The 486,479-nt window shown below is 46.8% G+C and overlaps 1 protein-coding gene across 1 annotated transcript; it reads left to right on the top strand.

Moving 5' to 3' along the window:
• Positions 1-54,428: 54,428 nt before the first annotated feature.
• LOC138526942 (cholesterol 24-hydroxylase-like) lies at positions 54,429-482,641 on the top strand. The gene is made up of 15 exons (XM_069637835.1): positions 54,429-54,617; positions 65,247-65,324; positions 187,206-187,287; positions 214,311-214,384; positions 237,951-238,037; positions 269,543-269,681; positions 294,449-294,559; positions 294,667-294,823; positions 328,395-328,457; positions 360,329-360,401; positions 371,211-371,295; positions 373,293-373,403; positions 438,864-438,952; positions 445,629-445,695; positions 479,587-482,641. Exons 1-15 carry the CDS (start codon positions 54,481-54,483, stop codon positions 479,743-479,745), a joined length of 1,512 nt encoding a protein of 503 aa, XP_069493936.1. The 5' UTR covers positions 54,429-54,480; the 3' UTR covers positions 479,746-482,641.
• Positions 482,642-486,479: the final 3,838 nt, after the last annotated feature.

Genomic DNA, 486,479 nt, shown 5'->3' with positions numbered 1-486,479 from the left:
CTTTAGGGCCATTAACCAGACAGCTCTCAATTCTTCTTTGATAGCATTGGACCCTTTAACAGTAAAATGTATGATCTGCATCAGCTCCCATCGTGTGCTCTAGAGCCATTTGGCATTCACATTTGCTTGAATTTCTGGAACAATGGACGCAAAGAACATCTCAGTCCTGCTGAAAAGGCTATGTTCTGGCGGTATTGCGTCCAGTGAATTTTCCATCTTTGATCATGGCTAGTTCCCTCTCTTCACTCTTGTCAGCTCTACAGATCTCCTCTTCCTTTGATGAACATCCATCTTAGGGATTCCCTCTACTTGTATGTCCTTTCAAGGTACTACTAATGCTGGTGTGTTTAGCTGTACTAAAGAGCATATTCCTCCCCACTTAGGTCTCAAATGCATGTATGCCTGGTACGCGCAGGCCCAGTAGTGGTCCATTAGCACTGCAGTACTGACCTTCATGCCTGGTATCTTCGAGATTTGCTTGCATCCTTTATTCTCCCCAACCTTCACTGGACCATCGTTCTGGAAACACAATGAAGCACTGTTGAGTGGTATAATTGGCATAGGACCTGCTTCATTTGCCACCCATGTGAGCAACTTTGCACTGGCTTCCAGTTCATTGAAACGGTTATTCTCTTTTTGCACTATTTCTACTGGAACTGCTAGGAGCGCATTTGCTCTGCTCCCAACCATTCCCTCCTTCCACCCTTCTGCTGTGTAGATTTATCCATATACTAATAGCTGTGGTCATTCCTCCTATCTCCTTTTGTCCTGTCTTTGGGCATTGTAAATCCTTTTGTGTCACTAGCTTTGCTTCCCCTTTGTGTAACCATCAGAAATGTGTTCTGTTGTCTTGTCAGTGCTCCATTAATCCTCTATCATGTCTTGAGTCTTCATATGAATATCTTCATACAGGAATGTTTTCTGCAACATTCATCTCAATGTAGCCCATCTCCCTTGAAATCAGCCTCTAGTGGTGCAGAGCGACAAATGCATGAAGAATTGTGCTCTAGTGGTTGGAATTTCAGTTGCTATGAATGTTCTGGATGCACTCATGTCATAGGTGATGAGAGCGTATACATAACAGCTCTCCTTCGTAGTTTTTTTCCCCACCTTGGTCATGTGCTGGTACCACATATTATTAAAGATATGGGCTGAATCAGTTAGATACTAATTTACCTGATCAATGTCTACGTCTGCACTGCGTTTAAGTCTTTTACCTCTTTAGCCGCCAGAAGCACGGAAATTGCTCTCCTCAACATCTGTGACGATCTGCTCTCCAACCTTGACTCTAACATTCCCTCTGTCCTCATCCTTATTAATCTCTCTTCAACACTGTCAACCATACCATACTGCTCAACCGTCTCTGTGATAACCTAGGTATCACAGATCAGGCTCTGGCCTGGCTGACCTCTTTCCTGTCTGATCGCCCCTCCGTGGTCCGTCCTATCATCTATCTTCCTCTCTCCCTGTGGTGTTCCCCAGGGGTCTAACCTCTCGCCCTGGCTTTTCAACCAATACCTGGCAACTCTCGCCCACTGCATTGCCATTTCTGCTAAACTTTCCAGTGTTACCCTGATGACACAACTCATTTTCCCACTGCCTTCTGCCACATCCTCTCCCTCTCTCATCTCTGATTGCCTAACTGCCATTCAAGATTGGTGTGCCACCAATGATCTTTGTCTGAATGCCAGCAAGACGGAGATCCTCCTCATCGGCACACCGTCACCATCCGTTTCCCTCACTCTCTGGCTGGCCTCCCTTGGCCCTCCTCCTACCCCCACCTGCGAGGCTAAGAACCTCGGGGTCATCTTTGACTCCACACTCTCCTTCTTCGCCCACATCTCTGAGGTTTCTAAAAAGTCAAACTTCCTACTGCAACTCCTCAGAGGTACTCTGCCTTTCCTCTCCTTCCCCCAGAAGCTCATGGTCTCCCAAGTTCTGGTTCTCTCTAGGTTGCACTTTTGTAACAGCCTCTTTCCAAATCTACCTGCCTCTATTCTACAGCCTCTGCAACTAATCCACAACAGGACTGCGAGACTTGTACTTGGCCTCAAGCCCTGGGATCGTATCTCTCCAGCTCTGAAATCTCTCCATTGGCTCCCAGTGGATGCAAGGATTAAATTCAAAACACTCTGCATTGTCCACAAGGCTTTCTGGGACCTGGGTCCAGAATACCTTCAGCTATCCCTCCGCAAATACCTCCCCTCTCGAGCTCTTCACTCCTCTACCTCTAACTCCCTCAGGGTCAGTCGTTTTTCAAAGATCAAAGAAAAGGGGAGTTAAGTGCACAACTTATATTTAGTAAATATTTCAGTTTTATAAAGATCCAGACAAGCTGGTTTTAGGGTTTGAGGTGCACGGGAGGAAATAAGGCCTTGGCACAAAAGCCTGATATACACAGAAGAGAAAGAAAAGGATCCTAACACGGAATCCTCCCGTCTCATGAACACTGTCAAATGACCACCAAAGAGGTGGGAAAGAATAGTAATATGTTGATTCCAGAATATTCAGTAAAATATGATCAATAATGTATTTCATAACCCATTATGGCAAAATATTCCATGTGCATGTAATGTGTAAAAACACACAGTTGTTTTTAATTGTAAATAATATCCAATGTGGAGATAAGCAAAAAACACATTAGTTACAGTCAGTATTGCCGGCTTTACGCGTTTCAAGAGATAACACTCTTCATCAGAAGCCTGAACTGTATTTGCTGGTGTTTGAGAATGATTGGAACCAAAGAGGGAGAGAAAGAAAGAAACATTTTCTATTAGACAAAAGATCACGATACAGGTCAAAACTGAAGCAATTTAACAACGCATGTTTTAGCATAGGTATGTACTCCCAAGTTAAACATAATCCCTGTTATAGATATTTAGTCAAGTAGAAGATTTATACCCTCTCAACGTTGAGCTACCTGCCAGACCTCTCCTGTCTGCTGCCTTAAACCCAGCACTTGCCAATTGCTGGCTGCACTACTACTGTTTGTTGCTTTTGTTATTTATTTATTTATTTATTTTATTTAACTGCTTCTCCTTTGCTCCGCACTTTCCACTTCTCCCACCTTCCATGCACTTTTCCCTCCCCCTCTCCCATGCACTTGCGCGTTCTCAATGTCACTGGGCCTAATAAGATTGTTGTTTTGTTCTCCCCTGCTTTGTAAAGGTATACCACAGCACGGTGGAGTATGAGGCTAATGTAGCCAAACGAATAATTATCAAAACAGCAAAGACAGGGCTGGACAATTAGGTCTCACCCATATATATGTACATGGCAACGTAGTTTAAAGTGAATATATACGTGATACACACTAACCTGTGTGTGTGCTTGTGAGATGCACATCGGTAGCGGAAGCGGGCCAAATGTACTGCCGATTTTTCTAAAAGACTAGAAAGTCCAAGACTTTATGCGGTTATATGCCTAAACCGTAACTGGGTGACATAAGACAAGGATGTTGTAAAAAATATATTTTTTTTCAACAATTCAAAAGGTCAAAAGACATCATCAAATACATTTTTGAAATGGGCTTGGGTAGATCTCTGTCTTCGGCTGGGGACTCCCTCTGGAACAGTCTCCCTGCCACTCTAAAACTTGAGGAGAACCATCTCCGGTTCCGGAAGCACCTCAAACCTTCCTCTTTGCTTCTGCCTTTGCTCCCCCTCTCCCCTGCTGATCTGTTCTCTCTTGGCACCATGCATCTGGCCACCCTCTATCCTCTGGGCCCAGGTACCTGGTCACCCTGCCACCCTCCTGCACTGCCTCCAGGCCACCCCTTGCACTGGGGTCTGTATCTGTACTCATACCGTCAACCCCTTTTTCTTACTGCACTTATCAGTCCTCCCCTATCTGCTACCTTAAACCCAGCACTTGCCAATTGCTGGCTGCACTAACACTGTTAGTTGCCTTTATTATTTATTTATTTATCATTATTTATCTGCTTCTCCTTTGCTCCGCACTTTCCATTTCTCCCCCCTTCCATGCACTTTTCCCCTCCCCTTCTCCCATGCACTTGCGCCTTCTCAATGTCACTGGGCCTAGTAAGATTGCTGTTTTGTTCTCCCCCGTTTCCCTCCCTTGCCTTGTCGCATTCTGAAATGCTTGTGTACGAGCGCAATAGAAATAAAATATCAATATCAATATCTTTGGCAGCGCTTGTCATCTGCCCAGATATGGCTTCCATAAAAGCATGGATAGGGGTTGCGTTAGTAGGGGTCAAAGCCTCTGCATGCGAAAATAAAATCCTTCGTAGTGCAAAGAGGGTAAAGAGGTAGAGGCGACAGAAGGCATAAAACTTCAATACAGCAGCTCGAATTACAGTTCCCATTTTGTAATACTGAATGTTCTCTTCTCTTGTGTTTCGTAAGAATCACCTGAAAAGCTTAAAAAATGTGTGATTAGTTTATTATGTTATGTTCTTCGTCTAAAGTATTGGGAGAACGCTGCATAGAACAACAACACTAAATGGATCCTAGTATTACTCTGTAACGTTATGACAGAGGGGTCTCCGTGGGTCAGGCGTGGATAGGCTTGTGCCACGTAGAGCAGAAAAGCATGGAAGAACAATCTAGGCGGGATCCTCCGCTCAGTCTCAGATTCAATAACAAATCTAATAAAGTACTCCTCAATGGTTGTGTGCAGGTACGGAATCATGTATTTAAAGCAGTCCTATACTTTCACAATGAACACCTTGTGTCAAGAAAAGATAGTTTACCTGATCTAATTTTGCGTTTTGTCCTTCCTTAACTTAGCCAAAGACCTAGTCAGTCTTTGTGGTGGTGCTTTTTCTTTGTCTCGTTCTTCTTCTTGCACCAAATCGTCTTTGTTCTGGCAGAAGAAGGTCTCACCTCGGCAGGGCTTGACGTTAACGATATAATTCCAGGCCTTTTACCATTCAGCTTGGCAGCACAATCTGTGGCCTGCTCAACAAGATAGGGTCCCTCGAACCGTGGCTTGAAACAAGGCCTCACAAAGCTTCGCAAAAGAACATTATCTCCTGGATAAAGTAGTGGTGGTTTAAAAGGTTCTTGGTTTGTTTTTTATTTTTTGTCTTCCTCACTATTCTTCGACCTCTCCCGCCAGAATTGAAGCTGATGGGGGATAAAAGAGGATCTAGCCATCATCGAAGCAATGTAATCATGCATTTCATCTCCCAAGACAACAGCATAACTTTGGGCATCTGCCAGTGCTCTAGTGGGAGGAGCAAGTGGGAGTCGCATGCGTCACTCTGTCAGCAACTCTGAGGGGTTAAATGGTGGTCAGATCCAGGCTCATTGCGCAATGCCAACAAGACTAAGGGCAGGCAGTGAAGCAATCCCTTTTTCAAGTGGCTTTAATTTTGGCTATTTTCTCTTTCAGCAAGCCATTGAGGTGCTCGCATATTCCATTGGCTTGCATGTGATAAGCACAGGAGAACTTGTGCTTGTTCCCCAGTAGAGCTGTTATATGGTCAAAGGTCTCATTTACAAATTGAGGTCTATTGTTAGAAAGCAGGACCTCACACATCCCCCATCGTGGGAATACCTCTTCAACAAGGAATTTTGCAGCTCTGAGCACATCAGGGTGTGAACAGGGACCAGCTTCGATCCACTGGGAAAATGGGCATGCAACCACTATCATGTAGCGCTAGCCTTGGCATACTTAGATCATGTCAACATAGTCTACATGGAGGTGTTGGAAAGGCCCAATTGGGTGGGGTATTGCTCCTCGCACTACACGTAAAATATGGCCTGCATTAAACGTCTTACAGACAGTACAGTTCTCCATAAATGCGGCAATTTGCTCTGCCGTATTTGGACAGAACCCCTCTCCCCCAATGTGTACAGCAAGTACGTCCCTACCTATATGAGTGGGATGATGCAGTTGCGTGAGCGCAATCTACAGCAATGATACTGGGATCACTAGCTTGCATGTGCATTCCTGTCACCATAATGCATCTGTAGGGATATTGAACAACCCCTCTTCATGCATAGTTCCTTTTCTTCTACTGGTGCTTTTCCTTGAAATTCCATTACTTGTGTGGCAGGTAATAAACTATACCCTTCCTTCAAGATAATGTTTTGCATGCATATACGTGTGTTCGATGGAGTATCAAATTCATTTATTTCTGCAAAATATGCTGTATGCTTTGCTTTTGCATCTGCGGCTTTGTTGCCACGGGAGACTAGGTCCTCCCCCTTCGTGTGTGCTTGCCACTTCATGACCGCTATGGCTGATGGAAGTTGTAGCGCATCTATGAGTCTGCCTGATAGGGGCGCATGCTGCACTGGTGTTCTTTCAGCACGTCAGAAGCCCCTCCTCTGCCATCGTGACAGTCCAGCATGTACTGTAGACGTCACATAGGCCAAATCGCAAAACACTGTAGCTTCCTTGTCCTTGGGCGCTTCTAGGGCCACTATGAGAGGCATTTATTCTGCCTCTTTTTCTGAAAAATGTGAAGGCAATCTCAGGCGTACTACTACTTCGACTGTCCCGTCTGATTTGATTTTTACCACTGCCGTCCCAGTATGCCTTTCTCCCGTCACCTGGTCTATCATTCAGAACCCGTCACTATAAAGTTATTCTCCCCCTAAAGAGCATTCTCATGTACATTAAGAATGTCATCATATTTTTCTGTGTACGCGGTACAGTTGTGCACATAGTCTCCCTCTTCCACTGCTTCAGCTAAACATGTAGCTGGGTTTACAATTCTTCATCTTACTACCTTTATCGCTCGTTTTGAGATGATTACCTCGTATCCAGCTGGCTAGTGTGAGAAACCAGAGGGTGTTCTCTCAAGTAGATCCCGGGAACTCCTTATTCAGGTGGCCACAAAAAGACTGGGCCTCTCTTATCCGAACCCTGAAGGCAAAGGAGCAGGGAAAGATCACGTGGGTAGGAGAACCCAGGGTTATGCTCAGGAGAATGTCCAAAGGGTGACACAGTATTTTTTTTAATTTTTTAATTTTTTTTATTTGATAATGGTTGAAATTAATCAACCTTTAAAAAAAAACAAATTCATTACAACATATCACTTCATGAAGTTCAAATCAATATAAAATGTTCATGATTTTTCAGTTTACAAACATATATAATGAAAAAATAAAATTAGAACCTAAAAAGATTAAAAAATTAGAGAAGGAAGATAGAGTAGAAAGAAAAAAAATATTAAAATAAAATCTCAAATAAAACATAAGACTAAAACCTTAACAATCATTTTCTACATGCCGCACTATCTTAATCTACAAACAATAAAAAAAAAAATTCACTATTACCATTTAAACAATGCTGAAATTACTGCAGAATTAAAATCATAGTACACTTACTTTTCAATGAATTTGTCATCTCATTTGGTATTCAAAGTCAATCACTTATATCATATTAAATACTCTCCCCTCATTGATTAAATTCTAAGCCATTTAGAAAATTTATCGCAGATATTTGAATAGGTAAATATGTGCAATTCAAAATAGTCGCCCAAGATTGATTCTGATCTAGGCTGCTCAAGTATCTACAATGTCTAGAGAAATGGATCTCTCTTTGAGAAGTTAACTGCAAACATTGTGTAACCAGATGTTCAAGTATTTCCTTTTCGCATTGCAAGTTACAAAAGCGACAAATATTCAAATCAGGATCTAATCATTTCCGTCTGACATTTACATCCTTGGTTATCCACAGGTTGAAGTGCATATGTAAAATTTCCGAGCGATAAGCCATTGAAGGAGCTTTAATCATATATGATGGCAAAATGTTCCTTTTTTTAGGGGAAAAGCGATGTAAATTGCCATCTCTGTATTGTAAACATCTTTCATAGGTTTTTATCCAATCATAATCATATAACATTTGTTTTGCCTTTGTTGGATGATTGATGAGTAGATCAATGGTAATGTCTGCCTGGGCCAATTTTCGATGTGCGCTCTGTAACTATGCGGTTACAAACTTGTGTTTAGACAGGAATATGTATTTGGTCAACGTTCTTAGAATTACATCCACAGTAGTTGACAGAAGACATTTTCTGAATAGTGAACATAAGTGCCAGGAGTAGTGTGCTTCCAATGACGTTAATCCCAATTCATAGAGTATCCACACGATAGGGACACACTGAGGCAGATGCAAGATCTGCTTCCAGTATTTCCCTTCTCATTTCCCAAAATCAAAACGTGTGTTACTTGGCAGAGATTCTAAACCATAAATCATACTTGGTATGGCTTTTTGGACCCAATAATGCAGAGCTGGTTTAATGGAAAATTTACCGAATCTATACATAATGATTTTTGACTGGGAGATTGCGGTCTTCAATTTGGAGCCAATACGTTCCATATGTGCAGAATTAGTTGTATTATTTTCAAAGAGCATGCCTAGGTAGGTATATTGTTTCACTACACTCAAACGTATATCATTTATTGCCCATGCAAATAATGGCCGTACGGTTTTATTTGGCTGATAAACCAGGATTTGCTTTTTGTTAGGATTGACTCTTAGTTCATTTTGATAAATGTAAGTGTTAAATGCAATATGAAGTTTCTGCAATCCCAATGGAGTTTTTGAAATTAACACTAAATCATCAGCGTACATGAGACTTTTAACAAACTTGTAATGAAATTCTGGAGAATCAGAGACTTTAAAAATTTTTTTTTAAAAAAAATGTTTTTTGGGGAGAATCAGAAGTACTGTCTCAAAATTATGTTTTAAATCATACATGAAATAATTAAAGATGGCGGATGCTAATAAACAACCCTGTTTTACCCCGCGTGAGGTTGGTATAGGGTCAGATAATAAACCATTCAGTGATAAACGAATACGAACTGAAGTGTTGGAATGAAATGCAAAAATAAGATCATATAGAGTCAAAGGACATCTGTCCCTCTGTAATTTCTGAAATAGAATTGCACGCGAAATCGAATCAAAAGCAGGAAATAAATCAACAAAATCAAAATAAACTGATTGTTTTGATATTTGGCACTGGGTTTTTCTGGCATTCAAACATAATAAATTGATTTGTGTACCCATTCCTGAGACAAACCCTGTTTGATTAGGATCTCAGAACTTATTTGCTAGGGTCCAGGCGTTAAATTGCTGTAATAGCAATTTAGCAAAGATTTTTCCTGGAGAATCAAGCAGTGTTATTGGTCTATAATTCTGTGGTAATGTTCGGTCACCCTTCTTGTAGATTGGGATTAAAATCGATGTCTTCCAAGATTGAGGAATTTTCTGTAACTGGATTACTGCTTGAAAGATGTTAAATAGAATCAGTGCCCATTCTTTCGGATTAGCTTTTAACATTGCATTGCTTATGCCATCTGGTCCACTGGCTCTGGATGTACTTGCTCTTTTTGTGGTAATCTATCATCCAGGTTTGGGACAGTCCCCCCAATAGCTTTAAAAAAGGCATTAAGCGAATTTTTTATGGGCCTTCAGCCTACCATGTTTTTCGATTTTTTAAGTGTGCGGCGGGGTCCTTTAGGCTTTGGACGGACCGCCTTTGCCTTCTCTGGTGATATAATTACAATTTCAGATGAAGATAGCTTCTCGCTCTGAGTATTACTCTGGCAAGCCTCAGCTTTGCTGAGTGAGCCAATGTCATTTACATCAGCAGTGGCAGGTGTTTCAATCGGCCGAATCACCTCAACAAATTCAGGTAACATTTGTGTCCTTATCGGGCCTGTGTATATTTTTGTCGGTGAAAACTGACATTCTTTTTGTGCATAAGAGGACTCGATCAGTGTTCTTGGGAGAGTCTCTAAAACTCCACTACATTTTGTATGTCCATTTCCTTCTATTATGGTCTTACCATTGCTATTCGGACAGTTATAAAGAGCATTTAATTGAAGGGCTTGTTTCTCAATTTTGAGATTTAAGCCTTCAAATAGTTTATATAAGCTCAATATTGTTGTATTCATAGCAGACAATGTTAATTCAATCATACTTTGCGGGGGATCATTACTATGAGTACGAGCAGCTGGGCGCGGGGTAGGTAGAGTGAAAGATGGGGTGTTAGAATGAACACTGGATAAAGATCTGTTAGGATCATCAATCACACATGAGGCGTTCTTACTTTCCCCAACAATAGTTATTGGGGATTCACATTGGCTGGCATAGATTGAGATGCCAGACGAGTTGGAATCATAGTGAGCATAGGGTATTGGTGATAGTTCAGATGGAATTTTGGCTTTATTGTTTATGGCATTCTTTTTTGTGGATTCCAAGAGCGTTTGATCAGAGACAACCTGTACATCCACAGGGATAGCTAAAATATTTAAACTATCTCTTATGCCATCAATCTCCTGGATGTGTTTGTTGGTAATATGGGGTACACACGTCTGCTTCGGGGTTTGCAAAGTTTGCATTCCAGCTCTAGTTTCAATTTGTCTCTTGTAGTTACAGTTCTGGACATGAATTGGATTTAACAAAATCGATGTATGAGAAGAATGTATTTGTTTAGCTTTATTTTTTGATGATGGGAAATGTTCCATCTGCGCGGGCATACTGGTTTTTAAAGAATGAAAGGCAAACATAGTGGCCATGTATTAGCGAACCAACAGTTGTTTTTGCGTAGTATCAATAATATCAATACTCCGCTGCCCCGTGCTTATTTGGATATCTTATTTGGATATCTTTGTAAATTGGAAACACAAACTTACAAAACAACAAACAAGCAAACACTTTCGTAATATAATGTCCGCCTTCCGCGAAGACGCAGAGAAGCTGAAAAGCGGTACTTACTCGAGTACTTCCGCGAGTGCACGCGCGCTCTGCGCGTGCGCTCTCGCTTTATAGGAAGTAGTCGATCTGCTTGTTTGTTGGGCGGATGGACGAGTGGGCGGGACAAAAGCAGGGACCAATCCAGCTGGGAAAAAGAAAAAAAGACCAACGTCACCGTTACCAAGTCCGCACAGAGTCCTGCACTGGATAATAGTCTATGTCCAAGGAAACGCCCACCAAGGACCTTAATCACCTTCAGTGGTCCTCAGAGCAAAATTCAATGCGGGAGCACGGGTCCGGTAGCAGTAGTAGTAGCAAACAGCAGAGAGCAGCGCGGAAAAGCGGTACTTACTCGAGTACTTCCGCGCGTGCGCGCACGCTGTGCGCGTGTGCTCTCGCTTTATAGGAAGTAGTCGATCCGCTTGTTTGGTGGGCGGATGGATGAGTGGGCGGGACAAAAGCAGGGACCAATCCAGCTTCAGTGGTCCTCAGAGCAAGATTCAATGCGGGAACACGGATCCAGTAGCAGTAGTAGTAGCAAACAGCAGAGAGCAGCGCGGAAAAGCGGTACTTACACAGTATGCTACAGAGGAAGAAGAGGAGGGTGAAATCTGAGACTGTTATGGGCTCTGCCACATCTGCCCCCCTTCCGCCTATTAAATCTCTCAAACCCAATAACCCCTTTGTACAGAACAAATCCCCTAGGATTTCAGACCCCATCACATTCAGAAACCATCTTTTCCAAAAACCCTGTTTTCCGGTTCCCTATCCGAATACTCCCAATTATTCTTCTTCCCGTCCCTCTGATTATTATTTTACATGCTCAGGTAAAATACTACAGTTCCCACAATCCCCCTTGTTCATTTCACAATCCCAGCTATTTCCGTTTTCCCCACAAACCATACTAATCCTGCCCCTCTGATTGTCACTTTCCAAACCCCCAAGCTGCTTTGACAACGCACTACCATTCCCACAATTCCTCATATTCAGGTCACGATAAGAACTCTGGACATTTTCGTTTGTTTTAAAAACCCTCTGAAACCTACCCTTCCGAGATGACCCCAAACCCAAATACCAAGGCTATAATTCTTTGTAACACCTCTTTCCCTTCCGAGCCTGTAGGCTACTTTGGAATTCCAACCTTCCCCTTTTCCGACACTAACCCTTTCGCATGACATCACAGACAATGGACTAACATTCAACCTGTTCACCTGACAAGTCCCAACCCCAACGTCAGGCAATTAACCTGAATCACACACACACCTGACGGCCCTTTCCTTTCCCCACAGGGATAAAAGGTGGAACAAGAAAGCACAGGAAGAGCAAGGCAAGCACGGCAGACAGCATGATGAGACGGCTAACCAGGCAAGGCAGTTCAAGAGAAGGAGATAGGTGGCGGGAATCGAGAGGGTGGCGACGAGAGAAGAGCCCTTTCCCTTTTCATCCCAGGCCCGCGGACCCTTCGAGGGAGAGAGCATAAGACTGCGAACAATAGCTCAAGTGTCATGCAGCAGATATCAACGGTACACGGGGCAAGCCTGTGCCGTTAAGGAGAAGCGAGAGAAGCTCCTGCAACCGTGGTACAGGCCTTGACTCCACTGAAGCCGAAAGCCAAGCAGTTCATCACAGCCAGTGAGTCAAGGGGAGAACCGATAAGAACCGGGCTATGTTGAATAAGCGCAAAGTGGCAAGTTTGGGTTCATAGTCATAGTTTCGACAGTCAAAGTTTCGACATACCAAAGTTCCGACACAAAAGCATCGAAAAAAAAGTTTTGAATACATTTATTTATTTATTTTAATTGGGGGGGTTCTCCTCCCCAACCCCCCGTTTTCTTTTTAAAACAACCTTTTTTTCTACATGAAAAAAAAAACATAAAATGAAAAAAATGCATTCGAAACTTTTGTATTCGAAACTTTGTATTAGAAACTTTTGGATGTCGAAACCTTTTTTTTCGAAAGTATGACTGGACACCCCAAGTTTGAACAAAGTTCCATGAACTGTGAATGAACTACCGTGAAAAGTGTTGAGAGGAGACCAGCTGTAGAGGGAAACCAGCACCATGTGGGTGCTAACTCAAGAGACTATGGTCGATCCCCATTTGAGCGAAACTACAGGTACCAGAAGACTGTAGGAGAGTCGCCAAAAGAGGTCAAAGTGATCATGAGGAGGTCTAGTAAAATCCCTGTACAATGGAAAGACTTTGATCTACAAACTGTGAGAAAGTAAGGGACGTGAATCCCACCATAATTGAAAGTCAAGAGGGGTGAGCCACTATCACCCTAATCGAGAGCCACAGTGAACCTGGTGGAGGGAGGCCAACAATCGAGAGGGGTTGGAGCCAGGCAGAGGGAGATCCAAGGGTGAAAAGTTGTCACCCCAATGAGTAGTGAAAGTAAGGGAAGTGAATCCCGCAATTACTGAAAGGCAAGAGAAAATGTGAAGTTGGCAAGAGTGAACCCGACCAAGGGATGCCAGTGAGTAAAAGAGAAGGCAAGAGTGAACCCAACCGATGGATGCCAGTGGGAAGCGGCAAAGAGTAAAGTCCAGAGAAACAGTGTGTTATGATATGTTAGGTTATTTATAACACGCTTAATACCCAGAGGTTTCTAAGCACGGACCCGGGGATCGAACCTGCGTTGCTCCGTGCCGTCTTGTTTCCAAGGCGAGTACGTTGCCGCAGAGCTATCCTCCCGAAACCTCCTGTTGACAGACGTGAACCCGGCCCAGGGAAGTCCACTATGAACTGTTTGAAAAGACATTGAGAAAAGAACTGTTATATAGTTTGTAGAGTATGACAAGTGAAGGGTCAGTGCCTAGAAAGGGGGGCGGCCCAGGGGTGAAGGAGTATCACCCTAAAGAACTTTCATTTTGTTAAAGGAACTTTTGTTTTGTTGTTTGAATACGTCAGGCCCTCAAAGGCAAGTGACTTTCCAAGGAAACAAGACTTGGTCATCAAGGCTCCTGATAGACTGGAACAGAATGGTCGACCCGTGCTGGGAAAGCTCGAGTGCGTGCTGTGCTCCAAGATCCCACTATACCCTGTGCTCAAAACCTGGTGAAGGGAGACCCAAGCTGCCGCATCCTGACATATTATTTGAGAACACTACTTTCTTTCTTCTTGAAAACTATGCCACATCCTTTTTGTATTAGAGTAAGGTTTGGAAATAGCTTTCTTGGTATAGGCCCTTTTTTATTTGACACAATGCCACTAGGACTGCCTTATTTTTCATTTGATGGTCGACTCTTGCTCCCACCTTAGATTTAGGTTTAGCATAGGCGTTTTTCCAACCTGCATACTGAATTCATTGTTCAATAAAAACCCTTGAACTGTGATCACTTGTGTCTGTCTTACTTGTTGCCACCATGAGTTCCTTACAGTAGTTAACGTCCTTTTGGGTTTTTCGAGGATCACAAAGAGGGCATGTTCCACGTAAAGTGTGGTGCTGCACCCCATTGTGATAATCGCGACTTCTCTACTGCAAATGCAGCAGCAGCGAAAGCTTGTTCGCATGGATAATGTCCCCTCATCACTGGGTCCAAACGCCCACTATAGTAAGCCATTTGTTTGTGTCCTAAGGTTGTCTTTTGCGTGAGCACCGCAGTCACCACTACTCTGTTGAAGTGTGAGAACAGATAGAATTTGTCATGGTAATTGGGAATCCCTAACACTGAGGCTGTGCATATTGCCTTCATCCACTCCTCAAATGCTTCAGTCATTTTGTGTGTCCACAATAGGTTACCGTTCCCTCTCTGTGCATCACAAAGCCCGCTTAATAGGGGTCTCGTATATGTGCTGTAGTCAAATACCCAGGCTCTGCAATAATTTCTGCATTTCTCTCACTGTCTTTGCCATCAACGTTCTGAAGATCGCCTCTGCCCTTTCTGGAGCTACCTTGCGGCCTTCCTGCGATATCAACTGTCAACACTTCCTTCTGGCAATATTGTAGTTTTGCCTTGTCTACCTTCTAACCTTTCTCTGCTAATACTGTCAGCAAGTGTACTAAGTCATTTCGACACTGCTCTTCAGATTTTCTGCAAATCAAAATGTTGTCTACATGCTGAATAATGATACTCTCCACTTCTATGTTGCAGAAGGTCCATTTGAAAGACCCTATTAAAGATAGAGGGTGACTCACAGTACCCCTGTGGTAATCACGTGTGTTTCTACTTCTGGTTTCCATATAGGAAGGAAATCCGGTCCTGTTACCCTTTTTGGAGTGCTATAGAAAAGAAGACGTTCCTCAAATCTATTACTGTGAAATGGTAGCTTCTGGCAGAACGCTACATAGGATTGTTGCTGGATTGCTAACTAACGGAAATTCTGCCTCAAAAATGTATTTGGTTCTAAGGATGTAAATCTTGGATAATAAGCTATTATCCCCCTGCCACCTTCTTTACTGGGTACACAGCTGTGTTACACTGACTCTGAAGGGACTAAAATGCTTTGCTTTACTAAAATGGTGATTATCTCGTAATTGCCCTCATCTGCCTCTCTTAATAGGGGATGTTGCCTTGTCCTCTATAAAATACCCCCTCGCTTGAGCTTTATTTTGACAGCTCCTATTCCTTTTAACAGGCCCACGTCATATGGACTGCTAGTCCATAGGACACTGGGTACTCGCCCCAAGTCTTCCTCAACAAATGGTGGTGGTGCCTTTTGCAGCAAACCCATTCTCTGTGGTACTTCCCTGTAATGTATCCTCACCCAATGTGTAATGCACATGAAAAACACTGTCGCATGATCTGAGGAGTCATCTCAAAACAATTCCTCATCTGTCAAGTCAGTCAGCCTGTGCCGTTCCACTACTGCATTTACTTTCATCCATGATTGTCCTGTGTCATCACTCCTATGCAATACTACTCTCTCATCCTTCAATATAACCGCCCCTAGTTCTATCGGTATCACCTGTCCTTCCTTCTCATCTACGGGAACCTCTGTCCAGAACAAGAACTCGGTGGGTATGCATAACAATTTGCTTTGTCTCCTTGTAAGCCATGCTATAAGCACTTCCACTCCGTATTGAAAAAGCTCGAGATTCGCTGGCACTCCACTCTGTACAGTCTGTCCGCAATATGCCTGAATGAGTTCCCCGACGTTCATGTAGTGAATTCCTGATGTTGAGCACACTTTCCCTTTGTCACTGAATGAAATGGTCATGTTGAGTCGGCTCATCATGTCCCTACCCATTATCTTTACTGGTGTCTGTCGGGAATATAACAATGGCATAGCCAGGTCGTGTTCTCCTACGGAAATCAGACATGTGCCAGTGAAAGGAACCAAATCTGTAGCCCCAGAGAATCCCTGTGTATTCATGGTAATGCCTCACATCAGGTCTCTGCCCTACCTCATATAGGATCGAGCCGCCCCTGTATCTAAGAGAAAGGAGAACATTTTGTCACCTATTGTCACCCCTGTACGTGGTTCCTCGTTCGGTTTGCGTGTAACAGATAGTATCGAACACATCAGGTTTGTCTGAGGGCTGTTTTATTGCAGATATGACATTCCTGTTCCTGTATATGGATTTTTCTCCCCACTACAGTCACCCCTCTCAGTTCTAGTACAGGAGTCTGCATCATGGAGGTTGTGTATGTCATTGCTACAATGTTCTGCTGCATCAGTGCTTGCTGTGCTGGTTGAGGTGACTGCATATGTCATGGACTGATATAGCTGCACTTGCATGTATTTTGTGTGTGCTTGTGTGTGATCCTGGGCATAATATTCGGCTTGCTCTGTCTGCTGATGCGGCATCCCCCATTCGGTTGCACTCTGCTCCTGCACATTCCAGCTTTGTGACCTATTCTTCTACATAGCCAGCATTGTATTGGACCCCCCATTGGTCTCAGCTGTCCCCCGTTAAATCCATCTCCATCCTGCTGCATCAAGTATCCGAACCCTCTTCCCTGGGGCACTCCTCCCCGTCCCCTTGACCAGTGGTTTGTGTCACCCCTTTCTACAAAACCTCCTCCTATTGCCTGTCGTATTTTTGTGTATTCTGAGTAACTACTCCCTCGCCACTCGTCAGCATCGCTCCTTCTCTAACTTCGCTTCTTCCCGCTTTCTCTCCTCATGCTTCTTTCTCGCATACTCTTGCATTAACCCACAATAGTGCACTATAGTTAGTTGGATTTGCTAAAAAAGATTTGGGGTTTTTTTTGTTACCAATTTATAGACCCATGCGCCAGATTACTAGTTCAAGTTGGGATTGTGTCGCAGTTGAGTGCGGGGCAGAAAAAGGGGTTCAAACCCTGACCCCTTGGTGAAAACTTGTAGACAGAAAAGCTCCACATTGTAAAAAACTGCGCCAAATGGTATATTGGGTGAAAGATGTATGTGTTTAATGGGTTGCCCTTTCCAGATAACATGTGTTTCGACACACAAGTGTCTTCTTCAAATCAGGGCTAATTGAAACTGACATAATAAAATATCAAGTGTTAACCAAAATGTCAATTAAGAGCATTCAGAGGCAAGAATATAATCCAAAAAAAAAAATATGTCAGCATATGACATGTTACAGTTTCAAGTCACAGAGAATCAAGGAGGGGTGAAGGGGGTGGAGGTGTAAGGGATATTAAAGAGAAAGAGAAAAGACAACAAAGTAAGCAAAGACAAAACATATAATTAGTTAGTGTTTTTTCATAGATTACCTATGCGGTTACATGTACTTGTATAAATAGTTAAGGTTTTAAAAATTGCAATATGCTGAAAAATGGGACCTTACGATCCAGTATTTTACTGTGTGTAACTGGTAATGCAGGAAACGAAAGTCAAAGATGGCGCCCAGATTGCGTAAACCAAGAAAGTAACATTGACTGAAACAAAAGAGGGACTGGGGTTGCCACTGCAACTTATATACACAATAGGCAGGACAATCTGCAAAAGGACCAGACGGCAGGAGACTATGTGTGCTACCTAGGTAAGCTTCACTAATAATGTGTACAGGAATCGATAGACTCCGTAGCCATGCTACTATATGGTAATACAGGATCGCGGGTGTGGGTGCATCTACGTAGCCTATCGGCGACCGCTCCCGCGGTACTTTGGTGCTGCGGTTGTGGATGCATGAGGGCTGTGTGAGTGTGCTGACTGAACGCGGTCTTCGTTTCTATGGTACATAAACCTTAAGCTAAGTCAGCAACTAACATAAATAATTTGCACACTCCTACGGGGTTGAAAAGCCCGCGGTTAAAAGTAAGTCTCTCAAACTTTTCAAGATTCGCGTCCATCAACGTAAAATAAAAACATTATACGTATGGTTCAAGTAGCAGTATAAAATTTAATATAGCAGATTTTTCAACCAATTACCAACTCTTTCGCCATCGTTAGCAAATATATATATTTAATTTATCCATGTTAACTAAATTTTTGAAATGGCTAAATATGCCGGGTTATTTACCAACATTAGGGAGCCCGTATAGTATGTTAACTGGCAATTAACCCATGACTTATAATCTGATTTTACATAGGGGGATTCATCCCGTGACATTTTGTGGCTCTCTCGAATTGGAAATTTAGATATGGACGATAGGTAAGGTTCCCATAACTATAATCACAAATAACCATGTTGTACAAATGAAAGTCATAACATACCAAGATGATATGTTTATTCAAATTGAAATGATTATATGTTTTGTCTTTGCTTACTTTGTTGTCTTTACTCTTTCTCTTTAATATCCCTTACACCTACTCCCCCTTCACACCTCCTTGATTCTCTGTGACTTGAAACTGTGACATGTCATATGCTGACATCTTTTTTTTTTTGGTTATATTCTTGCCTGTGAATGCTCTTAATTGACATTTTGGTTAACACTTGATATTTTATTATGTCAGTTTCAATTAGCCCTGATTTGAAGAAGACACTTGTGTGTCGAAACACGTGTTATCTGGAAAGGGCAACCCATTAAACACATACATCTTTCACCCAATATACCATTTGGTGCCGTTTTATGCAGTGTGGAGTTTTTCTGTCTATTATTTGGATTTGAGACCATCGCTTAACCTCCATTCCCACTAACTTCTTCAGTTGTTTCTGTACCTGTTCTGGTAACCCTTGACATAATATGTGATAAAATAACCCCACTGTTTTATCCCACGCTCTTTCGTTGCGAGACGCCAAAATTCTTGAATCTCCTGAATGTATTGAAGTGGGTCTTCATACTCTCGCATCTTGCATGCCATGATCGCGCTTATGTCAGATGTGTCTGGGTACTGTGCTCTTAGAGCTTGCCATACGGCCGATCGGCAGTTGTTGAACGGTGCGCCATTGTGCACTGTGTTCAGTGCTGTCACTCTGAGTATGCTGCTCTTTTCCAAACCTTGTCCACTACATCCCCGAGAATGGCCTAAAGTTGGCTCTGCATTTCGTCCAGTGTCGTCCCTGCTGTCAGTCTTTAAATCTCGTAAATCAATTTCCAGCCCCTGCAGTCAACAAAGGTAGCTTGCATCCTAAATGATCCTTGTCCATCTGTTGCCATGATATATACTGCCACCCTTCTCTAGTAACAGAAACTGTGTCAGTCGGATTCCCCCGTCACATCTCCGAATGTCTTTAGTGGATGTAAATGCCCTTGTTATGTCTGCTCGTTTCTGTCCTGGCAGGGCTCTGGGCCTCTGCGCATAAGAGGTAATTTCATCTGCACTGAGTGGTCTGTCCCTAGGACGCTCCAGTCGTCCCTTGGGTTCTCCCTCTTCTCCTCCCATGTCTTCCGCTTCTCCTCACAATGTGTCTCTGTCAGGGCTTTTTTCCCTGGAGGGGTGGCGAGGCCTCTCCCCCTCGTCATCGTCACTTTCCTGTTGGCCTTCATCTGATCCCATGGTCCCAATGCTATTGCCAGTGTTCTTCTCTTTCGGCCACAAAACTAAGCCTCCTTAACATTGGCTTCTCCCTTCCCTTGATCTGAAGAACCGCGTTCCCCCCCTCAACGAGGAACCTGTTTTACACCTACTTGTCTTTGGGGAAACCAAACTGTCTCTCCTGCTCCTGTTAAGTACCCCTAATCTTCTTCATATCCCTTCCCCGTCATCGTCGTTCAGACGTGTCAAGTCTGTTTTAATGTCCACTGCTCATTTCTCCTATCCTCCTCTTCTCTGCGTCAGTGCTCTTCAATGAGTTGTTCGACTTCCAGCCTTATTTTCTCTCTCTATTTGCAATTGGCTCTCCTGCTCCTCTTCAGCCTTGCTCCTCGCTGTCTCCTTTAGCTCTCTCTGCTTTTTCTTCTTTCTTCTCTCTCTCTCTTTCTTCTGCTTGCTCTCGTTCTTTTCTCAAGCTGTTATATTCTTACTTCTCTTCCCTTTCTTTTATCTGTACTTCCTCCATTATCTCAGCCCAATCTTTAGCTTCTTCCTCTGTATCATTGCGATTTGGAACGTCCTCTACCTTATGTCCCATCTTGCCTGAGGTCTTCCCGCCCAGTTTAAGCAATATCTACCCACCTATCCATTCATTTGTCGGGACTATCGCCTCATGACCTCTGCTATGCCCTGTCTTTCCCACATTATCTTCCCTCAGTTTCGCTTGCAATTCACTGTGCTTCTTACATCCGCAGCTGTTAACATGCACTTTTTTATTCACCTGCTTTGCGCCATATATGCTGGAGGTGCAAAAATAGGATTGGTATATCCTGCTGCTGCTTTCAACTCCCTAAAGGGGTAAAATCCCTGACATCTGCTGTTGGGTCTACGTTTGCAATTTGAGGAGGTGGAGGCACAGCCGACGGCGGTTCGCCTTCTGTATTGCGTTGACTCAGCATCCATTGCTTTTTGATCGAGTCCCCTGCCTCGTCCTGAAACCTTTTCCATAGCTCTTATATAGCCAACCAGTTACTTAATTGTTTTCCCTTATAAACCGGAATGCAGAATGTGGTCATATGTTGCTACACGCATTTGGAAAAGCTTCCGTCTTTGGGCAATGGCTTTGCCAATTTGCACTCGGTATCGCAAGTCCATTCCATGCCATACTTGCGTATTTTGTCTTGATATCGCGGGAGGGACTTGCACAAATACTACATGGGTCCATCCCTCATTTTAACATGTTATTTTGCACTCATCAATACTTACTTGACCTCAAATCGGGATTTCGACACATTGAATTTACCTTGTTAATTTGCACTTTTTAATCCCATTTCTCCAAACCATGACAAATTTGTTTTTTTTTCAAAAGCCTACCGGCTCACCACCATCAAAAAGAGCGTGCTGTGTGTGCTGACCACACTGCGTTTTCCACACTCAAGGCCCAAACTACGACTCGAGTCACATGCTCCTCGACCTCTGCCTAAATGGCATAACACTTTCTATTGATTCAAGCAACAGTTCAACCAAATGAAATCCACCACGTTCTACACACCTTGAGTCCTATTCGACAACCTCACATGTGATGTCACCAACTGCCTAGAAGAAAAGCCCTTAATACTTCACTATATATGTCTGCTTTCCACAACAACAAACATGAGATAACGCACTGCCGTCTTCCTGCCTCACAGTGTATCCTCAAACAAAATCAGGTGGTCCCTCTTCTATATCGCCACATATAGGAACATATCTCAGAGATCAATTAGGAAACCACCTTCCATTATATAAGCTAGCTTCTCCCGCTAATACCTATACACAGGTAACCATACATAATCATCCATGAACCAGGCTAAACTGCCTAACTCATAGGTATCCGGTTTTTGTATTTGTTTATGTATTTCATCCATAAACTAAGCTAACGCCTCGAATATAGGTAACCTTTTATAATATTTTTATCATTTTCATCCGTAAACCAAGCTGACCATCTAAATTGACAGCCTAAAGAATGGGTCACAGTTACACAAAAACACAAAACATAGAATCACAACACTAAGCAGAATATTCCCCTTCCCCCATGTTTGCCATATAGTTGAGTCTATACTTACACTCCATGGTTTGCTGAAGCCCCTCGGACACCGACTCTCCTGCAATCTGCCACTCTGCCGTCTGGTCTGCTTGGCATCCCACGGGGAGAGGGCAGGAATTCCCTCCAAGGCGGCTCCTGTCGACCTCTTCACTTATTTCCATGCGTGGTATTGGAGGTCGGTCCTCACAGGTCACTGGGTAGCTCTTCAGGAATGCGGCAGGACGAGGTGGGCTTCATGCTGAAAGGTCTTAGCGACCATTCTTTGCTGCCACTGGTAAAAGAGTGGCAGTGGCACTCTTAGCAGCTACCCCGATTACCAGCAAGTGGATACCTGGGCCCCAACAAAATCTCTGCCACAAAAATGGAAGACTGAATCATAGGGAAAGGTTTACTGTCTTTATTATCAGGCAAAAGTGACAGGCATCACACTAGAAGAGAAGGTCATTTCCAGAGCTCTCGTCCTTCAAATGTGTGTCACACCGTTTAAACTATAGGTAACATCACAAAAACAAAGTTGCAGGAAAGTGGAGAAGCTATTGGCCAATGCAACATAATATGTCTTAACATAAAAGATGGCTAAGTATTGGGTAAAATGTGTTTTCCCAGCATTCGGTCCTTGGTCAGCTACCAGACTGAGTGGACCTTTTCAAGGCGATGGGAATGATCACGAAGGTGCTGTGTTTCCGCACTATGTTGCCATCTCTGATCGTCTAAGCCTGAGAGAGTACATCCAGTTAAGAACCTGTGTAGCAATTGTATCTTTCTGCCTCTGGTTCGATGGGTACAGCTTGCCTCCATCTACCTCAGGTGAATAAGCATTGTCGTCCTGTTCTTCCAGGTCACGTATGTAGAGACCATGAAATGGAGCTCCCTTGCGTGTAACTGTGAGGATTTTAAGCCAAATTCCTTACAGGTGGGTTATCGTCTTGGTAAACTGGAAACTTTCTGTCTCTGCTCATCCCTGGCTAGGAGGTGCACTGTGTCTGTGTTGGAAGCTCTGTCTGCCTGCCTTCAGCTGAATCAGGCTGTCCGCCTTTCCATGTATTTGGAGTCTGTGTCACCTTCCTCATTCACTTCAGTGCACCTATAGCTTCCATCTTTGTTCTTATGGTTTTCTATGTTAGTCGCAATGAAGCATGTGCAAGCTGCATATATGTATTCTTGGCATCTTGCTGTTACCGCTTTAGCAAAAGATATATGCATATGTGTGTCAGTCATCTACATGCGTGAGTCATAAGCATTTGTTTCTTGTACATCTGCAATAAACCAATGTATGTTCGTGTAGCTTCGTGCATGGATGCCTATAGGATTCATGTCAACCTGCACCTACGTTGTGATGTCAGTTAAGACGTCATTAGTTTCACGGTTGCAGTCAGTCAACTTGTTCGATCAATGGCAACTCTATCTCCTCCATATCGTCAATCGGGTATGGTTTGAATGGCTGTCTGAGTGAGTAAAATTTCTCACATCTACGATACATCGACGATGGTGATGAAGGACTGAAGAGTGATGTACATCTATCATTGTCTCACGAGCATAGCTCAGGGGCAATGTGCTCAACTTGGAAGCAAGACGACACGGATCCCCGGGTCCGCACTTAGAAACCTCTGGGTATTAAGCGCGTTATAAATAACCAATCATATTTCTCTGCCTTCTGGTTGCTAGTCGGGTGGGGGTCACGGAGGCCACACTTGGACTTCCGTCTTCACCTGAAAGTCTGTCTCGTTGAGTTTCTTGAGTTGGCTCCACAAGAGAATAGTCTTAAAGCTCAACTTGAGAGCTTTTGGTAGCAAGGTCATGCAACCTTCCTAAAAGTATCCAAGGAGCAAGATGCACAACCGACACTGAATGCGGTTGAACCCGTTCACTACTGGGACTCAATCCTAAGTGTTTCATAGGATGCTTTTACTATAGTAGCGTATGACTATACCGTCAAAACCAATTAACAACTGGTCCTAGCCAGACCCTGTGAAAAATGAGTAAGCATCATTCCTTGCATCTCACAGTAACATATCCATGGTTTCTGGCCAGTCTTTCTGCCTCAAAGCATTGAACAGTAACTGTCTGTCCAGATCATAGGCCTGACCTGCATACACTGCTGCCAGTGCCAGCCCATACAGCTGGGTGCAGATGTTGGGCTATGGCTGCACATGCAGAGCCCACTGTCCTATATTGAGACAGATACTTGTGAACAGGAGTGGGAACAATAGGGTTGAATCGGGGTTAATCAAACGTTGCAAAGGTTGACATGTAGCTCAATCTGTCCAAAGCCGCTGTAGGAAGGCACACGTTTGTTGGGAAGACTGCCATTTACAGAATGTCAGTCCATGTCCCTTACATCTCCCGCTTTCCACCACACTGGACGGTGCAAGGCGCTAGCTAGGTCTCTTTCTATGCATGTCACACTTCAACCCTCCATCCTGAAATGGCAGTGGACACAGTGCTCACCTATTAACTGTCAGGACAGATGAGTGCTTGATCTGTCACAGCTTGTGTTGAGGAAAGGTAGACTGGTACAATAGAGATTTTCCAATAAGCACGTTTTTGTATGGGTGGAAAAATGTTGCCCATAACCTGTTCTGCTCGACATGTAATCAGAGTCCCCCGTTGTTCCCCTCTCCTACGATTTAATTGGACACAGCATGACTGTCTATGCCCCATAACGAGTCCTCACAGGTACCCCTCCATACACCCTCAGATTGACTGGCTCAAGGGGAATTGGTGAGATGTCAGAACATAACGTTGCTCAGAGGGCTTTTATGTGGGGACATTTCACTCTGCCTGACATATTACCTGTAACTTTTATTTCCTCCTAAGCCTTTCCCATTGGCACAGACCCTGCTCACCTCACACTCATTCTCACTACTCCTAGTTCCCAACACATAACCACTGTGTGTAGGACAATGTATAATTCTTTTCACCTTTGCAAGCTGTACTGGGCCGAATAGAATACCCAGAAATGCATCTGAATCAGTAGATTTCTAAGATGTAGTTCGTTTGAAAACCTACTTAAAGCTGAAGTTCTATACACACCTCCTGGTCACGATCCATTTTGTTTCTACTGAACTACCATCTACGGTTGGAGTGGTGGTCTTCTGGGGTTGTATGGATATGCTGGATGTGGGTTGGAGCCGCGCATGCTTGGTGCGCCAGAAATCCTGATGGTAGGAACTGCGTAACCAGACCACAATCCTGAAAGCTAGTTCAAGAGTTCCTACACCGGCCCTCATCACCACTGAGGTTTGTGCCAGCGGAGACTGGAGATCAGGAACCGGTTTCATTATCAAGATGGGACAGGAAGGCAACTCTTGGGGTCTAGCCCCATCAGAGGGGAAAACCTGTAATAGACAGTCATGTGTACATCAAGGGCCTGTGTGGAATTATCCAACTGATTTTTGGATTTGTGCAAGCTGCTTTATCTAAATGACTGACTAGTTAATATACGCATATTTGCTTGTACTGTACTCATTTGGGTGACTGATTCTATGCCTATTTTTTCTTGTAGTTTCCATAATGAAGTGTGCCGTCTCTTGCATACTTTGTTGCCCTCGTCCGGGATCTTCGCCAGTGGATGGCTCCTCCAACTATCACTCACAGGGATACATCTGTCTTTTTTTTTTATCTCTTGTGTTACTCTTTTTTGTTATTTTTAATTCGTCTTGATTTCTTCTCCTTTTTTAATTTTGAGATTGATGTAGAAATAAAGCACAGTTTTTGCCCTGCCATTATCAGCCCTGTCTGGACTAACCCTCTAGTTGGGGGTGTCTGCTCCTCTTCCTCCACTGAAGGGCTAGGCTGGTCTGGGGTGCTGATGCTGGAAAGGAAGGCAGCTGTATGGGGGAGCAGACCCCCTATTTCCAGGATAGAATTTGGCAGCTAAAATGTAAACCTATACAACAGTGGGGTGAGGGCCCCCTTCCAGGTAATTGTATCACTACCTGGCTGGTGCAAGACGTGCCTTTTTAATGTTTGTGAAGGGCGCTGTGGTCAGTTATAGGAGCCACACACACTGGAAAGAAGGATGGAGGTGAAGATGGGTGGTGGTGCACAGAGGGGTGTTTTTTCTTGTTAGTGTGTGGTTGATGTGACTCGAAGGAGTGGAGCGGTCATGAGACCAGTCTCAAAGCCCAAAGCTGTGCAGTGTTCATTTGCTTTGGAGGCTTCGGTGCAGCAACGTATCGAGGGGTCAAGTTCTCCTTGAGCCTTTTATCAGCGTGGAAGGCAAAGTTGGGAGTAAGAAAATTGTATGGAAGCCAGTGTAATCATGATTTCTGGGGTTCCTTTTATTTGTAGGTGAAGTAGTGCTTGTATGTTTGTCATCTATGCAAATATTCAAAGCCGCAAATGAGTTTGGGGGTATGAGGTGTTTGCTGTAAATGTGACACTGGGAGGTGGTATACAAGTTTAAGAGATGACCCTTCACAGACTAAAGCAGTTTCTTCTTCTTTGCAGATACTCCTTGTCTGTGGCTAAAATGAAGATACTGCAGTGAATATAATTGTCTTGGATCACAGCCAAAATAATTGTAAATGAAATTATGTGAACCTAAATGCATTGCACGATCTTATTGGTAGATGTAAGGAAGGCCTGGTATCAAACAGTAAGACAGACACAAGTGATCACAGTTCAAGGGTGTTTATTGAACTTCAGTTGGGTTTGAAAATGCCTATCTAAACCTAAATCTAAAGATGAGAGAAAGCTACGGCCATCAAATAATAATAGCGCAGTCCTAGTGGTGTCTTGTCAAAATAAAAGGGCCTAGACTAATAAACCTATTGACAATCCTTACTTCTAAATACAAATAGTGTGGGAAACAATGTTATGCAAAAGAAAAGTGTTCAAGAGATGATATGTCAGGATATTTAAGACGTTGGCTTCCCTTCCCCATGTTTTCAGCACGGGACAAGGCGGCACACTCGAGCTTAGCACACTCTCTGGCTTCTCTAGCACGATGATGCAGTTCAAGACTTCAACATCAGGACCTTCTGTGCCAAAGTCTCTTTGCCATTCAAAGTCTCTTATTCCAGAGGGCCTGATGCAACACGACAAAACACTAAAGTTCCTTTCTTCTTAGGATTTCACGTGTACAACTACTCTGGGGATTTACTGTTCACCCCGGGTCCTCCTCTGCCGGGCTCAAACCCACTTTAACACAAAACCTTCAATTGGCCTCCCTCTGCTGGGCTAGGACTAAATTCACGTACTTTTCCAAACTGTCTCTATTTCATAAAAATTTAAGACTTTTGATGGTGCTCAGGATTTTGCTTGACCCATCGCTGGACCACTTCGATTCACATTTATTCGTTCTCTTTCAATTGGTCTGCCTCCGCTGGGCTTGGACCAAATTTATATACTGTTATTACTTCTCAGCTGGATACCTTACAGAGACCTTCGATTGAGCACCCACGTGGTGCCGGACCACTCTGTCAATGGTATTGTAGCTTGCTTTAAATGTTGATGTTTGCAACCGTGGCTTCAACACAGACTGGTCTTGTAGCAGTCTCTCCAACTCACCAGTTGTGTTGATTTCACTGATGCTGCTTTGTTCTTGGAGCCAAGGACGGTACCATAGAAGCTGGTGATTCTCCCCGCCTTGATTTCTGATGCAGGAGGGCCCCGAGTATCTCTGAGACACAATGCAGGATTGTTCAGCCTGGTTTCCTGGTCTTACGCTTTCTATTCTCAAGGTCTCTGGAAAGTAATGGTTCCTTGTCGAAAAGGTCAAGGGAATTTCCTTCCTTGCGACACCCTTTGGTTTTGCTGTCTTTCTTATCTTGCTCAGCTGCTGACTCGAAACTGCTGTTTCCTCGTGTGTGTTGCCTCGCTAAAAGTGTGCTCCTGTGCTCTGCCTTTTATCCATGTGAGGAAGTGTATGGAAGTCAGGTGTGAGTCATTGTCGATAATTGCCTGACCTCGTCTGACCATAGTATTGGGACATGTCAGGTACACAGCTCGGGTGTTAGTCTGTTTTCTCTTAGAGCAGGCTGTCAGTGAGAAAGTGTTTTTGTTGTAAAAGGGGGGGTAGAGTTTCCAAATATCCTCTTTCTCACATCTCTCTACTATACGCTTTACCACTTTATCATTTCCCCCTTTGTTTACACTGCCTCCATCCTTCCAAATTCTGTGTACCGCCAAAGTCCTCCCTCTTTCTCTGCCCCTTTTTGTGTACCTTAACCTGGACCCCCACTCACACCCGCTTTTCCATGCCTTTATCTCAGCCATCCTCTCATTGTGCACACCGTCCTCTTGGCCACCCCACTCCTCATTTCTCTGCTTTTTGTATGGGCATTAAAATGACTTCCCTTCATTTTTCCTGCCCCCTCCCACACATCCTTTTACATGGCGTTGCTTAACTTCTCCTCCATCCCTGTCGGCTGGCCCTGCTTGGTCTACTCCTGTTGACCTGTTGCCCTTTCCCTGCTGTGCTGGCCTTGCTCCCCTGGCCCTGCTCGCCCATCTACCCCTCTGCCCATCTCTCTCCCCCTCTGCCCATATCTCTCCCCCTCTGCCCTTCTCTCTCCCCCCTCTGCTCTTCTCGCTCCCCCTCTGCTCTTCTCTCACTCTCTGCTCTTCTCTCCCCCTATGCCCTTCTCTCTCCCCCTCTGCCCTTTTCTCTCCCCACTCTGCCCTTCTCTCTCCATCTCTGCCCTTCTCTCTTCCCCCACCCTTTTCTCTTCCCCCACCCTTCTCTCTTTACCCTTCCCTTCCCTTTTCCCTCTGGCCTTCTCTCTTCCCCCTGCCTTTCCCTCTCTGCCTGTGCTTTTCTCCCCCCTGCCCTTCTCCCTCCACCTCTGCCCTTCTCTCTCTCTCTCTCCCCTCTCTCTCTCCCCCTCTGCACTCCCCCCGTCTGCCCTTTTCTCCCCCCTCTGCCCTTCTCTCTCTCTTAAAGGTACTCATCTACTATCAGTGGTTATTTAGGCTTTCTGCTGCCCTGGGCCCAAATAAGTACATGCACCCCTCCCTGCAACTTTACTCCACCTCTGCCACACTCTGCACCTTCACCAGATTCCACTCCTTCAACAAACTCTGTCCGTGTTTACCAAACTACGCCCCTTCATCCCCATTGTATACCCCATTATGGCTCTATAACATTATAAGGAAGTTTTTAAGGTTGCAGGGATTAGAAAGTCATTTCTTCCTCTTTCTATTAATTCAAGCCTGTTATTTTCTGTGTTATGTTAGTTGAGTGTTTTCATATCTCTGCTGCCCAAGACAGACCCTCCAGCTTATAGCGATCTCGCAAAATGTTGCGAAAAACGGCCGTAACAGAGAAGTGTCACTCGTATACAGGGCCCAACAGGAGCCAAGACTGCCCCAAGGACAGCCACTACAAACACGACCAGGACCCCACTTGGGGCTCGCAGCATTGTTTACATGCCTTGAGAAAGACCCTCCGGGTCGAAACACGTGTTGGCTGACCGAGCTAGCGCACAAATGCCAGAACAGTGTTCTAGACACTCACCATTGTATTGAGAAGAACCACTCAAAATACCACTAATAGAAGCGAACCTGTATCGCACTAACTACCGTGTTAGAAGGATTATTTACCCCGAAATTTGAAGCAAGATAACCAGGAGCAAACCCACTTCTCTTTGTTTTGGAATGTAATTATTCTGTTTTGCTGGGACACGCCTCCCAAAAATGAAATTAGAAGTATGGGCGTATTTTCAAATAAATGTTTGGTTAGGACATGGAATAAAATATCTGTATGAAAACAAGTAGATACAATCAGGAAATCTGCAAAGATTGAATAGGATTTATACTTCATTGTGAGATTTCTTGTTCAAAAATAGTATGTTGAAGAAATTGGAGGATCCTGTGTAAGGAATCGCTGCAGGGAAAGCTCATCCCTGGTAATGGTTTCCATCTCTTGCAACCCTTGCATTGTGTCGCTACAACATTTCTGTGTGTTGTGCATTGAAGTGGTTAGAAGCATCAAATTGCACACTTTGCATGCCACCTCTCCACTTACTTTTGTAGTTGACTAAAAGAGTTGTGGAAGCTAAGGGAGAGAATAGGTTGTAAAGTTACTCCATTACAACATCTTCAGTAGAGAACGGCAGGTTATGTCTATGACCACCTTAATGGATCTGCAGAGCCTCAAGTACTTTGAATTGAGAGAGATCTGGAAGAGCAGAAAGTTAGGAAACATCCAAAGAATGTCAGGAAGCCTGAATAGTCGAAAACCTGATGAGCCACGTTTGCGAAGGAACATCTTGTGAGTATTGGTGCAGATTCATAAGAGGAAATCTCTAAACCATGTTTCCTATAGTTTCACTGGCAATCATTCTTTACTAAATACGCAGAAGTGGGAAAAAGGAATAGGGATTAATCGAATCCTTTCCAGTCTTCAGTGTCTGAGCACAAATCAACGTTTTTGGCAGATAGGTAGCAACATATCTAGTTTGCCACATCCGAGAACTGAATTTCTCCATGAACTTCTTTAAGAACACTATTTGCCCTCAACAAAAGGGTAACACGAACAAGGTTAACTGCTGCCTTTTGACCCATATCAACTTTCCCTTTTGTTCACCAAGCGCTAGCGTAAATTCCTTTCCTCTCTGTGATTGGGGCGCCTGCCTGGTTGGTGATTGCCAGAGTTGGTTGAGGAAATGGTTCCTGGAGCCGAGAAGGCACAGGTGTCTGCACATCCGACTTTCTCTTGGAGGTTTTTTTCTTTTTCTTTTCTCCTCTGATCCAAGGATTAAGGCATAAGCCACCTGGCATGTAAGTGCCTTCACATTAGTGGATGGTATCATAAAGATTGTATTTATATTTTCAGATTGATTTAGAATGTGGTTTGATTTTTCATGTATCTATTATATTAAACACATACCATTGCTTCCGCTCATGAATGAATACAATGCAGGAATCTTAAAATGTTGGTGAGAAATTAAAGATGGAATGATCAGAGATGTGTTCTACTTGGTAAATTGTAGACATTCAAATAGGCACAAATTCCAGCTTCTCCATTTGACCAACATTTGTGATCCTGGACAAATCATTTTACCTCACAGGGTCTAATTTTCCTTAACTTCCCAAATTGTGATCACCAAATTGATTCAGTTCAGTTTGCATTATAAAACAACAAACAACCAAATTATGTATTTAGATTTTCAGGCTTTACCTGGTGTGAGATAACAGTGCTTGGGCGACTCCGCCTGCACTTAACAATGATCACAGCACATGGGCTTGAGGGGGCATAGCTTTCAAATGAGGACTATACATGGAGTATGAGGCTGAACCTGGTATAAGAGTGCACTTTTAGGGAATATAAGATTACGCTTAGGATATTATCAAGTGACGCAGTGTTTAGCATATTATGGCTAAGCCATGCAAGTGAGGATTTAGCAGATATAAGATGGTAGTACCTGGCCATATGAGAAAGTATTGGCATAAGAATAGGGTTGCCACGTTTGTTTGATGCAAATACTAGACTTAAGGCCCCACCTACATTTTAAGAAGCCCTACCCCCTGAACACACCTCTTTCTAGGTTTGAAAACTGCAGTACAATAGCAAGGGGAGAGAAGAAAACATGCTTGCTGTTATTTTTTGATGTACCTTTATTTAAAAATGTTAAACAATCTGCATTGTTAAAATAAAACAATTATGTAAGGCAGAACATTGCATTTGACTAAATTATGCACCATCCATTTCTTGACTTATTATTATTATGGTATTTATTGACTTAGTAAAGATGAAAAGTTTATCTGGTTCTGACAAAATTGGATCAAGTGACTGTTATACTGTCCAGATTTTATCAAGATGTGCATTAACCCAATTGCCCACCATGTCAGATCAATGAGCTTTGAAACACAATTCCTTGATGTATAAGTGCCTTACAAATGCACAATAAATAAATAAAAATAGATGATACGGATCAATCAATTAATTTCCGGAAATGTTATTAGTTTTAAAGCGGCTCTAAAAACATTCCACCTAAAACCTAATAGCGTGTGACAAATTTTAAGGAAAATTCCCATTATTGTCCAACCAAATTAGTTTAGTAGGAGCAAGAAAGTATAAACGCTGGTCTAGGCACAGCTAACCTTAAACTGGCCAGTATAAGAATCCTGCCAGATAATATTTTCTAATAGAATCATATTCATTTGGTGAGATAAGATAGGAGGCTGTGCCTGCCTGGTACACTGACTTGCAACTGACTTTTCTCAGTTTCTTCAAGTCTTTCATCTCTCCATTTTATGTGTGTTCTTGCACTTGTTAAGCATAGAATACAACAATATTATAGATAACTTGCTCCCTTACACAATAATCAAACCTGACAGGGGGAGTGCAACTTGTGATGAAGAATTGGTGAGTGTGACAGATGATGGTAAGTGGGGGAGTGTCAGTGCTCGGGAATTGGAGAATACAGAAGGGGAATAGTTGCACCATTACAAATGATAGCAATCGATAAAGTTAATGATCTAAAATAGGCGCATATTAAACCCAAAAGGTTAAGTAAACACTGTTCTGTCAAGCCACGGACATATGGGACTCTATTAAATTGAATGCTGAAACCACCTACAAAAGGTGCAAATAAAGAAAACCTGGCTCTTTTGTAGCTTTGCTTGCTGTCTCTGTCTGGCAACCTGCCTCTCTGGCACGCTGGCTCTCTAGCAGCACCCTTCATTCAATAAAATATATTTGTATGCCACAAAAGGTTCAATTTCATACTGCAATATCCTAGAGGGTCTGAATAATAAACTTTACATTTCCCTGTGGAAATGCAGATTAGTAAATAACAGACTTGAAGGTTGATGTTGGCCTTGAGGCCATGAATGGTGTAACTCTCACTTGAAATGTGTTATCTAGATAGATCTAAGGGAGGAGACTAAATTCCAACAAAGTTTTAATTATTGAAAAGTAGTCCAATGACATGTCTGACAACTCCCATCCAGCCCTGGCTGTTCGTACAGAGTGGTTTGCATTCTGGGACTTTTAGTTTAGGTTTTCCCAAATATGTGTACCTCAAATCAAATGCAAGTTGGCATTGGCTAAAAAGGAAACGCTGACCAGTAGCCAGCCTCTTTCACACCACTGCCTCCTTACTCTATATGATGGTTGTGAAGCTGAGGTGTGTGTACCTTCGTGCCTTTTCAGTCAGGTGTGAGTGGTTTATTCGGTGCTGTTTCTCTGCCTTCTGGTATTCATATCATAGTTTTGCTTTTCATTAATCATTGCAGAACTGTAAGTGACAGAATGTATAAAAGAGGCATATCTGGATGCCCTATTCACACGTGACATTAACAACTTGCGGTGTCTGAAGTCTGTTGTGGGTTGGTTGTATTATTAGTAAACTGAAGGGATTCTTCATTTCCTCTCCTTCCCCCAGATGCTCACTGTCTCTAGAGGAACAAGTTACTTACCAACTGGTAAGGTTCTTTCGACTGGATGTTCCCCCAACATATTTCTCATCTTAGATGCATTCCATCCAGCTTTAGCTGCTTCGGAAATGTTTTCTCGGTAGAGGTCGCCGTGCATCGATGTCGTCGAGTCGAGGTCCCTCAGAGGCCTCCGTCGAGGGTGACGTCATTGGGTATGCAAGTAGCACACGCGGCGCCCGTTGGCCTCAGTTCTGTTTTTCCTCCTCTTGCTCTGTTGTATGGATAGTGTAGGAAGCCAGGTGTCAGCCTTGCGAGAGTTGAAGTGGCAATAACCCAGAAAATCTACAGAGGGGTAGGGTGGGAGGGCGATTAGGAATACGTTGGAGGAACATCCAGTCGAAAGGACCTTACCAGTTGGTAAGTAACTTGTTCTTCGAATGGATTGTGTCCTCCAACGTATTCCTCATCTTAGATAGACTCCCAAAGCAGTGTAGAAAGCTCTCTGGAGGAGGGAGTAGATGTTTAATATTATTATATGGCCGACTATAGCACTGCTTTACCGAAAGCAAGCTCTTTAGACTGGGAAGCATCCAGACTATAGAATTTAGAAAAAGTGTGCAGCGATGACCAAGTTGCTGCTTCACAAATAGATCTTATGGGAACACCTCTTTGAAGAGCTGTCGAAGAGGCCATGCCTCTGGTGGAATGGGCCCTTAAACCTTCTGGTGGGTCTTTGCCCGCCAATCTGTAGCATTCTGAAATGCAAAGCACAATCTGACGTGATATGGTTTGTTTTGACACCGATTGACTCAATTTCCTTCCGGTGTAGCCAATGAAAAGTTGATTATCCACTCTAAGCTTGGAAAGCCTAGAAATGTAAAAGCTTAGAGCTATTGTCGGATCCAGCCTGTGCAATCTTTCCTCCTCCTTACTGGGATGAGGTGGAGGGTAGAACGCGGGCAGAATAATTTTCTGATTTAAATGGAAATCAGACACAACTTTAGGCAAAAATGAGGGTTTAACCCTCAATACCACTCTGTTCCTGTGGAACACAGTATAGGGTGGCCCAGAAGACAGTGCCTGCAATTCGCTCACTCTTCTTGCAGATGTTAAAGCAACCAAGAAAGCTGTTTTCAATGTTAATAATCTTAATGGACAAGTGTGCAAGGGTTCAAAAGGGGCACACATTAAAAACTTTAAAACCAGATTAAGGTCCCAAACTGGGACTTGGAAAGGGTAATGAGGGAACACATTGGCGAGTCCCTTTAAGAATTGTATTATCAAAGGAATTTTAAAGTAGGAACATTCTTCTGAAGAGCGATTGAAAATGGAAAGCGCTGCAAGATAACCTTTAATGGTCCCAACATTTAGGCCTCTATGTGCTAGGGACAAGAGAAAGGACAACACTTCCGGGATAGAACATAGAAAAGGATCAACATTCTTTTCTCTGCACCAGTTGCAAAACTTTTTCCAACGGCAATGGTATAGAGATTTTGTAGCTGGCCTTCTTGCCGAAAGCAACACCTCCATGACGTCATCTGGAAGGTCCCAATCCTTGTATCTCAGCCTTTTAGATACCAAGCATGAAGGTTGAGAGTCTTGACCTCTGGATGGAGAACCTAGCCCTCCATTTGTGAGAGAAGGTCCTCTCTCTGAGGAAGACATAACGGAGGGCAGATGGACATGTCTAGAAGGTCCGGGTACCACGTTCTCCTGGCCTAATCCGGGGCAATTAGGATCATGCAGTTTCCGAACTGTCTCAATCTCCTGATGACCTGAGGAATGACGGGAATCGGAGGGAACGCGTATAGTAGTGGGAAGTTCCACTCTACCACAAACGCGTCCCCTAGGGCTCCTCTCAGGGGAAATTCCCTTGAACAATACTTTTCGCACTTCCGGTTGATTCCGGTCGCAAACAAGTCTACTTGGGGGATCCCCAAAGGGTGAAGATCTCCTGAAGGACTTCTTCAGCCAGTTCCCACTCGTGGGACACCATGCTCTGCCTGCTCAGAGCATCCGCCATCATATTCTCCTGCCCGGCCAGATGAACTGCCGTTAAGGAGATTTCTTCTTGAATTGCCCAATACCAGAGCCGCATTGCCTCTCTGCACAGAGGTAGTGACCCTACACCTCCTCTTTTGTTTAGATAAGGCATGGCCACTGTATTGTCCGTCATTATCAGGACATTTTTTCCTCTGATAGATGGCAGAAAAGCCTTCAGCGCTAGTCTGATTGCTCTCAGCTCTAAAAGGTTGATGTGTAGTTTGGACTCCGATGAAGACCAACGACCGCTGATTGTCAGATTGTTGGCATGAGCTCCCCACCCCATGAATGAAGCGTCCGTCACTACTGTAATCTCCGGTCATGGTTGACAAAAATGTTCTCCTTTTAGGATGTTCTCTGTGCAAGTCCACCACAGAAGATCCTGCCGAACCTTGTTCTGAATCTGAAGGAGATCCGTCATTTGACCTGAAAACTGGGACGATTGAGTCTTTAGAACCCATTGAAGGGATCTCATCCTCAGGCATGCCTCTGGCACTTGGATAATGCAGGATGCCATGAGGCCGAGCAACCTTAAGAAGTCGTAGGCCTGGAGATTTTGGGCATTTTGTAATTTGGAAACCATCTGAAGAATGTCTTGAGCCCTCAACTTGGGAGGCAAGCTCTTTCCCAAGGATGTGTCTAATACAGCCCCTATGTACTGGAGCTGTTGGGAAGGTGTCATTTGTGACTTCTTGAAATTGAGGGAGAAGCCCAGTCTGTGGAGGAAGTGGCAGGTGACCTTCAGATGATGCAGTGCTTGTTCGGCAGAACGTGCCCTGATCAACCAATCATCCAGTTAGGGGTGGATGTGAATCCCCCCTCTCCTGAGGTGCGCTGCCACCACTACCATTAACTTGGTGAAGACCCTTGGGCGGAGGTCAACCCGAATAGCAGGACTCTAAACTGATAGTGTGAGTTGCGAACTACGAACCTCAGGTATTTTCTGTGTTTGAGATGGATTGGCACATGAAAATAAGCATCCTGGAGGTCCAATGACACCAACCAATCCTGAAGATGAAGGGCCTGAAGGATCTGAGAAAGAGTGATCATCTTGAACTTGCCCTTCCTGAGGAACTTGTTCAAGCTTCTTAAGTCCAAGATGGATCTCAGTCCTCCGTCTGTTTTGGAAATCAAAGAAATACGGGGAGTATCATCCCTTGTTCCTTTCCGCTACAGCTACTGGTTCTATAGCACCTTTCTCCAGCAGAGTTAAGACTTCCTGCTGTAGGAGCGGATCTGGAAACTTCAAAGAGTGTCTCCCTGGTGGATTGCTTTGAGGTTGCGTAAGAAAAGGAAGGCAGTAACCTTGGGCTATTATTTCTAGAGCCCAAACATCTGAAGTGATGGCTCGCCATTCTTGCAGTTGCTGTGAGAGCCTGCCTCCCACAGGCGTCTTGTGTTGCAAGTCCTCAAAGTGGTTTTGTGGCGGTTGCTGCGGCCGCTGATGGTAAATAGGCTGCAGCTGGGGCTGGCTTTGCACTTTTTCCTCGTCTACCACGTGTGGCTTTTTTCTGGCCTCTTTGACTGGCCATTCCTCTCGCCTTTCCATATGAGGAGTAATAACGATAGAATCGTCCCCTCCAAGATTGTCGTGATGCATGAAAAGGCTGAGGTTGCCTAATAGAAGCTCCTAAAGATTTGGCAGCCGCTTTTGAGGTCTGCAACCTCTCAAGGCTCTCATTAGCCTCGTTGCCAAAAAGGTGAGACCCGTCAAAGGGCATGTTCAAAAGACAGTTTTACACGGCCGGTGCAAAACCGACTTTCGCAACCACGCAAATCTATGCATTACCGTGCTAGTGGTCATGGACCTGCTCACACTATCTGCAGTGTCCAACCCAGACTGAAGGGATTCCTGCATGGCCTCCTTTCCATCTCTAACAATGGTTAGGAATCCTTCCCTTTCATACCCTTCTGGTATGTGCTCTGCCGCCATTGCAATGCACTTCCACAGACTGTACGAAAATGTTGCCAAGGCACATGTGGAGTTGGCCAATTTTAACGCCATACTCCCAGCTGAAAATACCTTGTGCGCCCAACCATCCACACGCTTGTCGTCCCTATCCGGAGGGATGGAAGGGTACGCCACCTTATTTGAAGCTGTGGCTGCCTGGACCACCAGACTCTCCGGAGTAGGGTGTTTTTGACAGATAGTCGGGGTCGCTACTGGAAGGGCGGGCGGTATTTTGAACTGAGGGACTTATTCACCGGAGGAATAGAATCCAGGGTCTCCCAATTTTTGGCCACCCTATTTTGTAAGGTTACATGGAAGGGTAAAATCGGATCTTCCGTGGGACCATGATCCAATATATCGGTTAAATCATCTTGGATGAACTGAGTTAGTGGTCTAGCCCATCTTAAGTATTCAACCACCTTAGTCATTAATTGCCTTTATGAGGGATTGGCATTTTCTCCTGGTTCTGGCCTGCCAAAATCTGTTTCAGGTGAAGTATCAATTCCACTTGCATTATGCAAGGTTTCCACCAGATCCCTCATCCTGCTTTCCTCAGAAATCAGGCATTCTGGGACATTTGGGGTGCCATATTCCAGTCCAAAAGGAACATCCTCCTCCTCAAACCTCTCCTGTTTTTCAAAAATTGAAGTTAAGGATTTGAAATATTCTTTCCTCGGAAGAGGTTTAAAAACCTTTTCTGGGAGAGGTGTATCAGTGGAGCCTGAAGGCTTTACAGCCTTTGCAGCTTTTTCTTTTGCTGTTATTTTGCCAGCTTCTGGTTGAATTGGAGCCTTTGGGGCATTTGGCGCCGAGGGCTTCGGGGTCGACGTCGACAAAGGCGTTGATGGCGGCGATGGCGCTGACAAAATAGTGGTCGTCGACGGAGCTGGCTTCGAGGGCGTCGAGGCACTCTTCGAAGGCTCACCCCTCGAGGTGTGTCGAGTTCCAGACGGCGTTGGTGACCTCGAACGGTCGACTCGACTCGAACGGTCTTTTTCGCTCAGCGTCCTGGAGGGTTCCCGATCCTTTATCCTTCGATCACCCGGGCTCGAGGGTGCAGGAGTGTTGGAACGCTAACGCTCCCGGCCGGCTTCCGAGGCTTAGCCTTTTCAAACACCTCCATAATTTTTATTCTAAATGCTTCCCATTCTTCGGAGGAAGAAAGTTTTGTGGGGCATTTCATTCTTTTGGGGGATTCGTCCGAGGACGAGGTGGAAGGGACCGGTGGTGTCTTTTTTTGGACTTTTTCGTCAAAGACAAAGAGTGGTGTGAACCACTTCGGGACCTAGACTGATGCTTTTGCCTTTCGCGTCGAGGACATTTCTCCTCACTGGACCTCGACTCGACGATAGAGGCTTTTCGGTCGGGTTTTCGACCTACCTGCAGTTTTCCCTTCCTCTCTCACAAGGCCTTCCCCGTCATTGCCTGACACTTCATACAGGCCTCCATGTCGTGGCCTTCACCGAGGCACCACAGACATTCTCGGTGCAGGTCCGTGATGGACATTTTCGAACTGCAGGATTTACACTTTTCGAACCCTGAACGCGGGGTAATCGGCGTCGACGACGAGGACATTATCGAATATCTTCTTCAGTAACTGCGTCACAGAACTACTCGAGGCGCGCTGAGTCTCCGAAGCAACACGTACTGTGGAAAAACAGAACTGAGGCCAACGGGCACCGCGCGTGCTACTTGTATACTCGATGACGTCACCCTCAACGGAGGCCTCCAAGGGACCTCCACTCGACGACATCGACGCACGGCGCCCTCTGCCGAGAAAATTTTTCCGAAGCAGCTAAAGCTGGATGGAATATATCTAAGATGAGGAATACGTTGGAGGACACAATCCATTCGAACTCTGGTTCTCTCTAGGCTGGACTACTGCAACAGCCTCTTTCTAAATCTGCCTGCTTCTACTCTTTGCCCTCTGCAACTCATCCACAACAGGACTGCGGGACTTGTCCTTGGCCTCAAGCCCTGGGATCGTATCTCTACAGCTCTGAAATCTCTTCATTGGCTCTGAGTGGCTGCAAGAATTAAATTCAAGACCCTTTGCATTGTCTACAAGGCTTTCTGGGGCCTGGGTCACAATACCTTCATCTCTCCCTCTGTAAATACCTTCCTACTCGAGCTCTTCGCTCCTCCACCTCCAACTCCCTCAGGGTCAGTCGATTCTCCAAGCAACGAGTTGGGGTAGATCTTTTTCCTCGGCTGGAGCCTCCCTCTGGAACAGTCTCCCTGCCTCTCTGAAACTTGATCAGAACTATCTTCTGTTCCGGAAGCACCCCAAGACCTTCCTCTTTCCTTCTGCCTTCGTTCTTCCTCTCCCCTGCTGATCTATCTGCTTCGGCACTGGGCACCTGGTTCCCTCTGATGTTGGGGCCCAGGTCCCTGCCCACCCAGCCACACAGCCTCCTGGCAACCCTTGCAGTTGGGTTTGTATCTGTAAACCCACAGTCCCCTTATCTGCACCTATCAGACACCCCTTGTCTGCGCTTTAACCTTGCACTTGCCACATTGCTGGCTGCACTACCAGTAGTTGTTGTTTTATCCCATGGTTCCCCTCTCCCTTGCACTTTCCCCCTTCCGTTTCCCCTGCACTTGCGCGTTCTAAATGTCACTGGGCCTTGTAAGATCGTTGTTTTGGCCTCCCCTGTCCCCTCGTTGCGCTCTGAAACACTTGTTTATGAGCGCGATAGGATCATATCATTATTAAACCAGGCTTTCAGATATTGTTTTGCATATGTGTCAATAAAATGGGCAGTTTTGCCAACTTTCAAAGTAGCCTGGAGCTTTGTATATTTGTATTTGTATTTATTTTATTTGTAAAGCGCTCCTGGCCCTGGTGCAACTGGGCGCATGCATAGCAAAGTTACACAAACATATGTACAATAAGAAAATTTTACAAAGGTTACACAAGTTCAACAGCGTAGTCAGTTAAAGTAAATTTGCAATACATTTATACAAAAATTACAGAGGTACACAGTATACTCATTCAATACACAGTATTTAGTAGGAGGTACCATCAGGGAAGATAGCAGGGATGGTGCTTGATAGGCAGCAGGCCCCCTGGAAGTCCCTATAAGGAGGCTAAGCTGTCACAGAGTCCAGTTCCTGAAGCCATCGTTTAGTATTACACTTGAATGAATGGAAGGAGTGTTCTGGTCTGAGGGAAGAAGGAAGCGTGTTCCATATTTTATTTCACAAATAACCCAAAAAGCTTGGGAGACCCGTTGTTTAGACTTTTCTTTAAAAAGCATATGGGCCATCAAACTGAACAGCCCTAACATTAGCCCTTTGAGTTGGAGTTTTGCACATGTAAGCGTCATTGAAGGTGAACCTACTCTATGACTCATTTTCCCTTAATTGCTGCCTACTCCGCAGACCTTATCTGACAAAAGAGTTGTTAATCACAGCTGCAACGAAAACTGCAGGAAGCCCATTCAGCCCTCGCTGACACACACTTTGAAAGTCCAGAGGTCAAACCTGCTGCTACGCCCCTGGCTTTTAAGTCTTGAGACTCAGACAGCCATTGCACAGGAGACATGAATCCGGATTTATTGTGTGTAAACCAGACAAAGCTCTGAAAATACGGTCAGTCCGGACTAAATCCGGGCAGGTGGCAGCTCTACATTAGAAAGCAGTGTTTCTGGCCTATGGTGGTTCTGCTGGGTGTGCACGAGCATATTATGACTATACCCATAACATATTGGGACAGCACTGTAGTTAATAAATTGGTGAATATTAAAATAGACCTTTTATTCGGTTTAGTACTATTTGTTATTGTTTTGCAATGACCTTTCCTGTGATGTCACTTGGGTGAAAGGTCATGTCAGGGTCAAAGGTCATTTGATCTCACTTTACTTTAATAGACTTATAATGCGCAGAAATGGACCCGTAGGCATGATGGCGCAATGAGACAAATACATAAAACATAATCAAGGAACCGCCAGGGCAAGAGAGTGAAGAAACGCTGGAAGTTTAGTAAAACAGCCACGTTTTTAGCGTTTTCTTAAAAGGCTCTAGTTTTGTTTCCAGCCTGAGGTCCAGCGGCAGGCTATTCCAGGCAGAAAACAAAACCTCCAGACAGATGTAGTTCTTACAGACCCATCTCTCTCATTAATACCGAAACCAAAATCCTAGCAAAAACACTAGCTAACCGACTACAGCAGATCATACCCTCCTTGATCCACCCGGATCAATGTGGATTCATGCCGCAAAGATCCACGCGCATGAATATACACAGGTTACACAAGGCATTGGAGAAAGCGACCACTATTCAGGGCCCATTAGCTTTACTGGCGGTGGATTTTGAAAAAGCGTTTGATTCAGTCAACTGGGAAGCAATCTGGGAAATAATGCAGAGAATGGGATTCGGACCGCAATTCATAAACTGGGTCAAACTACTGTATACATCACCGGTAGCAGTAACAAAAGTGAACGGCTATGTATCTAACCCCTTTGAATTAGGAAAAGGGACAAGACAGGGATGCCCCCTATCAGCTATGATCTTCGCGATAGCGATCAAACCCCTTGCGATAGTGTTAAGAGACACAGGGACATGGAACGGCTTCCTCTGGTCGGAAAACTTGGAAGACAAAGTGTCCCTATACGCAGACGACCTGCTTATATACTTAAAAGACCCAGTAAGATTCTGCCCCATAGTAACTACTATGCTGGAGAGATACGGCTCGTTCAGCGGCCTACGCGTTAACTGGGCCAAATCCATTCTGTTCCCATTAGGACAGGAGAAGAAACAATACCATCCCACTGCCCCTACCAAGTAGAGAGGGAACAATTCAAATACCTGGGTATACAAATCACAGACAACTTGAACGACTACATTCCTAAGAACTTACACCCGGTAATGACAAAGTTTGCGGAAGATGTCCGACACTGGTCAACCCTTCCATTAACACTGTTAGGCAGAGCGGCACTCTTCAAAATGATGTCCCTGCCCCGTTTCCTATATATATTGCAAAATGCCCCGTTACATGTCCCTCCAAATGAGTTTACGAAAATAGATCAAACACTCCGGAAGCTGCTATGGAATGACGGCCACCCACGCATGGCGCTCGCTACTCTCCAGAGGTCCATATGGGAGGGTGGAATTGGGCTCCCCCGAGTGCAGACGTACAACTGGGCCAGCCAAATGGCAGTTGTGAATGATAAACTGCATGGAGACACCTCTGTGCCACATAACAGACCACCAGAGACAGACACTCCCGAAAAACCCATCATGAAACACCTCTATAAGAGGAAAACCCGAACAACCATTCCCACCATGCAATTACATACAACCCAGATCTGGGCTGACATACATAAATTCATGGGATGGGAAAATAAGCTATCCCAAGCACAGCCACTATGGAACAACAAGAATCTCCCGGAAGTGTACATGCTTCCCAAATGGCCGAACTGGTCACGGCATGGGACACTGACGTTAGGCGAGGTCGTGAAAGAAGGCAACATAATTCCATTTACGGAACTGGCAATCCGCTTCAACCTCCCGCAATCCGAACAATACCACTACACCCAGCTGCATCACGCACTACAGGTCAGCCTCCCCGATATGAACTCCCTGCCGGAATACACCCCAATAGAACGAAACTTATTCCCAGAACGAATCACCCACAAAGTAACATCGATTTTGTACAGTGCTATAACCTCCTTCGGCACAACGGAACTGTCAGGGCTACAAGCCAAATGGGAAACTGACGTGGGTACTATACTACCGGAGGAATGGGTCTCTGCACTGATGTTTCCCAGGGAAGCGGCTATATCGTCAAGACTTAGGCTGATTCAACTAAAGATACTGCACAGGGTATACTACCCTAGGGTAGCCCTCTATAAATGGGGAAGGATAAATGATCCAGCCTGCCTGCGGTGCAGGACTGAGGAGGGTACCTTCTTCCATATCCTGTGGGATTGTGCCCTCATTCAACAATTCTGAGAGGCATGTTGCAATGAATTATCAACAGTCATGGGCAAATCTATTCCTAAAGACCCAAAACTACTATTGCTGGGAATGGAGGATGAAATTGAGCTGTCAAGATATGAAAAGCTGTTTCTGTTCACCACCACCGCACTAATTAAAAGGAACATTGCACAAAAATAGGGGTTGGAAGTGACACCGAGTTATGATCAATGGGTGACAGATGTGGACATTTGTGTTGCAATGGAGCGCAGGGTGTATACGGCCAGAGGATGCCTGGCAAAGGAGCAAAAAGTATGGCAAAGATGGGAAGACACCCACTGAAATACAACTCGGAATAGTTGATTGAAGCGACATGTTGGGGCACATCTTGGTGTTTCTTGTGTGCTCATAGCAGGGGAATGGGGTATGATTTTATGTAACATGTAGACTCATTCTCAACTATTTGCATGTACTGGGGGGAAACAGACAATGACCTCTTCATTAGTAGTGTGCTTGTACTTGTTTGTTTTGAAAATCAATAAAATGTGTTATCAATACAAAACAGTGCACAGGAGCATTTTCATTATACTTTTGCCCACAATAGATGCCAATATAAAAACATGTTCATGCTGGCTGCACCAATATATGCAAGTATTAATATATAAGAACGTACTCCTATTGCTGTGCCAGTAAGAAAAATGCCATGCCACATTAGGAAAACATATCCAGACTTGTTGCACTAATGTAGGCCAGTCTAGCCACGTAATAACTCTTATGTTTGCTTTACCCATGATGCCCAGTAAAAAATTCCATGCCACAGTAACAAGGTATTTCAAGATTGGCTGCACCAATGAAGTCATGTCTATACACGTAATAACACTTATCGTACTGGTTTTCCCTTCTTAACAGTAGGAAAGTGCCTTGCCACAATAGAAGTATAACCATGCTGGCTTCACCAGAGTAGGCCTGACTTGCTATGTAGTAAGTCATGCTGCCTGTAACTTCATACCAGTAAAAATGCCATGGCGCAGAAAAGTAAGTATATCCAAACTGGCTGCACCGATTAATGCCATCCAACCCACATAAGAACACTTATGTCTGCTTTACTCTTAATGCCCAGTAAATAAAATGCCATGCCACAGTAAGAAAGTATAGCCAGACTGACTGCAGCAGAGTAGGCCAGTCTATCTATGTAATAACACTTATTATTGCTGCTTCTCACATGATGGCCAGTGAAAAACACCATTACATAAGGGAGAACCCAAACTGTTGGGTGCAATAGGTTCAGTAGAACGTTTTTCACACAAGTGTAAAAGTGTTTATGGAACTCTGTTTATTTTTACCAATTGAACCTCATTTTATTGGTAAATCTTCACTTATTTCATGGTTTTTTTTGTGCTCATAATGTAGCATTGATACTTTTTGGTATCCTTTTATCCATGAACATGATTTACATGCATTTTTAAACATTGTCTATATCATTCTGTACAGATTCCATTATTTGATTATAGACAGATTGAACATTTACTGGTTCAGCGCAAAATATCATAAAAACATATTATTCCAACAAACTTAACAGAAGCAGAGGAACTGTTCCTCCACTATCACCACCTGTTGTGACTCCCACTAATCACCCAAGTGTTGGGCTGAAGCATGAAATTGTCTCAGGCACCACTGAAAAAGTGTCACGCAGTTGTAAATGGATATTCATTCCTTTACTCACAGACTGTTTAAATAGTAAGTAAATTGTGATATTTAAAGAATATTTATTCAGCAACAATGGTCACAATTACTAACTGCATAGTGAAGTAACTCATCAAACTGGCCACATTGGCCAAAAAGGTGGCCCCCTCACCCATTATGGAGGAGCTAAGGAGCCAGCCCAGTGAAACAATGAGCACTCCCTCAGCTGCTTTTTCCAGCTGAGGGAGTGCTTCTGGGCTGGCTGAACTGTCAAAGGGACACACTATTTCCTTTTGACAGTTTAGTTTAGTTTCCCAGCCACACATGCTCACTGAGCCATGCAAGTGCTGGGGCGTTTTGCTTCGCGAGCATTGCATAGCTAATTGTAAATGCTGGCTGGGGCACTGCATGTCTGTATGTGCGAGGGGGATCTCCTGCGCCTCCTCGCACATACAGACAGAGCAGCCTGAAGCAGGGCATTTCAGCACCCACACACAGGCCAATGCAGAAGGTATGTTTATGTTAATTATTTTTTTATTTAAACTTGTGTATGGATGCGTGTATGCTTGTGTTATGAGTGAGTGTATGGTGATTGATGCTTGTGATGATAGAGTGATTGCTGTATGAATGTGTGTGGGTGTGTTAGTTTGTTTTGGTCCGTTGAGATGATTTTGGCTACTGGTGGATAGAGGGGGGAAGGAGGGTTGTACAACAAAGGCATTTAAAAAATGCCTAAATGCCTTTGTTGCACAATCCCCCTACCCACCTGCCAAAATCAGCTCTCCTTCTGAGGCGCTGTGGAGCCCAGGGGACAGGGATGGTATTTTTTTACTGGATTTCTATCTTAGATGTCCAGTCAAAACACCCTAGCGCCTTGCATACACACATAATCATGTTGATTGTTTTAGGCCCAGTGGGGCCCAGGGGACAGGGATGATATCTTTTTACTGGACATCCATTATAGATGTCCAGTAAAAAATGTCATCCTTGCCCCCTGGGCTCTCCAGCACCAATTGCAAACTGTTTGGCTATTTAAAAAAAATTCACTGGGGAAAACCCCCCGAATTCCCCTTGATTGGTTCGGGCTCCCTCACTGCGCTCGGTCGCTATGGCATTTTTGGGGGAAATAGTTATGCCCCTCCACTTAAAAAATTCACCAGCCGCCACTGGCCCTCGGACTGTGTTGGGAATGGGATGGGGAGAGCCCAGGGACTGTGGTGGGAGCAGGATGGGCGGGAACCATGGGATAGTGGTGGAAGCAGGTTGGGGAGAGCCCAGGGTGTGTGATTGGGTAGGGAGAGCCCAGGGACTGGGTAGGAGTGGGATGAGGGAGCCCAGCGACTGTGATTGGAGCAGGTGGGGGAGCCCAGGGACTATACTGGGAGTAGGGTGCAGTGACGGCGCCCAATAGTTCATAGCCATTTGTACATACTGTACTATTGGCATTTTTGGGGGGGGCCCGGTCCGCCCAGATTTTGCTCAGGGGGGGCCCAGGCCAAAAAAGTTTGAAGACTACTGTCCTAACCCCACCAGCCTCTCATTCTTGCACTCTAAGCCTTTTGTGGAGTCCAAAGAGCTCTGCATTGAAGGCATGTCCCCTTTTTTAGAGGCAAGCAGCACATTCCCTGTGCACAATAAGTATCGAGAATGACTATGCTGTTATCCACTCTGCTGAGAGATATACATGTACGCCTAGATTATGATTCCAAATGTACATTAGAATGTTAATCCAAAAGTGTAGATCTCTCAGGGCAGAACCCTACCCCCTCACACAGGACCCGCCACTGTCTGGTATTTTGGTGAATTACCATATCTCCTGCACCCATTGCTTCTGTGTCTCTAAATAGTTTTTGTAAAAGCTTATTTTATAAGAGAGAGACTGCTGAAGGGCCACTTTGAACATTTACAATGGACCTGACCTAAATGCCTTTATCTTCTGCTCATTTTAACCCCACGCTTTCTCCTATTTATTACTTTTTGGGGGGGCACCATCTGCCTGTTCAGACTTGCACCTTTTATAATGCTCTTGTGGCGCCTATTCATCCCTTAAGCCCTTTACTATGCTACCTTCCCTCTAAATAATCGGATTTATTTTCGGCGCTCTACTGCAGTTGCAAAGAAGTGGAGAGAAGTTCCTAAAATGGTACTCTGAAATTGTTGTGCCAACTGCTGCCCCTGTCCGTTACCATTTGGGCAGGAAAGGAAATTTGAATTCTATGGCAAGACAGGAGGCTTCATATTATGCATTACAATCTTTACTTCTGAACCCACAGCAGCAAAGAAAAAACTTTACAAACAAAAAGTTTAACCACAAACTTAGAACATAGTTCAATATAGTGTAATGGGAACACCCCAGTCCAACATGGAGGGCAGATCATGCCCTGTGGATGACCAATGAGCCAAGACCCACCCCAATAAAGGTCCATTTTCAGGCTACCCTCGGCCTCCTCTTCTCCTTCCCTCATCTCTGACTGTCTTTCTGCTATCCAGGAATGGTGTGCCGCCAACGACCTCTGCCTTAATGCCAGTAAGACCGAGATTCTACTCATCGGCACACCCACTCCCTCCTTCCCTGCAGCTCTCTGGTCGGCCTCTGTTGGCCCTCTTCCTGCTCCTACCTGCAAGGCTAAAAACCTTGGGGTCATCTTCGACTCCACACTCTCCTTCTCGCCTCACATTTCTGACGTTTCTAAGAAGTCACACTACCAGCTGCACCTCCTCAGAGGTATCCTTCCTTTCCTCTCCTTCCCCCAGAAGCTCACTGTCTCCAGAGCCCTTGTTCTCTCGAAGCTGGACTACTGTAACAGCCTCTACCTAAATCTGCCTGCCTCTACTCTCCGCCCTCTGCAACTCATCCAGAACAGGACTGCGAGACTTGTCCTTGGCCTCAAGCCCCGGGACCGTATCTCTCCAGGACTGAAATCGCTACACTGGCTCCCTGTGGCTGCGAGGATTAAGTTCAAAACCCTCTGCATTGTCCACAAGGCCTTCTGGGGCCTGGGGCCAAAATACCTTCAACTCTCCCTTCCTAAATATCTTCCTTCTCGAGCACTTCGCTCATCCGCCTCCAACTCCCTCAGGGTCAGCCGCTTCTCTAAGCAACGAGTTGGTAGGAGATCACTCTCCGCTGCAGGGGCCGCCCTCTGGAACAGCCTTCCTGCCTCCCTAAAACTTGAGGAGAACCATCTCCGGTTCCGGAAGCGCCTCAAAACCCTCCTCTTTGCTTCTGCTTTCTCTCCCCCTCTCCCCTGTTAAATCACTGAAATTGTACTAAATCAGCAACTGGGCCACTCACCAATCTTGGTCCTTGGCCCAGCCACTCTCCCCTGCACTGCCTTCCCGGCAACCCCTGCACTGCGGGACTGTCTCTGTATCCCTACAGCCCCTCTTCCCAGCACTTGTCTTCACTTATCTTGCACTTGCCACCAGCTGGCCCTTATTATTTATCTTGTTCGTTACTAACCGTGTACTGCACTTTCCCCTCTCCCTTTCCCCCTTGCACTTTTCCCGTCCCCTTAACTTTGCACTTGCGCGATCTGAATGACACCTGGCCTAGTAGGATCGTTGTCTGTCTCCCTTTGTTCCCCCCTCCCTGCCTCGTCGTGCCTTGAAACACTTGTGTATAGGCGCGTTACAAATGCCATATCATATCATATCATTACTCTAACCCCAACACCTCTTTCTTTGCTGCTGACGCCACAGCTAAGTCACTCCTTTCTTGTGTGCCTTATTTTGGCCTGAATGCTTTGTGTAGAATGTATTGGTGTCAGATTTATTATATAAAACATTTATTGCGTTCTATTTTTTTAAAAAGAAAATATATTGTGGTGACAGCATGTGTCTGCCGCTTTTATTAGCGTTTTTTTTCGTTTTTTATGCTGTTACATCTTCTTATGGTTGCAGCCCCTACGCGCATGGGGCTGTCTGAAGCTTTTGCTTCACACCCGGCGTGCGTGGGCTGTTTTTTTTAAAAATTATATTATATGATATTTTTTAGTATATTATATGAACGTCCCGATGCGTGCGGGTCAGCCGAGGCTTTGGCTGCAGACCTGATGCGCACAGGCCTTTCTCCTACACTGCTGGTCGGCCCGCCCACTTCAGAGCCGTCGCGCGCAGTCCTGCCAGAAGCTTTCGCTTCAGGCCCGATGCGCAGCGGAGGATCTCAATTTAATTGAGGCGTTCTCTGCTGAGCGCCGGCCAGCCCCTCCCTCCCAGGCAGCACGCGCACTGACGTGGCAAAGCTTTTGCTTTGTTGCCGACGCGGGGGGGGGCTTCACTAAAGTTATGAGCTGTCCCAGAGGGGATAGCATTTTACTGCCAGTGTCTTGCCCACTCAGGACCCCACGCACAGCCTGTCAAGAGTTTTGTTTTAGGTACTGCGCAAGCGGAGGGGGTCGTTGTTTTCATTTGTTAATGAGAGTTAGGATAGCTGAATGAGTGCATGTTTTTCCATGCATGAAAACCTGGGGTTCTCCCTGCCATTTTCAGTAGCAATAGGCACAGTGCACAGGTTTGAAATCCGGCACTGTGTTTAGGAACTACTTGTGTTATAAGAGTACAATTATAAAATAGCTACAAAACTTGCATTTTTCTGCCAGTGTCTCGCCCACTCAGGACCCCACATGCAGTCTGTCAAGAGTTTTGTTTTAGGTACTGCTCAAGTGGAGGGGTCGTTGTTATCATTTGTTAATGAGAGTTAGGAGCACCATGGATCATCCAGCTCCCGCACAATTCATGCATGAATTTTTCAAATTGCAAGTGTTTTTCATTTAATATGGCAATATAGTTATATTGTCCCTGAATTTCGGCACAGGTGATCTAAGTGCTGCTGCCTGCTCGGCTTTGGGCTTCACCTGAGTTCTAATGCGAGGTTTCTCCCTCGTGTGCTGCTGGTTACCACACCCTGCTAGGTTGAGCAGCTCGAGGTGCTCTTGCTCAGCGTATTCCTCTGTTACAACACTAGGCTAAGGTGTGGGAAGCACATTAACGCTTACCTGTTGGGAATTGATTTATTTATTTATGGTCCTTCAAAGAAAAGAGCCAGGTTGGTGAAGGAGGTCGTTAACAGACCTTTAGGGGGGCCTTGCCTTCCTTTCCAGCCATCACTCAGACCTCAATTCTACACTAGCTTTAGTATTTTATTAACCCATTAACACAATTTACACCCTTTCCCATTAGGTGGAAATTTCCCGTAGATACTTTAATAATGCAAACATGTTCAGGACAAACTCAGTCCGTCCATTTCCCTTAGGCATTTCTCCTCCCCAAGAATGGGGAAAAAGAGTTCCCACAGTTCCAGTTGGTTCTTCATTAGCCTGCCTGTTTTTTTATTTTTCCGCAACTGCTCCCACAGTCCTTATTTCTTCTACAGATAGAGGACTCTACTTGCCTTCATAAAGACGTTAAGATATAGGTTCCTTTATTCTTTTCCACTCATCAAAGTGACAGTCCTCGGATGCAGGGTCATCCTCTTGCCTGGTGAGCGGGCCCTCATGACATTGATTGAGCAGTCCTTGGTATCCCTCTTTGCCCTAAAAGAAAAGGGGAAAGGCCCTAAGAAGGGGATACATGGAGACTGGAAGAGTGGTAACTGTGTGATTGGGTCAGATGTTCCAGTTTGCTCAACTGGCTAGAGAGGGAAGTATCCTCTAATTTCCCTATTGACGTGCAAGTCCTGTGGAGCTTGATTTTGAGATCTGTGTGCCTGCTCGGCAACGGCAACACCTCCATTCTTAAAGTGAGGGGTGAATTCCCCTCATGTGCCTTCATTCTAATATGGCAATCAGCCAAGTCCAATATTAAGGGTATTTTTGGGAGGACGGATGGCTCAAGGGCAACGTATTGCTCCTGGAAGCAAAGAAATGCAGTGCCACCCAGGTTTGGATCCTGATACAGTGCTTAGAAACAGCTTGATGATATTAGGGGCAAAATATCATTTTAGAACCCGCCCCTATAGCCATTCCTCCCAAGGCTCTGCCTGACCCAGTTAATACATCAAGCAGTGTGAAAAATGTCTCCTCTGCTCGAGGAGTTTAAGCCCAGTTTTTTACCCTCAAGGGAGTTTTGTTCTCCATTGGAGAACGGGCCGGCAAGACACCTCGGACCCCTGGGGGGGTTACAGCTAGTAAGGGGGGAGGGGTTTTATTTCTGTCTATTATCCCCTTGTCAGTTTTTTCCCTTGACCCTTCCCCTAGTGGCCGGCAAAGCCAATTAGGGTTGCATACATACAGAGGTCACAAGCCTCATTTTTTCTCGAGGGACGGTGGTCGCAGCATCCCTTTACAGCCCTCAATTTCTGAGCACGATAGCTCTGATCCCAAGTCTTCCCCCCTTTTCAGGTGGATTGCATAATAAGGTTACAAAAGCCGCTGATGGCTCACCTCAGGTCTAAAAAAACTCGGACAATATTCTTGTTTGGCTCTTCTCAGTTTCTCCATACTCCTGTGGAGTTAGCGGTGCCCCTTCTTCAGCCATGGCGTTTTGGTTATAAGTGCAAAAGAGTCCATATTGAAGCGCTGCAAGATGTCCAATTTCTGAGCTTCAACATGGACCCCAGGTTCTGCATCCTTCTCCTTCTGGGCTGCAGGTTTTTCTAAGAAAGTGAAGTAAATTCTTCTCCTCCTCAAAGAAGGAAGGGTCTCCCACAGTCGGATAGCGGGGCGTGGGGGTGGTGTTCATCTTCCATCCAAGTTATCTTCCAACCCTCTCTATCGCAAGCCTTTACAGCGCCTTGGCATCTTTCATCCTCGCAAAAGTCTGTTTTTCTGTTCCCCGAGAGCAGGAGGAAACTCCTTTTGTGGTTCAAACTATTAACTGCCTGGATAGTAGGGTAAACATTTTGGTTCCCCTTCCCGAGGCCATTCTGGAATCTGATGCCAGCAGAGGGTGCAGGGGGTACCAGGATAGTTCAGTTTTTCCTCAAGTTGAAGTTAGTTCTCTTCTAGTAGGAAACTTATTATTACTGCTTAGTGCTCCTAGCGGTTTTGGTAGTTTAAGATTTTCTCAAGGACCATGGGATTAATTGTCCTCCTTAGGTAGGAATATGTTTCCTCTATGCGATACATCTATCATTTTGGGTGAATAAGGTCCAAACCCCTAGCACATTTAGCATGGGTATTTAGTTTCGGTCAGGATTCGGGACATTAAGTTAAAGCTGAAGGTTTTCCGGAGTAAAAGACTCTGTTGCGGGTTGGAATTGCAGACATCTCCATGACAGGGGCGACTGGATGTAAGACAGGTCTCTCTTTGCAAAGTTCTTGTTTCTTCAAGGCCAGGTCTAGGTAAATATCCTTCCCTCTTGTCATGATAGCAGAGTCCTGGTTCAAGGGCTCAGGAAGGCGACACCGATAGTGTTGGTTGCCCTGACCCCTTGTTTGGCCTTTTTTCCAGGTGTGCTTGTCAACTTTCTGGATTTGGCAGTGGATATGATTTTTATTATCCTTCTCCTTCAAAGGCTTCTCTCCGACTGGTCAAGTCCCTCTTGAGCTGGTCATTAAGGGTCTCCGTCCCTTATGCCTGGGAAGCTTGAGTTCTTCTTGGTGTTCCCAGGGGTTTTCACAGAAATATATTGGGTGGTCAGGGCCTCTTCGGCGATAGGCTACTATTTAGCAGGTGCCTGCTAGGTTACATGGAGTGTGGCTCAACTCTTCCATCCCGCTTCTGCCTCCAGAAGAAGTAATACATTTCTGGTGGAATGGGTTTTGAAAAGCATACAGGTTTATAAAGGGCATGGCCCTCAAGTTTATTTGCATTAAGGTCCCACTTAAGGCTTGGTTTTGATTATATGGGATGTTAATAAGGTGTCCCTTTTTCTCCCGCTCTGGTTTTTCTAATGAAGATTTGTCTTTCCAACGTTTGTTTTCCAGGATTGCCATGTGGTTATGTCTTCTTTTCCTATATGATTTTTTTTCTGAGATCAAAGTATTGGATGTGGCCAACAAACTTTCACCCCTCAGGGAGTAGCTTACTTTATCTCCAGAGTTTACCTTCTTACTATTATTATCTAGGTTTTCCAGTAGATGGTAGGTCATGGAGTGCTTGAAATGTTTTGAGTTGAAGATGGAGGAGCTTATTACTCCAAATGCCTCTCAGCTGCTAATTAAGATACAAAGCCCTTTTGGCCGGTGTCCCTTCCCTGTCTGCCTCCCCCCGTTCGCCGGGTGGATTCTGTGGAGTTCTGCAGGATTATGGAATTGGCACATCTTCCTGGGTTCTTTGCAGTTAAATCTGCATTGCCATCTAGGACAGCTCATGGGGGGGGTGCGCCTAGAGAGGAATTTTGTAAGCTGCTGATGGGTCTAAAATCAAAACATTTGAAAAAATGTATCTGATTTTATGGTATTGTCACTATTTTATTGATCATGTTGCAATTAATATGATGCAAGGGCTTCAAACTTGAATAATATGAAGCCTCCTGTCTTGTCATAGAATGGCTAATACCCCTCACTAACGTGAGAAGGGGTTTTAGATTCTATTAAAGACAAGGAGGCGAGTATTATCCCACCCACCAACCCTTTTTTCTGTTTCTTATTCCACCCACCCTGTTTCTGTTTCATTTTGTTTTGGGGTGAGAGGTCCTATCCAGAAGAGTTTTGTCTTAGTTTCAGATTGCGGAAAGGTTGGGATCCCTCCAGTTTCGCTGGATCTTTTTCTCCGCGCTACGCAGTTGGATCGTTGCAGTGGGCGTCTGATGCAAGACAGCTGCAGAAAGAGGAGTTGGGGTTAGAGTAATGGACCTTTATTGGGGTGGGTCTTGGCTCATTGGTCATCCACAGGGCATGACCTGCCCTCCATGTTGGCAGGGTCGGACTGGGACAGGAAATAGGCCCAGTCACCCAAAAGAAAGTGACCCACACATCGCCTCAAAAAAGTGGCCCACCCCTTGCCTCACGACCCTTGACCTCTAATGACATCACCGGAAGTGATGTCATTTGACCCCACCCCAAAGTCACATCCCGGAAGCGATGAAACACGACCTTTCACCCCTTGACAAAACAGGAAGTGGCATCAAATAGCATTGTTCCTAAGTACACTAAATTACTGTGAATCCAAGCGGAGGTGCAAGGCCATATGATAATATGTTATTGTATAGCATTTACGCTTAAGCTCTTTTTTTATAGAACAAATATGCATACAATATCACCCAACCTGTGTTGGTACTAATTTATCGACCTAAGAAGGATGAAAGGCTTTTTGAAAAAAATAAAATGGGAACAAATGGGAAACAAAATAATATATATTTTTTCAATTTATTTTTTTCAAAACCGGCCCAGGCATGGCTAGAAACCGGCCCCCACTCCCCAGGGACGATTTTGGCCCACCCACGGGCCGAAAGGCCGAGGGGCCAATCCGACCTTGCATGTTGGACTGGGGTGTTCCCATTACACTGTATTGAACTGTGTTCTATGTTTGTGGTTAAACTTTTTGTTTGTAAAGACTGCACAATACTTGCCTCCTTGTCTTTAATAGACTCTAAACCCCCTTCTCACGTTAGTGAATGGGATTAGCCATTCAGTTTAGCTACTGTAAAAGACAGACGTTAGTGCCTAACATTAATTCAAAGGCTTTCTTTCCAGGGTTATGGCAAGTTCATTGTTGAACTTTACACATAGAATGCTCATCTTTTTCCCAACTGACCTTTAGATGGCGACCTTTTTCTTCCATCTACTTCTAAAATTGAGATTTACCTTATTGGCTACAGCGCCTATTTCAAATCAAATAGATGGCTCTGCCAAAAAAAAACGTAGGGCGTGGCTAGTGCAAATGTTCCCAGGCAGTTACCATGACAGATTAACTAATTACTTAACTCGTCGTATTACAATGCTATCGCAAATGAAGAAAGAGCGAAGTCCTCGGTTCACCCTTCAGCCGTGGCTCGACCTCTTTAAGGGCACGCCACTCCCGCCATTTTATGGAAGGCTCACGAGCTGGCCCAGCAAGGCATGTACGTCACTGACAACAGGAGCAGAGGAGGAGCAGAAACGCAGCCGAGCCGAGAGCAGACATGGACGCCTGGAGCGTGGCTTCCTGGCTGCTGTTGGCCCTGCTCGCCGTGGCAGCCCTCTTGTTCCTGCTCTTCTGCGTCATGGTCCAGTACAGTCACATGAAGTTTGACCACATTCCGGGCCCCCCCAGGGACAGGTGGGTGCATTACCAAAGTGCCGGTTTGCAAGGCCAAAACATAGAATACGGCATAGATTTTCCAGAAAGGGCCCATCGAGTTTAGGGGAACTTTCGATTGAGGTTAAACAGTCTAGTTTTTTAAAACTTTTTTTTCTTTTTTTAAATGCTTACTTTACACGTTTTTTTCTTTTTAACATTTTTTTTCTTTTTTACAATTTTTCTTTTTTAAAATGTTTACTTCTTACCACCACAGACAAATGAATCCTTCCACTTTTCTTCTTCAGTGCTGAAGGCCCCGATTGCCCCACTTTGCTTCATGGCGTGCTGTCAGAAGATATGAAACTAAATGAAAACAGTTTCAGAATACTCGTACATGGGAACATTATCCATGCGGGATACAGCACTGCAGTACTGGTTTTAACTTTGAAATCAAGGATTTGCAGTGCTTGATTCATAATGGTAATGTAGCCAGGGCTTTGAGTGGGCTGGGGTTAGCTGGGGCCGAGCCCCGGCAGGCTCATAAATCTCATTCTGAGGCAGGGTCCTGCCGGGGCTCACTAATCTCCCCTGGCAGCCCTGGCCACTACAGGACAAGGCTTTTATTCTATAGCCTGAAACTCTCGTTCATGTACGAGAGCTACAGGTTTCAGAAAAAAATGCCTTTAATCCATAATGGTGGCACCGCACCTGCGAGGCATCCCTTCAAGCAAGAGATGCCCGTGGGCTGGCGCCACCATTATGAAAGAAAGGTAAGGCTGCGGGAAACATAAGCCTTTTTTTAAAGCCTGAAGCTCCTGCTCATTAGTGGGAGTTTCAGGCTTTAGGAAAAAAGGCCTCCACTTCTAGCGGCCTCACCTTTTCAGCCTTAATGGTGATGCTGACCTCGAGGTGCAGTGCCACCATTAAGGCTGAAAAGGCGAGGCGCTGTCCCCTGCCAGGCAAGCCTTTGGCAAATAAATGAAGGGGAGAGGGTGCTGATCTCTACAAAAGGCTGCCTGGCAAGCGTGTCTGTAGCCGTTGAGCCGGGGCTGGTCAAGGGGGTGTGGGCCAATGAGCTGGGAGGCGACCCCCCCACCGATAGGCCAGGCCCCCTTGATGAGCTCCGACTCATTTTACAGTGCCACTTAAGGCACTGAATGTAGGACCCCAAGACCCAGAACGCAAAGCTAAGAGCAGGCCTGAAATACTGTCTCCCATGTGGAATGGATAATGTTGGCATGTAATCTGCAGTGGCCTCCCTTTGGAGGGGAAGTTCCAGCTCCCCCCCTCCCCTTAATATGGAATTTAGATACTTGCTCAGTTGTGGTGCTGTGATGGAAATTTGCAACCAGTAGCAAAATAATTTAAAAGGCTGTGGATCAAGGGAAGCAGCAGTGCAGGAAATGGGCCGGAACAAGACAGGTGGCTCTCCTGCAAAACATATCTTGCCGGAGCACTATTCTGTCTCGGACCGTGGAACCTAGGACACTCACAGATCTGTTCTGAAACTGAGTTCAAGCACAAACATTTCAACGAGCAGGCGGTTTTCAGAATACTCAGCACAGGAGAATAAATATAGAAACTGCTGTTGCAACCATCCAAACTTGTATATATGTCCTGCAATTTACAGACATCTCCGACCTTGCCAAGAAGTCCAACTTTCTGCTCAACCTCCTCAGAGGCATTCTCCTTTTCCTCACCTTTCCCCAGAAGCTCAATACCACCAGAGCTCTAGTTCTATCTAGGCTGGACTACTGAAACAGCCTCTTCCTCAATCTGCCTCTTTCCTCTCTTTGCCCTCTTTAACTAATCCAAGATAGGGCCACAAGACTTATCCTTGGCCTCAAGCCCAGGGACCGCATTTCTCCAGCCCTAAAACCTCTCCACTGGCTCCCGGTGGCTGCAAGAAGTACATTCAAGACCCTCTGCATCATCCACAAGTCTTTCTGGGGCCTGGGACCCAGCGACATCCAACTTTCCCTAAATACCTCTCTGTTAGAGTCCTTCTGTCCTCTAGCTCGAACTCTCTGCTGATCAGATGTTTCTCCAAGGGTGGGTAGATCTCTTTCTTCGGCAGGAGCCTCCCTCTGGAACGTCCTTCCTGCCTCTCTCAGACTTGAGCCGGATCTCCTTAAATTCCAGAAACTTCTCAAAACTTTCCTTTTCTACTCCTCCTTCCTTCTCCCCACCCTTGCTAATATCCCCCTGCCGCTGCGACTGATGTCTGGTCCCTTATGTGACTTACTGGAGCCAGGCCCTCCTCATCCAGTCTACTCAGCACCCCTTAACCAGTACTTGCCCTTACCAGACTAGCCTGAATCTGGTCCTCCCCTTGATTGGACTAGCCAACCCTTACACCTGGCCCCCCCTGGCACTTCCCCTTCTGGGTTCCCCTCCGCACTTGCCCAGCCGCTGGGGCCCTGCCTTCCTACACTTCTCCAACTCCTTTACCCCATCCCACCCCCTCCTCCCTGACTTGCCCCCTCTCCCGTGCACTTACTGTCACTGCACCTGGACGGTCCACATGTCACAAGGCCTAGTAGGACTATTTTTACAGTGTTTACAGGTTTTTTTCTCCGCTCTTCTCCCCCACCTCCCCCCCATTGTCTTGTGGCGCCTGGAAACAGTTGTGTATAGGCGCCTTACAAAGGTCCAATAAATAAATAAATAAAAATCAAAACTGCAGAGTCAACGTCCATTATTCGCCCAAAAGGGTTTCTTACTGAATCACTATAAGATATATTTGAAATGTAAAATTGTGGACATCCTTATGTACCCATAATGCCCTTTGATTTCATGCAAATCGCCAGGATTGCGTTCCATGAATATATACTGTGTTGCATGACCTGGGGCCCTGTCCCCTCATCCTCACCTCCGGCCTCACGTCTCTGCCCCTCCAACAAGGAGACGGTTCATTCAGTACATTTTTTCCATTTCCAGTACTGGGCAACAGGCTATTACATAAGAGGTCCACCCACAAGATGTGTGTGTGAATGCCGTAGGGCGAGAGGAAGGGAGGGACATTTATACACAGAAAAACAATCATGATGCATTCTATTTCTTTTTATTTAATGACTCAGGCTCACCCCTTATTACGCAAGATCTGCCTCGCAGTAGCAGCATGTTATTTTAGCTTTGCTGTAAAATGGCTACACAAAGTAGTACTTAGTTTGGTGGGGAGCAGTGTGGAGAGTGGAGGCTGGGGGATGGTGGGATAACCAGGTTATTTAAAAAAAATGCCCTGTCCCCTCATCCTCACCTCCGGCCTCACGTCTCTGCCCCTCCAACAAGGAGACGGTTCATTCAGTACATTTTTTCCATTTCCAGTACTGGGCAACAGGCTATTACATAAGAGGTCCACCCACAAGATGTGTGTGTGAATGCCGTAGGGCGAGAGGAAGGGAGGGACATTTATACACAGAAAAACAATCATGATGCATTCTATTTCTTTTTATTTAATGACTCAGGCTCACCCCTTATTACGCAAGATCTGCCTCGCAGTAGCAGCATGTTATTTTAGCTTTGCTGTAAAATGGCTACACAAAGTAGTACTTAGTTTGGTGGGGAGCAGTGTGGAGAGTGGAGGCTGGGGGATGGTGGGATAACCAGGTTATTTAAAAAAAATGTACAGTCTCCCATCACTATTTCACTGTATAAGTCTTTTGGAGCTATCATGCAAGTGTAAGGTTTACCTCATATAATAACGCACAAATGCTGCTGAGGCAAAAGCATGCAACATGTGAACAGAATCTCCACCAACTATGGCTCATGGACAGAATCCACAAGAGGAAGGCCCCTTCACCCCTTCTTCAATACTGACTCCAAGTAAATGTGGCGCAAAATCCCTCTCAATATAGTGTGCTTACTACTTAGCATATTGTGCAAAAAAAGGGGAACCTGTATTAACGTCCCTAGTCCTACAGGTTATCGAATCAGAAACAAGAACAAGATTGGACTAGTAGACAAAGAGGATGACAGAAAAAGGGAAAAGTTTTTGTATCAACTTGGTTATTCAAAAAAACAATTTAAAACAAATATTAAACACAATTTTAACAAAATATTGTGGCTCATTCATTTTCATTCATTCACATTCATACTCTCTTTGACACCCTATCTTGATTGTTTTTACAGAAAATGGTCTATACATAAACAAACAGTCATATGTCTGTTGCATTTATGAACATACACAATTGGTAAAGAGAACTCCCCATAAATTTGGGGTAACAAAAAGTCTGTGTTATGCTATTCCCACAGATTCTCACGTCGACACGTGTTTCAGTTGCTCTCAGCGAGAAGCATCAATAGCGCTCTCTTAGTATGGCACCCTTCTTCAGGACAAACAACCAATTTTCTTGCACATATATCGGCTTGAGCCACACCATCTCCTGTCCAATGGGCAAAGGAGATGAAAGATGTGATTTTTTTCGGTTTCAGCACATCTTCAATCAAATTCTTGAGGATAATTGACCTCGAATTCAGCGCAGGAATAACCATGTCTCACACTGTCAGTCTGACTTCTTCAGTGTGTGGATTTTTCAAGTTCTGGTGTTATCTCAAGGGAAGACCCCCTCCTTGTTCGCTCCTCCTTTGTGCAGTCAGGTCTAGGTTCAGGTCTGGGAGAGAGGAACCGGAGATGTTTCATAGAAGCAGGGATGCTGTTCCAGAGGGAGGTGCCTCCTGAAGAAATAGATCTACCCTCAACTCTTTGCTTGGAGAAGCGACTGACCCTGAGGGAGTTGGAGGTGGAGGAGCAAAGAGCTCAAGTAGGAAGATATATTGAGGGTGCACATCATAATTCAAGGTGCTTCTATAGCTCAAACCATTTACTTGAGTTGGAATGGACATTTCTATTGACTCCTTGTTAGCTCCTTATTAGGTACTGTTAGGAAAGTGTTCTCTTTTTTTTTTAGCAACTTTCCCTCCATATTCTATGGACCCCCCCTAACTGTTTGCTTTTGTTTTTCACAATGCCTTGACTTTTTACAGTGAAGCGAAGCCTCCAGCTTCACACCACTGGGCTTTTTCTCACATGTTATGGGGAAACTGACTTGTCCTTCAGGCTGTCTATTGACCTTGTTACTTTTGTTGGTAACTCTGTAACATTTTTTGTATGGCCCTTGACTACACTGAAAAGGATGTTTTGGTTACCTAAGGTGTGCCTAAGGACAAACTGGTGGCAGCAGGGAGTTACCTTTTCTTACTTGTAACTGTACTTTTTGTTAGCCTTCCCACTTTTAGTGCGTTTGGCTACCAACAATGAACAGTGTCCCAACATGGCTGTGCCACCACGTTTTTTGTTTGTTCCTTGGCCTTTTTATCCCTTGGCCTTCTTGTCCCTTGCCCTTCTTCCTGCCCTGCCAGGTCAGGAATTTCCTTTTATGGTAATGCACTCACAATGGCGCCTGAGAGTCTATTCTGCATGCTTGCCTGAAACCAAAAGTGGTACCTGTTTGGACCACTGCTGGTGTGCATGTGTGGGGCAGATCTTGCCATTGGGAGGGCTGAGTCTGATCACTCATCTGCCTTTGGGATAAGAAGGGGTGACCTGCAGCCATTCCAGCAGATCTGAAGAGGAGCCAAGTATCCTACTGTAGCTGTGGAGACCTGAAAGACCCGTGGACGATCCGTAAAGAGGCCTGGCAATCGAATCTGTCTGGAGGCCCGTTGGAGCCCTGTCTGGCTACTGATCTCTGAAGACCCTCGTCAGTGCTTCAACTCTCTGGACCTGTGGAAACAACTGGTCTCTGCGTCTTCTGGTACTCAAGCAAGAACGAGCCTTCGGAAGTAGTGGGCTGACCAGCTACAGTTTGGGTTACCGCAATAGAAGAGCAGTTAGTCTGAGTTTCGGCCTGGTCCAGGGGTCTCCAGCTTGTGCGACAAGAGGTCTTCCTGCAAAATGTCATCTCCCTATCATCGACGGGTCCTGAGATGGGAAGCTTTCTTTGACCACGACCATTGTGATCCTGGTGTTGCCGTGCAACAGTGACCATCTCTGTGACCTGCTTTCTCACACCTGGTTGAATGCCCTTAGGAGTGATGCAGTGGAGTTTCTTATATTGTTTGTCAAGAAGAGGTTTCACCAAGCTTCCATCTACAACTGGAACTCTTCTTGAATCCGCAGCTCCTGTGCATCAGCAACCGGAACAAAAGGTAGGAAAACTTACTTCAGGCGACCCCCCTGATGACCGGCCAAGTCTGAAGAGAAATCGGACTATGGGTGGTAAGTTGTAGCAATACTTACCTGCCCTCTGCCCCCTATCTCCACCCTTGAAAAGTTTTCATAACTTTTAAAACTTTTACACACGGTTTGGCTTTGGCACAACTTGTTGCTAAAAGCCCTCCAAAAGCTGGGAACTGTTCTATCCATTAGAATACTACTTCATTTAACTTTTGGACCCATCTTCAAGTCCCCAGGATTACTCTCCCAAACTGGTGCTAACCTAATCACTTGCCTTCGCATACAGGTATCGGGGAGTGGGATTGTATGATTATGCACAAACTACAGTGACTGTACATATGTTTTATAGTGTTAGTATTGTGTGATAATATTAATGCCAATAGTCATTTTTCATGTGTTTTCTGGGCCTGTAATACATGTGTTATTCGTATTACTGTCTGAGTGTAATCCTTGGTGTTTGACTCTGTGTGCTCCTTATGGAACCTTGACCCCACTCAACTCTCCTGAGATTTTGTCTTGGTTTCTCTCCATGCTACCTTGATTGGTGTGGCTAAACTCTCAGAAGTTTCTCCCTGTTCACTAAAACCAGGGTGGACGCCTAAACATCTGTCCACCAGAAATCTTTTCCAACAGGTATAAATCAGGGGTCTGCAACTTGTGCTTCTCCAGATGTGTCAACTCCAACTCCATTATCCTTCGGCATTGACTTCAACGACTAGTGCTGCTGCGAGTTGTAGTGCAAAACATCTGGCAAGCCTAGGGTTATATATCCCTGGTATAGTTCAATCGACAGATGCGTGTTGCTGCTTTTCTGCGTCCTCCGATTCATGGTACATTTTTAAAGTTTGAGTAATCGGCCATTTCTGGTCTTCGATCCGTCTGCCCTTTTGTTTATTTGTAAATTCATGGCTTTGCATGAGCCACAATTGTCTTGTATTTGTTTCTACACTAATATATTGCTTTTGTGGTGTACTACAATTACTCTCGCCTGCACGTGCGCCCCTCTGTTCATTGTGGCTTTTGATATAAACTTGAAATTTAAAACAAACACTAGAGGGATTTGCATCAATTACAGCACAAGTGATACGGGGGAATCGACAAGTAAATGATGCCAGCGCGGGGGATGCCTTTGTGTAAAATGGCGACAAAGCGATATACCTTTGGGAGTGTGATTCGCCTTTTAAACAACATACTCTACTGTTTTGTGTGATTGGAGACCTTAGGCAATGGGCGATTACTTTATTTTATGAATCGGATGAGAGGCAAGCGATTTATGGAATACAGTGACTCGCTTGTTGAAATTCTTGACTCCTTTTGATAGGAGACAGGTGCTATATGGATATGTTAGGGAAGTAAAATGTCTTGTTAATGAAGTAATATTATGTAAGGGCTTGGATGATTTTTTTATCCAATATCTGGCCCCTGTAATCAAAAACTGAGAAACCCTCTGCATCGTCCACAAGGCCTTCTGGGGCTTGGGGCCTCAATACCTTCAACTCTCTCTTCCTAAATATCTTCCTTCGCGAGCTCGCCGCTCATCCACCTCCAACTCCCTCAGGGTCAGTCGCTTCTCCAAGCAACGAGTTGGTGGTAGATCTCTTTTATTCGGCTGGGGCTTCCCTCTGGAACAGCCTCCCTGTCTCCCTTAAACTTGAGGAGAACCATCTCCAGTTCCAGAAGCACCTAAAAACCTTTCTCTTTGCTTACGCCTTTTCTCCTCTCCTCTGCTGACCTCATGGCTGATACTGGAACTGCACTGGCGACCTGGACACCCTCTGATCTCGGGCCCAGGCCCCCCCACCGCCAGCGTCACACACCTGCACTGCCCACCTGGCACCCCCCCCCCGCACTAGGGAACTGTTTCTGTATCCCCACAGTCCCCCTACCAGCCCTTGACACCTGATGTATGCACTTAACATTGCACTTGCCACTTGTTGGCCGTTACTTATTATTGTTATCATCTTTCTCATGTTCTGCACTATGCCTGCCCCCTCCCATGCACTTGCGCGATCTGAATGACACCTGGTCTAGTAGGATCGTTGTGCGTCATCCATTTGTTCCCCTCCCTTGCCTTGTTGCGCATTGAAACACTTGTGTATAGGCACGTTATAAATGCCATATCATATCAATTATTGTTTTACTCACAGCCACCTTAAGCCTGAATACAAAAGCCAGAGAGGATGCTTAAAGCAGTAGGCACATTTAGCACAGGTTGCTAACCACACAAATCTCCTTTTTATTTCGGGCTCTTGGGTGACACCACCTATAAGCCAAACCTATTGCATTGGAGTACAGATATGGCGAAATGACTTATGAGGAGGGAAACACAGCCTGTATGCGTTGTTTGGTTATTTGCCCACCCACCCATTGACTTCCCAGGGCCATGCTAATTCCTATGGCCATTCCCACCCAGTTCTTGCCCCTCTCCGCCCAAAACACCTCCTCATGGGAACTATTTGAGCTCACTTTTATGAAGACTAACCATCAAACGTTGCACTCAAAGTGCTTGCCAGTATTTTCTTCAAAGCAGCCTCCTGAGGCTTAATGACTTAATTGGAGCAGTAAACGGGCTACTGGTGTAATACAAATGACCTTCTTCCTGGCACTCGATTTATAAGTACTGGGAGTGTCCTTCACCGAAGGCCTGTTAAAAACAAGCATTATCAAAGCCAACAGATTTGGCTTGTGTGTAAGTATTCGCCATGTGTCAGGCACTGCTGTTAGATGCTCAGGTACTCGCCCCATTTTGCACCTGCTACAGTCAATGGCCAGTTAATACTAGTGCAGCATTGCCTGCCAAAGGTCTTTCCCATGCCTACACTGACACGCCCAAACTTTTGGCATTGCCAATGCTTGTTCTAATTTACATCTTTTTCCTGTGTTATAAACACGTGTGCTAATGGTGGCAACGTGACTACAGGAATGTCTGTGAATGTGAATGGGTGAACTAAGCACACTGTGCATACAGATGCAGGACTTGAGCAGGAATCTTCTTCATGGAAAATTGCTACGTGACAAAACCAAGGTTATCCATACATGCGCAGTCTTGCACAACAACAGTTCCTCTGCTATTGCACCCAAAAGGAATCCCCGCCAAGGGCATTCGGTTCTATTTGCACCAGTTTCACACCTAAAAGGAAACCCCCCGCCAAGGGCATTCGGGTCTATTTGCACCAGTTTCATTCCCTGGTTGTAGCTGGGGAAACATATGACAAGGTTAAATCGGGGACACATGAGGTGCACCTGTTAAGTGACGTAGCATATTCCATCCTGAGTAGGGTTAGCTTTTTGTGGGTGCACACCCAATTTGCATCATCTGTTCTTGGTTTGCAACCCATGGCCCACCTCTTTCTTCTTACGTTCATTGGATATATGCAGATTGAGGTTAACATTCACAGTAGAAGTTATGCGTGTGCAGGGAAACGGGTGGCAGGCACATCTTACTCCTTTTTAGTTTTTGCTTTAGGTGGTGCTAAAGTGCCACCTATAACCCCAAACTACTGCATTAGAGTACAGCTAGGGGGAGATGGAAACAAGGCACTTCTAGGAGTTTGGTTATTTATCCATCCATTGATTGCCCAAGGCCATGCTGATTCTTACTGTCATTCCCAACAACTTCCTACCCATCCCCTCCCAAAACAAATCCTCCTCGGGTATCTTTGAATTAGCTTTTCTCAAGCATTAACATCAAACGTTGAGCTCAAAGTGACTAGCATTATTGTTTCAAAGCAGTCTTTTGAAAGAGAATGGCTTAATTGGACCTTTAAAAGCGCACATGGTCTAATACAGATGTCGTAACCACTTCTCCCTTCAACCGGAACATGCATGTACTTCACTGAAGTCCTGTTAAAAATAACCATTGGCAAAGCCAACCGTTTTGGATTGTCTTCTAGGTGTTAGAGAGGCATTTGCCAGGCACTGCTATCCTATGCCCAAGTGCTTGCACATTCTGCAACTGCTGCCATTAATGGGAAATGAGTATCATGATATGATATGATATGATAGGTTATTTATAACGCGCTTAATACCCAGAGGTTTCTAAGCGTGACCCCGGGGATCTAACCTGTTTTGTTCAGTGTCGTCTCGCATCCAAGGCGAGCACATTGCCCCTGAGCTATCTTCCCACGTCATGACCTTCTTTTACTGTGGATCAGTCCCATTTTCATATGTGTGCGTTGTGTTTTGGAACACGTGCTAGTCAACTTGCAACCACAAGAAAGGAGTGTGAATGAGACAATTGTTGTGCTGCTTGCTTTGTAGTATTCATTTATTTAATTTCTTATAACGCGCCATTCACCCTCCGTGCGCAATTACTTATTGGTAGCGCTCCGATATGTTTTTAATTTGTAGTTTCTAGCGACTGCAGTACATTTTAAAAGAAGATCCAAGTTTTAGTAGATTTTGTACAAAGATGAGAAAAAATTCAATAAAATTGCGATTTACATTATGTTATGATTCGCCCTTATGTATGTCTCTTGTCTCTCTTGTAGCTTCTTTTTTGGGCATTACCCTAGTCTTCGGAAGTCGATGAACAACGATGGGCTTATACATGAACAGTTCTTGCAGTGGTAAGGCTTCACATTTTGCACAAGGATCGATTGGGCTAACAGATGGACTTGTCCCTTGAATTTGGAATTTACTAGAATAATGCGTATCAATGTATTTTGCCTCCTAGGTTTGTGAAACTGACCGCAAAGTAGATCATTGGCACCTGCGTACATGTGGGTTGGTCTAGGAAAAGTGATGGATGGATACAGTTGAGCTAAGCCCAGGGGTCTGTCAACCGTTGGCTCTCCAGATGTTTTGGACTACAACACCCATGAGCCTTAGCCAGCATAGCTAGATCTGAGGGGTCATTGGATTTGTAGTCCAATACATCTGAAGAGCCTCAGGATGCAGGCCCCTGAGCTTAAGCAGTTTGGGCTGAACAGGTGTCATTAAGGCTCTGGTCCTGAGTTATCAATTTTTATTAAATGTGGTGCAGATATGTAGATTCTGCTTTAGGGAACAACATGGAAGGCATATAAAATCATTTTGTATTTGTTATTTGTCAGGCGGTAATGACCCTTGGTTATCAAAGTGCTTACCAAGGTAAATACAGAATATTGCAACAGATGCTAGACCAAGAAAGATCTAATCGGTGCATGTAGGAAGCGATTTGTATTTTGAGGAAAAGATCAAACTAAGATGAGAAAAAAAAATCGTATATGAGCTGAAAGAAGACATTAAGTCAAGTAGAAAAGCCATACGATTTGCATTTGAATAGAAAGAAACCTGAAAAGGGATTGAACAGGTTGCAATGTAGAAGATGGAGGGTGGGGAAGGAGAGGTTTGAGAGAATTTGGTGACTCAATTATCCGGCCCCATCATAGTGGATTCCAAACATCAATTTTGTTTTTCCCGGGGATCCTTTTTGTTATCCTGTCATTGTTTTTGAAAAAATAGTTTTGAAAGCAAAAGTTCCGAAAAAAAAAAAAAAGCATCGAAAAGATGATTTTTTTTTTGTAGGTAAAGGTTTTTTTTTACTAAAATGGGTGTTAAGGGGTAAAAAAAAACGGGGGTTGGTGGGATAAAAAAATGAAAAGCTTTTGCATTTGAAACTTTTGTAGTCGAAACAATCACTATAAACCATCTTTTTCCATTGGCTATCCCTGTTCTGGGCTATGGGGAATGTTATTTTCTTTACTACTGGAAACTGTGCAGGAAAGAAGAGGCAGAATAATGGTTTTCCATTAGATGTGAATTCCGAACATTCCTGTGAATGGACGTTCTGGCCAGTCTTTGCTCGGGAGTGTATGGCCAGGAGAGATAAACGACGTAGAAAGGGGGAAGGCAATCGTTTTTTAGCCTTTATATTTTGTGGTTGAGCTTGTTCCTTGTGTTGTTTTCTGCCACGGTCATGGATGGAGAAGGATCTTTCTGTTGGATATTTAGTCCCTCACTTGACAAGGCATAAATTAGTTTTCAAAAATTGATTAGCAGGGTTTACTAATTAAATTTTGATTGATTAGCAAACAAACCCACTTGATTAGCAATGTTGTACCAATGGTTCTAATGCCACGATAGGATACTGAGCAACAAGATATTTTACCAAGGTAAAAATGAGCAACAATACAGCAGTTTTGTATACCGCTGAAGTAAGACATTAGTGAGATAAATCAGGCCTTGCAAATTCATTCTGTAAAATGGCGCATGTCACCATAAACCCACTTTAGTTTGGCACACTGCTGCCACCCAGAGGCCAGGCATGTACAGTGAAACCTTTATTTGACATATACTGCAAACAAAGTAAAGTTTAGATAAAAGTTTCCAATATCCCCTGCAAATGGTACTGACCCTTAAAATCTACTCGACTATGCGAGTGGGCGAAAATACTTTGTAAACCCAGGATGAGTGTCTGTAAAAAGGTTAGCTGCATGAATGGACACAAATAAATAGATATGATAAAAAGGCTCTTAAAACAGTTTGGCCAGCTCTCTCCTGCAGGTGCTAATATATAATGCAATCATAATCATAGAGCAAAGTGTGCTCTGGAGGCTAACTACAGTGTACAGTTATGCAGTAGGTCTGTAGATGTACAGACTGGATGAAACTATTGATAGCTACTTTTAAGTAAATCTCAAGTTAGCTTTGTGTATTCACTATGTAAAAGACTAAGCAGAGTGGATGGCATAGCAGGCAGAGATCTGGGCAGACTAGGCAGAATATTGTAGTTTGCAGCCATCTCACTTTCAGGGTAGCAGGTATAAACCAACATGGTAAGATAGAATGTCAAGAAGTATGGGATCAGCTCATGGGTTGAGCACCAGCAAGCCACAGGACTAGGCTTGCCATCAAAGCACTTGGCCATGTGGTCATGTACATTTTCAAAAGTGTCCACTCGTCAATATGATACATCTTCCCCAACAAAATGAAATCTAGTGGACACAGAGCGTTAGATACACTTCACTGTAAAGCATGGAGAAAATGCAATGTTTTACAGTAGCAAAACTGTAATTATGGATTGTGTAACCTATTACATTTTTAGAGAAGGAATTGAAAGATTTTTCTTAAAAAAATAACTAACACATATTGGGCCTCATTACACGGTAGGCGGAGGACCAAGGTGCTATTAGCACCTTGGTCCATGCCAGTAAAATACCGGCACCACCTTGGAGGAAAGGGGAATTACCGCCCTATTCCAAGGTTGGCGGGGCGGTAATTCCCTCTTCCCCCATTGCCCTTCCCCATTCCCATTTTTGCCCCATAGGGCTCTATGGGAATGGGGAAGGCGCTAATTACGGTGCCGCAAATTGCAGTACCGTAATTAGCACCCTGGTCCCTTTGCGGGTTGGTTTTTAACGCCTGCTAAACAGCAGGCGTTAAAGTACCAACCCGCAAAGGGACCTCGTAGTAAGGCGAAATGGGTTTACCGGTACCGGTGCCCTTACCGGTACCGGTAAACCCTTACCGCCGTCCGTGTAATGAGGCCCATTGTCTTTGACAGACAGATACCGTTGGCTTAATAACAGTATCATCCCGATTATTTCTGGGTTGCAATTATTTGAAAAATAAAATGTGCGTAGCACTCTGTCTGTCTCTCTCTCCCCCAGTCAGCCCTTTTGAACTTGCATTGAACAGAGAAAAGAGGATGGAGAGGGCTCTGAAGGCAAGAGAGGAATGCAGGGTGAGCTGTGCTTTCATTGAACAGGGTAACTTAAATAGGTAACTTTGCTACACAAGTGCCAATTTAATTAGCAAACCTACAGAATTGCATAGCAAATTGCTCTACGACACTGCTTATTTTATGCCTTGCTTGACCATAGAATTTTAAGTAAATTGCTGTTTATGAAACTCGCATTGACACACCCATTAATACTTGCAATCTTGATGCTGAATCTTTTTAAGACCTACCTGTGTTGTCACTACACTAATCCTGGTCAAGCCTGTTTTCAGCCATGCCAGTGTTTTGTTTTGCTACCCATTGTTCTGGTTTTGCCACTTTGTTGTCGATAAATAACCTTTGTTCATCATAAAACCGACCCTTGACTTTATTCTACTTTTAAAAGGAACATGTGGCTTTTCAGTTTCATGATGATACTTGTCTCAACCATGAATAAACCAAAGGTTTTTATTTGACAAATGTTCTGTCCTTTGGTAGAATCCTAGGTCATCCTAGGCTTCACAAAACCTTTTTAAACCAACATTAACCAAATGGTGGCACGTACTAATGTTTGACCCTATGCCAAGCTTTCTCAAGGCGTATTAATACATTTCCAACAATCAAAACCAATTCTTTGTTCCAAATCACAGGTATTTGTGCGTTAGTAGCATTGTGAATCACATTCCATTAGTTGTCTATATATCCTGGCATTGTTAATTCACAATTCTTGGATGTTAGCAACCTTGGTTAGTCAAAATATTTTATTACTTTACTGCTGCAGTAATTCAGCCGAAATCCCCCAAGGAGTCCTATGGACAGCAAATTAAAGGGCACTAACACTGCCACCACCACTCGTGCCACATCGGGATCCTACTCGAATGCATAGGTCAACAAACATGCTAGTGTGTGACCGTGTACTCCCTTAACTCGTGTGACAGCTGTTGTGCTGTGTATCCGTCACCACCTCCACCTAACACTGTGCCTCCTCATTTGTGTCAGGAGTGACAGTGTCCAGCAGAGGTAATGGGTAATTGGATAGAAGGAAATGGATCTGGGTGCATTCACAGGGTGGGCGGGAGCTGACTGTGCAAAGTGACCTGAAATGACACCAGATGCACGTGTTGTGCGCCGCTACAGTACAGGACCGCAATGGTCCCTGTGGCAACACTGGAAGCATTGCAACAGTCAATATGGTGGCAACTTCCCAATATGGCATCCACGAGCCCTTGTGCCTCGGTTCCGTTACCGGAAACGCTTCAGCAACTTTGCCAATATTAGGCAGGATTTCAAGGGATCTTTGCGTCGCAACTTCAGGTATTGTTGACCTGACGCTGATTCCTAGTTTGTGCCTTATTCCTTGCCATAGTTCCCTTCAGCCCACCAGTTTTTTCCTTGTTTTTATTTCTCCTTGCTCCTGAATTCTCCCTTGCTGCCTTCTCCAGTCTCCTCCACTTCAGAGTCTCTGAACTGCCTGCTACTTTTCTCAACCTTCAGCGCTCCAGAGACCCAGAGCTGCCCGCCCCACCTTTCATTGCACCTCAATACAATGTTGCCATTCTGAAAACAAGGGTGCAGGTAAGCTCACTGGCACCCTTGTTTCCGGACCGGCAAACTACATGTTTGCTTGCAATGGCTGCTGTGCCCGACAGGTCTGACCCTGCCGGGCGCAACAGTCACGGTAGGAAAACCCTTCACGGAAGCACCGGCACTGTTAGTAAGTGTCCCCACGCCCATAGACTCCCATAGGACTCAGTGGAGTTTGTCCACAATTCAGAAGAAGAATGTAAGAGCAAAACAAAATCCCAGGTACATCCAATGGCTGACAGATTGCAACGCCACCTACAAAAAAGAAATATGGATCAAATGCAACAGTTAATTGCTGCAGTACAGTCCCTCACTACTGGGGTTTAGATCTTGAAAACTGAGAATGTCACCATGCGACGAATGGTCGCTCTCCATGATGCTCATCCATTGGACTTGCTTCTGGCATCCTTATCTACTGGCAAATTGGACGGGTCTCCTAAACTCCAACAATAATTCCTGGATGGCTGTACTATTCAATATACATTCAAACCACATTGTTTTCTGACAGATCGAGCCAGGATTGGTTCCCTGATCAGAACCTAACTGGCAGTGCATTTGCATGGGCTACTACTTTGGTTACATCTAATGACCCCCTCTTAGCTGACTACCAGGGCTTTATTACTGCCTTAAGTGCTATGTTTGGCTGTCCAGGCTTGGCCCATACCTCTCAGGAGATCCTATTAGGTTTCAAACAAGGGTCTTCATTACATTACTCGGTTTAAACAGTTGGCAGCTGGTACAGCCTGGCCTGAAGCTGCTCTCATTACCTTTTTCTGTTGTGGCGTTACTGAACATCTTAAGGACGACCTGGCTAGAATACCGCACCCTCATACTCTGGCAGATCTGGTGACTTTAGTCCTGCCATTGGATTACCACCTCCTTGAAAGTTAATAGGAGAAAAGGTGGGACAGACCCTTAGCTTCTCTTCTTCGAGGAGAGTCCCAACAATCCCCAGCTCCTGCTGACGGAGCTGCTCGTGGACCGTTATCCACTGAAGAAAGAGCTAGATGACGACAGTTGGGACTCTGTATGTACTGTGCATCTTCACAACATTTGGTCAAAGATTGGCCTTTGTTTCCACCTAGATGCTTCAGCCCGGTCCCGAAAAGAGCACAGGACCGGGTGGGACTTCATGCAGCAAGCGCCCCAACCCAATCCAGAAAAACACTTGGACCTAATCATTGTCAATTGCTCGTCCTTCGTACCACAATCTCCTTTAAAATAATCCAGTCCTGCAGAATCTCCCCATGTTAGTGGACTGTGTTGGCAGCTGGCCTATTTATGGATAATGCCTAGGCCAAGCTACACTTGGTCCCTAGAAGCACAAAAAATGTACCCAAGCCTGTCGAATCCGTTGATGGCCAGCCATTGGTTTCTGGACCTGTAGTAGAACAAACTATGGAATTGACTCACACCAGAAAATCCTATCCTTTGACTTGATCCATGAAGCTCGTTATCCTGTGATCTGTGGCCTACCCTGGCTCTGTCTACACAACCCGTATATTTACTGGACAGCAGAGACTTTATTTCTTGTGTCAGAATACTGTACTACACATTGCCTACAACCATCACAAGCTATACTTACCCGACCAGTTTCAATGGAATCAGCTTCCACGATCTCTGCCACTATTGGAAACCTTCAATCAGTCCCTGGTGTCTATGGGCCGCATCGCGAGGTGGGCGGAAACGCTGGCGCTAATAGCGCCGGCGCTAATAGCCCTACTGCCAAACCCCCCGGCACTATTAGCGCCGGATCACGGGTTTGGCGGAAGGGTTATTGCCCATTCCCCATTGGGCCCATTCGGGAATTCTTCATTCTCCATTGGGCCCAAGGGGGAAAATGTGCGCTATTACCGCGGGCGGATTTCCCGCCGGCAGTAATCGCCCACGAAAATCAGCAATTTTGACGCAGATTTCCTCTCAGCTCAGAGCTGGCGGGAAATCCGCCAAAGCCATGATCTGGCGGACCCTTAAATGCGGCGGTAATAGCGCTACCGCCACATTTAAGGGTTACTGCCAGACTCGTGATGAGGCAATACTCCGATGTCTTTTTGCATAAGCAAGAACGCAGCCTTCCTCCTCACTGTCCAGAAGACTGCACAACAATGTACTGCCTGACAGGCAAGTACCATTAGGTTGGATGTTTATTTTGTCTTTTATCCTCAAAAAAGACACTGACGAATTACCTCCTTGTCTGGACTACCGAGGACTCAACCGTGTGACCATTATGGACAAGTACGCTTTGCCATTTATTTCAGACATCGTCGAGGCTGTTTGTGGGGCTTAGATGTTCACGTAACTAGACCTTAGGGGGGCCCTACCATCTGATTTGCATCTGAAACGGGGACAAATGGAAAACTGCCTTCATTATGAGTATCAGGTGATGCCCTTTGGTCTCACAAATGCTCCTTCTATCTTCCAAAGTTTCATGGATAGGGTTTCCTCTGATCTCTTGTCCATTTCAGTTATTGTTTACTTGAACAATATCCTGGTTTATTCTAAAGATCTTCCTACCCACATCCATAATGTCAAAACTGTACTATCCCAGCTATGGCTTCATCATCTACTTGCCATACCTGAGAAGTGCCTTTTCCATCAGAAGTTTGTGGCATACCTTGGCTTTATTTTTGTAGCTGATGGCATTTCAATAGATCTACGCAAAGTCACTTCTATTTTGGACTAGCCCCCACCTTGATCTGTGGAGGATCTCCAATGGTTTTTGGGCCTCTCCAATTTTTATCACAAATTCATTCTCGGCTTTGCTGTCCAAATCTTGCCCAATACTAAGCTCTTGAAAAAGAAGGGTTGTCTGGGATCAATCTGCTGCTGATGCCTTTCATAACCTCAAGACTGCCTTTACTTCAGCCCCGATACTCAGACAGCCAGATACCAGTCGTCCATTTATTGTTCAGACAGGTGCCTCTGATGAGGCACTTGGAGCGGTAATTAAACAAATTCAGGAAGATTCCTTAGAACATCCCATTGCATACCTGTCGAAGTCTCACAGACTTGTAACGTAACTACTCTGTTCTAGAGAAGGGACTGCTTGCAATAAAGCAAGCTTCCATCGACTCTTGATATTTGCTGTTGGGTGCTCGGTTTCCTTTAGATATTCGGACTGACCATCGTAACCTCCAGGTTCTGGAAAGCCATGAATACAGCAACATTCTCGAGGTCCGTTGGCCTTATGTCTTTTCTAAATTCGACCTGGTGTTTACAAATTACCCTGGTTATTTGAACATTCTTGCTGATTCATTGTCTCGCCCATCTTCCGAAGCCATGCAAAGGGGTTATCCTGATAAACTACTCCCTACAGCTATGTTTAATTTTTCATTGTTAACTTTCCTGCAGAATGTTCGGTCTGCTAAATTTACCACACCAGCTGCTTCTCTGTCCTGTTACTACTTACGTCATCAGGAATTGTTATTCTTTGGCTCCAGACTTTACATCCCTACTTCTGGCCTTCAACTGCAAGTACTACAGACGTGTCATGATAGTAAGATTGCGGGCTACAAAGGTGTGAAAGTCACACAGTCCATGATTCAATTACACTTCTGGTGGCCTGATTTCAATAAGGACATCAGGGACTACGTCTGCTCCTGGAAGACATGTCTACAGTCGAAGATGCCTAAACATCTACCCTTTGATCAACTCTGCAGCCCGACCTACATGCTCTCCCTTGACAAAAAATATTGACGGATTTTGTCATTGATCTCCCTCTTTCCGTTGGTAACACAGCTATTATAGTTACCGTGGACTCTCTTACGAAACTGGCACATTTTGTACCCATGCTGGGTTTCCCTCTGCTACCCAAATGGATAAATATTTCAATCATCACATCTTTCACCTCCATAAACTTCCACACTCAATACTCTCTGACAAATGTTCTCAATTTATTTCCTGTTTCTGGGCCCATCTCTGCAAAATGTTGGGCGTACAGCAATGCCTTTTCTCTGTATACCATCCTCAGGCAAATGTACAGACAGAGCATTTAAACCTGACACTTGAGCAATATCTTTGTTGCTTTGCTTCTGCCTCCCAAGACAACTGGAGTGAGTTGTTACCTTCTGCTGAGGTAGCTTATAACAATGCTACTCACTCAGCTATGGGTCTCAGTCCTTTTTTCTGTTCCTATGGCTTTCATCCTGCCATGTTTTCTACTGCTACACCTACAGATTTCAGCCATCCTACTGTTCACAATCTTATTTGGCAAATCCAGAAATCCAGGACGACATCAATGGGCGCTATGTAGTCTTACTGATTATTATGCCAAACTTAAGCTCCTCGCTGATCGTAAACACCTTCTGGTCCACTGTTACAGCCTGGTGATCTGGTTTGACTTTCTTCATGTCACTTACCCTCCCATATTGCTCCTAGCAAGCTGGCTCTCTGCTATTTTAGACCCTTCCAGGGTATTTTTTTTAATAAGATATTTTATTGGTTTTGAAACATATCAGCAAAGACAGGATCAGTCACCGTAAATCAGAATTACAATACATATATCAGTACAGTACCCAGTTATTGCACTCACCATCTCTGTTAATAGAACCTCTGCCCTGCTCCCTTTCCCACCCCCCATAAGGCCCTCATCCTCCCTCCACCCACTGACTTGAAATTGTATTAGCCTTTTCAGGGCAACCACATGCAGCGTAGATGTGCTGCTCCATAGACACATAATATTTACATCTGACACCCATTGTTCGACAGAGGGGGGATTCCGGGGGGGGGGCATTTCCTGGCAATGTTCTGCTTCATCAGTCCAATCATCGTGGACAGAAACAGTTTTTCATATTGGTTAAATGAGTTTTCACCCCAAATCCCCAATAGTAGCAGTCTGGGATCCAATGATATGTCTGTGCCTAGTACCCTGGACAGGTTGCGGCAGCACAATACCCAGAAGTGCCATACCCGCGGGCAACCCCAAAGGATGTTTATGTAGGTACCCTCCCTCCTCCCCACACATTAGACACTGTGGACCGTCAATATGGCGCAATCGAAACAAAAAGACCCTGGGGTAATATACCCAATGTAGGATTTTGAGCTGCACCAAGTGGAGCCTGTATGATATTTCCACCTGGGTCGCAAAGGCGGTTATGGCCTGGTAAGTGGTGGAGGTGACCTTTGTGGTTATGTGTTACAGTACAACATTTCTCTCAATGGGGGAGTATTGTGGTATGTCAGGTTGCTTTCCTATTTGTGTATGTAGGGCATGCAATATCTGTAAGTAGTGGTATCTGATAGCCCAAACCTTTGTTGCAAAGATGTGACACCACCCATATCACATCGCCTTTGGTTTTGATGCCTGCAGCCGCCCATCCCCACAACATCAGTAACCCTCCCACCTCGAGCAATAAGTAGTTTCCCCACAGGGGTTGGGCAAGGGTTAATTTATCATCCCATCCAATGTATTTGTGCGTTGCTCTCCACACCTGGACTATGTGCTGTGTCATAGACGGGGTGGAGGCCCGCTGCTCCCGAAGGTATAGGTAACCGAGTGGAGTGTCCCCGTTCATCCCCCTCTCTTCTGCTCGAATATGTGGTAGGCTAGGTTCCCCATGCAGAAAATCGTTGACAACTGTCATTTAGCTTGCCCAGTAATAGCATCTGAGATTTGGTAGCCCAATCACACCTTCCCAGACCGATCGTTGTAATGTGGTCAGAGGTAGACCATTCCAGATTCTAAAATAAGTGAATCCTGTATCTTTTCCTCTGCAACCTCCTGACTCTTGGTCTGTAAGGAAAGCATGGCATCAAACAGTAAAACAGAAACAAGTGATCACAGTTCAGGGGTGTTTATTGAACTTCAATTGGCATTGAAAAACACCTATCTAACCCTAAATCTAAAGATGGGAGCAAGCTACGGCCATCAAATAATAATAACGCAGTCCTAGTGGCGTCTTGTCAAAATAAAAGGGCCTATACTAATAAAACTATTCCCAAACCTTATTTCTAAATACAAATAGTGTGGAAACAATGTTCTGCAAAAGAAAAGTGTTCAAGAAATGATATGTCAGGATAGTCAAGCAGTTGGCTTCCCTTCCTCACGTTTTCAGCACAGGACAAGGCGGCACACTCAAGCTTAGCAAACTCTCTGGCTTCTCTAGCACGAAGATGTAGTTCAAAAATATAACATCATGGCCTTCTGTGTCAAGTCTATCTGCCATTCAAAGCCTCTTGTTTCAGAGGGCCTGATGCAACACGTCAAACATTAAAGTTCCTTTCTTCTTAGGATTTCACATGTACAACTTCTCGGGTGATTTTTTTGTTCACCCTGGGTCCCTCTCTGCCGGGCTCAGACCCACTTTAACACAAAGCCTTCAATTGATCTTTGTCTACTTTTCCAAGCTTTCATCAAAAAATGAAGACTTTCGACTTTGCACAGGATTTTGCTCAACCCGGCGCAGGACCACTTCGATTCACAATTACTCATCCTCTTCTTGATATCACTTTTTCTCACTTTCACTTTTGTTACTTCTCAGCTGGATACCTTACAGGAGACCTTCGATTGAGCACCCACGCAGTCCCGGGCCACTCTGTCAAAGTTATTGTATCTTGCTTTAAAAGTTCAATCACTCATCAGCAGTTCACATTTACTTGTGTCTTTTATCACACACATTTTAACAATGTCTGTTCCAGCACTTGTCATACAATGTCGCTGCTTGCAACCTTGGCTTCAACACAGACCGGTCTTGTATCGGTCTCCCCAGCTCACTGGCTGTGTTGATTTCACTGACGCTGCTTTGTTCTTGGAGCCAAGGATGGTACCACGGCGGCTGGTGATTCTCACTGCCTTGATTATTGACGAGGGAGGGCCCTGGGTATCTGTGACTGTGAAAATGATAGACAGGAGACAAAACTCGTGCTGCAATAATCTTTATTATTGCCGTATGGTTGATCAGGAAAGAGTCAATAACTGAGGTGTGGTAAATCAATAATAAACTGAAAGTTCTGGCGGTTGCTTCACCGTGGGGTTTTTCCTTCCCCAATTGCCCTTGGGATAAGGCTGTGGTCCTCTAACTCGGGTTATCTGGGTAGGCCCACCACTCGGGGTTGCCTGCGTGCTCCTCGGTGTCCTGTGAAAATAACAGACAGCCTTGTTTAGAAAAGGCGGGCCTTTATATACTTCACTGGGTTCAAATCCCCACCAATGAGCAGACGTCTTGCCTAGCTCGTCTGTTATTGGTTGGGAAGGTTTGGCCCCGCCTCCCTTAAGACCGGGTTTCCCTGCCGTCAGTTTCGCCTGCCCCTATAGCATGGGGACTGTTCCTGAAGCGTTTCCGTCAGCGGCATCCATGCGGCGCCGGGACTTGGGTACATAGGGGTGGCCTCTGATGTCGGGGTTCTTACTCCTCCTCGGCCGCGGGCCGCGGCCTGCATCCTGACAAGGTTCCCGCCCCCTTCCCAGTCCGGGTCAGCGACTCCAGTAAGGTGAGTAGCTAACCCCGCTGTAGCGTTCATCGGGGGCGGTTCCGCTCCCGTAAGGATCGCCGAGTTCGTCCGATGTGTGCGAGTTGGTGGCTTTTCCCAAGGCCGCTGCCGGCACCTCTTCACACATACTCACCCCGGGATCTGACCGATCGGGCCAGTGAGAGCACCTGGACAGGTAGTCTGCCACCAGCTGAAATCTGCCTGGCCTATGCAGAGTCAGAAAGTCAAAGGGTTGTAGGGAGAGGAACCAGCGAAGAACCCTCTGGTTGGTATCCTTGTGTCGGGCAAGCCATTGCAGAGGTGCATGGTCCGAGAACAACGTGAACCGACGACCAACCAGATAGTACTTGAGGGATTCAATTGCCCATTTGATGGCCAGGCATTCTTTCTCAATCGTGGAGTACGCCGACTCATGTGGCAGCAACTTTCGGCTGATGAAGCAAATGGGCCGCAGTTCCGATTCTTGTTCCTGAGACAGGACGGCGCCCAAGCCATGGTCCGAGGCATCAGTCTGGAGGAAGAACTGCTTCTGAAAGTCGGGACAACATAATACCGGATCAGATGTGATCCTTTCCTTTAGAAGATCTATGGCCCTTAGGGCGGCTTGGTTATTGGTCAGGTTTGGGTTCCCTTTGAGTCTTAGCGCATCGGTGAGTGGCGCGGCTATGGAAGAAAAATCGGGAATAAACCTCCTATAATAACCAACGAGCCCCAGAAAAGCCCGTATTTGTTTCCTGTTCACAGGTGTTGGGATGCGATGAATGGCCTCAGTTTTGGACATCTGTGGTTTCAGCGTTCCACCCCCCACCACGTGTCCGAGGTACTTTGTTTCGTGAGTTCCCATCGTGGTCTTACTGGGATTGATGTGAAGGTCTGCTACATGTAGGTCGGCTACAACCGTTTCCAAATGGTTCAGATGATCCTCCCAGGTTTTGCTGTATACGATGATATCGTCAAGGTAGGCCGCTGCATATCCCTCATGAGGTCTTAGGATGATGTCCATAAGTCTTTGGAAGGTGGCTGGTGCCCCATGTAAGCCAAAAGGAAGAACCTTAAACTGATACAGTCCCCTTGGTGTGGAAAAGGCGGTTTTTTCTTTATCCTGGGGTCGCAAAGGGATCTGCCAGTATCCCTTTGTTAGGTCTAGCGTACTCAGATACCGGGCAGCCCCGAGTCCCTCTAACAACTCGTCCATCCGTGGCATTGGGTATGCTTCGTAACTAGACACGCTGTTCAGCTGCCTGTAGTCCATGCAGAAGCGGATTGAGCCATCAGGTTTAGGGACCAGAACGATGGGCGATGACCAAGCGCTGACTGAGGGCTCAATGATGTCTAGTTGCAACATTTCATCTACCTCCGTGTTTATGATTTGTCTCCGGGCTTCGGGTATCCGGTAGGGTCTGAGCCGTACTACTTGTCCGGACTCTGTTTTTATCTCATGCTCAAGTAATTTGGTCCTCCCTGGTAAGGTGGAAAAGGATTCTCTGTAGGGTAGTAGCCTATGCATCAGCTCCGTTCTCATGATTGGCGATAGGGCGTTCCCCCACTGGACGTGGTCCGGGTTCACGGTTTCCAACGTTTCTATGTCTCCGATGGTTCCTAGTGCTGATACCAGGGGTTCATTCCACTCCTTCAACAAGTTGATGTGTTATATTTGATCCGGGTTGGTTCGGTCAGGTTGGTGCACCCTACAGGTCACGGGACTGAGAACATCCGTGATCTTGTACGGGCCTTTCCATCTGGCCAGTAATTTATTGGCGCTGGTAGGTAAGAGTACGAGTACCTGGTCTCCTGGGCTGAAACTTCTCATTCTGCTCCCTTTATTATAGTTTTTCTCTTGTATGTTCTGGGCATGAGAGAGGTTGGCTTCCGCCAAAGCACGCAGTGCGCTTAAATGTTCCTTCAGTTCCTCGGTATATTCGGTTAGGGTCGTTTCTTCGGAGGCTTCCCATTCTTGCTTAACCAGGTCTAGGATTGTTCGGGGTTGTCTCCCGAACAGGAGTTCAAAGGGGGAAAACCCCGTGGAGGATTGGGGCGTGTCTCGAAGGACCATCAGAACAAGAGGTATCGCCCTATCCCAGTTCTGGGCACCTGGTCCTGTCACCCTTTTCAACATTTTCTTTATCGTTTTGTTATATCTTTCGACTAAGCCGTCGGTTTGGGGATGATACACGGATGTTCTTAGCTGCTTGATGTGTAGGCGTTCACACACTTGTCGTAGTAAAGTCGACATGAAATTCGTCCCTTGGTCAGTGATGATTTCTGAGGGTAAGCCAACTCGGGCAAAGAAGGGTATGAGTTGATCACATAGTTGTCTGGCTGACGTCCCTTTAAGGGGAAATGCTTCAGGATAACGTGTAGCGTAGTCGACTACGACCAGCATGTATTTATACCCTCTACTGGCTGGTTCCAATGGACCGACAATATCCATGCCGATCCTCTGGAATGGTACTGTAATAAGGGGCATCTTTTGTAGAGGAGCTTTAGCTGGTTTTACTCCGCTCGTTAGTTGACAGGTAGGGCATCTTTTGCAAAACTGAGCCACCTCCCCATAAATTCCCGGCCAATAAAACCGTTTGAGTATATTTTGCTGTGTTTTTAGCGAAGCCATGTGGCCTCCACAAGGATGGTTGTGGGCTAATTGCAGTACTATGGGGCGTTGCTTTCTGGGTAAAACTAACTGTTCCTTAACAGTCCCATCATCTGCCTTGTATCTTCGGTACAGTAGACCTTGATGAAGCACAAATCCTGGTCCCCTGGAAAGATCTGGATCCCCTTCCGGTGTAGCCCTCTCTCGGGCTACCTTGAGAGTGTTGTCCGTTAGGGTTTCGGTCCTTATGCTATCTTCATTATCCTCTAATCGCCAGTCGATGGCTCTAGTCGTATAACAAGCCTGACACCAGTCCATACGGCTTCGTCTCTTTTTATTGATGAGGGGTCTTGGACCAGACATGCCCCTCCCGGGTTCTGGCTCGGGACCTACTTCCCTTCTCCCCTCCTTCGTCATCAGTGCCTGGTCAAAGTTAGGTAAATCAGTCCCTATGACTACCGGGGCAGGCAGAGAAGGTAGGACGGCAGCCCTCACGGGTGACAACTCCCCATTTATTTCAATAGCCACATTTTTCATCGGATAAAGTTTTATATCTCCATGTATACATTTAATAGGTACGGACACGTTAAGTAAGTTGGGTTTGCTACTTACAGTAGGTGATATGGCGGTTTGCCGGCTGCCGCTGTCAAGTAGACCACGTGTGGGTCTGCCGTCGACTCGTATGTCCACGATGTAAGGACCGGGTACGCTCTCTTCTTGTAGCGCGTGCAGGTACCCAATATCCATTGGTTCAGCGGATCTTCTCCTGGGACAGAACCGGGCTATGTGGCCCCATTCGTTGCACTCAAAGCACTGAGGTTGCCGATATCCTGGACTGGTCCCAGCGGACTTGTCTTCAATTCCAGACCTCTTCTCGTCTGGCCTCTGAACCGCCTCCTCGGGTTGTCTCCATCTCAACTGTTGTGGTCTGACCCCTTTGGTCAGTGGGGCATCAGTCGTTGGTACTGCTATGCGGGCTGTTATCCCTGTGGGTGGAAACCTGTGGTACCCAGCCTTTTGATACGCCGAGGCAATATCCACCGCTTCAGTTAGGGAGGGTCTGTGATGTTGCCTCACCCACCTCTGCATTTGTCCTGGCAGGGCTTCTACGAACTGCTCAAGGATAATCTTTTCAAGTACCGGTTGAGTCACGACCGTCGGAGTTGACAGCCATTTTTCCGCCAGGTCTTTTATTCGATAATACAACTGCCGTGGATTTTCCCCAGGTCGTAACTTGGTGTCCCTTAGTTGAATTCGATAGGCCTCTTCATCAAGGCCAAGGCGATCCAGTACAGCCGCCTTTATTTCACCATAGGGAGTATTCCCGGTGGGTTTTGCCGCCTGGTAGGCTCCTTGCATGACGCCGGACAACAAGGGGGCGACATATTGTCCCTATCGTTCGGGGGGCCACTGTGCGTTCCTGGCTATTCTTTCGAAACTTGTAAAAAAGAAGGCAGGGTCCTCGCCGTCTTTGTACTTTTGTAGTAATGCGGATGGGACCATTGGTTGCGTTCTAGAGCTAGCCACCATCTCGTTAGCTTCGATATTGTGTCATGATGTTTGTCCTGTGCAGTAGTTTGCACCGTGCTTTGTACCTGCAATGCCTGCTGGAAGGCCTGGCGGTCGGCAGCTGCTTGTTGGGTTTGTATCTGAACCAACTGCTGCAGTTGCTGCTGTCCTTCCGACAGCGTTTTGATCAATGCCTCCATCGCGCCGCCGTTAATCCCACCTTCGTCGCCAGTTGTGAAAATGATAGACAGGAGACAAAACTCGTGCTGCAATAATCTTTATTATTGCCGTATGGTTGATCAGGAAAGAGTCAATAACTGAGGTGTGGTAAATCAATAATAAACTGAAAGTTCTGGCGGTTGCTTCACCGTGGGGTTTTTCCTTCCCCAATTGCCCTTGGGATAAGGCTGTGGTCCTCTAACTCGGGTTATCTGGGTAGGCCCACCACTCGGGGTTGCCTGCGTGCTCCTCGGTGTCCTGTGAAAATAACAGACAGCCTTGTTTAGAAAAGGGGGCCTTTATATACTTCACTGGGTTCAAATCCCCACCAATGAGCAGACGTCTTGCCTAGCTCGTCTGTTATTGGTTGGGAAGGTTTGGCCCCGCCTCCCTTAAGACCGGGTTTCCCTGCCGTCAGTTTCGCCTGCCCCTGTAGCATGGGGACTGTTCCTGAAGCGTTTCCGTCAGCGGCATCCATGCGGCGCCGGGACTTGGGTACATAGGGGTGGCCTCTGATGTCGGGGTTCTTACTCCTCCTCGGCCGCGGGCCGCGGCCTGCATCCTGACAAGGTTCCCGCCCCCTTCCCAGTCCGGGTCGGCGACTCCAGTAAGGTGAGTAGCTAACCCCGCTGTAGCGTTCATCGGGGGCGGTTCCGCTCCCGTCAGGATCGCCGAGTTCGTCCGATGTGTGCGAGTTGGTGGCTTTTCCCAAGGCCGCTGCCGGCACCTCTTCACAGTGACACACAATGCAGGATTCTTCAGCCTGGTTTCCTGGTATTACGCTTTCTATTCTCGAGGTCTCTGGAAAGTAACGATGCCTTGTCGAAAAGGTCAATGGAACTTCCCTCCTTGTGATCGCCTTCTGTTTTGCTGTCTTTCCTCTCTCGTTCAGCTGCCGTCTCAAAACTGCTGTTAACTCGGGTACTTTGCCTTGCTCAGAGTGTGCTCTCGTTCTCCACCTTTTATTCTTGTGGGGAAGTTTCATGGAAGTCAGGTCTGTGTGTGATGGTCAGTAATTGCCTGACCATTGTATTGGGACACGTCAGGTATACTTCTCGGGTGTTAATCTGTTTTCTCTCATAGTGGGCTGTCCGTGTGAAAGGGGGAAGACTTCCTAAATATCCTACCTAGTTGGATTGGGTAAAGGTGTTACAGGAAAGGGGATACCGCGTCTCTCCATCTGGTGTCCCACTCCCCAAAGACCCCTCACCCAGGTGATCCTCCCACACTGGTGTACACCCCAGGAACTGAATCTAAAATTGATGGCGGTGTTCTGGATACCTAGATGACAGATCCCCAGGGACTAGTGGGAGAGACACCTTCTGGTTTGTCACAGGTCTCAGATTCATCCAGTGTTTCAATTTTCTCAACTGAAACTACATGTGGCTGATCGTTTTTCCCGTTCACCTACCTCTTCAACTGCTCCTATTCCTACGGATTCTGGCCCTGAGTATGACGTCTCTGATATCTGTGACTCTTGCTTTTACTGAGGTTGTTTACAATACTTGGTGGATTGGAAGAGCTACGGCCGCAGTGAGCGTACCTAGGAACCTGCTGCCAACCTACATTCTCCTTAATTGCATGGACGTTTTCACAGCTTGCACCCCTGGAATCCTTGTCCTTCTGGCATGGAGAGGGGGCATACCGTCATGCACCACTATGGCAAAGCTGAAAGCATTGCCACAATCAATATGGAGGCCGTAGATGGCAGCAACGCCCTTCCCAATATGACGTCCACGAGCCCTTGCGCCTCTGTTCTGTTCCCGAAAACGCTTCAGCAACTTTGCCGATATTAGGGCTGGGTTTTCAGGGCTCTTTGCAGCGCAATTCAGGTATTGATGCCCTGGCGGTAGTTTCTATTTTTTAAAAAAAAATACTTTATTCATTTCCACAACAAACACAGTGCACCTCACATGGTGCATTAAACAACTCCCTCCAAACCTCCCCCCTCCCCTCAAGAGTCTCGCCATCTACAACTATAGTCTCATAGTTCACAGTCGGCTCATCTCCATCTCCATCCTGGGCGTTTTCCGATTCCGATTCTCCAGGCTCCGGGCTCGATAGAGAGGCGACCAATTGTAACCAAGCCACCAACGTTCCTGCCTCTTCCTCCCGATAGTAGTTTCTAGTTAGTGCCTTATTCCTTGCAGTAGTTCCCTTCAGCCTTCCCGTGTTATCCTTGTTTTTTTCTCCTCGCTCTTGAATTCTCCCTTGCTGCCTTCTCCAGTCTCCTCCGCTTCAGAGGCTCTGAACTGCCTGCTACCTTGTTCAACCTTCAGCGCTCCAGAGCTGCCTGCCACAGCTTACATTGTTTAAGACTCTCCTTCTACCTCTTCCTTTCCTTATTTATTTATTTACTGATCATTTGTATGGCGCTTTATACAACAGAATTGTGTTTCAAAGCACCACTTTGGCATTCAGAGTACTTACTGCATTCAGAGCTTCTCCCAGCCTTGCTCTATCCTTCAGTGCCTTGAGCCTCCACTATAACCGCGCTGCCATCCACCACTCTGCATAGCAGCTCTCCTGTGCTTCTTCAGTTGGCTCTTATCTCCTGTCTTCCTTAGCTAGCATCCTCCTGTTATAGACTTAGTTCATTGATACTTCAAGTTCAGTCCATGACTTCTGGAAGTCTATCTCCGATTATCCATCTGTTATGTTGTTATGTTAAAAGCATTTGTAACACGCACAGTCACCACAAAGGCATCATGGCGCGAGGAAAGACAAAGTATCAAGACCACCGGAGGGATTTTAAAAAGCAATGTTTTAAGTAGCTGACGGAAACTCAGATGGTTCTCAACCTGTCTGAGGGGACTAGGCAGACCATTCCAGAGTTTAGCTGCTGAGACGGAGAAGGCACGCCCCTCAATTCTCTGACGACGAAACCCAGGAATGGCCACCAGGGGGGCATCGCCTGATCGGAAAGAGCACCATGGCACATAGGGATTGAATTTGTCCTGCAAGTAATCACCCCCTTGGTGATAATATGCTTTGTGCACCATGCAGAAGGATTTGAACTCAATCCTTTTTGCCACTGGGAGCCAGTGGAGGGCACGAAGTACCAGACTAATATGGGCCCTATAAGGAGTGGAAGTGGCCACCCTAGCAGCCGGTTTCTAGAGACGTTGCAGCCGAAGGATCACACCCAATGGCTGGGCCAGGAACAAGGCGTTGTAGTAGTAAATACGACTAATGACCACTGCAAAGACGACCCGGGAGCGAAGATGGATGGGGAGATAGAATAGTACCCCACAGAGTACTTGCAGAAGGAAGTGTCTTGACTTGCATACTACATTAACGTGAGCCGTCATAGATACTGATAAAGTGAGATGGACCCCCAAGTTCTTGACCACCGTTACAGGAGTGTGTAAGACCCCGAAATTAGTGTGACAGAAAGTAGACAAGAGCGAAGAATCAAGAGGAGAACCCACCACCAGGATCTCAGTCTTGTCCCCATTTAATTTCAGCCAATTTCTGCCCATCCAGCCCCTCACAGCCAACAGGCACTCACACAGCTGGGAAGACATCCCAGCCTGGTCACAATCTAAACGGAGCAGCTGATTCAATGGGGGACACAAGGATGGAGTGGTCGCCAGTGTCGAAAGCCGCCGATAGATCTAATAGTATTAGCGCACCCACTCCACCCTGGTCAACAAGCAGGGTGAGATCATCAACCACCGAAACCAGGACACACTCTGTCCCCGGAAGCCTTACTGAAAGGGATCAAAAAAGGAGGACGGCTCCAAAAAGGAAGAAAGCAAAGGTGACACCAGGGATTCCAATAATTTCATCAGAAAAGGGAGGACAGAAATAGGCTGGTAGTTAGCCAGAAGTGAGGTGTCCAATGAGTGTTTCTCAAGCAGCGGAATAACAACAGCTTGCTTAAGATTAGTCATCAACCGTCATCCACCACATCCGCACGGAGAAGGGTTTTCTTCCCCAAGAGAGTTTCCCTTCCGGAGGTTTCCCAGAGTGTTTCTCCCCCTCCGATTCTGAAGAGACAGGAGGGTCTAAGAGGCCGATTCATGGAATTAATGTGCGCTGAAAATTCCTGCGCAAGCGTGCAAAACCGTGCGAATCGCAGTGCAAGTGCGAAAATCGCAGCGAAACCCGCGCACATCGATTCATGGAAGTCTGTGTGCGAGTAAAATCTGGGATGTGCGCTGAAAATCTGCGTGGCGCAAGCCGGCGCACAGGTCATCTAATGCCGTGCGCTACGGCCACAGCCAAAGCGCACATAGCGCGGCGCACATAACAAAAGTAGGCGTAACACGGGGCGTGACACGCGGAATGGGGAACAACTCGTGAAAATGTGGGCGTCACGGGGGAAGTACAGGAGGCAAGTGCGCGGAACGCCCACACGCTCGCCTACAACACGTATTCATGGAATCGAATAGGGAAAAACAGCGCACGGGCAAAGACGCGCACAGGCCTAAACATGTCCGCCACACGAAGGCAGGCGGCAGCGTCCCTGCGCATGAAAAAAATGTGCGCCAAAATGTGCGCCAACAAAAAGCATGTATATACAGCTCTGATGAATGTCCCATACTGTGGCCCTCTAGGACAAATGTCGTGCAAAGGGGTACGCGACAAACACCGACACCCGCTGTGTCAAAAATAGCATGTGTGTGTATTTCGGGGGAGCACGGGAAGTTTCACACGCGATTGGCCTTGGGCGAGTGGGGTACGTGTAAATCTGGGGTTCGTGGGAACTTTCACACGCGATAGGCCCTGTGCGAGTGGGGTGCGTGTATTTCTGGGGTTCGCGTGAAGTTTCACACGCGATTGGCCTGGGTACGTGTAAATCTGGGGTTCGCGGGAAGTTTCACACGCGATAGGTCCTGTGCGAGTGGGGTACGTGTATTTCTGGGGTTCGCGTGAAGTTTCACACGCAATTGGCCTGGGTATGTGTAATTCTGGGGTTCGCGGGAAGTTTCACACGCGATAGGCCCTGTGCGAGTGAGGTGCGTGTATTCCTGGGGTTCGCGTGAAGTTTCACACGCGATTGGCCTGAGTACTTGTAAATCTGGGGTATGCGGGAAGTCTCACACGCGATTTCAGCAGGGTACGTGTATTTCGGGGGTGCCGTGGAGTCCTACACGTCAATTGGCAGTGTGGCTCCTCCCAGGTGTTCGCTCTACACCCTCCACGGCCCATGCAGGCAGCCCACACCACAGGGGACTACCCTGCACCCCTGGTCATGTCCCGCAGGCAGCCCATCCACCTTGGGCATGCCCCCCAGGCAAGCCGCATGTCAGCTTGCACTACTGATCACCAACGCATGACCCCCTCCACCCCCACCCTCCAGCACTGAGGGGCACCTGCCAGCAGGCCCCCACTCATGTCCCACTCATGTCCCCCAGCACCCCCACCCCCCAGCAGTGCAGGGCACCTGCCAGCAGGCCCCCACTCATGTCCCACCAATGTCCCCCAGGACCCCCACCCCCCAGCAGTGCAGGACACCTGCCAGCAGACCCCCACTCATGTCCCCTTTCACCCCCACCCCCCTGCACTGAGGGGCACCTGCCATCAGGCCCCCACTCATGTCCCCTAGCACCCCCACCCCCAGCAGTGCAGGGCACCTGCCATCAGGCCCCCACTCATGTCCCACTCATGTCCCCCAGCACCCCCACCCCCCAGCAGTGCAGGGCACCTGCCAGCAGGCCCCCACTCATGTCCCCTTGCACCCCCACCCCCAGCTGTGCAGGGCACCTGCCAGCAGGCCCCCACTCATGTCCCCCAGCACCCCCACCCTCCCAGCAGTGCAGGGCACCTGCCAGCAGGCCCCCACTCATGTCCCCTTGCACCCCCACCCCCGGCACTGAGGGGCACCTGCCAGCAGGCCCCCACTCATGTCCCCTTGCACCCCCGCCCCCAGCACTGAGGGGCACCTGCCAGCAGGCCCCCACTCATGTCCCCCAGCACCCCCACCCCCCAGCAGTGCAGGGCACCTGCCAGCGGCCCCCACTCATGTCCCACTCATGTCCCCTTGCACCCCCACTCCCAGCAGTGCAGGGCACCTGCCAGCAGGCCCCCACTCATGTCCCACTCATGTCCCCTTGCACCCCCACCCCCCAGCAGTGCAGGGCACCTGCCAGCAGGCCCCCACTCATGTCCCCTTGCACCCCCACCCCCCAGCACTAAGGAGCACCTGCCAGCAGGCCCCCACTCATGTCCCCCAGCACACCCAGCACCCCCACCCCCCAGCAGTGCAGGGCACCTGCCAGCAGGCCCCCACTCATTTCCCCCAGCACCCCACCCCCTAGCAGTGTGGGGCACCTGCCAGCAGGCCCCCACTCATGTCCGCCAGCACCCCCACCCCCCAGCAGTGCAGGGCACCTGCCAGCAGGCCCCACTCATGTCCCCCAGCACCCCCACCCCCAAGCAGTGAAATGGCGATCTCATGACACAAAGCAAAAGTCAACTATGTACATCAACACACGTCCGCCACACGAAGGTGGGCGGTAGCGTCCCTGCGCATTAAAAAAATGTGCGCTAACAAAAAGCACGTATATACAGCTCTGATGAATGTCCCATACTGTGGCCTTCTAGGACAAATGACGTGCAAAGGGGTACGCGACAAACACGGACACCCGCTGTGTCAAAAATAGCGTGTGGGTGTATTTCGGGGGTGCGCGGGAAGTTTCACACGCGATTGGGCCTGGGCGAGCGGGGTACGTGTATTTCAGGGGCTCGCGGGATGTTTTATACGCGATTGGGCGTGGGCGAGCGGGGTACGTGTATTACTGGGGTGGGCGGGGAAGTACAGGAGGCAAGTGTGCGGAACGGCCACACTCTCGCCTACAACACGTATTAAGCGTGCGCCAAAAAAGACGCGCCAATCCGGAAAGACGTACGCCAGCAGGAAGCAGGCATACGTCGACCCGCACAGCATAAAAGTGCGCGCAAACAACAAACAAGCTCAGACGCCAGGATGAATATACCGTTCCTAGCATCAGTGGCCGTGGGATACCGCAGGAGGAGGAGGAGGATAGTCAGGGCCAGAATTTTTACACCCAGAACAAGCCTTTTTGGGATGCCTGATGACCAGGTGTATGGGAGGTACAGGTTTCCACCTCACATAATACTCAACCTGGTCAGTGAGTGGGAGGATGACCTCACATAACCCACCCTGTGCTCCCAAGCACTCAGCCCCCTCCAGAAGGTCCTCAATGTACTGCACTTCTTGGCCACTGGATCATTTCAACGGACAACTGCTATAGTGGGGGGGGGTGTCACAGGCCACGCAGTCACGCTGCCTACACCAGGTGTTGGCCATCATGACTGCACGCCCATCAGTCTGCAGGCCCAGAACACCTGCAGAAAGGCAGGCTGTCGTCCAGGATTTTTATGGGGTGGCACACTTCCCCAAAGTGCTAGGTGCCATTGATTGCACCCATGTGGCTCTACGTCTCCCCAGGGCATCAGAGCACATCTACAGAAACCACGAGCACTGGCATTCCATCAACGTCCAGGTAGTATGTGATGCCAAGGCAATCATCACCTCGGTATATGCCAGCTATCCAGGGTCCAACCATGACAGTTTCATTTACAGAATGTCAACCCTAAACCAGGACCTAGACTCTGGGCGGCATGGCGATACATGGCTGCTCGGTGAGTATAAATGCCACAGCACATGCTTGCATGTCAGATACTGAGCAATGTCACAACCCCACTAATGATACCCATCACCACCTCCCCAGGGGACAGTGCCTACCCTCTGAGCACCCACGTGATGACACCAATTCGGAACCCCACCACCCAACCCGAGGTAAGATACAACACAGCCCATATTGCAACCCGGGGGATAGTGGAGCGCACATTCGGAGTGCTCATGTCACGCTTTCGCTCCCTTGACCATTCTGGCGGGCAGCTGTTATATGCTCCCCCAGTAGTGTGCAGGATCATAGTGGCAGCATGTGTCCTGCACAACGTTGCAACACGCCGGGGCCTGCCGGTGGACATGGTGCTGCCCCCACATCCCCAACCACAAGCACGGCCGCTGCGCATGGGAGGGGAAAGGGCACAGGGTGAGGCAGCCCGTACACATCTGGTGGATAATTACTTCACCTAAAATCACACCCCTGTGGAGTGCACACAGCACATGCCAGCTGACAATCAATGATGATGACATAAGGGACAGTCAACTGTCACAACCATACCAGCCTGAGATTGGTCACCTGGACGTGTTACATTGTGTGCCCTACCTACACAAACACCACCAATGCTGTGTCATCAAAAGACACACTTCTATGCTGCAAAAATCATTACCCCCTTGCAAAATACAACATGACAACAGTGCCATGTCACCCAACCCCTCCCCAGCACCGCCACCCAACACACCATGGCATGTCATGCTATGTGAGAGCAAACAAAGCAATCCCCAAAACATCACACAAGTGTCAAAGTACAGTGTCCTCAATGGAAACTGCCCACACACAATATGCTCCCAGTAATGTAGAACTAACAACACACATGACCAAATACTTACCAACAATTCAATGCAGCTACACAACCTCAAACATAGCATAAACATGACAGTACTAAGTTAAAGTAGTGGTAGTCTTGCAACCTGATCATGCCAGCACATCAGCCACTTCCAACAGTACAGTGCTGCTGCCATGCAAATGTCCAAGTGCACTGCTTGCAACATGAACTCCATCTCCAAAGTAGACGGCCTTGTGAAGACATGAGGAATTAACCTGCAAATTAGGTGAAAGACATGGATGCACAAGCACATAGCAATACACCATGCAGTGTACAATTCAACAACAATATCCACTAGGAATGTATACACAGTATTGACTACAAACTGCCCACACAGCTCATGGGAGTCCTACGTCACTGTGTAAGTCAATGTCACTTGGGCACACCCTTTGCAAGCCCATGGAAACGGGAAGCAGGAGGGGTGTGTGTCTCACGAACCCAAGCATCTAACCCAAACTCAGGAAAAGCCTGCATGTGCCCAGCCAGAATACAGTGGATGCCCAAAGGAGCCACACAAGGCAACACACTGCAAAAAAAAAAAAACAATCAAAAATAACAAATAAAAAATGGCCATGTGGGGGCCAGGGGGTGGGTGGGAGGCCACCCAGGAGGTCCGAGGACAGGGTGCGCACCAACACCCACCTGTGTGGATGTTGGGGGGAAACAAAACACCTCCATGGGCTCATGGCCTGCACAGCTATGCCAATGTGGAGAACTGCTGCTGCCGCTATCATCACCCTCTGCTGCTGCCACAGGAGGTGGTGGTGCAATGGGAGGCATCCCACGCAAAGCCCTGGTATGGTCCTCCATGGCAGCAAGCATGCGGGTGTGGAAGGCGTCGTTTTGGAGGATTATAGTGCAGAGATCCCCATGCAGCACCTGACGTGATGCACGGATCTCCTCCCGAGTTGCCTGCATCTCAGCTGAGAGCAAACGTGTGAGCCGCTCCAGCTGCTGTTCTGTCCTCAAGTTAGTGGAAGCCTCAAGGTCAACAAGAGTCTCCCTGAGGTGATGGAGTTCTACCCTCAGGGCTTCCCTGTGGCCCTGGGACTCTATTGATATCGATTGGCGTAGAGTCTCCAGTGCCACCCGTCTGTCCCTGTTGGACGCCAACATGTCCTCCCTGTGTGATTGGCAAATGGAGTCTGTTGCCTGCTGTAGTAGCTCCATCTGCCTGTCAGGGGGGACAATGGAAGTGACCACCCTCTCCATTGCTTGAGCCATCATCTCAACTGATGCTGCCTGTTGGGTTGCCATACCGTAAATGGATTGTTCCCATGTCGTATTGCCTGGTGGCGTACGGCCACCGCGTCGGCGGGCACCACACCTGTTTGGGGCAAGGCGATCTGTGCCTTGCTGTGCCGGCACTGCCTGAGGCTGCAGGACTGCATTCGCCCTCTGATCTGCTGGCCCAGGAACAGGATCAGATGTTGTGGAGTGTGACCCTGCATCCGTAACCACCAAAGGCGGATTTACCAACACTGACATCCCCATACAGGGTTCTACCCCTGGTACAGGTGGGTTGGACAGAACAGAATCCCTGCCAAAAACACTTAGCTGTGACGCCACATAGGTCTCATCATCCGAATCAACACCTGAATAGAGGTCTGGGGAGGTGCACCCAGAGGCACCCCTCGATAGAATGTTCTGCAGCAAGATTGGGTTCTCACCCACCACCACACCATGTTCCCCACTGGTGCCCGGTCGTGCCTGAGATTCCTCCTGTGTATGCACCATCTCCTCAACCTCAACAGCATCAAGTGCGTCATCCTCTGCAAAAACATGAAAGGCAAAAAATGGAAACAGGCATAAGCACCATAGCACACACATAGGCCTGACAAGCTACAGAACCACTACATGATTTACACGATTTACACATGTCCCACATGACTATAACCCTCCCATGCATGCACTGTCACTGAGTTTGAAGGGGACCCAAAAGGCAGACACTGATGACACCTACATGGAAGAGCAACACATTTGCTGCATGCTGGGTAGCACTGCCATCACACATTGGCCTGTGAGTGGCATGTCCAATACACATACATGACACATGCCATCACACAGATGGCATGTACCATAGTCATGGTACATTCCACAAGTACATCCATATGTCAGTGAATGAATACTGTCAGCCATCCATGTGAGATGGACATGATGAGATGAAAAATGCTACATAGTGTGACAAACTAGGCATGTGCCACACACTGCAACACATGCAGTGTCCAAAAATACAGTGATTGCAGGCCGATGTATACATCAATGGTTTGTCACTTCAAAATGACAGGAAACAACTATCATGTTCCACATTCAAACAGGCCCCAAAAATTCATGTGATCAGGCCAATACTCAATTAGCCTGAATGGTCAAATCATTCATCTAACAAGGTAACACATGTGGTCCAATGTGGGGTTCATCAATGACAGAAGCATGTCACAAATGTGACAATAGGGCTGAGGAATGCGTAGCCAAAGTGGGAGAATTGAAACAATCAGCCTGAACGAACACTGAAAAATAAAAACAATGTTGTTGCAAGATGCCACTTCAAGGGCAACTGCCGTAATGTTGAGCCAAATTACTAATGTGGGCAGAAGGGATACTGTCACACCCAAATCCCAGGCAGCTGAAGGTTTTGGATGAAGCACATGGGTGACCCATACCACTCAGGCACACACACCCCCTCACCTGGCACTATCAGAACCCGTCACCCAAACAACATACACATGCATTACACACACATGTATGGGCACTCACCGAAAAATGCTTCATAATCATGTAGTCCTCCCACACCTTGGATCTGTTCCTCTGTGACGAAGGCCCCAGCAACAGACTCATGTTCAGTGAGTTTGTTGTCCTCTTGTGGAGACCCACCGCCAGTCACCAGAGTAGCGGCATGATTTGAGGCCAGCTTCTTCTTTGCTCTGCGTTTCAGGTCATTCCACCACTTGTAGCAATCATCAGCTGAGCGCCTCACAAATCCAAGGGCACTTATGTGGTCGGCGATGGTCTGCCAGTGTGCCTTACGTTGACCAGGTGTGGTCTTGCACCCTGCAGTCACCAACATTTCGTGGCTATGTGCCGACACATAGTGCACAAGTGCATCAAGTTCCACGTCATTAAAGCAAGGCTTCCTTGACGTGCCGGAGTGTGTAGCCGTGCCTGGGGTCTCAGCCTGTCGTGCCAGAGCACCCTTCTTCCTCTTCTTTAAAGGTGGAGAAGAGCCAGAGTGGCTTACGCCGCTCTGGTCAGTAGGGGCAGAATCACCGGTGGACTGGCTAGTAAGAGTGTGGGAATGCACAATGACCATAGTTCTTGATTCAGGCATTGGTTGCTGGGTAATGTTGGCAGAGGGAACGTCAGTTTGATGGACTGGGACTGACACTGTCCTGGCTGGGAGAGTCCGAGGTGGGGCGGATGGAGCTGCAGCTGCCCCTGCAGCCTCCCCACCCTGAATACTTAGGGCAGCAGATGACATAGCTGCCCCAGATCCACGTGGATTGGTGACAACAACTTGCACCGCCACAAGTGGTCTAGACTTGCTGACCTGGAAGTCAGCCAGGGTGTCATGATGCCTACCCCCGGAGCACCATGCCAGGCCCAGCACCCCCGGGAGCAGGCATCACGCCCCCGGGTAAAAGCCCAATGGCCCTTTATAGGGGCTCTTTGGACTCTGTCCTGGCGCCGTTGGCGCCAGGCTCATGTTGGACATCAGTCCTGGCGCCACAGGCGCCAGGCTCATAAGGGGAAGTGTTTGGTGCACTTACCTGAAGCAGACCATGCTGCACACTCACCTGATGCAGACCATGCTGCATGAAGAACCAAGCCAAATGAGGCTTAGGAGGGACTATTTTTCTGAAGGAACTATTTTGTTACTTGGGTGGGGCTGTGGAAGAATACTCACCTGGAACTTCTTCCAAGGCTATTTAAGCCACGCCCGGACAGCCACACGTGCTTTGTGTTGTTCTGCATCCCAGCAGCTGAACGCTCACCGTGTCTGCTCCTGCACCTGGACTCCAGCCAGGCCCGCCTCGAACCTGGAACACCTGTAAGGGAATAAGAGAAGAGAAAGGTGAAAACCAAGAACTATTTCAACCTTCTTACCTGCATCCGGAATCTTCACGCCAGCATTCCTGAAGGAAGACTTCCATTTAAAAGCACCGCGTTGCTCGCTGCAGTGCCGCGCTTCACTCACCTGTTCCCGAGACGCCGCCCGGCTCCATCGCGGCTCTCAGTGCCGGTCGCCACATCTCTGCACTGCACCTAAGGGAGAGAAGAAGAGACAAAAGGTGAGCAAGGGAACACAAGAGGAAAGCCGAATTTTCAGCCATATTACTTACCGGCTATTCTTGGTGAACCATTCCACTTCTCGGGTCGGCGCCACATGTCTGGCAGGTACCGCACCCCAGCCCCTATGGGGAAAGGACAAAAGACATTACTGGGGAATTATAAAGACATTTAGAGGGGTCGCCCTCATCACTAACTCACCTGATTTTACCCCGGCAATTTAACCCCTCAACGCATCGCCTTTGTTCTGCACCTGAAATAAAGGACAGAAAAAGACAACATAAAAGGAGGCTCACACTTGAACTTTTGCATCTTCATACTTACGGCGTATCGCTCAGTAAAGTCAAGTGGATTTGCCAGCGCCATACTGAAAACCAGTGAAGTAACTGGACGAACGCGCGCCCCTGCACAAGAAGCAGGATGGAGAGTTCATCCTTCCAAACCATAAGGTGAGCTTAAACCGGGGGTTTTGGAGGAAGTCAGAGAAGAACGAAGGGGGAAAGGGGGGAGCAAGCACATTATTCAGAAGACAGTTAATCCCCTTTATCATCTGCAGAAGGATATTCCTACGGGCCGGACAAGCAAGATTTGGGGGTCCTGTTCAATCAGTGGTCCGAATTCTGCGCATCACGCTTGAAGAGGCCACAGCAACCCAGACCAGACCAGTGCCTCCGTGGGGGCCAGGTGGGCGTTACACAGGGTGTCATCCTGTGCCAGGTCAGGTGCCACAATGGGCTGGTCCAACAGGGGCTGAGCTTGGATGGTGTCAGCCACGTTTCACTCAACCGTGGGTGGGGCATGGGTGTCCCTGATTGTTCCTCCACACATGGGGGCATAGGGGCACCCTGCAAATCCCGGCCACGTCCCCTACCGCGCCCACCACGCCCACCTTTTGAGGGTTGGCCACCTTTGCCTCCCTTACCGCTTGGTCGCCTCCCAGCCATGGCACTGATGTTGTTGTGCGTATGGGAGTTGCAGTAAACTATTGTCCTGGGCAATTGGGGGTCAAAGGGGTAGGATACCAGATGGAATACATACCCTAGTGCTCTAACAAGGCTGTCTGTAACCCCTGGGGGAAGATGACGGGTCACGCAACGCACAGGCAGCCCAAAATCAAAAATAAACGTGCACGCAACCCCTCGTAGACCACATGCGTGAAAAAATGAACTTGCACTATGCTGTGGCACCCAGAAACACAAAAATAAGCGTACGCGTAATACACGCCGCATACAATGACCTCTGAAGGGGAACGTGACACACGGGGCAAGCACAGTTGCTAAGTACGTGCGGAACTCGCCGTCTGCCTGGAAAAAGAACGTGAAAAATATGCGCATGTGCGCGTTGGCAACACCCCCGCCAAAAGAAGAATTGTACGCTGTCTGAGGAGACAGGACAAAAGGAGAAGTGAACTCTGTTTGAGGAAACAGGCCCAACAAAAAATCAGAAAAGAGCTGTCAGAGGTAACAGGGAGTACGAACTAGAAACGCTGTGAAGTAATCGCGTGTGAACCGACAAGAAGTACAGATTTCACTCACTCGCTCTCCACGAAAAGCACGTACAAGGAAATGGCCTCCTACACACAGCTTTTAAACGGCCCACACGTACACGTCAGATACACGTGTACGTGGGCGCTTTCCTCCATTTACACGCGATGACACTCGGACGTGTAGTTTTTCCACGTGTGCTCTGTCATCACGTGCTATGAGGGAAACGCCTGTGCGCGTAATGTAACGTACGCGCCAACGCGCTAAGGGCCTTTGGTCCAATGGAATCGCGTGTGTGCGCTGACGCGCTTACGCGCTAAGGCCCTTTCCTCGAATTACACGCTGACTAGCAATTTTTTCAAATCACTCCGTATCAAGCTGGCCACGTGGAAGACCACGCTCCAGCCCTGAAGGCCATTTTCCTGTTCCCAAGAGCCCCGAGCACGCTCCCACCTGCCATCTGCTGCTGCCTGACTGCCTGCAGCCCACGTGCCCTGCTATTTGCTGCCTGCACATCAGCCATCTGCAGGGGTGCAGATGCTGTGTCCACCCCTGCTGGAACTGAAGACTCCCGACTGGGATACCATCGCTCCACAGCCCAGCCCCAGGACCCAGTTGCCCACCCACGCCTGCCTCTGGGGTTGCCATGTCGGGCACACCACCATCTGAGACCACTGGCAAACCCCAGCCAGAGAGGCAGAGGGCCACCAGCTTCACTGCCACCAAAGTTGGTGTCCTGGTGGATTTAGTCCTGGGGCAGTATGATGCCCTCTTCGGAAGTTCGCGCGCCGACAAGGAAGGACGGACCAGGATCTGGACGGACATCGTGACTGCCATCAACGCGGATGGGGTGGCAGTCCAAAAACTCCAACATGTCAAGAAGCACTGGGAGGACTTCAGGTCCAGGACCCTCAACAAGGCCCGGCGCCTCTTGAAGGCAGCGGATGCTAAGGGGTGCGGGGGCCACCTGTCGGAACATCAAATGTGGGTCCTGGAACGCATATCCCCAGCGCTCCACGTCCAGGTCCTTGAGAGGCAGACCCGTCTGGAGTCGAGCGGTAAGTGTACATGCATACTGATTGTAAGCTGTGCGTGTGGTGGTGTGCAAGTAGTGTGCAGGTTGCACATGTGGTTTTGTAGGGCCATGTATGGATGTGTATGTACAGGGCCGTGAGGCTAACACATGCAAGTCCTTTCATGTGTGAGACACATGGATGGTGCATGTGTGTGTAAGCATGCATGCCAAATGCAGATGTGTGAGCACACATGCTTGAATAACTGTGTATGTAAGTTGGCATGGTTGTGGTGTCACACATGGATGTCGGTTCCAGCTGCATGTATCTCTGCACCGTGTACATGTGCATGTGTGTGTATTTCACAAGGGTGCAACAGTGATCCAACATGGATGCTTGGGACACTGATATGTAGAAGACTGATTGCCAGATGTGACATGGATGCCGATCTCATCACTGCGACAGTTGTTGGAGGTGTACACATGCATGTAAGTGTGGTGGCGTGTGTGCATGTCTAGTGCGCTCCCTGTGTTTCATGTGATGTCTGGCTCACCTTTGGCTGCTCATGCTGTTGTATGTGTATGGATGGTGCTGGCTGTTGCCATATGGCTGTAGAATTGCTCATGTGTGTGAGTTGACATGCCATGTGTGTTGGGGATTGTGATGCCATGTCTGAAGTTTGACACTGCCACTCATGTGGAACTGTCATGTGTGTATCAGTCCATTGTACAGTGCCCTGATGCCTGTCTCCTATCTCTCCCTGTCTGCAGCATCAACTGATGAAGAGGGCGGAGAGGGTGCTGTGGAGCCCAGCGGCAGGGATCGCACCACCAGCCGGAGACGCAAGGCTCGGCTCCCCTCCCAGGTTGTGATCTCGTCGGGGAGTGAGGAGTCCGGTGCCGCGTCCCAGGCCGCAGCTGCCGAGGGTAGGTCCAAGAGGTGCAGGTCGGAGTTGGACTCCTCAGCAGCAGAAGGGGCAGCTGAGACCCCACAGGGTCCGACGGAGGAAGATGGCATGGAGTCATCCAGGTTGGTGGGGGGTTTGGTGGAGGAGGAGGCCATGCAAGGGACAGAGACGGGGTCTGGAGGTGGGGATTCCACTGGTGCTAGTGGTGCAGTGCAGGGACAGGAGGCAGCACAGGCCGCCGCGGAGGTGCCTTTGTGTAATCCTGTCCCCGATCCTGTCACTGCATCATCCCACACCAGCAGGGATGCCTACGTCCAGACCCGTTCTCAGGGAGGGGATCGGCTTACACCAAGTGGCCTTCCTCTCCCTGCGGATGTGGCTCTCCGGCACCGGGTTGAGCCTGTCCTGGGTGGGGTGGCGTTGCGTCAACGTGCCATGCGAGCTGACCTGCAGTCTTTTCATGAGGAGACTGCACGTCTTCTCGCATGGCTCATTGACCCACTGGGACAGGTCACCAGGGCCGGATTCCTCCGTTTTCTCGACCTTGTTCCGACCCCCTCCTCAACTGAACCCCCTCTGCGCCCGTCGTCCTCCGTGCCATCTTCCCACCCATGTGTCACCTGGGTGCCCTGTGGAGCTGCCTCTGACCCTGCGGCCAGGCTGGTGGAGGACACATCCCTGCCACAGTCGGGAGTCGGACGTCCAGCAGGGGTGGCCACCTCAACAACTGCACCCCAGCCGGAGGAGGATGTGCAGGCAGCAGGAGCCAGAGCACAGGCAGAGGCACAGCAGCAACAAGGTGGGAGCCATGATGGCTCGGGGCCTTCAACATCGGAGGGGCAGGCATCGGCCAGAGGGCAGGAGGACCCAGGACGGGAAGTGTCTTCCGTGTGGCAGCGGTTGGGCCATGCTATAGATGCGGAGCGGCAGCGGGCGGAAGAGGCACGGCTCACGATGGTCAGGGCGGAGAACTCCATGCATAGGGCCCTGTGGCGGGCCGTGTGCCTCGAGGCCATTCGCAGGGACCTGGAGGTCCAGATGTCATCGTCCCTGCGAATCCTCGGGCCATGGAAGAGGACCGCCTCCAGGACATCGAGCAGGAGTTCGATGATGCCCTGGCCCGGGAAATCAGGAAGTGAGCCGTCGGACTAGCCCGCTGCCATTGTATATAGTTAATTAGTGTTGGGTTTCCTTTTGTTTTTCTTTTCATTTGGGGCGCTTGGATAATGCTCCACCTTTGTGTATATAGTTGTTCATTATGTAGGTTTTTTGTAGGTTTCCTTTCAATGGTTGGGCTCATGGACCCTGGATTTGTACTTTGTATATAGTTCCACAATGGATTTCACTTCATTTGCCTTTTTTTTAACCATGGATCAATGGATTTTTCTTTTTTTTCACTTTGGATTTGATTTGACGGACAGACTCTTTGGACCCATTTGCTTTTGGATTGATTTTTATTCTGGTTTTACACATCTTCTTTTTCATATTTTGGACATGCAGCTTTTTTATTTATTATTTACATTATTATGTGATTTCATTTCATTCCCTTGCTTTTGTGTCTAATACATTTTTATTTGATACTTCATTGTGTGGTATGCTTTCCTTGGTTTCCTGCATGTCACGATGCATGTTTTCTCATTCACTTGCACCCATTGTGTGTGTGTGATGGACATGTATTGATGTGCATACTTGCCATTTGGGATGTTTCATGTGATGGGGATTTCAATGTGGGGTGTATGTAATACTTGGTTGTGTGTTTCGACTGGGGTGGCGTGGGGTGTGATTTGGGTGGCCATTAGGCCCATGTTTGTGGATCGTGATGACATGTTGTGGGGGACATGAGTGGGGGCCTGCTGGCAGGTGCCTCGCACTGCTGGGGGGTGGGGATGCAGGTGGACATGAATGGGACATGAGTGGGGGCCTGCTGGCAGGTGCCCCACACTGCTGGAGGGTGGGGGTCCAAGGGGACATGAGTGGGGGCCTGCTGGCAGGTGCCCCACACTGCTGGAGGGTGGGGGTGCAAGGGGACATGAGTGGGGGCCTGCTGGCAGGTGCCCCACACTGCTGGGGTTAGGGGTGCAAGGGGACATGAGTGGAGGCCTGCTGGCAGGTGCCCCACACTGCTGGGGGGTGGCGGTGCAAGGGGACATGAGTGGGGGCCTGCTGGCAGGTGCCCCACACTGCTGGGGGGTGGGGGTGCGAGGGGACATGAGTGGGACATGAGTGGGGCCTGCTGGCAGGTGCCCCGCACTGCTGGGGGGTGGGGGTGCAAGGGGACATGAGTGGGGGCCTGCTGGCAGGTGCCCCGCACTGCTGGGGGGTGGGGGTGCAGGGGGACATGTGTGGGACATGAGTGGGGGCCTGCTGGCAGGTGCCCCGGGGGTGGAGGTGCAGGGGGACATGTGTGGGACGTGAGTGGGGGCCTGCTGGCAGGTGCCCCTGACTGCTGGGGATGGGGGTGCTGGGGGACATGTGTGGGACATGAGTGGGGGCCTGCTGGCAGGTGCCCTGCTCTGCTGGGGGGTGGGGGTGCAGGGGGACATGTGTGGGGGCCTGCTGGCAGGTGCCCCTGACTGCTGGGATGTGGGGGTGCTGGGGGACATGTGTGGGGGCCTGCTGGCAGGTGCCCTGCACTGCTGGGGGGTGGGGGTGCAGGGGGATATGCGTGGGACATGTGTGGGGGCCTGCTGGCAGGTGCCCCTGACTGCTGGGGGGTGAGGGTGCTGGGGGACATGTGTGGGACATGAGTGGAGGCCTGCTGGCAGGTGCCCCTGACTGCTGGGGGTGCTGGGGGACATGTGTGGGGGCCTGCTGGCAGGTGCCCCTGACTGCTGGGGGGTGGGGGTGCCGGGGGACATGTGTGGGGGCCTGCTGGCAGGTGCCCCTGACTGCTGGGGGGTGGGGGTGCAGGGGGACATGTGTGGGACATGAGTGGGGGCCTGCTGGCAGGTGCCCTGCACTGCTGGTGGGTGGGGGTGCTGGGAGACATGAGTTGGTGATCATATTGAAACGTGACATGTGGCTTGGCTGGGGGGCATGCCCATGGTGGATGGGCTGCCTGCGGGACATGACCAGGGGTGCAGGGTAGTCCCCTGTGGTGTGGGCTGCCTACAGGGGTCGTGGAGGGGGTAGAGGGAACACCTGGGAGGACCCACGCTGCCAATTCACGTGTAGGACTCCCCGCGCACCCCCGAAATACATGTACCCAGGCCAATCGCGTGTGAAACTTCCTGCGCACCCCTGAAATACACGTACCCAGCCCAATCGCGTGTGAAACTTCCCGCGCACCCCTGAAATACACTACCAAGCCCAATCGCATGTGAAACTTCCCGCGCACCCCTGAAATACACGTACCCAGGCCAATCGCGTGTGAAACTTCCCGCGCACCCCCAAAATACACGTACCAAGCCCAATCGCGTGTGAAACTTCCCGCACACCCCTGAAATACACGTACCAAGTCCAATCGCGTGTGAAACTTCCCGCGCACCCCTGAAATACACGTACCCAGGGCAATCGCGTGTGAAACTTCCCGCGCACCCCTGAAATACACGTACCCAGGCCAATCGCGTGTGAAACTTCCCGCGCACCCCTGAAATACACGTACCCAGGCCAATCGCGTGTGAAACTTTCCGCGCACCCCTGAAATACACGTACCCAGGCCAATCGCGTGTGAAACTTCCCGCGCACCCCTGAAATACACGTACCCAGGCCAATCGCGTGTGAAGCTTCCCACGCACCCCTGAATAACAGGTACCCAGGCCAATCGCGTGTGAAACTTCCCGCGCCCCCCTGAAATACACATAGCCAGGCCAATCGCGTGTGAAACTTCCCGCGCACCCCTGATATACATGTACCCAGGCCAATCGCGTGTGAAACTTCCCGCGCACCCCTGAAATACACGTGCCCAGGCCAATCGTGTGTGAAACATCCCACGCACCCCTGAAATACACGTGCCCAGGCCAATCGCGTGTGAAACTTCCCGTGCACCCCTGAAATACACGTGCCCAGGCCAATCGCGTGTGAAACTCCCCCGCACCCCTGAAATACACGTACCCAGGCCAATCGCGTGTGAAACTTCCCGCGCACCCCTGAAATACACGTACCCAGGCCAATTGCGTGTGAAACTTCCCGCGCACCCCTGAAATACACGTACCCAGGCCAATCGCGTGTGAAACTTCCCGCGCACCCCTGAAATACACGTACCCAGGCCAATCGCGTGTGAAACTTCCCGCGCACCCCTGAAATACACGTACCCAGGCCAATCGCTTGTGAAACTTCCCGCGCACCCCCGTAATACACGTACCCCACTCGCACAGGCCCTTTCGCGTGTGAAAGTTCCCGCGAACCCCGTAATACACGTACCCTGCTGAAATCGCGTGTGAAACTTCACGCGAACCCCAGTAATACACGTAGCCCACTCGCACAGGCCCTTTCGCGTGTGAAACTTCACGCGCACCCCAGTAATACATGTTTCCCGCTTGGCGTTTGCTGTTTGGCAGCCATGTAAACTAATCCAGGGTTAACGCAGCCCTTTGCGCTGAATTGGGAATTTTGATGGCTTTTCATTGTGCAAGGGCGTTCTTGGGGGCATAACTGGCGCTGCTGCAGGGTCGCTGCGCCACTCTGCGCCATGGCTGGTTTTGGAGGCTAAAATCCATGAATACGCTGTGCGCGGAAATCGATTTAACGCACGCGGCTGGCGCAGACATTCGCACGCGCACACTGTGCGCCAGCCTCGTGCGCCACTTTTGTGCGAAATTCTATGAATTACCATGTATGAATTGTGGACGACGTCCCAGTGGACGTCGTCCACAATTCAGCAAAGTTAAGAGCAAGACAAAAACACAGGTACGTCCAATCACTGACAACACTTTCAGTAGAGTGCAAAGACTCTGTCACACACACTCTACATATAATGCACATGATGGATCAACATAATGTTTACCTGAATGTCCGATCATGTCCCTAGATAAATCAGCATGCCAGTTATCATCACTGAATATAGCAGTATGTACATGCCACCCGGAGTATCACTAGCAAAGTCCCATTTGAAGTGAACCAACTGCACATGGTGCATCACCAAAAACAAAAAATCAACCAAAAATCCATCACTGTGCATATAGACAGTTGGGGCATGAGGAAGGGGCATAGTAAGGTGAGAAGCAACATAAGAATGCTGTGACGGAAACTCCAAAATAGCATCAGTTGTGTAAGTTCTTGCTAATACCCACACTGTGGATCATCCTGGGATCGGGGGACCTGGCCACGCAAGGGCAATGCCTGGTCCCCTTGTGTGGCTGCCACATGTGACACTGAAGCATGCAACAGTCCGCCAATAGCAACCAGGTCCTGATGACTGTCCTTGTGCATGTCCGCCTGCATGGCATCCCTTGTAGCATCCATCTGGATGTTGAGAGTGTCCCTCAGAGAGGACATTTCCAGATGGTGGTGCTCCCTTGAGGCCTCCATCTGCTCATTCAGGAGTATTCCCAAGTCTGTCATCCCCTACCTGTGCTGGTCCCTTCAGGCTTTCATCTCCTCATGCAGGCATTGCCTCAAGGCCGAGATCTCCCCACGCAATTGTTGGAATTCCGTACACATCGTAGCATTAGATGTGATGCTATTGTCTGCCAGGCGATTTATGTCCCTGCTAATCTCTTGCATGAGCTTGCCCTGTTGCACAATTTCCTGTATCGCCTCCTCGTCCCATTGAAAGCAGAAAGCAGGCATACGTCCCCATGTGTACGAGTCCGACAAAACCATGATGAGGTAGTGCGCCCGTGTCTGAGTGAGGGCACTCGCATGAGCTGCGGGTCTACATGCATCCCACTCGCAGTACACACTTCTGCTGCCTCCACGATGGGTGTGTGCAATGTTTCAGGCACTGTGCTGTCAGCAGAAGCATGGCCCACCACAGGCAGGAGCTTGGTCTCCTGTCCCCCCTCAGGCTCTCTCTCCCCCATAATTTCAAGGAGAAACATAGGATTTGGACTGCTGGGTGCTGGTTGTTCCACCATCTGCCTCAATATGGCTGCAACATCTGCATCATCATCCTCATCTGATGATGCCTGTGCAGACTTGCTGAGGATGGTTTGTAACGGCAGAGGCTTCTCACCACACACAGAAGCCCGGCCACTGCTGGTGCCTGGTTATGCATCCCCTGACAACTCTTCTGCCACCTGCCCCCCTCTGCTCAACCATCACCTAGAAAAAGCCAGACAACAAAAGTCAGTGGGCCATCTGGACTTGCACGTATGCCTCACATGAAATGCGTGCATAACAAATGGATTATTTACACATCAGATTCACAAACTGGCCATCTAGTCCTGTTCACTATCCATGCCAACCCTAGCAGGAGCACCATGGCACACCAGACATCCCAATTGGGTAATTCAGGATGACGGTGTCAACCTGATAAGTGGAAGTCATCAGGATGTACATGGAACACACTGACAGTGGCCTTTATATATCTACGTCACATATCCTGATGATGCAAGTGCAATGTTCTCTTCAAGCTGACATCATCAGTTTGCCAAATAAGTCCTAGCAGTCATGTCATTACCAGCAGGATTGGATGTGCATGCCAAATGTGCATGTATGTGTTGGTGTCCATATTCACACATGTGACCAGCATTATGTAGCTAAACTGACAGAGGAAGTAACAAATGGATGTTTCAGCTGCAGAGGCAAAAGGCAGGGTCACATATAGCATGCATGGTATTTGTTGGCAATGCAAAATGTCATAATCAGTGGCACATGCAAGTAGGTAAAAGATGCAGGTACAAGTAGGAAATGGAGTCACAGGGGCATTGTTGCTAATGCAAGCACTGTGGTCCAAGGTGGCAAGAGACCGGCCATGTCAATTGCAAGCCATGTAACCCGTCCAATCCAAAAGCAATCCTCCGTGTGTGGATGGCCATGTTCAGTCAGTGCCCCGTAAAATCCCCCTACTGCCCCCGCGGGGAGAGCCAATGCCAAGGTTACAGGCATCTTCCCGGGAAAGGTTACAGTCAAGGGTGTATCACGTGGCAAATGCGCACATGCATCACAGGCATGCCTGGGCAAGGACCGACATGGATGTCACCTGTGTGCGCTTTCATGGACAACACTACATTTCACGGGCATTGCACCCCTTCCTGGGTCACTGTCTGACCAGAGCAGTGAATGATTCATGCATGCATGACCCATTGCTAGAGGAGGAGCCATGTGAGTGCATCCAACATTGTGAGTACACACTACACAGGCATGACACTGATACTGTGTGCAGTGATACGCAGTAAGTAGGCATATTGGCATGTAGCTGATGCCATTCACAAATACCATTACGCATCCAGCAGCCACACTGCACATTATGTGGACAGAGTGGTAATGTTGTCCATTCTCTTATGCACTTCTAGTGTGCGCGTCTCCACCCCACAGGCATTGATTAAATCAGTGACCTGCAACTTTCGCAGCTGCTGGGTCGATGATAGGGTGCTGCCAGCCCATTGGCATAGCTCGGATTGATGCTCATCCACATAGTCTGTGAGGCAACTCCTCCTCAGTGAATTTCTTCTTCTGGCTCAGCCCCTACTCTGGGACCTGTGGCTGCTCCTGGTTTGTGCGAGTTCCAGTGGCCCCTTCACTTACAGCGCTGCTGCCTGTCTGTGCAATTGCTGTATCCCCAGCATGTGGTGGTGGTGCTGTCTTCCTGGCACGTTTTGGTGGGGGTCCACTTCTCTTCACTGGTCCCCCAGCCCTGCCAGTATCCCTCGGATCCATGATAAGGGTGATGCAGATCATTCACAGCAAATCTCGCTAGTTTGCACTTGCTCCGCGTATACTGAGATACCGCCCGTCAGTCCGAATTCCAATGTGCTCCGCATCCCCTGTCCATTAGGATTATGCAGCGCAAATGCATCCTGCGCATGTGCAGTTTGCTCGGCGCGACGCATGTAACTCACGTGACACGGTTCTATCTTGATTTACCAGTTGTTGCTGCCACATACCTCTGCCTGCTTCCTGCATCCTGTTCCTGATCCAGTTTGCGTTGACCTCACACTCCTGCTATTGGTCCAGTGTGCAGACCTAAATGCTCCTGAATGGATCCGCTTGCTGTGTAATAAGATTGTTCTATTGTATGAGAAACCACTCCCTCTATCCTCCTACCCCGTGGCCACCCCACCTAAGCAAGTGGATAGAAGCAGCGCCGTGAGTCCACAGTGCATGGGGTATCAGAGTGACAGGGAGAGAGGAGGAGGGATGGTGCAAGGAAGCCTCTACAGCAGATGTAAGAATTGTGTTTGCAAGGTGCCTAAGGTGGTAAGGCTGCTGAGCCATGCACAGATGGTTCGGGTGTGTGTGTGTTTGTGTGTGTGTGTGTGTGTGTGTGTGTGTCCGTCCTTCCATGCATGGGTATCACTTTCAACATTGTCACTGACTGATTGTCCATGCCCAACTGAATCAATACTTAGTCGGGGATGATGAGAAACATGCGTGAGCATTCTGAGCACCACACACCGTGGGTAAGAATAAGCAGCGCTCAGATACCTGAGGGTTCGTAGCACTATATAAATGCTAAATTATTATTCTTGAGCCTTTGAACAGTAGGCACGCTCTGTAGGGAGCAAACTGAGTGGTGGTATGGTGTACCAATGATGGATTTTACACCTCCATCTCTGTTACAGGTGCATTCCAGCACATATCCAGGCCAGCCAGCATCAGCAACCACAATGTTTGCCCCCTCCACCAGGACCTCCAAGGTTGCATGGATGAGGGCTGCAAACCTCTCGAGAGTGGAAGTTGCCATCCTTGGAGAACAGGTGCTGCTGCACTAGGACACCCTATTTCCTAGTGACACCCTAGCAGCAGCTTGGGTCCTTTGGAAGTAGGAGGATCTGGCTGGACATTGCTGCTGCCATCAATGTTCAGGTGGTGGCATGCCACACCCTGGAGAACATTAAAAAACACTGTGGGACGACATGAGGATCCACACCTAGAAGAAGGCCAGAGCAGCCATTGACGCAGAGGTGCCCTCTGACTGGCGACATCCGATTTCGCCTCTCCATGTCTGAACCTGCAAAGGGTGAACCCCAGGTCCTCGAACTGCAGGCACAGCTCCAGGCTGCAGGTGAGTCCACACTGTCAGTACGATGGCACTGAATGGGTATGCCATGTGAAGAGGATGCATGTTGGGAGGACACTGGTCGATGTACACGGCAATGTAGTGTAACATAATGTGGCATGCTATTTTGTTCTGGTGCCATTGGCATGGCTTCTATATGCTGTGCCCATGGTGCATGCAAGGTTCCACACTGTGTGGGTCTTAGGGGTGGGAGGGCCTGAGGAGAATGATGTGCTGAGAGGGTCCTTGTATTCTGCTATGGCCTTCAGGAGTTACATCATAGTATCAATGGCGTTGGGTCATCGGTTACAGATCAAGGGATATTCACCCTTCAGGATCAATTTCAAGTTATCTTTTGACTGATGGACACATGTGGTCCAATTCAGAGGTGAGGGCCCAGGCTACCATTTGCGTTGCAGGATTTGTGTTTACCTTTGGAGTATTCGAGGGCTGGGGTGACACATCTGGTGCAGGGGCATTGTCTGTTGGTGGCTGACATGTGAGGGTGATTTGCTCCCTGGATGGACATTGATTGAGATGGGTGATATATAGCTGACTCACATGGAGGCTGTGGGAGACTATGGAGGAAAACAGGGAGTCTGCCAGGTCCAGTGTTCCCCTGACCATGTACCATGGTTGCAAGCGGGAGGAGGGTCCTTGGTCAGTGAAGGGTGAGATATGTTGGTGTTGATAGATAGTGCAATGATGATGGCTATGTGTCTTGCCAATATGCTATAGTCCTCATGTATGCAATATCTATGTGCCCATTTCGGCCCTGGTAACTATTGTACCCATGGAGTGGTGACTGGAGGCCACTGGTGGGACAGTACTCCCCTCTAGGAGTCGTTCATATAGCCGGAGGGAGTCCCAGCACCAGAGGCGGGCTGCCAGGCGGCTGGAGCTGTTGCAGCGACTCATGGCACAAAGTGTACAGCAGGCATTCGATGTCCGCAGAAGGGGCAGGTGGCAAGGCACCGGATGCATGTAGCCACCACATGCCAACTGCAACTCGTGAGGAAGCAGGAGGCACAGAGGCTGCAGCCACTGGAGGCAGTAGCTGCCAGGGCTGCAGCACATGCAAGAATGGAGGAGTTGTGTGATGCCATTCTGGGGGAGAGTATGAGGCTGCAGAACAAATTATACTGACCACTCTGGAGGCCCTGCAGGCCCTGAGGGACACCACTGAGGCACGCCTGAAGCAAGAGGCAGCAGAGACACAGGCAGGAGAATTCCTGTGATTAGGTTTTAGTTTAATGTTTTCATGCTTTAAGTTCTCTTTGCATTATAATACAGTTGTATCTTTGGTTCGATCGGAATCATGTGGTTATTTTGTCTGTGTGAAATTCACTTTCTCTGACGCTCATGTTGGTGTGCATTCATCTTTTGGTGTGCATGTCACACTGGGCTGTTTTGATGGGTCCATGGCGCATACTCGTGTGGGATGCTTCTTGGGATTTATAAGTCATCACTCAGCATCTTATTGTTTTCAGTTACCAAGATTCTGTGTAGCAGTTGTCCATGCATCTGCTCACGTGCAGGAATGATTCTGTGTTACGTGTGCACATTGCCAACAAGCACCATGTGTGCTCTATGCAGATGTCATGCACACAGCCATGCACTTATGGATCAGTATATGTAAATGTATTCATTGTGTCCTTCTCAGTCGATGCATGTAGTCGATGCAAGTGCATAGGATTGGAACATGTATTTGTATTGTGTGCAGACTGTCAGGTGCATCTCTGGCTGTATGCATGTGAGGGTGGTCGTGGTTGGCTATTATTATGGTTTATCATTGTGGTAGTCAAAGTTGTCCTACATTGCATTCCTTGCACAGATGGTCATGTAGACACGTATGTTGGCTGTACACTTCTCATCCACCATTGTGCCCCCACAGAGTGGGTGTTCATGGAGACAGACAAGTGACACATGTATGAGTGACCCATGTGCCCTATGTATTCCAGAGGGGTGCATGGGTACAGGGTTGTGCAGATTTGGGGTGCATCTTGCGTGTGCTGGTCCTTTGAGGGGGATGCGTGGGTGTGGGGTTATGTGTGTGGTGTGGTGATTGGTGGTTGTACAGAGAGTAGAAATAGTGGATTTAGGTGCACTTTGCATGTGGTGGCTCCGTTTGGTGGGTGTACAGGGTGTGGGAATATTGGGTGTAGGCGCACATGCATAGGGGCTCGATTGGTGGGTGTACGGGGAATAGGAATAGTGGGTGTAGGTGCATGCTGCATTTGGGTGGTGCAGATATTTGGTCCTCCTGGGACTGTTAATGGTTGGTATGGGGGCAAGTAATGGTGATTACTTGTGAGTACTCACCATGCAATCTGTAGCTTTTTCGCTGCATCTGGTGTCACGGTTCACATTCTGTGCAAAACTGTCTATTTCAGTGGGTCCTTGGTTTGCACTAGGGGTGTGTTCTGGGCGTGCCAGGTGCAATCCTGTTTTCTTTGCACTGTAGGTCCCTGCTTGCACTTATTTCTATAAATCACCTCCTCGGGCAAAGCATATACGCCACACAATCCTAGCGCACCCGCTGGAATTTAGGCAGGCACTTTGCACGTTATTCTGTAAATCAGGTCCAGCATGTTCAGAATTCAGTCAATACCATTAGTTATTGACTGCGCTCTGAACATGCTGATTAGCTGACTGGAGGTAAATAACGATCAGCACGTGCTAATAGAATTTATTTGAAAATCTGTGTGTTTCGGTAGTGTCTTTTTTAAACGCTTCTGCAGTTTTGTTGTTGCACTGCATTGGAACAGTGGGCACTCAGCTGGGATTGGAATGTGTGTCCTGCAGGTTTAACAGGATCCTCGCATGGCGTGCATAGTTTGCTTTCCGATCGGATTGGCAGAAAGTGCCTGAAGCATTCTTTCAGAGGGAAAGAATCTGTAGGTGCGAGCGCTATTTTTTAAAGCATCTTCAAAAAGAAAATGTGCTTTCACACCACTGCTTTGCAATAACAGCTGGTGTAAAATTCGAAAAAGTGTTGTTCCTGGAGGAACTGCGCTTTTCCTAAAAGCGGCATATTCTGCCAAAGAAAGAAGGCGGCTTACTGACACCAAAGTCTCGATCGACTCTTGCATGTCCCGGATTCACGGCCTGACAATGGCCCTAGTGACCACCAGGAATGTAGGGCAGACGCTGCGAGGGCATTATCCTTGCAGAGCCCTGCTTGTGCATTTAAAAATTCAAGTATGCCAGCTCTGGGGTGCCATGAACATTTACTGCGCAATTCTTTCCTGCATAAGCTGAGCATTTGTCGGATGGCAGCATCACTTTTCTGATTTACTGAAGACTGAACAACAGTTTTGTAACTCGAAAGTGTGTCACACTTTTTAAGGAATGCTCGCAGTGACACTGATCCACAGGCCACCCCCACAACTCAGGATTGTATCTGCTTTTGCAGCTGGAAAGCCTGACAGCTCCCCTCCAATCCTTGCGTCCACCTCAGAAGGGTGGTGCCGGAAACTGAAGGGGAGAATGTCGACTTTCCACACTACTTTTCCACAGAGCTCAGAATCTGGGTCTCAGTGTGTTAGATTTGTGCACATGTGACCGTTGAGGTGGTACCCTGAAGGGCTGCCACTGCAGCAAGCCCCGTAACATGTCCTTTTTCTGTGAGGGGTTAGTAAGAGGGGTAGGGTGAGATTCTGAGAGGGTTGTTAAACGGCAGATGCGTGGAGGAGGTAGAGATCTTTCATTTTTTTGGGTAAGTACGACATAGTTCAGTGGTTTAATGCATCTACTTTAAAGCTGCATTTGAAACCTAGCAGACAGTGGTAGAAGTGTACCAAAAAAAGTAGTGGAACTGTGGTCCCGGCAGGGTACAGGGTGGGCAGAAGCATAGTGGCATATGTGACATGGTGTTGCAGCTGGGGCATTGCAATATTATAAGTGACTAATTAAGGCTCGATCGCAACTTTATACTTGCACAGGGACATTAATAGGCAAATCCTCTATATGAATATGGTCGTAAAAAGTAGAGGAATGGTAAACAGAAAAAAATAAAAGTACTGGAACACTGCTCCTGACCAGGGGAGTTGCTAGGTCTGGAAACGACCTGGGGCTAAGCTGATGTTGGAACTGTTGGGACTGGGGGCTAGCTAGTCTTTTGGCTGTAGCTCCTGAGATTCTATCCGGGGCTACAACCAAAAGATCAGGGGCTATAGCCCCCTTAGCCCCCCCTAGCAACGCCCATGCTCCTGACCATTCACGCTCACTTCGATCACTCCATCCTTTTGAGGCCTGTTACTTGGATGTACGGGATTATGTCGAATACGGACATTTCGAAGACGAAAATGTCGAATTCTAAATGTTCGTATTGAAATAACCACCCCACAGCTAATTGCCTTTTTTAGACCCTGCTCCCCTTACTCCCTTACTTACCCTTTGGCAGCACACTTCGATTTGTGCCGCTGAGTCCCTGCAGCGCCAGTTCCCTTCACTTCTGTGGATGAGATACCAGCGCTGCAGGGTCCTTTTTTTGTTGTTGTTAAAAACCTTGTTGTTTTAGATGGGGGGCGGCGAGGGGGCACCCCCGCCACGCCCGCTTCCCTTGTTCGCTATGATGAAAACCGAATGGTTGAAATGTTCGGCATTTTATTTGTAATTTTGGTCCAGCCGAAATCCGAGCATTTCAACCATTCGTTTTTCTTTTTAACAATATTTTCGGTCGATACCCTATTACTTTAATCTACTCTGTTGTGAATGGAGGTGATGCCTGGCTCGGCTCGAGTTTGACTTGCCTTTTGCAATGAAACAAGAGCTGAGCCCGAGCGATGCAGTTGGCTTGAGTCAAGCTCGAGTCTGCATTGGCTCCCCCACCTCTAGGATGACTAAGCAGACAGAGGCTCCCCTGCGCCCCAGCATCAGGCAATGTATTTCTATCCTAAGGGCCTCCCCTTCTCTAATGCCATACTGATGCAGGTGAAACTGCCCCCAGTGGTTTTCTTTCTCTGCCGGCCTCTTAGTTATTTGCAGCTTTCAACCATCTCATGCACCCTCAGCATTCTTCAAGTGTTCTTTATAAACCTGTTTGCTTGTTTTTTTACATATATTATTTTCTGATTGTGACATTTTACTAGCTCTCCCTGGGGATTGCTGTGCCAAAAATTAATGCCTGGCCTGTTCTGGTGATCATAATTAAACTGGAGCCCTTTCCATGGAACTTTCATGTGTGCGGCCCTTCATGTCTTTTCTAAGTGGTCTCTTGTCTTTGTTTTTGGGCCCCCCTTCTGAAATACAACAGCTGTAGCAATACGCATAAAACAATAAAGCAAAAAGGGACACGCGGCTTGGAAGCTCTTGACCCAAGTGAGACAACCTGTGAAATGGTGCAAGTACGTACCCTGCCCATGCATAACCCATAGAGGAATGATGCTGAAGTCAAGGGACTTCATAAAATGGCAGACTTGTAGTATCCTTTTTTGCTGTGCGATGGGGGTTCTTTATTTCCTCTAATACATGGTCACATTGTGGTCTCTTGCTTGCTCCGATACTGGTGATCTTCCAGCTGAGTATCTAGGTGAATGTAGAATGTGTACTTTTTGAAGAATCCCCCCTCCCACCCCAACATGCATCTTGTAATGTGTTGCAAACAGTTATTTTTAGTGGCTTTATAAAAGGTCGTTTTAAAAACTGGGTTTGTCCTTTAAAATGTGTGGTAATCCGCAGTTTTACATTGTTTTTTCGCATTTTGCAAATGCAGACATGAGTAGCTCCTTATGTAAGGCGACCATATAAACCAGGACAGGCCATCAACATAAAGGTAGGACTACAGTTTGACAGTGGCTACGGTTCAGCAGCAGGGAAACGGTGAGTGGGGGCGGGGAAGGATTCTAGACATTCACCTGGATATCATCTGTGCAGTTTGGCTTGCTATGCCTATGTAATGGAATTTGCACTATCAGTTAATGCATGAGGCTGTTACTTGAAAGGGTGGGCGTTCGAGCACGTCCCTGTTGAGCGACCATGTAGAATTGTGACATTTTTATAATTTTTTTTGCTTTATAACTGCCGCGAAACAAGGGGGAGGGGCAGAAGGCCCAATTCCAGGGCAGTCCCACCAAAGCCAGGACGGCTGGACTGCCTATGTGGCGCTGTAGTGAAAATCTCCCCAAGATCACACACTGAAAGAATGCAGTTGCAACTGTGCTGCAGGATCCTTGGATCTGCGGTCCTACAGAGACCCTTACATGAAGATGTCTGTCTTCCCATCCGATCCTGTGACAGGATCTGCTGATAGAGGACATGTTATTTGCCATGCATTAACTTCATATCTACTGGGACCACAGGAAAAGAAGGAAAAGGAGTGAAAAGGATTTTAAGGACACCTGGACCTTGGTTGGGGGATGGGGGTTTGTATCTTTTTTTCTGTTTCATAATCTGTGTGATATTGGTTCTGTGTATTATGTTTTCCAGGAACTACTTAAAACTACAGTTGTGGGAGACCTTCTTAACATGAAAACAAATGGTTGCCTATTTTTTCTCCAAAGCAGTCCAACAATGATGTATTCCCAGGCCTATTTGTGTTCCATTTAGGTCTATCTAGAGGCAGATTTGGCTCTCTGCCTATCTCACTAGCCATGGCCTTCAGCCGACATGTTGCCTACATTAGCTTTCTTTTGGACTCACTAGCCTTGATCACAGGCCTTGTCACTCCCTTAAAATGTTACCAAACACCCATTGCCCCCTGCCTAGTTAGATGTAGGCACTGCAGATGTAAAACTTTTTTTTTTCCTAACGCCTTATTCTTGTAATAATTTCACAGCAATCATTTGCGATAACCGAAATTTCCGAAGTAGCGTTGCGTTTCACTGATTCTCGTGATAGCGGGTGTGGGGGGGATGCTTGATCTCACAGGCACTCATGTGTCCACCTTCTTTTTTTCTGGTCCCCCTCTCCCATTACCTCCTTTTCCCCCTCCCTAACACTCTCCCATTGCCAATATCACTTATCATTATGGGTAACGCACATTTTTTCGACAGAGTGATTCTTGCAGCATTGCTGCAGGAATCTCATGCTCTTCTCCAGATACACTGAAAATGTTCTACGTGCAATCGGCTTCCCAACCCAGCCCTAAATCTCCAACTTCACATGGTGTCTTCTTTCCCACTCCCGACCTCTAGCCTGATGTGATTGCATCCTTTCCCCTCCTCCTAATAACATTACGAGCTCTTTTCCTTTTCAGCTTCCCCCGGTATTATCGTGGGAATTGCTTGAATCGAGAGAAGAAAATCGCAGCTTGTCATTTCTGAAAAAACTTTCTTCTGCAAACCACCAAGGCCGTAAATGCTGTTGACTAATTTAAAAACTACTGGACAGGTTTACCCCAGAGCAGTCAAAGAAATTAGGTCAATGTTTTGTGCCCAAGTTGTTTCTTATTTTGCCCAAATCCGCCCAGCGGTTTTCGCATTAAAGCTTTTCAGAAAATGCACATTTTCTCTATGGGAAAATTAATCTGAGTAGGTCAAAAACTGTTTCTCTTTGTTTTCTTAAAATTTTCATCTTTTAACAAATGTTCCCCAAAATGTCCTGGTTGCGGCAGGGGCCCTGTGAAAAACATTTCATATGGTAAATTTCACCAAAATCCATCCTGCGAGTCAAAGGTTATTAGCAATAGAATTTTGGAAAAGTCTATCTGCACAGGTTTCACCTCAACTATAGGGCAGCTATCGCCACTCTATAATATATATGAATTTACATTGTGACGAATCTCATGGTGTCCTCACTACTAGGCCAGGGTGGTGAGGCCGCTACCCGATATTCCCTCTGGGGATGGTGCTCAGCGGGAAGATCTCATGTGGGGGACCCCACTGAGAGTGGTGACCAGCTTGGGTGAACACAACTTCCCTTTAACCCATCCAAGCTTCTTTCAAACCCCATCCTTTTCCACATTACCTGAAAACCCCATTTATTGTTGTAATACATCCCAGGTAATAACTACTAGGACGAGGAAGAGTCAGCGAGTAATGACAATTACTAATACGAGCAACAGTACGCACTCTAGCCTTTGCAAGGACCCAATTGGCTACCTGTCGTTCAAAGGCAGCGACGGAACTGCAGGATGGCATCTTCATTCTTGGTCCAAGGCAGACCACGAGAGGCTTCAGGTGCACAGAGGCTGGCCAGAGGGAGAAGAACATTGCGCCCCAGAGAGAACCACACTCGCAGAAGGCTCACAGCAGAGGAAGCAGGTCGGTGTGAAAGAAAGCTGCTTGCCAGTAACCGCAGCCGTAAGAGTTCAGGGAGACGGACACCAAACAGCAGAGAAAGCATGCAGAAGGTCGGTGAAAACCTGGCTAGAGAATACACATGCACTGCCTTCCACCAGTGTGACCACCTGGAGCAAACACAATTGGGACACCACCACCACCACCACCACCACTACTTACTTTTCAGTCGCGTGTTTGGTACCATCTTTGCGGGGACTTGAACGTGTGTTACCATCCTTATGGGGACTTACCACATTATTCTTATTTGGGATGGAATGTATAATGAGCAAATGAAAGAATGCCTACTTTATAGTACTTAGTATACAATTATATTTTATATACAAGTACATTCCTGATTTTAAGGCACCACAACAGATGGATTAGGATGTTTTTTAATTTGCAAGATGTTTAATTTGCATGTGAAACTTAAAGGCAGTTTGTTCTGGCAGTAAACACTATTATAAACACTAAAAAAAACTTCCAGGAAAGAGAACTGTGGCACAGGAGATACCATGATTGACCCAGGATTACACTTTGTAATAAAAAAGGAAGCAGGATTTCAAATTCAAGTTTAATTCTTCCACAGGCACCATCTTCCCTATTTACACATTTCCTCTTTAGGAATGGTGAGGTGTTGTTATCTACTTTTGGTTCATGTTTAATATTAGTGAAGTTATCTTTCCAATAGAGATCATGTTTGATTATGGTCAATTTAAATTCTCCAAAGCAATTCTAAGTGATAATCATGATAAGGTCCTCACAGAGATGGTGTTCAATTATGACAATGGTATGGTCCGCACACAGAGATGGTGTGTGATTATGATAACACCAAAGTCCCCACAGAGATGGTGTGTGATTACAATGATGTTAATGTCCCCACAAAGATGGTGTGTGATAAGAAAGAATGTTATTAAAGACACACAGAGGCCATGCAGAGGTCAACAAAAGATGGGAACTCAATCATTTCTGTCCAGTATTAAACTCCCCAACGTTTGTCCTCAATTCTCATCTCCTATTGCCCACCTAAATGACTTACCTATCCTTTGCCTTACTGCTTTACACTACACAAATATATCCATCTCACACATGACAGCCTTATGCATATTAATACCACATGAACCAGATAGAGGCATGCCAAAGCTCTAACCTCTATCCATTTTACTCATCCCATAATCCAGTGGCTAATTCGGCATACTAGCACACTCATTTAATAGACCTTGGGCCCTCATCTCCATATAAATGAGAAATCCAAGTGCCACTTTCACAAACCATACCAGCATTGGGCACTGAGGTAGGTACGGCCTCCACTTGTCAACACTGCAGGCTTTTCAGACGACTCCCCATCTAACCCACTAAGACCCCAACACCAGTTTCCTCTAGTAGAACCGTGTGCAATAAAACCCCCAAAATGTCGAAGCTTCTCTATTAAAGACATTTCATTTTATTGGTTGTGTGTGATAATGATGTTGAAGTCCTCAAAGAGATGGTGTTTGAATATAATGATTTCAATGGCCCCACAAAGATGGTGTATCCATATTCAGATTTTTAAGTCCCCACAAAGACAGTGTACGATGATAATAACATTAACATCCTTTACAGAGATGGTATATGATAACAGTGATGATTATGTCCCCATGGAGATGGCATGTTGCTATAATGATTTTAAGTTTGTTACAGAGATGTGTGATAACAGTGATGATTAAGTCCCCAGAGAGATAGTGTGTGCCATAAAGGAGGGTGAAGACCCCACAGAGATGGTGTGTTATAATGGTAATGATTAAGTCCCCACAAAGATGGTGTGCGATTAAAAATAGGTTGAAGTCCCCACAGAGATGATGTGTGATTATTGTGATGTTAGAGTTAAAGTACCCATGGAGATGGTGCGTGATAATGGTAATGATTAAGTCCCCATAGAGATGGTGTGTTTTTTTAAAATTTATTTATAATGTGTGCCAGACCCGAAGGTATCGGGGCACAGAAGAAGCAAGAAGACTTTCAGCTTAGGTTACATAGTGGCATATAAAATACAGGTCAGAATATACAGATGCATAATGTACACGATATAGCAGAAGCATAGATACATACAATACAAGAATAACACTATACAAAAGGGACATAAATATATAGAACACTCTGGTGTGTTATTATAACGATGTTAAAGTCCCCACAGAGATGGTGTATGATTACAATGAGGATGAAGATCCCACAGAGATGGTGTTTGAAGATAATGATGTTAAAGTCCCCACAGAGATGGTGTGTGATAACAATGATGATTATGTCCCCATAGAGATGGTGTGTGATTATATGGATGGAAAAGTCCCCACAGAGATGCTGTGTGATAAAAATGAGGCTGAAGACCCCCACAGAGATGGTGTTTGAATATAATGATGTTAAAATCCTCACAGAGATGGTGTTTGATTTTGATGATTAGAATGGCTCCACACAGATGGTGTATGTATATTCAGATTTTTAAGTCCCCACAAAGATGGCGTACGATGATAATAACATTAATGTCCTTTATAGAGATGGCATATGATAACAGTGATGATTATGTCCCCATGGAGATGGCATGTGGGTATAATGATTTTAAGTTTGTTACAGAGATGTGTGATAACGGTGATGATTAAGTCCCCAGAGAGATAGTGTGTGTCATAAAGGAGGGTGAAGACCCCACACAGATGGTGTGTAATAATGGTAATGATTAAGTCCCCACAAAGATAGTGTGCGATAAAAAATAGGTTAAAGTCCCCACAGAGATGGTGTTTAAACATACTGATCTTAAAGTCCCCTCAGAGATGTGTGATTATTTTGATGTTAAAGTCCCCAGGGAGATTGTGTGTTATTATAATGATGTTAAAGCCCAGACAGAGATGGTTTATGATTAAAATGAGGCTGAATACCTCACAGAGATGGTGTTTGAAGATAACAATGTTAAAGTCCCCACAGAGCTGGTGTGTGATAACGATGATTATGTCCCCATAGAGATTGTGTGTGATTATAATGATGTAAAAGTCCCCACAGAGATGCTGTGTGATAAAAATGAAGCTGAAGACCCCACAGAGATGGTGTGTTATTATAATGGTGTAAAAGTCCCCACAGAGATGCTGTGTGATAAAAATGAAGCTGAAGACCCCACAGAGATGGTGTTTGAATATAATGATGTTAATGTCCCCACAGAGATGGTGCATGATGGATGAGTATGTCCCCACAGAGCTGGTGTGTGATAACGATGATTATGTCTCCATAGAGATGGTGTGATTATAATGATGTAAAAGTCCCCACAGTGATGCTATGTGATAAAAATGAAGCTGAAGACCCCACAGAGATGGTGTTTGAATATAATGATGTTAATGTCCCCACAGAGATGGTGTGTGATTATAATGATGTAAAGGTCCCCACAGAGATACTCTGCCATAATAATAAGGCTGAAGGCCCTACACAGATTGTGTTTGATAGGGGTGGTGTTAAAGTCTCAGAGATAGTGTCATAATGATGATGCTACCTTCCACACAGAGATGTGTGACAATTCTGATGTTAAAGTCAGTGATTATATGCACCAGCATAAATATATATATAATTGAAAATTGTATAACCTGGCTTATGCTATTTTCGTGGCTTCTTGGCATTATGCTCTGCAATAGAAGAAGGTGGGGGTTGGTGGCAGCAGAGTAAAAGGTGAGCTGCAAATTCTTAAGTGTGATTAGTACAGATTTGGATACACCGGTTTACTGTGAGGTTGTGAAGTGAGGTTGTGAAATGGATACATGGGTCTTGCGTAGACATATGCGCCCAGGTGTGTTGTATTATATACTACTAGCAGGTTTACCCGTGCTTCGCACAGTAAATCCTACTTAAGTCCTAGTTTGAAGTTTATTTAATAAACTAAACCAATGCTTCTTTGAAGACAAAATTGCTAGTGTTTCCTGTAGGAGCTAGTGTGAACAATTTGTCTTTGTTTCCAACTCCGGGCCAAACCACATAAAGCTGACCATTAAAAAAGCATGAGTCACATAAATCGATTCCAGCTACTTTGAGTTGGAGCATTGAGATTGCACAGCAACATTATTGGTGTCCCGATTTACAGCCGAGGCAGCAGCGACCTCAACATAAGTGCTGTTCGTTTAGGGCTGGAGTGTGTAAGATTGAAGTGCTGTACCCGTACGTGTACGACTGAAGCATGTACGCTTTGTACTGTTGAGATGGCATACATTCATCAGCTTCCATGGGAAATGAAGTTCCTGTAATTATCATGATAGATTTGCCATGATGTGACTGACAATGTCATTGGGGACACTATAGAAGAGACATGCACCATTTCCTGTCACCCACATTACTACAAAAGCACTGTTTTGTGTCAACCGCATGACTTCAAAAGTGAATGCCGCTAATGTCAGCTAGAATGCTGATAGGGTGGAAAGTTTGGAACAATGAACTTCTGACGTTTTCATGAACTGCTGAACTTTAGCAACAATGAACGTAGAACTACAGCGGAACTATGGTGCAGAGAGCCATATGATGGGGGGAAAGCATTGCACATTGCTTAAAGAAAATCTGAAAAAGGTCTATTTTATACGTGTTACATTGTCTACACCATGGTACCCTACCCACATGCCAAATTTCAGGTTGGTAGCATGTTGGGAAGTATGCTGAACATTTCGAACAGACACACATACATATCCACAAACTTCCATTTTATATATATGGGAATATGGGATACATTACTCACCGTAATCTGGTGCTTGTATCTGCTTAGATTCACATGCTCTGCATAGTCCAACAACTATTGGAAGTTGCAGAGTATCACAAGATTTGTTTTCAAAACTCAAAAATGGACGTCGACAGGCCGTGTTAATAATACTATCCCTAGTGTGACCTGTACTGTACACATGGTCCTTCACGCGTCGATGTCCCTCAGATTGTTTATTTCTGACATGAGGTTGCATGAAGTGTAGCGTGAGTGCAGATGTAATGAAGCAGAAACAGTGATAGCCCAGAAAACATCTGTGTGTCTTCTGCCCCAGAAGGGGAGGAAGGGTGGGCACGTTCATCTAAGCAGATAAAAGCACGAAATACAATTACAGTGAGTAATGTATCCCTTCTGGAGCTTGTGGATCTGCTTAGATCACATGTTCAGCATAGATTACCGAGCAGTATCTGGAGAAAGAGGTGGGAAGTGAGAAGGTACAGCAGCCAAGAGATGTTTTCGGACGCCTTATCCCACCTGTAAATCTGCTTTAGAGTGTGTGCTAATGCAATAATGCTGTGGGAACGTATGGATGGAACTCAATGTAGCAGCTTTGCAAATGGCGTCTAGAGGGATGTTTGCAATGAAAGCTAGGGTAGCTACTATACCTCTGGTAGATTGAGCCCTGGGGGTGAAGGGTAAGACTTTCCTGGATAGGGAATAGCACAACTGTATGCACTTGACAATCCATCTGGAGATGGCGTTCTTTGACATGTGATCACCTTCCCCTCCAGGTGCTATGGAAACAAAGAGTTGGTCTGTTTTCCTTAGAGGTTTAGTTTTGTTCACATAGTACAAGACCACCCTCCGTACATCAAGTGTACGGAGGCTTCTTTCTGCTCAGTTAGATGGATGTGTTCTGAGGACAACCTTGTCCTTGTGTATTATGAAGAAATGGTCTTGTACGGACAAATCCTGTAGCTCGCTGACTCATCTTATAGAGATGATGTCTACCAGGAATTCAATCTTGTAAGTCAGATGTTTTAGGCTGGCATTGCGCATAGGTTCAAAGGGTGGACCCATGAGCTTGGAGAGCACAGCACTGAGATCCCAACCCGGAGGAGGGTTGGAAATTGAGGTTACAGCCTCTTTATCCCTTCCATGAATGCCTTAATAACTGGAACTTTCCACCAGGACACCTTGTTCTGTGAAGTGGTGTAAGCTGACAGAGCTGCCAGATGCACTTTGATGGAATTAAATACTAGGCCATGATGTAGAATGTTAGCTGGGGAACAATGTTGGGTTTAGTGTTTGTGACATGCACCATATCACAAATCTCTTCCACTTATTGAAATAGCAGTGTCTGGTGTTGAGTTTTTGTGCCTCCTTTAGGATATCCATACACCTTTCTGGAAGATTCAAGTGGCCAAATTCTATGACTTCAGGAGCCAAGCTGCCAAGTTCATAGATTTAGGGTGCGGGTGGAGGGATGCTCCCTTGTATGTGTTAGCTTGTTGTATGGGCACGGGAGCTTGATTGGGTCGCACATCGCCAGTTTGAGCAGATGTGGAATCTAAGGTTGTCTGGCCAACATGGGAGCAACTACGATTAGAGTTACCTGTTCCTGGTGCATCTTGTGCACCTTTTGCTCAGGAGCAGTGTCAGGGGATGGGGGGGGGTGTTGCATAAGCACATTTCCCTGACCAGTTTATCCACAGGGCGTTCCCCTTGGACCCTGGTTGGGGAAACCTGGACGCGAAGTCTGGGCATTGTGCATTTAGGCTTGTGGCAAACAAGTCTAATGGGGGGTGACCCCATTGTGAAAATATTCTGTCTCGAAAGGATATCTCTGTCGAGTTGTCACTTGTGTTCTTCTGGTAGAGGGTATCTGCTTAGAATGTCTGCCAGAGAATTGAGTTTCCCTGGAACATGCTCCGATGTTAGAAAAATGTTCTGCTTGAGTGCCCACTTCTGTATTCTTGAGGATAGCTTGGACAGACTTTGTCTCTTTGCTTGTTTAGGTAGAACATGGCAGTTGTGCTGTCTGAGGACCTGCACTGTCTGACCTGCCAGATGTTGCTGAAAGGCTTGAAGAGCCTTGAGGACTGACAATAGTTACAGGAAGTAGATATGTTTCTGTGCTGTAGTGCATGTCCATTGGCCATGGGATGTGTGGTGGAAGAAGTGAGCCCCCCCATCCGGCGAGTGAGGCATTTGTAGTGAGGATCGCTTGTGGTGGTGGAACGCGAAAGGGTTTTCCTTTGAGTAGGTTGTCCCTGGACCACCAACAAAGAGCCTGTCCCAAGGTTAGAGAAACAACCACTAGATCGTCCCCTGACTGCTTGCCTGAGTCCATTGTTTTGCTAACCATTCCTGCATTGGACACATGCGCAAGTGAATGCATGAGGCCCTCATCCCGAGCAAGTACATTGCGTTGCGTACAGTTATTTGGTGACCGACTTTGTAGTGAGGTACTCGCAGCAGCATGTTTTGTACTCTCTCGTTTTAGGGGAAATTCAGTTCCTCTTTTGTCTTTAGAATAGCCCGTAGAAATTGTTTTATTTGTCTAGGGACTTAGCTTGATATCTTTTTGTTGATGGAAAAGCCCAGATTGAAAAGAAGGTCTATTGTCTTTTGAGAATTTTGTTGGCAAATTTGAGGAGATTCCCTGTTAATTAGTAAGTCATCCAGATAAGGGTATACTGGGATGGACTTTCTGCGCAGGTGTGCTTCCACCACCACCAGTACCTTGGTGAATACTCTTGGTGCTGAGGCAATGCCGAAGGGGAGTACCTTGAACTGGTAGTGAACTCCCACTATCTTGAAGCACAGATATTTTCTGTGCGCAGGGAGCATTGAAATATGAAAATATGCATCTTTCATATGCAATGTTGCCATGTAATCCCCATTCGTTTTAGGAGTGGAATCTCCCCCTCAAGCGGGGTCATGCGAAACCTTTGGGGTTTGACATATTTGTTCACAGGCTGCAGATCTGGTACTCGGCGCATGGAAAGGTCATTCTTTGGCACAGTACGTTGAATAAATACCCTTGTTTACCTGATTTGCTGGAACGATCTCTATGCGTCCTTTTTCAGCAGTGCCTTTACTTCTTCCAACAGTATTTGTTTTTCTTCTGTTGTCATTTTCCTTTGTCTCGGCGGGTGTCAAGGTGGTTTTTGTAACAGCTCAATTCCCACCTGTCACGGTGGACAACACCCACTTGTCTGACGTTATCTCCTCCCATGTGTGGGGGAAGTGTGAAATTCTGCCTCCTACTGGAGTGGCATGGGAGGGAACCTGAAGCGGGGCATCATTATTTGGGAGAGGTGGAGCCTCTCCCAGGTGAGGTTCTTCCCTTTTATTTCCTCATTTAAAATTGGGAGCAGAACCTTGACCTTGCGATTGGCCCCAAGACAAGGACTGTTCACCTTGAGTGTAGCCCATGGAATGTTGAGCACCCTGAACCCAAAACCTTCTAGAGTTTGAGGAACCCCGTTGAACATAGGGCTTGTTTGTCAATTGGCCAAGGGATTTGAGCGTCGTATTCGTCCTTAGCACTCTTAAGGGCGTCTTCAACGACCTTCCTTTGCACAACACTATTACACTGGCAAGAAAGTGAGGATAACTAGTTGTCTCAGCTCATTACTGTTGCAACAACATGAAGAACCAGACGTTATTATCCAAGCCTTCATGCTCTCTCCTCTTATCATGCCTCTCTCCAGTAACTATTGCTATTCCTTAGGTCTGTGCCATGTCTATGGTAATGTGCCCCTTGGATTTACTGCCTCCCACTTACACATGCTCATCAATCGGCCTCGGCTTTCTTTCAACCTCTTTAATGGTTCAGACTCAAGAATTAAGATTGCTCAAAAGCCTTTAAAAATGTTACATTATGACAGTTTCATAATTGGATACCTTACTTTTACTGTTTCAAAATATTAGGCTATAAGTCAGCAGGACAGCATAGTCAAATACCTGCAAGAGAATAGTCACACCTTTTCTCCAGAGTCACTCCTATTATGAGAGTAAAATATAGTATGTAAGCATAGGAGGGGTCGACCAGTTGAACACTGCCATATGCTGTTCCCTTGGGGAATTTCAATTCTATCACAGAGCTTCACTGTGAAGTAGTAGATGTGATTACACACTGAGCCACAATACGAGTTAGGCAGTAATTCCGCGATAAATTAGTGGAAAATGAATTAGTGTTACCGCCACTTGATCAGGAAGAATTTCAGCCTGATTACAAGTGGTGGTGGTGTAATTCCCCATTCATTGGATGTAATGGGGCTTTCTTTGTGGAATTACCGTGGCAGAATTCTGCCAAATCTGCTGATTTTTTGGCGTTGAGTGGGAAGATTTTGCTCCTGGGCTTTGCTGGAGATAAAACCTCCATTGAAAGCTGAAAGTCATAATTTGGCATAGTAGTAAAATTGGCGGTAACTCAGTTACTGACAATTTTATCACTTACCACCCAAATCGTAATGAGGCCCACTGTCCTGTGATGGACTTAAAACTCCCCAACGATTTACACTGCAGAGACATCATTGTTACACTCGCTATCTCTGTGAGAACGTTCACACACCATTCCTCTGGGGACTTCAGTGTAATCACACATTATTCCTGTGGGGCGGGGACTTCAATTTGATGACATACCATTGCTGTGCGGACCTCAATTTGATGACACACCACTACTGTGGGGACTTCAAAATCATCACACACTATCCCTCCGGGTACTTCATACCATCCCACACCATGCCGGTGGCAGCTTGAATATAAACTAGCATTAGCCTTCTGTTGAATTTAGTATCATCCCACACAAGCAAGATAAGACATTTCAATATATTCTCAATTTATTTTTCAATGTTGCGAGGATTCCTTCAGTATAATCATACACCTTCTGTATCATCACAATCTATTCCTCATCAGACTTCAACATCGTGAACGCTACAAAACATTTTGAAATGTTAATGTAACAGCACACCTCCTCACATACACCGAATAAAGAAGCAGCCCAATTCACAAAGGGCATCGGAATTAACGCATCTTAAATGTGCTCATTCAGATGCTCTTTTTGTACCCCTTTCTGAATTCACAAACAGGATGTGCTTTTAAATGCCCTGAAACAAAGGCGTTCCCCCTGCGCCATTTGAAACAGGTGCAGGTGGAGGCAATAATCATGGTAGGGTAATTTCTTACCCTGTCATAATTTTTCTTTAGAAGTGTGACAATCGCGGGTTAAACCGCTGCATTCACACTAGCATTTCAGCCCATGAAACTGGGATGAACTGCTTCTCTGTGTCTTTTCATTGTGAGAAACCAAAGGGTGTCTCACTTTCTAAACCCTGCGGGTCTCTTGCTCAGGTGGCCAGATCACGGCCATCACCTTTGGGTCCAGACCCTGGGGGTGTGGGAGGATCACCTGGGTGAGGGGTCCTCAGGGAGTGGGGATGAGACATCTGACGGGGATAAGCGGTATCCCACATTTTCCTTTACCACTACCCAATCCTATGTTATAGGATATGCCCACCTCCCATGTGAGAAACCTGATGGTGTCTCACCCTCTAGTCCCCAGAGATCTGTCACCCAGGTGACCAGGACATTGCCATGGCTATTGAATCCAGTTCCTGGAGGTGGACCATTGGGGGAGGATCACCTCGATGAGGGATGTTCAGAGAGTGGAAGTGGGACATGTTAAGTATGAACACCCGGACAACCGCAAGTTAAAGGAACTGTTTATTTTAAGTTATATTTATAATGAAAGGACCTCCAGCTGCATAACACTACAACCAGGCACACAGGAAAGCAGCAACAGATTCACTTGGAATGCCAACAAAAGTAAACAGCAGCATCATAGCCAAATGGAATGTTCTCTTACAGCATGACATACCTCCATTCCAGGCTACATTGAATAGACAGGGCTGTATTCTTTCCATGGCAATACTTGCTTTCCATTGTTATTGAACACAACATTTATCTTGCTTATACTTCTATATCTTGAACCTACATCTTAATTGACATATATATATGCCTCATAAAAGCTACACCATAACACATCTCCCTCCTTTATTTTATTCCAAAAACATCATCCACCCCTTTTCACAAAAGCAACACGATTCAAGTTCCACGCTTGTCCTCCCACTACCCGAATCGCTCCACGCAGCACAGCAATTACCTTTACAGGATCGGAATATAGTGCTTCTCCTTTCTTCTTCAACACCCCTTTCTTTATCCTCACCATGTCTCCACATTCAATTCTCAAAGTTTTCTTCCCTCTCCTTGCATTCTCACGCGCTACCCATTCCTTCTTTTTCTTTTTCAAATCTTTGCTCACACCATCTACCACATAATCACTTTCTCTGATTCTTCCCAACCATGGAGGACTGACCACCGTGTTTGGTTTACGTCCTCTCATTAACTCGAAAGGGGTTATTCCCGTAAATGAATGAGGTGACATGCGCAGACCAAAAATCCTGTCCTGGATTGCAACTTTTCTATCACATCCTGTTTCCGTTGCCATCCTAATTCTTTCCATGATACATCTATTCATTCTTTCTACACACCCATTCGTCTCCGGGTGATATAACGCAGTCCTCTTGTGTTTGATTCCAGCCTCTTTGACATATTTTGCAAAACATCCACCAACAAATTGAGGACCATTGTCAGTCAGAATGCTTTCAGGGACACCTTCCCTATACGAAACTCACACCAGCGCGAAAATAGATCAACTAGAACAAAGATACATTTTCCTCTTCCATACTCTAAATCAACTGGGCCCAGGATATCCACTGCCACATCTCTCCAAACTCCACCTGGTACTTCTACCTCTACCAGGGGTTGTTGTCTAGCCACTTCTCCTTTTCCAATCTTAGTACACATAGGACACTCAGCCAGTCTTCTTTCTATGTCCCTATCAAATCCAGGCCACCAATACTCGTTACGTAAAACACTTTTTGTTCTGCTAATGCCAATATGTCCTACATGAGCTAAATCAGTAATTCTGTTTCGTAACATTCTGGGAAACACAGCACGCTCCCATCCGAATAAAATACTACCTACCACACTTAGTTCATTCCTGACCTCCCAAAATGGGACGGTATCTTCTTTCAATTCTGTTTTCTTGGGCCAATCACCCAAATCCACATATGTAATAACCAACTTTAAACACTCGTCCTTGTCCATTTCCTCCAACCATTCTTCCTTGGACACTATGCCCTAAGTATTAATGAAAACCATTTCCATTTCCACATTCTCACCATATGAATCATTTTCATTCTCTTGTTTCCTTAACCTTGACAAACTATCTGCTAGTATGTTTTCTTTACCCGGAATTACTTTAACCACAAAACTGTGACATTGCATACGGGTAAAACATCCGGCAACCCTCCTGGACACCTTATCTAGGCCTTTATTCTCTAAAATTTCTTTAAGTGGTTTATGATCAGTGCACAACATAAAATGTTCCCCATATAAAATTTCTGAATTTCTCCATGGCCCAATAACAGGCTAAAGCCTCTTTTTCAAGGACAGAATACATAAATTCAGCTCCTCTTAATCCTCGAGATGCATGTGCTATAATCTCTTCCTTTCCCTTATCATCCACTTGAGACAACACTGCACCAATCCCCATTTCGGATGCATCAACAGTGACTTTACTCTGGCGGTACGTATCAAACTGTCCTAATGGTTGTGCTAAATCTATTTCCTTCTTCAATCTGACAAATTCACTCTCACATTTGGACGACCAGACAAACTCACTTCCTTTCTTCAGCAGTTTTCTCAATTCAGTCACCTTACTAGCATAGTTGTGTACAAACATCTGATAAAATTCAGTCATCCCTAGGAATGATCTCAATTGTGCTTTGTCCTCTGGGCTTCTGATATCTTTTATGGCACTTACCAAACTCTCTTTTGGCTTTAAACCATCTGCCGATATTTCATGGCCTAAATATTCAACTTTAGAAACACCAAATTTACATTTTCCTTCCCTTAACACTATGCCATTCTTTTCAAATATCTCCAAAACTCTATGCAGTGTGTTATTGTGTTCCTCTTCACTCTTCCCACAAATCAACACATCATCCTGAAAACAATATACACCTCTGATTTTCCCAACCAATCTGTCCATGACCTTTTGAAAAACTGCAGCAGCAGATACAAGTCCAAAAGGCATACGTTTGAACTGGAAAACTCCCTCATGAGTGACAAATGCTGTGAGCTTTCTGCATCGTTCTTTCAATTCTACTTGATGGTAAGCGGAAGCCATGTCTAATTTCGAGAAAGCATCTCTGACAGATTAGGTAGAGGATGGCGATCTACCAACACACACTTATTGAGTTGAGTTACGTCCACACACAAGCGGAGCTCACCTGAGCTCTTCTTAACTACCACTAGTGGAGAAGTCCAGTCTACCCCTCCTGTTCTTTCAATAACATCTAGTATCAACAATTTCGCCAGCTCCTCTTTAACTCCTTCTCTAATTGCCAAAGGTACTGGCCTCAATTTTGCAACCACAGGGATACTCCCTTTCCTTAACAAGATTTGATGCTGTATACCTTTAATCTTTCCAATGCCCTATTTAAATACTTTGGGGTGTTTACTGATGATTGATTCATTCACTTGCAACACTTGTTCAAGACTATTGGGATCTAACTTGATCTTTAATTTCTTTTGTTCCCTCCACCCCAGTAGAGTAAGACCTCATTTGGTTACATACATTTTCCCTTCAAATTCCATGTCTTTAAATTGAAAGCGATTCTTACTATACCCTAAGAGATCAATGGGGTCCTGATTGTAGCCACCAGGCCTGATAAATATCAGGTTTAAAAAGTCCAGGTACATCCCCTTTCACTACTATTTCAAACACTTCTTTGGACAAGAGTGTTATTTTTGATCCTGAATCTGCCATCATCCATACTTCTTTACCATCCACTTTAACACTCGCATAAGGACGCTCACATTCATCGTCTTCATTATCCACATCAACTGCATTAATGGTATCAGCGATGGTGTTAACAATAACATTTTCCACTGGAAGTTTATTCTCATCATCAGAAGACTTCTGTCCCTCATCCTCAGTAACATAAAGGACTTTTTTTTAGTGTGTTGATCCAAAATGGAATGTTCTCTTACAGTATGACATACCTCCATTCCAGGCTACATTGAATAGATAGGGCTGTATTCTTTCCATGGCAATACTTGCTTTCCATTGTTATTGGACATAACATTTAACTTGCTTATATTTCTATATCTTGAACCTACATCTTAATTGACATATATATATATATATATATGCCTCATAAAAGCTACACCATAACAGGACACCCAAAGGGTGAGACATGGTATGCCTTCCTTATACCTTTTCCCCATCCTACTACGTAGGATACTTAGAAGCTCTACCCCCCTTTACAACACAAACACTTTCTTACACTGTGACAAACAACGGACTAAAACCAGACCCGTTTACCTGACATGTACCAACACAATGGTCAGGCAGAGTCAGGCAATTGCCACTAATCACACACACCTGACTGCCCCTTCCCTTCCCCACAGGGATAAACACCCTTGAACTGTGAGCACTTGTGTCTGTCTTATCTTGATACCATGCCTTCCTCCTACACCCAACTCCCCCCCATTTCCTACATGAACACTGAGCCGAGGTAGAGGAGAGCTAAGAGCAAATATGCCTATACATTGCATTGGGCATGTCGCACTAATACTGTCAGTCAATGTCAGCAACTTGACCGTGATTGCCTACACCTGAGGCCTATTAACACTCCCCACACCGTTAAAAAATAGATCTGTAAGGGCAAGAATCCCACATTTGCAAATTAGGAAATGCCTCATCATTTGATGAGCACCTTTCTGAGTGGAAGATGGTTAAACAAAAAGCTATATGTTGTGGCTGAACTTTTGAGCAAAGGAGCATAAAGATAACAAAGCTAGCAATAGCTGGCAAATGACGTGAAAACGTGTGCATTAGATACCAATACCTGGCCAATGCTGTAAGCTTATCGATTCTCTTTACGTTATAGCACATCCTCAAATATACTGTGAGGTCTGAGTAATGTCATGGAAATACCATGCGTATGTGATGGCTCATCATAAAGCATTGGTGTTAGGCGGAAACCTGTGCAGTTCCCTCTGGGACCACTGCAAAAGATTTAGGACTACAGGTGTTTGGCAGTAAACCCACTTGGTAGCAGTCTGCACCACACAGATTCACTTGGTAGCTGTGGCTGAGCAGTCAGACTTCCCTCAAGAAGAGTTAGGCAGTATGTGGAGTATACAAGATAGGGCAATTTACACAGTAGAACAAGCAAACACGGAACAAGGCTTCGGTGTAAAGATATATAGTTATTTATTTATAACAACACATCTATGAAAACACACTGGCACTAATACGGTAAACACTTCAAGCACAATTACTATAAGAAAAATCAATCCCCCTAACAATAGTTCGACAAGCCTAGGTTCAACGGCACCACTTATTTGCAGACAGAGGTGAATGCTTTAACCTAGATGGCACTCTAGTATTCGTTAGGACGGGAGAGAAAAGGCAGGGTTTGAAATCAACTCGGTACCAACACTTTTACGAACAAATTCAAGGCAAGTAAGGCAGGGTCTACTGTAGATCGCAAAGTTCAGAGGCCAGGCCAGGCCGGAGAGAGGCAAGGCGATATGTCCCAAAAAGTATCACAGTGGAAATGCACTTCCAGCCTTTGTTGCAAATTGTTATCGAAAAGGTTGGACTAGTTCAGAACAGGAAGATGAGAAAGCTTGGAGGCGACCCAATGGAGAGGCGAGGATTCAGACACCTCACACTAACCGACACAAGGGAAGCCAGGCGGACAAGGTACCTTGTTTGTGGAGAGACAGCTCCGGTGGGGGCAGTTGTTCCTGGTGGTGGATGCACGTCGGGTCTTTGCCAAGAGAAGAGATGATCTCGTCGTCGAAGGAAAGTTGCAGATTGTTGCACCACCAGGGAAGAGACCAGCCACGGAGTGCTCCGTCACAAGGCACCACCTTTTGGTCGCGGTACAGGGGTAGTGGCTATCCGGTTGCCGGGGTGCTCTGCACGGGCAATTCGACCACTACGTCCTGGAACGAAGAAAAAGCAAAGGGGACTGGTTGTTCCCACCAGTCAGGGGAAGACACTCTCCGGCCGGGAGATCTCCTCTGTCGTCGGGAAGTGGTGAGTCGGTTCAGCAGGGCTCCACCGGAGGTGTCATCGTTGCAGGTCGGCTCAGCTTTACCCTCGTCGGATTCTTAGGTCCTGTGGCGTCTTCTGAGGATCCAGTCCCAAAAGCCCTGCTTTTATGCAGAAAACCCCTATTCATTCAGCCTAGCTGTCACTCAAAACACGCTAAGTGGTGAGCGGGGTGGCTCACCACTTGGGCCAATCACACCAGAGTGCGACTTGAGTTGGCAAGGCAACTCAGTCCAGGGTGCCTAAACCCCCTCCCACACCCCCACGGTACCCAGACAGAATGGCACCACTTTGGAGGGCCTCTGTGTAGAAGCCCGCCAAAAGTGGAACAAAGGGCTCAACCTTTGGTTTATGAGTCACAGAGACGGACACAGACGCCATTTTAAAAACTGAGTTCTGGCAGAAAATACCAACCGATAGATTTATTTAAGATAAATAAACCGGTGGTATGTTAGAGATTAACGAGAAAAAGTATTAACCTCCAACAATGGGAAGAATCCCATAGGGTTATATTCGGGGTCGAATATAACGAGTAGTTTCCACTGCCACCAGCCAAAACTCAACGAGGGGGGAAGGGACAGTGCCCCCTCGAATAACAGACCCAGGAGTAATCGAATTACCCCTACTAGTATGTCCACAATAGGATTGTGTGTACTAGTTCTGGTAGTAAATTTAGGTCTAGTAAAGCCAATGGTGACTTTACATGCCGGGGAGACAGTAGTCAGTCCCCGGGTATGGAGTCTATGATGGAGGTCCGCTAGGACGCCCCAGTGCTACGGCACGGAGGGTGCGGTGTAACACACATAGAAAAACATATGAGACCCTATGGGGTAAAAGACCCCATAGCCCCAAAGAACACATTGACATTCAAAGGAATTACACACATTCATGTCCAAGAGTGGGAAAAAAGAGTCTCACTCTTGGCAGGATGGAAAAAAACAAACTCCAGAAATCCAGCAAAGCTGCTGGGGGACTCATTAGGTTAGGAAATTCAGCCTAAACAGAGAATTCTCCCTAACACTCACCCCCCCCCCCTCCCAGACTAAGGGACAGGGACAATCCACTCCTGGATGAATCTCATACTTCTAGTCGATGACATACATCCTAGAGAGACCATCAGCATTTTGGTGGTGACACCCTGACCTGTGCTCAATGGTGAAATCAAACCCTTGCAGGGAGATCGACCATCTCAGTAGTTTTGGGTTTTCCCCTTTCATTTGCATTAAGCATCTCAAGGGTTGGTGGTCAGTCTGAATGACAAAATTAGAACCATACAAGTATGGCCTAAACTTCTTCAGAGCCCACACGATAGCAAAGCACTCTCTTTCGATTGTTGCCCACCTTGTTTCAGGATCCTTCAGCTTGCGGCTGATGAAGCAAACGGGGTGCTCCCTACCTTTCCCATCCAGTTGACTGAGTACGGCACCTATTCCTACATTTGAAGCATCTGTCTGCACAATGAAAGTTTGGCGGTAATCAGGAGCTCTGAGTACTGGGGCTTGGCAAAGAGCCTTTTTCAGGTTTTCAAAAGCCTGATTGCACTCCTCGTTCCATCTAACCTTTTTAGGAAATTTGGGCGAGGAGATGACATTCAGTGGAGAAGCTATGGTCCCATAGTTCTCCATGAAATTCCTGTAATACCCAGTGAGGCCTAGGAAGGCTCTCACCTGGGTCTGAGTAGTAGGTGTTGTCCAATTTTGCACAGCTTCAATCTTACTGAGCAAAGGCCTTATTTCTCCACCTCCTACCTCATGTCCAAGATAGACTACCTTACTCTGTCCAATTTGGCATTTACTTGCCTTTATGGTCAGATTGCCCCATCCAAGAGCCTGCAAAACATCTCTCAGGTGGGTTACATGCTCTTCCCAGGAATTGCTGAACACTGCTATGTCATCCAAGTATGCCATGCAGAAGTCCTCCATCCCATTCAGAACCTGGTTTACCATCCGTTGAAATGTAGCAGGTGCATTCTTCAATCCGAAAGGCATTACCTTAAACTGGTATAAGACAAAGGGGGTAGAAAATGCAGTTTTCTCCTTGGCATGGTCTGTCAAGGCTATTTGCCAATAGCCTGACGTCAAGTCAAATGTGCTGAGGAACTTCGCCACGCCAAGTTTGTCCACCAACTCATCTGTTCTTGGCAAAGGGTGGGCATCAGTCTTGGTGACTGCATTAAGAGCTCTATAATCCACGCAGAATCTAAGTTCTTTAGATCCTTCCTTTGGTACTAACACAACTGGGCTAGACCATGGACCAGTAGAGGGCTCTATAACCCCGAGATCGAGCATCTTGCTGACCTCACCTTTGATGTGGGTTCGTACATTTTCTGACATTCAGTATCCTCTGCTTTTGACTGGCAGACAGTCACCAGTGAGTATGTCATGCTGGCCCCAAGGGGTCAAGCCTGGTGAAAGCGAGAACAGGGAGGCAAACTGATTCAACATAGATTTGCACTCTTCTTGTTGCTCGGGTGTCAGATTTGAAGAGAGATTTACTCCTTCAATTTGTTAATCTAAAGGTAAGCCTCTGAGGAGATCCGGAAGAGCTTCACTCTCTTCTTCTTCCTCGGATGATGCTAGAAGCAACGCTCCCACATCAGGTCTTGAGACATACGCTTTGAGTCGGCTGGTGTGGAAGACTGTCGGAGCCTCCTTGGGATTGCCCAAGTCCACCAGATAGTTGACCTCTCCGAGTTTACCCACAACTCTGAAGGGTCCCATCCATTTGTCTTGCAAGGCCCTCTGCCTTGTTGGGATCATAACGAGAACGAGCTGGTCTTGAGCGAACTCAACCATGTTAGCCTTTTGATCGTGGCAGTGCTTGACCAATGCTTGTCCAGCTTTCAAGTTATCGCTTGCTTCTGTCATCATGTGCGACATTCTCCTCCGGAGACCTATCACGTAGTCAGTCACTCTGACTGGCTTGGGGGAAGGAGCACTCTGCAACCCCTCCTTAATCAGGGCCAATGGACCTCTGACGGGATGGCCATAGAGAAGCTCGAAGGGAGAATAACCTACTCCCTCCTGAGGGACTTCTCTATAAGCAAATAGAAGGCATGGCAGTAGAAGGTCCCATTTACGCTTAAGGGGTTCCTCTAAATCACCTATCAAGCTCTTCATGGTTCGGTTGAACCGTTCTACCAAACCATTGGTTTGTGGGTGGTAAGCTGTTGTGAACTTGTAAGTAACTCCACAGGTTTTCCACATGGCTTTCATGTAGTGGGACATAACATTTGACCCCCTGTCAGAGATTACTTCCTTAGGAAACCCGACCCTAGTAAAAATACCAAGGAGGGCCTTAGCCACAGCCGGAGCTGTAACAGTCCTCATAGGAATGGCCTCAGGATACCTAGTAGCATGGTCTACTACAACAAGTATAAACCTGTTGCCTCAGGAGGTTGGAGATTCAAGGGGACCAACAATGTCAATCCCTACTCTCTCAAATGGGACTCCCACGACTGGGAGAGGCACCAAAGGTGCCACATTCTTGGAGCCAACCTTACCAGAGGTCTGGCAGGTGTGGCAGTTCCTGCAGTGTTTTTCTACTTCGGCCCCCATCTTCGGCCAATAAAAGTAGAGTGAGAGCCTTTCCTTAGTCTTCTTGAAACTCAAGTGACCAGCCAAAGGAATCTCGTGGGCTAACTGTAAGAACTGTGGTCTGTTCTCTTGGGGTACTACAAGTCGTTTGTAGTCTCCAGGTGCAGACTCGGTCAGTTCACTGTAGAAGAGGCCATCTTCCCAGTGCAACCTGTATTTCCCAGGCTCTTGCCCTTCAGCCTGAGCTTCTGCCTGGTGGCGAAGACCTTCCAGAGTTGGACATTCTCTCTGTCCCTTACTGAAGTCTGCCCTGCTGGGTCCACCTTCTGCCAGTAAAGACTGCAGCTCAGGATGGTCAACAGGATCCAGATCTCCAATGAGTTCCTGGCCTTCCATTAGCTCTTCGTCAGAGTCTAATTTTACCACACAGGGTTGTACCTCCCTCTCAGCCTCAGCTGGAGGTGGAGTTACGGGTGTAACTTTGGACAACCGCGGGGAAGTCCTTGTTGGCTGTACTGGAATGCTGGCGGCTGGTTTCGGGGTAGAAGTCTTAGGTTTCCCTTTCGCTTCTGATTTCTTCGAGACAGCGGCCGACAATTCCAGTGGAGCAGGAGTGATTTCTTTCTTCATCATCTCCTGGAGAGTACCGCGCATGGTCCTCTCTCTTGCAGGTCTGGTGGTAGCTCCTGTAACCGTTTACTAAGAGGTCTGGGGGTATGCTATACAACTCCGAGAGTTTTTAAATCATTACCCAACAGAACGCGTCCTGGTACCTCACTCTGTATGCTAACAGGGATCTTCACAGTCATGTCGTTACACTGGATGAGAACTGGTAATTGGGGAAGCATCTGCACAAGCCCTCCAGCTAACTTGGTGAGGCGTTTGGGTGCCTTAGCAACATCCTCAGCCTGAAAAAACGATTTATCCACCACAGTTATGCTGGCCCCAGTGTCCCTAATGGCAGGAGTCTCCTGACCATTCACCTGGACACTGTCCTTATAATACTCTTTAGTATTATCGGGGATAGAATTATAGACGTCTAAATTCTGTTGTTCCCACAACCCCAGAGACACTAAAGAAACTCTGGCTGAGACTCCAATGGGTTCATCAGCTAGCAGTAGAAAGTTTCCACTTGCCATTTGGACTTCCTCCTCTGGAGCAAAGGCTAAGGAGACAAGCTGGACCCCTGAAGGTTTACCCTTACATCTGGGATCTCCTTTCACATGGTCAGTCGAGCCACAAACAAAGCATTTACCAAATGCTTTCGGGAATGGTGGCTTGTTCTGGCCTCCTTCCGGTTTGGCACCAGAAGACACACTATTCTGCTGCGGTTTTCCTTGTGGCTTACCCTTCTGGTTTTGTTTGGGGCCCTCTATGGAATTTTAGTTATTCGAATTCTCTTTTGAGTCTTTCTTAGGCTGTTTTCCCTCATCCTTTTTCTGAGTTGCCCCAGAATCCTTATGAGTAGCCCTGTTGGCAACCCACAAGTTAGCAGCCTTAGCTAGCTTCCTGGAATCCAATTCCTTCGAATCAGCCAAGTGCTGTCTGAGCTCAGGAGAACAGGCATCATAAATAGACTCCAACATAAAAAGATCCTTCATACCCTCATAAGTGTTCACTTTGTAACCCTTAATCCATCCCTCTTAAGTTTTTCAACCCTTCACTCACCCAGGTAGCCCAAGGGGTACCATCATGCTTTTTGAGGGTTCTAAACCTCTTAAGATACTGGGAAGGTGTCTTCCCGAATCTAGCTATCAAAGCTAGTTTCACACTTTCGTAATCCTTCTTATCCGCCTCCCCCAACTCCATTACCACATCAGTCGCAACAGGGGGGAGCCTAGAGAACAACCAGGGAAGTAGATCATTCCCGGTGAGGTCCTGGAGCCCATGATTGTACTCAAACAGTTTTAACCAATCCAAAACATCCAATCTTGGTTCATACATACACACTAATTCCTTCGGCATCCGGGGTCTTTTGGGACTGGAGCTTCTAGAGGAACCAGAGGGGAGAGAAGCATTTTCCACAGACAACTTTTCCATCTCTAACTCGTGATTAAGTTCTATTTCTCTGAGTTTTAACTCAGCTTGCTTCTGCTCAGCCTGGGCATTCATCCGTCTGAACTCGAGCTCTTGGTTTCTTTCAGATTGAGCCAAGAACCGTTTGTATTCTAATTCGAGCTTCATTTTTCTAAAGTTCAAAATAAGCATGGTTACATGTGGGACCTGATATGGGCCCCGTAGGTACAGTAGGTAAGGCAGACAGCGGCTCAGAGTGGCTAACTTCATTAGGTTCACTTTCCTCTTCTGACTCATTATCAAGACTTTGATTCAGATCAATACCATTACTGTTTTCTACATTCGCTGGAGAAGTTGGTTCCTCTGAACCAGTACCCAAGCTTTGGTTTTCCAGCAATCTCGCTATCAGTTCCACTTTCTTGCCTTTTACAGAAAGATTTTCTTGTCTACAGAGGGCTCGTAAACTCTCAGTATTTTTACCTGACAAGGATTCTTGACTGTAAACTTCCATAGTAGACATGTTTTTGAAAGTTGCTTTTTAGTGCTAAGCTTTGTGGTTAGTTATCCTAAAGTGTTGAAAAGCACTCTAAACTGTATACTTGATACAAATCCCACCGCTGTACACCAGTGTTAGGCGGAAACCTGTGCAGTTCCCTCTGGGACCACTGCAAAAGATTTAGGACTACAGATGTTTGGCAGTAAACCCACTTGGTAGCAGTCTGCACCACAAAGATTCACTTGGTAGCTGTGGCTGAGCAGCCAGACTTCCCTCAAGAAGAGTTAGGCAGTATGTGGAGTACACAAGATAGGGCAATTTACACAGTAGAACAAGCAAACACGGAACAAGGCTTCGGTGTAAAGATATATAGTTATTTATTTATAAAAACACATCTATGAAAACACACTGGCACTAATACGGTAAACACTTCAAGCACAATTACTATAAGAAAAATCAATCCCTCTAACAATAGTTCGACAAGTCTAGGTTCAACGGCACCACTTACTTTCAGACAGAGGTGAATGCTTTAACCTAGATGGCACTCTAGTATTCGTTAGGGCGGGAGAGAAAAGGTAGGGTATGAAATCAACTCAGTACCAACACTTTTACGAACAAATTCAAGGCAAGTAAGGCAGGGTCTACTGTAGATCACAAAGTTCAGAGGCCAGGCCCACTCGGAGAGAGGCAAGGCGATATGTCCCAGAAAGTATCACAGTGGAAATGCACTTCTAGTCTTTGTTGCAAATTGTTATCGAAAAGGTTGGACTAGTTCAGAACAGGAAGATGAGAAAGCTTGGAGGCGACCCAATGGAGAGGCGAGGATTCAGACACCTCACACTAACCGACACAAGGGAAGCCAGGCGAACACGGTACCTTGTTTGTGGAGAGACAGCTCCGGCGGGGGCAGTTGTTCCTGGTGGTGGATGCACGTCAGGTCTTTGCCAAGAGAAGAGATGATCTCGTCGTCGAAGGAAAGTTGCAGATTGTTGCACCACCAGGGAAGAGACCAGCCACGGAGTGCTCCGTCACAAGGCACCACCTTTTGGTCGCGGTACAGGGGTAGTGGCTATCCGGTTGCCGGGGTGCTCTGCACGGGCAATTCGACCACTACGTCCTGGAACGAAGAAAAAGCAAAGGGGACTGGTTGTTCCCACCAGTCAGGGGAAGAGACTCTTCGGCGGGGAGATCTCCTCTGTCGTCGGGAAGTGGTGAGTCGGTTCAGCAGGGCTCCACCTGAGGTGTCGTCGTTGCAGGTCGGCTCAGCTTTACCCTCGTCGGATTCTTAGGTCCTGTGGCGACTTCTGAGGATCCAGTCCCAAAAGCCCTGCTTTTATGCAGAAAACCCCCATTCATTCAGCCTAGCTGTCACTCAAAACACGCTAAGTGGTGAGCGGGGTGGCTCACCACTTGGGTCAATCACACCAGAGTGCGACTTGAGTTGGCAAGGCAACTCAGTCCAGGGTGCCTAAACCCCCTCCCACACCCCCCATGGTACCCAGACAGAATGGCACCACTTTGGAGGGCCTCTGTGTAGAAGCCCGCCAAAAGGGAACAAAGGGCTCAACCTTTGGTTTGGGAGTCACAGAGACGGACACAGACGCCATTTTAAAAACTGAGTTCTGGCAGAAAATACCAACCGATAGATTTATTTAAGATAAATAAACCTGTGGTATGTTAGAGATTAACAAGAAAAAGTATTAACCTCCAACAATGGGAAGAATCCCATAGGGTTATATTCGGGGTCGGATATAACAAGTAGTTTCCACTGCCACCAGCCAAAACTCGACGAGGGGGGACGGGACAGTGCCCCCTCGAATAAAAGACCCAGGAGTAATCGAATTACCCCTACTAGTACGTCCACAATAGGATGGTGTACTAGTTCTGTTAGTAAATTTAGGTCTAGTAAAGCCAATGGTGACTTTACATGCCCGGGGAGACAGTAGTCAGTCCCCGGGTATGGAGTCTATGATGGAGGTCCTCTAAGACGCCCAGTGCTACGGCACGGAGGGTGCGGTGTAACACACATAGAAAAAGATATGAGACCCTATGGGGTAAAAGACCCCATAGCCCCAAAGAACACATTGCCATTCAAAGGAATTACACACATTCATGTCCAAGAGTGGGAAAAAAGAGTCTAACTCTTGGCAGGATGGAAAAAAACAAACTCCAGAAATCCAGCAAAGCTGCTGGGGGACTCATTAGGTTAGGAAATTCAGCCTAAACAGAGAATTCTCCCTAACAATTGGAATGGAAACAAACCCTTTTTTTTAAACTCTATCATATTGATCATCAGTTGTCAACTGCCATGTGAGAGTTGTTTCTAGTCCATTACCGAGTATGAAACAATTGTCTTCTTTCACACATAGTTCTTCTGTGAATGTTGTGGGTTGATTTCTTCAGTTCACACACTTTGGCTTGTGGCTCGGTTCACACATTCAACTTTACATTGTTTTGTGGAAACATTGTTACATGTACTATGGTTCTCAGAATTTAGTGTCATGCCTCTCTTTCTCTCACAATGTCTACCTCTACAGTCCGCTGTTTCGCACAGTCTCTTCTCTAGGTGGACGCAAACACCTGCACAGGCCTTATTGGTACTGATGCCGTTGTGTATGAATGATGGCAAGAAAACATTGCTCAACATTTCTGGGAACCATATCTACAGACCATTAATATTGCCACTAATAGAGAAAAGAATCAGTCTCTAAGTCAATCTGCCAAGCTCATATTCTGTGCATTCTGTTGGATTGTTCAAAGAGACGTTTTCTGCCTGATAGAATAGCTGTTGTGCTGACAATAAATGTATTGGTTATTAAGAGATCGTGTTGCACTTTGCATGCCCACTTTTAAAGCGTTCTCAGTAAATTAGCACTCTCTAGAAAATGGGTGGCAAATCAGGTAGCACAGTTGAAACCACTAATCCATGCCCTTGTTCCACACTTCCGTCCTGTGCTGCGTCTCGGGTACTTTACCTTCCTGCCACCCCTGACTCTGCTCTGCCTCTCAGATCACCTCTCCTGTCCTGCCCACTGCACCTGTGGGCTGTGCAGCCCACTGCTTCCCCACCAACTAGCTAGTTGTCTGATTGGCTCACAATTCGCCCCCACCTGAAGTACACTGCCAATGAAAAATAGAAATGGAAGATTGGCTTTTTACTTTAAAGTACTGTAGTTGGTCTTTACCCGCACATCAAGAGTGCTTCACTTTTTATTTTTAATCACTATTAGCAACTGAGGGCTTATCCCTGGAATGCTAATAGTAATAATACCCACCTTGGCAAGCTGAATCAGCAATTATTGGCACCGATTTCTCTCAGGCCTATAACTTGGACCCCAAGTTGTTACTGGTCAATCCATCCTGTCCCCGTGGGTAGCATTACTTAAATGTACATTTACTTTTGTTCAGAAGATGGAACTAGGTATTTAGTGCACAGAACCTTTTATTTTGCGAGAACTGGGGTGGGTCTTTTCCAGAAACTGGTACAGAGGCAAGATGTAAGACGTGCAGCAGAACAAGAACCAGCTCCTGATGGATGCCATACCACCTGCAGTCCATCGTGGATGAAGAAAGGTGGCTATGGGTAAGCACTACTGCCTATGAGTGCTAATGTTAATTGGGAGCCCCTGCTCCATTCCAAGATGGCAACCTGATTTAACTCAGCCTTGCCTGGGTTGCCTTGACCACCCGACCTCCCTCTGCATGCCCTGGGTTGGCTCCCGTCGATACAAAATGCCCCTATTACTGGGTGCCGGCAGGCGACGCCGGCCCCTATGCAAGGGCCACGTTTAAGGACATCAATCTCTGTCTGGCTCTGTCCGGCATTGGATGGCGTCCAATAAATATTATAACATACTCATCAAACGTTACCCCTATACCTACCCAATCATCATCAACAGTCCTCTACATAAAACTGAAGCCCCATCATTCTCCACCAGTAACTGCACTCGCCAAATAAGTCTCTGCTCACCCTGCTAAATATTGTCTTTACTAAATGGCATCAGGATTCCAAAGACTCCCACCCTCTGCCTGACGAGGTGCGGCTCTTTCTTTCAGACGGCTTATAGCCGCTCTACACTCAGACCTACTTCAACTGGTGTATTTCGCATCTCGCAGACACCCCGATCTGCATATGGTCCTAACAAGCTACTTGTTGTCATTCACAATGATTTTGTGCTGCTCATCTTCCCTGTTTCATCGGGTGCTAATCCCGCTCCAGTATTCAGTGCTTACCCAATTATGCCTCCTCACCCATTGCGGTCATCCATATCTGCTCCGCAATTGACTTAGTGACCTTTGCTTCTAGCCCTTTGTCCCGCTCTCGGAGCGTTGCTCATTACTTGCTATTATTGACCTACTCGGTCTTGTCCCCGCTTATTTGATGAAGCCCACCGCACCATGAGGAACGATTTTTGCAATGCGATGAACGCACTTGACTTTTCTTGCTTACTTGATGAAGCCCTCCGCAACATGAGGCACGGCTTCCTGCAATGTAACAGACCTTGCCTGATTTGTCCCTGTCTAGTTGATGAAGCCCCTTGTACCATGAGGCGCAGCTTTTGCAATGTGATGAACCCACTTGACTTCCCCTGTTGTATTTGTTGAAGCCCCCTGTAACATGAGGCAGAGTGTCTTGCAATATAATGAACCCACCTGACTTTTCCCTGTTTACTTGATAAAGTCCCCGCAACATGTGGCGCAGCTTCTGGCAATGTGATGGACCTTACCTAATTTGTCCCTCTCTAGTTGATGAAGACCCGTACCATGAGGAGCAACTTTTACAATGCTTCAACCTAATACCTGCCACTTAACTTGGTTGTCCACTGCAATATCAGGTTGTATCCCATGTAACTAACGTCTCAATCTCTTGTCAACCTGCCAGTAACCATGTTGTACCTACCTGATTTGTACCTAACTGACTACCCAAATAACACAGTCAGGTACTGTCTGTAACCCATTACCTGTGCAAACAACCATTGTAACCAATCCACTTGAGCAAAAGCGCCCTAGATGTCTCTGGGTTATGTGCGCTATATAAATGACAAAATAAATAAATAAATAAGCATTACCAGCCTAAGTCAAGAGTCATAGTGAAAGCATACATACTATATTAGCATTTGCAGGAACAACAGCAGCAGTGCCCTAAATCAGTTCAGAGAAACAACAGCACTGCACATATACAGGAATGATGAGAGGAGCAGAGGGTCATGCTAGCAAGGATGGCTTAGTACTACAAAAAAGTAAACAGAGGCGAGATGCTGTCTTGCAAATGGTCACGTAAAAAGGTAATGGTAACTACATAAGGATTTTGTCCATCATGCTCAGGCATTGTAAGGAACACAGTACTTAAAAACGGGACAGTCCTTCTAAATATGGGACGGCCCACCACCCTAGGCAGAGTCCCAGACACAGATGGATGAGAAACGTTACGTGCCACTCTGGCTGTTTCATCTTCTGTGAGATGGCTCTTAAGAGTCAGAGAATGCCCAGCATGGTACGCAGCTTACACTGTGCCAAGTAAACCAAAAAGGATGATTGAACATACCTCTCTCAACTCACCCTCATTTGGAATATTTCCCTATTGTGCTCATTTTCACCATCATCACAAGCCCCTAGTCATAGAGTTCAGTGTCTACGAACTCCCAGCAAACATTCCTCATCCTTCAAAAAACAGTTTACCCCTTTGATTTCAATGGGTTCACTCTGCAAAAACAACTGCGATCACCCGTCAACTACACCAGGACAAGAGGCCTCATGATCAGCTGCTTCTCAAACGGAAAGCAATATCATGCTTAATAATAAGAAAAACTGCAGGTGCGTTTGTCCTTTTTTCCGCTACATTTTTAGATGTACTGCTTGATTGCCCTGTAAATGTTGCTATAATCCAACTATTCGTTTTTTAAGATGTCAAAAACAGCAATCCTTTTTGGACAGGCACCCTGCTCTAAATTAAAGTTTTTTTGATTTAGCATATGGGAGAGGGGACATAAATTCACCACTGTGTACGACTTTTAAATAATGTACTGTTTGTTTGGGGATTCATACAGTAAACACCAATTGTTTGTTTCTAGATTCACATTTACCCACTTACTGTGCTTAACTGCTTAATAGTGAGGAGTTGTGGGCTGGGTGATGCGGCTGAGATTCATGCAAAGCAGTCACTTGCGCAAAGCCTTTGTTATGTACAACTTGACGGCTAAGATTAACACCTCTCTGTCTGGTATCCATGGCGATGGGAGTTCCTCTGCAAAGAAGAAGGTGTGCCTGGCACACAGGTCAAGGACAGGAAGGGGGAAGGGGCACACTGAGTGTAATTCTCGGCTCTCAGGTTAGGCACTTTGCTACTTCAGAAAATATATGTTAAAGTCTGTTAATTTACAAGGACACGTTTTTGGGGCAATGGTCTATTTTTTAAACCTACACCTAAGCCCCAGTACATTTCTGAATGATTTTTAAGCAGGGACCCTAAAAAGCACATGCTTCAGGGAAACGGCTTTAGGATACTAGGTGGAAGCAGTGTACATAGAAGGGCCCTTAAAAGCCATTTGATTCTTGCTTGTCAGAACAAAAATGCAAAAACAAAATACTCAAAGCATTTTTCTATGCATTGTGTCATGAGGAAGGATAATGTTTCAGCAAAAAGTGCGACACATTGGTAGTGCAATGTTCATGTGTACTCTTAGCGCTGGAATGTAGTGCTGCTGTAAGTATGGAATACCAGCAGTCGCATAGTGATCTGTATGGCTGAACATTAGAAAAAAACAGAATGCACATCACCAGGACTGACATGGTTTATGGAGTTCAAGCAATGGAATAAACAAGGGTGCTGTGGTCCAGACAAGGCTGTGTTTACAACATGGAACAAGGTTATGCTCAATCGGTCAAGTGCTCGTTTTAGGCAATAGTGTACAACCTGAAATCACAGATACGATTCCTGCATGGGTGACACAGACTTTCATCCATTTGCTGTGAATACATTAATTATCTTTAGATCGGGTTACAATAACAGCTCATATTACGTAGTATAGAAATACAACACATCAGAATGAAATGCTATATAAAAATCTGATATTATTATTAGCACAGTACAGAAGTAACGGTGAAGGATGCACATGAGGAATGTTCAAGGCAGAGCTGCGGGCACCAAGGAATAAAGTAAACGGTTTGGACAGACTTTAGAACTGTGGTACACTAGCTGAACTGTCTGTGAATCCCACAACTCAGTGTTTAGAATCAAACAAATGTATGCTGGACTTTTGAGGGGTGGTATTAGGGAGGTATGCGGTGAGGCAGAAGACTAGTACCAGGGATGTCATGGTGACAGGTAGATGTTAGTCAACCTTGGTGAAATGCATTTCAGGCAATCATCATATCACAACCACATTAGTCCTGTTTTAAGTTTTTTTTTATCTTTCATGGGACAGCACTTTTCAGAGGCCTGATATTTTCTTTTTGTCATAGTACCTGCATTTCTAATAGGGGTTGCTAATAAAGTGTTGTATTGTTGATAGCACTTCTCCATAGCCATGCCATACTTTTAAAGGAGCAGCACAAGGACTTCTTATCAGATCCTCTGTACTTTTAGGCGGCTCTACCAGCATTTTTCAGAAGGGCTGAATTACATTTGAAAGGCCAGTACTAGGAAACTGTGGTAAAAGGGTTGGGGAGTGCGTCAGTGACAGAGCTGTGTGAATGCCAGCAGTGGAGTAAAGGTTGCAACACAAAAAAAGAGATCCTATTTATTTATTTATTTATTGTGCATTTATTAGGTGCTTATACAACAAGCAAATTGTGTTTTGAAGCGCTCCGATGGAATGGGAGGGAACATGGGATTGAAACAATATATACAATGGAGGAAAAAGACGAACCTTCTGGGCCTTGTGAGTATTCAGAGCATGCAAGTACAGAGAGAGAAGAGGGGGCGGGGGGCGCATTGGTAGGTGCGGGGTGGTAGGTGTTGGAATGTCATGCTCGTGGTTGAGCAGCAGATGGAAGTGCCAGGTACAGTAAGTGCTGGGAAGCATTTATCTGCTGGAAGTGGGTAAGTGCCGGCCTATATTGGGGTAGGCCAGTGAATACTGAGGCAAGTGCTGTGTGTAGTCAGAAGATGAGGCGATTGGGTGTGGGAGGCAAGGGCCCCGAGGACACATAAGGGCCCTGGTCACCAATTGTAGCAACTGTGAAGTTAGAGAGAAGAGAGGAAGGGGAGGAGGAAGAGAAAAGGAAAGTCTTGAGGAGCATCCGGAATTTGAGGAGGTCCGGCTCAAGACAAAGAGGAAGGCTGTTCCACAGGAGGGAGTGTGCTGAAGCAAGAGATCGGCCTCCGGCCCACTGTTTAGCCAACTGCTTCACACACAGAGAGTTGGTACCAGGGGAGCGTAGCAGTCTAGATGGAGAATATTTAGTAATAGCAAGATGCAGATACCATGGTCCCGGGCCCCAGACATCCTTGTGGATGATGCAGAGGGATTTGAATTTAGTTTATGCAGCAACCGGGAGCCAATGAAAGATTTTCAGGCCAGAAGAGATGCAATCCCTGGGCTTGAGGCCAAGGATAAGTCTTGCTGCCCTATTCTTGTTTAGCTGCAGGGGTCGTAGAGAGGAAGAAAATAGATTCAAGAGTAGGCTGTTGCAGTAGTCAAGCCTAGAGGGAACCAGAGCTCTTGTAAAATTGAGCTTCTGGGGGGAAAGTGAGAAAAGGGAGAATTCCTTTGAGGTGGAAGAGTTAAAAGTTCGACTGGTTGTCAATGGATTTGAGGCAGCAAGGCGAGAGGGGTGACGGAGATGACGCCAAGGTTTTTGGCTTCGGATGATGGAGAGGGGGGAGAGCCCATACAGGATGCCCAGAGTGAGAGGAAGAAAGAGCGAGCAGGGGTCCTAAGAGGAAGGATCTCAGTCTTGCTGGCATTGAGGCAGAGATGCTTGGAAGAGCATCAGGACTGGATGGCAGATGGCAGTCTGAGATGATGGAAGGAGCAAGAGTGTCAGCATGAAGTTTGAAAAAGAGTTGAGTGAACAAATTGGCAGAGTGAAAAAAGCATCAGTGGCTATTTCATCAATCAATCAATATTATTGTGAAACAAATTCAAACATTCTTATTAAATATGTATGGTTACTAAAAAGTGGAGAAAAGGTTGCACTTGAGGTGCACATCAGAATGGAAGTATTTCAAATATATGTGTATGTGCTCACAATATCTCTGAATATTTGCATCAGATGCCCAGGTACTTGTGCCTTTTGCTAGGTATTGATATTGTTTGTCCTATTACTCATGCCAGGTGTTGTAGTATATATATTTATTTTAATTTTTATATCGCGCCGCAGGCCTCAGAGCACACACCAAACAGGGACAAGACACACAACATGCAAAGTCAAGCCAGGAGAGAGATGGGCAGACAGAGACTTATATAAAATTACTCCCGTCATTTGACAGATATTTTCATGATATAACCAGGTAGCGACATCTGTTTTCTGGTTTTTGCTATAAAATCATATTGAATAATCGATTCCTATGATGTCCGAGAGAGGTACATCACACACAAATGGTGCCTCAATGTTAGGGCCCTGCGCCGACTTCTGAGTCATCACAATCCTGTGCGCGGCTAGCACACAGGTGAGGTCTTTCATTGTGTAAGATGTGCTGCCCCTCGCCTGTGTGGAAATAACCCCAATAAACAGAACTCCGGGAGCCAGGCATGTAGGTTTATTTCACCTCTGGTCACCCTATTCGCAATCCCCACCCAATATTTCCTGATCACTGCCAAAACCAGAATACATGGAGCATGTCTGCATTTTCTTCTGCACATCTGCGTCAGTGCTGCTTATCTGCTCCTTCTGGGATATCTTGTGAGGGGTGTAAGGAAGGCATTTCCTAAAAATATCATCCATGGACACCAGGTCACCCCAAAGTCACCTCCATGTCAGAAGACCACCTAGGTATCATTGGCACACATGTTAGAAGATTAGCCAGTGGGAATGGACAAGATCGGCGAGGGTTTTAAATAACCACAAGTCACTGACACTGTATGAATTAACCAAAATAGAGGATTCATTGATAAAAGAATGCAGGTGGGAGGGAGTAATGACTTGCTTTAGCTTGCCCGGACAGGGCAGTTGGGAAATTGGCTTACTGTTATGGTGATTGCTGGGGTCCAAAGAAGGCTTTTTCAGCAATAGAATGGATACAGCTGATTTAAGGCAGGTTAGGCTTAAGTGAAAAATGAAATGTTACTAATGGTGCAAAATTCAGAGTCAACCAGGGCATGAGCATGCATCAAAATGTGTGGATGGCATGGATCATGCAGCAATCCCTGGAGGCAACATAAGGATATAATGTTTTAGAAGATGTGACTTCAATATATACTGAAAGTCTAGAACCGTATTGTCTGAAACAAAAACTAAGAATGATCACCACAAAGTTCCTTAGATGTATCAGAGCTATTACATTTAAATATATGATCTGAATAATATTTTTCATTTGTCCTGGCCACAGCCTCTTTATAAGATCTATATCACGCCCATTCGAATGTAGCTACGACCTATGACAAAATTCAGTCTAGCTGGACACTGACCCCAGACTTGCCTCAACACCTCTGCCACGAGGCTACAGCGACAAGCTATGACAAAATTTGGTCACGCTAGACATATAACGAGTCTCTTGCACTTGCATACACTTGTAAACCTCCCCGCCCCCCAACACCCACCCACATGCCTGACCTCTTGAGTTGCTTACTGGAGTCTAGCCATCCCATCTAATTCCTAATCTTGGCCAAAAGCACACACACATTCTAAGCCTTTTGAGCATTTTCCCATACCTGGGCTTCGGTCCCAGAGTGCGTTCCTACCACAAGCACGTTGCGACCATAATGGGAAAAGGTGCTATATACATTACTACTACTACTAAAGTATCAATAGCAGAGGACATTTTCTCATAGAACCTTTTCAGCATTATGTAAAGGTTGGAATCTATTTCAAAAAATGGTCTTAGACGTTCAGGGGTAACATTAGTGGCAATCCCCTATTGGAAGGCCTTCAAGTGACAACTTTGGCACCCCTGAGACATGTCCTACATTCGGGTTAATGCCTCATCAAAGCTCTCACAAATTAACAAGGGAGTCCTTGCAGTCCCTCTGCCAGACATTAGTCCTGGTTACGAAAGCCTTACCCAGATTCTTTAGCTCACTATCTTTCACAGAGGAGAAATATCCAAAGCATATCAGTCTTTCTCCTGCCCTGGGGCAGTACAGCACGGAAATGCTTGTCAATTCTCCTCTGAACTTTTTCATCAAAGGTCTCTGCAAATGTGACCACATAATTGAATATCCCTGGCTCCCACTGCAATTATGTATCACCTTCAAATCCTGTTGCATCTTCTGCGATGCTGTAACACCCAAGTTCCCACGATATCTCACTGGGAAGTTCAAGAATTCCAGACGGTTATGATCCACCAGAAGCAAGGACGTGTGCAGACTTGAACTCTGCCAGTGCAGGAAGGAAAGAACCAGAGGACAGGCCTTAAATATCTATGCTCACAGACTCTAGAATCTCTTCCCACTCAATACCAGATTCCCCCTCTCGCTTCTAAATTTCAGGAAGGAGCTCAAGGCCATGCTCTTCAATTAATGGCTCCTCCCTAGCACCCATGTCTTTACACAAATACCCTTACCCACTCTACCCCCACTCACCTACCCTCACTCTCTCTACCCAGACTACCCTAACCCCACTCTCTGTACCCGACTCACCCACACTATCCCCACTCTCTCTACCCCACCCATCATACCCCCACTATCTTTACTCCTACTCACCCACCCCACCTCTCACTCTCTCTACCACCCTCACTCATTCACTCTACTCACACCCACCCACATCCTACTCTTTCTACATCACACCTCACCCCCCACGCTATATACCCTGACCCCCCACTCTCTCTATACACCCACCTCAATCCCACTCTCTACCTCACCCACACACCCCACCCTCCACTCTCTACCCAAACCACCCCCCATCTCCCACTATCTCTATTGCTACCTCACCCACTCTCTCTACCCTCACCTATCCCACCCCCACTATTTCTACCCTCACCCACCCCAACCCACCCCCACTGTCTCTACCCCAGCCCACACCACCCCTACTCCCTCTACGTCCATCCACAATCACTCTATCTACCCCCAACCACGACTCCCACTCCCTCTATACCCAACCACAATCACTCCCTCTACCCCCAACACCCACTCTCTCTAAACCCACTGACAATCACTCCCTCTACCCCCAAACCCCAGTCGCTCAACCCTGACCCACCCACCCCAATCCCACTCACTCTACCCTGACCCACCCACCCCACCTGACCCCCTCTACCCAAACCCATCCACCCCACCCCCACTCATGCTACCACATACCAACCCACTCTACCCCTACCCAAGCCATGTTCACTCGCTCTACCCCAACACCACTCTCTTTACTGCCACCCATCCCACCTCTCACGCTCTCTACCCCCACTTTATCTACCCTCCACACGCCATATCCCACCCACCCATCCCCTACTCTACCAGCATCCACCCGAGACCCCACTCTACCCGCACCCATCCTACCCTAAACTCTCTAGCCCACTTGCTCTACCCCCACCGACCCAACCCCGACTCTCTCGACACTACCCGTCCAGCCTAACCCCACTCTCTAGCCCCACCCACCCTAACCATTTTCTCTACCCCACCAACTTGCCCAACTCACTCTCTCTCTAACCGAACCACCCACCCTACCACATCTCTCTACTCCACCCACCCTACCGCTTATCTCTCTACACCACCCACATACCCTACACCGTCTCATCCTTCCTGTCACGCTCTTGCTTGATTTCTTAAACGCTCACTCTCACCCTTTCTCACTCATATTTCCTCTTGCTCATCACCAATTGCACCCTCTCTCAATGGATTCCTGCCTTGCTCTATTCCCCTTCTCATTCACTTGCACACCTGCACCCCTTATCGCATTCGCCTTTGAAACTTTTCCCTATCCTCCCTGTACCCTGGTCGGTGCCTATAAATGTAAAATGCAAACAGAAGAAAACGCTAAAATTATTGGCTATGCCAATGCTTGTGTTTTGAAGTATTCTTGCCACTTATTTGCCTTACAAAACAGGTTTCACAATCGCACTAATGTTCTTTTTTAGTATTAATATGGAACTTTCAATTTCAGAGTTAAAGTGCTCACAATATATAGGGTATTCATTTATCATGTTTCTTTTTTTTTTTTACTTCTAAGTGATTTATTTCATTTGGCATATTATGTAGCATTTGGTGTGATGAAACACACTTTTATGAAACTATGATCATATGTGGAAACTATCATAGCCACCAATTTTTTGTTAGTCTAACTATGTGTAATCATGCACGTTTTACTAATATGCAAAGCATCAGTGCAAACGGGAAATAAGAAAATGCATTTCATTTCCAAAACTGCAGTTGGTGGATAAACCCTGAGCTTCAGGAGAAAAGGACACCTTTGCACACCTAAATGTATCTAGACTTTAGTGTGAGTTATTTTTTATGTTTCTGTAACGTTATCTAAAGTCAAGGTGCAGAGGAGAAAAATAGCAACCCTGGCATATGGGTTGAAGGAAATATGAGAACAGAGTAAGTTCCCTATTAGGTAACTCCCGTCCCCTCCACTCTATCTGGGGCTTATGGAGCCAAAGTATTCAAAGCGTATCTAATATAGGTATTTGGTATAGTTTTTGGTTAGACTTAAACCAAGCGTTAATTGAAGCAAGTGTTTTTTTGCCTAACATAGTTAAAACATAGAGACAGTTGTAGAATAGATATTCACTTAAGTACAAAAGACAACTTGTGACTTGATCTTTAGTTCAGGATTTATTGGTCCAAACAGGATTGCCCAACGCGTTTCGAGAGTTATTCTCTTCTTCAGGGGCTATATGCAATTGAAAACTTTAAATCTATTAAAAAAAGTTAAACAGTGTTCTAGATTAGTTGAATAATTGATAATAATAATTTACATTCAATTGCAATATTCATTTTTACAAGAAGATATTCATTAGATAATAGAGAACCTTGTTATTTACAATTCCGGTATAAACATTGATTATCGTGTAACAGTGATCCCCCTGTCGCATATGTTCACAATTTTGGCAATTACACCATACAAAAACAAAAAGAGGTATCCATAATTCTTGTGGAAAAAACTTAGTTCATTGAAACCAATTGGTTTTTTAGCTAATATTAAAGTAACATAAAGAAAAAGCTCTAGTTAATCGCCATTTTCAGAAAGAAGGACATAGAGTAATTCCTAATTACATATTTTATTATTTCAGCACGAGATCTCAAGGTGGTAAGGAATAGTGGTTGGCTTCCCTGTTTTTATGTTTTAAACATTAGGATAAGAAGAATGATCCATGATTATGGGTCTGTAAAATATTTCACATCGACAGTTTCAACAGGAGTCAATACGGTGTTTAAGCCTGTGTAAAATAAAGTGATGGACCAGTCTAAGTATATTGGTATATTGATATGATTAAAGACACGAACACTCTAAACTGAGATGTTCACTAATGGGGTTACATAATAGACTTACTTAATGGAGTTCAATCTCTAGAGATGTGGGAAAGATGGTCGTGCTCGAAGTCTGTAGGCATACTGCTACGTTACCGTAGTATCCACGGATTCTCCATTAGGAGGAGAGAAATGCCGGTGTGGCTTTTTCTTTAATCTGGGGAATCGAAGAAACCCAGTTTAGGATCTAAAAGATTCTCTTAAGGTAAAAAAAGTTCTGGCTGAGGGCCGTTGTCAGCATACTTACAGGTTTCTGACTGTATGACTCGATTGGAAACAAGTACCGTCCGGCTCCGTACGCTGGGAAATACAGAGTGTGAGACTAGGTTACAAGATGGCCGTATTTGTTGATAATGTAAACGTGACGTCATCACGCGGCGTGCGTGCATGACGTCACGAATGTAAACAAGGAGACGGGTGCGTGACGTTGAGAAAGGATTCAATCGAAACAACATACTAGATTAATATCTTAGTGCCGTGGTGTAATTTGTAGATGGATCGGATACGACCCTATGGTGACCGTATATCAATATAAGGAGTCTATAGTAGATGAACATTAAAAACAAAGGTAAAAAATAAAGGTACAAAAATGAAGGTAAAAAATGGCAGACATGGTCTGCTGAGATACAACTTTTAGATGAAGAGGACCAACTCTTAGATGTGAAGAAGTTAGTTATAGTAACCTTGTCTTGAGTAGAGGAGAGCTACATGGTAATGCAAGAGACTCGAACAGAATTTATTGGGAAATGTGGGAGCAACATGTAGAGTACATATGTAAATTGAACAGATATTAAGGCTTTCATCAGATATTTTCAAATACGATATTTAAAGATGTGGTCCACTCGGAGTTTGATGGTAAGAGTACCAACACTACCCCAAGGACTATACTGTGATATTTTTGAAAAAGATAAAGGGGTATGGTCCTCTTAGCGAGTAATGGTAGACAGGTCAGGTAAAAAAGAAAGTGCAAAATTGACACATATTTGTAATTATACTGCTGCCTCATTCAGAGTTAACAATCTTTGTTTTGACATGAAAAAGCATCTGGTTAAATCTTTGTTGTAAATAGAACCGGTGCAATTCTTATGCATTTCTTTTAATGCTTTTATACATTTCTAGGTAGCGTTTTGTAATTATTCAGCTGCCTCATTCAGAGTTCACAGTCTCTTGGTTTTGGCATAAAAGAACGTCAGGTTTCATCTTAGTTGTAACGGAAACTGGTACAATTCTTATACATTTCTTTTGATGCTTTTATACGTGTCTAGGCAGCGTCTTGTAGTAGGAAATTCAACATGATGTTAAGAGGAAGATTATGCAAAAGGAGGTTTTATAGATAGGGTCCTAAATAGTATTCCTCATTAAGCCAGTGGGGTGATAAAGCATCAAGTTTATGTATCCAGAATAATTCCCTTTGGGATAGTCTTTTGGCTAGGTCTCCGCCTCTTGGAAGGGGGTGGATTACTTCAAGGATTGCCCATCTAAGTTGGGTAATGTTATGTCCATTCTCCTTGAAGTGTCTGTATACCGGTGATTTGGTATTACATGTCCTGATGTTGGATTTGTGTTCCGTCCAGCGTTCCTTTGCCTTTCGGGTTGTTTTGCCCACGTAATATTTCCCACAGGGGCATCGGAGTGTGTAAATCAAGTTTTTGCTATCACAGGTCGCGAAATCATTCAGAATTATTTTTTTACCACTGCTGGGGTGTCTTATGTGGTCACCTTTTATGATGTTGCCACAATGCTGACAATTGAAGCATGGATATGTACCGTTTTTTTGTTTCCTCAGTGTCGTTTGGGCGGATTTTTTGGGTCTTTCTGCTCTGATGAGAGAGTCCCTGAGGTTTTTTCCTCTCTTATAAGCCAGCATTGGTGGTTCGGGGAACAATTGGTTCAAATTTGCGTCTGATTTAATGAAGTCCCAATTTTTGGTAATAATCCTTTTTATCTGGAAGCTCTGACTAGAGAATTTCAGAGTATGAATGAATCTTGTCGTTGTTTTTTTGGGTTGTTCCTCTAGAAGTTTAGTTCGAGATCTCGGTGCTGTTCTTTGGATTGCTTTGTCTAGTATTTCATCTGGGAATCCTCTGTTTTTGAATCTTTGTTTCATATCTTCATATTCATTCTGGAGATTGCTTGTGTCAAACGTGATCCTTTTTAATCTGAGTAACTGGCTATAAGGAAGGTTATCCTTTAAGTGTGTCGGATGAAAACTCCCAAAGTGGAGTGTGTTGTTTGTATCTGTAGGCTTTCTGTAGATGTTGGTAACCAGATCAGTGCCCATTTTCGTAATGTTAACATCCAAAAAATGTATGTTCGGTTGGCCGATTTCCAAGGTAAAGGTAATTCCTTTGTGACATTTATTTAGGTAATCAAAGAATTGTTGAAGTTCTTCTTGAGTCCCCTGTCAAATCCCAAAGATGTCATCTATGTAGCGTTTCCAGCAGATGATTTTGTTTTTCCATGGTTCTTTATTCAGTATATGTGTTTGCTCCAAGTGAACCATAAAAATGTTTGCGTAAGCAGGGGCTACTGCTGACCCCATAGATGTCCCTGATGTTTGTAGGTAATATTTGCCCTCATATCGGAAGTAGTTGTTATAGAGGATAATGTTTATCAACTCTATGGCAAATACTTTTTGGATCAGGATGTTGTTGTGGTTCAAAAGAAACCATTCAAGTGCCTCTATCCCCTGATTATGGGGAATGGATGTATATAGACTATTTACATCTAGGGTAAATAGAATCACTGATGGATCGTCTATTGCTATTTCTTTGAGTAGTCTTAAGAGATGAGCAGTGTCTTTCAAGTATGTAGAGGTTTTTTGCACCAAAGGTTGTAGCGCTTGGTCTAGATAAATAGCCAGTGGGTGGAATATGCTTTTGGTTCCTGCTAGTATTGGTCTGAACGGAGGATTCATCTTGTTTTTGTGGATTTTTGGTAATGAGTAAAAAACAGGTGTGACTGGAAATTTTTGATAAGAAAGTCACTTGTCTGATCTGTAATCCAATCCATTTCCAGAGCTTTGTCAATGGTTTTCTTGACTATTTCTTTGATGGATAATATTGGGTCAGAGTCCAAAACTAGGTAGGTGCTTTGGTCATTTAGTAAGTTCAAACATCCTTTGTTGTAGAATTCAGTGTCCATTAGTACAAGAGCTCCTCCTTTGTCTGCTGGTTTAAGTGTGATTGATGGGTCTTCAGCTAATTCTTTAATTATTTTGAGTTGATGTTTTCTGATATTCATTCTGTTGTTGGAAGAGTATTTGATTCTTCTGAGGTCTTTCGTAGTTTTGAGATTGAAGAGATTGATTATAGGATGATTGATCTGGGGATCGAAAGAGCTCTTGTTTCTCAATTCCAAATAGTTACATGTTTTCCTTTTTTCTGCTGTTTCTGGAAGTGAATCGAAGAATACTTTCAGCTCCATTTTTCTTATAAGTTTGAACAGATTGACTTCCTCTTCAAACATTGTAGTGTTGTTAGTTGGAACGAAAGATAGGACCAAATTTAGGGTATCCATTTGAGTTTTTGTTCATTGTTTAGATGAGATGTTAAATACAATTGTTTCCGTTATTTGTTCTTCGTTCTTTGTTTTCTTCTGCCCTCTTCGGGCCTTCCTCCTCCGAAAAAAGGAATTTCGGGCGTTAGTGTAAGTGCTGTACTTGGGTGTATTAATGCTAGCACTTCTGTCTCAGTGGTCGAGGCAGTTGTTTGGCCTGTGGAAGGTGTCTGAGATCTGGGTTCGTTTTCCCCACTTGTGATATCACTGCTTTCAGTATTGTCTGCTGGTTCCGTTGGTCTTGATGGTCTTCTAGGTGCAGGTCTTTGATTATTGTAGAATTCTTGCCACTTATACACAATGTCGCGGGCGTAGTCTAATGTGTCACGCCGGAATTTTCTGATTTTTCTTTGTTCGATCTCTTTCTTATATCCGTCAAGTTTTCTATTTGTATCTTCTAAAATGTTGCTTAAGTCTTCCACTGATTTGAGTTTGGACAATTGTTGTGTCAGATCTTCAATCTCTTCTTTAATTGTAGACAAGGATTTCGCTAATTCTTCAATGGTCAGAAGAATTAGATCTAAGGAACATTTATTCAGGATTTGTTCCCACCGTTTTACAAAGAGTCGGTTATCTTTACATAAAGTTGGTCGTAGGTAGACCCTAAATCCTCTTGGGATCATTTTACTTTTATAATACTGTGCAAGAGTGGTTGCATGTAATTTCTGGGAGATCTCCCCCCTGATGAGTTTTTCTAATTTGAAGATGAGCCTGTCTGGATTGTCGTCTCCTGATGATTCTTTCTCAGTATCTTTGATGAGGCCTAATATCCGGTCAGCCTCTTCTTCACTAAAAGCGAAGGTAGTCGCTGATTTATCTGTTAATGAATTAATCTTAGAAAATGACATAATTCAGTGGGTGGGTGCAGGTGTGTGTTTTTATGCCAACCCTGTCAAGGGAAATATAAAGAACCAAAGGAGAAAAGGACACCTTTGCACACCTAAATGTATCTAGACTTTAGTGTGAGTTATTTTTTATGTTTCTGTAACGTTATCTAAGGTCAAGGTGCGGGGGAGAAAAATAGCAACTCTGGCATATGGGTTGAAGGAAATATGAGAACAGAGTAAGTTCCCTATTAGGGAACTCCCGTCCCCTGCACACTATCTCGGGCTTATGGAGCCAAAGTATTCAAAGCGTATCTAATATAGGTATTTGGTATAGTTTTTGGTTAGACTTAAACCAAACGTTAATTGAAGCAAGTGTTTTTTTGCCTAACATAGTTAAAACATAGAGACAGTTGTAGAATAGATATTCACTTAAGTACAAAAGACAACTTGTGACTTGATCTTTAGTTCAGGATTTATTGGTCCAAACAGGATTGCCCAACGCGTTTCGAGAGTTATTCTCTTCTTCAGGGGCTATATGCAATTCAAAACTTTAAATCTATTAAAAAAAGTTAAACAATGTCCTAGATTAGTTGAATAATTGATAATAATAATTTACATTCAATTGCAATATTCATTTTTACAAGAAGATATTCATTAGATAATAGAGAACCTCGTTATTTACAATTCCGGTATAAACATTGATTATCGTGTAACAGTGATCCCACTGTCGCATATGTTCACAATTTTGGCAGTTACACCACACAAAAACAAAAAGAGGTATCCCTAATTCTTGTGGAAAGAACTTAGTTCATTGAAACCAATTGGTTTTTTAGCTAATATTAAAGTAACAGAAAGAAAAAGCTCTAGTTAATCGCCATTTTCAGAAAGAAGGACATAGAGTAATTCCTAATTACATATTTTATTATTTCAGCACGAGATCTCAAGGTGGTAAGGAATAGTGGTTGGCTTACACTGTTTTTATGTTTTAAACATTAGGATAAGAAGAATGATCCATGATTATGGGTCTGTAAAATATTTCACATCAACAGTTTCAACAGGAGTCAATACGGTGTTTAAGCCTGTGTAAAATAAAGTGATGGAGCAGTATATTGGTATATTAATATGATTAAAGACACGAACAATCTAAACTGAGATGTTCACTAATGGGGATACATAATAGACTTACTTAATGGAGTTCAATCTCTAGAGATGTGGGAAAGATGGTCGTGCTCGAAGTCTGTAGGCATACTGCTACGTTACCGTAGTATCCATGGATTCTCCATTAGGAGGGGAGAAATGCCGGTGTGGCTTTTTCTTTAATCTGGGGAATCGAAGAAACCCAGTTTAGGATCTAAAAGATTCTCTTAAGGTAAAAAAAGTTCTGGCTGAGGGCCGTTGTCAGCATACTTACAGGTTTCTGACTGTATGACTCGACTGGAAACAAGTACCGTCCGGCTCCGTACGCTGGGAAATACAGAGTATGAGAATAGGTTACAAGATGGCCGTATTTGTTGATAATGTAAACGTGACATCTTCACGCGGCGTGCGTGCATCACGTCACGAATGTAAACAAGGAGACGGGTGCGTGACGTTGAGAAAGGATTCAATCGAAACAACATACTAGATTAATATCTTAGTGCCGTGGTGTAATTTGTAGATGCGATCGGATACGACCCTATGGTATATATCAATATAAGGGGTCTATAGTAGATGAACATTAAAAACAAAGGTAAAAAATAAAGGTACAAAAATGAAGGTAAAAAATGGCGGACATGATCTGCTGAGATACAACTCTTAGATGAAGAGGACCAACTCTTAGATGTGAAGAAGTTAGTTATAGTAACCTTGTCTTGAGTAGAGGAGAGCTACATGGCGATGCAAGAGACTCGAACGGAATTTATTGGGAAATGTGGGAGCAACATGTAAAGTGCATATGTAAATTGAACAGATATTAAAGCTTTCATCAGATATTTTCAAATACGATATTTAAAGATGTGGTCCACTCGGAGTATGATGGTAAGAGTACCAACACTACCCCAAGGACTATACTGTGATATTTTTGAAAAAGAAAAAGGGGTATGGTCCTCTTAGCGAGTAATGGTAGACAGGTCAGGTAAAAAACAAAGTGCAAAATTGACACATATTTGTAATTATACTGCTGCCTCATTCAGAGTTAACAATCTCTTTGTTTTGACATGAAAAAGCATCTGGTTAAATCTTTGTTGTAACTAGAACCGGTGCAATTCTTATGCATTTCTTTTAATGCTTTTATGCATTTCTAGGTAGCGTTTTGTAATTATTCAGCTGCCTCATTCAGAGGTCACAGTCTCTTGGTTTTGGCATAAAAGAACGTCAGGTTTCATCTTAGTTGTAACGGAAACTGGTACAATTCTTATACATTTCTTTTGATGCTTTTATACGTGTCTAGGCAGCGTCTTGTAGTAGGAAATTCAACATGATGTTAAGAGGAAGATTATGCAAAAGGAGGTTTTATAGATAGGGTCCTAAATAGTATTCCTCATTATTAAGCCCGTGGGGTGATAAAGCATCAAGTTTATTTATCCAGAATAATTTCCTTTGGGATAGTCTTTTGGCTAGGTCTCCGCCTCTTGGAAGGGGGTGGATTACTTCAAGGATTGCCCATCTAAGTTGAGTTAAAAACAGGGTAAGCCAACCACTATTCCTTACCACCTTGAGATCTCGTGCTGAAATAATAAAATATGTAATTAGGAATTACTCTATGTCCTTCTTTCTGAAAATGGCGATTAACTAGAGCTTTTTCTTTCTGTTACTTTAATATTAGCTAAAAAAACAATTGGTTTCAATGAACTAAGTTTTTTCCACAAGAATTAGGGATACCTCTTTTTGTTTTTGTATGGTGTAATTGCCAAAATTGTGAACATATGCGACAGTGGGATCACTGTTACACGATAATCAATGTTTATACCGGAATTGTAAATAACGAGGTTCTCTATTATCTAATGAATATCTTCTTGTAAAAATGAATATTGCAATTGAATGTAAATTATTATCAATTATTCAACTAATCTAGAACATTGTTTAACTTTTTTAATAGATTTAAAGTTTTGAATTGCATATAGCCCCTGAAGAAGAGAATAACTCTCGAAACGCGTTGGGCAATCCTGTTTGGACCAATAAATCCTGAACTAAAGATCAAGTCACAAGTTGTCTTTTGTACTTAAGTGAATATCTATTCTACAACTGTCTCTATGTTTTAACTATGTTAGGCAAAAAAACACTTGCTTCAATTAACGCTTGGTTTAAGTCTAACCAAAAACTATACCAAATACCTATATTAGATACGCTTTGAATACTTTGGCTCCATAAGCTCCAGATAGTGTGCAGGGGACGGGAGTTCCCTAATAGGGAACTTACTCTGTTCTCATAAAACCTGAGCTTCCCCATCCTCCACCTCACTCCCAGCTCAATGCCTTCCAGGAGGTGTGAAATTCCAATGCGCACAGAGTTTAAGCATGACAATGGTTCGGCCTTGGTGTAATCTGATCCCCAATCAAGGCCCAAGGCATGCATTGGGAGACAAACACTTCGAAGGGCAGTCTAGAATCTCAGCTGTTTTAGCAATGTTAATGAAGTAAGGACATGGAAACAGATTTTAAACTCACAGTACGAGAATGTTTTCCTTTAGTTTAATTAAACATGTTGGTTTCCTTCTTAAATCAATAAACTTTGGTCAGATTTATAATTTAGTATGTCTTATTTCAAGTGGTAACATGCACAGACTTCTCAGGGTACATTTGTATCTATATTTACATGAAACTACGTGTCGTTTCCACAGTTTCAGTGTTATAAAGAGTATGCACATTTTCTAATCCACCAACATTGTAACTAAAGAGAAACGCACAACGTGTTGAAATGGGCACCAAAAAAAGCCCTGAAACATCATCAGCTCTCCCTGAGCGCTGCCAACCAGTTCCTGCTGCTATATTTGCATCAGTGTGCTTGAATATGCCCACAAGTTGCAATTTCACAGGGGCAATCCAAAAAACATTCTTTTTTTTTGATCCCAGCCTTATGTTGAAATTTTAGAAATAATATCACTGTAGAGTAGAGTCGCACCCAGAGAGGGAGATTTACAGGAAATGCAAAAAAGCGCACAACTTTTTAAATGAACGTGGTTTTTGGGACTAAAATTAAAACTGATAAGGGGCATAGCAGACTGAACCCTACAGCCAGAGTCGGAAGAGGCGGCCTTAGGGGGGTTCCGGGGAGTCTGGCGTTGTGGGAGAAGGCGCGGCAGGCGGCCTTTTGCTGTAAAATGCGCACCTCCGCCACGGGCACTTTTCATAAGAAAAGGCACCATTAGCCAAACACCACGCTAGCTCGGGGGAGTCTTTCAAGGGCTCCCCCGAGCTGGCGTGGTGGCAGAAGGCGTGGCAGGCGCCGCATTGTCGTTGAATGCCTCCGCGGTGCCGGGCTCATTCGATGACAATGTGGTGCTGGCGCGCCCTATTTACCCTCCTCGCCGGAGCGAGGAGGTTTAAAAAAAAAAAGAGTGGCCCATCCTGGCCCCGCCCCATTCCGCCCCGTGCCCTGTTAACCAGGGGCGCGCAAGGGGTAAGGGGGGGGCGCCAATTCACCCAGGGCGCTGCTGCCCCTGATAGTCGGCATACCAAACGTCGCTGGGTGGTACACAAAAAAATTGATATGCTAAATTGCATATCGAGGCTATTGTACTAAAATCGACAAGTATAAAGGGATGTGAAGACCTACCATGACAGATGGACCTATACACTACTCCTTTGACATCAACAATGGCATTTCTTTGCAGGGGGAAATATTTCACATGGTGGTGGAACACTGTGCTGAACTAATTTTTTGTTTTAAATGACCAGTTGATAAATGATTTGCTGCTGATAGGTCTCGAGGGCCAGAGTAGCTGAGAGGTTCTGTATTACAGGATGGGAAGCCTGGATATGGGGCTGCCGGCCCACTGTCTCTCGGTGCCTGGGAACGTGGCATGTTCAAAAGTGAAGTGTGGGGCTGCTCTATCCTCAGTCGCATGTCAATGGCAATAGTACTTATCCCATGCAATCCAGCCAGTTTGCTCTGCTCTTTGGTCTACTACTGTGTACAGCCAGACTACCACCGTTTCACAGCCAGCCGAACAGCCTTAAAAACTAACTTTGCATAGTATTGTGGTGGGGGTCAAGGCTGGTAGAGGAGACCTTTCAGTCAGAGGAAGGGAAGGGAGGGACTAGTGCAGAGAGGAGGCACACAGCCGGAGCAGGCCCGCCGGGGGAGACAAAATGAGTGGGAGTTGAACAAGTCAAGAAGACACAGAATGGGAATCGGAGAGAGAGAGAGGAGACACTGGGAGAGGCAACACCAAATGAAATGTTGCTAAGTGTGATGAAGTGTTGCTAAGCGTGACAAGCACCAAAAGAAAAAAAAGCATGCAACTGCCAATCCATACCTGTCCAGACCTGCTGCCCTCAGCACCAAAGCCTTGAGTCGCAGCAGGTCGCTAAGATCAACGTGTGCCTGCTGCAGTGTGCTGAATGGGTGCAGGTAGCTCATCGTCGCTGGACCATAGGCTGCACGGCCCAGGCCGCACCTGCGCATTTGTATGCGAGCACACTACGGCACATGCAGTTTCCTGATGCCCGGCGGTGCCCCCCACAATGTGCAGGTGCAAGCCAAAATCCACAGGCGGAATCATGCGTGATCATGAACCACACCACAGGTTGGCTGGCCTTAATTTCCCACATGCTTTGTTATGTATCTTTCCCCCAAGAAAAGAGGCTCTATGTCCCTGAAGTGTACTGGGGAAACCCCCAGTATCCCCGTGGCCTGAGTCCTGTCCTCTTTGATTTGGATGCCGTGATAGGGGAAATGATGGTGGTGGTTGATACCCGTTTCTAGGCCCAAGGCCTTGATTTAACACATGGCAATACCAGTGTCCTAGATTATAAAACATGTTTCAATTAGCTGGCTACAGAGACAGCTTGGCCAGAACAGAAAAAAACTGTCTTTTATAGAGTCTCAACAATAGAATTAAGCACCCATTATCAGTGGTCCGCCTATCTGTACTTCCTATCCTGATTTGGTGGATTTGGTCCGCCAAGTTGATGCCAGTCCTCTTGAGAGGAAGGGGGTAGTACAATCATCCAGTTGCCAGAGTCCAAACCCTCCTGAACAACCCACTGAGCCCATGCAAATAGGGAGAATTAGTGGTCTGTTAACCACAGCCAAGGCAGAGAGAAGGCATGCAGCCAACACCTGTATTTACTGCGGGAAATCTGGACATTTCAATAAAGAATGTCACAGAGATGCAAAAGACCAACAGTTTTTCGGAAAGGCTCAATCATAAACTGGGGTGCCTGGATGTGCCTAACCCTTGATCACCCCCATCATGCTAGAAACCCCAAGTCCCATTTTTTTTTGTTCTTTTCTCATTTTCTTCACTCCCAACATCCTTTGTAATCGGTCAGACATTTCTTCCACTGGCCCGGACCTGCTCTTCACCTACACCAGGTATTTGACAAGAGGACTGGGGAATTAGTGTAACAAGGGGAACTGTAATTTCATGCTTTATGATTCACTGTATATTTGGTATTTGTATTTATTTATTTGTAGCGCGCAGCCTTGCCCTGAGGCACCTGGGCGCGTAGTTACAGGAAGGTGGTTACAGTCAAGCATAACCTGTTCCCCTAGGGGAACAGTCTTACAAAGAAGAACAGTATAACTTACAATGATACAACTAGTGACATAGCGGAGCAGGTTACACATAATTACTCCAGACATGTATAACAGGTACTAGAAGCTAAAGTAAGGGGTAGAAATGAGAGAGAGGATAAGAGAGAACATAAAGAAGTGCTGGTGTACTGCAGAGAGTGCCTATGATGGGAGTGAGTTAGGCTCATCAAGCTTGTGAAGCCAGAATTTGGTTTTGAAGGAGTGGAACATGGGTTCTGATCTGAGTGTGACAGGGGTGGTGTTCCAGCGTTTAGCTGCAAGGACTGGGAAGCTAGATCCCCCAGCAGACTGTAGCTTAAATCTGAGTATAGAGAGTGGGTTGACATAGGCTGATTTCAGCGCTCTGTGCGCAACATGCTGTGAGAACCGGCTGGTCAGATAAGCTGGTGCCAGGTTATTCTGAGCCTTGTAAGTTAAGGCTAAGGTTTTGAGCGATATTCACTGCATGACAGGGAGCCAGTGAAGGTTGCGTCTGATGTCAGAAATGTAGGATCTTCTAGGGGTGTTGAGGGCTGCCCGGATGGCATTGTTTTGTGTAACTTGTAGCTTGTCAATGATTTTTTGGCTAGACCCTAGGTAGAGGGCGTTACAATAGTCTATTTTTGACATGATTAGTGTTCTAGCTAAGATGATGCAGTTCTCAGTGTTCAGGAAGGGTCTGCCGGCTGTGATGAGTTTGCAAGTATAGGCTGAAGCAGACGCTACAGCATTGGTTTGTCTGGTTAGCGATAGAGTTGCTTCGAGATAAATGCCTAGAGTTTTAGCTACGTTTGACACTTTGATGATGTTGCCATCTATGGTGAATGATTTGTATGCTGGGTCAAGTTTGTCCAGTTTGGAGTGCGTTCCAAGGATGAGTAGCTCCGTTTTCTCATCATTGAGGCAGAGCCCGTGATGAGCTATCCAAGCCTGGATGATTAGGTAGACATCGTTAAGAGCCTTTGCGTCAAGAGCAAAGTCACCAGAGATAGGGATGAGTATCTGGGTGTCATCAGCATAGTTGGTGTATGAAACACCCAGATAGTCAAGTATGTGAAAGAGAGGCTTGGTAAACACATTGTATAGTGTGGGAGAGACGCAAGATCCTTGGGGGACTCCACAAGGGACAGGTGCAGGTTCTGCTGAGGCTAGAGGAGAAAAAACTCTCATGGTTCTGTTCGCTAGAAAGGAACTAATCCAAGATGATGCTGAGTCCGAGAAGTGCGCAGCAATTTTGAGACAGTGGCAAAGAATTTTATGATCGACCAAGTCAAATGCTGCTGACAGATTGAGCAAGAGGAGGAGTGCCAAATTGCCCTTAGCTTTTAGGTCGTCAATTTGCATTTTTAAGTCAATCAGGGCAGTTTCTGTGCCATGTCTAGGACGGAAGCCAGATTGACGAAGACCAAGTAATTGGTTTGATTCAAGATAGTCCTGTATTTGCAAGTATGCGGGGCGGTCCAACATTTTTAGCAGGTATGGTACCGTAGTGATAGGCCTATAATTGGTGGGGTTACTCGGGTCAAGTGAAGGTTTGATTACTGGGATAACCCAAACATCCTTGAGGTTATCTGGGACAATGCCCGATCTAAAGGAGGCATTTATAAAAGTAGTGATGAATGGTGCAAGGTCATGCGCAACTTCATTGATGATAGGTGCAGGACAGGAGTGGCCTTGACAATTTGAGGGTTTAAGCTTTTTGATAATATGTTCCACTTCTTCAATGGATAGCGGAGAGAAGCTAAAAGGTTTGTGAGGGTGTGTGGGGACTGGGAGTTCAGGCGGAGTTGTGTTCAAGGTAAGATAAGATGGGATGTTCTTTTTGGGATTAATTTTCGCTTGCAATAAGGCAATTTTATCTAACAGTGCCTTTTGAATATTCAAGCACCATCCAGCGTCAGGGGAGCAAGTCACCAAGGGGGCAACAGGTGACTCTAGTTCCTTGAGGATCTTAAAGAGTTCCTTTGTGTTTGATTGGGCCTGCGCAATACGTTTGTTGTAGACATCTTTTTTGGCTGCAAGAATAGCAGCTTTGTAGGTGGAGGTGGCCAGGGTTAGGTTGTTTTTGTTGACATGGGAAGGTATATTTTTCCAAAGGGACTCAGCTTTTCTTTTTTCTTTGCGTAAGTCTTAAGATGGGGAGTGAACCAGGAGTTCAAATGTGAACGAGGTTTCTGTTTACGCAGTTTGAGCGGTGCAATGGTATCGAGGGCTTTGAGCATAGCCTTGTTGTAAATATCCACTAAGACTGTAGGGTTAGGGCTGGTAGTCAGAGAGGTATTTAGTAGAGGAAGGATAACAGGAAGGAGTTTCTTGGTCGAGATATCCTTATTGCAGGTTTGAATGGAAGGGGCTAGATTGGGTTTGCAAATTTGAGGGCTGGAATTGATAGCAAAGGTTATTTTGTAGTGGTCTGACCACAGGCAAGGGCTCACAGAAATCAGGTTAAGCTTTCAGTTTAGGTCAGCAACCCAATCGAGCGTGCGACCTTTGATATGAGTGCGCTCTTTGATGTGTTGGGTGAGTCCGAAGTCAGTTAGAGTGTTTAGGAGGTCAGTATCTTTGGGATCATTTGCATCTTGGTAGCCTAAATTAGAGTCACCAAGTAGGAGGATTTGCGAGTTGGGCTTGGTGTTAGAGGCAAGAATGGAAGATAAATCATCAATAAAGGAGGAGATGGGGTTTGGGGGCCTATATACGAGATGCGCTGTGATAGTTTGGTTGGGGGAGATGGGTAGCTTAAAAGATAGAAGTTCAGCAGATGGAATCTGGATGTTAGGCATCATCCTAACTTCAAGTGAACTTTTGAAGATGACAGCTATACCTCCACCCTTGGATTGATTGGAGTCCCTGTCTTGTCTAATGATGGAATAATTATCTGGAATTGCAAGGGAAAGAGCAGGACCGGATGCAATATGCAAGCAGGTTTCGGCGATAGCCAGGAAGTCTAGATTACCAGAAGTAATCATATCAGCAATATCAAGGGCGTGTGCCGAGAGGGATTGGGCATTGATCAGAGCACCTATTACTTTCTTATTACTTGCCTTCATATGGCCTGAAGTCAGAGGTGGTGTTGGGTTTAAATTTGTGTCCGGTGCTGGGTTGGGGATGTGTGTTAGAGTGAGGTCAATGGCTGGTCGTGGGAGTTTGGAGTTTGGGTGAGGGCCCTGGTGGCACGTTCCAAGAAGGAGTCTGGATGTTAGTCTCTGGTTTCTGGCGTGTGAAGTGCATGGTTGACTCCGGTGAATGCAGGCGGGTGCAGTCTGGATCAGAGATGGTTGGATAGGAGCATGACGTGGACTGGTGAAGCTGCTAGCGTGGGGATAAGTAAGTGTAGGTGACATGTGTAGTCTCGTGCCTAGTCTCAAATTGTGGGCATGGGTGGCTATGGGATGAGTCAGTGATGTGGCTAAAGTGGCTGTGTACGTGGACTGAATGGTAAGTGCACGACAGCGTCTAGAGCCAAGTATCAAGTTTCTGGTGATGATGGTGCAAGGGCGATTCGGTGTGGGTTTAGTGGTAAAGTGTCGGATCCAGAGGGCTGGGTCGTTCAAATATGGGTTGGGTACAACCATGGTGAATAAGGCTGGTGGATAATGTGTGTGAGAGTTGATAGTGTCAGGAGTGGGCCAGGAGTGCCGGTGAGCACTGGTGGAGCTTAGGGGCAAAATCAGGAGTAGAATAGACAGTAAGGCAGAAGATCTAAAATACAGTGATAGCCAGTAGGTGAGCTGCAGCCGGTGAGACCAATGCGGTATGCAGGATGAGTCAAGGGTTAGCAACATTTTACACTCTACCAGAAGGGGTTAAGTGCAATATCAAAGGCACAGAAGGGTAAATACAAAGTCAAATGCTAAATGCAATATCAGGTACAAGAGGCTAAATACACTGTCAAATGCTAAATGCAATATCAGGCACAAGAAGGCTGAATACAATGTCAAAGGCTAGATGCAGTAGCGACGGTGCAAAGGGCTAAAGGTAAAAGGCAGCGGCTAATGCATTGTCAGGGGTGCAGTGGGCTAGAGGCAATCGCAGTGGCAGCAAGGCAGAATTTTATGATCTAAGCATAACAGCGAGGCTCATTGCAGACCAAATAGGGGCACAATGAAGCAGATGCAGACATTTACAGACTAGTAAGCTAAGCTGCGAGTTCGTATGAAGGAGTGCACAAGGCAGTGAATATAAGTTTGGTAGTAATATGGTTTTGACTGGCTGGTTTCTTCCACGTGTGAGGCATGATGTGCTGCAAATGCAAAAGCAATCATCTAGACAGTAGGCAAGATAATCCACATTACAAACAAGGCCAAATAGGTGGGCAGTTGTGCAACGTGTAGTGGTAACAGTGCAACACGTGGGTTGAAATAATGGATGGAATGGGCAATGTTCAGAAGTCAATGATGAGCAGAGGCACTGGTAGGGTGCACAGCATAGGGAGATTGAGGGTGGGTAAGCTGGGTAGTCGACAATAGACTACGGGCGGTAAGGTGTGCACGCGGGAAAGATGTTTCCAATAGTTCCAATTTAGGTCTTCTTACCCACTTAACAGACGATGATGGCAGGAAAGGGTTGCGTGCAGATTTAAGTTGCACGGGCAGCGTTCCTGGCCCTGGGCTCTGTCGGCTCTGGACAGGCTCGGGACCGGACCAGTTCCTTGTTGTGTGGTCCTTTGTGGGTTGGTCCGGCGTTTGCCTCCCGGCGAATGATTGGCTCAGATAAATGAGCCCTGGCCAATGGGGTCGAGAAGCAGGATCTGGGGGCAGGACGAATTAGGCAGCAACACAGGGGAAGCCGACGGCCATCTTGGCCTGGGGCTGCCTCGTGTGTTGTAATGGCGGCACAGTAGAAATGCGTGGCTTTAATGTAATAAAGCGATTTTTGTCCCAGAACGCAATTTACGTGCATCAGTTGCACAAGAGAGGAATTATCAGGCGGAGTCCTGATATGATCATAAAGACAGATGAAGCTTGCGGCAAATGTGGCAGAAATACCACAGAGCCTACCTTTTGCAAAGGTGATGTCCCAGGCTCAGATCTGGAGCGGGGGCACTGCTCCAGCAGTGGAGGGAGCTCCTGCTCCTACAGGGTAATGGTCCAGATGGTCCAGATGGTGTTTCCTTTACAGCTTGGAGAGAGGCGAGCGGCACACCTCCTTAACTTCCTGTTGCCCATTCAGTCGGTTAGTGGAGTTGGTTGCATTTCTGCCTGGCTGGCTCCCAATGGAAGAAGGCCATTCAGTCAATCTGGAACCTTTGTGCCTAACAGGGGCAGAGTTAGGCTAGCCAGAAGAGAGAGGGATGGTGGGAGATGGGTACCACATCTTGTTTTCTGTTAGGGCTTCCTACAACTTCCTGTCCACCCCTTTCTTGCTGGGCAAGGCACTGTATGTGTGATGTCAAAAGGCAAATGACACTTGTTACAGCAGTCTGGATTGGGTCCCTTACAGCAGGCTTGCTTCCCTGTGACATATTTACTTTTTAAGAAGAAGGGCACCCCCTCCTTCTTCGATTCATTTGTGGACTCTCAAGACAATAAGAACGATTCAGTGGACCTTTGTTGGGAGTACAGTCTACTGCAAAGTCCTCTGATAAAGAGGTAAATTCAGAAGGCATCCAAGGCAGAGGCAAGCTATGTCCCCAAATCATCCATGAACAAGTGGGGGTTAACTGCTGTGGACCAAGGCCTCTCTGCTGGCTGCACTGGAACCAGTAAACTGTTCACTTGTGATGAAAGACTGATTGCAGGTTCCTGTCCAATTGCGGTGGAAATGTAGAACTGAAGGACTCACCTTGTCCCGGAGAACTTGGATTGAGCCTCTCAGCAACCCAGAAGTCTAGTAGCAGCTTGAACCCCTGTTTCATTGCCACAAGACATATTCAAGTGGATCGTCTACTCTCTATGCACTTCGAGCCTCCACAGGATCCATGGGCCTGCTTTGGGCATTCTACGCCACTTTGAATCACTTGCTGCACTTCAAGGCATCCTGATGCCATCTTGACCCATTGAAGCAGACCGACTCATATTGACCCGATCACAGGTTCAACATTGAGAGCTAGTGACAAAAGTGCTGACTTGACTTCAGGAAGTCATCAACTCACCTTCTTTTGAATGCCAGCTCAACCCCCTATAGTCAACAACTTGCTGCCGACTTGATTCCCAGCCCCAAACTGTTGGAAGCCATTGTCTCAACCATCTCAAACACCAACAGGAGCTTACACCTTTCATCCAATTCAATGCCAACTGGAAGATGGGCTGCATCGACTCAAACATCTCAACATCCGCTAGACTGCAGCAAAAGGGTCTAGAAATCTGTTGCAATGCTGTAGAGCACCAAAGACAAGCGATAAAGGCACCGTGAAGATACCCTGTCTTCCTGTTCCTCCTTTTCCACCTTTTTCTACAAGAACATACCTTGAATGTTGGCATTTTTAGAAAACAGTAAAATAGCTGCACAGTAAAACACAGTCCTACTTAAAGTTGTATAGTGGTGCATGATGTGGGCTGCCAATTCTAAGGGAGCTGCTTTCATATGCTATAATGCTGCAAGCAATATTCAAATACTGCCCTAACAATCATAGGTGATGTCATGAATCTTGGAGTGCTGGAAAAGTTCATAGCGGGATAGTCAATGAAATTTTCGGTCTAATGGTTGTCAGAATGGCCTTTTTTTCTTTAAAAGTATTTCATTGGGAAATTCACTCCATCTACCCTTATGTGGTGTCTGGTCTCCTTTCTATAATGTCTTTCTGGACTTTTAGAAACATTTTCTACCTTTCAAAATGCAGTATCGGGGATCTCGTTATCCTCACAATGTATGTCTTAGATATCACAGTACCTTTACTACATTACCCAGAAAGCAGTGTCAAAGCTCCCAATGTCACAATGGGCCTTACTAAAAGCTTGGCTGCCAAACTCGATTATTGTTACGTCCCTTGTAATGTTACTTAATACACCCAATTACAAGTGATCGAATAGTGATGTTAGCCCCCAGATTTGGAGTCAATCTGACTCCATTGGGATTGTTGAGGAATTAACATGGGTGGAGAGCTATCACAGGGTTTGGTGAGGCCTGGGACAAAACATTTGCTAAGGCCCCCTTGCTTCTGTTTGCACCGCGCCAGAGGCTACAAGAACAGAAGACACAAAAAATCTCCTTTTCAGTTTGTGTGTTCATGCATTGTGCTTACCATGAAAAAGATTTGAAGGATAAATCTGGAGAATTAACACACTGGACATCTCACACAGTTCATGTCATTGTCACTCCAACATATGCCCTCTTCCACCAGTATTTAGAGTAATGAACGATGGGCCCATCTTGTACACTCTAGTGAGGGGAAATCTTCCCTTACAATAACCCTTGCCAGGAGCCTTCCTTGAACAAAATACTTCTTAGAATGATCTTGACTGTTTTATGTTTGAGGTCTATTATTTTGTGCAAAAATAATCCATGTTTTGATGTTAATGTATCCTAGATATTCCTGTATTGAGATACAATAGTTTGTATTATATCATTTTTTATATACATCAATTCAGGTCTGACCTCCGGCTACTCCTTCTGAGCACTGTTAAATAGGTGTAATTATAATGAAATGTAATGTTACTTTAATTTATCAACCTCAAAGTCTGGTTCAGTCCTGCTGAAAAATTAACTTGGAAAGTGCAGACTGGCACATGTCAGATTTTAGCTTTTAACTCGCTGAGCTGTCCAATTGTGACACCATATGCTGTTTGACCCACTGTGAAGTTAAAAAGTAACATTTGTTAGGATTTCTACCCAGCACCCTCTCTTGTCCCCTGAAGTCCTTTTTAAAACAAAATGCAACACTACTCCTATCATGTTTATCAGTGGGCCATGCCATATTCCTCCTTCTAAGTACTTTAATAATAAGTGAGAGATATCTGATAAGAAAGCTGAGCAGCTTAAGTGCTCACTGCTGGAATTTATGTGTGAGCTGCAGGTCACAGGTTTGAATCTTAGGACCACTGAAATGCTCCTCCATTTTTAAAAGAAACTCAGACCCTTCCCCTCGTAGAGTACTCAGGAATCACTTCGGACCTGCTATTCTTAGGTGTATATCACCCCTTTGTACGAGATAGTCAATCTACTCATATCCTCATTTAACGACGACATATCGCTTCTGCTCTCCAACAACACCAAACCTAACTCACAGATACTCATACTAGGTGACTTCAATCTGGGCTACAATGACGAGAAAGATGACAAAGCAAGCGCAGTCGCAAACACTATCTCGGAATTAGGACTCACGCACCACATCTCTCAACCTACACATATCAAAGGCCGCACTCTAGATTGGATTGCAGACCTCAACTGCAACACCTCCATCCTATCCAAGACGCCATGCGCCTGGACCGACCACCACCTCATCACCTTCACCATCAACAAAGATAAACAAACACTGGCACCCCTTCCAAACGCTCCACCCACACTCACAAGAAACAGCAAAAACATCACAGTCGAGAACCTCATCCCTTTACACCAACCTATCATTGACTTCACACCTATCATCACCAACCCCACAGAATTAGTAGACCTTTATAACACAACCATTCTTAAGGACATCAACACTGTAGCACCACTCAAATTACGGAAAGCCAAACCATGCGCGCACCTCAACTCCTGGTTCACACCTGAATTAAAAACTCTCCACAATAATAAAAGACAAGCCGAATCAGCCTGGTAACAGTCTCCTTCCGCTAATAATAAAACATCCTATTCCTTAGCCTCCAACATCTACAAGTCAGCAATCATCCAAACAAAAAAAAAACATGTATAACGAGAGAATTAGCAAAGCCAAATCCAGCACCAAAGAGCTTTTCAATATCCTTCGAGACCTCGAGTCCCCATCTCCCATACTAGACACATGCACCAAAGACATCTCTTGGTTTACCAACATACATGAAGCACTCCTTGGCAAAATTGCTATGTTACAATCCAAAATTGAGTCAAAGAAAGAAAGCCTCACCTTTGCTAATAATCCCACCTGACCCACCCACACCACACGAACGGATAATAATAACCTATTTGAATTTTCCACCATCACTACAAAGGAGGTTGAAGATATAATAAACTCTCTTAAACCCTCCAAATGTCAAGGAGACATCTGCCCAGCCCCAATTATCAAAGACGCGGCCAAACATCTTGCCCCTTTCATCACCTCTCTTATAAAATCAACCTTCACATACAGTATAGTACCCAATAACTTAAAGGATTCCTGGGTTTTACCTCGACTCAAGAAACCCACTCTAGACCCTAGCGTACCCGCAAATTACAGACCAATTACTACTGTGCCCTTCCTTCTAAAACTCCTCGACCGAGCCGCCTACCTGCAGATTCAGAACCACCTAGAGAAAAATAACTTGCTAGGACTAAGACAATCGGGCTTCCGACCCAAACACGGCGCAGAGACAGCCTTGATCGGTCTCAAGACACAAATGGACAATCTCAAAGACAATGGCAAACTAGCCCTTCTTCTCCTCCTCGACCTTTCAGACGCTTTTGACTTGGTAAACAATGATATTCTCTGCAAACATCTAATCTCAGCAGCTAAATTCTCTGACAAGGCCAATGCCTGGATCCAGTCCTTCCTGAATAATAGATCCATGAGAGTCTTTGCTCCCACGGCAGCCGCTGAACCAGTCCCTGTCACTTGCGGCGTCCCCCAGGGCTCCTGTGTTTCCCCTGCATTATACAATATGTTTACGAAACCTCTCCGACATACTGGACCATTTGGGTGTCATCTACACGAATTACGCAGATGGCACTCAAATACTCAGCCCACTAACAGGCGAAATTGGTTGACAAGGGTAAAATTGCAAATATAACGCATTATACAGGTATGCAGTGCCGTGTACCCACTTCCTCCCCTCTCCGTTTGTGAGGTCAAGAAACCCATTCCCTGCTCAATCCACTCAAGTAGGAGAAAGTGTAGGCTCGCAATGAAAAAAGGCAACATATGTAACTTTAAAATAAAAGGCCAGCAAAATTCCAAAGTGCGTAGTATGTTTACCCATATGCCACTGAGTGTTTTTAGATGGGTTATATCAATGCCAATTTCTGACAACCACAAAACCTGAGTCCCTAAAATGCACACAGCATTAACTTCCATATGGCGTGACCGTGTTCAAACGCAGCTGCAATGTCAGCCATGCCCAAACGTCCCTTGTGCCAAATCGGCAGCACAAGAAAGGCTTATGCGCCAGAATGGGCACACCGAACTGGCTGCCGCGCCAAAGCGGTCGCACCAAACCGGCCCACGCCGAAACGGCAGCAACAAGGGGTGTACTGCCACAAGTGGGTGGTGGGAGGTAAAAGATGGTGGGTGAAGGAAAAACTAGTTTTATTTTATTGATTTTTACAACACATAACTCACCTTAAAATGACTAACAATTCCAAACACATCACAGTACCCTGCGAAATAGAACATTAGGATGACATGAATGATGTATGCTACATAATATGATATGGCATTCATAACTTTCCTATACACAAGTGTTTCAAGGAGCAATGAGGCAAGGGAGGAGGAACCGAGGGAGGACAGAGACAACGATCTTACTAGGCCAGGTGACATTGAGATTGCGCAAGTGCAGGGGATTGGGGAGGGGAAAGTGCAGGGGTGAGGGGGGAGGGGCAGTACATAGGATAACAGTAAAGAATAAACAAAAAATAAATAAAAAGTGCAGCCAGCTGGTGGCAAGTTCCAGGGTAAGAGCAGACATCACGTGTCAAGTGCTGGCAGGGGGCTGTAAGGGCACAGAAACAACCCCCGAGTGCAAGGGTTGCCAAGGGGGCAGTACAGGTGTGTAAATGGCGGGGAGGGGACCTGGGCCTGAGATCAGAGGATAGCCAGGTAACCAGTGCAGATTCAGTATCAACCCAGGTGATCAGCAGGAGAGAGGAGGAGAGAAAGCATGGTTCTCTTCAAGTTTCAGAGAGGCAGGGAGGCTGTTCCAGAGGGAGGCTCCAGTCGAAGAAAGAGATTTACCACCAACTCATTGCTTGGAGAGGCAGCTGACCCTGAGGGAGTTGAAGGCGGATGCGCAAAGAGCTAGACAAGGAAGATATTTAGGAAGAGAGAGTGGAAGATATTGAGGCCCCAGGCCCCAGAAGGCCTTGTGGAAAATGCAGAGGGTTTTGAACTTAATCCTCGCAGCCACTAGGAGCCAGTGCAGAGTTTTCAGTCCTGGAGAGATACGATCCCTGGGCTTGAGGCCAAGGACAAGTTTCGCAGTCCTATTCTGGATGAGTTGCAGAGGATGGAGAGTAGAAGCAGGCAGATTTAGAAAGAGGCTGTTGCAGTAGTCCAGCCTAGAGAGAACAAGAGCTCTAGAGACAGTGAGCTTCTGGGGGAAGGAGAGGAAAGGAAGAATACCTATGAGGAGGTGTAGCTGGTAGTGTGATTTCCAAGAGACGTCAGAGATGTGAGAAGAGAAGGAGATTGTGGAGTTGAAGATGACCCTGAGGTTTTTAGCCTCACAGGCGGGAGCAGGAAGAGGGCCAAGAGAGGCCGGTTAGAGAGTGACAGGAAAGGAGGGAGCAGGTGGGCCAATGAGGAGAATCTTGGTCTTACTGGTATTAAGGCAGTGATCATTGACGGCACACCGCTCCTGGATAGCAGACAGACAGTCAGAGATGAGAGAAGGAGAAGAGGTGACAAAAGGGATCCTGAAAATGAGTTGAGTGTCATCCGCATAGCACCGAAGGTTGTGAAAAGAGCGGCAATGGGGTGGGCAAGAAGTGAAAAGTATTGGTTGAACAGCCAGGGAGAGAGGTTAGACCCCTGGGGAACACCACAGATAGAGATAGAGACAGAGGAGAGGAAGTACCCCAGTTGGATCTGGGAGGTTCGGTTGGAGAGGAAAGAGGTCAGCCAAGCCAGGGCCTGATCGGTGATACCCAGGTTATCACGGAGATGGTTGAGCAGGATGTCACGGTTGACCATGTCAAAGGCAGAAGAGAGGTCAAGTAAGATGAGGACACAGGGTGTGCTGTAATCGAGGTTGGAAAGCAGGTCTTCACAGATGTTCAGGAGAGCAGTTTCCATGCTTCTGGCAGCACCTCTGAAGCCAGACTGATGGTCACGGAGACAACCAACTGATTCAGTGTGAAGATTAAGCTGGGAGATGGCCATCTTTTCCAGGAGTTTGTCCAGGAAAGGAGTACATAGCATGAGATCTATACCATCACATTATACATAGCATGCGTTGGTGTACAATGGTTATTTTGAACATTCCCAGTTAAATAGTTCATGGAGCTATAAGAGTGAAAATGTGATTCACTGAAATCTGATGGCAACATCTTGTTTTGTTCTATGCATGTCCCAAAATGCAGAGTGAAACAGGATCTGATGAACTACTCGCGCCTGATATGAGAACTCTGGAATGTGTTAATGTGAAAAAATGTTACTTATTATGAGTCAGTGGTACCTAATATGACACAGTGAGGCCAAACATAATGCAATGGCACAGTACTGATCAATATGGGACAACACAGCTGAGTATGACAGAGATGTGCAGAAGGACACATTTTGGCATGGCAAACACTGTTCTGCTAAGCCAGCGTGGCACAACAGTGCCATATGTGCCAGGGGGCTGCTAAAATATGCTATGGGGCTTTAGCTAGTATCAAGGAATTGCCCATACATTTCTTGGTGCAGTCATTAATCCTAGAGCGCTGTTTAATTTCTCACAGTGACATGCCATGTAATCGTGTACTAAGTGGTGATACGGCCAACGAAGCCCAATGAAATTGCATTTGCATTTTGTGATAGTTAGGGGTTTGACCTACTCAAGCTGTAGGACGTGGGAGGGCTTGACCCCTCTCAACATGGGACAGGATGACAGCCAGTATTTTCACCACAGTCCAGCCTCAGAGGAGGAGTGAGGGAGTTAGGAGGGCCTCAGTCCCTACCACTCATATATATGCCTTGTTGCATCTGGGAGGTACGACTGTCAATCACCTAATGCCTGCTGTGCCCTACTCTGGCCAGAATTCTATAATTTATTCCAGGGCTATTTGACTAATTGCAGGTATTCGTCCCTTTGACCCAAAGGGGAGGCCCAGTGTGAGGCGAGGGAGATGAGCCCGCACTGCAAGACCTCCTAGGGGTCAAGTCAAGTGCCCCCTTTGGGGACAAGGACTCCCGTTCCTTCGAGGAACTCCCTAGGACATCTACCATGGCTGCATACATGTTAGAACAAATAATGTGGCATCTTTACTGTTGGCTGAAGGAAATGCAAAAAGAAACCCATTTGTAAGAGAAAAGAGACATATATTACCAGGGACAAGTAGGAGAGAAGAAGGAGAGCCTTGTGTGCAGGGAAATCCCCCTGACATCATTACGCCTTGTGGAGGTCGAGCTAAGGCATGTCGCGGAGTCTGCAACTTTCAACTTGCCAGATAACGCCAATAAGAGATGTCGCATGCCTGGCGTGTGCAGATGCAACGAAAGCATTGTGAAGAAGGAAAGAGGAACAATCCAGTTTAATCATTCCTTTAAAAGAATTTTGCAGAAACTGGTGGAATCCAATGGCCAAAATTGTGATATAATGATACCCTGAGCCCAATCCGCAGTCCAGAAGACCCATCAGACTTCCCTGGGGTGTTCTCCCTTTGAGTTACTCTATGGAAGGGAACCCAGGATGTTTTGCACATGTTGAAGAAACCTGGGAGGAGAGCGAGAGGCCATCCTACCCATTTCCCAAATGGCCCAGAAATTAAAAGCGCATATGGCGTCAGCAAGGAAGATTGTAAAAAGACACTTAAGTCAAGCTCAAGAACAGCAAAAGGCAGTATATAATAAACATGATGTAACCCGATCCTTTTCTATCAGGCAATCCGTTTTAGTTCTCCTTTTGACATTGGATAATAAGCTAATTTCCTAAGAAGTCCTAGAAAAAAAGTCCCCTGTACTATCAAATCTCCCAAGCTGGTAGGTGTCAGAAAACCTAAGTCTATCTTGTTAATCTCCCGAAAGAATGGAAAGTAGATCCCAGTGAGACAGCTACAGTCACTATGGCCACCCTCCTTACTGATCCAGAAATTGAGACCCAATAGATTTTACCTGAGTTGCCATTATCACACCAAGAAGACCTAGGCAACTTACTGGCTCAATTCCCTTAAGTGTTTTCAGAACAACCAGGGAGGGTCGATAATTTGTTCCATATCTTCCGCACACTGGCATGGAAACTATCAACCTAAAGCCTTATTGGATTTTATTGTTCTCTCTTGGCACCATGCACCTGGCCACCCTCTGTCCTTCGGGCCCAGGTACCTGCTCATCCTGCCACCCTCCCGCACTGCCTTCGGGCCACCCCTTGCACTGGGGTATGTATCTGTACCCATACAGCCCCCCTTTTTTCTTCCTGCACTTATCAGACGTACCCTGTCTGCTGCCTTAAACCTAGCACTTGCAAATTGCTGGCTGCATTACCACTGTTTTGTTGCCTTTATTATTTATTTATTGTTACTTATCTGTTTCTCCTCTGCTTCGCACTTTCCACTTCTCCCCACTTCCATGCACTTTTCCCCTCCCCCCCTCTCCCATGCACTTGCGCGTTCTCAATGTCACTGGGCCTAGTAAGATCGCTGTTTTGTTCTCCCCTGTTCCCCTCCTTTGCCTTGTCGCGCTCTGAAACACTTGTGTACGAGCACGATAGAAATAAAATATCAATCAATCAATCCCTGAGGCCAGAAGAAACATTATTGAACTGGAGATAGAGGAGATGCTCAAGGCTGATATCATCGAGCCCTCTGAGGGTCTTTGGTCCTCCCCTATTTTCCTAGTTGCCAAACCTGATAACTCGTGGCAATTCTGTATAGATTTTAGGAAGCTGAACTCAATCTCCATCTTTTACAATTATCAAATTCTTCAACGGCTCTTTGATACAATACTGAACCTATGCACTGCTTTCTGTGAGGCCTCCTGGATGCCATCTTGGTCCATAGTAACAGCTGGCCAGAACATTTCACCTTCTTTACTCGATTGTCCGTACTCTTAGGAAAGCAGGTCTACGAGCAAACCCCCGAAAGTGTCACTTGGCCCAGTCCACTGTAAAATATCTCAGGTAATATGTCGGGAATATTCTAATCCAACCTCAAACTGAGAAAGTAAAAGCGGTGCAACAAACACCAACCCCTAAAACCAACCAGGATCTCCGATGGGTCTCACCAGATATAACAGAAGGTTTATCCCCAGCTACTCCACCCTAGCTGCTAACCTGACGGACAAACTAAAAAACTCACACCCACAGAAATTGGATTGGAATAAACAAGACCAAGCAAGTTTTGAAGGGCTGAAACAATTCTATATCAGGAGGCTCTCCTTAAGATGCCATACTTTAATAAAGAATGTATACTGCAATCAGACGCATAGAAAGTAGGCTTAGATGCAGTGTTCTCTCAAGAGTATGACATAGTTGAACCTCTGGTCTTATTACCAGCCAAAAACTATTTTCCCGAGAGCTGTCCTATGCCACTATGGAGCTCAAAGCCCTAGCCATCAAATGGGCCTTTGTACATCTGAGGTACTACCTCACAGGAAGGAATTTCAGGTTGCTTATTGACCACTCACTGTTAACCTGTATGAGCCTGAGAAAAGACACTAACCCAAGAGTAATGAGATGGTTCCTAGATCTCCAATCATTTTGCTTCACTGTAGAACAGCGGAAGGGGAAAGAACAGTGGAATATGTATTTTCTAAGTTGATTCTCTAAATAGAGATGGGGAACCCACCACTGTAAGGGGAACGGTATTTGACAAATCACAGGTATTCATCCCTTTTCCCCTAGTGGGAACCCCCCCCACTGTGAGGCTTTCAATGTGAGCCCACTCCGCAAGGCCCTTCCTAGGGGTTGAGGCAAGTGGAACCTCAGTGGGAGAGACATCTACAACACCACCAAACCAAGCCCATACAGACTTCAATATTTTCGCACAACTTCACTGTGAAGATAATCCATATTAACGCAAGCTATCCCTGCAAGGTACAAAATTAAAAAAACAATGGCAACTTAAATATCCTGACACACCATCCCATCACTACATTGGCCTCTGTATCACCATTGCACCATACCTGTGGGGACTTCAATATCATGACACAGCAAACCTGCAGGGACTTCATTAGAAGTGCACATAATGTTGGGACTATTCTCATTATAATCCCAGTTCATGCAGTATGTAAATCAGTATCACACCCAATTCATGTGAAGTATATGAAGACATTAATATCACCATAAACTGTGTGGGGACTTATCACACAACAGTGCTGTGAAAACGCACACCACCTCTGTCGGGACTTCAATGTCATTCTGATTCCTACTGAATACTGGAGCATAATTGCATATGTTTGGTGGTTAAAGGGGGCATTTTCCCATCAAGGACAGCACCTTTTGATTTACAAACAAGATACTATTTTCAATTTAAGGAAAATAAATCCACATAGCCCCAATTGCCTGTTTGGCAGTGGCTCACCCTTTGAATTGTGGATGTTTCAAATGAGTTGCTCTGTAGCAATGGGGCTAATTCAATATGTGCGTCTGGCTGGCTGGCGTGCAGTGCCCGAGGCTTGAAAAGGCTGGGTGACCATTTGGGGTCAGGAGAAAATCCTGCCACCTCTCTTTGACTCTGTCTATGTCCCATCTGGCTGTGGTGGCTCTAGTAGCTCAACTGGTCAAACAGTTCTCAGTCAATGATTCGGTCTACCTCTTCTTTGGTAAAACAGTGGGAGCGCTCACTCAGGGAAATTCCAGGTTTGTGTCTATGTCCAAGCTAAGCAGGAAGTGTCTCATGTGGAGCCTGAGTTTGGTTGTGGTGAGATCAGTTGGAGCAGTTGTACCTATTGTGCCTTTCTCACCATACTTTGTTTGTTACTGCCCTCATAAAAAGTTTGGGAATCATACTAGGAGAGAATGAGGAAGCAGATTTGCAAGGGCATTGCCCCTAATGAATTGAGAAGGTTGTAGGTGGGTATGGGGAAGAGACCACTGACAAACCCTACTCAGTCTTCGTCCAGGTAACTAAAGCCACTGGCCTAAGGGTCCTGCTAAACTGGACTTCCTGGTCTCCATGCAGGGGTGGCTCATGGATACTGGGCAGCATGAAACTGTCCCACCACAAATTATGGAGGATCAAAGCTAGCTCTGTGCTGTGACAAGACTGAGTGCTTTCTCAGCTGCGGCAAGCAGCTCAGTAAGTGAACCAGGTCTGGATTTAACTCTAAAGGGAAACCTAGTTTCTCTTTGACAGCTTTCAGTACCCTGGGCAAAAATAATAAGTGTTATTGTGTGGTTAGACTGGCCTGCATTGGTGCAGCCCGCCTGAACATCTTTTCTTATTGTGGTATGGCATTTTGTGCCAGGCACCAAAGTCAAAGAATCATGATCAGTGTTATTACATGGCTAGATTGCCCTACATTGGTGCAACCAGTCTGCAAATAGTTTCATACTGTGGCATGGCATTTCTTAGTGTCATAAGGAGGTAAGCCAACATGAGGGTTCTTAAGTTGACATAATAGCGTACATTGGTGATGGCAGTCTCTCATTGTGGCATTGCATTTTGTACTGTCACAGCTAACAGGAGTATGTTTCTATCTGGTAATACTGGCATATATTGGTGCAGTCTGCATGGACTTGTATGGGCACAGCCAGCAAGACATTTTTTTAAAATGTGCAAATGTTGTGCACAAAGGCATTGTGGAAATGAATTGGAAAATGCTTCTGTGCATTGTTGGTGACTTGCAGTCATTGGAAGTTTTCATGTGTTACTATACAAAATCGATTGCAAACTGTGTGGCTTTTTACCCAATTATTTACAGAAAGTGTGCTGTAAAATACACTATTTTTAGCCTATTATATAAAAAAGAATTTCAGGGAAGAAACCCACTCAAGTCCCCCTTTTGTTAGTTCATGCTCCCTCGCTACACTCAGTCACTCCACCATATTCGTGGGAAACATATACACCCGTCCAATAAAAAATTCTTACCAGCCATCACTGTCCCTAGTGTACCCGCTAGCTCAAGGAACAGGGTCAGGACCCTGAATTTTTCACAGTATCGAGAAAACTGTTGACATGAACTAATCAGATTAATATTGTATTAGTTTAGTACAATAACATGATCACTGAGGATAGAATCAAAATATTTCATTGCAAAATCTAAAACGTAGATGACACTGACATTTACTTGCAGCTTTCCCATCCTTTTATCTTACCTGCGCTCATTTTCTTTCTTCCAGCAGATTAAGGTCTACATACCTTTGATAGGTTCATGGTACGCCACCCCATGGGCAAGCATATGTGTTCTACTGTGCATACCACTGTGCTGGCAATTTGGCACATTATAAACCATGATAACATAACATAGCACTAATGCCAAAACCTTGCATATTACAGTACATACCCATTCTGATGTACACCCACCCGTGACATCCAGTGCATCCTTCCCTTCAGTGCTAGGATTCCCAAAGCTCTGTCATTGAGCGGATCCCCCATTTTTATAGTGGGGGGATGGAAGACAGGTGTAGATGGGATCAGCAAAATGCGTTTATGACACTCCACTTTTAACTTTAAAAATGTAACCCACCTCTTACCTGTCTCCAGCAGCCCCCACTTGCCTAAGATATGCCAATTCTAGAAGGGGCCAGTTATCTTTTAACAGAATGGACAACTGGTTTGGTCAGAGTGGGCCAGTTTCATAAGTTACTACACTAGGCTTCACCAATGTTACTAAGCAAATATGTTTTCAAACATGTTAGTTGCAGCATATATTACCAAAAAGACCACCTTGGTTAATACACAAACAGTCTGTTCTGGATAGTGATGAATTGAATTGTGTGATTGTGGCCCCCTTTTTCAATGGTGCCTGGACCAATGTTATGCCCCAGTCTGAACCTGCCTTGTTGCACCACGGTGGGAAGTGGACTTGGTATAAAAATGCAAAGGTTGGGATGGTATTCCCCAAAAACCTCTTGGTAAGAAACACAGGGATATGACTTTTAGCAGACAGAAAAGTAAAGGCAGACAGCAAAATGCTGGTGTACGATTTGTTTAGTTGATCTTAAGCTTTTTCCCTTCTCCCAGTACACCAGCAGACTTTTACATTTGTATATAAAAAGGGGTAATCACACAATACTATTTACATTACTAACCTACCTAAACAGCTGAATTACTAAAAACAGTACAGAAAAGAGTCCTTTTAAAATATAAACAGTTCTTCCAAAAAATAAAAGTCCTTAAAAATATATGCAAATGTCTCCATACAGTGTGCTGTAACTATGTATAAAAAAACATTACTTGCAAGCCAGCCAGGCCAGCGCTGTCACAAGGTCCTTTCTGCTCTGGGTATTTCTCTTCCTCTGTGTTGTTATTGGTTCTCTGGCAGGCTAGCAGCAGCAGCATGTGTGATGGGTCCCCAAATTTTCTTTTGGATGGGCAGCTTATGCCAGGTGCAGCCCAGCATTTATGATAGTCTGGGGGCAGGGGCCCAAACCAATGCTCCACCCAAGCTGCATCTGCCAGATGCAGCCCCGGGAGTCTCGGAGGCCCGTCTTGGCAGGGGGCAGGCCTTAAATCATTACACAGCGCTCCCCTCTCTACTGGAGAGCGCCACACCTGACAGAGGAGGGCGAGAGGGGGGGCAATGACTGGGGGCGTTCCCCGCTCACAGAGCCATGTGGAGCCAGGCCACGGCAGTGACAGGAGTGCCAGGAGGCAGTGGTGGGTTCTGGCACACCCCTACCTGTCTGTGGAGAATCACTCTTTCAGCTCGGGCCGGCAGAGGTGAAAAATAACTAGCAAAGGTGCAGGGAGGAGTGCTGCTCAACCCTCCTCAGTGGAGGTTCAGACCAACTGTCTTCAAGGCGCTCTGCTCATGCTGCAAACCTTTTCCTTTTTTAAAGAATCCCTGTGTGGCATCAAGTGCGGATGTCTTTTACTCTAATTTGTTGCATGCTTCTCCCCATTACAATATTCTCAACCTTGAGGATAGCCATGGCCTGAATTATAAATCTATCTAACTCGCAACTTGCTCTACACACCCACCACTCCCCACCCGACCTGAGACTGGGTGATCTGCTCCTCACTGTTTTCTCCCCTGATTGTTTGGAGATCCCTTTCCCACCCTCACCCTCCGAATACCCTAACAATAATAATAATAATAATATAAAAATAATTGAGCCATGATTTAGATCTACAGTCCACCTGCCACAGTACCCCTGAACTCGTAGCCACCTGCACTAAAGAAGAAAGAATGGAAAACGTAGGATCAGGCAATGGGAAACTCACATTGGTCCCCTGGTGAATCCTAAATTAGTTTCATGACAGTCCTGCTCTCCCTGGTTGCAGGATGAAGATCAGCCGGGGCCTCATCTAGGGTTATTTCCTGACCCAGCGATCAACCCTGTACCAAGTCAGGCTCCCTATATTCCAGTGGAGGAATGGGTAAGGGTTCCCTCTCACATCCAATTTAGCAGGAGCAATTGGATCAGGATTAGTCTTGAAAGAACACTCTCAGATTCGGGTTCACGTCCTCTTCTCTCACTAACGGTGTCAGCTCAAACTCATCCTGGACTTGGAGCAGATGGTTCCGGTGCAAGGTCTTGATGTTTCTTGGCTGTCCTCATACCCACAGTCAGTAGACAGGCAGCACTACTAATTGATGCTCAATGTTGAATGGTTGAGACTCCCACTTGTTACTCAGCTTGTTCTGTCCACTCTTTCCCAGACTGTGGATCAACACGCAATCACCAGGTAGAAGACTTGCATCAATGTGCAAGATGCAAGGCAACTGAGGATCTGTGTAGCCCAGAATTGGTTTGAGGATTCGAGGAGCTCAAGTAGTGAGGATCCGCTTCAGCTCCTTGAATGTCTCCTGGTATTAGTCGGTCCACCTATCATCAAAGGGCTCATGTGTATGGTGTAAATGGTCTGCAGAGTTGATGGTAGTCCTGCAGCTCCTCTAGTTAGGCAGGTATCCTTTGATGAGGTCCACAAGCGGTTGCACGATGTTGGCTTATCCCACAACAAATCTCCAGTAGCAGTTAAAGAATTCAAGGAAACTCTGTAACTCCTTCAAGTGACCAGGTGAGGAGGGATTCCGTCTTTGCGGGATCTACAGGAATGCTGTCTGCAGAGATGTTTCCGCTGTATTTGATGCTTGTCCAGCAAAACTGGCACTTGTTCACACTGACCTTTAGCCCTTGCTCCCTTAGGCAGTAATTCTGCCAAAAATGCCCCATTGAGTCCAATGGACTCTGAAAAAATTGAATCATACTCCGCCACCACCACGTGTAATCCACCGGTAAATCTGCCAGACCAAGTGGCGGTAACGGTAAGTCCAGTGGATTTACAGACAGAATACTGCCCAACTCGTAATGACCCCCATTGTCAGGTGAGATTTCGTTCAATTTCTGATTTGTCCATGTACTAAGCAGAGCTTGATGTAACATTACCATTACATGAGTTCATGTTAAGATAAAACACACTCAGGCCTATAAATACTTTCTTAAATGATTTCAACATCTTCACAAAACCTCTCTTACTTCCTTGAAGCATTATATATCTGTACAGCATTTAATGTCAAAGAGCCCACATACGAAATGTTTAATATCATAATACATCTTCATTAAGGAGACTTCAACATCATCACACACTATCCATGTGAGGACTTCAATATCATCACATATCAACCCTGTGGAGACCTCAACATCAGCACACACCACCCATTTGAGGACTTAAATATCATCACATATCATCCCTGTGGGGACCTCACTATCAGAACACACCATCCATGTGAGGACTTCAATATCATCACATATCAACCCTGTGGGGACATCATCAGCACACACCATCCATTTGAGGACTTTGATATCATCACATATCATCCCTGTGGGGACCTCACTATCAGAACACACCATCCATGTGAGGACTTCAATATCATCCCATATCATCCCTGTGGGGACCTCACCATCAGCACACACCATCTATGTGAGGATTCAATATCGTCACATATCAACCCTGTGGGGACCTCAACATCAGCACACACCACCCATTTGAGGACTTAAATATCATCACATATCAACCCTGTGGGGACCTCGACATCAGCACACACCACCCATGTGAGGACTTAAATATCATCACATATAAACCCTGTGGGGACCTCAACATCAGCACACACCATCCATTTGAGGACTTAAATATCATCACATATCATCCCTGTGGGGACCTCACCATAAGCACACACCATCCATGTGAGGACATCAATATCATCACATATCAACCCTGTGGGGACCTCAACATCAGCACACACCATCCATTTGAGGACTTAAATATCATCACATATCATCCCTGTGGGGACCTCCCCATCAGCACTCACCATCCATGTGAGGACTTCAATATCATCACATATCAACCCTGTGGGGACCTCAACATCAGCACACACCATTCAGTTGGAGGATTCAATATCATTGTATTCCATTTCTATGGGACCTTGAGCATAAATACATACTATTCTTATGTGGCCTTCTATACAATGACACACCATCCCTGTGAGGACCTCTATGTCATCAAACAACATCCCAGTGGAGACCTCAACATGACCACACACCATCCTTTTGGTGGACTCAGTACCATATCAGCTCTATGGGGACTTCAGCATCATTACATACTATTCGTATTCACATACCTTTGTATGGCCAATTGGGTGTATCTGTGGCTTCATTTGCATCACCTGAATGCATTTTCCTTCACCTTTTGGGTATTTTTTGTTGAATTGGCCACTATTTTTGGCAGTGTTTCTTTCGGTATTTTAACCTGAAGATAGGATGGAATTAGCATTTTTATTCCCAGCGCTAATTCCACTGGAGTATTTAGCCCCGGGGGAATTATCACTGGTTTGCATTGCTTATTCCTCCAGCGCTCATTTCTTCAGGGTTAATTCCACCAGAGGAATTAGCGTCCATTTTCAATAACCCTTATATCAGCAGATTGATCAAAGTGGAGGCAATTGCATTACTGCCACTTTGTCCCCTTAGAGATCAACTTGTAATGAAACCAAATGAGTATCAATTAAACATCAACATTGTGAATATTTTTTGAATAATCAGACAAAATGTGATGCCAACTTTCAATTAATTCACATATCAGACTATAGACAAGATGACTTCCGTGCACATAATGTGTTGTCTTGTCAGTGTAGAATTCAATATCATCACACACCACCCCTATAGGGACTTCAACAAAATCACAGAAAAATAAGAAAGTAAAGTAAGTCACATTGTGATTCGTATGTTACAAAAGTAGTCAATGCTTGAAATGTATCTGGAAGTGTGTTGTGCAATCAATGAGGGAAGACTTACATTGTATATCAATTATATCCAATTCTGTAAACATACAAAATACACAAAAAAACATCTTAATTTCATTATTTTACATTTAAACGCAGAGTTCAGGCCATTTAAAACATAATTGTATTTGTGTATAAATGGTTCCCATGAATCTGCTGTCTGCTGACTAAGCATGTAGGGCATCCGATGTATCAAGTGTGTTTAAATTCCTGACCGTGTGTTGATGACTGCAATACCACACCCAGCCTGCGGGGGCAGAGTTGAGTAAATAATCAACACACCAAAATAAACACAGGTCCCCACAAGGCAATTTTTTTAAAAGTTATAAAAATTGGCACAGACGACTTTTAAGTTGTTTTAAATCATTTGGAAGGCATTACCATGTGGGGACTTGGGTTTAGGTCCCCACAGCGTGTGTGTGTTTTCATACCCAAGTCCCCACAAGGATAGTAACACACACACACACACACACACGCACACAATATACCGTGGACAATACACACCTGTAAAAAAAACCCGAATTAGCTTATTTTTAATAGAGTTAAGATTGTTGTTTATAACAAGTAATGTCTATAGACGTTGGCAACCTAAACGTTGAGATTACGAGCAGACACTATCCACACCAAATAGTCCATCACCCTACACATCACACATCAAACGTGAATATCCCCCAGGTGTTGAGTCCTAAAAAACTAATTAGGGAGGACTCCTTAACATACCAAATACATGTGGCTTCACCAGAAATTAGTATATCACGGTGCCCCATGAAAAAAGTGGGGGGACCCCGTCCATCCGCGTGTACCCTCGACTTGAGCCCTATCCCCTTTTGTTAAATATTCAATTAACTGGTCGCGGTATATGGTACCTCAGCGACTTCGATAGAATCAAATAGTATTCGTTCATTGTTAAAGCACTTACAAGACTGGTATATGGTTTGTATTGTACATGAATATAGATACAGAACATTAAAGAAATAAAAGTCAGACTTCGAACAATCATTTTCCGTGATTTTGTTTTCCCCTTAGGACGGAGAAGTATGGGCGTGTTCTGCGTATAAACATTTTACATAATGCATCATTGATTGTTTCCAGTCCCGAAGCCATAAAGGTATTGTATGCTATAATATACTTTTCAAATACAATGGTTTGCACAGATGTGGCCTCACATGTATGTGTAGGAACCGGCGAGCCGCCTTTACATGTTTATACCCATTGCACCTCCAATTCAACGGGTCATTTCAGATTGAGTTTGTAATGCATGCCCTTTTCATGCACATCCTGTCATGCGCGGTAACCATCTTGTGAGTTTTCCTGTTGTATTGAGAACTACTGATACCAGAAGCTACCTTGATGCTCTGCTAACTGGTCATAGCATAACAGGCAACAGTCAAATTCTATGTGTATATAGTACATTCCCCATATGCACTGGCCCCACAATGCTGCCTTCACATTCATGTCACTCGTCTGCAATGCTTCTTCTTGTTTCACCACACTCACTGGCTGCACACACTTCTCTCATATTCACTCTGTGGGCAATGCTTCCAGCACACGGTGCTCCGTACAGTGTTTTCCCCCACACTCATAGCCTACAGAGTTATTCTAAAAACATCCCACTCGCTGTCTGCAGTGCTTCTCCCACGTTCACCACACTTGCTAACTGCACACACGTCTCTCATATTGACTGTGTTCTCATATTCGCTGTGTTGGCAATGATTCTAGCACAAGGTGCTCCATACATTGTTTTCCCCACACTCCTAGCCTACAGAGTTCTTCTATAATCAGGCCACTCACTGTCCGCAGTGTTTCTCCCACGTTCACCACACTTGCCAACTGCACACACGTCTCTCATATTCACTGTGTGCTCATATTCGCTGTGTTGGCAATGCTTCCAACACAAGGTGCTCCATACAGTGTTTTCCCCACACTCCTAACCTACAGAGTTTTTCTATAATCAGGCCACTCGCTGTCTGCAGTGCTTCTCCCACATTCACCACACTTGCTAACTGCACACACGTCTCTCATATTCACTGTGTGCTCATATTCGCTGTGTTGGCAATGCTTCCAGCACAAGGTGCTCCATACAGTGTTTTCCCCACACTCCCAGCCTACAGAGTTCTTCTATAATCAGGCCACTCGCTGTCCGCAGTGCTTCTCCCACATTCACCACACTTGCTAACTGCACACACGTCTCTCATATTCACTGTGTGCTCATAGTCACTGTGTTGGCAATGCTTCCGGCACACTGTGCTCCGTACAGTGTTTCCTCCACATTCCTAGCCTACAGTGTTCTTCTATAATCATGTCACTCGCTGTCCGCAGTGGTTCTCCTACGTTCACCACACTCACTGACTGCACACACTTCTCTCATACTCACTGTGTGCTCATATTCATTGTGTTGGCAATGCTTCCAGCACACTGGGCTCCGTACAGTGTTTTCACCACACTCCTAGCCTACAGAGTTCTTCTATAATCATGCCACTTGCTGTCTGCAGTGCTTCTCCCACGTTCACCACACTTGCTAACTGCACACACGTCTATCATATTCACTTTGTGAGCAATGCTTCCCGCATGCTCATGATCTGTACGGTGTTTCCCCCCCACTGGAAGTCGGCAGAGTTCTTCTATATTCATGCCAATCGCCGTCTGCAGTACATGTTCCTGACTCACTGTCTCTGCAGTGTTTTTTCCACCTTCACCTGACTCGCTGATTGCTCACTGCTTCGACTACACTCACTGTCATTCACTCCACTTAGTGCATGTTGATTGCTTTTCTTCCACTCATTCAGTGCAGTGCTTCAGCCCACTCATTCCACTCAAGGTCTGCATAGTTTGTCACACTCATTCACTCTCTATACAGTGCTTCTCCACTAAACATAGTTTATAGTGCTTCTCTTTTTTTTTTTATTGAAAAACTACAGTTTTAACATAGCGAAAAAACTTTTGTTTCAAAACACAAGAGGAAAAGAAAAGAAAAGAAAAGGGAGGAGAGCGAAGCTCCTTTCCTTGATATCAGATGTTAAAGCAGATGTTATAGCAATCATTTTTTTCATTGACAGCAAGTTCTCAACCTAATCATGGTCGATATGCCTCCGTTGGGCTAAATGGGGAATTTCAAGAGTACATTCAAATAGGTGACAATTGCACACACGTGTTTCGTGTTGTTGCCAGATGAAATCCTATTCCACCACGCTGCCATATCCCCATCTAAGGGGGCAAAATTACCCAGATGTTTCAAACGGAGGTCACAGATTGCCTGAAATCTAATATTAGATGTTTCAAAGATTCCGCCGCCTCCATGCAGAAACGGCAGCAGTTTTTGTTCACTGCAGGATTTTTCCTTTGCCACAGGATTTCTTTGGAGTGCAGAGTATTTAGACGAAAGCGGAGGAATTGATCTCGGTAGTAGCGAGAATAGCATTGTGTCAGATAGTTTGTCTGTGTATTCAGTTTTTTCTGCTCCAAACCAAGCCAATTTGCTGCAACAAGTTTATTCCGATTCTCTAAGTTAAAGGATAGTTCCGGGACTTTTTTTTTATTGTCCCTACGGTTCGGCCATGTGTTTTTAAGCATAACTCGGTAGATCGTAGAAAACTTTCCTATGGACCTTACCCGACTTTTCGTCCATTAACGCACTCGAAATCAGCCGCCATTTTCTGATAATCCTATCATTTCCCCCCATCGCCCTGGCTCACCTGCTTTTGCGGCACTAAATCAAATCCCCCGCCCCTGAAACAGACTTTATCAAAACATTCATATTCCCCGCCTCTATCCGTGACGTGACTGTGCTGCGTAGGCAAACGCGCCCAGGCGTCTTCTACGCGACTCCACACAGAACCCGGAAATCAACACAGATCAGCTCACAACACAGCGCGCCACAATTCGGAATATGAAACTGTACTTTTAAATCAAACCGCAAGATTGTAAATTTGGTAAAGTACATTTATTTGACATCAAATGTTTAGAGAATATTCAGCGATTTTCATTTTTATTTGCTCACGTTCCAAAAAGTTCGTTTTGAGGCACGCGATGTTCCTTTGCTGTACACAGGGTCTTAGATCATCTCACAATACAGCGCCACAATTCGGAATATGAAACTGTGGTTTAAAAGCAAACAGCAAGATTGTACATTGGGCAAAGTACATTTATTGGACATCAAATTTAGAAACGGGGTCTGGAGGTAGACATGGGAACAACAACCCATGCTCTATAGACCACTTTGAAGTGTACATGGTCTTTGGCACCTCTTGGCCTTTATCGCTCCCTGACTGCTCCACTTGGCAGCGCAAGTACCCCGGTGCGAACTGCCTTTGATAGGGCGGGGGGGGTGTGGATTAGGGCGCTGGTCGTGCAGACAAGACTCGTTTGCCGCAGGGCCTCACCAAGGAGAGGCCATCTAACTGCATGTAAGAGGCAGGCTGCAGGATCTAGTACATGGAAGGCAGGGGGGTGAGTTTATAAATACCTCACCCTCCCAGGAGAATATATGGGTGCAGTTCACCCTGGAGACCCTGGATGCCTAGGCAGTTAGTCAGCAGCAGGCTGGCCTGTGGTGGCAAGGCGGCACGGGCCAGAGGTGGTCATCTCTGTACCCGGTGCCCAAAAGGATGATTTATTATGATCAACCATATTGATTATTTACCTATAACCATGTTTTGTATCAATAAAATCCAAAGGCCTTCCTTTTATTGCCAACGCTTGAACAAAGTGGTGTGGTAAGTATTTTTGGGGGAGGAGGCAAGGCCGGGAGGCTTGATGCCAACCCGCAAAATAACATATGTATGTCTGCTGCATATGGGTTCAACGGTTATGTGGATTGAAGGTGGGCGGCCAGCGTGAGGGAGGATGCTGGCCAGAGACATATGGTGTGACAAGACAAGGCACAGGAAGACTATTCAATGGAGACACACTAGATTCATTTAAAAAATCAAAACAACCATTGTTAAAATATATGTTGGGTTTTATTTTAGATCTTAATTTCAATTGAACATAAATAATAAACATTACACATTGTAAAGTTGCGGTTGCAGCACATCCAGGGAAAATCTGCGGTATTGTCCACTGTCGCTGGGGAAATGTTGTCTAATGGCAAGTACCGCACAGGCAGGTATTACTCTCCGAACGCGGTGTCCGAGCCTCCCGTGAAGCCACCAAGTGAAGCAACGATAGGCCACCAGCCTGTACCACCTGTGAAAAAGAAAGATGCAAACTGTATTAAAATGACAAAACTTTATCACTGTCGATTCAGGTAAAAAATGTCATTCTGCTTTGAAAAAAATTCTATCTAGAAAATGCACAATATGGAACCAATTTACATGCATTCGAATGATATGTAGATGTAATTTTATATGTGGGAGACGACCATGACATAGTAGTGGCATCACTGACATCACAACCAGAGTATACTTACTCGTTACTCGGATTACGCGGACGAACAGTGCTGCGAAGTTCGTGCATAAGCACCATCATCATCCTCAACACGGTCCGTGAGAGGCAGGCTTCCCTGAACTCTGGCAGCTCGGTGATGCATTGCGGACTTGGCTCGCCTTCCGAAATGTAGGCCAAGCACCCGGAATTTTCACGGCAGCAGCAGTTCTCCTCCTCAGTTGGCATTAGCTCGCACCGATTGCACGTGCACCAGGTGGAGAAGCCGTCCATGCGACATGGTCCAGGCTCTTCATCCGTTGACTGGTCCTCCCAACTGCCGTCCGAATCCCCATCGTTTTCGCGTGCTTGCCTTTCCAGTAGTTCTTCCTCGGTGTACTCGGGCTCGTACATATACGGCATTATTGTAGCCATTGTGTGGTAAAGAAAGTAAAATAATTTATAGCGGTGGTACTGGTATCTGTTCACACGGGCTACAATCAACGAAGGTAGCTGACCAGAGCACAGAAACGAGTCACAGAATACTCAAAGTAACACAGAGAGAGGAATCGATTCGAAAATCTGCTGCTGTGTGTTGTGAAACGGTGTGTTTATACTTATTGAGGAAAGAGGCGTCCTGCCATTTCCATGGCGACACTTCATTAGCTGAGGCGCAGCGATTGTTGACACGAAACGTGCTTTGGCGTTGGGAAATGGGCGGTACGCGTCTGCTGATGTCAGGCTCAGGGGCGGGGGATTTGATTTAGTGCCGCAAAAGCAGGTGAGCCAGGGCGATGGGGGGAAATGATAGGATTATCAGAAAATGGCGGCTGATTTCGAGTGCGTTAATGGACGAAAAGTCGGGTAAGGTCCATAGGAAAGTTTTCTACGATCTACCGAGTTATGCTTAAAAACACATGGCCGAACCGTAGGGACAATAAAAAAAAAAGTCCCGGAACTATCCTTTAACAATCCATGCCCAAGCTTCAAATTTTCTTTTAGCGTGCTGAGGACGGGAAAAGAGGTCATAGTTACTGATTTCAGCCGCGTCAATCCATTCTAGTACTTTCGAATGCCATTGGCTCAACAGACAGCCGGGTTTCGGCTCTTCGTTAATCGCAAATATCTTGTAGGCAGGAGCTCCACCAATCTCTTTTATCTTACGCATTAGTGAGATAGATTTCCATATCACCTGAATAAACAATGAGTTCAATGATAGCTCATGACGTATCAGTACCATTGGTACGCAAGGCGGAAGGTTGAGGACACGTCTCCAAAAAAAACCCTCCAATTGATTCCATATTGACTCACTGATGTTCCAACCGGCTTCTGCACCAAACGTTAAAATTGGTACTACCTTTTGTTGGTAGAACATGAGAACTGGTGTAAGCGAACATTTGCCAAAGTCCTTATTTATCTTAGCCGCTTGCAGGGCTAGTCTTGCAGATTTCAATTTTAAGACTTTCACCCATTGATCTTCACAGATTGAAGTGTTAAACTGGATTCCTAAATAGTGGATTGAGTTAACAGATGTTAAGACCTGGCCATCCACCATCCACTTGAATGCACAATCTTTTCTGCTAGACACATGACCGATAGAGAGGATTTTCCTTTTGACTGTGTTGATAATGAGTTCATTGATGGATAAATACTCATTCAGACAGTGTAATAGACGTTGTAGTCCAATCTGCGTTCTATCTAGCAGGACCAAATCATCAGCATAAGCCATGTATCTTACCAAGATCTTGTTTATTTTTGGAAGGAAACTATGAGCTTTCTCAAGATGAATCGGAAGATCCGCGAGGAATAATTTAAATAAATCTGCTGCAAGAGGGCAGCCTTGCTTGACTCCCCTTGTGGTAGGTATGTTGTTTGATAATTTGCCGCTTTTATTGAGGCGAACTTGAAACAAGGTCTTCGAATGGAGTGCAAGAATTGGATTAAGGATCTCAGCCGGACAGTTCCACTTGCACAATTTTGACCAAAGCAAATCGCGATTAACACAGTTGAACGCTTGCTTCATATCTATGAAAGCTAGATGAAGCTTAGTTTTTGTTTTTATGGCATCTAGTTTCAGAGTCGTTAATAATGCAAGATTGACGTCTACTCCAGTTCCCTTCGTAAAACCTGTTTGGCGAACATCAAGGATTCCAGCGTGTTTCGCCCAGTTCACCAATTTCATCCTGAGGTTCGATCCAAATAGTTTACCGATTGAGTCCAATAGGGCAATTGGACGGTAGTTTTCTGGAGACTCCCTACAACCCCTCTTGTGGATCGGGACCACTATTGCAGTTACCCAAGAATCGGGTAATTTCTTGGTAGTGGCAATTTTCTTAAAAAGGCATTCAATAAAAGGTGCCAATTGAAGTGTTACTCACCATATCTGGGCCAGCTGCCCGAGAGTTTTTCAGCAGCTCAATAGCTCTAACAATTTCTGGCTGAGACATTTGGACGTCCCAGGGCACTGTTTCAGCTACCCGAGCTGATTTGATCGCATTGTCCTTAGTGTTGAACACTGCAGAGAAATGTTTACACCATACATCACCAGAAATTGTGTTTTGGGTTGAATTGACACTCTGTACATGGCCCGCGTTTACGATTTGCCAGATTTCGCGGGTGTTTTTAGTGATCAGAAGCTGCATCAGTAGTTCCGCACGGTCTTGCTCCACAATGATTTTGTGGGATCTTGCCCAGTTTCTGTAGTTCGCTCTTATTGATTTTACTTCTGCAAGTTGTTGAGCATTGGTGATGTTTTTTGTTTTTTTTATTAGACGCACTTCTCTTCTCAGATCTTTTTTTTTGTCGTCTTATCACTTTACTAAATCGATGTTTGTGACTATTAAGTTGTTGAGCTGGATCATTTTTGTTTGTTATGTATATTGACAAGAGCGGAGCATAGTCTACGCCATTTGCCAAGTTCATTAGTCCTTCAGTTAAGTTACCAATTTTTGTTGCACTCAGCCGAAGACGATTACCACTGAAGTTCGCTTCCACTGGTGTAGAATAACGCAAGGTGGAATCAAACGAAGGCAATAGGCAACCAAGTTTTAATAGCCTATGATCACTATTAGGCATTTTCAAGGCGTGTAGTGTTGTTACCTTGCATTCGAAATTCTTTGATACCCAAAAATAGTCAATGATGCTGTGTGAAAACAGTCGGTGCCAAGTTGGTTGTGCCGGAATGTCACCCTGAACGGCACAGTTCAGCAACACACAGTCCCACATCTTCATTGCGTCCGACCAATTTTGCTCTTTTGCATCCAGATTTTCATAGGCCAGTTGTCTGTAGCTTTGGTTGTTTGAATCATAGTTGAACCATGTACAATTCAAATCACCACAACAGATGATCATCAAATTGTTGTGTTTGAGACTTGTCTCATCCATTAACTCACAGATCGCAATGATAAAAACGTTTTCTTTTATTTTGGCTGGGTTCCAGTAGCAGTTAATAATCAGCAATGATGAATTTACCCTTGTGGTGTCAATCATTGAGTGCATAAGTATACCTTGAACAAAGGGACTTGGATTTGAACACGTTGGCGTTGTCCAGTTTCCAGTCAGACGTACCATCGTCACTAGGCCTGCACTCAGGTGTCCTTGTGTATTTTTAATGGCCGGATTAACTAGGATTGAGTATCCATCTCTCATAGGTGCTTCAGAGAGCCAGGTTTCTTGTAAACAGATCGCAAAGACATCGTCTAAAGGTACACCAAAGCTTTGAAAGAGGTGACTGAATCCTCTGGTGTTCCATGAGAGGATTGAAAATGGAGCATCCCAGGTTTTCAATCATTGCTAATCTTGCGCTTGACGCCTTGATCTAAGTTCTTGCTTTTCGTATTGTTGACTTGTTTGGCCTTTTCTCGCAGCCACCGTAAAGCTGCTACGTAGCTGTTTCACATCAACAACTTTATTTTCTGCTGAGCTACGTGCATGAGACTCAGAATATTTATTCTGAGAATGCTTGTCTGGTTCGACTGAAATGTCGAATCCGAACATCAGAAGGTCGTCAACTGCTTTAAGCAGAGTATTACGAACTCCTGCAGATTCAATATGTAGGAGAACAGCATCGGAGCATTGCTCAGTCACATATTCGACAATTTTAATATCGTCAGAGTTAATCAGACACAAAGGTGGAATATGTTTAAATAGTCTCAATACATTTGCTCGATTTAAGTTGAGTTCATTGTCCTCCTTGTGGATATTTTCCAATCTGAGTTTACAAATGCGCTCGACCTCTTGATGTACATGGGATTTGTGAACCTTTGATGTAAATCGCACTTGCTGTTTTCGTTGATTTGTGGTTAATTTAGAGTTCAAACTTGAGGCTGCCACATTCAGTTGCGTGTCTTCTTTGTTAGTCGAAACAGTACTTGTTACTCTGTTGTCTTGCAATTTCGAAAAAGAAGAAGTCGTCATAACATTTATTGCTTGCGCTGGGGGACGCGAGCAGGGAACAATTCCATTACTGGAAATGTGAGACTTGACCTCGTCATCAGAGTTTGAGTACGTGGATAGATCACATAGAGCAGTTGATACTGAGTTTACTGAAGTGACTGACTGACAGTCATCCGAATTAATACGTCGCCGCTTTGCTCCACGTCTTAGGTACGTTGACTTACAGTTCTTTTGAGATTCCTTGGGCTCCTTCGCACTGTTACTGTGGCGATTAAAAAGCCCCAGCCGCGGCGGCGTAGAAAGGTTTCGTATGAAGCTTTTCGTGGATGAATGAGTGGGTCGCATTGCTTTCTTCACTGTTGTGGTGATTTTATTTTTTGTTTTGGCTTGTGCTAAGTTCTTGACTTCAGTTGTAGCTGCAGGTGTTTTAGCAGTTTGACCCACTACACCTGTTTTTGCCGTGCCAGTGAAGATGCCAAAAGAGGAAAATACTCCCCTTTCTGCAGCCTCTTGAGAAGCAGTTAAAGAAGGATGCCTTTCTTCATTAGAGGGGGCACGTACAGCCACAGTAGACAGATCAATTACCGGCTGGACTTGTAAGGGAGCATTATCAGGGACGATATTCGTTCCTACCACGATATGTTGAGTACTTAGGTCTTCATCACGTTGGGCTGGTAAGCATTTATTTTGAACCGGCATTGACAGAAGTCTTTCTGCGACCTCCTCGTGTACTTGCGTCCCAATGATAGTACAAGTAGATGAGTCAGAAGTCCGTATGACTCCTCCGGAATTGTTTGTACAACGCTCTGTGGTTAACAGAGGAGCTAGCTCTCTAAGCACCTCTAGCAGACAGTTTATCTGAAGCTCATGTCGCTCCTGTTGCGTTGCAACTAATTCACCAAGACGTGTTTGCCACTGCAAACTTTTATGTTTTTCTTCTTGCATTTGTTGGTGTACAGACTTGGTGAAATTGTCTATTTGATCTAATTGAATGGAGAGATTTGATAGAATCGCCCCTTGATCACGAATCGTGTCATTCAGTGATTCGTAAAGTTTTACAAAGGGTATCATTGCTTGGGAGGAAGCCGCCAGTACATTGTTGTGCAATTGAATAGCAGCACCTGCTGAAAGGTTAATTTTTGAGTGTGACATGTTATGACCATCTTTTCCAGGACTTGGGGCAGTTGATGGCTCCGTAATGGAGGTGCGAAATTTCGATGGAGTTGCTAGAAATGCAGCTGCGGTTGTATTTTTTAAACTATGGCGGTTTTCTGATTGTTTCGCCATAGACAGCTGATTTAGAGTTTTTTCGTTTTCTTGTTGGCCATTTCGTAGCGTCGATAAAAAGTTCATTGGTGCTTGAGCTGATATTGTAGTAGGAAGATGCTCTAAATTCTTCTGATTCAACTTAAGTGGTGGAGTACTCACAGGCAATTGCTCACTCTTACTGAACTGCTGATTAGACGATACTTTAGATACGTAATTTTGTAAGTGAGACTGAGACGGTGCATCAAGAAGATTAATTACACAACCATTTACTGTCTTTTCTGGTGGATGGTTCGAGTACTGAGAGTTGTGCAAAGAGGCAACCCCCTGGTATAAGTGGTTATTCGGGGTCCTACGGTCTCCCACCGGCGCCAAACTTGGCTGTGGGGAAGCAACAACAGGTGGTCGTCAATCCTTGGACGGCGTGTATAGCACCGCTGGCGGCGCTGTAATTGCGAGCACCAAATCACTGCACGTGGCTGTTTGAGGTATCGAGTCAGCTGTGGCCTGAATGGAGTTAGAGCTCGCCTCAGGTTTTCCAGGCAGGCTCTCATTGGTACCTACTGGTGTGCTGAGTATGAATGGTAAGTGTTGCTCACTTCTAGCATCACTTACAAGACCGTCTGTTATACCAAGGGATGGAGTCATGCTTTCATCAGGTCTCTCATGTGCTTCAGACACAGCATTTATGATTTCTGCATCCGTTAGGTCGAATGGAGAAGAGTACTTCACAGGGGGAGCAATTTGCCTGGGTACGTCATCCGCTTTTTCTTCCTGTGCAGCTGACGGAAACGGGTTTGGCATCAGATCGGCCAAAGAAAGCAGCATCAGCGGTTTTACAGGCTGTTTACTAGGAGCTGTGTTTAATTGATTGTTAGATGACTCGACTGCTTCTGATGCAGTTAAACTTACAGGACTTGCGAGGCTTGCAGGGGGGGAGGTAAAGGCAGCAAACTCGTTGGAGACTTCTTGGTGCACTTGAGCTTTAGTCATGCTAGATAAAATCGCATTCAAAGTCGGAGTATCCGACGTAGATGTAGTAGTCGAAACATGCTTCGCGTTACTTTGCAGCTTGCAAAGTGACGCCCACCGTGTCCAGCTATTCCCTCGAACCTCGGAGAAGCAGAACCTGCAAGGAGACAAAAGGAACATCATTAGCAGCAGCATCTTACCTGCAGTCTTCATCTTTAAACACTTGCAGCTACTGAGAACAGCTTCCTCGAATCTGCACGCCTCCCGGACAGAACGACCTGAAAGAGGAAGATAGAGGCAACATTAAAGAAAGCAGTAGAGACATTTACAAATTACAAACTGCTCAAAAGGCTTACCTGACTGGTCGCCTCTCAGCTGGCACCACTCCGGACATTCCACTCGCGCTGGAGCACACTGCGACCTACAAGGAAGGAAAACACAGGTTAGCAAAGGCAAGAATTTGCAGCGCTGCAGATAGCGCTTACTTACCGCATCATAGCGCTCTTAATGCGCCATCATTTACCAGCGGGGCTCAACCAAGCCAATTCGCCGCGCTGAAGCTCTGCATACCTAAGGGAGAAAAAAGATGCATTTAAACAAAGAAAGGCATGCAGGATAGCAACAAAACTAAAGAACAGCAATAAGACCTACCTGAACAATACCAAACGGGCCAGCGTCAATGAAGTAACTGGACCGCACTCGCCCATGAAAGACAACGCGCCCCTGCAAAGAAGGCAGGACGGAGAGCACACTTAATTCTACCACAAGGTGAGGAGAGGGCGCCAGAGGAACTGAAGTCATACTGGGGTGGAGGGAGGATACTTACCCCAGTCGGTCAGTCTTGAACACAGTCTTCCTGTACTTTGAGGCAGAACCTTCCCCGCAGACAACATCATGGCAATGCTGCGGAGCATACTAGGGAGTAACCCGGCTGGGTGGCGTCCCTGTGGATACCAGGTGAGCGTAACACTAAGGCCATGAAATGGAAGATTAGGATATCAAAGGACTGGTTTTCAGTATTATCCTACGGAGTACGGGGGGAACAAATGCTTTGTGTTTACTTGCCCCCCTGACTCCCATTTTCCCAGATGGCTTGGTGGGTTGACTGGGGGTTACTGGAGGTTGGATTTCTTGCTGTTAGTTCCGATGAGAGGTGCCCAGGTGGTGAGGGTGCAAGGATTCTTCTGTTCAGGTCCAGATGCAAGATGCAACCCCTGGCGATGAACAAATAAATGCACACAGTCGACTGCAGGCGTCCTTCCACAGTTGGGGAAACTTCTATAGGGCAGGATCCCTTGAGGCTGGGATGCTGGAATTTGGAGGCAAGGTGACCACAAGCTGGTGACCAACCAAGTTCCAGGTGCAAACGTGGAACGGCAACGCTTCCGGTGAGGTAGCCCACGAGAGAGCTGGTTAGTCCACCGGGTGGTCCAGGGACACTTCTGAAGGCTCAGGATGGTTAGATCCTCGAAGGCGTCGAGACTAGTTGGTCCCACTAGTCCAAGGGCTGAAGCAACGCTTAGAGTCTTCGGAGATCAGGTAGTCCAACAAAGCTTCATTGGGCCAGATGCAGGAAGGGATGCTAGGCCTCTTCCGGAAGTCTTCTTCAGACCTTCAGTCAGCTGGTCATCTATGAGGGATTCTTGGCTCCAACGCTGATCGGAAGAAATGGCTGAATGAGTCCTCTTGTTATCCAGAATCCAGCCTGGAAGCAAGTTCAAGCCCACTAATGGTAAGGAACTGCACCATTCAAGCAGTCAGCAGTCCGGGCCCACTATCAGTTTAATTCATGCCATACACCTAGACCTCCAGGCACCAAAGATGTGGAATGGGACCAGACAGTCCCACCACCTTCCTGGGCCACACCCCCAAAGGCATCACTAGCCCACGAAAGCTGCAGTTTTCCAAGGCAAATGCATGACCGTATATGGAATTTCCTGACCGGGCGAGACAGGAAGAAAGCCACATTACAATATGGCCAAAGAAACAGCGAAAATCTCATGGCACATCCATTTTACGGCTCTTGCCACTTTTAGTAACCATGCGCGGTAAACGGGAATCTGAAAAACACCAGCTTGTCTTTAGGCACATATAAAAGTAACCAAAAATCCCAAATGTAAAAGGCTAGGGTGATACTAAAGTATCGCCATTGCACTGCATAGTAAGATGCTGTGTGCATTGTTAAAAAGTTATTTAAAGGCAACATAGTTTCCCAGTACTGATAGTCTGGAGGACTGATCAGTTCCCCAGTGACAAATGAGCAAAAGGCAGGGCAAGTGAAGCTGAAGGATTTGCATCCGCTCAAAAATGTAGAACAGGTTCACAAACAAAGCAAAAGGATTGGTGGTCCCATCGAAACTATGCAGGGAAAGTTTCCAAAAGAGAAATCGTTCCTAGCACCCCTTACATGCAGTTTTCAACTTTTTAGAAAACTGAGTTCAAAAGCAAAGAGTAAAAACAGGCAACATTACCTTTAATACTTGCATTTAGTCTTTGTTTTGTAAAAAACGTAAATTCCTCCTGCAAATTACACCTTGCAGACAGCATTTAAATGGATTCCTATGGAAAGCGTGTGCTTTATACAGGTGCTAGATGCAGGCGAATCCCATAGGAATCCATTGTTTTCACATCAGCATGAAGATGCTGGGCTGGCATAAAACAGAGAGGTTTTACAGGCAGAACGGGAAGTGTAGGGGCAAACCTTTCTCCTCCTGTCTCCCAATCCACCTGCAAAAATGTATGAAAATCTGTCGGAGCGGGTAAATAAGTGTAAGCACTGGTGCAAGCCTGGCAATGCCTCTTTTTGGCCCTTATTTTACAACAGCCAGGCTTAATAAATAAAAATATATACATACATACATATACATATATATATTTAGTGGCCGAGTTGTCTTTATTCATTCAAATTATGTGCACTGTATTACCACAAAACGCAATGATACTCATTTAAATTTGGTGAAATTCTATTGTTGCGTCGTCGGTTTAACAAATCCTTAGAAATCTTTTTACAAACCGATCTAAAAGATTTTACAGCCATGATCGTTAAATTGAGAACTTTATTATTTTGAAATCTTTTTGGTAAGCCCAGTGACCCTTAAAACCTTCTAGCTAATACGCTAGAGAACAATGGGCCTCATTACAAGTTTGCCGGTTCGCTACCGGCACCGTTGTTACCGGACCGGCAAACTACGAGTTCTGCTTGCAGGTGCTTTTTCCCCTGCCAGGTCTTACCTGGCGGGTGGACCGGTACCCGCGAGCATCCAGCCTCCCCATTCCCATTGAATCCAATGGGACTCAAATGGGAATGTGGAGTAATAATTACTGGCACCCGGCAATGGGGATTTACCGGGTCCACTGCGGCTGGAATGCCCCGGTAAATCCCCATTGCCGGGTGCCGGTAAATTCATGACTCCGGCAGCAGCCGTGCCGATATTTACCGGCACGGCTACCGGCAGACTCATAATGAGGACCAATGTCAAGTTTGAAAACATGTGAAACTCTTTAAAACCATGTTCATTAATTGACATACATCACTTTGCTTTTATTTGGTGAACAAAGTGGCCCTGGACACTAATAATGAGTGCTCTATAAAACAATGGGGGTCATTTTATAATTGGTGGAGAGGAAAATGGAGGCATAAAGGCAAGACGTACTAATTTCACACCTCCATTTTCCACTCCAACCCATTTTCGCGATCACACAAGGCAGAGGTGGGGCACTGAGTGGGGTTGGCCTCCCTGCCTTAGTTTCCTTAACCTCAGGCGCTTCCGCTTGCTTGAGATTTTCATGCAAGCCCTAAAGCAAACTGCTTCCTTTTGAAATCTGCCTCGATTTAGCACCTGCTAAATAAATAATAGCCGGCGGATTCTAAAGGAATATATTAATACATTCTGTCTGCAAAACATAATTTTCAAGTGAAAGAAGCAATGTGTGTATCACTCTCACACTGCGCCACGAATATGGAGAAAAACTGAATCACATATGTTCATGATTATTAAAATGTATTTTCAAAGTGTCCGCTGACTCGTGTGTCGACCAGCTGGGGTCTTCCTCTGCAGGGCCGGACTGGCCATAAACTTGTCTCAGACACCAATAAAACAGTGGATGAAGTGTGATGCAAATTGTGCAGCATATTTATTCAGTGACACTGGTCAAACTACTAGCTGCATAGTGAAGTAACTCATCAAACTGGCCCACATTGGCCATAAAAGCAGCCCATTTCCCCACCAAAAACTGGCCCACAGCAGCATTTTGTGTTTTTTGTTTGTTGCTAAAACATTTTTTATTGTATTTTATGACAGAAACAAGACAGCCACCAAACAAGGGGGGCGATAACAAAAAACAAAAGAAAAGAAAGCACTCAGGTCAGCTCCTTCAATCAAAAGTCTGCATAGTGTCATTAGTATCGCCTATCACCATGAGCCGCCCTCCTCCCGTCCAACCCTCCATCTGCTCCTGCAGTGACCAACACTGACCCTGGTTATCAAGGTTTCGGTCTCTTCCCATTTCCCCCATATTTTAGATGCTTTGGTCGGACATCCTCTTGCGCCATAGACCCGGTGTTCCATCATGGCACATGAGTCCATATCAAGTATCCAGTGTTCCAGTGTCGGGGGGGTCTGGCAATCCCCATTTGTGCGCGATATTGCGCTTCACCAGGGCTGTTGCAGTGTTTAATAGCAGTTTTTCCCATTTGTTAGAGTCGGACTCATCTGGCACACCCAGAATTAGGACCCCCGGGTCCAGTTCGATAGGACAGGTGAGTGCCCTGGACAGTTCTGTTCAACAAGCATTCCAGTAGGTGCGGATCCGGGGGCATGACCACAGGATGTGATAGAAGGTGCCTTCCTCCTCTCCACAACGGAGACATTTCAGATTTGTTGCCCTCTTCCAGCCGTATAAAGTGGTTTGAGGGTAGTACACTCTGTGCAGGATTTTGAATTGCACCAATCTAAGCCTAGAGGAAATGGCCACCTCCCGTGGGTGCATTAAGACCTGAAGCCAGTCCTCTGGGTCTATCCCACCCACATCTCCTTCCCATCTGGTCTTTAGTCTCGATAGCTCAGGGGTAGCAAAGGATGTAATGGCGTTATAAAGAATGGATGTGCATTTGTTGGGGATATACACAGGCAGCATATTGCGTTCTATCAGTGTGTAATCGGGGACCGTGTCTTCCGAAGGTATATGGGTTCGCAGGGCATGGGTCAGCTGCATAAAGTGATATCGTTCGATTATGGGCAATTGGAATTTGCACTGCATGTCTTCAAATGAGGTTAGTTTCCCATCTTTCAGGATATCTTCAACTCTCCGAACTCCCCCTCTCACCCAACGCGGACACGGTTCAAGTTTCTCGATTTCCTTCAGATTGCTATTTTGCCATAAAGGTTGTGCTGCAGTTATTTTATTTCCCCACCCAGCAACATGTGTGCCTGTCTCCAGATGGTGGTGATGTGGGCCTTGATTGTGGGGCGGGAGAGATCACTGTGGGGAATGGTATAGCACCTGTAATGGGTCTGTGCCCTGCATGGATTCCACTTCAGCCCTGATGTGAGGTAGTGTTCGGTCACCGTGAAGCAAATCATTGACCACCGCGAGTTGTGAGGCCCAATAGTAGGTCTGGAGGCGAGGTTCACCAATCCCACCCTCCCACACCGACCTCTGCAAAATGCTTACTACCACACACGACTGACCTCCAGATGAGTTCCCTGAGGAGGGTTTCTATGCGGTTGAATTCAGAGGTGGGGATCGTGAGCGGGGCGTTCTGCAGGATATAAAGGAATCTTGGAAGTGACATAATTTTAAGAAGTGCGGCTCTCCCCATGAGGGTCAGAGGGAGGAGTTTCCAGTGGTGGACGTCATTAACAAACCTTTCCATAATTGGCTGGAGGTCATGCACTACGTATTTGGTAAGATCAGATGTTATCCAGATCCCCAAGTACCTAAAGCCCTGCCTTTGAAACCAGTATGGACAGCTCAGTAGGTCAGCCAGTTCTCCCCTTTTCACCGGGAAGAGTATGGATTTCTTCCAATTAATTCTCAAGCCGCTGAATTCCCCATAGGTGACCAGCATCTGGGTCACTATGGGGCAGCTCCGAATTGGATCGGCCAGGTATAGCAAGAGGTCATCGGCATAGAGAGAAATGCGGTCTTCGTGTCCCTCGGGCCATCTAAATCCCGTCCATGCCCCGCTCTGGTGAAGCCACAATGCGAGCGGCTCAATCGCGAGGGCGAAGAGGAGGGGGGGAAATGGGACACCCTTGTCACGTGCCTCTGCCCAGGGGAAAGGATCGGGAGGTCCATCTGTTCACCTTGACTTCTGTCTGGATATTTGTGTATAGCAGTTTTACCCAATCCAGAAAACCTTCTCCAAACCTCATGCGGGTCATGATTTCCCAGAGGCTGTCCCATCGGATTGAGTCGAATGCCTTTTCAAAATCAATTGCCAACAGGGGCAATGGGGTACCGAGCATAGAGGCCCGTTCTAGCGCCAGGTGGAGTCAGCGCAGATTCATTAGGGTTGATTTATGAGGCATGAAGCCACACTGGTTTGGGTGTATCAACGTGTTCGCCACTAGTTGGAGCCGGTTAGCCAAGAGTTTGGCCAGGACCTTGGCTCCGCCGTTAATCAACGAGATCGGCCTGTAAGAGGCACATTGCTCCTGGGGTTTAACAGGTTTGGGAATAACTACTATGGTGGCCTTGCAGAGATCATGTGGGAGGGAGCCCCGCTCTCGGGCGGCCAATAGCATCTGATGCAGGGGAGGCGTTGTGTTATTACCCCCTAGTTTCTGCCAGGTTTCAATTAGGAACCCGTTGGGGCCTGGAGTCTTCCCCGGTTGCAGTTGTCCAAGGGCCTCTACTATTTCAGCCTCCGAAAGATCAGAGTCCAGCATCTCCCTTTGTTGCTCAGAGAGGGTAGGGACTACAACGTTGTCAAGAAGGGTCGGGTCTAGCGGCGAGGTTGGGGCCCGATAAAGTGCGGCGTAGAATTGGGCAAAGGCTTCTACTATTTCGGCATCTGAACAGCAGTTCACTCCCTGCGGGTGATAATCTCCCTAACACAGCGCTGTCCCTTGTCTCTCTTCTTGATCTTGATCTGCAGATGTCAGAGGCCCCGATCTAAGACAAAAGGGAGTCAAAAATGACTGGTAAGAATTAATCTGTGCAAGGGCCGTGACTGTGCGAAAGGCTTCATCGAGCTTGTGTACAGTGGGCGGCCAAGACTAGGTGTTTGAGGTGAAGAACACTCATGACTGATCTCCAAAATTAAGAGAGAGTTAAGGTGAGGCAAGCGTTGGATTGATACAAAAAACACAATAATTGCAAGTCCGTTATTTAGTGTTGTTTTAATTATGCTAGGAGACCGATAATGTGCAGACTGTTTAATTATCAGTGTAGGGCGCGAGTAATCCAGGGATCTGGACAACAAGGGTGAATTGTAGGAGTGGAATTTAGGCGAAGCCCTCTGTGATGCGAAGGTTGGTGCACGCAATACGAGGGGAGAGCTGTGCCGTGAGACTTACCAGTGTCCGAGTCGGGAAAAGAGCTGTGTCACTGTCGTCGGTTGCGCTTGACTGACTGCGCATGTCAGTAGTTAAAACGAGGCCGTAGTGCTCGCAGGCACTGCGCATGCGTCTGGGGATAGTGTAAGTGGTGAGCGCAGTCGTACTCAGTGCGTAGGTTCGCGCATGCTTGTTGGTCATGTGTGGTAGTGGACGTAATTGAAAGCTGGAAATGCGTAGGCCTTTTTACTCCTTGAAACATCAATTAGGAGAGACAGTTACCGGCATGCAAGCAGAATTATTTATAACAATAAAGTCAATAGGTACTTATACTGTTATGATGCCAACAGTGTAGGGTTTCATTTCTAGTCATGTGTTACAGTATAATACAGAGAAACATTGCGGCACTCCATAACATAGTGCCTCCGAAAACATTACAAATATAAACAGTATGCAATTGCTGTATCTTTTCTGTACAGACAGATAACCTTAATAGAATGCTCTGTTTTACTAAACTGAGTAAACTCTAAATTATGGGCAGCTGAAGGCTGAAGGGAGCGTACTCCACTTGTTAGAGGAGACACATGGGTGCATGGGTAAACATGGCAGGGTCAAGGCTCAATGAAGGGAGCAATTGGATATGGCTTCACTTATTGAAGAACAGGTTCCATTCGATAGCCATATCCAATTGCTCCCTTCATTGAGCCTTGACCCTGCCATGTTTACCCATGCACCCATGTGTCTCCTCTAACAAGTGGAGTACGCTTCCTTCAGCCTTCAGCTGCCCATAATTTAGAGTTTACTCAGTTTAGTAAAACGGAGCATTCTATTAAGGTTATCTGTCTGTACAGAAAAGATACAGCAATTGCATACTGTTTATATTTGTAATGTTTTCGGAGGCACTATGTTATGGCGTGCCGTAATGTTTCTCTGTATTATACTGTAACACATGACTAGAAATGAAACCCTACACTGTTGGCATCATAACAGTATAAGTACCTATTGACTTTATTGTTATAAATAATTCTGCTTGCATGCCGGTAACTGTCTCTCCTAATTGATGTTTCAAGGAGTAAAAAGGCCTACGCATTTCCAGGTTTCAATTACGTCCACTACCACACATGACCAACAAGCATGCGCGAACCTACGCACTGAGTACGACTGCGCCCACCACTTACACTATCCCCAGACGCATGCGCAGTGCCTGCGAGCACTACGGCCTCGTTTTAACTACTGACATGCGCAGTCAGTCAAGCGCAACCGACGACAGTGACACAGCTCTTTTCCCGACTCGGACACTGGTAGGTCTCACGGCACAGCTCTCCCCTCGTATTGTGTGCACCAACCTTCGCATCACAGAGGGCTTCGCCTAAATTCCACTCCTACAATTCACCCTTGTTGTCCAGATCCCTGGATTACTCGCGCCCTACACTGATAATTAAACAGTCTGCACATTATTGGTCTCCTAGCATAATTAAAACAACACTAAGTAACGTACTTGCAATTATTGCGTTTTTTGTATCAATCCAACGCTTGCCTCACCTTAACTCTCTCTTAATTTTGGAGATCAGTCATGAGTGTTCTTCACCTCAAACACCTAGTCTTGGCCGCCCACTGTACACAAGCTCGATGAAGCCTTTCGCACAGTCACGGCCCTTGCACAGATTAATTCTTACCAGTCATTTTTGACTCCCTTTTGTCTTAGATCGGGGCCTCTGACATCTGCAGATCGACCCCCGCAGCCGCATTTCCAGCAGCTGCTATTTACTCAGACCACAGCCATGGCGCTAATCAACATTCATATGGTAGGTCCCTTGCCTTGCTTTTCTCACCATTAGTGTACATAATCTATACTCACCGTTTTTAACATAGCCTCTTTTACTATAGGATGGCGCCCCACTCATTCACCCAGTCTGAAATCGACCTCCAAGTCCTGAAGACAGTTCGGTATCCTCTGTGCAGCGCTGCTCCAATTCTATCAGCCACTGCCTCATCTCATCTATTTACCGAACCAGAAACACATACTCAAGTGTCGACAATGTCAATGTGTTGTGAAAGTAAACAAGTACCTCCGCCTCTGCCTCAACTATCTTCAGGAGCCTCTCTCTTCTCCTATTCGCTGTCCAGGAGATTATTTCTCCCCGCAGCACGGTCTTATAGGCCTCCCATATCACTATCGGGTCATTTTCGCCAGTGTCGTTGATCTTGAAGTACTCAGTTGAGACTTCCGTGAGGCGGTCAACCGGCTCCGGGCAGCCCAAATAGTAGGTGTTCAACCGCCATGTTCTAGAGGGGGTTGTTCCCTGCAGTCGCAACTCCACCATCAGAGGTGAGTGGTCTGAAATTCCCTGGGGGAGCAGATCTGCCGAGAGTATTTTGAAAAGATCTGTGTGCGGGACAAACAGGTAGTCAAGCCTGGAGAGGGAGCCATGGGCTCCCAAATGAAACGAGTAACCCCTGGTTCCCAAGTGCAGTTCCCGCCACACGTCACAGAGACCCAGGGCAGACGCAAAGTTGGACTGCCTTGTGGGAATACCCGGGTTGCGCTGATGGGAGCGGTCTATGGTGTTGCACATGACATCATTAAAATAGCCGCCCAGAAACCACTTGTCCGGTTGATGCTTGTCCATAAGGATAGTCAGGTCATCGAGAAGTTCCTGCCCCAGTCCAGGTGGGGAATAAATTGAGACAAACCCAAATGTTTCCCCCAGAGATTCCCCATGACCAACACATATCGACCCCGGGGGTCCCGGTCTAGCACCTGCAAGGCAAACGGGACGCGTTTATGTATAAGGATAAGGGTGCCCCTGGACCCCATAGTATATCCCGCATGGAAAGCGGTCCTGTAGTTGGTACGCAGAAAAAAAGTACAGTGTGCCCCCGCTGGGTGTGTTTCAGTAAGCAGGGCCACATCGGGGGAGTGTCTGGAAAGTAGCTGCTTAATCGGGCCTCTTTTGATCGTGGAGCCCTTCCCGTTCACATTCCAGGTGAGGACCCTAAGGGATCTGGGGCGCGCGGTCATAGGCGCTTGAGATTGATCAGGTGGCATCTGTCAAGATTGTCAGAGGGGCGGGCAGGTGAACCACAAGGGTGCAGCCCTGGTGTGTGGCGGTGTAGTGTAAAGTGGACAAAGATTGACGGCTGAAACGTTGCCTGAGCGTGATACGGTCCCAACTGACCAGGGACTTCACCATCCCCTGATAAATACCGGGGAAAGCTGATTCTGGGGTAACAAAAAGAACTCATCCCAACTGACCCTTCCCTCCCCCTCCCTATACTCCTCCCTAACATGAAGTACATGTCGCCCAAACATTGCCGACAATAAAAAAGGGTAGAGTGTCAGCTTCAACAGCCCTATTAAAGTTCAACTAGAAAAGTTGGGGGGGATTTTGCCCAAATGAGAGGGTAACGAGCCTCCGCTTGCCGCATTGTAAGTGTGTGAAACGCCTTTGGTAGCCCCGGAGGGGCTTGCTGTGGTGCTGTCCATAAAATGGTTGCATGTCAGCTAGGATGTTGAGCCCGCAGCGGGAGTCACGGTGGAGCTTCGTCTCCACCATTCGCTGGCGGATCTGGCAGTGGCAGCTGGTCCAGCATGTGGCATTGCTCCAGCGGTGGTCTGGGATTTCTATTTCTATTGCCTCGGGGTGTGGACCAGTCCCCTTCAATGTGCTGCTCTGCCATGCGCCATGCTTCACCGGGAACGTCAAAGTGGATCGTTGTGCCTTTATGGTAAATTTTCAGTTGTGCAGGGAGGAGCAGGCCATACTTGACTCCTAGTGATCGCAGTTGTCTCTTGAGCTTTCCAAAGGATTGCCTCGCCTTCTGTACTTCCTTCATGTAGTCAGGGAAGAAGGCCAGTCTAGACCCGTTAGAGGTAACCGAGCCCTTGGTTCTTGCCAGTTGTAAGAGTATAAAAACCTCACTATCACAGTGCGTGGAGGAGCGCCGGGCAGCGGCCTACCTGCGGGCATACGGTGTGCTCTCTCAATAGAGAAAAATTTGGAGAAGGAGTGCAAGTCGAACAGGTCTGTTAGTAATTGTTCCAGGAAAAGTTCCATGCACGGCCCTTCCTCTTTCTCAGGGATACCAAGTATGCGGACGTTGTTCCGCCTGGATCTTCCCTCGCTTTCCTCCACCTTAGCTTCCAGAGTTTTGAGCGTAGCCGAGACTCCTTGGAGTTGTTGTTGCACATTATGTAGCCCATCCTCTGTGGTCGAGATGCGCTGTCCTGCTTCCCCAGTGCGCACGGACAATTTCTGCAGGTCGTGTCTGAGGAGAGAGACATCTAGGCTTATTCAGTCTATCTTCTGCTCCATAGACGACCGGGAGTCTGCAATGGCAGCCATGACGTCCTTAAGGGAAAGAGTGTGTATGGCTTCCGTTTCCTTGGGGTGTTGCTGCTGAGGATCAGCATGTTGTGACGGAGGAACAGTGTATTGTTCAATCCTGTTCTGCATACTGGGCTTCTTCGTTTTTTCCTTCCCCATGGTTACCACCCGGCCCGACAGTTGTGGACTTCCCGCCCAGGGCTTCGTTATCCTAGACCCGCTGGAGGGGACCCTCGGAGGCACAGTGGACTTTGGTAATTGTGATCGGCCCATGGAGGTTCCGCAGGTTCCAGTGCCGAGCCACAGCACTCAGTAATGTTGGCGGGTGTTCTTTTGTCGCCGTCCTGCCAGCCTCCCGGAGTATCCCTGCCACTTAGGCGGTCTTTTTCCCCCCCAGAGCTTGCGTTAGAGGAGTGTCTACGATAGTTCTATTAGCCAAAGTGCTTTGGGATCATCTTCAGTATGTTAGCCTCAGGCCTGCAAATAAGTTCAGTGCTCAGTTTATCCCCGCACCCCAGCAGGTTCAGGAAGGCCGCGGGTAGAATATGGGGGATGATCCCCCTCGTTATCTATGGGGTCCCCGCTCATCTTTTTAAAACTGTCTGAGGACTGCTCGGCGTATGCCCCATGTTGTGGACCTGCTCCAATCTCCCAGACTTCACTCCTTGGTCGGCAGGGGCCCAGGGGGGGGCAAGTAATGCTGGTCTGCACCGTGCAGCCGGCGGTCTGCCTTCTCCTGTCCTGCTCCTGGGCACCGCCCGCTTCGGTCTGCGAAAGTCGCTGTTAGCTCCCCTCGGGGCGGTGGTGTCCTGGTCTGTGCGTTTGTGCTTGTTTGTTTTTTCCTCACTCCCTAGGCAGGGCTGAGGCATCGCGGACCGTCTGCCCCTAGCTCACCACCCTCGCGAAGCACCTCGGTTGTTGCCGCACAGTGCACCCCATCCAAGTCCGGGTCCATGCGGGGATGAGCGCTGTTCCTCTCTCCGCCGAAAGGGCCTCACCGTCTGCGGCAGCTTGGGCTTGTCCTGCAAGAGGGCTTCCGGGGCCGCAGGCTGCTCCTCTATTGGCCCCAAAGGGGCAGCTGTTGTTGTCTCCGGTACCGACAGCCGAGTAGCAGGGCAGCCGCGGCAGGTGCGTTTATCACACCGGCGTCAGGCTGTATAGGAGCCTTGCTGATCCTCGGCCGTTGCGGCCAGCGCCACTGCTCCTCGCCGCTGAGTGTGGGAGTGCGTTGTCAAAGACCGCACAGTACGCCGGATTGGTCGGGCGGTCCTCGAGCGGCGCCGGCCACAGAGCACCAGAGGCGGACGCCGTCTATGTCACCTCGCTGCTCCTCACCGTCTCACCACAGCCCCTTCTCCAGCCCCTACCAGTCTGGCCTCAAAGACACGGCCGCAGGTGCGAAAGTCCTCCAGCGGCCATCTTGTTTCGGAGGCTCCGGTCGCCTCTCCGATTTCCAAAAGTGTCAGGGTTCAATGCAGCGGACGTTTTCAGCACCCAAACTTTACCCAGATGTGCCGCAGGAGGTCATCTCTCGTGTGGTGCCTTCTTTACACGGTTAGCAATCACTTAGTAGGCTGTAAATACCAGGATGTGTAGCGCGGCAGCGGGAGCCGAAGGGACTCACGTCTGCATCGCCTCGCAGTTGGCCAGGCCCCCCAGCATTTTGTGTTTTTGATTCGGCCATGGGCCTATTGCCCTATAGGCCAGTCGACCACATTCCTCTGGGCTTTCAATTAAATATTAACATTCTCATCATGAATAGTACAGCGACCCAATCTTCCCAACTTCTGTGCTTCGAGGGATCACATTATTTCAGGATACAATAATAGGACAAATGCAACATGTGTCTATATGGCGGCCTGCTTGGGGTCCGGTGCCCAGCGTTTCGCGAGCGGTATTGATTTATTCACAAAACACAGAAGAGTTTGCTTATTATGATTATTCATATTTGCCCTTTCTATAGCGTTTGTTGTATTAAATATTCTGGAGCGGTCTTTAAGCTCTTTGGATTTGGGGTAATGATCTTTCTGCCCACTGGCTGAAATATAAGAATGGTGCAAGCCAAGGAAGATTTACTGGCTACACAGTTGCCTCGTCCTTCCATGTGTAGAAGCGAATAAAGGCATGGATGTATGCTCCACTTTTAATGTTTTGTTGCAACCGTATTCAAAAGTCTCTGTTCTGTTTTACTGTATTGTACGATTTTGACAAAAAAAAAGAGAATATTTTTTGACTATGAGTAACACAAATGTGGCAAAACATACATCTGTTCCCACTCCTCATTTTCAGAACATTCAACATTCAAACACCATTAGTATTATCCCGATCCAGGGATCGAAAAGTAGGATTTGTGGACCAGGAGCAAAAAGTAGCACCTGGGTCTCAGCAGTCGGGAGCTACCTCTGAGGGACCAGGAGCCCGGCAGCATGATGCAAACTCAAAATTGCTATCCAGTACATATTATATAATGGGGGTCATTACGAGTTGGGTGGTATTCTGGCAGAAATCCACTGTATTACCACCCAACGGAATTACCATTACCGCCACTTAGTCCGGTGGATTTACCGCCACATTACAAGTGGTGGTGGTGGTGTTAGCCCCCATTAATCTCAAGTCCGTAGGACTGCGTGGGGGATTTCGGCCGAAGTACTGTGGCGATAATACCACCGGCGGTAGTTCTGCTGAGATTTGGCAGAAAGGTGGCGGATTTACCTCCAGCTCAATTTTACTGCACTGCCAAACATGTAATGAGGCCCAATATGCTCTAAATGTCCCTTATACAGTCCTTGTAAAAACATTCCCAAATGTACACAGTTAATATCACATGGCTACATGTGTATGACACCACTTGCCTGGGTAGTCAAAAGTAGCTGCTGACAGCAATTGGTTTCAAGCTAGCCAGGCTCCCCTTGACTCCAACAAGGAGCTAAATAGCTCCCAGCTCTTGGCAATTTTCGAAACCTTGCCAATTTCCATACCTAACTGAAAAAGACAAGAGCAAACAAATATTGGGTAACAAAGAGGCTACATTATTGTGTTTATCAGGAATAAATGGAATGTTAGGTCTGTCTCCAACGCTTTGATCAATGCTAACCACGAGCCCATGACTTTATCAATAGTGTATGTTCTACGTCACATAACCAACATTGACCATAAAGGAGTCAAGCATGGCTCTGTTACGCTCCTTATAGATCTGGCAGCTGTTTTGGACTGCAGCTACTGTGAACCGTAGCCAGCATAGTCATTGTTGAGGGCTCTTTGGCAGTCAGTCCTAAATTATCAGCAGGGCAGCCGGTAGAAGATGCCTGTTTATAGATGAATATAGCATGGGAATGCCAGTCTAGCCACTTCCTATAAGATTGACATGCCATTGATGATATGTTACTGGCCCCCCCAGATGAGTAGTAGACCTCTTCGGGCGCCTTCACATGTTCATGCTTAGGAGTCAATTGACTGTAGACTGCAATGCCAAGTACTAATATTAATACTGTGCAGAGCAAATAGTAATAATGGGGAAAGGAGATGCTGTTCTTGGTACCGGGAATCACAGTATTGAATGAAGGATCTGTGCTACATTGCCCCCTCTCTCTTAGCCTTTGTTACCCATCTTCTATCCCTTTACCCTCCTGTATAATTACATCAGTGGGGCCACCTATGGTGGTGTTATTTGCTGGCAGCATCCTAAGTTTAGAAAAGTGACCTCGTGCTGTAAAATAGTGCAACTCCCCCAGAATTCATGGCATAGATTTGTGACCCTATTTTACTGTGTATTTTGCCTCATTACGAGTTTGGCGGTAATTGGTAAAGTTGCCGGTAACTATGTTACCGGCAACTTTACAACTACACCAAATTTGTTGTTTTGGCTTGGAGTGAAGGATTTGCCTCCAGAAAAATTCTACAGGTAAATCCTCCAACTCACCGCAGAAAAATCGGCAGAATTACCATGGCAGAAATTCCACAGCGATAATTCCATCAAACAAAAACCTAATGAGTCAAATGGACCCATATTAAATGGGGAATTACTCCACCACCACAACTTGCAATCTGGCGGAAATTCAGCCGGACCAGGTGGCAGTAACAGTAATTCAGTTTGGTGGTATCTGGGCGGATTTCCTGCCCAGATACCACCACATTCGTAATGAGGTAAATTGTCTTTTGTCCATGCTGCATTGTGTTGTCATTGAAAAGTAGTATTTCTCCCTCTTTCACACTAGGTAACCCTGTCTGTCTCTCTCTCTCTCTTCTCTGCGCTAGGTGATAAGAAATGTAGCGCATTGATGCACTGAATGAATTTTGGTTTTGTTTAGGAATTCCTGATGTCACCCCAGTACAAGAAGGATAAGATGGTCTACGAACGGATGTTTGGGATCTTCGGAGAAAGGTTAGTTTGTTGCATTCAAACTACAAATCCTCAATTAACGTCATGAAAAGGAGCTGGAATGTGTCCCCTAGCTGTGCAGTCTTACTGTGTGGCACGGAGAGGCTGCCATATCCGTGGGAGGCTTTTTGTAAATATGTTTTTCTATTTTTTTCTCTCCCTGATACGAACCTTGTTCGAATTCTATGTTTCTTTACCAGAGTGAAGATTGAAACCTCAGAGCGCAGTACACACCACACATACAGTAAATCATTCTACTATAGAAAGTACACAATAATTTAAAGCATAGCAGTAGATGCAGGGGTTCCTTATAAGATGTTGGAGTAAGTGTCCTTTACTCAATAATGAAGTTAAAAGTAAAATTATGTTTTTTGAGGAGGAAAAAGCAAATTAGCATTCCCAATTGGGGTATATATTTGACGAGTAAACATATCTGCTCTAAAGCATGTCTTCATGTAATGTATACCTCTTTGCATTTAGTAATTCAAGCAAATTAAAAGATGCATGTTTACATCCTGGGGGCACTGCTCTGCTGGTACCACTCCAGGTTGTCCAAGTCCAAGCATCGAGGGGCGGAATCCTGACAGGCTTTCAGGATATCCTTCATTAGTATTAATGAGAAGAAATGGGCATACATTTAGAATCGGTGTATGCAAATTTACCTCATGAATATTAATGATGGGTATCCTGAAAATCCGACATGGTTCTGGCCCTCGAGGCCTGGAGTTGGACAACATATTTGTACTCCCTATATTTTTTTCATGGGAGTATTTGCCTATTTTGAGGGATTCAAAATGGCTGGTAAACCACTTTCTGTAGGGCTCTGTATAAAGAACCAAATGTAAAACCATACAAGTATAATTGATTAACTCTGCATCCAACGAATCAAGTGGGATTCGAGTTTATTTCTGAAAGCACAATAATTACAAAGGCTATATGCATTTGGGGCCATGGCACTCCAAAGCCAAGTTCACTTCTCCAGGCAAAGACCTTAAAAGCATCTACTGTGCTTCATGCAGCATCTTGAAGCTTACATTGCAAGGATGTCCTCATGACTACAAAGGTTCCTTGAGATGGAAAGATTGGTGGCCCAGTGAGTATCTTGAAGCTTACATCGCAAGGATGTCCTCATGACCACAAAGGTTCCTTGAGATGGAAAGATTGGTGGCCCAGTGAGTATCTTGAAGCTTACATCCCAAGGATGGCCTCATGACCACAGAGCTTCCATGAGATGGAAAGATTGGTGGCCCAGTGAATTGGTCGGCTAGGCTGCCAGAACCAGAGATTGGTGACGGTGGACTGCTTTATGAGCCACACAACTGACCGTAAATAGAATGCCTACCTTAGGGGGAAGCTAGTGGAATGTGCGTAGAATGGTGGCGCATGATCGACCGACAAATAACCTTTGCAAGAACCAAGATTTCACCACCCAATCTACACAAGAACTGTAGACAAAAGTGGGAGGTAGCCCCTCTACTGAAAAGGGAGTATGGCCAAATAACCTCTTATGGGATTTTGCCCACTCTGGGAGCGGGGCTAAAATAACTTTTTAGACAAAATAGTCTTTCAAATGAGAGCACAATCTCTTCTCTTTTGACGATGAAAGTGTGGAACCCAAGCTCCAACCACCTGTGGAAGCCTGCATTTCATACGTCTCCTTTGTTCTTGTTACCGTTTCCAGTTGACCAGCCAATCGCCAAAACATGGAATGGCGGCCCTGACCATTTGTAATCTCTGTATTCTAACCTTCCCTTTGTGATGCTTATTTACACTTGGGCACTCGTCCAGGTCTCCTGGACCAGTGTCCAATCACAGGAAGCCCCGGTAAGGCTTTGCTCCCCCCACACACCACCCCACAGCACAAACTCTAATAGTATTAGAGACTTGGCGGAGTCCGGGCAGAGTCTGAGGAGCTGTTGGAGTGGAGAGTCTGTCTACCCTGTTTACTTTCTGCTGTGGGTGTGCCTAATTCACCTAACCTACAAAGACTCATTCCCCCCGCGGAGCGGGCGCAGAGTCAGGGCAGAGTCTGAGGAGCTGTTGGAGGGGAGAGTCTGTCTACCCTGTCTACTTTCTGCTGTGGGTGTGCCTAATTCACCTAACCTACAAAGACTCATTCCCCCCGTGGAGCCGGCGCAGAGTCTGAGGAGTGCGAGAAGCAGAGGAGCCGAGGAGAGCGGTCCCGCCAGCTTGACCTCTGCCCTGGGCTACGTGGCCCCCTGCAGTCTAGTGCTGCAGTGCAGTGCAGCGCTATAATGCGCGAAACTCGCGCACAACGCAAGCTGGCGCCACCATTGGAGTTAACACCTGGAGATAAGAATTGGAGTCCTGCTACATGTGTAACGGCGTTGCACACCTCGCCGCCTCACGTCCCATGCCCAAACGACTGCACTATTGCGGTACCAGCCTCACCATCGTCATCTTCTGCATTGAAAGCTGCTACTGCTACTCTACAAGTAAGTGCAGATTGTGCACGAACATTATGCAAATCACTACGCAAATCTAATAACAGCAACAATAACTATAACTGTACGGAGCCGTACACAAACACTGTCACCTGTGCGGTCTCGTCCGCGCTCTCTGTTCCCTTGAGCGTTACAGAGGCAGGCGGGTCCTGCGGGCTCTCGGCGGGTGCGGGCGTTGCTGTCGGGGGGTGGCTTGGGTGGGGGGACCGGACCCGGTGTGTTTGGGGACCTCGCCGTCGCCAGATGCCTGGAGCTGGCTGGTGCAGGATCGGGCTCTTCGCCGGCTGGCGGCCCTGGTGGGCGGGACGAGGGGCGGAGCTCACTCGGTACGGCGAGTGCGCGGCCACCCTGTGTTCTTGACGTTCCCTGTGCCCCAAGTGAGGAGTGTACTGTCGGTGCTGCGTCTGACCCTAGCGGCCCTCAACCACGCTTGGAGGAGTGCACAAAGCTCAACATAAATGCAAACCTGGAGTCACCACGGTCAAGGTTCTATAGTGCCCTTGACATCTCAGGTACTTCTGAAACCACGCCAGGGCATACTTGTAAGGAGGTATCTACTTATGGGGATGAAGCAGTCTTCATTAGCGGGATCCCGAGCAGTAACAAAGTGGCAGTGTGTGCCACTCCTCGACAATGCGATGGGTTGCGGGTTGACTCATTTAAAGACGGTGCTCTGGGTGGTGCTCAGCCCCGTTCGCCACGAAACTCCTCCATTCATGAGCTGACACCAGGGCTTGATAGAAGAAACTCTTTGGAAGTGGCCAACAAATTGTTACTCGACCTCACTTGCCTCAACAAAGAAAGAGCCGCTAAAAGCACACCAAACGGAAGGACGGTTGTGCAGACTCATGTAAAAGACACTTCTGGTTCTGGGTTCTGTCCTCTTACAACGCAGCCCCTGGTGCAAACTTTGAGGGCAGGTTTCCTCTATAAACGCAGGAGGCTTGATGCGAGTATATCACCGGGTCTGAGCTGTTCTCAGAACAAAAAAACCAAAATGGGCAACACATGCCCCATTAACTCACTGGGCTTGCCAGCTGTGCATCTGTCACTAAGACAAGCTACTGAAGTCATCTCTGGCACAAGTGACTCTTCATCTGACCAAACTCCAGCTGACTCGTCCATAATGGAACGTCCGTATCCAAAGATCAGACAACCAACTTATCGTGGCAGGAGACGCCCACGATCCGAACATAAAAACTTGGAAGTACCAGGAACAGTCCAGTATGCCAAAGACCTACAAGCAACCATAATTTCCTCCATGGCCATATCCACCGCGCCATTTATTAAAATGTATGAGAACCTCAATGACAACATAAAAGAGCTCTCATCGGTGTTTATCGCCATGAACAACAAACTGCAGAGCATGGAAAACAAAAACTTCCACTGCAAGGAAGTGCTACAGGAGATACACAAAAAATCAGACTGGGCTCTTGAAACCCTGGCCGAACATGCTAAAAACGCAAATCTGGACAAAAAACTTCTAGCAGAAGTCGCCAAAGAAGCTTTGGCCATTTTCCAACAGCAAGATAAAGAGCACGCTTGTCTAACGGAGGTCACCCCTGGTGTAGTCCTCCATCCAACGCAGCAGCTTGCACGTCAGTGCCTTCGAGCAGTCCCAGGATGTTGGCGGCGACTAATCTACTCGAGAGTGACCCTAGTCGAATCAGCAGCATAGCGGCTCCTAATAAACTAATTGGACCCGTTAACGCGCAAGTTGAATCCATGTTGTGCAGTACGGCTAATCCAGAGACTAACGTGTCCTACCCAGTTACCTCAAATTCGGCAGATCTCACCCTGCTGCTTGGACATATGGAGAAGGACGGAAGGCCCTGCACCCAACCACATGGAATTTTCCAGCCAGTGGACCAACGCCAATATAGTAGCGTGTTTGCCGCTGTATTAAAGGAGAGTCAGGCTGATACAAACTTGGCACTCCAAAACCCACAACTGGCTTCAACCTCGAAGTCAATCACTAACTCAGAACCGTCGTGCCATCCATCGCCACCGATGTCACCAAATGTTAGGGCAAATCTCCCGCCTGCCGTATATGACATCTTCAAGGATCCTGTGGCTGTGCAAAAGGCCTCTTCAGCTAAGCCTCAAACCATGGGTGGACTATCTAAAAAATCCAAAAATCAACCGTCAAAGAAAGTGAGACGAGGAATCGACTCCCGAAAATTCTTACGCAACATTAAAACAGTCAACGTAACTGTCAATGGCTCCATATCCAAAGATAAAATCCTTGAAAAAAAGCAGGTCGCAAGTTCGGACAAACCTGTCTCAGCGGAACCCGAGGAGACACATACTCGCATCAGCGATGGATCAGGCGACCTGATGAATGTATCCGTATACGATGACGAAGAACGCACTGATAGGGATCCACCATCGGCTTCCTCGCAGGGTTTACTCGAGTTATGCCCTGCTGCGGTCTCCCAGAATACTCTAGATGTGCTTATCAATTCAACACAGGGCGCAGTCAAGAGCACAGCTGCCACACCATCGCAGGCTTCCCAACAGGAGCTTAACAACATGAGCCTGCCCAGAAGATCATCCAGAACCTGTCAATTGATTCAACCATCGTTTTTGCCCCAAACAGAGGAAGGCCAGCAGACGCCTCCTTTTTTTACCCTGGATGCTAAACGTCTGATGTTCGCTGCTAAGCTCCGCACAAAGATCCCTGTATTAGGCCCACAAGTCGTGATTTAGCCCCCGTCAGCGAATAACATGTTCCAAGTTGCAAAGCGTGTGACACAGTCGGTAACTAATGATGTACCCATAGAGAGAAAAACAGAGAACAAGCCGCCTTTGGCTGCTGTCAACTACTCTAAAAACCAAACAGAGTGGCAGAATAGCACAAATAAATACCCCCAAAAAACAAATGCAAAAGGGAAAAAACCACAATCATCGACGCTACAAGCACCTCACCGCCTGATACTAGAACGAATAGAATCTTCTGACGATCTAATTCTAAACCGTCACAATGTGCTTTGGTTGTGCCATTTGATTCCCAGCCTAAGAGCGATAGAATCTGAAAGATCTTCGCTACCCCTCCTGCAACAGAAACTGTTAAAATGGGCTAAAGATCTAATCATGTAGACCCTAGACAAGCTGGGTTTGCAAAAGGGGTCGGATGTGGTCTTAACTTGTTGGTGCTGAACCTTCTAAAGATGGAAGCAATTAGATCCAACGCTAAGATCTACTTGGCCCTGATAGACCTGTCTCACGCGTTTGACAGTATAAACCGGGAGATGTTGTGGGAAAAACTTACCAAATGGAAATGCCCGCCCAGTATAGTGGATGCAATTCTTGAACTACACACGGACACTTCCATCAAGATCCGTTTGGACACGAAAGACACGCTCTCCGCTCCTATCAACACACATAAGGGGGTGAAACAAGGCTGTCCCTTGGCAGCCACTATTTACAACCTCTTTATATCCGATGTAAGTGACGCATTTAACGGCACAGCCACGTTTCCCCCGAAAATACACGGATCGCCCATTGAATATTTGGCTTATGCTGATGACCTTATTTTGTTAGATCGGACTGCTATAGGCCTAGATCGGACTCCTATAGGCCTCCAGCGCAAACTGAACTGTCTTGACACTTACACCACAGCTAACGGCCTTCACATTAACAAACAAAAATGTGAAATCTTAATCTTTGAGAAATTACAAGGCCTTAGCACACGAAGAAAGAAGTTCAGATGGTGTCTTGCTAATGAGCAATTGCAGACCGTAAAAAACTCCACATACCTGGGTATGAGGATTAGTGCCAGCAGAAATGACGCACCATGGACTGAAGTCGTAAAAAGCAAGTGCCGGCAGATGGCTTGCCAAGCGCTGTTGATCAACAAAAAATTTGGGAAATTCTCATTAGAACCAACTATCAAGTTTTTCCAACAAAAAGTTGTTCCAGCCCTGATCTATGGTGGAGTAAACGGTTTTGTCTGCACAAGTGACTTGTGGAACTCACTTGAAAACATATTCTGGACGCGAGTTCTACAGCTCCCTAAGGGCACCTCGACGGTCTGCCTACGCTATGAACTGGGCCTGACCTCAATCCAGGCAAGAGTTACTTGGAACCTACTGAGCCTGTTTAAAAAAACGATGATGAAAGACCCAGTGGCTCAATTTCGAATACTACACAACCCCGACAGTGCCAAAGTATATACTATCCTCTTCAAATGGAATCTCCTTTGCCAAGCACTTTTAAAAGAGTATGACATCTCCCTTCAAACGCTAATAGAGAATCCTGAGCTGGCAAAGACCAAAATCTGGAGAGCAGATTGGATCAACACTTGCGATCTAAGAGTAAAATCAAAATTAATGCAGGAGGTCCCAGGAGAAGCTAAAGCGTATGGTCAGAGACATACATATCTAACTTTGCTCATGGACCAACACTCAAGATCGTTGTACTTGCGCTTCAGATTAAACATGCTAGAAATGAAAGAGCGTCTGGGCAGTTGGGCGAAGTACGCCGACACTGATCTTACGTGCAGATTTTGTAATAAGAATAAGGAGACCTTAAAACATCTGCTATTGTTTTGCCAAGCATTACAACAACAAAGAGGAATTTACTTTGGGGTAATGATCAACGAGCACCAATTTATGTCTGCTGAAGACTGGTGGAAAGCACTCTTTGAGGGGCATAACGGAGCAGTCCTATTCGCACTAATAAACTTTCTTCGCGTGCTAAAAGGCCGCCTGGACGAACAAAAAGTAAACTTGGGTCTAAACAAAGATGAGAAGCCTAATGTAGCTGTCATTGGCTCGATTACATAAAAGATGACATGCTGGCGACGACTGTCGACCTGTCAAGATGATGAGGAGTGAGGGAGGGAAGGTAACAAGAATGTATTTTGATGTATACCTTTTTTGTGTCCGTTTTTCTTAAAGGTTTGAATAAACCAATAAAAATAATAAAATAAAAATAGTATTAGAGACTTTATCATCATGCACTATTGGGTGCTGGGTTACCTTTTTCCTTGTGAGAAGGACTTGCCTTTGGTTTGGCACTATTAATTGGGGTGGCGGTCACCTACCACACAATAGGCAGCTGGGGCAGGTTCTAATGCCTCCTTGTACCAGGCGCCAAACTGAATGAGGCGTCTGTGTGTAATCTGTGCGCCAGCCACTCTGTGCAATGCGTGATAGCGGTGTACACGATGACTATGGGCATTTGTTAGGGTGGGATATTTTTTGGGAGAGTTCGTTCACCCATGAATCAAAGAAAATATCAAGGGGGGGGGGCTTAATTATCATGGCTAATGTAGGGACACGTGCTCTGTTCTGCTCGGTACCAAGATGTTAATTCAATCAGGCATTTCAACAGTTCTTTTGGCATCAAAACACCGGGTCCTTGCTCAGCAGCCTCACATGCCGCCCCTCTGGAACAGTAGTCTTTGTCTACATGTGACATATCTTTTCATAATGAGAGGGTACTTGGGAAAGCAGCCCTGCATGTACCCAACCTCGCATTTAAATGTAACAATATAGGTGTTAATTGTATGACTGTATGCAGGATGTTTTCTGTAGTGTAGGCCTAGCTCGTGAGCAACCGAGTACTGTACATGAATTGCAAGGATACGATAGAACGCGGCGGGAGCAGTCGTTGGCTGGGCTCCAAAGACTAGTGGTTACTTAAGCAATGCCCACAATTAATATGCGAGTTAAGACTTCAATACCCAACTGATTGTTTGGCTGTTATTAGTAGGTGCAACGACCTAGTAAGTCGTTACTGGGCCTGGAAGCAAGGGGTGCAATAAAACCTACATTTCGGGAGGTGGGGGAGCTATCTCTTCAAATGTTGGGAGAGGAGCTAACATCAGAGACGGTGGGGGTCATCTAACTTCTTTGGACATTCTAATGCTACTATTCTAGTGCATCTTCAATGTTACAAGCAGTTAACTCTCCTTTAAGTCTGAAAGCACCCACTTAAGGACAGCTGTGAGAATAAGTGCTCTCCTTTGTTAACATTGAAGCCCAGGCTTACATGTGTCCCCATCCACATTGGTATTCTGATGCGGGCAGAGAGACCGGGCACCCAGTGGACGCCACCACCTGCTTTTTAGTGTGCACTAAATGCAGGCAGAGTCGATAGTGATGCCCAATAATGGCAGCTATCACCAGAGCTTAATTTGTAAAAAAAATAAGTGCCAGGGCCCAAATATTTTCTAACACTCCTGTGACACTGCGGGTCCACCCATAGCTGCTCCCTACAGTGTCGACATATTTGGGGTTACACTACAGTTCGCACCTGCTCATTGCGGTTGATGGGTGCACTGACAATCACCACTTCGGAATTAAAGTGATTCTGAGACATTAAGTAGAAAAAATAGCTGAGCCCTGGCAAACACCCCAACAAATGAAGCACTGGCTATCCTAGTGTTTCATGTTGGTTGCCATTACAGATCTCCGCTGTGTGCACATGTGTGTGGTGGAGATCCAGTCAGATTTTTCTCATAGAGATTGAAGAATCCAAGAACCCAGGACAACGGTGTATTCCTGTGGCTCTATAGTTTCCAGGCGGAACATGATGAGAATCTATCAGACCGGCATGCACTGCGTAGCCAGTACTGGTCGGACGCTCTCCTGCTGGACTGTCCGTCTACTACTAAATGAGCACCAAAAAAATAACATTTCGGCGATCACTCAAAATATTGAGCAGAAAATAAATAGTGCAAAATATTGTATATCAAAGCAAAGTTTACAAAAAATGAAGAATTCCTTTGCACATGCATAGATAGACACACTCGAATCCCAGAGCTCCGAGGTGGCAGCAATGCAGAATGCTTGGCACGTTATAAAACGCTATAATGTGCACACACAAACATAAATAAGTCTGACAGTAGTGAAGGCATCACAAAGTAAGATACAGACAACAGACTTAAAGTTCAAACATAAGATATTTATCAACTTAAATGTCAGGATGGTAGAAGGCCTAACTTGCCCTATGCTAAGGTGCGATTTCCCAATTTGAACAAAACTAAGGAAAGTCTGAGTCAAAGAGTTCAACTTAAAAGTCTGTGTCCAAAACCTAACCTTGCCCTCACAACTACAGCAAATAAATGTGTAGGGATATCAATGTCAAAAGAAATAGTGTTCAACTCAAAGTTCTGAGCTAATTCCAGCTCACAGCTTACTTCCCTTCCCCAAGCATAAGAAAGTTCCATGAAAAAGGTTCACGATTGCCTTTCTCCAGTTCAAGGTACTGTAGTTCAAAATCACTTGTTATGATTCCCTTCCCCAAGTTTCAAGCAACACAGCTCAAAGTAACATAGTTGAAAACAAAAAGGGTCCCTTTAAGTCTCAAAATTTCCTTCCCCAAGACTTCAACTCTGCTACTTATACTTATTTTTTTTAAACATTTTTTATTATTTTCAACAAACAACACTCCAAACATTACAACCATTTGGGACGTTCATGATCAATATTAAGACATCATATTATTCAATGCTCTCCTCCGTCCTGCCCCCTCCTTCCCCAAAAACTCGAGCTGTCGTATCCGTGCCATCCACCTGAGCATCTTCAGGTGACTCAATTATTGTCAGCTCATCCCGGTCTTCCGTTTCCTGATTGACCTGGTGGGGGTTTGCCATCGAGGTCACCAGTTGTCTCCAGGCTATCAGGGGGCCTACCTCTTCCTCCCCCCCCTCTAGTGACTGCTTCATACCAGACCGCAGTTTCTGCTTCAGCCCATTTCAGGAGGTCTGCCCACCATATCTCCACTCTAGGCCTGTGGGCCGCTTTCCAGCACATCGCAATTCTGCGCTTGGCCAGGATATAGGCCAGGTCTTTCATTTTGCTAATATGTTTTAGATTACGTGGCCTAGGGAAACTCCCCAGCATACATGCCCAAGCAGACCCCACGTCAAGCACCACCCCCGACTGGCCATTCTCGTCTTCAGTTCTACCCAGAGAATCTTCACCTCTGGGAAAGCCCAGTACAGATGCAACAGCTCAGCCTCTTCCTCCCCGCACCTAGGGCATTTCTGTCTGGCCGAGCCACGAAACCTGGCTATTCTGCCTGGGGTCAAGTAAGCTCTGTGGGTGACATACAGCTGGATCTGTTGGGGTCTTGCGTTCCGGGACACCTTCTTATGATACCTTTGGGCTCTGTCCCATTGTCCCTCTGTCATGGGTTCACCCACCTCGCCCTCCCAGTCAAGCCTTAGTTGGAGCAACTCCCTCCCCGCCTTCGCACTCAAGAGCTCATATATCCGAGATATTTCGTGCCCGCCCTCCGAGATATCGTACATCATTTCTAGGGAGGCATCGGGTTCTTCTACAAGTACTGTTTCAGGCCACCTTCCCCTCACCCGTTTCATGATCCTGGTATAAGTGATATATTGGCCCTTATGCACCCCTGTCTCCTCCAGCAACCTCTCGAATTCCACTGCCTTCACCCCCCCGCCATATGTCTCCAAGTGTGGCCAGGCCCACCGGTTCACAGTATCTGCGGACCCCTTTAATCAGTTGGGAGTCTTCCCCACATAATACCACCAGCGGGACCTGCGGAGAGAGCGAGTCCGGGTCACCCACCGTTTTCCATGCCCTGCGCCAGACCTCCCAGTCCAGCACCAACAGTCTCCCCATCTCTGCCACTTTCGTTTTATGCAGCCACACTGTCTCTTTTAGGAAGTATGGGGCAGAGTCACCCCGCAGAAGCCCGGCCTCCGCAGATTCCTCTGCAGACAACCGTCTGGCTACATATAATAGCTGTCCCGCCAAGTAATATAATTCAAAATTCGGCAGGTTTATGCCCCCCTTGTCACACGAGTTTTGTAGTTTCCACAGGGCCACCCTAATTCTAGAAGTGTGCCATATGAAGCCCCTGCACAGGGTATGGAGTCTGGCAAAGAAACGTCTGTGGATCAAGTACGGGACATTTACAACAAAGTGAATAGTCTGGGCAAGACCACCATTTTGAGCAGCGCTGCTCTTCCCATCATGGCCAGAGGTAATCTGGACCAAAACACCAGGCTCCTTTTAATAACTTCGACTGCTTTCTCTGTATTGTGTTTGTGCTCTACCTCTATCTTGTGGTATATGTTTATGCCTAGATATCTAAACGTCTCGGTCTGCCAGGGTATTTGCAGAACGGCCAGGTTTTCCGGTGGAGTAACTTTGTACCTTCCCAAGGGGAACACGCTGGACTTCCCGGGGTTGACCGATATGCCCGAGAGGGTGGCATAGCGATCCATCACCTCCAGCACATATTGCAGATTCTCTTCTGGAAAGCGCAGATAGAGGAGCATGTCATCTGCGTACAGTGATATCAAGTGTGTGTTTCCTGTCGTACGAATCCCCACCTCTCTGTATTGTTGCCTAAGGCAAATTGCCAGCGGCTCCAGCGCAAGGATATATAACATGGGTGACCAGGGGCATCCCTGTCTAGTTCCCCTACTGAGTTGCCATTTGTCCGAAATTATGGTGCCTGTTTTGACCCTCGCGATCGGGGAGCTATATAACATCTTGACCCATCTAATATATCCCGGCCCTATCCCGTATCCTTTCAGGGTCGCCATCAACCACGGCCACCTTACTGAATCAAAGGCTTTGACCGCATCCAGCGACACTATGGCCATCTCACCCGGGTCATTTTCCGTTTGATCAATAATATGGTGTAGCCTCCTGTGGTTGTCAGTGATGTTCCTGCTGGGGACATAGCCTGTTTGGTCCGAGTGTATCAATTTGCCAATTACTCGTTTAAGCCTGTTGGCAAGCACTGCCGTGAGTATCTTGCTATCTTGATTAAGCATCCATAAGGACCTGTAGGACCCAAAGTCCGCATTCGGCTTGCCCGGTTTCAGGAGCGGGATGATCACCGCCTCTCGGAGGGATTCCGGCAGCTCCCCCTGCTCATAGGCCTCATTAAATATGGCCAGCAGCGGCTGGAGTAGCTCCTGCCTATACGCTTTGTAGAATTCGCTAGGTAACCGATCCGACCCGGGTGCTTTACATGTGGGCAGGTGTTGGATCACCGCCTCCAGTTCGCCTGAGGTGATTGGGGCCTCCAGATCTGCTCGTTGTAGGTCGTCCAAGGTGGGCAGCCCTATATCTCCTATGGTTTCCAGAATTTCTTGACCCATATCTCCACCCACATCCTCATACAAACGTTTATAATATATGAGGAACTCCTCGTTTACTCCTTCCTGGGTGTTACGGATCTGACCTTCCGCATCCCTGATTTCTCTAATCACCAGCCGGGGTGTCTCATTTTTGTATAACCAGGCTAGTAGTCTGCCCGGCTTGTCTCCCCCTGCATGTTGCCTCTCTGTGTATTGAAATAGTTTAGCTTACATAGTCTGTCCCAGAATTCGCCGATAGCGTTTTGTAGATCTCTTATCTTAGCGCTGTCTTCCCGGGTGGTCCCCCCCCTTCGCATCAGGTCCTCTAACTCTCTTTCCGTGTCCTGCAGTTCTCGTTCTATACCTCCTTGGAGCCCTTTAGATTTTGATATGGCTACCCCACGCACCACCACCTTAAATGCCTCCCACACTGTTCCCATGGATTGTACACTTCCCGTATTGATGTCAAAATATTCCTCAATGGCCTCCCTCAGGTCTTCTCGGAATCCCGGGTCCTGCAGGGCCTCAGCTCTGAGCCTCCACGTCGGGATTCGCGCTCTAGGGGGTTTATGTCGCCACTCCAAGACCAAAGGTGAATGGTCTGAAAGTACCCTGGCTTTATATTCTGCGCTCACCATTTCTCCCGCTATCTCAGCGGCGGCGAACACATAATCCAGCCTAGTATGCAGGTCATGTGGTGCTGCATAATGCGAGTATTGCCTGTCTGTTGGGTGCAATCGTCTCCACACATCCTCCAGTCTGAGGTCTGTCAACTGTGTCCCCAACGCTTTAGCTGCTGGCGCAGGTTTTACTAGCTTGCTATCTGACCTGTCTATCCTGGGGTTCAGGGTGGAATTGAAATCACCTCCCCACAGTATTGCGCCACCCAACAGGGGGCTAATTTTACTATATAAGGACCTGAATTATGCTGCTGTGTCATGGTTAGGGGCATATAAATGTATGATGTTCACTTCTCTATTTTCCAGGAGTCCCGCCACCACCACCACCATTCTACCTTCCGGGTCTGTCGTCGATCTGAGCAGCTGAAACCGCACATGTGGTGCCACCAATGTGACCACCCCTCTTGCATATGCTGAATATGTGGCTCCCGCAACGCTACCCTTCCATTTTCTCCTAACCACCTCCAATTTCTCCTTGGTGAGGTGGGTTTCCTGTAGCAGAGCTATGTCAATCCTCATCCTCTTTAGGTACATCATTACTTTATTACGTTTTAGGTAACTATTGAGGCCCCACACATTCCAGGTCACGACCCTAAGGTTGCCCGATTCCATTTGCTCGGTGTCCTCCCTCTCCCCTCCACTTCCCATGTCGTTCCCGATGGCTCGTTTTCTGGCTCTTTTCACTCCCACCCTCAACAACTTCCCTCTCGCCCCCTCCCCAACCCTGCCCCACTGCACACCACTCTTTCCCTCCCCCCTCCCTACCTAACCCCAACAAGTGCCCAGCTCCATCCCTGGATCTCAGGCCCACCCGCGTCTGGTCCTTTCTCGTGAACCGAGGAATAGGACCCCGCGGGGCGTCACCAAGCTAATAGTGACCTAACTAAACGTAATGCTATGGGGGTTCAAGGGTTGTTTCCCAGGAGCTCCCACTTATATAATTGGGATTATTCAATTCAAACGGATCTTGCAAGCATGTACTTTCCCAGCAGCACGTTCGCTGTGAGCCTTTTTTAATGCTATATTCTAGTCCCAGTGTCTTGCGCTATGTCACTTAGGGTGCCACAGCAGCATGTTACTTATCTTCTTCGGGTCCCGTCTGGATACTCGATTCTTGGGGGCGACTCTGCATATCCAGCCAATCCATAGCGTCCTCTGGCATTTCAAAAAACAATGTTTTGTTCTTGTGGAACACTTTCAGTTTGGCCGGATAAAGCAACATATATCTATGACCTGTTTCCCTCAGTCTTCTCTTCACCGCTCCGAAGTTCATTCTGCTACGTTGTACCTGCAAGGTGTAGTCCGGGTATGCAGTGATTTTCGCAGGCCCCCTTTCGATCGCTCCACCCTTCCGGAAGAATTTGAGTATTCTTTCCCGATCCCGGTGGTTCAAAATGTTTGCAATCAATGGCCTAGGAGGGGCTCCCGGGGGCGGCTTCCTCGTTAAAGCTCTGTGCGCCCTTTCAACAGCGAACCCCTGGGTCAGTGCCCCTCCAGGTATTTCCTGCAATAGCATGGTTTCCACGTATTCCGTTGGGTTAGGGCCTTCCGTTCCTTCTGGCAATCCAACGATGCAGATGTTATTGTGTCTGGCGCGTCCTTCTGCTTCCTCCGCTCTATTCCCAGGTTGCCTACTCGTTGTACAAGGGCATGGAGTTCTGATCTGTGGGCAGCGCATTCCGCCGTGTTTGGGGCCATCTCTTTTTCCAGGTTTCCGGTGCGCTCCGCTAGCATTCTCACATCTTGCCGTAGCAAGTTCACATCTTCCTGGACCGCCCCTACCTTAAGGTCCAGTGCCACTTTCAGTTTGTTCATAGCCAAGCCCAGTTTAGTCTCCCAGGCAACCTTCAGGTCTGCAATCGCCGCCAGTACCTCCTGGATTGTGCCCGGGGCCTCCTCTGTCCCAGTGGTAGTTTTGTCCTTGCTCCTGACCCCCTCTGCCCCAGGAGGTGTCTTGGCATAGGCATCCAGCATAGGCTGCTTGCTCTTTGGTCTCACGACTTTGTTAGACATTGTGCCGTGCCAGCAGTATGTGAGCCAGCGCAACTGCCTCTCTCGTGAGGGTCCCTGTGGTGTCCGGCTATTTTGATGTGTAGGATCTGCTTTGGCTGTGTTAGGGGTACACCTCTGCTGCCTGCTGCTCTCCTGGAATGGGCTGTGTTCTCCCACGTGCCCGCCTCCGCTCGGTGTAATTTTGCTGGCCCCCTAGTGGTCGGGCGCTTTCTCAGGTTCTGCACCCCTTTGCACCGGGACCCACCAGGGCCCCTCAACCATCCGGCCCACAGTCTTGTCACTTGCGCCTTTGTCCAGCCCCGTGCCGGTGTAAGCTTCCTTTTTGCATGTACCCTGGGGTTCCTCAAACGTTCCGGGGTGAGCTGCCTTCACTGCCCTGTTCAGCTGGCGGAAGGGTTCCTCAGTACTCGGGTTTTGTCTGGGCGGCGCACTGTATTGTCTTCATGTTTGTGTAGATATGTGGGAGCCACAGCACTTGTGGACGGCTCCAGCTACGGTTCAGCCCCCCTCCGTCCTCAGGCTACCTTGCACAGGTCACCTTTCACCAGCCTATGCTATGTTTGCTGCATCCCGAGCTCGTATGCAGCGGGTGGTGTACTGCGCGGGGGCTCGTGCTCCCCAGCACCTTCCTGGGCCTCGTATACTGCTTCCCGGTCCCAGTATGCGCCCTTCAGCCTGGGCACTCCTGTTTCCTCACCCTGGCCCGTGCTTTGTTCCAGCGTCCGCTCCACAGTAAGGGGGCGTTATGCAGTGCTGGGGGCCTGTTTCTTGCCAACCCGTATCTGGTCTGTGTGTTCCCTCCAACTTTCCTGGCAAGATTCTCCCGGGCTCCACAGTCTTTTATTAGGAGCAGTTATTCGGAGTGGTCTCCGTCTCCCACTTCCTTGCGCCTCTCCTAAGTGCAGTGGGGACCGCTCTGCCAACCCGAGGCTTTCACCGGGTCCGGCTCCAGCGGGTCTGTTCGCGGCTCCGGCCCCAGCCCCCTGGTGATCTGGGTCTCTGTGAGGGCCGACGTGCTGTGTCCCGCCCCCTCCTGGGCTCCGGCTCTGCGAGGCCTCCGCTCCACCGGGGGTCTCGCTGCGTAGTTTAGTGCGCACAGAGTCGCCTTCCTGTCGTCCTTACTTCAATGGCAGCAGCGCCGCCGGGAACCTACTGTTCCGGCACTCCACAGTGCCCGGCAATCGGAGATGGTGCGGTCTTACGCCGTGTCCACACTTGTCGTGGGCTACAGTGCCCGTGTCTCGGTCCGGCTGGGTCCTCCGACCAGGACCCCGTTTCCACTGCCCGGCAGGGCTCCTGCAGCAGTTTGGTGCCCCGGGCGCGACCCCAGCCGCACCAATCAATGCAACAGCTGCGGCTCGTCCTGCAGGCCCCCTCCGGCCGGCCGTTCAATATCACGCTCGAGCCAGGCTCCACAGGCGGCTCAACGTCGCGGCAGACTCGAGCCCGGCCGCAACAGCGAATATTACGTTGGCGGCACCGTGGTCAGTTTATGGCCCTTTGCCGCTGCCGGCCACCTTGTTTGCATACGAAACTCGGTCACACAGTTTTCTTCGGGCTGCTACAGCTTCCTTATCTAGCGGCTGTTTGTTCCCTATTGGTGCTCCGGAAACTTCATCTTTTCTTCAGGATCGATGTCGGATCCACAGGAGCTCCTCCAGGGCACGTCCTTCTACGCGGCCATTAAGCCACGGCCCCCCTCTGCTACTTATACTTGTTGCAGTCTTTCCAAAAAGTCTCAATAAAACATTAGATCAATCTGACCCTCATTCTGGCTCGCTTTGCTAGTTCATATGCAGTGGTTTTAATAGGCTGTTGCTCAGTGTCCTTATATTTCACCATTCAGGACTCTCTGGTCTAAGCACAGTTGTTAGACCGCACGGTTCACCTATTCCAGGTCACGCAACCAGGGCCCTGGGATCCTCAGCACACCCACACAGGTTATGTGGCACTTGCTCCTGAGCATCCATAGTTCCATAGGTTGGCCTCTTGGCTGTATGTATAGTCTTGCCCTCTGTTGGCTCCTTCTTAATAGCCTTGTGGTCCTGCCACCACGTGTGACACACCTCCTGCCAAGCTGTGGCCTTGTCGCACTGCAATACCTCCTTAATGTTCAATGTGTATTTCCCTTTAGCCTTGATGTACTTAAATTTAGGTTTTAGAATAAATCCTTGTGCAACATATATTTAGTATTGTTTATTTTCAGTTTAGTGTTCAATGTACACTGGTGTTGTTTAATTTATAATCTCTCATTCAGTTTGGTATACTTATAATTATTATAATGGTTCTTTTATAACGTGCTTAATTCCAGCGAGTGGTTTCTAACCATGCGATCGGGATTCGAACCTCTGTTGCTTCCAAGACAAACGCATTGCCCCTCAGATTTCCTTCCTCCCCAGTTTATATTAATATACACTTGACAGTAAATACATGTATTTGCTTCAAGGTTGAGTTTTCATTTAGTTCAATATTTAACATGCATTTATTTATGTCAAAAGTACGTTTTCATTTAGTTCGGTAGTCAATACACGAACCGCTATTCACTTGTAGTCTTTCAGTAGTACCCCAGTGCTTAAACGCCCTGCCGAAACTAACCAGCCTTTCACAAGTCCCCCCAGCAGTTCCCGTGACTTACTTTGGCTTCCTGAAGTAAGGAAACTAGCCGGCCCGAGCCCTGCTTGCCTGCTGTGTGCTTCTCTCTCTGCACGCCGGCTCCAGCGCTGCTTCCTTAACACGGGCGGTACCGGCGTCCTTGCAACACTGGGCTTCTCCTCAGCAGCTCCAGCTGCTCGCACTGGGAGAAGGAGGCTTCCAAACCTGGGGAAAACGTATATTCCATTCGTTTTGGGTCCCACTAGTCCTTTGGGATGATTGCCGGCGTCCTGGTTCTGTGTCGGGTCCCACCACGGATGCCTCCTCATATGCGTCTCCTGCTGCTTTCCCTTTCGCTCTATCTCCTGTCAGGCTGATTTCCTTTTATACACCTGCAGCCCCTTGACAGGCTGCAGGTGTGAATGTCCACTTAGCCCTGCCTGACCACAATTAAAGGGACATGCCTGGCCCTCACATCTCCTAGCAGGCATCTTCTTCATCCCAGTACCAAAGTGGTGAAAAGGTGTAATCGTCGCTACTCTTAGTGGTTTCTTGATTGTCCCAGTACTGTCAAGTGTTACATGGAGTCTTCCCATCCCCCCTTAAGAACTCCCTTGTGCACCCTCTTCTTAAGAAACCCTCTTCAGACCCCTCCTGCCCGGCTAACTATCGCCCAATCTCCATCACTCCCTTCTTGGGCAAGCTCCTGGAGAAACTGGCCATCTCCCAGCTTAATCTCCACGCTGAATCTGTTGGTAGTCTTTATGACCATCAGTCTGGCTTCAGAGCTGCCAGAAGCACGGAAACTGCTCTCCTGAACATCCGTGAGGACCTGCTCTCGAACCTTGACTCTAACACTCTGTGTGTTCTCATTTTGCTTGATCTCTCTTCTGCCTTTGATACTGTCAACCATGCCATCCTGCTCAAACGTCTCTGTGATAACCTGGGTATCACTGGTCAGGCTCTGGCGTGGCTGACCTCTTTCCCCTCCAATCGACCCTCCCAGGTTCAACTGGGTTCCTTCCTCCCTGACATCTTTTTCTCTACCTGTGGTGTCCCCCAGGGATCTAACCTCTCTCCCTGGCTGTTCAACTAGTATCTGGCACTCCTTGACCACCGCATCGCTGCTCTCTGCCCCAACTTTCAGTGCTACGCGGATGATACCCAGCTCATTTTCAGGCTATCCTCGGCCTCCTCTTCTCCTTCCCTCATCTCTGACTGTCTTTCTGCTATCCAGGAATGGTGTGCCGCCAATGACCTCTGCCTTAATGCCAGTAAGACTGAGATTCTACTCATCGGCACACCCACTCCCTCCTTCCCTGCAGCTCTCTGGCCGGCCTCTCTTGGCCCTCTTCCTGCTCCTACCTGCAAGGCAAAAAACCTCAGGGTCATCTTCGACTCCACACTCTCCTTCTCTCCTCCCATATCTGACGTCTCTAAGAAGTCACACTACCAGCTGCACCTCCTTAGAGGTATCCTTCCTTTCCTCTCCTTCCCCCAGAAGCTCACTGTCTCCAGAGCCCTGGTTCTCTCGAAGCTGGACTACTGTAACAGCCTCTATCTAAATCTGCCTGCCTTTACTCTCCGCCCTCTGCAACTCATCCAGAACAGGACTGCGAGACTTGTCCTTGGCCTCAAGCCCAGGGACCGTATCTCTCCAGGACTGAAATCGCTACACTGGCTCCCAGTGGCTGCAAGGATTAAGTTCAAAACCCTCTGCATTGTCCACAAGGACTTCTGGGGCCTGGGGCCAAAATAACTCCAACTCTCTCTCCCTAAATATCTTCCTTCTCGAGCTCTTCGCTCATCCGCCTCCAACTCCCTCAGGGTCAGCCGCTCCTCCAAGCAACGAGTTGGGGGTAGATCTCTCTCCGCAGGAGGGGCCTCCCTCTGGAACAACCTTCCTGCATCCCTGAAACTTGAGGAGAACCATCTCCGGTTCCGGAAGCACCTCAAAACCTTCCTCTTTGCTTCTGCTTTCTCTCCCTCTCTCCCCTGCTAAATTACTGAAACTGCACTGAATCTGCAACTGGGCAACTCACCGATCTCGGTCCTTGGCCCAGCCACTCTCCCCTGCACTACCTCCCGGGCAACCCTTGCACTGCGGGACTGTCTCTGTATCCCTACAGCCCACCTTCCCAGCACTTGTCTGCACTTACCTTGCACTTGCCACTAGCTGGCCCTTATTATTTATCTAACCCTGTACCGCACTTTTCCCCTCTCCCTTTCCCCCTTGCACTTTTCCCTTCCCCTCTACCCTTGCACTTGTGCGATCTGAATGACACCTGGCCTAGTAGGATCGTTGTCTGTCTCCCCTTTGTTCCCCCCTCCCTGCCTCGTCGCGCCTTGAAACACTTGTGTATAGGCGCGTTACAAATGCCATTTCATATCATATCATATCATGTGGAAGATTGAGGGGAACTGGCTTATAATAACCCTTAAAGGTTGGGGGGAGAGTTAGGTTGGTCATCAGCAGGAAAAGGGGATACCATATCTCGCCCCAAGGGCACCCCACTCCCAGTTCTCAATGATCCTCCACCCAGGTAAACCTCCCTGCTTTTCCACCCCCAGGGTCAGGATCTAAGAGCCATAGCCTTTCCCTGGCCATCTGCAGAGAGGATCCAAAGTAGGAATGAGAATACCTTCAGGTTTCTCACACAGTATATTAAATACCTTTGTAAAATTCTACTGATCATGTATCATGAAGCTGAATATTGCATCTCTCCCAAAATAAATGTTTTAATTATTATTATTTGCGTTCTTTGTGTCTAATAGAACCTTACATAACAAGTAATTACAGAACAAGCAAAACAATTTCATCACAAATAAGTACAATAATGTTAATACGCAATATTCTAAAATTGACTTAAAATTTCATCCAAGCATCTCATTGTAGCCAAAGGTAATGAAATGTGTTTGCCCTTTAAGATTTCAGTCCAACATTCACCCACAGACAAACCTTCGACCCACCTGTAGAAAACTGATTAAAATATTTATATCTGTTCAAATAAGTATTTGGACGATTCAATAAAAGATGTTTTAGTGTCTCAATGGTATCAAGTTGCCCACAGAGCCTAAGTACCTTTGCAACTCTATTTGCACCATTGCTAGCTCCTTCCACTTCTGCCATAGGGCGGAGGTTCATACAGAACCTTAAGAATTTTGATCTCCATACAGAACAAGGACATTTGTAAATATATGGTTCAGGCACAGCTACAGCCTTTGACAACTGAGCCGTTCCCCTGAACAACACATAGTTCACATTTCTTTCTCCTGTACTATTCCATTCTAATTTCATAATGCCTTTTTGACCTTATGGGGAAATGAGTCCAGAATGTCACCCAATCTTGACAGATCGCACAGTAAAGAGTTGCATGTGGATCCACCCTAATAAACATTTAGATGATTAATTCAACATCATGGCAACCAAACAGGCCCACTACTTAAGAAACAAGTGCATGTTTTTACGTAAAGCAAGGTGTATTGTACAATCATCTGGGGAGGAGCTAGATGACTCTGTCGAGTCCAACTAACCAAAGTCTATATATTTTTGCAACAGTTAAAACACTCCCATACATTTTATTGCAATCCACACCCCACATGTGATTGGTCAAGACCTAGTTAAAGAAATCACATCTTTCTCCAGTTCTTCCATTCTTGTTGGCCACCGATATCTTAACTACCACCTTCAGATCGTATTCATAGCACACTCCTCTTTGGCATTCGTCCGTGGTAGGTCATGACATCAGCACATGGCTACACATTTGTATACAAACATAGTTCATTACAGGTCACAACTGTCCTGAAACCTCTTAAACCTAAATGTAATTTGCACATGGTTCGCTTTTATACTTCAAATGACATGTAGAAAGCAGAATAAACAGGTTCCTTTTGAACTGTTGATAACTATCTCATCACCCCAACTTTACTAGCGTCCCGAAACACTCATCTAAATGACTACCATTTCAGGACGCATGGCACATCCTGAGAATACAGTTGAAACCCCTGGATGTCGGTCACTCTGGCCTCGAGCGTTACTTCGCTCCATGTTTATTGCTGATCAAAACAAATGGCTGAAACCCTTCTGCAAACTCCTTTTAAAATGGATTACATCTGCTATTGCGATACTGCCAGTCCATAAAGACCCTGGCTAGATTGAGTATTAAAAGAGCATAGTCTTCACTGCTCTTAGTTGCCTCTTCTTCGTCCCAGTACACGTGTCAATGGTGGGGAAATGATGGGAGCTCACTTATAATAGCCCACAAAGGCTGGGTAAGCGTTGGGTTGGTTGTCACTAGGACATGGTCGATACCATGTCTCGCCCAAGGGTACCCCATTCTTAGTCCCAAAGGTCCCTCCACCCAGGTGATCCTTCCTTGCTTCTACGCCCCCAGGGTCGGGATCCAATAGCAATGGCCTTTTCCTGGCTTCCTGCATAGAGGATCCAAGGGGTTGAGGAGTGATAATACCCTCAGGTTTCTCACACTTGGTGGCCATCTCTGAGTTCCCTGATTTGTTGTTTCTCATCTTTTTTTCACCAAAACAGTGCTTCCTAGCATGCTAATATCATTATAGCCTGTCCCCGCTGACAAGATGTGCAGTTATGTGCCTTGGGCCCCCTTTCGCACCTATGCTCTCTTGGAGCCATGCATTGGTCTTTCGTTACATAACTAATGACAGGAATGCAATATAATGCTTAATTATTCTTTGATTTTAAAATAGCAAATTCCCACATCAGAGGAAATGGGCAACTTGAACAATGAAGGGTGTTGGCTTCCCTAAAAAATGCATGACCTACAAGTGTTGCCTGAAAATGATCAATTTGGCCGTTTGGGCACACCCAAAGACAGTAGCAAGTGGCCGCGTACATCAGGCAAGAGTGCACACATAAAATACTTCCTACTAAGATTTTAAAACCATTATTTGTAACTTGGAATTTGCTACAGGAATGTAAAAGACGTCTGCAGATGGCGCAAGATGTGTAGAACTCGTCTCCGCATAGGATCTGCTGCATTCCATACAAGATTCACTCTGACTGAAGAGGCGCTTTTAATAGTAGGATTTCTTGTCATCCAATCATGTCAACATAAATTATAGTGCCAGTGTGGTCTCATGGTCTGGAGAGACCTCAGACAGAAAAGTCAAGCCTGTGCCACTCTGTGATGCATGCTCAAAATTCAGTTTACGAGAACTTAGAAGTTGCCATTTACTTGAGGAGAACCATCTCCGGTTCCGGAAGCACCTCAAGACCTTCCTCTTTTCTTCTGCCTTCGCTCCCCCTCTCCCCTGCTGATCTGTTCTCTCTTGGCACCGTGCACCTGGCCACCCTCTGTCCAACGGGCCCAGGTACCTGCTCACCCAGCCCCCCCTTTTTCGTCCTGCACTTATCAGACCTACCCTGTCTGCTGCCTTAAACCTAGCACTTGCAAATTGCTGGCTGCACTACCACTGTTTGTTGCCTTTATTATTTATTTATTGTTATTTATCTGTTTCTCCTCTGCTTCGCACTTTCCACTTCTTCCCCCTTCCATGCACTTTTCCCCTCTCCCTCTCCCATGCACTTGCGCGTTCTCAATGTTACTGGGCCTAGTAAGATCGCTGTTTTGTTATCCCCTGTTCCCCTCCCTTGCCTTGTCGCGCTCTGAAACACTTGTGTACGAGCGCGATAGAAATAAAATATCAATATCAATATCAATGCTGTAAATCTGGATTTGGTAACTCTGCTCTATTTTCTGTCTCCTTAGATGTCTTGGAAAAGGTTTGGTGACTGCTACAGATAATGATCGGTGGCACAAGCAGCGCAGAGTAATGGACCCAGCATTCAGTCGGACGTAAGTTAAAGAATTTCTTTTAATTAATTGCACTTATCTGACTTCTGGTAGCTGGGTGGAAGGAGAAACGTTAAATACATTGATGATTGTAAAACTAACGGAGTAAAATCGCATACGTTTGAGAATTACGGGCTTTCAGGTGTTCTTTCTAAGACGTAAATGTCTGGTATGTACCAGTGTCAGTAGATTGAAGCCAGCAAGGAGCACTATAACTCAATTATATCCATGACCCCATCTTATGTTCCATCCTATCGTCTGCCCTCCTCTCTCTGCCCGCTGCTACTACCTCTGACCCTCCTTCTTATCTGGCTTTATCTTCTCTCGTTGATGTTGCACTTCCAACCTCCTTGGTATCACCTTCACTTTCACCTCTACCTTACAATGTTTCTTCCTTCATGTCACAACTACTCTTTGATGTTCCCTCCTTTGTATCGCTTCCAGTCTCCAATATTATCTCTTCCTCCTTCGACTTTTGGTGCACTACCTTTTCTTACAATCTTTTGCCCCCAATATCTTTATATTACTACTGCCTCCATTACCTTCTTAGCCCTCACCACCATCTCTTATCCACTGTTTCCCTCTTAGCTCTCATCCCTTCCACCTGCTCACCACTGCGGCCACCTGTCCACTCACCGCCATCTCTCCAGCCTCTGCTTCTTCCACCACTGTTCATTCTCCTACCTTCTACATACACAAGCTTCCTGCTCCTGCAGCCCACTCTGAACTAGGGCTATGTTTTTCTCTTCCCACTTGGGTGGAACCTTTATGGGGTCTGCACCTTTGTCTTGCAGGTGGATGAGAGTTTGGATAGGCTGTTGTCCCGGAGTACACCTGGGGCTGCTGGTCTCAGGAGGCTGGACCAAACCTCTAACTGTCCAGTCTGCCATTTTTCTGTCTGAAACTCCCTAGTGCTTCCTGTGCTGAGTGAGGCTCTTAGTGCTGCCAGCTTGTGAATTAGGTAATAGAAACACAATGTGTATGCTTGGCAAACCGTTTTTTCTATTCTCATCATCATCATGTGGTAATATTGAATCATTGTATCCCGGTCGTGAGAATCTCTAGCTGGGGAACAATGCTTCTGTAGTTCTGCTTCCCACAATGTTTCCACAGAGCTCGGTAAGCCACAGATTGGTAATATTGTATACAATGAGCTATTGAGTTCACCTTTAGTGCTGCAAACTCTGTGAAATAACTTCTTTAATGTATTGTGTAAAGCTGCAACTGTATTTAAATACTTGGTACCATTGTCGAGTGAAGGGAAATGATGTTCGTTAAAGGGAAAGGTGTCTTTGTCCATGCTGGAACTTTTGGCCAGCTCAGAGGCAGCTTGAGGATTTCTGTTTGGGAGGGTGTGCATTATAATTCCCCTGCAAGATCTCAGAAGGGGTTTGAAAATGTCAAGCCTTTTTTAACTTGCGTGGTCCATTTCACTGATCGATCGGTCTGGTGTGCAACACTGTGATTGTCTCCTCCTAGCATGTGAATGAGGCTAAGGTAGAGTGAACAAGTGATCCTTCCCATACTGCCCGGGTCCAACATCCAATGGCTCAGTCTGACATATAGACCCGTAAGTGACTACCTTAAAGGTGGGATAGGGAGGGGGCGGTATCAGACAGGGATTTCATCAAATGTTTCCTTTCCTTTCCGCTGGCTCTTCTCTAATGTGATTTTTAGGGATGGGTGTGACTTGAAGATGGATTTATCCTTTTCTGGCAGTAAATCCTAATGCACTGCACCACCTTTGGTGGTTTGCCCTAGGAGCTCTCTAGATCCTTCTGTAGGCCACTTTCATATTTAACTTTGGCCACCCTCAACCATTGACCAAACTGTGGTAGGTCTGTGCCCAAGATTACTTCTTCGGGAAACCCAGGCAGCACGACCATCTCTGCCATGCAGTGTTCTTATCCCACCTAAAAATGTAACCATGCCTTTGGATAGACGTTGGAGTCAATGTGGACACAGATAACCAGAGGAAGACAGAGGGGTTGACTTGCTTCACGAGCACCATGTAATTATAATTATAATTGTTCATTTATAACGTGCTTAATAACAGCAAGTGGATTCCAAGCGCGGGATTGGGATTCGAACCTGTGTTGCACTGCATTGTCTTGCGTCCAAGACAAACGCGTTGCCCCATAGCTATCCTTCCTTCCCTGTACAACTGGAAAGTGACCTATCAGCCTCCCGAATCCAACATGGACCAGACATGCTGGCACATGAGGCTGATTAGGGCATAGTAGGTGCGTCGTGGTCATCCCTGGGCAAGGATTTCTATCTCTTTGGCCATCTCCATTGTCTAATACCCCAGACACAATTCTCATCTCTATCATTGTATTCTCATCTCTATCATTGTATTCTCTAGCACACAATAGCTTGTTTCCAGCAGTTCTAGTGTTGGTAGGACCACATATATAGAAGTGAAATACGTAAAATCAGGACCACTGCTAGGTCCATGATTGCAGTCCATAGCAAGATAAGAGAATTGAAAAACCAATACAGGTCCTGGTCTAAACAATGGAAGAGAACAAAAAAACTTGAATGTTGGCAAAAGACTGTTAAAGTTATTTGCTCTAGAAATACCCAAAACATATGGGCTCTGTTGGGGGAGCTGAGAGGGAGCAGGGTAACCCCACAAATTAACCCCATAAATGCTGAGGAATGGGTAGTGTTCCTTGAGAGGTGCAATGGAAAAACGGAGGAGATTATTGAAGTATCTCCTATAGCTAAGCAGCTCCCCCCACCCCATTTCCAGTAAGTTTGGAAGAACTTCTAGATAAAATCTCCAAACGTAAAGCTTCCCGTGCACCGGGACCTAATGGTCTCTCGAATACGGTTATGAAAAACAGTTCAATTTTTTGGGCAAACTTACTGAAAATTCTTTTTGAAAAGGTCCTCAAAGAAGGGAGAATCCCTGAAACCTAGCAGACTGCAATATTAGTCCCGGTATTCAAAAAAGGGAATAGATTGGATCCGGGAAACTATAGACTATTGTCTCTCTTGGACTGATCTGGTAAATTATTTTATTCCTTATTACTGCAGAAATTACAATTTTGGGCTGATGGAATAGGGGTTCTGGATCGTTTTCAAAGCGGATTCAGAGCCGGATACTCGACCACTCATAATCTGTTAATCATGAATACTCTAAGAGATAAAGCTTTACAACCAAATAACCCACCACTGTATGCTCTATATATTGATTTCAAGGCGGCCTTCGATGTCGTTAATAGGGAGAAGCTGTGGAGGAAGTTGAAAGGAATGGCATGCCCTGAGGGGTTGCTCCATTACTTACAGCTTCTACATTGTAACACCACAGTGCGGCTGAGGCTAGATGAAAGTGGAACTATCACCAGATCCATAAAACAACTTAGGGGGGTGAAGCAGGAATGTGTCACTGCACCAGTAATGTACAATTTGTTTGTATCAGACATTCCCGACTTCATTCGTTATGCTCATAATTGTCCCCCGAAATTGGGCACCCAGCATTGTTTAGTAATGGCTTACGCGGGCGATTTGGTCATTTTTGACCATACATTCTGCGGACTATTACGATCTGCGGAGCGGCTATGGGAATATGCGGAACTAAATGATTTAGTAATAAATCATAATAAAACAGAAATAATTCTCTATACCCATGGGAAAATCAGCCGCCCCTGTATGAACATTAGAGGTCTTGAAATTCAATACACACACTCATATAGATATCTGGGAGTGGAATTTGATTCTAAAAGAAACTTTGATACCTGTTTCCAAAACCGTAAAACAAAAGCTGCCCAATTAACTGCTATGATATGCCAATTCTCCCGAAATCAGAGCGGATATTTGATCTGGGCTGCTCACCAATTTTATATCCAATGTCTGGTGCCCATGGTAATATATGGACTAGAGGCCTTGATTAATACTAATTTAGATTGGCTTCAGATAATAGAGGGCAAGTTCTGTCGGAAGCTTCTGGGACTACCGCAAGGTATACCGATGGCAATTTTGAGACTAGAACTTGGTTTGTTCTCACTGAAATCCATGGTATTGAAGAGGAGAGCGGAACTCTTTATTAAAATACATATGAACTCTACCAATTTGTTGTTGGTGACTATGAGAGAGGATATCAGTGGGAACAAACAGGCTAAGCTTATGGTAGAAATGACCACACTATTTAAGACAATAGGATGGACGCCTAAGTGGGATAATAACTATGAATACTTGAAATATCAGCTGCGGGAGCGGTTGAAGTTATGGGACTGGCAAAACAATTATGAGCATTTAGAAAGCTTAAGTAGTTATGGATTCATTTCTCATCCACTATATACATACAAAAAGTCCCAAGGGTATTTAAATCTGTGCCCATCGGATAACCTAAGGTGCTTCATATTGCTATTACGCATCAATCATCTTCCGGTGTTAATGGCGATTGGCCCTGAACGAGCAATGCCTAAAACTGATCGTTTCTGCCGGATCTGTAAAAACAATGCTTCATCTGAAACTGCCAGACATGTTCTTATGCAATGCCCAAAGCTGGGCTTATCATATATTAAGCATTACAGCAGTTATGTCCACAACCTGGACTACATTAAGGAAGAAGAGTTTTGGTATATGTGCATAAACACCTTGAATGCTAGTCTCCACCTGGCACTATATAGAGTATGGTGTGTGGTCAATAAAAGATTGAATGACAGTAACCTATTAATCCAACAAGACCAATGAATTGATATCTTTGATTAGAAATAACTATTGCTTTAGGGGTTGAGTCCTGTTCCTATCTATTGAGTGAAAGCAGCAAAATATTTAATAATAGCTGAGTGCATGCACAGTATTTGTTTTCTTTTCCATTATTGGTGGATTCATTCATTTACCTATTTGTTTAGCAGCTCTTGCATTTCTAGAGGTAGTGACCTTTTTATTTATATGGAACAAGAAATATGTTATTTTTATGAGTTTATTTAGATGTTTTAATATGATGAATTTTGGTATTAAGGAGTGGTTAATTGTGTATATTTGTTGAATTATGTGTAAAGTCTTTGTTTATAAAACTATATCACATTAAATAAAATAAAATAGACATATTAGCCGGCCCACGGTAGCGGGCGTGTAGTTATGGTTAAGTTGCTAAACTCATAGGAAGAGCACTATTTCGGTGGCTTATAACTTTGCTCCCCCTGGACGAATCCTCACCAAACTTTGCAAAAAAAAAGTATATGGGTGGCTCTGAATTTTTTCACCAAGTTGGGTGAGGTTTCGTGTGGGGGGGGAGTTATAGGGGGTTCCCAAACATTTTGTTTCCCCATAGACTGAATGGGGAAAAACTTTGCGCACAGCTCCAGGTCAAACGGCTGGACAGATTTTCACCAAATTTGCACCAGGAGCGGGGGCTTGGGTCAGAAAGTGTGCTTTTGTGTGTTCGGTGGAAATCGGACCAGTACATTTTTTGCAAAACAGTGAAATGTACGTCCCAAGAAATGTGTGATGTGTCTGCTCCGCGAACCCATTTCGCTGTTCGTTCCGCGGACAGAAGTGTCATTGGAATGTGGTATGGCGTGGTGTCAGAGAAGTTTGGATGTGGCCTGTGCTTGGCTGGAGGGAAGCGTGCTGTGCGTCAACATTTTTTGGGAAAACCGCCATGGTGTATCGGAGGACAGTGTGGCGGCGGAAGAGTCTGGAAAATGTACCGTACGCATTGTGTTGGCGGTAATAAGAGACAGAATGGCTCGGGAGTGAGAAGTGGTTCATGTGACATATGTAGGCTAGTATTTTCTGTGGTGATTGAAGGCAGCTGTCTTAACGGTCCCTTAGCTTCTGCCGTGACCTGTTTGCGGTGAACTCTTTTTGTGGTGAGTGGTGGCAGGTCATTTGCAGATGGGGACTGTATTGTACATTACATAGGTTGGGTGGGAGCGCGGGTTGTGCTGCGCTGCGGATTGGAATGCAGTAGTTGGGCACATGGGGGCATGCATGGGTGAATGAAGGTGCGGTGGGTCTGTGAAAGGATTACACTATTGGGTGCCTGGCCAAAGCCCATAGCCTGTACACTGTAGGGCATACACTGAGGAGCGTAGGGCTGTTTCATACACACCACAGGAAGGCATGTTTGAGTCTGCATCTGGTACAGGGTGGTGCTTACATAGTTTGGTGTGTGCAGATTGGTTGCAGTAGCGTTAGTGCTGCAAACTGAATGAGGGTAGGTTGGCAGTGACGTAGTACTTTGTGAATGAAATTGGATAGGGGTGCAGGAGAGAGTGTTTTCTTTCCACATTGTGTTAACTGTTGCTCCATAGCTACATGGTGGTGCACAGGTTGGGTAGGACTGCTGGTGCTAGTGGTGTGTATGTCGATGGTCGTAGTTGGTGAAATGGTAAAATGCATGGTGGTATTACGTTGCTGTAGGTGTTTTCAAGGCCTATGTTGTGTGCAGAATTGTTGAAGTAGGCCGAATGTTGTGAAAATGTTGTGGTTAGTAACACAATACTTTGTGATTGGCTGTGGGTAGAGGTGGTGGAGGATGTGGTATGTTTGTGCATTCTGGTAAGTGTGACCTGGGTTCGTGATTGGGTGTTTTATGGTGTGGGGGAGTTGGGGTGAAGTGCTGCTACCTACGTGTGGCACGTTTGTGCAAAATGGTAGCTGCCCACATGGGCATTATGTTAACTGTTGCCATTTGTTGCTGCGTAGCGTCATGGCGGTGTACAGGTTGCGTAGGAGTGTTGGTGGCAGTAACGTCTATTTGGATTGTCGCAGTTGCTGATATGGAGACATGCATGGTGGCATTACGTTATCGTGAGTGTGTTCAAGGCCTAGACTATCGGATGCATGCATTTTTCAATGTCCATGAGTTAGAGGGTGGTGACATGTAAGGAATGGATGTGGAGCACATTTAAGCCGTTATAGGCCACTGTTGCAAATAGATTGTGGGTAGGTTGACAGTGGCACAATACTTTGTGAATTGTAGTGGGGACGCCCATAGTATGTGATCGAAAGGGTAACTGTTGCAATTTGTTACTGCATAACTCTATGGCGGTGCCCGGTGGTTGGAGATGCTGCAGTGAAAAGTTACCCTGTGTGGGGACTGGGTGCAATGCTTGTATAATGTCAGTATGTTACACGGTATGGTTAAAGGGCATCTTATATGTGCTTGGATAGTGTGCTGTGTGCACAATGCTTGCAGTATGGGCGGTGTTGTAAACATGTTGTGTTTATGTTGCCAGTGAAACAATCCTTTCTGAGTGGAAGTGGGTAAGACAATAGTATGTGAATGAAAGGGCGTGGGGGTGCCGAAGACAGTGTAATATTTATACATTATGATAACAGTTGTATGTAATGATGTGCATGTCCATTGCAGTGTCGAGGTTGGTTAGGAGTGCTGGTGCCAGTGGTGCACATGTGCATAGTGGTAGTTGGTGATATGCTGACATGTATTGTTGAATTATGGTGGGGGGAATGTGTGGAAGGAACAGACCCACTGGAGCAATGCAGGTTTGGCATTGTATGCGGCACAAGGTGGTGATCTTTGGAGAATGTGTGAGGAGCACATTGTCGACGTGCTACAGCAGCACAAGTGAGTTGCAAAGCGTGTATTGTGCATTCTATGGTTGTGGTGAAAGTTGGAATCTGCTACAGTATTTGGTGTGCAGCAGGAGATGATGCAGTGGGAAGTTGGTTAGTGTGGCCACAGGGTGCAGTGCGTATGTAATGTGAGTATGGAAGTGGGTACGGTTGAAGGGCAGCTTATATGTGGTTAGTTAGTTTGCTGTGTGCAGATGTATTGAAGTAGGCCCAATGTTCTGAAGGTGGTATGCATAGGTTGGCAGTGACACAATAGCGTATGAATGGTAGTGCGTCGGGGTGGTGCAGGCTGCACTATGTTTGTGGCTTCTGCTAAGTTTGACACGTTTTCTTGAATGGGTGTTTTATGGTTTGGGGGAGTTGGGTAGAACTCCTGCTATGTATATAACGTTTGTGCATAATGTTAGGTGCCCACATGGTCACTTGTTTGGATGTATAGTGTTGTGGTGGGTGTGGAAAGGGTTGCAATGTTGTGTGCATAGCCAAAGGTGTGCTGGGGGCGTGTTAGGATGTTTGTGGCTGCTGCAATAGTTTATTCTTTAGCAGAAAATTCTGGTGGAGGGGCTTTGCAATCAAACTGAACATTTACTGGGAGTGTTTACCGGTAAATGAGAAGTGGTGTACAGAAATGACAGTGTGCAATGCAGAGGTTTTGTATGTGATTGGTGCATGAAATGTGACAGCACCCAATTGGGTGAGTGCTGCAAAAAGTGACCGTGCAAAAGGAAGAAGTATGGTCAGAGCTTTACTAGGCTGTGACCCTTACTGTAGATGGGAAAGCGCACGTACACATCCTCCCATTATGAGCAGGGTGCTTATCGTCGGTGATACCTTTGTGCGCCATCTGCACAGGTGTTGTGTGCAAAGAGGAGTTGCTGGTCATTTCAGATTGGAAGGAGTGGACGCTTTCTGGGCCTGTCAGGGTGACTGCAGTTTCGGAGGGATGGTTCGCCTTTGCAGATATGTGTCGTCCGTCACGAACGTGGACTGTGTCGTGGTTCACTATGGAAATGTACATTTGGGTTACATGTCGTGTGGATGATTAATCTGTCTCCTGAAGAGGTTGCTGACCACAGTGATGTGTATTTTTCCTACGGCCAAGGTGGTCTAGTCATGCATAACACCAAGAGCAGTGTGGGTCCATGACGGTGTAATTTATCCCCAGCCAGAGGTCGGAAAGTGTGTTATAAACAGAATTATGCGTCAGTTTATGCAGACTGCTGGCATGTTCTCCACCCACTATGAGATCATGAAGTCGCAAAATATACAGTGGTTCCGTAGAAATGGCATTTATTTGAGCGCCATTGGCAATGCCGTTTTCTTTTACACTGTGCAAGAAGCATTGACCAGAATGTTGTGAAAATGTGAGGACAGGCAAACAGAAACACATATAAAGAGAAAATACAAAAAAAAATTGCTTGCATGCACGTAAAAAATAAATAAAACACTTTATACATATACGCTGGAAGACTGAATCCCCTGCCCAGTTTCATATTGTTTACCACCCAAACCCCCGCACCTCTCCTCCCACCTTCACTATCAAGAAAAGGTAGTGCATTACGCTGTACTTTCAGGATTGCACGTGGCACATCCTGGGTGGCTATGTGGATGTATACAGATGGAGAAATCGTACATACTTTCATTGAACTTTGCAGTGGATGTGCTTTGGAATGGCACGACATTTGTACTGTAAATGTGTAACAGTACATTTCAAGTGTTGTACAGCATTGACAGTGTTCGATGATGGCGGCTTTAATGCGATTGGTGGATGCGTGTGTGCCTATTTACCAGTAACCCAATGAAGTAGAGCTGCAGAGAAGATAGTGCAAAGGGAAGAAGGACTGTTCCAGTTTTACAGGGGTGTGGCCCACAGGCTACTTTGGAAGGCGCACATGCCAAAATCTGCGCTTTACACCCCTTTGCCAATTGCCTTGGCAGTGTGGGGATTAGCCAATCAGGTAGTGTGGGTGTGGTTAACAGGAAGGGGAGGTGAAACGGTTGCACATTATACTCTGCGTACTGAGGGTGGCTGACATGGCGAAACATATTGTGTTGACTGTAGGTGATCCCTTTTTAATATATCTGCACAACTATGCCCTGCAAAGAAACTTTGATGGCATTTCTGGTTTGGAAGGAGCAGACGCATTGTGGAGCGCTCTATATGAGTGCCATTTCTTCGATATGCATGCACTTTGCAAAGACCTCGCCACATTTCCAGTAGTAGATGTTATCGTAATTAATTACGGCGGCATGCATATGGGTTACCTGCCTTGCTTACATTTGTTCCGTAGACTGGGGAGGTTGCCGAATGTCGTGAGGACGCTTTTTCACACCGCCAAGGTGCTTTCCTCATCTATAATACAGCGAAGAGTAGGGCCTACTGCTCGTGGATGTTTTTCCAAGCCAGCCGAAGCAAGGTGTCTCATCAACAGAAGCATGTAAACTTTTTTGTCCGCTCGTGGAATGTTCTTCTACAACAATGACCTTATTACTTGTGGAAATGTAGAGTTTTTCCAAGAAAATGGCATTTTGTTGTCATCCATTGGCAATGCTGTTTTGTTTGCTCGTCTGCAGGATGTGGTGAAGAGTTTACTGAAATAATGTGTGTAGAAGAAAACACAAAAGCTACTAAAAACAGACAAAAAAGGTGTTTTTGTAGAAGAATCTACACAAAAAAACAGACCCTTTTAAGAGTCGCCCCTTACAACGAACTCCCCCCGCCCTGGTTGCAAGTTATTCCCCCATGCCCGCACGCAGCACGAAAGTCACATGCAGGGATTTGCGGGTGGCGGCCACGAAAATGGAACTGTGGGGATTGTCCAAGGAGTTGCTTTGGATGTGCGGCAATAGGAAGAGGGACTCCTGCTGCACTGGGGCCCGGCCCTCGACGTACATAGGGACCCGCACTTGCCACATTGGACGCTCCACACCATGCTGGCCTATGGAAATGGGACTGTAGTGATTGTCCTATAATGTGCTGCTCAGGGTGTGTGTATGACGACAACGTGCCAATAGGAAGAAGGACTCCTCCTGCTTTACGGGTGTGCGGCCTTGGCGGTACTTGGAGAAAGGCACGTGCCACATTCTGCGTTAGTGAGCATGCTGGCCAATAGAAATGGGACTATGACCTTTGGCCAATCAGGTGCTTTCGGTGTGCGTCACAGGAAATTACTTTATTTACTGTGGCTGGCAAACATGGCAAGACGTACAGTTTTTCGTCATGGGTGATGGCTTTGTGGAAGATCTGTGCGTGTATGCCCTCCATGAAGACATGTCTGGCAATTTCGCTTTGGAGGGAGTGGACGCTTTGTGGAGTAGTGTTGAATCGTGCTGGTTCGGCAGACTGCTTCTAGAATGTCAGCGCGTGGCCTCTTTGTCAACTGGGTTTATAAGGAAGGGAAAGGGGGGATCCTCTTTGTATTTTATAGAGGGGCCTGAGTCTGGAGGACGAATTTACACTGCAAAGAGAGGGGGTTGGACTCTGGCTGCCTCTTCCTCTGAGACACTAACAGGTGTCGCGCTAGCATACATGAGACCAAGTCTACGCTAGTAAGACTTGTGATTTTTTGTAATAGAACCCAACAACAATTTTTCACGGGTGCTTAAGAATTTTTATTTGGGACACACCCCAAAAGATTTTTTAAAAAAACATAGACAAACTAAAAGTCCATTGTCACAAATTGTATTTTCATTATATTGTATCGGCATATAATGTCAACAACACTTAGTCATTAATACAACAAGGTTATCAAATGCAATATTATTGTACATGCACTGAGAAGGAGTCGACACTTAGATGTGTTTCCAGCTATTTAACAACGCAGATGTAGATGGTGGGTTGTTCTATAGCTTTCCTCAGGACTGTGAAATCGGGTAGTCTTGTGTGTGTTTCTCTGACCAAGCTGTGGATGAGGAACAAGAAAAAAGGGGGGGACATGTGCTGTTTTAAAAGGGTTCTATAGAATAAGAAACTAAAAAAGCATGATGCTAAGCTCAGACATACCTGTCTTCAACAGTATTTTGTCTCAGGGCAGGATGGTGCGTGGGGAATGGCGAATCCGAGTATGCCAGACCAGGTGGTGATTGTTCTCTGGAGTTGCAGGAGAGGTCTCCGCTGCAATATATAGGACACAGCGTGTGTTAGATGCACGGTCCTACTTGTGTCATGAAATTGACACTGTGCACGTGAGAAATTAAAGTGCTGTTAGCCTACTATTGGCCGGTGCAGAGTGTAGTTAGCTGTGCGTGGACACATGTCTCCTGTTATAATATATAGACAATGTATCCTAAATGGGATGTCAATAGACTGTTATAGTCACTTTGGTATTAATACTTGTAACACCCCGAAGGAGAGGGCGAGTTGCTTACCTTCTCGTACTGGGGAGAGCTCCTGAAGTGAGCTGTGTCGCTGACCGTGCTCCGCGCATGCGTGGTGTCACGTCGGTGAGGCGGGCAACCAGAAAAAGGTGAGCCAAAATGGTTTGCGCATGCGTGAGTAAATAGTGGTGGAGTTACCGCGCATGTGTGGGAAAAGAAAGTGTACGTGCGTTCATGGCTGGGATACTGTTGCTATGTCGCGTCAGAGATGGGCGTAGTCTGTCTGCACAGTTGATAAGTCCCGTGATTTGCAATGTATACAGGGGGGCTGTGTAGTCCATGTGTTTTCCAACAATACAGTACAGTCTGCATTTCATACATTTTGAGATTGAATTTCAGTAATACAGAGCACGTACATGTGTATTTTGATTAATACAAACATGCGGACATTAACATACATAGAATTTTGTACCTCATTCTATCCTATGTAACATGATAATTGGTTAATGAGGAAAGTAGGGAAGTATACTAGTGGGAGGTAATTAAGGTGTATTTAGAAGAAAAGGTTCCACTCTATGCAGATGTTTAATCCATTCTTCACCGTATCTAATCTGTGGATCCATTTCTGTTCCAATTTTCTCAGGGCTAGGTCTCTGTCACCTCCTCGTTCCTTTTCATCTATGGTTTGGATGATCGCCCATTGAAAGTCTGTATATTTATGTTTAAGTTTGCTGAAATGGGCCACTAAAGGTTTGTCCTCAACGACGTTTTTTAAGCATGATCTGTGTTCGCAAATACGTTGCCTCACCTCTCTTTTACTTTTGCCGATGTATAATAGATCACAGGGGCACCGTATTACGTAAATACTCCACTTGGTACGGCAGTTGGTGAAGGTTTTGTACTTCCATTCTAGGCCATTAAGCGAGATGGTTTTTTGGTCCTTTGTCAAATTGCAGACTGAGCAGTTGCCACATCTGTGATGTCCAATGACAGGGGGGAGATCCCATAGGTTGGTCTGATTGGATTTTTTCGTGGAGCCTGGGTATGTGTGTACTAGGCGATCCTTTATGTTCTTACTTCTTTTAAATGCGAATCTGGGCTTTTCGGGGCTAAAATCTTCTGTTTGTAGAAGTTTCCAATTTGATAGCACCGATTTTCGAATGCAATTGCTTATTGGGGTAAAGGTGGTGACACATGTCATTTTTTCAGCGTGTTCCACTCTCGGTCTCTTGGTAAGACATGTTTCCCTACTCATATGCCTTGCTGTCCTACGTGCTCTACGTATAATATTCGGTGGGTACCCTCTTGCTTTTAGGCGAAATTCTAGGTCCTTTCCATTTTTGTCATATTCTGGTAGGGTGGTACAGTTTCTCCGTATCCTGAGGAATTGGCCGAAAGGGAGGTTTTCTCTGAGTGATTGTGGATGAAAGCTTTCAAAGTTTAACAGTGTGTTTTTGTCTGTTGGTTTTCTGTAGAGGGTAGTGACGAGATTGCCTTGTTCTGTAGTTTGAATGTTGAGATCCAGGAAAGGTATACTGTCATTGTTTGAATTCATGGTGAATTTGATGCACGGGTCTACGGTGTTGAGCCAGGTGTGGAAAGATTCTAATTCCGAAGGGGTGCCTCTCCAGACGGTGAAAACATCGTCGATGTATCTGACCCAACCGATTAGATTTTGTTTATATACGTTGTCTACATTGTAAATGTGCTTGCTTTCCAAATTGTCCATGTACAGGTTTGCTATATCCGGAGCGAATGTTGAACCCATACTGGTACCTCTTATTTGTTGAAAGTATTTGCCTTGGCACATGAAAAAGTTTTCTGTGAGAGCTATCCGTATACATTCTAGAATAAAGGATGTCGGTGTTGATTGATCTCGTCTGTTGTCTAGGTAGGTCTTTAGTATTTCCAAGCATTCTCTTTGTGGAATGCTGGTATATAGGGCTTCTACGTCGAAAGTGACCAAGATGTAATTTTGTTCTGTTCTGATACTGGCGAGATGATGTATCATAGCCGTAGTATCTTGTATGTATGATTTCATTTTCTGGACAAAGGGTCGTAGGAAGATGTCTGTATATATTGATAAAGGTTCTAGAAGTGAGCCTATTCCGGACACTATCGGTCTCCCCGGTGGTACTGTGGTATTCTTGTGTATTTTGGGGATGCAGTAGAAGGCCGGGGTGATCGGGTGTTCTGTTGTGAGAAACATTTTTTCATCATTGTCGATCCAGCCCTGGGACTCTGCAAAAAGCATAAGACTCTTGATTTCATCCATTAGACGTGTTGTTGGATTATGATCTAATTTTTTGTAGAACCGTCCGTCTTGAAGATGTTTCTGTAGTTCATTGTCGTAGAGATTGTTATCCCAGAGCACAATGCCCCCTCCTTTGTCTGCTGGTTTGATACAAAATGTTTTTTGGTTTTCCAGATGTTGTAGTGCCAGTCTTTCCTGTTTTGTGAGATTGTCTCTTTTATGATTTTTGGTTTTGAAAAAGGTGTCCATGTCTCTTAGGATTTTATTTTCAAATGCCAGTATTTCTGGGCAGATCATTGATGTTGCAGGGGTAAACGTGGATTTCGGTTTTAGGCCCGTTGTGGTCATGTCTTTGGGTTCGTTTTGTTTGGAATTTCGGAAGAAGTATCTTAAGCGTACCGTTCTGAAAAACTTTCTTAATTCTACTTCTGTAGTAAATCGATCTGCTCTGTTTGTAGGTACAAAGCTCAGTCCTTTGCTGAGAATGTTCACATCCTCAGGGGTGAGGGTATAGTTGCTCAAATTAAAGATTGGTATTACCATTGTTGCTGTGGTGGTTGTTGTGGGGTCCATTGTCGTGTTCTCATCCCGTGGTACCCTTGTTGGCGTGTTCTGCCTTGTTTCCCACGTCCTTGAAAAAACTGACCTCGTTGTTGTCCTGTGCCTGATGTCGACGGGCCGCTAGCGGAAGAGTCTGATCCACTGCTGTTGGAGGAATTCGAAAAAGATACGTATTTTTTGGGAAACCGTTGTTGAGTGCCTCCTCTGGTGTTGTTGCCTGTGTTTTGTTGTTGGTAGAATCCTGGAACAAGGTAAGGGTACGTTTTTTCCTCTTGGTAGTTCTGGATGTCTTTTTTCAGTTTCCAAATTTTCTTATCCAGAGTGAATTCTTTAAATTTCTTTATTTCTTCTTCTATCTTTTCCAATTGTGTTTTGATATCTGGAATGACTGAGTCTTCAATGATTTTTTCTTCGAGATCCTTGAGTTCTTCTGTTTGTTTTTTCGCTTCCTCTTCAGCTGTTTCTATTATCAATATAATCCAATCTCTGGAGCATTTGTTTCCTACGCCACTGAATTTTGCCTGAAACCTGGGGTTGTCCAAAAATACCCTCGGTATGTTTTTAATTTGCAGGCCTTCTGGTATGACTCCGTTTTTAAGATACTCTATATCGGAAACTTTTAGAAAAACCTTCACTGCTGGGACAAACACCACAAACAACACCAGCAACACCAGCAGCAAAAACAACCTCTACCTCAGACTTAGGCACTCTGTTGCAAAAAAAGAAAAAACTGGTTCGCACAGAATCACATGGATTGCTCATGCTAGAGTATCTTAAAAACGGAGTCATACCAGAAGGCCTGCAAATTAAAAACATACCGAGGGTATTTTTGGACAACCCCAGGTTTCAGGCAAAATTCAGTGGCGTAGGAAACAAATGCTCCAGAGATTGGATTATATTGATAATAGAAACAGCTGAAGAGGAAGCGAAAAAACAAACAGAAGAACTCAAGGATCTCGAAGAAAAAATCATTGAAGACTCAGTCATTCCAGATATCAAAACACAATTGGAAAAGATAGAAGAAGAAATAAAGAAATTTAAAGAATTCACTCTGGATAAGAAAATTTGGAAACTGAAAAAAGACATCCAGAACTACCAAGAGGAAAAAACGTACCCTTACCTTGTTCCAGGATTCTACCAACAACAAAACACAGGCAACAACACCAGAGGAGGCACTCAACAACGGTTTCCCAAAAAATACGTATCTTTTTCGAATTCCTCCAACAGCAGTGGATCAGACTCTTCCGCTAGCGGCCCGTCGACATCAGGCACAGGACAACAACGAGGTCAGTTTTTTCAAGGACGTGGGAAACAAGGCAGAACACGCCAACAAGGGTACCACGGGATGAGAACACGACAATGGACCCCACAACAACCACCACAGCAACAATGGTAATACCAATCTTTAATTTGAGCAACTATACCCTCACCCCTGAGGATGTGAACATTCTCAGCAAAGGACTGAGCTTTGTACCTACAAACAGAGCAGATCGATTTACTACAGAAGTAGAATTAAGAAAGTTTTTCAGAATGGTACGCTTAAGATACTTCTTCCGAAATTCCAAACAAAACGAACCCAAAGACATGACCACAACGGGCCTAAAACCGAAATCCACGTTTACCCCTGCAACATCAATGATCTGCCCAGAAATACTGGCATTTGAAAATAAAATCCTAAGAGACATGGACACCTTTTTCAAAACCAAAAATCATAAAAGAGACAATCTCACAAAACAGGAAAGACTGGCACTACAACATCTGGAAAACCAAAAAACATTTTGTATCAAACCAGCAGACAAAGGAGGGGGCATTGTGCTCTGGGGTAACAATCTCTACGACAATGAACTACAGAAACATCTTCAAGACGGACGGTTCTACAAAAAATTAGATCATAATCCAACAACACGTCTAATGGATGAAATCAAGAGTCTTATGCTTTTTGCAGAGTCCCAGGGCTGGATCGACAATGATGAAAAAATGTTTCTCACAACAGAACACCCGATCACCCCGGCCTTCTACTGCATCCCCAAAATACACAAGAATACCACAGTACCACCGGGGAGACCGATAGTGTCCGGAATAGGCTCACTTCTAGAACCTTTATCAATATATACAGACATCTTCCTACGACCCTTTGTCCAGAAAATGAAATCATACATACAAGATACTACGGCTATGATACATCATCTCGCCAGTATCAGAACAGAACAAAATGACATCTTGGTCACTTTCGACGTAGAAGCCCTATATACCAGCATTCCACAAAGAGAATGCTTGGAAATACTAAAGACCTACCTAGACAACAGACGAGATCAATCAACACCGACATCCTTTATTCTAGAATGTATACGGATAGCTCTCACAGAAAACTTTTTCATGTGTCAAGGCAAATACTTTCAACAAATAAGAGGTACCAGTATGGGTTCAACATTCGCTCCGGATATAGCAAACCTGTACATGGACAATTTGGCAAGCAAGCACATTTACAACGTAGACAACGTATATAAACAAAATCTAATCGGTTGGGTCAGATACATCGACGATGTTTTCACCGTCTGGAGAGGCACCCCTTCGGAATTAGAATCTTTCCACACCTGGCTCAACACCGTAGACCCGTGCATCAAATTCACCATGAATTCAAACAATGACAGTATACCTTTCCTGGATCTCAACATTCAAACTACAGAAGAAGGCAATCTCGTCACTACCCTCTACAGAAAACCAACAGACAAAAACACACTGTTAAACTTTGAAAGCTTTCATCCACAATCACTCAGAGAAAACCTCCCTTTCGGCCAATTCCTCAGGATACGGAGAAACTGTACCACCCTACCAGAATATGACAAAAATGGAAAGGACCTAGAATTTCGCCTAAAAGCAAGAGGGTACCCACCGAATATTATACGTAGAGCACGTAGGACAGCAAGGCATATGAGTAGGGAAACATGTCTTACCAAGAGACCGAGAGTGGAACACGCTGAAAAAATGACATGTGTCACCACCTTTACCCCAAAAAGCAATTGCATTCGAAAATCGGTGCTATCAAATTGGAAACTTCTACAAACAGAAGATTTTAGCCCCGAAAAGCCCAGATTCGCATTTAAAAGAAGTAAGAACATAAAGGATCGCCTAGTACACACATACCCAGGCTCCACGAAAAAATCCAATCAGACCAACCTATGGGATCTCCCCCCTGTCATTGGACATCACAGATGTGGCAACTGCTCAGTCTGCAATTTGACAAAGGACCAAAAAACCATCTCGCTTAATGGCCTAGAATGGAAGTACAAAACCTTCACCAACTGCCGTACCAAGTGGAGTATTTACGTAATACGGTGCCCCTGTGATCTATTATACATCGGCAAAAGTAAAAGAGAGGTGAGGCAACGTATTTGCGAACACAGATCATGCTTAAAAAACGTCGTTGAGGACAAACCTTTAGTGGCCCACTTCAGCAAACTTAAACATAAATATACAGACTTTCAATGGGCGATCATCCAAACCATAGATGAAAAGGAACGAGGAGGTGACAGAGACCTAGCCCTGAGAAAATTGGAACAGAAATGGATCCACAGATTAGATACGGTGAAGAATGGATTAAACATCTGCATAGAGTGGAACCTTTTCTTCTAAATACACCTTAATTACCTCCCACTAGTATACTTCCCTACTTTCCTCATTAACCAATTATCATGTTACATAGGATAGAATGAGGTACAAAATTCTATGTATGTTAATGTCCGCATGTTTGTATTAATCAAAATACACATGTACGTGCTCTGTATTACTGAAATTCAATCTCAAAATGTATGAAATGCAGACTGTGCTGTATTGTTGGAAAACACATGGACTACACAGCCCCCCTGTATACATTGCAAATCACGGGACTTATCAACTGTGCAGACAGACTACGCCCATCTCTGACGCGACATAGCAACAGTATCCCAGCCATGAACGCACGTACACTTTCTTTTCCCACACATGCACGGTAACTCCACCACTATTTACTCACGCATGCGCAAACCATTTTGGCTTTCCTTTTTCTGGTTGCCCGCCTCACCGACGTGACACCACGCATGCGCGGAGCACGGTCAGCGACACAGCTCACTTCAGGAGCTCTCCCCAGTACGAGAAGGTAAGCAACTCGCCCTCTCCTTCGGGGTGTTACAAGTATTAATACCAAAGTGACTATAACAGTCTATTGACATCCCATTTAGGATACATTGTCTATATATTATAACAGGAGACATGTGTCCACGCACAGCTAACTACACTCTGCACCGGCCAATAGTAGGCTAACAGCACTTCAATTTCTCACGTGCACAGTGTCAATTTCATGACACAAGTAGGACCCGTGCATCTAACACACGCTGTGTCCTATATATTGCAGCGGAGACCTCTCCTGCAACTCCAGAGAACAATCACCACCTGGTCTGGCATACTCGGATTCGCCATTCCCCACGCACCATCCTGCCCTGAGACAAAATACTGTTGAAGACAGGTATGTCTGAGCTTAGCATCATGCTTTTTTAGTTTCTTATTCTATAGAACCCTTTTAAAACAGCACATGTCCCCCCCTTTTTTCTTGTTCCTCATCCACAGCTTGGTCAGAGAAACACACACAAGACTACCCCATTTCACAGTCCTGAGGAAAGCTATAGAACAACCCACCATCTACATCTGCGTTGTTATATAGCTGGAAACACATCTAAGTGTCGACTCCTTCTCAGTGCATGTACAATAATATTGCATTTGATAACCTTGTTGTATTAATGACTAAGTGTTGTTGACATTATATGCCGATACAATATAATGAAAATACAATTTGTGGCAATGGACTTTTAGTTTGTCTATGTTTTTTTAAAAAATCTTTTGGGGTGTGTCCCAAATAAAAATTCTTAAGCACCCGTGAAAAATTGTTGTTGGGTTCTATTACAAAAAATCACAAGTCTTACTAGCGTAGACTTGGTCTCATGTATGCTAGCGCGACACCTGTTAGTGTCTCAGAGGAAGAGGCAGCCAGAGTCCAACCCCCTCTCTTTGCACTCTTTGTCAACTGTACATGTAGTGATCGTGCACTTTGGCGCCTTTGTTATGGGTTACATGACTTGTTCCCGTGTGTTCCGTCAACTGAAGATTATGATGAAAGCAGTGCAGCGCTTTTTTTCTACTGCCAAGGTGCTTTTCCTATGTATACCCCCGAGAATAGTGTGGAAGTATTCCAGTGATTCCTGTCGCCAGCCAGAGGTTGGAAGGGGTCTCATCAACAGAAGCATGTGTGTCTTCTAAAGTGCTGCTGGGATGTTCTACTGTGAGAATGAGAACATTGGTTCGCGATACATACACCTTTTCATGACAAATGGCATGTCTTTGTTGTATAGTGGCAATGAAGTGTTGTTTTGCAATCTTCACACTGCACTGAAGAACCTATAGTAAGAATGTGAGCTAACGTTGAAAACACACATTTACGTATAACAACATCAAAAACAGTGTTTCTAGGGAAGCACCTTTAAAAAAAAAAACACAAAGACCCCAAAGGTTCTTTTTAGAGCCAGCACAACTAACGACATCTGCTCCCCTGGTTCAAAGTTATTCCCCCACTCCCGCGTGTGCCCAGCACAAAAAGTCAGCGAATATCGCGATAATTGCAGGGTGGCACGTGTTACATACGCCCCTTTTGCAGATGACGCTCATAGAAATGGGCCTGCAGACACTCTGGGATTGGGTAACAAAGTTTGTGGGTGTGGTGTGTACGGACAGACTGTGCTACATGGTGTATTTATGGAAAGAAATGCAGACCGTGCGGCTATGGCTGTGTGTTTCACCAGGCACAGCGTGAGGCTTTTAGGCGATTACGACATACATTGATTGAAAGTGAATGGAAAACACTGTGCAGTGGCTACTCATTTTGTAATCTATGATGTGAATGTGCAGTGCAATGGAGTAGCTACAATGAAGTGCCTGATTTTAGTTTCTCTGTGTGACACTTTGGTGGCAAGAAATCATGCCGATATTGTGCAGGGAAAATTGAACAGCGTGTTACACAAGTTTCAGTGCTGTTTGCGATAAAGGAGGCACTTGCCCAGTTCATGTGTTTGTTTCCGATCTTTTGCATGAGTTTTTACCGCATTATGCAGTCACGGATGTGGGAGCTTCATTTTCTATTTGGGCCGTGAATGCAGACAGCGTGGTACATTGCAAAGAAGTGAATTTCTGCCTTTCTTTGACATGTGCCAATGACATACTTTGCCCTTGGGAATATGACGTTTCACAGGACGAATACTTTTCGTCAGCTATAACGTTCATCTATAATGTTCATATTCCAGCAATCCCAATTTTCTTACACTGCCTCTACATTGGTTTGGTGTCCTTCTTGAAAGTATTCATACTTATTTGTAGTTAGTGTTGCGCTGTGACTCTCTTGAAAACGCTCTGCAACACGTAAACAAACCTACTTGTCCAGCAACCCACTTTCTAACCGATTCCACTACAGTGTTTCCCACACTGCCACATGTCTAGCCGTGCATGTGTGCACTGGCAATTCCGTTGTTGATCTGTGAAAGGTGCTTTCTTTCTTTACCTTTTGTTCCTTTCCCAGTTCATTTTCATTTATCATGCTGTTCTCACACACACCACAGAAGGAACGACAGCAAAGATCAGGTACAGAAGGGGCAGCAGCTACCTGGATACTATAGGGGACGTGCCAGGAGACAGAATTATTGGGTGGCCCTCACGTACATAAGCGCCAGTCATTGTAATGCTCCCGTAAGGACCGTTCCCACGCACTTCGAAGTACCTTCCCTCTGTACAGTAGCGTGTTGCAGTACATGCACAATACAATGCCCTTTGCCGGGTAAGGGTCTGTAGTATGGCACATGGTTTGCTAAGGTTGTTTTAGAGCTCCGCTACCCTACAGGAATGCCCCTCTTGTTGCCCGTAGCAGTTGTTGGCAATGCTGTACATGAAAGTAGGATACGTAATTGTTGGAAGGGTGGTAGCCTGCCCACTGGTCCCCTGTGCTTTCATTTCAGTTGTCGTCACATGCAGTATAACCGCTTTATGCTACGCCATTAGTGTTAGGGGAAGCAGTCACGGATACACATACATTGTGGAATACAAGAATGTTTACAACAACGGGAAACATAGATTCATTACTTGCAGCAGGAAGCCATTTATTGTGTGCGACCCATGTAGCTAACACGCTTTTCTAACCACCACTAAGGTTGTTTGCGCTCTGCTATTCTGCTGATTTTTTATTTGCCTTTGCATGCACTAGTATGTGCATGAAGAAGGTGCACAAGCTTTGCCATTTTGCAGACTTAGTACAAACTGTCCCACCTGCGGTTACATGTTTTCAACTGCACGACTGGCAGGCGACCTCTTGATACTTCCAGTCACACTGCTGAGTGCACACACAATGTATCTGTTTAACGGGTCATGGAAAGGCAAGCAGCAGATAAATCAAAGTAATGCGTCATTTACCACGACCACGTGACATTGCAGGTTACTGTTCCTTGTTTACCAGTGGCCATTATACAGTTAGGAGTACTTAAGCCACAGGTCGACAGCAGTACTTTAAATGCGGTAGGCTACTGCATGAATCCGTAGGGCTAGTGACAGGGACGGTGTTACCAGCATACAGTGGATGACCTATGCATGGGTCTAGGTGTGGAACGGAAACACGTGCCCTTCCCAACTACTTACCAGCACATTCGAAGATGCGGACATGCAGCCACTAATGGAGTCCTATGGATAGCTGCAGTGTGATTGCGCATACGACAACTAGGTGCAGTGTCCCTAGGAAACGTCCATATTGCTCATCTGTAGTTATCTCGGCCAGTAGTGTTCGGTACAGATTTATCATGCGATTTGTGATGCCATCTTTGATGTCATGTGTGTTAGGCCTTGCAGTGCACACTGGTGGCACGAGTTATGGTTGCTTAGTTTACTATAACTGTCGAATTTCATGGGTTTTTCGGTTTTACCTGTAACCATAACGTCCCTGTAACAACGTTTTTCCAATGAATTTCATAGGTTTTTGCTAGTGCAACTTAACCATAACTGACCTTTAACAATGTTTTTGTTAGTGATATATATAAAATTAGGAATGTCTATTTGAGCCAAGTCATACATTCCACCGCGCCACCTAGTAGTCATCGCTGGAACTCCAGTGCTGAGCCACAACAGCAATGCATTGTGGGTATGCAGTTTCACATTTGAGGTGAAAGGTTTTGTTTCAAACCTTTTTAAACCCACCATGTTTAGCAATAGAATTTTGGAGGGAAATGGCTGCTTTTTCATTTCTGAAAATCCTCTCGGCCTCTGCTGCAAAGCACCATGGGAGATAGAGCTATCATTTTGGGAGGAGGGGGCACCCTCTTCTCTGTCAAAAATGTAATTTTAACAACTACTCTATGGAGTAACCCCAGACGCCCCTCGCCCCTGGAAATCAAGTCAACGCTTTGCAGTTGTTTCATACTTGGTCCAATGCCATCCAGCGGTTTTGGCTGTGCGCTGGACTAGGGTGAAACAGCGTTTCTTTACTTTCTGAATAACTTTTTTTTTATTTTTAACAGATCTTTCCCAAAATGTCCGTGCTTGGGTGTCAGACTAGATTTTTTGTTTGCAAAATTTCAGCCAAATCCACCATACGTGTCAAAGGTTATTGGTAATACATTTTTTGGGTTTCCTATGGAACTCAATACTCATCTTAATAGTAGAAGTTGTCTTCTAGATATCGCTGCCTCCCCAGGCTTCCCAGTGCAGTGACTGGCGTCGGCTTCTGACTCTTGTTGCTGCTTTCAGGTGTTGCTGAAATATTTGGTGGGCCATGTTTCTGGGCCTAACGTATAACTAAGGTTGCAATTCCGCAACAAATATAGTGTCAATTTTGGGTGTTACTGGAGGAGGCTTCTGAGGTGGCAGGCCTCCACTGCTGTACCTCAGTGGCAGTCTGGATGGCCAGCTCCAGGGTTGGTTTGTGGAGCTACTTCACTGGTTTCTGCAAGGGGATGGACCAGGATGTCAGGAACTGCTCTATGATCAGATCTTCCTTAAACTTCTTCACATTCTTCCTTTCCAACTAAGTATCTAGTACGACCTCTCTCCAGCACTCTCCTGGGTCTGTGGCTAGAAATCACTCCGGTGATCAAAGTGAAATTTTGAGTCCTAGCCAGGATCCCATTATCGTGGGTGTCATAATCGCTTGGCCAATCACAGCTGAGGACTTGACATGCTTCCTAGAGCTCTCCAAGAAGTAAAAGCCCACTGTAGTGGGGTCAGATGATCTTCCATCGAGCAGTCTCTGCTGTTTGTTACATATTCTGGAACAACGCCTTGTGGTACTCCTCTTCCATGTACTTCTGAATGGGGGGCACCGGTCATACTGGAGTCGTAATCTGCAACTGACCAAAGAGGTCCAGTTGCCCCATCTGCCACAAGTCTGCGGAGGAGACTGGCCAACATTGCTGTTCTTCCTTCAACAGCAGCGCCTTCTAGGGCTGAAAGTCCTCCGCTTGCTTGCAGTTTGGAGGGGCCTGGCGCACTGTCCAGAGGCTTTGCCAAGGTGGACAGACAACTAAAATTCAGGCTGAAAAAGGACAAGTTGGCAGGTACGTGCCAGTCTTGATGTCTGAACAGCACTGAAGTAAATGACTATTGTAATTGGAACAAACTGCACATATAGGCTTTTTGCATTATTTGCAAAGAGGAGAAAGAAATAATGGTCAAAGACAATACCTTACCTTTTCATATGTGAAATATTTGGCAATGAGTAGAATGAAATAAGATGTAAAGGTAATACCTTTCAATGTATAAAGTAAAACAGGGGAAACAGTATGTCAAATTAAAATGACATAAACTAAGGTATTACAACTGGCAGGTATTTTAGGTTAGTTTTCTTTATAAATAATGGAAGCAAATTTTGATCTTCTCAAAATCAACATTGGCTTTGCAGAATGTGGAGATTTTTTAACATACCTTTATGAGGTAAGGTAAATTGTTTTGAAATTACTATTGTCTCATGATCATGTATATATGCAGGCCATTGCCAGTACCAGCGCCGAAAGTAGAGAAAGAAGTTTAAAAAGAATAACTGCTTTATATGGAAGGCTCCCTTTTGCAGCAGCAGAATGCATCTTCAAATTAATATGATAGACAAGGTGTAATCTACCCAAGGGTATATGATAAAGTTAATACTGATCCCACACTGGTAGATTGGATAAAGACCTTGGGCCTCATTACAACTCCGACAGTAGCCGTGCCGGTAAAAATGGCAGGCTGCCGGCGGAGTTGTGAATTTTTTCCGGCGCCTGGCAATGGGGAATCACTGGGGCAATACCGCCCCGGCGGTCCCTGAAGCCATGCGTCGGAAAAAGTTACTCTCCATTCCCATTTGAGTCCCATAGGACTCAATGAGAATGGGGAAGACGGTAATACTGGCACTATTCATAATGGTGCCGGTGTTACCGTCAAAGTCTGCGGGTTTCTTTCCGCCGGCCAGGTCAAACCTGGCGGGCAGGAGGGCATCTGGCCTGCAAACTTGTACTGTGCCGGTCCGGTAACAACGGTGCCGGTAAGCCTACCGGCACCGTTGTTACCGGACCGGCAGGGTTGTAATGAGGCCCCATGTTTGCAAGATACCATTGCCAGTGGTATTACTAGTAGTAGTAGTAGTAGTAGTAGTAGTAGTAATTTATATGGTGCCTTTTCCCATTTGTATGGCCTCAACGCGCTTGTGGTGAGAATGCCCTCGGGGACCGAAGTCCAGGTATGGGAACATTCGCAGAAAAAGGCTTAGGATGAGTGCGTGCAGTTGGCCAAGATTAAGAATTAGGTGGGCTGGCCAGGCACCAGTACGCAACGCAAGAAGTCTGGCATGTGGATGGGTGCTGTGCGAGGTCACGAGAGTGCACTAGTGCAAGAGATTCGATAAGTGTCCAGCTAGACCGAATATTGTCATAGGTTGTCGCTGTATTCTAATGGCAGAGGTGTTGAGCCAAATCTGGTGTAGGGAACCAAAGTCGTTACGTGTCCAGCTAGACCGAATTTGTCGTAGTTGCAACTGCATTCTAAAGTGCGTGGATGGAAAGCCGTGCCTGTGGCCGATGCCCATCGAAGTGGTGTGTTTATATATACTTTAAGCTCGGAAGGAGCTTATCTTTGATCTCGTTGTGTGATCAGATCATCTGTGTGAAAAGACAAGCTTCCCTCATAGGGTCTTCTAGGCACTATAGACATATGTAATGATCATAGGATTCCCTAAACACAATAGACAGGCTACCTTATAGTCTTAATATATATCTTCAAAGTTCCATAATAGGCTTCTACCCAACCTCTTCTAAGTGCAATATCAAGGATGCCTGCACATATATCTTTAAGTGTTACAATGTCTGATTTATAGAAGTGTAATGGATAGTGTGATGAATCTGACGATGTCATCACTCCTTCCCTGTAGGTAGCCTCTCCCCATGTGGTCAGGCGACAGCAGCCGCTACATAATCCTGACCCTGCGGGTGGCTATATGAGGGAGGACCACATGGAGGAAGTAACCCTCAGGTGAGGTGACACAGCATCGTCAGATAGGAACACATATTCCCTCCATATTTCAAGCCTCTATGGCTTATTGTGATAGTTCCTTTCCACTACCCACAGCACCTGCTAAATATCATGTAAGTAAAACACCAAAAACTCCCAGTCCTGCCTATATGTATGGAACCACTGGGACGAGGAGGCTGAATGGAGCAATGAAGATCCATGAATGTGAAAAGCATAAAACACACTCTAGTCGTTATGAGCATTTGATATGTGCTGTGACATTTGAAACCCCCATTTATCGTGACTGGAAGAGACGCTGCCTGGAAGAGTCCCGTAAAGTAGAGAACGCTGAGCGCGAAGGAAAGCGAGAGGGGGTTCTGAGGAAGAGGCCCTCCTGGACACACTGCCCGAAGCAACCTTCTGGCCAACCTCTGGCTTGTCTGTGGCCAGGGAACGATATCCCGACCATGAAAAGAGAGACCTGCCCCAAGAACTCAGACGTGGGTTAAGAGCTGAGCGAGAAGCGAGTGGCAGAGACAGCCAGGCCTGAGAACCCAGACATGAGTTGAAAGCTGAGCGAGAAGCAAGCGGTAGAGACAGCCATGCCCGTGAAACTAGATGGAGTGGAGAGCAGAGTAAGAAGCAAGCGGCAGAGAAGCCGCCAACTGCAGTAGGCACCCAAACGCCACCGACCGGACAGGAGGAAGGACCTTACTGGTCCCGTTAGGGGACCAGGGTGCAAATAACGGGCTTGCCATTCGCGAGCCCGTTATTTGCGCCCTCCCCATTCCCATTGAACCGTATGGGGGCTCAATGGGAATGGGGAAGGGTTTGTTCAATGTGGACTTACCGGTCCCTCCAGGGTCGGAATGGACCGGTAAGTCCCCATTGAACGACGCCGGAGGCGGTACCGGTATGGGAGGCAGCCATGGAGCTAATTGCTCCATGGCTACCACCATAATCGGAATGAGGGACATTGTCATTCATCTTTAAATCTGAGTTCTCTTTACATGTTTTGGTTCTTATCCTCTTATATTAATACTTCTGGCGATATGCTAGCAGAAGTAAAATGTGGTTCTCAATCTGTTGAAGAGTTTGCTCTTTGAACACATTCCTACAGAAAACCTGCTTATTAGAAGCTTCCACAAATGTCCTTGTGAGGGGGTCAAAGAGGCAACAGAATCAAAGGAGGATCCTATTCTAGTAATGAGACCCAGCCAACAAAAGGTTTACACAGCAAATCAAAAGAAAACTACATGTCCCAGAAACCACCACGAGAAACGAAACCAAGGAGGGGGCAGAGACAGAATTAAAAAGGGAAAACGGCATAGGTACAACCCAATCATACAGCATGGGAATAGGTGTACCAGAGATTGGCACTGGTATAATGCAGTCAGCCCGCATGTAGATCGGTGGCCCCAGAGACATACAGGGTGGGGTCAAACAGTGCATGAAACTGGGTGGACTGAGGAAAGAAAACGCCCTGCAGGTGTGGGGAATGGGAGGGAAAACTGGCTGGAGGCTGAAGGGAGGGGAGGAGCAGAGAGGGGCTTAAATGCAGCAACAGAGAGCTCACGAGGTGTTTCTGATTACAGCTGTAAGCCGAGCCGGACGCCAGAGAGGAATGGAAAGGTGATTGTGACTGGGCGTACTAGAAGGCTCAGTGAGAGGCACAGGGGAGATCCCTATCAGAGGCGGACTCGCTGAGGAGAAGCGCCAGCCGTCAACCATTTATCAAGGACTGTGCCTTCCATGTGGATTTTTGTCTTTTTGTTTTCTTAACCCAGTGAACAGAGGGTGAGTCAGTCCGTGGAGAAAAATAATTAAGTTGACTTTATTTTCCCTTTTAAAGATGCGAGAAGCCAAGTGGAGCTTCTTTTGAACTCTGGACTGCATTAACCCTTTCACGGAAACCAAACCTCATGAAACTAATACTGTTTGATGTGCACAAGGAGAGCTGTTGTTTAAATTAACACCGCAATAAATCTTAAAATTGCTAAACCTACATCCGACTACAGCCTACTATTTTACAGTCCTATTAGCTTTGAACTGGACAAGTAGTGGCAACATGATCAGGGATTGAGGAATGGATGTCTCTGTAGTAGTAGAGTAGAAGCAGTATCAATATGTTGAAAGACCATTTGCTTTTATTTATGTAGGTCTGTCATTAGTTTTATATTACGTTAGTGTAGTTACGTACTTTGTGTCTCTGGGCTGTTGAATCCATGCTCCGAGAGAACTTCATATGCATTCCATGTTGACACCACCCTGATGTCAAGAGAGCTACTTGGATGTGGAACCTGCTGGGACAAGTAATAATTGGTTGTCAGCTGTTGACCGTCGGGTGGTGTGCGTGGGTTAGTTTCTTCCAATAAAGTGATCTGTCTTCATCAGTGAATTACTGAAGTAAGTATACTTAGGTTGATTTAATGCTTTGGTGAAACTACCCTGCTTCTGCAGAGGAGAGTGTCTGAATAGAGTGACTCTGAAAGAAGCACCATAGTGAACATCACCAAATCATTGTATAGGAGACTTCGGTAGAAAATCTGGTTTATAACAGTCACGCATCTGCAGGGTTACACATTCATTATTAGAGTGTGGGCATAGTAGTCCATGCAGGAAGCAGTCCTAGATGAACTTTGGGAAAAGTGACCTACAAATAGACGTTGCCCCATGCCAAAATTTGAGAGACCCGTCAATATTGCCAAGTCCCTCCGGGCCCCTGAATTCCATCACACACTAGTAACGGGATACACCTCCAACCATGTGTTAGAAATTGTTTTTGTTGCATCTTTCTAATGTGGATGGGCTCAGGCAGGAAATAAATACAAAATATATTCTACCATGCACAGGCCATCTGGTAGATATAGCAAACATACTATTTATACCACAATGACCATGCACTCTGGAAATACAAAAGCATGTTTCTATTGCATCACTGGCTTTTCTGGTATAAATACTTAGCACAGGAGGTGCTGAATTGGAAATTCATGCCACCGGTAGCATTCCCGGTCTCCCCCGTAGAAGTGAAGATGTTGAGGCAGGAGAAGGAGGTGCAGAGGGGACAACCCTGAAAACCTCTTTAAAACTGGAATTCCACCGCCAACTTTACTTGCCACCATCATTTAGAACAGCAGTCTTAGAACGTATTTCTTGACATTCTCACCCGGGGAAGGGCGCTCGGCCAATTAGGTGACTGGAAACATGGACGGGGACACATAGTGTACTGACCGCGTTTCTACAGTAATCTGAGGCCCTTACCCAGGTACTGCCATCTTGATTGTAGCGAGGCAACAGGAAGCCCCTAGCTGTTTTCTCCTCATGCCCCAACCCTTCCTGCTGATGCCCCAAAACATCCTGCACCCTTCCCCCACCTCCTCCCTCCCCACTGACCTGCTGGACAAGAGCTTTGTGGCCCGATCCCGGTGCTCCCCCACGTCCTTGGCGCCTGACAAGAGTAATCGCCCGATGTGAAGACTTACAGAAGGAACTTTTGTTTTGTTGTTTTTTGGCATATCAGGCCCTCTGACACAAGGGACTTTGCATGAGAAGAGACTTGGGCACAGGAGGCCCTGATATAGTGGAAAGGAACTGTAAGCTCGGGCCAGAGAAGCACAGGAGTGTGCTCTGCTCAAGAGTCCCACCTTGTCCTGTGCTAAAAATGTGGGTAAGGGAGACCCGGCCATAAATTCCTGATTTATCATTTGGTGAACATTTCTTTCTTTTCTTGTAAAACATTACCCCATGCTATTTTGTAACATAGCGGTAAGGATTGGCAATAGTATTTTTTAGTATAGGCCCTTTTTATTTGACTAGACTCTACTAGGACTGTATTATTATAATTGGATGGTCGTGGCTTGCTCCCATCATTTAGGCTTAGATTAAGTGTTTATCTCACCCCTTTTATAGTTTAATAAACACCCTTGAACTGTGTTCACTTGTGTCTGTCTTGCTTTGATGGCATGCCTTCCTTACAATAGGAAATAAAGAAGTGTAGCATAGAGAACATAGAATGATTGCAGTTTATGTATTTCCGAATGGCATCATGTACAACTCATGCATCCCAGTTGTTACTACCGACCTCATCTACAATTTTATAGGTTGTACTCACAATCCATAGTGTTGAGCGGTTGAAGGTTGAAGTGGGTGTGCGTTGCTACGAGGTGACAGTAATGTACATCCAAATTCAGTGTGCAACTGGCGTCATGTCACAGCAGCGGAAATGGGCACATGTTCTTCCACAGATAGTAACCTCAGACACCACTCCATCACCTCTGTACCGTAGCATTCTCCTTAAATAAAAATAGCTGTCAATCGGCTAGCAGGATTCAATCCTGCCCCAAGAAAAGTTTGGCTTTCACGTGCCTCAGAAGAAAAATCAGCACCACGTACAACAAAAAGCGAAATAAGTAGGCATCAATGGGAAGATGTTTCCACTATGGGGTTCTGAGCAAGGACAGACCGCTCAAGCCTCACTATCATTTGCTGGGAGTTCACTAGGAAAACCATTGGTGAATATGGTCCTGTTGTTCATACCTCCCATGGACACCTCTAGATACGAAGCATTGTGAGAAGATGGCTGCAGGAGGATTGCCACAACATTTGTTCAGGAAGAAAGATTTCTAGTTCTTCTGTGTATATAGGTGTGGCAATTTAGCACTTTAGAATGATCATAATGTATGCCAACAACATTAAATAAGAGCGATGTATTTTTGTTGCAATTAATTATATCTAACATCAAGAGTATAGAGGTTTGGTCCATGGGTTTGTTTTAACTAAAAAGTGATAACTGCTTTTCTTTGCACATGTATGAATGTTTATTTTTTTAATGACGTTTTCAGTGATGGAGATGAGTGTTTTATGAATGTGATCACAAGTTTAGGCGTGGTGTTTTTAGAGAATGAAATTGTACCATATTAGATTTTAGGTTCAATTGTTCTTCACTCAGATTTTTCATGCAATAGATGTGGGTGATTATCAATTGTGTATTTTTGTATTTTTGTATTGCTGTTTTTGTGAAAATGTTTATATGAAGAAAAAAGAATAAAATTACAAACAAATAATAAAAAAAATAAATATGAAATGAAAGAAATCTAAACCTCTCCAAATTAAATTTGCTTTGAAGGTATTGCATCCTACTCACTCTTAAACAATCAAATGCAAAGAGAGTCAGTACATGCCCATTGGCATTAGTACTTTTTGTATTGCAGGAGGATTGGAAGCATGATCGTAAGATTTGTTTTGATTGGCTTAATTATTACTAAAATGTGCAAACTCTCCCATGCAGCTACCTGATGGGCTTAATGGGAACATTCAACGAGAAGGCTGAGCTACTGATGGAAAATCTGGCAGAATTTGCAGATGGAAAAACAGAAGTGAAAATTCATGATCTAATGAGCCGCCTGACTCTCGACGTAATCGCTAAGGTAAGGAGGATTCCACTTCTTTTTTTGTTTTTTTAAGCAATTATTTATATTTGTTTAAATTGGAGTTAGTACGCAACAAAGACTGTGCTTATGGTCAAGTGCATGTGAAACAATCACAGTTAGGTGGCAGGATCATTCTCTCAGAGGGCATGATGTGCCTGTGTCACTTTTTTTTTAACATCCGTTTATTCCGCTTTTTTAATATGCATATAAATCACAGTACGGTATTGACGGTTGCACATCTGTGCACAAAAACACAGGAAAGAGATAATGCAGAAGTTTCATAATTACCTATATCCAGAATATCAGTCCATCAGTTCTTTCCAACATTACGGCAAGTCTCTGTTTATCCCACCTCCCTTCCCCAATACCTCCTTTCTTGAACCTGCTAATTCTCTCTCTACCCTTCAGGGAGGTTTCAGGTCTGCCGAGGAGTGCAGTTTATTTAACAGTTGGCTCTAATCCACCACCACCCCATCCTCTAGGTCCGGGTCCCGGGTTCGCTGCAGAATGTCTAGCTCTGCCATCCCCCACCTGTGGATGTCTCCCTCCCATTGCACCAAGGATGGGCCCTGGGGTTTCTTCCAGGAAATGGCTACCCTCCTTTTCGCTAATACCAACATAAACTGTGCCAATTGTTTCCTTACCTTGTGTCTCTTTCCCCCCCAGTATCAGTCCACATAGGCACACTCTTGGACCATAATCAAAGCTGGAATTCAGCAGCACATTAATCTTGAATACCACCGCCTGCCAGTAGCGTGAAATCACTGGGCGACCCCACAACATGTGCCAGATCCCCGCCAGCCTGGACCCACACTGTGCACAATCCGTACTCAGGGTATTATTCATGGCATGCAGTTTAGTTGGGGTCACGTATACCCTGTGCAGGATATTAAACTGAATAAGTTGACATCTGGCATTTCTCAAACCTTTCCAAACCTTCTTCCACATTGTACCACAGTCTGCCTCAGAGATCTGTTATCCCTTTCCCACTTAGTCTTAACTGGCAGCTCCTCCGGGGAGACAGCCCCCATATGGCCTGATAAATCAGAGAAATCTTATCCCGCCGCCCCCTTGCGCGAGCAGCATCTGTATCAATGGGTTAGTAGTAGCTTCCTCCGGTATGTCTATCCACATAGCCGTCAGTCACCTAGTCACCGACCCGTAATTCAGGAATTGTCCTCTTGATACCCCATACCGCATCCTCCAATCTTCAAACGGCATTAGTTTTCCCCTTCAAACAGATCCCCCACTGAACGACATCCCTTATCACCCAAATCATGAAACACTTGTGTACGAGCGCAATAGAAATAAAATATCAATAAGCCTGAGAACCCCGCCTGCCGTATTGCTGACCCTATTCCTGGGTCCGCGCTGCATGGCAGATCTGCACTGTATAACCATGGTACCCGTAGTTTCCCCAGAAGCTTATTCCAGATTTCCTGCTCCACCTGAATGGCCCAGTTCCCTTCGATCGTGCCCATAGCAGTTCAACCCCTCTCTGACGGGCCGGAAGGTCCCCCAGTAAACTTGGCAGTAGTTCACCTTTTTCATCCACCCATGCCAGTACCGCCTGCAATTGCGCCGCAATGTAGTACCATTCATAGTTTGGTAAATTGAGCCCCCCTTCCAGACTATGATGTCGCAGGGTCATCAGCGAGACCCTCCTCCCCGTGTTCCATAATAATTCCCAAAGCTGTTCATCCAACATCTTGAAAAAGATCTTCTTGATACAATAGTGGATGTTGGTGAAATAGTAGAGGAGTCTTGGGAGGATGACCATTTTACACAATGCCTGCCTCCCCATGAAAGATATCAGTAATCTCTTCCAGAATATGACCCTGTCCCCTGTTCCTGACAGTGCCCTATCTGTATTGTGGACACACGTGTCCTCGATATCATGGAAAATGTGTATACCCAAGTATCTAAATGACTCCCACTAATCCCCCAGTCTGGGAGGTTGGTGAGGTCTCGACTGCGGAGGACCCCTAATGGGAACACCAATGACTTCAATTTATTGATGCGAGAGCCGGACAGCTTCCGGAAATTACTCAATACCTCCAGTAATATCAGCAGGTTTTCCAACAGATATAGCAATAGGTCATCAGCGTATAGGGAAACTATATGTCTCACACCACAATATCAATATCGGGGAGACCAGACACCCCTGATGTGTCCCCCTTCCCAACTCCCACCACAGCGTCACCCATTCGTTCATCTTTACACTTGCCATTGGTTAGTTATATAAAAGTCTCAGCCACTGGCACATATTATCCCCTAGTCCAAAGGCCTCCAGCATTCTAAACAACCATTCCCACTCTACGGAATCAAAGGCCTTCATTGCATCAAAGGAAGCCAGTGCCATGTCCTCTCACATGTTCTTAACCAGAACCATCACATGGTGTAAGCGGAATAGGTTCATCGTGGTACTATGCCCCCCTATAAACCCACACTGGTCGGGGTGTACCAATAACGGAGCTACCCCAGACAGTGTAGTCGCCAGGATTTTTCCCAAAATATTTGCATCAACATTGAGTAAAGAGATTGGGCAGTAGGATGTGCAATCCAGGGTTTTTTAGGTTCTTTCATTAGGACAGTTATTACCATCTCCTGCATCGAGTTGAAGAGAGGGTCCCGAGAATGCCCCTCCTCACCCCCAGATTCATGACAGGATGAAGAGCCAGAAACGCTCACAGCCACCCATCTTATTTCGGACGAATCCCAAGTGCACCAAGGATTGACAAATACACAGAAAGGTATCCTCTCAGCCAACCATATACCTTGATGTACAGTCTCGATTAAGCACAAAGAAACCATGATTCTGATGTCACTAGTGACTCCACGATACAGCTGCGTTAGTCATGAAGCACATTTGCAGTCCTGCACCGCATTACACAGAAGAACATGCTTACACAGTTCTATAGCCAGAGGACAGATACATATACATACTGTCAAAGCTTTTATTATTTTCTCTTACTAGCCAAATGCAGTAACACAGAAACGCAATGCAACAAGATATCTTGAACAAGCTTGCAGATGCTTAACGCAAATAACTTCATGGGATTACAGGAGTATGTTGGGAGCCTGGTAGGACCATGTGTGACTAATTTATAGGTTACCAAGCATAACATAAGCATATAGAAATCATATTATGAAGTCTAATGAAAATTGCAGAAGGCCTCAAGCCTCAGAGACGAGAAGAGTTGATTCAGGCTGCACGGAGAGCAAAACAGTCTCACAGACAAGGTCAGAGATACACGGTCAGTTCCAATCTTCAGACAACAAGGGGACCAGCTGCAGAGAGACAGAATAAATCCTCATAAATGCAACTTGAAGAGCTCAAGTTTGTGGTCTCTTAAGAATATGATGCAGCCGAACGAAACAATGGGCATTCACCCGGGGTGGGAAAGCAGAGCCAGTCCCAGCAAAGCCATATGAAAGAAGCAACAATTGTTGCAATGTCAGAACACACTCTCATAGGCAAAGGTGGTACACTGACAGTTACAATATAGACACATAATCGTTCACATCACCTTGAAGAGGTGCACAGAGGTCTCAGAACTGAATCAAGTGCCAGGCCTGGGGAGATGAGCTCTAACCAATCGCAGCATAGAAACTCAGGGGTGGATGGGAAGGGACAAGAACCAATGATAAGCCCATTACTCTGCAACAATGTAGAAGATATTTTCTTGGGGACGGAACAGGTAGCCACCTGACATGCGGGGGCCAGTAGAATAACCTCTTTAGGGTACCGCCATAGGTAATAGTACTCTCGATACCCAATCCTCTGTGGTCATAGGTTTTTCGGGGAAGGGCCCAGGTTATGACATAATACTTGTACAAAAAGGGAGTGCAAGCCATGGAGAGCTGAGTTGTATTAGAGAATTGCGATTGTCTTGTATGATCCCTCTTGGTTTTTGTAATAACTTGGCATTGGATGATAAAGACTAGAGAGCAATGCTTCAAGTATAAAGACTTCAGAAAAAATCATTTCTATCTGAAACGATATGGCGTTGCTGAGACCTATTTGTTGAAGTCACCCAATGCACAGCATTGTAGAGATCTCATGAGCTTTAGGTTCAATATATGCTGAATGGAAGAAATTATAGCAAGATGACATCCATTAAAATTGAGCAATCAATTGTGTCGGTATTGTCATAAAACAGAGGAAACTATGAAACATATCATGGTTGAATGTTTTGCTCTAAGATCACAGAGGATTAAATAATTCGAACAATATCTTGAATCGTATTTTGAAATAGATGAACAAAGGGCCTGGGAAATAATTTTCCACATGAGAAATAAATCTCTGAGCTATGCCATTACAAACTTTCTAAATGAGGTGGACGTGGCAAAATACGAAGTAATAGAATGAACTTGGATCACATACAAGTTATATTTTTTAATTGAAAAATTGTATAAAGAAAAAACAATTGTCCGTTCTTTTAATCATTTATATTTTAAACATTTGATTTAGTATGTTATGAAATGTTTAGCTTTTTTCTTATCGTTTTCCATTCTTTTTTCCTTTTCTTGTTTCTTTTTTTTTACTATTCTATGAAGTTGTCAAATATGTAATGCTTTTCATTTATCGATGATATGAAGAATTGATTTTAAATGTTATTTTATTCTCCAAAAATGTATTAGTGATTGTATCTATGTAATTACATTGAGAGGTTGATTTATCAGCCAAATCAAATAAATAAAAAATAAATTTTGAAAAAGATAGGTTTTTCGGGGAAGGGCCAAGGTTATTACTTAATACTTGTACAAAAAGGGAGCGCATGCCATGGAGAGGTGAGCTGTATTAGAGAATCCTGATTGTCTTGTATGATCCCTGTTGGCTTTTGTAATAAACTACAGTTCTAACTTGGCATTGGCTGAGTCCTCCATGTATTCTGGGGAAGGGAGTTGGGCTCTTGAGAGTCAGGCTGACCCCCAGCCATCCTCTGGTATACCTGGGAAAACCCCCCAACAGCGTCTGAGAGGATTCCCGTCTCAAAAGCCTCATTGTAGACTTGCTTGAGTTGGGGGACCAGTAGACCTTTATACCTACAATAAAACTCCACCGGAAGGGCATCATTCCTCAGGGACCTACCCTTGTGGATGAGCCGCAAAGCCCCGCTTATCTCATATTCTTCAAGAGGTCCCTCGAGCCCCTCTCTAAGATCCCCCACCAGGACCAGTAGCTGCACCAGGTTCAAGAGCTCCTCTTCGTCATCAGTCAGGTACATGCCCTCGCTCATATACAGGGGTTGGTAGAAACACCTGAAGGTCCCATTGATCTCCTCCTGAGTGATGGCTAGTTCTCCAGACTCCCGCCTTATCCTAGTTGTCACATGCCAGGGCTGTTCCCAGTGGATCAGCCAGGCCTGCAGTCTCCCGCTTTATACCCCTGTCCGTGAATCTGTACATCCTGCCTACTCCCTTCAAACTTTGATAGCGAATCCTTCACCTCCCATTGAGAAATCAGAGCCCCAGCCAATTCTGGCCCGACCCCCCCTCCTCTAACCTCTTCTGTAAGGTAGATACCGCTCCCTCCAATTTCCGTCGCTTCTCCTGCAATGTTTTCCTGACTCCCGTTACTTTGGATATAGAAATCCCCCTGATCATAACTTTGAATGCCTCCCATGGGGTCCCAAATCCCTTCACAGACCCCTCATTAATCTCAAAGAACTGTACTATCTTTTCCTGCAGCATCTCTCCAAATGCTGCATCTTCTAGGGCTGTAGCCGATAGGCGCCATGAGCTTGCAGTCGACTTCCGTGGTACTACCACTCGATGCGTTACTACCGCTGAATGGTCTGATAGGATCCTCCCTAGATATGCCGTCTTGCCAAATCTATGGAAGTACTCTGCCCCCACAAAGATATAGGGCCTCATTACAGGTTTGCCGGTCCAGAAACAACGGTGCCGGTAAGCTTACCGGCACAGTTGTTTCCGGACTGGCAAACTACAAGTCTGGTGGCGGGTGCCATTCCGCCCGCTTGGTCTGACTCTGGCGGGCAGAACGGCACCCGCAAGCAGACTTTCACAGAAGCACTGGCACTGTTATTAACGGTGCCTGTGCTTCCGTAGTCCCTTGGGGCTCCACGGGAATGGGGATCAACATTTTACCGGCTGTAATGCCCCGGTTATTCTGGCAAGTCAGGTGCTGGTAAATCATTACGGGTCTGGCGGCTATCTGCAGGTTTTTCCAGCATAGTTTCCGCCGGACTCGTAATGAGGGCCATAGTTTAGATGGGAGATGGACCCATGTACACCAGAAGAGTAGGAGTAGCCCTGTTCTTGCCCATGCAATTCCCACCACAATTCGACTAAATCTAGGTCACCCACGATCTTCCGTAAGGATGATGCTGCCTGTTGTTTCGTAAGGCCTGATTTCCCCCCTGTACTATCTAGTCCTGGATCTAAAAGGCAGTTAAAATCCCATCCCCATATGAACAGCTCTTCCCCATACCCCCCTGCCAACCGCATCACCATTGGGAAGTAATCCTTATCGTCCACATTGGGGGCATAGGAGTTGATCACACAGAGATCCCTACCGTCCAGTGAGCCTAGGAGGACCACCGTTCTCCTATCCTCATCAGTCAGTACCTTGTTTACCTGCAAAGGTACTCCCGCCACCACCCAGATCAAAACTCCCATAGCATAGTTTGAAAAGGACGTCCCTACCACCGCCCGCCCCCCGCACCACCTCACCGCCTCAGTGATTCCAAACCTTTCTGAGTCATTTAAGTATCCTGCAGCAGGGCTAGTTGCACCCTGTGTCATTTCAGGAAGCCCCCACTCGCTGGCATTTCAATTTCTTTTCTAACCCTCCGACGTTCCAGGTCCCAATTTTCAAACAATCACTCCCCATGTTGGACACAGAAATGAACAGCTCCCCAACCGTCGCTCCCACCTGTGCACAACCCCTGTTCCTGAAGAACCATGTCTGTCTGCTTCATCAAAGTTACTTGCCGGCTCCAACCAACCGGGGAAACTTCCCCAAACTGCCTGCTCAACCACCTACCCCCAAATCCCTCCTCCCAACTGTCTCCCCAACCCCCCCCAGCCCTGCCCCTATCATCCCTCACCCCTTTGATCCCTGTTCTCCCCTCCGTCTCAACGTCCCTAACATCCCCACACTCACCCCAACTCCCCCCCCCCGTACCATTTCCTCCCCTCCCTTGCTCTCAATCCCCTTGGTTGTTCTCACCACGCTCCACTCCCCTTCCGCAGATAGACAACCATTGATATTTGGGGGGTCTCCTTTTTGCCTAAACTCGTACCAACCTCTACTACATAATCCCCTACAACTCCATCAAATCCTGCCAATTCGACTGTAGTCTAAGTCATCACCTGTTTGTCCCTATGCAGTCTCACTGCCCCCAGAGGTTCAGTCTCCTGGACGAGGTGCTCCTTCTCCCTCCACACCTCACTGAGCTAAATGCCTTGGCTCCGAGTCCAGCCAGTTTCACACCTCCTGCGGCGATGTAAAAAAAACAGAATTTTTCATCCGCTTTGCCCTTCAATTTAGCCAGGAAAAACATCATGTACTTGAGATTAAGTTCACAGAGCCGCCGCCGCCTGACTGCATCATAGGTTCTCCATTGCCTTTGCACCTCCAACGTGATGTACGGGAAAATGCAGAGGTTCGTGTTCCCTACTTCGTAGCTGCCGACCTTGCGAGAGTCCGTTAAAATAGCATCTATGTACCGAAAATGTAGTATCTTGGCTACTATCACCCTCGGTGGTCCCCACGGCGGCGTGGCCTTGCCTGGGACTCTATGCGCGCGTTCCACAGTAAAGAGTTTTGAAAGTCCTTTCACATCAAGAATTTTCGCTGGGACCCACTTCCCTTTAAGGGACCCCCACCAGCTAGATATTGCAGCATCAAGATCGACCCTGTGAATCTTCTGCTCTTGTTTCCAGCGTTCTCGTTGCCCCCACCAGCACGGCCATCTGGTTTTTAAAATGTTGCAAATCATCCTCCACATTGCTTACTCTGCTCCACTTCTATGGCCCTTTTGCACACTTTCCGCAGGTCCGCTACTACTAGGGACACATCTACACCTATTTCCTTGATGTTCTCTTCTAGCGAGGTCCTCTTGGCTTGCATGGCTTCCAATTTCAATGTCGCTCCCCGAGTCCCTCCAGCGGTCGCCCCGCTGGAATCTGCTCCCCCGCCTCACATTTCTGTTGCTTGCCACTGGCATCAGTGTACTTATCCATCTTCTGCTGATCCTTCACCATCGTGCCAACCCTTTCCTCACAGCCTCCGGCTCCTGTCTCGTCAACCTCTGATGTCCTCCCCTCAGTTCTCCATGCCATTGGTCACTTATCACGCGGGTCCCACTCTTTACAGGGGGGGCCCACAGTCCGTCAGCGCTCCCCAAGGTTGCTGGATATTCTCACTGGGTGATGGTCCCAACTCACAGTATCCCTCACCAGGCCAGAGGGAGCTACTCCCCCCCACCCCCCGACTTCCCAGCTGCTTCTCCTTCCACTTTCAGCCCTCCATATAGCATTTGGCCCCATTTCTCCCTGCAAGGCTTTGTCGTTCTGTTGTGCGCCACAAGGTGCTGTCTCTACAGAGTGTCAAGCTACTCTGGAGGTCTGCCCCGCCACTCTTGCAACCCTCCTTGCCTCCTCCAGTCTTGTACTAATGCAAACAGCAAGGAGGGGATCTTGTCCTTTAATTTCCTCTTGCTGGGCGCTCCACCTATCTCTATGCAGACACGACTTCCTCCGTGACCGGCCCTCATTCCGGTCTGCTCCAGTCACTGTTCTCCCCCACGGTGCTCCTCGTTCCAATGGGGGTGCCGGCCTGCGCTCCACCGGGAAACTAATGTTTCATGGGTCAACCTCCTCCGGCCAGCTCCTCTTTGCTATTGCCAGCACCGGGACACTTTCTCCTGTGCTCTTCTCTGAGCGCTATGTCGCGGGTCCTGCTTTCGGGGCTCAGCCACCCCTCCGATGCGCAAGGTCTCTCCTCCCAGGTCCTGAAGTCTTCTCAGAGTGGAGGACACGCAATGGTTACTCGCTCATGGGCAGCAGAGCTAGGGCAGAGACTTCCTACACATCCAGAGTGAGGATACACTGTCTGTTTGTTATTTTATTCTCTACATACACTCTTCGTGAGGGCCAACTGTGATATTTGATGACTGTTTGTTTCAAATTGATTTCCACCCTGATACTTTTTCAAGCTAATTCATCCATAATGTGAGAACTCCCGGCCGATTGAGTTCCCTGTTGAGTTCCCACTCCGCCACCACTATGTGCGCGATGCTGGTCTCCATATACCTCTGCACTCCTGGAAGAGACCATCAGAGGTCTCATCTGGGTTGCCCAGCGCCAGAGGCCATTTTAGATTTCGGGTCTCCCGCCCACTGCAGATGTAGGCACTTTCCTCCGGAGGGCCCTTGCAATGTTCCGCAGTGCCTTATTTGCCAGGCAAGCTGTGCCCCCCAGGTTCTCACAACCAGGGGTCGTTGTGGGTGAGCATTTATGGCATACAAATGCAGGATTTAATCAGGATTTCGTCGGGTGGCCCAGGAGCTCCAGAGAGCTACATGCTCATGCTCTGCCAATTCCTCCCCCATCAAGGATTCCACTTTAATTGGGAGTAGAGATAAAATGAGTAATGTGAAGAGATTCGCTTATCTAAACCTTCAAAATAACAGCAATGTCTATGGCACAAATGTCATTTCAAATATTTATGTCCAATACTTCAATTTATCACGATATTTGCCACACTTCGTCACACAATCGTCACCGTAATGTAGTATTCCTAAAACCTAAGCAACTTCTAAGTACACGATTTTGCCCTTGATATGTCTTTCTTATGCATTTTCTGTTTAAGGAATTTTTCTTAAACACAAACACAGCCATAGAATATTGACCCAACTTTATTCATTCTCAATAGCAAAAGCGCTCCGAAAATTAGGTCTTAACAAATTCAATAAGAAAACAAGCCAAGATCTTTGTTTTTTAAATTGGAGATCACATTTCCAGTACAATGGACTGTCGTTGCCCTCCAATTCAATTAGACAAGTAACTGCAGTGGCGCCAGGGGTGTTCCTAGGTCTGGAAAAGTTCTGGGCTACGCTAATGTCGTGGCTGCCTGGACTCAGGGCTAGCAAGACTTTTGGTTGTAGCCCCTGAGCTTCTACCCAGGGCTACAACCAATAGCCCTTTCAGCCCCCCCTAGCAATGCCTCTGGGTGGCGCTACCAAGGTAATCAGAATGTTTACATGTTTTTATTCTAGAAACTATAGGATCTGGACTGAAGGAACTCTACCCTTATCGAGATAGAACAAGTTCATGTTACATTTGGGGCATTGGCAATGAAGGCTCATAAATGTCTCATCCTGTGTGCTGGGGTGATGACCCACAGGGTAAACCAAAACCACCTCAGCCAAGAGAAGAGCAAGAGGTATTCTCCTCAGGGCTTGAAATGGCCTGTATGCAGGGCGTCCACAATCAAGGGAAGGTCCTGCATTTTCAATGGGATAAGCTTAGGTGGTCCTTGTAACCTATATCTGCATATAGCTTGCGAAGACCACCTCTTCATGCCAGATGTTCGATTCTAGAGATTCTTGATTGGGATTCCTGAAAATCTGTATCAGAAGCACTACAGATAAACCTAGCAAGGACCATATTATAGACAATCCAGGATCCAGACTTGACAACACCATTCTAGTTAAAGCTCCCCAGGAGCACAAAACATCCGTAGATTGGACCAATACTGTAATTTTGTTGCTAGAGTGGAGGCTTCTTTGAGAACTGTATCTCCAAGGCCAACACAATTGCGAACTGGCTTCAGGCTATACACTTCTGATATGGAGGGACATGGAGAAGTGACAGAGTCAGTGGAAATCCTCACTGAACACACCTTGTCAGACGTTCCCTGTGGCCACCCTCTAGACACCAAAAGCACTGTTTACTTTTCTTGTCCTATCTAATGCAGCACACTGGAGATTATCAGTGCACAAGTGGATAGTGCATAAGGCCCTTGTACCACCGTTTTTTTTCTTGTGCTTCTGACTTTTGGAATGTTAGAGGTTATTTCCCAGGTTATAAGCCCAGCTCAACAGGCTTCTCCAACTCTCTTGATGTCTTATCCTGGTTTCACTTAAGGTCTGGCTGTGCTGCCACATTCTACTATAGTTCTCACCCTTACTGGCCCTCTGGCATTCTTGGCTTGGCCACATCACTCTTTCATCCTTCTCCTAACTTTACCCGCCTCTCACCAGTTTAAGGGATTGTTGTCCTATCTATATGCACCATCTGCAGGATTCTGCCTCCTTTTATATCTTAGCTGGTTAAGTGATTTAGAACCTGCGCTACCTGATTTGTGATCTTGCTTCCCTACTGGCTTCATGCCCCGTGACTGGTCATTCCACATTGGTTCCAGACTCCTGATGGACAATTGCCTTGTTATGCACAGGTGTGAGCTATTTCCCCGGCAAAGCTTTCAAAATAAGCATTTTGGAGTAACACACAGGCTATGTCCCTTCCTGTTGCTATGGGATACTGTGGGGCAGGGGGAATCATCACTCCTGTCTACCAATGGTCTGGAGGATCCAAGGTGGGTCTACAGACTTGCTGTTGTTTGGTCACTTTTTATAGTTTAGCTCTGTTTTATACAGCAGATGCCATTCAGCGCTCCTTTTGGGTGATGGGGGAATTCCGCCTCCTGCTCTTCAGAGTGGTTCCAATACCGGGTTCAGTGTCAGATTTCTCAGACAAACGGAACACCCAAACTTGGGCCCAGTACCTTGTTTGCTCCAATAGTTCCTCTGGGAGTTTACAGGGGAAGAAACAAGAACAAAGGGTTGGAAGGTGGCATACTGTCCATGGAAATGTGTAGGTGAATTAAGTTCTTTCTATGGAATAAGGAACATTCTAAAGCCCTTGTGGGTTTGTTCTAGTGTTGGGGTACCAGACATGAGTTTCTAAATGTTCCTTCTGACCATAGGGTGGTATCTTCAACCTCCTTCGGAAGGATGGAAATTCTGAGTCATCCAAGGGATGATCTCAGCGGGACACTACTAAAACCGCTTCCACTGTTGCACTAGGGATATGCTGGTTCCCCCAGTCCACATGGGTAATCATTCTTCTTCAACGGGTGACATACCAGTGACCTCATCACATGCTTTATTGACTTTCATCTTGAGCCTCCTCTGTCCTGCTAAGGTTGCAGTTTTGAGTCTTGCTGAATTCTTTCTGGACCCTTTTTCAACTAAACGTCATATCCTTTGATGCTACATGTTTCTTTTATTGTGCCTCTGTCTCCAGTAGTTCACCTATAACCTTGCTTCCATGTCCATTCCATTGCTGCATTGCACTGCTCTCCACTTGGCATCCTCACTACCTTCTCTACAATGTGCCTCTCTACTTTCCTGCTCTTCTAATTCCCAAAGTATTCTTACTCCAGATGCTGGCCTGGATTTAGCCACAGAGAACTATCCCTGGGTAGGCCTTGCACTCCCTCTTTTCTCCAGTGCATGTACGCGTGTAGAGGACGTTGATTATGTAGTTTTAGTCACTGCAGCCTTCATCTAGCGACAGAGAATACTAGACTAGCAGACAGACCTTGCCAGCAACCATGTTCCTTTGCCCTGATCCTACTCAACCTGATATCTAAGTGTCACTACCCGCTAAGGAGGATTTCTACTTCTATTAGCTTGACTCTACCTTGTGAGGGTGAGTATTTTGGACTGTACCACACCCGTTCACACCCCCTTCTCAAAAGGGGATGCTCTTGTAGAGTGGTGTATTTGACAACTGTCTGCAAATTTGCTAAAGTTGCACAAGATAAATGTTTTATGTAGCTCAGTTGCCCGAGTGTTGCTATGTTCACTATAAAAATATTTGTCCTCTTTTTGGGTTAACTTCTGATCAACTCATCAGATATCTTAGCACAGGATTGTCCAACTCCAGGCCTCGGAGGCCGATCCATGTCAGGTTTTCAGGATACCCCTCATTAATATTCATGAGATAAATGTGCATACAATTCTAAATGTACGCACATTTTTCCTCATGAATATTAATGAGGGATATCCTGAAAACCCATCACGATCCCGGCCCTCAAGGCTTGGACATGTTTATTTATTTATTTTTTATCATATATTCTTATAATACATTATAGACCTTAAAACGGGCTTGCAGGAACTGATAAACAGGCAGTGTTTGCCATTTACAAAATCTGTGTTACCGTCTTCTCCTTTACAGGTTGGGAGAAAAATTCTGGTGATATTCCAAGGAAATACCATCCTTGTACAAGGTACATTGTCACCATGAAAAACCATCAATTTTTACCCCTTGGAGGTAAACGTTGTAAAAAGTCCTCATAAGCTTTTTAAAGCGCAAATATTTTCCTTTAGCACCGGTGGAAAAACCTTTAAAATGGGGAGACAGGAAGTGGGTGAAAAATTTAACATGCCTGATGCAAGGAAGGCATTGTATCAAAGTAAGACAGAAACAAATGATCACAGTTAAAGGGTGTTTATTAAACTGTAAAAATGGGTGCGATAAACGCCTAATCCAAACCTAAATCTAGGATGGGAGCAAGCTACGACCATCAGAAAATAATAACACCATCCAAGTGGAGTCTAGTCAAATAAAAAGGGCCTATACTAAAAAACATATTGCCAATTCTTACCACTATGCTAAAAAATAGTGTGGGAAAATGTTCACAAGAAAAGAAAGAAGTGTTCACAAAATGATAACTCAGAATCTTATGGCCGGGGTCTCCCTTCCCCATGTTTTTAGCAGGGGACATGGTGGGACTCTTGAGCACAGCACACTCCTGGACTTCTCCGGCACAAGGCTACAGTTCCTTTTCTCAATATCAGGACCTTCTGCGTCCATGTCTCTTTCATGCAAACTCTCTTGTTTCAGAGGGCCTGATATGCCATTAACAACAAAACAAACATTCCTTCTGCTAATCTTCACGTCAGGTGATTACTCTTCACCCTTTGATCACCCTCAGCTGGGCTCCGATCCTTCTCTCATGGTTAGCCTACCTCAGTCGGGCTCAGACCAGCCACTCACTGTGGCTATCCCTCAGTCAGGTTCACGCTTGTCATCACAATGTTCACGGGTGTATTACTGCTCACCATAATTCACAGGCATCCCTCATCAGGTTCACATTTGGTAAAATACACAGTTTACTTCGTTTTCTCACAGTGTGGGATTCACTTCACTTCCCTTGACTTTCTCCTGGAATCCCTCCGTCGGGTTCACGTTGCCATTTTAACACAGTTCAAAAGAAAGACATTCTAGACCCCTTAGGTTCTTCTCCTACCCAAGTCTGGGTCTCAGCCCCCAGTCAGGCTTTCCCTTAAGGCCCCAGTCAGGCTTTACACAGTTTTATCACCACAATGTTCTTGGATGGGTTACTGTTTACCCTACTGTGCAGGCATCCCTCAGGTGGGTTCATACTTGCCCCATTTACACAGTTTACTTTGTTTAGCTTTCTCTTGGCATCCCTCAGTCGGGTTTACATTTGCCTCTGGAACGTGCCAAAGACTTCGAAGGAGCGCCCATGTGGCGCCGGACCACTCTATAACTCTGATACCAATTTGGCTTACAAAGGACCTTTGTCCATTAGTCTTCTTTATTCATATAATGTTGCCCTTCGCAACCTTGAGCCCAACCCAGTCCGGTCTATTATCAGTTCTTTCCGACTCACCGGCTGTGCCGAACTCTGTTGGCGTCTCCTGCCTCTGGAGTCGATGACGGTACCGCGATGGCAACCGCTTCTACCCACCCTGGCTATCAGTGCGCGAGGATCCCATGTACTGCTGACATCCTTCGCACCATTCGCCAGCTGCAATTCCTTGTCTTATGTTTCCCTTCTCTGAGGCTCCGCGGGTCTGGGCAATTCCCTCCTTGTCATCATTTCAGGTGTCGCCACCTTTCACCTCCATTTCAAATGCCGTCCTGGAATAGCTGCTTCCTCACGCTTTTGCCCTTGCTCAGAGTGTGCTTTCTTGCTCGGCCTTTTATCTCTATGTGGAAACGGAAGGGAAGTCGGGTGTATTTAATTATCGGCAATTGCCTGACTCTGCCTGACCCTTGTGTTAGGACATGTCAGGTATATGGCTCTGGTGTTAGTCCATTGTCTTTCATGATAATCGGTCTGTGAGAAAGTGTTTGGGTCAAGAAAGGGGGTGGAGTTGAGTTTCCAGATATCCTACGGGGTAGGATGGGGAAAAGGTGTCATAAGGAAAGGGGTACCGCGTCTATCACTGCGGCGTCCCACTTCCACTCCCTGAAGACCCTCACCCAGGTGATCCTCCCGCACTGGTCCACGACCAGGAACTGGATCCAATAGCGATGGCCGTGTCCTGGCCACCTGGATGACAGATCCCCAGGTACTAGCAAGTAAGACACCTTCAGGTTTCTCACACTAATGCTCACCTGATCAACATGTCCCCCTTGTAATGTATGATAGGGTCAGAATTGACTCTTTTGCACATTAAACAAATGTAAAATAAGTTGTATGAATCAAAACAAGTGGTTAAGATTCACCCAGGCCTGAGGAGCCCGGGAAACTTAAAAAGAAAACCACAGCAGTTATAAATACAACTGCATTGTATTTATGACTGCAGCGGCTTTCGCTTTCAGTCTCCCAGGCTCCCCCGAGCCGGAGGAGCCCCGGGAAACTCAAAGCGAAAATACCGGCTTTTATAAATACAATGTTGTTGTATTTATAAATGCTGTGGTTTTCTTTTTAAGTTTCCCGGGCTCCTCCGGCCCGGGGGAGCCCGGGAAACTTAAAAAGAAGACCAAGGCATTTATAAATACAACCGCATTGTATTTATGATTGCTGTGGTTTTCTTTCTAAGTTTCCCGGGGGGAGCTAGGGAAACTTAGAAAGAAAGCCACAGCATTTATAAATACCACTGCACGAACAGGAAACTAGAAAAGAAAGTAGCAGCAATTATGAACCCCCCCCCGGCAGCCAGCGAAGTATTTATAATTACTCTGCCTTTCATTTTATGTTTTCTGTGCTTCCCTGGGCTTGGGGAGCACAGAAAACGTAAAATGAAAGTGAAGGCAGCCTCCTCTCCATGTTAAGCTCGTCTCTGGCTGCAGTAAGCAAAAGCTCCCGGTAGGGGGCTTTTGCTGCTTGATTAGTGCCTCCAGAGCAGTTCTTGACATGCACAGAGGAGGCTGCTTGAAATCACAAAATGGATGCCCCCATGTAAACACTTTGAGCATCATTTGCTCAGAATTTTACATAGGAACTTTCTTTAAAAATATGTTTTATATATATTTTTGATTATGGACCATCTTTTTAGCCAGTAACATTTTTGAGTGAACTATCCCTTTAAGCTGCTTGGCGTCATGGTAACTCCGAATCTGTCAGGGATGTACGAAGCTAACTACCCTCCACTGCTAAAAGAAATAACGGGTCAATTAATTAAAAGGGACCCACTGACAATTTCTTAGTTTGGTCATATAAATACAATAAAAATGGTTATCCTCCCCAAATTGTTATATCTATTCAAAGCACTTCCAATCTGCATTTCTGTCCCTTATTTTAAAATGTTACATAGATTGATAACTACATTTGTCTGGAATAATAAATCCCAGAGGGTCACTCCCGCAGATAAAGGTGGACTAGGCCTACCGAATGTGATAAAAGTCTATCAAGCCGCACAACTTCGAATTGTAAAAGATTGGTGGGTCATGGAATCGGAGAAAAGGTGGGTGCAAATGGATCAGGCAATTGGTGGTCCACAGTTGGGAGACAAATTATGGCTTCCTAAAAGGGATCGGCCCCATAACATCCATAAAAAAGTAGGATCACACGCTTAGCTGAAGAAATGTGGGATTCAGCAGCAGAAAAATACAAATTTACATCATCCACTTAACCTTTCAGGCCACTATTGTATAACCCTCAATTCTCTCTGGGCCTAGACCCATGGGCGTTTTAGTAAGTGGAAACGGGTGGGCTGCACAGAATTTGCGAGATAGGTATCAAGGCATTGACCCTAAACCTTTCAATCAATGTAAACTAGAATTTGATTTAAACAAATTAAAGCGTTTCCAGTATTTCCAGGTTCGCCACTGGATATTGGCCCCTCTGTATAAACAGGTGGCAACCAGACAGCTCACATATTTCGAAAAATGTGTTAGCTCCAATCTGGGAAATAAGGCATTGATTTCAAATGTATATAAAATCATGGCAGAGGCTCCTCGGCCTACTCCCCAAATATATAAATCTCAATGGCAGCTGACTCTGGCGGAACACATATCGCAATTGGAATGGGAGGGGCTTTGGACGGATATCCCAAAAATCACTTGCTGAATCCAAATAAGGGAATTTTGGTACAAACTGCTTGTCCAATGGCATTATACGCTGGTTCGGTTACACAAAATGAGATCAACTATCTCGTTGCAATGCTGGAGGCAATGTGGTTTGATTGGGGACTCGGGCATGTTTGGTGGAGTTGTCTGAAACTGAAGGGTTATTGGGCCGAAATTGAGGACAAAATGATGTAAATATATGGCATATTGAAACCCAGCTCCCTTAAGTCTATTCTTCTGCTGATACTTGAGTCAAATATTAAAAAATCTTCGAAACAGAAATGTAAAATATATGTATTATTACAACTGGTGGCCTTACTAGTAATAGCTCGAAAACATTGAAAACTAGGGATTCTCCGCAGTTTGCTGAATGGATACCGAGGGTATTGAACTATGTTGCACTTGAATGGATTTCGTACAATATCCAAGGGGATCAGGAAAAATGTTCATATGATTGGGCAGAGGTTCTTAAATTTCTACAAAGTGACTATAACATTCGATACTTCCCGCAGCATCTTCAAATCCTGGGCATTCATTGACTCTCATTTTGTTTGGCTGTTCATTCACTCACTATGTACCATGCAGAGATGTCGGGGGGTGGAGGAGCAGGAGGGGCGGGAAACGATTTGATGGGGGGGGCGGGGAAAGGTAAATTAATGTTTGTTATTAAAGAAATGCCAGTTAAATATATTTTTAAAAACATACTCGGGTAAAGGAACAGAACAAATAAAAAATGCAACAAGTGGTTTTTCTGGTGTACCACAAGCAATATTCAAGCAATACCACCACTGTTACCACTGGTGCAATGGTAAAGCTGTAATTGAGTTTTTCTGAAATACCCTAGATGGTAGTTCAAATTACCATATTTCTTCACCAAGTCTACCCACACTGTAACAAGGCCCTGTATATTTAATAATAATGTATGAAGTACCAGAATCAGTCTTTGTGAGTAAAAGATGTGTGATGTCATATCCTGTTACGCATTGTGGTCAAAGGTCATGTCATGCCACTTTCATATGGTCTGTATGTGATGAAATTAATGAAATTGCCCTACTGCTGAGTGGTGTGTGTATGTGTGAAGAATTTGACCATCCACATGGGGAGAGTGCGCTCGCCTGGGCTTTTTGATTTTTTGATAATGAAAATTCGTGATGGCAGATCAACCACCGAGAAATGTGTGAGGCTGTTCCCCTCACATTTCATCTGCTTCCCGCATGAAACGCATAGTTACGTGTACTCCGGGTAGACGACCTACAGTTGCCGTCTTTCCCTGTCATATTCAGCTGGAATGTGACAGCCACAGGTGCATCAAAGCATCTCAAGAAGGGGGAAGTCACTCCTTCCTACAGCCATGGGCAGCCTCATTTAAAATCAAGGGCTCCATGGATCTGCCTTCCTATTGTGGTAGTTCGGCTGGTGGCATTGCATACTAATGAGAGATAATCGAGGCAAGCCTAGAGGAGAGGCTTTGTTGCCGAACAGACAACAGGAAGGCAGGGCTAACACCCTTTTGTATTCAATGTGTCAGTTCGAAGCTAGTTACCACCTCTCTGTATGAAAGGCAGTGAATGGCCTGTCTGGGTCCATCAGTTACCGCAAGTGACCCTGTTGAGCAGACCCCTTTCAGAGGGACGAATGATGTGATTTGGGGGAGACAGGAAGTCTGCTCCCATCACAAACTTCAAGGGAGACCTGTTCTTTAATCAATAGTTACAGAGGGCTCAGTTAACCAGAGACACTTTGATCTACAACAGACAGGAAGATGGGTGGGACTTGTGTATGTGTTATCACCCCTTGTCTGTCCTGTTGCAGAGCACTCTGGTCCTGACCTCATGCATAACAGAAGTACTCCTATGTCCCGTCCCCTTTTCTCCATACTTGTGGGACATTCTGTCCTTCGGGACGGGACCAGAGCACTTTTGATAAAAAGCATCAAAATTGAAAATGTTTTGTCCTTCTCTTTTTCCGCGGGGTACCACACACGGCCGTAACAACCGCCCTCCTGAGCTCCGCCCTGTGAATCGCCCTTCAGTCCTTTTTACCACGCGGTCGTGGCTGGACACACTTACATCACCGGGAAGTATTTTTCTTGTTCCCTTTGTCCTCGTCTCCTGCTCCGGTTCTGCGGTCGTGTAGTCCTCCGTCGATGCCCGAGCATCTGGGATTTGTGTCCTGTTCTTCATGCGAACGTCGCTTCGCTCGAGCAGATCCCCATTTTCTCTGCTTGGAGTGTCTCTGGCCGGACCACAGCTGGGATTCATGCTTCTACTGCGATTCCCTCTCCGTCCGGGCACTTCAACGCTGTCTTCTTCGGCGGGAGGACGTCTTTCAGTGAGTTACTCCACCTCATCTTCAGCTTTTCATTGACGAAAAGAAGAGACGCCCGGTAAGTTCCTTACTTTTTAGGGCGCCCTGGCTGGGGGATTCCTTCCGGTCTTCTCGGTCCGGGTGGGGCTCGAGCAGCTCTACTACCAGGATTTCTCCTGATGTGCCTCGCAGGCCTAATAGGCATACCAGAGTTTTCTCCGAGGGTTCCCACGATGAACCTGCCAAGACCGGAACACCAAAGGTTCGAACACCAAAAGTTCGAACCTTTGGTGGTATGCATTTTAGGTAGGTAAAAAAAAAGAAAAAGGCTGCAGGGGTGTCCCCTGCAACACCCTGCTCACCATACTATACAGTATTGTGAACGGGGATTGCAGGGGACACCCCGGCAGCACACCCGACAAAAGAAAAAAAAACAGGGGCTGCTCGGTGTCCCCCGCAACACCCCGCTCACTACACTGTACAGTATAGTGAGCAGGGGTTGCGGGGGACACCCCTGCAGCACACCTGAGGAAATAAATTTAAATAAAAAATAAAACGGGGGCTGCAGGGGTGTCTCCCGCAACACCCGCTCACTATACTCCTGCAGCTGCCCGAAAAAAGAAAAGAAAAGCACCATGCGGCGCTGGTTCCCGATCACGGGAGTGAAAGGGAGCTGGTGCCACAGGGACACAGCGCATCTTAAAAGGTAAGTAGGGTGTGCGTGGGGGATGTTGGGGGTGTTGGTGTGTTGGGAGTGTGGGTGGGGGTGTGTTGTGGGTGTGGTGTGGGTGGGGGTGTTGGTTTGTAGGGTTTTGAAATGCATGTTCACATGGGAAATGTACGAACATTTTGTGGTGCGTACATTTCCCATGCAAACTTTTCCATCGCAGACTTTTCCGCGACAGAAAAATCACGTAGATTCCACACCCTGCCAAATAAAGTCCTCTCTTCGAAAGGACGACTGGCTCAGTGTAATGGACCTTCAGGACGCATACATGCATTCTGATATGGAGGCAGCATCTGAAATATCTGCAGTTCGTCTTGGGAGGGGAACATATCCAGTTTCGAATACTCCCTTGTGATAACAGCTCGGCGAAGCGCACCGGAAACTCCTCTGAGGGCCCCTGAGCGGGTCTGCTAAAACCGGATCTTCCCCGTTAGGGGGCTAAGGTTGAGCCCAGTTCGTCTGTGGATCTGGATACCAGGGTTCGCCCTGACACTTCTGCCTCTGGAGCTAACTGTACCGAGTCTCGGCTCGAGACCCCTCTCGAGGTGGCTATATGGACTGGGGTTAAACCTGAGGTTCCCCTACTTGGGGCTAAATCGGACACCAACAGAACTGAGAGTCCCTCATCGAGGGTCTTGGCTGTAAGGTATATCCCTCAATCTTCCCACGCGCACGGCTGTGGTGAAACCAGTTCTGTTGAGGGGGCAAAAGAAGGCGGTCACACACCACAGGCCTTCCAGTACCGGCTCTGTCGAGGATCCTCCACTAGAGGCTAATTCCCGGGCAGTCCCTAACGTGTTGAGTAAACACCTTAGATCTGCCAGTACCGGCTCCGCCAAGGTTCCTTGTTTCTAGGCTAAGATAGCACAAAATGCCCCTCACTCCCCTGAGTAGACTATTGCCTCTGCGGACCACAGTGGCCATTTTGAATATCTCCCTTACAGCAACTGTGTATTTCGTGTTCGCACGGGCAATTTGGTGGCAATGTTTTATGTCAACAAGCAGAGTGGCACCAAGTCCTCTCTCCTTGTGCATCTTGCCATGCAATTTGGGACTGGGCCATCCAGCACAATGTTTGGCTCCAGGCTGTACACATCCCGGGTCACATCAATGTGGCCGCAGATTCACTGTCGCCAGTCGGCAGCAGTTACGAGTGGGAGATGAATGGCAATGTCCTTTCCAACATGTTCCATCAATGGGGCACTCCAGAGGTGGACCTCTTTGAAATTCTTCAAAGGAAACTGCCTCTCTAGGTGTCCAGCGTCGGGCTTGGAACGTCCTCCCTGGGTGACACACTTGAGATCTCGTGGGACAGCATGGAAGCTTATTTTTACCTTTGCTGCATCTGATACATCGGTCGTTGCATCTGATACATCGGTCGCTCTGCAAGTTCAAGAGCACATTGAACTGCGCTCTTCTGTCCAAGGCTCCTTGGTGGCCAGCCAGATTCCGGTTTTTGGAACTACAGCATCTGTCAGAACTTCCCATGATCAGATTGCTGCAGATTCCCGGCCTGCTTCACCAGACCATTCACCAGATGTGGCACCCCTCTCTGCAATTGTTCAGCTTGGCCGCCTGGTGCCTAAGCTCAGATCGTTAACCCAGTTCGATCTGTCCGAAGACAATGTGCGCATAATCCAAATGGCCAGGAAGCCTTCTACGATAGGAGCAAATGGCTCTGGTTTTGCCATTGGGTTTTAGCTGAACAGCTCGATCCCAGGCAAGCTTTGGTCGATACCGTTCTATCTTTTGTGTCATCTGGCCGTTTTCTGGCATCTATGTTCTGTTAGGCAGAACTTACTTATCCGCTATTGCGGCCTACCTGTCCACAGACAGCTGTCCCTTTTCATTGACTAATCCAGTCATAAAAAGGCATTTTGAGGGTCTCTTCATCTCTTCCACCGGGGCGTTATGCCATAAGCTATTTCAACCCATGGCCACTGCCGATCTTAGGAACCCTTCTTGGAAGGTTGCCTTTCTGATCACAATAACATCGGCGAGGTGAGTAAGTGAGCTCCTTGCTCTTTCCGTGAAACATCGGTTCTGTACTTTCCACAGGGATAAGGTTGTGATTTGCACTCATCCTTCCTTCCTGTCTAAGGTGGTTACCGATTTTCATTTGAACCATTCGGTCTCCTTACCTGTCTGCTTTCCCAACCCGGCATCTCATGCCGAGAGAGTTTTTACACAACTTGAACGTCAGGTGAGCCCTAAAGTTTACCTCGATAGAACAAGTGACCTCAAGCTTCTAACAACTCTTTCTCACATTCGGAGAGCTGAAGGGGAAACTAGCTTCCGAAGCAACTATCCCTGCTGGATTGCCTCATTTTTTTCAGAAGCCTATAGCATTCAAATCCTTCGACTACCAAAGAGCATCCATGCACATCTAGTCTGGGGCAAAGCGACTGCTGTTGTCTTCCAAAGTATGTCCCTTGGGAGTCCATCGTCAAAGCGGCTTCGTGGGCCTCCCCATCGGCTTTACCTGAGCTCCAGGGCTGATGCCCTTTTTGGCCAGGATGTTCTTCAGAACTTATTCCAGTAAAGGGGTTTAAAATCCACCCGTATTACCTGTGAGGAGTGCTTTGGAATCTCCCACATGTATGGAGAAAAGGGGACGGGGCATAGGAGTATAACAAAGTTACTCACCGTAGTGACTACTTCACTCCTAGTCCATAGTCCCCTTTCTTCCATACGCCCGCTGTCCCCTCTAATAAGTATCCTCTATTATTGCTTAAATGGTTGCAGACCTGGTGATAGAAAAGGACTGAAGGGCAATGCGATACCCCGCGTAAAAAGAGAAGAAGGACACATTTCTTTCAATTTTTAGGCTTTTTATCAAAAGTGCTCCGGTCCTGTCCCAAAGGACGGAATGTCCCACAAGTATGGAAGAAAGGGGACTATGGTAGTCACTACGGTGAGTAACTTTGTTAATTGTTGGTGGGGCCCCAGGATTGGTTCATTAAAGTAGGCTTAGCCTGCATCAATCACTGGGGCCCATTTGGCCTTAATAGAGGGATGAACCCCTCACTTGGGAGATCATCCGAAGACTTCGAAAGGAGTAAGAAAGACTAATTTGGACCCAGGCTGAAGGTACAGTCTTCCTTACATCTTCTGCCAGTGAAGGAAGGCCGGGTAATCCAAGAGGGAAGCAAGGTCCCTCCCCTAAAAATCTCCCAGGGAACAGAGGGAGATATTGGACTCAGAGGACCCGTCCAGCAGCTCCCAAACCAGTACCCAGCCAGCACACAGCGTGCCCTGCTAAGCTCTGCCAGCAAGCTTCCTTGGTGGGAAGTGCCGGAGAGTATCTGAAATAAGGACAAGGCCGTTGCCTACAAACACTCTTCTGAGCTTTGGGCCGTCCACCTTGAAAGGACGGCATAAGCCCTGCGAAGAAGCTAGGAGGAATGCCACACAAGTATCATCCAGCGTTCATCTTTTAAGGACATTTTCGAGATAGTCGAGTCCTCGAAATGCATCCGGCTGCACTGCTGACTGTTGTCACGCCGCAGTCACAAGAGCCGTCCGAGCCACCTCAACCAGCATTCCAGATCTGCCAACCAGCACAGAGACAATGATTCTTGGCCCTGAGGCACCGTGCTGTCCAGCCTGCAGACATCCATCCAGCCTCGCTTGCCGAACTGCCTGCCGCCTGATACCCAAGCTGTCGCCCGCCACTAACTCTGTCTCAAGGGCTGCAAAGCGCCCTGGAACCGCCTTGACGCTGTCGAGCACCAAGAACTTCTTCAGCACCAGGTACATTGTAGTTAGGCACCCCTTGTCCTTCTGCAAAGGCCCCTAGTGACAGTTATGACCCTTTTCCCCCGTGGTGCTGGAACCGAATAACCTTGAACCATAAGACTGATTACTGTACTAACTACCCCTCCTTTCAGTATCCAGAGTGCATCTCTTTCCTTCGTGAAACTGTCTGTCCTCTGTGTTTCTTTACAGGGTGGGTTGTATTTGTAGTGTGCTAGAACTGTCTGTTGCAGTAATAATAAAGTAGATATTTGTATACAACTTTGACTGGACAGTCCCTTTTATGATTGGGTAACAATTGTATTTTTGGCATGTTGAAACTAACCAACAATCCACAACCTTGCTGAGATAAGCCTGCCATCCTGTCCATGTTACCAAAAATTGGACAAGGAGGTCTTATAATTCACTTGTATACCAATCTGTTCCGATGCCTTCTAGTGTACTAGAGGTGTGGGGTTGGTTGGTGCTTTAGAAACCGAAATTCTTCCCTGGAACACTGGTGCCCCGGAAGTTAATTTTTCACAGTATGTATACGGCATATTCAAGGAACAACCAGTACTTCATGTTGCAAAGGTAAGATTTCGAAAGATTTGATTGTTAACTTCTTAGTCTCCAGCTTGTGACCTGAATAACAATATCACTCTCTTAATATTTCCTCTTGTTGCAGGTGGCTTTCGGTTTAGATATAAACTCCCTGCAGGATGACCAAACTCCCTTCCCAAAAGCTATCTCGATGCTCATGAAAGGGTTGACCTCAACACGGGAGCCTTTCATCAGGGTTTGTAGAAATGCTGTTCATTTTACAACGCATGATTTGTGTTTCTGTCTAACATTGAGGCCATTGTTGTTTAGTTGGCTCAAAATGTCTCCTCTTTTGACATAAAGTTGTATCCAGGAAAACAGAAGTTTGTGAAAGATGTGCAGGAGAGCATACGGCTTCTGCGCCGCACGGGCAAAGAATGCATCAAGCAGAGGCAGAAGGCCATCGACAATGGGGACGAGATACCCATGGATATTCTGACGCAGATCCTGAAAGGCGCAGGTAAGTTTGACCTCATTGCAAACCTTTAATGTTAAAATTAATTTATACTCTTTATTAAAATTAGATTTGATGGCCCACTTAAAACCACTCACCCTAGTAGGTCTTATGTGGTTTTTACTTTATTTATTGTAGGCTACATTATAATCAATCGCATTAAATCACCATTAAAAGAAGGTTCAGAAAGTCTTTTGCAGCTAAACCCACAGACCTTATATAATTTTTCTGATTGAAAGATGAAAGTGGGGCAGCAGCAAGGCTGAAGGAGAGCAAGGCGGGAGGGTGGATGTTCAGGGGACATTCACAGCTAAGCCTGTAGGCCGCACATCAGTTCTTGGTGGAAACAGGTGTGATAAAGTCCCCTGCCTGGCACTGCAGAACACAAGGAGAGTGATCAGGTGGCCTGGTGCCCCCCTGAGCAGTAGAAGATGGGCCTGGATGTGGAATGGGGAGGACTCCGGGTTGCAGGCAGACACATGGCCCGCACTGTAGCACTCACTAGTAGCTACAGCCAATGACCGGTCGGGCTAATGAACTTAGTGCTTCAGCTAGTTGGGGAACACAAGACTCCAGAAAGCTCACAACTTGCTTAGGCTGTATATAGGTTTGGGTCACCCTTAAGCCTGCAATGACAGAGGAGCGGAGGCGCAGTAACCGTGGAAGGGAGTGGGAGAGAGAGAGGGGGTGTGGGTGGGGGGAGGGAGAGATGTAGTGGGAGAAGGGCGAGAGAGAGAGCGACAGAGCGAGAGAGCGCTAAAGCGCGAGAGAGAGAAAGAGAGAGAGAGAGAGAGAGAGAGAGAGAGAAAGAGAGAGAGAGAGAGAGAGAGATATTGATTGATTTTAAATTCCTATTAGAGATGTCTGTCATGGGGTTAAAGGTATAAAATAACCACTGGTGTTTGGGCCATTTCCAACTTCAAAATGAAAATGTGTTATTGAACTTTTTTGTTAAAGCTTTTTTTCAACCAATGGCAGAACAACAAACCTTAGCTATATTATTTCAGCGTTGCAGTAACCCAAATCCATCGAAAGGGTGTGTTTAGAGTTTCACGCCACATAAGTCTATTGTTAAAAAATAAAATAGTGAACCCAAAGTCTATTTTTGGTCTATATTAAGTCTCAATGGAATTACTATCTAGCCTTTTATACTATTCCTCCAACCAAGGCTTAATAATTATTGTTGCCATGTCAAAAATCATGATCAAAACGTAATACTGTGGTGAAAGGATTCCAAACCTTCCATTATCTCTGTGTTAGTTTTTCAACTAATAACAAGTGTGCTGTTCATGGCAAAAAGGCTCAATTACGCATGCAACAAACTACGGGAGGAATTTTTGCATTTTGCAAGAACTTGTGCTACTCTTCCTTTAGTTCAGCCATGGGAAGTCCAGAGCCTAGCTACCAGGGGAGGGCACTGAGTGTTGTGGAAAGCCATTTTTATAAATGCCTGCTGGGCTTTTTTACAGCTGTGCACACCCTAGAATTATGGGTGACGATTTGGTCAGCTGAGGAATTTTTATTAATGAAAACCTTGGTGAAAAAGTTACGGTGAAGTCAATTTTCATATATAATAGAGTGGCCGAGGGACATGCAGACCAGACTAGTGGACTGTGGAAAATAGTCTTGGTTTTTTCATACCAATTTGTTTGGTCACTGCTCCAAAAAAGCCTCACTACTAATGTGAGTATTCTCATACAAAATGAGAGAGAGAATTGGGTAAAAGACATGGGCAGAAATTCTGTCAGCAAATATGATATCCTTGTTAATAAACAACCTCATCGTGTGTGTGAGGAACCCATGGTGGCAACAAGTAAGTCAGACACAAGTGATCACAGTTCAAGGGTGTTTATTGAACAATGAATGCAATATGCAGGTTTGAGAAACGTCTATTCTAAACCTAAATCTAAGATGAGAGCAAGCGTCAACCATCAAATGAAAAATAAGGCAGTCGTAGTGGCGTTGTGTCAAATTAAAAGGGCCTATACTAAGAAACCTATTAAGTTGCTTGGGTCTCCCTTCCCCAGGTTTTGAGCATGGGGTAAGATGGGAGCTTGGAGCACAGTACAGTCTTGGGCTTCTCCAGCATGAGACAACAGTTCCAATCGCAGTTTTCAGGACCGTCAATGGCCAAGTCTTGTTTCCTTTGAAAGTCTCTTGCCTTTGGGGCTTGACGTGTTCAAATAATAAAAACAAAGGTTCATTTAACCAAATGAAAGTTAGTTAGGGTGACAATGATTCACCCCTAGGTCCCCATCGTCTGGGCATTGACCCCTCTCAATTGTAAACCACATTTCAGATAGGGTGATGGTTTCACCCCTGGGTCCCGGCGCTGTGCCTTCACGTATTGTATTTCTCAATTTATATGTCAGTTATTTTCTTACTTGAAGTTTGGATGATGGCTTCAACCCTGGATCTCCCTCGATCGGGCTCGGACCCTTCTTGACTGGCAGTACTCGGGTGATGGCTTCACCCCTGGATCTGCCTCTGCTGGGCTAATACCCCTCTTCTCTGGCATCGCTCCTTCGGGTTCATTCTTGCCGTCTCTTACCTTTTGCTTTCACTTTTCTTAATCTTGGGGTGACAACTTTTCACCCTTGGATCCCCCTCCGCCGGTCTTTGACCGTTCTCGATTCTTAGCCTCCCTTCACCGGGTTTACTGTGGCTCTCGATCAGGGTGATAGTGGTTCACCCTTCTTTACTTTAAATGTTCTCTTTTTATACAATTCATTTTTTTGCGGGATTCACCTCCCTTTCTTTCACAGTGCTTGCAGATCAAAGTCTTTTGATTGTACACAGATTTTGCTTGACTCCCGGTATAGCCACTTTGACCTATTTCGCTGACCCTCCCACGGCCTTCTAGTAATTGTAGTTTCGCTCAGATGGGGATCAGCCAGAGTCTCTTGAGTCAGCACCCAAGTGGTGCCGGTTTCCTTCTGCAGCCGGTCTCCCCTTACCACTTTACAGTTCTTTCACAGTTCCTCGAACTTGTTTCAAAACTTGCCACTTTGCGATTATCAGTTAACACAGCCCCGTTCTTATCGGCTCTCCCCGATTGGCTTTCCTCTTCATTGGAGTCAAGGCCGGTACCACGGTCGTGGGAGCTTCCCTCGCTCCTGCTTATCGGCATAGGCTTGCCCCATGTACCGTTGACATCTGCTGCAAGACACTTGTGCTATTCTTCGCGGTCTTAGGCTTTCTTCCTCAAAGGTTCTGTGGGTCTGGGCCGAAGAGAGCAAGGTCACTTCTCTCCTCGTCACCCTCTCGATTCCAGCCGTCTTTCTCCTTCATTAGAACTGCCATCCCTGATTAGCTGTCTTGTCGTGTTGTCTGCCGTGCTCGCCTTCCTCGTACTGTGCTCTTTTACTCCACATTTTATCCCTGTGGGGAAAAGGAAGGGCTGTCAGGTGTATGTGATTTAAATCAATTGCCTGACTTTGCCTGACCCTTGTGTAGGGACATGTTAGGTAAACAGGTGCATTAAATTCCGTTGTCTTTCAGAATGTGAGGAAGTGTTGGTATCGAAAAAGGGGGGAGATATAATTTCCAAGTGGTCTATATGGTAGGTTGGGAAAAAGGTATTAGATGAAATCATAGCTTTTGTACTAGGGGGTTTGTTAAACTTAGAAGGATGAGACAAACGGGAATAACAGGGATTTCTATCTTGAAATAAACCCTGGGGGATTGTAGGAACGGTAGTGTTTCATATAAGAAGTTTGGGAGTGTGAGAAATAATAATCAGAGGGATGGGAAAAGAAAACAGTAGGAGTATTCGGGCAAGAACTAGGAAAACAGACAGTCTGAGAGGGATGGTTTCTTAGTGTACTGAGGTTTGGGTCCTTAGAGGATTGGTTATGTATGGAGGGGTTGTTGGAACTGAACAAAGGAGATCTTTTAGTTGAAAGGGAGGTTGAGTTGGTGCAACCTATAAAAGCTTCAGGAAGTTTGTCTTCCTCTTCCTTTTCTTCTGCATCATACTGCGTCTCACCTGGGGCATTCCCCTGAGCATATCCCCGGGTTCCCCAACCCGGGTAATCCTCCCTCGCTCGTCCACCCCCAGGGTTGGGATCTGAGAGCGCCAGCCCTCCTCTGGCCACCTGAATAAGGGTTCCCTGAGGTTTACCTGGGAGAATGCTCTCAGGTTTCTCACATATGCCATTGACCGAACACAGCACACTGATTACTAGGCTAAGGCTAGAACTTTTACTCATGTACCGTAATTGTTGTGCAGCCAGGTAAGCAGGCTGGGAGCCAAGGTCTGTCCCAATGCACATTTTATTTTCTTCAGTCCTTGGTATAGTAGCTAAAGCGAAAAATGTGTGCTGCCCGTTTCCCTGGTCCTTACATTTCCTTAGAAACAAATGGGTTGAAAGCAAACTGCTGTCTGTAACCTTAGATGTGGTCCCGCACTAGCTGCCAACATATTCTAAGGGTTCAATGATTGGGTCTACATTCTACATTTGGGTCCTAGGCTATTAATTCTGGTAAGATCTGTTGTGATTTAAAGTTTTTAAGATTTGTGGAGATATCACCCTGATGTTTTTGACTGGTTTTATGAGTATGTTCCCATCTTTTTTTGAGCTGTGCTTTGCAGCATTGTTTTTCATTATGGCTTTTTACTACGTAACTTTATGAAATCTACGTCCCGAACAAAGTCGATACTCTGCCTGAACAGATATTCTGTTCCTCTACAAGGTCAGAGGTTGTATGTTTGTATGCATTTGCACTTTAATTAAGTTAAGTTTAATATGATGGGAATCTAATTCTGTGTGTTCGATTTATTAATTATGCTTGATATCTGATATTTTTTTCTAAGGTTTTAGTTCTGTTATGTACTTATTTGTATAATGTGTAGTACCTATTTTACCTCTATTTTTTACATGTGTTGTTAAATGGAATTCATTATTCTGAAATAAGTGTTGGTATGATGACATATATGATACATTCTTTGATGTGATGTGATAGAAGTATTGGTGGAATATAATTTGTTTTACGAATTGCTCCTTCCTTGGTGATTTCTCCATCTTGTGGGAAGCCACCCAAATTATCTTGGGTTCGATGGGGGCGATGAAGTGGGAGTCATAACAATTGGTGATTCACTAGTAGAATAAGAAGTTTTATCTTCGTTAGATTTTCTGGCAATGTGGTCAATGCTGATTAAATTATTAAATGATGCTTAATTGATTATTTTTGTGATATAGATAAGATTGCCTTCTGGAATGCTGCAACTAGAGAATAATGTGTATTATTTGGTAATGCTGCAACAATCAAACTGCATGTTTTTATAATTGATAAATTGACAAAGCCCAAGTTGGAGGTTGGGAATGGATAATTATATGATAAATTAGTGTTTGGTTAAGGCACCTAAGATGTTTTTTGCATACAATTACTAAAATGTGCACACAGTTTCATTATCCCAGCAAATCCTTTAAGACCAAAAAGGCAATGTTTTATAGTGCATTGGATGTATGTACACCCGAGAGATTTGTCAGGTTTAAGTGAAAACAGTCATTATTTTGCATGCACGTTGGGGGAGGGAGTGGGTTTGTTCCCCATGTTTATTTGCTTGTTTTTAAAGGGTGCAAGAAGGTTGTGGCAATCCGCTAACCATTATTTCAAATGGTTGCATTTGAAATCGATACTACCAAAGCATTAGAGCAGATTGGACTTGATAAAGAGGCAATAATTAGTTTGAGCTACATATCCACTAAGATTGCTGACCTAATTAATTGGCTAAATAAAGAGATAATCACTTGTTTGAGCTACATATGATTGCAGGCATGGGTATTGGACTGGTTAAAGAGACAATCAGTAGTTTGAGCTACATTGTATGGCTGGCATCATTATTGGGCTAGGTAATGAGGCAATCACTCGTTTTAGTTACATATCCACTAGGATTGCTGACATTTATGGGCTAGATAATGAGAGTCAGTAGTTTGGGCTATGTAGCAGCAATGATTGCTGACAAATTGTAGTGACTAGGAATGCTGCTATTAGGATAAAGAGACAATCACTAGTTTGAGCTACATAGGATTGCTGACATAGGTATTGGGCTAAGTAAAGAGGCAATCACTACTTAGAGCAATGTAGCAACGATAATTGCTGTCAAAACGATTGGGCTAGATAAAGAGGCAACCACATTGAGCTTCATAGTGAGTAAAATCATTGGACAGAAAGGGAGGTTTTCTACCCTAGTAACCGAAAATTTAAGCTGACCTAAACTGGCTGTTACCAATTCCGTCGAAAGGGGGATTTGTCACAGGGCAATGTCTTTGAAATCAGATTTGGGAGTAATTGCTTGGCTGATGGTGTACCTTTAAGGTGTTATATGTGGGTTTTGTTAAAAAGGTGAAGGCTTCTAGTGTGTTATATTTGTTAATGATTGGTGCAGCCACGGCTCCAGATAAGTAGTTTACCTCCCTATTTTACTCCCCCAAAACACACATAAAACCTGCAACAAAAGAAAGTAGGCAGCAGTTAGTACTCGTGTGCCTCCTTCTTTAGGCCACCTGCACTGCTCAGGTGATGGGTTCAGAGCAGTGGCCTGAGCCGCATCTTCCACAAAGATAACCTGTGCTGCCTTGTTATGTGAAAAAGACTGAAGATAAGATGAAAAGCATCCTTTCATCTGTGGAAATGCCAGGCTGCAAATAATGCTTGGATGGTGAGAAAAATGGCTATGTTCTCAAATTAAAATATGTTTACCTACCTAAAAAAATGCCAGTCAGGAATAAGAACTACGTTTTTACTAGCTAAAAAAATATTTTTACACCGATCTTCCCAAAATAGGGAGTAAACTCCTCTTACCTCAAATTCTTATGAACCCAAGGATCTGGTTATGTTGCTACGTACATCTATAAAACCTGTAAACATATGTATACAAATAGTAATTGTTGTTGTAATTGTAATTGTTTATTAATTTATAGTGCACACCGGGCCCATGGGCATCTGGGCGCAGAGCAAGTTAAAAGGTTACATATGACATGATATCAAAGTACAGAATTATACAATATACAGATATTTACAGATATATACAGGAGAAAGGAATCTTCAATGTGCATATATACAATGGAATAGGTTTCTTGGTTACTGTTTTAAATATCGGTAAAGACTGCAGTGAGAGGTACCAGAAGACAGACCAGGGGGTTATCGGTCTAGGGAGTGAAGCCACTTCTTGGCGTTGGTCTTAAAGCAATGGAAGGGAGCTATGGCTCTTAGTGAGTCAGGGATAGAGTTCCATAGTTGCGCAGCTAGGACAGGGAAGCTGGCACCTCCTGTTTTTTTTTACCTTGAACTTTGGTATTCTGAGACTATTGAATTGTGCTGCTCTGTCCTACACACCTTTGCTTTGGAATATATTTACTCTGGAATGTATTCTGGATACTTAAAGAAGAGCTTATTTCATGGCAAAGAAACCCCAGCAAACAATATACCCTGGATATGTATTGATGTTCCGGTTGCAGGCTACACAAAACAGGCTTCCCTACAAACTTAAATTCAGTAACAGAGTGTACATGTTTGTAAACCCTTGCACCACAATAATACGTTTCTTGTACTGTGTTTTCCAGTTACTTATTTACCTTTGCCCTTTAACATCAAATGTCCAGAATGTTTCACTCATGATAATACTTTCTCTTTCTCCTATTTGTACCATCTCTTTAAAACAGGAGATTCCTTTTCAACTCAAACATTCTACCTGTTGGTGCAGCCTCTAAGATCACATTTCATACTCCGCCCTTTCCATCTTTTCCCATTCTTTGAAATGCAATAGTTTGCATATTCAGAGATATGCTTTGCTATCATATATTTTCTTAAGCACCTTTACCTATAAACATTGTGTTTTTAAAAAAAAATACTTTTCCACCCATGTGTCTCAGGTCACCTCCGGTGTGATGTCTTGGAATGCTTTAGTATGTTACATATTTATTGTTGAAATTCAGTTAGGATTATAGCATCATAATCTATTGGGGTTTTCAAAGTACAAACATAAATGCATTCCTCAAAATGATATATGTATATAAAAAAAGAAATGTACTATACAATCTAGAATGTATTTACGAGAAGAATATGAGCATATGTCTTCATGGGTTAATTCTAAACTGCACCAGTTTATTGAAAAACTGTGTTGTACAGACAGGTTCAGTGGGTCTGGCTGTAAAAGCCAAACATGAGCTGAGCCAGCATAAGATGCATACCAGGCCCCCTCCTTATCCTAGTTCTGCATTATGCCTTACTATTTGTACAAGGATGCATATTATAACCTTCAAGACCCACACTGCTGTAGATTATGAATAGGTACATGTCAGACAAAATATAGTTGGAGATGAGTGCATGATGGCATCACAGTGCCACTGTAACCTACTCTGTTGTGAATGGAGGTTATGCCTGGCTCGGCTCGAGTTTGACTTGCCTTTTACAATGACACTTGGGCTGAGCCAGAGGCATGCATGCATTTAGCTCGAGTCAGGCTCGAACTGCACTGCACTGATTCCCCCACCTCTACTGCAGGGGCGCGAGTACGCGGGTGCTCCGGGGACCGGGCACCCGCCGGCAGAATGAAGTCGGGGCTGAGCCCCCCCCCCCCCTGCCCGGGCAGAGAGAAGAGACGCAGTATGGATGGCCCTTTGTCCATCCTTACAAACTGTGTCTCTCTCTGGCGGCCTGGGTAAAAGCCGTGTAAAAAAGATGTTTAAGAATTGAGGGACGGATGCAAAGCAAGTCTGTCCCTCAATTTCTAAAAATCTTTTTGGGTTGGGTGTATTTGTACATTTGTGCACCCCTTTTGGAAAGACCGGTGCACAGATGTAGAGGTACACCCAACCCAAAACGATTTTTAGAAATGGAGGCACAGATGCAAAGCAAGTCTGTCCCTCAATTTCTAAAAATCGTTTTGGGTTGGATGTATTCGTACATCTGTGCACCCCTCTTGCATTGCATCTGTGGAGGGAGGTGGCAGGGAGAGGGCAAATGAGACTGTTTGCCCGTCTCTGAGTGCATGGTGAGGGTGAATGCATTGCTATGGGAGGGGAACGGAGGCATTGAGGGAGGTAACTCCCCTGAATTCTAAGGAAGGTAAGAGCGTGGGAGAGGGAGGGAGTGTGGGGTGAGGTGGGATCACCTTCTTGGGGTTTTTTAGCGGGGTGGGGGGCAGTAGAATGTGATCATTCGGCCTTTTGAAGACCACACAAATCGGCTGAAATAAATCGGTCTTTTTTGTATTTGTTCTTCAAAATGCAGAATTATCACATAGAACCCAGTATGGACTTTGCCATACTATTGACCTTGTTCATTGTAATAGCATTCAATGGGACAGTGCTTGCAGGGCCTAATGGTGCAGAGCTAATGGGCTTCTATATTTTTAAAGAGACAGTATCAGCACTTCTCAGCAGGGCTTTGTAATCTATTTTCTACTAGAGCTGCCATATTTGAAATGGGGCAATGCTGGTACTCCTCAGTTAGCTCGCTAAGCAGGGCTTCTATAATTGTACTACTTTGCTTTTGTTGAGGCAATGCTAGTTCCTCTTAGTGGGGATTCTATTCTTTTGATGGGACAACATCAGCACTTCTCAGTTGAGCTGCTACACTCTTATTGACAAGGCTCCAGCACTTCTCAGCAGATTCATTTATTTTTATTTTAATTGGTTATTTATAATGCCCGTGATACCCAGAGGTTTCTAAGAGCGGACTGAGGGATCGAACCTGTGTTGCGCGGACCGAGGGATCGAACCTGTGTTGCTCCATATCATCTTGCTTCCAAGGTGAGCATGTTGCCCCTGAGCTATCCCCCCCCCCCCCCCCCGAGACTCTGAAGAGCTGAAGTACATTTAATGATACAGAACCAGAACTATTGAGGAAGTCTAACATCATCTTCATCAACATCAGAATAACTCAACACTGTTGTGGTTATACAAGAGCTAATATATTTAAAGGGATGGACTTACTCAGAATGTAGCAGCACTATTCAATAACCCAAAGTGCTTAAGCATAGTTAATGTGAAAATACTACACTTCTCACCGTTGGGACAGTACTGCCACTTCTCACAGAGGCTTCTACACCTTTTATGGGGCAGCACTGATCCATCCTACTGGACAGCTTCGCTTTTTTTTTCATTAAGCTTTTATTGAACATTTTACAATAACAAAAAAACAGATACTTTTGCACAGCAGAATATTAATGAGAGGATCTGGAAAATCCCAACCCCTCCCCCCTGCCCTTCCCCCTACCCAATAATTGCCGAATACAAAATGGGACCACAAACCCTGAGGAAAAGAAAAACATGAGTCACTCATGATCTCGTGCTTAACTATTAGATGACGCAAGAGGGTTCCAATCAGCCAACAAACAAATACAGAGGGTAGCCGAAGTCTTGGTTCCAAGGACCACAGGAAATAAGATGATAAACGATGCATCGGATGAACTCTCAAAGTCTCGGTGCCTCACAGTCTTCATGCAGGAGTACCGGAGTCCAGTCCCGCAGAAAGGCTTCCATTTTGTTGTGGGCCAGCACTGACAATTTCTCATAGGTAAAAATCACCCACAATTTAGACAACCAATCTGATTTGAATGGTGTTAGCTTACCTTTCCAAGTCTGCGCCAGAGCTAACCTCCCCGCTCTCAACATACCCTTGATTACCTGCGGAAAGCACCCCGCGTTCTCCTCTGAGGTTGAAACACAGAAAAATATTTCCAGGGGACATTTGGGCACGGCGAAACCCACTATATCTTTAATCCAACTCAGACAGCTTCACTTTTAATGGCACTTCTCGATAGGACTGCTATACTTTAATAGGAAATGACCAACACTACCCCGCAGGGAATTGCATACTCTTCATGCCACCGAAGGAGCACTTCCACCCACCACAGCTGCTTTATTTTTAATGGCACAATGTGTGTACTTCTCAGCCACTCTGCTTTACATTTAAACAGACCGAATTGTCATTTCTCAGCAGGACAGCAACACTATACCATTGTGTTCTGTATGTTGTGTGCTTCTTCACCACCAATGTGGGTTCGTGGCACTCTCCCAGTGTCTAAAGAGTAGATCTGGCTACATTCAATTGGCAACAGGCATGTCCCGAGCTGCCTGCTGTACATAGGCTGCCGCTCAGAATGTTGGAAGCCGTGATGGGGCAAGGGATAGAAGGCACAAGCCTGTAGGATAGCAGAATCAGCAGAGTCTTAAAACTTGCTCACTCATTCTGGAGTGAGGGGCCATTGGGAAAAATGAGTCTAATCCCACATACAAGGGGTTGTTACCCCTTTATCTCTCCTGAATGAAAGATTGAGCTCTTTCAGACACAAGTTCTCACCCCTGCACACACAATGAATGAATATGGTATGGATCTATAGATCGAGAAAAATGGAGTGAGAATTCAGAGTGTTTACACAGAAATATAATTGTCTTCCCAGATGGGAGACTGACTCTATTAATATACATGGGGTCACTGAGATGACCAAGAGGGAACCTGTACGTTCAGTTGTGAGATTACCAGCAACGGGTATACTATGCTCCAAGGAGTGAGGTGCCCATTCAATATGTCACACTGTTTAAAGGCGTGAGACCCATCCTGAATGCTTGCCCAAAGAGCCTTGGCAAGAGTTTCACACTGAAGAAGTGAGCATGTGTTCCGGGGTCTGCAGCCCACACACACGTATAGGATTCCGATGCTCCCACTTGCGAGATTTGCACCAAATTGGTGAGATTGTGCTCCAAGGTAGGAGGCACACGCACAGTCTTTGCTCTGAGGTTTGACAAACTCACAGGATGGGATGGCATTTCGTTCTCCAATCCTAGTTGTGTTGCTCTGCCTTTTGAGGGCTACTTCAACCTGGATGATTATAGAGGGGTGGAGTAGGGGCAGTGTTGGTCTACTGGAATGCAACTGGAAGGCTTAAACCTCTTTGTTACTTGACTTTAGTATATGCAGTACATGCTAGCCAATGTTACCACTGTTCTGCGCCCTACCCCCTTGCACCAAGTTGGCGTCTACGTGCAAATGCGGTCATATAACGTCTGGTGATGTCACTTCCTATTTTTGGGCATCCCCCGGGAAATTCATAAGTCGGCTCCCCTGCTCTACTGTACACTCTGCCTCCAAATGTTCTTTTTGTGTTTATTTTCAGGTGTTTACATTTGATCTTTCTTATCTTATTTTATGTTCCTTAACTCTCTCTGGTCAGTCTCTGCATCCCGTAGGCTTTCCCTTTTCCCTGGTCTCTTTCTTCGGTTTCTACTATGTAACATTCTTCCTCTCCCTGTTCTCTCTGTCTCTTCTTCGCCATACTGTTCTCCTTTCGCGGCTCATCTTTTGAACATCACTGTTACTGCTAAAATTTTCTTTGTATAAAAACAGTATTTCGATTTTTCAGTTAAGTTTTACAGCTATTTTAATGTCTGTGCAAAACTGTGGAGAAAGGGGTTTACAATTTACAAACATGACATTTCGTAGTTGGGTACATTATCACACCAGGCTGTTGAAATCGCAGCACTTCCTTTCAGTCGTCTAACCCCCGGAGAGCTTGACACCACATGGAATGTTGTGGCCATTTTTAGGAAGTTTTAGAGTTATGTCCACCAGTTTATGGTGCAAGAGGGACGTAGGCAGTCTACAACAACGAGATTAACTCTTTATTCTGCGGCTTGTACTTTGACATTTCGTATGATGAAATCATGAGCACAAGTTATGGAATGAACCAGTTGTGAAATTGATTTTTAGAGTTCTTTCTGGTTTTCTATAATGTGTCGCTTTGAGGCATAAGGCAATTGTGCCAGAAGTAGAAAATAAATATGAAGTGAAAGATGACTGGCGTGAGGCTTCTCAACAACAGCTTTTTATTGTTAACTTCTAGCGCCTTGATATTTCAAACACACAATGCATGCCCATAATTTGACTTTCTAATACATATCTGCGAGGGGTCAGAAATGCGAGACGGACACAAAGGTAAAGTTTTCTCAAGGTTTCCCATTTATTACATGAACAAGGGTGAGATGAACGCCTATCTTTCCATATCCTAATGAGGATGTCCCTACCTAGCAAACCAAACCAAACTAAAGAAAAATGACCTAAAGTCAAAAATTCTCTGACCCTCACACTAATACATACAACAAAATAACACAAGGAATATGTTGCTGTCTTCAATACAACAAAATAAAGCAAAAGTTAAAACTTAAAAGTTTTGAAAAGTACTCCTTATGACCAGGGTTGGATTCCCTTCTCCTGGATCAATGCAGGAATACCTTTCGAGAAGTTATTTTTCAATAAAGTTCTATTCAGTTCAATATACAAGATCTTTAATGCGACCTTGCACCTGTTAAAGTAAATGGGCCTCATTACAAGTTTGCTGTTCCGGTAACAACGGTGCTGGTAAGCTACCGGCGCAGTTGTTACCGGACCGGCAAACTATGAAGTCGGCGGTCGGGTACCTTTCCACCCGCCCGGTGTGACCTGGCGGGTGGAACGGCACCTGCTTGGAGACCTTGACGGATGCACCGGCACCATTCATGAATGGTGCCGGCGCATCTGTCCTCCCCATTCCCACTGAGTCCAATGGGACTCGGATGGGAATGGGGAGTAATTTCTTCCCGCGCCCGGCAATAGGGAATTGCTGGGACCGTCCCCATTTCCAGGCACCAGAAAAAAAAATGACTCTGGCGGCAGCCGTGCCGGTATTTCCGGGCAAGGCTACCGCCGGACTCATAATGAGGCCCAATGTCTCTTTCATAAACACTTGTTCCACAACGTCAAAGCAATTGGTCCTTGCCAATATCCTTCTTGGGAAAGCAGAAATGTCTTTCGAGGGGATTGGGTCCTTCGACGTATTCCAGATCTATGACAGGTAATGTCCACAGCTGTGCCGTCCCCGAGGACCTCCTCCGACGGCCAACGTCACCCGATGTGATAAGTAGGACGCACGACGCCCGTAGCCTCAGTTTTTTCCGCGAACGTGTTCGCTTCGTGAATCTCGGTACGCCTCGACTCTTTGGAGTTTGTTGTATTCTTCTTGGTTCCTTTAGACCTGTTCGGTTTTTGTGAAAACCTGTTCGTGAAACGATGTCTCCCTCGTCTTCCACCCTGCGTCCGGGCTTCAAGAAATGCGGGGACTGTGGGCCCAAGATGTCGGTCACGGACTCGCACGACGCCTGCCTCTGGTGCCTCGGGGAGGCCCACAATACGGACGACTGTGTCGACTGCCAGTCGCTCACGGCCAAGGCCTTACGGGAGCGCAAGAAGAAGTTGTCGGTAGGTCGGATGTCTAAGCCCCGGAAGTCGAGGTCTACGGGGCTTTCGACGGATGACTCGAGAGGCGACTCTCCGCGTCATCGTCAGGAGTCCGGTGGGTCTCCTTCCAGGAGTCGGTCTTGCCACTCCTCTGCCTCATCGAGGCATTCCCGGAAGTGCCGGCATCAGTCACCTTCCCCGTCCTCTTCCAAGGACTCCGCCCGTCGGCGGGTCGCTTATCCCACCATGCAAGCGACACCGGAGGAATGGGCTTCCTTCGGGAAGAAAATGTTGGCGATTCTCGAATCACAGGGCACCGGTCCGTCCACGCCACCGAGTGGGGTCGGTCGGCACCGGTCGAGAGACACCGCCCGTACGCCTTCGGGCTCGGGTGGTCGGCACAGCTCGCGGGAGAGGTCCCGCTCGGACAAGGGTAGCCGTTCTCGCCATGCCCGTTCCAGGTCCCGGTCCTCGACGCGCTCGAGACTGCGTGATCCTGTGCCGTCTTCGAGGAAGATGTCGACGCCTGGGGCGCCGAGGTCGTCGACGATCTCTCTCGAGGCTCCACCTCCGAGGGGGTCGTTGACGCTGTCGGCGCCTGGGTCATCGAGAGACACGCTCGGAGCTCTGGCTTCGAGGCCTGTGTCGACGTTGACGCCGATTCTCTCGACGCCGGCGCCGACTCGTTCGGCACCCTCGACGCCTTTCGAGGCGGTGGTGTCGGAGGGGCCCCGTGGTACAGGGTTAGCCCCTAGAAAGGCTCTGGCTAAGGTCAGGCATAGATTTGGTCCCCAGGTGTCTTCCTCTCACTGCCTGGAGTACATTTCAGAGGGTGATGAAGGCTCTGATGAAGGCTTGGTTCCGGTTACGGTGCCAGATGAGCTTCTCTCGGGCCATAGCCAGTTTGATGACCTGAGGCAGTCACTGCATGATGCCAGTGGACTGGACACCTCTCCGGAGGTGGAGTTTTGTAGGCCTGAGCCTGGCCCTCATGCCGATTCTTCGTACCGGCGCCTTATGTCTCGGGTCACAGAGTACTTGGGATGGTCGGCTCCCCCAGGGGAGTTTGTTCAGGATGATCTCACGGACATCCTTGATCTTGGTCCCCCCACTGACCCGGTACTGCCGTTTCATATGGCTCTGCAGAGAAGGGTGGCGGCGGCTTGGACTGCTCCGGAGAGTCTCCCGGCAGTGGGCAAGACTTTGTCACGAAAATACCATCCAGCCAGTAGCGACCCCTGCTACTTGTCCAGGCACCGCACTCCGGAGAGTTTGGTGGTGCAGGCGGCTACAGCCCCGGCAAAGCAAGCGTCATACCCTACCATCCCTCCGGATAGGGACGACAAACGTTTTGATGGCTGGGTTAAGAAAGTGTTTTCATCTGGGGGTATGGCGCTTCAGGCAGCCAACTCCGTTTCACACACACTCTGTGGAACTGTGTTGCATTAGCGACTGAATATAGTCCCGAAGGGGACGAACGGGATGTTTCCTTGCTATAGTTCAGGATGGCAAGGATGCCATGTGTGAGGCCGTTCAGTCGGGTTTGGACATGGCAGATTGTGTCAGCCGGTCCATGGCGGTGAGCACCGTAATACGCAGGTTTGCGTGGTTGCAGAAGTCTGGGTTCTCTCCGGATGTGCAGTCCCAGCTCCTCAACATGCCCTTTGACAGTGAACATCTTTTTGGCAGCAAGGCTGACGAGAGCCTTGAGAGGTTGCAGACCTCCAAAGCTGCAGCAAAGTCGTTTGGCGCTGCAGTTCGCCAACCTCTGCCTTTTCGTCCTAGGGGACAACAATGGAGGGGAGGTTCCTTTCGCTATTACTCGTCCTTCAGTAAAGCGAGAGGAGCTGTCAGTCAAAGAGGCCACCGTAAGAGTGCCAGAGGTGGAAAACAGGGTACTCGAGGTGCCAAGGCCGCTCGGGCAGTTGCCTCTTTGCTCTCAGGCAACGCCGCAGCCGCTACCACTCAGTCATGAGGCCAGGTCCCATGGTTCGCCGGTTGGGGGAAGGCTGGCGCAGCATCTTGTAGAGTGGCGTGCCATTACTTCAGATGTGTGGGTTCTGGAGATCATAACCCACGGCTACTGTCTTCCTTTTCGGCAGAGGCCTCACGACAATCCACCAGGGAACCTCTCTTTGAAGAGTCCGGATCCGCTCCTTGCGCAGGAAATTCAAGCCCTGTTGGAGAAAGGCGCCATAGAACTGGTGCCTGTAGCGGAGAGGAACAAGGGATGGTATTCCCCTTATTTTTTGATTTAGAAGAAAGACGGGGGATTGAGACCCATCATGGACTTGCGCGGTTTGAACAAACTCCTCAGGAAGGACAAGTTCAAGATGATTACTCTCTCTCAAGTCCTCCAGGCCCTTCAACTTCAGGACTGGTTGGTGTCTCTCGACCTCAAGGACGCTTACTTCCATGTGCCAATCCATCCCAAGCACAAGAAGTACCTGAGGTTTCGCGGTTGGCGACTCGCACTTTCAGTTTTGGGTCCTGCCGTTCGGATTGACCTCCGACCAGAGGGTTTTCACCAAGCTCATGGTGGTAGTGGCAGCGCATCTCAGGAAAGGGGGGATTCACGTCTACCCCTACCTGGACGATTGGTTGATCAGGGGGAGCTCTCCCGAGCAAGTCCTGGATCATCTGTCCGTCACCTCCCACTCCCTTCACAGGCTGGGCTTCTCCCTCAATTTAAAGAAGTCCCATTTGACGCCAACACAGCGGCTCCAAGACATCGGAGCAGTGCTCGACACATCCCTGGGGCTGTGTTTTCCTCCCCAGGTGAGGGCTCTTCACATTCAGCAGATGGTGCACAAGTTTCAACTTGCCCAGACTCTCCCTGCGTCTGAGTTCTTGAGACTGCTCGGCCTGTTGGCATTCTGCATTCTTCTGGTGCCAGAGGCCAGGTTGCGGATGAGATCTTTGCAATGGGCACTCAAGCTCCAGTGGTCTCAGTCCTCCGGCAGGATGTCTGACCCTGTTCAGGTGCTGCCCTCGGTCGCCCAGGTCCTTCTGTGGTGGGCCGTCGAAGGCAATCTGATGAAGGGGGCCCCATTTTGGCTGCCCTGGCCGGAGGTGACGATCGTGACGGACGCATCCCTCACGGGATGGGGAGCTCATGCCAGCGAGTTGACAGTCAGCGGTCGTTGGTCTCCGTCGGAGTCCAGACTCCATATCAATCTGTTGGAGCTGAGGGCCGTCAGGCTAGCCCTGAAGGCTTTTCTGCCGACTGTGCAAGGAAAGAGTGTCCTGATTCTAACGGACAACACGGTGGCCATGCACTACCTCAACAAAAAGGGGGGGCAGGGTCACTTTCTCTGTGCAGGGAGGCGATGAAGCTTGAGTTCTGGGCCATCCAGCAGGAAGTTTCGATCTCGGCTGTTCATCTGGCCGGAGACGACAATGAGACGGCGGACGCTCTGAGCAGGCAGAGCACGATCTCTCACGAGTGGGAGCTGGCTCAGGTGATTCTCCTGGAGATCTTCACCATTTGGGGGACCCCTCAAGTGGATCTCTTCGCCTCCAGTGTCAACCGAAAGTGCGAAAGGTTCTGCTTGCGGGAATTTCCTCCAAAAGGAGCCTTAGGAGACGCGTTCGTGGTGGAGTGGTCATTCCCACTGCTGTACGTGTTTCCTCCAGTCCCCGTCATCCTGCAAGTACTGCGGAGGTTACGGAGGTTTGGTTCCCGGATGATCCTCATTGCTCCGGCGTGGGCCCGGAGGACGTGGTACCCGGACCTTCTCGACTTGTCCATCTGCCCTCCATGTCGTCTTCCCTACCGAGACGATCTGCTCTCACGGGAGGGGGGTCAGGTTCTCCATCCAGAGGTCAGATCCCTCAACCTTCACGCTTGGCTTCTGAAAGGTTGAGGTATAAGGATTGGGACCTCCCTGAAGACGTGATGGAGGTGTTGCTCTTGGCCAGGCGGCCGGCAACAAAGTCTCTATACCGTTGCCGTTGGCGGAAGTTCTGCGACTGGTGCAGAGTTAAGAATGTGGATCCTTTTGCTTGTGACATTCCCATGGTTCTGTCTTTTTTGCTTTCCTTGGCCCACAGGGGCTTGCAAGTGGGGACCATTAAAGGTTACCTGGCGGCGCTGTCCATATTTAAGCGTTCGTCTGAAGAATGTTCCTATTTTAAGATTCCTTTAATTTCTCAGTTCTTGAAAGGGCTCACTAATGTGTTCCCTCCGTCACCTTTTCTGGTGCCCGGTTGGGATTTGAACCTTGTTCTTAAGTTTCTTATGGGTGCTCCGTTTGAGCCTTTGCATTCTTGCCCTTTGAGACTGTTAACTCTGAAAACTGTGTTTTTGGTTGCGGTTACTTCCGCTCGCAGAGTGAGTGAGTTACAGGCACTTTCAGTTAAGCCACCCTTCACTGTGTTTCATAAGGACAGGGTTGTCCTTAGAGTTCGTCCTTCCTTTCTTCCGAATGTGGTTTCGGAATTTCATTTGAGCCAGAAGGTTGTTCTTCCGGCGTTCTATCCTCCTCCACATCCTGGTAAGGAAGAGGAGAGGCTCCATAGGCTTGTTCCTAGGAGAGCGTTAAGCTTTTATATTTCACGCATGTCCCGGGTCAGAGTGGACGATCAACTCTTCATTTGTTATGCTGGAAAGCGTTTGGGACAAGCTGTGACGAAACAGACTTTGTCTCGTTGGATTATTTTAGCTATCTCCGAGTGTTACCGCTTGGCGGGTAAGGACCCTCCGGCTGGCTTGCGGGCCCATTCTACCAGGGGAGTGGCCGCGTCTACTGCCCTGCAGAGGGGTGTTGCTATTCGTAACATCTGTGATGCAGCCACCTGGGCTTCGGTACATACTTTTGTACGTCACTACTCCCTCGATTCCATCCGAGGGCAAGATCTGCCCTTTGGCAAGGCAGTCCTTTATTCCGCAATTTGATTGGGCATGCTAAATTTGTGTTCTAAATTCTTTTCCCACCTCCTTGCTTGGTACTGCTTTGGGAGTCTGTCATAGATATGGAATACATCGGAGGACCCAATCCCCTTTGAAGAACAAGTTACTCTCTTACCTGGTAACGTTCTTTCGATGGGATGGTCCGACGACGTATTCCATATCGCTCCCTCCCTACCTTCCCCGCTGCAGAATTTCTTATGCGATTGCAGCTTGCGGTCCGCATGGCCTTGTGTGTCTGACTGGCAGAAAACTGCTGTCACACGTTCTGGGGAAAAAACTACAACTGAGGCTACAGGCGTCGTGCGTCCTACTTATCACATCGGGTGACGTCGGCCGTCGGAGGAGGTCCTCGGGGACGGCGCATCGACGTCATCGACGCAGGACGCAGACGCCGAAAATTTTCGGAAGCAGTACAGCTGTGGACATTACCTGTCATAGATATGGAATACATCGTCGGACAATCCCATCGAAAGAACGTTACCAGGTAAGAGAGTAACTTGTTCTTCTTTCAAAACAGAAGTTCATAAATCAAAGCAATTACCAGCATATCATATTTCTCCTTCAAATTTAAATACTTTTGTTGGAATAGCACATCAACCACTTCTGATTATGCCATACTTATTCTTTAACTGAAATACTTTTGTCAGGACAGCACAGCAATTACTTCTGGTAATGTCACACTTATTGTTCAAATGAGATACCATTAACAAGTTCTTTTCATTACTCTTCTTTGCCACAAAACAACATCTTCTTTCCTGGTTCACTCACCTGCTAGGACTAACTACTATTGGTCCCTTTCCTGGGTTACTACCCTGTCAGGATGCAAACTCCTATGACTACAATTTTGCTTTGTGGCAATAGTTGTTACAACATTCTCCACACCAGTATCCTTTGTTGGGAGGTCTGAACAATGTCTGCCTCCTTTTACAGTCTCTTGACTTTTGGTAATGCGGGTTACAAGTTTCCCCCAGTTGGCGTCCAATAAAAGGGGAGTTGCACCCGTGATGACTTTCTTTTGCAGCCTCTTGACTGTTATGCCATGTTATGCAATGCCGATTTATAGGTTTCCCCCAATTGCTGTCCCAGGTAAGGGGAATTACGTCCTTGCATTGCTTTATCTGTTCGATATTCACAAGTATGTTTTTTTAAATAAATGTTCTATTCAGAGCGCCCCGGGTTACCTTTTGCTTTAGGCCAACTCACTGGTCTGCTTTTGCATCTCCTGTTCTCTTGTTGGTACTGCGATTGACCTTTTATCTTCTTTCTGCCTTTGGTTCAGCTCCCGTGTAACTCCCGCGGTCTGCACAGTTTCTTGCCGGAGCACCGACAGCTCTGGCGGTCCTCCTGCACACTGAAGCGCTGCTCATCGGGTTGGGAGCACGTCTCCCTCGAGGTTGGGCTTCTCTGCTAGACACCACTTCCCGCTGCGCATACTCTGGCACACCACCAGCCTTCCTATCTCGCGTCGGCATCAGCTGGCATTATTCTTTCTTCTTCTGCGTTCAACTCAGCATTCTGGTCTTCTTCTGCCTCAGCTACTCCTTCAGCTTCTCTGACACCTGCAAATCATTCCTGAGTTTAAATGTCCCACTCAGGTGTTGTGGTCTATAACAACACGGCTGCACATTATGGATAATGGTAATGTTGATCCTTACTAAATCTGGGCCCACCTTCTTCGTCACAGTACTAAGGACATTATGGATCCTGAAGTCCATAAGGATTTAAGAGGCACCACTTCCCCCTGACAGCCTTCTCCTCCCATGTGATCCTCCCTCATATTACCATCCCCAGTGTTAGGATCAGGGATCGGCTGCCTTCCCCTGGCCACATGGGAGGAGATCTCTTGATCTGGGGCCTAGTGATGACTATGTGAGATTCATCACATACTGCACTGCTTTGCTTCACAGCTCCATGCAGAGCAGTGGAGCAGGTTAGGGCCCTTAATTCTCCTTTTTCGTTGCGGTTTCAATTACTGAAAAATGAAGGACTGTTGGCAGCATTTCACATTCTGGATAATGAAACCATCTTTACTGATGGTGATCTGGAGTTTTTTTTAGCAATCTCTTTGTTTTTTTAATGACCCCAGGTCTCAAAATGTGCACTCACCACTAGCCACTGGTTGGTGATAATGGACAATTGGTGAGTAAGAAATAGTATACAGTGTGCATGTTTGAATTGATAGGGCAAGTGACTTGTTAACTGAAAGTTTTATCCCTGACATCCACATGAAAAATTGGCTGTCAAGTAATTTGCTAGAATATAAAGAAGTCTCGACAGTGTAATCATTTTGATAAAGTTAATTTATTTTAAGAGCGCCAGATTCGTATTTTTGCATCTATCAAATTTCTGGTTGATTTGTTTTTGATGTAAATTTACATTTTTGCTTCTTTAAGGGTTTTCTTGGAATTATCACGAAAAGGTATATGGTAAAATGTTCTTTCCATTATGTAATGTCGCAACTAAGCTCCCCTCTTTAGCCCTATCACACTGTCATACCCAAAGCACTATAGTCTAGCAGATCTTGAGCTCTTCTTTATGCAAAAAACTCTCCCAAGTTTCCCTAAAAACTTAAAAAATGCAGATCGGCACACAGGAACTGGACACTTCTGGCCAGCAAGCATCAACAACACAGGTTTCACATCTGCCTCCGCCATTGTCAACTAATGACCGCCACCCTTTCTCTGATAGAGCCAAGTATGGTGGGGCCATCAATATGAGCAGAAGGGTGCTATACAATTCTACTTACATTACATACTTACATTACATTATAAGCTCTACTTTATAAATTGACCCTCAAAGATTCCTCTCAAAATAATAGTGAGACAGATTTACTACATTTAACAGAATAGCCTGAAAAAGACTTACATTCTTAAGTGAAACTGAAAAGGCCAGGCAGAGATTTATCCTTCTTAGTGATCATATACGTCATGCCACCGGCATACAAGAAATTGACAGATATATCAGCACATTTGCTCATTGCAACAACTATTGGGTCTATTGCTAAAATAAAGCCCAAATGGGCAAGAGCACCTCCTGGCTTCTTTACTTTCGGTTTTATTGAATTCAAAAGAATGCCACTGATCACAACCTTAATTTGTATGTTTATTTCTGAAGTGTTTCTATAGTGCCACAATCCACAATGGAAAATAAGTGCTAGAGTATGGAGTGGGGGCTGGGCATGTTAAAACAGTCATATTTTGACATGAGTTCAGTACTTTCTTTATTTGTATACAAAAATATTCATTAAAGGTACAAAATACAAAGATATAAAATAACACAAAGAGCTCTATAAAACAGGAAAATATGAAAGACCCACAGACAAAATAAAATAGTGAGACAAAATACCAAATAAATAAGTAAACAGATAAAAAGTTTAAGATCTAAAAACCAGGGTCCATAAAACTGGGACCAACAATTGTTTTCTCCAAGGTAGCATAAATGGGACATAATAGGAGAAAATTTGTCAAGATTTCCTGCTCCCCGCATTGACATAACAGCAACTTGGCATTTCTCATGTTACCGCACCATTTTGCCTTAGCATAAGCCAACAGAAGGATATTTAATCTCATATGAGTAATAATACATAATATATTCTTGGTGCTTTGCGGGACTCAACCTTGGTGTTATCAGAAACATTCCTTTGCTGCACTAATAGGTATAAAGACAGAAATCCTTTTATTTCTAAATATTTCTAACAAGTCTGCCTTGAAGACTCCTTTGGCATTATCTGGAATAGTGTCCGTATTCTTCAATCATTCGCCCCTACCCACAGCCAACAAACACGTCTTTACATAAGGAAGCCAGGGGAGCTTATAACACAGCAGGAACCCCTCAGATCATTTGTAAACATTCTGAAATCCAGTCGAACATTTCCCCAAATCAATACTCAGTAGATAAGGGGCGGCATCACAAAGTAGTCAGAGAAATAATCCAAACCAAGTTCCAAGTGTGTCATGCAAGTAGATGTCAATCGCGGAACCCCCAACAACTTACATACATAGGAGTTTTGAACATTATATAGTATGCTTGGGTTTCTAAACCCCTAGATCTTTCTGCCAAAATCCCCAGTTGGGGCCGGTTATATATATATATATATATATATATATATATATATATATATATATATGGTGAAAAAAAGGAGGAGAGGGGCGCACTCCAGTTCCCTGCACAGTAAACCTTCTCAGCCACAGGTGTTCTCCTCCGACCGGTTTCTGTGACAATACACGTCATCAGGGAGGCTGTCTTAACTTGCAGCTCACAGCAAGTGCAGGTGTTACCACTTAGTGAGGATTCTGCTGCAAGGACTTCTGGTAGCTGTAGTCATCAGGTTTGCAAGGAAAAGACTCACACCCAATCCCACAGTGGGGAAAGGGGGGGAGTAGCCTACAGTGAGGCACTCCAAAGTTGGCCATAAATTACCCCGGTGCAGCACCCTATTAGATTTCTGAAGATTCCACCCTTCAGAAAACTTACAAATGTGGTGAAAAAAAGGAGGAGAGGGGCGCACTCCAGTTCCCTGCACAGTAAACCTTCTCAGCCACAGGTGTTCTCCTCCGACCGGTTTCTGTGCCAATACACGTCATCAGGGAGGCTGTCTTAACTTGCAGCTCACAGCAAGTGCAGGTGTTACCACTTAGTGAGGATTCTGCTGCAAGGACTTCTGGTAGCTGTAGTCATCAGGTTTGCAAGGAAAAGACTCACACCCAATCCCACAGTGGGGAAAGGGGGGGAGTAGCCTACAGTGAGGCACTCCAAAGTTGGGCATAAATTACCCCGGTGCAGCACCCTATTAGATTTCTGAAGATTCCACCCTTCAGAAAACTTACAAATGTGGTGAAAAAAAGGAGGAGAGGGGCGCACTCCAGTTCCCTGCACAGTAAACCTTCTCAGCCACAGGTGTTCTCCTCCGACCGGTTTCTGTGCCAATACACGTCATCAGGGAGGCTGTCTTAACTTGCAGCTCACAGCAAGTGCAGGTGTTACCACTTAGTGAGGATTCTGCTGCAAGGACTTCTGGTAGCTGTAGTCATCAGGTTTGCAAGGAAAAGACTCACACCCAATCCCACAGTGGGGAAAGGGGGGGAGTAGCCTACAGTGAGGCACTCCAAAGTTGGGCATAAATTACCCCGGTGCAGCACCCTATTAGATTTCTGAAGATTCCACCCTTCAGAAAACTTACAAATGTGGTGAAAAAAAGGAGGAGAGGGGCGCACTCCAGTTCCCTGCACAGTAAACCTTCTCAGCCACAGGTGTTCTCCTCCGACCGGTTTCTGTGCCAATACACGTCATCAGGGAGGCTGTCTTAACTTGCAGCTGACAGCAAGTGCAGGTGTTACCACTTAGTGAGGATTCTGCTGCAAGGACTTCTGGTAGCTGTAGTCATCAGGTTTGCAAGGAAAAGACTCACACCCAATCCCACAGTGGGGAAAGGGGGGGGAGTAGCCTACAGTGAGGCACTCCAAAGTTGGGCATAAATTACCCGGGTGCAGCACCCTATTAGATTTCTGAAGATTCCACCCTTCAGAAAACTTACAAATGTGGTGAATAAAAGGAGGAGAGGGGCGCACTCCAGTTCCCTGCACAGTAAACCTTCTCAGCCACAGGTGTTCTCCTCCGACCGGTTTCTGTGCCAATACACGTCATCAGGGAAGCTGTCTTAACTTGCAGCTCACAGCAAGTGCAGGTGTTACCACTTAGTGAGGATTCTGCTGCAAGGACTTCTGGTAGCTGTAGTCATCAGGTTTGCAAGGAAAAGACTCACACCCAATCCCACAGTGGGGAAAGGGGGGGAGTAGCCTACAGTGAGGCACTCCAAAGTTGGGCATAAATTACCCCGGTGCAGCACCCTATTAGATTTCTGAAGATTCCACCCTTCAGAAAACTTACAAATGTGGTGAAAAAAAGGAGGAGAGGGGCGCACTCCAGTTCCCTGCACAGTAAACCTTCTCAGCCACAGGTGTTCTCCTCCAACCGGTTTCTGTGCCAATACACGTCATCAGGGAGGCTGTCTTAACTTGCAGCTCACAGCAAGTGCAGGTGTTACCACTTAGTGAGGATTCTGCTGCAAGGACTTCTGGTAGCTGTAGTCATCAGGTTTGCAAGGAAAAGACTTGTGAGTCTGTTCCTTGCAAACCTGATGACTACAGCTACCAGAAGTCCTTGCAGCAAAATCCTCACTAAGTGTTAACACCTGCACTTGCTGTGAGCTGCAAGTTAAGACAGCCTCCCTGATGACGTGTATTGGCACAGAAACCGGTCGGAGGAGAACACCTGTGGCTGAGAAGGTTTACTGTGCAGGGAACTGGAGTGCGCCCCTCTCCTCTTTTTTCAACACATTTGCAAGTTTTCTGAAGGGTGGAATCTTCAGAAATCTAATAGGGTGCTGCACCGGGGTAATTTATGCCCAACTTTGGAGTGCCTCACTGTAGGCTACTCCCCCCCTTTCCCCACTGTGGGATTGGGTGTGAGTCTGTTCCTTGCAAACCTGATGACTACAGCTACCAGAAGTCCTTGCAGCAAAATCCTCACTAAGTGTTAACACCTGCACTTGCTGTGAGCTGCAAGTTAAGACAGCCTCCCTGATGACGTGTATTGGCACAGAAACCGTTCGGAGGAGAACACCTGTGGCTGAGAAGGTTTACTGTGCAGGGAACTGGAGTGCGCCCCTCTCCTCTTTTTTCAACACATTTGCAAGTTTTCTGAAGGGTGGAATCTTCAGAAATCTAATAGGGTGCTGCACCGGGGTAATTTATGCCCAACTTTGGAGTGCCTCACTGTAGGCTACTCCCCCCCTTTCCCCACTGTGGGATTGGGTGTGAGTCTGTTCCTTGCAAACCTGATGACTACAGCTACCAGAAGTCCTTGCAGCAAAATCCTCACTAAGTGTTAACACCTGCACTTGCTGTGAGCTGCAAGTTAAGACAGCCTCCCTGATGACTTGTATTGGCACAGAAACCGGTCGGAGGAGAACACCTGTGGCTGAGAAGGTTTACTGTGCAGGGAACTGGAGTGCGCCCCTCTCCTCTTTTTTCAACACATTTGCAAGTTTTCTGAAGGGTGGAATCTTCAGAAATCTAATAGGGTGCTGCACCGGGGTAATTTATGCCCAACTTTGGAGTGCCTCATTGTAGGCTACTCCCCCCCCCTTTCCCCACTGTGGGATTGGGTGTGAGTCTGTTCCTTGCAAACCTGATGACTACAGCTACCAGAAGTCCTTGCAGCAAAATCCTCACTAAGTGTTAACACCTGCACTTGCTGTGAGCTGCAAGTTAAGACAGCCTCCCTGATGACGTGTATTGGCACAGAAACCGGTCGGAGGAGAACACCTGTGGCTGAGAAGGTTTACTGTGCAGGGAACTGGAGTGCGCCCCTCTCCTCTTTTTTCAACATATATATATATATATATATATTTCTGATGTTTGTTAATCTGCTTAGAATCACATGCTGTGCATAGTCCGACATCCAGTGGTCACTGCGGAGTATTGCATTTTGTTATTCGTAGTCGAAAAGGGGACGTCGACAAGGCGTGTCTGTAACATTATCCCTATAGTGACGTGCAGTGTACCCACAATCCCTCACGCGTCGAGGTCCCTCAGATTGTTTTTTTCCGCCCAGATATTGGTCGCCTATACGCGGAGCTCCTCGAGAGACATTGCAAAAAACTTTATTCACCCTTAACTTATATTATTACTTACATCCCTCCTTCGGCGTCGTAGCTGCAAAGCTGTTCACCGTCGATCAAGATCTCCGACGGCGGTGCCTTCGACGGAGGAGGTTGTTCGGCGTTCGCCGAACACGTGGCCTGGCCTCGACGGCCAAATACAGTAGGGAGAGTGGGGTCGTGGGACATTTATTGTTTCTCTTTGAGAATGCCTTTCCCTTTCCCCTCCCTTCGGGGTTGTTGTCACACGCAATATGTTCCTCAGCTATGGAGAGGACACCCTTTAGGTTTTGCCCGTGTTGCAAAGGCAAATTTACGTGGAAAGACGAGCATAAACGGTGTAACCGTTGCTTGCCCCTCGACCACAAAGAAGACGGCTGTGCGGCCTATCAGCTCCTTAAGCCGAAGACTTTGAAAGACCGTAGGGTTAAGAGGTGGGCAGCCTACGCCATGTCTAGGTCTGATTCATCACCCGCCGCCGCAGAAAGTGACGAGGAATGTGACAACCCGACGTCCGTTTCGGAAGTCGTAGACCTCTCTAAGGAGCGTTCACGCTCCTCGTCGTCCATCCCCGGCCCCAACAAGCTCGGCTCACGCCCTGCTTATGGAGATGAACACCCCGGCGACAAGGACGCACACAAAAAACACTCCCATAAACATACTACCCACGACTCTTCCTCGTCGAAGACGAAGAGAGTATTAGCGCCAACGGAGACGCAGGTCCTACCGGCGGCCTCCTCAGACCGTAACAGTCTGAAGCCCCCCTTGCAACTGCAAAAGCGACTAGTGACTGGGCTACGCCCAGATAAGGGCGCTATCACTAAACCGCCAGACGACGCGCACCGGCAGAGAGCGCCCGTCACCCTAGAGCAAGCGACGCCTGTAACGTAGACGCCGGAGGTACCCTCCACAGACAGTTTAGTTGTCGAGAGCCTGGCGAGGATTATTTCCACCGATACCCAGAGACAGACAGCGAAAGAGACGTCGGTTACCGCTCATAAGGCCCGGGAAATGCCGAAAAGGTCAGAAGGAAGGCAGGAACCGCCCGCTCCGTCGAGAGGGACTCCTAACCTACCAGAAGGCTTTTCAGAAGGTGAGGGGAACCTCTCTTCGATGTTATGGGATAGGTCGAAGTGTTTTTTAACGGAATGCCCTCCCTTTTCTCCCCCTGACCGCTCCGGGGTACCTCAAGAAACCCTAGAAAGACTCCAGTTCTGTATGGACAAAATGGAGAGGTTTATGGAGACTCAGAACCTTCCAACACCCAAGAGATCAAGGGAGAGACCTCAGGAGGATCCCAGGGCCAAGTACCCCAGGCTGTTTGAACCCCCCCAAGAGGATGTAGATCTATATGACCTCACTGGAGAGGACCCCCACTTTCAGGATGATGACGAATTCTTAGGCAATGAAGGGGAACAAAACCTAAAGGAGGAAGGTTATGGGTGAGGGGGGCTTCGGAGAAGAAGGCGCTTCACAGCCCTGGCAGTCGCACCAGTGGACAATATAACCAAAGAGGACAAAATTGTGGCAAGGGAAGAGGTCGGGGTCCTACCCCTAGAGGTTCCCAAGCCGCCAACACCAAATGACTCAAAGATTCGGGTCCCCTCCCATGCTTCGCCGGTCGGGGGCCGGTTAACATCCTTTCTTCCAGCATGGGAGGGTATAACATCAGACAGCTGGGTACTATCAACCATAGCCCGCGGCTACTGTATAGAATTCCACAGTTCCCCTACGTACAGAGCCCCAAGGGGATGACGCATGTCGACAGAACACCTCACTATCCTTCTTCAAGAAGTGGACCAACTACTAGAAAAAGGAGCTATAGAGGTCATGCCTCTATCCCAGGTATTGGAAGGTATTTATTCAGTGTACTTCCTTGTACCCAAAAAGGACTTAACCATGCGCCCTGTACTAGATTTGCGCCCAGCGAACAAATTTGTCAAAGCTCAAAAGTTTCGTATGGTGACTCTACAGGAGGTAATCCCCCTGCTTTCGCAGGGAGATTACATGACAACACTGGACATGAAAGATGCATACTTTCATATTTTAATGTTGCCAGCGCACAGGAAATACCTCAGGTTCATGATAGAGGGCAAACACTACCAGTTCAGAGTGCTACCCTTCGGCATAGCATCAGCGCCAAGGGTATTCACGAAGGTACTGGAAGTGGCAGCGGCCCACCTGCGCAGGTTGTCCATCCCAGTATACCCTTACCTCGACGACTGGCTCATAACAGGGGATTCCTACAAAGCATGCTTCTCAAATACCCAAAAGACTGTAGACCTTTTGTTTCAACTGGGCTTCTCCATCAACGAGAAGAAGTCCAGCTTAGACCCCAGCCAGATCAAACAATTCCTAGGGGCTCTAATTCGAACAAAGGACGGCCTCGTCTTTCCCTCCAACGAGAGGGTCCAAAACATGCTGTTTCAAATCCCTCAATATGTGGCCAGTCAACAAGTGACGGTACGCAAAGCAATGCGCTTGCTAGGAATGATGGCGTCATGTATTTATTTGGTACCTCACGCGCGCCTGCGCATGCGCCCAATGCAAGAGTGGCTCAACAGCCAGTGGTGTCAGGCCAGCGGACAATGGGACGATCTACTGGTGGTCTCGCAGGCCTTGGTTCTCTCGCTATGGTGGTGGTCGAAGTAAAACATGGTAATAGGGAAACCATTCGCCACCCCCGCAGTGGAAGCCACTATAACCACAGACTCATCCCTCACAGGATGGGGGGCTCACCTATCCCATCAGACTGCTCACAGAGTCTGGACTCCGAGCGTAGCATCCAAGCACATAAACTTACTGGAGCTACTAGCTGTGTTCAAGGCACTGAAAGCCGTTCAGGCACACCTGCAAGGGAAGACAGTTTTGGTCCTCACGGACAGCACCACAGCCATGTACTACCTCAACAAGCAGGGGAGCACTCACTCTCCAGGACTGTCCAAGCTGTCCCAGAACATCTGGAAGTGGGCTCTCAAACACGACATGTTCCTACTGTCACAACATGTACCAGGGGAACTCAATCTGCTAGCAGACGAACTCAGCAGAGACTTCCCTCTGCCCTCAGAGTACGAATGGCGGTTACACGAAGACATCGTCTTTGACGTCTTCAAACAATGGGGATTCCCAGAAATAGATCTGTTCGCAACTCTGGAGAACTCGCAATGCCAAGATTACGCCTCCAGGTACCCCCAGAACCAATGCAAGGGGAACGGTCTATCAATACCATGGTCAGGAAAATTTGTTTACGCTTTTCCCCCGACTCCCCTTCTCAACAAGATAGTGCTTAAGATGCACCAGGAACAAGTTATCATGATACTGGTGGCCCCTATGTGGGCCATACAGCCTTGGTTGGCTCACTTGATGAAGATGTCCCTATCTCCTTCAGTGAAACTTCCCTGCCCGTACAACATGCTGTCACAGGACAAGGGCAGGACACTACATCCATGCGTTCAGACCATGAACTTAGCAGCCTGGCTCCTGAGATCCTGAGATCATAGAATTTGGACTTTTACAACTCCCGCAGAGATGCATGGACATTCTCAGGGAGGCTAGAAAACCTAACACTCGTCCCTGTTATTCTAGCAAATGGAAAAGATTTGTCATCTGGTGTAGGGGAAGGAGCATCAACCCAGTTGACTGCTCTCCCACACAAATTGTTCTGTACCTGACTCACCTACTAGACTCAGGCTTGGTGTTTAACTCTAATAAAGTCCATTTAGCTCCACTTTCCGCATACACCACTTCCCAGCTTAAAGTGTCATGGTGGAAAGTCCCAGTTATTAAAGCCTTCATGGAAGGAGTGAAGAGGATCCACCATCCCATAGCTAACCCCGCTCCCGGATGGGACCTAAATGTGGTACTAACCAGGCTCATGGGGTCTCCCTTTGAACCCATGCACAAAGCAACACTTAAAGACCTCACTCTTAAGACTGCTTTTCTAATAGCTATCACCTCCATTAGGAGAGTAAGTGAACTACAAGCGCTCTCTGTACTAGACCCATTTGTTACAGTTCACAAGGCTAAGGTGGTTCTACGCACACATCCTAGGTTTTGCACCAAAATGTATCTCTAAATTTCATGTCAACCAGTCAATAGAACTACCAACGTTCTTTCAAAAACTTAGGTGAGAAGAGCCTGCATACACTGGATGTTCACAGAGCAGTGATGTTTTATATGGAAAGAAATAGACCATTGAGAAAGACTAATCAGTTCTTTGTCTCGGTGGCAGCAGGAAGAGAAGGAGATGCAGTTTCGAAATCCACTATTTCTAGATGGATTGTACAATGCATCACTCTCTGTTACACTCTTGCTAAGAGAGAACTACCCTTCAAGCCAAGAGCACACTCCACTCGAGGCACCGGGGCTTCCATAGCTTTCATTGCAAATGTCCCTCTTGAGTCCATTTGCAAGGCGGCAACCTGGAGTTCTGTTCACACCTTTACAAAACTCCACTGTCTAGATGCCCACTCTAGATCTGATTCTCAGGTGGGACAAGCAGTATTAAGACATCTTTTCTCTACTGTTCCTTCTCACATCCCACCTCCAACTACGGGTACTGCTCGCTAGTCTATGCACAGCATGTGATTCTAAGCAGATTAACAAACATCAGAAGACAATGCATTACTTACCGTAAACGCATTTCTGAGGGTTGTATCTGCTTAGATTCACATGCGCCCACCCTTCCTCCCCGCTCGGATGGAAGGAACATAGACTTTCTTCTATATCTCTCTTTTCTGTACTCACTCACGTCTAATAGGCTCCCTCAGGGCAGAAAAAATACAAACAGAAGGACCTCGATGCGTGAGGGATTGTGGGTACACTGCACGTCACTATAAGGATAGTGTTACAGACACGCCTTGTCGACTTCCCCTTCGACTACGAAAAACAAAATGCAATACTCCGCAGTGACCACTGGATGTCGGAATATGCACAGCACGTGAATCTAAGCAGATACAACCATCAGAAATGCCTTTACAGTAAGTAATGCATTGTTATATATATATATATATATATATATTATCAGGGTGGGACTTTTTAATGCAAATCTAAAAATTGCTCCAATGCACGATTCATCCTAAAAACTGATTCCCATAAATTCTCTTCCTGACTAAGTTTGCTATTCAATTTTATTCCTGAGTAATCAAAAGATTAACCGCAAGTCAAATACTGATTGTTACAGAACCTTTTTCTCAACCCCCTCATTGGATTTCGAAAAAGACATGAAGCTGTATTTACCCTCTGCCCTTTTCACCATATAATCTGTCTAAGCATTGGTTAGGGACCGTAGGACCTTTGGTGTTCTTGTTAAAAGGTCAGCGTTATCTGCATATAGCAAGACTAGAATTCTCACATTCCCTAGCAGAGGGACATCAGTCATTATTATGCATAAACAATCAGGGAGCAAATGTGTATATGAATTAAAGGGCAGAGGGGCCAACACAGATCCCTGCTGCACCCCCTGTTGACAGCAAATTCCATTTCCATTTCCCCATTAGCTCTATGGCGATCCCTTGTGCTATTACCAAAATGAATCAGAGATACCTATAGCCACAAGTTCCTCTACAGACGTGTTCGAAGGCTGAGGATAACTCCATGAATGCACGTATCCAGGAACATCCGAGCCAAATACATGTTTAAGATGAAATACAAATTCGTAATTTGGTGTGTAGTCCCTACCCTATCTAAAACCCAGCTGTACATCATACAAAAGATTATTTCTCGTGACCAAATCCAAAAAGCTGCATTAAATTACACCTGTAAAAAAGTTCAAAGAACCATATAGAAGGGTGATCGGGCGATAGGAATTTGGGCAGAAATGGTCTCCATTAAATATAGGCACAATTAGACCCATCTTCCAACTAGCTGGAATTTCCCTAGGTTCAATAATTGAGTTAAAGGTTAGGGATAGGATAGGCAACCAGAGGGCCACCTCACTACGAAACAGATAATTTGAGATCCTGCCCCCCCAGGCTGCTATGGTATGTGCATTTATAGAGCGCAAAGCTATCACCCAAAGGTTTCTAGGTGCTGAAAAGCATAAATGGGTGGACCAAACAGACAGAGCCAACAGCAGCTAAAACAAGTGAGTCTTAAGAGCTTTGTGAAAACTGACATGGTCAGTCATTTCGCGAAGCTGAGAGAAAAAAGAATTCCACAAAGTATGAGCGAGAACAGAGAAAGAACAACCTCCCGCACACATCTTGCGGAAACTCTGGATCTTCAGTAAGCGCTGCGAAGAAGATCGCAAAGATCTTTGGGCGGGGGGATGTACTGAGTCAATTTAGATTGAAGATAGAGTGCGCCTGATAGATGAATAGCACAGTATGTAATGCACAGAATCTTAAAGTTGATACAAGTTTTCACGGGAAGCCAGTGGAGTTGTTGAAGTAGAAGATGAGTGTGTCAACCTATGTGCTCCCAGGCCTAGACGTGCAGCAGAATTCTGTAAAATCTACATACGCTGAACTAGGAACTCGGGTTGGTCGAGATAAGTTGTAGTACAATAATCCAGCGATCCCATGATAGATGAAGTCACAACCAAAGGCTCTTAAACAGGGCCTGTTTACCTGCATGTGTACATTTTCATTGTGGCAGCCTTTCATTAAAAAGGCCTTTTGTTCTAATGGGTGTCTTTGAAGTGGGTTTTATTGAAATGGTTGAGCTTAAATGGCTGGATGCCGTTTTTAATAAGGGGGCTGGGTTTGCCATAACTGATCGATTTTGTTTGTTCTTTAGCTCAAAAAAGGAGTGGTTGCTTACCATATTATTTCTTGTACTTACAGCTCTGGAAGACGACTGCGATGAGGAAATTATGCTGGACAACTTTGTAACATTCTTCCTTGCAGGTTAGTAACATAATGTGATGTCAGGGTTGTATCGTAATCCCACCACGTACCGCCAAAGCATTTTATGGTTAATGCTCATTAACCATTTCCTACTATCTTATCCAAATGGACAACTGCTCGGGGATTACAATCCTACATAAATAGACACCAAAGAGATGCCAAAGTACATAGGACCTGACAAACGTGGATTATTTGTATCGATTTATAATGCTCTGTACGCCTCACCCCTGTTTTGGGGACATTTAGGGAGGAGGGGTATCTGAAAAGCGTAGAGTTTCTTTCATTGGCAAAAGGAAATTAATGGAACAATCAAAGGCACCTCATCAGCGTGTGTCAGCGTCAACTGAGGGAGTTTCCAATACCCCAAACTGCACATGCATATTGTTGCTAGACGGTTAAAAATAATTCTGGCACCCAAACTGTTTCTCAGTCCCTCAAGAACAACTGTCCTTTGCAAACCTGCTGTAAATCTTTTTTTTTTTTTAAGAGAGGCAACCAATAATGGGAAATTCTGCTGTCTCCTGCTTAAGTAGGTTGCTCACTGCTTGGCACCAGATGTTCAGAAAGGTACCATTCTGAAAATTGATGTGATAAAGTTAACTATTCATTTGGTCCACATGCGTTTAGTAATTCCAGATTTACACAATGAAATAATCACACAGGTGTGATGTGTCCATTGGGATTTCTATTTTTATTAAATTGGGTACTATAGTGTTTAGTTTAATAAGAAATGCGTTATGGCATCCACATCTTTTAGAACTATAATAGGGCATTATCATTATTTATTTTATTTCAGATGTAAATACCTTGAAGAAGCAGAGATGTGTGAAACACGTGTCCGCAACAAAATGTAAAGAATCTGATGAAATATAAAAAAAGCTTTATCGAGTGTATCATACAGTGATCTAGAGTGCACGCTCGCGCTCGCAGTGATTCTCTCTTTCTCCCGTTCCCATTCAAGCTATCTCTCTCCCAATTTTTATCACTGTCTCTCTTCCTCTCACCGTCTATTCTCTCTGAGCATCATTATGAGTTTGCCTTTATTTCCTGTGGAAATACCACCAAACTCAGTTACAATTACTGCATGCAGAAACAGTAATTTTATAGGTGATTTAGTGCCTTCTGGACTCTAAAGTTGTTCCCATTTTAGAATCCAATTGGATTCAATTGGGGACTGTGGTATTACTACATGGGTAATACAGAATTTACTGATGATTTTGTGTGGAGGTGAATACCTCCAAACCAAAGCAGACAGACTTTTCAGAAATGTGTTTTGAATCCTAGAATAGTGCAGGGTGATAAAACATGTAGTATTTGGGCAAGCTTAATGTGTTATGTTTACCGCACTACTCATAAAGAGGCCCTATGCCTCCGACATCTCTTTCACACTCTCTCATTGTGGACAAGAGTGGAGTTATCAGGTGTGTGCTTTCTTGAGCCACCCCAGTTCTTGCTGACAGCAGCGCAACCAGAGAGAAAAGACTGATATCTTGAAAGAGGACAGTGCTTTTTTTATGGTTAAAGACATAATGCGAGTAGCAGTAACTCAGATGGTTCTGTAATCGGGTCGAATCTTTTTTTTCAAAAACTATTTCATTGAACATTTTTTGTTGTTTTACTTTGCTGCAAATATATGTGGGGGGGAGACCCCTGCGTACTCCCCTATAACCTCCCCACATTAATTATTCACCTAAACCCACCCCCACACATATTTTCAGCATTACAAATTCAATTAAATCGTATTTGACCACTTCTTCCGCGGCCAAACCTTCTGTTACCAACTGAGCCATCCCTTACAGTACGAGCTGGTGTGGTATTTAGAGACATGCATTGTCCTTGCATGTGTCCTACAGGAAGGTTGGCATCACACTGAGGGCAATTGTGCGCAACTAGGTCAGTGGGATGCAGATAGGCTCTGCGGAAGGTGCTGAGGTTTGGACAGACCCCTAAGGGACCAGAGGACGAGGCTGTAGGCTCAACAATTGCCTTTGTTATTTTTTGTTACGTTAATTATTTGTGTTTGTGCATACTGGACCAAATGTGTTAGTTGAGCTGCACTACCAACTAGTGAGTGGCCAGCATGAAAATTATACCATGCATTGATGTTCACTGACGAAAAAGATCATTGGTTTTAATCTGAGGGTTACCCTTTCCAAAAAGGGAGGACATTTTGAGAGATAAAAAGAAAAGGTTACTCACTGTAGTCACTTCTGTACTCCTAGTCCATAGTCCCCTTTTCCCCATACTTATGGGTATGTCCATCCTTGGAGACGGGCCGGAGCACTTTTTTGCAGAGCACAAGAAAGGTAATTCCCCTTTTTAAAATGTTTTTAATTTGCGGAAGGCGCAGCAGCATGGGTCTGGCCAGCCCCAATGACTCTGTCTACCGACAACACTTGTCACCCCTTGAAACCGCTAGACGGGTCTCCTGACTACCCACGTATATATCAGGGGTAAGGCGGGCGGGGCGTATAGAGGAAAGAGGACTATGCTCTAAGAAAAGTTGCTGTGGTGAGTAACCTTTTCTTACTCTTACGTCCCGTCCCCTTTCCTCCATACTTATGGGAGATTACACAGCACAAATCACCCAGAGTGGTTGGAAGCTAATCCGAGGCAAACAGGTTCTGTAGAACCACCGGTCCAAATCTAGCATCTCATCTTGCTGCCCCGTCTACACAACAGTGTTTTCAAAAGGTGGAAGGGGTAGACCAGGTAGCTGCTTTACTGATCACTTCCCAGAGAGTATTCCTCTGGAATGCAATGCCTGGATCTTTGGACCTAACTGCATGGGCATGTACACCTTTGGGCACTGACTTTTTCTGAAGCTTGTATGCTGCCACAAGGCAGAAAATTATCCATCGTACTATGGTGGCCTTTGATGCTTAGAGGCCAGGCTGTTGTCGACCAAACGTGACAAAAGGACTGTCTGATTTCCTGTAAAATCTTGACCGCCCTATGTAAAAATTGAGGGCCCACTGAACATCCAGTGATGTAAAGTCCTTTCTCCTTCTGTTTGAGGCGAGGGAAAGAATGTAGGTAAACAAATCTCCTGATTTAAATGAAATTGGGTACGAATTTTGTATGAGTTCTTATAACACCTTAACAGCTTATGTGATATTGCTGCCAAGACTATGTTGAGATGCAAGTCTAGATGAGGTTTAGATATTGATGGGGAAAGCAGAAGAAGACCCTCTAAACGTCTCCTAAAAACTGAATTGGAAGTAGAAATGTTACGGTCTGGGGAAATGACATAAGCTCTAATAAGTATGTATGGCAAGAATGAATATTAATACCAGTTGAAACCATATCAGACAAGAAAGATAGGACATTGTCCAAGGAGGGATGAAGAGGATTCAATGAACACCCCAGCATCCAGAATCAAAAATGGGCCCACTTGATCTTATATTGGAACCTCGTGGATGGTTTCCTGGCTGCCTGCATAACCTCCATATTCTGATCCAAAAGACCTAAATGAGCGAATTCTAGCTTCACAGGTACCAGGCCACTATGTTCAATGATATTGCGGAGGGGTGAAACACCCAACTATGATAGAAGATCCTGAGTCACTGGAAGTAATAATGAACCTGCCACCGAGTGCTGCAACAGGTCAGAATACCAAATCCGGGTTGGCCAATATGGCGCTATCAAGATAGACAGCAGTAGTTTGATGTTCAGAACTTCGAGAGTACCTTCAGCATCAGTGGTAATGGGGAAATTGTATAGAATATTATGCCGTCCCGTGTTATCAGAAGTGCGTCCCCTAGGAAGTTAAGTTTAAGACCTAGAGAGGATGCAACCAGTTGATAATTTCAGTTCTGCAAAGTCGCAAACAGGTCGACAAGGGAAACACCATTTCAGGAATAACTCCTGAAGGACTGAATCCTTCATCTCCCATTTGTGGTTGCTCTGAGAAAGGCAACTCACGGTGTCTACTTCTGTGTTCAGATCTCCCGCCAAATAAACAGCATGGAGACCTACCTAATGCTGCATTGGCCACTCCCCAATTTTGATCGCTAGCCTACAAAGGGGGGAAGAGTATTGTCCCTCCCTGCTTGTTGATCTAGAACATGGCAGTCATACTGTCGGTTCTTATGAGGACTTTTGAATTCTGGATTATCAGCAGAAACAATTTGAGCGGCCCGAAGATCGCTAAAAGCTCTGGAATATTTATGTGCCATTGACTGTCTGTCGAGGACCATAGTGAATGTGTCTGAAGTTGACCCAACGTATCTCCCCAGCCAGTCAGGGCCGAGTCTGAGGTTATAGTGTGCACACGAGGGGACTCCTGAAAAGGAACTCCTTTCTAAAGGTTCACGTCATCTTTCCACCAAAGTAGATCTGGTGTCAATGTGGGAAGTATTGGAATCCTTTTTGACCTAGGTTGTTTCTCCTGGTTCCATGATTGTGCTAGATGTAGCTGAATATGTCTCATCTTGAGGCAAGGGGAAAATAAAGGGGTAGACCTGCGCTTTAACACTGATCCTTCAGGTATAGTACAGAAATATCCAAGATTGGATCAGTGAGAAGAGATGACACTCTTTAGTACATATTCACATTTTATTAGCCAAATTTAGCATATGAAAAACATTTTTCACAGTATAAAAAATGAATAAAAACTTTTTCATATCAACATTCATAGCCACATTCAAAGCTCATTCTGTGTGACAAATACCTGACCCAAAGAACTGGCGTTAGATAACACCATGACACCTAATTTTAGGGACTGGGTCTATTAGGGCATTTAGACAATGAAGTTGTATACTGAAAAACCCAATGAGAAATGAAATATCATGGGTGTTGATATATTGTGTGTGTATGTAAGAATGAGCTTTGTATGTGGCTATGAATGTTGATATGAAAAAGTTTTTTATGAATTTTTTATACTGTGAAAAATGTTTTTTTCATATGCTAAATTTGGCTAATAAAATGTGAATATGTACTAAAGAGTGTCATCTCTTCTCACTGATCCAATCTTGGATATTTCTCATCTTGAGGCAAGCCAGGGGAAGGGCCAGGATAGAGCCAACATAAGGCCTTGCAGGTGCTGGAACCACTTCACTGAGGTGGATTTCCAACTTAGGAAGTGTGATACTGCCAGCTTTATGTCCCATAATCTCTCCTGTGTGAGAAATGCTCTGCCCATGCCAGAGTTCCCAATGAACCCAATGACCTTGATATCCTTGTGAGTTCGGTCTAGACACATCTTTCTGTGGTTGACGGAGAGTCCCAGTGTAGCCTGTGGCCCCAAGAGGGCCCATCTAGTAGGGGCTACATGCTTGTCCCCTAAAAGCACACCTAGAAATAATGACGCAGACACCCAAGAATCCAAAGGGGCTTTTAAAAGAAAAGTGTGGCAAGTTAAGAAAGACAGTTGGAAAAGGAGCAGTGGAAGAGAAAAGAAGCAGATGAGGAGAGAGAACAAAACTTAACAGGGGAGGGAGGGGTTCCTCAGATGCCTTCTTGCTGCTAAGCATTCTTATTTTCTGATCTTCTCCATTCTCAGTCTTCTCATCCTTGTCGTTTCCTTCAGACCCTCTCTCGTTTACTTTCCTTCTCCTGACTTCACTTCTAATTCTTCTCTTACTGCAACCGATTTTAATAAGGTTACTCACCGTAGTGACCACCTCACTCCTAGTCCATAGTCCCCTTTCCTCCATACTTATGGGACATTCCTCCTTCCTGTGGGACGGGACCAGAGTACTTTGTAAAAAGCATCACATTTTTTTTAAAAAAAAGTCCTTCCTCTCTTTTTACACGGGGTACCGCACGCGGCCGTAACCCCGCCATCCTTAGCTCTGCCCAGCGCATCGCCCATCAGTCCTTTTCTATCGCCAGGTCAGAGACCTTTAAGCAATAATAGAGGAACCTTATTAGAGGGGACGGCGGGCGGGCGTATGGAGGAAAGGGGACTATGGACTAGGAGTAAGGTGGTCACTAAGATGAGTAACCTTATTATACTCCTACGTCCAGTCCCCTTTCCTCCATACTTATGGGAGATTCCCAAGCACTCCTCACAGGAACTACGGGTGGATGGAAATCCCCTACTGAAAAAGGTTTTTCAGCACAGCCTGGCCAAACTGAGCATCAGATCTGGAGCTCAGGTCCAAACAGTAATGTTTACAAAAAGCCGATGGGGAGGCCCAAGTAGCTGCTTTCGCGATGGTCTCCCAGGGGACATACTTTTGAAAGGCAACAGCAACTGCCTTGCCCCGTACCATATGTGCCTGAATCCCTTTAGGAGGCTGGAGACCCTGAACAGTGTAAGACTGGAGATAGTCGCTTTGGAGGCCTGCTTACCTTGTGGGTTACCAAAGGTCACCAACAGTTGAGAAGAACTCCTAAATTCAGATGTTCTGTCCAGATAGAACTTAAGAGCACTTCTAACATCCAGGCAATGCAAAACACTCTCAGCTTCCGAAGCGGGTTTGGAAAGAAGACAGGCAGGGAGATTGACTGATTTAGATGGAAATCAGAAACCACCTTTGGTAGGAAAGAAGGGTTTGTCCTTAGGACAACCTTATCCTTGTGGAAAACCAAGAAGGGATGCTCCACTGACAAAGCTTGGAGCTCACTCACACGCCTTGCTGAAGTAACGGCGACCAAGAAAGACACCTTCCACGAAAGGTGCTTAAGATCTACCGTAGCCATTGGTTCCAAAGGCTTATGGCACAAGGCCGTAAGGACCACTGTCATGATCTCTGCTTCCAAAAGGTCAGGACTTACCCAACTCCCTTGGAAGCATACCCATAACCCAGGTTCCGAGTGCCAATCAGTCCCAATTGGGACCTTTTGGACCCTGTCCTGGCGCCAGTGGCACCAGGCTCATAAATATGTCCAGTCCCAGCGCTGGAAGCGCCGGGCTCATAATGCTTGGGTGGACTTACCTGCAGCAGACCATGCTGCTTACTTACCTGCCAGTTGAGCCTCTGATCCTCTTCTGTTTGGGACTACTTTTCCTGTTGGGTGGGGCAGGAGCCACTCCCTAGGTTCAGAACACTGGAACTCTTCTGGAAAGCAGGAACTCTTTTTCTTCTAGGCGAGGCTGTAGAAGGAGACACCTAAGCACTACAGGAGGCTATTTAAACCACACCCGATGGATGAATCTTGCTTTGCGTTATTCTGCATCCTCTGCAGCAGAACGCTCATCGTGTCTTCTGCATCTGATCCTGGGCCTAAGGGAAAAAGGCTTACCATCCTGAATCCAGTCTTCAGCAACACCTATAAAGACAAGAAAGAACAGGTTAGCACTACGGTCTTCAGTGACAGCACATCTCTTACCTGGTCCATTGGCTGTCACCAACGCCTCGCGCTGCATTCCGGCATCCGAAAGACAAAGGCTTACCTACTCTTCGCGTGCTCCGGAGGTCTTCGCACTGCATTCCGGCATCTGAAAGACAAAAGCTTACCAACTCTTCGCACGCTCCGGAGGCCTTCGGCGCTGCATCCCGCATCTGAAAGACAAAAGAAGGTGCGTTTAAAGACATTGGGTAACTTTAATACTCACGTGCCATTACTCCTTCCCACGCCGAACCCAGTGGGTATTCCGGCACCCTTCAGCAGCTCCGAACTTGTACCTGCAAGATAAAAGGACAGTTAGTGCGCATCGTGAAGCAGGCAACAAGCGCTTACTTACGTGCTTCCAGGCGCTTCTATTCCTCACACGGGTTCCACCCTCAACTCACTTCGGCCCGTCACCCGCCATCGCCGGAACCCTGCAAAACAAGAGACATCATTACAAAAGACTTTTAAAGACATTTGAAATGCTCGGAACTTACCGTTTGTGCAGTAAACGACGGACAGCAGTCCTCTGAAGTCAAGAGGCCTGCACCCTTATCCAGTGAAGAAACTGGTTACGGCACCCTGCCCCGAGGCAGATGGAGAGCACGACGTTCACTTACCTAAGGTGAGAGCGTTAACCTTTGGGGTTCTACAGGAGAAGAGAAAGGGAAGAAGAGAGAGACACCCAATAACCCAGTTCATTAATCCCATATTTTCTATCTGCAGACATCTTACTCTTCGAGTCAGACATACAGTGCACAGAGGTCCAGCCCAAAGAGCCAACCGTGTGTTACACATCACCTTTGAAGATACGGTATTCGCCCAGTCAAGACCGGCGCCTCTGCGGGAATCAGGTGAGCGTTACAACCACGTTCAGATCCCAAGTCGGATGCGGTTTGCGAACAGGAGGGTAAAGACGCATTAGACCCGCAAAGTGCCTTTTAACCACTGGATTTGACAGTGAAAAAGAGCACTGGTCCGTGGATATGTAGGCGGCCACAGCCGAAAGATAAGTCCTGCATGACAGGACATGAATGCCCGACTCGGCTAGATGAGAGACAAAGGACAGCATCGTGTCAATCGTAGCCACCCTGGGGTCCAGCTGTTTGGCTAAGCACCAGTGACAGAACCAAAGCCATTTGCTTCTGTACTGAGACCTCGTTGAGGGCTTCCTGGCTGCCTGAATAATGCGCATGTTGTCAGCAGACAAGTTGAGATGTTCTAAAGATCTGAACTCAGGCACATGCTGCCAAGCTGAACGATTGTGGGTAGGGGTGCCACAGCTGCCGATCTCTCTGGTGAAGCAGATCCGGAACCAACAGAAGCCTGATCGGTGCACACACCGACAGATGTTGAAGCTTTGAAAACCAGAACCTGGCTGGCCACCATGGAGCTATGAGCAGAAGAGAACAGTTCACTGTGTTCCTCAGCTTGCAGATCGTCCGATGAATCAGAGGCAGAGGCGGAAAAGCATAGGCCCTCATGTTGTGCCAGGGAATCTCAAGAGCATCTCCCAGAGAGGAGGCTACCAGCCCATTTCTGGAGGCATACAGAGGAAGTTTCTTGTTTGCTGATGTCGCGAAGAGGTCCACTTCCGGGGTGCCCCAACACAGGAATATCTGTAAGAGGACCTCCGCTTTCAAGTCCCACTCGTAGCTGACCATTGTTCATCGGCTGAGGGCATCTGCCGTAACGTTCAGCTGGCCTGGGATGTGTACTGCCACCAGCCAGACGCCATGCTGAACCGCCCATTCCCAAATCTGAATGGCAAGATCCACAAGAGGAAGGGACTTAGTGCCCCCCTGCTTGTTGATGTAAAGCATGGACTCCACATTGTCTGTGTGAACTCGAACCACCTTGTTGGCAATGACCGGCCTGATGCTCTCCGACATGCTCTCCGACTGCGCAAACATCTGACACGTGGCCAACAGATCCGCCATTCTGTCCCCGGTCATGTAAACTCGGCAGTCGATCGTGTTCCAACTAAAACCCAGGAAAGTCAAATCCTGAGAGACCGGCATGGAAGATTTCTGCCAGTTCACCGACAGCCCAAGGTGGAACAGGAGCAGGAGGAGAGACTGAAGATTGATCGAAGGCATTCAGCGGGCAAGGACTGCGCAACAGCCAATCGTCCAAATACGGATACACATGGATACCCTGAAGCCGAAGATAAGCTGCGATAACCGACATCATCTTCGTAAAGACACACGGTGCCGAGCTGAGGCCAAAAGGGAGCACTCGGAACTGAAAGTGCTCCTCCCCCACGGAAAACCGTAGGTATTTCTGGTGTGGATTCCAGATCAGAAAATGCATATACGCATCCTGAAGGTCCACCACGCTGAGCCAGTCACCCTTCTGCAAAGAGGACTTTATCTGAGCAGGCGTGATCATCTTGAATGTCTCTTGGGGTAGAGAAAGATTGAACTGGGAAAGGTCTAGGATGGTGCGCAGGCCAGCCTGGTTGGGTTTGGGCACCGTAAACAGCCGGGAGTAGAAGCCCTACCCTCGCTCCCCTAGGGGAACGGGTTCCACCGCTCTGAGATCCAGTCATTTCTGAATTTCGGCTCTGAAGGAGGGCGACCCTGGAAGGGAGGATTGATGGGTGGGGTAGGAGGACGGGAAAAGCGGAAGCACGCCCGAGCGACTGACAAGACCCACCGGTTCTCGGTGATGGTCTGCCACGCCTCCCAATGAGACGCAATGCGTCCTCCCACCGGGGTCTCGTGCACCACCTGAACCTGAGGAGGTGGCTGAGGATCGGGAGAAAAACCGACTCCGTTGCTGCCTTCGGTGGGAATTTCCTGAAGGGGTGTCAATCCTGCGGGATTTTCGATCCAAAAAACCCCTGAAACCAGAGGAAGGCCGAGGCTGCGACAAAGATCTCTGTGTCCTGAAAAGTGGTTTTACCAGGACAGACAAGGACTTTGGCGGTCTGAGTGCTGTCCTTAGTTTTGGTCATCTCCACGTCTGTTGTAGAATGAAAGAGCTCCTTGCCATCAAAAGGCAGGTCCAAAACCTTATCCTGCACCTCCTTAGAGAACTTGGTGGCGTGCAGCCAAGCCTGACGAGAGGTATCCACGCCAAGCATAAGGCACCGGGCCGAGGTGTTGACATGATGCGCCGCAGCCTCCAGCAGATCCTGTGCCAGGATCCTGGCATCCGACAATCCCGCTTTGAAATCTAGCTTTTCAGCGGGAATAAACTCCTCAAACTCCGACAGACCTTTCCACATTTTCATATTCGCCCCCGCTAACACCAGTTCTGCATTGGCTTGACGCAGCTGCAGGGCTGAATTAGTGAAAATCTTCCCCCCAAGGGAGTCAAGAAGCTTGGCCTCTTTGGCCAGAACCTGTGTAGCCATCGTAGAAGAGGATGCCGCAGGTCTGGATTGCAAAGTGGCCGCAGCCACTACCATGGAGGAGGGGGGCAGACACAACGCTAAGGCCACCTCTTCCGAAGAATGGAGCCTGTAGCGCGCGTCAATTTTCTTGTTGACAAACAGTCCAGAGTGTGGTTTCTCCCAGACTTTACGGACCTCGGCCAAAACGTCCTTCTGCAAGAACAAGCCGGTACGCTCGGAAGGAGACAAGGTGAACGCCCTGGAAAGCATGCCCTCCTGCGGAGCGGGTGCCTTGGGTACTGGAACATCCAACAGATACATCATGTCCAGCACCCGGTCGTGAAAGGCTCTGACAGAGCGGGGCTGGCCTTCGCTGTCCTGATCGCCCTGCACGTTGTCCGACAGGTCCGGATCAGGCTGAGTCGCATGAGGCACCACAATAGCCTTGTCCACTGGGGACAACGGAGGCAGGGGTGGAAGAGTTGGTGGAGGCCCAGCCGGTAAAGGCGGCTCCGGTGGAACCACAGGAACCGCAGCTGGGACCGTCGACGCAGGCGGGCATATCTCCCTAAAAAAGCCTTGAAGTACTCCTTCATGGGGTCGGAATGCATGAGTCTCTGAAACTTGCTGAAAAAGACGCCCTCCGCCGACGATTTAGGTGCGACTGGAGGAGGCCTCTCATGAGCGGAGTAATTCCAGGGATGCAAGGGAGAGGGTTGCCAAGAGGGCCCTTCCCCACTGGTGTCCACATAAATCAAGGGAGCTGATGCCGCATGCCGCATGCCGCAAGAAGCGAGACATTGTGCGGCAGGGGCATCCGAGCATTCCAGTCATAAACTGGACGAAACGGATGTGCACAAGGAAACCGATGTTCACCTGAAAAACCACCCCCTACACCTAGGGCCGATGGCGTAGTTGTAAGGGATGTATCCAAAATGGCCGCCGTGGTCTTGGCAGGAACGGCCGCCATTTTTTCGGCACCTGAGGAGAACTGCGACACGTGTGAAAGTGAGGCAGGGGTACCCACAGGTGGGTCAGGGGTCTTCATTTTAGCCTTAACACAAGGAACCTCGGACGAGCCGGTACTGTGTGGCCTAGGATGTTTCTGTGACATGCTAACAGCCAAACTAGCCTTCAAAGGAAGGACCTCGGCACTGCCGGTAACGGAGGGATTACGGTCCAAAACCTCACTCTGTGCCCCCTTGACAGATCTGGAGTCACTACAAGAGCGGGAACGATGAGGAACACACCTCACCGACAAGACCTTAACAGGCCTCTCAGAACTGTTGGTCACCTTAGCCTCTAAATGACGGACCTCGGACCCGAGTCCTGTAAAAGCCTCTTCACGATGGGCCTCAAACTTCCGTTCCGTATCAACAACCTCAACTGAGGCCCCAGGGCGTACCCCGGAGTTTTTACGGGAAGCTCCAGTCAAGGAGACCTCGAAGCAAGCTCCGGTACCTGACGACTCAGTAGAACTGGGCCCACAAATAGCCCCAACAGGAGGGGCCTCGGAATGTAATCCGGTGTCAATAGGCCCCTTACAGAGGCTATCGGAGAAATCTCTGGTACACTTTTTCCCCGGTAATAGAGCTTTTGGCACTCCTCCCAGACCGGGAAGACCCTGGGAAGGAGTCCCCTGGCCGGGGTCCTCTAAAAACTAGAGAAATCATCGGGCGTTTCTTCTTCTCGTCGATGAAAGTTTGAAAATGCGCCGGGGGAGTACGGTGAAACACCTCCTCCCACCGCTCTAAACGACATTGAAGCGCCCGGACTGAAAGGGAGTCGCAATAAAAGCACGAGTCCCACCGGTGGTCTGGACCCAAACACTCTAAACAAAGAGGATGGGGATCCGCCCTAGCGAAGCGTTGCTGACAAGAAGAACAATTTGGAAAGTCTAGCTGAAATGGCATAGACGGACTACCACGCGACCGGTAAGCCAGAGAAAGAAATGAGGAAACTGGAAGGAAAAAATCTTCCGAAGATGCAAGTGCGTCCAGTCCTGAACAAGCAGAGAAAAGGAATTATGGGCGATGGGCGATGCGCTGGGCAGAGCTAAGAAGGGTGGGGTTACAGGCACGTGCGGTAACCCACGTAAAAAGAGAGAAAGGAAATTATTTTTTTTAAATGTGATGCTTTTTACAAAGTGCTCCGGTCCCGTCCCACAGGACGGAGGAATGTCCCATAAGTATGGAGGAAAGGGTACAGGACGCAGGAGTATCCTTCTTACTTTTCTATGAAAGTCTCTGCCCTTCAGGCTGCTATTGCGTTCCTTCTCCCTCTTTTTCTATTCCTTCTCCTGCTGTTCATTCTGCTGTTCTGTCATCTTGTCTTCCAATTTCTACCTCTGATACTTTGGTTCTGTTAGCTCAAGCACACCCTACAACTGCTCCTGCTCACCAGATTCCTTCTTCACTCATACTAAGGTCCATCTTTCTCTGGTCTCCTATCAGACGTCTCTTTTTAACATAATACTTCTCTCTTACTTTCTTTCTTCATTTAAACATGCTACTATTCTTCCTATCTTGAAAAAGCCTTCTTTAGACCCCTCTAATTTCAAGCCTATATTTCTTCTCCCTTATCTGTCTAAGCTTTTTGAACGCCAGTCTATTCTCAGGTTTCCTCTTTTGTCTCCGATAATTCTATTCTTCCTTTTTTTAAGCTGGTTTCCGCTAATTTAGTCTACTGAAACTGCTCTTCTTTCAGTTTGCGCTTCACTATTTACAGCTCGGTATTCAAAACATTAATCTCTCTTAATTTTACTTGATTTAGCTGCTGCTTTCAATACCGTAGATCACGCATTGCTCCTGTCACTTCTTTCTTCAATTGTTTTTTCTGATTCTGTTCTTTCCTGGTTTAGTACGTACTTATCTAATCACGCTTATTCAGTGTCGTGGGCTGGTAAGTCTTATGCTTCTGCCTCTATTCTTCACGGGGTTCCCCAGTGCTCTTGCCTTTTCTCCCTTTATACTTCTCCTCTTGCTTTTATCATTTCATCATGTGGATTGTCTCACCATTTCTATGCCGAAGACACCCACCTCTTTCTCTCCTTTTCTTCTTTTACTTCTGCTGTCCACAACACCTTCTTGACTTTTGGCTATTCAATTTTGGATGGCTAATCACTATCTTGTCTTAAATTCTGCGAAGACGGAAGTTCTCTTTTTCCATGCTACTACTATCCCTCCTCCTTCTCCACTGGCAACCATTTCCTTTCCTTCTTCTTTGCTCCCTATTTCTATCTCTGCCCGTAACATGGGCCTTCATCTTGATTCTAAGTTTTCATTTTCTTGCCAGATCTCTTGACTTTCACGTTTTGTTTTCATCTTTTTAATATCTGTAAGGCTACACCATTTCTTCCTTTCAATGAAACTAAACTCTTAATCTCCTCTCCTATTTTATTCTCACTTATTCTACTGCTCTTGTACTTTTTTTGGTTTTCCTGCTTCGCGATTGGCCCCTCAAATCTGTTTTTAACTCTTCAGTCCATCTTCTTTGTTCTTTCACCTCACAATTCTATTTCCTCGTCTCTATCAACTCTTGAATGGCTGTACTTGCATTGTCCTCTTAAATTCAAAATACTTTGTATGGTTTTTAAATCTCTTCACAACCTGGCCCCCCTACCTCTCATCTCTGGTTTCTTTTTACATTCCCTTGTGAATGCTTCGTTCTCAGTCTCTTTCTCTCTTAACTGTCCCACGTCCTCCATGTGCTCAGTCTCGATTCCTCTCCTTTTCCTTACTTGCTCCATTACACTGGAATGCGCTACCTCTTTCCCTTTGTTCTATGTCTGAAAGCCTATCTTTTGTAGTTTATTTCATGTTATTGTAACTGTTAACGCAACGTGATATTTGTATAGCGCTTTGGCGTACAGCACTCAATAAATACAAAATAAATATGAAATACGAATGGCCCCCGAGCCCTCTGTGCGTAGACTAGCCTGTGTGGGTGCCCCCACAGAGTGATCCACGGGCCAAGCTGCTTGCCAAGGGCAGTCCAACCTCCCACCGGGCCTGGAAGGCTGTCGACCCGCCCGGGGCCAGACTGTACTGGCCCATGCACCATAAAGGGCCCGGGCAGCGTGCATGGGGCTAAGGTTGCCCAGGCTAAGGAAGAACAGTCCAGTCTTGGCCGCGTGAAGGGGGCGGCCTGGACCAGGCTGCCTGGCCAGGCACCCAGTCCGCTGGACTCGTGAAGAGGAGAAAGGAGGAAGTCCGCTGGGCAGCCCGGCTGGAGGAAAGCTTCATGGAGCAGCGCAGGTGAAGGCCAGCAGCCCGGCCCCTTTATCTCATGAAGCATTGCAAGGTGTGTGGGGGGAGAAGCCCCAACAGGCCGCGACCATGCAGCGTTGCCATGGGGACCCCGCCTGATGCCAAAATGGCACCCTGTATTGGCAGTGATTATGGCGGCATCCCCACGGGCCAGAGGATGCGCCTGAAGTTAAGATCGTGGCGGTGATGTGGGGCGGCAGTAAGTGCGCTAATGGGGCCACCCGAAGATTTTAAATCAAGCCACAGGTGCAGCAGTAAGTGCGGGTGGGCCTCCTAGCCTATGGGGCCCACCCAGAAGATTGTAACAAAGGTGGTGGTGACAGGGTGGACCCCCACACATGCAGGGGGCGGCTAAGGAACAATAAGTGTAGCGCTGGCTGCATGGTGAGCAGTGTGCAGTGGCCACACCTGGTGGACGGGGCCACCCTAAAAGAAGAAACACACGAACACCATGGGGCTAGGCCCCATATAGAGCAAGGTCCAAAGCCCGGTCCGCTCAGTCAGCAACAGCAACACCACCACCAGAGACAGCACAAAGGTACTGTGGAAGGGGTGACTGACTGAAGAAGTCACCCCTATTGTGACATAGTAGTATATATTGCATATAAATGTTTATATGTATTTATATGTATATATTGAATTGATGTTAAGTAGGGAAAGGAAGAATGGGGGTGATATGGAAAGGGAATATTATGTAGGTTAAACGTTAAGCAGGTCATTGCAATTAATAAGAGAAAAGGAAGTAGAGGGGAGATATCTTGGTGTGAGGTAGCGGGATAGTGTGGCGGCCTGCCTGAAGCTGCCTAGGGTGATGGGGCCAGCCACAGGGTCCTTCCTCTGGCCTCACACTCCATGTGGGTGATTCCTAAGTTTAGGTAAGGGGTCTGTTGGGTCAGACCTCTCACCCTAAGGGTCCCTCTGATTCCTCCAAGGAAGGGTGAGCTGACATAGGAGGTCCCAGTTGGGCCTTGCACCTGGGCACTCCTAAGAAATAGAAAAAGGAAAGGTATTGTAAGGAAAGTGTTTTTTTTTTTTATAAATAAAGAGGAATCCCTGTTTGGGAGCTTTATAAAAGTCACTCTAGTGTCTGTGTCCATTGGTAATCTAAGAACTCTGAGTGTAGCTCATCTCCTGTTAACAGTGATTTTATATGGCAGCGCCCATCCCTACCCAGCAGGCTTGGGGGGGGAGAGGGGGTTGTGGTTTCCATGGGGACTGTCCTTGGTGTAGGCCAGGAATGGGTGCTCCCTGACTTGGATTAGGGCCGGGAAACAGAGGCTACACCAGTCTGAACAGTAGTCTTATCAATTTGTTGAGAGACGCTGTAGCCTCCTTGCATGTCTGGGCCCTGATGAGTCAGTCGCTGAGGTAGGGATAAATGTTTATTCTCTGGGTCCTCAGGTGAGCTGCTATGGGGCTCATCAATTTTGTAAATACCCTGAGGGCTGCATTCAGCCAAAAAGGGAGTACTATGTACTGAAAATGATGACGACTGAGTGAAAACCTCAGGAATTTCTTGTGTGCAGTGTAAATGGGGACATACAGACACGTCCTTTAGACCCACAGTGCACAACCAATCACCCCAGTTCAGTGCATTCTGGATATGTATTGGGGTGACCATCTTGGATTTTTCTAAGGGAAGGGAGAAGCTTTGAAGAACATTTTACTTACCCCTGGTAATGTTCTTTCTACTTGATGTTCCTCCCATGGATTCCTCATTTTTGATATAACTATATACTTCTTGCAGCTTTAGAAACTTTTCAACAGCAGAGGGCGCCATGCGCCATCAAGTCAAAGGTCCCTCGGTGGCTTCCATCCCTGCGCTTGGACGTGAAGTCCATGCTGGCATAAATGGCACCCTCCTTGCCCGTTGCCTAAATTCACGTTTTTCCCCCCTTCTTGCACAGCCGAATTGAGAATTCAAAATACCCCTGGGCTTTGAAAGAGAGGAAGGTCTAACACAGCAAAATTCACCTGCAGTAAGACGGGCAGGCGATGAGTAATCGTGGGAGGAACACCCAGTAGAAAGAACATTACCAGGGCTAAGTAATTTGTTCTTCTAATGGATTGTCTCCTTCCACAGATTCCTCATCTTTGATAGTCTCCCATAGCAGTTTGTAAATAGAGGTGGGACCAAAGAATTTTGTCATTGGTTTATGCTGTGAAGAACAGCTTTTCCAAATTTTTTGTCCTGACCCGACAAGGAATCCAGGCAGTATTTCTTTCAGAAGGTGTGTAAAGAAGACCAGGTTGCGGCATTACAAATATCCTGCACAGGTACACCTCTCTGTAAACTGAAGTGGTTGCCACCCCCCCTGGTAGAATGTGCTTTTAGATTATTCAGAACATCATTACCAGCCAAGGAATAGAATTCTGTGATACACAAAATGATCCACTGTGCTTAGTCACAACCTGCCCAAATATATGTGCAGTACAACCAACAAAATGTTATTTAAAAGCCTAACGTTTTCCTAGGCTCTACTCGGTTTAAAAAGCCAGTAAAACTATTTTCTGAGCTAGGTGAAATTCCGACACCACCTTAGCGAGAAAGGAAGAGTGTACCCTAAGAACAACCCTCTCTTTGGAGAACATGGGGAGAGAAGGCTTACATGACAAAACCTAAAGCTTACTCACCCTGCGAGCAGAGGTGGCAGCTACTAGAAAAATAGTTTTTAGAGTCAATAATCAGAGTGGACAAGAATGGAGAGGCTCAAATGGGGCTCCCATCAAAAAATGTAAAACCAAGTTAAGGTCCCAAGCCAGAACTATGAATGGAACCGAAAGGAGGATATCCGTAAGTCCCTTGAGGAACTGAATAACAATGGGTACCTTAAAACAAGAGCCTTGTTCTGGCGTGCACTTGAATTTAGGCTGTGCAGCCAGGCAACCTTTAGCAGTAGACACCTAAAACCACTGGTGGGTGGACCAGATGTAACAGAAAAGATAATACAGTGCGAGTGTCACAAATGAAAGGATTAATATTTTTAGCTCTACACCAGCTACAAAACCTGTTCCAACTGCCGCGGTATAAAGCTTTTGCTGCTGGCCTCCTAGCCGAAAGTAACACCTCCATACCATTTTCTGGGAGGTCCTAATCTTTTGCATCTTAGCCTCGCAGAAACCATGCGTGAACGTTCAGAGTCCTGATTTCTGGATAGAGAAGACGGGCTCCCCTTTGGGAGAGAAGATCTGCTCTCTGGGGAAGACAAATTGGAGGAGAGATCGACATGTCAGAAGTTACGGGTAGCACGTCTTCCTGGCCCAATCTGGAGCGATCAGGATCATGGGCTTCCCGAACTTCCTCAACCTCCTGGTGACATGAGGAATGATGGGGGACTGGAGGGAATGTGTACAGGAGTGGAAAATCCCAATCCACCACAAATGTGTTCCCCAGAGCTCCCCTCTGAGGTAATTCCCTGGAGCAGAACAGGTCGCAATTCCTGTTGATACTAGACACAAACAGATCCACTTGAGGAGTTCCCCAAAGGGAAAAGATGTCTTGAAGGACTTCCTGAGCTAGCTCCTACACGTGAGAGATTGTGCTCTGCCTGTTCAGCGGATCGGCCATTGTTTTCTTCTCCGGCTAGGTGAATGGCCAACAGAGAAATTCCTTCTTGAAATACCCAAAACTAGAGCTGCATTGCCTCTATGTACATTGGTAGTGACCCTACACCTCCTCTCTTATTGAGGTAATGTATAGCCACTGTGTTGTCCGTCATTGTCAGGACATTCTTCCCCCATACAGAAGGCAAAAAGGCCATTCACACTAGTCTGATTGCCCTCAGCTCTAAAAGGTTTATGTGTAGTTTGGACTGAAATGATGGGGACCAACGACCGCTGATCATTAGATCGTTCAAGTGGACCCCCCCATCCCGTAAGGGAGGAATCCGTGACTACTGTCATTTCCGGCCATGGTTGCCAAACAGATTACCCTTTCATCACATTCTACTTGCAGGCCCACCACAGGGGATCCTGTGTGACCTTGCTTGGGACCTGAAGATGGTCTTTCATCCTGCCAGAGAACTGAGACCATTAGGATCCGAGGGCCCACTGGAAGGACCTCTTTCTCAGATGGGCCTCTGGCACCAGTAAAATGCAAGATTCCATGAGGCCTAGCAACTTCAGAAAATCAAAGGTCAGCTTACCTTCTTCATGTTGGGTGAGCAGTCTGATGGAGATGACGAGCGACAGGGCCTCTTCTTTGATTTACGTTGTGAAGATGACGAAGAGTGCTGTGAATCGCTCCTGGACCTAGAGTGCTTTGAGTGCTTCGATCGCTTCTTCGGTCTCTGAGGAGATCTGCCCCTCAAACATTTTTCATCAGACAATCGATCTCGTCAATGGAGTGGACAAAGGGGGTTTAGATGCAGACCGACCTATTGTTACACTCAACTGATATCTCCGGGGGCGTCTGGAAGGCTCTGAGATCTGGAACCCTGGATGCGTAGTTGCCCAGTGCTGAATAATGAATCTGCAATTACAGAAGGGAGGATTTGTGATAACTGTCTCTAATGGGTGAATCTCCCACCTCCCTCTGACCGATTCCCTTCCCACTGGGTTCTTTCCTCACCTTAGTTATTTGTAGGGTGAGCTATCGTCCTGCATTTCTTGTGCAGGGGCGCTTGATGTTTGTTGGCGAGCTGCCCGAGTTGCTTCACTGGTGCAGTATGCCTTCCTTGGGCCCAGGCTTGCTATGACCCCAAATCTGCTGGTAGGCAGGTAGGTTTGTTAATTGTAAGTCTTTGTTCTGTTTATGGTGGAAATTCGTTAATCTCTTTATCTCCTTCTTTTCAGGTGCGAAGGTCTTGATGCTGGCGTGCCGGATGGAGAGGCACGTTTTCTAGGTAAGAGAAAGCGCAGCGTCTTTATAGTCTTTTAAAGCTAAACTGTGTTTTCTTCTTCTTCTCCTCACAGGCCGCTGTGGTGCTGCGAGTGGATGCGGGCGCGATGAAAAACAGGCCCCCGGAATCCGTTAAGGTAAGTACAGCGTTGTGCGGTTGTTTAATATTGAAAGTAAACCTGAATATGTCTCTTTTCCTTTGCAGATGTTGCTGTGGTGCTCTGGATGGAAGTGTGGCGTAGCGCGATGGAATTCAGGTAAGACTGATGGAATTCGATGTTTTGGAAGCGCCCGTTCTAATATTGTTTTTCCCTTTCTCGTTATTGCAGGTCGCAATGTTCGAACAGCAGCTGTGGTAGCGGTTTGCCGGAAGTCCTTAAGCTAGTACTCACAGGTGAGTGATGTTTCTTCTTCTCTCAGTTTCCACAGATTGCAGCCCAGTTGAGATGCTGAGTGCTGGACGGTGTTTTCTCAGGTAAGACAGAACAATCTTGTTCTTGTAGGATTACAGGAAGATGCTGAAGACCAGGAGCTGGACACGGTGAGCGTCACGCTGCGGGTTGCAGAATAACACGAAGCGTGTTCTGCAGTCTGGGTGTGGTTTATATAGTCCAGGCAAAGTAGTACCAGGGAAAGTAGTTCCAGGCCTGCCACACCCAAAACACTAGACCTCATGGCTTGGTTTTTAGAACTAGACTGTGTGGGTGCTTCCATGTTGGATTTAAAGGCCCATGTACATAAATAGTTTGAACAGCCCTTCCTTCCTACTTATGAGCCTGGTGCCAAAGGCGCCAGGACTGGCTCCAGGAGCCCTTTTGCAGTGGTTTTAAGGCCCTCGGGGGTTCTGGTGGGAGCCTGCCTGTGGTACAACTTGTGCCCCCTCACAGTCATGACACCTATGGTGAGTTTTGTCTTCCACACCTTCAAGGCCTTGCTGATCATAGATTGGCAAGACCTGCAATCCTCGACCTTGTGATCCCCTCCAAGGCACCAGAGGCATATCCTGTGTGGATCTGTGATCGAGATCTTCGAATCACAGTCCACACACCTCTTAAACCCAGTTTTAGGGGAAGACCTACTCTAAAAACGTAAATATGCAGTTGACAAATCGTTGAGGCGATCGAACCGTTTGAATCGTGCTGTGCATGCGGAAAGGTGCGTGCTATTTGTACCAGCGTTGACGTCAGGTCCAAGCGTGTGGATGAAAGCCACCGAGGGACCTCAACTCGATGACGCATGGCACCCTCTGCTGTCGAAAGGTTTCCAAAGCTGCAAGCAGGATATCGGTATATAAAAGATGAGGAATTGTGAGAGGACCCAATTCATTGGAAAGGAAAGATCAATAACTATCTGTAGGCTTGATTGGTTCTTTTTGGGGACAGTGAATAAAGTGAGAGTAAATTATGCATCCTCTTTCCTGAGCGGGAACCTCCTCTATTACTCTGATCTCTAGAATATTTGTAATTTCTTGAAAAAGAATGGAAGATCCCATTTGCAGAAGAGCGGGAGACGACGGAGCTAGGTGGTATGGCTAGTCGGTAACCCATGGTGATCACAGATGGTCCAGTAATCCCTTGGCAAATGAAGTGATGCATTAGCGCATACCTTTTTGCTATATGCATCCAGCAACATCTCATCTTTAGATAGGGGATTAGAGCTTTGAGTCCCAAAGGAGGTAGATTGTTTCTTGTTGGAAAACATAGCTGCCGCTGCAACAACCAAAGTCTGCGACTGAGGATTTGAGGAAAGACACAGAGGATGTGACCGAAGTTTGCAATACCAGGCCTCAATTCTTTTGCTGGTTGCAGGAGTTGAGTGAGAATTCTTCCGGAGACTCTTGGCCTAGGCTAAAACGTCTTTCTCTAATGGAAAACCTGTCCTATCTGCCTTATTAGGCGATAGTACGTCCGCAAGAACCCCAGATTCAGATCCAGAATTCTCTGGAACTGAAAAGCCCAAGAAGTCTTGAACATCCCACATTCTGCTATGGTAAGCCTTTCTTTATACGGAAGCACCCTCTTTGCCTCCTCTCATCATCAATGTCAGCCAGTATGTCCGGGCCCTTTGCAGGTTCTTGGACCAGTGGGGCTGACCCATGAGACACATGGAGACATTAGCTCGGCAGTGGATGTAACAACTGGAGCCTGTGTTTTCGAGAAATCTTCAGGCCCTGACTGAGTAGGGGCAACAGTTGACGTGGTGGAAGATCCTGCAAGAGTGTATGGCACTTTTAGGGTAGGAATGGTCTGAGGGAGGACTTCCCTTAAAAGATTTTTAAAACAATATACCAGAGGCTCGCAAGTGCAGAACCAATAGGAATTGTTCAAAGAATCTATCCTCTGATGATGCCGAACACGCCGAGGCTGTATGCATCCAAAAGGAAGATGATGTTGCCCACGAAGATGATGGTGCTGGATACCAGGTAAGGTACCTCAGCGGAGGAGGGGCCCCAAACCCGAGCAATGAAGATGGTAATGGGGTATGTCGTCGACCACATCGACATTGGGGACTAGTCAACCCTTACAAAAGCATCTTTGCTGACTGTTGGAGGCAACAGAATATGAGGAGGTTTTGAGGTAAAGGAAAATATTCTGGTGAGGAAATCTCTGAAATGTCCTCAGCGGAATGAAACACCAAAATTGAGGAGTCTTTCTGTTTGTGTTGCCTCTTGGAGGCCATTTTAAGAGGTTTCTTTTGCTGCTCCTGTGATGGCACCAATGCCTTGGAAGGTTGTGAAATTGCCCCGCAGGTTTATTTTGTTCTGTGACCTACCTTGTGAGGAGCATTAGAGATACAGGGAGCCTGCCTAACGCGGAGCCCACTTTCCTCTGAGACCCCCTGTGGGTCCTCGGGCCAAACCCTGATGAAATTACCTGAGCCCTTGGAGTGGAAATCCAGGAGGTCGAAGATCCTCAGGTTTTATGGACCCGGTAGGCTTATGATGCATGCTGAATAATAGCCAGTAAGGCCCCGGGGAGCGCTCCAGTAGAAGTTCCTGAGCGCAACTCAGTGTTTGCACGGATAGATGTCAACACAGCCTCAGAGCGAACCCTGGTGATGCAGTGGCTAGCCTCTGAAGGACTTGCATCCCTCCCGTCTAAGCAGGGTGCCAGACTTAACTGAAACCTTGAAGATTTTGAAGAGATGAATTCTTTCATGTGTTCCGGAGGTGACGTGCAGAAGACTTCCCTCCAGCGAGCTAATCTTCTTCGTAGAGCCCGGGGAGAGAACCTGTGACAGAAAGTAAAGACCACCCACCTCTGGTCAGGGCGTAAGCACTAAAAACAGCGTGTGTGGGAATGCGCCGCTGGGTAATGCCTGCTGCAGGAAGCACTGGCTGTGAATCACATTGCGGCCCGTCATAAAAATCTGACCAGTGCTTCTGGGAGCCGAAGGAAAAGAGAAAAATTGAGAAAAAAACTAGCTTGTGGAAATATGTGAGCAGCAAACAAACGAAGCGTTCTGTGATAAGCATCCAGTACCGTCCAGGCAGAGAAAAGGACTGATGGGTGTTGCTAGGAGGTGGAGTCAGTGGGTCTGGCCACACACATGCTGCTGCACCTTCCGCGCAATACAAATGTTTTTAAATGGGAAATGCTCTGATTACTTACCGGCAATCTTCATTGCTCCCAGTCCTACTCTTCCTCGTCACAGTACTTACTTCATGAGGCCCCTGCCTCCGACACAGGACCTTCTTCTATTTCTTTAAATTCCTATAACTCCTCCCCCACATCCATGTCACTCAGTTTCATATTACCAGGCCGGAGCATGGGACCTTCCCCGCAGGGAGGGTGAGGACGGTCGTCAGTACTGTGACAAGGAAGAGTAGGACTAGGAGTAATGAAGATTACCGGTAAGTAATCAGAGCATTACCTCCACGTCCACTCTTCCTCGTCCCAGTACTTACTTCATGAGGTATACCAAAGCAGCAACGAGGAAAAAGTCCCAATGAGACACAGAGCTAAAAACAGTGCAGCAAACACACCCACAATAACTCTTTAATTCACATCCCCACAGACAAAACTCCAACCACGAAGGAACCAACCCCCCCCGAGTGGGAGAAACTCCACCCATAGCGGTTGACGAAAATGCCTAGACCAGCCAAGGCGGCAGCCATACAAATCTCTTGCAGAGAAAAACCCTCCTTGCATCGGCCCAGGAAGCCGCCAAACCCCTGGCGGACCGCCCCTGATCGTGCGCAGGCACAGGCAGGCCAGAAGCCACATACGCCCTGGAGATCACAACCCGGAACCACCGGAAATGGAAACCACAGATGCGTTATGCCCAGCCCCAGCCGGACCACAAGCAATCAGAAGACTATCAGATTGGTGGAAAAAAGCAAACCTAGCCAAATACTCCAACACATCCCCCCGGACAGAATGTTAAGCCAAGCCACCTCCTTATGCATTCTCGGATCATGAAAGAAGTCAGGGAGAACCAGATCGTGAGAGGTGTGAAAACCGAGATACAACTTAAGGGAGGAACTTCGGACCACACCTCAGCACCACCGAGTCTGGCAGCACCCTCAGGAAAGGAGGGTGACATAAGAGAGCCCCAATCTCCCCAAGCCTACGGGTAGAAGCGAGGGCAATAAGAAAGCAGATTTCAGTGTAAGATGTTTGATATCAATCTCGGAAAAAGGGCTCAAAAGGAGGCCCTTGAAGGAACCGTAATACAAGAGGGAGATCCCAAGGGGGAAGCCCTTTATCAGCACAAGGACAGGAAGAAGAAAAACCCTGGAGCAACTTCCCCACCAACACCTCCCCATCCAAGTGACCATCAGAGTCCCCCAAAAGGAATTTCATGGAGGCCCAATGAGAGCGAAGCCTGGAAAAAAACTGCCAGGCCCCTGTCAAAATCCCTTCTGGAGGAATCGAAGGATAGCAGAGAGGCCAGAACGCAGGGGAGGGATCCCAGACCGGCCATACCAGTCTCGGAAATGGCTCCAATGCCTGCCGAACACCTTCAGAGTGGAGGGTCTAAGAGCATCCATTATGTACTCAACTACAGGATCTGAGAACCCCTGAGATATCAACCTAGACTGAGCAATAGCCACACTGCCCATTGCATCCGGTGTAATTCCAACCGCAGATCCCCTTGAAGGGGACACGGCCACCTCGGAACCAGCCAAGGTTCCTAGGACCGAAGCTCCAACAGAGAGGGGAGCCAACTCCGGTGGGACCAGAACTGAGCTAACAACAACACAGTCACCCTGGACACTCTGATGCGCCAAACCACCCGGGGCAGAAGGGGAATAGGTGGAAAGGCATAAAGGAAAAACCCCAAGGCCACAGTACAGAGAGGGCGTCCATCCCCCAATCCCCCCGGCCTGAAACCGAGAGCAGAAGAGGGGACTTCTGCTGAGGCCGGGGATGCAAACAGGTTTAGAACCGGGGACCCCAATCTGACACAGGTCACCGCAAAGACCTGGGCCAACAGGACCAGTTCCGCAGAGGAGTGAAAACCGGCGTCTGAGAAGATCCGCTTGAACATTGTCCACCCTTCTGATACGTGAGGCCACCAGAGACACCAGATGAGATTCCTCCCAGGTGCCTATCAGCACTGCCAGAGCATTCAAGGAGCGGCCGGAACCCCTTTTGCAGTTGACAAATGCCAAGGCCGTCGTATTGTCCGATCGGATCAAAACCGCCGACCGTCCAGCAACTCCTCGTAGTACACCAGAGCTTGGACAATGGCACAACTCTTGCCAATTGGATGATTGCCGGCTCTCCCCAGATCTCACAACCCTTGAGCTGAGAGGACCCCCAATGTAGACCCTTTCTGCTGGCGTCGGTAAGAGAAGCCACAGGAGGAAGGACTATGGATTCCTCAGCCTGTAGACCTGAAACCCCCCGCCACCATAGCAGGGAGACTCGCAGCACTGGGGACACTGAAAACAAAACTACGAAAGCCGAGATGTCGGGAGCCAGTGGGAAAGAGTATAAGACACCACGGGACGTAACCGAAGACGGGCTCAAGGAAACGGAAAACACGCAAGACTCCACGTGCTCTGTAACTTCAGCAACAGGCGAGCCGAGACATATTGCCTTCTGAGAACCCAGCCCAGACCAGCCAGCAAGCGCCCCCCCCCCCTGCACAACATCCAGAGTACGCTCTCCCCAGACGTCCAGACAAGCAGTGCAGGGTCTTGAGACCCATAAGCAGGTGACACATCCTAGAAGGCAAAGGGACCAGGAACACCCGCAAGTAGAAAACTTGACCCTGAACAGGGAGAGGAACGGGCAAGACGGTAACCCACAACAACCGTTCGGAGAGAACGGATCCCATGGCCAAATACTTGGAACGTGAGCTGGGTACCAAAGTCCTAACCAAGCAAACCTGGACAGGAGGAGACAGGAACGGCAACTGATACCCCCCTCCGGAAGGAGCCCATTACGAAGGAAGCCGAACCCCACCGGTCCCATACACCCCCGAGAAGATAGAGACGAGGAGCCAGGGAAAACCGCCAGTCACTGCACTTGCACCAGAGGAAAATCACAGGACGTTGAAGCATGTCTGTGCCACAATATAACAGCATGCTTGTCAGCCCACAAAAATATCCTACTTATCAAAAGGAAGATACAGGACAGCCCAGAAGTCCAGCAGACCATGGGCCCCCCAGCCGACAGAGGAGCCACCAGGCTGGCGTCAAAAGGGCAGAGTACTGTCACAAAGCGGGGCAAAGCAATCCATCCCGGATAGCAGACATCAAAGGCAACCCTCCCACTTGGGGTATGCCTACACTGGAAAAACCCACTGAAGTGACATCCCCTCCACCGCCACCAGGTGCCCTGAGAACCCCTCTAAGCACAGACATGTGCCACCATGTGCCATATCACTTCCCACAAGTCTGAGAGGAGGCGTGAAAGCAACACGTCGGCACCGGAGGACCTAGGCCCTAAAAGAAGAGACACTGGGAACCCTCTAAACGCCCATTACTTCCATGATTCATTTTCTATAATTCCATGCCGGACAAGGGAAAAGAAAATCATCTCCTTTGACCTTCCCTCGTGAAGTTCAGAGGAAGAGGACAGGACAAGGAGTTTGCGTCCATAGCTAGCACAGACCCAAACACACCACTAACTCGCCACATGACTGAGAGGTGGCTTGAGCCCTGTATCCAGTAGCTGGTAGCCCCAAGCTCTAAATCGTTCCAATGCGTCGGTCTAGGAAGGATGAAGGGTCGAGTCAGCACCGTAGAGACTCGAACCCGAAGTGTAGACTATGCCAGGCCGGTACCCTTCCGGCCGCTTGCAGACGTGCCCAAATCTGCGCTGTTTTCACAGGCTGCACGCAAAGAATGCAGCCAACATCCGGTGCATCCTGGGCTGCGTGTGTCTGAGGAGCAGGTGGTATGTGACATGCCTGTGACAGAACAGAGCCCCCGCACTTTCAAAGACTCTCTGCCACTGTCACCCCACGGCAAGAAGCAGAGAGGCCTCACAACAAAAGGGAAGGCTAGCCCATACTAGCAAGTGCTTGCCATTATTTCCAATAAAGATGTGTACACAGAGCACGAGGAAACGGCATGTTGAAGGAGTCAAGATGGCCATACCAGCAGGAGAGGGGAAAAATATCAAGCACAGTCCTCCCCTCTCCTTACCTTCCCCCAGAGAATGCAGCTAACATCCGGTGCATCCTGAGCTGTGTGTTTCTGAGGAGCGGGTGATATGTGACATGCCTGCGACAGAACAGAGCCCACGCACTTTCAAAGACTCTCTGCCACTGTCACCCCACGACAAGAAGCAGAGAGGCCACACAACAAAAGAGAAGGCTAGCCCATACTGCCAAGTGCTTGCCATCATTTCCAATAAAGATGTGTACACAGAGCACGAGGAAAAGGCCTGTTGAATCAAGTAGGCAAAAAACAGGAGGAGAGGAGAAAAAATCAAGCCCAGTCCTCCCCTCTCCTTACCTTCCCCAGGGCCGTGCAGGACCCGGGACACAATGCTCACGCTGCGAACCGGAGCCCAGCAAAGAACCGAGCGAGGCAATCCCGCTCAACTGTGACCCCAAGCCCCACAGGTGGCCAGGAGCAGCGCTGCACCTGAGGGAGCTCGGGGGCCCGCCACACAGCCCCCCCCCAGGGGGCCAGCAAGCCGTGCTCCCCAGTGCCCCGCACCGGGAAGAAAAAGTCCAACCTGCCAGAGGCAGGAAAAATTATAATTGAGTGACATGGATGTGGGGGAGGAGTTAAAGGCATTTAAAGAAATAGAAGAAGGTCCTGTGTCGGAGGCAGGGGTCTCATGAAGTAAGTACTGGGACGAGGAAGAGTGGACGTGAGGGTAATGCATCTTTTTGGTGCTGTTCAAAAAAGTGCTCTGGTCCCGTCCCCGAGGACAGACAACCCCACAAATATGGCGGAATGGGGATCGGATGTAGGTATGCTATGTATTCTTGGCAAAAGAGTTTATTAAAAATACAATTATTTAAATGTACTACATTTTGCCACGCACTTCTGCCTCACATGTACTTCTGCATCGTTTCGCACCTCGCCCAAGCCATGGGCAATGCCCCCACTTACCTGTTGGCGCCTGGTCTCTTGGTGCGCTGGCGTTGGTCCTCTCAGCAGTCTATGCCCTGTCCTGGGAGCAGGGGCCGCAGCACCATGGGCGCTGCAATTGCCATCGTACTGCGCATGCGTCGGGCCCGGTGTAACGTCGAAAAATGCTCATCGCCGAAAAATGCTTAGGCTGCTACTGCGCATGCTTGAAATCCAATCGCATAGCAAAATCTGACGGTACATGTAACCGGCTCACGCGGCAATGGCGCTGGTTGGCAGATTCCAGCAGCCCAACACGGAAAGCCTCACTTTCATGCCGCAGGCTTATTTAAACCTGCGGTCACAGCTGCAAAGCGCGTCTTATTGTCCTCCGGCAGTCAACTAGATTGCTGCTGTGCCCTTGCTTTTGCCATCCTAGTTACCTGCCTTGTTCTCCTCTTGTTGCTTGCTGTTCCTGCCCTGCCTTATCCCCTCCTTGCTTCCTCCTTCCCTCCTTGCCTCCCTCTGCCTTACTGCCTGTTTTTCTGCCAGCCTGGTTTCCTGCCTTCACCGTTTTTCTCATTGCTGGGCCACAGTGTTACTTACCCTGGCTGCTGATTGATTACCAGCTGGTAGTGTCCTGTTCTCCTCCTTGGCTGCTGTTTGTCACCTGGAAGTCTCCTGCCATTGGATTCAGCATTTCCCGTAATACCTCCCCTGCCAGTGTTTCGCACTTCCCTCGCACCACGGATATACAGGGGTGGTCTCCACGTGGTGGGGGGAGTTGGGTTGGCAACACCAGGTACCAGATGCCTCGGGTTTTGTCAAGCCGATTTCCTGCATCGCTAAGGCAACTCGTCTGAATACGTCACAACGGATCACAGCACCAAATCAGGTATGAAACACCGGCGGGACGCTGCCCTTGACCCATTTATAAACTGGATCCTTTTAAAAGGTGTAATGTTCATTTCTTAAGATCACTTCGTGTATGTTGTAGTCATTTAGGAGCCTAATATTAGCCTCACTGAGTAAAGCACTGTATGAAGGCCTAAAATAATCATATAAAAATGTTTGTGATTCATTTTTCACAACGCTCAACCTAACATTGACGTTTTTGTAACCATGAACCAATGTATACTCATTAACAGTGCCTCCGAATTTGGATATGGTAATAAAAGGGATGTGACATTTGCCACCCATGATCCACAATTTCAGAAGTGTAGCTGCTGGGATTGTTCTCGTACACGATATCTCACATTGTTGGTTATTATTTCTTCATTATGCCTTAGTGCCTTTTAAAAAAAAAAACACGTTTTACACTGTTCCACATCTTTTTCAATTCCTGCCAATGCATTGCCACCTACGCGTTACTAATTTGATTCCTCTCTTTTTGCTGTCTCTGCTCCTTTTTACACTTCTACCCCTCAGAGTTCCTACAGCATCGACTGCTTTCTTTTTTCCCAAACAAGGAATGTCAGCCACCGTTTTGCATAAGCATGCATTCAAAATGTTCATGATGGTATAGGCTATTTTATTCCACCATACACTTGAGGATATTGTGTGAGACCGTGCAGTGCTACTCAGGCTTTTTTAGCACTGCAAATTATTTTTGCGGCTGTTGAGGGCCCAAAAATGGGCGTACATTTTTTTTAAGCACAGGCCAAGAGCACACGCCTCGGTTTCATCTGCCAATCTCGTGATTAAAGAAAAAGTAGTGTTGTGTAGCAAATTCCACTTAAATTTCTATTGTATCATATGGATCAGATAGAATTCCAGTACTATGTTACCCAACGTGTTACGGCGTTGCGTATGATGACCAATATAAAAATCCATGAAAAAAGAACTATTGAAGCAGATTTTTATGAGGCGATGCCTTTTAAGCAGAGCTACAGGTGCTATAGCTGGGCGTTAATATAGGGGCTCACATTTTCCAGCATGTTTTCCAGCGCAAGCATCGGCAGTTCACAGTGGCCGCCAGGATGAGGGTTGTCCAACTCTGGGCCTCAAGGGCTGGGATCCTGATGTGTTTTCAGGATCTCCATCATTAATATTCATGAGGGCATTTTTTATACATTTATAATCATTGTATGCAAATTTATTGCATGAATATTAATGAGGGATTTCCTGAAAACCCGACATGTATCGGCCCCTCGAGGCCTGGAGTTGGACAACCAGTTAAGTTCATCTTATGATGATTTAAAAAGTACTTCTTTAAAGTTTGTGTCTGAGCACAAGACATTTTCCAGTGCTACTTAAAATCCACTATGCAGGAACCACTGAGGCGTACAGACTCATACAGATGAAGGGACATCCCATTGTACTGGACATTAAGAATGCTATGATATGGGTACTTAAGATGTAGACCCCTGTGAGTTCATAAAAATGGCATCAAAAATGTCTCTCCTTTTTCATTTCCTACAATATTTGATGTCTGCTCATGACATTACTTATGCTGAGTTTTTGCTCATGCGGACCATTGTAGTGACCAAGGAATGAAGACATCCTAATGGTGCCATCCCAAATGATTGACGGCCTTTGATCTTCCTCCAGTTAGGTAGCTGAGCTTTATGAGCTTGCCCATAATTGCAGGCCTGATAGTGAAGTCAGCGCATGAAGTCGGGATCTTTGAAATAAAGGCCTTGTGCTGTTCCTATTAGTCTGGTCTCCTCTGTCTACAAGTGGTTCTGGGTGAAAATGTCCCCAGAAAAATGTACCATGTGAAAATGTAGTCAGCAAAAAGTTGTTCAAAAAATATAGTCATTCCACACAAAGATTGCAAAGTGTGACAATATTGCCAGTAATAAGGTTGCCTAAAAGCTATTTTTAAATACACAAAAGTACAAGGTTGTAACCCTAAATATGACTCCAACCTCCATAATCACCCTAACTCCATTCCTAAACCTTCCCCTAACTGGAAATGCAACCCTTATTCTACCCTGAACTCTTAAAGAACACTAACCCTTCAGCCCCCTAAAATAATTTTATTTGCATGTGACTCGATCCAAAATAAACAGTGAACCTCTCTCCAACCCCAACGCCAGCTCGCCACAAAGTACATTGCCCTTTCCTTACTCCAAAAGCTCGCTCTAATACTAATCTTAGGCTTACCCTAACTGCAGCTCTACCACTTACCCTAATGCTTACTTTATCCTAATCACTAGGATTATCCTAACCGCTATCCTACGCCAACATCACCAGCCCTCTCCAACCTTAGTATCATTTAACCAAACCATCACTCTATTAGCCGTAGCTTTACAATAACCCCCACCCTAACACTAACCCTGGCACAATCTACCCTGATGACTCACCAAATCACAACTTCTTTACTTTAACCCCTTTCCTTGCCCCAACCCCTAGCCTAACCCTAAAACAGGCAATCACAGGCCCACTAAACCCTCCTTAACAATTACCCTAGCAGCACTGCATTTTTGGCTACTTTCCAGCTGCATTTCTTGACTACTTTTTGCTTGGCAGCTTTCACTGCAGAGGTATTTTCAACACGACATTTTAACAGACTACAATTTTGTTGGCTACATTTTCACTGGATACCTCTACGAGCATGGCAAACCTTATTGCTAGTATCAATCTTATATTCCAAAAATGATGTCTGTGATAGCTTCCTTTTTGTTATTTGGCCCTTAATGAAGTCTGTGCTTATTTTAGGTCAGGAGACCACAGCCAATCAGCTGGCTTTTGCAGTGATGCTGTTGTCACGTGCACCGCAAGTATTAGAAAAGTAAGTAAAGTGCATTTTTTCTTTCTATGGTGCAGGAGAGGATTGTAATGGTTATCCGGTATTTGTCATGCTTAGAGGCTATTGGCTCTGTGTCCTGACATTTTTTCACCTAAACCCTGCAGTCCAGAGGAATCATATACACCCCCTCCCCCAGCAGTGTTTCAAAATCTCCCAAGATACCTTGGAGGATATTTTGCGGTTGTCCTGATTATGTAACAATCAGAACATTCCTGCCCACCTGGAAACAGTGTCATTGATCAAACTTCTCTGCATTATATTTGTTTGTCACACAGTTGCATGTTTGCTAGGTAATTCGAGCTTATAATTGCTGCTCAGCTTGCACTACTTTGCAGGTCGCTAAAACTAACATTACATTACGCAGCTATTCATTTATTTTTTTTCCGGCTCTCATTAAGCAGCTATTCTATATCCAGAGGTACCAGCGATATTACCTATATTTTGAACAAGTTGCATTTCTTGTATTATTACATTTCCCAAACCCCTCCCAGCCAATGTTTTAAAATGACATCCCTTGCCTTGGGGGCCAGAATCCTGACAGGTTTTCAGGATATCCCTCATTAATATTCACGAGGAAAAATTTGCATGCATTTAGGATCATTGTATGCAAATTTATCTCATGAATATTAATTAATGAGGGGGATCCTGAAAACCCAGCATAGATCCAGCTCCCAAGGCCTGGAGTTGGACAACCACATGGCCATTCCATGAATTTAATTTGCATGAAGCAACTTTACATTCTGCAATGTTTATACTTGAGGGTGATGTCTAGAATTGTGTGCTTCTCCTCAATATTTGTTCTGGTACGGGCTGTATCTATGTATTTCAAATAAAACCTGCCCAAATGATGATACTTAAAAACATCAACAGTAGGTCCATCTGCATCGTATGCACTCAACACTGCCATATCAATAAGATTGTTCCCTTCCCTCTTTCTGACCCCTTCCTGTGGTCTTCACCCCCACTATCCCAACCTGCATCAATCCACGCTTCCCCCACGTCCTCTCTTCTGGTTTAGTTGCAATGCCAGTGGTTATAATTCATGCAAAGCTTTCCATTCATCCCATTTTGATGTGTAATGCGAGCCTCCCTAAATGGGAGGGGATATGCCCGTACTGGGCCTGCATACTGCTGATGTGCTAAAGAGTGCAGGAAGTAAGCTGGTTTGCAGGAACGCTGCAAGCATGCCTACAAGAGAAGAGCTGGGCCAGCGGGATATGTGTCGCTCCCACAAAATGAAGTGTACAGTGGGATTGTGGCGAGGAATTAGAGGGAACTCTTGGTCGCAAAGGCGCAGGGCAGGAGAGCTGGGTGTGGTTGTACTTGGGGAGGACCACTACAAAAAGAAACACAGGACCCCTTGAACATTGGCGGTATAGATACCCATTGGCGTTTGGAGCAACAGTGAACGGGGACACCATTTAGAATGCCATTAGGCTGCCTCTGTTCTTAAGTGTCAGCAGCGTTAATCCACTTGAAGTCTAACCTCTGTTTGATACTCCCACGTGTGGGTGTCTTTCTTGTTGTGCCCAGGAGATCAAGCTGCTCTTCACTGATGTCCGAGGGTCTTGCTAGGTCTGGAAAATATCCAGGGATACCCTAATGTCTGCACTGTTAGGACCCGAGGCTAGCTAGCCTTTTGGTTGTAGCCCCTGAGCTTCTTTCCAGGGGCTACAGCCAAAAGACCCCGGGCTAATATAGCCTCCTTAGCCCCACCCCTAGCAACGCCTCTGCTGATGACATGCAGCAAGGCCGAAAAATTGGGCGGGGTTGTTTGTGTTCCTGTGAAGAGAGGTCATAGCCTAGCAGCTCAGGCTAGAAAAATCCAATGGCGGCAGCACTTAGATGTATTTGCACATGGCTGGTCCCCTTCTATAATGGCACAATAAAGACATTATTAAATGGAACGGACACACTGCAATGCCCATGGTTATGATTAATTGAAAAATGGCCAGTAATCCCCTTTTCTTTGCCCATCTTCCTGTTAAAGCCTTATCGAATGCCCCCGCCCACCAGGTTGGCTTCAGTCCCAAATGTCCCTCATGATGTTGCCTATTTACACAAGCGAGTCATTGATATCTTTGTTAAACTTTTGTTTTTAATTTATTTTCCACATATCACCTACTTCTCAGCAACTTCTTTTGGCTTTCCAAGTTTCAGGAAGGTTCCACTTGTCTAGCTTCCTGAAACGCTTATTGCTGCAAAATGACTGGGATGTCGGCTCACAGAATAGTTTAATCGACTCTGATTTTTTAGATATCCAAAGTTAATATCCACGAGAAACATTTGCATACAATGAATTTCCCCGCAGGTGATTTGAATGCATTATCAGCCATTCTGAAAATTCAAGCAGAGTTTAAAAGTTGGTGGGTGGACAGGCCAAGTGCTGATGATTGTTGTCTTATATGGAACGTCTGCTAGTTGCTGTAAGGAATGCAATACATGTGCCATACCTGTGTAAGTAGAGGGTATATGCAAACAGAAATGAATATAGACAAAATAACTTCTGCTGTATTTTTACCAGCGTCCTGAATCTATATAAATTGTAAAAGTGCATTCTTTCTGATCCTGTAACTGTCATCAATGTGTACATTCGTTTGGTACAAAGCATCAAGTTTGGTCAGTCTTGCACTAAATCAGCCCTACAAATAAATACAGATTATTATAGTCTGTGGACAAATGGCCATTTTAAAGGACTATTTATTTATTTATTTATTTTATTGTTTACGTGATAGGCGCTTATACAATAAGAAATACTGTTTCAAAGCGCTCACAGGGCAAGGAGGGCGTAGGAGTGGGAAACACATTAAAATACATTAAAAACACAAAATATAAGAGCATTGGGGGGGATCGAAGAGGAAAACAGGACAGACCTACTATGCCATGTGAGTATTCAGAACGTGCACGTGCAGCAAGAAAGAAGGCAGGGGTCAGTGCTGTGGAGTCTGAGGTAACGGGTGAGCCACATATGAAGTGCTAGGAATGTTTATTGCTACACGTCCAGGAACCGCGAGTGGTGTCAGTGGAAGCCACCAGGGCACAGGGTATAAGTGCAAGTGCAGATAGACAGGAGCTAGGCAATTGGGTGCGGGAGGTCAGGGCCCCAAGGATGCATAAGAGCCCATAATACCAATTGCAGCGACTGTGGGATTAGCAGGGGAGAGAAGAAGGGGAGGAGGAGGTAAAGAGGAGAGTCTTAAGGAGCTTCCGGAATTTAAGAAGAATCCTGCTCAAGGCGCAGTGGGAGAGGGAGGCTGTTCCATAGGAGGGAGCCAGCTGAGGAAAGCGAACAACCACCTGCCCTCTGTTTAGCAAAACACTATACAACCAGAGAGTTAGAGCCAGAGGAGCGTTGTGGTCTAGAGGGGGGTATTTATTAAGGTAAAGTTGAAGATAGTGTGGTCCCCGAGCCCAGAGCACCTTATGGATGATGCAGAGGGATTTTAATTTCATCTGTGCAGCAAACCGGGAACCAGCGAAGACTTTTTAGTGCAGGAGAGATGTAGTCCCTGGATTTAAGGCCAAGGATAAATCTTCCTGCCCTATTCTGGATTAGCTGGAGGGGTCGCAGTGAGGAAGATGGTAGATTCAGGAGGACTCTATTGCAATAGTTAAACCTAGAGAGAACCAGGGCTTGGGTCCCATTGAGCCACTGGGGGAAAGTGAGAAAAGGGAGAATTCCTTTGAGAAGGAAGAGCTGAAAGTGGGACTTCGTGGCAATGTCCGGAGTGTGAGGAAGGAAGGAGAGAGAGAGGAGTCAAAGAAGACTCCAAGGTTTCTGGCTTCAGAAGATGGTGCAGGGGGAGAGCCCAAAGAGGAGGGCGAGAGTGAAGGGAAGAAGGAGGGAGCTGGGGTCCCGATGGAAAGGATCTCAGTTTTACAGGCGTTGAGGCAGAGATCATTGGCGGTGCTCCAGGACTGGATAGCAGATAGTCAGGGATGATGGAGGGTGAAAGAGGGTCAGCAGGGACTTTGAAAAAGAGCTTTGTGTTGTTTGCATAAAACTGGATTTTTGAAGAGAAGGAGGCTATGAGGCATGCAAGCAGAGCGAGGTAGATTTTTAAGAGCCAGGGGGAGAAGATAGAACCATGGGGGACACCACAGGTGGAGAGGGAAGTAGGAGAGGAGAAAGTGCAGAGGATGACTTGGGAAGAGTGTTCAGTAAGCAAAGATGTCAGCCTTTCCAGTGCCCTTTCCGAGATACCAAGGGTATTGTGGAGCCTTTGTATGAGGATGGAATGGTTGACTGTGTAAAAGGCAGAGGAGAGATCAAAATGGATAAGGACAGCTGGGGAGTTGGAGTCCAGGCATGTGATCAGTTCTTCACGGGTGTTCAGAAGAGCAGTTTCTGTGCCTCTGAATCCAGATTGATGGTCGTGGAGACCCTCAACAAGTTCAGTGTGGGGCAAAACCAACTTCTCCAGCAGTTTCCCCAGGAAGGGGGTGATGGAAATAGGGCAGTAGTTGGCAGGGCAGTTTTTTCAGGAGTGGGCGCACAAGGGAGTGCTTAAGGGAGAAGGGAAAAGATCATGTGATGAAAGAGTGATTGCAGAAATCAGCGAGAGCAGGGGTAAGAGAGCCAATGTTATCCTTGATCGTCCTGGATGAGCAGGGGGAAACCTGCTTAGAGTAGGCGTTCATGGGGTGGACTACTCTGGTAACTTCTTCAGTTGTGACAGGGGTGAAGGATTAGGAGGACGCAGGAGGGAGTGGGGATGGAGGTGAAGAGGTGTGGGACGGGTTGTGAGGGAGAGTAGCAAGGGAGGTAATGATGTCCTGGGTTTTGGAGCAAAAGTGTGAGGTCAGTGCATTGCAAAGGGCCTGGGAGGGAGAAAGGGAACCGGAGACTGAGGACCGGTTGGCTAGTTCCCTGCAGATCTTGAAGTTCAGCCGTGTTATTGGATGCACGGGAAACCAGTGCCTGAATGTGGGCTCTTTTCTTGGCACGGATGGAGTGTCTGTATTGCCTTTGGATCAGGCCGGCAGGCCAGTTTGTCAGAGGATGAGCCAGAGGTTTGCCACTTCAGTTCTGCTGCCATGCACTTATGGTTGAGGGCCGCAAGTTCTGTCTCGATTAGAGGCAGGTTTCAGGCGGATCCTCATGACTGGGGCAAGAATGGCAAGGGTATTGGCGATGGAAAGGTGGAGGTTGCTGAGGGCAGAATCAGCGGTAGAGTTAGAGGTGGGGATGAGAGGGGGATGAAAGTGGAAGCGAAGGTAGCCAGAGACTTTTGTTTCATCGAGATGATGTTGGCAAACGAGGTTGGTGGGTCTTTCAGGGGCTGGGGCGGTCAGGGTGCAAAAGGGACTCAGGTGGGAGGAGAGGAGTGAATGATCAGACCAGGAGAGAGGGGTGACTAGTGGGGGGGGAGAGAGAGAGAGGTCAGAGTGCACAAGGGCATCCAAAGTGTGTCCAGCTGAGTGGGTTGGCCCAGAGGGGAGAATGGAGCGGGAAAGCGAGGTGCAGAGGTCAGTGAAGAGCATGGATGCAGAGCCTGGGGAGTCCAGTTGGATGTTAAAGTCACTCAGTAGAAGGAGGTTGCATGTGGATATAAGTAAGGAAGAGCAGAAGTCAGCCCATTCAGAGAAGAACAGGGAGGATATTGCTTCAGGCCGGTAAATGGCGGCAATGGTCAGAGTGGAGAATGGAGAGACAACCAACTTGCAAACAAGGCTTTCAAAGGAAGAGTAGAGCTGGGTAGGTAGGATGGAAGCAGGAAACCACTCGGGGAAGATTAAGACAACGCCCCTGCCACTTTGGTGAGGTCGAGGCTTGGAGATGATCTTGAAGCCATCAGGGAGGAGGGAGTCAAAAGCAGTGACTGAGCAGGCATTGAAATATGTCTCGGTAAGAGCGAGAACGTCGAGGTCAATGTCTTTAAGGACACAGAAGTCAGCGCAGTGTTTGTTGGCTGAGCGGTTGTTAAGAGTTGCCAGGTGGAGGAGGTCTGTGGCTTTGCAGGTTTTCTGAGGTGGTGTACAGCAACATGGTACATCAGTCGGAGGAGGGGGAGAGAGAATGCAGGAGAAGGAAGGAAGTTAATGAGTGAAGGCAGGATCCGATCAAAGAGGAGGAGGTTGGGTTGTGGACCCTGTACCAGGATAGTGCCAGTGTGATAGACATTAACAAAGCAGCGAAAGGATGGGAAGCGGCCAAGAGGATTTCCCACTTGGTGCCACAGATAATGGAAGAGCATGTGGGGGGAGTGAGAATAGAGATGAGATGGGTGGGGTCCAAAGATTTGCAGAGGGGACATAGAAGAGGATATCAGTGAAAAGTTCTCTAAAGGATGCGCTGACATAGTGTCTGCCATGGGAGGTCCAGGGTTTTGCACTTGAGATGTCTTTTTTTGTGCTTTTTTCAACCAGACTTTGTGAGAGAGGGGGAATAGGTGATAGTTTAGCAGTTGGAGAATATATGAGAGATGGAGAGGGCCATAGGTCGGCAGAGGTTTGGACAGGAAAGAGAGAGGAGTGGCTGGCTGCACAGTACAGTTCTAGCTAAACTCACCAGGAGGCCTAGTAGGAGACTTCAAAATGGGGGCACAGCACAGAGAGATGCAGGAGGTTAACAGATGGAAATCAAATACACCTAAATCCGATTTTAAAAATGGAGGCACAACACAGTGAAATGTAGGAGGTTCACAGATGGAATTAAACACACCTAAATCCGATTTTGAAATATGGAGGCAGAACACAGTGAAAGACAGGAGGTTCGCAGATGGAATTAAACACACCTAAATCTGATTAATTCGAGGTACCTAGTATTCATAAGTGTACTGATGAAAGCTGAGAGTTGGTTTCAGCGCTGAAAGAAGAAGCGAAAGGCACAGTTGGTGGACCTGGAAGAAGTTGGTAATCGGGAGGACAGAGCATAGCTCAGGAGGGTCAAGGCCAGTGGCGGCTGCTATCATAGGGCGGCCGGGCGCCGCCCCCCAGAAAAAAAAGAGAGAAGCTAAAAGAGATTCAATCAGAGAACTGCTCTGATTGAATCTCTTTTAGCTTCTAGTGCTGCATTTCCTTTGCCAACAGCGCAGGGGTGCTGTGGCAAGGAAACAATATTGTATAGGCTGGACCGGCTTTCACAGCGGGGCGCGTCCCAATTTAGTATATTTTTTTCTATAGTAGAGTGCATGGAGCTCGTAGCTCCACACACTCTACGTAGCCCCTTTAATTAGAAGCCTGGCGGGATGCTTCAGGGGTGGCCCCGCCAGTATAAAATGTGCACAAACAGCGCACTTATCCGGATTCCCTCCCCTGCCATGGATACAGTATTGTCATTGGCTGGCAAACAGCCAATGACATTACTGTATCTATGACTGGCGGCGCAGGGTGTGTGCGTGCGCCTGCGCTGCCTTCACACATCTGTTTCTCTTTCTGGAGTGGTCGACGACGAGTGAACAACACGCGAGTGCTGTTGCACCAGCCCAGCGGCGCTGCGGTAAGTACCCCATGTTTGTTTCTGACTTTAAGTTTCTTCTCTGTTTGGGCCCGGGGACTCGGGAGTGTTACACTTACACTACCCTCCCCCAGGCCCAAACTATGTGGTCCACCACGGCCCAGGCCCAGTCAACACTGAACGACGTGTATGCCATGGCCTACACGTCGTTCAGTGTTGCTGCCGAGCTGACTGCCGTCAACTTGGGGCAAGCCTTGGTGGTAGCGGGACGCCCGCTAACACCAAGGCGGGGGCCGCCTGGGCCTACTTTGTTTAACCCCGGTCCGTGCCGTGGCCCAAGGGCCTTGCCTTGGGCCACGCCGGACCGGTACGCAAGGCCCAGGGCAGGCAGGCGTGCGCTGCTGCTGCACTGTACATTTTGATCCGATCAAAATGTACAGTGCAGCAGCAGCGCACACCTGCCTGCCCTGGGCCTTGCGTACCGTGATCCTCCCTTGTATGGGAGAAGGAGTGGTTAAAAACATCAGGATTCGACTGAACAAACGCACGGACACAGAGTATAAAATGGGAATCCACCAGAATTCGCATTTACCAAAACACGAGGAAAGTACATTTTGAAGCTGTTTTTGCTGGTTTTAAGAACGTTTCAATACGTCTAGCGGGTTACGGCTATATGTTGAATAATGGGTGTTATAAAGCATTCTGAGCACTTTTGTACAGCCGCGGCCCGCGACCACTCCCGCATCATTGTGCCGTTTTATATTTTTCGGCATATAAAACCAGAAACGGCACAAGTCACCAGGGAGAGCCCTGGCAGGGAGAGGCCCTCTCCCTGCCAGGGCTCTCCCTGGTGACTTGTGCCGTTTTATGTTTTCAGCATTTTTTGTCAAAAAATGCCAAAAATATAAAACGGCACAATTAGCATGATGCGGGAGTGGTCGCAGGCCGCGGCTGGTGATATCGTAACCATATTTTATTTTTCGTACTGTACCTATGAACAATGCTATGTGATGCCACTTCCTTTTTTGTCAAGGGGTGAAAGGTTGTGTTCCCTCGCTTCACGCTATCACTTTGCCGTGGGGTCAAATTACATCACTTCCTGTGATGTCACCAGGGGTCAAGGGTTGTATGATGTCACTTACACTACCCCTGGCATTTTGGTGAAATCACGCCCATGGGCCTGACTAGGCTTGGGATGGCAGGCCCTGGTCTGCTCCCCCCAACATGCAAGTGATTACCATACTATCCACTTATGTGTGTTGGTTAGAATTTAAACCGTCTATCATGATAGTAATGGGTATCAGACATTATTTGTACATTTGAAGCCTAGCTCTGCAAAATTGTTGTTCCAACTACATGGAGTCATCTGCTCACCTTATAGATGAAATAATCGCACACATTGTTTTCGGGCAGACTTTGTGGTTAAAAGTCTAGTTGTCCTCCATCTAACTCCTGAGAAACAGCCAGGGGAGGATATGACAGAGTGGTAATAATGAGCCCCAGATAGAAAATGACATGTGCCACTGCTTTTATTGACACTGCCACAGAGCAGGGCACTCTGGTCTGTGCACTGGGATTTCAAGCAAGACCGCACTCACAAAACGTCCTATCGGTCTGCCCCGTTTCTTTGAAGTGGGAGGGCTGCTCCATTTCCTGAGGCCTACCTCTCTCTTTCCTCTCCTGCATGGGAATGCTCAATGCACGCTGTTGCCTGCTCCGCACTTCATTGACGACGTTTTCCCCCAGTGCTGCCATGTTACCATGATCGTGCACTACAGCATGGACACCACAGAAGCCAAGTCATCTTTTTTTATTTTTTTTATTTTCAGCGCCAATATCCCCACAGGTGCTAAAAGCATTAGCACCTAGGGTGGGGCAGGGGAGCCGGGCAGTAGGTCCCCGTCACCCTTGTTTCACTTGGGACGTTAAGATGGCTTCCCAGCACCTATGTCTTGGAATTCCTTCCCTTGAACCGGGCGCTGAGCCCTTAGAATATTGCATGCATGACCTCTGGAGGATAGCTCAGTGGCAACGTGATCGCCTTGGAAGCAAGATGACATGCAAGCAAGACGACACAGAGCACCACAGGTTCGATATTTTCATATTTTAGTGAGTTTTTTGGACAATAAATTGCACATTTTGTAGGCCATTTTTCCCTTTGGGGGGGGTGGGCTCGCGCGCTCGCTACTAAATTTGCCCTGGAAAATGTACGCCCCACCAGCTTTCAAACTCACCAGCCACCACTGGTCAAGGCCCTCCAGGACCCGACAGGCTCAGACAGAGGCCTTAGGTGGTGGGTCTTGATTTCAGGGAGGGGGGCGTCTTTCGCCTGCCGATTCCTGATTGGGCCTAGGTAGCAGGTATGGGCCAATCACAGCAGGGCCTGCAAGTAAGGGACAAGCACTCCATTGCCTGAGGCAATGATGGAAGGAGGCCAAGATGGAGTAAACACAATGCAGACAGGCTGTGCTCAGGTGAATAAGAGCTCAAGGCAATGAATGCAACACAAGTGGTGGGATGTAGAAGGCAGAATCCCCCAATTTCGACAAAATGGGACAATAAAATGTTTTTATCAGCACTCGATGTAACGCGCCATATGGGGGCCCATAAAAAGCATCGGGGCTCACCTTGCTTGCCGGTATTGCCAGACTTCCTCAAAGTCTCATGGAGATGTAAGCAGGGCTCCGTGCTGGAGCGAATTGGCCAGAATATCTAATAGTGTTGGCTAGGTTATCTAGCAAAACGATGTGCATAGTCTAGACTCTAGGGTACATTGGTGGGAATATACTAGAGTCCATTGGTTGGCATTATGGGACACAGAATGGCAGTCATATTTTATTTTGCAGTGGTGGGCATATTTTGAAGCACTATTATGGGCATACTCTCTTGTACATTGGTGGGCATGTTGAGAGGCAGAATGACTGTTGTAGAATATTATACATTGAAAGGCATATTTTCAATAACAAATATGGGCATATTCTCTTGCCCACTGGGTGGCATTTTGTAATGTGTAATCAAATTATGTCATGTGCCTATTATGAAGCGAAAAGATGAGTATATTCTTGCGAACTATAAACACCAAAAACCTTTCTATCTTTCTTTTTTCTCTTGCTTCCTCTTGCTTCCTCTTACTTCTTGACACTAAAGGCACAGCACCCTGTCTTTTATGTTACAAGGAAATGAGTAGGGATAAACCTTGCTAATAAAGTAACCATCATCATTAACCTAAACTACTTTTATAGATACAGAATCAAAAAGAAGGGGTTATTGGCTTTGTCAACACTTGTTGTCTGAACTGCTGAAGGGCCGTTAAACCCTGGAAACTGACTAACTGCCTCTCTCATGCTACTCAACTGCTAGCTAATATAATAAAACAACCGCTTTATCCACAGAGTCCAAGCTGAAGTTGACGACATTATTGGATCGAAGCGAGACCTCGAGTTCGATGACCTCGGCAAGCTGCAGTATTTGACGCAGGTAAAGGGAGCCATAATGCCCAAGAGCTTTGGCAGCCATTTTAGATGGAAAGCCCATTCAGTTTCATCCTGGGAAAGTAGAGTTTCGTCGTGGTGGTAGTTTTGCTTATACATTCGGACCTCTAATGCTGATACAGGGCAGTGCAGACAGTAGTTAGGTTCGGGCTGGGCCTTTATACTTAATGAGGTTTGCTGAACCTCCAACGCCATTCTTTTCCTGGGGTTCAATTATTGAACTATGGAAGATGGTAGTACAGCAGAAGGGCTTGCACGTATTGCTTATGATATCATCTGTAGCTGCATCTTATTTTTTATGCGTTTGACCTGACCAGTCATAAATTGTTGATGGAAAAAAGGGAAAATAAACGTACACTTTTCGATCAGTAGAATATTTTATTTCTATTATTTTGTTTCATTCTAAAACATTTCTAGTTTCACTTGCCATAGATATACCTTCCAGTATTGCTTATCTAGTAACGTTTGCTTACAATAGGTGCTTCTGCTTGTATATCTTTCTTGAGATTTCTACTAATGGTATATTAAACATTATAGCTTGTCTTACCCTTTGGTGAAACTAATCACCAGAATAAATTATATCAGGTGCAAGGACCTATCATATACTACTTGAGTGTTTTGCTAAAAAAAAAAACACATTAGTACAGAGCTCTCAAGTGTCCTATGGCCTTGCGCGCGACGGCCAACATCTCCTGGTTTTGCTTTGAATTCTGGTACTTGTAATTGCCTATCATTCAACTCGGAAAGAAAAAACTATAGGTCCCAGAATCCAAAGGGGGAAAAACAGGACTGGATGTCCGTCTCATGCGCGGCCTAGGGAATCCCGAGTGCTCAGATTAATAGAGTTTCCAAAATTGTTTAGCATCCGCTCCAGATGAGGTTAAGTAGTGTGTGAAAAAGTCAATGCAATCGTAGACTATAGGATTGTGGCATACTGAAACGTCCCAGTATCCGTTATTGAAATAGTAAACAAAAAATACATTAAAATGTTACTTGTTGGTAAATGCAATATAAATTACAGAATAGTATGGCATGATTTTGTACTACCCACATTTAAACAAATATGGTAAATCCTAAAATGTACTGAGTGCTTGCGGCTGTGAGTTATTTCTATTGCAACACATGTTATTTGCCATGCTTCATTGTGTGGTATTTCAGTTTTTTTTTATTAAATCTAATTTCTTGCAGACATACTATACTGCCTGTTTTGTTGCCATTACATGTACAGTCTCTGAAGGGCCATACAATCGCTTCTTGACGCTTGTGCAGAGTTACTGAACTCACGATTCTTTAGAGCTCTTCAATTAAAGTTTTTTCCCCAAATCTTTTGCAACTATTTTGAGTTGCACTTGTCATTTGTATCATTATGATTAGAACGAAAATGATAATCTGTCTGGAAAGGTACAACGCTTAGTTTAACTAACACGTTTGTTTTGTCCGTAAAGCTGTGCAACCTTTGACTATCCAGATGTTTTGGACTACAACTTCCATGAGTCCTGTCTAGACTAGTCAACGAGGGCATCTTGGTCCAAAACATCTGCTAAAGCCCCTTGACTCTGGTGGGTATTTTAGATAGAAATAGTGTTGGCCGCTGGCAGTGGGTTTCCCTATTGTGGGATCTTGGGACCTTTCCTTACAGTTAGGGATCTGCTCTCCACAAGGTCTGGACCACAACTTTCATCAGCACTAGACAGCATAGTCAATCATCTGGGATCATGAGATTCGTAGTTCAAAACATCTGGAGAGTCACTGATTCCAGAGCCCCGGTTTACACTCTGACTAGCGAGAAGATTGTTCTCTGCTGTTTGTGGGTGTCTATGGTTGTTGCATAGAGAGCTGGTGTGTCTTGCAACATATAGGAATGTCTGTGTGTGTGTGCGTGCAGTGTGATCTGGAGCTGACAGCAGATTGTTTTGATTTTTACCAATGTGTTATTGCCTGGATCTCTAATTATTGGGTCGTATCTGCGTTTTGTTTGCCCAGGTCCTTAAGGAAACCCTTCGATTATATCCCACGGCTCCTGGCACTTCACGCCAAGTGGAAAAAGACACAGTTATTGAGGGATTGAAAATTCCTGCAGAGGTGGTATTGATTGTAAGTACAATATCTCTTTAGGCAACAATCGCTAAGTTTAAGAGTATTCTGGTTGATGAATGCCACAGCGATGTCGGAAAATATGAACCAAAGCATGGTATCCCAAAATTGACGGGTGGGAGGTTTTGAATGAATCCCAAGCAGTGGCATTCCTGGGGAAGCCTTCTATATCATAATGAATGAGCCTATCTGTGCCATTTCAAAAGCGGAGCAGCCGTATGCAAATCAGTCTTGGACCTGAGCGCAACCCAGCTTGAACGGCTTCAACATGTGGAGCCAGACTTGATTAGGAAATGGTCGTCGACTTTATGTATTGGCACAGCAAGCTGAAACACAATGGAATGGAAGGTTGCCCAGAGCCTTGCTAGTGGTTCTGATTAAATACTAGCTTTTCCATCCCCCACTCTTTGATGTTACCAAGAACCAGAGGTCACACCGGACTTTAATCCACATACAACCCACTCTACCACTGAGGATTCTACTAAGCGTGCACAGGTACATTTTTGTTATGCTTCTAGTTATTTTCACACTTCCAGGGCAGGGCTTTTGAAAGCATGGAGACCTTTGATCAAACAGAGTGTAAGTCATTGTTTTCCTAATTCAATTTTGCAGATAGAAACTGTGCATGGCTCTTTAACAGTCAATTGCACAGTCTTGATCCTACGTGCAGCTTCTTTCGTCTCATTTCTCGCCCTTTTCACAGTTTCACCCATGTTCTGTTGCTGACCTGCATTTAACCAAACCCCAAATCACAAGCATATGGATTGACACCTTACATAATGATCCTAAGTCTTGTTTTCCATGCATTGTTGATGGAGAGAAAGATGCATGTAAGAAAGCCACCAATTTCTCCTGTCAAATGCCATATTCCCCTCTTATTTAGTCACCTGGTTAAAACCAACCCTGCCTTTGAAAACTGATCCCACATCTATCCCACTTACCTGTTCATGTTATTTCTCATTGAAATTTGACAAGATTTTTTAAAATACAGAATTTGATCAAAGTGCAGGATCGCAAAGTAATTTTGTTAATAGGCTCCTGCTATGTCTTTACTGCGTCCCTTTGAAAACATGTTACATAGTCTGTGTAATTGATCACACAATAAAAACCTGAGTGACCAGCAGGTCTCTGACTGTGGGACACATCAGTACCAATCAGTTACCCAGTTGATTGCCAGGTTGGTCCTACAGACTTCCAGAACGCTGCCTTGCAACACCCGTGTTGGGGATCTCCAGGATACAGCAGTCGTCTTCACGGTGGCATTGCACTCCTAGGGATCCTGGCGTGACATTCAGGTATTCTGTTATTAGGTTCCAAGCAAAGTAGATCTAATAGTGGAGAGTCCGCGGAGAGGAGCTTTAAGATCAGGCACTCATCACTTCGGATGCTAGGACACTCGTCACAAAAACTCACTTGTAGTAGCTGGATATCATTACAGGTTGGTCCACTAAAACATTCACTTCTTTTCCTGGGAGCTTTTCAATCAGAGAGACAGGTTGTTGGGAAGATGAAGGTAGTTTCATATAGTTCCCGTACCCTCCCTATTTCTTAGCACCAATTTTCCACTTTTCCTCCTTTCCATACTGCTGAGCCCTGTGTGACCTCGTTGTGGTAAAGGAATATTTGGGCTCTGTAGGAAAAGCCAGTGATGAGTTAAATCCTCAGCACCACATTTTCATCACTAGCAAGTCCTGAACATTTTAAAAATGCACAGATTTATATCTTTTAATCTTTAAAATCCCACTGGTTGCACTGTTCTTCAACAAATTCTCTCACATTCTCTAAGCATTAGTATGTAAAGATTTGTTTCTGTATCAATATTCTTTAAGTGTATCCTATTCTTTTAGAGAATGGAGGGCCCTTATTTGTATTTGTTCATTATTTATATTGTGCACCGATCCCTGAGGTAACTGGGTGCTGGAAAACTTGGGTGTTACATGCATAGAAAAAAAGAACAACAGTTAGGAAGATCAATGGTTACAGTTAGGTCTGATGGCAAACTTTACAAATAAGCGCAGATGAAATAGGCACAAATAGGATGGATGTCGGCAGTATAGAGACAGAAGACAAAAGCCTCATCGGATAGGCTTGTTGCTAAGCCAGCTTTTTATTCGTAATTACAATAGACTTAAGAAACGTAATTTAAACTCACCCACAAGCCTGTCATTAAACCTGTGCTGTTCTGTGGCGCCGGTTCACAGATTTGTGCCAAGTGACATTGTCCTATAGTGGAAGGAACATAACATCTTAACGAAATCTGTGAGCGTGACTCTCCAAATCACTGCCGTCAGTGTTTCCTGGCTCCTCCTGCACCTCCTCCATTGTGTAACCCAATGGCACATGTCTCATCCACTCACTTCAAGAGACCGATGTAGAGGTTAATTTACCCTCCCCCCCCCGAGTCAAAGTGATGTGGGCAGGACTCTCTCACAAATTGACGTCATTGTCTGCTCCTTCTGCCAGGATGGCACGTGTCTTGTCCACTCACTTTAACTGGTGCATCACCAGCCTCCCCAAGTCTCTGCTGCTCCTCCCTCCAAAATCAGTTGGGTGTGCCATTCCTGCAAGCAGCCTTCATGGAAATGAAGTCTTTCACAGTTACCCAATCAGCACACCATCTCAGGGATTCCCTCTGCCTAAGCACACACCTGGTGGCACTTGTGTGTCCGCCCACTGGAAATCACTGAATTGATCATGCAATGTTGCAGTTAGGGAGCTTTTTACACAACCCTCTGGGGAAGGCTGTGTCACCATTGTGACGTTTCATTAGGTGTTGTCACTTCTCCCCAGGGGGAAGCCCCTTCTCATGAGGCTAGGGAGGTGAGGCCACTATCCAATATTCCCTCTAGGGGTGATTTAATGCAGGATGACCTTGTGGGGGAGGACTGGCCCTCCTGGAGATATGGACGACCACCTGGGTAAAAGTCGGTAACAGTGCCCACACCGTCAGTATAGGGACCAGGAAGAAGGTGCACATAGTGAGAGCAGCAGAAGCCAGAAATGCCCATACAGCTCCGCGAGAACATGCAAGCACTCGAGAAGAACCGGGCCAGAGCCCCCGAAACAACAAAGATAACGGACAGGTTGTGGGGACCTATAGGAGTTTGGAAGTGCGGGAGGGACAAACGGCACAGGGATAAAGACACAGCACATTTCCTTGTGGCAGTACTTGGGAAGAGAGTCACCCAAGTGGGCCCAGTGAGAAGGGAAGAGAACAAAGGGTCAGGAACCCGAACCAAGGAGACATATATCGCAATAAGAAGGATCTTCCTTGTGGCAGCACTTGGGAAGAGAGACAGGAAGAGAACGAATGGTCTGGGACCTGAACAGATGCGAAGCCTGTGTGAATATGAGTCCTCTTCCTTGTGGAAGTACTTGGCAGGAGAGTTAACCAAGTGGGCCTGACCAGATGGGGGGAGTGAGCCGTTCCACCTGATCTTAACTGGAACTTTGTTGTTACTGACAACCAAGGGAAGGGAGACATTCCCCCTGCACACAGTTGGAACTTTGTTGAAACTAGACATCCAGGGGAAGGGAGTCATTCCCCATAGACACAATGGGAACTTTATTGTTACTGACATCGGGGGAAGGGAGTAATTTCCTATGGACACAATTGGAACTTTTGTTGACACTAACATCTAGTGGAAGGGAGTCATTCCCCCTGGATCAAGAATGAAGATTACCAGAGAAGCCAGGGGAAGGAATGAATTCCCCCTGACGACGTCTGGAACTGTGTGTAAACCAAGACCATAGAAAGGGAGTCATTCCCCCTGGTATTGACTGGAGTCCTGAAGAGATTTTCTTAAACACCAGAAGAAGGGAGTCATTCTCCTGGTGAGATAACTTTACTTTTGATTAGGACTCTTTGAGATAGAGTTAAGGTGTTGACTTAGGACGGTGCTTTCTTTAGTTACAGACATTCTAACAGAGCCTTTAGTTTTTCATTTGAGGCAGGGAAACCCCTTTTAGAGTTAGGGATAGCTGTTTTTTTTCATACATTAAAGGTCTTTGCCAACCACCATAACACCCCCTGGTCAGTTGCCTTCTTCTGCACCCTTACACCATCTACCCTAATGGCAGGAAAGTGTATCGCCCTGTGACTTAGTGGGACCCGTGAGGTATGTGAACCCCAGAGCCAAGGACCCAGGCAGACACCGTGGAACACACAAAGGCCAGAGCCATGAGGAGGGAACTTGGGACGATATGGCCAACAGGAAGCCTACATGCTGTCAGGTGAATGCGGAGATCGGCATCCTGCCGTGACAAGGACTGTACACACTGGCACAGAGGGGAAAGTAAAAACCGGCACAAGGTGGGATGTAGCTGCCTCCAAAACACAGAGAAAAGCCCAGGAAAATGCAAGCAGTGTTACAGACCCAAGAAAAAACATTGCAGTCCATATAAAAGGAGGGAACTGGCACAGAAGGGAATGTGGGATTCCCGCTTACCTATATCAGCTGTGAACTGTCTGTTACAAATATCGGGCACAGAGAGACCGGACCCTGGAAGCATGATGGCATCATGGCAGATAAACAGTCGGAAGCCAGATGAAGGGGGAGGGGCTCGCTCTATAAACTCACATCGAACGTGGGAAAGAAAGATGATGATTGGGCAGGAGAGGGAAAGCTGGACATAAAAGCCAATGAGTTGGCTACATTTTGTCTTTTGGGTTTGTGTCGCTGCAGGAGCAGGACTACGGACCTGAACCTGAGGAATGTTGTTGAGTGAATTAGGAAGACCTGGAGATAAGCTAAGGAAGGAAGAAGCCATCCTTAAAGAAAATACTTGAATATTGATTTAGAGACTGGAGCAAACAAGAGCCTTATGTGGGTAGAAATCCCATAATCCTCTGTTATTCTATTTTGGTTTGACTCACTAAAATCCTTCTCTAACATCACTACTGCCTCTCGACTCGCCAATCCCATAAGTGGTGGCAGCGGTGGATTGCCAGTCGCCATGGAGACCATCATATAAATGGTAGCAGGGGGACACCAACAATTAAAGCAACAGTTAGAGCAGCTTCTGCAAGTCCAGAGTCACCAGGCCGAGGTGGATAGACCAGCTTTTCAACAAGCCATACAGCAACAAGGCACTGCATAGGAGAAGAACCAAGAGGCTATAAGACAGCTGAGTGAGGCAGTCAGCACATCAAGGGTTCAACCAGTGGTAACCCCCACTATATTACAAAAGTACCAGCCAGGGGAGGATTCTAGTTTTTTTCTCACTAACTTAAAATGCATCGCCAGAAATGCTCCGTTGCCACTAGAACAATGGAGGCATTACGTGGTTCCTCTCCTCACTGGCGCCATGTAAATCTCATACCATGTTGCGAACCCAACAGGGGATACACCTTATGGGGAATTAAAAAGAGACATATTAGAGCGTCTGGGAATGGATGAAGAACCGTACCAGATTCAACTTTGAGAATCCAAATTAAAGAATGGTAAGACACTTCGTCAGTTCTACGGTATACAGGACCTGACTGCTAAAGGGCTGCAAACCAATACAGCTACTGTGGCTCAAATGATGGAGAAGATCTTATTGGAACAGTTTGTGGATGCTCTCCTGCCGCAGATTCAGAGGTGGGCACGACAACATCATCGCTCTACTTTATCAGAAGCCATTAACAGAGCAACAGCATACCAAAAGGCCATATTTTCCCAAACCTTTGGAATTTGCAACAGTATTAAGTCGACGACGGAACCTGCTGTGTCCAAAACCACAAGTCCTTATTGGCAACCGGTGAAGTCCAAAATCGTGAAACCAAACTCCTGTCCTGCTTTGCTATTACCAAGTCTGAGTCAACCACAATGCTTTGACTGTGGAGAATGGGGCCACATAGCCAGGGCTACAAAACGGAGCAAGCCAGGGCCCGTGGGGATCAGGGTTCTACAGACTCAGGAATATAGACAAAGAAGACTCCCTACACCATGGATGTGACAGCCGATGGAAGAGCTTACTCATGCCCTTATTGACAGCGGAAACCAACAAACGGCAGTGACACCCCAAGTAAGTGGAGTGACTGAGAACCCCAAAGTGCCTATCCCTTTTAAGTGTGTACACAGAGATGTAACTCATACCTCTCTTGTGTAATAAAGTTGGGGGATCAAGAGAATACCACAGACATAAGAGCCACCATAACCCCTGCCTTGCCTGCCCCAGTCCTTATAGGTACTGGCCTATCCTACTTCCAAGAGCTTCTAGCCGAGCAGAGGTGGCTCCTAACCGCCCAGTTTTCCCAGGAAGACATACAATCTTCTGGAATACATGTTAAAACGACCCAACGGCAGGTCAGGAGACGAAAGCTAAATGGAGGAGGAAACAAGATTATGTGTGTGTAACAGACTGGAACATTGCCATCCACCTGCCCTCATTTAGAACCGAAAGTCAAACAGACGAGACCCTAAATAGAGCAAGAAAACAAGCAGAAGCCGAACAAGGCCCTGCAACTGAGGGAGGACCCTGGTTCAGGAGAAGAAATGGGTTATAATACAGGGTCTTAGTGGATGCAGATCAGAGGGAAAGAGAACAGCTGCTAGTCCCACAGGCATAACGGGAAACCATAATGTGGTTAGCACATGACCATGCTACAGGATGACATTTGGCAGGGTTTAAAAATGCAGATAAAAATCCTGAAAAGATTCCTTTGGCCAGGAATCTACAATGAGGTGGCAAGATATTGTCAGAGGTGTCCCAGTTGTCAATGGAACAACCCATACATTCCTCCGAGAGCACCTATACAGAGGATGCCACTCATTAGGGAACCATTTCAGCAGATGGGCATTGATATAGTCGGTGCCATGGAACCCATCAGCCGAGGTTATCGATTCCTACTGGTGGTGGTGGACTATGCCACTCGATACCCCAAAGCCTTTCCTATGAGGGCTTCTTCTGCATGACAAGTCTGTGATATTCTTATTCCCTGTTTTGCAAATGTCGGCCTACTTAAGGAAATTGTCTCAGACCAAGGCAGCAATTTTATGTCAGCCTTAATGAAATAAGTCTGTCAAATGATGTAAATCAAACAGCTCCTTGCTACAGTGTATCACCCTTAGACCGATGGACTCATCGAGTGATACAATAAAACCATTAAGCAAATGTTGAAGCAAGCTACAGAACCCAGTGGACATAATTGGGACAGAGCGCTGCCATGGGTTTTTATGGTGTTGCGAGATACCCCTCAGTCCTCCAATGGATTCTCCCCCCTTCAAGTTGTTTTTTGGGAGACAGTTGAACACTATCTTAGATGTTGTTGAGGAAGAATGGGAAGCGCACGACGAGAAGACACTGACTGAGTACATGGACGATTTACACGTAAACCTTGGTCACCTAAGAGATCTAGCGCTGGATAACCTGGGTCATACTGAACAAAAGCAAGAAGATCAGTATAACAGGGCCAGTCGAATGAGGACTTTCCAGGTCAACGACAAGGTCCTAGTCTTAATCCCCACCAGCGAAAACAAAAGGTTGGCCAGGTGTAGAGGACCTTATGTAGTGAAACAGGTCCTAGGACGTGTCAGTTAGTTGATCAGTCAACCTGATTGAGTACAAAAGGAAAGGAACTATCTACTCAGAGTGGAAAGAATCCCCTGTGTCCATGGCCTTAATCACGAACTCCGAACACTAGCCCGCTGAACAGTTTCACCAGATAGAACCAACTGGGATCAAGGATGTACAATGGGGAACCAATTTCCCTAGATAGAAACGAGAAGAGCTGTTAGAAAGGCTGAGTCCTCTTAGACAAGCCTTTTCCAATTTGCTAAGAAGAACAAGCTTGGTGAAACACGCTATCAGAACAACTCCTGGGAAAATCTTCTGGCTTTGGCCTTAAAGCATCCCAGAAGCAAAAAGGGAAGACGTGAGTCGAGAGACAGAAGACATGCTGGAAATGGGGATTATTGATGTCCAAAAGTCCTTGGTGTTCTCCTATTATTTTGGTACCAGAACCTGACAGATCAACCAGGTTTTGTATGGACTCTAGATAGCTCAATTCCATCTCTTCCTATGAGGTATAGCCCATGCCTAGGATCAGTGAACTCCTAGAAAGACTCGGTTCAGCTAATTACCTGAGTACCATTGATCTGACACGGGGGTATTGGCAAATCCCTTTAAGAGAACAGGATAAGGAGAAAACAGCCTTTCCCAGTGCCCAAGGTCTAACAGTTTACGGTTCTCCAGTTTGGCTTGTACGGAGCACCAGCTACGTTCCAGGTTTTCATGGACCACATTTTTAGATCACAGCTTTTCTTGACGATATCGTCATCTTCAGTGTAGCCAGGGATGAAAAGCTTTGTAATGCGAGCACTCAGTGAAGCTGGTCTGCATATCAATCCAAAGAAAACCATACTAGGGGCTAAACCAAATACCTTGTGTATACGGATGGGAGAAGGAAATAGGACTTCAAATAGACAAAGTGGAGACCATGAATCAGCTACCGCTTTGCGATACAAAAAGAGGAGTACAAGCCTTCCTAGGTTTTGTCAGTTATTATCAACGATTCATTCCCCACTGGAGAGTCTATAACCAGCTAGCAAGTGAATGCATAGAACCCCTCAGCCAACCAAGCTGCAAAGACAATTGCTGCACAAGTGTCATTGAGCTGCTGCAAGTGTTGTCTTCATGCACCCTAATTATTAGTATTTTTTGGTTTATGTGCTTTTTTCTTTTTTTTGTTTGAAGACACCAAAGCAAAAATCCCCAAATAAATGTAATACAAGCACGGCAAATCCAACACTTTAAGCTTATGTTTAGTCTTGGGATAGGCATTTGGCACTGTGTGGGGAGCTCGAGGCAATAATAAACATCACACAGAGTGAGTTTAACAGATGTTTATTTCCATAACAAAATGGTCAGCGTCAGATGAAGGCCTAGCAGGTAAAGGGGAAGTGCTACAATTAAAGAGGGTCTTCTGAATAAGAACATATCAGGATGGGTTAAACTAAATGTTGATTCCTTAGGTGCCTCTGGAATTCTAATACGTCCTTGCCCCTCCAGGGGCCCCCAATATCTCATATGATAACATCTCAAAAGGATTGACTAAAGGAAAAGTCTTAAGCCTAAACTTAATGTGCTTTCAGCCTCCCTGTGCTAACAACACAAAGGGTTCCAAGGATTTGGCCAAGGCAAAAGTTAATGAACCTACCCTTTCAAGTCATCTCTATTCGAATGCAAAAACAAAAGAAAGCGTGTTCTGTAATTGTTTCAAGATAAATCACAGGTCTCTCTACGACATGGGATTCCAGAATTGATGGCGGGCCTCTCCTGGACTTCAGCTTCTGGGTTCCCTGCGGGTCCTTTCAGAACCTTCTGTCCTCTATCTGTCTCTCCTTGTATCAGGGTTCACAGTAGGGGTGCCTCTCGTAGGGCCTTGGGTGTGGCATTAGGTACAAGGGGTATCGCTCATAGGCCCTGATTAGCAGCATTCACAATAGGCTCCTCTCCCAGGCCTGCCACGTATCCTCTTGTACCAAGGCTTTTTCTTCTCCTGTCCCCACCGTAGCAAGAGCCCAGGATTCTCCGTAGGATCTTTCCTAGGCCGTAGGGTGCAGGATTTGCAGTAGGCTTATCTCCTAGGCTTTGGGTTAACAGGCTCACTATAGGCTTTCCGGCATCTCTGCCTCCGGCAACCCAGGCGGTTCCATACCAGCCTCCACAGTCTCCACATGCAGCCTCCAGCTCCGATCAGCACACCTCAGCCTTCGGCGCCCAGTACTCCTCCGCCCGCTCCAGACCAACAGGACACCGATGAGGAGGAGGACCCCGACACTCTGTCTTCGGCCAAGGCATTCCATGAACGGCTCGCAGGTCTGGCCAAGTACTTGGGGCTTCCACAAACCGAGGTCGAACAACCAGCCGGGGGTCCTGGCCGAGGTACTCACTCTACACCCCATGGCTAGAATGGGGATTCCGATGCAGAAGGACGTTGTCGCATGGGCCAAAAAGGGATGGCTTAAACCCCATTCAGCGGAGCCCACCAATTGGCGCCTCAACGCCAAGTACAGGCAATTGGAGGTGGATACACTCTTGCTGTCGGCACACCCTCAACCACACTCCTCTGTGATTGCTGCAGCCTCTATCTACTCGAAGCCTCAGTCTTCCTCTGCCACCTCGTCCTCGGCTCTACTAGGCAAGGAGGAGAAGCTCTTGGAGGCATATGGAAAGCATGTCTATTCCAACGCCTCGCTGCACCTTCGTCAGGTGAATGCGGATGCTTTGCTCGCAGCCATTAATCAAAGGGTTTGGTGGGAAATAGCCGTCTTCCTTCCAGAACTTCCGGTGCACAGTCAGGCGCACTTTAAGGCGGGGCTGACAGAAGCAAAGATGGTAGCTCAAGACATCATGGAAACCACAATGGTGCATATAGACACCTCAGGCCGTGCCATCTGCATCGCCACCGACATGAGAAGGCCTGCCTGGCTGCGGGCTACCAGATTCAACCCGGACATCCAGGAGCGCATATTGGACCTTCCATTCGAGGGTAGCGACCTCTTTCATTCCACCACCGATGAGGACCTTGATAAGAAGAATAACAGTTCCCAGACTGCAAAATCCTTATCTATCCTCACGAAGTCCATGCCCAAGACGTACAGCCAGACGCACCAGCATTCCGACAAGGGGCGGACCTTCCAGGAACGAAGGTCCAGGCAGCCAGACCGATCTCCAAGTCAGCACCGCCGCAAACAGCACAAGGCAGGGAATAAGGGCTTCTTTCAGTCCCCCACCTCAGCCCCAGCCTCTGGATCCACGTGTTTCCGGTGGGGTGACAGGCTTGCCCTTCACGCACAGTATTGGCGTGCGAGGTACGCAAACCCTTGGATCCTATCAGTAGTGTCTATGGGCTACTGCCAACCAGTCCCTCCCTCTCCTCTATCCTCTCTTCCATTCCCAGAGATTGGGACAACAACTCTATTGACGGAAATTCGATCGCTTGTCAGGCAGTGGAAGAAGTCCCAGCCTCCCAGCGGGGCATGGACTTCTACTCCAGAATTTTCACCATACACAAGAAGAACAAGGCTGGTCTGATAGTTGTGATGGGCCTTTCCACTCTGAACCTTTCCTTCCCACTTCAAAAGTTAAAGATGGTTACCCCAGCGCGTATTGCAGAAACACTGTGCAAGGGAGACTGGATGTGCTCCCTGGATCTGAAGGACACATACCTACACGTCCCGTTTTGGCAGCCCCATCGGTCCTTCCTGAGGTTCAGGATCATTTCCAATACAAGGTTCTACCTTTTGGCCTCGATTCAGCCCCCAGGGTCTTTACCAGACATATGAATGCAGTGGCAGCCCATCTCAGGGTCCAGGGGCACCATGTCTATCCATACCTAGACGACTGGCTCATCAGGGCGAGATCCCCGGAGGCGGTCCTTCGCACCTCCTCCGCCCTCATGAATACGCAACATGAATTGGAATTCTCCATCAATCTCAAGAAGTTACAGTTGGAGCCGACGCAGAGTCTAGCGTTCCTGGGCCTCTTCTGGGATATGAGCTCTGAGAGTGTGTTTCCCTCAGAGGAAATTTTCTCAGCAGAGAGGTAACCTCAGCATGGTGGTACCAACACCTCTTGGGTATCATGGCGGTATGTCTACTGGCAGTGCCTTACACAAGGCTCAAAATTAGAAGATTACAGCTGCACTTTGCAGCCTCATGGAGCCAGAAGCGTGGTTCCCAGGCGGAACTTGTCAGCATTCCTCCCTTTCTCCACCAGGACCTTATCTGGTGGAGCACGGACTGCAATTTCAGGATAAGCAGACCTTTCCGACAACCAGCACTGCAAGTTACTATCACCACAGACTCTTCCTTTGAGGGCTGGGGAACTACCTTGGACAACCACAGTGTCCACAGAGTTTGGTCTCTTCAGGAACAGGAGGCCCATATCAATTGGCTAGAGCTGAAGGCCATCTGGCTTGCTCTCAAAGCATTCCTGCCGCTTATTAGTGGCAAGATGATCCTCATTCAAACAGACAACTCCACCAGCAGGTATTACATCAACAAGCAGGGTGGCACCAGTTCTCCTACTCTATGTACTCTCGCGGTCAGTATTTGGGAATGGGCTCTGGTGAAGAACATACACTTGATGGCGATCCACCTCCCGGGGGAGACAAACCTGGAGGCGGACAGGCTCAGCCGGTTGGTTGAGGACAATTACAAATGGCAATTGAAAGATCAGGTCCTTCAGGGGATCTTCGATGGATGGGGTCATCCGCAGATGGATCTCTTTGCCACCTGCTAAAACAGGAAGTGCCCTCAGTTTGTATCTTGGCAGGGACAGGGCCGAGGCTCTCTGGGCGATGTGTTACAACATGGAACAACATGAACGCATATGCCTTCCCTCTGTCACGGATGATGGGAACCAGCGGATTATCCTCCAAGTCTGATAAATCAACGTCCACCTCCCCTTTCTCCTCACCTGTCTCTTTCGAAACGGTTTCTTGTCTGGAGGCCTTGTTCTTGGGCTTCTTCTTCTTTGTGAAGAGGTACGGCCGTCCGCGGGAAGAAGCCACCCTGATCCCCTGATAAACAGGGAAGCAGCCGGCCCCCGTCCCGCAGAAACCAAGACGAGAGGAAAAAAGCAGCTGCTTAAAAAAACCTCTCTACGATGTAGTTGGTACGGATGCTGTGCAGGCAGAGATGACTGGAGAGCCCGGGAATGCAGGGAACAACCGGAGCAGGAGAATCAAGGTAAGTCTCTCGGTGCGGCAGTAAGCTGGAAAATCCGGAGATGCTGATACTGAACTAGGAGCAGTGCGAGGGACTGGAATGGAAGCACCGCCAGGAACCAGGAACGTGATCCGGGAGAAAGGAAGGAGAGGAGAACCCCGAAAGGTAAGAGGACCGAGAGGACGGAAAGGCAGAAAAAAGGGAAGGAAGGGGGAGAAGCTGAGTGGAAGGATACCGCGATAGACTCAGCGGAAAATGGCAACAGGAAAAGGCACGGAAAACAAAGTAGCACGGCAACAAGGAAAATGAAACAAAGTTGCAACGCACAGAGCCCAGGGGAGGGCGTGGATATATACAGAAACAAGAGAAAAAGACTAGACCGTCAAACCAGGAAGTGAAAGGAAAAAACACGGAACAATCTAATGGCGCCGCCAACACCAAGCCTTCCATAACCGCCAGCGACCACCAAAAGACGGCGGCATGACAGTATGCCCCCCCCAAGGGACACCCCCCCGGCTTACCCGGGAACAGACGGTGAAACCGCTGAATCAACGCCGGAGCGTGCACATGTGACACCGGTTCCCAGGAGTCCTCTGAGCGGGGGTACCCTTTCCAGTGGATGAGATACTCCAAGCGACCCCGCCGATAGCGGGAGTCACGAACGGAGGCCACCTCATACTCATCGGAAGGAACCACCTTGGGGACCGGGTCCCGTGGCAAAGGACGATGGTAGGGATCGCCCCTACATTCCCTCAGGAGAGAGGAATGAAAAACAGGATGGAGACGGTGCATGTGTTTGGGCAACTGGAGGCGGAAAGCCACGGGGTTGATCTGGCGAAGTATAGGGAAAGGACCCAGGTACCGGGGAGACAGTTTAGAGGGGTGAAGCCAGCGAGGCAGAAACCTAGTAGATAACCAGACCTTGGTGCCCCTCCGCCATGCCGGAACAGGCTGGCGCTTAAGATTGCAGTATGATCGATACCGAAGACTGCTTGCCCGCAAACATCCTGTAGCAGACTTGTGAGCCTCCGAGAAAATGGTAAGTAGGGCATCCACAGATGGAGTGGTAGAAGGAGGAAAAGAGAGAGAAGGAATAAAGCTGGGATGGAAACCATAAGAACAAAAGAAAGGACTGAGACCAGTGGCACTGTGTTTGGCATTGTTATAGGCAAATTCCGCAGTGACCAACAGACTAACCCAATTATCCTGTTGGGCATTTGTGAAGCAACGAAGATACTGCTCCAGTGTGGCATTGGTTCTTTCAGTCTGCCCGTTAGTCTGTGGGTGAAAACCAGATGACAATGCTCGTTCCATTCCCAGTCTCTCACAAAGCTCCTTCCAGAATTTTGAAGTATACTGAGAACCTCTGTCAGAAATAATCTTGTCTGGAGTACCATGTAAGCGAAATATTTCTCTGGCAAATACAGCCGCCATCTCAGCGGCAGTGGGAAGACCAGCCAAGGGAGTGAAATGTGCCATCTTAGTGAAGCAGTCGACTGTTACCATGATACATGAACAACCTTCCGAGGGTGGCAGATCCACAATAAAATCTGTGGAAATAAGGCTCCAGGGTCTCTTGGGAAGGTCCTGTTGGAGAAATCCAATTGACTTTTGAGTGCAATGTTTGGATCGACAGCATACCGGACATGACTTGACGTAGGTTGAAACATCTTTGGCCATACCGGGCTACCAGAACCTGCGATGAAGCAATTCCAAAGTGTTCTTAACACCTCTGTGTCCGGCCGTTGGATCGTCGTGGCACCACCTTAAAACCGACTGACGGTTGGATCTGTCTGGCAAAAACAATCGCTGTTGCTTGAAACATAAACTATCTTGAATGGATAGGTCCTTTGAGAGAGGAAAGGTGGACCGCGTGGCCTTGCGGACCCTTTCTAAGAAAGACTCCACCGAACAGATTACCTTGACCTCAGGAAGCATGAGACTGGGAAATTCCTTTTGAGACACGTCTGGATATGGCTTTCTAGAAAGGGCATCGGCTAGTATGTTCTTGGAACCTGGTAAGTAAGTCAATGTGAAATCATATTGGGAGAAAAAATGCGCCCAGCGAGCCTGACGGGAGTTGACACATTCCATCTTTTGTAGAATTTTAAGGTTCTTGTGGTCAGTTCTGATCTCAAAGGGATGGTTTGCTCCTTGTAGGAGATGTCTCCATTCTTCGCATGCGGTTTTCATGGCCAGGAGTTCTTTTTCTATCACCGAATAGTGTGTCTGGCTGTCATTCAGTGTCTTGGACATGTAGGCAACAGGATACTCCAAACCTTCATGTTCCTGTAGAAGAGCTGCACCAATCGCCGCAGAGGAGGCGTCAGTCTCCACAATGAATCTTAGATTCTGATCTGGTTGACGAAGTACCGGGGCAGAACAGAATTCCTCCTTAAGTCGTTGGAAAGCTCGGTCTGCCTCAGAAGACCAGATAAAGGGCATTGAAGACTTTTTTAACAGCCTCGTAATGGGAAGAACTCGATCCGAGAAACCTTGGATGAATTTGCGATAAAAATTGGCTAGTCCTAGAAACCTTTGGACGTCTTTGACGGAATGGGGTGTAGGCCATTGCAATATGGCGTCGATCTTAGTAGGATCCATGCGGATACCTTCTGAAGACAGGATAAAGCCAAGGTAGTTGACCTCGGAGGCTTGAAAAACGCATTTATCGGCATTGGCCTTAAGTTGATTGTCTCGCAGTCTTTGAAGGACTTGGTGGAGGTGATCAGAATGGAGTTGGGCGCTTTTAGAATAAACCAGAATGTCGTCAAGATAAACGACGGCACAATGGAAAAGTAGATCAGAGAAGATGCGATCCATGAATCTCTGGAATATCGATGGAGCGTTGACTAGGCCAAAGGGCATGACACAATATTCGTAGTGTCCGAAGGGAGTGCGAAAGGCCGTCTTCCATTCATCACCTGCTCGTATCCGCAAAAGGTGGTAAGCTCTTCTTAAATCGATTTTGGAAAAGACTTTCGCCCCTTGAACTGCTTCCAGAATGTCTCCGATAAGTGGCATGGGATACCTATCCCTAAGCGTGACTTGGTTTAGGCCCATATAATCAATGCAAGGACGAAGTTCATTGGAACCTTTCTTTGGAACAAAAAAAGTGAAGCCCCAGCGGGAGAGAATGAAGGTCGGATCAGGCCATGATGTGAATTAGAATCCAGATATTCCTTGAGAGCCTTCTTTTCCTTGAGAGAAAGAGAAAACATTCGTCCAAAAGGGACAACAGCATTGGGCTGGAGAATGATCTGACAATCCTCTGGTCTATGAGGAGGTAACTCCTGCGGGCCATCGTCCATAAACACCTCCTGATAGCGGAGATATTCTTTAGGGATGCTGTTTATCTTCAATATATCTGAACTGGAGGTTATATCTGGAAAAATGTGGACAGAGGTATGCTTGGTCTGCGAAGAACATGGCCGATGACAAAATGTTGAAGTAAATGACAGTTGATTCTCCAATGTCCAATCAATGGTCGGGTTATGCTTCCGAAGCCCATAGATTCCCAGGATTACTGGAAAATGTGCTGCTCGGATAAGGTCGAACTGAATGGTTTCGTTATGATGTAGGATCTTCATCTGCATAGGAGATGTGGTATGGGTGATAAGACCCGAGCTGAGTGGTCTACCATCCACACCTTCCACCTTTTGGTCCTCGTCTTTCTGCAAACGGCGAATACCGACCTTTTCCGCCCAAACCAAGTCCATAAAGCAGCCAGCAGCGCCGCAATCCAGTAGAGCCAGTACCTCATAGGACTGCTGAGAGATGCATAACTCTACTCCGACTACCATAAGACGGTTGTCTTCTGTAGTAAGCATGGGTGTGACTGATAAAGAAACGAAGGGACCAGGAAATCCCCCTCGGTAACTTGTCCCTACTAGCTCCGAGGACTGGCGTTTCCCGAACGTCTTGGTGGTACATTAGGGCAGTCTCTAAGAATATGCTGGTTAGAACCACAATACATACACAGGTTGTTCTCCCTGCGTTTTCTTCTTTCTTCCGAGGTGAGTGGCCCTCGAGTAGTTCCAATTTGCATTGGCTCTTCTTTCGACATACAGGTAGGAGAAGGAGAGGTAATCCCAGGATCAGGCGTAGCAGGAAATCCACGCTGTCTTCGACGTTCAGACCGCCGTTCTGAGAGACGGAAATCCAGCTGAACCACTGTAGACCACAAGTCGGTTAAAGTGGCTGGTCTGGTTACCCTTGCTAATTCATCTTTAAGGTCTTCCCTTAATCCTCGGCGAAAAATGGTGTTCTGAGCGTTCTCTTGCCTGCCTGCGTCTGCAGCCACCCGTTTAAAGCGGGAGATGTAGGACAGAAGATCTGAGCTTCCCTGTCGAATGTCCAGTAACTGTTCACTGGCGACTACCGCAGTCTCTTGCCTCTCGAAAGCCAATTTGAACTGGGTGGTGAAACCGGCGTAATCGTGTAGTAACGGGCTGGCACCGGTCACAAGCGGGGTAGCCCAGGAAAGAGCGTTACCCGTAAGGTTAGAAATCAGAAAACCTATGCGGGCTGCATCTGAGGCATATGTCTGAGGTCTGAAGGTGAAATAGATTATGCAAGCCTCCATGAATTCCTTAAATCTAGTAGGTGAACCATCATATTTACCGCAGGCTAAGGGCATAGGAGGCAGATCACTCTGGGACTGTTCGAAGTGGTCGACCCGCTGTCTCAAAGCAGCGTTTTCGGCCTTTACAGCCTGTAATTCTAATGTTACATTCTGCATTGCGGTGAGCAGCTCTTGGACCTGTTCCGGAATAGACATTGTAATCTCTTTCGGGCGTTGCAAACTGTCACGGATGATGGGAACCAGCGGATTATCCTCCAAGTCTGATAAATCAACGTCCACCTCCCCTTTCCCCTCACCTGTCTCTTTCGAAACGGTTTCTTGTCTGGAGGCCTTGTTCTTGGGCTTCTTCTTCTTTGTGAAGAGGTACGGCCGTCCGCGGGAAGAAGCCACCCTGATCCCCTGATAAACAGGGAAGCAGCCGGCCCCCGTCCCGCAGAAACCAAGACGAGAGGAAAAAAGCAGCCGCTTAAAAAAACCTCTCTACGATGTAGTTGGTACGGATGCTGTGCAGGCAGAGATGACTGGAGAGCCCGGGAATGCAGGGAACAACCGGAGCAGGAGAATCAAGGTAAGTCTCTCGGTGCGGCAGTAAGCTGGAAAATCCGGAGATGCTGATACTGAACTAGGAGCAGTGCGAGGGACTGGAATGGAAGCACCGCCAGGAACCAGGAACGAGATCCGGGAGAAAGGAAGGAGAGGAGAACCCCGAAAGGTAAGAGGACCGAGAGGACGGAAAGGCAGAAAAAAGGGAAGGAAGGGGGAGAAGCTGAGTGGAAGGATACCGCGATAGACTCCGCGGAAAATGGCAACAGGAAAAGGCACGGAAAACAAAGTAGCACGGCAACAAGGAAAATAAAACAAAGTTGCAACGCACAGAGCCCAGGGGAGGGCGTGGATATATACAGAAACAAGAGAAAAAGACTAGACCGTCAAACCAGGAAGTGAAAGGAAAAAACACGGAACAATCTAATGGCGCCGCCAACGCCAAGCCTTCCATAACCGCCAGCGACCACCAAAAGACGGCGGCATGACACCCTCCCACTCCCCTGGTACACAGGGTGATCTGCAAGATAAGGGAGTTTCAGCACCTTAGTATCATTCTGATAGCTCCTTGGTGGCTGGCGAATCCATGGTTCTGGGAGCTGCTTAGCCTGTCGGATCAGCCACTGATGCACCTTCCACTGGGCCCTACTCATCTACTATCGCAGCAGGGGGGGCACGGACATCCAACCCTCCCCGCCCCGCAGAAGTTAGCCCTCGCAATGTGGTTCCGGAACAGGTCACATTAAAGCAGCTGCGTCTTTTGCAGGCTAACCTAGACATCATACAGGGTGTTAGGAGCGACACTACTAGGAGCCAGTACAAAAGCAAGTGGACTAGGTTTTGCCACTGGGCGGAGTCAAAAGAGGTCGATCCTCTTACTTGCACGTTGGGCGATGTGCTATCCTTCTTTTCACACCTCGCACACTTGTGGCTGCAAATAGACAAATGCTGCACCGATCTGGCGGCCATTGGAGCCTACCGGAACTCAGAGGAGTACATTTTCTCCTCCTCCAACCCGGTGGTTAAAAGACATCTGGCGGGCCTCACCAGGCTCTACCTGCCTATCAAGAACCAACACCCCGTGTGGGACATCAACCTATTCTGGGGCGCCTTGGTGCATAAACCTTTTGAACCAATGGTGTCCGCGGACATCAGGTTAGTCACCATTAAGACAGCCCTCTTGGTGGGTCTTACGTCTGCACGCTGAGTCCACAAAATCCAAGTTCTGGTGCCTTTCGGAGCCTTACACTACCTTTCATAGGGACAAGGTGGTGCTCAGAACGCATCCCGCGTTCTTGCCTAAGGTAGTCTCTTTGTTCCACCTGAATGAGGAGATAGTGCTACCTACTTTCTTTGGGGACCCTAAGGACGATGCCCAGAGGGTCCTGCACTGTCCAGATGTTAGGCACGCTCTAAAATTCGACCTAGACAGAACTAAGAGGTTCTGCAAATCTGAGGCTCTCTTGGTCACCTTCAGGGGGTCAATATCAGGCTTCTAAGGCCTCCATAGCAAGGTGGATGGTTTCGGCCATTAAGGAGGCCTATGAGGGCCAGCACAAGCCGCTTCCGGCACATATGCATGTCCACGCTATCAGAGCCAAGGCCACGGCTGTCGCGTTCCAGAGGCACGTTCCGTGGCAGGACATCAGCAGGGCGGCTAGGTGGGACACTCCTTCGGCCTTCTGCAAGCTGCTATTGTTTGGATGCTGGCTCCAGGTCAGATGCTGCATTTGGGCAGGGAGTATTAAGGAACTTGTTTTCTTAAAGAGGGTCACCTCTCCACCCTGGGGCTACATTCAGTTGTGATCGCCCATACAGTATGGAGGAAAGGGAACGGGAGGTAGGAGTAATTATAAGTTACTCACCGTAGTGACTAACGTACTCCTAGTCCATCGTCCCCTTTCCTCCATACGTCCCACCACCCTCCCCCCTAATAAAACTGGTGTCATTAGGCAATGGTAATATTGTCGATGCGTCAATGGGGACTGAGGATTGGGGCCTATGGGCGGAGTCAGGGGAGCGCATGTTCCTGGGGCCGCGCCCCGCGCGTCTCTAAATTTAAAGGGGAAGATGATTTTTTCTGGTGAAGAAAGGTTGCGTCTCCCGTTCCTAGTTAGTCACTGCGGTGAGTAACTTCTAATTTATCTTCCTGAGTGGTCACGGGTGGAAAGCCCAATGCTTGGACTTTCCAGTTCCCCCAAGGAGTGAAGAGGGGCTGTGGTGAACTTCAGGTCAGCCAGCCTCTTCCAGGGTGTACAGTTCTTGACTACTCTTCCCCCCTCCTTCCAGCCTTTCCAAGCTAGCACTGCCTTCCTCCCTCCAGCAGCCTCCCCTTGTGTCAAGGAAGCATCAGCAGTTATGTCTACTTCCTCTGGTCCAAGACCCAGACTGAAGTTTCCCAGCCCCTTTTATAACCTTGTGCCTCTGGTGCAAAGCACTCTAAGCGGTTCACTTCTAGACTCTTTGGTCTCCTTCCCTGGGATTGGTTAGTCTTGGTAGTAATGCTGTTTCCTCTTTTTACCTCTTTGCAGAGGTATTCAAACTGTGGGGCGGGGGCTGCAGCCTAATTCCGGGGGAGCACGAGACCTCAGCTTGAAATGTAAAAAATAAAGTGAGGAAAGAAAAGAAGGGCAGGGGGAAGCCCTCGGCAGGGGCAGCTTGTATATAATGGGCGTCGACCCATGGCCCCCTCACCCATTATAGAGAAGCCAGCCTAGTGAAACACTGAGCGCTCCCTCAGCTGCTTTTTCCAGCTGTGGGAGTGCTTCAGGGCTGGCTGAACTCTCAAAGGGAAACTCTGTTTCCCCTTGACAGTTCAGTTCCCCAGCCGCTCATGCTCAATGAGTCATGCAAGGCTGGGGGCATTTTGCTTCGCCAGCCTTGTATAGCTCATTGGAAATGCTGGCTGGGGAACTGCATGTCTGTATGTGCTAGAGGGAGCTCCTGCGCCTCCTCGCACATACAGACCGAGCAAGCTGCAGCAGGGCGTTTCAGCACCGACGCTACAGGAAATGGGAAGCTCTTGCTTCCCGATTCCTTTTCACGATGCAGGAGCTCGAGCGCTGAGGAGGAAACTTCAGGTCGGGGGCAGAAGAACAAGTTACTTACCAACTCGTAACGTTCTTTCGACTGGATGTTCCGCCAATGTTTTCCTCCTCTTAGATGTATTCGTCCAGCTTTAGCTGCTTCGGAAATTTTTCTCAGCAGAGGGCGCCGTGCGTCGATGTCGTCGAGTCGAAGTCCCTTGAAGGCCATCGTCGAGGGTGACATCATCGGGTATACAAGTAGCACGCGCAGCGCCTGTTGGCCTCCGTTCTGTTTCCCCCCCCCTCTTGTTCTGCTGTATAGATAGTGCAGGTAGCCAGGTGTCAGCCCTGCGAGAGTTGAAGTGGTAATAACACCGGAAAATCTACTGAGGGGTAGGATGGGAGGGTGATGAGGAATACGTTGGAGAAACATCCAGTCGAAAGAATGTTACCAGTTGGTAAGTAACTTGTTCCTCAAATGGATTGTGTCCTCCAACGTATTCCTCATCTTAGATAGAGTCCCAAAGCAGTGTAAAAGTTCTTTGGATGAGGGAGTAGATTTTTAATATTATATAGCGGAATACAGCACTGCTTTACCAAAAGCAAGCTCTTTAGAGTTGGAAGCAACCAGATTATAGAATTTAGAAAAAGTGTGCAGCAAAGACCAAGTCGCTGCTTCACAAATAGATTTGATGGGAACACCTCTTTGAAGGGCTGTCGAAGAGGCTATGCCTCTGGTTGAATGGGCCCTCGAGCCTTCTGGTGGATCTTTGCCCGCCAATCTGTAGCATTCTGAAATGCAAAGCACAATCCAACGTGATAGGGTTTGTTTTGACACCGATTGACCCAACTTCCTTCCGGTGTAGCCAATGAAAAGTTGATTATCCACTCTAAGATTGGAGAGCCAATCAAATGTAAAAGCTTAGAGCTCTTCTCGGGTCCAGCTTGTGCAATCTTTCCTCCTCCTTGCTGGGATGAGGTGGAGGATAGAACACTGGCAGAATGATCTTCTGATTTAAATGGAAATCAGACACAACTTTAGGTAAGAACGAAGGTTTAACCCTCAATACAACTCTGTCCTTGTGGAACACAGTATAGGGTGGCCCAGAAGACAGTGCCTGCAACTCGCTCACTCTTCGTGCAGATATTAAAGCAACCAAGAAAATGTTTTTCAACGTTAGTAATCTTAAATGGCATGTGTGCAAAGGTTCAAAAGGGGCACACATCAAAAACTTTAGAACCAGATTAAGGTCCCAAACTGGGACTTGGAAAGAAGAAGGAGGAAACACATTGGCGAGTCCCTTTAAGAATTGTACTATCAAAGGAATTTTAAAATAGGAACATTCTTCCGAAGAGCGCTTGAAGATGGAAAGCGCTGCAAGATAACCTTTAATGGTCCCAACATTGAGACCTCTATGTGCCAATGATAAGAGGAAGGATAATACTTCTGGAATAGGACACAGAAAAGGATCAACATTATTTTCCCTGCACCAGTTGCAAAACCTCTTCCAGCGGCAACGGTACAAAGATTTTGTTGTTGGCCTTCTCGCCAGAAGCAACACCTTTATGACGTCATCCGGAAGGGCCCAATCCTTGTATCTCAGCCTTTCAGATACCAAACATGAAGGTTGAGAGTCCTGACCTCTGGATGGAGAACCTGGCCCTCCTTTTGTGAGAGAACGTTGTCTCTCTGAGGAAGACGTAACGGATGGCAGATGGACATATCTAGAAGGTCCGGGTACCACGTTCTCCTGACCCAATCCGGGGCAATTAGGATCATGTGGTTTTTGAACCGTCTTAACCTCCTGATGACTTGAGAAATGACGGGGATCCGAGGGAACGCGTATAGCAGTGGGAATTTCCACTCCACCACGAACGCGTCCCCTAGGGCTGCCCTCGGGGGAAATTCCCTTGAGCAATACCGTTCGCACTTCCGGTTTATTCCGGTCGCAAACAGGTCTACTTGAGGGGTTCCCCAAAGGGTGAAGATCTCCTGAAGAACTTCCCGAGCCAGTTTCCACTCGTGGGACACAGTACTCTGCCTGCTCAGAGCGCCCGCTGTCATATTCTTCTCCCCGGCTAGATGAACTGCCGATAAGGAGACTCCTTCCTGAATTGCCCAATACCAGAGCCGCATTGCCTCTCTGCACAGAGGTAGTGACCCTACACCTCCTCTTTTGTTTAGGTAATGCATGGCCACTGGGTTGTCCGTCATTATCAGGACATTTTTTCCCTTGACAGATGGCAGAAATGCCTTCAGCACTAGTCTGATTGCTCTCAGCTCTAAAAGGTTGATGTGTAGTTTGGACTCCGATGGAGTCCAACGACCGCTAATTGTCAGATCGTTGGCATGAGCTCCCCACCCCATGAGTGAGGCCCTGGTTGCCAAAAATGTTCTCCTTTTAGGATGTTCTCTGTGCTAGTCCACCACAGAAGATCCTGCCGAACTTTGTTTGGAATGTGAAGGAGATCCGTCATTTGTCCTGAGAATTGGGACCATTGAGTCTTTAGAGCCCATTGAAGGGATCTCATCCTCAGACGTGCTTCTGGCACTAGGAAAATGCAGGATGCCATGAGGCCAAGCAACCTCAAGAAGTCGTAGGCCTGGAGATTTTGGGCATTTTGGAATTTGGAAACCATCTGAGGAATGTCTTGAGCCCTCGACTTGGGAGGCAAGCTCTTTCCCAAGGATGTGTCTAATACAGCCCCTATGTACTGGAGCTGTTGGGAAGGTGTCATTTGTGACTTCTTGAAATTGAGGGAGAAGCCCAGTCTGTGGAGGAAGTGGCAGGTGACCTTCAGATGATTCAGGGCTTGCTCGGCAGAACGCGCCCTGATCAATCAATCGTCCAGGTAGGGGTAGATCTGAATCCCGCCTCTCCTGAGGTGCGCTGCCACCACTGCCATCCACGTGCTGAAGACCCTCGGGTGGAGGTCAACCCGAATGGTGGGACTCTAAACTGATTATGCGAGTCGCCAACCGCGAACCTCAGGTATTTTCTGTGCTTGAGATGGATTGGCACATGAAAATAAGCATACTGAAGGTCCAATGACAACAACCAATCCTGAAGTTGAAGGGCCTGAAGGATCTGAGAAAGAGTAACCATCTTGAACTTGTGCTTCCTGAGGAGCTTGTTCAAGTCTCTTAAGTCCAAGATGGATCTCAGTCCTCAGTCCTTTTTGGGGATCATAAAATATGGGGAGTACCATCCCTTGTTCCTCTCGGCTACAGGTACTGGTTCTATAGCACCTTTCTCTAGCAGGGTTAAAACTTCCTGCTGTAGGAGCGGGTCTGGAAGCTTCAAAGAGTGTCTCCCCGGTGGATTGCTTTGAGGCTGCGTTAGAAAAGGAAGGCAGTAACCTTGGGCTATTATTTCTAGAGCCCAAGCATCTGAAGTAATGGCTCGCCATTCTTGCAGATGCTGTGACAGTCTGCCTCCTACAGGTGTCTTGTGATGCAAGTCCTCAAAGTGGTTTTGTGGCGGTTACTGCAGCTGTTGATGGTAAAGAGGCTGCAGCTGGGGCTGGCTTAGCACTTTTACCTCGTCCACCACGAGTGGTTTTTCTCTGGCCTCTTTGACTGGCCATTCCTCTCGCCTTTCCATATGAGGAGTAATAAAGATAGGATCGTCCCCTCCAAGATTGTCCTGATGCACGAAAAGGCTGAGGTTGACTAATAGCAGCTCCTGAAGATTTGGCTGCCGCTTTCGAGGTCTGCAACCTCTCAAGGCTCTCGTCAGCCTTGTTGCCGAAAAGGTGAGACCCGTCAAAAGGCATGTTCAAAAGCCCGTTTTGCACGTCTGGTGCGAAACCCGACTTCCGAAACCACGCAAATCTGCGTATTACTGTGCTAGTGGCCATGGACCTGCTCACGCTATCTGCAGTGTCCAATCCAGACTGAAGGGATTCCTGCATGGCCTCCTTTCCATCTCCAACAATGGCTAGGAATCCTTCCCTTTCTTCCCCTTCTGGTATGTGCTCCGCCGCCATTGCGATGCCCTCCCACAGAGTGTATGAACATTTTGCCAAGGCACATGTGTAGTTACCCGATTTTAATGCCATACTCCCAGCTGAAAATACCTTGCGTGCCCAACCATCCACACGCTTGTCGTCCCTATCCAGAGGGATGGAAGGGTACGGCACCTTATTTGAAGTTGTGGCTGCCTAGACCACCAGACTTCCAGGAGTAGGGTGTTTGGACAGATAGCCAGGGTCGCTAATGGAAGGGCGGTATTTTGAAGTGAGGGACTTATTCACCAGAGGAATTGAGACCGGGGTCTCCCAATTTTTGCCCACCCTATATTGTAAGGCTACATGGAAAGGTAAAATTGGATCTTCGGTGGGGCCATGATCCAATATGTCAGTCAGGTCATCCTGGATGAACTGAGTTGGTGGTCTAGCCCATCCTAAATAATCCACCACCTTTGTCATCAACTGGCATGTTCCCCTGGTTCTGGTCTGCCAAATTCTGTCTCAGGTGATGTATCAACTCCACTTGTGTTATGCAAGGTTCCCACTAAATCCCTCATTCTGCTTTCCTCAGAAATTAGACATTCTGGGACATTAGGGGTGCCATACTCTAGGCCAAAAGGAACATCCTCCTCCTCAGACCTTTCTTGTTCTTCAACAATTGAAGTCAAGGATTTAAAATATTCTTTCCTTGGTAGAGGTTTATACATTTTTTCTGGAGGAGCTGTTACAATGGAGGCTGAAGGTTTTGTAGTCTTTGCAGCTTTTTCTTTTGCTGCTGTTTTGTCAGTTTCTGGCTGAACTGGAACCTTTGAAACTTTTGGCACCGAGGGCTTCGGGGTCGACGTCGACAAAGGCGTTGATGGCATCGACGAAATAGCAGTCATAGACGGAATGGCTTCGAGGGCGTTGAGACGCTCTTCGAAGGCTCGTCCTTCGAGGTGTGTCGGGTTCCGGGCGGCGTCGATTACCTCCAGCGGTCGACTCGACTCGAGCGATCTTTATCACTCGGGCTCCTGGAAGGTTCCCGATCTTTCCTCCTTCGATCACCTGGACCCGAGGATGCGTGAGTGTCGGAACGGTAACGCTCTCGGCCGGATTCCGAGGAAGGCGCAGACCAAGGCTTAGCCTTTTCAAAAACCTCCATCATTTTAACTCTAAATGCTTCCCATTCTTCGGAGGAAGAATGTTTTGTGGGGCATTTCATTTTCTTGGGGGATTCGTCAGAAGACGAGGTGCAAGGGGACCGGTGGCGTCTCTTTTTAGACTTTTTCGTCAAAGACGAAGAGTGGTGGGAAACCACTTTGGGACCTAGACCTATGTTTTCGCCTTTCGCATTCAGGAGATTTCTTCTCATGGGATCTCGACTCGACGCTTGAGGCTTTTCGGTCGGGTTTTCGACCTACCTGTAGCTTTCCCTTCCTCTCTCGCAAGCCCTTGCCCGTCATTGCCTGACACGTCGTAGAGGCCTCCATGTCGTGGTTTTTGCCGAGGCACCACAGACATTCTCGTTGCAGATCCGTGATCGACATTTTGGAACCGCAGGTTTGACATTTCTTGAACCCCAAACGCGGGGTAGTCTGGGTCGACGATGGGGACATCTCGAATATCTTCTTCACAATAATTGCATCACAGAACTATCGAGGCGCGCCGAGTCTCTGAAGCAACACGTACTGCGGAAAAACAGAACTGAGGCCAACGGGCGCCGCGCGTCCTACTTGGATACCCGATGACGTCACCCTCGATGGAGGCCTTCGAGGGACTTCGACTCGACGACATATACGCACAGTGCCCTCTGCAGAGAACAAATTTCCAAAGCAGCTAAAGCTGGTTGAATACATCTAAGATGAGGAATACGTTGGAGGACACAATCCATTCGAAGATACGTTTATGTTCATTTATTTTTTATCTAAATATATGTATGGATGCGTGTATGCTTGTGTTGTGAGTGAGTGTATCGTGATGGGTGCTCGTGTTGATAAGAGTGCTTGCTCTGTGAATGCTGTGTGAATGTGTGTGTGTGTGTGTGTGTGTGTGTGTGTGTGTGTTTTGTGGGGCATTTCATTTTCTTGGGGGATTCGTCAGAAGACGAGGTACAAGGCGACCGGTGGCGTCTCTTTTTAGACTTTTTCGTCAAAGACGAAGAGTGGTGGGAAACCACTTCGGGACCTAGACCTATGTTTTTCGCCTTTCGCGTTGAGGAGATTTCTCCTCATGGGATCTCGACTCGACGCTTGAGGCTTTTCGGTCGGGTTTTCGACCTACCTGTAGCTTTCCCTTCCTCTCTCGCAAGCCCTTGCCCGTCATTGCCTGACACTTCGTAGAGGCCTCCATGTCGTGGTTTTTGCCGAGGCACCACAGACATTCTCGTTGCAGTCCGTGATCGACATTTTGGAACTGCAGGTTTTACATTTCTTGAACCCCAAACGCGGGGTAGTCTGGGTCGACGATGGGGACATCTCGAATATCTTCTTCACAATAATTGCATCACAGAACTATTGAGGCGCGCCGAGTCTCTGAAGCAACATGTACTGCGGAAAAACAGAACTGAGGCCAATGGGCGCCGCGCGTCCTACTTGGATATCCGATGACGTCACCCTCGATGGAGGCCTTCGAGGGACTTCGACTCGACGACATATACGCACGGCGCCCTCTGCAGAGAACAAATTTCCGAAGCAGCTAAAGCTGGTCGAATACATCTAAGATGAGGAATACGTTGGAGGACACAATCCATTCGAAGATACGTTTATGTTCATTTATTTTTTATTTAAATATATGTATCGATGCGTGAATGCTTGTGTTGTGAGTGAGTGTATCGTGATGGGTGCTCGTGTTGATAAGAGTGCTTGCTCTGTGAATGTGTGTGTGTGTGTGTGTGTGTGTGTGTGTGTTTGTTTGTGTTGTTCCGTGGAGCTGATTTTGGCGGGTGGAGGGGGGGGGGCTGTTGTACAACAAAGGCATTTAAAAATTGGTTCTCATTCAGAGGTGCTGTGGCACCCAGGGGACAGGATGATGGGTGGGAATGGCCATAAGGATTAGCATAGTCATGGCAGTCAATGCGGTTAAAAAACCAAACGGCACCCACAAGCTGTGTCCCTCCACACATGTGATCTTCCTCCTAGCTCTACTCCAATGCAGTAGTTTGTTTAAACAAGGCGCTTAAGCACCACCCAATAGCCAAAGCTAAGCCAAAGCTACAAATGGATGTAGAGGCAGGGGAACTTCAGTATAAGTACCTCTGACCACCAAAATAAATCAGAAAACCTAAAAACCAAAAGGGGAGAAAAGCAAAAAGAGTAGGGGTGTGATGATAGTGTCTCCTTCTTCTCAGTACTATTGCATTATCCCCTCACAGTGTCCTAACTCCAACATGGACGTGCATTGTACCCGTTGCTACGGTCTAGTCTGTCCAGCAAGAGAGTCTTCACGGGTGGCCATGGCCCCTTCCTCTCCAGCATATCCGGAAGGAGGAGTGAGGGCTCCTTGCGTCGCTACTCTACTAGGAGTCAGGCAGCGCCCTGTGAGTTTGTTTAGAGTTCTATCTATTTAGCTTGCATTTAGGGTTTTCTTATTCTTCTCTTTTGCTAACACTTTTTCCATTCTATAGCTCATTCCAGTCCCAAACACCGAGACCCACGTCCGACGCGGGAATCAGTTCTCGACGCCTCCCGAGCTCGGGTTCCCTTTTGCGCGGTGGGTATTCAGATTCTCAGTCCAGGCCCCTCCTCCTTGTTGCTCATATTCTCCGAAGCCTCGGGCGAACGGGCATTGCTCCGTCCTATTCTGGTTTGTAATCCATTCACCTCTCCCTCTCCAGAACTACCCATAGCAGGCAATATCAACCTTCAGACTCTGTGGATCTCAGATACACGAATTCTCCAGATCACGAATCACAGTCAGCATCCGGTAAGGATTCTGTTTGTTTCCTGCTGGAGGACGATACATCTTACGGCACACAGTAGTTTATGAACAACTACCAGACACTATTCTCTTTTTCTTTCTCCAGCTGTCCTAATCCTCTCCCCAATCCATTTGGGCACTGAGTCCTCTTAGTGACAGGAGGCTTTATAGCTGGCCGCTTGGGGTAAGAAGCTCCATGGGGGTTGGGGGGAAGACTGCCCAGGAGATCAAATCTCTAGTGCTAATGTACACTGTTCATATATTATTTGGCGGATTCTCAGCCAGAAGTTTTCTGATCCAGCCCGCATATTGACCACCATCCCCTGGACCTCTCAAGTCAACGGTCCTGGGGTCCTGGAGACTGCGCATTGGAGCCCACGCACCCCAGCAACTCTCCACAGGGTTTTTCCCCTCAGGGTTTCCCTGGATTCCTCTCAGTGCCCTAGCCTTGAGCGGGGTCACAGAGGGGATTCCGAGTAGACTCCATTACTACAATCTGCTACCTCCACCAGAGGCCGTTAACTCTACATACAGGTAGGTGGTCTTCTGGTTCCTACTACAAGCTCACAGTACAGAAATAGGACAACCAAAATGGAGGTCTGTCCTAACAGCATTATAAGCAAAATCTATTTGAAATCCAACTCCGAGTCTCCAGTCTCTCCAAGCCAATGTAGTCCCCCTTGCCTACATTTCCTAAGCCTGCCTACAGCAACAACTTCCTGTCATATAGAAGGCTGCCTAAATCTGAAAAGGAGCACTATGTGTCCCCTTTGAGACATGTGGTTAAACTTTGGACAAACTTGTTAAAAAGGTAATTAAAAGTTATACTTGCTGGAATCACACAAAATTCAGGTGATTGAGGTTCTAGTGGTCAAGCTCGTCCAGACTCTCTCGTAACTGATTTGTTGCAGGACCTAGTCAAGAGCCACACTAACTCTTAGTGGATCCATCTTTCTACTGGACTTGGGCTCAGAGCTTTATGTGGACAGGGGCAAGCTGGGGTGCAGCCACAACAGTCTCCAAAAGTGCTTCTGAGATGTGGCGGAACACATCCCTCCCTCCTTAAACTTTACTGGTTGTCATTTACACAAAGGGCCTCATTACGAGGTTGGAGGTAACCATGGAGCTATTAGTTCCATGGCTGCCTCCAAACCCTTACCGACTCTCCCTGGTGAATGGAGCAATTACCGACCCATTCCAAGGTTGGCGGGGGCGGTCATTCCCCAGTCACAAGGGCCCTTCCCTATTCCCATTTGAGCCCGCATAGGGCTCAATGGGAATGGGGAAGGCGCTAATAACGGTACCTCTAATTGCGGTACCGTTATTAGCTCCAAAGTCCCTTTGCGGGTCCCGTCCTTAACGCCTGGTAAAACCAGGCGTTAAGGGAGGACCCGCAAAGGGAACTCGTAGTAGGGCGGTAAGGGATTACCGGCGCTATTACCGGTGCCGGTAATGCCTTACCGCCCACCTTGTAATGAGGCCCAAAGAGTCCTCTTTAAGTTTCTCTGTATCACTTGTCGTTCCTTCTGTTCCTCATCAAACAGTCCTCTCACTATTCCCCTTTTCGTAATCTTTGCTCTTTGAGCCATCTTTTCAACATTCCATCCATCGGTCTCTGCTGCAAAGGTGCCTGCTCGTCATTAGTTTTTGCTGCCTGATCTTGGAACAAGCTCCTGTTTTCTCTCTGCTCTTTCTTGCCACCTCTTTTTTCACCGTCATCTCAAAACCTGGATCTTCTCCCTGCTCACATAATCCCCCCTATCCCATTTGTTATCTTGCGGATACTCCATGCCAAGAAACCCCCTTGGTGGTCTACGAGCGCTCTACAAGTGACCCTAACATAACCTGATTGCTGTTTCCCTTTAGTTAAAGAGATACAATGCGGGGGTCAGCACCACAATTAAGGAGAGGAAGGTGCAGAAAATGGAACGTTGGCAAAAGCGCCCTCCTCTCCAACTTATTTGTATAATAGCTGACTCAGAAACAATACCGTATTAAAAGTGGTGGGAATATTTGCTATTAAGCTTTTGTATGGCTCCTATGATCGACGTAGTGGTCTTACTGTGCCAAGGCTTGCCTATGCAGTTGTGTCCTGTGCCCCTACCAAGGGTTACCAGACCTCGGTCTGTGGAGAAAAGGAAGAGGACAAAGAGGTGAGAGAATAGGTGCAGTGAGTGTAGGATTACAACAAACAGACAAACATTGGATGGTGTATGACTGTGTTAGTGGGGATACATAGATAATTCTTGGTGATGGACCAATGGAGCACTGATTGTGAAAACATTTTATTCTCTGTGAAGGCATTTTCTAGTACACTGTTGTATGGTAAATGTGTTGGTCAGTGCCGGTTGCATTATAGACTACAGATGTGCTCAAGCATACCTCTGACTTGTCGAGGTTTTTTCCCCACCAAAGAACAAGTTACTTACCAACTGTAACGTTCTTTCGACTGGATGTTCCTCCCATGCATTCCTTATCTTTGATAAATCCACTTCCAGCTTGCTTGCCTCGGAACATTTTTTCACACTAGAGGGTGCTGCGCGTCGACGTCCCTCGAGTCGGTGTCCTCGAAGGCCTCCGCATCGGTGCCGACGTCACCATAGGTACAAATAGTCACACGCAGTGTCCTTTGCTCAGTTCCGTTTTGAGGTGCTCTGTTTGCCCAGTATGAGATGGTTAGTACCCTTGAAGGAGGATAGGCTGCAACTACAAGGGAAGTTTTACTGCGGGGAAGGATGGGAGGGGCGATAAGGAATACGTGGGAGGAACATCCAGTCGAAAGAACATTACAGTTGGTAAGTAACTTGTTCTTCGAATGGATTGTGTCCTCCCACATATTCCTTATCTTTGATAGACTCCCAAAGCAGTAATGTGTATAGGAGGCGGGAGTAAAATGTAATGATTTATTTAAAGATGCACAGAGTGCAACACAGCTTTCCCAAATGTAGTCTCCTGGCTAGTGGAGGAATCTAGACTGTAGAATTTGGTGAAAGTATGTGCAGACGACCATGTGGCAGCCGCACATATGTCTTTAATTGGAACTCCTCTTTGGAGAGCTGACGAGGCTGCGATAACCCTGGTTGAATGAGCCCTTAGGTTTTGAGGATCTTTTCCTGCCAATTTATAGCACTCTATGATAGTGGGTATAATCCATCTTGAGATGGTCTGTTTCGTGATAGGTAAACCTAGTTTCTCCAGCATGGGGTCTGGCATGGATTCACATGCTCATGAATATTCCCCGTCGTCAGGCTGGGAATCCTCGGTAAAGAAAAAACCAGTATCAGTTTCGTTTCTGATCTGTCTTTCGTAGTAATAACCAATCACTGGTCTCTGCGTCATACTGACCACAGCCAATGACTGCCCTCTACCTAAGCACCGCCTCTGGCAGCCATCTTCAGATTTTTACCGCACGTTCATGTGTTGGGATCCTCGTGCTATTGCTCTCGAGCGTTAGTGCTATTTTTTCGCGCTTTTTCACAAAAACTTCGATTCTTTCGGTCAAAAGAGCCTCAAGCTCCACCGATCCTACATCCGATCAACGGGGACCCGTGTCGGATTCATCTGTGCCCCTCAAGGGTGAAGATTTCGTCGAGCTACACTTCGGAGGACTCCAGAAGCTTCTCAGGCCCGGTCTCGGAGATGGCCCAGGAGAAGGGAAGCTCGACGCCCGGAAAGCCGTTCAGGGCCTGCCCTGGATGCCAGCTGCAGAACGTCTTCAAGGAGGACGAACACTCTTTCTGCCTTTACTGCCTTCATGGGGACAAGACGCACGTGGAGAAGGACTGTGCGTTTTGCGGCAACATGTCGGAACGGACCATGAAGGACCGCCATCAACGTCTCGCCAGCTGGCTGGAGGGTAAGAGCCCGTCTGGCGAGAAGAAGAAGAAATCTGAGCGGTCTTCTAAGACCTTTGAGGGCGCCCCGGCGACGGGGGCCCAACATAAGGCCAAGCACCGCGAGTCCGCTGGCACCGGGAGCGCCGAACGGTCGGGCTCTACGGGCGCCAGGCAGGGCGCACCCTCCCCGGCACCATCAACCACGAGCCAACGCTCTGGGTCGGGTAAGAGGAAGGCCGAGCACCCGGCGAAGCTCCTGGAGAGACCCCGGTCGAGCTCTAAGGCAGAGGAGGAGCGTGGCAGTGCCCCCTCCCTCAAGGATAAGGCGGTGAGCGCACCTAAGGTGGTGAAGGCCTTGATCCATTCGACCAAGCCCTCTATCGAAACGGTCGCGGCGGCCCTGGCCCAGCCTGTGGAGGCTGCACCAGTGGTGGCGGCCTCAGGGCCCAGAATCTCCCTGCCTCCTCGGAGGGAGTCTTCTTTCGTGCCCATCGATAGGACCCCCGTGAAACCCTCCGTGGGGAAGAAGGGGGGGCAGGGCGTCGTCGTAGATTCGGCCTCAACCTCAGAAGAGGAACTGATCGAGGTCTTAAGCCACGGCCTAGGCGTGGAACAAGACCAGCCCGTCGGAATGGGCCCCGACGCAGGTGACGACGACGACATCGTCGAGGATACCGACGGGGCCCCTGCTCGCCCGTCGGATTCCCCTCTGCCAGCGCCGCAAGACAACTCAGCGGCCATTTTGTTGGCTATACAGTCCTTATGCTCCGAGATAAGGACGAGACTACCGTTACCGACGGAGGAACCTCTCCCGTCGGGGGATCCAGAACCGGGACCTTCTGGTGTTCCCCCTACCAAGAAAAGAAGGATCCATCCACCGCCTCCTTTTCAACCATCGCGCCCCGTCCAGCCCTCCTCCCCGTCCACCCGAGGGGATGATACGGGGACTGACACGGCAGCGACGGGTACGGACGACGAGGCATACGACGAGGATTTTCCGTCGTCGCCTCCCCCCAGGGCTTCTCCGCCCGACGAGATTGGATCGTTCCACTCAATGATCGCCAGGGCATCCGAGCTTTTCCAACTCTGCCCTGAGGAGAAGAAAAAGGAAGGCTTCCTTTACCAACGGCGCGAGACCAAGAGGAAGACGGTCCTCGCAGTGCCTCTGTTGGACGACATTTGGGATGAGGGCCTTTCCCTCCTCAAGAACCCTTCCACGACGCCAGCGAAAAGAGACCGGTACGAGAAAAAGTACCGGGTCCCGGACTCGGCCCCCCTATGCCTCCGGGCGCAGCCTACCCCGGACTCCGTCGTCTCCGCGGCAGCCAGGAAGAAAGCGGGGGGGGGTGCGGCCTCCACGTCGACTTCCCCGCCGGACGGCGAGGGAAAGAAATTGGATGCCATGGGACGCAGAGTCATCTCGTCGGCGGCGACGACGATTAAAGCGGCCAACGCCTTGGCTATCGTGGCCCGCTACGACAGGGAACTCTGGTACAAGATAGCTCCCCTGCTGGATTTTCTGCCGGACGACAAGAGGGCGGAGGCCCTTGAGATCCTGCAGGAAGGTGAGGTGGCCTCGGACCACGCCATCACCGTGGCGACGGACATCGCCGACACTGGGTTCCGCCAGATGGGCAACGGCGTTTGCCTTCGACGTCGCGGATGGCTCAAGGCTACGGACTTTCGGCAGGACGTCCAGAACAGGGTCCTGGACATGCCCTTCGACGGGAACAACCTGTTTGGGAAGACAGTGGACGATTCCCTTCAGGCCATCAAGGCGGATACTGAGACGGCCCGGGCCCTTGGAGTGCTGCAGCAACGGCGGACGCCCTTTCGGAGCGGCGGAGGCAAGGGCGCCTCCAAAGGTTCCGGCGGCGGTTTCGCTTCCTACCGTCAAGCGGCCCGCTCGTCGTCGCAAGAGGCCTACAGAGGACGAGGCAAGTCTGGCGGCCCCCGCCGTCGTCGCCAAGGAGGCCAAGGCGGCAAGGCCGCGTCCAAGCAGGATTGAACCGGCCGTGGGGTCGGGCCCCCACCGAAGCACCCCGGTGGGAGGCCGGCTGGCGGGCTTCGTCAGCGTGTGGGAGTCCATCTCCACCGACCGTTGGGTGCTGGACGCCCTGGCCCGGGGCCACGCGCTCGAGTTTCAAAGAAGGTGCCCGCGCGTCCCCCCCGTGGCCAGGAAAGAACTTCACGTCCCTCAACTTCTCCTGGAGGTAAAGGCGATGCTCAGGAAGGGCGCCATCGAACTCGTCCCAAAGAGGCTTCGGGGCTCCGGAGTCTACTCGCGTTACTTCCTCGTGAAGAAGAAGACGGGAGGATGGCGCCCCATCCTGGACCTGCGACGCCTGAACAAGTTCATCAAGGCGCAGAAGTTCCGGATGGTCACCCTCCAGCACGTCCTGGGTCAGCTGGAGGAAGGAGACTTCCTATCGTCGTTGGATTTGGAGGATGCCTACTTCCACATTCCCATCCTAAAGGGGCACCGAAAATTCCTCAGATTCGTGGTCCAAGGGCGTCATTACCAGTTCAAAGCCCTTCCCTTCGGACTGCGGTCGGCACCCAGGGTTTTCACCAAGTGCCTCGCACCGGTGGCGGCGCAGCTGCGCCGCGAGGGGATTCACGTCTACCCCTACCTGGACGACTGGCTCATCCGCGCCAAGACGAGGGAGCTCGCCGTGGTCCACACGGCAAGGACCGTCCAACTCCTCACGGACCTGGGATTCTCCGTGAACTACGCCAAATCCCACCTGGTGCCCGCGCAAGTCGCACTGTTTCTGGGAGCGAGGCTCGACACAGTGTCCCTTCTGGCCTCCCCGTCGGAGGAGAGGACCAGGACCATCTTGGGCAAGGTGCAACGGATGTTGGTGGCCGACGCGGCCAAGGTGAGGTCCATCAAGTCCCTCCTCGGGATGATGTCTTCCTGCATCTACCTCATTCCCATGTGCAGGCTCCGGATGCGCCCGTTGCAAGAGTTCCTGGATGCGCGCTGGATCCAGACGACGGGCAGCTTCGAGGAAAGGATCAAGCTCGACGAGAGTTTCCGACGAGCGATACGGTGGTGGGGCACCCGCGCGCATCTGACGGCGGGCATGGACTTCCAGACCCCAGCCCACCAGGTGACTGTGACCACGGATGCCTCCCTAGAAGGGTGGGGAGCGCACACCGAAAATCTGCACGCAAGGGGACTCTGGCTCCCGACGGAGAAGTCCCTGCATATCAACGTCCTGGAGCTCCGTGCAGTGTTTTGGGCCCTCAGGTCCTTCCTTCCGTCCCTCAAGGGCAAGGTGGTGAGGATCTTCACCGACAACACCACCACCATGTTTTACATCAGGAAACAGGGCGGAACCAGGTCCCCAGCGCTGTCCAAGGAGGCGCAGGACCTGTGGCATTGGGCCGTCGCCCAAGGGATTCTTCTGGTGCCGTTTCATCTGGCAGGGATAAAAAACACCATCGCCGACTCACTCAGCAGGGAGCTGCGCTCGTGCCACGAGTGGGAACTACGGCAGGATCTGGTGGATCGCCTCTTCCGACGGTGGGGCACACCCCAGATCGACCTGTTCGCGACGGCGACGAACACCAAGTGCCGGAGGTTCGCCAGCAGGTTTCCCCAGACGAGGAGCATGGGCGATGCTTTCTCGTTCCCCTGGGAGGGCCTGTTCCTCTACGCGTTCCCTCCCTTGCCTCTGCTAATCCGGCTCGTCAACCAGCTCAAGAGGTCACGGTGCAGGATGATCCTCGTCGCACCTGCGTGGCCGAGGCAGATATGGTTCCCGGACCTTCTGGACTTGTCGGCGTCCCCGCCAATCAAGCTGCCGGCGGACGCGGATCTACTCTCCAGGGAAGGAGGCGCCATCCTCCACCACGACCCGAAGTCGCTGAACTTGCAGGCCTGGCTCCTGCAGCGCTAGAGTTTGGAGGATACGACATACCGGCCGACTGCAGAGAGGTTCTTGCAAAGGCCAGGGCGTCCTCGACTCTTAAATGCTACGGACACAAATGGAAGAGGTTCTCTGTCTGGTGCCACGCACAGAAGATTAACCCTCTACGGATTACGGCTCCCCAAGTGCTGCCGTACCTGCTGACGCTGGCCAAAGCTGGTCTGGCACACGCGTCCATCAAGATTCATCTTGCTGCGATCTCCCGATACACCAGAACCACGGGCCGGACGTCCTTGTGGTCTCATCGTCTGGTGAAAGAGTTCATGAAGGGACTGTTCAGATCGTTCCCGCCGGTGAAGGCTCCGGCCCCGGCGTGGGAGCTCAACGTGGTACTGACCAAACTCATGGGACCTCCGTTCGAGCCTCTGCACTCGGCCCCGTTGAAGTTTCTATCGTGGAAAACAGCTTTTCTCGTGGCCATCACCTCCGCACGACGAGTGGGAGAGATCCAGGCCCTTTCCTGCAAGGCACCGTACTTGACTTTCCACGACACGAGGGTAGTGCTCAGGACGCACCCCTCCTTCATGCCCAAGGTACCGTCGGACTTTCATCTCAACGAACCCTTGGTGTTACCTGTGTTCTTCCCGTCGCCTTCGTCGCCGGCTGAGAGGACTTTGCACTCGCTGGATGTAGCTAGAGCGCTGAAGTTCTACGTGGACCGCACGAAAGGTTTTCGGAAGACGTCACAACTCTTTGTGAACTTTGGACCTGTCAATCAGGGGAAGGCTCTCTCGAAGGCTTCCATCTCCAGATGGCTCTCCGGCTGTATCATGTACTGTCACCGGTTGGCAAACCGACCGCTGCCTGGCCGTCCGAGAGCCCATTCCACCAGAGCGATCGCAGCTACCACGGCGTTCCTATCTGGTGTGCCCCTGCTGGACATATGCAGGGCTGCTACGTGGAGGTCGACGCACACCTTCACGAAATTCTACTGCGTCGACCGGGATTCCAGGGAGGAGTCCAGGGTCGGCCAAGCAGTGCTGCGCAACCTGTTCGCCTGAGGTGAGCCTGGTGAGGAGGTAAGATGCTTAATGTTGAGTTGATGTGATGCTTAATGTTGAGCCTTTGCCACCTCCCGTGGTTGTGCATGTGTGTACTGCTATGTATTCTTTATTCATGAGCATGTGAATCCATGCCAGACCCCATGCTGGAGAAGGAACAAGTTACTTACCTGTAACTGTTGTTCTCCAGCATGGGTCTGGCATGGATTCACATGCGAACCCTCCCGCCTACCCCTCTGCGGCTCTTCACTTGGTCATACTGCCACTTCACGTGCTTCCAAATCTGAAGATGGCTGCCAGAGGCGGTGCTTAGGTAGAGGGCAGTCATTGGCTGTGGTCAGTATGACGCAGAGACCAGTGATTGGTTATTACTACGAAAGACAGATCAGAAACGAAACTGATACTGGTTTTTTCTTTACCGAGGATTCCCAGCCTGACGACGGGGAATATTCATGAGCATGTGAATCCATGCCAGACCCATGCTGGAGAACAACAGTTACAGGTAAGTAACTTGTTCCTTATGTCCTGCATACCCCACAAACAACTGATCTGCTTGTCTAATCCTGGCAAGTCTGTTAATGTAATAACTCAAGGCACGCCTTGGATCCAGCCTGTGTAATCTCGCTTCCTCTTTCCCTGGGTGAGGAGGAGGGTAAAATGAAGGAAAGTGTGATATGGAATTCTGAGACAACCTTTGGGAGGAAATTTGGCTTCACTTGAAGAACTACCTTATCTTTGTGAAATATTGTATGTGGAGGTTTGCAAGATAAAGCTTGTAGTTTGCTCACTCTTCTGGCAGAAGTTAAGGCCACTAGGAAGACTGTTTTTAGAGTGAGAAACCTTAATGGACAGTAATGAAGAGGTTCAAAGGGAGTACCCATTAGAAATTTTAAGACTAGATTTAAATCCCACAGGGGAACTTGAAAAGGAGTTGGGGGGAAAGACATTAGTTAACCCTTTCAGAAACTGAATGACTAGAGGCAACTTGTAATATGAAGGTTCCTCAGCCGTGCGTTTAAAGATTGATAGCACAGCGAGGTAACCTTTGATTGTGCCAACTTGAAGGTCTGAATTTGCCAAATATAGTAGGAAAGATAACACCATCGGTGTACTACATGAAAAAGGGTCAATATCCTTATCTCTACACCAGCTGCAGAATTTGTTCCAACGGCAGCAGTATAAATATTTAGTTGCTGGCCTTCTGGCCGAAAGCAACACCTCCATTACGTCATCCGGGAGGTCCCAATCTTTGTATCTCACCCTTTCAGAAACCAAGCGTGAAGGTTGAGAGTCCTGATATCCGGATGGAGAACCTGACCTTGCTCTTACGAGAGAAGATCCTCTCTTTGTGGAAGACGAATTGGAGGACAGATGGACATGTCTAGAAGATCCGGGTACCACGTTCTCCTGGCCCAATCCGGGGCAATTAGAATCGTGGGTTTCCGGAATCTCCTCAACCTCCTGATCACTTGAGGAATGACGGGGACTGGAGGAAATGCGTACAGAAGTGGAAACTCCCAGTAAACCACAAATACATCTCCTAGAGCTCCTCTCGGGGGAAATTCCCTTGAGCAATATCGTTCGCATTTCCTGTTGACACTTGTTGCAAACAGATCTACCTGTGGGGTTCCCGAAAGGGCGAAGATCTCTTGAAGGACTTCCTGAGCTAGTTCCCACTCGTGGGAGACTGTGGTCTACCTGCTCAGAGCGTCCGCCGCCGTGTTCTTCTCTCCCGGTAGGTGAACTGCTGATAGAGAGATTCCATCTTGAATTGGCCAGAACCAGAGCTGCATTGCCTCTCTGCACATTGGCAATGACCCTACACCTCCTCTTTTGTTGAGGTAGTGCATGGCCACTGTGTTGTCCATCATTATCAGAATTTTTTTTCCCTGTACTGATGGCAGGAAAGCTTTCAGAGCTAGCCTAATTGCTCTCAACTCTAATAGGTTGATGTGTAGTCTGGACTCCGATGGAGACCAACGACCGCTGATGGTTAAGTCGTTGGCATGGGCTCACCATCCCATGAGTGAGGCGTCTGTGACTACTGTTATCTCCGGCCATGGTTGCCAAAATGGTTCTCCTTTCAAAATGTTCTCCCGGCAGGCCCACCACTGAAGGTCTTGTGCTACTCTGTTCGGGATTTATAGAAGATCGGACATTGTTCCTGAGAATTGCGACCACTGGGTCCTTAGCGCCCACTGGAGAGATCTCATTCTCAGACGAGCCTCTGGCACTAGAAAAATGCAGGATGCCATGAGGTCGAGCAACCTCAAAAGGTCGAAGGCTGGTAGACGCTGGGCATTTTGAAATCTGGTCACCATCTGAAGAATATCTTGAGCCCTCACCTCTGGTGGCGAGGCTTTTCTCAGGGATGTGTCCAGGACTGCTCCAATGAACTGGAGTCTCTGTGATGGTATCATCTGTGACTTCTTTAAGTTGAGGTAGAAGCCCAGCTTGTGGAGGAAGTGGCTTACATAACCTAGATGGACCTGAGCTTGTTCCGGGGACATTGCTCTGATCAACCAGTCGTCCAGGTAGGCATAGACATGAATCCCTTCCCTCCTTAGACTTGCTGCCACGACCGCCATTAACTTGGTGAAGACCCTCGGGGCGGAGGTCAGCCCAAATGGCAGAACCCGAAATTGATAGTGAGAGCTGCCGATGGCGAACCTCAGATACTTCCTGTGCTTGTGATGGATTGGCACATGAAAGTAAGCATCCTGAAGGTCCAGAGATACCAACCAATCCTGGAGCTGGGGGGCCTGAAGGATCTGAGAAAGGGTTACCATCTTGAACTTGTCCTTCCTGAGGAATTTGTTCAATTCTCGCAAGTCCAAGATGGGTCTCAATCCTCTGTCCTTTTTTGGTATTAGGAAGTAAGGGGAGTACCAACCCTTGTTCCTCTCCGCTACAGGCACCGGTTCTATGGCACCTTTCTCTAGCAGGTCTAAAATCTCCTGCATAAGGAGCGGGTCTGGAAACTTCAAAGAGTTGCTCTCCGGTGGATGACTCTGAGGAGTTTGTAGGAAGGGCAGGCAGTAACCCTGGGCAGTTGTCTCCAATGCCCAAGCATCTGACGTAATAGCCTGCCATTCTGTCAGATGTTGAGTTAACCTGCCTCCTACTGGTGTTTTGTGTGGAAAGACCTCAGAGGGGTTTAGGAGCGGCTGACGCAGATGCTGAGGGCAAAGCAGCACCTGCTGAAGCAGACTTGGTTCCTTTGACCCGTCCACCATGGGTGAATCGTCTCTGGCCCCTTTGAGCTGGCTGCCCTCTGCCTTTTCCGAATGCGGAGTAAAAACGAAAGGGCTTCCCCCTCCAGGACGTACCTGTGGGGCGGTTTGGAGTTTGACGAATTGCAGCCCCAAGAGATTTGGCTGCCGCCTTAGAGGTTTGCAATTTTTCCAAACTGTCATCAGCTTTCTTGGCAAATAAAGAGGTGCCGTCAAAGGGTGGCTTGTACATCAGGAGCAAAACCAGATTTCCGCAACCACGCAAATCTGCGGATTGTGGTACTCACTGCCATGGCTCTGCTGATGCTGTCAGCAGAGTCGAGACCTGTTTGGAGGGACTCGCACATCGCATCCTTCCCATCTTTGATGCTATTCAAGAATGCGTCTCGTTCCTCCCCTTCTGGGAGACAGTCAGCCGCCGATGAAGCACACTCCCAAAGGGTGTGGCTGAATCTCGCTAGCGTGCAAGTGGAGTTAACAGACTTAAGTGCCATGCTGCATGCCGAGAAGATCTTTTTGGACATGGCATCACATTTTTTGTCGACTCGATCTTGTGCTATAGTGGGGTACGTCGATTTACTGCTTGATGAAGTCACAGCCTGCACTACCATGCCCTCTGGGGTCGGATGCTTACACAAGTACAGAGGATCTGAGGCCGACGTTCTGTACTTCACAGAGAGCTTTTTGTTTACTGCGAGGGATAACCTCGGGTGATTCCCAATTTGCAGCTATCTTCCTCTGTAATGCTGCATGAAAAGGAACTATAGGGTCTTATTGAGGCCCTTTATCTAAGATGTCTGTTAAATCATCTTGTTGGAAAGAGGGTGCAGGTGCTGACCACCCCATAAATTCCATAATTCTCGCCATAAGAGATCTGTAAGACATTTCTGCATGCTGTCCAGGTTCTGGTCTGCCGATGTCGGCCTCTGGAGAAGCATCTATGCCACTGGCATCTTGTAGAGACTCCTGAAGATCTCTTAATCTGACCTCCTCTGATATTAGCTCCTCTGGAATAGGAACTCTTGTAGTCTGTAAGCCAAACGGCCTTTCATTATCAGAGTCCTCTCCTTCTTCATAGATAGAGGACAAGCCTCTGAAGTAGTCAGAGCGTGGGTAAGGGGTAAAACCCACTTCAAGCGATCAGGGAGCCAGATTGGTCGACACTGCTTGAGATAGGATAGTAGTTGGCGATGTAGACATCACAGGCCTCGACGAAACTACAAAAGGCATCGATATACTAGAGTATGACCTCGATTTCGTCGAGATAATCGGAATTCTACTTGATGTCGATGGGGCCGAGGCTACTTTCAACTCCTTCGAAGAATCCTTCGACGCCCCGGGTGCCAATGGTGCGGTTGGGGTATGAGGCTTCGATGTCCTCTACTTCATCGGGGTCAACGACGGCGTTGATGACATTGCCTTATGTGTCGAAGGTGCCTTCGATGATGGCGTCGATGACGCAGTCTTGTGCGAAGGGCCTTTGTCTCTACTCAAGGGTTCATGACGCTCTCAAGGGTTTTTATTTGCTGAGGTCGAAAACTCCCTGCGTTTTTCTTTTTTGGATCTTTCACCCGGGGAATCAACTCTAGGCATTTCTGAGGGGGACAAAGTCACGTTCTCGAAGACCCTTAGCATTTTTTTGCGAAATTCCTCCCACTTAGCTGGAGAGCTGTGTTTAGTGGGGCAGGTGACCCTTTCTGGTGAGTTAGAAGAGGAAGGTGATCTATGACGCCTCTTCTTGGTATGCCTCGATCTGGATGAGTGGTGAGAACCACTTCGAGATCTTGAGCGGGAATGTTTCCTCCGATGACGAGGAGACAAATGTCTCGACTCGGCCGAGGACAATTTCGAAGGGGTAGAAGATTTAACGGTCTTACCTTTCTCCAGCTTCCCCATACGCTCCCTCCTGGCTTTTGCCGTCATAGACATACACTCCTCACACTACGAAAACTGGTGCTCCGAGCCCAGGCACCACAGGCAGATTCTGTGAGGATCGGTTAACAACATCTTTTTTCCACAATCCTGGCATTTTTTAAAACCGGATCATGGCATCAACGAAGCTGACCAAGATGCCATCGTAGATTCGAAGATTACTTCAACGAAATCGAAGTTTATGAAGAATTTACTGAGGAACCGAACGTTGCGTCTCCGAGGCTTACGAAGCGCAGAAAAACGGAACTGAGCAACAGACGCTGCGTGAGACTATTTGTTCCTATGGTGAAGTCGGCGCCAATACGGAGGCCTTCGAGGGACACCGACTCGAGGGACGTCGACGCGCAGCGCCCTCTACTGTGAACATTTTTTCCGAAGCCAGCAAGCTGGAAGTGGATTTATCAAAAGATAAGGAATATGTGGGAGGACACAATCCATTGGAATAATATTTTTATGATGAGAGTTGGTTTGCTCCCATTAGCTGCGCACACAAACACGATTTACAGTGCTCGATTGAGCGTTGTTTAATGCAGATCAAAGCAGCCGACACGTGTTTCGAGCAACAATGCTCTTCTTCCAAGGCTGCAAGGTTATTTACATTGATATGTACATATTTGGCAAAAGTAAATTAGAAAACCAATATAAATTAACCATCCAAACCAAAAACAAATTAGGGCATAGAGGTGGTATTTTCAAAAAACAACATAATAGCCCAACACAATTTACAAGTAGACAATATGAATTGTGCAAATAAAAAAAAAAAAGAAAAGGTCGAAGGCCATGACATGGCAATATTATGAATTTCATGAAAGGATATTGAAATGAGTGGTCATTGAATTTGATTGAAAATTAAATATAAGTGCCGTCCATGGAAAGAAAAAAGAAAGAGAAAGGGCAAAAATCAGTAATAAGAACTGCCATGCAATCACAAAGCTGGTCACACATATGTCCTGCTAATAGAAAAGAATACAAAAAGTGCGGTTTCTTTTACCTTGGAGATGCTTGAAACTATATCGGGTACTGAAGCAAAAATTGATTAAGTAAGAACCATGTGGAAACCGTGTAAAAAGTATACCTGATTATATACAAGAGGGTGATGGTGAATAACCAATTAAACCTTACCTATATGGTTGTATAATTACTGATATATAAGGTTCAATTCCGGGCTCCACTGTAAGCGGAAAATATGTATGTTATACTCAATTAAATTTGCATTATGCTTTGCATGAAAATTGCAGTGTATACGTAGTAGTTTACGTACCTATATAAACACATTTGTGTGGTGAAACTAGCCGTGTTCAATTCAAGAACAAAGGTGAGGATATCCATGGTAACCGGCATAACACGCGACACAAAGTTGAAGGGAGACAGAGAAAAAAAGGCCTAATTAGTGGAGGTAATTGATCCTTGCAATGGCGAGACGGTCACGTGCGCATGCCCCCAGGACTAAGCAAGTCCGAAGGGGTCTGCACGAAAGACCTGAACTTACCGGCGTCTCTGCCCGCACTGGAAGTAACAGAAGCCTTGCGCGTGTTGGCTGGGCTCCTGTTTAAACATATGTCATACGCCATAAGCTCCACTTCCGAGCGAGAGGCGTACGTCGCATCGAAGTGGCCATGTATGGTGTGTGCCCAACAGCAGACTACATGAGGAGCAAGCATGTTTTGACCATTTTAAATGGGATGAACAGATTAAAAAAGACAACCAAATAATAAAAGAAGAGGGGGAAGGGTGGCACTATGAATATGCTAAGCGAAAAAAAAAACTAATCTGAATGAGTGAATACTCGGAAAAGTTGTATGTACTTAATGTTGAAAGCCTTTGACTGTAAGCCCTTGCAATTGGCGAGAATAATGAAGATTGCCCATGCTAACTGCACTGGTCAGTCTTGATTCTATTAAAGACAAGGAGGCGAGCATTATGCTTAACACTTTAATTTTCCACCAACACAGCAATTCAAAATGTTTAATAAACTTTTCAAAACAAATGTTTCTTTCTGCTTTCAGTAAAAGAAATCTTAGTTTAAAAGTGTGTTTCTCTTTCCAGAGGCTCTATATCGATCTCCTACAAATCCCAAGAGCCTCCTTGTAAACAGTAGTCCTTCCTCCACCAATCCGGTGCCTGACTCCCCTATAAGGACTCCCAGCACAAGGTTCCTTCCTCTTTCTTTGTCTGCAGAAAAGTCTCAAGTCTGAATAACCTTCCAACTTTAAATTCCTCCTCGAGGCAACTGCGGTCACGGCTTGCTACCCATAAGGTCTAACGGGACAACTGGGATCACTCTTGCCTTAGCTAGCGATGCTTTCATGCGGGTTTCTGTTCATCTCCTACGAGAGACACAAAATAATGTAAGGGAGGGAATGCAATGTTCTGATTCAATCTGAACAGTTTCATATACATTACAATGTCAATCTTAATTCATCTTTTGCGCATTCATTTGGGTGGGATATAATGCTTGCCTCCTTGTCTTTAATAGAATCAAGACTGACCAGTGCAGTTAGCATGGGCAATCTTCCTTCTATGACAAGACGGAGGTGAGCATTCTGCTTGTTCAAAGCTCTGTACCACCCTACTAGCCATTTCTGACACTGGCTTAAAATAAAAAGTCTTAAAAGTAGATTCTGAGGACCAATCAGCTGATTTCATGATGTCTTGTAAAGACACTCCTACAGAAAAGGCTCTAGAAGCCATTGCGCCTCTAACAGAATGTGCACCAAAAATGGTTAAATCAGTGCCTGCCCACTGCATCACTTCTTTCACCCATCTAGCAATTGTCGCTGTAGCTATAGCATGATGGGGCTTCCTACGCGCAATTAGCAATTGAGTGACGCCTTGCGGCCTAACCAGCGCTGTAGCAACCTCGTAGTCTTTAATGCACTCTGCTAGCCGGTCAAGTGGCACAGCGAGTAGAGCGCCCGCTTTGACACCCGTGCAGAGCCTGTTAACGCAGGTTCGAATCCCGGCGGGGCCAAACTCAGCCTTTCATCCTTCCGAGGTCGATAAATGAGCACCACACACCGTGGGTAATAATAAGCAGCGCTCAGATACCTGAGGGTTTGTAGCGCTATATAAAAACCTAATTATTATTTATTATTATTAGGCATAGCTTTTTGTTTTCGTAAAAATAGGGATAGGAAATCACTCTGGAATCGGATTTCGTTCTTTGCACAATAGTAAACACAATTCCTTCAGGATAAAAGATCTTTCTGTTTATCTCTAATGCGTTTACATCTGAAACTCTCTGAAATGCTGTCAGACAGAGTAACATCGCCAGTTTCCCTGAAAGCTGAGATCTGGATAGCTGACTATTTTCTGGCCATCTCATAAACAACTGTAGGACGTCACGGGCGTCCCATAAGGTAGAGTATTTGGGCTCCGGCAGCCTCTTTAATCTAATCCCTCTCAGTAGCCTGTGGACCGCTGGGTGTTCTCCTACTGGAGCTCCTTCCACCCTGTCATGTCCTGCGGATAGGGTGGATCTATAAACTCCCAGCGTCCTGTAAGCACAGCCTTCGAGAAATTTGTTCGCTAGGAAGTAAAGGACCTGTACTACAGGTGCTGAAACGGGATCAACTGCAGGTTTGCGCACCATCGCGCCCAGGCATCCCATGCGGAACTATAGCTCTTAAAGGTGGAGGGAGCGTGGCCTGGAGCTCATGGTGGAAGGAGGCTGAGGCGCTGAGCTCCGGCCGAGGCGCCGCATCTTGATCCTCTCCTGTTCGATGCAGACACTATCTCAACTAAACAGTTGTACACAGCGGTTTGGGAACCGAATCCCAACACGGGCAGCCAATCCGGAGGAAAAATCGGAGCTGCGGAACAATCCTACCCTCGGCCGCAATCCCCTATCCCCCATCCCCGCCTGTACCTAAGATGGCGGCCACTGTGTGAAGCCGCCGCACTCCAGGGAGCATCAGCCAGCTACCACCACCGCAGCGCTTGCGAGGCGAGAGATTGGCGGTGAACGAGAACCCCTACAGCGGCACTGATGATCGCCGGGCTCCCCTGACCCCCCGATCCCGCCAACCTAAACAAGCACAACCTCACGCGGATCGGCGAAGAGGGCGAGCTGCCCGCAACATGCCAGTCACCGAAGGAGAGCACGGCCGGGGAAGCCGGGCGCGACATCCCCTGCAGCCGCCTGGACCTGACGGAAGTGTTCCAAAGCGCATACTGGGCGAAAGACAAGCCTGCATCGGCAGGAGACGCTGGGAATCCACTGCATATGAAGAGCGGGCCCTGCCTCCTGCTTCATCGCTGCAACAACAAACCCTGCGGAACGGGAGGACGAAGACCCTGAGGTGAGGAGGACCGGGGGGAGAATAGCCTGAAAAAGGTGCCTCGGGAACCACTCGGAGCACCACAACTAGGAACGCGGACGCTGATCTCACGGGGGTCAGAGGCGCCCCGGCCCCCCCCGACGAGGCCGCTACTGAGCCACCCTGTGCCATCAGCCCATTTGGCACATCGTTCCTGGTCAAAAGACCGCAATAGGCCAGCTGTCGCACATATACCAAACCTCAGGGCCTCCAGCAACCTCCTGAACATCTGCCACGCTTAGGAGCCCCGGAGGGAGGCAGACCAGTGACTGCAGCGAGGAGACCTAGTGGGCGTGCCAATTGACAGACGGGCCTTAGAAACCACCACCTTGTATTGAGCCTCGACCGCACCACAACCACAAGTTTGTGGAACCCCCCACCAGCACATCGAGGAGAGTGGACATTACCCCAAGTGGGTACGAAAAACGCTATCCCCCCTGGACGCTAGCACTTACTGAGCCATACTACGGCACCAAGGGACCAGGTGAATGATCTGGCACTTACTTCACTAGGCACACCCACAAAACCGTGCCACAAATCCCGAGCTGCTCACACCCTGCCAGGAACTACAGCAGGTTCACTTGCATGAATCTAGCGGACCCTAGCACCCTTCATCTAGTCCAATAGCGAGAGCTAAGTGCTGCCCTTCCCAGACCAGCTCAACGCCACAGCACTGAAGTTCTGACATGGCTGCCAAGGGCAAATCGAAACCCTCCACAATGGACACTTTCGTCACCACCAAGTCAAAGAATATAGCCAGCTCGCACCCCTCCACTCCAGAACCTACACACACAAGAGGAGCCAACACCACTGAGAATCAATCCCAAGTACTAGAAGCTATCGCATCGCTGCGCACGTTCATAGACTCGAAGATAGACGAATTCAGGTCAGACATCCAGCTGGTGCGCCAAGACGCCAGGAACCTAACAGAGAGGGTGGCGAACACTGAAACAAACATAAAGGAGACGGCAGGAGACACTGTTGAATTAAAAGCCAAGGTCATGGACCTCGAAAGGAAGGTCGCCATCCTCGAGGCGAGGGCCGAGGAGGCGGAAGGACGGGCCAGACGGGGCAACATCCGGATATTGGGAATACCAGAGGGCGATGAGGGCCTGAACCCAACAGCATATGTAGAATCTCTGTTGCAACAGGAAATAGGCGCTGGAAAACTTACGCAGGGCTTCGCAGTCGAGAGGGCACACCGTCCCCTCCAAAAGAAACCTCCCCCAGGTTCACACCCTCGCCCGATAATTGCTAAAATACTTAACTTCCAGGACCGAGAAATTATCCTGAGGCACTCCAGGGAGAAGGGCCCCATTGAATGTGGCAATACCAAAATATCTGTCTACCCAGACTACACCCCAAAGGTGCAAAGGGAGAGGAGCTTTGTACCGATTAAAGCCCGACTTCGTCAATTAAACCTAAAATATATGTTACTATACCTGTCGAGACTCAAGGTCATCTTCAAGGGGCGTGCGATATTTTTGGAAACCCCGGCGGCCGCCCATATGTGGATGGAAGATAACCTCGCAGAGGGCGGGGACGCCCACTACCAGGACAAGTAAGGAAGCCTATCCACCGGTGCGCAAGAAACATAAGCACTCACCACATCGCAACCCCCATACGAAATATGAGCAATCTGCAACGAAGGAGGTAACATACATCATAATTAGCTAAATAGATGTGGCTCTCGCTTGGCCCCACACCAGGCACAGGACCCAACCTCCATGAACAGACCAGGACAGGCCAGTTGCCTGTCCGACCCAACTCGAGCCCGATACCCGGATGGATTCTGACGGTGCGAGAGCGCCTGAGCGCAGCGAGAAAAACGTAGCCGCTGGGCGCATCAGTTCCAGTTTTGTTAAAAGTTCCACTGGTTATACAGTCTTCATAACATTAACAATTATAAAACAGAGGGCAGTGCTTTCACAAATCCTAAGCAGAATCGGAACCACGAATCGAGCAATGGGACTCTCCAGGGTAAACCATCGACCTCTGGGAGACGACAGAATGGGCAGACACAAATGGTATACCACTCCATTCCAATGGCGCCACAAATAAAAGTAATAACGTGGGACGTGAGAGGGATGGGCTCGTATCTGAGAAGGAATCAGATCCAATCTTATCTTCGTAGAAAAAAGGTCTCTATCGTGATGCTTCAGGAGACCCACCTGTCGAGGGAGGCCTCATCCAAGTTGGCAGAACGGTGGGGAGGCACCGCGAGGGGGGCACCCTACTCTAGCTACGCTCGAGGAGTCTTCACGTGGGTGAACCCGAATGTACCATTCCAACTATTGGGCTCAGAGGCCGACAAAGAAGGCAGGTACCTAATAATGTGGGGGACCATCAAACACACTGCGGTCTGCCTTGTGAATTCCTACTTCCCACAACATGGAATTCCCTCCCATCTCAAAGAACTATGCGCCAAAATGTTACACCACAGGGAAGGGACGTTCATTTGGGGCGGCGACTTCAACTGCGTCAGAGACGTGAACATGGACAGGTCTGATCCTCCCCAACAACCACATAACGCCGCCACCCAAGCACTTAACAACACATTTGATCACCTCGACCTAATAGACATTTGGAGAGAACAACACCCCACCGAGAGAAGCTACTCATACTACTCGGCCCCTCACAAGATCCACACAAGGATTGACTATCTGTTTATCAACAAAGAACACACCTCAATGATAGATACAACAGAATACCTAGGCAGATCGATATCCGATCACTCACCTTTAATCATGCTGTGGACATTCAGAGGGCCCAGACCACCGATCCCGACGTGGAGAATGCCCACCGCAGCTCTCTCCGGCCATGAATTCTGGGAGACCCCCAGCACCAGACTTGAGGACTATATAGATAACAACAAAGGCTCCATATCAAGCTGGAGCACACTGTGGGAGGCCATGAAGGTAGTGACACGGGGAGAGGCGATATCGGGGGCAGGAGGTATCAGGAAGCACCTGACGGCGGCACTCGAAGAACAAGAAGCCGAAATATCGCGCCTCAAACTCCTATGAAGCCACTCCGGAACTAGAAGCGACCCTACACGGACTACGAGACGAATGCCGCACAGCTTGGGACAGGTTAGCCAAATTTGACTTTACAACGAATACCGTCAGGACTCACAAAGAAGCCGATAAGCCGGGCAGATTACTAGCCTGGTTGTGCAAACGAGAACAACCTAGACACTTTCCTAATGAGATCTTAGATGAGAGCGGGAGAACACACAAATCTCAACAAGGTATCAACGACACCTTCGCACAGTTCTACTCCAGACTATACTCTAATAATAACCACATACCTAGAGATGAAATCAAGGCTACCCTAGAGGAGATTGAGCTACCGAAGTTATCCGAGGAACAGAGAGAGATGCTAGAAATGGAGATCACCACAGAAGATGTCACGGAGGCTATCAGGTCTCTGGCTACTTGTAAGACTCCCGGTAGTGACGGCCTCCCGCCAGAATTTTACAAAGCCTATGAACCCACCGTCACCCCAATTTTATACGAGGTCTTCATGGAGCCGTACGAGAATGGGATACTCCCTAACACCATTAAGGAGACAATCATAATTCCCATGCTCAAGCCTAACAAACCACCCACAGACTGCGAATCATATCGCCCATTGGCAATGCTAAACTATGATAGCAAGATCCTGACCACTATTTTAGCTAACAGGCTTGCAAACGTAGTGGGAAACCTGATCCATGACAACCAAAACGGCTTTGTCCCGGGACGCAAGACAACGGCGAACCTGAGGAGGCTCCAACATACCATGGTGGAAACTTATACGAGAGACGAGGACCTGGCGGTGCTCTCACTTGACGCCATCAAGGCTTTCGACTCCATATTCTGGGAATGGCTGGTGGAGGTGCTAAGAGAGTTCGGATTTGTGAGATGGGTCAAGGTACTTTATAACTCGCCGGTGGCAAGAGTCAAAACCGGCGGATTCATTTCAAAACCCTGGGAGATACAGCGTGGCACCAGGCAGGGATGCCCATTGTCGCCAATGTTATATGTCCTAGGCTTGGAACCAATCGCCATCTATTTCAGGAGGCAATTTTTTGATGCAGGCATCAGACTAGGTAACCACTATTCTATAATATCTCTGTATGGTTTGCGGACGATGTACTTTTGTACGTGACAGACCCGCACTTGCATGCACATGCCATGCTAGATGTCCTCGACAACTACGCATCATACTCTGGGATCAAGTCTAGCAGATTGAAATCCTGTGCATTCCCGCTGGCACGACTCCGAGGCCTGGCAGTAACTGATCTACCGGAAGTGGGGATGAAATGGCAGCCAGAAACATTCCGATACCTAGGAATCAACATTCATCATTCTCCAGACCTCACACACGACCACAACACCGAAACAGCAATGAAGGGACTTCGCAACTCTATTAAATTGTGGTCTAAACTTCCACTAGCAATGATGGGGCGAGCATCCATCACCAAGATGATAATCCTCCCCCGCTTTCTCTATTTTTTCACAAATATCTGCCACTACATCCGCCCACCCTTCTTAAAGAGGCTGGAATCGATAATCAGGGACTTCCTATGGGGCCCATCCCGACACAAACTGCCCCTATCGATTCTTACATTGCGTCACAAAGAAGGCGGAGTGCAACTCCCTGACTTTCAAATGTACTACTTGGCCGCGCAACTCAGTCATGTGACAAGATGGCTCCAGGACGAGCTGAACAGCGAGTCGGAACTGCTAAAACAAATACCCTCCAACCTGTTCCCCAAAGAAGCACTTTGGAACCCACTGAAACAGGTACAAGAGGTCCCCATGATTACGAAATTGGGCAGACAGGTTTGGTCTAGAACCCGCTCCATCTTACAACCTAGCCATCCATATTCACCCAACACTCCTATCCTAGTGGATACATGCAGAACCGCAACCGACCTCAAGTTGGCAAGATATTGGGAGAGAACTGGGATCTACGTGTGGGGCGACATGTTTGAGGAGAACAACTTCAGAGACTTTGAATCACTCCAGTTGGTGGAGGGCCTCCCCACCGGTAAATTTCTGTGGTATCACCAAATTAAACAGACTGCTAGAAAACTCTGGAACACCTGGCCTGAGGAACCCGCTCCAGACCCCCCTACTGCAGGACATGTATTATCTGGTCAATGGCTGGAAACCGGTGACCCGCCTCTACAGCCGGTTGATGGACAAGCCGAACCCCAGTAACACGGCACTTAGGGAAAAATGGGAAACTGATTTGGCCAATACACTAACAGATACAGAATGGGAAAGAATACTGCTATATCCCAAGCAAGTATCTCGCAATGCCAGATTTAGGCAAATACAAATGAATGTCCTCTATAGGACGTACATGACCCCACAGTGGGTGGCCAGCTTCAACAAGAAAGCATCACCAAATTGTCCCTGGTGCGGCAACGACACAGCTGACCTGCTCCACATGTTCTGGACTTGTAATAAAACTATGAAACTCTGGTCCAAAGTCAAACAGACCTGCATAACCGCGGGTATCGCCAGATACGAATGGGATCCGAAGGACTGCTTATTGGGTGCTCACCCCAGAATTAGTAAATACAAACACATAGTGAAGCTGATGGATTTAGCATGTATCCTTGCGAAAAGAACCATAGCAATGGCCTGGAAATCTCCAGGGGGCCCGAGATACGAGCGCTGGATTTAGGAACTGGAAAGGTGGTCTGAGGCTGAGACCAGAGCATGGCAAGAAGGGGCCAATTCTGGGGTGGACGGAGCAAACAACACCTTTGAGGCTTGGAAAGCCCTCCTGAGAGACATACCTTTCACTGCGGACCACAAACCCCCATGAAGAGAAGCCCTAGACCACCACATTAACTGCAGGTGACTTAACCAAAGTCCCGAAAAATCTAGACTGGGTTCGCCCATGCTACCTGAACCTGACCTTGTACATCTGTGCCCCGGAACAGACACCGTAGACACCATAGCATCAAATGAGGACTGTTTTGTTTATTTGTTTCACCTATGTTCTTTCTTTTTTCTTTTTACTTTTCCTTTCTTCTTTTCTCTTTTCTCTTTATTTTGTTAAATGATGTTGCTTATGAAAATTGGACGAACCAATGTAATCCTACTTTGTCACATGATTACTCAAGCTTGCATGTCTAAATGCCAATAAAATACGTTTAAAAAAAAAAAAGCTCTTAAACGTGGAAGGCGCCCAGGAATCTCTGATACAGTCTGCAGCGATCTGTGAAATTCCTGGCAGTTCCCATCTCTTCCTGAAATTCTGCATGCTATGAGATGCAGGGAGCCCGCCTCCACTAGAGGGTGATACTGGCCGGATGGGCTGAGGAGGAGGTCCGGGCGATGCGGGATCTTCCTCGGAAAATCCGAGGAAAGTTCCATCACTACTGGAAACCAGGGCTGAGATTTCCAAAGGGGGACCACTAGTACAAACTCTGCTTGGTCTCTGCGAACCTTCGCTAGAAGTCTCGTGATCATTATGAAAGGCGGGAATGCGTAATGAACTGCTCCTGTCCACGACTGTAGAAACGCATCTGTTCCCGCTGCACCCGGGTCCATCCTCCAACTCAGTTGTCTGCGCATTCAGTCTGGATGCAAACAGATCTGTGTGTAGGGGACCCCACACTTGGTTTAATTCGTGAAAGACTTGGGGAAGCAGTTTCCAGTCGCTGGAATCTGTCAGGTATCGAGAGTTCCAGTCTGCTATGTCGTTCTGAGCTCCCGGAAGATATTCTACCGCTACTGCTATCTGATGCTTAAGGCAATAGTGCCAGAAGTGTTTCGCTAGTTCTGCAAGCATTCTCGATCGGGTACCACCTAGTTTGTTTATGTATCGTACTACGGAGACGTTGTCCATCTTCAACAGTATGGAGCACTTGACTCTGCCCTTGGTGAAAGACTGAACCACGAACGAGCCTGCTAGTAGTTCAAGGCAGTTTATGTGCATATGTAATTCGTCCTCTGACCATTTTCCTCCGGTCTCTATATGACCACATCTTGCTCCCCACCCTGCTCTGCTCGCGTCGGATTCTATTATGAGCTCTGGCACGTCGCCGAAGATGGCGCGGCCGTTCCATGCTTCCATGTTTTGCAGCCACCAGTGAAGCTCTGAGATTGCTTCGCTGTCTAAGGTTATCAATTGATGGTAGCCCAGACCTCCTTGCAAGTGCCTGGTCTTGAGCCTCTGAAGGCCTCTGTAATGTAGGGGGCCCGGGAAGATGGCCTGAATGGAAGCTGCCAGAAGCCCTACTATTCTGGCTAGGTATCGAAGTGAGATGGTCTTCTTCGCTAGGACTGTCTTGATCTCCTTCCTTATCGCTCTCACTTTCTGGTTCGGGAGTTCCAGTGTTGCTTTCACTGTGTCTATGATAAACCCCAGGAATTCTATTCTTTGAACTGGCTGTTATTGAGACTTGTTGAGGTTCACCAGGAATCCCAGCAAAGATAGTAAGGTGAAAACCTGACGCACATCGTTGACTAGAGAGCATTTGTTCTGGTTTAGGATCAGAATATCGTCTAGATAAATTATGATCCGAATACCTCTTTCGAAGGGATTGTGTCCTCCGACGTATTCCTCATCTTAGATATATCCTTCCAGCTCTGCTGGCCTCGGAAATTTTTTTCTAGAGGGCGCTGCGCGTCGACGTCCCTCGAGTCGATGTCCTTCGACAGCCGCCGTATCGACGCTCGACGTCATCCTGCCTATAAAGGCCGCGCGCAGCGTCCGTTGCTCAGTTCCGTTTTTCCGCGCTACTCGGTGCCTCGGAATACCGTTGCTCAGTTCTTAGTCAGAATAATCCTATTTACCTCGAGTTATTCGATCCGTACTCGATGGCTTCCTCGTCGGAACCGACAACTCCTCGATCCGGCTTCAAAAAATGTCGAGATTGTGGGAAAAAGATGTCGTTGACCGATCCTCACAGAAATTGTCTGTGGTGCTTGGGAGCCGAACACCATTGTTCGGAGTGCGAGGACTGTATGTCCATGACAGCTAAGGCCCTGAAGGAGCGTAGGGGGAAGCTGGAGAAAGGTAAGACTTTTAAAGCTTCTTCTTCGTCGACGAAGTCGAGACATTCGTCTCTTCGTCACCATTCACGCTCCAGGTCTCGGAGTGGGTCTCATCACTCCTCGAGATCGAAGCACTCGAAGAGGAGACGTCGAAGATCCCCTTCTCCGTCTTCCTCTTCCTCTGTTTCGCCAAAAAGAATCCCTTGCCCCACGAAACATAGTTCCCGGGCTGAATGGGAGGAATTCAGAAAAAATATGATGAGCGTCTTCGAGGAAGCGGCCTCGAGCACCCCTCGAAGACTGCCGAGAGCGATGCTCTGGTCGAAAGACCCGAAGGTCAAAAACGCTGCGAGTCGCAGTACCCGGCGAAAGAAACCTCTCTAGCGCGTCTCGAACCCTCGAGTAGGACTATGACCTCCAAACCTTCCTCGAAGGTTCCGTCGACGCCGTCGACGAAGGTTCCGTCGACGTCGAGGTCGATGTCTTCGACGCCGTTGTCGAGGGGACCTTCGACACACGGGTCTGTCGACTCGACGCCGGCCTCGACACCGGCGTCGACGCCGAGAAAAGTCACGGTGACCACACATCCAGTGACGATCCCCAGGCCCTCGACGTCGATGGCGTCGATATTGTCGAGTAGAATTCCAATTCTGTCGAGGTCCTCGAGGCCTCCACCTCTGTTTTCGACGCCACGCTCGAAGCCTTCGACGTCGGCGTCGACGACATCGACGTTTTCGAGGCCAATAATGACAAGTTCGACACCCTCTGCCTTGGAAATGGGATTTACTCCCTTTATGAGTTCAGAACAATTGAGAACTATATCCTCAATTTTAGAAGAGGGTGATTTGTCTGAACAAGACACATTTGAGTTACAGGGACCTGTAACCCCAGTTAGAGAGGAATTTTCCTCTGAAGAGCGCAGATTAAAGGATCTTCATGATTCTTTACATGAGGCAAGTGGGTTAGACACTTCCCCTGAGGTGGATTTTGCTAAGCCAGACCCGGGGGAGCATGCTGAAACCCCCTACAGAGCCTTAATGGCCAGGATTACAGAGTTCATGGGGTGGTCTACACCTTCACAATCTTTCCAGCAAGATGACCTCACGGATATTCTTGACAAAGGCCCACAAGAGGATCCAGTGGTGCCCTTTCATAAAGCTCTTCAGAGAAAGATCATGACAAACTGGGAAACCCCAGATGTAATACCAGCAGTAAATAAAAAACTGTCTGCAAAGTACAGGGTATCTTCCACAGACCCAGAGTTCTTGTCTAAACATCCATCCCCAGAAAGTCTGGTGGTACAAGCAGCATCCTCTACCGATGTCAAGACGGCTTATCCTACAGTCCCACAGGACAGGGACGATAAAAAATATGATGCTATGGCAAAGAAAGTCTTTTCAGCATGTAGCATGGCGTTAAAGTCTGTTAATGCTACTTGCACCCTTGCTAGGTTCAGCCATACACTTTGGGAGTGTGCTTCTACAGCGGCTGACTGCATCCCGGAGGGAGAAGAAAGGGATGCGTTCCTGAATATTATACAGGACGGTAAAGACGCTATGTGCGAATCCCTCCAGACGGGCATTGATTCGGCTGACAGTATCAGCAGAGCAATGGCGGCAAGTACATCAACCAGGAGGTTCGCTTGGTTGAGAAAGTCGGGTTTTGCCCCAGATGTGCAAGCCAGGCTCTTGAACATGCCATTTGATGGCTCTTCTTTGTTCGGGAAAAAGGCGGATGACAGTTTAGAGAAACTGCAAACTTCAAAAGCAGCAGCAAAATCCCTAGGAGCTGCAATCCGTCAGACTCCTTTTCGTCCCACAGGAACCTCTGCGAGGGGCAAGTCCTTTCGCTTCTACTCCGCATTCGGAAGAGGTAGAGGACGACCGGCTCAAAGGGGTCAAAGAAGAACTACCCGAGGTGGACGGGGTAGATATTCTAAAGCCGCAGCAACAGCAGGTGCCTCTTTACCATCGGCATCTGCATCAGCCGCCCCAAAACCACTCTGAGGACTCCCCTCACAGGACACCTGTAGGAGGCAGGTTGACTCAACATCTGACGGTATGGCAGGCTATCACGTCAGATGCTTGGGCATTGGAAACAGTCGCCCAAGGTTACTGCCTGCCTTTCCTACGTATACCTCAGAGTCATCCACCGGGGATCAGCTCTCAGAAAGCTCCAGATCCGCTCCTCTTGCAGGAAATTTTGGACCTGCTAGAGAAAGGTGCCATAGAACCGGTACCTGTAGCGGAGAGGAACAAGGGCTGGTACTCCCCTTACTTTCTCATTCCGAAGAAAGACGGAGGACTGAGACCCATCTTGGACTTGCGAGAATTGAACAAATTCCTCAGGAAAGACAAATTCAAGATGGTCACTCTTTCTCAGATCCTCCAGGCCCTTCAGTTTCAGGACTGGTTGGTATCTCTGGACCTTCAGGACGCTTATTTCCATGTGCCTATCCATCTCAAACACAGGAAATACCTGAGGTTCGCAATTGGCAACTCTCACTATCAATTTCGAGTACTGCCATTTGGGCTGACCTCCGCCCTGAGGGTCTTCACCAAGTTAATGTCGGTAGTGGCTGCAAGTCTAAGGAGGGAAGGGATTCACGTCTACCCCTACCTGGACGATTGGCTGATCAGGGCTGTTTCTCCGGAGCAAGCTCAGAACCAGCTAAATCACGTGTGCTACTCCCTTCACAAACTGGGCTTCTCCCTCAATTTAAAGAAGTCTCAAATGATACCATCGCAGAGACTCCAGTTCATAGGAGCGATCCTGGATACTTCCCTGGGAAAAGCCTCGCCACCAGAGGTGAGGGCTCAAGATATTCTACAGATGGTTACCAAGTTCCAACATGCCCAACGTCTCCCAGCCTTCGACTTTTTGAGGTTGCTAGGCCTCATGGCATCCTGCATTTTCCTTGTGCCAGAGGCTCGCCTGAGAATGAGATCCCTCCAGAGGGCACTGAGGACTCAGTGGTCACAATTCTCAGGGAGAATGACAGATCTTCTTCAGGTTCCCGGCAGGGTGGCTCGAGACCTTCAGTGGTGGGCCTGTCAGGAGAACATTCTGAAAGGAGAACAGTTTTGGCAACCCTGGCCGGAGATAACAGTAGTCACGGATGCCTCACTCACGGGGTGGGGAGCCCACGCCAACGACTTGACCATCAGCGGTCGTTGGTCTCCATCGGAGTCCAGACTACACATCAACCTGTTAGAGCTGAGAGCCATCAGACTTGCGTTGAAGGCTTTTCTGCCAGCTGTACAAGGGAAGAACGTCCTGATAATGACGGACAACACGGTGGCCATGCATTACCTCAACAAAAGAGGAGGCGTAGGATCACTACCCCTGTGCAGAGAGGCGATGCAGCTCTGGTTTTGGGCAATCCAAGAAGGAATCTCTCTATCGGCAGTTCACCTAGCCGGAGAGAAGAACTTGACAGCGGACGCTCTGAGCAGGCAGAACACAGTCTCCCACGAGTGGGAGCTAGCTCAGGAAGTCCTTCAAGAGATCTTCGCCCTTTGGGGAACCCCTCAGGTAGATCTGTTCGCCACCAGCCTAAACAGGAAATGCGACCTGTTCTGCTCAAGGGAATTTCCTCCGAGAGGAGCTCTGGGAGACGCGTTCATAGTGGACTGGGAGTTTCCGCTTCTGTACGCGTTCCCACCGGTCCCTGTCATTCCTCAAATGATCAGGAGGTTGAGAAGATTCGGGCGAACCATGATCCTAATTGCCCCGGATTGGGCCAGGAGAAGGTGGTACCCGGACCTTCTAGACTTGTCCATCTGCCCTCCAATTCGACTTCCTCTCAGAGAGAACCTACTCTCACAGAAGGGAGGTCAGGTTCTCCATCCAGACATCAAAACCCTCAACCTTCACGCTTGGCTTCTGAACGGCTGAGGTACAAGGATTGGGACCTCCCTGATGATGTTATGGAGGTGTTGCTTTCGGCAAGGAGGCCAGCAACAAAGTCTTTATACCGCTGCCGTTGGAACAGATTTTGCAGCTGGTGTAGAGAACAGAATATCGACCCATTTTCATGTGGTACACCAATGGTTTTGTCCTTCCTACTATATTTGGCAAATTCAGGCCTTCAAGTTGGCACCATTAAGGGCTATCTCGCAGCGCTATCTATCTTTAAGCGTACTGCGGAGGAACCATCCTATTTCAAATTACCCTTGGTAATACAGTTTCTAAAGGGGTTAACCAATGTTTATCCCCCAAGACCATTCCAAGTTCCCCTATGGGATTTAAACTTAGTACTAACTTTCCTGATGGGTACACCTTTCGAACCTCTCCATTCTTGTTCGTTAAGATTCCTTACCCTTAAGACTGTTTTATTAATAGCACTTACATCTGCTAGAAGGGTGAGCGAATTACAAGCTCTTTCTTGTAAACCCCCTCATACAATCTTTCACAAAGACAAAGTTGTCCTGCAAGTGAAGCCTAATTTCCTCCCAAAGGTAGTTTCTGAATTCCATATCTCTCAGAAGATTACCCTACCATCTTTCTATCCTCCTCCTCACCCGGGGAAAGAGGAAGAGAGACTACACAGACTAGACCCTAGGAGGGTTTTAAGTTTTTACATTAGTAGGCTAGCCAGGATAAGACAGGCAGACCAGCTGTTTGTAGGTTACGCAGGTCACAAGCTGGGGTTACCAATAACTAAGCAGACCATTTCCAGATGGATCATTCTAGCCATTCTGGAATGTTATAAACTGGCAGGGAAAGAGCCCCCTCAAAACCTTAGGGCTCATTCGACCAGAGGTATTGCAGCTTCATCGGCCCTCAAAAGAGGCGTGCCGATTAAAGACATATGTGCGGCCGCTACATGGTAGTCTGTCCATACCTTTACACGTTTTTACAATCTGGATTCCTCCTCTAGTCAAGAGACTAGGTTTGGAAGGGCTGTACTGCATTCTATTCATCAATAGAAGACAGCGTGAAGTCAGTACTCCCTCCTCCGAATATAGAATACTGCTATGGGAGCCTATCTAAGATGAGGCATACGTCGGAGGACACAATCCCTTCGAAGAACAAGTTACTTCTTACCTTGTAACGTTCTTTCGACGGGATGTTCCTCCGACGTATTCCTCATCGACCCTCCCATCCATCCCCGCAGTTCTACTTCCCTTGTTGCTGCAGCTTACGCTCCTTCAGGGTGATTAGTCTAGTCCAGACAGTTATACTGTGGGCTACAAAACGGAACTGAGCAACGGACGCTGCGCGCGGCCTTTATAGGCAGGATGACGTCGAGCGTCGATACGGCGGCTGTCGAAGGACATCGACTCGAGGGACGTCGACGCGCAGCGCCCTCTAGAAAAAATTTTCCGAGGCCAGCAGAGCTGGAAGGATATATCTAAGATGAGGAATACGTCGGAGGAACATCCCGTCGAAAGAACGTTACAAGGTAAGAAGTAACTTGTTCTTCTCTTATGGCCGCAGCTACTGGCCTCATCAGTTTGGTGAAGGCCCATGGGGCTGAGGCAATACCAAAAGGAAGGCATTTGAAATGCCACACTTCCCTGTTCCAGCGGAAGCGTATGTACCTGCGATGGGCTTCTGCTATAGGCACTGTAAGATACGCGTCTTTCAGGTCTAGACGTGCTAGCCAATCTCTTTCGTGCAACAAGTCTCTGAGAAGATGGATTCCCTCTATCTTGAAGTGATTGTACTTTAGCCATTCGTTTAGGTTTTTTAGATTGATAACTGGACGGACTTTTTCTTTTCTGTGGACGAAGAACATATTGCTTATAAACCCCGGGGAAGACTGCGTCTCGTGTTCTATCGCTTCTTTCTAGAGAAGCTTCACTAGCTCGCTCTGAAGAAGCGCTGCTTCCTGCCCTGATAGGTGTATCGCTTGCGGCTCTTGGCATTGAAAGGGGTTGCCTAAAAAGTCTACGCGCAAGCCTGCTACGGCGTTTAAAACCCAAGCATCGCTGGATAATGCGTGCCAAGCGTCCAGAAATTGTAGGGTCCTGCACCCCACTTGCACACTCGAGGTACTCACCACCAGTGGCGTCTGCATGTCTGTAGGATCCTCTTTGCCTGCGACCTCTCGGAAACCTCGTCCTGGAGGGGAAGAAGGCATCTTGTTGTCTTCCCTCCCAATATTGTGCTCTGTGACCTTGGGGCCTGCGATGATAGGAATATCGACCGGACGCTCGGCCCCTTTGTCGCCCGGTCCCGGCAAAAACTCTTCCGGGAAAGATTCTTTTAATGGAGCTCTGTGCTTTTTCGAGGGCTCAATAAGTTCCCACGAATTGCGACATCTCCTTCGCAAAGGCTTCACCAAAAAGCAGACCTTTTGCTCCTTGCCCTGCTTCATACGACGCTAAGTCGCTTAGTTTTGAGTCAATTTTTAGGAGCACTCCTCTTCTCCTCTCAGAAGAGAGTGTGCAGTTGGCATTACCCAAGAAGCACATGGCTCTTTGCGCCCAGTTTGCTAGGACCAGAGGATCTATGGGGGTCCCAGTGTCCTTAGCTTTCTCCGCCAGATCCATACTTTTTCGCAAGTGGACCCGCTAAATCCAGTATCTTTTCTTGGCACCCTCTCCACGCTCTATCTACGCCCTTTCTAATGTCTTTAGAAACTTTTGTTACAAATGTGACCATCTTCGGGTCTAGATCGGGGGTCTCCGATAACTTGTCAGGGAGGTCTGGGCGGGGACATTCCGCTCTCATGCGAGATCTTACTTCTTTATCAAGTGGTTTGCGTATATGTTAAGCCATGTAGAGCGCCACTTTCGGGGAAGGTATCCACTCAGATGATTTTGGGTGCCTAATGGCCTCCAGATCAAACATATCGTTCGTGTCCTCCTCTTGATCTAAAGTCTCCTCTCCTGCTGCGGGGTGCCTTGGAAGGTCATCCTCTTCCCCTCCTTCATCGTCGGGCGAGTAGCCCTCGTCTATGTCCCCTAAACTATTCACCCCTGGGGCAGGGGGTCTGGGCAGACATTCTGCTGACTTTTCCAGGAAGGTCTTTTTCAATCTTGTGACGGGGTTGTCTGTCTTGTGGGGGTCCTGGTCAACCCTCCTTTCTTTGCTCGGGGGGGTCAAAGAGACTTTGCTCTTCCGAGCCTTACACCCCTGCTCAACCCCACTATGAGGGTGTCCAGTCGACGGGCCTTCGCCTGGGCTAAGCGCCCTCTTTTTCCTAGGGGATTTCTGCTCTTTTTGTAATATCCATGCTTCAAGCATGTCAAGTCTCTGAGCAATAGGTTGTACTCCTTCCGAAACTGCTAGTGAAAGGGATTCACCCAATACTTTTTTAAAACTGAGAGACAGGTCAGTTTTTTGAAGAGAGGGTTCCTCCTCCCACTCTTCCTCGGTATACTCAGGAGTTGTAGAATGTTCCCCTTCCTAATGAGCCATAATGTCCTTTAGTTAGCAGAGCTAACGTTCTCTTTGTCGACTGAAAAGATCAGGCTCACAAAATGAGGCAGCTGTAAGACTGCAGGCCTTCTGGAGTCACGTAAGAGTTTCCTTTTTTTTTTTTTTGACTGCTACTTGCAGCTGTAATCGCACGTGCTCCGTGACAGAAAGTAATTAGATTCTTTTATTATTATTATTTTATTTTTTTTGTCAGAGGGCACTCCACGCAGCTTTCTCCTCTCGCTCGCGATCCTAATACGAATGCCGGAGGGGCTCTGGGGAAGACGGGAAGGCTCGAGACCTCCCGCTTCCCCATGGTCCTAGCGCACGCCTTCCGTGCGACGCGCTGTGGAGCGGGCCAAAGGCCTCTCACAGGCGAGAGTGCCCGCGGCTCCGGCTCCGCCTCCACAGCATCCCGAAGTTTGGGTTAGTTCTATTCGAAGCGCGGCTCTTCCGAGCCGCTTTAATATGATTTGGAGCGGGCGCGAGGGCGTCGCTCTATAGATACACTCGCAAGAGCACTAATCATGGAAAAAATATAATATAATTATAATATTCAAAACTAGAAATTTTTTATATATATATATATATACGCTGCGCACTAACGTTCAATATAGTCGTTTTACTCAAATTCAGAAACAAAATTAACTCTTTAGAGTCATATTTATTAGAGAAAATAAGCACTTATCTCGTATGTTGGCAGCAAATAAAAAGAGGAAGGAACCTTGTGCTGGGAGTCCTTACAGGGGAATCAGGCACCGGATTGGTGGAGGAAGGACTACTGTTTACAAGGAGGCTCTTGGGATTTGTAGGAGATCGATATAGAGCCTCTGGAAAGAGAAACACACTTTTAAACTAAGATTTCTTTTACTGAAAGCAGAAAGAAACATTTGTTTTGAAAAGTTTATTAAAAATGTTGAATTGCTGTGTTGGTGGCAAATGAAAGAGTTAAGCATAATGCTCGCCTCCGTCTTGTCATAGAATAGAAGCCAGTTGGCTGCCGAAAAGTTCTGCACAGGTAATTTAAAGCTGTACGTACAAAAACGAATAGGGTGCTGCAGTAACAGCACCATTAGCTTGCTGCCACTTACTGACACGCAAGACAAAAGTAATTGTACCTTATGGGAATGAAAGGAGTTAAGCTATAAGGAGTAATGTGAAGAACAAATTGGCGATAGAAGTTGCTTGGTATATATAGAAAGGAAACCTCACTGTCCCACCTTGTGTGTGTCATATACATGCCGTTAAATTGAGTCTAAGGGCCTCATTACACGGATGGCGGTAATGGTTAACGGCCACCGTTAATGGTAACGGTGACCGTTAACCATTACCGCCTTACTACGAGGTCCCTTAGCGGGTTGGTGCTTTAACGTCTGCTTTTTGCAGGCGTTAAAAACCAACCCGCTAAGGGACCTCAGAGCTAATTACGGCACCGCAAAATTGCGGTGCCGTAATTAGCGCCTTCCCCATTCCCATAGAGCCCTATGGGGCAGAAATGGGAATGGGGAAGGGCAATGGCGGAAGGGGGATTTACCGCCACTCCAAACCTTGGAATGGGGTGGTAAATCCCCTTTCCGCCAAGGCGGTGCCGGTATTTTACCGGCATGAGCCATGGCGCTAATAGCGCCATGGCTCACCGCCTACCGTGTAATGAGGCCCTAATTGTTATGTGTCATGAATTTAAATAAACTGGATGCATATCCTAACAGACAATAAGGGTGACCAGTGTTGGATCCACAAGACAATTCCTTTAGATAATGTATACTAACAATGTATGGAACCCCATACCGGTCTAATGCATTTATTCAGCATGACTTCAGAGAAACACAGATAGTTCATGGTCGCTGTTGAGGCCATCAGACACAGCTCGATATTGACACATTAGATGTGCTTCCAATTGTCTCAATTTAAGGGTGAGATTGCCACCTTGTTGTGGTAAAGTTACTTTTGCCATGCCAGCAAATTTAATCTGTGACTTGTTGTCCAATTGATGGATTTTTTGCCAATGGATGGCAAGTGGTTATTTAGAATCCTGGCTGGAAATGGTGGATAGATGCTCACGTATCCTGATCTTAAGAGGCCTAATTGTACTGCCAATGTAGTGTTTGCCACTTTTGCACATAATGCAGTACACACAACATTTTGTGTTACAATTAATAAAGGAATTCACTTTGAAAGTTCCAAGTTTACCAAAATCAATTTGAGAGGTCTCTAATGCATAACAACACATTGAGCATCTTCCACACTTGTGAAAGCCATGGTTAATACTCTGGCTAAGCCAAGTTGTAGTGGGTTGCTGGTTGGAAATAAATGACGGAGATAAAATATTTTTGAGATTACTTGCTTTACTATAGATGAAATTAGGTGATGGGTCCAACCAGGGTGTTATCTCATGATCGAGCTGAAGTAAATGCCAATGGCGCCGAACAATTTTATACAAGTTCGAGCTATCTGTGTTGTACCTTGTGATGAATTTTAATTTATTGGTATGAGTAGAGTTCGATCTGATTTTAGGAGTGTGTAAATCCACCCTCTTCATGCTTTGCACAGTATGTTCTGCTTTGTTCACCGTACATTGGTCATAACCTCTTACTTTGAATTTCTGACGGGGGAATAATATTTTTAAACATCCCCATCAAGGGAATAATCTTGAAGCACTCGGCTGATGGACAGACGTTCCAAAAACATGATTTGGCCGTGTAAAGGTGAATGCGGGTAACACAAAAGAGAAGGAGGGAAGGGGAAGAAGGGGAAAGCCAGAATGTCCAAGAGCCAAACCTTTCGGGCCACTTGGTCGGATTGGCCATTACATGAACCCTGTTAGGTCTGTGGGGCAGTGATAGCAGTAACTGAGTAGGATGTTAGATCATGGTAATGTGTGCTCCTCTATATTAGCGAAGTAGACTCCTGTGATTTCTATCCTTATTGTGGCTGAAGACCTAGGGGAACCTGAAATATGATACACAAAGAGCTTGTCTCCTATGCTTAGTTTGCAAAACCTAATGGAATGAAGTGTATTGTAATATGTTATGTTGAATATCATTAATACTGCACTAAATCATGTATTGTACAGTAGCAGCGTCAGACCTACAAGGTTTTGACTGTGTGCTTTACACTAAGATTAACCTTCTTATGTTTGCAGTTCAACATGTATGTCGTGGGAAGACTGGAGGAGTTTTACAAGGATCCCCTGATATTCAACCCAGACCGATTTAGCCCAGATGCCCCAAAGTAAGGATTGTAACTTTCTGTGGTCAAGGATTCTTACCTTTACAAAAAGGCTAGAGGGTGGGCGAGTCTTGCTCCGAACCGTCACTACTCAGCTCACGTGAACTGATCTGTCTATTTGAAATGCTTCATTGTTGTATTCTAAATGATTTTTCTTCATGATTTATTTATTAATTTATTTTTTGTATTGGTTATTTATAATGCGCCTATACATCAAAAAGTGCTTCAAGGCGCACAAGGCAAAAAAGAGTGGAGAGGGGTGTGGGTGGAGGAACAGAGATGAGGGAAATAAAAACACTCCTACTAGGCCTTATGACATTTGGACCGTGCAAGTGCTGTTACAAGAAGTACATAAACGGAAAGAGGAGTAACAACAGAGTAACAAAAACACTCATACTAGTCCTACAGACATTCGGATCGTGCAAGTGCAATGCTACATTAGGATGGATGCACAAATGGGAAAACCTCACCACATGAACAGGGGGCTACATCAGTTTTTCAAGGTTACACAGGTAAAATGTGACATTAGGTTGGGTGCATGAAGTGGGAAAGCCTCACCACATAATACAGGGGGCTACATCAGGTATGCAAGGTGACACAGGTAAAATGTGACGTTAGGTTGGGTGCATGACGTGGGAAAGCCTCACCACATAATACAGGGGGCTACATCAGATATGCAAGATGACACAGGCAAAATGCAACGTGGTAAAGCCTCACCACATAATACGGCGGACTACATCAGACATGCAAGGTGACACAGGTAAAATGCGATGTTAGGTTGGGTGCATGAAGTGGGAAAGCCTCACCACATAATACAGGGGGCTACATCAGGTATGCAAGGTGACACAGGTAAAATGCGACATTAGATTGGGTGCATGAAGTGGGAAAGCCTCACCACATAATACAGGGGGCTACATCAGGTATGCAAGCTGACACGGGTAAAATGTGACGTTAGGTTGGGTGCATGACGTGGGAAAGCCTCACCACATAATACAGGGGGCTACATCAGATATGCAAGGTGACACAGGTAAAATGCGACATTAGGTTGGGTGCATGAAGTGGGAAAGCCTCACCACATAATACAGGGGGCTACATCAGGTATGTAAGCTGACACAGGTAAAATGTGACGTTAGGGTGGGTGCATGACGTGGGAAAGCCTCACCACATAATACAGGGGGCTACATCAGGTATGCAAGCTGACACAGGTAAAATGTGACGTTAGGTTGGGTGCATGACGTGGGAAAGCCTCACCACATAATACAGGGGACTACATCAGATATGCAAGATGACACAGGCAAAATGCAACATGGGAAAGCCTCACCACATAATACGGGGCACTACATCAGATATGCAAGGTGACACAGGTAAAATGCGACATTAGGTTGGATGCATGAAGTGGAAAAGCCTCACCACATAATACGGGGGCTACATCAGGTATGCAAGGTGACACAGGTAAAATGTGACGTCCGGTTGGGCGCATGACGTGGGAAAGCCTCACCACATAATACAGAGGGCTACATCAGATATGCAAGATGACACAGGCAAAATGCGACATTAGGTCGGATGCATGAAGTGGGAAAGCCTCACCACATAATACAGAGGGCTACATCAGGTATGCAAGGTGACACAGGTAAAATGTGATGTTAGGTTGGGTGCATGACGTGGGAAAGCCTCACCACATAATACAGAGGGCTACATCAGATATGCAAGATGACACAGGCAAAATGCAATGTGGGAAAGCCTCACCACATAATACAGGGGACTACATCAGATATGCACGGTGACACAGGTAAAATGCGATGTTAGGTTGGGTGCATGAAGTGGGAAAGCCTCACCACATAATACAGGGGGCTACATCAGGTATGCAAGGTGACACAGGTAAAATGCGACATTAGGTTGGGTGCATGACGTGGGAAAGCCTCACCACATAATACAGGGGGCTACATCAGGTATGCAAGCTGACACAGGTAAAATGTGACGTTAGGTTGGGTGCATGACGTGAGAAAGCCTCACCACATAATACAGGGGGCTACATCAGATATGCAAGATGACACAGGCAAAATGCAACGTGGGAAAGCCTCACCACATAATACGGGGGACTACATCAGATATGCACGGTGACACAGGTAAAATGCGACGTTAGGTTGGGTGCATGAAGTGGTAAAGCCTCACCACATAATACGGGGGGCTACATCAGATATGCAAGGTGACATAGGTAAAATGCAACATTAGGTTGGGTGCATGAAGTGGGAAAGCCTCACCACATAATACGGGGGGCTAAATCAGATATGCAAAGTGAAAAAGGTAAAATGCGACATTAGGTTGGGTGCATGAAGTGGGAAAGCCTCACCACATAATATGGGGGGCTAGATCAGATATGCAAGTTGAAAAGGTAAAATGCAACATTAGGTTGGGTGCATGAAGTGGGGAAGCCTCACCACATAATACGGGGGGCTACATCAGATATGCAAGTTGACACAGGTAAAATGCGACGTTAGGTTGGGTGCATGAAGTGGGAAAGCCTCACCACATAATATGGGGGCTACATCAGATATGCAAGTTGACACAGGTAAAATGCGACGTTAGGTTGGGTGCATGAAGTGGGAAAGCCTCACCACATAATATGGGGGGGCTACATCAGATATGCAAGGTGACACAGTACAGTCGTGGGGGGGAGGCCTCCTTACCTTGCGTCATGGAGATTGCAGTGCAGCACAACGGGTGGAACGTGGGACTCGTGAACGAAAAGGTGATGTGAGATGTCAAACGTGCGCAAGTGTGGGAAACCAAGAAGCGGCTCTGTGGTGCCGTCCGGGGCCTTCTGTGGGGGACGCCGGCCAAGCCTGCCTCCTGGCTAGTAGGACAGCAATTTCATCTAGGCATCCTTCAATCGGATGCATGGAAGGCGGCCATAGATGCAGCAGCTGCATTAGCTGTAGGTTTCCACCACTGGAAACAGCTTTTCTAAAGCTGCCCTATAAAAGCATATTAGGTGCCCTCATTTTGAATACACATTTATTAACAAGGAGTTCTCCCATATCAGATTCATGCCATTTACAGCCCTGATGTGAGCATACATCAAAAATAAAATGTTATGTTATAAGTACCACCAAGAGCATTCTCGACTGACCATTTGCAACCTAATCTAAAAGAGTAGTCCTTCATTTTTTACTAGCTTTGCTATTGATTCTTGTAATGTATTGTTCGGCTGCTAATTCAAAGGAACCACAGTTGTAAATAATTGTCATATTGGATGTTGCCCTTTAGGGCACATGCTGTTTTTCCAGCTATGAGACTCTTTTTATCGCCAATCCTTCCACTCCCACTTTTCATCAAGGAATTAACTCTGTTGCTTATGCCTTTGATAATCAGCTGCAATCAGGAATCCCATGGAAACCTGCCAAAGACAAAAGTCAAACAAAGACCTCCCCCACCCTGCACAGCAGAAGGACCAAGAGAGGACACGCCATCTGGAATTGGCGAATAAAGAAAACTGTCACCATTTTGGGTCAATGGTGATCCTTGTGTGCATTACCGCGGCTGGGGCTACAGCCTGGGGGTCAAAACTGCCCAAACGTAGGTAGGAGAAAACCACTGCCACCAGCCATTCAGATTGACTTATCACTGTAACCAAGAAGTACAAGAGCAGTGAGAAAAAAGATACAGTGTAACCCCTCAGCACTCCACATAGGGTGGGGTGTGCTGATCTCACAATAGAAAAAGATAGGAAGGATACAATAAATCACCCTGCCCTGGGGAACAGGAGTTCCCACAAGGAATATAGCAGAAATAAAAAGGGAAGCCCAAGGGGCTCCCAGCAACACTGCACAGAGAGTGTTGTGTGTTACAAAACTCAATAACAGATGACATAAAACTTGCAGGAAAGGTATGACTACAAGAAAAAGGTATACAAAGAAATATAAAATGTTCCCATAGACAGAATAAAAGAGTGAGTGTGGAAAAAGGTTCCCGCTCACTCAGGAGAACTGATAAAAAATCCAGTAGTCCATCAAAAACTGCTGGGGGGGCTCACAGATGGAGGAGATTGTACATAAAAATGATAATCTACTCAACACAGAGTTATCACTTGATACATATTTTTTTTAGATCCTTGTATATCTTTGTATATCTAAAAATGTGTTACTAAGCTTTCAACATGCTTAAGATATTTTCTACTATAATCCAATTATCCGAGATGGGGCCAAAGCTGGCTTTCATTCCATTACCAAGCGCTAATGCTGCCCACAGAAGGTGGGTTACAGCTATCAGGACAATAGCATGTTTTCTATGTTGCCAATAGCATTGTTTTACATTGCGGCAGCCATCTCACAAATGTATAAATAATACAAAAGAAAATGGCAAAGAAGGGAGGTACTTTGGCGAGGCAGAGTAAGGACTCTTACTAGGTGGTGTCATGATGGGGATATACACTTGTATTTCTACATAGAGACAAACCTATCCTTCCCTATATCTAGAGGGGTTTCCCTACCTCAACCTAGGGAAAACCTGGGTGCACGACAGGATGTCAGACAAAAGAAAATAGATACCGTCCTCTTACTCACATCCACTACTCTGTCCCTGCCACTAACAACATAAGCAATGTTTAGTCAAATTCTTCAAGCAGCACCAGGAGGATGGCTCCCTTCTCCTTAGGACATGATCCACTTTCACGTACGGTTCCACGGCTGTCTCTTGCCAATGTCTTAAGACCCGGAGAATAACTCCCTTTTCTTGGTCAACATGGAAGAGTTCTTCAAACTGACTTTTGGCAATAAGTTCTATAAATCTCACAAAGTCTTTTCAGTTCTTCCCATGAACCTCTGAATGTCAATGTCCAGTTTTTATTCCCCTTTTTGGTAGTCTCTTATTCGTCTTGAGGCAGTCTATCTTCCACCAGTTCTCACCACTGTAACAAAGGAGATGATTCCGGAGTCCTTCTTGACTCTTGGCGCCTTTTCTGGCGCCCCTGGGACAAAGGAGATTACCCCTGATGCAATCTTGCTTGATAAAACGTTCTTTCTCACAACTGTGACAACAAAGATTACTTCTGATGCCATCTTGTTGATACTCTGTTCTGTGTCACCACTGTGATGAAGGACATTCCTCCTGAGACACTCTTGTTTGGAATTACTTTCTTTGTCACCATGGTGACGAAGGAGATTATTTCTGAGACAGTCTTACTTACGACTTTCTTTGCCACCACTGTGATGAAGGAGATTACTCCTGAAACACTCTTACTTGTTAGGACTTTCTTTGTTACCACTGTGACGAAGGAGATTACTCCTGAAACACTCTTGCTGATGGTAATTTTCTTTGTCACCACTGTGACGAAGGAGATTACTTCTGATTTACTGACACTGTTTGAGAACTGCCCCAGACCCCACCCAGTCTTCCTGCCATTCCCTTTACCTGCTTCTGCTTAGGGATATGGCTCTGTTTTTTCCCGGTCTCATGGGCACTCAGTTCTGTGGTTCTGGGTTTCTGCACGGCTCCGCAGCAGGTTTCAGCTAGCAGTCTCTGCATTGTTTCTGGACCAAACGATCCACCTTTCTGAGGTCATGCAACCACCATGACTATTGCAGTCTTGGTTTGAGTCGGCTTCCTTCCAGCTCACCGGATCCTTCCCTACTGAGTGAAAGCTTCCGCGTGCCTCCAAGACTCCCGTTTTAATCTCCCGGGCTTGGCTGTGTTCTGCTGCTTTCCAGGGTCTCTCCCTCTGTGTGCATCTTTACTTTCTGTTTTATGTAGTTGACTCCACCCTTGCAAAACGTCAACTGCAGGTTGCAATGTTTCGGTGGTAATCTTCATGCCTCTTCACAGTATTTAGTGAAGGTTGCATATTGTTAATCCCCATTTTTCTTTCACTCTTCCTATGAGGTCATCCCGCATATTACTACCGCTAGGGGGACTATTGAATAGCAGCCTCACCTCCCTAGACTCATAGGGAAGTGCGCCCCTCTGGGTAGAAGTGACGGACACTAGTGAATCGCCACAATACAGCAGCGGTTTAGGTCTACTTGATAGAAAAATGTTGACCTTTTCTGATTTGACCAAATTTCTTTGGGTTGTTTTCTTGCTCTAAAATGTGGGGGGAGACCCCCCGCACCCTACCCGCCAAACCTTAACCTATTCCCTTACTCCACCCCATATATATATGTTGAAAAAGAAATTGCCAGAAATTCCCCAAAAGCACCATCAAGAAAATGTGGTCAAATTAAAAGGTACATTTTTTTTTTGCTCAATTATGCTAATACCCACAGAGGCCCTTCTCCATTTCCATGGCGGCCACCTGAAGGGGCGGGACTGACACATAGCAGAGGCACAGGCATGGTAAAAATGATTATGGGTGTGGTGGTACAGTGTTGTGACTGCAGCTGCAGGAGTTGGAGAGCTGACGCAGAAGTCTGGCAGGAAGGAGTGCAGGAGGGGAAATGGTGGTGTTTAGTAAATAGGGTGGCCTGAAAGGTGGACACAACTATGATTGAGCTCCCTGATTGGCTGAGATGTTGTATGACAACACAAGCTGGGGGCTAATGCCTTCTGTGAGATGGAGCTTGTGCTGTTGGATCAATGATGGTACCTTAACACATAAAATAAATGTGTGTTCTTTTTGTCGTGCAATTAAAATGACAGCATTGTTCAGCAATATCTATAAATAATCCTTTTTTTTGTTGCACAGGCCGTACTATACTTATTTCCCTTTTTCTCTTGGACCGCGCTCTTGTATTGGGCAGATATTCGCTCAGGTAAGACATGTAAAGTAGCATGCTTTTATCCTTGTTTTCATAGAATGGTTTTCGAGATTGTTTTTAAATGGTTTGCAGTACTGTTTTCGGTTCTGATGCCTGCACACTGCTTCAGTCCGTCAGTAAATTGCATAACTGTGTGCAAACCAGAGGATCCCTTTGCGTAGCAACTGCATAATTCCTTCAGATACTTTCGGGATGTGCACAGTTGCTGATTTATTGCATTTTCTAGAATGTTCTGCTTAGTATGCCTGTTGCATATTAAGATTACGCAGGGATTGGATTGAATAGGCATGTAGAAAGGTAGATTAGAGCGGGGGCTTCCATGGACAGAAATACCTGTGCTGCCGTAAGTGTACACGCTACGCAAAGGTAGTGTCATTTTCCCTACATTGGCCACACATTGGAATTGCACAAGGGGCCAGAAGGCCTTTCTTTAATACTGGAGCCTGCTTCCACTGCAGCTGGCAGAAAGGAAGGCGTTGGTCTACAACAGTTCGTCCCCACAGTTCCCTAGGATAGTTAGGGGACACAGCCCTCCTCTGTCTTGTACGCGTAATGCCTTCACCTCACTGTTGGAGGACTTTTAAGCAGACTGCACTCCCAACAGAGACCCAGTGGATTCTTCTCATTTTCATGAAAGTTAACGAATGAGTGGGTGCCACTTTCCTTTTACAGGCAAAATGGCACAGGTTCAATGCAAGCCTGCTTCAAGGGGAAAATCCCTGTTGTTGTAACAAGTGCCCTTTGTCTTATGACATCACACTCAGAGTACCTTGCCCAGCAGCAGTGGAGGGGACAGATGAAAGGAAGTGAGCGCTAATAGAATTAAGATGGGGGGACCTTTCTCCAGGCCTACGTTGCCTCTCTTGCTGCTCTAACGCCAAAGGAACTCCAGTGATCATCACCTGGTTTGAAAGTCTTTTGTTATGTCAGCGCTGCCTTTTGAAGCATGGTTCCGACAGGACCCCTGAGGGATGTCCTAAGAAGAGGGTGTTGTCCTTCCTTCTAGGGAATCAAAGGGAGAGAGTCAGCCAGGCGCTAAACCACAGAACTCTGACATAGCTAGCGCTGCTCCCAGAGCGGACACTAGTGTGAAATAGTGTGTATAATTGTGTGCACTTAGAAGTTACTATGCCACAACCATACATGGCTTATATTTAGAGATTGATTTGTCACCGGACTCACTAAAGCATACAGTTATTGTAATTTAGATCAGAGGGGCAAAAAGACACCACCAACTGCAGGAACTTTGGATTTCAGCAGCTGTCAGGGATGCACAGGTGACCTTTTAAGCCTGTTCTGTGTCTCTGCAGAGCTGCAAGCTGAAGGCAACTGTAATTTATTTCAGCAAGGGCGCATGTTGGTGCTAAACATTTGTCATGGAGCAATTTATGAAAGGGGGTGTGGTTAGCATACTGCTCTTTCATCAATAGAATTATGTGCATAATTTTATGTTAATGAAAAAGGCTTGGGCTACTCTGCCCTTGCCAGATGGCATTCTGTCACAAAGGAAACTCCATTACCTTTTTTCCCCCCCCCAAGACAACACACCAAAGACATCTGCGACAATATGTCAAACCCTATGGCAATAAACCCCCTCCATAGAGTGCAATTCCCATCTCAACTGCCCCCTAAAGGATTCTTTAGTCAGCCATTCGGGTGCAGGCACATCTGTTTCTTGATCTGGGCATCATACCTGTGGTAGAGGAAAACCTTTACCTCAGCCTACAGGTGCTATGTTGCACAAGACCTGCATCAGGGACTATGCAGCAGAACTTGTTAGCAAAATGCCAGCAGCCACCAAGGACTGGGAGCAAGAAATTGTGATTGCGGCAAATGTGTGGAGGAGAGCAAACTCAGGGCCTCATGAACTTGACACTGTTCACATTCAGAGCTGGTTTTCTATACAGCAAAGTTCTGTGGTGGTTGGCAGCCCACCTACTATCCTTACACCTGCAAGACATTGAAGGTAGCGAGCTTGTGGACACCAGCAGGACTTTGGAAGGAATGTCAGGAATGGCTGAGCTGTTCTGGAGCAAGTGTGTTAGGCAAGATGTTGGACCAGCCTTATAAACCTCCATCCGTAGTTCCATGCACAGACGTGCAAACAAAACAGGAGCAGCTAAGAAAGTGCATTGAGTTTAGAGAGATGAGCCCTGCGCTCATCCAAGGAAAATACATCTCAACATGTTTCGGCAATTGCCAGCCCTAAAGGTGGACCATAGAGTGTATAAAGGTCCTAGAGTCTTACGCAAAAGGAGGGTATTGGTGAACGGAGTTGGGGAGTGAAGGAGGTGGCGATTCAGAGCTGCTAGGATACATTGGTGTGGGGGGAGGAGGAGTGGGGGTGTTGGAGCAGTATGGAGAAGAGGAAGGAGAGAAGGAAGGGATGAGCATGAGAAAGAATTTTTAAAGATCTGGGAAGAGTGGGCAGAAGAGAGATAACATTATTTTTGGTAGGGGTGTGGCTAACTGGCCATGGAATAGGACGTGCTGCGTGAGGAGCTCCTGATGATCCGACTTTATTTTTGCCAAAGTTACCTGCTGAAACTGCAACGAGCGCCTAGAACTTTGAGGATCAGGCGTCGGAAACCGCACGCCAAGTGAAGTTCGCTGGAGAAAGTCATAGTCCCTGAGGATCGTGAGATATACATGCTTTTTGTCGTCGCAACTGTGTGACCGCTCTGGCACCAAGATGGCGGCTAACAAAGGAGAGGCCTCCGAGGAGAAACGAAACTGATCCCCCGCCGCGGTGGATTGCCTGGAGGAATAACACAATAGGGTGACATGGCGGAGCGGTCGAACTAGTACCATGATAGCGCCCGGCCTGACATACGCTAATGGAGCCTCGGCGATCTGACCGCATTAGGAGATAACACCAGATGCTTGGGTGACGAGGCCTACGGAAACTGAACGGGGAGCGTGTGGCCATAGCCCATCCGCAAGACAATTTGAAGTGCCATCTCGAAGGTGGGTTAGGAGACCTGGAAGCCGTGCCATTGTCGGACCAAGGACAGTGCAACAGCAGCACTAAGGTGAAGGCATACAGAAGTGGAGAGAAGCGCCATGTCGGCAAAGGGGTTGAGAGTCAAGACCAAGCAACCCATGATGGAGACTTTCACGAAAACGCAACGGACCCCTTCAACATAGGTGCAGAGCACGGTCGTGACCCCCGCGGACAACCTCCCTGAAAGGGACAAGCACCAGATCCTAGAGGCAATAACGGGCCTAAGTGCTGACTTGGCAATGGCGGATCTACGCACAGCTCTAGAGAATAAGATCGATGCCGTAGGTACAGAACTCACTCTGCTACGTCAAGATGTTAGGGCACTTGCTGAAAGGACCAGCGGTCTGTAAAGTGGAGTGAAGATTAACACCGAGGTTAGCACGAGCAATGCGAAAAAGATCCATGTCTTAAAACAACAGGTCGCCAATCTGGAAAATCGTCTGAAAGAGGCGGAAGGAAGGGCTAGGAGAAACAATATTCGCGTGGTTGGCCTTCCGGAGGGAGAAGAAGGCCAAGACCCCACAAACTATGTTGAAAACATGATCCTACAAGGGATCGGAGCCGGGAATCTTTCGCAGGGATTCACGGTGGAGAGAGCGCATCGAGCCTATTGAGGAAACCCCGGCCGGGGGCCCCGCAAAGACCAATCATCGCGAGGATCCTGAATTATAGGGACCGAGAAAAGATCCTCGAATGCTTTCGTAAGGGCGGCACGATAGAAAGAGCATCCACCAACATCACAGCATACCCGGACTACACGATGCTGGTGCAGAGGCAGAGATACAGTTACGTAGCCGTCAAAAGGAGGCTGAGGGCAGCAGGAATCAAATACATGCTTCTGTATCCGGCACGATTGAAAGTGCTGCATAAGAACAAAGCGCTTTTTTTTGATACCCCTGAGGATGTTGTCGCATGGCTGGACCTGCAGGGCTGCCCGGAACAAGAAGCGGATTGCGACCGGCAAGATCATACCGTATGAAGATTTGGTACGGCGGAGGACCCTGACGGTATAGAGAAACTGTAATTAACTGAACCTTGTACACAATCTGAGCCTGGTGCTCGATTTGGACTAGAATATAGTGAGTGGAACTGTAATTGGTAACGGTTTGGCAAATTGTATGCGTAATGTTTTTTTTTTTAAAGGAGCTACAGAACGCGGACGACCTACCCCAATAGACTATTAGTTTCAGCGGCCATTAAGGCGGCTTTATCCTACTGAGCCCTGAGCAGAAGCTTGCGCTAGGCAGGGCTAGTTGTGGGGGTGCCTGAGATCCAGGAACGGAGCTGGGCAACGGTTGGGGTGGGTATTGTTAGGGGAGGGGTGGGTGGGAGGAAGGTTGGGGGATGGGAAGGTGAGTGTGTGTGTGGTTATGGGGAGTTTGAGTTTTGTTTCGAGCTTATTTGGAGTAATCAGTGTGTTGTACTTGCGGCGCATGAAGGGGCGTAATCGACGGAGGATTGGGAGGGTGCTTATCAAAGACCTATGGGGGACCTCAGGATAATAACGTGGAACGTCAGGGGCCTTAACAGCTTCCTGAAAAGAAACAAAATCATGATGTATCTGAGAAGGCAGAAAATAGACATTGCATTACTACAGGAGACGTACTTGACGCAAGAGAAGTTGGACCTGGTTAAGAGAAAGTGGAAAGGGACCGTAGTGGGTTTGCCATACTCTGCATATGCTCGGGGGGTGTTAATCTGGGTGGCACCGCACGTCCCGTTCAAATCGATACAAGAGGCGGTTGAAACTGATGGAAGAATGGCTATATTACGGGGGCTGGTGGAAAGCAGGGAGATATGTATATGCCCCCAACCAAAACACTGCAGCATACTTCAGAGCCCTATGCACCACTCTTAGTACGTGTATAGGGAGCGCGGTGATCTGGGGTGTGGACTTCAATTGTGTGTTCGACCCTGTGGCGGACAGATCGGATGGCAGGGTGGGTAAACCCAGCCCAGCGGCGAGAGTGTTGCAGACGCTGCTAAATGATTTTGCCTATACAGATGCATGGAGGTTGAAACATCCCACTGAGAGGCAATACTCGCACTATTCAGCCCCGCACCAACTGCACACTAGGCTCGATTACGTCTTTGCTACAGCAGATGTGATGTCTGAGATTACTCAAATTGAATATAAGGCCAGGGTCCTCTCGGATCATTCGCCCCTGATCCTCGGATGGCAATATTGCTCCCCAAGGGCGAAGATCCCTACATGGCGCCTCCGAGCGGAGGCGCTCAAAGATCCAATCTTTAGAGAGGATATAAGGGAAGAGATCACTAACTTTTTTGAAGAGAATACTGGGAGTGTTGATTTGCGGGCACATTGTGGGAAGCTTCCAAGGTGGTGATGCGAGGGGCGGCCATTGCTAAGTTAAAAGGGTTACAGGGTGGGGTCCTGGCTGACCTGCAGAGGGCGGAAACTGAACTGGAAACAGCGTTGAAGAGGGGTGGCGTAGACACAGAGCTGGTACTCCAGCTACAGCAACAATGGGCAGGGCATTGGGAAAGACTCTGCAATCTCAATTATAGGAAATATGTTGAGAGACAGCATGCGGGGGGAGACAAGACAGGCCGCCTTTTGGCCTGGCTATACAAAAGCGAGACCCCTAGGCCTCCGATCAGAACCATTGTCACGGAGGACGGAGATGAGGTGGCCACGCAAGAGGAGGTTAACAAAGAATTTGTGGAATATTACAGAGTGCTGGACGGGGATGATGAGATAGGTGACCAGCGTGAGATAATCAAAACGTTAGAAGACATAGGGCTGCCCAAGATAAGTGACGAAGAGAGGGAAGAGTTAGATGAGCCAATCACGCTGGATGAGTTAGAAGAGGTTGTGAAGCAGTTGCCTACCTGTAAGACCCCGGGGGCAGATGGGTTCCCCAGCAAATTTTATAAAGTGTATAGAGAGGAAATTCTCCCCCCAATGCTGGACATGCTTAATGAAGCGTTGAGATAGGACGGCTGCCTGAGTCACTCAGAGAGGCGATAATAGTCCCGTTGCCCAAGCCCAATAAACCAGAGCATAGATGTGGTTCCTACAGGCCTCTGTCGATGCTAAATCAGGACAGCAAGATTCTCACCGCTGTCCTAGCAAATCGACTGCAGAAAGTGATCGGTAGACTCATACATCCCGATCAAACGGGCTATGTCCCGAATAGAAACATAACGCACAACCATAGGAGACTCCACCGAGTGGTCGAATGGGGTAGTAAGAACGAGGGCGAGGTGGCGATAGTGTCTCTAGATGCAGTCAAAGCTTTTGATTTGGTCAAGTGGTCATGGCTATTGGCTGCTTTGGAAGGGTATGGAATTGGACTGTGCTATATCAGGTGGGCCAAGATGTTGTATAGTGAGCCGCTTGCCAGAGTCCGAACCGGAGCGGTGATATCCGAAAGATGGCAACTCGGCAGGGGCACCAGACAAGGGTGCCCCTGGTCCCTGATGCTTTACATCCTGGCCCTGGAGCCTCTTGCAATATGCCTCAGAGCACAGTATGGAGAGATTGGCATTGAGGTGGGAGGGGAACGACACTTGATATCCTTGTACGCGGACAATTTGTTGCTGTACTTGCGATACCCAGAACAAAATCTCTCATACATACTTGAAGTGATGGATAGATATGCAGAGTTGTCGGGTATCTCGGTGAACCCCCAAAGGTCTGTCATGTTCCCGCTAGGTAGCTATAAGGGGATCCCTGCAGATGGACTACCGGTGCTGCAGATACCATGGGCAACCAGCTCTTTTCGCTATTTGGGCATAGATGTATATCATACGGTGCAAGATGAACACAGACACAATACGGAAGTAGCCATTGAGAAAATTAGAAACAGTATGCAGTTCTGGGCAAGATTGCCCTTGGCGATGAGGGGGCGGGGGGCTGTGCTCAAGATGGTAGTTCTACCCAGGCTCCTACATTACTTTAGCAATATCCCACACATAATACCCAAGAAGTTTTTCAGTACATTGAATAGCATGTGTAGGGATTTCCTGTGGCACGGCACCCGAAATAGAGTGGCGTTTTGGAAACTGCAGAACTTTTATGAAAAAGGAGGTATCAGACTGCCCCATTTTGAGGTTTACTGTTTGGCGGGACAGTTACAATATGTGGCTAAGTGGCTTTCTGATGAAGTGACCTCTGAGCACAGGGTGCTTGGACAGGACTGCGCCCCGTTTTACTTGAAAGAAATGATCTGGCTGTCCGAAACAGAAATGAGGGGGCGTCCTGCGATGTTGAGGCTGGGATGGAAAATTTGGCGTAGGGCTTGTCGCCTAATGGAGGACCCATACCCGTGCTTCCCGCAGATACCGCTGGTTGTTTTGACAGTAGGGGATGATCAGTTGAGGGCGATTGTTAGGACCTACTGGGAATCGGTGGGGCTGGCAACGCTAGGCGATGTGTGGCAAGAGGGATCCATTAAGGAGTTTATAGAACTCAACGAAGAGGCGGGGCTACACATGGGTCAATATGTCACGTACATTAGATTGGTGCGGATGATTAAGAACACCTGGCCAGAGACAGCTCTGATAGAAGAACCAGATGCAGTTTTGGAAACAATGTATAATATATCCGAAGGGGGTCATGAGATCTCGAGGTTGTATGAGATGGTGATGGCCAAAGTGGGGAAAGATTTGACGCATCTGAGGCTGGACTGGGAGGCGGAAGTGGGGACCCCGATGGAGGACGGGGTATGGGAGCGTGCCCTGGGTTACCACAAAAAAGTGTCTAGAAATGCCAGATTAAAACAAATTCAGCTGTATGTAACGCATAGGGCATACATGACCCCCCTGAGGATATCCAAGTTCCGAAATGCGGGAATACAGGTGTGTCCTAAATGTAACCGGGAAAACGCTGACATGACACATATGTTTTGGTCGTGCCCGATAATTAAGTGCTACTGGGGGGAAGTGGCGCAGAAACTGGCTGATAAAGGGGTTACACTTGTTACAGATACGGCTTGGGCCTGCTTGCTGGGTGGGTTCCCTAGGCCACGGAAACTCAAACATATTGAGAAACTGAGAAATCTGGCGTATGTGCTGGCGAAACGTAGAATCGCCATGGGGTGGAAGAAATGCCACAAACCTAAGGTGGATGTATGGTGGAAGGACCTGCAGAAATGGGCGGAGGCTGAAACGGTGGCATGGCAAGATGCGAGTAGCCGGGTTGATGAAGGGGAGGCGGGCACCCTGTTGGCCTGGAAAACGCTGATATCAGAATTGTTTGGGGTAATACCAAATCTAACGGACTCTGAAGAGAAAGAAACCCGGCCGCATGTGCCGAACACTGAAAGAGATTGACAAATAGGCTCACGGGGGGAGGGAGGGATAATGGGAGCAGTGACTATGATAACTTGATATGTAATTGAATTATTATAATTATGCTGCTTGTTTGGTTTTTGTTGTTTTGTTGTTTTGTTTGCATAAAATCAATAAAAGAAATTTAAAAAAAACATTATTTTTGGTAGAGGATGTGTTAGAGCACAATCAGGAGAAGATATAATAGAAGCAGTGGAGACTAGATACAAATTACTGAAATGGGAGAAGATGGAAGAAAGAGAGAGTGATCTCAGTGGAGGTTAGAGAAGAATTACTGAAGAACGAAATGTATGAGGATAAATGAGTTAAAAGCGATGGCGTAAAGGAAACTAACCATCTGGCGAGGAGGAAGGGGGCAATACGCCAGGACAAGGAGGAAATTAACAGAGTCTAGAAACACATAAAAAGCAGGAAATAGGCCTGATTGTTGCATCGAAGTGGAAGCCGGAGAAGGTAGAACATCTGGGAGGAGGGGAAGGAGCCTTTGAGAAAGGGAGATATGCCCAGGCTCTGGGGCATCTGGCTGGTAGGGTGCCTACTACTTCAGTGTGGTATACACTCTCAATCTGCCAAAGGTGCCCGAGGGCATGTGCCTTCTCTTATCCAGGACCAGTCAGTTCTGGCGTAACCCCATGGCCCGCTTGGAAATTTGGCCTATGAACGCCCATGGACTCTTTAAGCCCTAAACTGGGGGAGATTTCTAACAAAGGCGAGTGGCATCTTGATAAAGGGGTAGTTCCACCATTAAACAAGTGCTCGGTTTTTAAAACGCCGAAGACTGTGAATGCCACCAGGCGACGGAGCCAAAGAAACAAGAGCGACCGACCGATGGGCTACGGTGCTTAAGAAAGCTCGAATTGCTCGTTCTTCCCCATGCCCTTAAATTCAGTCTACACTAACCCTTTGTTTGTAAAATAAAGTACTATCAACTATACTTTCTGGGTGTTGAGTTGCCTGTTTATCTTTTTTCCCATGGCAACCCTCACAATGCAACTGCACTCAACTTTGTGGCCCTTCAGGTCTCACGTAGAGTTCACCTGCTTCCCCTGCATTTCTTCCTCAAACCTCAGAGGAGCACCGAAGACTCGCCTTTTCCTTACCGCATAGAGATCTTGAAAATGGCTCTACTTTCTAAGATCCCCCCTTCATTCAAAATTATTATTTGGGTATTTATTGAGTGCACAACCTAGCTTAGGAAGCCAAAGAGCACTTTATAGAATAATTGGTGAAACTACAAGAGGGGAGGAGTTAGTAACACTTTTTAAACTTCTCCCTGCAGTGTTTATGAAATGAATGTTTTGTTATGTGAAGTGGTCTTACATAGCATCCTTCTGCTAATGTTGGCCTTGTTTCGCATGGCTCTGTAAGAAACAGGATGTTGGTCGGATAGCGGGAAGGCAGATGGGGAATCCTGTGGTGCTGATGGATGTAGGTCAGAAGAACCGGTTACCTGTGTGCCGATATCAAAATCTCTACGTTGTTTGTGGCTGGTACGGATTGGGCAGATTAGCTGTATGGGCAGCCCCCGTATGGTGGAGTGCATACATTGACAGACTGGCTGTTGACAGAAGATGGATAGGGTCTGAGTCTGTCAAGTACACTAGACCCGATTAGTCATTTTAAGGATTGTGGGAAGTGTAAGGATGCAAGAGTTTGTAGTGAGGAGTTTTGGAGGAGAGAGTGAGGCACTTGGCTGTAGATTTCACTCATATTCAGGTGTGGACCAGTGTCTTGCAGCAGAAGATCCATACATCAAATTGATTTTCCACAGATGGTAGTGGCAAGAGTTTTGCAATTAACAAAAGCGCCAGTGTCCTGCAACTTAAAGGCATACTACAACTATATAGGCCCATATAGTGCAACCATGTCTATAAATAAATTCAGGCTGTAAATGCCCATATGGATGGCGTATAGAGGCTGCAATGAGAAACAGAGCACAACAGGTTTATTTGTAAAGCACATGTTGACATTGTGGTCTATTGGCACTGAATCACAGATGTTGGGTATCCACCTCAGGGCTAAGTTGACCTGCTGGGATTCGAACCTGTGGCCAAACACAGATCCCTTCACTGGATGCCTTAGACCACTCTGAGCCACAGACCAATATCCTAGCAGCAATAGGTCTCTGAACTTTATACACTAAGGCCTTTTGTTCATAGCCACCCCTGTAATTGGCACCTTAGACGTGCGCTGTTAACTAAGCGTTGCTCTAAGTGCCGAAACCAGCTGGACAAGCTTTGCGTGCACTTGAAGAGGTTGGAGAGGATGAGGAGAGGATGAGGCGAGGATTCAATGACGGATGGCAGTGTGCTAAAGCGACTTGCAAATCAGACAATGACACACGATTCCTTCTGGAAACCCAAGTGTTTGCAGAAAGCCATTTTCCATTGATGGCTTTGAGCTTGGGCTTGCCATGCTAACTGGTGATGGGGTAAATGGATGGGCACAGTCTCCCCTCCTCCCCCATCCAAATTCTGGGCAGAAGGGGTTCAGTCCTACATAATAGAAGTCCCATAAGGGAAACCTGCTCTGGAATGTTGGGTCTTAACCGTGGCAGAGCCAGGGGGGATTAAAGAGGGGCAGCCGCCCCCTCTTCGTGCCCAGTGTGCCTCCCCTGCTACCTTCTGGCACCCTATTAGCCGCCGCCCTGTCACCAAAAGCTGTCTCTGCCACTGGGTCTTAAGAATGTGTTGTATTCCTAATTCCATTGACGAGAAAAATTAGACTCAGGACACCATCCATCGGGCACTGGCTGTATGCAGATCCACAATGCATTCAGTGAAATCTGATGGACGTTGACATGAAACTGGGTGCAACAAGACCATGCATGGCTTCTGATTATTCAACTAGCATGTCACTGTCGGGCGTGGAACCGCTTCATAAGTCAAACAACCTTGGGATCTTGGGCAAGTTCGTACCTAGCCACCTGAATAAGGGTGTCCCGGGGTCTACTTTGGAGAATACCCTCAGGTTTCTCACACCAGTCAAGGGGATCCCTGGTGTAGCTACCAATACCTAAGGAACGTAAGATTGTTCTCTTTTGTAACTTGCATTTTTCCCATTTGCTGACAAAGTCCTGTGCAGTTCGTAGTAATTCTTTGTCATGTTATCTACTTATTGCTAAATAAATGCAAAATATAAAGTGTTTCCTTTCTTTCTGAGCGTGTTCATTGTTTTGGCAAAATCGTAACCTGCTACGTGGTGTGCTTGTTTTGGGCTGGTTCCTGTTGCACGCAAACACAAACATAGGACAGCTGCGCAGACTACCCGCTTTCCCAGGAAGTCCCAGCAACATGCCAAAACCCCGATCTAGGTAAGAGGTGGCAAGGAGGGCCCAGGGGGTACGTGGCAACATACTGCATGCAGGCAAAGGAAATTGACCCTGAACCCAGAAGTGCAGTGAACCTCCTCCTCCTTGTCACAGTGGCAGAGATAAGACCACTGACCACCAAGGAAGGGTCGAGGACCCCTACCACGATTAGAGAAGCCCAAGATGGTACACCCCTCACCACGGTGACGGAGCTAAGACTACTGACCATGAGGGAAGGGTCGAGGACCCCAACCAACACAAGGGAAATCTAGGAGGGAATGGCCCTCATTTCAGTAACAGAGATAAGCCCACTGAGCACAAGAGAAGGGCCTGGGACCTGACGAAAGTATTACGAGCAATAGAGGAAGCCTTCCACACCAGACTGGGAGGGCACAGTCCACCAGAAACCTGAAGGGAACTCTGTGGAGACTTGGGTAAAGCCACAGAATGAACTCCAGGACATTTGTGTAGAGCAATACTTACAATCTAAGGATTGGATACAAAGGGGAGGGATTAATTGCCCCTGGTGCTGTACTGAACTATATTGGAATGTGCCTACAGATACCAGGTGAAGGGTGTCATTCTCCTGGTAATAGTACTTGTTGGAAAGCTAAGCTGGGGGAAGTGAGTCATTCCCCTGGATATATTTCGCACACAAACACTGCTTGTGACCGTAACTGTACACCAGGAGAAGGGAGTCATTCCCCTGGTGAAGGACCTACATTTTGAGCTGCATTTTCTCTTTAGTTCTAGAGTGTGGGATAGAAGTAGGTTGCGACACAGGATTGTGGACATTCATTTTGAATGACATTCTGCAAGCAGGAAACTCCCTCATAGAGCTGGGATAGCTAGTTCTTTCTTTCTTTTCATCACTTTAATATATGTCTATGGCCAAAATCATGCCAACGTGGTGTCAGCCTTCTCCTTACAGTGGGTACAAATCTAAACTGCACCTCAGGCTGTGTCCATCCTCACATCCCATCCTTCCTGTACACCAATATGCCAATAGGTCAGGGATGTATAGATGGCACTCCACCTACTAGCCAAAACTAAAATGAAAGTTAATTTAGCCAGAGCTATTTTGGTATTAAACCAAAATATCCATATTTAAGTTCACTAATATGTGATCCATAAAAGTGAAACTACATGCTAATGTTATGTAAACAGCATTGCTATGTATCCATGGACATAGTTTTCATATCTCAGCCATATTGTGAAACCTAGGTGTTTTGGGGGTTCTGTTTAACCATACCTGCTTTTGTCGTAAATCTGGGGATCCAAATGCCTCTATGAGGTTCTCCCCTGTGATATATCCCATATGATCTGCGCCTGCTGTCGTCACGCTCAGTTTGAAAAAGTGTGCAATGTCTTCTAGATTGAGGGAACTCTTAGTGGATAATGTACAGGACTTCATAGTGGGGTGAAGTGCTCCAGGCAACAACCTTATTGAAGAGACATCCAAAGGAAGAGAGCCTTCGTTGGGGGAAGACATGTTTCCTTTACATCAAGAAAACCACGTTGCTCCTCGGATAGGATAACTGGTCTATGCAGGTGAGAGTGGGAGCAGATCCAGATGTGGGTTGGGCAGAGTCAGTATTAAAATCCAGATGTGGTTTCCAGAGGATCAGCTGTGTGTGGTCCAGAGAAGAGACAGCAAGCCAAGAGACAGAGGTGCTGAGAGACCATCTGCTATATGGCAGACACCAAGTCAGAGACTAAGTCCGAGGGTATCTGGAGAGAGAGCACAAGTGAGGGTGAGAATGGGAGTGAGAGTGAGCGAGAGACAAACACTCACTCATGCAAGTGTACTGGAGCAAAGATGTTCCAGACCAAGGTTCCATAATCCACTAAACCAGTCATGGGAAGCGAACCAGCCAAAAGGGAGACAGCACCTCTGCACCTCAAAGGAAAAGGACCAGGTTGCTGGGAAGGCTGGAAATCCCTAGCCTAGTCTAGAAGTTGACAGAAGAAAAATAACTATAAGCCATCATTCTCCAATGGGAATAACGAGTCCAGTGGAATAGAGAACAGTTGTAAATCACTACATTCTAGGACACAAAGACAATCCCTAAACATCGGGAAAGCAAGCATGCAATGTTTGAGCACTGTAATCCATCAAGGAGAAGGCACCCACGAGTCAGATACTGCATTCTGGGATACAGAACACAATCTAAGAGCAGAGCAATCATACTGGCCCTTCAGAAAGGCCATATAAACATGGTTCTATGCCTAAAATGACACCTTCACCTAGCGTTCTTATTGCTCTCTGGCACTCTTACTCTAGGGCACTGGTAAGAGTCTGTTTATTCGTTAAGTAATCTACTCAAATATCTCTGATATATGATATTTTATTATATCGCGCCCATACACAAGTGTTTTAGGGAGCGATGAGGCAAGGGAGGTGTACAAGGTAGGAAAAAACAGCGATCTTACTAGGCCCAGTGACATTGAGAACGCACAACTGCAGGGGAGAGAGAAGCGGGAAAGTGCTAGGGGCAGGGGAGGAGTGGAATGTGCTGAACACATGATCAAAACAACACCAGATAGTGTGGCCAACAGGGGGCAGGTGCAAGAATTAAGCGCCGACAACGGGTGTCTGATAAGTGTAGGTAAGGGGACTGTAGGGTTGCAGATACAGACCCAAGTGCAAGGGTTGCCAGGAGGCAGTGTGGATATGCAGCTGGGTGGGCAGGGATCTTGTTTTGTTTGTTTGTTTTAGTATTTATAATGCGCGCCAGACCCAAGGGTATCAGGGCGCAAAGGCATAAAGAGGGTTGTTCAGCTTAGGTTACATTGCTCTACAATATCATACATTTTATACACATTATAGTAGGAGGCAACACGAAGCAATTAAGTACATTATGTGCAGACAGTGCATGTCTTCAGAAGGGTTGTTCAGTTATAGTTACATTGCCGTAAGATATCATACATTTTATACAGAATATGGCAGGAGACATCACTAGGCAATTATAAACAGTATGTACAGACAGGGCAAGTGGTGTAATGTTGGTGTAGTAGAGTGTCAGATGTCATTTTCCTTGATCCATGGATCTAAAATGGAGATAAGGTATGTCTTCCCTTAAGAAGGGTGGGAGCGAGTTCCAGTATGGGGCAGCTTTTACCGGGAAGCTGCTTCCACCTGTCTTCAAGCGTTTGAATCTGGGCACTAGTAGGAGGTTGGCGTTGGCTGTTCTCGCGGGACGGTTGGAAGATTGTCTCGAGAATCTGGCAATGAGGTATTGTGGGGCGGCATGGTGTAAGCATTTATGTGTCAGGGAAACTGTTTTGAGGAGAATTTTGTCTTTGGTGGAAAGCCAGTTGTTGGATCTTCTGAGGTCAGATATGTGGGCTTTCTTGGGAATACTTGGGGCAGCTCTCAGGGCATTATTTTATAGTATCTGGATCTTATTGGTAATGTATTTGTTACTCCCTACATATAAGGCATTGAAGTAATCCAGTTTAGATAAAACAAGGGCTCTTGCTAGGGTGATGCAGTTATTGGATGAAAGGAAGGGCTTGGCTGCTCTGATTAGCTTGCAGGTGTAAGCAGTAGCTGAAGCCATGGAGTTGACTTGTTTTTTGAAGTTTAGAGTAAAGTCTAGATAAAGTCCGAGGGTTTTGACTTCCTTGGCTACTGTGAGAATGAGGAGTTCCGTCTTGTCATCATTCAGGCATAGACCATGAGATGCCTTCCATGCCTGGATGATAAGGTACACTCTGTTCACAAAGGCCAAATCCTTGTTGTAATCTCCCGTCAACGGGATGAGGATCTGTGTATCGTCCGCATAGTTGGTGTAGGTGATACCCAGGCCATCTAGATCATCAAAAAGGGGCTTTGTAAAGATGTTGTACAGAGTTGGCGAGACACAGGAGCCCTGGGGCACAACGCAGGAGATAGGTATGGGGTCAGCAGCTGCTAAAGGTGAGAAAACCTGCATTGTTCTATTGTCCAGGAAAGATTGAATCCATCCAATAGCTTCATGTGAGAAGTGAGCGTCAGAGTCCAAGTGGTTGCAAAGAATTTTATGGTCGACCAGGTCGAACGCTGCTGAGTGATCAAGAAGTAATAATAGTGCTGTCTTGCCATTGTCTCTCAGGGCGTCTATTTGTGCTTTAAGGTCCATAAGTGCAATTTCCGTTCCGTGTTGGGGTCTAATTCAGAGGGTAGCCAGGTGCTCAGTGCAAAAAAAAGACAGAGATCAGCAGGGGAGAGGAATAGAGAATGCAGAGGCAAAAAGGAAGGTCTTGAGGTGCTTCCAGAACCGAAGATGATTCTCATTGAGTTTCAGAGAGGCAGGGAGGCTGTTCTAGAGGGAGGCCCCAGCTGAAGAAAAAGAGCTACCACCAACTCATTGCATGGAGAAGCGACTGACCCTGAGGGAGTTAGAGGTGGAGAAGCGAAGAGCTTGAGTAGGAAGGTATTTCCGAAGGGAGAGTTGAAGGTGTTGCGGACTGTGGCCCAGAAGGCCTTGGGAACAATGCAGAAGGTCTTGAACTTAATCCTTGCAGCCACTGGGAGCCAGTGAAGAGATTTCAGGGCTGGAGAGATACGATCCCTGGGCTTGAGGCCAAGGACAGGTCTTGCAGTCCTGTACTGGATGAGTTGCAGAGGGCGGGCAGTAGTGGCAGGCAGATTTAGAAAGAGGCTGTTGCAGTAGTCCAGCCTAGAGAATCAGAGCTCTAGAGACAGTGAGCTTCTGGGGGAAGGAGAGGAAAGGAAGAATACCCCTGCGGAGGTGCAGTTGGTAGTTCGACGTTTTAGAGACGTCGGCGATGTGTGGAGAAAAGGAAAACGTGGAGTCGAAGATGACCCCGAGGTTCTTAGCCTCACAGGTGGGAGCAGGAAGCGTGCCAAGGGAGGCCGGCCAGAGAGTGACAGGAAAGGAAGGTGCAAGAGTGCCAATGAGCAGGATCTCTCTCTCTCTCGTACTGGCATTAAGGCAGAGGTCGTTGGTGGTACACCACTCCTGGATTGCAGACAGACAGTCGGAGATGAGAGATGCAGAAGAGGTGGCATTGGGGAGCAAATATGAGCTGAGTGTCATCCACATAGCACTGAAAGTTGGTGTAGAGAGCAGCAATGCGGTGGGCGAGGGGTTCCAGGTATTGGTTGAAAAGCTACAGAGAGAGGTTAGACCCCTGGGGAACACCACAAGTGGAGAGTGAAATAGAGAAAAGGAAGGACCCAAATTGGATCTGGGAGGGTCGGTTGGAGAGGAAAGAGGTCAGCCAGGCCAGGGCCTGATCAGTGATGCCCAGGTTATCACAGAGCTGGTTGAGCAGGATGGCATGGTTGACTGTGTCAAAGGCAGAAGAGAGATCGAGTAGGATGAGGACAGAGGGGAGATTAGAATCAAGGTTGTAGAGCAGGTCTTCATGGATGTTCAAGAGAGCAGCTTCCGTGCTCCTGGCTGCTCTGAAGCCAAACTGATGGTCATGGAGACAATCAACAGAATTGGTGTGTAGGTGAAGCTGGGAGATGGACAGCTTTCCAGGAGTTTCCCCAGGAAAGGAGTGGTAGAGATCGGGTGATAGTTAGCGGGGCAGGAGGGGTCGGCTGTGGGTTTCTTAAGAAGAGGGTGCACAAGAGAGTGCTTCAGAGGGGAGGGGAAGGCACCAGTGGCGAAAGAGTGATTGCAGAAGTTGGCCAGGGCAGGAGTGAGGATGTCAATATGGTCTTTGAAGGTGTTGGATGAACAAGGAAGGACCTGATTTGCAGAGACTTTCATAGATCGGACTTGTCTAGAAATCTCGCCAGGGGAGAACAGAGGAAAGGAACAGAAAGAGGGAGGAGAGGCGGCTGCAGGGGGCCAGAGATAGCAGAGAGATAAGCGGGAAGAGGAGGAGAGGGTGGACAGGATGTCATGGGTTTTAGAGATGAGATGAGAAGCCAAGGCTGTGCAGAGGGCCTGGGAGGGGTCAGGAGAAGTAGAGACTGCAGCAGGTTTTGCCAGCTCCTCGCAGATTTTAAAGAGTTTGGCTGAGTTGTGAGATGCCGCAGAGACGCCGGCTTGGATGTGGGCTCTCTTCTTAGTCCGTACAGAGAGCTGGTATTGCCTTTGGAGCAGGCGGCAGGCCAGTTTGTCAGAGGATGCACAAGATGCCCGCCATTTCTTCTCGGCAACCCTACACTTGCGTTTAAGGATGACGAGGTCAGAGTCATACCAAGAGTTGCACTTGGCTATGGGCTACAAGCGGATCCTCATGATAGGGGCAAGAACATCAAGAGAGTATCAGATATAGCAGAGTGGAGCATGGAAAGGGCTGTGTCAGGGTGTGAGTCAGCCAAGGGGGGAGGGGGAGAGAAAGTGGCAGCGAAATACGTTTATGTACGTTTAACGGGTTCTGCAATGCACCGCCTATTCTGAAATTGTTTTTCTGTGTGTAACTGGTCTCATAACAGTGCACTAATGCCTCTGGGTTTAGGCACTTTACAAATGCAAAAACAAAAAGAATCCCTGAGGGCCAGAAAGACAAGCATCAGAACTTCGAGCACTGTAATCCAGCACTGAGAGGGGGCACTCATGAGTCGGATATTGCATTCTGGGATACAAAATACAATCCATGAGGGCCAGAAACTCATCAGAAATCACAAGAACTTTGGGCACTGTAATCCAGCATGGAAAGAGGGCGCTGAAGAGTCAGATATTGCATTCTGGTACAGAGAACACAATCCCTGAGTGCTAGAAACCCCGGCATGAGATGCTTTGAGCACTGTAAACCAGCATTGGAGAGGGCGCCCAAGAGACAGATTTTGCATTCTAGGTTGTGGACAAAAATCCAAGGAGGGCCAGAAACCCAAGCACGAGAGCACTGAACGTGGTAATCCAGCACTGAGAGAAGGTGCCCAAGAGTCAGATATTGCATTCTGGGCTATAGAACACAATCCCTGAGGGCCAGAAAACCAAGCATGAGAACTTTGAGCACTGTAATCCAGCACTTGGACAGGGTACCCAAGAGTCAGATGTTGCATTCTGGGAAACAGGACACAATCCCGGAGGGCCAAAAACTCATCAGAAAGCATGAGCACCTTGAGACGCTCTACTCAGATGAAGAGAAAGCTTCTTGTGGGAGAGAGAGAGTGGGACTAAGATCCTGGTCCTGATGTGACTGTATTTTAATAGTCCACCAGGCACAGGGTATCCTGACGTTTTTGGGAGAGCAGGCGGATCCCAATCCATTGGTAAATGTCTGCACAGCATAATTTGTAGGGGGCGGTGAAGAGTAAAGGCTATTTCACCTGGTTTTATGCTTCAGTTTTCCGCTTCGCCTTGAAAATGTTGCAAATTACATGCATCACGTAAGTGTTAAGGTTGGTGGTTACCCTGCATGCCATTTGCGCTTCTTTTAAAATGACCTCCTATATGTGTCACATACAATTAGCATAACATATTGTTGATTTTTTTTTATAGTGTGTACGTTTGATTATTTTGTTTCTATAGTGCGATAGAAAATGTATGAGTTGGTACAATAAATGATATGGAGGGAATATAGAGAAAATAGAACACACACATGAGAATACAGACAAAGAGAGAAATGAATTAGGCAATCCATGACAACAGCAACATTGAAAGTCAAGCAGCATGACAGAGTTGCAAGACAAAAAACAAACCATCCCCCACCAAATAACATTGAAGGGAAGCGGGTCATAAAGTCTAGAAATGTTCCAGCGCCAACCCAGGCATGATGCCAGCTGGTGACTATGGCACACAAAGCAAAAGATAGAAGTTAAGATCAAGAAAATCCTGCCAATAGCCCCAGATGAAGTCTGAAAGCAGGCCGGCACACCAGAGGCCACAACGTTGCAGCCACAGCCTCGGGCACTTAGCACGGCTTACTGGAGCGTCTCAAGGACTCCAGCTGCATAGGATGCCAAACTACTGCCAAACATCCCAGGATTTCTACACAGACCTGCTCCAGACCCCCTGACAGGCTGACATGCCAGCTATCACTCCGTGACCGGGAGAAACTTCAGCTGCAGCCTGCAGCTCTTGCAGATCCCACCAGGGCCAGGCGCCGCACACCAGCGCCGGCTCAAAGTGCGCTCAGAGGGTAAGGCTGCACAAGGGCGTCTTGCCTCCAGCACAGTGTCATGTAAACAGCGCCTATTAAAGAATCACGGCGTGATCCTTTAATATGCGCTGTTTACATAACACTGAGTTGGAGGCAAGGCGCTCTTTGTTTGTTTGTTTGTTTGTTTAGTATTTATTATGCGCACCGGATACTGGAGTATAAGGGCGCAATAGGTAAGAAAATTTACATCTTAGAGCACAGTTACAGGTTACAAGTTGCAAGGTCATCGGTTACAGGGATGTGATACATGTGACAGGTAACAGGCAGTGGGAACAAGTTCATGCATTCATTTAACATTTGTTGTCGTCAACCAGTTGATCACATTTTGCCAGAATTTGGTAAAGGATTGTTCTAGTCTCATAGTGATGGGTAGTTCATTCCACAATTGAGCGGCTTTGACTGGGAAGCTAGTTCCGCCTATGGTGGCAAGTTTAAATCGGGGTACTTGGAGATGATTGGTGTTGGCTAGTCTTGTTTGTCTTGTGGAGTGAGTTCTGGTGAATCTGTCCTTCAAGTATTGTGGGGCTTTATTATAAAGTGATTTGTGTGTAAGGGATGCCGTTTTGAGTCTGACTTTCTCGTAGGTGGAGAGCCATTTGTGTTTCCTTCTTGTCTCTGAGATGTGTTCTCTCTTGGGAATGTTCAAAGCCGCTCGGAGGGCATTGTTTTGCTGTATCTGAATTTTGTTAATGGTGGATTTAGTGGCTCCTATGTACAATGCGTTACAGTAGTCTAGTTTGGAGATGATTAGGGCTCTGGCTAATGTTAGACAACTGTGCTGAGATAAGAATTGTTTTCCTGCTCTAATTAATTTACATGTATAAGCTGTTGATGAGGCTAGGGAATTTACCTGTTTGGAGAATGACAAGGTAGAGTCAAGGTACATACCTAACGTTTTTACTTCTTTGGCTACTTGCATACAGTTCTCATCGAAGATAAAGGAGGAATAGTTTGTACTTAGTTTATTAATGAGGGGAGCGGTACCTAGGATAAGAAGCTCAGTTTTATCATCGTTCAGGCAAAAGCCATGGGTTGCCATCCATGCCTGAACGAAACTGTAAATGTTGTTCATCAGTGCCAAATCCTTTTTCGTAATCCCCTGTGAGTGGGAGGAGGATCTGGGTATCGTCAGCGTAGTTAGTATACGTGACACCCAGATGATCCAAGTCATCAAACAGGGGCTTAGTGAAAATGTTATATAGCGTTGGTGAAACGCAAGATCCCTGTGGCATGCCACAGGTGATGGGGATGGGGTCTGCAGCTGCTATAGGAGAGAAGACCCTCATGGAACGGTCACTAAGGAATGATTGGATCCACACTATAGCCTCAGTGGAGAAGTGTGCTGCTGTATCTAGGTGATTGCACAAGACTTTATGATCCACTAGGTCGAATGCGGCAGATAAGTCTAATAGAGAAGTGCTGGTTTTCCAGAATCTCGTACTTTATCTATTGGGGCTTTTAGGTCAATCAAAGCAGTTTCTGTGCCGTGCAGTGGACGGAAACCGGATTGACGGGAGCCTAGTAGTTGGTTTTGTTCCAGGAAGTTCTGGATTTGGATATATGGCATCTTGTCCAGAATCTTCAAGAGGAACGGTACAGTAGTAATCGGTCTATAATTGGTGGGTATGGCTGAGTCTAAAGTTGCCTTTTTAAGGAGTGGGAGCACCTAGGACTCTTTTAGGTTACTCGGGATAATGCCTGTGGTAAAGGAGGCATTAATCAACTTTGTGATAAACGGTGCTAGATCTCGTGCAGCATCTTTGATGAGTTGTGCTGGGCAGAGGTCTCCTTTGCAGTTGGACGGTTTTAGGCCGAGTATTACTTTCTCCACCTCTAATATAGAGACTTTGGAGAAGTGGAATTGGGTGGTAAGTTTAGGGTTGGAGAGCGTCTTAGTAGGGGGTAATGTGGCAGAGGCTAAGGTCTCTCGTTTTAGTTCTATTTTCTTTTGAAGGTTTAGGACTTTGTTGGATAATGCATACTGGATTTCAAAGCACCATTTTTTATCTTTGAGGCAGTTATCTTGAGGCTTTATGGGGTTTTCCAGTTCTCTAAGTATGGAGAACAATTCTTTTGTACTTGAGTTGGCTTGTGTAATTCTGTTGTTGTAGGTCTCTTGTTTAGCTGAGATGATTTCTTTTTTATATTGAGATGAGATGTTGATTAATTTCAGTTTATTTTCTGGAGTGGGGTGAGCTTTCCACGTATTTTCCCATTTCCTTTTTTCTAGTCTAAGATTTTTTAGGAGAGGGGTGAACCAGTTATTCAGGTGGCTCTGTGGTTTGTTATTTCTGAGCTTAAGCGGAGCGATATCATCAAGGGTTTTGTTCATAATATTATTGAATTCTTCCACTAAGTCGTTCGGATTAAGGTTGTTAGGTAGAGCGTTCAAAGTGGGCATGATGCCGGGGAGTAGTTTGTCTAGTGTCATATTTTTTTTATTTCTGGTAAGTGCAGGAGGTGCACAAGGTTGTTGTAGTTTAGGGGTTGTAGTGTCCAGTGAGAATGAAATTTGGTGGTGATCTGTCCATATTTGAGGTGAGATAATAGGGGTGGAGATTTAGCAGTTATGGTCAGCAATCCAATCTAGAGTTCTCCCTTTGATATGCGTGGGCTCAAACACTCTTTGGATGTAGCCCAGTTCAGTTAGAATGTTGGATGCTGCTATGGCTTGTGGGTCGTTGATATCATTGAAGCCAATATTAAGGTCACCAAGCAATATTGATTGGGTGGTGTCTTTGAGGTTTTCTGAGAGGATGGTAGATAGATCTTCTATGAAGGTCTTGATTGGACCTGGAGGTCTATATACCAAGTGGAGGTTAAGAGTTTGAGAGTTGGCTGTGGTAGTCTTAGTAGACATTATCTCACAAGATTCAATGGTAGGTGAAGGAGTAAGTCTCATCCCAAGCTTAGTTTTGGCAATGATGGCTAGTCCGCCACCTTGAGCTCCACATCTATCAGTTGTGAGGATGGTGTAATTGGCGGGAACAGCTAGGGATAGTGCTGGGCCTGATGCCTCATGCAGCCATGTTTCTGTTATGGCTAGGAAGTCGTAATCTTCAGTAGAGCTGACTTCAGATATTTCTATGGCATGGGCGACTAGAGATCTAGCGTTTATTAAGGCTCCTTTAGGTTTGGGTATGGTGTTTGTTGGTGGGGGTGAGGCAAGGTTTATTGATACTGTGGGGGTGCAGCTTTTTTCTCTATTTATTTGAGGGTTGTAAAGCCTTTTGTGATTATGAGGGTTGAGTTTAAGAATGGGTTCAGTGGCCATTTTGGTTCGATTGTTGTTAGTTTCATATTTGATAAGAGGTTCAAAGATTCTAGGTAGTCGTGCTTGTAATCTTAGATTTCTCTCGGCTATATTATATTGTGTCATGGGTTGTTGTGTTATTGTTACTGTAAAGGGCGACATAATGTGTAGTCCCAGTAGTGAGAATAAGGTGCCCAAGTATACTAAATTGGACCATAAAATGTGTAGTATGTCCTATATCTAAATGAAGGGCTAGTAAGTCTAATTTTCTATGTGAGCAGGAGAAGTAGGAGGTCATAGAAACTGAGTCTGTCAGCACGTCTAGGTAAGAGAATCGAATACAGCCAACTATTCTAGTAGCTAACTATAGTGAGAGTGATCCGTTATCTGATGGTAATAATCTAATGCACAGTTGTTTAATGCAGGAGAGGCACAAATGGGCTAAGAGCAATAGTCAAAGTGGGACGCACATGTGCTAAGTGCGATAGTCAGATAGTCTAGATGCAGCTATCACAAGGCAGGTACATAGGCTAATGCTGCTATCAAAGGCAAGGCACATAGTGTCAGTGTCTTAAACACACTTTACAAGAACAGCAGGGGGCTCCGTTCGGCTGATACTTGCTCTAGTATCAGCCGAACAACACAACTGAGCCCCCCTCTGTTCTGAATTTGCAGGTGGTGGGGGGTGCACAAATCTCACACAGGGCGCTGGCAGGTCTGAGGCTGGCACTGCTGGTACTGCCGCGCACAACACTCTTCCTCCACACAGCCACCTCCTCCTGGCGCTGCATAATGTAGAAGCACATCTCATCCAAGCCTGCAGCTGGAGCCCAGCACCATCACGATAGCACTGGCGACCATTCATTTCAAATGCACTTTTTTCATTCAAGATTTGCACATTCTATTTTTATACAGAAACCCTGTCCGGCTGCATTTCCTTTGGTGTGTGCAATTTGAAACTGTTTATTTTCCTAATATAAGTGGACACTGCCATCTTTTCACCAGAAGCTTTGGTAGAAGAGGTAGCATCACACACAGTTTGCACCCCCAGGTTGGCATCACAGGAAATGACAGTGATTCCCGTTTAGCTCCTAATGAAGCCACAGGCAGTAACGATGCATTGTCATAGCCAATAGATCTTGCTTTATGTATTGCCACTTGCAATGTTATATGCCCGGGGACAGCCTCACATGTCTGAATGCCATCATATGGTGAGGCATGCCATCCTGACCGGTGCAGCGCCAATTGCCCTGGTGCAGCTAAATCCACCTTGCTGCAGTCTGCCTATTTCCAGGTCCACCTTTATGTGCCTGGCATAGTCGTCAAATATCCAGGTGCATATCATATACCAAATAAAATCTTGCGTGTTGGGTACAGCCTCACATCCCCCACATATACTATTAACATGCCAAGGTTTATCATATGCATTTTGTGAGGAATTGAGCGATTTGGTCACTTCTCCCAAGTCCCTTCCTGTGAGGCTAGGGAGGTGAGCCCGCTATGCACATCCCCCCCTTGGGGTGGCGGTAAGCGGTACCTCACACGGAGAGACTCCCCTCTTGGGGATAAGGACGCCCTTTTGTGATCATTCACTTACTCTCATGACTTCTCCCCATGTGGCAGGCCTTTCCCATGAGGCTAGGGAGGTGCGGCACCCCCCCCCCAATAGTCTCCCTAAGGGTGGTTTAAAGGGGACTGAGCATACTAGGACAACTTCCTTGTCACAGTGGCAGCAATAAGCACCATGATCCACAAAAAGGATTTGGGACTTTGCTAACACCAAAAAAGAGTGGCAAAGTGTACATCAAGCTGAAGATTTGAGAAAGATCTTGCTAGACCCCAGGAGAAAGGAGTCATTCTCCTGGGCAAGGGGCTAAAGCTCTTGAAACATACTCTAAAGACACTAGGGGACGGGAGACATTCCCCCTGGCCTTGTTGTGAACTGTGAAAAGTAATACCAGTAATCATTCTCCTGGTCCCTGACTGGGAGTTGTGCTAGAGACGCCAGGGGAAAGGGGGTAATTCCCCCTAGTTTTATTGGAAAGTGTATATGTCTACCCCAGGAAAAGGAAGTCATTCTCCTGGATGTGGAATTATATAAAGGCTGTGTGAAACCTGCAAGCCAGGGGAAGGGAGTCATTCCCCCTGGCATTCTTGTTGCAATAGAACATTCTTTTAAACACTATCAAGCATCAGGATAAGGGGGACATTCTCCTGAAGAAGGAACTTTCTGTTAGATTATTGTTAAGTTGAAGTGTGAAGCCTAGAAGTAGGTTGTGACACAGGACGGTGAAGTTTGATTTGAAGGACATTCTGACGGACCCTTTGGCATTCGTTTTGAGGCAGGGAAACCCCTCTTAGAGGTTAGAGATAGTGAGGGGCTTTTTATGCACAAATATGTCTATAACCACCATCATGTCACCTTTTTGTCAGCTTTCTTCTTCAAATCCCTTGCGCTTTCCTATAAGGAACTCCCTTATTACTATCCCCCAAAAGCCAGTGCAACAGTATTAGCTGACAGGCAACTAAATTCCTCTTGCATGTGTTTTTTGTAATACAATAGCAGAACATCATCATCATCAACCTGGTACTGCGAATAGTAAGAACATGAGTAATGAAGAGTGCTTGTCTGTCAAGTACCGACACAATAGTCCAACATGAGGCATGGTGAAGAAGGCCCTGACACAAAGGAAGGACTTGCCGGGCAAGCCCCAGCAGTACGTCACAAAAGAGGGCCAAGAGAACAAGGAAGTGAGACCCAGGAATTTCAGACCAGCCGGATCGAGGAGGCTGGGAAACCTCGGTAGACACTGCCTTGCTTTTAGGAAAGCAAATACAAAGAAGAAGGGACAGCAGCACGCTGCCCGACCAGAGCGGAGGAAACTTATAAGAGTCCCTGGAGGGACAATCGAGAGGGGCCAGTGAGGAACAGCCCTGCTGTTGGCGTGCCGAATACAACATTAACAGACCAGAGGAGGTCTGTTCAAGGGTAGAGTACCCAACCAAAAGCCAAACAGTGGGGCGGAACCCGGGAGAGCAGGAGACCCAGGAAGTGAGGCATAAAAAGTGAAAAGCATTCAGGGACCCTGCCTACTCAAACCAGCAATGGTCAAATGTATATGAAGAGGGAAGATCACACAGGGACCCTGCATCCTCGTCCCAGTAATTGGCAAAAGTATATGACGAGTGAAGATTACTCAGGGGCCCTGCATCCTTATCCCAATGATAGTCAAATGTATATGAAGAGTGATGATCACCCAGGGACCCTGCATCCTCGTCCCAGTTATTGGCAAAAGCGTGAAGATCGAAGATCGTCCAGGGGGCAGAAATACTCATCCCTGGGAGTGGCCAAAGTATAGTAACTACATAGGAATACGTGATACATACTACTGTGAAAGGCAAGGCTGTGAGAGGAATAAGAATCAAAGAGAGGCTTTGTTTATACATCCTGAGAAGAGGGAAAGTATTTGGCAAAACAGGGGGAACTAATACCCAAATGTCTGGAAAGACCCATTGAAAGATTTGAAGGAGCTATCACAAGGAATAGCAAGAGACCATTTGAAGATATCGTATTGAAGAGACTTGTGGTGAGATGCACCCCCAGGAAAAGGGAGTCATTATCCTGGTCTAGGCCAGTTCTGACAGAGGACGGACTATTAGGTTTAGACTTCACATCTGACGACGAGCACCCTGATATCATATATTTTATTTATAGCGCGCCCATACACAAGTGTTTCAAGGTGAGACGAGGCAAGGGAGGGGTACATGGGAGGACAAAAACAACGATCTTACTAGGTCCATTGACATTGAGAACGTGCAAGTGCAGGGGAGAGGGAAGGGGGAAAGTACAAGGGCAGGGGAGGAGTGGAAAGTGCTGAACACGTGATCAAAACAACAACAGGTAGTGCGGGCAGCCGGTAGCAAGTGCAAGAATTAAGCGCAGCCAACGGGTGTCTAATAGGTGGAGGTAAGGGGACTGTAGGGTTGCAGATACAGACCCAAGTGCAAGGGTTGCCAGGAGGCAGTGCGGCTATGCAGCTGGGTGGGCAGGGATCTGGGCCCGAGTTCAGAGGGTGACCAGGTGCCCAGTGCAGAAACAGACAGATCAGCAGGGCAGAGGAAGGGAGAAGGCAGAAGCAAAGTCTAGCGCAGTTTTGTTAGGTAGGGCATCCCATACATTTGTTAGGTCATCCCATAGATTAGGGTCAGGAATGTGTATTATAATTTAAAGAAAAGCAAGTGGAATATGGCACATGTTTGCCTGTCTCCTCCTTCTGACCTACTACAACATGTAACGCAGAAAAGGCCATAATGAAGCTCAGGTTCAAGCAGTATACAGGCACCACAGTCCCAGAATGCATGCATACTTCATTAAAGCTGTCCCCACAGAACAACAGGGACCGGAATGCACAGTGTATGTCTCCTGGTGCAGAAAACTATATTTGACTATATGTCCCAGAATGCATGGTGGAAATGCTTCCACAAGACTGTGTCACACAAAACTGTTGTCTCTCTCAATACAGATGCCATAACATGACTACATTTCACAAGAAGCACTCCGAGTCACATGGTTAAGGTCCACCCCCAGTGCATATATTTAAAATAAATACATTCTGCCTCATTTGTAGCATATATATTAGCTTAACCACATACAACTAATTACCCCCTTCCTGAGAACATGTTGACGACTCACAACATTACATGCTTCAATCTATGAAGCTCACGAAGATGAAATGCAAAGTGTGATCTTTTGGGATTAGAACTTCTGTCCTGCAAAAAGGGGGTGCTGTATTTGGATCACACATAACACCTCTGCACACTGTGGCGACCTGGAATGAGGAGTCTGATCAAGTGAAGGCATTTTCTTGGCTATAGAGTTCTATTTGAAGAAAATGCAATCCCATCTATCAATAAAACTAGAGGTGGTATCCCTACCTCAACAAAACGAAAACTTGGGCCGGTCAGGAAGTCTGTTGTGTCCAAAAGGAAAGGTAGCATCCTAGTCAAAACTCCTATTCTATGCTTTTCACTTGAACGCAAAATACTAAGCTAACGGAAGAGTACTTTCCCCAACCCAGGAGAATGACTCCCTTCTCCTGGGTGAAAGTCTTTTAAAGTTTGGGTTTCCCCAAAGTTCAACAAATACCACAGAACTAAGAGAATGGCTCCCGTCCCCTAGTTTATATCTAGTTTTAACAGACTATGTTCTTGAATTACTTAAATTTTAGATTCTTCGTCAACTCTTTAAGTTCTCTCCACAGACTATGTATTATGTCTGCTTGAACACTGTCCTTCAACTTGCCCCACCGCGACGAAGGAGACTCCCCAGGCCCTCCTTGATTCCTCAGAGTTTTCCCAATATGCTGCAAAATGCACCCACCAGGATGAGGAAGAGCCCCCGCACCCTCGCCCGAGTCCTTCTTGACTCTTCTATACTACAATACTATGGAACTGGCCAGGGAGATGCCTCACAAAATGATCTACTCCTCTCTTGCCTTCTTGTATCACTGTGTCAGGTTTTCTGGGCCCCATCCCAGATTTATCACTATTCCATTATCTATTCATGGGGAACTCTTCACTGGTTTCGCCAGGGGGTGCGGGTTCCCTCTTTCTCTTTCTTCTTCTACTCTTCTTTGGCCTGCTTGAGTTTGCGGCCCGTTACTGTTGGCGGACTTGGCGTAGATCTCAGACCGCATGGTCTACCCACTACAGGTCACGCCACCACCATAGTTCCTCGTACTTCCCATACAATCGCTTACGCGGCTCCGTAGTAGGCTAGTTTTGGTGGTCTTTCCATAGTGTTTGGATTGCACAGTCCAGACACTACAGGTCACGCCACCACCACATTGACTCCCATCTTCAGGGTTGTCTGCATCCAACCTAATGACAAAATGCTTTCCTTGTGTCCCTCTGTTCATTCTCCCCATTTCACACAGCTGCCTCGATGCAACCTTCGAAAGCCCGGTTTCCCACTCGCAGGCTTTTTGGCGGCCTCCTAGCTCACCGACTTCTCCTTCTGGATATCGCTCTACTCGACCTTCTTTGCTTTTTAACTTAAGTAGCTGGGACTACCTCAGCGTAACGTCAGTTCGATTGACAAAAGCTGATCGAACATTCTTCATGATTGGCTGTAGTGTTCTGGAGTTCTTCGTCTCAGTACTTATCAAAGTGAGACTGTCTGACACATTGCAGTAGCAGACAGTCACAGAGTTTATCATATGTAAAGAAGAGTTGAGTGTTGTTATTACCCTGTGGTGTTGGCAGATGGAGAGGCCCGGTCCCAGACTCAAATCCTTGTCCCCAGGAGGGCAGTTCCTCCCCAATGAGATCCTCCTGCATGTTACCACCCCTAAGGCAGCTATCGGTTAGTGGCCTCACCTTCCTAGCCTCATAGAAAGGGGCTCCCCTGTGGGGAAACATGACGTCATCTGACATGCCTTGAAATATTCCATAATGTTTTTTTTAATGTCCAAGCAAATCTCCCAAATATGTGATCTAAGACTCCCCAACACTGCATGCATATCTCCCTCATGTTCTCTACATATCTTCTGTGTGTGTATTGTTGCGTTAACACACAGCCCTGCTGCCAGATTCTGGAGTGACGCATCTTGCTGTGGTGCTGCAGGAAGAGGATGGGGTTTATTTGCACAGAGTAGAAATGCCTGATGATCCAGAATGTGGACAGCCACAAGAAAGCAGACTGGAAAAACTGGAAGTGAAAGAAAATACACCACCGTAAAGCAGCAGATTTATATTATGATTTCTTTATAAGGTGCCAGTCACCACCAGAGTGATTTAATAGTAATGAGGAGCGTCCAAATAGTGGCATTCTGACCCTCCATCAGGACTATTCAGACAGTGGGCAGCAGAAGAGAGGAAAGGGCAAAGGGGCAGAAAGGCTAAATGCACATGCAAGATTTCTACAAGTAATAGAAAACGTAGTTTGCATGCCTGAAGAGTCAGTGTAGAACAATAAAAGTCTTCCGGAAACTGATGCAGTCGGAGGGAAAGGTATAATATTCTGCTATAGTATTGTGACATATTGTCTTAGGTTGCACCCAGTGCACCGCTCTGGGCTCCAGTGCAGGAGTCTGCATGCACTCCATAACTGTCGCCACTGGAAACATTGCAACGCTTGCTGCTCAATGCCACAGGAAGGACATCTCCGGACACTGATGGCGATGAGGGGAGAAATTCTTTAAAGGTGCACGCCTACAATATAAGCACGAGTGCACCCACAGGCATACACTGGACTGCCCCCTAGCCTTGAATGACCACAAACGGTCAGTTCCATCATGGGAATAAGTGGGTGACCCTGAAGACACTTGCATGTCAATGTAGCCTGCAGCCTTACAAAGGTTCCCTGCAGGGGGGGCAGTCATTGGACCCTCTCAGAAAACGTATGTGGATCCCTGGGGGTTTGTGGGAACTGGGCACCTCATAAGTGGCGTTGGGCTACTCTGGGAATAACCTGCATATAGCACCACAGTCCAACCACTTCTTTGAGCTACAGTTGCCTAGTTAGGTGAAAAGGTTTCAGTAGGGTGATCACATGTCGCCCTCCCCAAGTCCCCACCTCATACAGGTTCCCCCCGCTTGCCACACTTACCTGCCCGCCTTTTTTCCGGCCGACGTCCTCCTGCGTGGCATCTCGTGGTTTCTGCCTACACATAACGCTCTTTTGTTTACCACACTCCTCCCAGGTAGTCTCCACACTAGATTTGCCTTTTCCAACAGCAAGAGAAATACATTTTAGTTGATTTAAATGCATTATATACATTTTGCTTCGAGGCAAACTTAGCTCTGAAACAAAGGAGCGCTGTACAGGTCACAGAGCAAAACATTGGTAGCACCAAGTCCTCAAGTAAACATTAGAAAATAATATCACAATATATGGCTGGGGGAGTGCACACGATAGCCGGAATCTAGGCAAGGCCCTTGTCTTGGTGGCAAGTCCACGCTGAGCAGCTTGGGCTCGATACCCAGTCCCCTCTCAGAAGCTCGACATGCAGCGCCATATGATTTACACCAGGTGTTCAGGTCTTTCCCAAACTGAAGGTGACTTGGAGCATCCGCATTGCCGTTCTGCCGAAATCAGTGCAGAGATTGTTCATACCATTTTATGTTAAAGGGGCCTTCCCTTCAACCTTTGGCTCTCCAGATGTTTTTGACTACAATTCCCATTTAACCTTCCATTGACTATGTTGCTAGGGATGGTGGGAGTTGTAGTCCACATTATGGTGAGCCAAAGGCAACAAAGCCCTGTTTTAAGAGCCACTTTAATGCTTTCTGCAAAATTCCCTGATGTTTACACTTAGATGTTTCAGAAATGCCCCAGATATTCCCTCTGCATCAGGTTCTCATTCAAGTTCCAGGACTCTTGGAGCACCAGTACGGTGCATTGTGGGAAATGCAATTTTTAATGCATGCTAACCGCCATTAGTGCTTCAGGGAGGTTAATATGTGCAGCTTGCTATTAGTGTTTACACCAAAGGAACGCTGCATTGTGGTTAATGTAGTGCTGAAAATTGCATGTGCAGTCCACACAGGGGATTCTGAAGTGATGAAAGTATGTATTGTGGTTGCAGGTCTTGCGGTAAACTACTGTGCATTGTGGGAGATATAGTATTTGATCCTACGCATGAGAAATAACACAGATTACTAATGAAGGATTCTTGGGTAAAATTACCTTGACTTTCCATTCCTTAACTACCAAACGAATCCACCATTTGCTGGCCACTTGCACAGATCATAGCACGCATGCCTATGCATCCCAAAGTTCACACTGCCTCACTCAGTCGTCAGACCCGACATGACTGCATGTCCCATAATGCTCTGGGAGAATGGTGAACTTCAGACCTCCCCATAACCACTCGCCCCACCACACTTTTGTTGGGGACTGCCATGTGTATTTGGGCACTGGAAGGAATGGTTGCAGAAAGGCTGTTGAAGGTAGCCATCCTTGGAGAACGGAACTGTTGACGTTCTCCAGCCACGCAGACCCTTTAATAGGATGACACACACTCAGCAAGCAAGGAGAGCTGGTGCTTCTTCTGCTGGTATATCACGTGGCTGCTTTTTGGCATGCCAGAGCTATTTTCTGTTTTATTTCTAATACAATAAATCTGTCCAACTTCAGCCAGACTTAAAAAAGGGGGAATTCTTTGTTTTAAACTGATGCGCACACTTCCATTGGTACCAGTACCATGTGACTGTAGTGCTTCTATGATTGTGGATGAAAATATAAATACTGTAAATCTGTTTACTGAGTAGGTTTAAATTGCGAGCAATGTTTTAAATAAAGCTATTTAAAAAAAGCAAACTTCATAAGCATACAGACTCTTTCGCCTAAGTGGCCCTCCCCACACTCATCCACCTACAACCACATCTCCGCAACCCTTTCCGAGCAGGACCGGCCTCCGCGCACGGTGGGGTAACACTTTCCTCCCACCCATGTGTGCGTTCACTTTTCTCCCAAAATGACAAACTCCAATTGTCTTCATTCCTCTATTTACAGATTGATATTTTTTAGCTCTATATCTTTGTAGTTCATATTTTCACTGGATCGAAATGTGGAGCAAATTCAATCCAGAGTTATGTGAAGTCGGGAACGAAACCCAGACACAAGTTTGCCATGTTTTTTGTTAAAGACTTTTATTAAATCTAAAAGGGTTTGTGAAAAGGCCTCTCTGACCCTGCACGAAGAGACATTTCCCTCTATAAACCAAAACTAAAGCTCTGTCTGCGTCAGGATGTCAAAAACAAAAACTGTCCTGTGTCCGTAGTTCTATTCTGACCCTCACACTATAAAGTAAACTATAAGGTTGTCTTTAACCTTGGAAGGTTTAGAAAAGTGTTCATAGAGGAAGAAAAAATAGTTCAAACAAAAGTTCTTCATGGAAGAAGATTCTTGGCTCCAGAGGGTGGTTGCCTTCCCCTGGATTCGTCTTCGCTCCTTGAGGTTTTTATACACAATAGTTCCTTTGGTCGCTCAAGGATAAAGGGGTCCTTGTTCCAGAGGGCGGTTCCCTTTGAATTTGAACTATGTTTGTGCACCCAAACTAGGAAAGATGAATGCAGGACAGCTCAGCATTTTGAGTGCTCACTTCAGACATTCATTAACAGCCTGTCGGATACAGGTCAAAATAACTTGAGTAACATTGTATTGGGTGAAAACCACACCCAATATTCTAGCACTGTGAATCGGGCATGATGCGCTATAAAAACATGGATACTCTTAATTGCCCACTTTCACTGGGGAATTTTGCAAACAGGGAAATAATTGGCGACTCAGTGAATTGCAATAAACCTGGCATGCAGGGGCATTACCAGGTAATTTAATATCCCAGGACAGAGTTATAGGCTCGAGTGAAGCGAGGGCCTTAAGTTCAGCCCTGGGACATTACTAAGCCCAGTAGTGACCACACACGGAAGGGCTTATATGCTATTAGCATCCTGGGCTGCTAATAGTGTTTCTGCAAAACAGCGAGGTTGCAGTTTCACAACTTAACAATAACTACAAAACAAGTTGGTTGCCATGGTCAAGGGAGAAGGGAATTACATGCCTTTCTATGGTGGCAACGGCCATGGCGCTCAAGCGCCGGTACAGAGTGTTCCAGGCTCGGCGAGTGATGAGCAGGCTGCCGTTAAGTGGGGCAGGGGTTGTAGTGGTTGGGGAGGTGGGCAGTGAATTTGGACGGGCTAGGGGAAGGGCGCCAGGCTCACTTAACTGTTGCCCGGCAGGGAAAATGACGGCATCCCGCTGCTCAGAGGGCTCGGAAATGGTGGAATTACCAGGAGGTAGAGCACACATTCTGAGCTCTCTGATTGGCTGAGAGGCCCCATGAACCTCCCTCCGCGGTGCTAATATACATATGTGAGATAAAGTGTGTATCAAAACCTGTGTTTCGTATGCTCCCTTTTCCCTAGATGGAGGCTAAAGTGGTGATGGCAAAACTCCTGCAAAGATATGACTTTGAACTGGTGGCCGGACAGAGCTTCAAGATTATGGACACTGGGTCCCTGAGGCCCCGTGATGGGGTGATCTGCAGAATCACACCAAGAACGAATCCAAAGGGCTTCAAGTGATCTACGAGCGAAGGTTTTCATCGGAGTGTTGAGATGTTATTGCAGCAATGAAACATAGTGCCAAATTTGTAATGGTCCTAAGCAATCATTATTATGCAACATGTTTCTTAAAGACCCTTCATCAGTTTTATGTCCATCCTTATTACACTTGAAATGTTAACGTGGCCCCGCGAAAGGATGAGTTGTTCACGAGATGGCCAGCAACTAAGTTCACGGGGAGTCTGCCACCTTTAGCTGTCCAGATGTTTTGGACTACAGCTCCAATCAGCCCTAGCTAGCATTGTCGATGAGGGATCATGGGAGCTGTAGTACAAAACACCTGGAAGGCCTGAGATTGCTTATTGCTCTATTCTAGCTTTATGTAGATATATTGATTTGGCTGTTTGTACCTTGACATAAACTAGTTGCCTAGTACACAGTGATTTGATAGATGTAGTAACAGGAAGGCTAAAATCATAAATGTGCCTTTTCCCTGACCCATATGACTTTCAACAAGGTTAACACTAGGAAAATAAGCAACACTGTAAGAAAGTCTGATGACTTGCAGGATCATTCTCTTGACGCTGCACAATCACTGAAAAGAGCATTTGAAACCCGGCAGAGCTGACTCAGGCCTTCATCCTTCCAAGATGTATCAATTGTGTACCTTTAAATTGGGTAACAATAACCAGAATAATGCGCTATATAACAATGTAATACTATTATTGTTGACCTAAATGACAGAATTCCTCATAATAGGCCCGAAAGCCAAGCTACCTGGCATCAAGCCCCTCATCAATAATTTCTGTGTATTTTCTCTCCAGAATTAGCTCCTCTTTTGAATTCCTTAGCATCCCCTCTGTTTTAAGTGTCATTTGCCTCAAGGGCCCACACCACAGCACATAGTATCTGCTGAGCCATTTCTCCCACTATATAATTTCCCAAAATCCACACAGGTGCTTGATCTCGCCCTCCTCAATCACTGCCACTCTCGTTTCATGAGGTGGTACCAACAATGACTTGCAAATGGTCTTTCCCCTTCTGTAGTGGCTTGGCAGGTGAAGAACAATGGTCTGGCGGGTTTCCCAAAGTAATGCCAGAGGTTAAGATTAATTCTAAACCTTCCAGCCATCACCTCTTGTGTTTTACTTTCTTTTCTTGGGGCTTCGGGAATCTGGCCTCCAGGCCCAGTAGTACACTCCAAATGCACTTGGTAGACTAGCAGATGGCCAGAGATGCAGGGGCCACATCACACACACAATAAAACCAAATCCACTATGACCATCAGCAAATAAATAAATAAATAAGGATTTGTGCATGATACACAACTCCCTCCACAAAACAAGCATATTAGGATAAGCACAAAGAGGATCCACCAGTGTCCAACATTAGCTCTTGAAATCTGCAAACTCAAGAAATCACTGTCCATTAGGAGCTCTGTCAGAGGTTCGACCTTGTAGAACTCTCGTCCTCCACACATCAAAAAAGAAAAAACACCTATTGACATTAGGAAACACAGGCAAGCCATCTAAGGATGCAGCGCCTTCAACCTTTGCATACAAGCCCTAGGCATGCATGCCAGCTGGACGACTAGAATGACAATCAAACAACTTGTACACAACCTCCCCGAGACTTGCCCAGAAAGTCTTTGACTTGCACCTAATGTGGCCACTGACATGCAGACAGTTCAGCTTAAACGTAAGGCTTGTATTGGAGAATTTCAGTGTAGTTCAACTAGTGTGATATTTGTGTTGCCTAAAGTGCAGATACTAGTACTGTACCTTTTACAAATATCAGTCTATCAGATCTTTATTTTGTGCTTTGTCAATCACAGTGGACCAAACATGGCGTAACCGCTACACAAATGCAGCTCAATTTGAATGGTTAAAGTAAAATAATGTCCTTTCAAAATGTCACAACCCCATGTTATCATGACATCTATAGAATGAAGAGCAGTCAGTAGTAATGTGTGCCAGTGTCCAGTTTTTGGAATACGAAATTAGGGGTAACTGGATTTTGAAGCCCATGCATATTGAGAGGTTAATTTGAGGAAAGGGTCAACATAAGCCACATTTTGAATGGTTCATCTAAAAAGTATCCACATCTTGTAACTCTAAAGAATTTGCAGCAATGTTAGCAACATAGCACAGAAATAAGCATCAACACTGATTTTAGGGTGTTCATGTATCAAGCAGTTATTCTTCCATCTTTTTCAATTGTCAAAAGCCAAGATTATAGACATTTGCTGTTGCATGTTGGTTGTATGTGTTAATTTTTTCAAGTATATTCAAGTACTTTTTTTCCTCGGCTCACCTCCTTGCACCTCTCGTGCCCCTTGGGCTTCCTCTCATTTCGGCTCTCTTCCTCTCCTCATTCCTTTACTCTGGAATGCTCTTCCTCTACGCACAGAGACCAGGTTAAGTATGCTAAGACTACTTCGGCTCCCCCGTATTCTTGACTCTAGCTTTGTTTGTTTGTCCTGTCTGTGTTAAATGTGTGCCCCGAGGCCCATGGGTATGTGGTGCGTAACAAGAAATAAAATAAATAAACTTGCATTCTATTTTTATTTAAATCCAACCTCCTAGCTCTACTCCTTTCTGAAGAACCACTTACATCGCATTTTCATTTTCTCCTCTCCCCCACCTCCTGACGACAACCCCACAGCACTTCATCCTAAACATAGCACCTCGTCTACTATGCTGTTCTTATACCATGCTCTGTCCCCGGTTCATGTTGCTAGCTCCCCTGCAGCATCTGCTCTCATATCCACATCCTATCACCCATTGTTAGGAACACTGGTCATCCGCTCTGTAAATCAATGTTAAAATGTTTTGTAAGCATGTGTGCCAAAAATGCATTGTTTTCCCTGTAATTTTCATTAAATAAATAAAAACAAAAGTACACTTCTTGTTGATAACTAGTGGACCTTGGTGTAGTACTTTGAATGTTATTCAGTTTTTTGGACTTGTGTTATATGTTACCAAATTTATTTTTTTGAAATTGTTAAGATGTGTTTTTTTTTTATAAATGCAATGAGTTTGACCAGTGAATATCCATATCAGTGTTGCTTTCCCTTAATTGTCATGTCTGTGATATGCATGGAACATCAATACACTGTGTGGGACAGGCATGGTATCAAGAGAGACACAGACTCAAAAGGGCTTGTTTGAAAACTTTTATTTACTAAGGTTCCTGAGTTGCAGTAATGCCTGACTAGACCTAACTCTAAAGGGGTAATTCCCTTAACTGATGTTTCTAAAGGCCATCATTGTCTAATAGTCCAAAACAAAAGTTTGTCTGTGTCTAAACCTATGCCTGCCCTCACTCTATACAAAAGTGTGATAGGACATCTTTTTTAATAGGAAAAATAGTGGTTCAACAAAAAGTGGGAAACCAAATTTGGTTTCAGGTGGTCTTCTCACCGGGTGCTGTTTGGTCACTGCCACAAAAATAAGTTCAATCAACAGGGCTGTTCGTAGGGCCTTCTCCACAGGCCCTTTGTAGTTATTCCAACTACCTTCAGTGTCTTTGAGTTCCCCGGGGTTCCCTTCCCTCAGTTTCAGTTTAAAGTTTCAAAACACCATGAAAGAAATGTAACAGTTCCATCTGTATGCTTTTCGGGGTTCCCTTCCCCACGCTTCAATCCTTTCAATGCTATAAAGGAAACTACCAAGTCTCCAACTTAGTTGGGCCTCTTAGGGTTCGATTTCCCAAGCTCAGGCACCTTCCAACTTTCAAACACAAAGTTGCTGTCATCAGGATGCTTTCTTTGACAGGCCTCTCGGGTTCCCTTCCCCGAGTTTAGGCCTCATCCAGCTTTCACACACACAACATAATACATCACAGTTCTTTCTTGATTTCACAGGGTGCCCTTCCACAGGTTTAGGTCCCTCTAATTCAAAACACAAATGCAGCTAGTCAGGATGTACCTTTTTCTTATTGACAATCCTTTTCATTCATCATCTTTTCATGGGGTAAAATCAGAGGCTTTCTAAAAATGCCAGGCTCTTTCCTATCCTGTGCGCAACCACTCTGACCCTTTGTCCCTCTATTGTTTCCTTGCTCTCACTTTTCTTGCTACCTTATTTTCCTTCAGATGCTTCCTGCACCCCTTTTCTTCTTCTCTTCTTTCCTTTCCGAGCACAACTGCACTGTTTATTCTTGCTTTTCTTGTCGTGCCCCTGGCATTTGTCTTTTACTCTTCTCGTGCTACCTTGCACCCTCTCAAGTTTCCTTTTTTATCGTACCCCTGGCACCTTTCCTTGACTCTTTTTGTGCCCCTCTCTTTTCCGTTGCGGCCCACTCGCACCCTTGTGCTTTTCTTTACTTTCTCTCACTTTCCGCTTTGATCGTACTTCTGCTCACTTTCCGCTCTGATCTGCTTTTTGCTTTCAGCTGCGCTTTTAACCTTTTCACTTTATTCTTCGCTCTTGCTTTCAGCTGTGCTTTTAGCCTTTAAACTTTATGCTTCACTCTTGCTTTCAGCTGTGCTTTCAGCCTTTACACTTTCTGCTTCAATCTTGCGTTCAGCTTTGCTTTCAGCTTTTACACTTTACTTCCCTTGCAATTCCGTGCCACTTTTACTGTCCATGCCTTTCTCCCGCTCTGCTCTCATCCAAACACACGCTCCTGAGTGTCTCTCACATTCCCCATGAAACTCACCGGGCAGCGTCACGTTAAGAGGCGGTTCCTCCAGGAAGGCAGGGTTGAGGTCAGGGTCTCACCATCTGCCCCTCAGTCACCCTTGGGATCAGCACAGGCCCCAACGGAATGAGCTCTCTCCTGAACCTGGCTAGCAGAATGCAGGCTGCGCTTCTCCGGCTCCCTCGCCACTCTGCACTCTGCAGCCCTTAATGCACACCGGAGCAGGACAAAGACTGATATGTTTGGGATATTTCTTCTCTGTGAAAGATAGTGAGCTAAAGACTCTGGGTAAGTCTCTTGTAACCAGGACTAATGTCTGGCAGAGGGACTCCCAGGACCCCCCCTTGTTAATTTGCATATTTGAGTAACTTAGGGTCTCACCCTAAGTTACTAGGGGAATCCAGACGTGGACCACTTGCTCACTATTCTTAGAGAGGCACAGATCCACCCTACTGATGAGGTCCAACCAGACCGAAACACGTGTCTGGAGTTTCTGTTGGTACTCTTGTTCAGAGGAGAATTGCCTAGAATTTCGGTGCTGGAGTGTGCCCAAGGGAAGGACAAAGACTGATATGTTTGGGATATTTCTTCTCTGTGAAAGATAGTGAGCTAAAGACTCTGGGTAAGTCTCTCGTAACCAGGACTAATGTCTGGCAGAGGGACTCCCAGAACCCCCCTTGTTAATTTGCTTAATGCACACCAGGCCAGCGTCTACGCATGCACTGCTCCTCCAGCCTGCAGATCCTGCTTCTCTCTGCTCCTGGGCTCCTCCGGTCTGGACTGCATCTCCAGCTCGCTCATTTCTGTGTGCATGGCCACACCTTTTATAGTGAACAAACTAGTCAAGTGGAGTCAGGTGTGAGTAATTAATATTGAATGCCTGGCCCTGCCTGACTATTAGTGGGACAAACTGAGTTCTTTCTAAGGTCGGTCTTAGTTGCCTCCTCCTCGTCTCAGTATTTGTTGGAAATGGGGAGGGGGAGATGGGGTGAGATTGTAAACACCCCGCAAAAGCTGAGGGAGAGTAGGTGAGCATGTTTTCAAGACTGGGGAAATAACATGTCTCGCCCATGGGTATCCTCTTCCCAATCCCTCTGACCCTCCACTCAGGTGATCCTCCCTCGCTTGTCCACACCCAGTGTCATGAGTGCTACTCCCGAGGAGCCAAGACTGGCCCAGCGTCCCCGGAAGCAGGCTCATCATCCACACCCCCGGTTCCAGCAGACCCCTCCAGGGGCCCTTTGGACCATGTCCTGGCGCCTCTGGCGCCAGGCTCATAAGGAACCACAGTCCCGGCGCCATGGGCGCCGGGCTCATATTCTTAAAGTGTGCAGTAGTGATTGGGTGGACTTACCTGTGGCAGACCATGCTGCATACTCACCTAGAACAATCCAAGCTGGGTGAAGTCCCAGCCACTGGCTTGGAGGGAACAATCCTCTTTTACAGGAACTCTTTTCTTATCTGGGTGGGGCTGATGCTAATCCTCTGACACTGGAACTCTTTTCTTACCTGGGTGAGGCTGGAGGAAGAATACGCACCAAAGCACTTCTCCACTATTTAAACCACGCCTGATAGAATTCACGTGCTTCGCGTTATTCTGCAACAGCAGCAGGACGCTCACCGAGTCGGCTCCTGCATTCCAGGTCCAGACACACCCTCAGCTTCTCGAGCAGCAACCTGTGGATGAGGAAAAGGCACAGGAACATCTAATCACCAGAATTCAGCCACAAGAGTCCAGTCTCCGACAACCTGCAAATAAAGACATAAGTTTAGAAAACGGGCAACACGCTCGCAGCTGCGCTCGCTTAACTTATCCATCCGTGATCACACCGGAGTTCACCGCAGCCTTCACTTCGGCAGCATCCCAGCACCTGGAAGACTAAAGACATTGGGCCTCATTACGAGTCCGGCGGTAACCGCGGCGGTAAAACCGCCTGGTTACCGCCGGACTCGTATTACCATTCCGCCTCCGTGATTCCCGGAATTACTGGGGCATTACAACCCCGGTTTTCCGGGAATCACGGAGGCGGAATGGTGTAAATCCCCATTCCCATTGACTCCTATAGGACTCAATGGGAATCGGGATCATGGAAACACCGGCAGCATCTCGT

Source organism: Ambystoma mexicanum, chromosome 14, assembly GCF_040938575.1.
Source record: "Ambystoma mexicanum isolate Mex_15411 chromosome 14, UKY_AmexF1_1, whole genome shotgun sequence".
Taxonomy (NCBI): domain Eukaryota; kingdom Metazoa; phylum Chordata; class Amphibia; order Caudata; family Ambystomatidae; genus Ambystoma; species Ambystoma mexicanum.
Note: the sequence above shows the minus strand (reverse complement) of the source record. Positions and strands in the feature narration are given on the sequence as shown.

What these genes read in the sequence shown, in the direction of transcription:
- LOC138526942 (XM_069637835.1), top strand. Translation starts at nt 54,481, where the DNA reads ATGGACGCCTGGAGCGTGGCTTCCTGGCTGCTGTTGGCCCTGCTCGCC. An exon ending in TGTAACATTCTTCCTTGCAG is followed by an intron (nt 328,458 to 360,328) that starts GTTAGTAACATA and finishes TGCTTATTTTAG; the next exon opens with GTCAGGAGACCACAGCCAAT. An exon ending in CTGCAGAGGTGGTATTGATT is followed by an intron (nt 373,404 to 438,863) that starts GTAAGTACAATA and finishes TTATGTTTGCAG; the next exon opens with TTCAACATGTATGTCGTGGG.